The 576716-nt window shown below is 42.1% G+C and overlaps 1 protein-coding gene across 3 annotated transcripts; it reads left to right on the top strand.

Moving 5' to 3' along the window:
- The first annotated feature begins 118222 nt into the window (after nt 1–118222).
- Nucleotides 118223–399898, top strand: LOC126278442 (protein decapentaplegic). Of its 3 annotated transcripts, none has more exons than XM_049978556.1 (3): nt 118223–118580; nt 390754–391079; nt 396697–399898. In XM_049978556.1, exons 1-3 carry the CDS (start codon nt 118522–118524, stop codon nt 397545–397547), a joined length of 1236 nt encoding a protein of 411 aa, XP_049834513.1. In that variant the 5' UTR covers nt 118223–118521; the 3' UTR covers nt 397548–399898. The 3 variants fall into 3 exon arrangements, with proteins under 3 accessions (XP_049834513.1, XP_049834515.1, XP_049834514.1); XM_049978558.1 differs by having other exon boundaries at nt 118224–118381; XM_049978557.1 differs by lacking the exon at nt 118223–118580 and adding an exon at nt 358609–358911.
- Nucleotides 399899–576716: the final 176818 nt, after the last annotated feature.

Below are 576716 nucleotides of genomic sequence, written 5' to 3'. Positions count from 1 at the left end.
TTCATAGTACTCAGAGTTCCAACTTGAACGCAATTATCATGTGGCATACGTCGGTAGAGAATACTGGAATTTTTTCTCAAGATTAGCGTCTATGTTATTTTTCGCCGTGCCAGACGGCGCACGTGGCTGCCTGCGGTGTGAGTCAATGTCTGTCTCTTTGTTGGCGCGCGTCGTTATTGGGATTAGGAGACCTAACTTCTACAAATTCACCCTGCCGAGAGGGCCAGCTCTGTTTGAATCCCGCCAGTTCTGATGCAATTCAGGTCCGTCGTTACGATTATATCGTCTGTCGTCATGTCGGTAGTTCCTGTAGTTTCTTTCTTGTCAGTTAAGTGGTGGAGAATTTCTCGCTGAATTATCACTGCACGGTGGGCCGTTGCGTCTGAAGTTATTCTGTTTCCCGTGATAATAATAGTTCTGGTTGCCATATTGTCTGTTTCTATGATTGTCTCTGTCACATTCATTACTACGGAAATGCGATCTTTCCCTGTAATTATTACTACTCTGCCAACGGTTGTCATACGGGTGGTGTCTGTTTTGGTCACGATTTGCGTTGTAAGAATAGCCTTGTCGTGTCCAGTTATTATTTCGTTCATCGCGGAATTGCGACGGATGTGACTTGTAATTGTTGTGTTCCTGTTTTCGCGTTCCGCGATTGTCAGTGTCAATTTCTAATTCTTGTAAGAGTCCTTGAAAAGCTTCAATGTCGTCTTTGCAACGTCCTGCCAAAATATTATGTCGTAAATGTCCAAGTAATTTAATTAAGCAAATGCGGATGAGTTCTGAGGGGCTGTATGGGTTTGACAGGTTCTGATTCTTGTGCAACATGTCTTCAGAATATTTCACAAGACTGGAAAATTCAGATTTTTCGAAATGTTTCATCATTATGATGCTATGTTTCATTCGGTCTTGTGTGGCTTGAGACCAATATGCTGATAGGAAGGCATGTTAAAATTCTCCTTCACTGTGACAATCGTGAATGACCGATCACATTCTTACAGTTGGTTCATTCTCCAAGTAGCCACACATAAATTCTAATTTATGCTCTAATGACCAGTTGGGAGGAAAACGATGAGAGAATTGATGGAGCCACGCTTGTGGATGAATGTCGTTGCCAGAATTCTTAAATGTTTTGAATTTACGTGTATTAATGAACAGCTTATAGTCAAAATCATCGTGTCGGCGGGTAGCATATCGATCATTGTTACGTCGTGTCGGCGGTTCCATCTCGAAATTCGGTGCACCTTGCCAATTTCTATCATAATTTCCGAAATGCCCTGTGTTATTATTTTGTCGCTTTTCCGTATTGCTAAGTTCCTCTTCCCGTGTTGGAGCGCGAGTGTCCTCTGAAATATTTAATTCTTGTATTAACTGTGTCAGCTGATCTTGTACTTCCCGGATTTCTCTTTGGTGTTGCGTATCAATTTGATTCTGATTTAGTTTGAATTTCTTAATTTGTTCGCACTCTTCTGTGTCATTCAGATTATCATCTACCTTTGCAGATAAGTTAATGAACTGATCCGAAAGTTCGGCTTCTTTCTCCGATAGTGTACTTAATTCCTCAGTGTGTTTTTCTGAACCAAATTTCAGAGTGTCCATTTGTGTTGAAATTGTATCTACTGTGTCCTTTAAGTTTTGCTGAGGTTTTGCAAGTTGCGTAACCGAATCGGTAGATGCAACTGAGTCCATTTTAGCTTGCAAGGTGTCGTGATTATCACGGGCAATAGTTTGCAGTTCTTTTTATGGCTGCTTCGTGATTCTGTAATGCATTTTCATGCCGCCAAAAAATAGGTTGAAAATGCTCACAAATTTATGTTTTTACGTCATTACAGACTTTTTGACATTTCGATTCAATGTTATGTAACTCAGTAGTAAAATCTTCACGTGTTTGTTCAAGTGTGGTGTCTAACTTTTGAAGCTTTTGCTGTGTTTGTCTCTGATTTTGTTCCATTGCGTCTAACGTTTGAATATTTTGTTCCATTGTGTCTAACTGTTGCTGTGTTTGTCTCTGATTTTGTTTCATTTGATGCATTAATTGCAATAATAATGTATTAGTGTCTGGAATCTGTTCCTCTATGCTTTTCGGTAGTGCATTTGCACCGCCAACATTCACATTTTGACAAGCAGAAAATGTGTCTTGACTTATTTGAGAAAACGGTGAGGGCGCAAAACCTGAAAGTACAGTATTTGCAAGATTGTGTCCTGTCATTTCGGATTCCTGACGCAAGCTGTTGCCGACCGATCGACCGATAATGCTTCCCTGTTCACTAATTGTTTCACTGCCTATACCATTATTTTCAGCCCGCTCCATTTCCTTATGCAATATTACCAAATTACTACTTTGAACATTAGTTAATTCATCACATGGTGGCGCTAACACACTGCTTTCGTCTTCACTGTCATTTCTCAGTTTACTTTGGAGCCTAGTATTACGTTTTTCACACACCATTAATGTCACAATATTTCACACGACAACACAGAAAAACACAATTTGAAGAGCAAAAATAAGAGAACACATTAACATAGCAAATAATATCTACTTAATTTCAAGCGCAGCTGCGAAATACTTGGTGCAAATCTATACGCAAGCCACAACTGTTTTACTGTACAACAATGAAAGACTACAACTACAAAGGAGATTTCTCTACAATTACGCGCTAGCAATAAACAAAATCTATACTAATTACACAAACTACAAGAAAAAATCAGAAGATTCCAGTGTGGTATCCTCAGCTAAGGGTCGACATATGGAACGTCCCCTTGGAAAAATTATACATAACTGTAGTTAAACTGACACGCAATATTTTTTTGGCGCAACGCTGACTTTTAAAAATTCCTCGAAAGAATGGCCCTGACTAACATTAACCTGTACGTTTCACAAATCACTTACCTCACAAAAATCTTTGTTACTCAAGCTACTGCAATACAGCGATCGCCACTACTGCCAGCTAAATAAAAGATTCAAACTACGGAAGGCACTAACTACTGATAGGCATAGTTAGCGAATGAAAGATTTTAATAGAGAACAAGCAATGTATTTACCTTAATAGTAATAATATATATAGCAGTTCATGACATCCAGTCTTACAAATTTCAAAACTCCGCCATCTCTCTCCCCACATCCACCACTGCTGGCGGCTCACCTCCAACTGCGCAACGCTACGCGCCACTAACAGCCAACTGCCCAACGCTAGAATGGCGAGTATTACAACATTGCCAAACAGCAACAGACTGCACACAGCACAGCCAGTGATTTTCATACAGAAGTGATGTTACAAATTAAAAAAAACCTAAACAGCCTACTTACACTAGTATCGAATACAGGCCTTAATCAGAGGAAGAAATTTTTTAGAATGTACGTTTGGAGCAGAGCATCGTACGACAGTAAACCACGGTATGTGTGAAAACCGAAGCGGAAGAGAATAGATGCGTCTGAGATGTGGTGCTACAGAAGAAGGTTGAAAATCAGGTGAAATGATTAGGTAAGGATGCATGGGTTCTGCGCAATATCTTCGAAGAAAGGAACATATGGTATGATTCCGGTTAATGGTCGCCAGCTCTGTCTCCCAAGATGAGATGTTAGCATGAATGATCTCTTATTGTGTTAATAGAAGCGCTCGACAGAGCTATAGGTACAGCAGCTACCATGCATGACCTCAACACAGTGGCTAAATTAACAGTACGACTTGTCGTATGCAAAGTCGCTCCAGAATCCTGTAGTTGCCAATCGAAGATCTCCACTTTCTTTGCCATCACTCAGTTTCATACCAGAACAAATTATCTTGTATTTCGTACATACTGTTCATCATTTTTAGCCACATATCTGATACAGCATCTATATTTACCTGGTGCTGTATAAGAAAAGTATCACAGTGTTCCTGATGTTGTGTGCGTTCCATTCTAAAATTTTATCAATACCTGCCACCACCATGAAAAAGTGAACCTATAGTGCTTATTTCACCGGAAATCCATTCGTTTGGATTTTCATGCTTTCTGACGTCAAATCTTTCAGTAGGGAATCGTGCTCTCATGACCCGCCTTACCACTGTGCGGTATCGATATACAGAGTGGTCAGAAACTGTTAGAAAAGCTTTTATAGGTGTTCTAGGGTATGTTGCGCTGGAAAATAATTTTTAGAAAGAATACTGCACGTTGCACTGATTCTGAGTTAATTAACATTAAAATTAGTGAATCAGGCAGTTGCGCGAGCCCATTAAACCGGCCCGACAGTGACTGTGTTGTGAAACATGTTCATTGTTTGGTTTCCTAAAACCGAACAAAAGAGCGATTCAAAAATTAAACATGGGACGGTAGTAAGGATCGAACTCGAGCCAAGGGCTGAACAGTCTCATACACTATCATCTACGCTATGAGAACGACTGACGATAACTGTATTTGGTGGCCCACTTGAATTTGCGCGTGCAGCGTCCTGATTCGCTAACTTCATGCTAATTAACTAGGAAACGGTGCAAAGGATGAATAAATGTTTGTTCATAAACAAATAAGCTAGTGTTCTTACGTAAGTGCATTCACATTAAATGACAAAAAAATATTGTTAAGTATTATTTAAACAATTATTTATATACACTTGCTTGGAGCGACTTTTGGCATTCTTTGCAATAGTAGTGTCAGATAATAAATGGAGTTCACACTTTTAAATTACTTATTATTATCTTTATATGGACTAAAATGAAATTCAAATACAGTTACTGGCAAAAATAGTAACATATTCATCAAACAACTACACAAGCAAGAGAAGATGCGAGCTTTTCAGGCTGCCTTCAGTTGCTGTGTTACTGTAGAGGATAGGCTTTTCTGAGAAAGATTTACGGTATGGAAAAGATTCCAAAACGTAAGAAATGAATAAAGAAAATAGTAACAGATACACAGCTTTGAGGGATCGTAGCTACAGTGCAGTGCTATCATCTAAGATACCGTTTTCTGAAATCACATGACGACTTAAAAGTTCCTAATTCTAAAGTTCATAGTGAAAATGTTTCGTCACTGAAATATATTATCGAAAATATAATTGTTTCATTGGATGCGCCTCATTTTCCTGAGACTGCAAAGGTATTCGGTTTTGCTCTGTTATGTAACTGTGATTTATTGCAGCATTGGTAAGAGTTGTAGGTAGCTATACTTCTATCTTGAGCTCCGCATCTACTGCACACACCATGGGACGAACTGAACTCCACATTCCCGGCCAACGCTGTTGGTCTCTCTATATGCCCTGACCAGCAACGATCGCTTCGGCAGGCCCGGCTATGCTGCGCCCTCGGTCCTGGGCCAGCCACCTAGCATACAGCAGCACAAACAAATTAATCTCCTACCAGTTCTAGGGGGCCGAATATCTCGCCCACGTTCGCGTAACTTTATAGTGTTTCCTATGATTAGTTCTACGGCGTCGTTCCGCTTTTAATCGCTCTGTACGCATTCTCTGACATATTTAACGAATGTTACTGCTCCCAGTGCTTGATCGGGAATCTTTTAATCATACAATAACGAGTCTTTCCGCCTTATTACAAACGGTGTGTTACATTCGTTTACGTTGAGTCTCAACTGGAAATCCACTGCATTTCCCTATATTTTTGCAGGAGTGGTGTCAGTAGCGCCACTATGAGGATGCAAATCAGGCTTGCTTTAAATACATGCTACAATGGCCGTTAGATTTAGTTACGTTTGATGTTGGAAGTGGTGAGTTGATGTTAGCAATTTTGGAAATTTGTGGTAAGGTCTTGTGGAAGCCAAATTGCGGAGGTCATCAGTCCCTAAGCTTACGCACTGCTTAACCTAAATCCCGAGGGAGGACTCGAAACTCATACGGGGAGGGGGGGGGGGGGCGGGGGGGGGGGGGGGCTACCCGGCTGATGTCAGTCAAGAATCCCTTTAAGGTGACAAAGACTACAGTATCAGCACCTCACGAGTTTGGGCGAGTTTATGTAATAGGGCTACGAGAAGCTGGATGTTTCTTCTGCGATACTGCACAAAGACTTGGCGGGAATGTAGCCACTGTACATGACTGCTGGCAGTGGTGGCGACGGGAATGTCCGGTAGCAAGAAGACGGATGGGCAAGTGGCACTACCGAGAGGGAAGACCACCGTGTTCGGCGTATGGCTCTGGCACATCGTACTGCGTCTGCAGCAACAATCTGACCACCAGTTGGCACGATGGTGACACAACGAGCTGATACAAATCGGTTATCTCAAGGACAGCTCCGAGCCGGATGCGCTGTAGTCTGCTTTCCACTGACACCAAACTACCGTCACTTCAGTGGTGTCAAACGAGAGCTTATTGGAGGGTAGGGTGGAGGTCTGATGAAAGCTGTTCTACCTCGGTGACAAGATAGGCCTATGTCCCTTAGGAGACCAGCTGAGGCCTTGCAACCAATCTGTCTGCGTGGTAGACACACTGGACCTACACATGGAGCTACGGTATGGCGCGTGATTTCGTATGTCAGCAGGAGCACTCTCGTGGTTATCCCAAGCACTATGACGGAAAATTTGTGCGTCATTCGGGTGGATCGACCTGCGTCCTGCCATTCATGGGCACCATTCCAGGGGATACTTTGCAATAGAACAACGCTCGTCCACATGCCGCAGCTTTAATCTTACATGCTCTACAGAGTGTCGTCATGTTACTTTAGCCTGCTCGATCACCAGATCTGCCTCCAATCGAACACATACGGAAAATCATCAGACGAAAACTCCAGCATCATCCACAAATAGCATTAACCGTCTTTGTATTGACCAGCCAATTACAACAGGCATGGAACTAAATTCCACAAACTGACATCCGGCACCTGTTCAGATGGTTCAAATGGCTCTGAGCACTATGTGACTAAACATCTGAGATCATCAGTCCCCTAGAACTTAGAACTACTTAAATCTAACTAACCTAAAAACATCACACACATCCATGCCCGAGGCAGGGTTCGAACCTGCGTTCGTAGCGGTCGCGCGGTTCCAGACTGAAGCGCCTAGACACGTCTGCAAGCTTTCTGTCAACATTCTGGTGGTTGCAACCGTTATTAATGTACCACCATTTCACATTTGCAATGGCTTATGTTGCGCTGACACTGACCTCTGATCTTGCAATATTAATCACTTAAATACGTTACCTAGACAAATGCACCCCAAAAAGTTCATTTCTCTACACGGCTCATTTTTTGGTGTTGCGATTTTTTTTCCATCAGTTCATAACAGTCGACGAACAGGCTCACGGAGCTTCCGATATCATGCTTCTTCCTCTTTCGTTTTTTTTTTTTTCAATTCTCTCCAGGGTTGGCATTGTTATATGGGTTTTAGTACGATAGTGACAAGTGGTGCTCGAAATTCCTTCTCGACGCCACCACTCCGCCTTGGACATAGTTTGTTTACACCATCTGTTTACCCCTAGAGTAACTCTCATGTTCAACTGTGAGAACATTTTCTAACTGTTTGTGTAGCTTGTATACGAGGCGATACGCGGGTACCATCGAAGTATTTACCTACTTTGATGCGGGAAAGCGCCTAAAAACCAAATCCAAGCTAGGCGACTCATCAGCCCTCGTAATCAATCCACGAGGTGGATGCAATCCAGGGCACGTTTGTCTTAGCAATTCCCGGACGGTGTGTTCATACGCTAGCCTATCCGAGTGGATCGATATTCCATTATTATAAACTAGGTCATATACTGAAAGGTAATGCTCCAGTGACATTGCCTTGAGGCGCACACGAAGTTAATTCTACGTATCAGTAGTTTCGTCCGTTAAGATTGACGTGCTATATCCTATTTGGTAGGAGATGTTCAGTCAAATTACAATGCTGGTCCGATATGCGGCGCGCTCATGTTTGTTCATTAGGCGACAGTGTGGAACTGTACTGAACGCCTTTCGGATGTCAGGGGGTGCGTCATCGGCCTCGGTTCAAAATGCTTCAAATGGCTCTTAGCACTATGGGACTTAACATCTTCGCTCATCAGTCCCCTAGAACGTAGAACTACTTAAACCTAACTAACCTAAGGACATCATACAACACCCAGTCATCACGAGGCAGAGGAAATCCCTGACCCCGGTGGGAATCGAACCCGGGAACCGGGGCGCAGGAAGCGAGAACGCTACCGCACGACCACAAGCTGCGGACTGTAATTACACTATGTCAGAGAAATTTGGTAGATTTTCTATTCCATAACACGGAACCACTTTACGTTGGAAATAAATTAGATCCAATTTTGGCCACGGGGTGCAAATCTGGCGCTGTGAATGCAAGAAAGACATACAAAAATGTTTCCATGTATAATGCATGGGAAGTAGCAGAAATAAGAAAGGCATAACCACCGCTTACACTATTTTTTCAACAGGAACATCAGTGATGTCGACGAGATGCTGTACAGCGCCTGATTTGCACGTGGTGGCCACAATTGCAACTAATTTTTTCCAAGGAAAACTGGTTCTGCACTAACGTATTAGCACACCTACCAAGTTTCACTACCATAATATAAGTACAGCCCATAATTGATTTCCGTGAGTAACTGCACTTTAATCATAACCACATGGTACTTGATCATTAGAACGAGGTTGATTTCAGTCACGTGAATATTTGTTGTCGTCTCGATTCTCGCAAACGTTACTGAAGGCGGAAAGCACGAGACGGAGACACGCGCAGTGCGGACGCAGAGAGCGCTGGGGGAGCAGCGGATGGAGCGGCTTGTCGGCGCGCATTCCACGCAGAGACACACCTGCCCCGGCAGGCGTCGGGCCGTCTGGGGCTCGCGGAAGTGTCGCGTTAGGCCGGGCCCTGAGTAAGCGCCGCCCCCGTGCGCTGACGCCGGCAATTACACGGCCGCGGCCGGCTGACTCACGGCCGCCCGCGCGGACCTGCGTCGCCCAGTCTGTGCACTCCAGCCTCTCCTTACTGCAGCGCGGCTAGTAACTGCTGGAGGAACAGCACGACCTTTATCGTGGCAAGACTGATGACGCTAGCACACCTTTACACCAGAAATAACGTTACTTCTCGTCCTTTGCGTATGAACGGTTTGTCGTAAGCGGTTGACAAGACCATCTAAAAGACGACGCAGCGGCTCGCAAATGGCGCAATGCAACACACCAGTTAGTGTCAACATTTCAGGTGTATTTGGAGACCCTAGAAGATCAAAATCTGTATAAGTAATTTCAGATGTATCTCTCTATCTTTCTTTCTCTCTCTCTCTCTCTCTCTCTCTCTCTCTCTCTCTCTAGGATGTTGCAAACTTCGCGAGGTCTTCCTGTGGGTGAATAATGCATTGCAAGGAACAGGAACATTTCGCGGAAATGGAAACGCGAAATGAGGGAATTCTGACGAAAAAACGTGAAATCGGCGTTCTTTGCGAGGTATTTGTAACTGTATAAGAATGCTATAAATCCGAGTGCGGTAGGACACTAATATCCGTAACTATTAGTTATTGAACGTCAAAAAAACTCCATTTTGACTTCTACTTTCCTCAAGGATGAGGTTCATCTTTAATCTTAAAATGAAAGTTTATTTTTTACGTTACGAACTATGATATGAGAAGGAGAACAGAACCGACATTGCCAAAAAGAAATAACAACGAATTGCGCAAATTATAATAACAAATTTGACAAAAATACCACAGAATTTGGCAGAAAAACAATTCCTTGGCCAAAAATAAAAACGAATTTGGCCAAAATTAGCAACGAATTTGGCAACAATTGGCAACTAAATTGGGCCAAAAACTAACTCCTAATTTCATAAAAAAGGAGCACCGAATATTAAAGAAAAACAAATTTCGCAAAAAAAGTCTAAATCTGGCAGAAGATTTACACCGCATCCGATAAAAAATAATACCGAATTTGGCAAAAAAAATCACTGAATTTCAGGAAAAATAACACCGAACTTGGCAGAAAAAACACAGTATTTACAAACTCTGCAAGTAATCTGGCAAAAATAACCAATCCGTCAAAAAATAATTCCGACTTTCGCTAAAAATGGAACCGAATTCCGCAAAATATAACACCGACTTTGGCAAAAAATAACTCCGATTTTGACAAAGAGTAACACCGATCCTGGCTATAAAATTCAAACAAATTTTTTCCTGTCCCAATGAATAAGTAATATCTGTCCACCATTTTCAAAGTTTTCACTTCAGTTGATTCAGCTATTTCAAGATTTTGAATATGCATATTATTTGCACATCATTCACCTAAATGTCCAATGTTTCCAAGGCTATAGTTAAACTTGTCAATAAATAAATAAATGTCCTGTGACTAGGGCCTCCCGTCGTGTAGACCCTTCGCTGGATGCAAGTCTTTTGATTTGACGTCACTTCGGTGACTTGCGTGTCGATGGGAATAAAATGATGATGATTAGGACAACACAACACCCAGTCCCGGGCCCTTAGGATTGACATTCTGTGGCGCTGATCACTTTTTTTTTCCCCTCTGACCGAGCACGCTGAGCTACCGCGCCGGCACCACTCAGCAACCGGGGGCGGACACTTGTCAATAATAACAACTAGCATTGAATGGTGAAAGTAGCAGGTCATTTTTCAATGTTAATTCCTCTATGAAGGGCTAATTGCGCCACGCCATCACATTGGGAAAGCAAGACAAGATCGAGGAAAATCATTTAGAAAAGAAAGAAACTTTCTCACGACCACAGGCATAAAAATTAGGATCCAGTTACAGGACCAAAGGAAAGACGCATTCCTTGACATTGGCGTGATTGCCTTCTGAGCCTTGTGCTAAGCGAAGCTTCAAGGACACGTGACGCGAACCTCAAGAGGCGTCGCATACATACGAGAATGAGAACAGAAAGTCCGTAAACACTATTGTGGGTGCCAAGGCCATTCCGGCATAGGTGACAATACAGATTACCTTATACCGGTATAGCTCTCAAATGCGTGTACATCCTTCCTCGTCTCGACGAAGAACGCATTAATAACACGTTTCCTCCCGAGAAAAAGACGCCCTTTTTTAAATGAAGACGTGCAGAACTAAATTGTATTTTATAAAGACACAGGGGATAGCTATCGCTGTTATGAAATTTTTTTGAGCACTATCGTTTATAAAAAGCAGTATTTCTTCTTCGTCTTAGAAAAGACTACTTCAAAGAATAAGGCAGAAGTACTTACGCGACCAAAAGAAAAACATAATTTTAAAGGTTCACCACTTTTCACAAATCTTCTTCGAGGCAACAGATAATTACCAAATCAGTCAAAAATAATAAAGTAAGATGAATGATTCATTTACAAACAAAGAACACTGCTGCTCCTGTTATGCTTAACAGACTTGAAACCAGTTTCAAGCCGCTCCCTGCTCTAGTCTGTACTGTGCAGGCCTCGTCATTTATGCATAACAAACATAACCTACATCGTTTTGAACCTGATTACTGTTGTAGCGCCTTGATCTCTCTCTTCAGATTTTACGCCACACATATCCTACCATTATGTAAACTGGAAATCTGTCTATGCCTCAGGATGTATGATATTTCACTAAACTTGAGGCATAAATTTCTTTGCGATGCAGCATATCTTCACTGGTTAACAGATCAACAAAACTAATTCTTCAGCATGCACCTATATCGCCACATTTCAAAAGCTTACAATCTCTTCTTCCCTGTATGGTTCAATATTCATTAAGTTGTGTGCAAGTCTACAGTCCATTTACTTTAAATAACTTCAGAAAAGAATTTTTAGGATCATTAAGAAATATCTAGCTCTCGGTAAGAGGACCGTATAACGGTGTTTACGTGTACAAAACGGGAGAAATTATTTTGAGGTTTATGTATGTGTGTGTTGAAACAAAATCAGTAAACGGACTTTCAGAAAATGACCGCTCATCTTAAAGACCAATATGCTATGTTGTGGTTTTCAGTCCTAAGACTGGTTTGATGCAGCTCTCCATATTCCCCTATCCCGTGCGAATCTCTTCATCTCCGAATAACTACTGCAACCTACATCCTTCGGACTTTGCGTACAGTATTAATCTCTTCGTCTCCCTCTACGAGATTTACTCCCCACGCTTCCCTCCAGTTCTAAATTGATGATACCTTGATGTCTCAGAATGTGTCCTATTAACCGACTCCTTCTGTTAGTCAAGCTGTGCCACAAATTTCTTGTCTCCTCAATTCTATTGTGTACATTCTCGTTAGTTACTTATATACCCACCTAACCTTCGACGTTCTTCTGTAGTACCACATTTCCAAATCTTCTTTTCTCTTTTTATCTAAACTGCTTATTGTCTATATTTCACTTCCATACATGGCTACACTCCAGGCAAATACTTTCAGAAAGACTCGCAAACACTTAAATCTACATTCGACGTTTACAAATTTCTCTTCTTCAGAAACACTTTCGTTACCACTGGCAGTCTACATTACATGTCCTCTCTACTCCGACCATCATCATTTATTTTGCTGCCCAAATAGCAAAACTTATTTACTACCTTAAATGTCTCGTTTCCTATTCTAATACCCTCTGATTTAATTCGACTACATCCGATTATCCTCGTTTTGCTTTTGTTGATGTTCTTTTGATTTCTTCTCTCTGAGCTTTAAGTCCTGCTCAAAATTTTCCTTTTGTTTCCTTTACTACTTGTTCAGTGTACAGATCGAATAACATCGGGATAGCCTACAACCCTGCCTCACTCCCTTCTCAGCTACTGCTTCCCTTTCATGCCCCTCGACTCTTATAACTGCCGTCTGGTTCCTGTAAAAGTTGTAAATAGCCCTTCGCTCCCCCTGTGTTACCCCTCCTGCCTTCAGAATTTCAAAGAGAGTATTCCAGTCGACACTGTCAAAAGCTTTCTCTATAAACGAAGGCCTGTCTTTCCTTAACCTATCTTATAAGATAAGTCGTAGCGTCAGTATTGCCTCGTGTGTTCCTACATTTCTCCCGAATCCAAACTTATCTCCAACGTCGGCTTCTACTATTTCTTCCATTCTTCTGTAAAAAATTCGTGTTAGTATTTTGCAACCATGACTTTTTAAAATGATAATTCGGTAATTTTCACACCTGTCAGCAACTGCTTTCTTTTGAATTGGAGTTATTACATTCTTCTTAAAGACTTAAGGTATTTCGTTTCTCTCATACATCTTGCACACCACACGCGGAGCCTTATTTCCATTAGATCTTTCAGAGCTCTATCAAATACTTCTCGCAATACCATTTCTCCCATCTCATCTTCATCTACGTCCACTTCCCTTTCTATAATCTTGCCTCCTAGTTTACCTCACTTGTATAACCGTCTATGTACCCCACCCCCCTTTCAGCTTACCCTTCTTTGCTTAAGACTGGTTTTCCATCTGAGCTCTTGATATTCATACAGCTGCTTCTCTCACAGTCTTCCTTAATTCTTCTGCAGGCGGTATCTACCTTTCCCCTAGTGAAATATGTCTCTAAATCCTTTCATTTGACCTCTAGCCGTTCCTGCTCACCAATTTTGCACTTCCTTTCAATCTCACTTTTTAAACTTTTGTATACCCTTTATACCCTTTAACCTGCTTCATTTGGCACATTTTTAATTTTTTTCCTTTCATCAGTTAAATTACATATCTCTTGAGTTATCCAATGATTTCTACTAGTCCTTGTCTTTTTACCAACTTGCTCCTCTTCTACCTTCACTATTTTATGTCTAAAAGTTACCCGTTGGCCTTCTTCTTACAGGTGAACTTACAGGCTGCCCTATTCTATGTTCTTTACACTCACAGCACTTAAAGCACAACTGCTCTAAACTTCAGAGGCTTTTTTCTTCGAGTTTCTTACAAAACTGCTTCGTAGTGTTTAGTAAACTGATGTTCAGGAAGTGAGCTTAAAATAACATAAGTACGAAGAAAATCGAGAAGGGCCATTTGCAAGGCTCCTACTTAGATAGCTGACGTTTTGCAATAATTTCAGTTGTTGTGAGGTATTGTTAGTAACTCTTAACTGTTATGCCACTTGCGTTATCTGTTGTTTCGCCGGATTTGCTCAAAGTAAAATAATCTTGTGTGCAATACACTTACTCTTTGTGGATGTTTTAGATACACGCCGCATGCGAATCGTTATTCTATATGGTTTCTTATACAGTACACATACGAAGCACATAAATTTTTCTTAAGCACAGTTTCAAGTGTGAGCTAGAAGGGAATCTCGGACTCTTATAGAATATGATGAGAATTTTTACATATTTGTAAAAATGGTGAGATTCTCTCAAAAAGTGTATCAAAATATGATGAGGGAGCAAAGATTGTGCGCCTCAAGAGGAATGCCGAAAATCTAATTTTGCACAAAATGCTGCAAATTTTGTACAACGGCGTACATTTCTGTGTGCAGTGTCTTCAGACTTCCCAGAATTTCCTTCCTTCCTACAATGAATAGCTGAAACTAAACAACCCCATTTGAATTTCTATTAAAAATGAAGGTGTTCATCGTAATACAGAACAAAATGGAGGAAAATAAGTATACGTATCGACAGTAGTTATTCATTTGCTTTCTTTTACATTCGAGGTTTCCAAAATACATAGCAGTTACGGCTAAAGTAAGAAGGTCATGTACTGACAAACTCATACATACATATAGCATCAATGGCAAATATTATTTTTGTTGTACTAGAAAATCCTATTACGACGACTTAGTCGATGCAGTTACTAGGTATTTTATTTTGACTTCTGATATAAACTAGATCACAGAAATATATCTAGTGTCTGCAGGAATGTCGTATTTAGGGACGATTTTTGGAGCATACTTTGTATAAATATTATTACTTTGATATATACATTTACTGTTAAAGACAAAACAATTTATGCATTTTACAGAACATATATTCCAAATTACAACACTACCCTCCTCCCAAAAAAGAATACTGTTAGTAGTGCTGTTAAATCGCCGATTACGAAGCTAATGACAAACAAAATTAATTTTTCAAACGACTTATTTTCGTATATTCAATACTAGTCTCAAGATGAAATATTTCTTAAGTAAACATCTCTAAAACAAATGTATTGTTTCGATTCAAAGCTTTTTTTATATTTTTAGGTAATAAGCAAAAAGGCCAGTCAAGATTTCAGTTTTATTGTGACCAGACAGAACTATTTTCGTCTGGCCATTACTATCGGTTCTTTGATTGCTCTGGGAGAAGGCTCGTCAAACTGTAAAACATGAAATATTACTTCACTTCATTACATAAATGAATGAAGGACTTACTTATCTCTGACACAGTTGTGCAGGAGCACAGGATGATTTACTACCGTCATGGACTACCAAAGAATCGCTTGGTGCAATAATTAACAAGCAGCGCTCTGGAGGGACAATGTTCAACATTAACAACACTTGTAGTTCACATGGAACTTTAATACTCGTTGGACCTACACGATGCTGTTTATTGCTGTAGAAGAGGTCGTGAACTGGGCTCAGCTCTTGCATGCTCGACTCTATATTGCCCTCAGCTTAAGGCCGCTGCTACGATTCGTCGGTGCGGTTTGTAGCGAGATCTCGCTACCCTCTGTGGAATCGATTCGCGTTGCCGACTTCGGCGAGGCACTGCAATCGATACCAGATTTATTTTTACAGGTTACTTTATTTTTAAGATGTGATGTAATTATTAGGTAAATGGCAATAAATTTTTCAAGTTATTAACATTGTTACTTACTGCGTAGTTTTTGGATGCTTCAAGTAAACTGAGGTATAGTATATGGGCACGTCCGTTTATTTTGTGAGTGACAGAAGCATTTACTTCATTTTCTTGAACATAATTTTAACAGTGTAAGTCACGGATTTGTGTACTTGGAATGTCATCGCCCAAAAAAAGGAGCTACCAGAGCAGTACAGAAAACTGGAGAAAACAGCAAGAAAAGGACAAGAACTTTGAAGAAAAATTGGCAACAACGAATAGTCTATTGTACTTGGTTTCACTCATTTGTCAGAAGAGGATAAATCGAAGCCTCTTCCAGCACATCTGTCAGGAAGAGACAACAGAACCTTCACCTGACCGGATTTATGGCGATAAAGACAAATTTCGGTGCAACACAACTGAAAGCGAGCTGAATTCTCAGTTGTTTCGTTTTAACAGAGATAGTTTACGACCATAACGTGAAACTGACACTGAGTTACGGCAAAATGTTACAGGCCGAGTTCAGGATTTTTAATTTAAAATTGATCTTTTCGCAACGTAACATTCTGAATGTGATTTTTTTGGCTTTAAGCAGACAGTACGAAGAACGAAAAAGAAATATAATGCAGACTGAAGCAATGAATGAAAATTTGTACCAACTGCTGTCGTAACTAGTTATGACAGTGAACTCTTAGTGCCACATTCGACAATTTACTCTGTAACTGCAACAATTGATTTGAAGATGGGCAACTGGCCCGAAACCGATCACATTAAAATAAAGGAAAGCGATGTGGAAGCTGACTTGGAACACTTTTTTATAAATAGCGATAGCGGTAACTCCGTCAAGACGAATACGCCTAGTATGAAAAAAAAGCCATGATCACAGTGAGTGAAAGTCCTGCAAAGAACTGAGTCAGTGACCAAGTTCCGTTCATAACGTGGATTAGCTTTTCGTCGTGATGCTGAAATACTTGATTCTGAACATAATGGTAAACACTGCACGCATAGCAAGAAGTTTTTGTGTGTTCTCATTTAGTTACAGTATGCTAATTGAAGTTGTTTTGCACCACAATTAGCGAAGAAGAAGTCGAAATAGTGGGTTGAACACTTCTGCAACTTACTGTAAAGGAAATGCAGGAGAAGAACAACTTTTCTCTGAGCGTTGATTCGACACTAATTGTACCTCACAAAGACCAAGTGAGAGTGTCTGCTGAAAGTAACGTGACAACATTTTATAAACTCAACTTAAACGAGCGTTACTTAAAAAATCAGTACATATTAGTCATGAACAATTACATGAAGTTGCATAAATATTACAAAATATATGTGGACATACATACCTCTCGTCTCACCATAAGATCTAAATGTGAATAAACGACAGTTAGCAATAAGCACTGAAGAAATACTTTAACCTGTTGTGGTGTCAAATGCTGACCGACACATTGCCGGGGAAAGGGGGGGGGGGGGGTTGGCAGAGGGCAGAGGTTAATTTCTTTTATTTCTCTACGGTGTTCTAGCAGTAACGCTTTGTCTTTTTGTCTTCCCAGTGGGAAGTCTAGGTCTTAACCATAGGCGCAATAATTTACACAAATGTGCAGCACTATAGGAAAGGTTATTAAAATTTCAGAATCGTGTGCTTTTATGTGAAACACCAAACTGTGCATCGGATATTGCATAACGCGAGAAACGCCCTTGACATTCAGCCCAAGGTTGAGAACTTCACGTATGAATAATGTCTATTTACAAACCTACTGAAAAATTATGCATCTGACCAAACTAATTACGTGATGTTAAACCAGTGGCTCTCTCAGCCTTGAGAATCATGTACAAATATAAATGACAACTGGTACTAACTACTTGACGGACATCTATTATGTTCAGTTAATTTCAATTACTCTAACGGAAAAACATTAGTATACCCTTCTGGAGGTTTCTAATTCAATTTCGAGTCATTGTGCAACACTACACGTGGAGTACATGAAATGATTACATCTACAGATCAACAGCACGAGGGGTTCTGAGGTACTAGGTATCGACCCATACTGGAACACTTATAGTAGTTTGTGGTATCCACAGGTGGCAATGCAGGCGCTGGCTCTGGCGTCCAGTCGACTTTACAATTGGCGAATACTGTCCTGGGATACGTTATGCCACCCCTGCTCGATCTGTTCACATAGCTCTCCAGGAGTTATTGGTTGACGAGTGGCATGAGTCACTTCTCATCCCATCACATACCGCACGTGATCCATGGGAGACAAGTCCGGAGATCGTGCTCGCCAGGGAAGTTGTTGCACGTCTTGCAGAACATGTTGAGTTTCACAGGCAGTGTCTCAACGAGCGTTGTCCTGTTGGAACAAAACATCACCTTCCTGTTGCAATAACTCCAGAAGAACAGCTCTAACAACATTCCTCACGTACCAGGGGCTGGTTAGCGTGCCTTCTACAAACACCAAATGCGTGCGTGAGCTGTGGCTTATCGCACTCCGCACCGTGAGGCCTGGGATGGAGCCAGTGTGTCTCGGACAAATGCACTCTACGAGAAAGCGTTCACCAAGTCTACGTCGTACACGCAAACGACCATCAGTTGCGTGCAGACAGAATCTGGTTTCATCGTTGAAGTGATTCTTTGGCGTGAGTGGAAGACCGGCTAGAGGTCTCACTGCTAATAACCGGTTCGCAACAGTTCGTGATGGCACGTCGAGCTCACAAACACTCATATCTGCGTCGTGGTAGCTGTACATTGTGCCGTTGCTGCCTTTACAATACGACGATGTTGACGGCCGTCTCCGTTGCATGGACGTCCAGAACCTCGTCTACAGGTGTGAGGATGTTCATGTAAACGCTGATAACAGCATCGTTGCACAACTGATGCAGCACGTCCAACTTGTCTGGCAATTCTCCGGAAGGTCCATCCCACCACAATGAAGGCCACTGTCTGACGCCTTTCAAACTCGCTCCGCTGGCTGTAGGACGCACGAATAAGTCACCGTAGCATAGTTGCCTGCTTTCTTCACATGTTCCCATCACGCTGAGCCTTCTGGTTGTGAGCATTTCCTACTAACGGGTAGACACAGATGGCGCCCTGGAAGCTTTAGCCACTATGCTATCTGTTGCCAGACGACGCTGAACCCCCCCCCCCCCCCCTCCGGATCAGAATCGACGTCCTCTTTCCATGTCTACTAATTTTTTTCCAGCAGTATATTTTGAACAAACACAAAAATGTGGGGAATTTTGAATACGTTTCAGAAGGCATGATGACTGAATCGTGAACATAAGAAAGAATTATTTTTAAGAAAATGAACCTAAGAAATTGGTTGACGACTGTTTTTAAAGCAAGGGAAACAGAATGGAGTGAGCTAACATTTTTCCTACCGCTCATACTAAAGAGTATGACCTTACAAAACAACAATGAATGTGCACTATAGGATTATAATTAGTTTGTAAGTTTATATATCAACTGAACCAAGACCAGAGATAGGAGGTGACATCGAGATTCCCTAAACCGGCGTTGCTGAGCGGTACCTTACGCTATCGAGCGTGTATGCTACCTCGTCATGGTTGCGCCTTCTGGTGTGATGGCATGGCGTATGTACTGCGCGACAGGTCTGGCGATTGATGGGGAAAATGCAACCAATCCTGCCCTATACTGAAATGACTATTGGAAGTCCCTGTTCAGATTTAAGTTAACGACGGAGACGGTATGCGCCCACTCCAATGCAAATCTATTTTTAAACTTCCAACAGTCAAATTACAGGCTAATTAATATTCTATCGGTATGAATAATGTCAGAAGGACTATTTTAACTGAAATATGTGATACTGAGTGATGATCTCCTACGTGGGTCGGAAAATGCAGAATATTGTACACTTTCAGAGATCCCAACCAGAATTCCATCAAATCCCACTGCTAATGACAGATTTTAATCTGGTAAAGCAGGAGGTTAAACAGAAATCTTTCAACTCGGCTGAGTGCTAAGGCTGAAGGTCATTCCACAATTGCACTGTAGCAAGCAGAAATTGTACATGACAGCACAACAAGGCAGAAGTTTTCATGGCATTGTATAAGTTCGAAGACGACTGTTTGATCTGGTGAGTCTAAAAACAGAGTGGTCAGCTCAGGTTGGTATCAGAGAATAGAGTGAAACATATTCGTCCCAGCAGAAATTATGGAAACTCGCACCCCCACTATATTTCTACCTTTTACTGCTCTTTTCCAATCAAAGGCCTAGGCGTCACGAGAGTCACTTTACAACGAAAAGAAAAACAATCTTATCCAATCAAGCACCTAGTTTCAGTTTTATTACTATAGGTTGGAGACACGACAGCCGCCCCTTTGGTGTCACAACGTGTTTGCTAATAGCAACTGCCTTCTCTGAATGCTTCAGTAATCCCATGCTAACGCTTGGGGCTAAAAAGAGAAAAAGTAATTCAGAAGTGGGTGGCGGGTAGTAGTTTGAAGAAAGAGGAAAACCCTTCTCTAATACACAGGAGGCAGCAAAATGAAACGTAATAGTATGTTACCTGTTTTTCAACCACTGAAGCTAATTGTAAGTTAAGGAGCAAACAGTTGCTCTGTCTGTTCTCCGTACCATGGGGAGACGGCTAGCCTCTTCCCGGTGCCGGCCCAGCGCACACCAAAATACGGTCTCGGCCGGCCGCCGGGCGCGCTCTTACGTGAACTCATTGGTCTGGAGTCGTCGGACCAACATCCTAGGCTCGCTCTGTCCATTGTGAAGATTACGTGCCTTGTTTCTTTACCGCACGGTTCCGACAAGAACGGTTCTGACAAGATCCTTCTATGTTTTATAAGCTAACGCCAAGTACACCGTGATGGCAAGCTGCAACTGTAACAAGAACTGAAAAGGAAACTACTGGCATTAATAAAGGGAAGTATATGCACACCTATTTCTGATTCATAGCAAATCTACATGTCATATCATTTATAAGATCTAACAAGCAATAAAAATGTAATCGAAAACAAGTTAATGTGAGAAACGTCACGTTAAATCCGTGAAGTTTTCAACTTATTACAAGTGCATGCAACGATTATTTTATACAGAGTGTTGTTGTCGTGTTCTTCAGTATGAGGACTGATTTAATGCTGCTGCCCACAGTATTCTATCCTATGCAAGCCTCTTAGTCTCCAAATAACAACTGCATTCTATATCCATTTGAACCTGCTTATTGTATTCGTGCCCAGATCAGGCTCTGCAATTTTCACCCCGCCCACATTCCCTCCGTTACCAAATTTAAAACTACTTGATGTCTCTGGATGTGTTCTTCTAACTGATCCCTTCTTTTAGTTAAGTTGTGCCACGAATTTCTTTTGTCCCTAGTTGCATTCAGAACGTCCTCATTAGGTACTCTATCTACTCCCCAAATTTCAGTATTCTTCTATAGCATGACATTTCTTGTCTGGACTGCTTATTGTCTACGTTTCACTTACATACAAGGATACTCTCCAGATAAATAGCCGGCCGCGGTGGTCTCGCGGTTCTAGGCGCGCAGTCCGGAACCGTGCGACTGCTACAGTCGCAGGTTCGAATCCTGCCTCGGGCGTGGATGTGTGTCATGTCCTTAGGTTAGTTAGGTTTAAGTAGTTCTAAGTTCTAGGGGACTGCTGACCACAGCAGTTGAGTCCCATAGTGTTCAGAGCCATTTGAACCAGATAAATAACTGTGGAAAACATGTCTTAACTATTAACCTTATTTTAAATTTTAATAAATTCACCACTGCCGGTCTGTATTTTATATTCCCACCACTTCGACCATAGTCAGTTAATTCGCTGCCCAAATAGGACAGTTGATTTATTGCATTTAGAGTTTCATTTCCTAATTTAATTCCTTCAATATCATGTGATTTAATTCGATTAGATTCCACTGCCATTGTTTCCATTTTTTCATGTTCATCTTACAACTTTTGTTCAACACGATATACCGTTCAGATACTCTTCCAAGTCATTTTCTGTCCCTGACAGAATTACAGTGACCAGATGAATGGAATATGTAGTGTCTTTTACAGAGAAGATTTTCAAATTCTTGTCTTAAAAGGCACATTTTTCACTATTTAGAGCTCGGTCATCTGAAGCCAGAGTGACCTGTCGAGTTTCAGTCATTTCTTTCACAACATGCTCTTACTTCCTGGGAAATGATCTCTGAGATAGAGAAGTTTACGTGTTAGATGTATCCTGGTCACTTCGTACGTTTCGGAGTCTAATACATTCTACTAAAAAGAAACAAAGAAAGACGCACCAGGAAGGAATTACCCGAATGGAACGGAAATCGTCGGATATGATGTGATCTACATGTACAGACAAATAAATGATTCCAATCTGAGAAAAACTGGATGATTTATTCAAGAGAAAGAGCTTCACAAGTTGAGGAAGTCGATAACGCTTTGGCCCACATCTGGCCCTTACGCAAATAGTTGTTTGGCTTGGCAGTGACTGATAGACTTGTTAGATGTCCTGAGCTATACCGTGCTAAATTCTGTCCAACTGGCACCATCACATCTGGTTGTCAGTCCGTATTGCAGTCAGGTAGGTATCCCAACGTTGTCAGAGGCATCGCCAGACACGTCTTCACTGCTCATCGGAGCCTGGAATCTCATTTACTGATTTACTGGAGTAAAATTGTCTCCAGCGGTGGGTTCCGCTTCGAACAGAGCCTCGGTCACCAACGAAAACGTGTCTGGAGATGGCTCGGACAGCGGTGGGATACAAACTTGACCCTGTGACCCTGCTCCCCCCCCCCCCCCCCCCAAATCTCTCATATGGCCCGAAAACTGGAAGTGATGGTCTGGGGTGCCATTTCTGTGTGTGGCAGAACTACTTTGGTTCATCAGTCCCCTAGAACTTAGAACTACTTAAACCTAACTAACCTAAGGACATCACACACATCCATACCCGAGGCAGGATTCGAACCTGCGACCGTAGCGGCCGCGCGGTTCCAGACTGAAACGCCTAGAACCGCTCGGCCACTCTGGCCGGCAAATTTCATGAAGATAATGCCCTTCTGCACTTGGCGACAATTTTTCTTGCTTGTCTCCGTGCTTGCCAAACCCTTCCTTGACCAACAAGATCTCTAGATGTCTTCCCAACTGAGAACTTGCCCTTCACATAGTTCGTGAGTTTGACGATCTAACGCGCCAGATGGACGGAATTTGGCACGATATACCTTAGAAAGAAATCCAACAACTCTATCAATCAGTGACAAGCCGAATAACTGCTTGCATAACGGTCAGAGGAAGATCAATACGTTATTGACTTGCTCAATTTGTGATGCTCTTTCTCGTGAACAAATCATTCAATTTTTCTGAAGTCGTAGTCATTGGTTTGTCTATACACGTATGTCACAGCTACCGATTTCCTGCCTTTTTGGATAATTCTTTCGTGGTGCGTCTTTTTTCTTGGCTTAGAATGTATTTTTAAGAAGTGGTAACTATGGTATACACTGCGTCCAAGAAGAAACGAGTTGACAGGTCGCGTAGACGGTCATTTGAAGCAATAACTTCCTATAAACATATACTGTTATTGGAATGGGTTTTCAGATAAGAGTTTGTTGGTAAATGTATATCATTATGAAATTATTTTATTTTCGTTATTTATTTCTCTTTTAACTACAGTTCCACATTTGTTGGGTTTAAAATGGCAACTGCCATAGTATATTTTCAACAGTTTAAAGAAAAAATCTAAAGAAGGCGCTCTTTGCCTCGCTTCGCATACTTTTCCAGCCAGCCGTGTAGGAAGGACAACCACAGCTATGAGTGATCATGTTGGGTATTTATAAACCACTTTAGCTATATTTAGTCCTTTATTTTTAAATCACTACCGGTTTCATGGCACTAAAAGCCACGTATTCAGGCTAAAATCCGTACAACAGTAAAACCAGATGGAGTAACAACACTGAGATCGGTGGCTCTCCTTCCGATTTTATTATATATTCACCTGAAGATGTGGCTTTTAGTACCATGAAACCGGTAGTGATCTAAAAATAAAGGACCATATATAGCTGAAGCGGTTTAGTAATACCCAAGAAGTTTCTAGTAAATTTACAATTTTTCATATCACTTTTTCAGTACTCCAGAGAAGATTAAACGGTTTCAGAACAAGTTTAAAACAGCCAACGATGAAATTCCAATAAGTAACAGTCGACTTCAAATTATTTTATTATAAAAGTACGACGAGCCGCTAGGGAAATAGCAAATGCAAAATGTAGCAAGCCTCGAGAGACATTAGCTATAGAGTATATACCATTTTCCCATCAGATTACGATTTGTTTACCTTTAAGAATATTAACCTTCCCTCTTGGGAAGACCTGACCTTTAACGTACCTCAGCACACAAATGATCCTCAGTCATAATGAAAACTTGTTGCCCTTAGGAAGAAATTTTGAGCATTACACAGAGAGAGCAGCAGAAATGCAGCAGTGCAGGCGTCGCGAGGCGAGCCATCTGGAGCGCAGCTGCAGGAAGCAGGCGGTGGGCGTCGCCGCCCACAACTGTCGAAGCCGTGATTCAGTGCGGCACGCTTCGACGTGGCCGCGTAATGGGGCGCTTCCTAGCGACGCCCCGTCACGTGCCGGCCATCACGGAGGCCCTCTCGGTCACTTCCCACTGCGCCGCCTGGTATTTAGCCAAGTCCGACTGTCGCCCACAGCTTCACATGGCTCCTTCAACTGCCCCCCTTTCTGAACTCTGCCTTTTCTAGTCAGACTTCCCATGCCATAGTCCGCACAAATTATCTCTATTCTCTCAAGTAAGTGAGTAAGTTGCTCAACATCCATACTGGAATAGTTCTTAACAGTGCACCCATAATGCGTTCTTTTTATCATGCAGCCCAGATTCTTTCATGACTTACCTACCTCACTATTGAATTACGCCTTCTATAGAGATTTTTGTTAACCTCATAAATTTTATTTCACATGTTAATTTATATCAACTGCCTTTCCTAAAAGCAAACAATTACACTCTTCAAGAAAATTTAAGTTTCTTACTGTTATTTTTAGAGATAAGAGTAGTCTCTTGAAGAACATGAGTGAGGGAAAGAAATTGTCCATGCCATCAGGAAACCATGCCGACACTCGCTGTTATGAAACAATGGAAAACTTAAATCTGGATGACTGAACGGAGATTTCCTCTCATATGCAAGTCCAGTCTTCCACATGCTACTTTGCTCGGTACTCTAGAACTAAGGATATGTATTATTTTCTATAATTAGCGCAATTTCAGAGTAAAAATTGAAACCAATGATGACAATGTGATCCTGTTACAATAGTTACAAAGTAAAATTCCAGTTACTTTTCTGTCTACGAAGTCTCAATCATACACATCAAAAAAAAGGTTTGCATCAACTCGGTTCCCAGAACTCCTGATGATAATCGTAGACTGTGGATATTGTATCACAGACACAGTCCTTTTGACTGTTCACCAATGTCACTAAAACCGGCCAAAGTTGTAAACAACCTAGCATGACCAGCGCCTAATAGACGGAGGGGGCCCGACAGCTGATCAGTTTCATGCATTCCACCAGGAAGGAGGTAGTTCAAACATGCCTAGACGGTCAATACCGCAGTTCGATCGCGTCCACATTTTTACTTTGTGCCAGGAAGGGATCTCAATAAGCTAAGTGTCCAGGCGTCTAGGAATGAACCAAAGCGATGTTTTTCGAACATAGAGGAGATACAGAGAGACAGGAACTGTCCATGACAAGCCTCGCTCTGGCCGTCCAAGGGCTACTACTGCAGTGGATGACCGCTACCCGCGGATTATGGCTCGGAGGAATCTTGACAACAATGCCACCATGTTGAATAATGCTTTTCGTGCAGCCACAGGACGTCGTGATACGACTCAAACTGTGCGCAATAGGCTGCATGATGGGCAACTTCAGTCTCGACGTACATGGCGAGGTCCATCTTTGCAACCACGACACCATGCAGCGCGGTACTGATGGGTCCAACAACATGCCTAATGAGCCGCTCTCAGGATTGGCATTACGTTCTATTCACCGATGAGTGTCGCATATGCCTTGAAGCAGACAATCGTCGGAGACGGGTTTGGAGGCAATCCGGTCAGGCTGAATGCCTTGGACACACTGTCCAGCGAGTGCAGCAAGGTGGAGGTTCCCTGCTATTTTGGGGTGGCATTGTGTGGGGCCGAAGCACGCCGCTGGTGATCATGGAAGGCTCCTTAACGGCTGAACGATATGTGAATGCCATCCTCCGAACGATAATGCAACCATATCTGCAGCATATTGGCGAGGTATTCGTCTTAATGCACGACAATTCGCGCCCCCGTCGTGCACATCTTGCGAACGACTTCGTTCAGGATAACGACATCGCTCGACTAGAGTGGTCAGCATGTTCTCCAGACATGAACCCTATCGAACATGCCTCTGACAGACTGAAAAGGGCTGTTTCCCGAATCGCCCTTGAGGAGTGGGACAAGCTGGACCAACAGTGCCTTGATGAACTTGTGGATAGTATGCCACGACGAATACAGGCATGCATCAATGCAGGAGGACGTGCTACTGGGTGTTTTAGGTACCGGTATATACAGTAATCTGGACCACCACGTCTGAAGGTCTCACTGTATGGTGGTACAACATGCGTGTGTGGTTTAAATAAGCAACAAAAAGGGCGAGAATTATGTTTATGTTGATCTCTATTCCAATTTTCTGTACAGGTTCCGAAACTCTCGGAATCAAGCTGATGCAAAATTTTTTGATGTGTGTGGATTCCATCCTTATGTCTCCTCTTCAAATACTCCAAGACAAAAAATGACACACTGAGCGAGGTGGCGGAGTGGTTAAACACTGGACTCGCATTCGGAAGGACGACGGTTCAAGCCCGCGTCCGGCCATCCTGATTTAGGTTTTCCGTGATTTCCCTAAATCGCACCAGGCAAATGTCGGGATAGTTCCTTTCAAAGGGCACGGCCGACTTCCTTCCCCGTCCTTCCCTAATCCGATGAGACCGATGACCTCGCTGTCTGGTCTCCTTCCCCAAAACAACCAACTAAAAAATGACACACCCTGAAGGAGCTATACAAATTGATCACAAACTGAAATTCATAAAGATATCGATGGGAAATACAAAAGTATAAATGATGGACTATTGATGAATGTGTGACGTTGCAGTGCAATATCACTGCACAGCTAGCAAGGATAGTGAAGAGTGGGCATGTCTATACCAAGGTAAAAGGTCATTGGGAATTTAATTGCGTATACTCACTTGCACAGTAACTATGTCTCGCAGACAGGTGCGTGTACAGTATATGCAGATGCCAGCGTTTCAAAGAGAACGTGCAGTTGGCTTCAAAGTAGCCGGTTGGAGTAATCGGCAAAACGCTCGATATCTGAATAGGAGAGATGCCACTACCCGCGATGTTGGCCGGACGTGGTGGTCTTTGATCGATAACAGTATAATCAAGGAATCACCTCGACATAGTGAGAGAACTGAACGTAAGAACCAAGCAAAGTCAGAGAGGTATTCAGAGCCCCAGATTGATAATTGCCATCGATCCGACGTGCAATTAGTGCTTCATTTAGCACAAGGACCATTAATAACCTGCTAAGAGAAAGGGGAATGAGCATGGAAGCCATGCTGGGCTTACATTTCAGCAATCTAATGGCCGCCCACACGGCGATAGTCTCTAATGCTTATCTTCGAGCTTGCAAAACCCTACTGCTCCATCAAGCTCGCCATACCTCTCCACATATGCTGAACGATCCGTTGTAATTTCCATGACTGATATATTTGCGAGAAATGTCAACTACGTCTAATAATCGTAAACTGAGAGTTATCCATAGTTCGCTACCGAACTTCCTCAAAGATGCAGCATGTGCATTCCGTGCTTTTTGACGAATTTGTACGATTACCTGTTACAACAACACTGAATCTCGCTCATAAAAGGAGGTCACATATTACACAGAGCTGACGACAAATTTCAACTGGCGCAACGCCATTACCTCGGACCTAACCTACAAGCTTCATGTCCTTCAATGTCTATGCTAAGCCCGTTAGAGAAGTGTTTACTGTCGAATATGATGGCCACAGCGGGAACTGGTACACTGCCCTATCCGTCTTTCGAAATGCGAGTGCCTGATATGCCATCTTTTGGGAGTGAGGAGCATAATCCACGTGGTTTAAATCCAAGGATAAACAAAACGTTTTGGCAATTCAAATAATACAGTAACTTTAAAGATGTTCCTTTTCTTATTGGATACCATATTATTAGTGACGAACAATAATGTGACGAATACCCCCGCACAGCCGAAGTCCGATTAAATATTGTCATCAGCTTGACAACCTTCTGCCAATATCTGTTTCCCCCCCCCCCCTTTGCAAAAGAAAAGTGAAGCATGAGCTGCTTTACAAATATTGTTAAAAATAGGTAATTCACTACAGCGCGTTATTGACATCGTTTCTGATCTATTTTTGGCAGTGGGTTTTCATTGGTCAAACGTAATTTCTATTTTCCTTTCTCGACAATCTTAACTATAAAATACAAATTGTTTATAACATTTTCTGTATGAGTTTCGAGTTTAGTAGGAAAAATGTGTCTCATTTATGAAGTAATGAGTCAACATTTAAAATATTAAGGATTAGTTTTAGACACACTTGATGCAGCGGCAAAAACTGTCACTGCCTCCACATAATTGGTATTTGTTGGTCTGACAGCGAGGTTATGAGTGAACCGGCGGTTTTCCGTGCCAATGTCTGTGTGGGCAATGTACGACATAAATATTGGTTGTCTTGTCTCGTTGTGAAATCTGAGGGGTCTACCATGCACAGCTGCTTTAACGCCCTTAAATTTAACACAGAACTAATACTTAAAACATTTTAGTAAATAAACAAATCAGTGAAAAAGAATTACAGATGAATAAGAAGAGGACTGGGTGAATGCCGTGGAATTACTGATGTTTGTGAAACCAGAAGCCTATATTCTAACCAAATAAATGTTTAGTAACTGAATTTCAAACACTTGAGAATGGTGGTCCGACATGAATAGCAGCTTCAAAAGAAAACAAACAGTATGTAATTATATCACGTAGGTAGTGTGAGGAGAGCAATGAATACAGAAGGAAGCGTGAGCAAAGTTCATTTAACTGCATAGTAATTCACAAAAACACATGCGCGACGGGCGCGCGCACACTGACACTCAAATTAATTGAAATGATCGTATAGCATTTATCCTACCCCCATGAACCATGGATCTAGCCGTTGGTGGGGAGGCTTGCGTGCCTCAGCGATACAGATGGCCGTACCGTAGGTGCAACCACAACGGAGGGCTATCTGTTGACAGGCCAGACAAACGCGTGGTTCCTGAGGAGGGGCAGCAGCATTTTCAGTAGTTGCAGGGGTAACAGTCTGGATGATTGACTCATCTGGCCTTCTAACACTAACCAAAACGGCCTTGCTGTTCTGGTATTTCGAACGGCTGAAAGCAAGAGGAAACTATATCCGTAATTTTTCCCAAGGGCATGCAGCTTTACTGTATGGTTAACCGATGATGGCGTCCTCTTGGGTAAAATATGCCGGAGGTAAAATAGTCCCCCATTCGGATCTCCGATCGGGGACTACTCAGGAGGACGTCGTTATCAGGAGAAAGAAAACTGGCGTTCTACGGATCGGAGCGTCGAATGTCAGATCCCTTAATCGGGCAGGTAGGTTAGAAAATTTAAAAAGGGAAATGGATAGGTTAAATTTAGATATAGTGGAAATTAGTGAAGTTCGGTGGCAGGAGGAACAAGACTTTTGGTCAGGTGAATACAGGGTTATAAATACAAAATCAGCAGGAGTAGGTTTAATAACGAATAAAAAATAGAATTGCGGGTAAGCTACTACAAACAGCATAGTGAACGCATTATTGTGGCCAAGATAGACACGAAGCCCATGCCTACTACAGTAGTACAAGTTTATATGCCAACTGGCTCTGCAGATGATGAAGAACTTGATGAAATGTATGATGAGATAAAACAAATTATTCTGGTAGTGAAGGGAGACGAAAATTTAATAGCCATGGGTGACGAATTCGAGAGTAGGAAAAGGGAGAGAAGGAAACATAGTGGGTGAATATGTATTGGGGGAGAGTAATGAAAAAGGAAGCCGTCTGGTAGAATTTTGCACAGAGCATTACTTAATCATAGCTAACATTTGGTTCAAGAATCATAAAAGAAGGCTGTATACATAGCAGATGCCTCGAGATACTAGAGGGTATCAGATTGATTATATAATGGTAAGACAGAGATTTAGAAACCAGGTTTTGAATTGTAAGACATTTCCAGGGGCAGATGTCGACTCTGACCACAACTATTGGTTATGAACTGTAGATTAAAACTGAAGAAACTGCAAAAAGGTGGGAAATTAAGGAGATAGGACCTGGATAAACTGACAGAACCAGAGGTTGTACAGAGTTTCAGGGAGAGCATAAGGGAACAATTGACAGGAATGGGGGAAAGAAATACAGTAGAAGAAGAATGGGTAGCTCTGAGTGATGAAGTAGTGAAGGCAGCAGAAGATCAAGTAGGTAAAAAGACGAGGGCTAATAGAAATCCTTGGGTAACAGAAAAAAATATTAAATTTAATTGACGAAAGGAGAAAATATAAAAACGCAGTAAATGAACCAGGCAAAAAGGAATACAAACGTCTCAGAAATGAGATTGACAGGAAGTGCAAAATGATTAAGTAGGGATGGCTAGAGAACAAATGTAAGGATGTAGAGGCTTATCTCACTAAGGGTAAGATAGATACTGCCTACAGGAAAATTAAAGAGACCCTTGGAGAAAAGGGAGCCACTTGTATGAATATCAAGAGCTCAGATGGAAACCCAGTTCTAAGCAAAGAAGGGAAAGCAGAAAGGTGGAAGGAGTATATAGAGGGCGATGTACTTGAGGATAATATTATGGTAATTGAAAGGGAGTAGATGAAGATGAAATGGGAGGCACGATACTGCGTGAAGAGTTTGACAGAGCACTGAAAGACCTGAGTCGAAACAAGGCCCCAGGAGTAGACAACATTCCATTGGAACTACTGACGGTCTTGGAAGAGCCAGTCCTGACAAAACTCTGCCATCTGGTGAGTAAGATGTATGAGACAGGCGAAATACCCTCAGACTTCAAGAAGAATATAATAATCCCAATCCCAAAGAAAGCAGGTGTTGACAAATGTGAAAATTACCGAACTGTCAGTTTAATAAGTCACATCTGCAAAATACTAACGCGAATTCTTTACAGACGAATGGAGAAACTGGTAGAAGCCGAACTCGGGGAAGATCAGTTTGGATTCCGTAGAAATGTTGGAACACGTGAGGCAATACTGACGCTACGACTTATCTTAGATGAAAGATTAAGGAAAGGCAAACCTACGTTTATAGCATTTGTAGACTTAGAGAAAGCTTTCGACAATGTTGACTGGAATACTCTCTTTCAAATTCTAAAGATGGCAGGGGTAAAATACAGGGAGCGAAAGCCTATTTACGATTTGTACAGAAACCAGATGGCAGTTATAAGAGTCGAGGGACATGAAAGGGAGCAGTGGTTGGGAAGAGAGTGAACAGGGTTGTAGCCTGACCCCGATGTTATTCAATCTGTATAATGAGCAAGGAATAAAGGAAACAAAAGCAAAATTTGGAGTAGGTATTAAAATCCATGGAGAAGAAATAAAAATTTTGTGGTTCGCCGATGACGTTGTAACACTGTCAGAGACAGTAAAGGACTTGGAAGAGCAGTTGAACGGAATGGATAGTGTCTTGAAAGGAGGTTACAAGATGAACATCAACAAAAGCAAAACGAGGATAATGGAAGGCAGTCGAATTAAGTCGGGCGATGCTGAGGGAATTAGATTAGGAAATGAGACACTTAAAGTAGTAAAGGAGTTTTGCTATTTAGGAAGTAAAATAACTGATGATGGTCGAAGTAGAGAGGATATAAAATGTAGACTGGCAATGGCAAGGAAAGCGTTTCTGAAGAAGAGAAATTTGTTAACATCGCGTATAGATTAAGTGTCAGGAAGTCGTTTATGAAAGCATTTGAATGGAGTGTAGCCATGTATGGAAGTGAAACGTGGATGATAAATAGTTTAGACAAGAAGCGAATAGAAGCTTTCGAAATGTTGTGCTACAGAAGAATGCTGAAGATTTGATGGGTATATCACGTAACTAATGGGGAGGTACTTCAATTATTTTGTTCCATTTTTGTGTAAATGATTTAGCAATACATTATTGTTTCTAAGCTACACTTTATGTTTATAATTAAAACAATTAATAACAATGTTACTGATAGGTAACCAAAGTTGTTTTAGATGGTAGCCTCCATCTTCTTCAGAACGACCATGTACTATTTGTGTATACTGCAACAATTACTCATTTGCTTCTTTATTTTTATTTCTTCTGTTACATGTACAAAAAAGTGTTTGGCCAATCTGGGGGAAGACAACTGTTTGGATGTGTTTTCAAGATTTTACAATGTTCTTATTAAGAATGCCCAGGATTTGTTTGATGTAGGTGAAGTTAAACAGAGAAGACCAGAGGGTAGAATTAATCCCAAGGTAGTGAAAAGTGCTTCTTTATCTTACCACATGCTTGTAGGAAGTGACTGAACGAAGGTGTGCGTGAAAGTTTTTCTTTAAGCTTTTTCCTGTGAGTGAAAATAGAGTCATAAGAATCAGAGATTTAAAAATGGCTAGATGTACTCCAGAAGATAAAAGAGGTAGAGGTATTACCAGATATCTTGCACCTGAAATGCATGAGGCGATTCACGATCATATTAGATCTTTCCCATTGTATGAATCGCATTATTCTCAGGACCAAAATATACTACCTGTGAAGAACTTAACCAGAAAATTAAAGCCCACTCATCTTAATGAGGTTCCTAAAAGGACAACTACAGCCTAATTATAAATATATAAACGTAGCAGTTCTGCTCTAAGGCATGAATTATCTGTAGAGGGGCAAAAGAGAGCCATGTATTGTCTATCGCAATTGACTACATGCAGAATATAACCCTACCAAAGAATCCATTTCAGGAGCTTTTCTATTTAAGACAGCTTACGGTTAGTATATTATGCATCAGTAACACTAAAGAAAAGAAGCGTACATTGTACGTTTACCATGAAGGGAATGCAGAAAATCCCCAGATGAGGTATGTTCTTTTTTATCAGATTTTATAAAAGAGGTGCCTCAGAATAAAACAGATCTCCGTTTATTTTCAGATAACTGCGGAGGCCAAAACAAAAATCAGACACTTTCTCGATATCTTCTCTCACTCACAGACACAGGTCGATTAAAGAAAATACCACAGTTTTTCCCTGTGAGAGGTCACAGTTTTTTACCTTGTGACCATGATTTTGCAATCATCGCAGAGCATCTCAAAAAAATTGACAGGATATATTCAGTGCATGCGGTTGCTCGTCATATTACAGAGAGTTCTGAACCAGGAAAGTTTGTGGCGAAAGAAGTGGCAACCACAGAAAGTGTGCTACCTCTGAAGAGACTAAAAGCAAAACCGGAAATGAAAGAATTAAGTTTCCAATTAGTACTCTTTATCAATTTGTCTATTCCCATGAAAGAAAGGGTTACATTAGGCGTATTCGACAATAAATGGTCTGATCTGCCACACTTTCTTCGTGGCTCTCAGTTCAATGACACCTGCTCAGCCATCGTCACCATCATACTTTTCCGGGAAAGTTCCCATCAAAAGAGCAATAATTGAAGACCTGAAGAAAATCTAACCCTTCAAGTATTTCTGCACAGAACTATTTTCTTCGCCAAATAAACCTGAAAATGCCACAGAATAAGCAGAATGCATTTTATGTAATCTAGTTGATTAGAGTACAGGTGTTATATTGTTTTTAGTAACTATTGTTATTTGTATCATAAACCATGCTCTTAATAGTATTTTGCATACCTTTGAAAAATAATTAAACGAAATTTAAAAAAAAGTAAACTTCGCTTAATTCTGACATGAGTATTTCACTTAGGATGTATTTTTTTTTAAAAAGGGCGTAAATCAATTACGTTTATAGCTCAATTACGAATAGCATAATTACTTAAGGTGAGAATCCTTCTCAAATAAACTTCGATATTAGTGTACTAATCACATAGAACCACCAAAAGCCATCTCTGTTTCGTAGTTTGAAGTTGACAGTTTTTTGTGTATCCTAAAAAATTTACTCAGCATGAGATACACCCTTTTAAAAAAACTCGATTCATATAAGAACTGCAGCTAATATTACAGTTCACAGCAGCCTTCAATCCCGTAAGCCGAAATAAAGTTCAGGTAGTCTCATATTAAAATTAGTATCAAAAAACCTCTACTGTTCCTGATCTATATAAATGACCTGGGTGACAATCTGAGCAGTTCTCTTAGACTGTTCGCAGATGATGCTGTAATTTACCGTCTAGTAAGGTCATCCGAAGACCAGTATCAGCTGCAAAGCGATTTAGAAAAGATTGCTGTATGGTGTGTCAGGTGGCAGTTGACGCTAAATAACGAAAAGTGTGAGATGATCCACATGAGTTCCAAAAGAAATCCGTTGGAATTCGATTACTCGATAAATAGTACAATTCTCAAGGCTGTCAATTCAACTAAGTACCTGGGTGTTAAAATTACGAACAACTTCAGTTGGAAGGACCACACAGATAATATTGTCGGGAAGGCGAGCCAAAGGTTGCGTTTCATTGGCAGGACACTTAGAAGATGCAACAAGTCCACTAAAGAGACAGCTTACACTACACTCGTTCGTCCTCTGTTAGAATATTGCTGCGCGTTGTGGGATCCTTACCAGGTGGGATTGACGGAGGACATCGAGAGGGTGCAAAGAAGGGCAGCTCGTTTTGTATTATCGCGTTATAGGGGAGAGAGTGTGGCAGATATGATACACGAGTTGGGATGGAAGTCATTACAGCATAGACGTTTTTCGTCACGGCGAGACCTTTTTACGAAATTTCAGTCACCAACTTTCTCTTCCGAATGCGAAAATATTTTGTTGAGCCCAACCTACATAGGTAGTGATGATCATCAAAATAAAATAAGAGAAATCAGAGCTCGAACAGAAAGGTTTAGGTGTTCGTTTTTCCCGCTCGCTCTTCGGGAGTGGAATAGTAGAGAGATAGTATGATTGTGGTTCGATGAACCCTCTGCCAAGCACTTAAATGTGAATTGCAGAGTAGTCATGTAGATGATGTAGATGTCATGTAGATGTAGAATAGTGCACGAAAAAACAAAAAAAAACACGGATAATCTAAGTACCATAAAAAATAGAGTTTGTAACTCAGACTCACAAAATTATTCGAAGTCCACTGAATTGATAATGTATTTAAATCGCAGCAGCTTGGGCACACAACTTTTTCGCCAAACTAACTTGGTCCCTCATGAAAGGCACTGGCCAAAGAAAAATACTGACAAGCAAAATATCTCACGCACCCTACCTAAAACTAAACTTTACTTCCTCTGCACAGGCCTCAGAATGCCCAACGATATCGACTGACCGTCGTGTCTTCTTCAGGCAATAGGCGTCACTGGATGCGGGTATGGAGGACATGTGGTCAGCACACCGCTCTCCCGGCCGTAGTCAGTTTTCGTGACCAGAGCCTCCACCTTCCATTCATGGAGCTCCTCAGGTAACCTCATAAGGGTCGAGCGGAGCCCGCCTGCCAACAGCACTTGACAGATCCGGGCGGTCCTGTCGAGCTAGCACTTCTAGCCAAGCTCGCCAGCACTTAACGTCGGTCATCTGACGGGATACATTATTACCACTGTGGCAAGGCCGTTGGCTCGAGCTCCCTAGCACTTGTCGTAATACTTTCTGTGACTTCACACACGAATGAATATATGTTAGATAAATAATAACAACCATTCACATTTAACGTCAATTGCGCATACACTTAATGCTTCTTATAAAAGAAAGAGAATTACTGCAGTCATTTTGCAATCTTGCATTAAAATGTTAACACTATTTTAAACAACTTATTTACAAAGTTCATTTAACACACTTAGTATTGACAGAGCGCTGAAAGACCTGAGTCGAAACAAGGCCCCCGGGGTAGACAACATTCCATTAGAACTACTGACGGACTTGGGAGAGCCACTCCTGACAAAACTCTACCATCTGGTGAGCAAGATGTATGAGACAGGTGAAATACCCTCAGACTTCAAGAAGAATACAATAATACCAATCCCAAAGAAAGCAGGTGTTGAAAGATGTGAAAATTACCGAACTATCAGTTTAATAAGCCACAGCTGCAAAATACTAACGCGGATTCTTTACAGACGAATGGAAAAACTGATAGAAGCCGACGTCGGGGAAGATCAGTTTGGATTCCGTAGAAATGTTGGAACACATGAGGCAATACTGACGCTACGACTTACTTAGAAGAAAGACTAAGGAAAGGCAAACCTACGTTTCTAGCATTTGTAGACTTTTGACAATGTTGATTGGAATACTCTCTTTCAAATTCTGAAGGTGGCAGGGGTAAAATACAGGGAGCGAAAGGCTATTTACAATTTGTACAGAACCCAGATGGCAGTTATAAGAGTCGAGGGGTATGAAAGGGGAGCAGTGGTTGGGAAGAGATTGAGACAGGGTTGTAGCCCATCCCCGATGTTATTCAATCGGTATATTGAGCAAGCAATAAAGGAAACAAAAGAAAAGTTTGGAGTAGGTATTAAAATCCATGGAGAAGAAATAAAAACTTAGAGGTTCGCCGATGACATTGTAATTCTGTCAGAGACAGCAAAGGACTTGGAAGAGCAGTTGAACGGAAAGGACAGTGTCTTGAAAGGAGGATATAAGATGAACATCAACCAAAGCAAAACGAGGGTAATGGAATGTAGTCGAATAACGTCGGTGATGGTGAGGGAATTAGATTAGGAAACGAGACACTTAAAGTAGTAAAGGACTTTTGCTATTTGGGGAGCAAAATAACTGATGATGGTCGAAGTAGAGAGGATATAAAATGTATACTGGCAGTAGCAAGGAAAGTGTTTCTGAAGAAGAAATTTTTTTTAACATCGAGTATAGATTTAAATGTCAGGAAGTCGTTTCTGAAAGTATTTGTATGGAGTGTAGCCATGTATGGAAGTGAAACGTGGACAATAAATAGTTTAGACAAGAAGCTTTCGAAATGTGGTGCCACAGAAAAATGCTGAAGATTAGATGGGTAGATTACATAACTAATGATGAGGTATTTAATAGAATTGGGGACAAGAGGAGCTTGTGGCACAACTTGACTAGACAAAGGGATAGGTTGGTAGGACATGTCCTGAGACATCGAGGGATCACCAATTTAGTATTGGAGGGCAGTGTGGAAGGTAAAAATCTTAGAGGGAAACCAAGAGATCAATACACTAAGCAGATTCAGAAGGATGTAGGCTGCAGTAGGTACTGGGAGAAGAAGAAGCTTGCACAGGATAGAGTAGCACGGAGAGCTGCATCAAACCAGTCTCAGGACTGAAGACCACAACAACAATAGTATGCTTTGTCAATGTGACAAAACTCAAGTAAATTTATAAATACTTACCAAACAGTAGATCGTGGTTACTCATCCACTAGGAATATTAGGAAAAGATTTAGGTGGCCTTCTTTTCTTTGTACATGTGGAGGATTAGTAGTATTGTCAGATTTGCATATTAGCTTTCAATAAGCTCCTCTGTAACTCTCTATACATATGTCTGATTTGGAAAGTGGTTTGTTGTGGTATTTACCGATGCTGACAGCTTCCTATTACACATCACATGCAGAGATTCAAAAAAATGGTTCAGATGGCTCTAAGCATTATGGGGCTTAACACCTGAGGTCATCAGTGCGCTAGACTCAGAACTACTTAAACCTAACCAACCTAAGGACATCACGCACATCTATGCCAGAGGCAGGATTCGAACCTGCGACCGTAGAAGCAGCCTGGTTCCAGACTGAAGCGCCTAGAACCACTCGGCTACAGCGGCCGGCTATGCACAGATTACTCCAGTGGTTTAGTGGTTATTAATTTTATAATCTGTTGTATTTACAAACAAAAGTAACTTTTACAATAATAACCCGAGAGCGATGGTTTAAGTTTCAATCAGGTTGCCTCGTCGCTGCGATTTCCCTGGCGTACTTGGTTTTTCTGTGTCATGTTTGTAGGGTCTGTGATGTATTTTAGTTGAAAATATATGGTACTGATCTTCCATTTCTTCTATTTAGCAACCACTCTGTCGTATCTAACCTCCCCCCCTCCCCCCCTCCTTTCAGGGGCTGTATTTACATGAATCACTGACTTGAAACGGTTACGTTCGGCTACTTGGAGACGGTTTGCAGCCATTCGTGGACTTCATGGTGGCTCCATAATGCTGTGGCTGTGTTTACATGGTTCATTGATTGTAAATAATTACGTTCGGCTACTTGGAGACCATTTGCAGTCATTTATGGACTTCATGTTCTCGAACTGCAGAACGCTCCTGCTCCAGGAAGCAGCTCTGTCTGCATTACTCGCATGCCATTCTTGCGTCGGCCCCACAGCCAGGTAAACGACACGAGTCGTCAAAAGTTCACCAACATCTGACCTTCTGTGATGTAGCTTCCTGTAATGTCACAGCGTGTGCATCAAATCTATTTGCAGACAGGAATTTATCCTACGTCAGCAACTGTTAGCGGGGATGGTTTTCCCTTTTTCCTAAGCTAATAAAATTTGGCTTTTCAAAAGCGATTACAACACTAGCAGAATTATATAATAGGAACTGCTAGGCTGTCCTGAAAGTCAGGATGCTTTCTCAAAACCTTCGGCCTTAAATGAGTAATGAGAATTGCAATGGAAGAGAATTATAAAATGGGGCACACCACATCAAAATTTTTATTGCTAACGCAAAATTCTGTCACTCGGTAAGTACAGAGCTAATTGTAAACTCTCGTTACTCCATACACATACGGTGCATCGGATGATAGGATGTATAATTTTACACGAAATAAATTATATTGTATATTATATAAATTACATACATTATATTATAAATTATATCATACTTATAAAATATATATAGTATAATATAAAGGTTGTATAATTTTATTCACAGTGCCATCAAGGATTAGCAAAATTAAGAACGCCAAGATGTAGGCATGTCATTCTACAGCACAGTTTACTCAAATCAGAATTTATACACAATAAACATTGATATAAGAAACGAGGGATAGTGTGTTTGTTAATATTTATTGACTGATTAATTCTGTTACCTAATCGTGAAAACATGCTACTGTTAACCACTCTTGAATGACATTTACTTAAACAACACAGTGACATTGCAACACATAAATGCATGTCATTTCAGTGTGATTGTCATTAATATAATATACTTCGTAGCAACCGAAGAGAAGGAACTGTCCGCCTATGACACAAATAACCTAACTGTCTTTATCGATCCACATCTAGGTAAAATTCTTACTGCAGGAATAAAGTGCAAGATTCACATTTAATCATTCGCAAGTCAGACAGAACTGTGAACACACATATATACGTAGACACACAAATAGATAGACATGCGGATAAGTAATCTCTTATTTTGAGTAACCAGGCCAGAAGAAAGCTGGATTTGCTTTCCTTAATTTTGTTATTGCGGTCTTCAGCCCGAACAATGGTTTGATGCAGCTCACCATGCTATTCCATCTTGTGAAAGTCTCTTCAGCTCCGAATAACTACTTCAATCTACATTCTTCGGAATCTACTAACTGACCTACTAGTTTCCGTTTACGATCTTGTACACTACGTGATCAAAAGTATCCGGACATCCCAAAAAATATATTTTTTTCATATTAGGTGCATTGTGCTGCCTCCTACTGCCAGGTACTCCATATTAGCGACCTCAGTAGTCATTAGATATAGTGAGAGAGAGGAAGGGGGCGCTCTGTGGAACTCGCGGACTTCTGACGTGGTCAGGTGATTCGGTGTAACGTGTGTCATACGTCTGTAAGCGAGATTTCCACACTCCCAAACAACCCTAGGTCCACTGTTTATAGTGAAGTCAAACGTGAAGGAGCACGTACAGCAGAAAAGCATACAGGCCGACCTCGTCTGTTGACTGACAGAGACCGCCGACAGTTGCAAAGGGTTGTAGTATGTAATAGGCAGACATCTATGCAGACTATCACACAGGAATTCCCACGTGCATCAGGATCCACTGAAGATACTGTGACAGTTAGGCGGAAAGTGAGAAAACTCAGATTTCATGGTCGAGCGGCTGGTCATAAGCCACACATCACGCCGGTAAATGCCAAACGACGCCTCGCTTCGTGTAAGAAGTGTAAACATTGAAAGATTGAGCAGTGGAAAAATGTTGTGTGGAGTGACGAATCACGGTACACAATGTGGCAATCCGACAACAGGCTGTGGATTTGGCGAATGCCCGGTGGACGTCATCTGCCAAGCTGTGTAGTGCTAACAGTAAAATTCGGTGGCGGTGGTGTTACGGTGTGGTCGTGTTTCTCATTGAGGGGGCTTGCACCCCTTGTCTTTTCGTGTGGCACTATCACAGCACAGGCCTACACAGATGTTTTAAGCAGCTTCTTGCTTCCCACTGTTGAAGAGCAATTCGGGGATGGCGATTGCATTTTTCAACACCCTTGAGCATCTGTTCATAATGCACAGCCTGTGGTGGAGTGGTTACACGACAATGACATTCCTGTAACGGAGTGGCCTGCACAGAGTCCTGACGTGAATCCTATAGAACACCTTTGGGATGTTTTGGAACGCCGACTTCGTATCAGGCCTCACCGATCGATATCGATACCTCTGTCTTCAGTGCAGCACTCCGTGCAGACTGGGCTGTCATTACACATACCTTTCAGTATCTGATTGATCGTATGCCTACTAGAGTGGAAAATGTCATCAAGACTAAGGGTGGGCCAACACCATATTGAATTCCAGCATTACCGATGGAGGGCGCCACGAACTTGTAAGTCATTTTCAGCCAGGTATCCTGATACTTTTGATCGCATAGTGTACCTTGGTTACTAAATTAACTATTCTTTTATGCCACTCGATGCGTCGTATCATCCTACACATTCTTTTAGCGAATGTTTATTTTTTATTTCCAAAAAAGGACGTCCTTTTTCTATCAGCTATTCAAATCCATTTCATTGTCATTGCAGTAATAATTATGGCTTCCGCTCCACAATGTTCCCTCTTCCATTTGCATCTTTTGACTGCTCACTGAGAAACCTCAACTTTTGAATAAGTTTTCCATGGAACGACTGTGTCTTGCTGCCGTAACTGCAAACTGATTACAAACTATCTGCTAACCGAAATACACCAAACTTCTTTGGTCTTCTGTTTGTTTATTTTCCGTGTCACCCACCAATCGTCTTCAATGGCCCAAAGTAACAATTTTAAAAGAATGAACTGGTTCTATTAATAAATCGTTTATTTATCAATTTTTTTCGATGTCTTTATTCGTTTATCGTGTGGCAATATACAGCAGCATTTTACCCTCAACTTTGGGTTGTTTTTTTCTTCAACTATCTCTCAAGGCATTACAAAGACGGTTATCAAACTCGACATTCATCTTGATTCGCCAAAGAACAAAACACAGCTCTGTTCGACGGGCTCCAACCAAAACTGTATTTCTACTTTGAATTAGTACGGCCCTACATACGCCTATTTCAAAAACACGTCCCGACTCTCGAAATTCACTTCGAAATGGATGTTTCCTTTTCATACAGTGACTAATACCTTTAACTTGGATGACTGATCCATTGCACCATCTTCATTTGTCTGTAGGTGAATATCATTACCGAAATTCGACAGCTTATGTGGCTCCACTAACTAAATAATTCCACATAAATCAGCCAGGTACCTACCATATTTAGGTAAAGAGCGTTCTGGCTCATTTTGTTTATGCAGCTTCTATAAATTGAGGAGCAAATTATCTCCCTCCCTCCCCTTAACCTACTGTTATGCTAATTGAATTATGATCCCCTGAGAGTTGATACATGACACCCTGGTGATAATCTGACCTTCTGAGAGACTCACAATGCCTTCCTACCCCCTCTTCCACCTCAACCTTCTGGGAGTGGATGCCAATTGTGGGACACTTTTTTTGTTATCCCTCCCCAGTTTAGAATTGAGTCATTTTTCCCCTATGGGAATCCCCCATCCCTCATCCCCCCACCTCTCCTCGCCTACCTCCTCGCCTTCCCTCATCGCCACCCCTCCCCCTGTGTAAATTGGTGGGAAATGCTAAGTCTGTCTCAGTCAGTGGTGTGGAAGGACCTCAATGCACGAAATTCAAATCAGTGTCAATTACGTTGTAGAGGACATGATATTGTATTATTTAATTATAAAAATTAAACTTTCATATTCTCTATTTCATTAGTCTGAGGGAAAGTGAGAAAAGATGTAAGGTACTGTCTTTATTTATTTACTGTTTTTCTTTTTGAGGGTGTTATTTTCCTGCTGGATTGTCATACAGCTGCCTCGTCTACCCTATCTGTGAATCAGGAGAAGAAGACTGGAGTGGAAGGTATTGTCCTATTTTTGGCAGGAATGTGTTCAATTGATGAGATGTTGGTGTTAGACAGAGCTGACCTAGCTTCTAAGCGAAGATAAAACATTGTAATAACATCACATAACTATCGAACAAACAAACAAACAAAATCCTTCAACAGAACAGTGCATATATCTTCAGCTTGCTGTGTGAATACAGACTAAGAACTTAGAACCAATCTCATGTCCCCTCCTACCCCTCCTCCTAGGTAGGGATGTTCGTTTTCCAGGCCTTTTGTTACCTGCCCCTGATGGTACACAAAGAAGTACATCTACAGGCGGTGCTCTGCTTTGACCTGGATTTGGGTTGACAATCACATACCGTTTCAGATCTGCAGAAATCAAATGTATTTTTAAGAAATGTCAACCCCTGGACAATGTGAAATACCTGAGTATTCGTCAAGGAGGGGTTAAGGAGAACTCTCTGGGAGAAAAACAGCCAGCAGCATGCTACGGCCCTGAGCTACGTCTCATGGCGGAAAGAGGCAGCTCCCCAGACTGGTGGGCTTCATGACCAGCAGCCATTGAGACTGATGCAGGCTCTCACTGTTCAGTCCGCCTGCGTTGACTCCCCTGCACCCCTAACCCTATCCCCCAACCGACACCTACTGCCACTGGCTGCTTCCAACAGCCTCCTAACTTATGAGCACTTCCAATTAGTGTCTATGGAAGTCCTGTAAATAAACTGTCCTGCATATGGTATTACAAACATTTTATTTGGATAAATGTCGATACAAAACAGCCGCTATCATGCTGTTTATTCACACGTCAGAAAAAAGACATTCATTTCTAGACCCATCAGCAGGCTACAATTCGTGTTCCTGCCTTTTCATGTTTTGCAACATCCAACTGAGTAAAACTATGAACTTGGTTTACAATACTGTTGTCGATGATGGAGGAGCAAATTACCGAGGTCGGAGCTCTATAAAAATACATCTGATACATGTATTAAACTATCATACATCACTTGTACATGTCTACCACATATAAAATCGATAACAAATCCTAAATGAATCAAACACTCCCTTTATTTTGGTGTGAAAACTACTGATCACCATATAATATCCTTGTTCTTCCGGAACACCCATCTCAGCAAAAGTGAAAACTTTGATGGATAAATTGGTATATGTGAGAACATTCCTTGCATTCAAAACCAGTGCGTGACGACGTCTTTCAAATAAATTGTTATGCACGGGGCTATTACATGAATTTCAGACCAATGAAACATCAATAACGAACAATATCTTCCACGCTATCTAATCACACGCCAGAAGAAAAACCACAACCAGTTTTGTGTCTATGCTGCATGTGTGGCTCAGTGATGGAAGTCGTTTCCACAAACGTATTTAAGACCTGCGTAGCCTGGTCACCCGTACTGGAGAAAAGCTAAGCCAATATGAGCGATTCCTGTAGTGGTGAAGGAACTGAGAGTTGTTGTGATAGATGTTTTGGCCTTGGAAACAGTTTATCACAGTTTGGATGTATTTTGATAGACATTTTGATCCGATTTTGGACCATTTTGATACAATGTCAACCTACTAGACACTCAAAACCGAAAAAAGTTCAAGAATTATGCTGTCTGCATTCAGTTTTAATTGTGTACAATATGTAGGGATTCGTAACTTCGACTCCAACAATTATGATATGACTAGTACACAGAAGCGTAACATTAAAGCAGGTGAAATACATTTGCTCTATTGCAGGACAGTGGCCTCCACCACATCATCGAATATAGGTATTGCTGGACTGAAGCTGGTTCTCACAAACAGTGTTTTTCTCTGAGATGTTAAGGAAAGGAACCAATTTATCGAACAGACTTAAAGTGATCACTATTAAGGAAATTACTCTTCTAAGTATAGTTAATGTGCTACGTATACAAAAAAGAAAACTGGGGCTGTACAAAACTGATGTCATGAAACGACAACTGTGGTATACAGTGAAGACAGCTGTAACTCGTGAAAGAAGAGGCAATTGCAGATGTACAAACTGAACTTACATACAGCTTTAAACATTGGATACGGGGTAATCTGGTTACAATGGGGATACTATCAGCATTTACAGTAAACAGTAATGAAAACTGGGCACATGTTGGAGTACTAACCAGAATCAATACAGCTGTGTGTTCAGAGGGGAAACTGGATTGATGATACACATACACGTCTTAATAGTGGAAGGAGAGCCCATTATAGAGACTTGGTGTCAAAATAATACTGCCACGCTCCCCTTCACATGAGCAACACTACCTAACATCCTAACATCAGACCATGATTGGTGTCATACCAAGAGCTCTCTCCCTCATGCAGTTACTCATTATAAGCCACAGAACCGTGTCCGAAGATTTTAGGGTCAGGACACTCAATGAAGCTAACATTTCCAGTCACCCTGAGCGGATTCAAGTGCTAGATTTTGTACCCGCTTGGAAGGCGGCGCGTGGGTTTGCTCCTGTAAACTGAATGGTAGGCCAAATGTAGGAAGTAAGTAGGAGCAGGTGAGGTAAAATTCTCCGTAAAGCTTTTTACGTGAAAATGCATTTAATTGAGAATATTAGTCAACGACGTACGTTACTTTGGACTCAGCAGCACGTTGATGCGAAGCCGGATGTATTAAAGCTCTCAAAAGTTATGCAGGCAAAATCTGTAGTAGCTCGCCCACTATAAAATAGAAAACAATGTTGCTTGGTCATCTACTGGGAATCAAATGGGCAGAATCTGGAGCGGCGCTCGTAGAGATGCACAGCGCCGGATAGAGGGCGCTGCCGTCGGTGTCTGTGTCGTAGTGCCAACCTAAAAACTTGTGGCATCGTAGCTATCGATACCACAACAGATCCTTCCAAGAAAGCCATTGAAGTCTCCGGTACAGCTTTGCAAGCACAAGCACAAGCACGTTTCCACTGAGGTCTGACTTTCTTCTATACAGCCATCTTCAGGATCACACACATATAGAGCATTTAGATATTTAGCAGTTTCCATGAGGGATATTTCTCGTTGTTTTTCTTCCATCAATGTCGCACAGACATTAATAATGGAGGGGTGGTTTAACAACGATATAGATATTGAGAAGCATGCTGCAATGTCATTGGCTAGCAGAGTCACAAGTTCGACACGATGAGGCGTTTTGTCGATGTGACAAGTCATCGACAGCAGTATTTTGGAACTCAAGTAATTGAGGAAAACGGGTTGAAATAATGGAAAATCTGGTGAAACTGCGAATATTGCTGAAAAATACATAAAACTGAGGAAAATATAACAAAAATGTGGGTATCTACGTGCCAGCCTAGGTGTATGAAAATCACTGCATTTTTCCACTGTTGTGACTGGAAATTGAAGTTGCATACTATCCTTGTCTGTGGGCTTAAGTCGTAGAGAATACACTCTTTTCCACATGTGGTTATGCATTGCAAGCTATAAAAAATGAAATATGCAGTGTCCAAAGATTCAGAGGTCAGAATGACCAACACCTAGGACGCCAAAACAGTAATCACATACCAGGGTGCAACTTGAAAAATGAATGCTCTTGCTCTCTCCGAAAATGGAACACTAAGACATATGGTAACTCATCACTGTGGAACATGAGGTTAAATGTAGAGGTCATCATCTTGGAAATCCTCCACAATGATGCAAACTCTTCCAGTTTCCATATGGTATGACATCTTCCACATTTTTTTTTCAATAAAGAAACACCACCTCTGTCTTTTATATCCAACACCCTGTGTTTGTGTTATGGGAGAAGTGCACCCTACATCATGCAATGAACAACTTTCTGTGAGTGCCAATAAATCGAAAAGTGTTAATGTTGCTTTGGTGCCTGACAGGCCACGAAGTCATGGTACGAAGCTGTAGTCATTCACTGCTTGGATGTATTACAGTATGTATGAGTCTGCTCACAAAACTTACCCTCTATTGTTATTGATAATATGTGGTATGTAATGTTCTTGCAGTACTCCCGACAGAACTCCACACAGGTATGTGGGAGCAACTTCGAATACTGGACGCATGCTCCATTGGATCAACACATGCTATTTAATGCGATTGCCACATATGCTCAATGTCAACATGCATATGGTATTTGTTTTCCATATTTCGAAAGAGAGACATGTGGTAAAAATCTTATTGAGTTCTCCATCAGGTGATGTTAGCAAAGTTATTATAGTTCGTAGTTTTACTCCATTGGATGTTATGAAAATTATGAAGAGAGAGAGAGAGAGAGAGAGATTGTTCTGTTCTGGTATTTCATGTGTCTGAAATTAAAGTAATACCCATGTATTATTTACAACACTACAACACACACTAATTTTAAATGTGAGGAATTCTCTCAACTGTGACAATTTGTCCATTAAACTGAAGGAAATTGGTTGTATCCATTATTGTGGAACCATGACTGCTTTATTATTATCGCAAATGTGTTTCTTTTCTTTTTTTAATAGTGCTTATTAGAGGTTAGTTGACATCAGATGCAACAGTTCCAATGAAAATTTCCGTCACACAACAGCTTATAACATAAAGTTTTTGGAAGAAAATGAGTGTTCATATTTATTCAGTCACTTCTTTTTAAAATACAGGAGCTGACAGTATAGCAATTGAGGTGTTGAGAGAATCGCAGTAAGTTAATGCATGAGGAGTAATTAAGCTCTGAAAAATTCAACCATCATGTCTTCGTCCACCACCTGTACAGCAGGAATGGTTCTCTTGCAACACCTAGATCCCTTAGTGGTCGTTGTGTGTGTGTGTGTGTGTGTGTGTTTGTTTGTGTGTGTGTGTTTATTCTTTCCAGAGCAGGTGTCAATCATCCATAGATGTACCTACAACATGCCATAAAATGCATGCATTTTACATAGATGGATGTTACCAAACAACACAGACAAAGACGACATTCTGTGAGGTGAGTGTAATATCTCATCCTTTCACAGTATACGAGAACACACGCACAGACACACGCAGAGTTGTTATTCAATACAGTGGAGCATCAGAAACCTCTACCAGATGGCCTTCGGACACAACTGATGATGGGTTATAATTGCTTGCAGCAGCAGACACTGCTCTCCACCTGTCGGAGTCAGAGTGGATGTATCAAGATACAGTGGGATAACTAGTATAAATATTCACATGTATCTGTTTGACAGGTTGTATCATTTTAATTTCTTTCCGACATGAGACTGATTATATTTAGCCAAGGACGACTTTCAGATGGAGCCAGGACATCGAGAACTTTTGAAAATATTTTAGTGCTGATCATTCAGTTCTTCACCTGTGACAGATAGGTATTTCACTACTGTTCCATGGGGACCACTCTTGCAAGAAATATGTTTAACGGCTTGCAGGAAGTGTTTTCTTCTCGAGTCTTTTATCCATCTGTGGCTGATTTATGCAGACCGGAAGCAGCATATCACTGACAGCGGGTGGAATTGCACTATCATTGACAGGTTAACAAAGGCCTGCAGACGCTATCCCTGTGTATGGGGGGGGGGGGGGGGGAGGGAGGAAGAGATGTAGGAGGGGACATAAAACTGGTTCTTGTCGCTTAATCTGTATCCACACAATGAGGTGAACATACGTGCAGCTGCCTTTACTCTCTCCTAGTGAGATCTTTTTGGGGTCGGTTTTTACAGTAACTGTATTATTACAGTGATTTATCTCAGCTCACAGTACACTTGTCGCATTATGATTCGTCGTTTTCGAGTGGTCCTTTTGTCACGACAATTTCGATATGTAATTAAAGTAGTGAAGCATTTTCTGTTAGTAGTGGTGATATTTATTGGACTTCCTACACTTCAGTTGTAGTCTGCTGCCATATCCCTTCTTACCATATACCTGTGTATAAGTTCCTCATCAGCTTTAGACCTGTAGATCTGTAGGAGGCAACTCTTCCTGTCCCTTCATAACATGTATCTGTGTACAAGTTCCTCAGCAGCTCTACACTTGTAGGTCAGTAGGAGGCAATTCTTCCAGAAACAACTGTAGCACAAATCCCCGTCATTTTCGAGGGATATTGTAGAGTAAAGCACACAGCAAAATTAAAAAAACACACACACACACATACACGATCGGAAAGGGGAACTAAACCCATTTCAAGCGTCTGCAGTCGAGCTCCACTCAAAGACAAGCACATCTGGTTCATTCAGTCTGGGGTAGTGGAATAAGATGAAGTTGTCTCCTACACTCAGTGGCGGCTGGTGCTCATTATCGTTCTTGGAGCTCGAAAAAATTCAATACTGAAGTGAACTTTTTTTGTGTTTAAATTGTGTCTGTAATATTGCAATTGGTTCATGTGCGCAAAACTGCTAAATTTCTAACTTCTCTTCCATACTTTATAAATTAAAGAAGACTTTTACCACACAATCTGCTTTATTCATTTTAAAAGCACAGTAAGAATACTTTAATTTCAGCGACACTGCTCCAGAATACTGAACAGGACTGAGGGATGGGTCTGTTTGCTGTTTGCAACATTTCCCATTCATGAATGGCATTAGGTGGGGAGGTTGGGATGTCGGATCAAACATGTGTCACTTCAGTTATGTGTCAACAATGTACGTAATTCATACACCTGCTGCCTACACAGCTAGTTCATTTCAACAATGAAGTTTTTGCTGGTTCTTCGCTATAGTATTGCAGGATCTGAAAAGTTAGTCACCAGATGTTGTAGCCAACAATACGCTATTTAACGGTATGCTTCCTATTATTGCCCATTTCAGCCAACTGAGGACTTGAGTGAAACTGCCTCAGCGAGTCTGGTTCAAAATATTTGATAGAACAGTAAATGAAACGGGTCTTAAATATGACACATCATTTCATCTCGCATTATTTAAGCGCTTGATCGTCTCTGGAGGCAACGAGGAAGAATTCAGGAGTGTAGATGTCTTCCGTTGCACACGTCCTGTAGGATTGTTATCAATCTTCCTGTAGGCAGAATCACTTAGTAGACCATACATCTTATCCACATACAAACGGCGAGGTAACAGTACAGTTAAATTGCCTTTATCGGCCTTCAGTACCACATCTACACTCCTGAATTCTGCCTCGTTGCCTCCAGAGACGATCAAGCGCTTAAGACCTCATGGCAGCGTACCTCCAAGACTGTATGGCCTTCCGAAGGTACATAAAGACGGACTGCCCTTACGGCCAATAGTACGCAATATTGGGGCCCCCACTTACGATTTAGCCAAACATCTTGCGTCCTTGCTGAGGCCATTTGTGGGCCAATGTCCACATCACATACGAAACTCGGCCGATTTTATCAACAGACTTGGGGCTCTCCGCCTAAGTACTTCTGATCTTTTAGTTAGTTTTGACGTGGTGTCTATTTTTTACAAAGGTACCCCTCGCAGACTCCTTGGCACTGATTGGCAATAAGTTTCAGGTGGGAATCGCTGCTTTGTTTTGCCACGTTGTCTCCTAAACATATTTTATGCTCAACCAAGAATATTTTGAACAGATTGACGGCGTCGCTATGGGTAGCCCCTTGTCTCCCTTGGCGGCCAACCTTTTTACGGAGGATATTGAGGAGAGAGCACTTGAATCAACAGCCCTCAAACCAACTGTTTTTTGGAAGTTCGTGGATGACACTTTCGTAGTTTGGCCTCATGGAGAAGACAAATTAATGGATTTTTTAGATCACCTCAACACCATTGATGAGAACATTCGGTTTACCATGGAATTCGAGAAAAATGGTTGCCTCCCTTTCTTGGGTGTGCTAGTTAGACGGAAGAGTGATGGCTCTGGGGCATTCAGTTTATCGGAAGCTCACATATACTGATTTGTATTTAAATTCGTCCAGCTGCCATCACCCATCGCAAACAATGAGTGTACTTAAAACACTTGTACACAGAGCTCATATGGTGTCAGATGCAGATAGTTAGCCTGAAGAGCTTGCCCACCTGAAGAGGGTTTTCAAAGAGAATGGATATTCTACCGGGAAAATTAGCAATGCACTTTCAATTAAACCAAAGAAACAGGGAGTGGAGATACAAGAGAGCACGCCTACTAAATCTTTAGCTTTTCTTCCCTTTGTTGGCAACATTTCCTTCAAAATTGCAAGAATCCTCCACGGTTTCGAAGTGAAAATGATTTTCCGTCCACCATCGAAGATTTCCGACCTGCTGGGATCAGTGAAAGACGATCTGGTACTGCGGAAGCTGGGAATTTATAAAATACCTTGTCAGTGTAGCATATCATATATAGGACAAACATTGCGAACAGTAGAAGAACGTTGCACTGAACATCAACGCTGTACTCGCCTTTTGCAACCTACCATTGTGCAATTGCTGAACATTGCATTTCCACTGGACACTCAATGGAGTATGACAAGACAACAATTTTGGCCACAGCAACATCCTTTTGGGACACCGTCATAAAAGAATGAGTAGAAATTCGCATGGCAGACAATCTTATGAACCTTTACAATGGCTACCAGATAGATAATGCGTGGAACCCCGTCATCTCTAAGATCTGCTCCATACAAAGACGTCAAGGTACTCCGAAGGCCGCGGCAATTGACAACGCCGAAGACAGCTGAGTTGTGCGGTTCCACCAGCGAGGACGCTGCTGGCGGGCGGTGTGGTTTGTCTGTCAATCTGATTTTGACGCATGCGCGGAATACTCGCTGCACGCTATATATTGCGGAACGGAGGGCGTCTTCGTCAGTCTTCGATGGCTCACCTGAGGATGGCTAGCAGTTGTCCAGTCGCAATATCGTGCATGGAAGCTAACGACGACCAGCTGCAAGCCTGAAATCTTTTTGAATATATAGTTCACCGGCAAAATTTTAAATTTCACACAAGTCCACGAATGGCTGCAAATGGTCTCCAAGCAGCCGAACGTAACCTTTCCTAGTCAGTGATTTATGTAAATACAGCCCACACCATTATCGAGGCACCTGCTTAGTACCTTGTTGACAACTTGGGTACGTGGCATCTTGGTGTGTGCATCGTAATCGAGACCTGTCATCAGCTCTTACCAAGTGAAAAAGTAACTCATCTCAGCAGGCCACGATTTCTCAGTCGTCTAGGCTCGAGCGGATATGGTCACGAGCCCAGGAGAGGTACTGCAAGCGATGTCGTGCTGTGAGTCAAAGCATACGGGTCTGTCGTCTGCCGCCATAGCCCATTAACGCCAGATTTCATCGCACTGCCACAACGGATATATCCACAACGATTTGTGCGGTTATTTAACGTAGTGTTGCTTGTCTGTTAGCACTAACAACTCTACGCAAACACATTGCTCTTGGTCGTTAAGTGAAGGCCGTATGCCACTCCACTGTACATAGTGAGAAGTAATGGCTGTAATTATGTATTCCGCGTTCATAGTCTGTAAATTCCCGTCGTGTGGCCATAATCACGTCGGTCACCTTTTCACGTGAATCAGATGAGTGCAAATGACAGTTTCGTCAGTGCACTGCCCTTTTATTTCTTGTGAACGTGATATTACAGCCATCTGTATACGTGCATGTCACTATTCCATGACTTCTGTCACTTCAGTGTGTATTGAATCAGAAGTCCAAATGAACCAAATGAAGGTTCACAGAGTAAACTTCACAACCACTCCGTTTAGCTTTCCTATCGCCCGGTTACATCAGGTCCAGGAGATACGAATGTGAACCCGCTTGACGTACTTGTGACGCGGGTTGCCGTCCGCGGCATTGTCAGTCAACAGCTAGCTATATACTCAGTCCGCGTTTCTCGACCCACTTCTTCCTTTGGGGTACATCATAGCACGTTAAAATTTTCACGTCACTGCTGTGATTTTTTTCCTACGTGCAAAAAAGCAAACATATAATGTACATACAATACATTTTTTAATCACGGAAAGACTATGAGATAGAAATTTTATAAATTTATACGTAAGACTCTCGAATAGGAACGTCTAAACAGAAAAGAATCTTACGTCTCTTAACCAAGAACATAAGAAAATAAATACTATCATCAGAAATCTAAAAAGACATAAAACTTCAAGCTAGTTAGATATTTGTCTCAGTCTATTTTGGAAAGTAGATCAATGCGTGGACGAACTCTTGACAAACGTACTTTCATTTCCTGTCCACATCAAGAAGATGAGACCTGTAGTAACATTTTATATTCTTCAATGTGGAGAGTCGATACTCGCTCAAGTATGGTGTTCAAAAGGGCATTCAAAGTGATACTCCTTTATTCGCGATATGCGAATAGTCACTTTTGATTGAAATAGAAAATCATCGGGAGTATTTTCATTTAATTTCGATCTCAAGACTGTATTCCGTGGTATTTCGGTAACCTGCTCTTTTTCGGAGCCTTTTTAATTCTGCTTCGGATAACTTTTCTTCGTTAAGTTGCTCTCAGCCACTCACAGCCGTCAGTTGATATGGGGGAAAAGTATTTGGATTCCCCTCTTGCAACTCACATAGTGACATTTCGTGTGTTCGTTTATCTGATTTTTTCCCTTATTTATTCGACTCACTTGATGTGGTAGCTGTAGCTGGCAGAAGCAGTTAGATCATACTCCCTTTCGAAAAAAAGGGCTGATTTTAATTACCGTATGATACGATTGTTTCATGACGTCCCTGCGTACCTGTATTCCATGCGCTGACTTTGCTTAAAACGTCGGAAATGAAGGCCAGCTGAGCACACCAAATGGTTCAAATGGTACTGAGCACTATGCGACTAAACTTCTGAGGTCATCAGTCGCCTAGAACTTAGAACTAATTAAACCTAACCAACCTAAGGACATTACACACATCAATGCCCGAAGCAGGATTCGAACCTGCGACCGTAGCGGTCACGCGGTTCCAGACTGAAGCGCCTAGAACTGCACGGCCACAACGGCCGGCTGAGGACACCATACGGGGTTTTTAAGACATTATTATCATCATCTTTTTTCAACAATGTAAGCAGTTCATCTTTAGGTTCTTGAACACCGATAAGGACTTTTCCTTCAGAAATCCAACGGTTTTTGCTGTAAACTAACAACACTTTATGATGAGCAACCATTTTTTACGGAGAGTTCCTCAAACACTGGCGATTTTGCGGGGCGAGTTTTTACGTAGTTCATAACTGAGACAACCGTTTGAATGACGTCACCCAAACGGTATATGTCCGTAGTCATCAACATCAAAGCCTCTCTACGGAAAAAAATGAAAACAATGAGTAATTATGACCGGTGGGTTGTTATTCCACAGAAAAATTTAGAAACGCCGCTACACTTCCTGTCATTTAGCAAAAAAATGGTTCAAATGGCTCTGAGCACTATGCGACTTAACGTCTGAGGTCATCAGTCACCTAGAACTTAGAACTAATTAAACCTAACTAATCTAAGGACATCACACACATCCATGCCCGAGGCAGGATTCGAACCTGCGACTGTAGCGGTCGCTCGGTTCCAGACTGTTGCGCCTAGAACCGCACGGCCACTCCGGCCGGTTGTCATTTAGCAGCGCCATCAGTGTATACGAGTACAGCTATCCAATCTGTCGGCTTGAATCTGTTATCTTGTAAGAAACTCTCAACAACAGCAAATATATATTCTCTAGTGGTTTTTGTTTCCAGTTGACAAAACAGGTTCGAATCCTGCCTCGTGCATGGATGTGTGTGTTGTCCTTATGTTTAAATAGTTCTAAGTACTCGGGGACTGATGACCTCAGATGTTAAGTCCAATAGTCCTCAGAGCCATTTTTTTGTTTTGTTTACGAAATAGGTATAGCTCAATAGAGTTTATTTCGCAAACAAATCTCACAAAATGTAATCATTGAGTTTCTTCCGGAAATGTCAGTGCTTTCATCTAACTACAGGGCAAACTGAATGTTTGTTAAGTTTCATAGAATATCACTTTGAATATCAACTCACATATCCTTAACGCACTTATTAAGGTACTTTTGAAATCTGTTCATCTGCTTTGCGGTCCCCACATAGTAGCGGCAGTTTCCTTACACACCGGTAAAGTAAGGGTAAGGGGTAAGGGATTTCTGTTTGTTGGCAGTTATATTAAGAATTTTAAATAATACCGAAAGGGCTTTGTCTTAGGGCTTAATTTGTTCTTCCATGATGACAAATGACGCTTGAATGGAAGTACAAAAATGTTGAAAATACTGTGTAGGTTTTTAATAGACGCTGTGGTGATTTCTTTTCAAATAACTTTTCAGTGGTTTTATGTTTTTCTAGTTAATTGATGACCAAGACGGTGCAATTATTGTTTCTTTTTTAATATTAACATATTCGTTTCCATTCTCCTCAGACAGAAATATTGTTGCCGAAAGTTTTCTTTTTTCTTATTAGAACTCTTTCGATGATGAAAAGAGCGCACTAGCAACGACAAATGAACGAAATACTGAAACTAGTATAAAATTGTTCCGAACAGCGAAACAAAAGACACATGACGACTGCTTACCAAAAAATGGAAAGACTGACAAGCTGATGGCGGCTCTCTTATCAATTACTATTATTTATTATTATTACGCATTTTTCCGCAGGAAAGCGGTTTACTTGAATGTTACAAGAGTATTCATTCTTTTCTTCTTCTTTTTCTCTTCCCAAGACCTCTACATTCTTCGGCTGTGTGACTGTTTTCTTTATTTGCTTTACTTTAAATTTCGGCCCATAACTTTGTTTCTGAATTTGTCTCTTTCACTTATCATTTCAATACTGATCCCTGCCTGTTTTAGGTCTTCTTCTAGTTCTTGAAACAAATTGAATTTTTTTGATTGAACTGTTTATTACATCAAAAATCCTCTTTGTGAGTGTGTTGTTGTTCATTCTAAGTATGTGTCCATAGGATGTTATTCTGCATTTTTTGATCATGTCTGTGGGCTTGTCTGTGCGTTAAAACAATTCTTTGGTTGGTCTCTTCGTCCATATACCATCTCTGTGTATTGCTCCAAAAAAAATTTTCTGGGCGTTTTACGAACTGTTTTTTTTTTTTCTTCTCTGGAACGCATGATGCTCCTGTTGTGTTACATTCTGATTCATAGAGCGCTTCTCGTGGTACAACTGTATTATAGTGCATGAGTTTGGCCTGCCTTGAAATATTTCTTTTATTATAATGCGTGCAGGTCAGTTTGTACGCTTTGTGACGACTTTCTGGTCTTTCTACGTTCAACGCCATGTTTGATCCACCTATTTGTATATATTTCCCAAGATATTTGAATTTTTTTCACATTGTTAACCTTTCTACATTTTGTATACATGGCTTGGTTGTTGTTGTTGTTGCTCTTTCTTTCCATGTATAGCGATTTCTCATACGACATCTGTAGACCGGTTTTGCCAGAGACTTAATGTAAGCATTCCAATGCTTCTTGTCTATTGTTTATGGCTATGTCCAGGCCATCGGCAAATGCCTGGCATTTTATGATCGTCTTCCAAATAGAATTCCTTTTAGTTTTTCATCCCATTTTTTAATAATATTGTCCAATACCACGTTGAATAAAAACTGTAAAATATATATGTATCTGGAATCAGTCCGAGATTTCTCCGATAAATTTTATTTTAGATGTGGTGTCTGTAAGTGTCTGTGGTATGAGTGTCTTAGTTTTTCTGTCTACTCCATATTCTTATAGCGTGTGAAAGAGGATATGCCTGTCGAGGGCGCAGGAACATTCGCAGATGCCAAATCTCTTCAATACAGGACCTTCGTTTTCTGAAGCTTGCTTGGTATCACCTGTCTTTGTATCAGCTTGTGGTTCTAATCTGTTGTGTAATGCCTTAGAGAGAATTTTGTAGGTGACCGGTAATAATGAAACACCTCAGTAGTTATCGCCCTTTTTGTGAAGCGGGTGATTCAACGCGCATTCCCATTCCTGTGGAATTTTCTCTGTAATCCGTATTTCTATGAGAATTTCATCGATTTTCTTTGTGACAGTTTGGTCTTTGAGTTTCCATATTTCGGAGATAATATCATCTTCTTCTGGGGCTCTGTTGCTTTTGGGATGTTTTATAATCTCCTTTACCTCTGTTGTTAAAGGCGGTTTTGAATATGGGTTTGGTACTGTTTTCGCCGTGAATTGCTCGACTATTATTCTTAATGCATATGTACATATCACTTAGTGAACCATTATATGAATTTTTCTTTAGCTTTCACGCAATTGAAGAGTTTATCAAATTAGTTTTTATGAATACAGCAGTTTTCTTTAGTAATTGTTTCCAATGACCTGTTTGTTCTTTTGAAGCAAATATTTGGAGGTGATAACCCTTTATATTTTCCCTGGATATTCTTTAGAAATTTCTCGTGTTATTTCTCTGGGAGTCTTCGTCGATTCCATTTACTCTGTTTTTGTCGTACGTCCTCTCTGCTTTTCTAATATATTTCGAGGATTGTGGAAATCCTCCCGTATCTCTTTTGTTCCGTTACCTCTAAGCTTCTTCCAGGTATGGATTCTACGTTAAATGGCCTAATCACAAGTTGCGTTCCTCATCTATGTTCTCGTTTCCTAGGTGGTTGACTCCAAAGCATTGCATTCTGAATTGTCTTCGCGAGGTCTGTCCGATGGTCTGTTGTACTTTGATTAATCTCTTGAATAATTTTGTCTTCGTTTATCTTTAAGTGTCCTGGGTCAGGTTTCACAATTTTTTCTGTGTTTTTTTCTATTTCCTCGAATTCGCCACATTTTTACATGTGAAAAGTGGTAGTCCGACTTGAAGAATCCTTTGCGTGTCCTCACATTCAGAATTTCGATTGTTACCTTGTTAGCTATACGAACTATTTGAAATTCTCCCCATATATTTTTGGGCGTTTTCCATATTGTGATTTTTAGTCTTGGATTTGTAACTGCATTTACATTATTTTTAAGTTAAAATTTTGACAGTAAATTGTGAAATGTAGATGTTACCCATTCTTGTTAGTGCGTTTGTGTGCTGTGTATTAGGGTGCTTATCATTCGGGGAAAGTTTACACTAAGTTCTACAGTTACTTTCTACACGAGCCGTGGTGACTCCTTCTTTCTTTTTCTCTCTTTTTAGTTTTTTCTTTTTTGCTTTGAGTGCAGGAGAATTACCAAGACGATACAATAAAGGATTACTAAGTAACCAAATGCAAATTTAAAAATATTTGCTAGGTGTCAACCAAGTCAACTCATTCCCTCCTGAGTGCTGTGCATCACGTCATAAGAGCTTGCTCCCTCCACTACAAAGAAAACAGGGCGTTATTTTACACTGCTCTATGTAAGAAACATCGTGCATTCGTTCTCCTGATCAACGGCTTCCACACAGGTGCGTGACTGTTGAAACCTCTCCACAAACCAGTCTGTCATCTCTATTCAATAAATGTGATTTTGTATTATGGTGGCTGGTAGTTTGTACTTAGCTGATATGGATCTAGGCACACACAGCTTCTGTGAAATCTGTCCGAAATTGTGGATCTTTATAATGATATCCCATTGAAGCTCACTCAGCCCTCTCCATCGATGTAGTCAAGAAGGAAATACGTCTCCTATGTGAACTCCGATTTATTGTCGTTAGTCTACTCTGTTTCCTCACAGAGTATGTTGTGTGTCCAGATATGTGGCCGGAAGATGCATCCAAATCATGTTCCAAATTTGCTGCGTGATTTTTGCAATTTATCCCTTTACAAAGAGTGTGCAACTGTAGAACACTTTACTTCAAGATATCTCTTTTGATGTACACGGTAACTGTGGTGAAGTTTCGTTACATTCCACGAAGTGTATGAAAATTGTTCAAGAATGCTAATTGTCATTGAGACTAGTACGCTTGTAAGGACTTTGATACCACTAAATCGAGACAATGTAAAATTTCAATGTTGAGTGTGTGAAATTAGCAGCGAATCGCACGTAAGGCAGGTAATAATACGAGAGACATAACCGATATGCTCTGGCATAACGTAAACTTATTCTGCAGTGAGATACATCCCTCTGAATAAAAAGAACTTACGTACTGTAGAGCCAAGGATACTAAATCTGAAAATGTATAGTTTAAAATGATCATACTCACCTTTTACAAGGTACCCTTTATGCATGAATATTACAGTTGCTGATTGAGCTGTACAGCTGCAATCTGCTGACCTGGAATGTCATACTTGTCCGCTGTTCTTAGGTTCTGGGAGCAAATCAATTCCGATAACTTTGCAACGTGCAGAACATGTGAGAAACTGTTTTTAGCTTGATAAAATCTGTCAGCGAATCAAGGTCTTGGGACTGTTTCTATATACAAATGCTTCTAAAAATAATCAGAATTTTCAACAATCCAAGGTAATCTAGCATCAACCCTCCAGAGGTGGACTGCTCGGATAAAAACAGTGGGATACATTCTATAACTTAAGTGCAGCTGAATTCAGATTACCAAAATGTTCAACGTTTTTCGCACAGTGCTAATTGTGAAAATTGGAATTAAGTATGACAATCATCAGAAAACAATAAACCTGAGCGTATTTGTTCTATATTAATAAAAAAATCGACAGAACAATAACCGAATATTATATATCATAAATAAGTATTAGGTTATAATCTTTCTCTGTGCTTGAATTTTGTAAATATTTTCTAAAAGCTGGAATTCATAAGTATGCAGGCAGTAAACAGCATTTTTTCTGTTGTTTAATAGAAAGAAAATAAAAGCCCATACCTGATGATGAAACTTTGACGAGACGTATCTAAGTAACAGAAGAATATAAAAAAAAGGAAAACAATGTTTTTGCTCGAGGCGGATCCCATCCAAAAACAAATTTATTAGGTTAAGTGTTTACAATGCGTGATGGGATGCAGAAAGTACGTACGTTACTGGAAGAACAGCTCCATGGAGCACTGAAACTTTGAAAAAATGTGTCTGTTGTAAACATTTTGGATAAATAAGGACCTGCCCCATGTTGCACCTATATGTATGGAAACAAAGAACAATGTGAGAAGACCTATGTTCTGAACAAAATTTATTTGCCATTAATACGACTTTAACAGTTCTACCTCAGATCCAGGACTGTCATTGCTTTTAACACCGAAAAATACTTTCGAACTATAGGAACCTGTATCTGGCTTTCATAGTGCGACCATTGTTTATATAGATTGAGGTAAGCATACTGTGCAACAAAAGGCAATATGACACAAAACTTAAACTAGGAAATGACAACCCAAAAACGAGGCATTGCCTTACTATAGACTACCAACGAAGGATAAACGAGTAACACCACAGCACACAGAACAATGGAAGTACTAAGAGAAATACAAAACTGCTAACAACAAGTCAAAAGTACTGGATCAAAGGTCACTGTGGGTTCGAAGAAAACAAAAGTGCATATAATCTGTCCAAAAAATACAATACATTACGACGAAGAAAAACATACTAAGGTACCAATAAATGATTTTCTACAAAAATATAGATGACTAACAAGAAATGAATTGAATAAAGAGTGGACAGAACCTTCAAAACAACCCGACACTAAGCCAGTGTATCACCAGTAATACCAAGCAAACAATGGCGTACGAAGAGCTATTATGGGAAAAAGTTTGTGTGCACTACAGTGCCATTAAGCTTTTAATCGTGCTTGCTTTACCCTGCAGCTACACCGCATTCTTGATGCTGAATCACCACTTCTGAATGTGAGATCACGGAGGATGTGAACCGCTTGTTCTTTGGCTGCGGCAATGGGAGACAACAATCTGCGACACTGATTCGACGTAAATGTTATCTTCCAACATCTCCGCCAACATTCCTGGTAACAAGGAACTACAGTATATACAACGAACGTTTTCTCTTCCTGTGTGCAAAATAATTACTTACGTAATTTAGACATACGCAGTCAGAGGACACGTGTTAAAATGAGATAGGTGACATCAGAAAATTTTAATTTTCCGTTAATTTGCATGAGTTTGCACAGTAACTATACCTGACTCATGAAATACCTATGCGTCACGTAGACTGGTTGTACTTCTGTCAGTAATGTAAATCTATTAATTAACCCGTTATGTAGTGTGTACCTTATATTACGGTTTTATCTAACTCTATTTTACTTTACTAAAAATAAATAAATAAATGTCGTGTGGCACAGCAGCCTGATGCTAGTCTTTCAATTGGACGCCACTTCGGTGACTTGCGTGTCCTCAAAGCCTACGACACACGGTGTTCCCCTAACAGTCACTCATTCAAATACTAGCCGAGCACAACGCTGATTAACTTCGGTGAGCCTGTGGAACCGGAGGTACCAACGTGGTAAAGTCGTTGGCTTTTTACTTTACTCTTTTTAACAGACATAACACAGTACTACATCTACAATGTGGCCAGAAACAGTGTGTCAAGCTTGTAAGGCTATTGCAGGATAGATGAGCTGAGGAATTACAGCTAATAAAAATATTCCATACCTTGCACCGTTTTCGAGTTAATTAGCATTGAAGTTTGCCAATCAGGCCGTTACGCATGGATGACAGCGCACTAGACTGCTCAGATTTTGGCTCGTGTTCGATCCTTGCTTCCGCCCCGTTTCCAATTTTTGTATTCGCTCTTGTTCTGTTTTAGGAAACCAAACGAAAACCACGTTTAGCGACACGGTATCTGGCGGGGCTGCTCGAATGCGCGTGCGCAACGGCCTGACTGGCTAGCTTCAATGCCAATTACCTCGGAAACGGCGCAACGCATCGAATTTTTTGTTAACAATTATTTCTCAGCACAACATACTTTCCAAAACCCTTAAAAGCTTTTCGCTCTGTTTCGGACCACCGTGTATATCACTGAGGGCTAACCTGGTGCACGCTTCCAGTTGCAAGATGCTTATCAACGGCTTCTATGGACAAGAAAATTTCAATTGTTTCATACTGTTGACCGAATTTTAAAAAATTATAATGCTGTCATAAACTACTCATTAAGAGCTATAATGTGATGTGAAAGATTACCATAATAAATCAAGCACTGCGGTTAAAATAGAAGTGTCGTGTGGCTAGGGCCTCCCGGCGGGTGGACCGTTCGCCTGGTGAAAGTTCGCCACTTCGGCGACTTGCTTGTCGATCGGGATGAAATGATGATGATAAGGCAACGCAACACCCAGTCCGTGAGCGGAAAAAATCTCCGACCCAGTCGGGAATCGAACCCAGGCCGTTAGGCATGACATTCCGTCGCGCTGACCACTTCTTCTTCTTCTTTTTTTTTTTTTTAATCTTATTGTTCGTTGCATTTGCTCCGAGCGGACGTCACAAGACAGCCGTTTCAGTTCGTCGTTGATCCATTGACTCAGTGCAGCTAACCCTCTGACCGAACAAGCTGAGTTACCGTGACGGCAGAAATGATGATGAGGACAGCACAACACCCAGTCACCGAGCGGAGAAAATCTCCAGCCCGGTCGGGAATCGAGCCCGGGGCCGCTTGCATGGGAGTCGAACATGTTACAACCCAGCTAGGCAGGCGGACACCACTCAAAAAATGGTTCAAATGGCTCTGAGCACTATGGGACTCAACTGCTGTGGTCATTAGTCCCCTAGAACTTAGAACTACTTAAACCTAACGACATCACACACATCCATGCCCGAGGCAGGATTCGAACCTGCGACTGTGGCAGTCGCACGGTTCCAGACTGCGGGCCTAGAACCGCGAGACCACCGCGGCCGGCGGACACCACTCAGCTAACAGGGACGGGCAGTACTACAGTTGAAAATCGTGTATATATCTTGAGACAGAATAGCTAGCGGCGTGCAAATTGTCCAGATTGTATTCACACAGCATTTGAGAATGAGAGCTCTTAGCGACATGCAGCCAACTTAACACATAATAGGAGGTATGACCACAAAGTAAGTTCTGCTTGTTTATAAAAACAAATATGTGCAGATACAGAAAAAATATTTATTGTACGAAAATCTACAACTGTTAAACTACTTTTCACATAGCTTCCGAAATTTTGTAGGCACTTGCCATACTGTGGCAGAAGTTCAAAATGGTTCAAATGGCTCTGAGCACTATGGGACTCAACTGCTGTGGTCATTAGTCCCCTAGAACTTAGAACTACTTAAACCTAACGACATCACACACATCCATGCCCGAGGCAGGATTCGAACCTGCGACCGTAGCAGTCGCACGGTTCCGGACTGCGCGCCTACAACTGCGAGACCACCGCGGCCGGCTGTGGCACAAGTGGCAAGAAGGTTGCCGCCTGTGTATTCAACCATGTGGTAGCATGTTCTTTCAGCTCGTCATCATCGTTGAAATGTCGAACACCAAGGACAGGTTTTAGTTGTAAGAAGAGATGAAAGACGCTAGGAGCGAGGTCCGGGTTGCACGGGCGATGATCAAACGCGTCCCAGTTCCTCGGTAACGGCGGACAATCGTCCACTTCTTTCTTCATCGTGCACTTAATCACGTCCTTCATTGAACAGTCTGAACCATCTTCTAACCATTGAATCACTCATAGGATTTTGTCCGTAAATCTCACAGATTTGCCGATGAATATCCTTTGCTTTAAATTTCTTTGGATTTAGAAAACGAATCACAGATCTGATTTCACATGCGGTGGCAGTTTCAATTACGAGTGACGCTACAAAGAAGCACTACAAAGCCCACGTCGGCAGCAGCGATCTGAAAATGGCGTACATGTCTTCTCCTTGAGTCAGAGTAACTGCCGCGCATGCTCGGAACTGCGATCGTTGCGCTGCCGCGGTTAGAAATAGAAACGGAACTTACTTTGTGGACGACCCTCGTATCAAACGCCTGGGAAACTTCTTCTCGCTGATACTGCCCACAAAATTGTGAAAGGTAACAAGCTTGTCGACAGTTGCACTATGATGTTCTAGCAGTGAAACTGTAGCATCAGCCATGAAGTTTTAATTAATTAATTTATTTATAACTCTATTGACAACACACTTTGCAGACAGTACCCACATATACAACTGACTGTTACCGAAATATTTTATCATTGTACATCGCGTAGTTCGGGCGGTGACATTTAATACACTCCTGGAAATGGAAAAAAGAACACATTGACACCCGTGTGTCAGACCCACCATACTTGCTCCGGACACTGCGAGAGGGCTGTACAAGCAATGATCACACGCACGGCACAGCGGACACACCAGGAACCGCGGTGTTGGCCGTCGAATGGCGCTAGCTGCGCAGCATTTGTGCACCGCCGCCGTCAGTGTCAGCCAGTTTGAAGTGGCATACGGAGCTCCATCGCAGTCTTTAACACTGGTAGCATGCCGCGACAGCGTGGACGTGAACCGTATGTGCAGTTGACGGACTTTGAGCGAGGGCGTATAGTGGGCATGCGGGAGGCCGGGTGGACGTACCGCCGAATTGCTCAACACGTGGGGCGTGAGGTCTCCACAGTACATCGATGTTGTCGCCAGTGGTTGGCGGAAGGTGCACGTGCCCGTCGACCTCGGACCGGACCGCAGCGACGCACGGATGCACGCCAAGACCGTAGGATCCTACGCAGTGCCGTAGGGGACCGCAGCGCCACTTCCCAGCAAATTAGGGACACTGTTGCTCCTGGGTTATCGGCGAGGACCATTCGCAACCGTCTCCATGAAGCTGGGCTACGGTCCCGCACACCGTTAGGCCGTCTACCGCTCACGCCCCAGCATCGTGCACCCCGCCTCCAGTGGTGTCGCGACAGGTGTAAATGGAGGGACGAATGGAGACGTGTCGTCTTCAGCGATGAGAGTCGCTTCTGCCTTGGTGCCAATGATGGTCGTATGCGTGTTTGGCGCCGTGCAGGTGAGCGCCACAATCAGGACTGCATACGACCGAGGCACACAGGGCCAACACCCGGCATCATGGTGTGGGGAGCGATCTCCTACACTGGCCGTACTCCTCTGGTGATCGTCGAGGGGACACTGAATAGTGCACGGTACATCCAAACCGTCATCGAACCCATCGTTCTACCATTCCTAGACCTGCAAGGGAACTTGCTGTTCCAACAGGACAATGCACGTCCGCATGTATCCCGTGGCACCCAACGTGCTCTAGAAGGTGTAAGTCAACTACCCTGGCCAGCAAGATCTCCGGATCTGTCCCCCATTGAGCATGTTTGGGACTGGATGAAGCGTCGTCTCACGCGGTCTGCACGTCCAGCACGAACGCTGGTCCAACTGAGGCGCCAGGTGGAAATGGCATGGCAAGCCGTTCCACAGGACTACATCCAGCATCTCTACGATCGTCTCCATGGGAGAATAGCAGCCTGCATTGCTGCGAAAGGTGGATATACACTGTACTAGTGCCGACATTGTGCATGCTCTGTTGCCTATATCTATGTGCCTGTGGTTCTGTCAGTGTGATCATGTGATGTATCTGACCCCAGGAATGTGTCAATAAAGTTTCCCCTTCCTCGGACAATGAATTCACGGTGTTCTTATTTCAATTTCCAGGAGTGTACATGGGGGTTCTATTCTTTAAGGACTCGGTAGTTGGAGTTTACGGATACTGTCTAATTCTGAACATTCGTTCTAAGTACTTATATCTCTCTATGTACTGAAGCAAAACTGTTGTATCCGAAATACCTAAGCTGGCTAAAAAATATGCTAAGTAATTGTAAGAATAAAGTACTGCAGATAAGATATTGTATTTAGATGGTTATGTGAATACAGACCTAAAAGTCAATTTCAAAAACATTAGTGTTGTTCGTGTTTAGTGATGTTAGCAGATCTCGGTAACGTATACAAGGGGCCTGAAGAGCGTCAGATGTTGATGACTGCTGTTAAGGACACGGAGATGCCGCGCTCCCTTGTGATACAGCATTATCGGCACCCAAAAAGCTGCAAAAGGGCTTCTTTGCGAGTCTCCATTCTGCCGGCTGACCAAAGCGTGTAATATCCACATTTGTGGGAGATTCGAATGTGACTGTGGCCCAACATTGGATTGTGTATGGAAACGGGAGGGCAGGCAGGGTCACTCGTCGTCATGGTTCTTGTCGATCGTATCTGATCACCACACGGGAGGAACGTCGTACTGTGCCCGAAGCACATCGTAATACCTTCACATCTATCCCCACCCCTTCCCCCCGAGAGCAAGAATTGGGCTCCGTGCAATGTTCAGTGTCATTTCACACCGTTAGTCGGAGACCATCAGCAGGGAGACTAGGCAATACTATCCTATTTGTAGGCTGCCGTTAACATCACAACACAAACAGCTGCGATTGTTTTGGTGCCGCTTTAAATAAGAATGGACCGCTGAGGAATGGCGTTGCATTGTGTTCAGCAATAAATCGCAAGTCTGCACTATCCAAGATGACCGATGTCGATGAATACGAATCGGGTGACAAGTTTCTTTCTTCCAATATTTTGGAGAGACACAGCAGTTCTACTCCTGACGTCTTGGTGTAGGGAACCATCAAGTGTAGCTTTAGTTCACGGCTTGTGCTGACTGAGGAAATTTTGAGTGCAGAAAGGTAGAAACGTCTTGCGTCCTCCTGTGTTAGCTCTCTTGGGACGACCATGTACATCCATATATGGCATTCGTCTCTGTGGAACCTGTGGCCCAGTGCTACTATCCAGAACACTGAAGTGCCACTTAAAACAGTTGTGGGCCACCTTCCCTCAAGAGAGCATATAACGGCTTCATGACGCACTTCACAACTGAATCATTGCGGGCATTCAGCCCAGAGTAAGTGTAGCGTCATACTGATAATTAGGCTCCTACTGACTAGTTCTTCGTAAATTTGACTTGCTTTAGTAATCACCGAAATTACAGCCTCTCAACTTTTAAAGTTTCATTTCGTTTCCTGCACCGTTCCCTGGTGCACCACTTTTTTTTTTTTTTTTTTTTTTTTTTTGCCATGGAGTGTATTTGTCGTATTTTGACGGCAGTATCAATTAGAGCATTCTTAAGCAAAACTCTTTTTACGTCAATAATAATCTAAAGAACCATAAGTTATTGGTAATAGTGATGGCTAAAAACAAAAACTAGTGTCAGTTTTTATTGGTTTTTCAGTTTGCTTGGGACTGTTTAATTGAAGAATTCACATAACGGATTGAAGTATGTATATTTGTGCATATAAAAAAAATGGTTCAAATGGTTCTGAGCACTATGGGACTTAACATCTATGGTCATCAGTCCCCTAGAACTTAGAACTACTTAAACCTAACTAACCTAAGGACATCACACAACACCCAGCCATCACGAGGCAGAGAAAATCCCTGATCCCGCCGGGAATCGAACGCGGGAACCCGGGCGTTGGAAGCGAGAACGCTAGCGCACGACCACGAGATGCGGGATGTGTGCATATAAGGTATTTTGATTTTTATGTAGTTTCCTAAAATTATGATTTAAACCTTGTTCTTTATTTTTAAGCATTTAATCCACATTTCATCTCATTAAGGTAACTTGGTAATGAGTCGAAACCGGTAATGATATCGTTTGTATATGATCTGTCGGCATGAAGTTTCAATAAAACTAAAATAAATTTCGATTTAATACTGTTTATTTAAAATTCTATTCCTCCTCCTGTATAACTGACAATTTGGAGCTACGGTGTTAATACTCGAAGCCGTCGTTAAGATACCTTGGTAGTAAGTCGAAACCGATAATGATATCTTTTGAATGGTCTGACGCTAAAATTCACAAAACATGTTACAAGAGTATCACAGTATTTCCCTATGGCAGCATGAGTAGTGTGTGTAAAAAGGCTAGAACCTAGAATGTAGAAATGTGTAAGAACATAAATGTACTGTTGTGTAATGAGAAATTATTTCGGATTCACACTCTCAGTAACTAACAACCACTGCAATATGATAGTAGCAAAAATCGACGAAAATATCAATTTTAATTGAAAAAAGGCTATTGCTGATATTTCTTGCAACAGATCACGCAGATCATCTCAAATGTTCAATAATACCAGGGCGCAGTGAAAAGTAATGCCTTCGAATTTTTTATGTGAGAACTCTTAAAGCTTTCGAAATAAAACAAGTTTTATTAAAATTCTGCATATTTATTCTTCATGTCTATATATTTATTTTTCAACACAGTCACCCTGGTGACGAACAGATTTCTCCCAAGGGAAGACCAGTTTTGTTGATACCGTCACTACAAAATGTTTGACTTGCAACGCTTCATCACTGTCCAGCTGAGGTCCTCGAAGGTGCTCTAAAACTTGTGGAAACAGATGAAAATCGGATGGTGCCAAGTCGGGACTGTATGGAGGATAATCGATGACAATGAACCTAGGCGTCGGACTGTTGCAGTTGTCACAGCGTTCGTGTTTGTTTTGGCACTATTACGTTGAGGAGAGAGTGCTCCATTTGTACCTGTAGACAAAGTTTTCTGCCATTAGAAACTCGATTACAGAACACTGTTTCTCACGCACGGCCATGGTTAGGCTACATGCGACATGTTGCACGCTACAATTCGGAGCTCTATAGCGGCAGATGTTTGCAGCTTGCGTTAGCCAAGCGGGAAAGTCGACAGGGTAATATGCATGACATGTAATACGTCAACCGATGTTGAGAACAGGATAAAAAATTCGGAGGCATTACTTTTCAACAGGACCTCGTATACCTTAAAACTATGTTTTTTTTGTAGGAAAATACTTATCATAGTATGCTTTAGTTTTCACAGAAGAAATGCTTTGCATTTTCTGTGTGATTAAAGAGCGCCGTGCATATATTTTTAGGAGTAGTTTTATTCAATAATTAACTTTGCAAGTAGATCCGTTAACGGTATAACTTGTGAAGTATTTTCTATGTAGAGAATTAAATTATTATAAAAACACGCTAAAGACTCTTTGACTAACGCCAGAATTGAGAAGTTCTATATAACAAAAAAAGGCCATGTTTTATGTACAGAATATCGAAAGAGTTACATGGTATGGTTACACTCAGTACCGAGGCATTATGGGTACAACAGCAACTCGAACACATATTTACAATCCTGCTGAAGTAGAAGATATACATTTAAAAATTAAGGAACGAAAACAGAGATGTTGCGCCACAAAATACCTATACATGATGTTAGCTGCTTCGTTGCTGTGAAAGAGATCTTATTTGTTACATTTTTAAATGTGTATCCTCACCTCCAGAACATTTCCAGTTACTGTTTTTGGGCATCCCTGGCTGCCACAGATATGCTTGGCAGCAACGTGGTACACTGCATGTGAGGTGATTCCAAAAGCTCTGCTGGCAGACAGTCTTATTTTCGAGACAAAGCTGTACGGATGTGTGTAAGAATCGAGGAATAGTGGCTAACGACGGACTACATGTAAAAACCCTAATGAATTCTGGACACTTTCCGATCTACAGACCTTGTTGTTCGTCCATACGGTAGATATCCTCACCTACAAAACTGTTCATCCGTGACAGCATCTTGATGCAAAGGGATATTTTCGACCACGAAGAGGATTTCTGGACCGACTGCAATAACTGCATTTCTAGAAAGTCGTACATGTGGTTACAGTGTCTCATTTCTGTGCGTTTGGATGCTTCCAATATTCCTCTAACCATTAACATAGAGTAGAAGCTTCATTCACACATCCATTATGTTTCTTCTTCTTCGTGGGGATCCTACCACTGCCAAATGTTCTAATTCGGTGATGTTCATGAAATTCGATTGTATCAGCATCGAGGCATACTAGTGTTGAGTTTGTATCTGTTCCTGGGCACCATGACCGACCTCATATGAACTCTTGTGTCAAGAGAGTTAATTTCTAGTTGGAACGGCTGCTTATGTCGGGTGCAGGGTCACACAAATGTGTGTTTGCTGTCGATTCTCTCAGTAGGTGGGATTATACTAGGCTTGGTCTTCACCTCAAGAGGAAAGGGAAGGGTAAACTGGCTGGGAAAACAGCAGGAAAGTTAAGGGGGAGGGGGAGGCACTGTCGTGAGTGATAAAATACCAGTGATTATAGGGCTCAGAAAAGACCCCTTTTTAGGTTAGGGAGGACAGAAAGAAACCAAGTTTTAAGAGAGGTTAGGACTGAGACAAACCTACAGTTTGAGAAAGAAACCAATAAACATAATTCTAGCTTATTACATCAGCATAAATATCTGTTGGTTACGAATGTTCAACAATCAGCAGAAATTTCAACTCACACAAGTTCAACTCAGTCAATGTGAAACGTCAGCTAGCTTTATTGCATCAAAATATTCGAGGACCGAGAAATAAAATTAATGAATTAATTACCTGCATAGATGAATTAGAGTCCTCAAACCTAGCTGACATAATCTGCCTCTCTGAACATCATGTTACCACTGGCAAAGAATTTTTAAGTGTTACAGAATTTAGGTTAGCGACTCACTTTTTAGAGCAGAAATGGAGAAAGGAGGAGTTGCCACATTCATCAGGAACTGCCATAAATTTAAGAACATAGGCATTCATAAATTCTGCCTAGAACAGCATATGGAAGTATATGCAACAGAAGTAGAATATCGAAAAAATTCTTCATAATATTAAGTGTATATCGAGCACCTGCAGGTAACTTTAATCTGTTCATAAACCACCTTACCGGCCGCGGTGGTCTCGCGGTTCTAGGCGCGCAGTCCGGAACCGTGCGACTGCTACAGTCGCAGGTTCGAATCCTGCCTCGGGCATGGATGTGTGTGATGTCCTTAGGTTAGTTAGGTTTAAGTAGTTCTAAGTTCTAGGGGACTAATGACCACAGCAGTTGAATCCCATAGTGCTCAGAGCCATTTGAACCATAAACCACATTGAAACTGTACTGGCCCATTTAAACAACCAAAAACAAAGAAATAGTGGTTGCTGATGACTTCAATGTATATTTCCTTAAAGACTCTCCCAATCAGAGCTTATTTGAGTTAGTAAAAATATTATTCAACTTAATTTCCACTGTAAAGTTCCCAATAAGGGTAACCAGTTGCTCACAAACACCCATTAATAATCTCATTAGAGAAAAGTCCAATGAACAAAATTGTTGTTGTTGTGGACTTCAGTCCTAAGACTGGTTTGATGCAGCTCTCCATGCTACTCTATCCTGTGCAAGCTTCTTCATCTTTCAGTACGTACTGCAACTTACGGTCTCCCTCGACGATTTTTACCCTCCACCCTGCGCTCCAGTACTAAACTGGTAATCCCTTGATGCTTCAGAACATGTCCTACCAACCGACCCCTTCTTCTCGTCAAGTTGTGCCACAAACTTCTCTTCTCCCCAACCCTATTCAATACTTCCTCATTAGTTATGTGATCTACCCATCTAATCTTCAGCATTCTTCTGTAGCACCACATTTCGAAAGCTTCTATTCTCTTCTTGTCCAAACTATTTATCGTCCATGTTTCACTTCCATACATGGCTACACTCCATACAAATACTTTCAGAAACGACTTTCTGACACTTAAATTTATACTCGATGTTAACAAATTTCTCTACTTCAGAAACGCTTTCCGTCCCATTGCCAGTCTACATTTTATATCCTCTCTACTTCGACCATCATCAGTTATTTTGCTCCCCAAATAGCAAAACTCCTTTACTACTTTAAGTGTCTCATTTCTCATCTAATTCCCTCAGCATCACCTGACTTAATTCGACTACATTTCATTATCCTCGTTTTGCTTTTGTTGATGTTCATTTTCTATCCTCCTTTCAAGACACTATGCATTCCGTTCAACTGCACTTCCAAGTCCTTTGCTGTCTCTGACAGAATTACAATGTCATCGGCGAACCTCAAAGTTTTTATTTCTTCTCCATGGATTTTAATACCTACTTCGAATTTTTCTTTTGTTTCCTTCACTGCTTGCTCAATATACAGATTGAATAACATCGGGGAGAGACTACAACCCCGTCTCACTCCCTTCCCAACCACTGCTTCCCTTTCATGTCCCTCGACTCGTATAACTGCCATCTCGTTTGTGTACAAATTGTAAATAGCCTTTCGCTATCTGTATTTTACCACTGCCACCTTCAGAATTTGAAAGAGAGTATTCCAGTCAATATTGTCAAACGCTTTCTCTAAGTCTACAAATGCAAGAAACGTAGGTTTGCCCTTCCTTAATCCAGCTTTTAAGATAAGTCGTACGGTCAGTATTGCCTCACGTATTCCAACGTTTCTACGGAATCCAAACTGATCTTCCCCGAGCTCGGCTTCTACTAGTTTTTCCATTCGTCTGTAAAGAATTCGTGTTAGTATTTTGCAGCTGTGACTTATTAAACTGATAGTTCGGTAATTTTCGCATCTGCCAACACCTGCTTTCTTTGGGATTGGAATTATTATATTCTTCTTGAAGTCTGAGGGTATTTCGCCGGTCTCATACATCTTGCTCACCAGATGGTCGAGCTTTGTCAGGACTGGCTCTCCCAAGGCCGTCAGTAGTTCCAATGGAATGTTGTCTAGTCCCGGGGCCTTGTTTCGACTCAGGTGTTTCAGTGCTCTGTCAAACTCTTCACGCAGTATCGTATCTCCCATTTCATCTTCATCTACATCCTCTTCCATTTCCATAATATTGTCCTCAAGTACATCGCCCTTGTATAGACCCTCTATATACTCCTTCCACCTTTCTGCTTTCCCTTCTTTGGTTAGAACTGGGTTTCCATCTGAGCTCTTAATATTCATACAAGTGGTTCTCTTTTCTCCAAAGGTCTCTTTAATTTTCCTGTAGGCAGTATCTATCTTACCCCTAGTGAGATAAGCCTCTACATCCTTACATTAGTCCTCTAGCCATCCCTGCTTCGCCATTTTGCACTTCCTGTCGATGTCATTTTTGAGACGTTTGTATTCCTTTTTGCCTGCTTCATTTACTGCATTTTTTTATTTTCTCCTTTCATCAATTAAATTCAATATTTCTTCTGTTACCCAAGGATTTCTACTAGCCCTCGTCTTTTTACGTACTTGATCCTCTGTTGCCTTCACTACTTCATCCCTCAAAGCTACTCATTCTTCTTCTATTGTATTTCTTTCCCCCAGTCCTGTCAATTGCTCCCTTAGGCTCTCCTCGAACCTCTGGTTCTTTTAGTTGATCCAGGTCCCATCTCCTTAAATTCCCACCTTTTTGCAGTTTCTTCAGTTTTAATCTACAGGTCATAACCAACAGATTGTGGTCAGAGTCCCCTGGAAATGTGTTACAATTTAAAACCTGGTTCCTAAATCTCTGTCTTACCATTATATAATCTATCTGATACCTTTTAGTATCTCCAGAGTTCTTCCATGTATACAGCCTTCTTTTATGATTCTTGAACCAAGTGTTAGCTATGATTAAGTTGTGCTTTGTGCAAAATTCTACCAGGCGGCTTCCTCTTTCATTTCTTAGCCCCAATCTATATTCACCTAATACGTTTCCTTCTCTCCCTTTTCCTACTACCGAATTCCAGTCACCCATGACTATTAAATTTTCGTCACTCTTCACTATCTGAATAATTTCTTTTATTTCATCATACATTTCTTCAATTTCTTCGTCATATGCAGAGCTAGTTGGCATATAAATTTGTACTACTGTAGTAGTTGTGGGCTTCGTATCTATCTTGGCCACAATAATGTATTCACTATGCTGTTTGTAGTAGCTTACCCGCATTCCTATTTTCCTATTCATTATTAAACCTACTCCTGCATTACCCCTATTTGATTTTGTATTTATAACCCTGTAGTCACCTGACCAGAAGTCTTGTTCCACCGAACTTCACTAATTCCCACTATATCCAACTTTAACCTATCCATTTCTCTTTTTAAATTTTCTAACCTACCTGCCCGATTAAGGGATCTGACATTCGACGCTCGAATCCATAGAACACCAGTTTTCTTTCTCCTGATAACGACATCCTCTTGAGTATTCCCCGCCTGGAGTTCCGAATGGGGGACTATTTTACCTCCGGCATATTTTACCCAAGAGGACGCCATCATCATTCAACCATACAGTAAAGCTGCGTGCCCTTGGGAAAAATTACGGCTATAGTTTCCCCTTGGTTTCAACTGTTCGCAATACCAGCACAGCCAGGCCGTTTTGGTTATTGTTACAAGGCCAGAACAGTCAATCATCCAGACTGTTGCCCAAGCAACTACTGAAAATGCTGCTGCCCCTCTTCAGGAACCACATGTTTGTCTGGCCTCTCAACAGATACCCCTCCGTTGTGGTTGCGCCTACGGTACGGCTATCTGTATCGCTGAGGCACGCAAGCCTCCCCACCAACGGTAAGGTCCATTGTTCATGGGGGGGGGGGGGGGGGGGAGGGGGGGCGGTGTGTGAACAAAATTATATTACAAAAACATTTAACAGGAGGAACTTCATGTTATGGTTTGAGAGGCCATTGACATTTTTGACCAAAATTATATTAGAAAAATGTCAATGCCTCTGAGACCATGACATGGAGTTCCTTCTGTTAAATGTTGATACTGAACAGGATATAATATCTGTTAAATCTGAACCCAAGAGTGTAATCAATAAGACAAAAATTGATTATTTTAGGACATTGATTATTTTATTTTAGGACATTTTATTTTAGGACATTCTTCTGATACATTCACTGGAGTAATGTTTACAGCGCTCATGGCATGAATGAAAAATGTAATAATTTTGCTAATAAGGTGCTTACCTAACTTGAACACTGTTTTCCCTCAAAACTAAACGAGGTTAGACCAAGTCCACAAAGAGGCCATGGATTACTCAAGGAATAGAGGTATCTTGTAAAATAGAAAGACAACTGTATCTGTCAATCTAAAACAGTTCTGATGTTGATGCTAGCAAGTTACAAGAAATTCTGCAAAGTACACATATCAAAAAAAGTTTTGCATCACTTCGGTCCGAAATTTCCGTAACCTGTACAGGAAATTGGAATATAGATCAACGTCATTTTCGCCCTTTTTATTGCTCATGAAAACCACACATTGCCTGTTGTACCATCACACAGTGAGACCTTCAGACGTGGTGGTCCAGATTGCTGTACACACCGGTCCTTAAAACACTCAGTAGCACGTCCTCTTCCATTGATGCACGTCTGTATTCGTCGTGCCATACTATCCGCAAGTTCATTAAGGCACTGTTGGTCCAGATTGTACCACTCCTCAACGGCGATTCGGCGTACATCCCTCAGCGTGGTAGGTGGGTCCCGTCGTCCATAAACGCCCTTTTCAAACTATCCCAGGCATGTACGATATGGTTTATGTCTGAAAAACATGCTGGCCACTTTAGTCGAGCGATGTCGTTGTCCTGAAGGAAGTCATTCACAAGATGTACACGATGGGGGTGCGAATTGTCGCCCATGAAGACGAATACCTCTCCAATATGCTGCCGATATGGTTGCACTATCGGTCGGAGGATGGCATTCACGTATCGTGCAGCCGTTACGGCATATTCCCTGACCACCAGCTGCGTACGTCGGCCACGTATAATGCCACCCTAAAACAGCAGGGAACCTCCACCTTGCTGCACTCGCTGGACAGTGTGTCTTAGGTGTTCAGCCTGGCGTGGGTGCATCCAAATGCGTCTCCGACGAATATGTGGTTGAAGGAATATGCAACACCCATCGGTGAGAGAACTTTCGTTTAGCATATTGCTGAGCTTATCTGCACCACGCTGCATGGTATCGTGGTTGCAAAGGTGGAACTCGCCATGGACGTCAGGAGTGAAGTTGCGGATCATGCACCACATTGCGCAGAGTCTGAGTCGTAACACGACGTCCTGTGGCTGTGAGAAAAGCATTATTCAACATTGTGGCGTTTCTGACAGGACTCCTTCGAGCCATAATCCGTAGCTTGCGGTCTTCCACTGCAGTAGTAGCCCTTGAGCGGCCTTTGCGAGGCATGTCATCGTCAGTTCCTGTCGCTTTGTATCTCCTCCATGTCCGAACAACATCGCTTTGATTCATTGCGAGACGCCTGGACACTTCCAGTTTTGAGAGCCCTTCCTGGTACGAAGTAGCAATGCGGAATCGATGGAACCGCGGTATTGACTGTTTAGGCATGGTTGAGCCACAGACAACACGAGCCTTGTACCTCCTTCCTGGTGGAGTGAGTAGAACTGATCGGCTGTCGGACCCCATCCGTCTAATAGGCGCTGCTCATGCATGGTTTTTTACATCTTTGGGAGCGTTTAGTGACATCTCTGAACAGTCAGAGGAACTGTGTCTGTGATATAATATCCACAGTCAACGTCTATCTTCAGGAGTTATGGGAACTGGGGTGATGCAAAACTTCTTTTGATGTGTATAGTAAAGACTGTAATATGGACATCAAAGCAAATATATTACAAAGAAATGATAGTCATATTAGATAACAAAATGAAGACAAAATGGGATACAGTGAAGGAGGAGACCGCTAGAAACAGATATGAAGAGGGGCAGGTAGCATTAAGAGTAAATGATACAGTGGTGACAGATTTGTGTAGTGTTTTCAACTTTTTAACAACCATTTTATAACTGTTACTGAAAAGAGGGGGTTGTCAGGTTCTATAAATGCTGCCATGGGATAATTCAGACTAGACATTTCAAGTAACTTCCATGACATGAATTTGACCCTCACCTCAGGAGATTTATGTCCATCATAAAATCTTTAAAATCGAAAACATCTAATGGGTGTCATGAAATATCAACGAAGTTAATTAAGGAATGTGACTCTGAATTAAGTAACGTATTAAGCTATCTGTGTAACCAGACGTTTATTAGTGGAATATTTCCTGAATGGTTGAAAGACGCTGAAGTTCAATTTTATATCCTATTTCACTTTTGCCAGCATTCTGAAAATTTTTAGAAAAGGTAATGTACAATCGACGTTACAACCATCTTGTCACAAATAACATAGTGTCAAAGTCGCAGTTCCGATTTCTAAAGGGTTCTGATATTGAGAACGGTATATACACTTACAGTGAAAATTTACTTAATTCACTAGCAAAAAACTGGTATATATTATGAACTGTCGAAGGCATTTGAGTGTGTAAATCACAATATCCTTTCAAGTAAATTAGAAAATTATGGTGGAACAGGAAATGCTGCAGTGTGGTTCAAATCTCATATCTCTGGCAGGAAACAAAGGTTGTTATTAGGAAAGAGACATGTATTAAGGTATCAGGCATCAAACAACAAGGAACTTGTTTTTATGACAAGTTCTACTTACTGGAGGACCTCCTCACTAAGGATAAATTGGAATGAAAGTAAACCTAATCTAATCTAAACTGAAGCGGCTACATACGTCTTTTCCAAAAGCATGTATGACGAGAATAATTTTGCTAACTGAATTGATGCTCATCTGTGTTCCACGCTCGGTACTGTTGTATTACAGCGAACACAGCGGCCTTGGCACTGCAGTGAAAATGAGATACGCCGACACAAATAACGGAATACAGATTGTTCTGAATGTCTGATGCACAGTTCCTTGAAAAATTGTAATTGTTATTGGATTTCGCTGTATAACGAACACACTGTGTAGATCCTGTTGTAGAGTGGTTCCTGTTGGAAGACCTTGTGCTAACCAACAAAGAATGTTTTCTGTTTCTCGAAATAGTCGCCGAGGCCTCTAAATTCCGTCGCTGCTGGCATTGCGCTCTTTTTATGCCTAGTCCAAGAGGCATCTTGGTAACATGAAGTTGTTAATTACATACAGAGACTAACTCTGCTACAACGAAATTACAAGCACGGTAGAAGAATTATGGATACTTCAGTACTTTGCTTTTTCTTTCAAATGCAGAACTCGCTCCTTTTGTACAGATGTGGGACATTTCTTGCTAGTGGTAAGTTCCTGACCGTTGTGTACAGCTATTTATTTTCTTTATCCTCTTTTTCTGAAAACGATTAACATTTGGATATATCAGTGAATAGTATCGACAATATTTTTCGTATTTGTAATAAGACGAAAGTATTTTCAGAAGTACATGCCGCTATTTCGTAATTTAAAAAGAGCTTGGTTTGCTATGACAGATTCACAGATTGAATACATAATTCTGACATGTTAACAATGAAATATGCAAACATTACTTAGCTCTCTTCCTTTTAAGTACATCGAGACTTTGTCCACCTTCCCAGAGCGATTGCTCCAGCTCTCTTCGTGACGAGAACACTCCCTTCAATACAGCAGATGTCTCTATGCAGTTGCTCCTGATATTTGTACATTAAGCACCAGAAAGCCGAACTTGTGATCTGCGAACCATTTGAGTCACAACGAACGTTTCTTTACCATGAAGTATACAATGATTTATTAATTTCCTATAACCGTCAGTCACATTGGGTTTCGATTTCTACTGAAATAACATATTTTACGTTAATCACAATAATGTCTGAAAAGAAACGCCAAATAAAAATACTTTGATGTATAAGTGTTGGGTTTCTCTAATTTGGAACTGTAAATCACGATATAGTTAATTATATACACAGATAACAGAGAGCTCCAAACAGTACAGTGATCTGATATAGCCTACTTTTAATGATTCGAATTAGAAGTGAGGCCAATATTACTAAACTGCTAGTTAAAATGGTGATGTCAAATCAAAAGTCGGTAACGTTCTAGCTGGTCTCCCCATTTCGTTGTGAAATCTTTGAGAGAAAATTTCATTCAATTTGGAAATACACGTATATCTACAATTAAAATGATATATCTACATTTGCCATCAACCCAAAATTTCGTATGTATACCACAGTGCTTTACTAGGCACGGTACTATTGGAGGTGATATGCGGTTGCCTTCCCCTAACCTCTGAAGCCAGCAGTTAGAAAGGAACTTACAGCTTGACGTGAATCCCAAACTGCGGTACAGAGGTTTACATTTTCTTAATTTGCTTTCACCGTCGGTGTGTCGTTAATATACTGCGGTGAAGGAGCTACAGTAATTTGATGTAATTACGTTCTGAAAATGCCTGCCATTCTGGCAATGCAACTTACAGGCGAATTCTTAATATAGGATGCATTAATTATTTAGAAAACTGAAAATATGGGGAGTAAACGAAAATATTTCTCCGCATAAGAGAAACGAATGAAATGAAACTCCATATAAGTTCGATTATTTATTTCAGCAAACTTAATTTAAATACACAGTGTTCAATACTGTGTAATTTTCCAGTTATCAAATTCCAAATCCTATCTTCGGTCACATGTTCTTAAGAAGAAGAACAAATACACCTGGATTCGTTTTCTCGTTCGTTAAACTAAGATGGTATGTAAGTCGGTTAGTCGTCCAGATCACGTATGGCGCCAACGGTTTCGAGGCTATTGTTCCATATGTTGTGTCTGATGTGAAACTATCGATATTTAATGTATGTATGCTGCAATTTCAGAGAGAGTAGTAGCAGTGTTTAGCGAAAGCTCTTTATGTTCACTGACCGTCGCAGTAAAAGCTACAAGTAAACTTTTGTTTCCTCGCAACAGTGGCCTATTTCAACAAAATAATGCAGTCGTTGGTGTGATGTTCTGGGAATTTAAAAAAAAAAAAGGGCTAACGTCCTTGTTCAGCCAATATGTTCATGGGGAAAAATTTTTATGTAGCCAAGATTTTCAACGTACAGCGTAAACAGATAAATGACTAGCTACCGAAACGGTTTGGCAGCATGTTTTCACAAGGTCATTTGAAAGTTGGTAGACGATGTAACGGTGATCCGCTTAACTTCGGTCAAATACATAGCAAAATGAAACTGTTGGGTGTCTCAAGCACGTCAAATAGTATACAATTTTCGAATGGTTTTTGAAGTTTCTAGTTTTACGAGTAATATACTCGTTTAACAATCTTTCCTAGGCTTGTGGCACTCTTTCTGTTACAAATTCATGGTTTTCCCGTGAATTGTGTTGACGGTTAAGTTAATTAATATTGTGTATTGTTTAATTTTCGCTTGCATTTCTTAACAGCTCTTTCATGCAACAGAGCACCGCCTAACACGATTATATATTGTCTTTAATTTATTTCTCCCCTTGAAGTTTAATTCTCATGTACATTTCTCCTTAGTTTTCTTTTTTGCTTGCCCTCTGCATAGCTTGAAAAACAGAGAGGATAGTCTACAATCCTCGCTCCTTTCTCAAATATTGCCGGTTATCATGTCGGGTTTCCTATGTTGTAGGGTAAGTCAGTAATGTTTCACTTATTTGTAAATTTCTCCTGAACTTAAACTGATCGTCATTTCTTTCTAGTTGTTACAGTCTGCTGCATATATTTAATATTAGAGCAGAAGACATCATGTAGATGTAGAATTAGAGAGATCCAGAGAGAAAACCACTATAATGCAGGCTTCACGAAAATTACAATCCACTACCAAAGGCGACAGGTGCTGACATGTGTTACAGACCTTCAGCTGTGTAGCTATGGTTGAAAAATATAAGGAACACTATCTTATAACTGTGGCCTTCATTTTTCAGCAGCACATAGGTAGCTGATTAAATACCGTAGAGAATTACTGTATCATCCAGAACAGTGAAGTATTTGTGTTATCCTACTGGTATGAGAGCCTGCGCACAATATCTATCCGCAATTAATTGTTTTGTTTGCTTTTCAAAGGAATTCGACCAGTTCATTAACTTATTTTAAATCTGAAGGAAATTGATTTAAAAGGAAAATTCCATCACTCGTGGCGTATCTAGGATGTTCTAAAAATAAAATTACATACTGTTTTTTCGGCTGCTGATTTCAGTGCTTCTGTTTGGTAGAACATTGTTTACACTCACTATTTCAAAGACTGTTTTAGGAGACGGGTTGCCACCATTATTCTTTCTTTTACCTCTTCCTCATCCTCCTCATTCAGTTCGTTCTCAGCCTTCTCTACCGGTATCGGGTCTTGTTCCCCTCCATATTCCGCCACGGCAATGTTAGTCGTCCATTCCTCCCTCCACATTCTGTTGTGTCCTATAGGCTGACTCCCTTCGAGAGTGTCTGGCGGTTATTTCCCTTGCTGTTTACCGATTGGTCTGAGAATACGACGGGGGCGGGCGTAGGTCGGCAGTGTAAAAAGAGGCAAAGGAAACTAAAATAAAAAGCTAAGTTGGGAGAGAAAGCGATAGCGACGGTCGAGAGGGAACGAGAGGGCACACCGCACGCACCGCGCTCTGGCGGTCTCAGTCGAATGGAATGTGGCGTTTCTGGCCGACTGGAGAACGGCTCTCTGGAATTCTTCATTCCATCAGGCCTTTGAACGTATACAAGTCACATTTCCCTGATACATAAACGCTGTTATAAATCAGCAGTTACTTAACGTGCTTCCGCTCGTCAGAGAGGTTGAAATGTGCGATAAACGTAGGGGAAAGTGGAATGTTCTTGCGAGCGTTACTCGAATAACGATCAGAAATTGCTAAATTAGCTGCTTTTTGATATATTTTAATAGGATATGAGCTTAATATCCCCATAAAGGCTGTCGAGTTTTAAAGACAATCACAGCGAAGAATCTGAATGGATACCGGAAAACACAAGACGTAAGTGACCTGAGAAATTAAGAATGAGACTATCTAATCAGTGACAGCCAAATACAGCGAGAGCGATGGCACAAGATCCACAATTCCATTTTCGATGATGTCTGTGTTTTGAGAACTGAATTAATGAAACATATTTCCTCATGTCCGATCATTCATGCTCTTATTGACTATGATGATCACTCCCCACCGTGCGACACGCAGAGAGACACCATTTACGAGCACAATGCCCCAAGTCGGCAGAATACAACCCCTTCATCACTCAACAGCCTGGATTAATTTGAAACTATGTCATCATATAATCACATTTTCCAGGAGAATGTATCGCAAACCCTAGTAATTGACGCAGCGAATAGGCCAGTATACTCTAGAGGATTATGGGTCTCTACCTCCAGTTGTTATTTCAGAATCACACTCCACACAACCCCTATAACCCCGCTCTTACTTATTCCAGATAGTTCCCACCATCCTACTTCTCCGCCTTTAACTCAGTTATCAAGCAACCCAACCAATGTGCGATCAGACATGAGGAATCTAAGCAATCTCACTACTCCTAGAAACTCATACTCACAATTATTTAACGAGGCAGACAACAGAACAGTCAGAGCACTTTGGAACTCAACGTGTACGCCGTCGGTAGACGGATTGAAATTGAAAGTAGCGTCGACGAGTGAATCATATTCACCCTGAAGTAGACTCTTACTTAATATAGTAGTGTGCTCTAACGACTACACCTCGGTAATTCTCGTATAAATAACCTGATACTCTAGAGATATCGTTAGCATGAAACCATCACAAACTAAAACAAAAGTAACTCTGAGAAGCTTCGTAGAAAGTTTGCCCCATACCCAGCTTTGTGAATTCCTAAACTGGTTTCTCTATGTTTTTAGCAGTCTACGAACTGTAAAGCATATTCATCAAATGCTTTTGTTGACAAAGCATAAATAGCAAATAAATTGCAACCATTATAGGTAAATGATACTTTTCATTCTTTTGATTATTATAGTTTCTTTGGGAATGGCACATCCTAGACTTTACTGTCGGCGTTTTGCGATGAGAACTGTGAAAGTAAACTGTTACTTCTCGTAATAGTAGTACACGAAAATAAACTGACTTCTGGGATGTTATTTGAATATAACTGCTAACTTGAGACCGCGGAACACTTACCTCAAAACTCAACAGTAAATTTATGCCCTACGAAAACCATTATCTTTCTCTCTGTGCTGTTATTTATTTTCCATATTTCTGTCCAATATTGTAATGTTGGTTTTATTTAGTTTTACATATCCTTATTTTGCTTCCTCTAGAAAAGATTTTGAATAACAGTGATTTGTTGAATGAATTGACGCTCTGGATGCCGCTTTGATCCTCGCTTCTATTTCTTGTTTCTTAACATTTCTGTTGTTTACTGCCACCCCCAGATATTTAAACTCATCTACTTCTTCAGGCCTGTGGTTATCATCCTGCAAAATTTTCCGCCTTTTTGTTTCTTAACTTCTTTCTACCCTCATGAGTATTGTTTCCCCATCGTTAACGTTTAACTCAACTTCCTTTGCTTTTTCAAATAGTTTCCTTTACAGTATTCTCAGGTCATCTTGATTTTTAGCGATTGGTACTACATCAGGTGCAAAGACCAGCATATTCATTTTCATTCATACGCTAATTCCCTCTACTGCTTCGCTTGCTGCACCCACCGCTTCTCGCACTCTATGCTGGGGTGATATTCCATCTGCTTGCCTGGTTCCTGTACGAACGACAAAATCCCTCGAATATTCCCCATCCTTTTTCATTGCCCATGTCGTCCCTTCCACTTTAACTTTTACAAGGTGGGTAATATTCATTTGCATTACAAACTTCCGCATTTTCTCCTATAATATGACGAGGAATGCCGCCCTATGCAAGACACTTTCTTTTTTTCCCATTTTGTTTCACCCAGACATGTTTCAGCACTTTTTGTGCTATCTTCTGTGGATTATTTTTTTTTTAATTTTCAACTTTAAAATTGGTACATATCAATATTTAGCGAAACGTTTGATACATAATATTTACAATAGTGAATGAATAATTGTTGTAAAATATTATACATCATTTGTTCATAGTTCACAGTTGAAATATGTATTAACGACCTGATGCACTGTGTGTTGTTTACAACATTGTGTCAAAGTTCTGTTTATAGCTTAATTGCCAAAAGAGTGGATGTATGCATTAGTTTACATACCTTACATGATGATATTGGACATTTATTTTGGTAGCTATTCTGTTACACAATCTACACTTTCTCATCTGCAAACAACAAATAGTATTTTTTTTTTTTTACAAAACAGAAAAATAGGTGTCTTGCATAAAGCGGAATTCCTGAATTCCTCGTCCTATTTTCGTAGCTAACACAAGAAGAACTGCAACACAACAAGATGATTTATAATTTTTCTGTTTATGCTATCGTAGGTTTTCTTAAAATCAACAAACAATATTGACGTTGCTGTATTCCCAGAATTTTTATATGGTTTCTTTCAATACAATTACTTGATTAGTCGTAGATCGATTCTTCATAAAACCCACTTTATTTCTCATCTATTATCTCTCTTAAATATGGCTCCAATTTTAAAGAACTCTTTTCAGGCTGTGCTAACTAATGAGCTGCCACTGTAATTCCTGCATTCTTGATTATCGTCCTTTTTATGGACTGGTACTATGAGCGCTTCTGTCCACTCATCTGACAGTTTTTCTTCGTTCCAAATGTTGGTCACGATATTGTGTATCTGTTTCGCAGTTGTACCTCCTCCATTTGTAAATAGCTTAGCTATTAGTCTATATCTACACCAATAATCTGGAGGAAGGTACTTCTGTCACTACTAACTGGCCCCTCATTCCCGTTTCCACTCGCGAATGGCGAGTGAAAGAACCTCCATTTTAGTTTTAATTTATCGAATTTTCTAGTCATGGCCATTTCGCGAGATGTATGGGGGAGGGATTAATCAGCTTTTCCGTGATGCGCAACGCCTCTGTCACTGTAATTTGTTAAGCAACTCATGATTAAACGAACCCTTGACGAAACGCACAGATCTTCGTTGGATGTTCTCTATCTATTGTATCAGTCCCTACACAGGCCTATTGTATCAGGCCCTAAACAGAGGAACAGTCCTCAAGAATCGGACGAACAATCGCTTTGTAAGCCACTTTTATAGTGGATAAACTACATTTTCTTAAGATTCTTTCCGTGAATCTCAATCTGGCACCTGCTTCTCCTACTATTGTTTTATGTGGTCATTGCACTGCAGGTCGCTCCGGATAGATACTCCTAGATATTTTTGGACCTTATTGTTTGCAGAGTTCTGTCACTAGTAGTGTAGATGTACACCACTGGATTTCTTTTCCTATATAAGCTCAATATATTACATTAATTTACATTTAGGTTTAACATTCAGAGCCTGCACCATTCATCATTCCTCTGAATGTCATCCTCCAAATCGATACTGTCTTCTGACGTTTCTTCCGACGTATTCTACAAACTCATTTATATACACTGTCAATCCTATCACGATTCGTTGGTGTACTCCTGAAATTACCTCTGCATCTGTAGTTTCTGTTCCGTTAAGAGCGAGTGTTGCGTTTTATCTGCAAGCAAATTTTTTTAATGGCATTGTGAAACAGTGTCATGTTTCTATCTGAAGTCGAGAAACACGGCATCAACCTGAGCACAGATGTTTTCAGTGTTTTGACTGTGTCTGCTGTCTCTTTTATTGTCGGTGGTGGATCTACTGGATCAACGTTGTTATAGTGATGTAGCTCCTCCATCTTCAAGCCTTAGAAAATACTCAGAATATTCCTTCCGAATTCTCATATATTTTGTTCTTTCCAAAACTGTATCGCTACTTTTATCTTTGACACCATTAATCATTTTCTGAATAACGTATTTGATCTATAGAAATCTTCGGCATTCCACGCACTTTTATCCTCTTCTGCTCCTTTAGTTAACTATTCAAATGTTCTCTGTTCTTCCTTCTGAGAAGATTTTTGGTTTCCCTATAAGAATTTTCATGTGCTTGTTTGGTTTCGTTGACCTCTTGTTGTAGGCTTTTTCTGCTTTGTTACTCTTCTTTCTCATACTTTTTGCTCACGTTTTTCTCAGAACCTTTGAGTTTTTTTTCTTCTTTTTCTTTTGTGGACGTCTCTACTGCTGCTTCTTGCACGTTTATTTCCATCATTTCCCACTGGCTTTAATTTCGTGGTTGTCTTGCATTGTTAGAAACTAAAATCTGTTTAAGAGTTTAAATGAGCTTCTGCATGCGTTGTCGTTGTTCTTCAAATTGTCTACATAATAATCTATTCTTTCCTTCCCATGTCTTTTCTATACCTATTCGGCCGGCCGGAGTGGACGATCGGTTCTAGTCGCTACAGTCTGGAACCGCGCGACCGCTACGATCGCAGGTTCGAATCCTGCCTCGAGCATGGATGTGTGAGATGTCCTTAGATTAGTTAGGTTTAAGTAGTTCTAAGTTATAGGGGACTGATGACCACAGCAGTAATGTCCCATAGTGCTCAGAGCCATCATCTATACCTATTCGTTGCCGCACCTCTGTCATGTCTAAACAGCCGTCTGCACCTCACTCTATCGTTTTCACATACATAATACTGCTTTTATATCTTTGCCCTACTAGGACATGGTCTATTTGGTTTCTTGTTCTACGATCTGTCGATGCCCAAGTTGTCGTGCGAACGTCCTTTCGAAGAAAATATGTGCTCACAATCATTATGTTGGCTGCTCTTGCACATTACCATGGTCTCACTCCATTGTTGTTACCCTCCACATGTCAGCTTTCTATTCCTGCTATTCCCTCCCAAATGGTCTCCCTTCCGACTTTAGCCTTGGCTTCTCCATCAACGAGCTTCAACTCATGTCCTGTTGTCTTAGTAATTACTTGAAGTGTTTCATAGTAACTCCCTTTCTTTTTATCTTCTGCTATCTCAGTTGGAACATGTAGCGCGAATATTGTTGTATTAGTGAATTTTACTATAAACCTCGTAACTGCTGTTGTTATTCTTTCGCTGACCATCACACTACAAACCTTTGGAAAATTTCATCCTCCGATTCACTGTATTATGGAAGGTGTTTGTCCGTTTCAAGTTTTACTGTGCCTGGATATCTAGTTGCTTGTAGTGCTACTAGGTCCATTTCATCTCTGTCTGTTTCTTTTGACAGAATATTCAGAGCCCCAGGTGTCACCAAACTTCTAAAATTCTATATTCTAAATCGTAAGTCCTTGTTTGTTTCCATTTTCATCAGAGGAATGTTCTTGGGGTTTCGTAGCAGGTTTCTTGTTTTGGCACGAATCGTTAGCCCAGTTCCTCACCCGCAACCAAGACGTGTGGTGATTTGCCAGTTACCGTCATCAGCGCCTCCCCATTGGAATTGAGGAAATGTCTCCGGCGCTACCACATAAAACACTTAACGTGAAACAATACTGGACAGATCCCCCAGGTTTAGGGTGGGGAACTGTGCTAATAAGAAAGAAACATCCAGAAAAATGTGTAATGTATTGTAATATAAGGAGCGATCAAAAAGTTTCCTTCCGAAGGCCGTGTAGTCCAGAATCGGTATGCCAGTCAGGAAAAATCGCCGTGAGCAGATCATCCAACCGACGTACCATGCGAAGACATTCGTTTGGTAAAACACCGTGCCCTGCTGCCGAAAGAAATCCATAACTGGCTGCTGTACTTCCTCGTCCGACAGGAATTGCAGACCCTGTAAGGCCTGTCCTAAAGGTCAGAAGGCTTGGTAATCGCTTTGGGAGAGATCACAGGGCTACAGGGTGAGTGCTCGGGTTTCTCCCACTTGAGTTGGCTCGATTTCTTCGTTTCAATATTTGCGACATTGGGACGTGCGTTATCATGGAACAGCAATACCCCTTGGCGCACCATTGCACAACTGTAGTCTTCGACAGACATGCTGCCCCCTAAACATTTTTCATTCTCCATTGAATGTCAACCACTGTTTGTCCTCAGCAACCAAGAAAAGAGTAACGGCACGTTGCTACTCCTGTCTGGACGCATTTCGTAATAATATCGCCATATTCACGTATCATCTTTCATCACACGCACGTCGGAAAGAGAAGAGTGTCACTCTAATCCCTTGCCTATGTTTCGGCACTTACACACTCTCATCGAAGTCGCGCTATTTTGCATATACGCTGCAGCATACGCCCTTACACTAAAACTTTTTGATCTTCCCTTACAGTACTGGTATCCGACCGCCGCGTCATCCTCAGTGGAGGGTGCGGATAGGAGGGGCGTGGGGTCAGCACACCGCTCTCCCGGTCGTTATGATGGTATTCTTGACCGAAGCCGCTACTATTCGGCCGAGTAGCTCCTCAATTGGCATCACGAGGCTGAGTGCACCCCGAAAAATAGCAACAGCGCGTGGCGGCCTGGATGGTCACCCATCCAAGTGCCGACCACGCCGGTGCTCGTTTTTCCCGCGCGACTTTACAGAGTGGAACGGCAGAGAGACAGCTTGCAGGTGGTTCATTGAACCCTCTACCAGGCACTTTATTGTGAATAGCAGAGTAATTACGTAGCTATAGATGTAGATCATGTATGTGCAAGCTTGCGAAAACACAGTGAAGCATAAAAGCATCCTTGTTACTTAGAGAAAGAGAGACGATTGGTGCATCAAGCCATTCCAGAAATAGTGAAGTTCCACAAAAGCGTCTCATTAACGGTACATTCAAATGAAGCTCTCTCATCGGTCGCCTCGGTATATGTTTAAACCCACAACCAACCTCCATCGCGCTCAGTCTGCTGCTGTCCGCCTTGTTGTGCGTTCCATCGTCTTTGTGTGAGTACTTGTTTTTTTCTCTCTCTATTCAACACGAAGAGAGGTAGCTGCAGCAGCGGTTCACAGTGCAGCGACAAGAGGCTTAGAGTTCTGGAGACAGGACTACCAAGTGAGTAAATAATTCTTATGCTGAGTGTAAATTTCCGTGTGTATGTTGAATTCACCTTATTTATTCAGTTTTCTTGTTACGGTACAACTCCAGTGTTTTGTCTTGGGGTGTGACAAGAGAAAGGAGGGGGCTGGACTGCGGCAGACACTCGAAGTCCAGCCTCCTGTGGTGGGTTCACAGCTTCCAGCAAATAATGAGACGTCCAAGTTGCATACTTGTAAGTAAAAAAAAAAAATCACGTTTGAAGGTGCTTCTAGTATTAGTGGTAGCATTATAGGAAGTTTTTTCCGTAACTAATTGGTTTATATATCTTGTTTGTTGTCGCTGTTGTGTGCCAGACAGACCAACTGCCATATTCTGACCAAGACAGACAAAGGCGCTTTGATCTGACCCTATTAGGTGATGACGTTGATGACTTTTTTGAGGGTGTGATGGAATTTCCCGACGAAGTGTTAATGCCCTGAAGCCAGAGCGAAAAAGGTAATTACTCACTATGCTTATAAAAATGTTAGTTTCCTTTTAGTTTCTGGGATATGTGTCTTTTGGTGGTGCGGGTTATGAGCCTACAGCCCCCAAGTGTCCAGGTGGGGGTGCCACCTCATAGCCTGGACCCCTGCCAAGGTTTTATGTAAGGGCCTTACCCCTTAGATTGCTTGTCTTCGCTACAGAATGCTATCCATTCGCCTATGTGCATCACCGTTGTCTTGGTTTCCAAGGATCTTCTGCTCTCCCCATTAGGGGACTGTGCCTGCCGCCGCACAATCACAGACAGGAAAAGCAAAGGAAGGGAGAGTATAGGATGGGATAGGGTGGAATAGGATAGGATAGGACAGGACAGGACAGGAAAGGACAGAACACTACATGGGACGTTGTGAGAAACACTTAATCTGGATCTTATATGGAGATCTGTCCAGCTTGGGAGGCTCTGCCGGTAGTTCCACTAACGCCGGTGTAGCCCTCCATTGGATCACGCAAACCCCTCGCACACACGGTCAGTGTTTCGTTAAGGCGATATCTCCTGAAGGGGTTATAATCATGGGATCGTCAGAATTCTTTCTTTCACCGCGCCAGCAGTTACCATTGTACTTAACTATTGCGAGACCTTAACTTTTCCCGGCGAATTGAATGTTCAAATAGCTTACGGGTTTGCTGCCGGGTGACGCCGTTGACCACCGCCGATATTTCGACAGGAGCACACCCTGCCATTCTCAAGGCACAAGAGCAAGAAGGAAGCAATGTGCAAGGGAATTTAATACCTCGGTTCACAGAGGAGAAACAAGGAACATACCACACACAGAAAAAGTAACCGCAGAGTCAACACACAACTAAAGAAAACCAACATCAGAAATATCGATAGTGACTATTAATCAACAGCGGAGGTAGCACTAATTCTGTCCCAATGTTTTTTTGATGAGAGACTTCCATTTAAACAAAATCCATCTCTGTTTATAAGGTTGCTTGATAGTTTGATTTCAACAGCTTCCTTAATAACACTTTCCCATTAGCTGGACGTGCAAGCCAGTATCTCCGTGTTGTCGTATTCCATAGGATGACCGGTGTCAAGGCAATGTTCTGCAATAGCGGACTTGCTCTGCTGTTGTAAGCGTGTGTGACGCTTATGTCCAACACACCGGTCTGCCACAGTCCTCATTGTCTGACCAATATACGACATGCCACAACTGCAAGGAATAGGATAGACACCAGCCTTATGCAAACCAAGATCATCTTTTAAGGACGCCAACAGGGCCTTAACCTTAGAAGGTGGTCGAAAAACACATTTCACCTCATATTTCCGCAAAATTCGGCCAATCCTGTTGGAAATTTTTTCTGTGTAAGGCAAAAAGGCCGTAGACTTAGGTGCCACTTCGTTGCTATCGCCACTCACCCGTTGCACAAAAGGCTGATAGCGCAACGCACGTTTCATCTGCCTCTCACTATAACCATTCTGACGAAAGGTGACTTCCAGATGTGATAACTCAGCTGCCAAACTTTCAGGGTCTGAAATAACGTGGGCTCTGTGAACGAAGGTACGAAGTACTCCTTCACGCTGAGCTGGATGGTGACAACTATCAGCTCGCAGATACGTCAGTGTGAGTAGGCTTCCTATAAACAGAATGTCCCAACGTACTATCAGTATTCCTTCTGACCAACACAACAAGGATGGGAAGGCATCCATTCTTTTCCACCTCCATAGTGCACTGAATATTCGGGTAGATTGAATTCAGGTGTTCCAAAAACCGGTTTAAATTCCCACTACCATGAGGCCAAACAACAAAAGTATCGTCTACACATCTGAAAAAACACGCAGGTTTCATGATCGCTGATTCCAATACACGTACCTCAAAGTCCTCCATAAACAAATTGGCCACAATAGGTGGCAACGGGCTTCCCATTGTAACTCCAGTACCGACCATTGAATAAAAAGTAAGTGGGAGTCAGCACATGTCGAAACAAATTTGTTAACTGGACAGCAGCTCAATTAGCTGCAACGGATCAGAGAGAGGAACGCGATTGAATAGAGAAACCACATAAAAACTGACTAAAATATGAGTCATTGAAACGCAATCCCTGCAAACGACGTAATAAATCTGCAGAGTTCTTAATGTGGTGTTCACACCCACCTACAAGTGGGCTCAACATTCTAGCAAGATATTTACCTACACGATATGTCGGAGCACCAATATTAGAAACAATAGGCCTCAACGGGACAGCTTCTTTATGGACCTTAGGGAGGCCATATAATCTAGGTGGTAGTGCACAGTAAGAATTAAGACTCTTGATAGTCTCCTGTGACAAAGAACTTTTCTTCAGGAGGTTATTAGTCTTTCTCTCAACACTCTTAGTAGGGTCAGCACCGATTTTGCGATAGGCCGAAGCAGAAAGTGGTCACTGCATTTTTTGAATGTAATCTTGCTTGTTCAACAAAACCGTGGCATTTCTCTTGTCCGCAGGTAAAATAACATCAGAATCCATTCTGAGTGAACGTAAAGCAACCGCCTCAGCTGCTGTAATGTTGTACTTGGGTGGACGGGCCCCAGTCAACACACGACAAGCTTCCCTCCTAACCTCTTCCGCAGCCTCGGAAGGTCGTTTATAAACAGGCTGATCAAAAGAACTAATAAAATCAACGGCTAGTAAACTCAGGCGTCGGTGCGAAATTCAAACCTTTCCCCAGCACAGACAAGCTGCGTCGTCAAACGTTTTTTCCGTTAGATTAATCACAGAACGTCGAGAATTAAAATTAGAATTAGACACTGAGCCAAGGAAACGCCCAAACTTCGCCGAATGACGAGCAGTTACAGATCGAAATTCCCAGTCAGACTGCGACCAAGAGGCACCGTGACCCTGTTGGTTTTCTAAGTGCGTTCCTTCCTGTTGATGAAATGGAGCTCCTCAAGGTAGTCAATGATCCGCGGTATCCCACCATTAAATGCAGTCCGGTGTTTTGCATCGAATTATCGCACCCCCAAAGTTGAGTCTGGTGTTGAAGAGACAACTCTTCATTATTTTTGGGGGGAAAATGACGTAATAACGCGGAACACATAAATCTCTGAGTGGTTTCATAAATCCATCTTGAGTGCTATGCTGGTCTGGTTTTCCGAGATGGAGGTCAGAGGGTCAGCTAAAGCACTCAGCAGAATACAACACCTGGACATCCGTAACATGTCTGCGATCCAGTAAATGGAGGGTCAAGCTATAAAAAGCTCCCTAAAGATATATCTAACAAGAGGGCACGTATTAATGCCGAAAATAGAAATGATGAGGCTTGTTTTGCGTGGTGAATCCTGGCTTGCGAAAGAAACTACAATTACAGAGATCATCCTGAGCATCCAATTACATACCATATAGGTGATAATATTTGCGGGTGATATAACTTTCATAATATAGAGCTCACCGTCAAGATCCAGGACATACCTAAATTTGAGGTGCAGAATACCGGCACATCGGTTCATGTATATGGCCTGGAGAATAAAAGCAAGCCAGATGAGCAAGACAAGCATATTGTCGTCGGCCCCCTCCATTTCTCAAAATTTGCTGGCGAGTGTGAGCTGCATGTAAACATGCTGCTCTTCTCTGAAGGTGATAATTATCACTATGTTTGGATCAAAGGCATGTCCTGACTCCTTTCCGCCCAACTATCAATTAATAATCATGTAAAACATATTTGCTTAAGGTGCCTGAATTATTTCTCATCAGACAGGTTATTAGCGGCACGTCTAGTGGACTGTACTTCCAAGGGCCCAGTACGTGTTTTTATGCCTATGCAGGAAAACAAATTCATAAAGTTCAATAATGCTCACCACCAGGAGCGATGCCTGTTTGCAGTGTACGCCGACTTTGAATGCCTCCTCGCTCCTGTGACCCGCTATGAAGGTGACCTTACATCCTCACATACCACCTTTGCAGAAACACACGTACCATATGCGGCAGCATACCAAATTATATCGTCATATGATTCCAGTCTCAACCACTACAAATCTAACGTCGGGGATAATCGTGCGATTTGGCTGCTCACTGAGCTCGAAAAATTTTCGTGCGAGGTTGATAAGCTTTACAGCAACAACGTGCCCATGACCACATCGAAGGAGAATGAAGATTTGTATACTAAGGCGGTTGATTGTCGTATTTGTGGGCTGCCGTTAGACAGAAAAGTAGAAACTCCTCATGCGGACCACTGTCATCTTACGGGGAGTTCCGTGGCGCAGCTCACAATGTGTGCAGTTTGATGTAACAGCTACCAGGCACATACCAATTTTCTTTCATAATTTAAGCGGATATGACGCTCACTTCCTAGGTGAGCACTTGGCTGATTTTGGTTGGGAGAAAAATCAGGTCAGTGTCCTGCCTGAGAGCGTCTAAAAATACATTTCATTCTCCAAACAAATGACACCAAGAATTACTCTCTGCTTCCTTGATCGAAACGCAAGTCGTCCAGTGTGGCGTCAACCAAAAATATTTGCAACTCGGCAGCCGAACTTCCCCAAGTGAGGTCTCCCGGCCATCAATGCCATTCGATCATTTGATTTCACTTTTCCTTGATTAAGAAATACGCTGAAGCGCCAAAGGAACTGGTATAGGCATGCGTATTAAAAATGAGAGATATGCAAACAGGCAACGGTATATAAGACAACAGTGCATGGCGCAGTTGGTAGATCGGTTACTGCTGCTACAATGGCAGATTAACATTTAAGTAACATTGAACGTGTTGTTATAGTCGGCGCGCGAGCGATGGGACACACAGTCTCGGAGGTAGCGATGAAGTGGTAATTTTCCCGTACGACCATTTCACGAGTGTACCGTGACTTTCAGGAATCTGATAAAACCTCAAATCTCCGACGTCGCTCCGGCCGGGAAAAAATCCTGCAAGAACGGGACTAACGAAGACTGAAGAGAATCGTCCAACGTGACAGAAGTGCAACCCTTCCGCAAATTGCTGCAAATTTCAATACTGGCCCATCAACAAATGTCAACGTGCCAATCCTTCAACGAAACATAATCGATATTGGCTTTCAGACCCTTGATGACCGCACGACACCAAGCTTTAAGTTTCGTCTGGACACGACACCAAACTTTAGGTTTCGTCTGGACCTGTCAACAGCGACATTTGAATGTTGATGACTGGAAACATGTTGCCTGGTCGGACGAGTCTCGTTTCAAATTATAATGAGTGGATGGACATGGACGGATATAGAGACAACCTCATGAATCCATGGACCCGGCTTGTCAGCTAGGGACTGTGCCGGTGGAGGCTCTGTAATGGTGTGAGGCGTGTGCAGCTGGAGTGGAATGGGACCCCTAGCACGTCTAGACACGACTCTGAGAGGTGACACATGTGTAAGCATCCTGTCTAATCATCTGTATCCATTCATAACCACTGCGCATTCCGACAGACTTGGGCAGTTACAACAGGACAATGTGACACCCCACACGTCCATAATTGCACAGAGTGGCTCTAAGTGCTTTCTTCCCCTGGCTACCAAACTCCCCAGGCATGAACGTTGTTGGGCATGTCTGCGATACCTTGCGACGTGCTGGCAGAAGAGCTCTTCACCCCGTCGTATTCTTACGGTTTTATGGACAGCTCTGGGGGATTCATGGTGTCAGTTCCCTCCAGCACTACTTCAGACATTAGTCGAGTCCATGCCAGGTGGTGTTGCAGCACTTCTGCGTGCTTGCGGGGGCCCTACACGATATTAGGCAGGTGTACCAGTTTCTTTGGCTCTTCAGTGTATACAAAAATAATTTTAAACAATAATGCATTAAAATTAAAATAATGACTGTACGCTTTTGAAATAATCTTTATTTAGTAATATTTTCATCAGGAGAAAGAATGTATACGCACCATTGATATGTGGCTTTGTACTTTTTAAATTCTGTTGTTCCCTGCCACTCTCTTCTTAAAATATTAACAGAGCTACCGAATTCTTTGTACCTTTCACTCAGGATGTGATTACAGTTTCCCATCAGGTGTAGTATTTCATTTTGTTTAATTGGTGAATAGTATCTTTTCTTTCGTTTTCCTCTGTTTAGTTCTTAGGTCAATGCTTATCATTAAACCAAGTTTAGTTTCTGTCAATTGGTAATATGTGTAGTAGAACAAAGTTACCCCACTCTCCATTGTTGCCAAATTTATTCAAGATCGCGGACCTAAACCTCTCTCCCCCACCTTCCTCTCCCCTCTCCCAGAAAATGGCAGGATGTTCAAATTCCATCAGGGCAATGCAACACACAATGACTATCTCCACTAACCTAAGAAAATGGCGGGAAAATAGGTCACTTGGACTACCTCTACTAATCTAAGTAATCCGACCGCCACCTATTACTAGGAATTGGCTGAGAAAGGACACAGCCTGTGCTGGGTCGCTGGATAGGATGAATGTAAGTCTTTATTTTGCAAGTAGTGTTTATTTAAATAATTTGGGGCAGTAGCTCCATCCGGTGTGTTCACCATGAGGTCCGGAGTCCAGCTGGCTAGTACACAGTACTGTCACCAGAGGGCGGTCTGCGGGGGGGGGGGGGGGGGGGGGGTAGAAATGGTGGGAAGCAATAGGAACCCTTAATCCAGTCATGTGTTAGACTTCAGCCGGTAGGATGGCGGTATCTGTTAATATCATTGGAGGGGGTATAGGGCAGACTCAGCAGCTCTGGGACCTAAGTCTTACTCAGTCCCACTCATCGATTTGTGTAATGAGGGCACGCGATTTGCTTCCAAAACATCTACCGCTGCTGGTGGTCCCAGACAACAGCAAGATGGAGGATAGTACTGGTCACCAACATACAACCCATCCCAGCAGAACATGCCTGTCCTAGTGTAAGCACAGAGTGCAGATGCTGTGGATAAGAAGGCATCGAGTGTATCCATGCTTTTCAGTTCTACGTACAATTTAACTCCCAGTGGAACAAAACGTGTAAACGTTGGTATAGAAGCACATCATGTCTGGGGCTTGCATGTGAGAATAGAAATTGAAAATGATCGAAGAGTGTTAAGTGCCAATTTTCGAGTTCGACTCGGACGAAATACGTCGTGCAGAGAGTTACATCAATCAGCAGATGACTACAGAATATTATCCAACTCGTTCTCCCCCAGACATGCGCCTTACTGGTGTGGCGCTATCTATTACAACTGTGTATGATGACTGTGCACTATGTGTGAAATCGGGTGACAACTGTGTTTATCTAAGGCGCTACGTCTTGCTTTGGAGAGAATGAACGGTTGGTTGACGAGCATAGACTCTGCAAACAATGCTGTTGTAAACTTCCCACATGTTCATTGTGTACATGTTGATGATTTGAAGCAGTACCTTTGTTTGTACACCAACTCTGAACCGAAAGAGAAACAGATTAAATGTGCGTGTGAAAAACCTGAGTACTGTGAGGCATTCACTGGCTTGAGGGAGATACGAGCGGAATTTATTGCATGTCAAAAAGCTTTGTACAGATGCGAAGAAGAAGATAAAGAAAGAGTCCGATGATTTTCTTGAAATACTGCATCCTGTGTATGATATTTAAATAAATAAATAATATATGTATATATAATGTCAAACCGCGTTTGTGTTTTATTTTGTACCTCTCTGACTATACTCAAAGTATTACGCTTATTAATATCATAATTTCTCAATGCTACAGCAGTTATTCACAAAACGAATGATAAAGTTGCTCTTATATAAATATAGCTGATTTCTCTGTGTAGCCAGTATAGCTCAGTCGGTTAAGTGATGGAGCTATAGTGGCTATAAATATTATTACCGTCCCTTCAAGTGTGTTAACTACTTGTCAGTACCTGGCGTAGTTAATATCATGGCAGGGTGGGTGAAACATCCTCATCACAAGGGCTTTGTTGTCGGTGATTGGTCCTGTGAAGATGCAAAAGATGACTTGAGGAAGAAGACGAACGGAATTCTCCTTCCTGATAATATACGTGCAATTATTGTAGGTTCATCCTATTGTGGCAAGACTAATGTCCTCTTGAATCTACTAACACATGTAGATGGTGTCCGATTTGAACATGTTTGTGTATTCTCAAAAACACTGTTTCAACCCAAGTATCAGCTATTACAGGAGATATTGCGCGGTGTAGATGGTGTTACATACACGGCATTCAGTGAAAGCGGTGATATCCCTCCACCTGAAAAAGCAAAGCCAAACACTGTCTTCATATTTGACGATGTTGGTGTGGAAAACCAAGACCAAATTCGAAAATATTTCTGTTTCGATCGTCATATGGGTACTGATGTATTTTATCTAAGCCAAACATATTCCAGAATCCCGAAACAGTTGGTTAAACAATCTGAATTTAAACAAATCTGGCAGTCACGTTTAGGAACTGACATGTCGTTCAATGACTTTGTAAAGATATGTGCTGATTGCTGGAATCATTCACAGGATGGGTTTGTCGTTATTGATAAAACAAGAAAATTGAGTGATGGTAGGTACAGGCGAATGTTTCAAGAGTTTCTGCATATATAGCACGGTAAGAAAGGTTAGTACATCAGTATACGCTACCCCATGGACAAATTCGTGCTTGTCTAGCTCTCAACCAGATAGAATGGGTGTACACAGACAGAAAATTCGCCTGTACATGGATGCGAAAATTCAGGCTATTGTGCATAAAGTTGGAGGTATACGCAGGGAACTAGAGACGTATTACTAGATTCCTCTGAGAATGATGAATGAGTTAAATGAGTTAGTTAATGAAGTCGGTAATAAAGTAACCGACTTAACTGAAAAGGTCGAGGCTGTTGAGGGGAAAATAGATGTAGAGTTCCTTGTTGTTGAGAAGAAGGAGCAGGCATATAGTAAGAGGAAGAAGAAGAGCTGAGACGTAAAGACTCTCGCTGCGGAGATGGCTGATTAGTATATACCGAGATGTCAACGAAGCATTAAGTGATTCATGTGTGGAAAGCAGTTTGAGGGAAATTAGGGTTGCTAAGGCTAGGGCATATGGATCGACAGCAAACACTAAGAAATTCCTTTAAGCCCGTTACTACTGAATCTCTCAGACAGCTATCAACAAAAACAAAAACAAATGCTATAACGATGGTGTTACCATTGACAAATTCATTATTCGTCACGCCCCTGGTCAAATAGATAGAACATTCGGCGTTAGCAGCGGAAGACCGTACAGTTAGGCATGCATCCTGTAACTGTAACTGATGACACAATTCAGACTGGTGTCAGGCGGTTTGAAAGAACACCTGGCTTAATGAATCTTATTTTCCTGAGACCTATTTAAAAACGTGTAAATTATTCAGTTAATGATACGGAAACGTACCGTGAAATACTGCACATGACTGATGTACATAAGATCGCGAAGAGCCTGAGCAACAAAAAATATAAAACCATTATAAAAACAATACTTGATGGCGAAAACAACAACAACAGCGGTGATGGTATTGACATTGAGCATAAAGCAGTGAAAAATCGACTCCCACAATGTATTCATTATGACGACCCCAACGAACTAATAGATCGACTACGGCTGGTCATGGAACCAGCTGCAGCAGGTAACACAGCTCATTCGAATGAGGCTGTTTCAATAATGTGTGTGCTTAGAGAGAGGTATCATCGAATAAGCATGGAGACAGTAGTTCGAGAACTGCACAAACCAGCACGCAAACATACCCTTCTAGGAATGTTATAATTAAAGGTTTGGATGACTTAGGGCAAACTGATCTTGTAGATTTGAGGGAATATGCATATGAGAACAATGGATTCAAATATATTTTAATGGTTATTGATACATACTCCAAATTTTCCTGGTCATTACCTATTAAAACAAAAACGTGTAGAAATGTCTAGGATGTTTTTCGGCGTTTGCTACAGACAGGGACGAATCGATGCCCAGAAACCCCCAAACTGATCACGGTGGAGAGTTTTACAACAGGTATTTCAAGACCGTGAGGCGGCGGTACGGAGTACATCACTACTCAACGTTCACTCAACCAAAGGGAAGTATCGTGGAGCATCTGAACAGGAGAATAAAAGGTCGAAATTGGTTGCTTGTTAACCTTCGCGGATCATACAAATAGACAGATATGCCAGAAATAAGTGCTCAGTGTGATCGAACCGAATATACCACAATAAAAATGATACCAATCGATGTTCGTGATAATTGACTGATGACTACGGCGTACTAGCGCATTAAAATGCTGGATCCACGCAGACAGAAATTTAATGTAGGTGTTTTGGTACGTATCTCAAAACACAAGACAGCATTTGAGAAATCATACCTGCCGAACTGATTCACAGAGATATTTACAGTTTCGAAGGTGCAAAGAACGTATCCTAGGACTTATATATTCCAGGGTAGTAAAGGTGAAGAAACTGGAGGATGCTTCTACAACGAGGAGTTGGAGAGAAGCTCAGAACCGAATGTCTTTCTCGTGGAGAGAGTCACAAGACCCCAAAGAAACAGAGCACTAGTCAAATGGCTTGGTTTTCCTGCAGCACAAAACAGTTGGACTGATGCCAAAGATTTACTATATAATGGAGGCGCACAATCCCCAACCACCGCAGTAGCATAACATGCGTGCTAGGACACGCATTAGAGGCGGTAGTGGTATTCGAGACAAACTGCCACTGGAATTACACATCCCTGGGTTTAACTATTGTGGACCTGGGACCAAGGTTCAGAAACGCTTGGCACGAGGTTATAAGGGAGTTAATCTGCTCGACGAAGCATGTATGGTATGGGATATAACATTACACACGCTGCAAATAAAGAGCTCTCATGTCGTCCCATTGCAGACAGGATTTTAACTGATAAGGCTAAAGCGATACAGAGAAGAAAGCATATTGGTAAGGGTCAACGCATTGCAACGTTTGCAGTTGAGAAAATCATGCAAGGAAAAATTAAGTTGGGTTTGGAAGTGATGAATTTCAAGCGAGTTATGAATGCTGCACGTTGTGCACTAAAGAAGAAGAAGGAGAAGGGCGGGAAGTAGAGCTGTTTGGTGAACTGTATCCAGACAGCGATGTGTGCAGCTAAAAATGCACTGAAGCAGATAGGTGCGGGAGAAGAAGAAGAAGAGGATCGGTTAAAGCACCTCAAGTTCTACCAATACCCAAGACGTCTGGTGGTTTTCTTCCATTTCTCATGCCGGCCCTCTCCGCACTCTCGGCGGTAGGTTCCCTTGCTGGTGGTACTGCAGCTATTGCTCGGGCGGTCAAGAACGCGCAGAACTCCCAAGCGCAGTCAGAAGAGGCAAGAAGACATAACCGCATGATAGAAGTTGCTGCCATCGGTAAAGGACTATACTTGAAACCGTACAGGAAAGGGCTTGGTCTATTCATAAATAGAAAAAGCCCATTAACGGTCCTACCAGATCGACCACTCACAAACACTGATCTTAAGTTTTTTAGAAAGAAATTCAATATTCCACGGTGTGTTTTTGTGGGATACATTACGAAGACTATGTGGAAAACTGGTGAATGCGGCTTTTTGAATTTAGATGTTGCTGGAGGTCCCGGCACCCAGTTTGCATCATATGTTATGAAAAATGCGGATACCATCTACTATTGATGACCTGCAACAGCAATACTTCACTCACAGAAGACGTGTGCTCTACAATTATCGGCGCTATCAGGACTTTAATGCATAGCTCTGTGGACATCTATGCATCATGTTTCTCTTGACGTTTACAAAGAAGAAAGAGTAGAAGAAGAAGAAGAAGAAGAAGAAGAAGAAGAAGAAGCATGATATGTAAGGAGGAGCCTTAAACATTCGTTCATCAGTTGAGGTTCAGATGCAATGTCGTACACTTTGACTTTAGAAGAACGATCATCTGTATTGCGTGCAAATTACTTCCCTCCAGTTGACTTGAACATTGATGAATAGAGTATTGGATTGCTTGGACTGGAGACGTACAACAGCATCCCATATATCACTGAGACTAACAAGAATCTCCATGGAATATTAATGGTGAAAAAGACATCGTGGAAATAGAACCGGGTGCATACAAAATCGACAATTTAAATGAAGTCTTTAAACTGTCCGGAAAAGCTGTTGAGCTACATGCAAATATCAATACACTTAAATCTGAAATAAGGACTGTAAATTCAACTATTGACTTTAACCAGAAAGGTTCAATAGGATTTCACAAAGGTACAGGTTTTGAAGAAGAATCTAAGTAAATTTTACAATTCACATCAGACTGTGGACATACTATCCGTCAGCATAATCCGAATAGAGTGTAACATTGCAACGAACTCCTGTCTCAAAGACAGTCAGATTCCTAGTATTTATGGATTCTTTCTCGCAGTTGCAAGGGGTATAAGATTGTTGAGTCCACTGCCAATGTAATATTCCTTCCAGTGACAGCTCCGACATTGGACTATTTGGAACTGCGTATTTTGGACCCAAATAATCAACTTGTTTACATTCGTCGTGAGGAAATCATTGTACGATTACATCTAAGACAGGATGGGCGTACAGTATAACACAAGTGCACGCAATCCACAGCACGTCACTTCGCTACCAAACCGCAGAGTGATAACATGTGCAGACTACGAGTTTCTTAAATCAGTTGGCTTTAAACCTTGTAATGACTTTCTCACTCAGTATAACCAATCCAGTAGAGTATGGTGAGTGAATTATACGTCAGGAATAGTACTCTCATAAACCTTACGCTTCAACCACATTTAACAAGAAGGATGAAAGTAGGACTGTCATCCAACACAAAGACTCACTGACGCTTCCATGCAACTGTTTCATATATCTGGGCGTCTCATTGAAGACAACCGACGGCAGCTATACAGTGGGTTCCAAGCTTACAAGTAACGCTTTAGCAATCCTGTTCCAAGAGATACGCTTTGAACTAAATGGGTTTGAGAGCATCTGTACATGCAGTGTCGACATAACATCAACCTTGAAAACTTACGCCTCTGCATCACCCATGGATTTTCATGGTTTAGAAAATTTGGGGTGATTCATAAAAGATCTGGAGGATAGCACAGTTGCAGAGTACAAAAATGCTTATGGGCTACTTTGAGGACATAAGACAATTTATTATGAACGCTAAACAAGAACTCATCCTGGTACGGAGTGCGACAGAAAATAACTCATACATACAAGGGGCTCAAGAAGAGAATGTGATCAAAATCAGCAAGATAATATTTAAAATGCCTTACATCAGTGTATCAGAAGAGGAGCTTTTGAAGCTTTTAAAAGTCCTGAATTCCGGTACATCTCTATCACTGACATTTCGCTCATGGGAGGCTTTCGAATACCCAATGTTACTGACAGTGAGCAGACAAACATGGGCTATTAAAACCTTTTCGCAGCTAGAGACACCTAGATTCACAATACTTGCGTTTCAGACTGATAGAAGAGGGAATATAGCAAATCATTCTACCGTGTTCGGCAACTAAAAGTTAAATAATGCCAAAGTCCACCTGAATTCAGAGTTCTACCCATATGACAATTTACAACTGCAGTAGAACGCAAATGTATACAGTCTAGCATATGACATGTATGCAAGGTTTCGTGCTTCTTATTATGAAATTGCTGAAGGAGAGAGAGGGGAGGGTCTATTCACTCCACAGAAATTCAAGGAGCTTTCACCAATCATCGTAATAGACTGCTCGAATCAGAACGAGATAATTAAGTCTGGACATATAGCTGTACAAATTGAATTTGAATCTTCGAAAAATTTCACAGAACACTCTGCCGTGTATGCACTAGTTCTACATGACTATGTGATCAACTACTGCCCTCTCACCAGTGTTGTGCAACAAGCTGTATAAATGAACAGGTGTTGCACCATACCTAGAGCATTTCACAATGGCATCTCAAGGCCTGAACATCATTGCAGACGCTTAGGGTTTCAATGATGGTGAGCGTAGACAGTTCGCATTTAAAGGTGTTGCATTCGTAGTGTACACACAAGATACAGGAATGATAGAGACGTTCTCAGCAAACATTGCATCATTGAGGTCTTTCAAGTATGTGAAGTGTGCTAAGACACGGAAAAGTTCAAAGTGGTTAACATATTTCTACCATGGAATTTACTGGTTGATCCTGGCATACCCTATAAAGATATGGTGGTTGCACTTCAATTATTCGATCACATGGATATCACAATCTACGTGAAGGGGAATGAGAACATCTCCTGGATGCACCGAATTTTCAGGTTTACTGCTATTCACCCCCCCCCCCCCCCCCCCCCATGAACCATGGACCTTGCCGTTGGTGGGGAGGCTTGCGTGCCTCAGCGATACAGATGGCCGTACCGTAGGTGCAACCACAACGGAGGGGTATCTGTTGAGAGGCCAGACAAACGTGTGGTTCCTGAAGAGGGGCAGCAGCCTTTTCAGTAGTTGCAGGGGCAACAGTCTGGATGATTGACTGATCTGGCCTTGCCACATTAACCAAAACGGCGTTGCTGTGCTGGTACTGCGAACGGCTGAAAGCAAGGGGAAACTACAGCCGTAATTTTTCCCGAGGACATGCAGCTTTACTGTATGATTAAATGATGATGGCATCCTCTTGGGTAAAATATTCCGGAGGTAAAATAGTCCCCCATTCGGATCTCCGGGCGGGGACTACTCAGGAGGATGTCGTTATCAGGAGAAAGAAAACTGGCATTCTACGGATCGGAGCGTGGAATGTCAGATCCCTTAATCGGGCAGGTAGGTTAGAAAATTTAAAAAGGGAAATGGATAGGTTAAAGTTAGATATAGTGGGAATTAGTGAAGTTCGGTGGCAGGAGGAACAAGACTTCTGGTCAGGTGATTACAGGGTTATAAACACAAAATCAAATAGGGGTAATGCAGGAGTAGGTTTAATAATGAATAGGAAAATAGGAATGCGGGTAAGCTACTACAAACAGCATAGTGAACGCATTATTGTGGCCAAGATAGATACGAAGCCCACACCTACTACAGTAGTACAAGTTTATATGCCAACTAGCTCTGCAGATGACGAAGAAATTGAAGAAATGTACGATGAAATAAAAGAAATTATTCAGGTAGTGAAGGCAGACGAAAATTTAATAGTAATGGGTGACTGGAATTCGAGTGTAGGAAAAGGGAGAGAAGGAAACATAGTAGGTGAATATGGATTGGGGCTAAGAAATGAAAGAGGAAGCCGCCTAGTAGAATTTTGTACAGAGCACAACTTAGTCATAGGTAACACTTGGTTTAAGAATCATGAAAGAAGGTTGTATACGTGGAAGAACCCTGGAGATACTAAAAGGTATCAGATAGATTATATAATGGTAAGACAGAGATTTAGAAACCAGGTTTTAAATTGTAAGACATTTCCAGGGGCAGATGTGGACTCTGACCACAATCTATTGGTTATGACCTGTAGATTAAAACTGAAGAAACTGCAAAAATGTGGGAAATTAAGGAGATGGGACCTGGATAAACTGAAAGAACCAGAGGTTGTACAGAGTTTCAGGGAGAGCATAAGGGAACAATTGACAGGAATAGGGGAAAGAAATACAGTAGAAGAAGAATGGGTAGCTCTGAGGGATGAAGTAGTGAAGGCAGCAGAGGATAAAGTAGGTAAAAAGACGAGGGCTGCTAGAAATCCTTGGGTAACAGAAGAAATATTGAATTTAATTGATGAAAGGAGAAAATATAAAAATGCAGTAAATGAAGCAGGCAAAAAGGAATACAAACGTCTCAAAAATGAGATCGAGAGGAAGTGCAAAATGGCTAAACAGGGATGGCTAGAGGATAAATGTAAGGATGTAGAGGCTTATCTCACTAGGGGTAAGATAGATACTGCCTACAGGAAAATTAAAGAGACCTTTGGAGAGAAGAGAACCACGTGTATGAATATCAAGAGCTCAGATGGCAACCCAGTTCTAAGCAAAGAAGGGAAGGCAGAAAGGTGGAAGGAGTATATAGAAGGTTTATACAAGGGTGATGTACTTGAGGACAATATTATGGAAATGGAAGAGGATGTAGATGAAGACGAAATGGGTGATACGATATTGCGTGAAGAGTTTGACAGAGCACTGAAAGACCTGAGTCGGAACAAGGCCCCCGGAGTAGACAACATTCCATTAGAACTACTGATGGCCTTGGGAGAGCCAGTCATGACAAAACTCTACCAGCTGGTGAGCAAGATGTATGAGACAGGCCAAATACCCTCAGACTTCAAGAAGAATATAATAATTCCAATCCCAAAGAAAGCAGGTGCTGACAGATGTGAAAATTACCGAACTATCAGTTTAATAAGTCACAGCTGCAAAATACTAACGCGAATTCTTTACAGACGAATGGAAAAACTGATAGATGCGGACCTCGGGGAGGATCAGTTTGGATTCCGTCGAAATGTTGGAACACGTGAGGCAATACTGACCTTACGACTTATCTTAGAAGAAAGATTAAGAAAAGGCAAACCTACGTTTCTAGCATTTGTAGACTTAGAGAAAGCTTTTGACAATGTTGACTGGAATACTCTTTTTCAAATTCTAAAGGTGGCAGGGGTAAAATACAGGGAGCGAAAGGCTATTTACAATTTGTACAGAAACCAGATGGCAGTCATAAGAGTCGAGGGGAATGAAAGGGAAGCAGTGGTTGGGAAAGGAGTGAGACAGGGTTGTAGCCTCTCCCCGATGTTATTCAATCTGTATATTGAGCAAGCAGTAAAGGAAACAAAAGAAAAATTTGGAGTAGGTATTAAAATTCATGGAGACGAAGTAAAAACTTTGAGGTTCGCCGATGACATTCTAATTCTGTCACAGACGGCAAAGGACTTGGAAGAGCAGTTGAACGGAATGGACAGTGTCTTGAAAGGAGGATATAAGATGAACATTAACAAAAGCAAAACGAGGATAATGGAATGTAGTCAAATTAAATCGGGTGATGCTGAGGGAATTAGATTAGAAAATGAGACACTTAAAGTAGTAAAGGAGTTTTGCTATTTGGGGAGCAAAATAACTGATGATGGCCGAAGTAGAGAGGATATAAAATGTAGACTGGCAATGGCAAGGAAAGCGTTTCTGAAGAAGAGAAATTTGTTAACATCGAATATAGATTTAAGTGTCAGGAAGTCATTTCTGAAAATATTTGTTTGGAGTGTAGCCTTGTATGGAAGTGAAACATGGACGATAACTAGTTTGGACAAGAAGAGAATAGAAGCTTTCGAAATGTGGTGCTACAGAAGAATACTGAAGATTAGATGGGTAGATCACGTAACTAATGAGGAGGTATTGAATAGGATTGGGGAGAAGAGAAGTTTGTGGCACAACTTGACTAGAAGAAGGGATCGGTTGGTAGGACATGTTTTGAGGCATCAAGGGATCACAAATTTAGCATTGGAGTGCAGTGTGGTGGGTAAAAATCGTAGAGGGAGACCGAGAGATGAGTACACTAAGCAGATTCAGAAGGATGTAGGTTGCAGTAGGTACTGGGAGATGAAGAAGCTTGCACAGGATAGAGTAGCATGGAGAGCTGCATCAAACCAGTCTCAGGACTGAAGACCACAACAACAACAACAACTGCTATTCAAGATCTGGAATTCTATGGGTGTCCTTCTCTCCATCGACTCAAGGAGAAGAAGATGTGTGAAAATAGTGTTGCTGTGTCTGCTTATGAAAATGTAAAATTACTTTGAAGTTGGTTAGAAATAGGTGAATTTTTACTTCACAACCTCTGTGTTCTCTCTCTCTCTCTCTCTCTTTTTCCAATGCTGTTCTCACTTTGATAATGTACAGTTTTAACCACATGTTATGTCTGTGGTTTTCTTCAAGTACAGGAAATATCATTTTAGACATATTTACTATATATCTTTGTAAGTGGACATGGTCATGCTCCTCCACAACCCAATTTGTGCTGCATGATAGGGGTAGTTCTGTGCAACCATTCTACATATTTTGTTATCTCCCATCTTAAACTTCACCTCCTTAATAGCACTCATTTCCTGAAAACTAATGGGAAATGGAAAAAAAGAACACATTGACACTGGTGTCTCAGACCCACCATACTTGCTCCGGACACTGCGAGAGAGCTGTACAAGCAATGATCACACGCACGGCACAGCGGACACGCCAGGAACCGCGGTGTTGGCCGTCGAATGGCGCTAGCTGCGCAGCATTTGTGCACCGCCGCCGTCAGTGTCAGCCAGTTTGCCGTGGCATACGGAGCTCCATCGCAGTCTTTAACACTGGTAGCATGCCGTGACAGCGTGGACGTGAACCGTATGTGCAGTTGACGGACTTTGAGCGAGGGCGTATAGTGGGCATGCGGGAGGCCGGGTGGACGTACCGCCGAATTGCTCAACACGTGGGGCGTGAGGTCTCCACAGTACATCGATGTTGTCGCCAGTGGTCGGCGGAAGGTGCACGAGCCCGTCGACCTGGGACCGGACCGCAGCGACGCACGGATGCACGCCAAGACCGTAGGATCCTACGCAGTGCCGTAGGGGACCGCACCACTACTTCCCAGCAAATTAGGGACACTGTTGCTCCTGGGGTATCAGCGAGGACCATTCGCAACCGTCTCCATGAAGCTGGGATATGGTCCCGCACACCGTTAGGACGTCTTCCGCTCACGCCCCAACATCGTGCAGCCCGCCTTCAGTGGTGTCGTGACAGGCGTGAATGGAGGGACGAATGGAGACGTGTCGTCTTCAGCGATGAGAGTCGCTTCTGCCTTGGTGCCAATGATGGTCGTATGCGTGTTTGGCGCCGTGCAGGTGAGCGCCACAATCAGGACTGCATACGACCGAGGCACACAGGGCCAACACTCGGCATCATGGTGTGGGGAGCGGTCTCCTAGACTAGCCGTACACCTCTGGTGATCGTTGAGGGGACACTGAATAGTGCACGGTACATCCAACCCGTCATCGAACCCATCGTTCTACCATTCCTAGACCGGAGAGGGAACTTGCTGTTCCAACAGGATAATGCACGTCTGCATGTATCCCGTGCCACCCAACGTGCTCTAGAAGGTGTAAGTCAACTACCATGGCCAGCAAGATCTCCGGATCTGTCCCCCATTGAGCATGTTTGGGACTGGATGAAGCGTCGTCTCACGCGGTCTGCACGTCCAGCACGAACGCTGGTCCAACTGAGGCGCCAGGTGGAAATGGCATGGCAAGCCGTTCCACAGGACTACATCCAGCATCTCTACGATCGTCTCTATGGGAGAATAGCAGCCTGCATTGCTGCGAAAGGTGGATATACACTGTACTAGTGCCGACATTGTGCACGCTCTGTTGCCTGTGTCTATGTGCCTGTGGTTCTGTCAGTGTGATCATGTGATGTATCTGACCCCAGGAATGTGTCAATAAAGTTTCCCCTTCCTGGGACAATGAATTCACGGTGTTCTTATTTCAATTTCCTGGAGTGTATATACATATATGAAGGTTGCACACACATTGCATGTGAACAGATAAATTATTATAAAAATATTGTTTCTGTTTATGCTTTTTTAATATTTCTTTTGTTTATGCTTCTTTTTAAATTTTTCTTTCTTTCATACACTTGGTATGCGTATATAAATATAAATTTTGTTCTTTTTCTTTTTATCTTTTATTTTCCACACATTATCCCTATGTATGTATGTACACGTGTACAAAAATATTTACACAAAACACACATACACACACACACACATAACTACTTACAGTGTGATAAAAGAGTCATATTACTACTCTGCAGACTCTCTCTGTTTCTCTCTTTCTATCTCTCTCTCACTATAACTCAATCAGAGTTTCCGACCTCTTGTCTCGCTACAAGTGAGTAGTGTGAGTATGGGAGAGTTTCAAACCCATAATCACAAATGACTCTTTTATCATCATGAGGCGACAGACCAATTTTAGATTGCAACACAGTATACACCTCCTGTCCTCTCGATCGAATACTGATCTGCCATACTATATGCAGTGGCTGTGGTGCAGCACCGTGAACACCACTGCACAGACACCACAAGTAGTCTTCGATAGAGAGAGCTCTCGATGTCATACGACGCACATCCTTAGCCCACCTCTGAGTGCCACCTTCCAATGAGCTATACACATACATTTTTGAGCGTAGACCTAAAAACTCCACAATTGGTAATACATTCGCCCTGTCCTTCATAAGACCGATACCCTTCCTTGTACTGTGCAATAATACAATAAGGAATACCGGCCATGTATGATGACGTCTCGAATTTATTACCATAGCACCTCATTACTTCATATGGATCACAGTTCTTCACCCAATAGATGAAGCTATCTGTATCCATATAAAGTAATTTTCGCAAACTCATAGTGAAAGCGGTACATTTGGACAGATCTAGTATGCACATCCCCACATAAATAGGTTTTGTAAACTCTACTGCAGTCTTTGCCATCTCCACAGCAATAAAGTTCTTATTGGTCTATCAATGCATTTTCTTATGCCATAACGCCCATCCCATTCGGTTCTAATAAATATTTCACATTGTTCCCTCAAATTCTCTACTGTTTACCGAAAATTGGATATTATAGAAATATTTCTCAAAGTCACATGTCGCGGAAGCTCTCTGTCTCATATTTAAATCAATATACTCCTTCAACCAGGGGGATTGCTTGAAGGGGATAGCCTGGGTGATTCTAACCAGCTCCATATCCCAGCTGAGACACTGCTTGAGATTACAATAATGAATAATGTATCTCCGCTTATCCCCCAGTGTTGTCATCAGTTTTTTCATGGAGTCTCTTCGCATAACTAGCTTCTCTTGACACTGCGGCAAATCGGAGTGTACATCATGCAGACTAATAGGGTGTGTGAGTTCTGCCTCCACCACATACTCTACATCAGAATCAGATGCCATAACTCCCCATGATTTTCCCACTAATTCCTTGCACTCGTCTTCGGACAACCATCAAAACTCACCAATCGGCATTGATTGCTGCATGGCGTGCCCATATAAGTTATTTACATCCAGGTACAATATGTAACTAGAATGAGGGGATGTGTTGAACCTGTCACCCATCCATTGGTTATTTGCTTTTGCATACCTATGGACACATTGGCAAAGTCCCCCACAGATCCCTCACTCAAAGAAAAGTAACATGTCAACATCGGTCAATAATTCACTGCTTCTTTTGGTTTCTTGAGCATTGTTCCCAAGACAACCCAGGTACTGTGTAATAAAAGGCAGGATCCACATGCATAAACTCTGGAATTTCTCAAAAATGTCTGCAAGCAAGCACAAGTCTGCGTCCATGTAAAAGCCGTGCATACTCTCCTAAAGTTGAAATATTGAATTCCCGTCAGACATTCATGGCATGCTCATAATTTGCATCCACTATGGCATCGCCTGTAAGGTTGCCGGAGACTGCAGTTATGTCGGGTATCCTGGTTTCATTGAGTTTCGCCATACTATCCACATACTCATATGGGAAAACCCCCTTCCTAGTCACAAGCAGAAACTTTTCCCCATCGGGAAATGCAGCTCGGGTGATATGCATAGCCGGCCTGAGTGGCCGTGCGGTTCTAGGCGCTACAGTCTGGAGCCGAGCGACCGCTACGGTCGCAGGTTCGCATCCTGTCTCGGGCATGGACATGTGTGCTGTCCTTAGGTTAGTTAGGTTTAATTAGTCCTAAGTTCTAGGCGACTGATGTCCTCAGAAGTTAACTCGCATAGTGCTCAGAGCCCTTTGAACCATTTGATATGCATCTCCTCCCGAGGTAGAGTTTCAACGAGTTTCTGGAGTGGTGCCTGCATAAAACGTCCGACCATAAGGAAAGAAGGAAGGTAGTTATGGAAAACAAATAAGAATAAATTTAGCTTCCATGGCAGAAGAAGCCAATACCGAAGAAGGCGTGTAGAGGAGTATGGAGGACCTAATTAAAAAATATATGTCCGTGCTCCCCCCCATGAACCATGGACCTTGCCGCTGGTGGGGAGGCTTGCGTGCCTCAGCGATACAGATAGCCGTACCGTAGGTGCAACCACAACGGAGGGGTATCTGTTGAGAGGCCAGACACACGTGTGGTTCCTGAAGAGGGGCAGCAGCCTTTTCAGTAGTTGCAGGGGCAACAGTCTGGATGATTGACTGATCTGGCCTTGTAACAATAACCGAAACAGCCTTGCTGTGCTGGTACTGCGAACGGCTGAAAGCAAGGGGAAACTACAGCCGTAATTTTCCCGAGGGCATGCAGCTTTACTGTATGATTAAATGATGATGGCATCCTCTTGGGTAAAATATTCCGGAGGTAAAATACTCCCCCATCCGGATCTCCGGGCGGGGACTACTCAAGAGAATGTCGTTATCAGGAGAAAGAAAACTGGCGTTTTACGGATCGGAGCGTGGAATGTCAGATCCCTTAATCGGACATGTAGGTTAGAAAATTTAAAAAGGGAAATGGATAGGTTAAAGTTAGATATAGTGGGAATTAGTGAAGTTCGGTGGCAGGAGGGAAACGACTTCTGGTCAGGTGACTACAGGGTTATAAACACAAAATCAAATAGGGGTAATGCAGGAGTAGGTTTAATAATGAATAGGAAAATAGGAATGCGGGTAAGCTACTACAAACAACATAGTGAACGCATTATTGTGGCCAAGATAGATACGAAGCCCACTCCTACTACAGTAGTACAAGTTTATATGCCAACTAGCTCTGCAGATGACGAAGAAATTGAAGAAATGTATGATGAAATAAAAGAAATTATTCAGATAGTGAAGGCTGACGAAAATTTAATAGTCATAGGTGACTGGAATTCGGTAGTAGGAAAAGGGAGAGAAGGAAACGTAGTAGGTGAATATGAACTGGGGCAAAGAAATGAAAGAGGAAGCCGCCTGGTAGAATTTTGCACAGAGCGCAACTTAATCATAGCTAACACTTGGTTCAAGAATCATAAAAGAAGGCTGTATACATGGAAGAACTCTGGAGATACTAAAAGGTATCAGATAGATTATATAATGGTAAGACAGAGATTTAGGAACCAGGTTTTAAATTGTAACACATTTCCAGTGGCAGATGTGGACTCTGACCACAATCTGTTGGTTATGACCTGTAGATTAAAATTGAAGAAACTGCAAAAAGGTGGGAATTTAAGGAGATGGGACCTGGATAAACTAAAAGAACCAGAGGTTGTACGGAGTTTCAAGGAGAGCATAAGGGAGCAATTGACAGGAATGGGGGAAAGAAATACAATAGAAGAAGAATGGGTAGCTTTGAGGGATGAAGTAGTGAAAGCAACAAAGGATCAAGTACGTAAAAAGACGAGGGCTAGTAGAAATCCTTGGATAACAGAAGAAATATTGAATTTAATTGATGAAAGGAGAAAATAAAAAAATGCAGTAAATGAAGCAGGCAAAAAGGAATACAAACGTCTCAAAAATGACATCGACAGGAAGTGCAAAATGGCTAAACAGGGATGGCTAGAGGACAAATGTAAGGATGTAGAGGCTTATCTCACTAGGGGTAAGATAGATACTGCCTACAGGAAAATTAAAGAGACCTTTGGAGAAAAGAGGACCTCTTGTATGAATATTAAGAGCTCAGGTGGAAACCCAGTTCTAACCAAAGAAGGGAAAGCAGGAAGGTGGAAGGAGTATATAGAGGGTCTACACAAGGGCGATGTACTTGAGGACAATATTATGGAAATGGAAGAGGATGTAGATGAAGATGAAATGGGAGATACGATACTGCGTGAAGAGTTTGACAGAGCACTGAAAGACCTGAGTCGAAACAAGGCCCCTGGAGTAGACAACATTCCATTGGAACTACTGACGGCCTTGGGAGAGCCAGTCCTGACAAAACTCGACCATCTGGTGAGCAAGATGTATGAGACCGGCGAAATACCCTCAGACTTCAAGAAGAATATAATAATTCCAATCCCAAAGAAAGCAGGTGTTGACAGATGTGAAAATTACCGAACTATCAGTTTAATAAGTCACAGCTGCAAAGTACTAACGCGAGTTCTTTACAGACGAATGGAAAAACTAGTAGAAGCCGACCTCGGGGAAGATCAGTTTGGATTCCGTAGAAATGTTGGAACACGTGAGGCAATACTGACCCTACGACTTATCTTAGAAGCTAGATTAAGGAAGGGCAAACCTACGTTTCTAGCATTTGTATACTTAGAGAAAGCTTTTGACAATGTTGACTGGAATACTCTCTTTAAAATTCTGCAGGTGGCAGTGGTAAAATACAGGGATCGAAAGGCTATTTACAATTCGTACAGAAACCAGATGGCAGTTATAAGAGTCGAGGGACATGAAAGGGAAGCAGTGGTGGGGAAGGGAGTGAGACAGGGCTGTAGTCTATCCCCGATGTTATTCAATCTGTATATTGAGCAAGCAGTGAAGGAAACAAAAGAAAAATTCGGAGTAGGTATTAAAATCCATGGAGAAGAAATAAAAACGTTGAGGTTCGCCGATGACATTGTAATTCTGTCAGAGACAGCAAAGGGCTTGGTAGTGCACTTGCTATTTGGGGAGCAAAATAACTGATGATGGTCGAAGTAGAGAGGATATAAAATGTAAACTGGCAATGGCAAGAAGAGAAGTTTGTTAACATCGAGTATAGATTTAAGTGTCAGGAAGTCATTTCTGAAAGTATTTGTATGGAATGTAGCCATGTATGGAAGTGAATCATGGACGATAAATAGTTTGGACAAGAAGAGAATAGAAGCATTCGAAATGTGGTGCTACAGAAGAATGCTGAAGATTAGATGGGTAGATCACATAACTAATGAGGAAGTATTGAATCGGATTGGGGAGAAGAGAAGTTTGTGGCACAACTTGACCAGAAGAAGGGATCGGTTGGTAGGACATGTTCTGAGGCATCAAGGGATCACCAATTTAGTATTGGAGGGCAGCGTGGAGGGTAAAAATCGTAGAGGGAGACCAAGAGATGACTACACTAAGCAGATTCAGAAGGATGTAGGTTGCAGTAGGTACTGGGAGATGAAGAAGCTTGCACAGGATAGAGTAGCATGGAGAGCTCCATCAAACCAGTTTCAGTACTGAAGACCACAACAACAACAACATGTCCGTGCTCTTCTATCTGAAGGGCAAATTGCAGAATTTGATTAGGATGATTAGTGGAGCCTTCCTCGATGTTTTCTGTATTGTGGTATGGTTTTCATCTCTCAGTCAGTTCGCATAGTAGTTTTATGATCGTTTTGTAACAACGCAGACAACATACGTCTACCTTAATTTTCGAGTAGCGTGCAAGTACTACTGTATCAGATAATCTTTACCGAAAAATGATGCGTTATGTTGCAACTAGTTACCAGGATTTCATATTCCATTCTATTCACCTGATCTACAAATATCTACACGTATAAAGATTGGACAAAAATATGGAGACATAGCGAGAAATGCACGTTTGACCTTAAATGCAGATGCCTGTAGATTGCGCAGTTGAATTTGATCAAGTATGTCACCTCTGCAGTGTCTTCAATACACTGCAAGTGTCAGCCGTGTCAGCATAGTGCTCTGTGTAGTTGTGAGCGCATAATGTCGGAGCTAACCGAATTCTAAAGTGGGCAAATCTTTGGTTCTCATATGGTCAGTGCTTACGTAAGCAAGGAAGTCAAGGTGTTTGGTGTTTCAAGATGCACCGTATCGAAGATTTACATTGCACACAAGGAAAGCGGAAACATGTCATCTGCAAAGTCATAGCGCGGAAGACATTGTTTGCTGAATGACAGTGACGGACTGTCAATGAAGAGGACTGTGCCAAAAAACAATAGAATGACAGCTGCAAAAGTTGTTGCAGAACTGATTGTAGCACTCGCAATTCCTGACAGCACCAATACAACGCGGATTGAGCTATTCAAGCCGAGCTGGAATTCCAAAACCAATCATCAGGAATTCAAATGCCCCCAACAGAAAATCATGGTAACGAAGCTATAAAACACGAACTACGGAGGAATGGAGATCACTTGGCCGGATGAGTCTCGTTTCACTCTGTTTCAAAATTCTGGCCGAGTTTACGTCCCAAGAGTGCAACATGGCATCCATATCGTTGTATCCCATGGACACAACAGTCGCATTGCTGTTGCCAACAATTACGTGACCATTTTGGTTGATTAGGTCCATCCCTTTGTGCACTGTTTGTTCCCTGATGGTGATGCTGCGTTCGAGGACGATAGGAGCCCTGTTTACTCTGCTCGCATTGTCCAGGGCTGGTTTTGTGCGCAGGAGGGTGATTGTTGCTGGCTACTGCCGTCACCAGAGCTCAATATTATTGCTTTTGGGAGAAGCGTGCATCATCGCTATCCACCTTCATCAGCGTTACCTGTACTTGCCACTATTTTGCAGAATGAATTGTATAAAATCCCCTTGAAAACTATACAAGTCATGTATTTTTCAATCTCGAGACGACTAGAAGCCGTTTTGAATTCCAATGGTATTCCTACACGGTACTGGTTATGGTAATGTGTTGTGTTTTTGGTATTCTCATGTTTTTCTCCATCCGCTGTACCACTATACTCAGGAAGGCACCTTAGAAATAAGAAGTGGTGGGGACGCCATCAAGACTACAATAAGTCGGAATACAGCCATGAAAAGGTTACAAGTTGCTTTAATGATTATTGAAATATTTGGGAAGCTAGTTTGGAAAAAGCTGGGGACAGTAGGACAGTAGGATCAAGTGTTTTGCATACCCCTTGACAAGGGTTCATTTTTATACCCAACAGAACGATCGTCTTACTATACCTATCCTGTACTACAGGAGCGAAGTGTAATATTAAACACTTTCTCCACCTCAAGCAAAAAGGACAAATTGTTTGAATGTGTTTGCATTAGATGTGGCCCAGGGAGCGCCTTAAGAGGCTTATGGAGGCAAAATACAGTTCATGGGCGGTTTCTGAGAAAAGCATAAATCAGGCCTGTGTGGATAAAAATCCTACGTCAAGATAGCAAATTTGCTTTACTGATTACCGGTGTCGGCTCAATACCGAGCCATCTTCAGATCAGCCTAAAATGTCTTTCTGTGGCTGACACTCATTACACATCGTCGCAATTTTTAGAGCTAAGCCGCCCTAGTCAAATAGAAAAAACTAAAGTGAAAATCTTAGTTGGTTATCACAAACCAAATGTTATTACAGGGCCTATTTTGCTACACGTATGTACAAACGATCGACTACAAAGGTAGTTGCATGTCCATGAGTGGATGTAAACAAGTCATCATTTCTAACATTCATATCAGAAACCAGAAAGTGTATGTGCGACGGCTACGCACAGAAATCAGCGTAAATCTTTACGATATATTCCTAATATCCCGACCTCGAAGAATCTTGAAAACTGTTTTAATATCTTTATCCATTTCCTAAATGCAGAGGTTCTAGTTATCCTACTTGTAAATAAGCACGTAAAATCCGGTGAGAGACGAAAGCCAAATAATAAATAATGGCAGAGATTTGCTTAAATTTTTATAATATATTCTCTAGGCATTTATCTACAAGTACCATCTTCCTGTTTTCAAAATTCTTTATCCGTTATCGAAAAACACCCCCAAAAATAGTTTTTGGGTACCAAAACCGAGCTGCGAATTTCAAGACGCACAACAAATGGATGTAATTTTAACGATATATACTTTAGATCCCAATCCCTAACGACCTTGAAAATTTTCTTAATATCTTTATTTGTTTCCGAGATACAGAGGTTCGAAGTTACTCTACTTCTACTCGTAATATCCGGTGTAAGGCGAAAGCGTAGTTCATAAAGTGGTGTAGGGCGGAGCTGTAAAATGTCTCTGTAATCGTCAGAAAGGTTCTGGGAACCCCCTATTGTAGGACTGAAACACATGTAAAACATTTGTGCGCGTAAAATCCAGTCTGAGGAGTAAAATAATTCTGCATTATTTCAATTTCACGTAAGTAAATTATCAAACTTTTACTGACCATGAAATTGGTTCCATATGAGTGACATGCTCTACTGTGACAGCGAAAAGAAGGGAACCAGTGACAAAATTTGTGGGGTCCTGCCCACTCGTCGTTTATACGGTGCCTGAAGGATGCTGCGTTCTCGGAATGCTACACAACAATTCAAGCAATTCACATTAGTTTTATTTCAATAAAGCAGATTGACAATATTTAATTTTGAATTTTACAATGGTGTCGCAAGCGATGGGCGACATGCAAACAAGTAATGTTCTTCGCTATAAAAAATGGTTCAAATGGCTCTGAGTACTATGGGACTCAACTGCTGTGGTCATCAGTCCCCTAGAACTTAGAACTACTTAAACCTAACTAACCTAAGGACAACACACACATCCATGTCCGAGGCAGGATTCGAACCTGCGACCGTAGCAGTCGCACGGTTCCGAACTGCGCGCCTAGAACCGCGACACCACCGCGGCCGGCTCTTCGCTATAGACCATGTCCAAACAAGCAATGGATATGGCTCACTAATAACTGTTCTGCGAGTGTCTTCTCTTCTCTTGCGTTCTTCATCTTCGTTCCGGCGCTTGTGGCTATGCAAGAACAAATTGCTCCTACCAGAGCACAAGAAAAATTTTCTTAAAATACTCTGACTGAGAAGTGGGGTACAGCTGCCTCATTACATCTTCCTTAGCACCTTTAAAAATTTTGGCATGCGGACGTATTCGCGCTTTCTTATGCTGAGAGAGGAGACAGTGGCAGTGGGATAGAGACGGAAAACTAATAAATAGTGATACATAGTAAACAGTATAGTATAGTAAGAGCGGAGGAGACAATTGCATTGTGAGAGAAAGAAAGGGGCGTAGTTGATAGTAACAGAACAGTGCTTTGAAAAGAGTGAAGGAGAAAGTGCTAGTGGGAAAGGAATAAGGAAAAGGAAAAAGTGGAAATGGGTGAGAGCCAGTGATGATGAGAATCAGAGTCACTGACAATGACAAAGAGGCGGGAGGGATAGTGACAGTGAGAAGAGACAGCAGCAGTGGGCAGGAAAGAATGAGATAATAGCAATAAGGCCTTGTACACACTATTATACAACGTCGAGTGATATTTATATCTATACAGTGTCTATAGGCAATCGAGTGATTTTGTACATAGATAACTGAGAGACATTTCTTGTCTGTAGACACGGTTTTGGTACAAAATCGCAAAACTTTTGACTCTCATTGAAATGGGAGAGCTGAGACAATCCGTACACAACGTTACGCGGCATTCAGTAGTGTGGACGAGTTGGTGGACATAGACTCCAGTTATTGTCTTTGCGACGCGGAAGAAGTTTCGTCGGTTTTTTACCATTATTTCCTGTTGTTGAACATCACGTATCAAGATGACGAAAGTGGAGCAATTGCAACTTTCATGGGTTTCACACAGTGTCATGGTTGTTGGAAATCTGTAATTAGGATGATAAAAATCGCAACAAGAAAAATTGTTTATCAAAGAGCTAGTCAAAAATATTAAAGTATCAGTGACTGACGTCGAAAAAAAAAATACTGTCTTCTGCTTCTAAAATCAAAAGTAAATTACAGTCGAAACTATGCCCTCGGTAAAGAGTTCACTTCCCACCACCGTCTCCTCTTCAGATATCACCATCGATTATTATCACAATCCCAACAAAGTTAGCCATATTTAGCAAATATCTAGGAAAAAGGAATTCAAATGTGTATACGAGACAAAGTATCTAGACTGTGTACGAGACACTGTCAAGCTCCATGTCTATAGACAGTCCCTCCACAAAATCGCTCGATTTTGCACACAAGTGTGTACTTACCGTAACAGTGAGCAGGGGAGAGACAGTGACAGCAACAGGAGACGGTAGTAGTAAGATAGAATGAAGGAGATTGTAGCTGTGAGACAGGAGACAGTGAGAGAGAAAGAACAGAAAGACACAACGAGATAATGACAATGAGTTGAGGCTGAATGATTGAATGAGAATGGGGAAGTGGGGGTGGATGGGTATGAGCGACTTAACAGAAAGACACAACGAGATAATGACAATGAGTCGTGGCTGAATGAGTGAATGAGAATGGGAAAGTGGGAGTCGATGGGTATGAGCGACTTAACAGCGATGGGCTAGTGATTATGAGCGAGTTACAGTTATGGAGACTTATTGGAGAGCTGAGTTGCATGTTAAAAATAGCGCGAACACTTTGTCATGTCAAAATTCGCATTTTTGGGAAATTTTTTGAAGGTGTTGAGGAGGGGAGAATGAGGCAGTCGATATCCCGCTTTTCAGTCTGAGTCTTCTAACAAATAGGAGCATCTGACATGAAGTTTCATATCAGCGCCCCCTCCGATACAGAGTGAAAATTTAATTCTGGAAAAATCCATCAGGATGTGACTAAGCCATGTTCCGTAAAATCTTTTCTTTCGGGACTGCCAGGCCCGCAAGTTTCACAGAACTTCGTGAAATTTGGAAGATAGGAGAGGAAGCACTGGCGGAGGTACAACTGTGGGAACCAATCGTGAGTCGTGCTTGGGCAGTTCAATCGGTAGAGTACTTGCCCGCAAAAGGCAACGGTTCCGAGGTCGAATCCCGGTCAGGTACTCAGTTTTAATGTGCCAGAAAATAGGAGCATATTATCCTTTTTTGTGTTCCAATAGGAGCATGTTCCCTCTGATCGATAAAGGTGAACGAGTTTGGGCAATGTGACACAGAAACTGGAGCCGCGGAAGCGTTCAACTGAGTGAGGCTGGAGAGTGGAATGGAACCGCAGCGGTGGGGCTGGAGGGGCGCCGCCTCCGGAGCGTCTGACGCAGCAGTCGCCCTCGGACCGCGAGCCAGGCCGCACCGCACCGCACCTCACCACACGGCGCCGCGACGCCGCCCCCGAGCTGTGATGACGCAGGCTACGGCGGCGACGCCGGCGCCCTCCGCCGCCTCGCGCGCCACACAGATGTAGACGCCGCTACTGGCTTCCTTCTGCGACTTGGCGAAGGTAAGAGCGACCGCGTGGCGTCGCCCTTGCTGTGCTGCGCGCACGTGGGCCTGACTCGCGTTCGGCAAGGGCAGCAGTCGTGTTGGTTTCTAAGCCCGCAGCCATCACCGCACGTCTTGCAACTGGCGCGACTCTGCCGCATGCCTGTTTATGCCGTATGTGGACATCATTATTCGGAGCCTGTTCGTATGTCGGGAAGGTAAGCACACTATGGGACAACCGAGTTTTGCTCTACACGGTATGTTGACACGCGAATAACTACCCAAACATAAACGATACTGTTTTGTTTTGTCTATGTGTTAAAAATTCTGTGACAAATAGTGATCTGACTGTTTTGTTAATATTTCAAAAGTATCAATCTCTTCGTCTTTGAAGTCACAAAAAAAAAGCAACATCAGTAAACCCTTTTGTGAACACCAGCCTTCTGTTTCTTGTTCTAAGCGTAGGAATGACCTGCTATTTACTCCCTGTCTGTGAAATATTTATATCGATAGATTCCAAGCATATACATTACATTATGTAATGGTTCGAAAGGAATACGAAGAAAATATTTCATTAAAAAGAGCTAATTACGGTTTATCAGCGTTGAGAACGATGAAATATCTGATTAACAGTCGTCACGCTACTAAGTCAGTGGGCCATGAGTCTAAGATAACATCAAAATTATGACAAAAAAAAAGCAAAAACAGGGAGCAGTTTGAATTGCCACTTGCTGATGGGATTACGAGTAGCGACTTATTCGTCGATAATAGGTATTTTCCTGTTGTATCTAATTATTTTAATGAACCTTACGATTTCATGACTAAAAGATTGTTGCGTCTCAACACTACATTTCTCTCAAAATTCCTGCCTGTGTGCCGATAACCCGGTATACTACAGCACACTGTAATTACTGATTTCTAAACATTTTCGAATTATCAGCTGCTGAATATCGTGTCTGCAAGTCTTCATGTCCGCGCTTACGTTAGTAAACAGAGCGCGCAAAGTGCTGAACCCATTGTTTCACGACTGACTGGCGAATTTGCTTCATATGGTTCAGCTATGAAAAGTTCACTTATTATCTGTATATCTGAATAATAAAAGACCAGTACTGCTCGCTCCTGGGTATATTATTTCTGAATTCAGCCTTTATTTGTACGGAAAATATAATGGCAAGATAACATTTAGCAACATGCTTAACTCGCCGCGGTGATGTGCTATGGTACAATCAGAACGCAAAGTATTTTTTAAAGGAACGATTCTATTTAAAAACTCATAGCAAGCTGAAACTTTGCTAGTATATCGTTAAAAAAAGAAAAAAATCTGTTCTTTACTTTTATAAACAGAAAAATTATTGACGGAAAGCCGTATTGTTTTTCAGTTGTTTATTATTATTATTATTATTATTATTATTATTATTATTATTAATATTAATATTTACTCAGCGAAACTTCGGTGGTGTTGCTCTAACTCCTATTACTATTTTCTTTTGTTCACGTGTTGGATTGTGCAATTTCCTATAATTTTGTGACACATTCTGCGGAGATTATGATGTGTCATCCCATTCGAGTAGAGACAGGTACTGTTCAAGGCCCCCTAGGCCGCCGCTTAAGGAGCCAAGATGAGAGGGACGCCAGCTGTGCTACAACTGTAAGATTTCTGAGCTGGACGTACCGCAATGTTAGTTTTAGTAGTGGCCGTCTGGGACTCCGAGGTGAGAGGGGTGTCTAAATGCAAGATTGGTGTACATTGCGCTTCACAATTAGCAGCGCAAACTGTCACGAGGAAAACTGCACGAGAGAAAAGGAGGGATGTGGAAGACGCCAAATTATGAGTCACTTGTCTGGAAAAATGCTCTGGAGCAGGCCCAGAGAAGAAAGCATATGTATCCGTGCAATTTCAATGATTCCAGTGTAGGACTCCACTGTTAAATAAGCGTTCTACTCAATAAGATAACATGCTACGTTTTCCGCAGGATTCAACACTAACGTAACATATCAATAAAAGGAAACATTAAGTAAGGACGTTACAGCACTATCAAGATACGTTATGGTAATAAAACGTAAAACAGTCCATGAGGCTTGTATGTAAAGAATTGTTGATTTATTGTCCTACAAGCATGGGAAACAGAGTATTAGAAGTTAATGATGATTGGAAAGTTATTTCTTATAAGTACTTGGGACGATGGAACTGTTTCTACAATCCCTTTAGTCACTCAGTTTTATACTCTGTATATATCTTGTGTGAAATACATATTCTACATTTCTGGATGTTTTTTTTTTTACTTCTTCCAACTAAAATCGAAAAATTATATTTTTTAAAGGAGAAAATACCCTTAGTAACTGATGAAATTAGTAACGCTCAGGTGATTCCGTTTTTGATTCTTTGTCGAACCAGATGATAGGTGTCGGGTGGAGTATGTTTTAAATGCACTTAGAACTTGACACTACAAACAACTGTACAGTGACATTAAACTGGCCCTCTGCGAAAATGTCAAATGCTGCCTAACGAACAAGAGCCGCAATTCAGTGGCATATTCTTCTGTAATTGTACAAATTTCCAGGTGCAAGATCCAACGCCGCATGAAACAAGAACGCAAAGATCCAAAATGGGCATGCTACACGTACGCAGCAATGCCTGTTGGAGAACCACAATGAGTAACACTATACTGGTGCTGTGATGCTCGTCGTGTAGCTTTTGCAGTATCCGCGGATATTATTCCAGCGGAGGGCAAGAGGAAGTCTTCTCGTCCCTTGCAACTTGACAGACCGATTTCGATGTAACTTTTCATGGCATAATGACAATACGTCGCACCTTAGTAAGCCATGATAAACAGTGCCTTAATAGTGGAAGCTGTCTTTTTTTCTGTAGACTTACGATCTTACCTTCCAAGTGCAATATTCCTATTTTGCTTCTCACTTAAGTTTGGTTTGACAGACACATCACTGGTTTCTGGTCATTTTTCCTTCCTAAAACAGGACACGTGATCTACTGAATGGGAACTTCAGAGATATGTCTGATTTTACTGTTTTTCTTAACACATTTTGTCACTTTGCGTTATACTAAACCATGTCCTGAAGAACTATTAGGAAAAAGGGGGATCACAGGAAATATTACTTTTCTTCGTGCCAAAATCCGTACTCTAACAACAAAGAGAACTATTTTTCTGCTACTTTCCACTAGAAGCAGAAATTGTGATGGGCAATTTCCCCAGACGTAAACTGCCTCTGAGGGACATGAGAACGACTTTGAAATCGAAGCGAATGTCTTAAACAGTGTGTGAAGATCTCTTAAGTAGGGGAAGGAGAAGTCACGTAAGTTGGTTCCGATCCTCCTCAGGCGTGATGCTTTCTCTCGTGCGGTCTCAGGTGAAAGTAAAAATATCTCACAGGTAGTACCGAGAGAGCAGGCACCACAGGCAACATCTAGAGCACACATGTGTGTCGCAACTTATCAAGTACATCAGTGCATTAGCATTTAATGATTTGTTTGCGAACTTTAAAATTCTACTCTACAGTTCCGTTGATATTAACCGATCCGTCAGTATACACGTTTGCACTAAATCTTGAAATCCTTTTGTGAGGCGTTGTCGGCAACGTATGTGATGAGTGTTAGATTGTGAGCCTGTTATCAAAAATATTTGTGGACGAATATGCAGTAGGCAGTTTATGTGTACAAGTGTTTTGGTGTAGGAACACGCACGATCTACGTAGAGGTCCTCAAATTTGGTGAGCTGAGTTGGTAAGCGAACAGCATTCTGCCATCATTTGGCCTGTTTTCACATCCTCTCTGATGCTAGCGATCTGTGGGGACAACATATTCTAACAGTGGATGTTATCTAAATAGTAGTTATATTACGTAATAATGGCGTTCACACGATCTATACAAACATTCCCATGGTAAATATGTTCATTGTTACAGAGCTGAACTTTCAGGGACTCATTAATGAGGACCACAACTGCGAGACATGGTAGAACTCGATTCTAAAATCTATTGGTGGGGAAGGAAAGAAAGGTATGTTTTCCTTAAAGTTGATGTCTATGAAAGACAATATAATATACCTGAGTGAAAGCGTATTGCAATCCTGAGTATTTGGAGGATAACGAAATTAATGCTCCTAGTTTTTAATTCATGCATTATCGAGTACTCTGATATTTATTTTGCTGGAAATCTTAGTGCTTGGGACGGTATAAATATTAAACGCACGTTTCTTGTTCTCCTACGCAAGTTTTCCTCTAGTGTGTTAACACTACGGTCTCTTGAAACATAAAAATTAGAATGCTCATAGATTTCTGACATTTAATTTGTGAACATTCATCAACATAATCAAAAGAAATTCAGACGAGATCTGTTGAACTAATGAAGTGGTACACTCACAACCAGGCATGTCTTGGCGAACGTAAAGCACCAAAAATTCGATATTGGCTTAACCACCATCTTCATATATGCTACTGCAATTTATGTAACCGCCCGCATCTCGTGGTCGTGCGGTAGCGTTCTCGCTTCCCACGCCCGGGTTCCCGTGTTCGATTCCCGGCGGGGTCAGGGATTTTCTCTGCCTCGTGATGGCTGGGTGTTGTGTGATGTCCTTAGGTTAGTTAGGTTTAAGTAGTTCTAAGTTCTAGGGGACTGATGACGTAAGATGTTGAGTCCCATAGTGCTCAGAGCCATTTGAACCATTTTATGTAACCATTTTCAGGCGTCGAGACTAGCTCCTACAATCAAGGTCCAAGTGTGCCGATTCTCTGTTTGTAAAGACTTCAGGTGGATGCTGTAGTCCTAACGACTAACCGCTGCGTTTACGACAGCAAACTTTAAACTAACAGTGCATCCTTGCTTCGATATTGCTAATACCAGCATAACACAGAAATAGCACTGTTGGTTGGTCAAGAGGCGAGAATGCAACTACACGTTGCTAAGAGGTTCGAATTCCCCACAGAAGGTAGAGAATACAAAATTAATAATGTGAAGAGATTACAGATCTTACGAAGATCTCCCTGTAAATAGTATACCGTGTTGTTTTTTCGCGACATATTATTCTATTCAAAGGTCTTTGGCTAAAGACACCAAGGGGGCGTGGGGGGGGGGGGGGGGGGCGGCGGATTGTGCAAGGTTGGTAAGAAATTTCTGATTTTCTCCAACTTCTACCCGAGCATCTCGGTTACGTTTAACTTGAATTCTTGATGCAGAGTCGTGCTAATTTTCCGCACTATCGGTTTCGTATCCACCCATACGTTTTCGATGGAATTGTGATCTGATGCAGCAGAAGGCTAGTCGAGGAACGTAATCTTCTGCAAAATCGCTGCACTATCGCCGACGTGTACACATCTGTAAGTAGATAATTCACTCGGCATATATTCAACTAATGGTATCACAATGTTACTCCCAATGCTGGGCAACATCAAACCAACCATGTACCCTGCGAAGTATTCCAAGTCACCAGATAAAGATCTAATTTCACACTACGAAGGACACATGGTCACTGCGAAATACTAGCGGATATACTAGCGCTCCCAACGGACACCTCGTAGCCAACGTATACTGCTTCGTCAGAGAATTTAGCTCTTAATCAACTATGATTGTCGTTAAATTCGATAGAGCCTGTCCTTCACAGCAACATCCTTATTTTAGAGCCCAGTGACTACGGAAACGCAGTAGCGTGTCTCTGATGTACTGTCTTAAAAACAGGTTTTGTAGTGATGAGACACGCCAAAGTCCAGTTCCGACACTCTTACAGGATTCTTCAGTTTCCCTATACCCGGCGCTGAGCAGTGTGCTCAGCGACGCTACACCGTGCCTAAACCCAACAAATTCCATTCCTCCACAAGAACAATTACTTAGGACAATGAGGCATAATGTCCTTGGACTAAAAGAGGTGGTCCAAGTACCTGACCTTGAACCCCACTGCACTGTCATTTGCTACCACAGAACAAATGACATCCATAGACACACGTAGCTACACCAGCACATGCCACACTGTTCTACAGGAAAATCGCCAGAGCGACGTTCCAGCTTGGCTTAGGTTATGCATTAACGGAGTTAAACGCTGTAATCTATTCGCATTCGTCGTTACAGACGACGTAACTTATGGAAGACGCAAACTGAATTGCAGAAACCGTTCTAGGTGTCCCGTTTACATGTTGGGCCTAAACAGATCTTTCTAACCCAATTAAAAATTGGTTTTCATAGCACTAGTTGGTTTACACATATGTTAACTGTAAATCAAGAACCTGATTTCGTCTGCATGGTGAGCAAAGGCATCAATATTTTCGCATTTTTCAATAAAGAAAGAAGATTTCTTTTTGGACGTAACTGACCTCTTAAATGTTGTGAGGGATAGGAGGACGAGGACGAGGTTGACGAGGGGATAGTATGGATACAAATGTTGTTCTCGCCTACTAATGCTTTTCAAATAATTTTATTAACCAACCTAAATTTCTCCCCCGACTTTCCATAGGTCTACAGTACTCTTTACGTTGTTTCGTATGGATTTTGTTGGTAAATAACGTAAGCTTTTTCCTGGCCTAGTTACATAGTTACTACTTTTTCTTTATTTCAACACAGAATGTATTTACCTATACTTAGAAATTTTCAAATAGTATTTATATAGTCAACTAACGAAACCAAGTCTTCTAGTATGGCAACAGTAATACTACTTGTTTCAATTACTTTCTGTAGCAGTTGTAACCTATATTTATTTGAAATCCATTGGGAACAGTAATAACGGAAGATGTGGTGTGACGGTTTCAATAGAAATACCGTCGCTCATAATGTGACACCCTGTCACTTCTTTGGGCTCTGCAGAGGCTCTTGTAGCGGAGCATGCCTCTGCTGTTCTCTCCTGGTTTCCTGGTTGCAGGGCACAATTCCCTGGGCCAAGAGCACGCTGTTGTTGCTGGTAACGAACGTCGCAATTTACTCCGGTTCTTTGGGATCTCTGAATGGCTACGCTTCCTATCAGATGTTACAGATATGTGGGCTTAATCTGGACTGTTAGTTGCCAGTCCGCTTCCACTTCTAACCACGATACTCTTCGCTGCGTTGCTATTCGGTTACTCGTCGCCACTTTCTGTGGTCTATCTGTCGGAGTTGACCCAAAACAACTAGAATCTCCCCACTCCCATTTCTATACGGCATCGACGACGTTATCCAGTGTGAAACACGTTAGTTTCCCTGATTCAAACAATCTTCCATTTTGATTCAACTGTTGTCAAGAATAAACTACTGCGTGCGTCTGAGATTACGAAATGCTGTTTTCCAGTGTTCATTCTTCACAACAGGAAAATCGGGAGGTTTGTCTTTGTCATTTAGATACCACAATAGGTAGCCCATGGGATGCCATCTGAAGTTTTTTCTACTCCTTTTCAGTTCAAAATTACTTACTTCGACTATACAGCATCCATTGTGCTGCTCCCTGCTTTTCTTATGCAGTTCCCAGTGGTCGTCTTGGCATCCTCTACAGTATACATCATAAAGAGTGTGCCTATGAGAGGTGCAGTTTTAATCTCTTACCAAAAACTGTTTTATAGAGGACAATCACAGAGTCAACACTGTTTGTCCTCCTCCCTTCCGCCCACACCCCTTGCCCCTGCGAGTCTGGTGCGCTACAATGAACCTACTATCCGTCTCCGAAGGCTACTAAAACAAGATGATTTTAATCAATAACAAGACGATATTCTTTCGGACAAATTTTAGGATGTGTTCTACCAATGATATCTTCCGCAACGTTTTTGATAAAATAAGCAATGGCACGTACAGGATTTGATCTTTCTCTCTAAGGCACCTACTCTGACATATTCCTTACAACTGAGATATTTGATTTGATATGAACAGGGAAATAAAACCAACGGCGGCCCGTACTATGCAAGATTCTGTGGTTTGCCATTGTCTTCCTCCGACCGTAATGGGGATGGATGATGATGATGATGATGATGATGATGATGATGATGATGATGATGATGATGATGATGATGAAGACACAACACCCAGTTATTCCCGCCGGGAATCGAACGCGGGACCCCGTGCTCGGAAAGCGAGAACGCTACCGCGAGACCACGAGCTACGGACAAAAAAAAAAAAGCCCGTCAGTTTCAATTGCACAAGGTTTATTAAAATCCGCTTTTTAATAAAACTTGTACTACTGCAACTAATTTGGGTGTTTCTCACTTTTTCCTCACAAAGATTGCATTATACAGTTGATGATTCCAGCTATGTTCAAGATTTTAAAGATAGTTTCTTCAGGACTTGACAACTAGAGTATTCAGTGCTCTCCAGCTCTCACATTGGAAGATTAGGTGTGGTGCGGTTTCGTAACCCTCATCACACAACCGACACATAGGAGTTTCTTTTCCAATACCCATCGTGTGCAGGTGTTCCTTTAAGTTCCCATGGCCTGCCATTACTTCTGAAAATGAGTATAGTTTGTCTCTTGTTTAAGCTGAGGATTGCAGAACTTATCTTAAAACGTGGCTTTGACATCATTAACTTGCAATGTTTCTGTTTTTGAATAATAGTTCAATATTCTACATGCTGCCTTCTGATACTCTTTCGTAGTTTCGATTTAACCATCGACTTAGTGATGGTTAGGACAGATTCCTGTGCAATAAATGGAGTCGTTGCACATGCCTAGCTTATCATCTTGTTCATTTTCACTAATTCCTGAGGACTCAAGGACCCATAGTAAATATATTCTGCTGCTTTCCTCAACTCCCATAAGGGCTCTGTGCCATCCTTCTGTTGCTCGGTTTGATACAGATTTCAGACCTGCTTAGCTACCTGAATAACTGTGGATTATTGTAGGGTCTACTCAAATTCTCCTTCGCGCGCGCCTTGATAGCTGATACCGCAGCCAGCTTCGCTAGAGAGATTTCGCATTCAGAACTAGGTTGTACATCATATACTGCAGCTCCAGTCACATTAATGTGACCACCTGTCAAAAGACTGAATAAATACATTTTGCAGCACGGACAACCGTGAAACGCGCAGGAAGAGTCAGTGAGGTTCTGGAAAGTGCCGACAGTAATCTGGAGCTTTCTGACTCTAGTGCCGTGGCCAGCTGCGGTAAGTTGGGAATCCATGGAGCGAACAGTCCGAAGTAGGTGGCCCTACAGACTCTAGAATGGGTTTAAATCCGGGGAGTTAGGTGGCCAGGGGTGTATGGTAAACTCATCCTGGTGGCCAGGGGCGTATGGTAAACTCATCCAGATGTTCGTCAAACCATATATGTACACTGTGTGAAAAGTTGCATTGTCCTGCTGGTAATTCCATTGTGACGAAGAAGAACAAATTATATGAAGGGATAGATATGGTCGCCAAGGATAGATGCGTACTTTCGTTGTTTAATTCTGACTTTCAGAATAACGAGATCACTCAGGGAACGCCACGAAAACATTCACCAGAACATAATGCTCCCTCCCCAGGCTTGGATCTTTCTAACTATCTAAAGGCGATCCGTCTGATGGAGCATAAAACTTAATTCATCTGAAAAGGCCACCCTTCGCCACTCAGAGAGTTGCGGAAATGGCGTGCAAATTCCACCCCTCGTCCTCGATAAACAGCGGTTATCATGGATGTGCATGAATCAGGCGCCTGACACAGAGGCCCATACATAGCAACTTTCGTTGAACGGTCACTGAGGACACACTTTTGGTAGCTTCTTGGTTCTTCTGGGCGATCAGCTGCTAAACACTTGCATGTCTATTCGCCCATACAAATCTTCGCAGCCTTCTTTCACCCTGTAATCTATGGCCCGTGATGCATCACACTAGTCTCGGTGACGGTTTTCAAAATAATGGTTCAAATGGCTCTGAGCGCTATGGGACTAGACGTCTCTGTCCCCAAGAACTTAGTACTACTTAAACCTAACTAACTTAAGGACGTCACAAATCCATGCACGAGGCAGGATTCGAACCTGCGACCGCAGCGGTCGCGCGGTTCCAGACTGAAACGCCTAGAACCGCTCGGCCATAACGGCCAGCGCCGTTTTGCAGTGTGCTCTATATTTTAACAAAGGTGGAACGAGAACGGTTTAACACTTCGCCGTTTCAGAAATACCCTTGGCCCGAAAACCAATGATCACGCCATTTTGGACGTTAGAAAAATCGCTCCGTTTTCGTAATACTACGACTGCACTGTTTCCGTTTCTCCCCGACACGCTTTATGCAGTATAGCCTCTACTGTTAGCGCTGCCACCTGCTGGCAGTGAGTGGTTATTGCACGTTGACCTTGAACATAGGCGGTGGTCACTACGGTCTATTGATCTATGTGACTCTAGCTTACCAATCATTCACGATTTTCTTAACGCCAACCAACAGACTCCTAATGCTTGGTCACGCAGAAAATCTGAGCGGCCGTTCTTCAGCGCCAGGGCAGTATTTGCAGTTAACCATCCAAATGAAACTGATGACATCGTGAAGGAAGCCATCGGAATGATCCATACACGTCGCTGAAGCTATGATCCCCTGTTCCAAGGTCCCTGTACCGAGGAGACCTGAGAAGGTCGCTGCAACTAACAGTGCACGGCTTCACATATGTAAATGCCATCCTTCCACGGCAAACAGATTAGATTTAATGTTCCGTAAGAAGGTACCTTTTTGGTAGTAAAGGAAGGTAAGAAATGCTATGTGTCTCAACCCTAAGAATGCTCACAAGGTCTACCCACGTATGGGATATACTGCGGAATATTTGAAGACACAATCTAATCAATGACGACAATCTCATCAATGACGTCTTTTTATCACTAGTCCTTCACTTATCACTGAACACGTGACATTTCAAGTTACCGAAATTTCCGCGTCCTACAGTTACCATTCACAGCATTTTCCTGTAAACACGAGGGTGTTGTCAACAATGCTAAGGGCTATTTAACATTACATTTCTCTTATTTGAACTTCATGGTGTACTGACATTATGTTGATACATATCTCCACCATCTGACAAAATACGCAACCTGATACTCAAGCATCTTAGTAATGACAACAGGATACCCATCCTTCGGAAGTTCAACCGCATATGGTGCAGAAAGGCACTTTTTCTCCCAGTGGTGGTAGAGCATTAAGACCCTACCATCAGTCCCCCTCAAATATGCACTCTGTGAAATGCTCTAAGGAACGGTGAACGACTGCTCTCGTACGTCAAGTCTGTGGAATATCTGTCTCAGTATCAGTGTGGCGTTCTGGAATTCAGATTCTGCAACAATTAGTTGATATGCTTGGAATTAGCAGTTCCAAACGCTTTCGTGCACCTTTAACATTCAGTCGCCGTATTCTTTGAACCTCAGTCCTTTCCACTCTGTGTGTAAGAGGATTCTCTGGTTACCTACCTACATCTATCCAGATCGTGACGTCTCTGGCCGACCTCAGGCAGAAATAACGTCGAGTAGCTCTGCGTCTGTTATGCTTGCAGACGGTGAAACAGCTGTCTGAAGAGTCGTAAGATACATGAGGATATTTCATGATTTCCGATTTACGTTGGTGAAATCCATCATACTGTTTGCTTTTTAAACTGCCAATCCTTTTATTTGCACCACAACACCTATAACTTTTGTCCTTTTTAGATAGTTTCCTTGCAAGTCGTCGGTTTTGGTACAGTACTGCGAATTTTCTCTACTCAAACTACTAAGAAAATCACCATGAGCGTGTGAACACAATAACGCTATTACTCATTGGACCTCCTCTCTCCGATGTCAGTGTGAAGGATCAGCTCTGAGAGACTACTGCTGCGTACTTTCCTGCAGTGACATCCCCAGATGCTGCCTTCATGATCCTCCATACCTTACTTCTCTTTTAGCCATCATATTTAAACATTCTCCCTACTATTTATCATTTCGTTCAAGCAACAGAATGCTGTATCTAGTCACGATAATAGGCATTCTATACCGAAAAGTGTCGCTGTTTCTCCTCCCTCATATCACTATAAGCAGCTGAGTTTTCTTAGGACCCAAAAACTGATGTCCTCGTAGTTGACGCATCACACTTTCCTCAGTATGAATTGTTTACAGCTTGACAACAAAGCCTGCCGAAGAGAATCCTCAGATGGACTGACGTTGCTGTATGTGCCTAGTCTAGATGCTCCTATAGCCAGAGTGCGGTCTTTCTCGGAAAGTATCAAGTCTTTTCTCCTCTTTCCTCAGCTTTTGGGAGTGTTAGTTCGATGGTACGTGTGTACTTCAATCCGTTTCTTATGAACGGCCATTTGTATTGACCTAACGAACTCTTCAGTTTTCATGCCCACATTGTCATTGACATCAACTGTATGCGGACATTAGAAATAATCCTCAATTTGTTCCAAGCAATATTTTTTGTATCTTGTCTAGATGACATTTACGCTACCACTTCCGTTATCGACATGAAAAGATACTGTAAAATGCCTAGGAGTATGAGGAACGCTCAACGGGTATACTGAGACATCTCTCTAAAGACGTAAATTTGGATCGGCGGGAAGTTACAGAGGAGACGGTAATCCATAACAGCACACACCTCTGTAAACGCTGCAAGGCTACCTGTGTTTCGCGTCGCAGAGGTGTTCTTGCACACTGGTTACAAAGGTTAACTGTTTCTAAAAGAATATTGTAATGTTTTCCCTGCGTTGGCTCTTATATCTGCCTTTTAGGATATAGTTCTCGATGTAATTTCTTTAGAGACAGTTAGAATATTATTCGTTAGGTCTAGAGGAGAAACAGAACTGGCGAGTTCGGTAATTACTCAGTCATGGAGGGTGCGATGTGTTCTTGCTTCCCATTTACAGGGCTCTGTGAGGCACACGATGTGAAATCCCATTTCGTCGACAGATTTTAGTAACTTCGTAACCATTAGCGTGATCCACTCATGATGAAGCTGAACATATATTTTAATTACATGGATTATATAATGTTAAACAAGGATGCACATACAACGGCCCGCCGTTAATCTGCTAGTGACCTGCCTCAATATTCTCTTCCTCCTTGTAACTGATCCCTCGGTACGTTATTTTTAAACTTGCACTCTTGCTAATATGTGGTCGCGGTGGTTAGGTGACTTACCATTTCAAACTAACATTTCAAATTTTTTTAATACGTGACTTTACGGCAAAAATAAATTGGTTGCTCGACTTAATGGTTATATTTTATCTATTCCGTGCAAATCAAGTTTGTCTCAAACCCAGTTCAAGTCTGACAAATGATAATATTTTACTAATTACAAGAAACGTTAAAGAGCAACTTTCAGAGTACATACGACGAAAACATTGATCACTTACTATCAGCCTTCAAAGCTAGTTTCACTCATTTTCACAAGGTTAGTGCATTTATTTGGCAACTATTTTGCCATTTTGACAGAAAATGTACCAGAATAATTTTTGATCGAACTCACCGGCATATAAAACTAGGAAACACTGCGCAATAAATTAGACGAAGTTAATCTGACGAGCTCACGTTGTTGTGTCGATAGAAACAATTATACGTCAACGCTTATGTGACCAAACTTTTTCCATACTGAATATTAATAAGTAAAAACTAAGAACTGCTTGATTATTCACAATTGGAAATCAATTTTGTGTTTGCCTACGACAAAAATGTAGCCAAACTTCAGTTAAAGTGTGAAAATAATGGTTCTGTAAAATACATAACTGAAATTATATTTGTTAAATAAAATTAATATTTATAAACCAAATTATTGAAGTAACACCTTTTCCCTGGTCTTACGTAAGGATTCGCGGACCTTGGTCCTAGCAAGTCTGTACACCGTTGATATTAACGAAACTCTTCCAAGAGTACGTTACAGACAGAAGTACACTTCCAAAAGGACTTTACCAAATCGCTACAAAAACTTTCGAAGATGATGATCTCAACTCGGCTTACGCAGTCTTGTATAACAGTCTGAAAAGACCACACTGCTGTTTTATATGCATAGACACGGTATCCACGATCCGCCCTCCCCTCCCGCATGCGTGCCTCGGCGACAAACACAGCTGTACCGTAGGTGCAACCACAACGGAGGGTTATCTATTGAGAGACCCGACAAGTGATTCCTTGAAGGACAATAACCTTTTCAGTAGTTACAGGGGCAGATGCTTGACTAATTTGGCCTCTTAACATCAACCTGGTACAGCGAATAGCTGAAAGCAATGGAAAACTAGACGTAATTTTCCCCGAGGGCATGCAGCTCTACTGTGTGGTTAAATGAAGGCACCCGTTTGTGTAAAATATTATGAGGTGAAATAGTCTCCCATTCGGATCTCTGGGAGGGAACTACTAAAGAGGATGTCGTCACCAGGACAAACAAAACTTTAGTTCTACGGATCGAAGAGTGGGGTTTTAGAGCCCTTAATCGGGCAGGTAGATCGAAAAATTTAAGAATGGAATGGGGAAAGTTGACGTTAGATGTGGCGGGAATTAGAGAAGTTCGGTGGTAGGAGGAACAGGACTTCTGATCAGGTGAATACAGGATTATAAATACGAAATCAAATAGGGGTAATGCAAGAGTAAGTTTAGTAATGAATAAGAAAACAGGAATGCGGGTAAGCTACAATGAACGGCGTAGTGAAATCATTATCGTAGCCAAGATGCACACAAAGCCTACACCACAGTCGTACAAGTTTACACGATAACCATCTCCGCAGATTATGAAGAGACTGAGGAAACGTTCGATCAGATAACAGAAATTATTCAGATAATTAAGGGAGACGAAAATTAAATAGTGATTGAGGACTGGAAATCGACATTACGAAAAGGAAGGGAAGGAACAATAGTAGATGAATATGGACAGGCGGAAAAGAGTAAAAGAGGAAGCTGCCTGGTACAGTTCTGCACAGAGCATAATTATTTAATATCAAATTCTTGGTTTATCAGTCATGAAATAAGGCTGTGTACGTGGGAGAGACCTGGAAACACCGGAAGTTTTCAGGTTGATTATATAATGGCAAGAAAGGGATTTCGGATACAGATTTTAAATTGTAAGACATCTCTCGGATCAGATGTGGACTCTGACCACAATGTATTGGTTATGTACTGCAGATTAAAACTGAAGAAATGGCAAAAAGGTTGAATATTGGGAGATGGGATCTGGATACGTTGAAAGACCCAGGGGTTGTTGAGAGTTTCAGGGAGCATTAGGCAACGATTGTCGAGAACAGGGGAAAGGAATACATAGAAGACCAACGGGGAACTTTTAGACATGAATTAGTGACGGCGGCAGAGGATCAAGTAGGTGAAAGGAAAAGGCCCAGTAAAACATGAAGCAAAACAAGCAGGCGTAAGGGAATTCAAACGTGGTGATGCTGAAGGAATTAGATTATGAAACGACATTTGATGAATTTTGTTATTTGAGTTGCAGAACAACTGACGATGGCCCAAGTAGAAAGGATAAAAAATGTAGACTGGCTAAGGCAACAAAGTGTTTCTCCAGAAGAAAAATTTGTTAACATCGAATATAGACGTAAGAGTCGGGAGTCTTTTCCTGAAGCTATATATGCTGAGTGTAGTATGCAAGTGAAACATGGACGATAAACATTTCAGACAAGAAGAGAATAGAATCTTTTGAAATTTGGTGCTACAGAAGAATAGTGAAGACTGGAGGGGCTGATCACGTAACTAATGAGGTGGTACTCGATAGAATTGAGGAGAAAAGAAATTTATGGGTCAGTTTGACTAAAAGAATGAGTCTGTTGATAGGACACATTCTGAGGCCATCAATTTAATATTGGAGGGCAGTGTGTGTGTGGGGGGGGGGGGGGGGGGAATTGTAGAGGGAGACCAAGAGTGGAATACAGTAAGCAGATTCAGAACGATGTAGGTTGCAATAGTTATTCGGAGAAGTACAGTATAGAGTAGCATGGAGAGCTGCTGCGAACCAGTTTTTGGACCGAAGACTATAACAACAACAACAGCAGCAGCAGCAGACATGTTACCGCTTCCAAGTATCTTATCTGTTTGCTCCATATACCATATGGATGCTTCAGCCGCATTAAAAGGCGCAATTCATTATGAAATTTGTTAACCTTATTTAAATAGTTGAGCAGTAACTACAATGTTGGCAAATGAGACTATTATGATACTTACTGAAGGAATAGCGTCAATTATCCTAACCCTTCCATCGTTTAAAGACGATATATTTTGTCATTTTCTCACATATCGTCATAGAAATAGTTGAAATAACTGAAGGGTGGTTTTTCATTTCTATCCGTTGCAACATATTATTCGTTTCTGCGCTCGTCCTCTTGGCTTTTGTAGACGCCACAGCCGTTTTCCACTAAATTTAAATCGTATTACTTTGACGCCAGGGAGTCCCTGGCTGGGGAAGTTCGGCCCCCCGAGTTGCAAGTCTCTTCAGTTGGCGTCACATTTGGCAATCTACTTGACGATAATGGTGAATTAATGGTTAGGGCAACACAACACTCTCCCCGAGCGGATAAAATCACCGATCCACCCAGGTATTGAACGCGGGCCCGCTACATGGCAGTCACACAAGCTGACCACTCAGCTAAAGTGACGGACGTCTCCGTTCAATCCGGGCTTTGTTCAGCCTGGAGCTAATGGGTTTTACTTCACACTGATCTGTTTGTGTTATAATAGAAGCCTATTATGATGGCTTTTCAATGTCGACAGATATTTTCAAGCAGTTACTGGACATAAATTTAAGTACTTTAGGAAGGAGTGCTGTTGGAGGCATCATACGTAACCTATGGGAATGATTGAATTCTGTTCCTAAGGCTGATGGGCTGGCAGGTTGGAATCTTTATTTTTGTGGAGCTGAGAGGAGATCCTGAAATTGACGCGTTAAGCGGCAGCTCTTGTGGACACCTGCATCCTTCGCTCTCTGGAAATGAGCGTTAATTCGAAATTATTACTGTTTTGGAGATGTATTAATGCACCGTGATCGAGGAAGTATTTCTCCCTAAGTGGAAAACAATAATTCGGAATAGTCTAGAGTGAGATGTCAGATCAAAAGGGATGTTTTGAACGAGAAATATGCTCGTGTCACGTTCATTCACGTGCCGCTGGGTTTGTATGAAACATCTGAATCTATAAATGGTCCGGTTACATGCAGTTACATTGGGCCACTGATACCATTATATTGATTCTACGTGCAGCGAATAAAATTATTAACATACCATCTCACTGTTACATGTTAACATATAGAGTAACCTAATAAAGACTGCAGCCGTTTCATTTCCTTTTCGGAAATATTATGCACGTCAATAGGCAGGTTAAATGAATATATTGGAGGAAGTTTGGATTTATATGTGGTATCAATAAAAACTGGAGAATTGGTATTTTCAAAGGACATCGTTTTGATTATTGGTAAGACATACGATTGCCACGAATGGACGGAAACATATTCAATAAGTGAATACACAGAAAATAAGGATAATGATCCAATGTTCAAAAGAATTAGGGGAACATTAGTATCAACGTCCCGTACCTGTGGTCTTACTGTCCCGCTTGAGATCTTCGCTTTCGGTGTAGGGGACAATTGAAATCATTCGCCAGCTATTGGCTATGTCATGCATTACAGTGTCAGGTGACCCCTCAGATGGAAGTGACTACCGGTGTACCAGTGTTTCCGAGTGAGGTTCCCACACGGCAGTTGTCATTTGTGGGCACTGTATTCAGCCAAGCACATGCAAAGCGACATCTTAATGCAGTGCAGGTTGCAAGGGTGATCTATTTGACACTAAAAGGAAGGGTTTTCGGTCTTGTTGCTGCAGATGCCATTGGCTGTCCAAAGGTGTCCGCGGCTCGTGGTCTTGCAGTAGCGTTCTCGCTTCTCCCGCATGGGGTCCCAGGTACGATTCCCGGCGGGGTCAGGGATTTTCTCTGCCTCGTGATGACTGGGTGTTGTGTGCTGTCCTTAGGTTAGTTAGGTTTAAGTAGTTCTACGTTCTAGGGGACTGATGACCATAGATGTTAAGTGCCATAGTTCTCAGAGCCATTTGAACCATTTGAGACAAGTCGCCGTAGTGGCGTGAACGAACTTGTTGAGCAGCGGCCGAACCGCCCCGCGAGGGGTCACCCGGCCACCAATGCTGTACGCTCGTTATCATTATCCATAGGTTGTGGACACACTACACGGAGGCAGGTCAGTAAACAGGACAAGGTCGCAGAGGCATTACAACCCCACATGAAGATCTATGTCTGGCTATTTCTGGTTGCGGTGTCGTACGGATACCGCCAGAGCACTGCAAGACTATCTCACAAGGGCCACTACAGCCGCCGTGTCCGAGTATACTGTGATGAACAGGATCTTAAGACTTCCTGTTCGAGTATCCCGTTTAACATATTAGTCATTCTTCAGCTCGCATGCAGTTCTGTCGCTCCCATGTCAACTAGTAACATCGTCTCTTGCAAAACGTCCAGATATCCTTTAGCGCATGGAGATGACGGAGACCCGTAGTAAGCGGTACATGGGAAATTTTATTCATGAAATCGACAGATTTCCATGATTGTGTGATGATGTGGGGAAGATTCGTGTTGACAGCCATTCTGATCCTCCCATTGTTCATGGTCGCCTTACCGGCAGGCTGTAAATCGAACAGATCTTGTTGGACCATGTGGTGGCTGCTACATGCGGTAGTGGCCCTAAATAAATTCTAATGCCAGGGTCTTCGTAGTAGCCTCGGCAGGGATGTCTTCAGAGCCCTGGACATGGAAGTAATGGAAAGGCCGGTGGTGAGTCCCGGCCTAATCCACTTTGTTCATATGTGGGACATGCTTTACAGACTGTCCAAAAGCTGTAGTGGTCTCTCACTGAAGAATGGACACCATAGTGAGACATCCCCAGACTTAAATGAAACTTGCCATATAGGCGTCAGGCAGTGATAAACGCTCACGGTGGACATATACATTACTGAATCTCTCAAAGACCAATAAAAAGCACCCATGATGACGAGCTGAATGACTGTTTCCACTTTTTCTTCGACACCTTTCGGACAGTTCTTTTTATCGAGATGATCGAGGATGTAATGTCTTGTTGGGCACTTAATTTGTGAAAGATAAATATATAATTTGGTAACATATTCAGTCCTGAAATATTGTTTAATGGAGTATGGTAGACGCCCAAAATAATGCTCCCCTCATAGTTCTAAGCAATGTATGATCTTAATTATCGGTTCTCCTAACATAGTGCAGAGGGCGGTGTCACGCACAAAATGAGGGAATTGTCTCTTGTATTCCAACTCAATGAAAAACGCTACGGATCGCGGTCCACCAATTGCGGAGCGTTGCCCTAACATTATAAACTGACGCATACGCTCCGCCCGTGAACTGTGGCCTTGTTCCAGTGCACATAGTGAGTAAAACAATTACGCTGAAGAAGCAATATGAAGTTAGTCCGCTTTTAAATGGACCTCTTCGGTAAACATTTAGACAGTCTCCTACCCGTTCAGCGTTGTAGTTCTTTTGGTGTCCCTCGCAGTCGTTGGCGATATCGTGCTGCAAGCTGATAATGTATAGCTTCAGTGTCCTCGTAGTCTTTCACGGCGGCATGCCTTAATAAAATTTCCTCGGTTTTCCAGCAGCCTTATTTCTAATTAACCACTCTAGCTTTCAGTGGCTCTCTCCGCCATCGTCATCATGAGTAAACCAGTGACTCATTGTTGGCACGCCACGCTAATCGGCTTGTCGGCCACACTTAGCGACTCCGTGCAGGGCCCACGTGTACTATCAAGAGGTTGCATGCGTTTAAACACTGTCAAGAAATATTAAACTCATTTGAAATAGCTACTCGCTCCCTGCAAGAGACGGGTGCTGGCACTCGTAAGACCTGTAGTATCACGTGCTGTGACGTACGCGCCACGCACGGCCTGTCTTTCTCTTGGGCCTCGCGCGGCACCGAGTGGCGTCAAGTGGCGCGAGACGTCGGCGCCACGTTTGAAACTGCCGCTCCCGCCTCCCTACGAGCGTCAGTCAGCTGTCTTTATTTCTTCGATGTTCAACGCCCGCCGCCCCCCCCTTCCCCCCACGCCCTGCTAAGTATGTACTTTTGATCTATGTTAAAATTGTTGCTGTTTATTCTAATCTTGACCGCCTTCTTTATAACGTGATCTTGATATGCTCACGCATGAGCCAAGTCTCTTGTCTTTCCAAACTGTGTTTTGCGTCTGTTTTTTAGGCAGTGCACAACTATGGTCGAATTGTGAAGCTCCCTTTGTTTAATATGTCGTTTGTGCTGGGACACCGTCCGCAACTGTGTGAACTGTTGTTGCAGTCGTGCCTACATAACAGGAAAATAGTGCCAGCCCCAGTAGTCAGAGGTTTCAGCTCCCAATGACGATGGTGGAGAAAGCCATCGAAAGCTTGAGTGTTTTATTCGAAATGACGCAGCTTGTAAAATGAAAAGACTTTATTCACATATAACTTCTAGTAGGATTGCAGGAAGGTCATCACGATAAGTTTTTTGTAAATAAAAACCGTGAACGTTACAGAAATTCACTTCTGATACTACTGAACATAATTAACTCGGAAACGTAAAAAACTATCATCATAGCCTACACGAATATCTCGGCAGGATATTTAAGCGCCGACTGGATGACTTGGTGCGATACAGAATAAAATACACAATATTGTAATATTTCATATTTCTTCGTATACTTCGTAAAATTAAGCGCACGACGTAAAATAATAAGAAATCTATTATACATCATTGTCAGTACATCTCTGTGTGCCCAAAAATGTATTTTGCATTAGGAATGTTTGTCCCGGCTTGAACGACGGCCTACATAACCTATTACTTAACCCGAAAAACATTTTCAGTTAAAGTAAGCACATTAGGCCGTAGGTAACTACATTTCAAGGAGACAATGACAAACATATTTGATGTTTCGGGCGGTATTACTGTTTAGAAAAGTCAACTCGTACGACGGACAGAGATAATAGTATTTTTAAACAAACAATTTGGTATTTGTAATAAGGTAGTATAATATGACAAGGCAGTAATTTCTACGTTACTTTCGTAGAATATAGGTATGAAGATGGGTATCCGTGAAGTCCTTTCGCCTGTGATATATAAGTCTCTCGTATGTTAAAATTTTAAACAAATAGTAAGCTTTAGTGCAAAATCGATATACAGAGTCAGAAGTCGGTTAAGAAACCTTTCTAACGATATATCATTGTCCTGTACGATTGATATGTATTGATAAAAAGGGATGGTAACTCAAGAAATAATATATTTAATCTACACAGCGAATGATCTACACAGCGAGCGACATTGATGGCTTTTCCAATGATCCAGAAAGATTTGCAAGTACAATAACAACTGCGAAAAATAAGGTTACTCAGATTACGCGAATACTGGATTTCTTTCTCACAGAGAACGGCCCACGCTTCGCGAGTACATGTAACTCCCACCGGTCAGCTCGACTTCCCTCAAGTGTTATGGAGGATAATTATTTGAGAATGGCAGCCATTGGTGTTTGTGGATTCTCAGACTGTTAATGAAACATCCGTCACCCGAACAAATCAAAACGGACGGCTCCAGGCACATGTCGAGACTTTACTTCGGTGAATAAAACATCCCTGCACCCATCTGATGTGATTATTTAAGCCGAACACACTGAAACCACAGCACCCCTCCCCCCCACCCCTCCCCGCGCACCCACCACAGAAACAGGAGCTGATAGTTTGTCATTCACCCCCCCCCCCCCCCCCCCCCCACCGCACCTATCGACATAGAGGCCTCTTACTGTTTCCGACTTTCCTGCAATGGAGATGGCAGTTGCAAGCATTATTTATTTCTAAATTACGTGATCAACAAGTTATTTTAAATACAGGTATTAAGTGTAACGGTGGGGAACAAAAGTTGCAACGAGGAACTGACAGAAAACTGTTTCTGAATTGTTCACAAGGAATAAGACATTAATTTTATTGATTATGTTCTCTAGTACGTCGGTCTCTGGTTCACAGGGCAGTTCACACCGAAGTGCTTGGTAGAGGGTTCATTCAACCACTTTCACACTATTTGTTTATCGTTGCATTATCTAATAGCGCACGAGAGAAACGAACACTTAAATCCTACCGTGAAAGCTCTAATTTCACTTATCGCTGCAACGAAAAACGCCTTTCTGTTAATGATTGCCGCTCCAACTCGCATATCATTTCCCTGACAATCCTTCCCCTATTTCGCAATAATACGAAATGTGCTGTCCTTCTTTGAACTTTTCGATGTCCTCTTTTAATACAATCTCGTAAAGATCCCATACTGCACAGCAGTTGGCTAGTAGAGGACAAACATGCGTACTGTAGGAAATCTCTTTAGTAGACCCGTAGCACCTTCTAAATGTTCTGGTAATATAACGCAATCTGTGGTTTGCCTTACGCACATTATCCATGTGATCGTTCCAGGTTAATTTGTTCGTGACACAACTTCCTAGTAATTAAGTTGAATTGACAGCCTTTAGATCTGTGTGATTTTTCATGTAACCGAAATTTAATGGATGCCTTTTAATACTCACGTGAATCACCTCACACTTTGCATTATTTAGCGTCAATTGACACTTTTCACATCGTACAGCGATATTGTCTAAATAATTTTGCGTTGGGTTTTAATCTCCTGATGACTTCACTAGACGGTAAATGAGAGCATCATTTACAAACAATCTAAGGGGGCTCCCATCATATATATAGTTCAGCAACAGCAGTCGGCTTTAACACTTTCTTTGGGAACATTAGACAAAACTTCCGTTTTTACTCCATGACTTTCTGTCAATTACCACGAACTGCGACGTTTCTGAGAGGATACCACGAATCCAGTCGCACGACTGAGACGATACACCATAGGCACACAACTTGATTACAAACGGCTTGTGAGGCACGGCATCAAAAGCGTTTTGGAAATCTATTAGTAGTGCATCAGTTTAAGATCCCCTGTTGATAGCACTAATTAACTTGCGAGAATAAAGAGCTAGTTGTTTCACAAGAACGATATTTTCTGCATCTGCATCTACATCTTCATACATACTCCGCAATCCACCATACGGTGCCGCCGGAAGGTACATCTTACCATAACTAGCATCTTCTCTCCCTGTTCCACCCCAAAACAGAACAAGGGAAAAATGACTGCCTATATGTCTCTGTACGACCCCTAATCTCTGTTATCTTTATCTTTGTGGTCTTCCCGCGAAATATAAGTTGGCGGCAGTAAAATTGCACTGCAGTCAGTCTCAAATGCTGGTTCTCTAAATTTCCTCAGTAGCTATTCATGAAAAGAACGCCTCCTTTCCGCCAGAGACTCCCACCCGAGTTCCTGAAACATTTCCGTAACACTCGCGTGATGATCAAACCTACCAGTAACAAATATAGCAGGCCGCCTCTGAATTGCTTCTACCGAGCGAGGTGACGCAGTGGTTAGCACACTGGACTCGCATGTCACTCAGTGATGACCTGTTTATCTAAAACTATTGATAGATCTTTCAACATCCATTGCGTTTGATATGGGCAGCATATATGAATTATATAACGTGGTCTAGGGGTAGCGTCTTTGATTCATAATCAAAACGTCTTTGATCCCGGGTTCGATCCCCGCCACTGCCTAAATTTTGATAAATAATCAGCAATGGCGGCCGAAGACTTCCGGCATAAGAAGTCAGCCTCATTCTGCCAACGGCCTTGTCAAAGAGGGCGGAGGACCGGATAGAGGTTCAGGGCACTCTCTTGTCCTAGGGGTGGGAAATTGCCCCTGAAGGCGGAAGAATCAGCAACGATCAACGACATGAGGATGCAGAAGGCAATGGAAAGCATTGCATTAAAGACACGTAACGTGTATCCACAGGACATGTGGCCTGTAGTTGAAGAAGTGTCATGATGATCTCTCCATTGGCAAAAGAGTCCGGAATAGTCCCCCATTCAGATCTCCGGGAGGGGGCTGCCAAGGGGGAGGTTACCATGAGAAAAAGATTGAATAATCAACGAAAGGATAATGTTCTACGAGTCGGGGCGTGGAATGTCAGAAGCTTGAACGTAATAGGGAAACTAGAAAATCTGAAAAGGGAAATGCAAAGGCTCAATCTAGATATAGTAGGGGTCAGCGAAGTGAAGTGGAAGGAAGACAAGGATTTCTTGTCAGATGAGTATCGGGTAATATCAACAGCAGCAGAAAATGGTATAACAGGTGTAGGATTCGTTATGAATAGGAAGGTAGGGCAGAGGGTCTGTTACTGTGAATAGTTCAGTGACCGGGTTGTTCTAATCAGAATCGACAGCAGACCAACACCGACAACGATAGTTCAGGTATACATGCCGACGTCGCAAGCTGAAGATGAACAGATAGAGAAAGTGTATGAGGATATTGAAAGGGTAATGCAGTATGTAGAGGGGAATGAAAATCTAATAGTCACGGGCGACTGGAATGCAGTTGTAGGGGAAGGAGTAGAAGACAAGGTTACAGGAGAATATGGGCTTGGGACAAGGAATGAAAGAGGAGAAAGACTAATTGAGTTCCGTAACAAGTTTCAGCTAGTAATAGAGAATACCCTGTTCAAGAATCACAAGAGGAGGAGGTATACTTGGAAAAGGCCGGGAGATACGAGAAGATTTCAATTAGATTACATCATGGTCAGACAGAGATTCTGAAATCAGATACTGGATTGTAAGGCGTACCCAGGAGCAGATATAGACTCAGATCACAATATACACTCCTGGAAATGGAAAAAAGAACACATTGACACCGATGTGTCAGACCCACCATACTTGCTCCGAACACTGCGAGAGGGCTGTACAAGCAATGACCACACGCACGTCACAGCGGACACACCAGGAACCGCGGTGTTGGCCGTCGAATGGCGCTAGCTGCGCAGCATTTGTGCACCGCCGCCGTCTGTGTCACCCAGTTTGCCGTGACATACGGAGATCCATCGCAGTCTTTAACACTGGTAGCATGCCGCGACAGCGTGGACGTGAACCGTATGTGCAGTTGACGGACTTTGAGCGAGGGCGTATAGTGGGCATGCAGGAGGCCGGGTGGACGTACCGCCGAATTGCTCAACACGTGGCGCGTGAGGTCTCCACAGTACATCGATGTTGTCGCCAGTGGTCGGCGGAAGGTGCTCGTGCCCGTCGACCTGGGACCGGACCGCAGCGACGCACGGATGCACGCCAAGACCGTAGGATCCTACGCAGTGCCGTAGGGGACCGCACCGCCACTTCCCAGCAAATTATGGACACTGTTGCTCCTGGGGTATCGGCGAGGACCATTCGCAACCGTCTCCATGAAGCTGGGCTACGGTCCCGCACACCGTTAGGCCGTCTTCCGCTCACGCCCCAACATCGTGCAGCCCGCCTCCAGTGGTGTCGCGACAGGCGTGAATGGAGGGACGAATGGAGACGTGTCGTCTTCAGCCATGAGAGTCGCTTCTGCCTTGGTGCCAATGATGGTCGTATGCGTGTTTGGCGCCGTGCAGGTGAGCGCCACAATCAGGACTGCATACGACCGAGGCACACAGGGCCAACACCCGGCATCATGGTGTGGGGAGCGATCTCCTACACTGGCCGTACACCTCTGGTGATCGTCGAGGGGACACTGAATAGTGCACGGTACATCCAAACCGTCATCGAACCCATCGTTCTACCATTCCTAGACCGGCAAGGGAACTTGCTGTTCCAACAGGACAATGCACGTCCACATGTATCCCGTGCCACCCAACGTGCTCTAGAAGGTGTAAGTCAACTACCCTGGCCAGCAAGATCTCCGGATCTGTCCCCCATTGAGCATGTTTGGGACTGGATGAAGCGTCGTCTCACGCGGTCTGCACGTCCAGCACGAACGCTGGCTGGTCCAACTGAGGCGCCAGGTGGAAATGGCATGGCAAGCCGTTCCACAGGACTACATCCAGCATCTCTACGATCGTCTCCATGGGAGAATAGCAGCCTGCATTGCTGCGAAAGGTGGATATACACTGTACTAGTGCCGACACTGTGCATGCTCTGTTGCCTGTGTCTATGTGCCTGTGGTTCTGTCAGTGTGATCATGTGAAGTATCTGACCCCAGGAATGTGTCAATAAAGTTTCCCCTTCCTGGGACAATGAATTCACGGTGTTCTTATTTCAATTTCCAGGAGTGTAGTAGTGATGAAGAGTAGGCTGAAGTTCAAGACATTAGTCAGGAAGAATCAATACGCTAAGAAGTGGGATACCGAAGTTCTAAGGCATGACGAGATACGTTTGAAGTTCTCTAAAGCTATAGATACAGCAGTAAGGAATAGTTCAGTAGGCAACACAGTTGAAGAGGAATGGACGTCTCTATAAAGGGCCATCACAGAAGTTGGGAAGGAAAACATAGGTACAAAGAAGGTAGCTGCAAAGAAACCATGGGTAACAGAAGAAATACTTCAGTTGATTGATGAAAGGAGGAAGTACAAACATGTTCCGGGAAAATCAGGAATACAGAAATAAAAGTCGCTGAGGAATGAAATAAATAGGAAGTGCAGGGAAGCTAAGACGAAATGGCTGCAGGAAAAATGTGAAGACATCGAAAAAGATATGTTTGTCGGAAGGACAGACTCAGCATACAGGAAAGTCAAAACAACCTTTGGTGACATTAAAAGCAACGGTGGTAACATTAAGAGTGCAACGGGAATTCCACTGTTAAATGCAGAGGGGATCCAGTATTAGAATCGGAATTTAAAAGAGCTTTGGAGGACTTACGGTCAAATAAGGCAGAAGGGATAGATAACATTCCATCACAATTTCTAAAATCATTAGGGGAAGTGGCAACAAAACGACTATTCACGTCGGTGTGTAGAATATATGATTCTGGAGACATACCATCTGACTTTCGGAAAAGCATCATCCACACAATTCCGAAGACGGCAAGAGCTGACAAGTGCGAGAATTATCGCACAATCAGATTAACAGCTCATGCATCGAAGCTGCTTACAATAATAATATACAGACGAATGGAAAAGAAAATTGAGAATGCGCTAGGTGACGATCAGTTTAGCTTTAGGAAAAGTAAAGGCAAGAGCGAGGCAATTCTGACGTTACGGCTAATAATGGAAGCAAGGCTAAAGAAAAATCAAGACACGTTCATAGGATTTATCGACCTGAAAAAGCATTCGACAATATAAAATGGTGCAAGCTGTTCAAGATTCTGAAAAAAGTAGGGGTCAGCTATAGGGAGAGACGGGCCATATACAATATGTACAACAACCAAGAGGGAATCATAAGAGTGGACGATCGAGAAGGAAGTGCTCGTATTAAGAAGGGTGTAAGACAAGGCTGTAGTTTCTCGCCCCATACTCTTCAATCTGTATATCGAGGAAGCAATGATGGAAATAAAAGAAAGGTTCAGGAGTGGAATTAAAATACGAGGTGAAAGGATATCAATTATACGATTCGCTGATGACATTGCTATCCTGAGTGAAAGTGAAGAAGAATTAAATGATCTGCTGAACGGAATGAAGTCTAATGGTTACACAGTATGGTTTGAGAGTAAATCGGAGAAAGACGAAGGTAATGAGAAGTAGTAGAAATGAGAACAGCGAGAAACTTAACATCAGGATTGATGCTCACGAAGTCGATGAAGTTAAGGAATTCTGCTACCTAGGCAGTAAAATAACCAATGACGGACGGAGCAAGGAGGACATCAAAAGCAGACTCGGTATGGCAAAAAAGGCATTTCTGGCCAAGAGAAATCTACTAACATCAAATACCGGCCTTAATTTGAGGAAGAAATTTCTGAGGGTGTACGTCTGGAGTACAGCATTGTATGGTAGTGAAACATGGACTGTGGGAAAACCGGAACAGAAGAGAATCGAAGCATTTGAGATGTGGTGCTATAGACGAATGTTGAAAATTAGGTGGACTGATAAGGTAAGGAATGAGGAGGTTCTACGCAGAATCGGAGAGGAAATGAATATGTGGAAAACACTGATAAGGAGAAGGGACAGGATGATAGGATATCTGCAACGACATGAGGGAATGACTTCCATCGTACTAGAGGGAGCTATAGAGGGCAAAAACTGTAGAGGAAGACAGAGATTGGAATACATCCAGCAAATAATTGAGGACGTAGGTTGGAAGTGCTACTCTGCAATGAAGAGGTTAGCACAGGAAAGAAGTTCGTGGCGGGCCGCATCAAACCAGTCAGTTGACTGACGACCAAAAAATAAATAAATAAATAAATGTAGACATATCAGGAGTACCATATCACTCCAACTGCACAGTCCCATACCGTTACAGAACATCTACCAGCTTGAACGGTCCCCTGCTGACATGCAGGGTCCATGGATTCATGAGGTTGTCTTCATTCACGTACACGTCCATCCGCTCGATGCAATTTGAAACTTTACTCATCAGACCATGCAACATGTTTCCAGGAATCAAAAGTCCAATGTCAGTGTTGACGGGTGCAGACGAAGCTCAAAATGGTTCAAATGGCTCTAAGCACTATGGGACTTAACATCTGACATCAGTCCCCTAACTAACCTAAGGACGTCACATGCTTCCATGCCCGAGGCAGGATTCGAACCTGCGACCGTAGCAGCAGCGTGGTTCCGGACTGAAGCTCCTAAAACCGCTCGGCCACAGCGGCCGGCTCCAGACGAAGCCTAAAACTTGGTGTCGTGCGGTCATCAAGGGTGCGAAAGCCCATATCGATAATTTTTCGTTGGACGGTTTGCACGCTGACACTTGTTGATAGCCCAGTATTGAAATTCGAAGCAATTTGCAAAAGGATCGCACTTCTGTGACGTTGAACGAATCTATTCAGTCGTCGTTGGTCTCATTCTTGCAGGATTTTTTCCTGGCCGCAGCGACGTCGGAGATTTGAGGTTTTACCAGATTTCTGAAAGTCAAGGCACACTCGTGAAATGGTCGTACGGGAAACTCCCCACTTTATCGCTACCAAGGAGATTGTATGTACCACCGCTCGTGCGCCAACTAGAACACCACGTTCAAACTCACTAAATGTTGAGCAGCTGTCGTTGTAGCAGCAGTAACCGATCTAAGAACTGCGCCAGACACTTGTTGTCTTATATAGGCTTTGCCGATTGCAGCGTCGTTTTCAGTCTGTTTACATACCTATGTATTTTAATACGCAATCCTATATCAGTTTCTTTGGCGCTTTAGGGTGTAATGTGCTACATTTTATTTACATGACAACTTGGCGTCAGATCCAGTTCAAAGCGAACACATTTTACGATAAAAAGTTCTTGAAGAGTTGAAGATGACAGCAAAGTCTCTCGACACCGTTTGTTTGAACATAAAGATACAGTGACGCAGTATTGGCTTCAGAAGATTATTACTGATATTTAACAGCCGACTTACATTGTTCAGTTCGGAAGTTTTGTTACATAGCATTGTTACTACTGGTGGTGGCGGCGGCTGCGGCTAATTCGTCGAGAATATCAGCCCCTGGTGTAGACGAAACGTCAACTTGTCTGTCAGTTGGCGGAAAATGAACCCGAAACACACATCCGAACAACACGTCTGAAGTTAACGCAATACAGCAAGTGTACTGGGTTGAAGGATAGTTGAAAAAAGTAAGTTGTTATCCAAACAAACGAACGTCCAGGTAACTACTGATAACCAGTTCATAATGTTTCCACATAACTGAATAGGTGAAATGAGATTGACATATAGACTGATGGAAACTTGTTACACCCTGCGTAGTTATCTATGTCTACATAATTTAACAGTTAACTTTGCGCACCTTATTCTTGATACTTAATTTGGTAAAATCAATAGATCGATTATCTGTATCAGTTCTACGGCTGCTACCGACAATTTTCAAATGCCATTACCCTTGGGTCGCTCGTGCGGAGTTTAGTTAAGTTTTTTTAGTAAACATAAGACACCGACAAAATTTCGGAAGTTATACGGGATTTTCAGAGTATTTTATTAGAAAGGACCAGTGGTCCCAGGAGCTTCGTTACAAAGTAATAATGTAATCATGATTTATGTGGGTTCTTACTCCATTTACCTATGTTCCTTTGAAAATACCTTCACAACAGTTAAAAAAACCTTAATATGCAACCTTCAAACAAGCGTCAGGCGAAACGCATGATGCGGATGTCGTCACTGCGGTTACAGCTTATTATAGCTTTATTGTGCTGTCTTCCATTGCATTCAGTGAACACATACACGAGATGCATATCGGCTAGTTCTTTGTCATAACTTATCCATATTACTGTGTATCACTTTTAGCGTACAATTGACACTGCTAGTACATCAAATCTGAGATAGAACCGAGCAGTATCGCATGAAATCATGAAGAAGAAGAGTAAAGTGGGCGTCATCGTTGTCAACAGCAGGTACCGTCAGTGAATACAAGTTTGCATTCATATGCAGCACATATCACTGGAATTTTCAGTGTTCTGCAGATATTGTCAAAAGGAAAAGAGAAGACAAATGATGATCATCGGCATTGTGTAGGACCTCTCTTCTCATGAATTTATTCCTTCAGTTAGTTCAGATAGTTGATTAATATTCACTGATTAACCCTTTATAATTAACACCTCATCAATAACAAGAATCGCTTGTACACCTCGAAAATCACTGAAATAACAGACTTTTTTCACGCAGAACAACGTAATTTCATGACGATGTTGTCTTCAAGTTTATCCACTTAACTGCTACATAATACCATAACTTTAAAAATCCATATAAACGAAAATAATAGGCAGATTAAATTGAAGCTTTAAATGCGTTATTTTGCAACGTCTACCAACAAAACAAAAACATAATTTCGTGAATACTTGTGTCATCACTCTGCTACGCCTCGTCAGCTGTTTTGGCGTAGGCTTCTGCACATGCTTCGATTTTCGAATCGAAAGAAGTTTGTGTTTATTAAGAATGTATCATATGCGAGACAACGCAATGGTTAGCACAATGTAATCGCATTCGAGTGACGACGGTGCAAACCCGCGTCCGTCCATCCTGCTACATGTTTTCCGCGATTTCCCTATGTCGCTTAAGATGAATGTCGGGATGGTTCCTTTAAAAGGGCACAGCTGCTTTCCTTCTACATCCTCCCTAATCCGAGCTTGTGGTCCGTCTCTAATGACCTCGTTGTCGATGGCACATTAAACACTAACCTCCTCCTCCTCCGCCTAACAACTCACATGCAACAGTCGCAGGCGAAGGCCTGTGTGCCTTGTCGTGAGCAGACGGCTGGATCCTGGCAGACTCTCCAGATCAGGCTGCCACTTGTCGCGGGGCTGTCATCATCTCATCTCCCGCCTCCTCCAGTATCCTGACTGCCCAAATTGTGCACCGCACTGCCAACGACCGCCGTTCGCTGTGCTACAGGCGCTGTCTCGATCCTCTGGCCGGCGATTATTATTGCTAATAATACAACTATTGCTATTACTATTGACGTTTCATGTACATATCAAACAAAAATTAAATCATAACTTAAGTGGCGCATCTGATTAAAAAATTTACGTTCATCCAAACCGTACAGCAGATGATACCAATTCATAGTATATGGCGTACATGCAATAATTTTGTACTACTGAGGAGAATAATAAGTTGAAGAATAATCACCACTGTCGTCTACAGTCGTTGCGATGCCACGGAAGCAGCACTACCACTTCTCATGCAAGATCTGAAAGAATTTGATTTGAACAAGGAACACGTAAAGAAATAATGGTTTAGTTTCAGGCGACCCGCTGATAAGGCTTTACGGAAACATGTGCCTAACAGATATAATTAGTGATGATAAAAGACAGGAGACGTACCTTATGGTACACAAACAATATTAGCGCTGTCCTTAATGAGCTAAGTGCAGAACTACGAACTTTATTTTTAACGCAACACGAACAAAAGTAGTAAAAGTATGTCATATGAGTGTAATAAAATTGAAATTTTGCCATAGTAACGACTATATATAAGAAAACTGAAATATCTAATAAAATAACACCTGTCCACATCTTCTAATCGCATGAGTTCCTCAGAGAGTTTCTTAGGTCATCCGGAGTGGTTCCGAGAAAGTGTCCAGCAGCCAGTCTTGTGCAATATGCTAGTACGACTACAGCCGCAATCTGCAGATTCTGTCATCCCGATCTTGGAACACCGTAACGTTCCCTGTTACATGTCGGACATAGCTTCGTTTTTGTCTTACAGGAGATGGAGGTTGAACCCTGGAAATATAGTTGAGGTATCTTAAATAGCATGTGTAAGAAATGGAATATCTTAAACACGATAGAATAATCCTATGACAAAACCCTGTCAGAAATATACATAATATTGTAACATATCGTTACAAGACGAGTGAGAATGATGAAATTGCTAGTCTGTTGCTTGATCTGTATTTCAGTAAAGGGAATGGTATTCCAGTGGAGAGTAGGAGACGTGCCCCCGCCCCTAATGAACAACCTAAAGTGCCGCAGCGGGCTGGCTTGCGTGTCTCGAGGATACGACAGCCGAACCGTAGGTCTAACCATATCGAAAGGGTATATGTCCCTCTGCGATGGTAACGTGGTCGGCTAAAAGCAATGTGGAAACTACTGCCAATATGGTTTCGGAGGACAAAATGATTGTATCATACTCAAATTTACGAAATATTAAGGAATGCATGCAAGTTACTATGAACAGCACAGTGAAAACATTACTAAATTCACGACAGACACAATTTCCAATCACATTAGTAAAAACGTTTGCACCTTTTAACTCAGCTGATGATGAATAAATTGAAAGAAAGTGTGAAGAGATAAAAGAAATTGTTCACATATTTTAGCTAAACGAAAATTTAATTATAATGAGGAGCCACAAACTGATAGTATGAAAAGATAGGCTACAATGAACAGAGGCATGGATTCAGGAAAGGAATAAAAGCAGAATCTGCCTGATAGAATTTTTCTAAGAGGGTAATTTAAATATTGCTTAGCACAAGTTAGAAACCACCTCAAAGGTCTGCAGCTCGTGGTCGTGCGGTAGCGTTCTCACTTCCCGCGCCCGGGTTCCCGGGTTCGATTCCCGGCGGGGTCACGGATTTTCTCTGCCTCGTGATGACTGGGTGTTGTGTGATGTCCTTAGGTTAGTTAGGTTTAAGTAGTTCTAAGTTCTAGGGGACTGATGACCATAGATGTTAAGCCCCATAGTGCTCAGAGCCATTTGAACCACTTTTTGAACCACCTCAGATTGTGGGCACTGCATTCGAGCGATCCCTGGACAACGGTTAATACCGTCTAATTCTGCCACGTAGGAGCTACTACACAGCAACAAGTATGCAAAAGAAACTGTCTATTAACAGTCCTTTTCAAGAACAACCAAGCACGGAACACTCATCAATTCCCATTGGTAATAACTTATGGGTATGTCATTTGAACACTCACTCGATTTCATCTACTAAGAGTCAGTATCTTTCTCCGGGGGCTGGAAGATGCTGTATATATTATATAAATACAGAAGACTCACACTAAGGCTGATTCACATCTTTACAGAAGAGGAAGCATTTATGGACATATTCTGGTTGGGCCGTAAATGATGAACAGTATGCCACTGCAACGTACGTCAAGTCCCACCTCCCTGGTTATAACAGCAGATGTCTTCCTTTGGATATGGAGATTGTCAGCACTACTATCTTAAATATTTACAAACCTCCGCAAGTCAGTTGGTCAAACCCACCTGTGAGGTCCTTCATCCACCCAGTTGTGTAAGAGTATGTTGGTTATTTTAACAGCCATAGGAAGAAGAAAGAAACGGGCTATTCTGAATAAAAAGATTGATATGTACAATTTCCAACTTTCGTACAACGCTGAAGACCCATGAACGTTTCGATCTGGTAGATGACTAAAGGATTGTTCTCCTAATTTCTGCGTCATATCTACATTTGGAAATAATGAATCGATACAACTAAAGGTCATAGTCTTTCCCACACAGCCAGCATAGGCCAGTCATAATTCACTATGGTACTGCGATTCCATTAGTCACTTCTATCCCTCAACCTCGATGGAATTTTCAACTTGCCATCTGGGAACTGTTTAAGAAAGGTATTTAAGAGTGGATTCCTACAGTTCCATTCAATCATGAACGAGAAATCTCAATAAGAACAGAAGAGAAAAGGCATAAAACAGCGCCAAGGCTCAGCTTCACACTCTCTAGTCGGAAAGCCTGGAATTTATACGAAAACTTGGTACAGACCCAAAGTTGTCACGTACAGTCACACATTTAAATGCCAATTCTGTTGCAGCAAGACGGCCTCTGTGGCCGAGCGGTTCTAGGCGCTTAAGTCTGGAACCGCGCTATTCCTAGTTCTAAGTCTAGCGAACTGATGACCTCAGATGTAAAGTCCCATAGTGCTTGGAGCCATTTGAACCTTATTTGCTGCAGCCAAACTAATGTAGATTTCAAAAAATAAAATAGACAAAGCAAACACATGATTCGTGAAAAAAAAAGGATTACATATTCACTAAGCCCCATCTAGAACCACATCCAGACTACTCGCGTGACTTCCGCATGAGGAACTTGTGAAAGCCTCGAATATGCTGAAGGTAAACAAAGCTAATGGCTTTGATGGCGTATATCTAGAGTTTCTTAAAATCGTCGGACGTAAACAAATCTGGGGATAATTGAATCCTTCAGTATGATTCTGAGAACGGAAAATTGTCAAAGCTTTTCAAACAAGCTAAGATAACTGCCAGCCTAAAACCAAGCAACGACGAAACTGATGCTTGTCACTAGCGACCAGTGCGACTGCGCAGCATCACCTATAAACTCCTAGAAAAGCTCATTCTAAATCGCATTCAAGAGGCTATTGATCAAATCAACCTCGTCGAACAAGTTGGATTTAGGAAACATCGGAGCTGCTGCGACCAGGTCTTAACGTTGACAAACCTAGCATAAGCTGGATATCAGCTGCAGTTTTCGTGGATTTTACGTCAGAGTATGACATTGTGTGGAAGGAGAGAGAGATGTTGAAGTTCACTGAAACCATCCCACGCTGAAAGCTGGTGTTTCTAGTTAACAACATTCTTTCTGACAGACGCTTCAAAATATTCCTGTACGGGAATGCCAGCTATTGAGAATAATAAATAATGGCATCAGGGATCAGTTCTCGCCCTCTCCTGTCGAACTTTTATATCCACATGCCAGACAAGGACCGGCAACCCTCATAGTCCAGGACTGGTTTTGTGCGCACGAGGTTCTATTGTCGCATCTCCCCTGGCCTCCATAGTCACCCTTTGTGTTATTGAACCTTTGTAGTCCACTATGGAGGAAAGAGAGCGTGACTGGTATTAGTTTCCATCATCTTTACCTAAACTTGCCATTATTTTGCAGGGGCAATGGTAGAAAATTCCCCTGAAAACGATACAGGACCTGCAAGTATCCATTTCGAGACGTCAGGAAGCTATTTTGAATAGCAACGGTTTTCCTGCACCGTATTAGGCATGGTGATGTTGCGTTTTTGTGGTGTTTTCATATTTTTTGTCCATCGTGTATATATTCAGTCCATGAGGAGGGGGTGAAGGGGGGGGTTGGCAGAGTTAACCAATTATTTAATTATTCTGGTTGTCTACTGTAATCTCTACCAATACTAACTCAACAGTAACTATATACTTCAGTTTCACCACAAGGTAAACTACTAACAGGAGCAAACAAGCCTCTACCATCACATTTTAATCTACCACTCTGAACACCGTTAAGTCCTTGGTAAAACTGCGGATGAACGTAACTGTGGCTTAGCAAGCTTTCAATATCTATAACTATTTGTACTTCGGGGCTGTCTATAAGCTTTTGCACCTCATGTTCTCTCCCAAGACAACTACGACAATATACAACTATATACCAATGAATATACATCTACATTTGCAGTTACATAGATACTCCCTCTTGTTCCAGTTGCAAACAGAGCGAGGGAAAAACGATTGTCTGTACGCCTCCGAATCATTCCTAATTCCTCGTATCTTAACTTCGTGGTCCTCATGCGAGATGTATGTTGGCGGGAGTAGAATCGTTCGGCAGTCAGCTTCAAGTGTAGGTTTTCTAAATTTTCTTAACAGTGTTTCCCGAAAAGAGCCCCGCCTTCTCTCCAGGGATTTCCATTTGAGTTCCCGAAGCATCTCGGTAACATGTTTTGTTCGAACCTACCTTTGAATTGTTTGGATATCTTCGTTCAATCCGACCTGGTACGGATCCCAAACGCTCGAGCAGCACTCAAGAATAGGTCGCACAAGCGCCCTATATGCGGTCTCCTTTATAGGTGAACCACTCTTATCTAAAATTCTCCCAATAACCAAAGTTGACCATTTGCCTTCCCTAGCACAGTTTTCACTTAGGTCCCGTGTCCTGTCTCTGTCCTGCATCCTTTGGGACTGGACCCTGTTCGTACCTACCCAAGAGACTCTAACCTTAAAAGCCGCCCAGTCCACCCCACCCCACCCCACCCCACACAGCACCCGCTACCCGTGTCGTTGCCTCCTCTGTGCAATGCACCCCTGGTCTATCAAGTGGATCCCAGCACCCCTCCTCCTTATTGCGCAAGTCAAAGGATATGCAACGTATACGGTCGCAGGACGGTCTGGGCGCTTGATTTAGACCGTTCACTAGGCACTGTACCGAAGGTCCACAGTCACTCCTATCAAAGATGCTACAGTTCCTCGATAGCGCAGTAAACAATCTGTGCAAGTCGACTGGTACAGGTGAAGTTTTGTCAATGGTCGCTACATATCTCGCGGAATTGGCTGAATGCTTGTCGTACCTTCTGTTTGAGCCTCATCCCACCACTTCCTTCATAACTGTAAATTCTAAAGTAGTTCTGAATTAAGTATAGGCTCGTGGTATCCGCCTTTGTATTCGAGGTCGCTAATGCACGTCTGTACGGTCACGTTCAAGTCGGAGGTACGTCGGTTCGAATTCTGGGGTTGGAACATTTCACTGCCAGCATTTGGCTGGCAAGGGGTGAGAGGTAGTTGAGTAACGTTCCTTATCTCCTTCCTTAGCGCCAATGTCCTGGATTAAACTTCAAACCTCTCTGCAATATGTCATGAAGGCAAGGCGCCGCTTGTGTGGACCATTGCTTTCCTTATAGCATTGGAATCAAGTGAATCCTATGAATCGAAACAATAATACTCGTCACGGTTCGTTTAGGGAACTGTAGCTGCTTCAAGCAATTTGTCACTCTCTCGAGAGTTTGTTTTCGTTTCTTAGAGGCAGTGTCTGAAATTTTATTTCTTATTACTATTTTTGTTGTGTGGCACAACTACATCAGAAGAAAGTTCGTCACTTCTTACACAATGGAAATGTTTGATCAGGGCTTGACGCATGAGGTCAGTTACATGAAACTGTTAAAGAGTTACATTCCTACACCGTCAACGATTGTTCTTGCTAATGCTCACAAACATTGTATTATCATTGGCAATACGCTTTCCATGGTAGAACGAAAAGAGTAGATGATTTATTGGCTTCAGCATCGCAACGCAGACATCAATGGCAATCTTCAAAAGGTGGAGCTTCTGGAACTAACCTCTCCGTAAACCACGATTCCCAATTTCGAAATAGATGAGTTGGCAGAAAAAGGCCTGCATACAGACATGAATCTGCCTTGTAACACTGCCATTTCAGCCGAATGGAACTGGTATGGAGACAAAGGTTACGTTGGCAGAAGGAAAACAGAGAAAGTTTACTGTTTGCAGTCGAAGCAGTCATCAACGAAGTTGTTAGGAAAGTTACTTCTGAAGATGGGAACAAAGCCGTCAATCATACACAGTGCATAATGAAAAAGGCTTGGGAGAATGGAACTATTATAGAAAATGCAGTAGCGGAAATGATCACATCGTTAAACGACGACAGTTAAAGTTTCACTTCTAACACTTGAAACAGTGAAAAGAGTGATATCAGTAGAGTTCATCAATTTTCTCCACAAAATGGTGCACAGTCAGATTGAGCTGTATGCTTAGAGTGTGCCGTTTAAGTTCTTCTTCTTCTTCTACGCAATCAACCGCAGTAGAACGCACACTTCTGCAAGATTCATCTTCCATTGTATTCTGTCCATTGCTGCTAGCTGCCATCCGTCCACATTTATTGATGCTTGGTTTATATCTTCATAGAGGTCATCCCTCCAGCGCTTCTTGGGTCTCTTCCTAAGGGTCTCTCTCCTGTCGGTGTGAAATCTAGGAGTTTCTGAGGCCATCTGTGATCTTCCTCCCGGTCCACATGGCCGGCCCACTGCACTCATCTGGCTTTGACAGTTCCTACTATGTTGGTCTGCTGGTATAGTTCCTCAAGCTCTTGGCCGTGTCTCATCCTCCATTCCCCCGTGTCTGCATCAAGAACCGGACCGAAGATCTCCCAAAGCACTTTTCTCTCAAAAACGAGGGGCTTATGGAAGTCCTGTTTCCGGATACTCCATGTCTCACAGCCATATAGAATAACAGGCTGGATCAGGGTTTTGTGTAGTCGAATCTTCAAATGGCTGGAGAAAGATCTGGACCAAAGCAGTTGTGCTAGGCAGTGGTAAGATCGGTTTCCTGCTATTCTGGCATTGATCTACACTTCACATAAAGAGTTGTCAGTGAAAAGTGACCCTAGGTATTAGAATTCATGCACTTTTCAGTACTCGCACAAAAAATTATATTCTCGTAAGTTTTGACCATTAATAAGAAGAATATAATCAGCATCTGAGTTCGAATGAAGTTCATCTCAGGAATTGTTTTCTTCATAAGAAATATGTCTCTCACTATTAGCAATACAATTGCTAAAATACTCAGTGTGTTTCGGATCTGTATACGGCTTCTCCCGAAGCTACGCTTTCTCATATCGATTAACACGCTACTTTTGCTAAGTTATAAGTATACGGAAACTTTTATTACAGAGCGTATCAACACCTTAATTAAAAACCTAGCGATGTATTTCTCGTAACGAAATCAATGGGCGACCTCTTAGATTCTGACGCGCGAGATGCGCATTATGTGTCAGTTAAACTCATATATTTTAACACAAATTCAGTAACAAAAATATTCCTCTTGTGTCGGTAACGTAATTGCAAAATGCATCTTAGTAATCTATGCATACATCTTCTTAAAAGAAGTTTCATCTTCTTAAAAAATTGTACTCATATATAAAAATAAATGAAAATACTGTGCAACACTTACATAACACTGATGACACTTCCATAATTCGAGAGTTTGAGCTAGTTGAGCGAAATGGGAGATTAATCGTTTGTTTAGGTTTAGATGTGACTGATTCCTTATCTAATCTGGAACTTAACAGACGTCCCAGATTTTGCCCATCTGTTTCACCTTAACACAAGTTCGTGGCCTGGGCTCTTCAGGGACGTTAAAGCAGATTATTAAGGAAAAACAAGTTTTTGCCTTCTTCACAATCGATTTGGTTATGTTGACATACCGTTTCTCTGTACTGCAGAATGTTACGTTATCGTAGTCGCAAGAGCACGCATTGCATTGAACATAATAGAGGACTGCTGGTGCTAGCACGGAACACCGGAGACACACCCAGTGCGCCAAATCCTAACCCAGCCAGCATTGACTAGATCGTTGATCATATACTATTTTAATCAGCGGGCGCGCTTAGCTTAAAGGAAGTTTTATTGATCCAGTTAATTAAGGCATTTCCGTTTTGTTATTCTTGGCAGATGACTTTGTTCTGTGCACAGTAGCTGGACCAGATCAAGATTAAAGTCTTGTCTGGGGGCCAGAGGAGGAAACTACTCAGGGAACAGAGGAAAAAGGAAGGGAAAGAATGACTTCCTAAAGACAAGTGGAAGGAATTAAAGGGACTTGAACCTAAGACCCCCAAGAAAAAACTGTCTCAGTTGGAAGTGGATACGCAGTCCCTCACAAAGTCGAAAACAGGCAGCAAGAGGATAAGGGAGGAATCGAAGACTCCTTCCTCCTTAGACAAGGGAGCCCAGAAAAAACCGAGGCAATAAATAGGAAATAGACCTATAGTACTGCAGTCTCGGTTTTTAAGATGGCAGTTATCCAGGAAGGTATTCCACTGGTGGCCATCATCTGGCAACAGGGTGATTCTGTACTGATGGCAGATGGCCCTCTTTGCAAAGATGGGGGGGGGGGGGGGGGGAGGGGGGAGACGGTGGTCCAGGTACCAACTTCAAGAGGATCTATCTAGATCGTGGTGCCCTCATTTTTGTGCACACGGTGGAATGGCTTAAGAACAAGGTGCCCATGATATCCCCGTGGGAAGATGCGAAGCTGCTGGTCAAGACGGCAGTGGAACTTCTTAAGACGGCAAAGGTATCAATATGGGTACCAAAGATCCTTAAGGATGTCTCTCCTAACACTTAGTTCCAGAAAATAGGGGCTCAGAACCCAAAAGTCTCGACAAAAGACTGGAGAGTGATCAACCAGAAGGATGTACCAGAAGGAATAACCCTGGTCGTGGAGGTCGGAGAGAAGTCCCTGAACGCGATGCGAGAGCAGGACCCGAAATTGTTTTTAGGGGTTTTTCAGGCCACCGTCAGGGTTCTCAAAGGCCTCAGAGGCACTGATGGCAGCAAGACGGAGACTGGAGGTGCTGCAGCACAGTAAAGGGGCTTCTGCTGCCCTGAGCCACTGCCTGGGGAGGCAGGAAGTGGGTGTGACCCTGATTCAAGAACCTTACTTCTATAAAGGGGGCGTATCGAGCGTCAGTGGCACTGGACATAAGCTGATTTATGCTAAAAATCTAAGAAACTCCAGAACATGCATCTATGTAAGAAATGGTATTTCTTTCCTGTTAATGACTGATTTCTGCTCCAGCGACCTAGTGACCATTAAAATGCAGCAATGTGAGGAAGGTATCACGAGGGGGTTATTTTGGCCTCATCATACCTTCCTTACGAAGACAGTTCTCTCATCCTTTGGAGGTGCACAGACTAGTAGAGACTTGGCAAGGCAAGGTGACCAACTGCTGGAGGGATGCGACACCAAAGCCCACAACCTAGTGTGGGACAGCAAGGACGCCAACAGTAGAGTTGAGTACCTTTTTAAATTTCTTTTAGCTAACAACTTGGAGGTCTTGAATAGAAGCAATGAACCTACATTCAGGAATAGCAGAAGGGAAGAAGTAATTGACATACCGTTTTGTTCCATGATGAAGGGTAGCTATGTCAAACAATGGCATGTGGTGTTAGAGCCACGCTTATCGGACCACATTAAATAAAAGGTTGAAATGGGACTCAGACAGACCATGACATTTAGGAATCCCAGGAAAAGCGAGTGGGAGACATTTAGGAGGGAACCTTGACTTAGGATTATCAGAAGTTAAAACCTCGATAAGGAATCCAGCAGATTCTCTGCCATAGTGACGTCATATCAGGACAACTGCACAATCGCCAAGAAGTGCACAGACATGAGTGTGCCTTCTTGGAATAGTAACTTGGAAATTAAAAGAAAATAGGTACAAAGACTATTTAATATTTGCGAGACGTAAAGGACAATGGGCTATATATCGTGAGGCCCTTGTCAACTATAACCTTGCAATCAGACAAGCAAAGAAGACATCCTGGAAGACATCCTGGAAGGCATGCTGTGAGGAAGTGGAGAGCATCCTCACTAGAGTACCAATCAATCCAGGAGGTACGTTGAGGAAAGAGGATGGGGAATATACAAAGACAGAACATGAGACGCTGGAACTGCTCCTCAAATTTCACTTTCCTCAATATGCTCTGCCGGACAACACAGACCAGAATATGCCCCAGAGAGGCAATGGTTCTCAGGCACTTGAAGAGAGGACTGGGAACTGGCCAAGGAGTGTGTGGACTTTAATAAACTCCAATTGGTGGTGGGAACATTCCAACCGCTCAAGTCACCTGGCCCAGATGGGATTTTTCCATCTCTCCTGCAATAGACAGGAGAGATTTCATGAGACTCCTATGCAGGTTATTCAGTGTTAGCCTAGCAGTGGGAATCATTCCCAATGTTTGGAGGGCACTGAAGGTTGTCTTCATTCTGAAGCCAGGGAGAATTGATCATACCAAGGCCAAGGATATGAGAGCAATCAGTCTGTCCTCCTTCATTCTCAAAACATTGGAAAAACTGGGAGAGGAGGCTAATTAGGGTCCCTCTACATTCAAATAACACTGATATCAACCAGGTAAATCATGTGAGACAGCTATCCACCAACTCTTTGGGAGAGTGTAGAAAGCACTTCACTTACAAGACATAGCCCTCTGCATCTTCCTGGATACCGAAGGGGCCTTCAATAACACGACCTTCGATTCCATGGTAAAGGCAGCAGAGGAGCATGATCTAGGGACCTCTATATGTAGGTGGACCAGGGCCATGCATAGTGGAAGGTGGAGGCGACCATGATGAATGAAAAGACTATAATGAAAACCACTAGAGCTGCCCACAAGGAGTAGTTCAGTCCCCTTTACTGTGGAGTGTAGTGGTGAAACGAACGCATTCGGGAACTAAATTCCAGACAATTATTCTGCCAAGCATATGAAGATGACCAAGTCATAGTAATACTTGGCAAATTTACTGACGCAGTCAGTAATATGGCACAAGGAGGATTGGACATTGCGCAAAATTGGTGCGTTAAACAGGATCTGAGGGTTAATTCTAAGAAAACAGTTGTTGTGCCATTTACGAAGAGGCATATCCAACACTCAAGTTGGAATCTACGATTATAACATTTCGATGCGGCTCTACCTGTGAAGGGAATGGTGAAATGTCAATGGGTAACTTTAGATGAGAAACTCACGTGGACCCCTCACATTAAGAGTATCTGCTCCAAGGCAAAAAGTACTCTACTGAGTATCAGAAGGGACTGTGGTAAAAACTGGGGCCTAAGCCCCCAGAGGTACGCACTGGATATACACCACAGTGAGTAGACCTAGGATTTCCTATGGGGCCGTAGTGTGGTGTAAGAAGGTAGAACAGTGGGTTAGCTTGATAAGGTGCAGAGACTGGCCTGCTTAGCCATAACAGGCGGAATTAGCTGCACACCAACCGCTGGGATGGAAGCCATGCCGGACATGCCTCCCTTACACCTTTGGGTCAAGACGGTGGCAGCAGCTGGGGCACACAGACTTAAACATGGCAAAAACTGAATCTCATCGGGATATCCAGAAACACACACCAACCTAGTAATCATAGGAGTGGCTGGGGAAACACCTGCCGACTATATAATAACTCTCATGTAGGGAAATAATTGAAATAATACAACCTGTCACATTAGATACATGTGAATATTTACACTAGTAGTCTCACTGTAAGTAGATCTGCGCACGCTGCCTCCGACACGTGGAGAGCAGTGTCTGCATTTGCTAGCTTCTGCTGCTGCAAGCAGTTATAACCCGTCATCAGTTGTGTCCGAAGGCCGTCTGGTAGAGGTTTCTCATGCTCCACTGTACCACTGTATCGTACACGCGCGCGCGTGTAATAATTCATTTCTCCCTCTTCATAACCGCTCCCTGATGCGGACGACGGGACGCCTGTAACACCTGTTATATTTCGGCGGCAGCACACTGAATTATTTCCAGACTTCGAGTGTCCACTAATTTCGACGTCTTCACTCGTCGGCGACGCGCTAACTTTGCGTATATCATCGGTGAATGTATAGTTTTCTCCAGTGCAAAAGCTGACTCCCAGTGACAGTAAATATTTATTGTAGTTGTCTGTTCAAAACAAGATTCAACATACTGGCAGGTTTTGAAAACCCACTATTTATCGACAGGAATTTTAATGTTATCAGATTATGAATGGCTTTAATTACCCACAAATAGCAGCAATGTTTAGTTGTGTTGGTGTTACTGGATGAGCACACAATGTTTCCCAAGAACAATGAACATAGACTACACTGAGCACACAACGCAGTGCACTGACTTTCAGTAACCTACACTGAGAAGCTTGATGTGTGCTAGCAACGCCATCCATCATGCGGTGAACGAGCGCATTGAATGGTGCCCCTACGCATATGCATAAGCGCTCTAAATGCCCACTGTGGACCAACGTAATTTTTAGAATTTTTGAAATCTCGTACAGATTTTGGTAATAATACTGCCCTCGCCGATGCTTCATTTGTTTTTGGAAACATACTTTGTATTACTTCAGTCCATGGAGGGCACTTTAGAGGGCTACAAACTTTGCACCAGTTAGGACCCTCAAAAAGTATGTTAAAATTTGTTTGATTATTGTTTCTTAAAGGTCTTTTAAAATATTTTAATGGTATTAAATTCCACATCGGTGTTCCATGGTACAATTAGGAACGTTTCTTATGATTTACATGGGACCACTCCTCTACAGAGTCCGCTTTTCAGTGCTGCAGGTGTTGAACCAATAATGTATCTTTAAAAAGAAATTTTCAAAGCCACAACAGGCTACCGTATGGCTACTTATGACAGTGAACTTTTGGTTCCATATTGGACAGCTTACTCAGTAACAAATGGTAAAATGCACGAATTTGTATTATAGCTAATGTTTTACGACCCTTGAAGCTGTCTGAACTCGAATTTTAAACCGTTTGCAATTTGAACGAGTTGTAATCAAAAGATAATGTTTTGTAATAGTTGTGAAGTCGGGCAGCTGTCCCCAAACAAATCACATAGAAGTAAATGAAAGCGATCAGCAGATGGAATTTCGACACTTTTTTTTATAATAATAGTGTTTTACATATTCCCCATGACACTTAACATGTTACAATGTTGGAACAATTGTTATAGCACCTATTGTTTACATGAGGTGAAATATAACAATTGCAAAGTCATAGCAAATTTTACAATTTACACTTCAGCTGCTGTTGTAGCACAATTAATACGAGTATATCAGGTTTCACAGTACATTTTCGTACTTTACAGTTAAGAGGTGAGACCTTACAACATAAAGTCTTGATGTGTATGACCAAGAGAAGGATAAACTAAGCTAATATAAACAGTGTGTAATGGGTAAAAGTACAGATATTTCTATTGGTGACCAAGGACGATGAACTGAACAACATTACATCAGTATTAACGTCATTTGCAGAATAATAATTACAGCCATTACAAATCATATGTTTCCAGGTCCGTCACTACCTCCAAGTGCTTGTGCAAACAGCAAGCCATCGATGCTTATTTCCCCTGGGGAGTAGGTCAGGTAGTGAACTGAAGACATGTGGACACAGAACGGTTAGTCTAAACTGACAGGCACAGCCACTTCGTTGTGCAGCACAACGATGCAGAAAGTTCGTGATGTATTTGTGGGAAGAGTTTTCTATGCAGAGAAAAATCAATCATCATAAAGATGAGCGTACATATTAATGTACCACATATATAAATATCTGCACTCTTATGCCCATAACACGTTGTATATATACACGTCTGGAACTGCGCGACCGCTACGGTCACAGGTTCGGATCCTGCCTGGGGCATGGGTGTCTGTGATTTCCTTAGGTTAGTTAGGTTTAAGTAGTTCTAAGTTCTAGCGGACTGATGACCTCAGAAGTCAAGTCCCATAGTGCTCAGAGCCATTTGAACCATTTTTATATGTACACTAATGAACAGTAAACAGTTTATTCACACAGAAAACGTACAAAAACATAAGTAATAACCCGCATAAAGAGCAAAAGAAACACACAAATATTTTATAATGCTTACATCCACTCACTATCATTCACGTGAATGGTGAGAATGTGGCAAGGTTCAATTCCACTCTCTCAAATAATCCACTCGTCGTCATGATGCGACAGTCCAATCTTCAGCTGCACCAAGTACGGACCACAGCTCTGTTCGACTGAAAATTAATCTGACGCACTACATATGGAGCATGAGCATCATCTGCACTACCGCCACATCCGCACTCCACATAATCTTAAATTGTCAGAGTCCTTGTGGCAGTAGGCCGCACAGCCTTGGACCACCTTAGGATGGCATGTGACTCAGCATAGTGGCGTACATTTTGGATCGTTGAAACACAAATTCCACAAAATCTGCTAGCCGATCGACCTTGTCATCTCATAAGCATCACCTTCCTTCTAGCAATTAATGGAGCTGTCAGTACCCGCATAAAGCAGCTTTGGATCTACAAACTGAATTTTAGCAAACCCGTAATGAAAACGGTACACGTGTGATTTTGATAGGTACAATACGCACATACTGACATGAACTCACTTCCTGAACTATATTGAAACCTTTGTCATCTCCAGAGTCGCAATTTCTACATGGAAGATAGTAGCCAGTTAAAAATTTTGCTTGGTGATCAATTGCACCCTGCCATAACACCCCTTCTAATTTAATATTACAGTGTTTTCTAATATTGTCTTGATTCTCAGGCGAGTTGCAGTGGCAGGGCAGGAATAGCATAAACCAAAGGTTATACGAAGTGCGTGGAGCCGTGCAGAGTCACACTGTGGCCAGCTGACAGAACAGCCCGCATCATCGAAGTCTAACCGTAGCAGGTGTGCGGTGGCTACGTTCCCCAGGCAGGGTTGACTCTCAATTAAGGATTGTTACCAAACAAGAAGAGGTTAGACCGACATAGATCCAACTTTCAGACTGGATGGAGGGGCATTGGTGGATGTATTCTGTAAAATCTGTATGCTGAATAGTTACACTTGGCTGATTTACATCTGCTTACCAATTCTGCATGATTATCACAATGACGGTGTCCCCTCTCCCTATGACGTCATTCTGTTGCATTGGCGGCTTGGACACCCAGCTCTTATGTTGTATACCAATATCTGTTCCAGGTGAATAATACGCAACATCAGTGGTCCTTCCTTGTTGGCATTCTGCCATTCTGTTGCGTATTGACCTGCTTCATTCGTTTCATGTGCTACCAGGGAAAAACTTCAAAATTTTACTCCACTGTGCAAAGCCTATTTTTCCATAGCGCTTTATTTTCTCTGTATATCTTTGAAAAATTCCTGGTGCTGAGTCACCCCGAAAGGCAACCTCCTTTATTGTTACATCGGAAAAAGTGTATTTAATACCAGGATTGTCTGCGTTTATAGATGACTGCAGTTATACGTCCTTCAGTCCTTGAAAATATGCCCCCCCCCCTGCTAACATTAACTATTTCTCCGCCAAAATCGGGTAAGTGCCAGTCTCGCTTTGCACGTTAATCACAGCCTTAAAATCGCCACAAATTCTGAGGGACACAGTTTCTTTCTTCGTAATGACCATGGGAGTCGCCCACTGACTGAGATAGGCGCAGTGACCATCAGTTCCTGGAACCTGTCTACCTCAGCCATCACTGCATCATGCATTAAGAATGAGAGTCGTTATGCCAAAATTTAGGCACAGCAGATTGCTTAAGTGGGATACCCACTTCAAACTCAGTTGGAGCAACTGCTATTAATTCTTTAATAACGATTCTAAAACCTGGAGCGGTAATGAGATGGATACCAAATTCACCTCATCAGAAACACGAGAAATATTTACAGTCGATGGGGAACTTGCGACCAATGAAGTGATCTGCCATTTCACATTCCTCTATTTTGCCTAAACGGTTATTTGTCCTCATAGAGGGATGTTTTGTCATCCATACGACTTAATTGTTAACAGTGCGTTTAAATATATGCCAGTTTTTGACAGCAAACCACAAAATTAAGAAATTTAGTGTGTAACTTTTCAATTACATATTGATTTCCCGTGGGCCCTGTATGGAACTGAGTGTTCACAAAGTGTGACAGACAAGCTGACTCGGGGCCAGCGAGGTATACGGGCCCTGCAACGAACTTGCGACATCACACTAGTCGGCTTGTCCGCCACACTTCGCGAACGCTCAGCTCCATACAGAGCCCACGGGAAACAAATATGTAACTGAAAAGGTATCCACTAAAGGTCTTGATTTTGTAGTGTGCTATCGAGGGCTTACATGCATTTAAACATGCAGTCAAGAATTACTTAACTTTTCTAAAATAGTTATTCGCTTACCCCCGAGATAGCTTCTGGCACTCTAAAGACCTGCAGTGTCACGTGCTGTGACGTACGCCCCACGGCCTGTCTTCATCGTGTGCCTCGAGCTGAGTAGTGTGACGTCACAAGGTCGTTGCGGGGCATGTTTGTCTTGTGTGCCTCGGCCCACAGTGTGTTAGCGAACAACGGCGCTTCGGCCTGCAGCGCTGTTTGCTGCCCAGTCACATTACTGCTGAGTGCCCTCGCTTGCGACAGGAGTAACACATATCGAAAAAAATGTGGATACTGCCGACGCTCATTGTTCTAGTGGCCCTCACTACTGCTAGCTCTACACTTGCTGTATTGGAGTGAACAACATTACAGGCAGAAAAGTGACTCTCCTTAAAGACATCTGTATCTACCGGCCAGACGGTAGAACGAGCTTCAGTCCGGAACTGCGCTGCTGCTGCTGCTGGTTCGAATCCTGACTTAGGCATGGATGTGTGTGTTGTCCTTAGGTCAGTTGGGTTTAAGTAGTTTGAGTCTAGGGGACTGACGATTTTAGATGTTAAGTCCCTTAGTGCTTGGAGACATTTGATTTTTTGTAGAAAGAGAAAATTCATTAATTTCCGTCTCTCTTCTGTCTGCCCTCCCATACGTTTTCCCAAAAAGTGCTCGAACTTGGAACTGGATCACTACACTCCTGGATGCGCTCGTAGTTATTTCTCTGTGCTGGTCCATTCATGAGAGCTAGAAGTGGTTCAATGCTGGCAACATCGTAACGTCTGCTAAGCACGCCATTAGATAGGAACCTTAGGCAAATAAGACTAATGTAAGCATGCCCATTAAAAGTAGATAAGATTCACTAACCAGTGGTATACGCCAACTAGAAATGATCGATGCCATCACCATACACAGCCCAATACGAACCTGACGCTATATAAAATAGCACAATTTTCTTCATGTATTTACATCAGATGTTCACTGTAATACACAACTTTCAAACTAAGAGTACTGGCGTAAGCGAAGCTTTCAAGAGGGGTTGTCAGTAGTGCTTGGGTAGGTCAGTTCGTACAGCACTTGCCCGCGAATGGCAAAGGTCAAAGGTCCCGAGTTTCCGGCACACAGTTTTAATCTGCCAGGAAATTTTAAGATGGTAGCATGTTTCTCAACTGGTAAGTCGATTTAGCATTGTTAGATGGCAGCACCTATCGATCAAACAAAAAATACAGCGGTGGTCCATCCATGGATCCAGTCCACTGATGGCAGCCTTACCCTATCTGACGCACATGATCTACGTCGAACGCCCAGCTAGGTTGCGCCTGTTTACTAAGCCTATTTAAATCTACTTTGGAGCAGGAAACGTTTCCTTGCACAGGACTCACCCTATGTCCTCCCAGGTGTGGTGAAGCAGGGGCGGGGGGGGGGGGGGGGGGGGGGGAGAAGAGAAATCGCTAGTGCGCAGGGAGAGCTGAGTTATTGGCCAGGCATCCGACTATCCGAAAATGCATTTTGAACTGCTCCAGACATCTGAAAAATTTTGTCAATATTTGCGATTGTGCTTAATTCACAGTCTGACAACTCCGAAACTCTAGACTGGACGACTTCGTCCGGTGCTAAAGTGACAACAAGGACTGATTAAAGAATCAGGTAAGAAACCCCACAATTTTTCATTTTAATTTTAATTTAGAGGCCCCGCAAATCTGCTACTTGGAAAGCACAAGACAGATCACTACATTTTACGTGTTGGTTAAACTGTAATCATGCTGCTACAGTGTCAGTCTGATGACAGAAATGCTCACTCAGGAGACTGCTTAGTTCAGTAAATTCCCAAAAGTGGATATGCAAATAAAAATTACACATAATACTTCTACTCTTGCGGTTATGCATCAATCTCTCAGTAGGATTTGCGGTAATATCCACTCGCCTGATATGTTGTGTTTCTGTTAGTTCTTCTTCTTCTTCTTCTTCTTCCTCCTTCTCCTCCTCCTCCTCCTCCTCCTCCTCAGTGAGTCTTAAGTTTGTCGGGGAGCAGTCAACGCTGAAGCGCCAAAGACACTGGTACAGGCATGTGTATTCAAATACAGAGATATGTAAACAGGCAGAATAGGGCACTGCGGTCGGCAACGCCTATACAATACAACTAGTGTCTGGCGCAGCTGTTAGATCGGTTACTGCTCGTACAATAGCAGCGATGATTTAAGCGAATTTGAGCGTGACGTTAAAGTCGGCGGATAAGGATGGTACACAGCACCTCTGAATTAGCAATGAAGTGGGGATTTTCCCGTGCGACCATTTCATGAGTGTACAGGGAATATCACGAATCCGGCAAAACATCAAATCTCCGACATCGCTGCGGCTGGAAAAAGATCCTGCAAGCGCGGGACCAACGACTGAAGACAATCGTTCTACGTTACAAAAGGGCAACCCTTCCGCAAATTGTTGCAGATTTCATTGCTGGGCCATCGACAAGGGTCAGCATGAGAACCATTCAACGAAACATCTAAGCCAAAGGTGCACGCGTGTAGCCTTGATGACTGCACTACACAAAGCTTTACGCCTCGCCTGAGTCCGTTAACACTGACATTGGACTGTTGATGACTGGAAACATGTTGCCTGGTCGGACGAATCTCGTTTCAAATTGTATAGAGCGGATGGACGTATACGGGTATGGAGACATTCTCATGAATCCATGGACCCTGCGTGTCAGCAGGGTACTGTAAAGGCTGGTGGAAGCTCTGTGATAGTGTGGGACGTGTGCAATTGGAGTGATATGGGACCCCTGATAGGGCTAGATACGACTCTGACAGGCAACTTACGCAAGCATCCTGTTTGATCACCTGCATCCATTCATGTCAAGTCTGCTTTCCGACGGACTAGGGCATTTCCAGCAGGACAATGCGACATCCCACAAGTCCGGAAATGCTGCAGAGTAGCTCCAGAAACAATCTTCTGAGTTAAACACTTCTGCTGGCCAGCAAACTCCCCAGACATGAACATCATTGAGCATATCGGGGATACCTTTGACATTCAGCACCATACTTTCTAATCATGTTTTATGCTTCTGCTGATTCTTATCACTACAATGTTCGGCAATAGACTGGCGTGTCTCCCCACACAGCAGGCGTTCTATGTTACTCGCATTCGTCAATCTTCAGCTGATGCCTACAATTCTCGTGATTTAAAGGTATTTCCTTATTATGTAAAATAAGCATTTCAAAATATTATTCAAGCAACGGGGGGTTATGTGCTGCAGTGCTCATATATTAAGCGAAATAGATTATGGAAATAGGTACATTTTTTCCTCATTGCTAAGGTGCATCCAATGTTTTGAAATATTCGTCACCCTCCTTGTTAGCATTGTGGAAGGATGTGGGGACAATCATGAGGGGCCACATGGATTAATGCTGTCCCGCTATCCGTTTCCGCGAGAGAAACAATAAGCGTCCCACAAAAATAGTTACTACTTATAATAGCATTGCGTTATGCAAAGTAACTGATGCTTCTCTTGCCAGTCTAAAGCAAAAGATATTATTCCCTGCCAATCAGACGACACGTTCGTGCCATTTCTGATTTTCTGGTTTCCTTCTTCTCTGTAATCATCTTTATCAGCATAACTGTTAGTGAGTTTTATGGTGTTCTGCTACGGTTTCTGTGACACACGACTGCTTTCCTAATTTCCTTTAGATTCCTAACTCAAAATATTTGCTTGTATTTATTTGAGCTGCAACCGTACATATTCGTTTTATCTCCAACTGAATACATGCTTTTACGCCAACACTAAGTTCGTTCATTGTTTTATGATTCATCTCAGTTATATAGTTACACCGCGTTTAAAGGATCGATGTCTTGTCATACCAAAAAGAGTGATAATCAATAAATATCGTTATACACAATATTGTTTGCATACACTTTTGTTCTTCGTTGTTACAACCTCCATTAAGCGTAATGTGCACAGTATGTGCTAATGACGTCCGTGAAATGATCGTATGGCGTTGATGGCCGTAAGTTAGGCCGCCGAGTTGAAATTCTTTTCAGTTGGCGCCACATTGGGCTACTTGCGTGTTCATGGTGATGAAATAATGATTCGCAGAAAACCTGACACGGCCGGGAATCGAACCCGGCCCCGCCACACGGCAGTCAGACGTGCTGACTACTCAGCTAAGGGTGGCAGATGATGATGTATGTCACGCAATGCGACTACGTGGACTTTGTAGATAAATAACAGGCAGATATTTTCACTCACTGCGTTATTTGTGACGAAAGCTATTTACCAGTGTTCAAAAAAATAAAATATGAGATATCAAAGTATTTCGGCCATATGGAATAGTATTTCTCAAGTCCGGGTAGCGTTCTTCTATGGTGAAATGTGTCTTGAATGAAATAATGACCACATTTTTAATAGCCACTGTGGAAAGTTGAGGAATTCTACGTTCATTTGATCTCAGAAGCGAACGTATAGTAAGGTGATTCTCATAGTCTAAGCGGCATGCTACAGTGGAAAATTTCACCCTTACAAAAATAAAAAAAATAAAAAAATAACTTGGAGGCAACCGACGCACTCTGCTACGTATGGAGTTACGAAGGAGATTGGCGGTATCAGCGTGAGACGCAATTATGCACGTGCGTCTGTACCCACCTCAGTTAACTCACGTTCGTTGTGTCTTGAGATGGGTGTACGTTGGCGTATCAATTAAGACACTTTATTGATAATAACAATCAGCAACGAACGAGTCTATAAAACGTTTTCGCAGTACTCTGAGACCATTAACATACGTAGAAGACGCGCTTGACAAATTTGAACGTGATTTCCAGCCTCATACGTCACAAATGATAGATTTTTTAGGTAAAGAAAAGACACAGACATGTAGTGGAAGAGTTGACAAATTATTGTTGGCCATTTCATGTAAAATCCCAACATTTTTGAAGCACAGTCCAAATCAAGTTAATGTAGTTGGCAAAACAATGGTCATACGTAGCAGTCCAATCAGTCTGTGGCAGATTGCATCCTGCAAAGTTCATAGTACAGTTCATCACTAGTAGCTCAAAAGCACTTTAAAAAAAAACGGTCAAACCTGAGGGAGCTTAGGAAATGACTAAGCTGTGACATCAATCATTAGGTCCAATTAGGGATTAGATAATAATGTGTGAATCTTTCATAGGCATGTCTAGATGTATGGAAGCATCTGAACAACGCTATTAGCAGAGCCACTTAAATCGGTATAGAGCTCGAACCAAAGAGGGAGAACATAAGATTTCAACACGAGAAGCGGCTTTGTCATACGGCTAGCCATTCGTAAATGGATTCAAGGACACGATCAAGCTATCACTGCATCTAAAATTTCGCGGATCGTAGTCCAAAAGTTGTGGGAAGCACTGCAGAAAGTGTAACGTCAGCACCTCATTAAGTCTAGCTGCTGTCCGTGTTGAAAGAGCTGGATTCCACTATTTACTAGGATACGGTCATCGCAGTACGACACTACAGTGCTCTCACTACCGAGCACTACAGGGCATCAAAGTTACTGAGGTGACAAAAGTCATGGGGTACCTCCTAATATTGAGTCGGACCCCTTTTTGCCTTGCGTAGAGCATCAACTCGACGTGGCATGGACTACACAAGCCGTTGGAAGCTCCTGCAGAAATGTTGAGCCATGTCGTCTCTACAGCCGTCCATAATTGCGAAAATGTTGCAGTACAGGATTCTGTGCACGAACTGACCTCACGATTGTGTCCCATAAATGATCGATGGGATTCACGTCGGGTGACCAGCTGGCCAAATCATTCGCTCGAATTCTCCAGAATGTTCTTCTAACCAATCGTCAACAACTGTGGCCTGGCGACATGGTACATTGTCATCCATAAAAATAAAGTCTGAGTGGCTGCAAATGGTCTCCAAGTAAACGAACATAACATTCACAGTCAATGATCAGTTCAGTTTGACCAGAGTACCCAGTCCCTCCCATGTAAACACTGCCGAGACTATTATGGAGCCATCGCCGGCTACTCACAGTGCTTTGTTGACAACTTGGATCCATGGCTTCGTGAGGTCTGCACCACATTCGAACCCTACCATCATTCATTACCTACCGAAATCGGGACCAGGCGACGGATTATCAGTCCTCTAGGGTCCAACCGATATGGTCATGAGCTCAAGAGAGCCGTCGCAAATGACCGTCCGCTGTGACCGAGCGGTTCTAGGCGCTTCAGTCCGGAACCGCGCTGCTGCCACGGACGCAGATTCGAATCCTATCTCGGCATGTATGTGTGTGATGTCCTTAGTTAGGTTTAAGTAGTTCTAAGTCTAGGGGACTGATGACCTCAGATGTTAAGTCCCATAGTGCTTAGAGCCTTTTGAACTATTTGAACCATCGCAAGCGATGTCTTGCTGTTAGAAAAGGCACTCGCATCACTCGTCTGCTGCTGTAGCTCATTAACACCGAATTTCGCTGCACTGTCATAATGGATACGTCGTACGTCCCATATTGATTTCTGCGATTTTTTCATGCAGTGATGCTTATCTGTTAGGACAGACAACTCTACCCAAACGCCTTTGCTCTACGTCGTTTAGTGAAGGCAGTAGGCCACTGCCTTGTACGGGGTGAGAGGTAATGCCAGAAATTTGGTATTCTCGCCACTCTAGCCACATCTTGGATCTCGGAATATTGAATTCCCTAACGATTACCGAAATGGAATGTCCTATGCGTCTAGCTCCAACTACCAGTCTTGTTCAATGTCTGTTAATTCCCGTCGTCGGCCATAATTACGTCGGAAACCTTTTCATATGAATCGCGTGAGCACAAACGACAGCTCCGCCAATGCACTACTATTTTATTCCTCGTGTATGTGCTACCACCACCATCTGTATGAGTGCACTCGTTATCATATGACTTTTGTCACCGTAGTGTAACCAATCACGTTGAAGAACGATGCATCTGTTGGAAATGCTCTTCGCTTTACAGTGCCAGTGTTAAAATCCAAAGAAGATATGCACAACAGCGATTAAAATTTAAATAATGCTACGCTTCTTCTTTAATGAGACACTCATTAGTTTGATTCATGTACATTGCATTTGTCAATTGCAACATAAAAATGTTCAAGATAGAGAAATCTGCTGCACCAGCTATGGTCTAAAAACCGCGCGCTTTGACACAACGAATAAATCGTGTTGTCAATGTCAAAACATTACAAAAAGCTCTCACTCGTCCGCAGCTCGTGGTCGTGCGGTAGCGTTCTCGCTTTCCACACCCGGGTTCGATTTCCGGCGGGGTCAGAGATTTTCTCTGCCTCGTGATGACTGGGTGTTGTGTGATGTCCTCGAGTTAGTTGTGTTTAAGTAGTTCTAAGAACTAAGGGACTGACGACCATAGATGTTAAGTCCCATAGTGCTCATAGCCATTTGAACCAAGCTCTCACTCACTCTGATGTATAGCGCTTCATGCTGCAGCCGGAGGGAGCGCACGATAAACAAACGGCGCGCTCGCAAGTTCAAAAGTTATACTTTCAGAAGGTCATAACTGCAAGCTATGAGTAAGTAAGAAAAAATGGTTCAAATGGCTCTGAGCACTATGGGACATAACATCTGTGGTCATCAGTCCCCTAGAACTTAGAACTAATTAAACCTAACTAACCTAAGGATATCACACACATCCATGCCCGAGGCAGGATTCGAACCTGCGACCGTAGCAGTCGCGCGGTTCCGGACTGAGCGCCTGAACCGCTAGACCACCGCGGCCGGCTGAGTAAGTAAGCCAAAGGTCGCTACCGAAACGCCGCGTATCAAACGGCACTATTTGGGGCTCATAACACGGTTTCTGTTGATGCTAGAAAGGTAGGTAAAGTGTTTTGGATAGATCTTGGGCTAGGGACCATTTCTCTACCAAACGGAGGGATCTCCTTACTGCAACTATCCTACAGTAAAGAGTCAATTTTTTGCTATTACGCACTTCATCAAGTTTCAGAAATGGAGCAAATTGGTTGGTTCTTTTTGCTTTGGCTGTGGTATATGGGACGCCGTAAGGGGCATAAGGAGGTAACATTTAGTTCATGGGCGGGTTATTGAGAAAACCTGAAAATCTTGTTTCTTGTGTACCAAAATCGAGCTGCTGATTCCTAGATGGCTCTTGACAGGAAATGGCTCAAATTTTTACTACATATTCTCAAAATCCGGGTCCCGAACAAACTTGAGACTTCCTTTATCTTTATCCGTCTCCGAGGTACAGAGGTGCAGAGCTATCCTAATTCTTCACCTAAAATACGCACGTAATATCCGGTGTGAGGCGAAAATGTAGTTTATAAAGTGATGTATTACAGAGAAATATGTTGCAAAGCGCCTCCGTTATCATCAGAAAGTTTCTGGGGACCCTATGTTGTAGTACTGAAGCATATGCAAAATTTTTGTGCACGTAGAATCCACTATGAGGTATAGAATTAGTTTTGTGTTATTTCAGTTTGTTAATGTAAATCACCAAAATTTTACTACACCGTAATGTTCTTCTCATATGAGTCCTCGCTGTGGCAGAGGACGAAGGGAAGTAGCCGAAAAATGATCCTGTTGGAATACAGAAAAGGTTAATATGCTCCAATTTTGAAGAAATTTGGCTGAAAAATCGGGTACCAACTGCCTCAGCTCCTTGCCAAATTTTTCCAGAATATTTGGCAAACATATTCGTGCTTACTCAGAGAGAATGGGATGATAGGAAAGAGATGGAAAAGTAACAAATGCTGAGAGACCACACAGTGGTTCTGGTACATAAAGAGCGAAGGAGAGGATGGCAGTGACAGTCCTATGAAAAGAGTGATGAAGGAGACAGTGACAGTGGCAGAGGAATAAAGAGACGGAAATGTGAAGCTGGCGAGTGTCAGTGGTATGAGAGACAGAATCTACAACGATGTCAGGTAGGAATGAAACGTCCCCTTAGAAAAATTATACATGACTGTGCTTAAACTGACACACACTATTTTTTTTTAGCCCAACGCAATCTGACTTTCAGTTATCCCTACAAGAGAATGACCCTGACTAACATTAGCCTATATTTTTCACAAATCACTTACCTCACAAAAATTTTCGTTACTCGAACTACTGCAATACAGCGAGCGCCACTACTGCCAGCTAACTGAAAGATTCAAACTACGGAAGTCACTAACTACTGATAGGCACAGTTAGCAAATGAAAGATTTTAATAGAGAACAAACAATGTATTTACCATAATAGTCATAATATATATATATATCAGTTCATGACACCAATTCATACAAATTTCAAAACTTCGCCATCTCTCTCCCCACTTCCACCACTGCTGGCGGCTCACCTCCAACTGAGCAACGCTACGCGCTGTTAGCATCCAGCTGCCGCTGCCCAACACTACAATGGCAGACAACAATGCAAACCAGCCACAGACTGCACACGATACAGCCAGTGATTTTCATACAGAGCGCTACGTGGCGGCGGCGTTACCAATAAAAAAACCTAAACAGGCTACTTACAGGAAGAGAGAAATAGTGACGGGGAGAAAAGATAGCAGCGTTGGGAAGGAGTGACTGAGATAGTTTCAGTAAGAGGAACCAAGAGGGAGAGACTGGTACTAGGAAAGAACGATGGAGACTTTGCCTGTTTGACAGGAGACAGTGACAGATGAACTGAAGAGAATGAGTGAGAGAGAAAGGGGAAATGAGAGTAGTATGAGCGACTTACAACGATGAACTAGAGGGTGTGAGCTACAGTCAGGGGAGTTTATGGGAGTGAGAGGTGAATTGCATGTTAAAAATAGTAAGAATATGTGTGCATGCCAAAACAATTTGGAACATTTTTAAAGATTCTGAGGAAGGTTGAATAAGCAAGCTGGTACCCCACTTTTCAGTCATAATCTCCTAATAAAGGAGCATATTAGCAATTTTTTGGTTCTGATACGAGCACTTTTCGGCTGGTTAGGATTAGCGCCCAAATTTTCTAGTGGCGAAGGTCGCTGGGGCTGATGTCTTGCTGGTGTGGTTTTCTTTCTCTTGAAAATATTAGGTCAAGTTGATGTTTCCTTTTTAGTTGACTCTGTTTTCGAGACCCTCAGAGAAATCGTTGATATCGAAAGATGCTAACTTCGAACATCCTTACTTATTGGCAAAATAAATAAAACATCTAATTTCACTCCCAGTAGATGACCGCGGAGGTGTACGGCCAAGTTACCGAGAGGTACACGGAATGCTTCGTTGGAGGTCCTGTGGGCGGCAGGCCCACACGCGTGGGTGAGGGCACCGGCTGAAAAAAATGGGCGTCCGCTCGGGCGAGAGCGAAGCGCATCGCTGTTGCTGTTGTTGATTCCGGGCTCGGCTCGGTGCGGGCAGCGACGGAGAACGGCCGGCCGGGCCGAGAGGCGCAGGAATCCCGCCGGGCGGGTCCTGAAAAACACAGCCTGCCCGGCTGGCGGCTGCCCCCGGCGGCACACGTGCGCCGCCCGCGGCCCGCGGCCCACAGCTGCTGCGCCCGCGCCCGCGCCGCCACTGTACTTCCTGGTGCCGGGCCGAGGGGACGGCTCGGCTCATCCCGCCAGCGGCTACCCCCGCAGCAGCCGCCCACGTGTATCAGTCAGGCGTCCACGTTAATCGTACGGAAATCGTCCTCTGCCGTCGCAAGAGTGCTTCAGGCAATAAGGGATCCACGTGATGGCGCCACGCGACGTAAATGCTCCGTAGTTAATTACATTAATCTTCCAATCTTAATGAGCTCATGTACTCCTGTCTTTGTGAAATGCTTTCTTATGAGAATCAGCAACTGTATTGATATTTAAGATAATTCTCATTTATCGTTCCGTCTCAGTTTGAATTAGATTACATGTTTCGATCACTTACGATCAACTTCAGATATAATTAGACGCGTCAGCAACCTTTGACTTGCAGTCCATGGGCAGTCACAGATAATATGAGCCTTGCAGTAATCGGAAATATTCTTAATGCGCCCACAGCTCCAGAACAGAAACATTGTGAAAAATTGTTTACTTGCATGACCTCGGAATTTCAAAACACTGTGGTCGCTCTGTTCCTCCGATCTCCATAGCGCTGTAGACAATGGCGCTCAGGCTGGTGTCATGTCCTTCGACTAGAAGGGATTTGACACCGTCCTGTGCTGCCGTTTAGGGAAAAGAATACGAGCCTACCGAGTATCAGAACAAATTTACGGATGGATTCAAGATTTCATTGCAGATAGGATGCAATGAATCACTTTTAACGGAACCAAATCGACAAATGTAAAGGTAATTTCAGGAGTACCAAAATGAAGTGTGACACGAGCGCTACTGATAAGTGTATATAAATGATCTAGTACAAAGCTTCAGAAATTCCATAAGGCTGTCAGCAGATGATACGGTTGTCTATAAGAAAGTAGCAACGCTAGAAGACAGTATCGATTAGCAGGATGATTTGCAGAGGATTGATGAATGGTGCAGGGTCTGGCAGTTGATCCTGATAAATATAACCCACTGCGCATACGTATGGAAAAGAAATCCATCACTGTACACCTATACTATTTATATATACTAATATCCAGAATTCTGAAAGGCATGACGTCAGCAACTACTCTAGTTAACCAAATTATGCGATAAATTGCAGAGAACCGTCAAAGTTGCAATATTAATTTCCTTTATTACTTGATAGCTACCTTCGACCCAAAGTTCATTATTAAATCACCCAGTAAACTATTCCATAACATACATTACGTCTGTCACATGAAAGTTCATTGTAGTTAAGCATATCTTTAGTATAAACCAGTACAAGGCTGAACTTTATTCACCCTACTCATGTGGCTGTCATAATGTATGTTATTGCATAGCTTGTTGGGTTATTTGATAATGAGATTAGGCTCAGAAACTAGTCATAAAGTAATATTGCAGCTTTGACAATTCTCAGCAATTTATTTCGTAATTTGGTACACTATTTACGACAAATTGCTGAAAACTGTATCTACCGTAAAACATGTAGGAGTGATGATCTGTAGCTACCTTCAGTGGAATGACCACATAAAACAAATACCACGAAAAGCAGATGCCAAACTGAGATTCATAGCAAGAATCTTAAGGAAATGTAAGAAATCGTGCTCGAATAAGGAGTTAATCACTCTACCGTATACATGAATTGTTAAAGACTAGTAAAAACAGTTTACACCTGTAGTTACCTAAAATACAAATTTATCTACGTCTTTACTTCCATCGGCAAAAATATATGGGCATGATAATGAAACAGGAGCAGGAGGAAAAGGTTTAAGTATCGTGATCCTCTCCATAATGAAAAAATACGTAAGTGTATGTTAATGACATTTCAACAAATTTTACATATCCTCTTTTCTTTTCTTCTAGTCTTGAGAAATGTCTGATATCACGAGAGAACAGATTACTTACAGCTCTAACCTGCGTGGAAGAAATTGTGACAAGGGAATATTATTCTCGAAGGGTTATTTCTGTCCTCAAAGCAAAATTTCGCTGTCTAGATTCGGCCCTCGGCTATTTTCAAATGTTAAATGTAAAAAATCGTCCGATTTGGGTGCAGCAAAGGTCATACTGTATAAAACAGTTATCTTGTGCGTAAGTCTGAAGATATATCTGTAATACATAAAAAGGCTGGAAATCTGCATGTCTAGAGAACATTAATTTATCGTATGTCAATAAATATACAAAGATGAAAAAACTACTACATATCAACATTTAAGCATAGCTCTCCAGCACAAAATAACACAAAAGCTATATGTGGATATCAAGGCCTTTTATGTATTTTATAACATCACACGTCGCTACCAGGAAATCTTCGAAAAGAGACAACATGAGGAACTGTCATTCCGCACCAAAGTCAAACTGTGGTGATAAAGATTTGTCCCAGTTGTGGAGACGGTCTGCACATCGTCCATCATTGGAAGATCGATGCTATTAGCAATCTTCTGGTATTCACACACTAACGCGCTCTTCCGTCTGATACGAGGTCGTGAAATGTGGCTCAAGACAGATAGCCAGTATGCGGGAGTAAATCGTATTGAGCCACTAACAACGCGCATAGCCTCGTTAAGTTGTACGTCTATCTTTTTTACACATGGACTGTTAAGCCGCACAGGGGCACAGTACTCTGCTGCTGAGTATACCAAACCGAGTTCTGATAGCCGAAGAGTGTCTGCTGACGATCCCCACCGAGGGCCACAGAGTTTATGGAAAATGTCTCTGGTTTTGAGCTTAAATAAAAGTGACCTATTCAACGCGATCCCAAAGTATTTGGGATGCATATTACGATGAAGTTGTCTCCCTTAACATAGACATCGAGGGCTCTGTGTGCCAATCTACTGGACATATGAAAATGTGAACCGTCTGTTTTGTTTGAGTTTGGTTGTAACCTCCAATTACGGAAACAGTGGCTTAAGGTGTCTAGATAAGAAGTTAGGATTTTTCACTTGTTTCAAAGGTTTTGTGTTGGTAGCTGTTGCCCAGTCGTCTGCATAGCAAACCTTCTGAACTGTGTTGGAGGGATATCAAACATGCATAAATTAAACAAGAGAGGAGCAAGGACGGATCCCTGTGGCAGGCTATTATTCAATACCTTTGGGCAGCTAGTGTCTTTTCATGTAGTTCTGTACGTGTACTTCCAGCTAACAAGTTGTCAGTTTTGTTGTCCGTTTGCATGGGACGAGTTGTAATAATTTATAAAGCAACCCATGCCTCCAAACCGTGTCATATGCTGCACTTACATCAACGACAGCAATTGATATCTTCTGCCTCCTTTGGTTGAAAAAGGTAAGTCTTGATCAGCGCAGCTCCGTCCTGGTTGGAATACAGCTTGCTGAATAGGAAGATTCTGAAAGATTACTGGATTAATCCAAGTGTACAGAATTCTTTCAAGTAACTTATAAACAGTGCTCAATAGTGCGATTCGGCGATAGTTCTTAGGCCTGTCTCATGCGCTGCCGGACTTGAGTACTGCTATAATTTTTTCTGCTTCATTTTTTTGCGGGAATAAACCATATGTCATAATGACAGACCCGCCAGCCTCTTTTTGCTTAGTTCCCACTGTGCAGAAGAAATTATGGTGGTTTCCGTCATTTCCCTGTGCCTTTCCGGGTTTGAAATTTTTAAGAGCAGCAGAAATCCAGATACAGAGAAAGTTCTTGAGAAGTCAGATTGTTCTTAGTGTTGTTTGTGAGCAATGTAAGTTTGTGTGTGTGTCTGAAGTAACTTGTATGAAATTTACCCCTTGGTGCTCTTGAAGTGGATAGTAAATGTTTTGCAATCCTATTATCCGATATAAAAGTATTGTTCCCTATCTTAATTTTGTTCCCATCAAAATTCATTAATAATGACCACGCGTTTCTGTTTGAAAACCGAGTGACTCAACAGTGTCTGTCCACGTAATAGGCCTAGCTGTATCGCGGTTACGAAGTAGGTTATCCGCTATTTTCGGATCCCTGCTTTTTATAAATTCATGTTGTTTTCAGTAATACATTGCTTCCAGTAGCCCCTAGGGATTACCTTCTCTGCTGCACTTATCATAACTCGAACAAGCCTCCCATAGACTTTTTGTTTTTTTGTTTTTCGAAGAATCCAACCAAGACATTTGCCCAGATTTTTAGCAAATACATTCCACATTGAGTATCTGAAGTTCTATCTGGGTCGTGTAAATGACGAAACCAGTAGGATATTTCTCCCTATTTGAATTAAGATTGGACGATACTGCTGTGGGGGAAGTCGTAATAACAATCGCGAGCTTTGGAGACGTAATTCATTTTCACTAGTTGTTACAAAGCATAGACCGTAATTATACTCCTGTCTCCAAGTTGGTGATACAAATATTCCTTTACCCGGGATGACCTGTGCAGGCCAAGAGACAACTGGAGGTTTATATACATTAATTACTTTTAGTTCTACTATTTTAATCTAACTTCGTGCACGTCATTGAGATCAGATCCGGAGCATACACGTGCATTCTTGACTGGCGATCGTACGTATGCTGTTACCTCCATAAGCGAGGTGCTCCTTGTAAGTCAAAGCCAGGAATTTAACCCACTGCGATTCATTTGCTCTTCATCTTCAGTATGTTTTAAGTAGTTCTAAGTTCTAGGGGACTGATGACCACAGCAGTTGAGTCCCATAGTGCTCAGAGCCATCCTTAGCACCAGAAAATATAGTGAAGCTACAATATAAATTAGACGTCAGAAACATAGATGTAAGCTTTGAATGTAATGTTTAGGTACAGTGAAATGAGGCCTACACCTGTGCCATGAACAGCTCACCTACATTACAGCTTCAATAAATTTGCAGATATGCAAGTTTCCAGTCTTACGTGTAGCAGCTACGTTCTCGTACTTCCTTACGAGATAACTGGTATGTATAACCTGAAAGGAATTTTTGGCGGTGACTTGACGATTTTGGACGTTGTAACAGTTGAAAATGGCCTAAGGCCGAAATGTAGATGGTGAAATACTCTTTATATACAGTAACACTACGGAAATATTCTTTTGTAAATTTTTCATGACTGTGGCTCCTAGAAACGAAGAATATTATCAAAGAAAACTTCTTTACACTATTTATTCACAACCTTTTAGATCGGGTTGAAAAGATAGTGCATCGTTATTAACGCTGAAGATGAAAATAAAAATGAGGAGGAGGAGGAGGAGGAGGAGGAGAAGAAGAAGAAGTTGAGAACGTGAGTGCAAAGACAAGAGGCAGCAGCGGCTGCTGCAGAGGGATCTCGCCAGGTGAGCAGCTTGGTCCCATTTGCATATCCTGCGCAAGGCTCAAGCGAGTCGAGCAAATTTCTCCTTGGGCCGGCGCCAAGTCAGCTTTTATTCGGCGCGTTCGTTTTGCGCCCGTTATTTTCCGTCTCTGTCGGCAGTAAACACGTCGCGGCAGACTGCGTGGCAGCAGCGCCGCCGCTCCCAGCCTGCCGCCAGGCCGCCAGGCCGCCGCACCTCGCCAGCACACCTGCGACCCGCTCCCGCCGTCGCCTTAGCTACTCTTACAGCTTCCTAACTTGTTTATCTGACAAACTACGCTGAGCTTTCGTTAATTTTGTGATAATCATCTTCACAAACTAATTGTTGTACCAATTAATACTCCAATTGTCTAAAGGCAACTTACAAATGCGATGTGCAGGGCAGTAGTTAACAGGATTCCGTGCGAATGCGGCAAATATCTAACCGGGAAAATCCCACTCACCGCCCAGCACCGCACTGTCAGTTGTAGCCTGGTATTCGTATTGCGCAGTAGCTTTACAGTCTTTCCAAGAAAAGGTTCTTGAACCGAATAACACAAGATTATAGAGGGCCGCTCCCCCTACCATTTGACCTGCTTACGTCTCATAAGCTGTACGTGGTACAGTCACATTGTGACCACCGCATATGTTCGACGTCAACGTACAATAATCACTCACAGACGGCAGTAGGCAACTCTAGCAGTGGAGCTACATGAAGTTTGTCGTGCGGATGTCGACAAAAGCGCAGTCGTTGTCGTAACGCAGAAACAGAGAGATTTATCTGACGACCAAAAGGGCATCACCATTGGTTTTCGGGCCATAGTTGAAGCATTTCCGAAACGGCTAAGATTTTAAACTACTCGCGTGCCGCTATAGCGAAACTATAGCGTGCTTGGCGAAATGGCGGTACCCAAAACCGGACCAAAGATGACAGGGGTGAAAGATGGTTGCAAAGATGTGTACGACGCGCAACTGTTCAGCAACTGATGACCCAGATGATCCACGGGGCTACCAACAGTGTCTCCCCATCGACTATTCAGTGAACGTTGCTGCAAATTGATCTCTGAATTTCAGCAAGCGTCCGGCTCATGTACCCATGCTGATGTTGTTCATCGTCGACAAAGCTATAATTTGCACGCTATTACCGCAACTGGACGTCCACTGAGTGGCGACAGGTGGTGTTAGTTGACCACAAATGCCTGTTGGAGAGTACGGCGTGGAACGTCTGAAAGTAAACACTCTAAAACAGCCGTCGGAATGGTCCAGGCCGGAGAAGGGAGCGCTATTGTCTGGGGAATGTTTTCGTGGCATTCCCTGAATGATATCGTCATTCGGGAACACAAGTATGCATCTCTCCTTGGGGACTATATCTACCCATACACGCAGTTTGCTTTTCCTCAGGACGATGCCATCTACGAGAACGACAATACAATGTCACACAGCTCGCAGTGCACGCACTCGGCTCGAAGGGCAGCAGGATGAGTTCATCGTACTCTCCTGGCCGCTAAAGTCCCCGGATTTACACCCCAATGGAGCATCTGTGTGACCACTTCGATCACGCTGTTCGAGCTGTGTATCGTCAACAGAGAAACATAGCGCAGCTGGCCACGGCACAATTGTCGGCATGGTTACTCATCCCTGTTGGTACGTTCGAGAACCCATGTCACAGCTCTCCGAAACGAGAACAGAAAAGGAAATAAAAAAGGTAGTTTTAAGGAGTTACAGTCCTTAGTGAATAAGAATTTCCTTAGGTTGGACACGGTCGGAAAGAAAGCGTGCCTTTGATGAATGAATTGTCGATATTGGATTCGGACGTAACCCATTTTCTACCGAATACGAAAAGTGTCCAAGCCACTAAAACACTTCTCTTGGCGAGTTTCTCGCGTCTAGTCAGTCAGATATTTTTCGGGTTAGTTCTCTGCCGGTCTCGAACAACGTGCTGTGCCCACGCGCCTGCTCAGTTTGACTGCGGCCAGCGTGCGGAGGGAAGGGCCTCGCACCTGCTGAGACGTCATCGCCAACCTGGTCACGACGCCGCTCATCGCCACTCGATGAAAGGCGGCCGCATGGCTTTCGCATTCAGCAGCATGTACGTTGCTTGCGATTTAGTACGCAACGGTTGCGTAAGGACTTGCCTGCCGCGCATTCAAGGCGTTTACAACATCTTTGGCTCGCTCACAATAGAATAGTGAATGGTCCAGAAAACATCACGTTCCTGGCATCTCAACAGCATTCTCGAAAAGAAACGTGCTCGACATCATCGTCACCTAGTTCGTAATCTTTTCTATTGTGTTCGACTGCACTGTTGCGTAAAATTTGGCAGGAATTGCGTTTGATAAGAAAGTCTGAATCATTTGTGCCTTCAGTGAATTCGTCGTACCATATTTCAAAACGAAAGCATCCAGATATATTCAAATGACAGAGGGATCCATGTTTCTTGTCTGCCAAATATACGCGAGCCTTGGTACACCATGCGACAACCTGACCACTGTTATGCAATAACAATAAAGGACTGTTAACTCATAATGAATTATCCTTGTGGGAAATTGGCAATAAATAGTCAGATCATCATATTTCGATACATACAGCTGTTACTCCTTGCTCAACAAAAAACTGACAATAAGCAAGGAACATTTTCTATATATTAGGAACATTAAGCACTTAGCTATGGTAGCAACCAAACAGTGAATATTTCCTTAACAGCGATACATGACGTGTTTGCAAGTACAGTTTTTATAAAGTAATGACAACATGGAAACCACTAAAATTGCAGCAAACGAACTGTACCAAAATACTAGCTCTACGGCAGACGTCGGACTGCAGCATGGGCATGATAGGCAATCAAAAAGTTCTGTTTGAGGACGTTTCTCTAGAGTATATGCGACGTAGCGCGAATCCGATGCCGGCACATAATCACTGACATGCATGCAAAGGATTAGTGTTACATTCGTGTCTTTACAACGTAGATGCAGGAACGTAACTACGGTGACATTATTTCGAAATGCATCCAAACAGGACCAAATTCTTTTCTTAGTTGCGAAGGACAAACACCGGTAGAGATCTTTCCGGGAATGAAGAATGTGTATTAGGCATCACTTTTATAGAAAACCACCGTTGTGTAATGGTGTACCGTGTACCGTGTACCGTGCCGGTCGCAATTCGACACAAGACGACAGTCGATCTTGAAGACCAGCCTCAAATAGAGGATACTCGAACATTCGCTTTTGGTACTTTATAAAAAGGCCTTGCCGGGTTCTTATCGGACGAGGATATGCAGCAGGCAGTTGCTGAATTATTCTCTCAGTAGGTCAAGGAGTTTCACCAAACGGTTACCTTCAACCTGGTACGTCGGTAGGATGATTGTATCGATGCTCCCGGTGATTTCAGTTTTAGCCACTCTTTGCAGGTGTAGATATCCATCCGTACACAGACTCAGTGAGAAAATAAAAAAAAATGATCATTGAAGAAAGAAATCGGATATTACCTTGAAAACAAGAGAAATATGTCTCGATGCATGTTCATTAGGTGTAACAATCCTTTATTTGCCCCCCCAAGGTCCGTAGTCAGCTTTCCTAAACTACCGTTCCAGGTTAATGTGTTGTAAGCCTCATGAATACACCAAGGAGATTCAGAAGGATGTAGGTTGCAGTAGGTAATGGGAGATGAAGAAGCTTGCACAGGATAGAGTAGCATGGAGAGCTGCATCAAACCAGTCTCAGGACTGAAGACAACAACAACAACAACACTCAGGCTGCGCTTATGGTCAGTTGGTGCTCTGTACGATATACGAGTGGACAGAAGTATTGTACTTTCATAGTACCAATGGCGTGTCGTGTTAGTTTCTACAACATGGTCGTTTGCCAAATACTCATGGTAATACTCCTGAGAGTAGTTCGACCATAATTGTTTTGAATGTACTTCCAATGCAATCGAACGAACAGACTCACATGAGAACATATAGTACATTTAGTACGTTTTGATCACTGCCCACCGCGAATCTGAATGCTGCCTGAACGCGTTGCAGGCACGGGTGGAATTAAGAAGAATATATACGTGGAGCTGAGTCGAACTGAGAATCATTTTATTGACGATGTGGGCCGCAATATGGGAAACCTCCGATATAAATGACTTTGGCATACCAGACCGTTGTGGCCCGGCAACTGGGAACGAGCGTCTTGGAAACGGCCAAGGTGATTAGCTATTCGTATGCTATTGTCTTGAACATCTAAGAAAAGTGGCTGAAGGACGGTGAAACAACGAGTAGGCAATTAGGTGTTCGACGTTCACGTCTCATCACAGGACGTGGAGGTCGCAGTCTTGCTCGCTCTGTAAAGCAGGATAGGAGCAGCTTTGTACAGGCATAGGCGATTCCGAGCAAACTGTTCACATTGTTGAACAATGGGCTCCGCAACAGACGATCCCCACGCTTACCCAACGACACCGTCAACTAATACTGCAGTGGCGTCGGATCATGGGGATTGGACCGTGGATCAATTGAAATGTGTCCCGTGGTCGCAAGTATAACGTTTATTGTTACACCAGGTCGATTATCGTGTACGCAGTCATCCAGGCGAACGGCTTCTCGAAACGTGCATCGGACCGCAGAGGCAGGGCTGTGGAACAATATTATGCCAGGTGGACATTCACCAGGGCTTTCAAGGGATCTGTGGTAATATTCGAAGGCACTCGGACAGATGAGGACTACGTGAACATTGCGGACCAGTTGTAGCCCTTCATACTTCATCTGTTCCCAGACAGAATAGTAAGACAATGGTCTGAGGAACCTGACTGAACTCTCGTGATGTCTTGGCCACAAAATTCACCTGGTTTGAACTCGATGGAACACATCTGGGACGCCATCAGGCACCAGATCCGTTTCCACAAGCCACCGGCGCACAATTCACGGTAACTGCGTAACATGTGCGTAGACGTCTTGTGTCACATACCTCCAGAATACCACCGAGGACCTTCCAAATTCTTACCAAGCAGAATCGCTGCAGTATTGCATTCTGAAGGTGGATCAAAGTGCTATTTTGCAGGTGAACATAATGTTTTATCTCATCAGTGTATTTTCCACCAAGGATACTGGCTTCACGTGCTTTATAATTACATGCTGCAGGCGTACATGCACAAAACCACACGTGTGAAAATTATGGACGTGACTCATAATATTTGTTAGGAGATAGATTTAAGACTCAAGCTGAACTACTGGGAGCAAACGGTTTACGCTATGGAGTGTTAAGACCCTAGCTGTGGATCCTAGCAAGGAGAAATGCATAATATTGAAAATGAGCTAAACTGAATGCGTCAACAGAAACAAGTTTTAAATGAATACATTAATTTATTCGAACAAAACATAACTTGAAACGCATGTGACAATAATAAGTTAATATTACAAAACCGCATTATATGTTTTACACCAACTGGAACTGCTGGTTCTCACAGTTACTTGAATGGTTTGAGAATGTGCCCTGTAGATAAAGTGTCAGTGCCCCTAATAATTCTCATGGTAAATTACCAGCAAGACACGTGCAAATGGAGCTTTTGCGACTTGCTCTCTGAAGTGCAGGACGAGGGTCGTCCTTCCACAGAAACTAACTCTGAACTTCCGATCGGTTGCACGAGTGGAGACCGCAGTCCACACAAACTCCTTCAGCCCAGATCGACATCCAACTCCCAGAATCTTCTGGCTGAATCTTACACCCAGCTCTTTCCTGTCCACCATGCCAGACCTGATCACCAATAGTTGTTTAAGTACTCTGTCAGCCATTGATATTGCTGCTTCTTCCGCAAAAATCCTGCCAAGGAAAACGCGTCGTGTGAAATTCCAATGACTTTTTTATCCACTCCTCTTTTCCGAAAAACTTTTCCGTATGCTCTATCCTCCTGGCGTCACAAGCATCTCGTCTGGCAATACCTCACGCTACCTGCTCTGTTTTCAGTGAATGCCAGAATCCCTGCTGCCTACTCGGACCGCTTTTTCTTTGTGAAACACTGTTTTGCCTGTCCCAAATCCTCATGTACCCTGTTACCAAGCACTCTCGGAAAACAAGGAAAAAGACTAAGTGTACCATGTGAAATGTATTTACGGCATTGAAATAGTCACGGCCGTTCAATTTGCTTTTCTAAGCTGTTACTGTAATAGTCCACATTATACTCTCTTAGTCGAATGTAATTCTCATATTAAATGAAAGGGGACATCGTGAAATAAGATAAAGGATGCAGTAATGTTAATAACAGTGCTCATAAAACACGAAATAAAAAAATGGAGAGCCACGAGGTGATACCTTCTGTTGGAAAGGCCTGTACTACCTATTACGCCCTCGTCCACTGCCTCTCACTTGATCGATTTTGATGAAACTCACCATAATTTTAACAGTTCTATTCGAGAAACTGTCATGCAATAATGCTTAGTAATTCGAGCAACGTCATTTCCTTAGTGACAGTGTATTAGGTCAGGCCTTGTAATTCTAACTTTTCATACTGCACACACCACCTTAGAGATACCAAGTTTGCAACAGTAAAAACTAATACATAACAAAGACTGAAGTAAATAAAATTAATATACTTTTCGTAAATAGTTCGTTCCGTAACTTGTTTCCCGACCCATTGCTATCTGTAACACACTAACACTGTACTTAGTTTAGCTTCCACATTATAATATTCCATAAAATAATCTTACATACCAGTCGCTCTGTGATCACTATTACATTATTTACAAAAATGATCCAGTGACAAAAAGGGTAAGTTGTTCCGGTGTACGCTTTGGTGATTTAAGACGTCGCGGCAGCACAGACACTTAATGGCAAAACTTCGTCAGCTTAAGACAGTGTGGAAGGTAAATAAAATTTCTTAATGGAGGCAGGAGGCATTAGTGTCATGTTATTTACATCTAATAATAAAACCACGACCACAGACGTCGCTGCATTCAGAAATGTATCATCTAAATCTACCAGATGTAAACCGTGTGTGTGTGTATAAAAAAAATATATTATAGTAGAGTTGCTATTGCCAGACCTCTTGGTAATCAGGTTAATGCGAAAAAAGATTCAATCGTCCAAGCAACACACAACCTTGACACACAGTCAATAGAAACTTGCAGTGTTAGTCGATGAGTCGATCTGTAAAACTTCTCTTAGCTCAGGACGTGAACACTTGCTGAGAATACATGTTGTTTTCTTTCGACTATGTGATTCTGTACCGGTGTTGACGCTCGTGTCGTGGTTAACCAGTGGTCCTAATGTTACACTATGTGGTCAAAAGTATCCGGACGCCACCCGAAAACATAAGTTTTTCATATTAGTGCATTGTGCTGCCAGGTACTCCATATCAGCGACCTCAGTAGTCATTAGACATCGTGGACACAGATACTGAGGGGCAGGAAGGAGGACAAGCACTTAAATATAGGAGGAGGAAACGGACAGACAAAGGGAAAAGCAGGACATGGCCAAAGGGATGAGGAGGAGATGGACAGAGAAAGGAATGTAGAGGTGGTGAGTACAGAGACAGGATAATGAGGAGAAGGCCAGAGAGTGGGGAGTGGAGGAAATAGACGAACAGAACACTGGAATAAATACTTACCAGGGCAATACTGGGCACTCAGCTAGTATAAGGATAAGAATTAACTTCGGCATTGCTCTCGGGCCCATATCTTTTACTTTTAAAATAATTTTTTGAAGCCCTAATCGTTTGTTATTTATATTATCTTTCCAAATCCTGTAGAAGAAAAGAATGTTTCGTCATTTGCCCGCGTTTTTAGGCCAGTCTCTCCCACCACCCTTCACCCTCTGGAGCTGGGCTTCACCGAGAAGTAAATTGTTATGGTACAGCCAACGTCGCTATTGTGACGCGGTCTAGGATCGTACAGCACGCTGTGGAATCGCGCTGCAGTAATCCACACTGCATTTTTAACTGGTCAGATCCAAAAAGCAGATTCTTAACGTCGGTAGCGCGCGGACAAACAGTCGAATGCAGCATTCACTCCGAGGTGGCTATGAGAGCCGTGAGGTGGTAGTTTCAGCAGACAGCACGTCTCCCGCCGGCGCAATTTATTTTTAAAAGTCGCCAAACTGGAACGAAGTTGTAATGCGCACAGCGGCCCGCCGGCGATGCGAGTAGCGGCTCGCGGTGCTGGGGCTGGCGGCCCGGGTCTCCGGAACAGGTTACGCTGCTGCTGCTGCTGCTGCTGCCGCTGCCGGTGCCTGGCCTGGCCTGGCCTGGCGAGTGGCGTGGGGAGGCGTTCACACGCAGCCCGACCGACCGCCTTGTCACGTTCCCGGCGCGTGCGGAGCGGCGGCCAGCGCCAGGGTAGTGAGGAGGAGGCGGAGGCGGCGCCGGTCAGTCTTAACTATGAAACTACCGCATTGCGGCGCTACGGAGCTGAAGCCGAGTGCATTGTATTTATGTCTGCATCCGTAGTGCTTTAGCCAGACGGAAAGTAGCTGTCACTTTCTTCTACGCCTCCCTCTCCGTGTTCTCATCCCCCCACCCCCGTTCTCCAGTAACCTAACCCTTCGTAGGGTGATTTTTCACACAATTCTACTTACAAGTGTAATACAGGGGTGGATAATAATATGAACAGCTGGTATCTACACAATATTTATTAACTAGCTGAGTAACCTGCGTTGTCGGGATAAGTATTTATATAAATCTTCTTTTTAATCCATCTCCTCTGCCTCTCCCCTCTGTCCATCTCCTCCTGCGCCTCTCTCTTTCCATCTCCTCCCCTCCATCTATCCATCTGCTTCTCCATCTCTGTCCATCTCCTCCTCCCCTCCAATTCCTTCTTCTCTCCGAGCTCTTCATTCCTTCTCTTTCTCCCCCTGTTGTATATCGACTGATCCTCCGTCTTTCTATCCATTTCTCCTCCTCCTCCTCCTCCTCCTCCTCCTCCTCCTCCTCTGTGTCCAATACCTCGTCCCCCTCGCTCTGACCATCCCATCTTTCCCCCATCTATCATCTCCTCCCATTTCTCTGTCCCTTTCCCCTTCACCCTTCGTCTATCCATCTCCTCCTACCCCATCTCTCTCCATGTTATCAGCCCCATACCCACAGGAGGCTGGTGGTTCCTAACCCTCACAGAATTTCTTTCCAGATTATGACTAATATCTGTACCAAATTTCACTGAAAACATTCTAGGGCTTAGGATGAGCTTTTTACCCTCGTTTTTATCCACGTACACACTTGTAAAATATATTTTTCTTATATTTAACGTATTTCACCTGTATCTGCAACGAATTTTATCCTGTAGTTTCATTTTCTCCGCAAAATAATGTTTATGACGCCACATCTCCTGATCTGTGTGTCCTACCATGATACAATTTGCAGATACACACAGTAGTATGTGAGACCACTATCTGATAAATGAGTTATGAATAGAGTTACTAGTAAATACGTAATAAATTAAAACGTCATGCATGATGCGGTAATTTTTCAAGCACCTCCGTATTTGGCGCCATATTTCATGAACGATGTGTCGTACAGTGACATAATTTTCGAGGTAAATTCGGTGACATGTAAGAGTACTATCGCGAATACAGTTAGTAGCAAAGAAGTGATAAATTAAAATGTTATGCTTCATGTGGCAGTTTTTCTGAATGAACGGCAAAAATTTAGTAAGCGATAAATTTCTTTCAAAATGGCTCTGAGCAATATGGAACTTAACTTCTGAAGTCATCAGTCCCCTAGAACTTAGAACTACTGAAACCTATGTAACCTAAGGACACCACACACACACACACACCCATGCCCGAGGCAGGATTCGAACCTGCAACCGTAGTAGTCGCGCGGTTCCAGACTGTAGCGCCTAGAACCGCTCAGCCACCCTGGCAGGCAAAGTTCTTTCTTTTTATCATTTATGGAGGGGTGGGGTGTCAACGAGCAGATTTGAAATCACGTGTAAAGTTTGTTGCAAGTCATTAAGTGCTGTCATTCTCAAACACTGGATGAATAAGGCAGGTGTTCCGTGCATCGTGGCCTACATTTTCACTCCAGCTCCCATCCCTTTGACACGTAGATCATTAATACTCCCACAGCAATTCTTTTCAGACAGTAAATTATTTGTGTATCAACTTTGATGGAAATCTGTGCAATGGTTTCGCTGGAGATGTGGAACATACATACGTACACCATTTAATTTGGGAACAGTATCAGTTTTTCGCGGAACAGAGTCGTAGAATGTTTGAATAGTTTCCAACGGAATGTTCTCCTATTCTTGTACCAAGCTTCGACCAACTGCTCCACAGTCTCTGCTCTAAAACTCACCATAACGATTCGAGAATCTTCAGTAATGTTGGCCAGGGAAGACGTTTGATGTTATTCTGATGCTCCACAAACCACGTCCAAACCTTTTTGGCTGTTTGTATAGGTGCATTATCATCTTGGAATATGACAGTGTTTGGTAGCATTTTACTGTCGAGGATGTCGAGATATTAAATCGCAGTAAACCGGCCAATGACAGCGATGGTATGACCAGCTGAATAATACGATATAGCCACCCAAATCATAACGGATTCTCGTCCGTGCTCGACTGTAAGATGCAGGTAGACCGGATCGTAGGCTTCTTTTGGAGCTCTCCATACATATACTCCGCCGTTTATAGGAAACGGCGATTCATCGGACTATACCACATTCCTCCATTCATCAAGTGTCCAGATTTTATGATCATGGCACCACTTCTTTCGCAGTTCTGCATTGGCTTCCGTTATTAAGGGTTTCGTAATAGCAGCCCTTCCATGAATGTCATCTTTGTGAAACTCCTGTCATATTGTTTTTGTCGACATAGTATTACTCAAGTCGAGTTCTGTATCACTTTCGCGACAGTAGTTTTATGTTGTTTGACCACTGTCCTTTGTTAATGCTAATCAGTCTCTGTCACTTAACTTCGGCTTGTGTCCACTGTTCCACTTTGCTGAAGGTGTTTTACGATGTTATGTGTATGCTGTCTTTACCGTGGATATTGTCGTTCGTGGAACGTTAAACAGTTCAGCTGTTTGTCACAGTTGCGCCCGCGACCTGTGCGTCAACGAGTTGCCCTTTTTTTGGATCTGAGAAATCACACTTTCCACCGATCGCTTGTTAATCCACCAGAACAAAGTGTATAAATACACTGGAATGTAATCTCCAAGACTTGGCACGTCACTGTGCACTGCAGCCGTGCCGCAGTATTTACACATACGCAGTGGTTCCAGCTTGAGACTAGAGGTACCATATTGCACGATGTTCATAATATTTTGCCCATCCCCCGTAAAAGACTACCAGTCAGAAAATAACCCCTTAGATATTTTGCTTTCTCTAATTTATATCGTCGTGTTCTTCTCCTGAGATATTCGTATGGGGAAATTATAATATTTAAATTTTAACAGGAAGCTCTTTCGTCGTGCACAACTTCTCTTGGTGCAAGTACCACTACACTGTAGTGGGATATGATTGACGAAGTGATTATAATCGACCCCTTTCAGAGAAATAGATCCTTTTTCTTTCTTTTTGATTTTCTACAACAAATAACACTTCATGCCAACACAGAGTGACATATAGAACACAGAACGAAGAAAATCCCGTGACTACGTGGATATGGAAGCAGCCATACTGTGTTAATGCTCTCGTTATCAACGGTAGTACATCCATTCATCTTCATCTACAGTGCAAAAATAAAATTGTCCGGACTCTCGGTGTTGCCGCGCGGCCTAGGGCATCTTGTACGATCCGCGCGGCGTCCCCCGTCGGAGGTTAGAGTACTGCCGCGGGCATGGGTGTGTGTGTTGTCCATAGTGTAAGCTAGTTTACGCAATTTCTAAGCTTATGGACCGATGACCTCAGCAGTTTGTTCCCATAAGATCTTACCACAAATTTAAAAATGGTTCAAATGGGTCTGAGCACTATGGGACTTAACTTCTGAGGTCATCAGTCCCCTACAACTTAGAACTACTTAAACCTAACTAACCTAAGGACATCACACACATCTGAGCCCGAGGCAGGATTCGAACATGCGACCGCAGCGTCGCGCGGTTAGAGGCTGTAGCGCCTAGAACCGCTCGGCCACTCCGGCCGGCACCACAAATTTACAAAATTTTACAAAATTGTCCTATACGTCTTACTAAAAGGTCTCTGAACAAATAGCGTAACATATAAATTAAACAATAAACTGCTAGCTCTTCTTGCCATTCTCGATACCTCTGAACAGAATTTTTCATTGAACAGAGGCACAAATGAATACAGGGAGAAAAAAAAAGGATGGTATATTGCCTGTTACCTTAGGTCTCGGGCTCTTCGGCCGGCTTTTGTTTGGCAATTTTTCTACGCCTGCAGGTGGAGATTATATGTATCCGTTGCGCCTACGTCTGAGGATTTTTCACTGATAGTTTCCGCTGTGGTTCTTCCCTTGCTACCTGCAGCGGTCGTTCGCTGCAACACAGGAATCCAACATCCGTTTATATCCAAGCTTATTTCCTTATTATTGAAGCTGTTGCCGTGTTTGTGGATTTTTATGGTTTCCCTAAGCAAGCGCACTTAGTAGATCTTCTCCACAACAAAAAAATTCGGCGTCTGCGAATTTTATTGTGTGGTCGGTCGCTCACAGAGCTCCCTGCTCCGACACGGCCGATTTTTCCAGTTGTCTTGGCCTGCAATGCTGTTTGTGTTCCGTGATGATGGTGTTGATGGGTCGTCCAGTCATTTCGACACGTACGGGGTACATCGTATATTCCCAAGGTAGCAAGTGCGTCCATTGTATCACTTGCTGATCTGAGACGATGTTTGATCTTCCTGAATTATGTGTAAATCATCTTTATGCGGTGTTTGCGGAACATACGGTCGGTTATGTCCATCACTGTGGGAATCTAGGGCAAAAAGGCTGTATGTGACATCTATTAATCTGACGTGTCACTTTGTCGCTTGTTAGATTTCGTGACACTACTTATGCAACTGGTTAAGTACCATAGGTCCTCAGTCTTGTTTCATTTTGGCCCGAGGTGCTGCGGCTCATATTCGTCATGCACGCATTATGGGTGTATTAATCATTCCCCTTTTCTGGTTCCGGTGGTGATTTGACAGTTCGTGCTGGTATCAGACCGTGTATGTCTGTTTTCGATATATGCTGCGTCCCAGGTTCTCACCAATCCCAACAACTTGCATATACGTAAGAAGGGGTAGTTGTTGGTCCTTTTCTACCGTAGGAAGTCACTGAGCTGTTCCTCAACATTGCTTCACACGACGAAAGTTATTGTCGACGTGCTTGTACCAAACCTTAGATTTACAAGGTGACAAGTCCAGAGTCTGTCTTCCGAAATTCTCTAGGAAGAAACTGGCCACCAGTTGTCTAAGTGGACACCCATAGCGACACATTTCAGCTTTTCCTATAAATTGCCATTCCACATAAAGTAGCTCGTGGTTATACTTGCATTAAAGAACTTGGGGTTGTCATGCGGGAAAATGGAATATTCTCCAGTCACTGCTTGGAACTTCGGTAAACAGAGACTATCAAAGCTTCTCAATTAAACGTCCCGAGTCCTTCACGTTTGTGTCAGTCTTCCCCAAGCGCAGCTGAAGCAGAGACGTCAGGTGTTTCGCCAGTTTGTACGTGAGCCAAGAGCACTTACAATCGCTCTCGCTCTGAGCGAGCCGAGAGAGAAGACTCTGTGATTAATAGTCTTATTTGATGTCACCCGCTGCGTTGATCTGCAATTGGTTTTCAGTACGTCGTCGGATCAAATAGATCACGAATGTTCCGTTCATAATACTCAGTATTCGTTACAACGCTCGCATTCCCCTTGACGGCAGGCAGTACCAATATACTTTTGTTGGCGTTAAAGTTCTTGATAGCTTGTAGCTCTTCTCTTTTCAGGTTACATGCTGGCGGTTTCATTGCGCATTTCCTCAGCTTTTTCACAAGGAAGGGTCCGGATGGCCATTTAGGTATTAGCGATGATATCCTCCATAGGTGTAGTTCTAGGGATGATCCTGACATTCCCTCCTCCTTGAAGGACAGATCGTTCCTCTGAGGCCAAGAGTCGTTCACTGAGGATAAACACTGTGCGTGACACATCGGGAATCGGCCTGTCGATCTGTTCGTTCTACAATCTCCTGTGAGAGATTCTGTCGATCTGATTCCAGTCTTCTCGATGCATGCTGTCACTTACTAGGTAGAAAACGCCCCAAAGTTCCTCATCAGTTACGCCAAGTCTCGTTCCGATGCTGGTCAGACGTCAGAAAAGTCGTCAAACAAATGTTGGCCGAAGAACCCGAGACAGAAACCAACAAGTAATATGTCAAAAAGTGGCCACGAAAGCCTCTATAATTCTGTATAAACAAGGATGTTGGCAATAGAATAAGAGATAGGTCTGCTTCTCTCCTGTTATTCCCTTCACTAACATGCCAATTCGGCAAAATGTAAACATTATTAGGAACAGTCTTATTAAACACAGTATAAGATTAAGTTACTTAGACTGGCGTTGTCATATTATTATTCTTGGAATATGGAAGATGTAAAAATCCTTCTTGATGGCACAAACAATGAAACATCAAGTATCAAATTCACCGTGGAGGACGAGACCAATGAATAATAATAATAATATCAATGTTCTAAAACGAAAAACTTGAAATAAAAACCTGAGCCACTACCCTGAAATTCGTAGTCATCAGTCACTGATATGAATATCGAGAGCACAACTTGTAACCCAAACTAGCACAAAATTGCATGTTTTACTGTCGTGTTGAATCGACAGCACAAAATTCCTCTGGTGCCAGTTGAAGAGCACAAATAACTTACTATCGTTGAATCAGTAGTTAGAAACAATAGGTATAGCCCCTTCTTTTCATTAAAGTATAAAACAAAGTTGACTACTACGAAGTGCGAGGCCCCATACCATACATCCATGCAGTAAGCACCAGAAAAAACTACACATTATGTTAAATTGTTTTAGGGGGCTTAACCAATTTCCTCAAAAACAAAACATCGATAGGCTTCCACAGCTTCAACTGCTGGTCCTTCCTAATTTCACAAAAAAGTAATTCCCTCCATAAAACAACAGATTTCAATCATTTCCCACAACTGCCCCTATCACAACGTATGTCAAATAGATAAAACAGCTGATACCTCGTTTCAGGATTGGATACATGCCGTAGGTCTTAAAAATACTGAGAGATACCCTCATCTGCAGTACACGCAAGTCTAAACAGCCTCGTAGTGAAAAACATCAAATATCACCTGTATGTATTACACCTTGCTAATAAAAGAAAGTGAACGTAGATATATTTACTTAGCAGAATCTCCCAAAATTCTCTGCCAAATGAACAAATATAATTAGACCTTCGTCCGCTTGATCTCTACCTTTAAACACACACAATGCTTGCAATGAAATTGTTGCGAAAACAGCTTGAATAATCTTCGGCTCGCATCATGACAAACAAATGCACAAATTTAAATAAAGAAGTTTTGTCAAGAGCTGAAATGTCGATTTAAGAGAGTTCCTGTCAGGCAAACTGACACTGGCCCATTCATCCTCCCTTTTGAGAAGGATTTGCTTCCACAAAGGGTGAAAGTAATGGATTGCCGCTATGATGTGAAGCCATATTTTCCACCCAATGTGGCGGTTGAAATGCTAGTGTTTAGAGCATGTGTGTTCCCAGTGTACACACAACCTGATTTGTGGAGAAGGTGTGGGGCCACTTCACAGAAATTCAACATATGCACCAGTGGAAACTTGTGAAAAATTGTACCAGTGTGCTACAATGCGGTGACGTATAGCTTTTTGACTTACAATGTTAGTAATGGTAACTATGTTGAACATATTAATTTTACAAACATAAATTGAACTCTTTAAATATATTTAAGTTTTATAATTTAATATCGTTTAACATTGCGAAGAATAAAGTAAAATGAAAGAAAAAAAGATGGAACCAGCGGGAATCGAATTCTAGTCGTCGAATTGCGAGTCCGCGCTGACTACCGGGCCGTTCTGAAATCTGTCGCTCGAAATTTCCTCCTATTCTACGCCTAAATCTTTAGAAAATGTTTTACCTTCTTCTAAGACCCACTCAGGTTAAATATTCTAGGAACCTGAAAGGGGCATCTACCTACTTCTGTTCCCACAGTGTCAGCCAAATCGGTGAGCCTCGTCTCACAATCTCCTCTAGTGACATTTTGGGAGACGACCTACCTAACTCTTTCAATCTCACTGTCACTTCATAAGATCTACTGGAAAACGGCCTCTTCAGCAGATCTATAGAAAGCACTTCCATACTAAAAAAAGTTGACATTTTCCACCTTTGCCGTATTAATTTTATTTGTTCACAACTAAATTCAGTCTTCTAGGATATTCTCAAGTGATTCTGTGGGTCTGCAGTGGAAAATTACTCGTTACATATTTTAATGTCAGCCGCTATACATTTGTAACATGTCTGTGGCACTACCTCCCCTACTTCGCGACAAAGCAATACTAGCTGCTTTTCTTTGTACTTTTTCGATGTAGCGTTTTTTCTATTCGTTTTGGTTCACAAATACAATCTTGGTTTTGCAGCTTGACGTTTCCAAAGGTAGTTTCGCCAACAGTGGAAATGATCTCGGTTTTCTCCGTGCATCTGGTTTTTATTCTGAAACATGTTAAAATTACTTTCGACATGAGGGCAACACAGTTGAAGTTGGGGTGTTTCATCCTTCTCCTACTCTATATTAATTATTCTGAGATATGAGAGCACATTTCCTGTGGCACCTTATTTCCTATTTTGTGACTAGGGGTCTGATGAACGGTGGGTGCAGTTCCCCTCTTCAGCACTTTGACAATAACGGTTCAGGGGTGGGACGGCATGGGAGGGAGGCTCCTTGTCACATTCAAAACTGCGGGGAGACACTCGCCAGATCTCACCCACCTACTGACCTGATTATTCCTTTACCTTTATTATTGTTGGTCCAACTGATATCTATTACGTCCTAAGTCTTTTCACTTTTACTATAATCAACCGCTTGGCTGGAAGACATTCTTGAACAGAGTTGCTGGTGATCAGAAGTCGGTGGGGTTTATTTAGCCACACAGAAGCCCTGGAAAAATTTCGTCTGCTCTGATCTTCATACTGGTCCAACCGAAATAGTTTTACTACTCTTTAAATTATTTCTCAACTTTTGCATAAATACTTCTTCCAAGGCCTTGATTTACCACATCTACATAGTTTCACAATTCAAACTTCTGGTGCACATGACTGACTCCATCTGGATTAACTTCTGACGGAGTATTGATCATCTTGCTGTTTATTCCTTAATACCTAACCAAACAACTAATCAATTTTAAAAACCATTTATCAAATATTATAGCAGCACAAGTTATGTTCACTATGCAGGGTGTTCGGAAATCCCCGTTACAAATTTCTAGGACTTTGGATAGGAACATGTCTCAGAGTTACTTATCCTGGTATGCAATAGCGTAGACCAGATGACGTATACTACGTCAAACGGTAACCTGATGTCGGTTAATGTCTGACTTGCACAGGCATTTACGAGACTCCTGTAGAGACAGAACATCCAATTGCACGAGTTCAGCCACTGCACACCAGATGGCAAATGGGATGGAGAGCGTGTACCAGAACATCCTACGCAGGTACTATGTCGGTAACAAAGTTGGTGGTCGCTACATCGAGCTGCTGTTGTAATGCATCAGTACTACTCTACAGCATGCAAGGTCGGTTTTGTTTTGGAGTAATGTAAACACGTGATGCTTTAAGTTTTAATACAAACAGATGTATACTTCGAAATAATCAGCAACCAACTGCATAAAACACAATTAATTTCTTAACCAGTTTCAGGCACTTATTGCTCTTCTCCAGAAGGTTATACCTACCGCATTATTTCCGACTGTCAACAGTAAGATGCATGCAGCGTATTGTTGTAGTCATGTGGTTCACAATGCCGATACATCATTTTTGTATGGGCACTATGAAACACATGGCCACAGCAATATGCTGTATGCATTAGCAAATAATGCGAGAGGTATAACCTTCTGAGGAAGGAAACTAAGTTTCTGAAACCGGTTAAGAAACTAATCTTCTTTTATGCAAATGGTTACTGATTATCTCGATATATACAACAAAAGTTGCTGAAGACGGATAAAATACTAAGCAAACAAATGTGATTAAGCGATAAATAGATTTTTCGTTAAGTTTCCTTTCGAAATGTTGCCTAATTATTCTACTGCATCACGCCTAATCCAGTTCCTCATGCAGAAGTAGATGAGTTAAACATCTGAACTGAAACCGTCGTAGCATAGAAACTGATATTTTCCGGACGTGGGTTCCTGTCCAAAATATTATGTATTCACTACCCTCTACAAGTCCTAGAAGTTCTAACGGTAATTTCCGAACATTGACTTCATATTTACATATTGCCTATTCCCCGCGGCTTCGCTCAAGTACGCACTCGACACACATTTTGCACACGCATCTTGCTCCCACTCTCCGCCTTTTTCTCTCCACCCCCTAATAATCCCCTCTCTCCCTAGCCACCCCCTGCAGCTCCTCTCTCTGTCCATTCCTTCCTTTATCCATCTCAACCTATACAGGCAGTAGAGGACCTAATCGGAGCAACTCCAGATTTTTAGACTTTCAGGATGTGCATACAGCGGTTCTCGAATAGGTGCGTAACCGAGAAGCGGTTTTTTACTGTCGGGGATCTGAATAATTGGTGGAACGCACCGACTGTTGTTTAAAGATAGTTGGTGGTGATGTTGGATAATAGTATCATACATCTGTGTCACTTTTAATTAAGTGCAGTGCAGCTTTCAATAAAAGATACACGGTCTGCCATAATAATGTGTAACATACTTTTTGAAGCTATTTTGTAGTTGTTGCCAAATGCGAGATGGGGAATCGTGGGAAGAGTCCAAAGGATATATTATTCATCCATTAAGTAGGTAGTCCACAAAACACTCGTTCAGCCGATTCTTGAGCGTTTCCCACTAGTTTGGTACCCTTACCAGTTACTATCAGTAAAGAAGACAGTAAAGATTCTAAGCAAAGCTGCGTTTTACATTGGTCCTAACAAACAATAGAATTGTTTGACTTCTCGCATCTCTTCTATTTGAAAGCACGCAATACTAATGTACAAGACTAAATATGACACTGAAGTTTACAGTTACACAATAGTGAAACTTGGACAATTGGAAGAGAAAGAGAAGACGGCTAGAGGCCATGGAGATGTGGTGCTATAGAATGATGATGAAGATTAGCTGGAGAGACAAAGTAACAAATGAAGAGGTGCTTAGAAGAGTACAGGAAACCAGATCTCTGTGGAGGCACAGCCAAACAAGAAGAGACAAACTTGCAGGGCATCCTACTACGCAACAATATCATTGGAACAATAGCAGGAGGAGCTATTGAGGGAAGGAATCGGCGGGGGTGTCAAGGATATCATACATGCAACAGATTATGAATGACGTTGGATGTAACAGATTCGTGGAAATGAAGAGGAAAGCAGGCAGAAGAGAGGAATGGCACTCTGCTGCAAACCAATATTCCTTTACTGGAGGTACAATCAGTTAAATCAATGGTCTTAAGCTTTTGCTGTACATTGCGTTTTATGCTAGTTAAGATGTATTTCATGGATAAACAATTCACACAGAATATAAGAGTCAGATCCAGTGCCGAGAAACAACTCGAGATATTTCTAAAAGTAACTAAACAAGATCTCCTTGAGACGACTAGAAAAATTAAACGGTGGAACTAGGGAAACGCTTAAATTTTCTAGGAACTTGAGTGAAGGAACTATTTTATAAGTAATGAGATTCCGTAATTTATACTTGAATAGTAAGGAATTCCTAAATGAAAATATCGCCAGCAGCCGAAGAAATCGTCGATTTACATAAAATATAAATTGCCAGATGACCATTAATACTGATGACGTGAGAAAAGGCAGCTAGACAAATGTATAGACATGCCATGGTAAGTATATGAAGTGACAGAAGAAGAACTGTGAAATAAATCTGCGTTTAAAATTCCTTATAGGCTTCTCTGCGAGAATATGTGAAAGATCCAATTTATTAATGGAAACTGTTCTGTCTCTGAATACGCTCGAATGCTTAAACGCCGAGTAAAATCGACAAATGGTTGGTGTCGGCTGGAGTGGAAGACCTTACCTCTTTCAACTTTATGAGAAGACAGTGCAAATATTATAAGAGAACGGTTAGTGCTCTCCAAATGGTATAGCTAGCTAAGTAGGTCCTAGATAAGATCATGCTGAACTGTTCGTTTCTTACATTAGATTGGAGAGTACAGCGATAGTGATAAACATTGTTTCACCGCTAGGGTAAAGTGAATAAAATTCCAAAGTGTCAGCACAATAAATGACTTTGGCTCCGAGAAGAGGAAGCTTCATTGGAAAACACAAAATACCATCACCACAAACGATAAGAAAAACTGACACTGCTACGTTTGCATCTGAATTCTATGTTTCGTAACGAGCAAGCGGATATAGGGTGGCCTTGCCTACTTATCCTGTCTCGAGTTTTGTGCAGACTGTTACTGTACTTTGTAAGGGAGCGGACAAAAATATGGAAACACCGTAGACCAACACGTTACCATGTTTAATGCGATATAGTACATCCATTGGAATTAAAAAAAAAGTTTCCAGTCGTTTCGGATGGACAAACAAAGGTCCTGTGTGGTTTCCAAGGGAATCTTATACCTTTATTCCTGCAAAATGATGGCAAGTTCAAGCAAATATCATCATGGTGGATAGTGATCACACAATCTTCTCTCCAAACTAGACCACAAAGGCTCAGTAATATTCAGGTCCGGTGACTGCGGTGGCCTGGGGAGTTGAGACACTTCCCCTCGTGATCAAATAACCAGTCGTGGGCGATGTGAGCTGTGCGCAGCCCTGCCGTCTTGAAGCACAGCAACATTATTGTACCTTCAGATGGACCTCACCTGTATCAGCCCAAATGGTCACATAATCCTTGGCGGTAATGCGACTTTGCAGAGTACCCACAGGGTCCAATGGAATACCGCGATTAGACAGTCCAAACCCTCACCGATCCTCCACTATGTTTCACTCTTGAAACGTAAACTCTGTCAGAAGTTGTAAGCGGTATGAAAAAAGACTCATTTTAGCAAATTACTTTCTTTCATTGCTCCACAGTCCAGGTTTTTTGGCTACTATACCATGTTTTCCAATTACAGAAACTTGAATCACTGATGAGTAGTTTTGGGATTCCAGCTCGCACTGCAGTTCTCTGCTTATGGGGTTCCCTTCGCTTTGTTTTGGTGCTAACAGGCTTCACGAGTATGACCTTCAGTTCTGTAGTGACTTTTGCAATTTTTCTCTTATTTTCCGTCACGATCATATTAAATGATTGTCTATCACGATCACTCAATACACACTTTCGTCCGCATTGTGACTTAACGGATAATGTTTCTCCGCTTTTACTATATGCTGTATAAATCTTCTATAACGGACTTCTTGGAAACACCAAAAACTTCGGCTACTTTGGCTACTTCAGCTGCGGAAGCGCCCATCATACGAGCACCGACAATTTGCCCACGTTCGAATTCACTTAGCTCCAAGATAATGTACTCAAAACTACACAGAATGCTGTTCCGACCACAATTGACATCTGCAATATATTGAGGACATAACGGAGGTTCTGTTCGTAGCCAACAACAACAGCGCAACCTGCAGACTTGGCTAACGTCTGTATTTATGTTCAAGTATTCATTTTCCTGGTGTTTCCATACTGATGTCTAACCACTGTAATACTAAACGAATGACATAACGGATGTGATTTCCTGCTACGGTTTAGAAAATGAAAGGAGCCTGTGAGCCTATAGCCTCTGTTGTGGAGAAAATCAACGCCGCAGAATGCCATCTGATAAGTTGTTCGGTCGACCTTTCAAGACTTTCGCGGAAAATAGGTTCCCCAGCACACCCAAAAGTAAACAATGGAACTCATCGTATAGTTTGCAACCCTATTATGACAGAATGTGTGATACATTTCGTGGATGTAATTCTGGAACCAGTATGTGACAATTAGCAACAGCAAAAGACGTGAGTTGTCCTTTTTGAGTGGGTGGTACTTCATAAACAGTGGTTGTATGTAACAATTTCCGGCATTACCAGGTCATGAGGCAACATGAGAACAGTGACAGATAGCAATTATGTCGAAGGTAGTTTAAAAAAAATGTGAAAATGCATTGTGTATCTACTCACTACAGAACGAGAGCATCAGCACCGTTTCACAATCAACGTATGGCCAGGCTTTCTGTGCGATCGCTTAATAGGGCCATTCGTGTGGTGTCGTCCGAAGAGCAGGGTTCGTAACTCGCAAAGAAACCACAGAAGAGTTTAGTGGTTTCATGCCACACCGACAATTGAGGAACGCCGGTGTACCAACGCCTGCTAGAGCTTCGCTACTCCGCCGCCATGAACTACTTACGGTCGCCTAGTTTGTAGTCAGTGATCAAGAGGACTTAGATAAGCCACCAGCCATTCTTCGGAGGCACTTAAAATTAACATTGTCAGTCATTCTTCAAGTGAAGAGTCTTTTAAATTTATCTGTATCAAGTGGTACTTACATATTCAGAGACAGTTTTAAATACGCAAAACACTCCTGTGGAAATAGATTATACACACATCTATATTGTAATGAAATGAACTAATATTTTGTATGTTCTGATTGCGCTCAAGCCTTCTCCCACAGAGAACCAAATAACCCACCCTTGTGCCGGAGAGTGTATTTTCGTACGGGCGCAGTAATACGTGCTACCAAAGAGATTAAATGCGCCCCAGCACTTTTTCATTACAGTATTGCCTACCTTGCTGGAGGATTAGAGATGTCAGAAACGATTACAGATGTGGTTATGTACGATGGCATACAGGCACATTTTCGCCGCCTCGTTCTTCAGAAGTCTGTCACCATGCATTTTGTTACGGGGTACTTTAATGAAAATGGTGTGGTATAGGCCAACTTCTTCAACAATGTGTAGACACTACAGAATCGTGTCTGCAGTACATGCTACCCCGTTTACCAACTGGCTGAATGTCAAAGCATGTGTGATTCCTTATCACGATTAGGCGGGCATGCATTGCATGGATGGACGTCGCATTGAGCATTTCTATGAAACGATGCCATCGAAGGACGATACGTCGACCGCTCCCTTGAACGAGTGCACAGATCTCAAAAACATACGTTTCTGTACAGATGTTTGGTTGCTTATTTTTTTTGTTATCCTCGCGTATGGAGGCATACTTCACGTAGAGAAACAACTGAATGACTCGGAAACAAATAAGTCCCCAGGTCCGGATGGAATCCCAGTTCTCTTTTATAAAGAATACTCAACGGCATTCACCTGTTACTTAGCTTGCATTTATCACGAATCTCTCACCCAGCACAAAGTCCCAAAGACTGGAGAAAAGGGCAGGTGACTCCTGTATACAGGAAGAGTAAAAGAACTGGCCCGCAAAATTACAAAGTAATATCCATAAAATCAGTTTGCAGCAGAATTCTTGAACATATGCTCAGTTCGAATATTATGAAGTTCCTTGAGACGGAAAATATTCCATTCTCGAATCAGTACGGTTCTAGAAAGCATCGCCCATGCGACATATATCAAATGATATCTGAGGAAGTTGGATGAAGGACAATAGGCAGATTTCTGGAAAGCATTTGACATCGTTCCCCACTGCAGTCTGTTAACGAAGGAACTAACATACGGAATAGGTTCCCAGATATGAGTGGCTCGATGAGTTTTCAACAGAATCCAGTACGATGTGCTCGATGTTGAAAGTTCGTCAGAGACAACGGTATCGTCAGCAGTGCCCCACGGCAGTGTAATAGGACAGCTGTTGTTTTTTTATTTACATATATACAGGGTGAGCAGCAATCTGCAGTTGTTCGCTAATGATGCTGTGGTGTGGGAAGGTATCGTCGTTGAGTGACTCTAGGATGATACAAGATGAAAATTTGTGTTAAGTTTTACGCGAACAAACTGCTGAGGTCATCGCTCCTTAGGCTTACACAATACTTAAACTAACTTACGCTAAGGAACACACACACACACACACACACACACACACACACACACACACACACACACACACACACACACATGCCGAAGGGAGAACTCGAACCTCCGACGGGGGGAGCCGCGAGGACCGTGACAAGACGCCTGAGACAGAGCGGCTACCCCACGTGGCATTAGAAGCTGACTGAGACAAAATTTCTAGTTGGTGTGATGAATGGGTGCTACCTCTAAATGTAGAAAAACGTGAGTTAATAGAGATAAGTAGGACAAAAGATCCTTAATGTTAGAGTACAGCATTAATACTGTCCTGCTTGACACAGTCACATCGATTAAATGAACAGAACGAGCATGTAAGGATTGTAGTAGGGAAGGCGAATGGTCGACTTCGGTTTATTCGGAGAATTTTGGGAAGTGTGGTTTATCTGTAAAGAAGCGCGCGTATGAACGCTACTTGATCTATTCTTGAGGACTACTCGAGTGTTTGGGATCACTACCAGGTCGTATTAAAGGAAGACATCGAAGCAATTCAGAAGCGTGTTACCAGTAGATTCGAACAACATTAGAGATGGTTCGGCAACTCGAATGGGAATCCCTGGAAAGAAGGTGACATTCTTTTCGAGAAAAACTATTGAGGAAATTTAAAGAATCGGCATTTGAAACTGACTGCACATCGTTTCGACTGCCGCCAACTTACATTTCACGTAAGCTCCACGAAGTTAAAGTTTGAGAAATTAGGTGTCGTACTCAGGCATACTGACAATCCCTCTCCGTCGCGCTATATGCGAGTGGAGAAGGAAATACATTGTGTAGTAATGCAGGGTAACCCTACGCGTAGCACCATATGGTGATTCGTGATGTATGTATGTATGTATGTATGTATGCGTAGAGTTACTTGACATTTTTAATACCTTATGTTTCCACTCTACTGCCGGTATTAAGAAAACTGTTGAACGCAGAAGCACAAACGCAACAAAACGTGAGAGCATGGAAATGCACACGTGAAATAGTGTGTAGGTTATCCCAAATAAGAGTCTAGAGGAGAGAGGACACCTGTCGCGGCGCCACGCTGGAGCTGGAAGAGAGCGCTCCTGCCGAGTGCCCCAGCATCGGGTAACCTGACCTACTCCAGCGGGCAGCGCACATACCTTGCCGCCGTTAAATTTAGCCTCTGCGCGCCGCCGCCGCCGCCGCCGCCGCCGCCGCCGTACCTGTACCGTCTCCCTTCACGTGGGGCTCTGGGTTTCTGCGGTTGCCACAGATAGATTTGTTTTCTCTTACCGTAATTGTAACATACATCCATTCTAGAATATATATTACATTTTGCATATTCGTGGCACCGCATGTCATATTATGCAAAAAAATTCGATAGCTGTATTCGTTGCGAGTAGAAATACAATGTACACACCGTTCATCAGTGTTGTTCCACTCATCCCAGTTCATATAGTCGTTATTCATTTAACTTACAGAAGCCAAGATACGGACAAGAATTTGATCAAAAATCGGAAATCTGACACTCGGGTGGACATTTTGAAAGTCAGCTTCCTGATTGTTGACTTCAGAGTTCGTTTGAATGAATGTTAAATTATTATTATCTCTAGATTTCGTGCATTTTCTCTTTCTGGGATATGACAAAAAAAAACCAATGAGTAATTATGACCGGTGGGTTCTTATTCCACACAAAAATTTAGAAACCCCGCTACACTTCCTATCATTTAGCAAAAAAAAAAAAAAAAAAATGGTTCATATGGCTCTGAGCACTATGCGACTTAACGTCTGAAGTCATCAGTCCCTAGAACTGAGAACAACTTAAACCTAATTAACCTAAGGACATCACACACATTCATGCCTGAGTATTCGAACCTACGACCGTAGCGGTCACACGGTTGCAGACTAAAGTGCCTAGAACCGCTAAGCCAATCCGGCCGGCAAATTTCTAGGAAGCTTACATATTAAACCGTCCGACAAAATAATAATAATAATAATAATAATAATAATAATAATAATAATAATAATAATAATAATAATAATCGTCCAGGGGAAATGAAACGAAACTTCACAGGTTGGAAAGGTATGAAATGTTATTTCATTGATTACAACATCGAGTCGAATTTACGAAGAACTTGGCAGCATGAGCCCAACTACCACAAAGAAACTGTGCCTTCTCTTTCCTGAATGCACGCACTGATTCGGTTGAGAAAGGTGTCATACCGCAGTAGTTTCCTTTCTTGAGGTAAGTTGGTCCGCTATTGTAAATGGCCCTTGATAGTCCTGATAATGGCGCGGGACGGATTTGACGTCCCTACTAGATCCACCCGTGTTCATTGCGGACAGATGTGAGGATCTTGGTAACTACGGCAGTAAACGGCATCAAGCAGACAGTTCATATCCAACGTGCCATATGTAGGCGACCTTAGTCCTGCTTCAAAAATGGCACTACGATACTGTCGAGAGACATGGAGCACATGAGGATGTGGGAAGTTCGAGACATACCGTTGTGCCCCCAGTTCCTTCAGTCACTAACAGGCATGACCTGAACAGCTCCTCTTATCACGCCAGGAAGAATACCGTTGTATATCTCCAAAATACTGGAAGAACAGGACGTTCCGCAGGTCGCTGCCGTAGTCGCCGACAGTTGTTATCCTGGGTAGTGCAGAACAGCGATTCATCGCTAAACACAGTGAGACGTCATTCACAAGCTGTCCATGCTTCCCGGTCACTGTAACACTCCAAATGCCGCCGTTTGTGTTGTGGTTTTAACAGCAGCTTACACATGCGAAGGTAGTTTACCAGTCCAACATCTGCTAGTTTCCAAGCAGTGTTGCGGAATGAGACAGAATATTACGGGGACTCCATACTTGTTCTCGGATAACAGGTCTAGAGGTTTGGATGTGCTTGATGCACAATATGGCGATCCTCCCTCCTGGTGGCCAGACGCGGTCGTTGGAAACTTGACGAAGAGTATGCCTTCTCCCACGTTCCCTGCATTCTGACATCGGGCCACAGTCACACCCGAAATGAAGTCCCAGAACGAGGCCCGTTTTAAATTCTGGCAGATGCAGATAACGCTGCCTTACATCAGTACGCCGCTATTGGTGTCCTTGACAGTGATAACTCAACATGAGACTCTGTTCACGCCCATTTATACACTATCAGACCTGGTGACAACACTCATTACGAACATCGCTAACACACTCTGGTGGTCTTTCTATCTGTCACAAGGAATTACAACTCTAATGATTTACATACCCAACGGAGGTATGTACGGAAGTTAGACTGGCATCTTAGCACGTCTTCTGTGTGTTTCACTTTTTTCCAGGCACTCTGTTACAAAATGAAGCCAAATATCGCCATATTTAACACGATAGTTGTGAAAAGTAAACAGTCAGTTATAAAATTTTCTTGCACACGAATTCATCAGTGATTGATACTAAAATAGTCACTTTTAAAACACATTACCACGTTTCGCAACGAAAAGACCTCCGACAGCAGCGAGCAAAGTTTTGTTTGTTTTCAAACTAGCAGTTATACGAAAAGCAAAAGCAGTTGAAATTTAGGGTCTTAGCACCTTTGTAATACCCTTCTTCCAGTTTGTTTTCATCGATAGCCTATGTGTACCCACCGACTCCTATTCATGTACTAGATGATTTGTTGGTATGAACGTTTCGTTGGCGTAACTGCACGTTTTAATTTCATGCTGTCGCTATAATGAAGTGCATGGTTCGTATTTTTTATTTGAAGAGACTAGTGACGTATACGCTTTCTTCTTGTATTGCATTGTAAGTCTTCGTTTCAGTTTCTGCTCAGAGGTAACATTGTCTTTATATGCGTTCTACAACATTTCGCAGGACAGTCATAGTTGGGCATCGCTAGTCTCTTCTTACAGCTCCACGTTGTTTTTGATACTGGTACTTCCTAAAAATAGTCGGTGTGTGTATAAATGAAAAGAATTTAATGTAAGAGATGATTACCTAAACTCTTATAGATCTAAAACGTATAAGTACTCTTTCAACTATAGTTGTGGAGAAATGAAGTTTAAAAAAAATTCTCAAATCACGCAGTGCGCGCGGATCTGCATACCCATCATTCAAACGTAGTAGACTAATACTGAAGTGTTTTAAACATTCGGTGCCCTGTAGCTCACACGAACATCAGGAACTTCATTTTTGATGACTAAAATATCAATGTCGCCTACATTATAAATAAAATTCCTGGTAACGTTGAAGTTACCGTTTTACATCCTAGGGAAATCGCAGTAGAAGTAGCGTGCACTCAACTTCCTTAGCTTCAACCGTTGCGCGGCCGTAGATTCCGACTCGCTGGGAAGTCATAGCACGTGACGTCAAGCCTGTGGTCAAAAGTTGTATACCAACTTCAACGATTCTTTTTGTGGGATACTGTGAAATATATGTAAGTGATTTATAAAGAAAATAAGTACGCGGAAAATAATTGGCTGTTCGGAGGAGAAGAAACTGAAGATGATATGCATCGACAAACGCTGTCCGAAAGCAAACGCTATAGCATTCCACGACCAAAGTAAAAAGCACAGTTCAAATCATAGTTATTTTCGAGTTTTTTTTATAAAGTGCAATATTGCTAACTGGGAAATACGATCATGTAAAGAGGACTGGTACGTGAAAGTAAGCTACCTGTAACCTCTTACGAGGAATAAGTGAAGACAAAATTGACAAGACACTACGCGGCAAACAATGTACTCGTATCAGAAGAACATAATTTTTCACATGACTATTTTAGTAACACGCTTCCGAGAAACAAGAATTAAATGAAAGTGTGAGAAGTGTCGTTGCTTCACTTCTATAAATGAAAGTTTATTACTCGCTTCTGTGGCAGCTATGAGATATGCAATGTAACACCAAACATTTCTAATGCAACAGCTGCATAGGGAAATATCTTCATTACTTTGTACTGGAACAGAAGAGGATCAAAGTGTTTGAGATGTGGGCTGATGAGAAATGAGGTGGTTCTCCGCAAAATAGGCGACGGAAGGAACATACGGCAAGGGACAGGATGATAGCACATGTGTAAAGGTATCAGGGCGTAGGTTCCATGATGTTAGAGGGAACTTAGAGGGCAAAATCTGTCGTACGGGGCATGTGCTACTCTGAGATAAAGTTAGCACAATAAAAGAATTCGTAGCGGGTCACATCAAACCAGTCAGAAGACTGATGACTAAAAAAGAAAGTACCCGAATCGGTTCCTGTTACATGCTGTTTCAAGTATATAACACCGCCCAAAACAGTCTTCTGCGCGGAGATGAAGCATATCTCATATTACTTCATCGATCGTAGTCTCGTATGCATGGATCATAACCGATAATTGTGCAAAAATCTTAAACACATTACTTTTGAATATTTATGTACACGAATTTACCAGAGCCTCGACAAACTGTCTTTAACGGTACAGCATGTGAAAAGAACAGGTTGTCTGTATACCACCTTCGACTATTCACAACTACGTTTGTATCAAATTGTGTCCCAGTGCACGAATAAAATTTACGGCTACAGAACCCGCCGTTTACAGATGCACATCAGGGTTTGAATTACGAACAAGTACTTTAAATTTCAAATTTCGTTCGTGTTGGCATGGTAGCGCCACCTTTCACGACCACTGGACTGTTTGAAGAGGCCCCACAGCTTACACCTTTTCTCGATCCTCATACCTCAGTCCACTGGATACGAACGATTTCTTTCTCAGTCCTTGTATCATCAGAAAAAAGCACAATTTCTCATTAAGTCTATGCCGACGGGATGTCATCTTAAATCAGCTGTAAGTCGTTCGGTAAGTAAACGTTTATGAAAAAGGAGTTAAAATCAGATTTTGACTGGCCGCAGTGTTCACCACATTTGTTTCACGTCAACCGAACCTGGAAAACTGTATGAAAGCGTATATTATATGGTTTAAGCCTTGTTACTTTCCTCAGAGTCATAATCACCGCACCTCCTCGATGGCAGGTATTTAAGGGAAGAAATTACAAAGCAGTCAGAAATTGTGTAATATTGCTTTGTATTTTCGCACGTGGAAGCACCCCTCCAACTGAAAATTTCGGAAATTTAAGGAACAATAATGTTACATATCGTGCTAGATGCTGTAGGTGGTGACTGAAAGGTCCGGCGATATGCTGTAGTGTGCCATCTTCGTCAGGATCGCGCGCTAGATATTAGTGCACTCTGTCGAACTGGTCATTGCTCGTTTGTTCCACACCTGGTAACTATTTCATGGATTTGATTTAAGATCGTCCGCAGCTCCTTGTTAACTAATTACTCTTAGCCATTACGGATATTTTAGAAATCGTGAATGCTAATTTGTATGTAAATACATATAACTGCAACCAGTCACTTTTTTGAACAGTGACTTATTATTCCATGAACCAGTGTTCGAACATGTTCAGGTTCATCTTCAGATGATTTAAGTAAGTTACATCACTATTTATAGCATAATGCTGGGTGCTGGCTTGCGACAGCGTTATGATCAATACAGAACAATGGTTCTTTTTGCTGTCGATAAAAAGGCCATTTTCAAGCCAGCACAAATCTATAATTTCCATCCTCTATCCCCTCGTTACATTGTAACATCCAACTGAGTAAAACTACGATGTCGGTCTAAAATTCTGTTGTCGATGACCAATGAGCAAACTGCAAAGGTCAGGGCTCTATAACGATACATCTCTAACATATATTATCTTCTCGCACATCCGTTGTACACGTCTATCGTGCACAAAATCGATAACACATCCTAAATGAATCGGAAACTTCCACTATTTTGGTGTGAAAACTACCGATTAGAGCAGAATGTCCCTCTTCTTTCGGAACATTCATCTGCGTGAAAGTGAGAACCTTAATCTCCGAAACATTCAATCTACCGAAAGATCTATGTTATAAGCTATTGTCTGATGGAAATCATCAGTGGAACAGTTGTACCTAATGCCACTTTACCTCTTATAAGCGACCAGCTATTGAAAGAAACACACGCATTCACAATGATAATAAAGCAGTCATATTTCCACAAGTTTCAGCTCGATTAACAAATTGACATAGTTGAGAGCCTTCCTCACTTTCAAAATCAGCGTAAGTCTTATAAATAAATTCTCATGCACGTGGGTATTATATGAATTTTAGATGCATGAAATATCAATACAGAATACTGTCATACTACCAATTCTCATCTTGGTGGAGAAAAGCTACAGACATTTTTGTGTTCAACATCAAGCTATAATTCACAATCTCTCTCTCTCCTCATTACTACGTAACATCCAACAGAGTAAAACTACGAACTATAAAAACTTCACTAACGTCACCTCGTAAACAACTCGATAGCATACACTACTGGCCATTAAAATTGCTACACCACGAAGAAATGCAGATGATAAACGGGTATTCATTGGACAAATATATTATACTAGAACTCACATGTGATTACATTTTCACGCAATTTGGGTGCACTGATCCTGAGAAATCATTACCCAGAACAACCACCTCTGGCCGTAATAACGGCCTTGAGACGCCTGGGCATTGAGTCAAACAGAACTTGGAGGCGTGTACAGGTAAAGCAGCCCAAGCAACTTCAACACGATACCACAGTTCATCACGAGTAGTGACTGGCGTATTGCGACGAGCCAGTTGCTCGGCCACCATCGACCAGACGTTTTCAATTGGTGAGAGATCTGGAGAATGTGCTGGCCAGGGCAGCAGTCGTCATTTTCTGTATCCAGAAAGGCCCGTGCAGGAACTGCATCATGCGGTCGTGCACTATCATGCTGAAATGTAGGGTTTCGCAGGGATCGAATGAAGGATAGAGCCACGGGTCGTATCACATCTGAAATGTAACGTCCATTGTTCAAAGTGCCGTCAATGTGAACAAGAGGAGACCGAGACGTGTAACCAATGGCATCCCATACCATCACGCCGGGTCATACGCCAGTATGGCGATGACGAATACACGCTTCCAACATGCGTTCACCGCGATGTCGCCAAACACGGATGCGACGATCACTATGCTGTAAACAGAACCTGGATTCATCCGAAAAAATGACGTTTTGCCATTCGTGCACCCAGGTTCGTCGTTGAGTACACCATCGTAGGCGCTCCTGTCTGTGATGCAGCGTCAAGGGTAACTGCAGCCATGGTCTCCGAGTTGATAGTCCATGCTGCTGCAAACGACGTCGAACTGTTCGTGCAGATGGTTGTTTTCTTGCAAACGTCCCCATCTGTTGACTCAGGGATCGAGACGTGGCTGCACGATCCGTTTCAGCCATGCGGATACGATGCCTGTCATCTCGACTGCTAATAATAAAAGGCCGTTGGGATCCAGCACGGCGTTCCGTATTACCCTCCTGAACCCACCGATTCCATATTCTGCTGACAGTCATTGGATATCGAACAAAGTGAGCAGCAATGTCGCGATTCGATAAACCGCAATCGCGATAGGCTACAATACGACCTTTATCAAAGTCGGAAACGTAATTGTACACATTTCTCCTCCTTACACGAGTCATTACAACGCTTCACCAGGCAACGCCGGTCAACTGCTGTTTGTGTATGAGAAATCGGTTGGAAACTTTCCTCATGTCAGCACGTTGAAGGTGTCGCCACCGGCGCCAACCTTGTGTGAATGCTCTGAAAAGCTAATCATTTGCATATCACAGCATTTTCTTCCTGTCCGTTAAATATCGCGTCTGTAGCACGTCATCTTCGTGGTGTAGCAATTTTAATGGCCAGTAGTGTATTTACCACATCTCTATCTTCCGATAAATCGAAAACAAATACTGCTCATGTGGTGACCCCATTAAATATACACGTATTGGTCCAATGGAGCAGATAGTCAGTGATTGAAGGCACTCCCACAATCCTGTGCAAAGTTTCATCACCTGTATTGGAGGAAGACCATATACCACAGTCTTAGTCACAATAGAGTTTCGAAAGCTGTTTGATACATTGTTTTTTGCTATAGCACATACAAGCAGCGTAAGATTACAGGTTCATACACTGCCTTTCATGCTCTTTTTCATACCACGACTTAGAGGTCTATGCCAGTTGCTTAACTGACATTAACACGTTTAGATCCATTGGCACTCACAGAAAGTTGGACATGGCATGGTGTAGTGTGTGCTGATCCTACAAATACTGTTTCTTAACGAAAAAATGTGGAAGACATCGCAATATACAGAAACTGGAAGAGTCCAGAATTTGCAGAATTGTAGAGCGTTTCCAAAGAGCTGTCCAAAGTCGATGACAGCTAAATTTAATCTCATGTCCCACAGTGATGGGGTAGCACATGTCTCAGTGTTCTATTTTCAAAGTGACCAAGACAATTTATTCTTGATATTGCACCCAGATACATGATCACTGTTTCAGTGTCTCTAGTGTTGGTAACCCTGACCTCCAAATCTTTGGATACTATACATTTCATTTTTTATGGATTACAATGTGTAAATGCACGTGGAGCAGTGTGTGTTCTGTGGGACTTAATTCCACAGAGCACCATTAGTATGCACCGATGGTTGACAATCACACCAATAGAGGAAGGGAATGATCTTCATACACCGAGGCTGGTATGTAAGTACCCTCACTTTTGCCATATTTTCCTTGACTTTACATACTTTCCATCAATTTTCGAAATTTTACTAATTTTTCCGTAATTTCAACGCATTTTACCTAAATTCTATGGCTACAATGCACAACTGCATGTGGAACAAAGGGTTTTCTGCAGGACTTCAACCCACAGAGCACCGAAGTATGCCCCATCAGTTGTCAGACACACTGGTGTAGGGTTGGAATCATTTTCATACAGCAGGTGAACATGTATGTATCCTTGTTTATGTCGTGCTTTTCTCATTTTTTTGCGTATTTTCCTCATTTTCCTCATTTTTACGTATTTTACACCAATTTTCCCATTTCCATAATTTCAACTAATTTTACCCAATTTCCACTGCTCTCGATGACTTGTCACGTCAAGAAAACGTCTTATCGGATCGATCCGTGATGCCTCCAACCAGTGATATTACGGCATGTTTCTCAATGTCTGTATCATTGCTGAGCCACTCTTCCACAACTCACATGTGTATGACTTTGACTGAAATAATACAACAAGCAGTATCCTTGATCCAAACTGCTAAATGTCAAAATGTTCTGTATATTTGAGATCCTAAAGATGCGTGTTTACCGGAAAGCCAGTGCTCATACCACACATGCTTCTACTTTCAAATCTGCAGGTGCAACTCCAGTTCCTGTCTTGAAAGGATACAGCACTTAAATGTTACTCAGGATGACCAGGAACACTAACCTTATTAAGTATCCTAACCCCATAATCTCTGGCCACAGTCATATTGCTACAACACTACGTGCATTCATTTCTATGGCTTACATTTCGTATCGAAACGCTCCCAAACGGAATCCTAATGTCTATCAAAATACATGCAAACTGCAATAAACTATTTCCAAAGCTATAACAGTCACCATTACAACTTTTAACTCCTTCACCTCTACTAGAAACCCCTACCCCCACCCCCCCATACTGACTTGGCTTATCTCCTGTACAGGTAACAAAACTTTAACAGGTCTTCAATATGTCTATGGAAATGACTTCGATCACAAACCGATTTATGCAACACAATAGGTAAAATCCAAGCAGTTACTCTGTGAAGTGACACATTTCCATTACACACAGATATCCAACAAGAATATTTAGTAACCGAATTTTATTGATTTTGTGACGTTTTTTCCATACTTCCGTTATTTATCCATATGTATATACACTTACTGCCCCTATCGGATGTCGTTGCTGTTTCGGTTTATACCAAATAACAGCGCGCTCTCTCTCTCTCTCTCTCTCTCTCTCTCTCTCTCTCTCTCACACACACACACACACACACACACACACACACACACACACACACACACACACGAGAGAGAGAGAGAGAGAGAGAGAGAGAGAGAGAGAGAGAGAGAGAGAGAGAGAGAGAGAAGTCTTACACTGTGGAAGGATGATATTCGTGCTGTAAGGACGGTGGAGGAAATTTACATAGGTCATGTACTCCTCATTCAGTAACACATTGTATCTCTGGATAGAGTATCGCCGTTCTTAACAACTCAACTGCTCTAATGTCAGCTCATTTATTTAAAAATAAGTGACTAAATAAACACGACCCCTCCTCAGCTGCATGAAGTATTTGCATCATGCATTATCCAGAAGTGATTTTGTGCTTGCTACAACTGTATTCTACTGTACTGACAGGCCTCACCTCACATCGTGTAAAGGGTGTTGTCTTACGTTTTTGAAATGAATGCTGTGATGGCAACACTGGAGATAGCGGGTATGGTACTAAATCCATGAAATCTCCAGCAAAGAAGTGTAAACTGACCCTGGTAGTATGAACTTCTGCTTTCTACAACGAATATTGAACCAAGAACATTCAATTTAGTATTGGATATACAACTAAACAAGCACTTACCACCATCCAGCAATCTTTAAACATTTAGGTAACTAATTCCACACACTGACTTCGCCAATGACGTAATGCTAGTAGGACAAAACAACACAATATCCAATGCTGAACGAGAACATACTGCGATAGATAGACGTGGTTTTTTGTGAGTAGTCCCAGTGTGTCTTAGGAGGAAACATAATCATTTTATATGTGAGCAATTATTAAAAGCTACGAACTCAGTCTATGACACTGTTGACTTTCACTATTTTTGTGTGAAAATTACCAATCTCTGCAGAATGTTCCTATTATTTTGGAACATTTCGTCTGGGTACAAGCGAGGACTATAATCTCCGGAAACATTCAGTCTACCAAATTAATAGTGTTATAAGCTCATGTGTGACGGAAATTTTCAATAGAACAGTTGTATCTATCGTCACCTTACCTCTTGTAGGCGACCAGCTCTTAAAGGAAACCCACACACATTAATGATGATGATAAAGCAGTCATTGTTTCGAGAGAACAGATACAACTGATTTCTTTCAGTTTGATGAACAAATTGCAATGATGAGAGCGATCCTCATGTTCAGAATTAGTCTGGGGGAAATAATAAATTGTCATTCACTTGAATGTAACATGAATTTCAGACATATGAAATATCAAAACAGAACACTACCTTTCACGCTATATATTTGCATGTCGGAAAAATAACTACAGTCAATTTTATGTTCAACAGAAACCTACAGTTCGTATATATATATATATATATATATATATATATATATATATATATATATATATATATACACCGCCCACATCCTCTCCCCCCCCCCCCCCCTCCCCCGTCATTTTGTAACGTCCAACACAACAAAAGTACGAACTATAAAAACTTCTGGCATACAGCTCGATAAGATTTTTACCACGTCTCTCTTCCGATACACTGAAAACAAATACTGTCCACGTGTTGACATCCAACAAATATGGCCATCCATTAAATATACTGGGCGATCAAAAAGTCAGTATAAATTTGAAAACTGAATAAATCACGGAATAATGTAGATAGAGAGGAACAAATTGACACACCTGCTTGGAATGACAAGGTTTTTATTAGAACAAAAAAAAACACAAAAGTTCAAAAAATGCCCGACAGATGGCGCTTCATCTGATCAGAACAGCATTAATTAGCATAAAAAAGTAAGACAAAGCAATGATGATGTTCTTTACAGGAAATGCTCAATATGCCCACCATCATTCCTCAACAATAGCTGTAGTCGAGGAATAATGTTGTGAACAGCACTGTAAAGCATTTCCGGAGTTATGGTGAGGCATTGGTGTCGGATGCTGTGTTGCAGCATCCCTAGAGACGTCTATCGATCACGATACACTCGCAACTTCAGGTAAACCCAAAGCCAATAATCGAACGGACTGAGGTCTGGGGACATGGGAGGCCAAGCATGACGAAAGTGGCAGCTGAGCACACGATCATCACCAAACGACGCCATCTTCCGAACATTTCGTGTTTTTTTTGTTCTAATAAAACCCCATGTCATTCCAAGCATGTGTGCCAATTTTTACCTCTCTATCTACATTATTCCGTGGTTTATTACGTTTTCAAATTTATACTGACTTTTTGATCACCCAGTACAAGTATTGGTCCACTGGGGCAGGTAGTTGCTGATCGAAATCGCTCCCATAAACTTCTGTGAAGTTTCGTCGCCTGTACTGGAAGAAGACCATACCCCACAGACTTATCACTTACAATAGAGAGTTTGTGTTGTGGTTACATAAGCAGTTTGATACACTGTTTTTCCTTTAGCACATCCAAACACTGAAGACCACAGGTTGTACAGTGCCAAACATTCTCTTTCCATACCACAACTTCGAAGTTTGTCAGATGCTAAACTCATCTGCATCTACAAGACTACTCTGCAATTCACATTTAAGTGCTTGGCAGAGGGTTCATCGAACCACAATCATACTATCGCTCTACTATTCCACTCCCGAAGAGCGCGCGGGAAAAACGAACACCTAAACCTTTCTGTTCGAGCTCTGATTTCTCTTATTCTATTTTGATGATCATTCCTACCTATGTAGGTTGGGCTCAACAAAATATTTTCGTATTCGGAAGAGAAAGTTGGTGACTGAAATTTCGTAAAAAGGTCTCGCCGCGACGAAAAACGTCTCTGCTGTAATGACTTCCATCCCAACTCGTGTATCATATCTGCCACACTCTCTCCCCTATTACGTGATAATACAAAACGAGCTGCCCTTTTTTGCACCCTTTCGATGTCCTCCGTCAATCCCACCTGGTAAGGATCCCACACCGCGCAGCAATATTCTAACAGAGGACGAACGGGTGTAGTGTAAGCTGTCTCTTTAGTGGACTTGTTGCATCTTCTAAGTGTCCTGCCAATGAAACGCAACCTTTGGCTCGCCTTCCCCACAATATTACCTATGTGGTCCTTCCAACTGAAGTTGTTCGTAATTTTAACACCCAGGTACTTAGTTGAATTGACAGCCTTGAGAATTGTACTACTTATCGAGTAACCGAATTCCAACGGATTTCTTTTGGAACTCATGTGGATCACCTCATACTTTTCGTTATTTAGCGTCAACTGCCACCTGACACACCATACAGCAATTTTTCTAAATCGCTTTGCAACTGATACTGGTCTTCGGATGACGTTACTAGACTGTAAATTACAGCATCATCTGCAAACAATCTAAGACAACTGCTCAGATTGTCACCCAGGTCATTTATATAGATCAGAAACAGCAGAGGTCCCAGGACGCTTCCATGGGTAACACCTGATATCACTTCAGTTTTACTCGATGATTTGCCGTCTATTACTACGAACTGCGACCTTCCTGATAGGAAATCACGAATCCAGTCGCACAACTGAGACGATACCCCATAGGTACGCAGCTTGATTAGAAGTTGCTTGTGAGGAACGGTGTCAAAAGCTTTCCCGAAATCTAGAGATACGGTATCAACTTGAGATCCCCTGTCGATAGCGACCATTACTTCGTGCGAATAAAGAGCTAGCTGCGTTGCACAAGAGCGATGTTTTCTGAAGCCATGCTGATTACGTGTCAATAGATCGTTCCCTTCGAGGTGATTCATAATGTTTGAATACAGTATATGCTCCAAAACCCTACCTCAAACCGACGTCAATGGTTCAAATGGCTCTGAGCACTGTGGGACTTAACAGCTGTGGTCATCAGTCCCCTAGAACTTAGAACTACTTAAACCTAACTAACCTAAGGACATCACACAAATCCATGCCCGAGGCAGGATTCGAACCTGCGACCGTAGCAGTCATGCGGCTCCGGACTGAGCGCCTAGAACCGCGAGACCACCGCGGCCGGCCCGACGTCAATGATATAGGTCTGTAGTTAAATGGATTACTCCTACTACCCTTCTTAAACACTGGTGCGACCTGCGCAATTTTCCAATCTGTAGGTACAGATCTATCGGTGAGCGAGCGGTTGTATATGAGTGCTAAGTAGCACATTAACATATCTTCAGTGATTGGCATTCGCAGGAAGTAGGACATCACATGGTGCAGTATGTGCTAAAATGCACATGCACCCACAGGGTGGCAGAAATAAAAGAGAAGGGTAGTGTTTCTTGTCGAAAAAAAATGAGGAATTCATCGCAAAACAGTTTTCACAATTGTAGAGCTGTTTCCAAACAGCTGTTCAAAGGTGATGACTTTTACATTTGATCTCATGTTCCACAGTGATGAGATAGCATATGTCTCGGTGTTCCATTTCAAAGCGACCAAGACCATTGATTCCTGATATTGCACCCAGGTACATAATCACTTTCAGTTTCCTTTGTGTAACTTTGTGTAAGTCATCCTTAGCCCCCAAATCTTTGGACACAATGTCTTTCACTTTTTATGGCTTACAATGCATAACCACATATGTGAGCAGGGTGTATCCTGCAGCACTTAAACTTATAGAGCACTGATAGCATCTACTATCAGTCAACAATCGCAGTCATGGAGGAAAAGAATGATTTTCATACACCCAAGCTGGTATGTAAGTACCCTAATTTTAGTCGTATTTCCATCAATTTTGAGCATCTCAGACGTGCTGGCACATCCACAACGTTTGAAAGCACGCCGTTGTTCACCATTTAATCTTTCATCCATGTCAAATACGCAAGTATTTCGCTATTGTTCCACAGGGGCAAGTCTTTCCGAGAAATACGTTTAATGACATGCATGAAGCGTCCTATTCTACAGCCTTTTATCCATCTGTGAGTGATTTCTGCAGACCAGAAACACCATCAGCAGATTGATCTCTTTGTGTGCCTTCAGAGACAGGTTAGAACATGCGTGGAAAACCCGTTTCCCTATGTACAGTAGGGGGAAGGGGGGAGATGGGAGAGGGTGAGAGGGTGAGAGAGGTAGAGGACAAGACTGGTTCTAAGCTGCTTAGTCTGTATCCACATATCAAGGAGAACATTTGTGCAACTGCCACCACTCCCTTGGTGAGCTTTTTTGGGGTCACGCTGGTAATACCATGTCACCTGATTCTTTCACATAGTAATTTGCGTGTGCCATGACTAATCAAGTTAGCAGTGACAATTCTTTATTAGCAATCCAATCTATTTATTTATTTATTTATTTTTAAATTTGGCATCCAAATACTATAAAATATTTCCGTTTTTATTTTTAGATGCAGGCAAATATTAAAGAATGGGGTGTGTCTTATTTACCTTTTGCTCCCCATAGTATTGACAATATCCTCTGAATAGTAAATTTTCATTAGGAGTGATGTGTATGGATATGAGATTTTAACATTGTGAGTATATTTTAGAGATCCCTTTACTAACTTTAACATCCACAAAATTTGGTGACACTATACTTTGCTTTTTGCGATGTGAGTTCACCTGATGATGCAGTTTAAAGCTGCAAAACTGGACATGCACTAATAAACAGCAATATTACTAGCAGTAAGTGGAGTTTTTCCTAACATGCAATAAATTGGTTGAATTTACTGCCCATTCTATGTCATGATATCCGTTTTTTCATGAGAGCGTTTTTTTATTGTCCTGCCAATGTTAAGCAGGTGTATTTATTTATATTTCAAGCAACAAGGATGTAGGATAATCGTCAGTTCACTTACCCCACCAAGAGTACCTTACCTCCTCCTCTTCCAGTAGCTCAGCATAATCTGAGTCTTTTTTTCCCCACCAATTCCCAAATGGGAGAGGGAAGGGGAAGTGGGAGATGGGGGAAGTGGGGCTGGTGACATCATCAGTGCGACATTGCCACATCTACCCCCCCATGGAGAGGAGGTGGGGTAAACAACCAAGGAGAGCCACCATCTTCAATAAGTTTGGCAACAATGCAGACAGTCCCAGCTCTCTCTTTATTCCCCTACTAACACTTACATCGTCCTATTCCTTTCAGAGCCATAAAAACTGTCTACCTCCAGTGAAGTGCTGTCTCCCTCAGCCCATGTCTCTCTTGTAAACTATGGAAGTCCTCGACTTCTCCCTGCTATCAGAGCCAAAGCAGAACTACTTCCCAAGTGGGCAACTCCACATAGAGTTTAGAATGTGGCTACCCAGTATCAATTGATAAATGATTATTAGTTCGATAACACCACCTAAAATGCGACTCCATACTAAGTAGATATGAAATACGTGTCGTCAAAGTTAATAACATATCGTGACAAAATCTTACCACCTTACGAAGTATGATTTCACAACTATTTACACTTCAATGGGGCTCCTGGGTAAACTGATCAAAATAATTTTCACAGAAAGCGTTTAATACAATTTTGAATAAAGTTTTATGCCTACCAACGACTTTAAATACGCATTTTCGCCAACACACCGAGGGGAACGAAGTAGCCAACAATTATATCTATACGAGGGAATACATATTTGAAATAAGACTCTTTTCTTTGAACCTTTCAGCAACTGTATCTTCTGACTCAAAGGGGGAAAGGGGTCGGTATAGGGAACCAATTATTGATTTATTTCGGTTTTCAGGTACAGCCTCTAGGCATACTAGCTCATGGGAATTATCCATTTGAATTTCACTACGAGATAAACTACTTTGTAATGCAACAAACGTGCCACCTACAACTGAATTTAATCTATCGTTTCTGAACACCGTTAAGCCTTTGGTAAAAGTTTCTACTGAACTTATCTCTGGCTTTATCCGCTTTACTCCCTATGATGATTTGAACTCCTGTGCTTACTATTAGCACTTGCAGCTGCGGTTACATCGAAAAACAATGACAATTTATGAATATAATACCGATTGTTCATAGGTCTACGCTCGTCTTTTGTTTGATCTTCACCCACTGAGACTGAAGGCCTTTCCTGAGACCTTTGAACTTAAAAACCCGCTCACACCCTGCGTTACTCATGTAGCAGCCTCCCAGCGTCCTGTATGTACTGGACCCCTGACATATTAAGTAGAATCCGATACCCTACCATCCTATAGCGCAAGTCAATGAATCTACAGCCTACACAACCGCAGAACCGTCTGAGCCTCTGTTCAGACTCTCCACTTGTTCCTGTACCAAAGGTTCACAATCGCTCCCATCGCCGATGATACGGTTGTTGAACTCTTCCGTCATCTTGTAAGCAAGACTGACAGTCTTTACCACTTCAGCCAGCAATCGGAAACCACAGGAAATCTTTTCCAACCCAAAGTGACGCACATCTTTAGTGCCAAACGAGCCGCCACCTGCAGCTGGCTGCACCCTGTGCCCTTCATGAGATCCGGAAGGACCCATTCCATAACTGAGAACTCCCTGTGTATGCACCTAGAGTGCAAACTGGACTCCTTCACCTTCTTGAGAGCCATATGTGTAACGGACGCAATTACGCACCTAACACTGGAGCTCCCAACTACTAGTAATTCCAGCCTCTGTGAATACCCTGATCCTACAAGTTGAGAGGCTTCCTCTGAATCAGAGCAAACGCCTCCATCTGGACCTTAAGCATTTACAGATAACGCCTGAAAACTGTTTGTAAAACAAAGATTTCAATAGGCTCCCCAAAAAATCTTTCGCTGCCTGACACACATTGAAACAAGGTCCCACTCGATCACAGGTGAGGGTTCAGCCTCAGTGCGGCCTCTGACCGGGCCTGTCACAGTGGGAGACCGATCAGAGGACACGTGGCACTTACTGGATTTCCTTTGAATTCCCACGTTCTGCTGCGACACAGTCATGCCCAGTGGTAAGTTTCCAGCATTTCTGGAGCTGTAAACGAAGAGTCAACAACTGATCCTGCATCGCACAAAGAAATTAAAGTACCTGTCCAAACTAAAGACAGTGGAACTATACACTACACAGTTGTTAAAATTCAGGAATGTGCATAGTAAGTACACAAACACGCAAGAAATTTAAGAATTACACTATAAAGCGCATAGGTAAATGAGAATAAGTTAGCTCTCAAAGAAAAACTCAAACGAAATGCTGTCCTCTCCTTTAGTGCTGCTGCAATGGAAGGTGGCACATAACTGAGCTGTCTTTAGTGCCATTCCCTGTACAAACAAAAGCAGACAAATACGGTGAAAAACTTTGAATACCATTTTTTACTCCACTCGTGAAAAATGCGCGGGATGAACGGCTAACGGTAAGCCTCTGTATGAATTCGAATTTCTTTCTTTCCTTGGTTTTTACAGTTCTTGCGTCCGGAAACACCGATTAGAAGAGCTCATAGTACCGTAGGGGTCCTGTATTATTTGAATAAGATGCAATATTTACCACTATGGGCCAATTTCAAACAGGCGGTCATTTAAGTACACATGCAGTTGCGATCAAACAGATACTATTAGGAGATCGTCCATGAACCCAAACGTACAGAGAGAATGACGATTATACTGAATATAAACCAGAGAACAGAAATAAATACCAGTTAAATATGCTCACAACTATTGCCAGACGAACGATGTCGCTCGAATACGTTGTCCTGTATATTTGCGTTTATGCCGATTGACTGTCTCAAGTCATCAGGAGCAATTTCTATGGTGTTTCCTTGGATATTTGCAGTCAAATACTGCTTATCACGCCTTTCATGCAACGTCCAGTACCAAAGGAAAAATATATTTCTTTCCCGTTACAAATAAATGGCTTTAAAGCGGAATTTTACGTTCATAGGCGATACAGCTGTTCAAAACGAGTAAAATGCGATATTCAGTTAAGATACACGTATTAAAAACGCTAGTGAAACCCCTCTGATGCCGACCTTGTCCCACACTCTTCTCCCTTCATGCAGCAGTGCTACTTAGTCGCTGCTGAGTACTGGTTATTCTTTGTGTTTTACTGTCCGTGTTAATAAATACCGCCAATCTAACTATCGCAATTTGAGTAGTTTGGGACTACTCTATTGAATGAGAACTTAAAATTTCACTTCAAACATAATTTTGTTCGTAATAGGAAACAAACATACATGCCCCGCTGACACTGGGCGCAGCATGCGATGCAGCAAGAAACATGTGATGAACAGTACCTACATATTCCACAAACTAAATCGAAAATATCTTGCGTCTTAGGAGAAACACCCTTACTGTTTATTTTACTCGCTGGTTCAAATGGCTTTGAGCACTATGGGACTCAACATCTTACGTCATCAGTCCCCAGAACTTAGAACTACTTAAACCTAACTAACCTAAGGACATCACACAACACCCAGCCATCACGAGGCAGAGAAAATCCCTGACCCCGCCGGGAATCGAACCGGGGAACCCGTGCGTGGGAAGCGAGAACGCTACCGCACGACCACGAGATGCGGGCTACTCGCTTGTCTTCAGGTCCTAGGATGCTAGTGCATCAAGGAAATAGTTGCTGGATGCTGCATAGCCAAACCAGCATTTCGCCTATGGTGAAAAATTATTAAATGAAGTGGTATCTGGGGGCTTGATCCTAAGATAAATGGCCACCATATCTGCAGGGCATGATGACACACGTTCAATTCCCGGTGGTGCCAGATATTTATATGTTATAGGGGAACTGGAATGGATTGCACTACAGAATTAGCAGCTCCAACGGCCGGAAAGCTGACAACGGTCAGGTGACTGCTGTGACAATCACTATGACCTTCCATATCGCATCCAAAAGACTCTGTATGATAGGCAGATCATGAGGCATGCACAGATGCTTCTATATCCTTATTCAGTACACGGAGTTTGGATAAATAGATAATAACACAGGATGTCTCAGGAGGAGTAGTCAATGTGAAGGGATATGACAGGATCATTCGAAGTAAAGTAAGTCTAGTAAACAAGGCTCAAAAACGCTTAAGAACTATCAGCACTTGGTCATCTTAGTTACTGTAAACACATACCTCCTACTGAACCAATGCTCACTGCTCTTACGATATGCATGTTACAGTCGATGTTTATTTGACAATTCTTTCTTAGGTTGGTACTACCATCTCTCAAAATATGGAATTCAAAGAGCCTGCAGAAAAACAAATTGCTTCGCAGTGTCAAAAACGTAGTGTCTTAAGGTATGCATTTTAGCCATTGAGATACACATTTTAGAGCTCACGTTTACTAGACTTTTTTGGTTTAATTATCATCGAATATTGACCATACTCCTGGGACAATCTTTCCAGACCTCAGAAACCTAATTGCCTCTATTACCTTATATTTGTGTACAGCACGTTGGGATCAGAAGGTAGGTTAATGCAGTTGCTAGGAAACTTAAACCTAGTGGGATATTTTGGATCATCAACCTTCCAGTCAGCTGCCGCAATTCCCTCTTGTGCGGGTCACTTCAAATTATTGTTACATTTGTTTGTCACCCTAACTTCATCAGTTATTTGTTCTGCATGTTCTAATATGTCTTTACAAACAATTTTTGACCTATGAGGGTGCCTCTAGTACCTCGGGAGTTATCTCCTCGAGTCCTAGCACATGTACTACCAACTTAAAGGTTATTCACGTTAGTGTGTTTCGTACACGAGAGTTTAAGAATCCAAAATAAAACGACGAAACCCAATCATAAAATGCGTAAATTTCACTGTGTACCAGGACTGCAGACATGCACCTGTGAAAAGAAAACAAAATGTAGCTTATATTTTCGAGATGATAATTAAAATTTTATGAGTACTCCCAAACGTACACCACTTTTATTTGTGTGCCCAATTTCTGTGATTATCCATTTCGAGATGTTCATTTCTCCTCAACTAAACTATTGTGGTATTCATTATCCTACTGTTTGTAGCCTCAGACTACTTGGGACTCATATCATTCCTCAATGTTTCGTACCGCAATTCGTTGTGCGTTGACTTTTATTGGCGATTCTTTTAAATTTCAGCGTGCTCTTCATCTGAGTCCACGTCTCCTCCTTAGTATGCAGTACAATCCAGGATCCGATTTCTGAATCCCTGTCCCACCATTATGATGTAATCTCCCTGTCTCTCGCAGTTTTTTCCATGTACATCTGCCCCTTGATATTACCAGCTGAAAGTTGTTGCAAAACTCAAGGTGTCTTTCTCCTCTCTCATTTCAATTACCGAGCCCGTATTCACCTGTAACTGTGCCTTCAATTCCTTCCCGAGCTATAGCGTTCCAAATTTCCCTTATTGCTATATTTTCATATCACTTCACACACTGAATTAGTCGTTCGTTTTCCTCGCATACCTTGCATCTCTCTCTTGTGACATACCTGCACTTACATTCTTATCGTTGGTTTGACTCCGATTCTAACGAGACTAGTGTCAGTTCGCCTGTGCTATTTGGTTTGTTTACTATCTGGAGTATTTAAGATAAACTGTCAAAACTGCGACCATTTATAAATATGTCAAAGTAATATTAATTTTATAGTGATGTTTAATGAACATATTGCAGCTTTTCGCCTTCAACAACCAAATAAATCAGCATTAGTTGTCCAATAAATTGAAGCTGGGGACACTGTAGTCGATACTGAAACCGATCTAAAAGACTCCCGAGCGAGGTGGCGCAGTGGTTAGCACACTGGACTCGCATTCGGGAGGACGACGGTTCAATCCCGTCTCCGGCCATCCTGATTTAGGTTTTCCGTGATTTCCCTAAATCGCTTCAGGCAAATGCCGGGATGGTTCCTTTGAAAGGGCACGGCCGATTTCCTTCCCAATCCTCCCCTAACCCGAGCTTTCGCTCCGTCTCTAATGACCTCGTTGTCGATGGGACGTTAAACACTAATCTCCTCCTCCTAAAAGACTACATATATAAAATATAAGCTAAGACGCGAACATCCAGGAACATTTAGATATTTTCAGATAAATAACCATGCAGTCATACCACACACTTAACAAGACAGACGGCGAATGGACAGATTGGAGTTCAATACTATTAATTCACCTTTTCTGTTTCTTCAAAATCAGCTCTTTACCAAAGTTAATTTTGGAAAGACTCTGTAGTAGTACCTCTTTTCATTGCGGTTTACTTAATTCCCCATAGTAGTAAACACTCTTTAACAGCAATCTTCTTTAACCAGCGTATCATTTCTATAGAACTGAACTACTGTAAGCTAACATCTTCGTCACACAAGCTATTTATTTTCGATATTTTCATATTTCTGTTTTTTAATGATAAAATATGAGATGAAAACCAAAAATCTTTGAGGAATTTCAGCGAGGACCATCAGTGAAGCAGGTTCTTGTAACATGCAGGTAGTTTATAGCACTGCTTTCTTACTAGCACTCATGTTTTTTTTTTTTTTAATTTGTATGACAACATAATCACCCAAGTGCGTGCGATTCGGTAGGCGGTAGATCGTGATGAAACAACCTCCAGTTTGAAATCCTGAAAGTGGACCTTTCACTCTGAAATGTATGTCGCAAACACACGGATTGCACAATGGACACGAATGGATGCAGGTGATCCGACAGGAAGCTTACGTACGTTTCACCTGTCAGAGTCGTATCTAAACGTATCAGGGGTCCCATACCACTCAAACTGCTCAGGCCCCACACCACTACAGAGCCTCCACCACTTGAACAGCCCCCTGCTGACACACAGGGTCCATGGACACACGAGGTTGTCTCCATATCCTTACACGTCCATCCGCTCCATACAATTTGAAACGAGACTTGTCCGACCAGACAACACGTTTCCAGTCATCAACAGTCCTATATCGGTGTTGACGGGCCCAGACAAGGCGTGAAGCTTTGTGTCGTGCAGTCAAGGGCACACTAGTGGGCCTTCGGGTCCAAAAGCCCATATCGATGATGTTTTGTTGATGGCCCAGAATTGAAATCTGCAGCAATGCCAACAGAGTGACCATAATACTCTTAATAAGAATTCCAAGAACTGTGTTAATGAAGGGCTGTACTTCTGTCACTTTGAACGATTCTCTTCAGTCGTCGTTGGTCCCGTTCTTGCAAGATCTTTATCCGGCCTCATCGACGTCCGAGATTTGATGTTTAACGGATTCGTGAGTTCTACGGTACACACGGGAAATGGTCGCACTGGAGAATCTCCATTTCACCGCTATCTCGGAGATGCTGCACCCCATCGCTCGTGCTCCGACTATAACACCATGTTCAAACTCTCAGAAGTCTTGATAATATGCCATTGTAGCCGTAGTAACCGATCTAACAACTGCGCCAGACATTTTGTCTTTTACCATAGGCGTTGCCCACCGCAGCGCCGTGTTCTACTGTTTAGATATCTGTGTATTTGAATACGCATGTCTATAGCAGCTCCTTTGGAGCTTCAGTGTATTTCTCTATGAGAATGGCGAAAGATTGTGAACATACTTTAAACACATGTTTCGCCGGTGAATGACGTAACACATGGGCTTCTGTAGAAATTCATCCAGTTGAGGGGAAAAATTCTAAAACTGCCATTTTTTACATAATTGATTTCGTCAGTTTCGAGACGTGTCATGCCACAAGAACTAAATCATATAGGTGGAACAGCTGACTAAACGAGAGGTTTAGCGAAGTCAAAGGAAATATAACTTATAGAAGTATGAGACGGATGGGGAGAGGGCTGGCGGAATTCCCTTTCGTCCTCCTCCCCTCCTCTTAAAACGCCTATGTATACCACCTTGATCTTCATACAAATTTCAACAAGTTATGAGATTAGGAGAGAATGAATGAAGTGAAGCAAATGAGATTTGCAGGCAGATGAAGTCTCTTGTAGGGATCACAAAAATTAAGAAACGTAAGTGTGGTGGAGTTTAAGCTATAATCCACCCAGCACTTTATACTAGAATGGGTACGTAACAAGAAACACTTAAACACGTGTGCACCATCCATGGCATAGTACTGCATTTGCCAGCGTATTTTGATATTTAAAAACGTTTATATGTATTTGAATTAACAGAGTCTTGGCTGCAATTTATTTATTTATAAACAGTAATGAAATACAATTACACTCGTACATTTTGTCAGCATAAGCTTATTTTTAAGATAAAATCGCTTTCTTAAATGGCTGATATGCCACGTTCTCCCTGTTATGAGGAATGGCGAATCATCAAAAGGAAAGCATGAAATCGTAGTATTACTTTAAGTGTTCAGTGTTTAATCATAATCCCATACATCATTCAGAGCTGATAGTACTATCAAATCAGCAGAGTATTGGTGAAAAGTAGCACTATATTAATATTAACTGCATGTTATACATACAGGAGTCCGAGAGACTAGATTATCATCTGTCTATCCAGCTTTAGAACTTGCAAGAAGACAAGAGGATGATACATGGATGGTTGTTTAGCAACGGTGTCTGTAGTTCAAAGAACAGTCATTGGTCTGCTTTAGGAATGTCCTGAATTAACAACAGCGATTTGGAAAGGGAGGCTATAGAAAAACATGTTGGCAGTTATTGACAGCTTTCTCTCTTGAGTTATTTAAGTGTTGAGGTGTAAACATGTGTTCCAAGGTTGCGTCAGCGTGGCGAAACTATGGTTCACAAATTGAGACCGAGCATTTCGCACTAGGGAACCACTTCTGGGAATATTTGATGAATATAGTTCGGGAACCAAAGTACCCCAATGCAGATGTTATGTGCGAAGAGTGTACATCAGGAATCATTTCATATATCGATGTAGTGCATTCTAATAATTTAATCGGTGTAACGTTACTGGCACGTGTACACCTGGTTTGGTAATCATCGGTTTCTGGAGAAATCTTGTATTCATTCTATCAGTTTTTCGCAAAGAAAAGGAAGATAAAAAAGGTAAATTACAATGAGTGATTCACAAATATCAGAGTCTGGCAAGCGAGTTGCTATGGTTTCTTATTGTCTACAGTTTATTTTTAGGATTGCGGTCGGAGTTGAGGTGTCGTAGTGGGGAAGTATTATTTGATGGAGAAGAATGGATTTATGTCTCCCTTATCTGAGCACATCGATTCTATTTGTGACTTTAAGTTGTATATATTATGGCGTGTTTGTAATTGGTTACTAAATTAATAATTCTTTACATGGTGAAGCGCGTGACTGATGTTTGTTAGGCCGCAGTTCACTTCCAGAATTCCCCGTAGGTAATAATAATTATTGACTTACGGGCTATTTTCTGTTTAGTTTCATAGATCTGAGGATGGCTGTTAGTCAACCGAAACTGGTAACACAACATGTAGTGAAATTGTAACGAGTTGCTATTTATTCCAAAATGTGTAATTAAGGGACGTAAAATTGTACTCCCTTCCTTACCGAATAAGAAAATGCCAACAGTGACCAAAACACACTGAATAAAAAATCCAAGAGCTGTGTTAATGAATACATAAGAAAGATTTCAGTCGTTGCTGTGGGCGCCGATGTTGTCTGCGGCAGCGCCGTCCACTGTGATAACTTAAATATTTTTAAATCAATTTTTTGACTTGTTTGATGCCGCCCACCACGAATTCCCCTCCTCAACTTCATCTCAGACTAGCACTTACACCCTAAGTCCTCAATTATTTGCTGAATGTATTCCAATCTGTCTTCCCCTACAGTTTTTGCCCTCTAAAACTCCCTCTAGCACCATGGAGGTTATTACCTGATACCTTAATACACGTCCTATCATTCCGTCACTACTTCTCAGTGTTTCCCAAATGTTCCTTTCTTCACCGATAATGCGCAGAACCACCTCATACGTCATTATATCAGTCTTCCTAATTTTCAACATTTCAAATGCTTAGATTCTTTTCTGTTCTGGCTTCCCATTGTCCATGACTTACTACCAAACAATGCTGTGCTCTAAAAGTACATTCTCAGTAATTTCTTTCTCAGATTAAGCCCTACGTTTGATACCAGTAAAATTCTCTTGGACAGGAATGCCCTCTTAACCTGTGATAGTCTGCTTTTTGTGTCCTGCTTGCTTCGTTCGTCATGGGTTGCTTTCCTTCCAAGACAGCGGAATTACTTAACTTCGTGGTCACCAATTTTGATGCTAAGCTTCTCGTTACTCTCATTTCTGCTATTTTCCGTTACTTTCGTTTTTTCCGGTTTTTGTCAATCCATATTCTGTACTCACAAGATTGTTCATTGCATTCAACACATCCTGTAGTTCTTCTTGACTCATAGAGGATGGCAGTGTCATCAGCGAATCTATCATTGATATCCTTTGAATTTTAATCGCACCCTTAACGTATCTTTTATTTCCGTCACTGTTTCTACGATGTACAGACTAAACGGTAGAGGCGAAAGACTGCATCTTAGTTTTACATCCTGTCTCCACCTGCCCACTCTCTTCTTCGCGTTTAGCAGTGGAATTTCCATTGCAGTCTTAATAATACCACCCTTTCTTAAAATTTCACTACTCACTTTTATAAAAGTAAATTAATAAATAAAAATATCTTTAAAGTTTTCTGTTGGAAATGAGAATACGGTCCCATTCCGTACCCGATAAGAAAACAAGAAGTTAGCCAAAGCGTGCATTATTCAGCCATCGCCTCCTTATTTTGCACTACGCCAGTAGCTTATTCTGTAAGGCAAGCCGGTACAATGGCCTCAGTTTGCTGCTCTTTGTCAAAATTCTACATGACATCGAGTCACATATTGTTAACAACAAATTAATTTTCAGCGGATTGATTCTAGTTCCTCTTAAGTCTCTGCCACGCACTTCATAATGGTTTGTATAGTATTTATGTAGATGCAGAACGCCGGGTTGTAAACAAACTGTGTTGTAAAGATCCCTTATCACAACAGGGAGAATTTCCGATTATTCTACTGATATTCAACTATCGATTTTTCTCTAACCGAATATTGAGATTCTGCGATCTTTCTAAGAGCCCAAAGATCTGCATTGTAGAAATGACATGGTTTCTACATACGACGACTTGGTGGAATCCAGCTTGTTCTGTTCGTCCACGAAACCCAGAGGGCAGTAGTTACCAACGCCCAGGTTGATGCTGCCACGCTCCTAGACGTCCCGTGCGCATTCCATACATTTCCACATTGACGCTTAATAAACGAATTTACGAGAATACAGAACTTTAGGCCAGCGTTGTGATTAAACTTAAGAGCTACATGCAAATAGAAAACAGCATATCGTTCTTAACGGGGAAAATCTTCAGCCGTAAAGGAAGTTTCGGCCGTACTCTAAAAGAATCTTTCGGGAACTGTTGTTCCCAATTTACACGATCGAGTCTGATTGTATGCGGTCGTTATCGTAACGCGAAAACGGAACGATTTATTTGACCTCCAAAAGAGCACGACCATTGGTTTTCGGGCCAAGGGTGGAAGAACATCCGAAGCGACTATGTCTGCAGCCGAATATACCGTGCATGACAAAATGGTGCTCTCCTCATCCGGCGCCGAGGCAACTGCGGTGGCCGGCAGCCTATAAATGACGGGAGTGAAGGGCGGCTGCGGAGATACGAGCTGGTGAATAGACTTGTTGAGCAACTAACGCCCCCAGACGAACCAAGGGACTACGAACAATGTCTCCTCAACAATAATTCAGTGAATGTTACTGTGTACAGGCCTCCGCACCGGTCGCCAGTTTCATGCTGACTGTTGTTCATCGGCGACGTAGGCTGGAATTTGTATGCCGATACTGCAATAGGGCTTCCACTGAGTGGCGACAGGTGGCATTTTCAGACGAATCCACCTGAGAATTACCTTTTGGCGTGTGTGGAGTGAAACGTCTGATAGCAAACACATTCCAACAATGGCCGAAAGGGTCCAGGCCAGAGAAGGAGCGTTGTGGTCTGGGGAATGTTTTCATTGCACAGCCTGAGTGATTCCTCATTTTGGAAGACACAATGAATCAACACAAGTAAACATCTATCCTTGGGGATTGTGTTCATTCCTACATGAAGTTTGTTTCTCCTCGACACTTTGGCATCTACCAGCAGACACGTGAATTCAAATACATGATTAAAAACTGAGCATTATTGATATTGTGCTATTAAAGTGTTGGGCCTAGCAAAAGAGTCCTTGGCGTTTGGGATCACAAAATTGTTAAAGAGCGGCGTGGAAAAGGTATTAACTAAAGGTGGAATTAAAATCTTGCCACAAGTGAGTCTGGGTATATTATCATCATTCCAGGGTGCAGAAGTCAAATAAGCATTAGTACAGATATTAATTGAGCTTACATAAAAACATTTCATTATAAGAAATAAATGCGACACGACTAGTACTGTACAACTTGTCAAAAGCTTTCAGTAAAGAAGTCTGCGTCCTAACAAATTAATCACGTGTAACATAGACATGGGTAAATACAGTGAGTGTAAGATCGTACCGTTTGGAGAAGAGAAAATAGCATGCAAATACTGCTGCTCCCCTAGTCATAGATGAGCTTGCATTAATTTAATTAAGCACTGCAAATTGCCTAGCTTCTCTCTGTTCCAACCACCCGAAGCCCCCCCCCCCCCCCCCAAGAGAGTCTCACCACAATTGTTGTGAAGGAAAACAGGTAGCGCACAGGTGGATGCCACAGCTAGTGACGCAACGCACAGTCCGCATCTCCAAAGTGAACTTCCACTCACTGATGCGTCCCGTTGCCGAAGACTGAAGGCTCACGTCTTAATCCTAAGGTGTGCTCTGTCCTGCATATCCTTCCACTTCTCATGTTCCTGCGCCCGTGCCACAAACATTACCTTCTGATGAAAAAATTTGCGTCAAACACTGCACAATTAAGAAATTGTTGTCTGTTCTCCCACCAAAGAACCAGTCTAAACGTTAGCTAATCAATCGGATCCCCACTCCCGCCATTTATGGAACATTTCATTTCAGTTTCCTACATCACTGATTACTGTTTTAGTCCGTCAGTTTTCCCGGAAACAAAATTTTCGGAATGCTAGCTCCTAGCCTCCCACTGTCTAGCATTTTTTTAAGAACGCCCATAGAGAACGTGTGCCATCTTTTGATGGAAGAATTCCCATGTAACGAGGTCTGGTGCCTGGTTGATGTAACTAGTTTTCACTGGGAGACAGAAAACTCAGTAAAAAACGATGAATAACGTCGCTTTCTTCGGAATGGGAGGAGACAGGGGTTTGTGCAATTCGCACTTCATCGACCTTTTGGGAAGTCACTGAGCTGAGTACAATGACATCCGCAAAATGTGCTATGACCGAGTTGGGCTTGGTTGTAAAATGGCCATTTATCTGCTTCGGGCTACACTCCTTACTCTTAATATTCCATCGACACCCTGCACTTGCCACCTATGCATCACGGAAAGAATTTGCGGGTGAGCCGGGATGACGCCTGTCAGAACAATGTTGGGCGGCAGAGGACCGGGGCCCAGCTGACCAGAGACACTAATCCTCCTCCTGTCAGTAGGTTCCTCAGAAGTCAGCTCCTGTCCTTCAGAAAGTATCTCAACAGGGTTCTCGGCCTGCATCCCCTAGTGTGGCATCTGCTGTGTGCTCTGACAAAGGCTCACGAGTTAAGTATCCTATATGCTAAAGTTCCCAGAGCGAATACAGATGGGTCACAGATAGGAAAAGAAACCTAATATTCCTTCTCTTAACTGAATCACCACTTTCCTCACCAAAACATCTTCTTTTCTTTCATTTTTTCTTTGCATCCAGCTCTTTATTCACAGCATCTGTCGCAGCTGTCTTCACAATGTGCCACATTTTCTCCATGTTTTCATCATGTATATTTTTTAGTGCTGTAGGAGCTTTTACTAACTGGTTCACAAGTTCTATTGATCTATCCTTGATCGAATATTTCTGATTGTACGAGATGCATTCAGGTTCTACGGCCTCCGATTTTTTTTTCTCCGGGCTGGAAAGAGATAGAAACATGCGCACTGTTTTAAAATGAGGCCGCGTTCTTTGTCAATATGTCCCAGAGATGGCAGCATCGTACGGCAGATGGAATTTTACCGCCAGCGGCGTGAATGAGAACTGTTTTAATTACTTAAAATGGCGACGTTTTCCTTATTTGAACAGCGTGCAATCATTCGTTTTCTGAATTTGCGTGGTGTGGAACCAATTGAAATTCATCGACAGTTGAAGGAGACATGTGGTGATGAAGTTATGGGTGTGTCGAAAGTGCGTTCGTGGGTGTGATAGTTTAATGAAGGCAGAACATCGTGTGACAACAAACCGAAACAACCTCGGGCTCACACAAGCCGGTCTGACGACATGATCGAGAAAGTGGAGTGAATTGTTTTGGGGATCGACGAATGACTGTTGAACAGACCGCCTCCAGAGTTGGCATTTCTGTGGGTTCTGTGCACACAATCCTGCATGACGACCTGAAAATGCGAAAAGTGTCATCCAGGTGGGTGCCACGAATGCTGACGGACGACCACATGGCTGCCCGTGTGGCATGTTGCCAAGCAATGTTGACGCGCAACAACAGCATGAATGGGACTTGCTTTTCGTCGGTTGTGACGATGGATGAGACGTGGATGCCATTTTTCAATCCAGAAACAAAGCGCCAGTCAGCTCAATGGAAGCACACAGATTCACCTCCCTCAGGGGGCTTAGCATTCGTTTGCTGGGTACGGGCTTGGCGAACCCGGGGGTCCTCGAGCTGTGGACTGGTGTGCGCCGCCAGTCTGCTGATACCGTAAGCTCTGGGCATGCTTCAGCGACCACCGTTTGGCGCAACGGTGGAACGTTGTGTGTATTAGGGACCTGGGATCTTGGCTTGGTTGCCTGGATCGCGAGGACGGTACATACCTCTATAAAAAAAACCTTCAATCTTAAGGTGTGCTGCGCGCCGATAAGATGCATGGCTGTTGAGGTGGAACGGTCGCTAGCGGGCAACCTCTGGGGAACCTGCCGTACCTCAGTTGTACAAGGCTTGTCCAGGCATGCGGGGCTGTCTGGATGGACGTAAGTTTCCCTAGCTGCTCGTGGGACGACCATGACTACCACGAATTCTTCCTCTTTTCCTCCTAATTTTTGGCTGGCCAGTGGGATGGGTGGACCGCTGGTAGGCACTACCGCCCAATCCAACAAGAGGGCTAGGTTAGCCAGTCCTCCTGACTCTGACGTCAGCAAACGTACAGTAGTTCAGAGTAACAGAGCACATACTGAAAACCAGAATGTGTTTTTAATTATAAAACGGAAAGAGGGTTCCTTTGAAAAGGTTTCGCCATTATATATCCAAAAGGGTCTAGAAGGAATAGCTGGAACTTTAAAATCAGTGAAGCGTTTACGGAATGGGACACTGCTTGTTGAAACATCAACTGCTCAGCAAGCAGTTAACCTTCAAATAGCTAAAAGCTTGGGAGAATACACTATCTATACAGAGCTTCACAGCACCCTGAACTCCAGTAAGGGTGTTGTTACCTGTAGGGATCTCGTGGACAATCCTGTAGACGAATTAAAGAGTGGGTGGGCTCAGGAGGGAATTGTTGACGTTCAGAACATCATGAAAAGAGTGGATGGGAACCTGGTGAAATCAGACGCCTTCATTCTTACTTTCAATACCCCCAAACTCCCAGAACACGTTAAGGCAGGATTTCTTCGACTGAACGTCCGGTCTTATGTCCCAAACCCAATGCGCTGTTTCAAGTGCCAGCGTTTTGGGCATACAACTCTAGGGTGTAAGGGGGAAGTGATGTGTGGCAACTGTGGTAAGGCTGCCCATAACGGAATTGACTGTTCATCGCCTGTCAGATGTGTAAACTGTTCTGAGAGCCACCCTGTTTGGAGTAGGGACTGTAGAATCTTCCTTGAGGAACGTAAGATACAAGAAATAAAAACAACTAAGCGTATCCCCTACGGTGAAGCCAAAAAGATCTTTAAGGCCACGCAGCCCCCCACATTCGTTACGTCCTTTGCTTCCGTTGTTCAGAAGCCGCCTCTGAAGGTCGATGCATCTACACAGACGGAGGTTGTTAGTGCTGGCACGAACACATGCACATGTCAGTGCACTTGCAAGGCAGCAACTGTATCAGTGCCTGTAGCACTAGAACAGCAGAGAAAGGTACAGTAGCTCACATTGAAGAGCCCCAGGCATCTCCGACTGCTGAGGCTGTTCCAAAGCCCAGCATGGTCATAAACGCCCCAGCTCCGGTTCCAGCAAAGCCCTCTAAACAAAGGAAAGCACATGTGAAGCAGCACCAACAGATTAAATCGGCTGGTAAACCCTCGGATCATGTTAATGTGGTCCCGCTAGACGCTTCATCAGACTCTTCCCCAGAGCTGATGGAGTCTGAGAATATGGGGCAATCATCTCGCCCCAAGACTGAGCCTCCACCCGCTGCAGTCTCCCCACCTCGGCGGAAAGAGAGGCAGAAAATACAACCACCGTGATGGCTCCCATACTACAATGGAACCTGCAAGGGTTCAGGACACACGTGGAGGAACTACGTCTATTGATTCAGGGTAGACCTATGTGTGTATGTCTGCAAGAGACAAATTTCAGTGAAACATACACCCCAGAGCTACGTGGTTATGTCCTCCACAAAAAGAACGACATGAGTGGACAGAGAGCTCGAGGAGGAGTAGGTATCTTCGTCAACATCGACTACCACTCCTCGCCTCTCTCCCTCACGAACGATTTACAGGCAGTTGCAATATTAGTACATGTGCGCCATATGCTAACAGTATGTTCGCTTTACCTGCTCCCACATGATGTGCTTGACGAAGAGGCTCTCAGTGATCTTCTTACACAGCACCCCCACCCCTTCATCCTCTGTAGTGATTTTAATGCACACAATATGCTTTGCGGCTTGTGAGTACTTGCCCCAGGGGTAGAGCAATTGAGAGGCTTCTTCTGTCTACCAGTGCCCATTTGCTAAATACAGGTCAAAGCACGCATTTTTGCATTGCAACTGGGTCGTTCTCTGCCATTGATCTATCGCTTTGCTCTCCAGCCATCGCCCACAGTGCTGCATGGGAAGTGGTTGATGACTTACATGGCAGCGATCACTTCCCCATCCGGATTCACCTGCCACATGCAGTGGAACTAGAATGGAAACCGCCTTGATGGGTGCTCGGTAGAGCCAACTGGGCACTGTATAGTCAACTCGCCCAGTTTGAACATCGGGTCAGTGTCCACGAATGGGTGGATCATATTACTGAAGTGATCCACCGCGCCAGTGAAGCGTCCATCCCACAGTCTACGGGACAACCGAAGAGGCAGCCTGTCCCTTGGTGGAGCGACGAATGCCGCTGTGCAATCAGGGCTAGGCGGGCAGCTCTGCGTAGATTCAAATGCCGGCCAACTGTAGAGAACCTTGCAGTTTTTCGGGTGGCGAGGGCAAAGTGTCGTCGGATTATACGAGAGAGCAAGAAGAGGTCGTGGCAGCAGCTCCTTAACACCATTAACCGTTCTACACGAAGTTCCATTGTATGGGAGACCATCAGGAGGATTTCTGGGAGAGGTGGGAGGTGCCCTATGGCTGCTATAATGTGGAATGGTACTCTCCACACGACCCCAAAAGATATTGCCCAGTCTATGGCGGCTCATTTTGCACCTATTTCTGCAACCGCCAGTCAGAATCCAGCTTTCCAGCCCCACCGAGTGGCTGCTGAGAGGAGCAGTTTTGACTTCCGCTCACCCAATACAGAAGAGTACAACTGCCCGTTTTCCATGTGGGAACTGGATTCTGCGTTGTGTGGGGCTCGTGATACACCCCCTGGTCAGGATAGAATCCACTATAGCATGCTGCGGCACCTCACAGGGAGAAATAAAGAAATCCTCCTCCGACTTTTTAATCTAGTTTGGATGTCCGGTCACTTCCCCGACTCGTGGCGTGAAGCAATTTTAATTCCTCTTTTAAAACCTGGGAAAGACCGCACGTGCCCAGGTAGTTACTGTAGTGTTGCCCTCACTAGCTGCGTGGGAAAGACCTTGGAGCGGATGGTCAACCGCCGCCTTGTCTGGATGCTAGAATCCAGAAAACTCCTTAGTCGCTTTCAGTGTGGGTTCAGGAGGTATCGCTCCACCTTTGATAACCTGGCCCTCCTGGAGGCGGCCATACAACAGGCTTTCCTGCGCCAGCATCACCTGTTGGGAATATCTTTTGATATTGGAAAGGCATACGACACTACTTGGAGGCATCTTATCATCAGGCAGCTCCACGAATGGGGTTTTCGTGGATGTCTTCCCAATTTTATTCGGTCCTTCCTGTCGCCACGTTATTTTCGGTACCGAGTCGGAGACGTACTTTATAGTCGTTTGAACAAGAGAACGGTGTCCCTCAAGGTAGTGTTTTAAGTGTGACGGTCTTTGCTATTGCTATTAATAGTATTACGTCTGTTGTGGAAAGTCCTGTGCAGTGTTCCTTGTTTGTGGACGATTTCTCTGTATTTTGCTCCTCTTCAAGGCTTGCAACGACGACTCGTCAGTTGCAACTCACTCTCAGACGTTGGGATGACTGGACACAGAAGAGTGGTTTTCAGTTTTCCACTGATAAGTCGGTGTGTGTTCTTTTTAACCGTTCTCGTTCCATTTTTGACTTGCCTGAGTTGAGGATGAGGGACACCGTTCTGAATTTTAAAGACACGGTGAAGTTTCTGGGCCTCACTTTTGATTCTAAGCTTACGTGGCTGACACACATTAAGGAACTGAAAAAACGGTCTCTTAAGGAGCTGTCTATTTTAAAATGTGTTAGTCACCTCACATGGGGAGCAGACAGAACTTGTCTGCTCCGGTTTTACAGAGCCTTCGTGCGGTCCCGGCTTGATTATGGATGCACGGTGTATGGGTCTGCAAGACCCGCTTATTTGAAGCTGTTGGATGTGGTGCACCATGAGGGGATTCGGCTGGCCACTGGGGCGTTCAGAACGAGCCCCATACCGAGCCTGTGTGCAGAGGCAGGTGAACCGCCACTTCACCTCCGGCGGCGTCTACTAATGGTGCGCCAGGCCTATCAAACATTATCCACACCATACTCGCCTGCATACCACACTGTTGCTCAGCCTCCACTGGAAAGGCTTTTTCGCAACCGGCAACGAGCAACAAGGCCCTATGGGATTCGTGCAAAGGACTGCATTTTAGAGATGGGTGTGGCTGGTTTTAATGTTTTATGTCGAGGTTGGAGCAGATACCCACCTTGACTCCTCCAGAGGCCCAGACTGATTTTAGATTTGGCAAATTTTAAGAAAGACAGTACATCAGATTTTACTTTCAAATCTTTATTTTTTAACATTTTAGATAGGCATCATGATTTTACAGTAGTATACACTGATGGACCCCAACAGGGGGACTTTCTTGGCTGCTCAGTAGTGTTCCCCGAACGTGTCATCAGGATTCGCCTTCCCCAGGAATACACTGTTTTTTCCGCAGAACTTCACGCGATCCTGAAGGCATTGGAGCAGATACGGTGTACTCAGGGCAAAAACTTTCTAATTTGCTCTGACTCACTGAGCGCATTACAGTCACTGCAGAATCTGTACCCAGCGGAGAAGTTGGAGCAGCTGATTTACGACCGACTGTACATCCTCCGACAGGGCAAGCAAGTGTCCTTTTGCTGGGTGCCAGGGCATGTGGGCATACGGGGAAATGAACAAGCTGATAGAGCTGCCAAGGACGCCTGCAGATTACCGGAAGTGACAAAATGTTCTATTCCTTTGCAAGGTATTGTTTCTGTGCTGCGGCGGAAGTGTATGCAATTGTGGGAGGAGGAATGGCTGGCGGTGAGGGAAAATAAGCTGCGATTGGTGAAACCCACCATCCAGCCGTGGTGTTCCTCGTGCCAGTCACCTAGGCGTGACGAAGTGACCCTTACACGTCTTCGCATAGGGCACTGTCCTCTTACGCATGCCTTCTTACTACGGCGAGAACAACCCAAACTGTGTGATGCCTGTGGCGTACGAATCACTGTACGCCACATTTTAGTTGAGTGTGATTTATATCGTTCTGTCAGGGCGGAAGTTAATATTAGTGGGGATCTGCCCTCGATTCTAGCCGATGACGAGGCGAGTGTCAACAAAGTTTTAAGGTACTGTGATGTTTCTGGCCTTCAGCCAAAAATTTTAGGTTGGAATTTTTAGTGTGTTGCCGAGTGGCTTACCACTCCTTTTATACTTGTAATAGGCCAGTTCCAAACATGTGTTTCATTTTAACCCTTTCACCTACGTTCTCTTGCAGTTATCTTCTTTATGTGCTGCATTCCACTTTGCAACTGTTGACGTGCAAACTGCCTATGTAGCCTTTCACCTTTAATTTTAGTCCTATTTTAGCACTTGCTGCATTTTAGTGACACTTGTCCGTTGTTATTTCCGTTCGGGCGCTAAAGACTACACTGTTGAGCGCCCATTTCCACCATATCCATCCATCCATCACACAGATTCACCGCCACCAAAAAAAATTTCGGGTATCCGCTAGTTCTGAAAAAATGGTGTCCATGTTCTGGGACAGTGAGGGCGTAATCCTTACCCATTGAGTTCCAAAGGGCACTACGGTAACAGGTGCATCCTACGAAAATGTTTTTAAGAACAAATTCCTTCCTGCACTGCAACAAAAACGTCCGGGAAGGGCTGCACGTGTGCTGTTTCACCAAGACAACGCACCCGCACATCGAGCTAACATTACGCAACAGTTTCTTCGTGATAACACCTTTGAAGTGATTCCTCATACTCCCTACTCACCTGACCTGGCTCCTAGTGACTTTTGACTTTTTCAAACAATGAAAGACACTCTCCGTGGCCGCACATTCACCAGCCGTGCTGCTATTGCCTCAGCGATTTTCCAGTGGTTAAAACAGACTCCTAAAGAAGCCTTCGCCGCTGCCATGGAATCATGGCGTCAGCGTTGTGAAAAATGTGTACGTCTGCAGGACGATTACGTGGAGAAGTAACGCCAGTTTCATCGATTTCGGGTGAGTAGTTAATTAGGAAAAAAAATAGGAGGCCTTAGAACTTGAATGCACCTCGTATATCAAAGCTAGTTTCATAACTCTTAATTCCCGTAAACTATCACGCTATTCCTAGTCGTACACTGCGACTTTCATCTTAATCTGTCAGGTTTTTTTCTTTTTTTTCACCTACTGTTGTTGCGGTACATTATCTGCGGTTTGTTTTGAAACAAAAATTTCCCTTGCATTTTCTCAAAACACTCGTCCTGAAAACCATGTTTAAACACAAACGACTTGCAGTATTACCGCGTACAGCAAACTGGTCAAATGGTTCAAATGGCTCTGAGCACTATGGGACTCAACTGCTGTGGTCATTAGTCCCCTAGATCTTAGAACTACTTAAACCTAACTAACCTAAGGACATCACACACAACCATGCCCGAGGCAGGATTCGAGCCTGCGACCGTAGTGGCGGTCCAGTTCCAGACTGTAGCGCCTAGAACCGCTCTGCCACTCCGGCCGGCCGCAAAATGGTCGGTAGCTCCAATTACCTCTCATCTTACAGTTACTCACAGACTATCTACACCTTGCAATGCCATGCTACATTATATCTTTCCCTTTTGAACTCATCTTTCTTGTACTCTTCGGTACTTTACCGAGTGCATTGAATATTAGTGATGCCTACGCAGTTTAAGTGATTCTACTTTCATGATAATAGACTCTTGTGACATTGTCTCCCTTGTGGCTCCCCTCAGGGGGCTCAGCATTAATTTGCTGAGTACGGGCTTGGCGAACCTGGGTTTCCTGAGCTGAGGATTGGTGAGCGCCACCAGTTCTCTGAAAACACAAAAACCCCTCAATCCTAAGGTATGATATGTGCTGATGGGGTGCATGGCTGTTGGCAGAACAGTCGTAAGAGGGTGACCTCTGGGCAACCTGCCAGCATTTCAGTTGTACATGGCTTACCCAGGCAAGTGGGGCTCTGGCTAAATGGAGTTCCATTCCCTAGCTACTCGTGAGACTATCATGGAGCCTCTTAATTCTTCAAAAACTGGTCCCAGTGGATCTGGTGGGCCGTTGGTGAGCACTACCACCCATCCCAATAAGAGAAGCAGCGAGAGTACGTTTCCTGAGCATACTTCTCAGAAATGCAGAATTCGTTATAGTAACAGGGCATAGGAGTGTCAAAGGAACTGCAGGCATCTTTGCTATGGTATCCCCTTTCTGTACCCTAGAAAGGTTTAGGTGGTATTACGAGTGGTCCGATGACAATAAAAAAGGCTTCTTATTGCTACCCGTTGATTGAAACGGCCACTTCAGGGCAAGCACATAGACTTTTGAAAGCAAGAGCACTGGGTGATTATCCTATTACTGTTGACCTGGATAAAAATTTAAATTCCACCCGCGGGGTGGTAACGTATGAAGACCTCATGGATGGGGAATGGGCAGATGAAGAAGACAGAATGTGAAGAACACAGTGCATGGGCAGCTTGAAATAACACCTACATTCCTTCTAATTTCTAACACGCAAGATCTGCCCAGCCACATTAACTCAGGTGTCTTACGCTTACCTATCCGCCCTTTTTTTCCAAATCCCTTGCGTTGTTTCAAGTTGAAACTATTTGATCATGCTACCATTGCGTGTAATGCTCGTGCTACTTGTAGAAACTGTGGTGAAGCAGCTCATGAACCAAATGTAGAATGTTAATTTCATCGGTGTGTTAATTGCACTAACTCGCATCCAGTCTGAGCAGTGTGTGCCCATCTGTAGAGACGAGACGAAAAGAAAATTCAAGAACTTAGTTATATGTCACGTGTCATATGCAGGAGCAAAGATGATGTTTAAATTCATGCAGCCCCCATCATCCGCTGCCTCATATGCATCAGCTGTGAAACAGTCTATAGTTAAAGTTAGTGTGACGACACAAACGGAAGTCGCAACTGCTGCTACCAACACGTATTCCTGTTGCTGCACATGTCAACAGCCAGGCTCTAGCAACACTGCGCTTGCCAGAGACGCAGTTACACGAACTTCTCACACTCACAATTTAGAGCCATTGCCCCCCCCAACAGAAACTGTCCCATCTGCACCGACTGCCATTCAGGGGCTTTAAGTGTTTCAGCCTACCAAGGGAAAGCCGCCACAAAGGCCAAGTAAAAGTCCATTGGAACAGCACCTGAAGTACAGGCTGTGTAACCAGCTGCCACTGCTGCTATTGACGATTTGGCGATGGATGTGGTTCCAATAGACAACGCACCTAGTACTACTAGTCTACCACCAATGACTTCTCGTTCCCCGCCAAGGTGCAAAGAGAAACGGAAGACAAACTTTCCTGTAGTGAAATTTAAATGGCTTCAGAGCTCGCTTGGATGATAAAGTTCCTAACACAGAATAGACCAGCGATCGTCTATATAGTAAAGATGACCTTCATGGCGACAGAATTCGGGGAGGAGTTCCAGCGTTCGTCCATGACACACTTCATTCCTACCCAGTAACCCTAATCACCACACTACAGGCAATTGCTGTCAATGCGTATTTTGGATCCTTTCAAGTAACCTTCTGTTCCCTATGCCTTCTGCCACAGGCACCATTGGATGGCGAGGCACTTTCTGAGCTGATTTACCAGCTTTCGCCACTGTTTGTCCTCTCAGGGATTCTGTGGAGTAGTCTCTCCATTTGCCCGAGGGGACAAGTGGTTCATAGTCTATTACGATCTGACACCACGTATCTCCTGAATACGGGCTCCATGACATATTCTTGAACAGCAACAGGGACATTCTCCACCACTGATTTGACAGTTTGCTCTCCTGCCGTCGCAGACTCTGTCGAATGGGAGGTGGCAGATGATGTCCAATCCAGTGACCACTTTCTTATTACTGTCCGCCGTTTATAACGAATAGAGCCTGACCCAAGTGGCTGTTATCCAAAGCGGACTGGACACTTTATAGCCAGCTGGCTGTGCTTGAGCACAGGGACAGTGTCCACGGCTAGGTGGGTCACATTACCGATGTAATCCACGCTGCCTCTGATGAATCTATACCTAAATCGTCAGGCCGTCACAGGAAGCAACGTGTTCCTTGGTGGAACGATCAGTGTCGTTAAGCTACACGGGACAGGCGGACAGCGCTGCGCTGGCTCACGCGTAGATCATCAGTAGAGAACCTTCGAGTCTTTCGGTTAACAGGAGCCAAAGTTTCTGAATTCCTTTTGTTGGTCAGCTCCGGCCACTGCAGTATGGGAATCCGAAAGGAAGATACGTGGGAAATGGATGTCATGTCTAGTAGGTGCCGTAAAGAAAGGACAATGAAGCCCAGAAAGTAACGTCCACAGATATTGCTAACAACACGGGGCGGCACTTTTACGGTGTAACATCGTCCACGAGTCCAGTTCCAGGTTTCTATGCCTGTCGCGAAGTTCGGGAAAGGAAACGTCTTACTTTTGCCTCCAACAATGGCGTGGCCTATAACCTCCAGTTCTCCATGTGGGAACTGCGCACGGCATTTGTTACAGCTCGCGAGACCGCTCCCGAGGTAGACTTTACACATTACGGTATGCTGTGGTACCTTAACCCTGGATCTAAAGATATCTTACTTGCTCTCTTAATAAGATATGGTGACAAGGGGAACATCCTGCCCCTTGGAGGGAATTCATAACGGTCCCCATTCTTAAACCAGGGAAGGACTGCAAATTTACGGTGTCGCTCTTGCCAGTTGCTTAGCAAAGACACCTAGAGCAGGTAATCAACTCTTGCTTAGTTTGGATTCTGGAACCTCGAAATCTCCTCAGTCGTTTCCAGAGTGGACTTGGACGATATCGTTACATTCTTGATAACCTTACCCTACTGGAGACGGCTATGCAGGAGACATCCCTAATGAAATTGCATTTAATATCCATTTTTTCACATTGAAAAGGCATACGACACCGCGTGGAGACACAATATACCTTGTCAGCTACATGAATGGGGCTTTCGTGGCCACCTCATTTTCTTGCAATCCTTTCTTGCTGAACGTTATTTTCGGTACAGAGTCAGTAACTCTCTTTCCAACAGATTTTATGAAGTTCCTGGTATCCAACAGGGGAGCGTTTTAAGAGTCACTTTGTTCGCAGTTGTGGTCAGTGGCGTATCGTCAGCAATGAGGAGTCACGTGCAGTGCTCACTGTTTATAGATGACTTTTCTATTTCCTGTTCCACTTCTAGTATCCATATCTTCCTCTTGTCAGTTACAGTTGACATTTAAACGACAGGAAGAATCGTCTGGTCGGACTTGTTTCAATTTATCCCCAGAGAAAACAGCATGTGCTGATTTGAATCGTGATCGTTCTCTTTTTACACCTCCGAAACTAAAGCTGTGGGATACTGTTTCACATTTTAAGGAGACTGTGTGGTTTTTAGGGCTTTTACTTGATAGCAAACTTACTTGGCTGCCACATCTCAAGGAGCTCAAAACACGAGCCCTTAAAGCGCTCGATATCATCAAGTGTTCGAATGGGAAGAACTGGTGTGCTGATAGGTCCTACTTGTTGCAGTACTATAAGAGTATCGTGCGATCACTTCTTGATTATGGTTGTACGGTCTACAGCTCTGCACGACCAACATATTTAAAGATGCTGGACTCCATACACGAATAAGCCCTATGCCGAGATTGTGTGCAGAGATAGGGGAGCCGCCATTAGCTGCTCGGCGGTGGCTCATTGTGGCTAAAAAGGTGCTCAAGCTCCGGTCATTTATGACTTCGCTGACTTTCCCTATAGCTATTAATATATGCGAATCCTTACGACGACTCTATAGCTCTCGTCCACGAGGGAAGATACCGTTCTGTATAGGGGCAAAGCAGCTTTTATTGTATAACAGTGTGTCTTCGCCAAACATAACAGAGGGTGGGGAGGGGAGGGGGGCTTGCTACAAATCTCCACCAAACCTATAACAATTTTAGATTTGACAGAGTGCAACAAATTGTTCACTCCAGACTACTTTTTTGAGAATAAATTTATTACCATTTCAAATCAGTACCAGGATTCTAACGTTATATACACATATGGGTTCAAAGAGGGGGGATGGCTGTCGGTTCTTTTGTCATTTTTCCTGCCTCCATCTTTAGGTTCCATCTGCATAGTGCGTTTACTTCCTTTGATGCCCAACTCTATGCGATTTTTAAAATTGTGGATCAGATATAATGTGAACGTGGATCCAAATTCCTCATATGCTCTCACTGGCTTAGTGCGCTGCAGACAATCCAGTCTTTGTGCCCAGAACATCCACGACGCCATTCTGCACTTGCACAGACAAAGACAGGTCGTCTCATTCTGCTGGCCACCAGGACAAGTGGGTATCCGTAGGAATGAGTTGGCGGATACCACGGCTAATGAGGCATGTACCCTTCCCAACATAATTGAATGTCCTTTCCCTCTGCGGCCTGCGCTGTCATTACTACGAAGGTTTGTGGTGCGTCTTTGGGAGGAAAAGTTGCTGGGCGTGACGGAAAATAACTTGCGATGAATAAGAGAGACTGTGAGGCCATGGCGCACCTCCTCCTGGCCAGTAAGAATTGATGAAGTCTGTTTAACGCGACTTCGAATAGGACACAGCCCCCTGAACCACAGCTTCCTTCTCAGAAGTGAAGAACCGCCTGTTAGTGAGTCATGTGGTGTGCTGATTACAGTTAGCCACATTTTAACCAACTGTATTTTATATAATGAGGAGTGGGTTCAAAATGGTTTACCGATAGACCTGCCCTTCATTTTAGGTGATAATAAGCTGAATTTGGCATGTGTTTTAAGATTTTGTGTTTTGCTTCCCTTCTACCTAAGCTCTTAGGTCGAAGCTTTTAGTATGTTAGAGAACGAATGGCTAATCCAGTTACTATTTCTATGGTCCGCCAATCTTCTTTTCTGGACTTGCCTCTTCATAGCTCCAGATCTGATATGGTTTGTAATGATCTGCCTTGACTCGCTTGCTCCATTGTACCGTTCAGAAGAGTCGTGTGTGTTCATGTAAAAATAATTTACAAGGAAACATATATGGTCCTTTGTTCTATTTTAGACTATAGCCTCATTTGCCCACCAGATGCAGCAAAGACAACATCCCCTACAGCTGTCTCCTTCGGCTGAAAAAATGTCGCTCCGAGCTTGACTGTTTTTAAGAAAAATAACACGACGTTTTCTCTTGCACTCATTACCTATAAAATTGATTGTACTTCCAAATTTACCCTCATCCACAGGCACACATTCCTGAATGGATTCAGTCTTGTCAACTCGCTCATTATTACTACAAGCATCGTTCCTCCTTGTCTTCCCTCCTTCTCCCTCCTTTTCCCTTTGGAGAAGGTGGTGCCATTCGAATTGGTGACGAATCTGCGTTCCTTCAGAAATAAATGCGTCCCTACTACTCTGTTATCCACAACATTCACAACACAACTAACAATATCAGATTCCTCTGCAATCTCCGTAGTATATGCTTTAGTATCACCATCTACAGTTCCACTTTGTACGATGCAGAAATCTGTGGCACATGCACTTCCCTGTTATCTAGCCCAAGTTTCACGGCCTCAAACCAACCACCATTATCACCCAGTGGACTAGATACCACTGCATCTAAATCAACATCACCCATGTTGCTCCTCACACTCTTTCATTCCCGTACAGACCACACTTACTTCATTCGGCACTACAGCTATTTCAGACTCCCAATATTCACAAGATATTGGATATGACACTTTCATGTTGTTGTTCTTACTTACATCAAACTAACTCAGAGGTATCTGCAAAATAGCACTAGTATCTTCATCTTCTAATATCAGAATACCCCCCTTCATGAAATGGACCACTCAGTCGTCGTATTCTATCCTCCTAACAACCGACACATGTGAAACTGTGTCCACCGTTCATGTTCCTTATTGCTCACCGTGACAAGCAAGCAACAATCCGTTTCTCTGTGTCAAATAATACGCTCCCGTTCGCTTCTTTCTATTGCGCCTATCCTGTTTCCCCACCTATGGAGTCAAGCGCTTTATGCCCAGCATCACCATATTTAAAGCACAGAGGGTGGCGACATTGCTTCTTCACGTGTTCCCCTGGTCCACATTTGCAACATTTTACCTCCGAGGAGAAGACACGATTGTCACTCCGTTTCTAAGTGGCACTACATATCCGCTGAAATACCTCATACGAATACGTTTAAGACCCTATTCCTTGCTTCTGGCAAAAATACTCTATCCTCCTCTGCGTTGTGTGTCAGTTCGTAGGTCTGCGAGTTTAGACTACAAATCCCATAAGAGAATGCTTCTACTCACTATCTGTGTTTCTATGTTAATCCAATGAGCTTTTCCCTGAAAAATCTTGTACTATTTTGCTGGTAATAGCGTTAGGTAAATCTTTCGGCCAACTGGTCAAATATCTGTGTTTTACAAAGGGCTTCGTCGTATGTCGAATACCTTTTAGCGCCACAATTAATCATAATTTCGCCATAGGTACACACTTCGTATCGCACCAATTCTCTAACGGAACTGCTTCCCTCACATCATCCAGAAGGGCTGATACTTCCTCGGAAGCTTTCCCACAGAAAGGCGTAATGAAAATACCTGCCGTGGCATCAATGGATAGGACATACTTTTACTACGGGCTTGGTATCTCCTCCTTGCGATTTCGTCAACCTAGTCGTAGTATGTAGTGCTTCGAGCTCTCTGAATTTCTTCGCTAACCTGGATTCGTTCTATTTCATCCTGGAGTAATGCAGCTACCTGACGTTTCAAAACTTCAACAGCTTCACTCAAAGTTACTGTACGTGTTTCCATTCGCTGCCCATCTCGACTTATAATACAGATTAAGTGGGAACTTAGTATATTGACACGCTATCAATTAGCAAAATTAACTACGTGAACCTCTCCTACGCATCATAGCCCAGCAAGACACACTGCTCTCCCGTGCCTCATGGCCAAACCTTCTCAAAGTTTCGCACGCTACTAGTAATGCCTTAGTAAGTGGTATTCGTAATCTGATAAATTACAGCGCTGGCACCTAGTCGGCCGTAAGTACTCTTCCCTAAAGTTACTCCGCAACTTTGAAATGTCTGCGGGTTCCTGTGGCCTATACAATGTCACTTTCAAGTTCATATGCACATCCTTTCGACCTAATATGATCCCAAAGATAAAAGAAAAAAGGCAAACAAAAATTGGTCATCCACCGCACTGTATGATGACTGACGCCTAGGACTGATGTTCGGTTCCTCAACGGTGATGACAGCCGACGCCAGCACCTATGGCGCCCAACATGAAGGACTGCAGGTTATTCTGACACTATTGCAGCGTGCCAGAATCTCATCTTGGGAGAAAATTTGTAGAAGACCGCCAGATAAGGCGTCTTATGTGAGTACAGGCTAGACGAGCGGATGTGCTGGGGTGAAGTCCTGTGGAGCGCTGGGTCGCTAATAAGACATCAATCAATTAACAGTCGGTTATTGGCAAAAGTCATACCTTCACTGTTTTCTTCCTCGCGTTGCACGGAGGCTCAAAGTAGCACGTCTGCGCCTAGCGAGGAATTTGCAGGCGCAGCAGCAGTTGCAGGCTCTGGCGTTGTTGGGGGACAGTACTCTGGCCCCGTCGTAGTAGAATCCGATGGCGCGACCGGTGCGTCGCTACAGTCCGGTGTGACTGCGGACGTCTGTCTGAGACTCAGTGCTCTCGTTAAGTGCAGCTGCGCTTAAGCCTGGCCCCAAAAATCTGCAATCCCCTGTTGTCGGCTGTACAGGCGACGTTTAGGCTAGAGATCTAACAGGAACGCGGAGGATAGACCGAGAGGCGGCACAACGTACAGTCGGTTTGCGACACTTTCACTATCCAGGAGTGGAAGCACAGGCGCGCTGTTCCCAAGTTGAAAAACTCACAGATGCGCAGAGCAGGTCTTCATTCACGGAACATCAGACCAGCTCTCATCTTCAGTCAGTCACGTCTTGGCCGCACGAGTCCCGTTTGCAGAGTCGAAGTACTCTCCGCAGCCTGACACCTGTCGACTACTATAAGTGGATTCAACGGTGGCGGCACCTCTAACCACTTCGTTGTATTCAAAACGGCATCCAGCAAGTATTAGAGCCGACCTTCCATCGGTATCCACAATGCAGATGGAAATGCTTAACTGTGAGTGAGTGGAATGAAGGTGAAGGTTTTATACCAGTCGATGACGTGATTCGTCGAGGTTTTCATAGCGCTCGATAACGTGATTCCCACTGTACCGTGCTCTCCTTTTCTGAGCGTGCCATTGTTCTTTGCCGGCGTAATGTTTGACTTCAGGGCTTCAGAGCGTTCCTCTATGTAAAGTTTGCAGCCTGAAAGACGTTCTTCTGTCTTCTCTAGGTAGACGTATCCTCCTTACTGAAGAGTGTTGTGTGTGCTTTGCACTGTTGTCTATGTGCTGAATCAGGATCTGTTTGTAATTCATTTCATCCGAGTGACGACATGGGTTACACCAACGTTGCGTACCCGAAGGACTTGTTCCACTTTGCGTAGTCCCAACTGATTCTAAAAAAACTTTATTCCTAGACTTAATTACTATTATGCTATGCAACAGTACATCCAATCAGTTAGCTATTTCTGATATATACACCTTACATTTTTACCTTTTTAGTCTTGGCATGTCAAACCTTGGGATTCCATTCTTTGTTTACTTATTAAATTCATATTTTCTAGGTCTATTTTGTGCTTGCAACAAGAACTGTTCTGTCCATCACTTTGCCGCTCGTCGTGCTACGACAACTTCCACTGTTTGCCTGTTCTGTATGTCTGTCACTACACAGTCTACCTGACTGACGGTTATTCTGTCCCATGAGCACTATATTCCTGTATGGATTTTCTTACTACGGAATATTGTTCAGCTGTCATATTGTAATAAAACACACAAACATTAAAGTAATATTTTAGGACGTCCTTCCATTTCTTCAACTCTCTAAGTATATGACCCCTATTTTTCGGCTTATATTAGCATGGCTTTTAAATATCAGAAAAAATATGCTCTCCCCTTCCTTCTTCATTAATGATTCATAGAATTGTTTCCCATAGTCAAATGGCTTTTTAGTTAGACTATCTCCAAATGAAGCCAATAAATTTAAGGAATGTCAACACCTGGCATAATTTTGTTTATGCATGTTTATTTCGACAAAGGAGAACAGTTGGTTGTGCAGGAAATATTATCAGTGCAAAGGCAAATAATCTAATTTCTTTCGAGTCATTGGACTCCTATTTCAACTGATACGATTCGACCGTACAGATCTCGGATAGCATCACTCGAGTTCACGTCAGAAGCTCTCGTGAAGGAGGCATACAGTCATTAGCACATCTGTTCAACGGCTCAGTCCGGAACCGCGCGACTGCTACGGTCGCAGGTTCGAATCCAGCCTCGGGCATGGATGTGTGTGATGTTTTTAGGTTAGTTAGGTTTAAGTAGTTCTAAGTTCTAGGGGACTGATGACCACAGATGTTAAGTCCCATAGTGCTCAGAGCCATTTGAACCTGTTCAACGTCGTTATGAATGAAGTACTACGGGTTACCATTTGTAGTTTTACCAGTACTTGCTATTCGCAAGTCATGCACACACCGCTGCTAGCAGTTCTCTGTTCCTTCCTCTATTATACGGACGTGACTGCTAGAAGGGTGATACTGACAGTGAAACTAGACGTGTAAATACAAGGAAAGTATTTCTTCTGTCTCTGCTTATTTGTAACTTAAAATCTGTGAAGTGATATTATCTTGCAACTTCTTCAGATGGCATTCCCACTGATGTTCAAGCGCGCATTGTAACAGCCGCTTTAACAGTTCCCTAGGAGAATTTCTGGCGTCTTTACTGAGGATCATGATTATTTAAAGTATGATAAACATAAATATCCTGAATTAAATAATCATGATTGATTGATGTTTCACTATCAGTGATAGTGACACCATTTCTAAACACCTGATGGGAAGTATCGGGAAAGAAATCGGCCAATCCCTTTCAGGAGAAGCATCCCAGAATTCGCCGTAAACTATTGACGGAAACCACAGAAAACCTAAATCACGATGGCGGAATACACACTTAAGCCACTGTCCTCCTGAATCGTGATTCCATAGTCTTCACTCAATGGACGCCCTAAATGGAGTGCTAAAGTATATTGCATACCTTACGCTTAACTATGAAGGTTCAACATAAGAAACACGATGAAGGAAATAGTAGTATCATAAGATGAGCTGTATAATAACTATGTTCGATTTTTATGTTACGTTTTTACTCGATTTATTCCCGTCCGTGAATGTTTAATACTGCTGGTTAGTCACATCTGCCTATATGGATTTGATTTCCAAGCACAAACAGGATATAAAGCTCTTGTACACAAAAGACAAAAGTAAGATTTGTACGACTTCTTGAAAATAATTTGAATTAAACTTAATTCATCCTTATTTCCATCGGAAACAATTTGCGAAGTGTGTTCAGATTATTTTTTGATAGTTCGAAAATTTTTTGGTCTTCGTTTGCAGGATTCTTCATCCAAAAAAATGGACGTCGTATCGCTAGAAAAGTTTTTTCTGTCGGATCGGTGTATTGTTACCATTAAACAAATAGACCACCCTGTGTCGAATTTTGAAGAATAGTTTGTCATCAGACTTCTGACTGGCTTGATGCGGCCTGCCACGAATTTCTCTCCTGTTCCAAACTTCTCATCTCAGAGTAGGAATTGCAACCTACATCTTCTATTATTTGCTGGATGCATTCCAGTCTGTTTCCTCTACAGTTTCTACACTATACAGCTCCCTCTAGTACCATGGAAGTTAATCCCTTATGTCTTAACAGATGTCCTACCATCCTTGTCAGTGTTTTCCATATACTCGTATTCTTTTCCTCGACGATTCTGCGGAGAACATCCTCCTTCCACACCTTATCAATCAACCGAATTTTCAACTTTCTTCTGTAGCGCCACATCTTCTCTATTCCAGTTTTCCCACAGTCCATTTTCACTATCGTAAAATGTTGCGCTCCAAACGCACATTCTCAGAAATTTCTTTCTCAGATTAAGGTCCATGTTTAACACTAGTAGATTTCTCTTGAGCAAAAATTCCCTTTTTGCCACTACTACACTCCTTTTTATGTCCTCCTTACTCCATTCATTATGGGTTGTTTCGTCTGCATTGTGATCCCCTACTCCGATGTTGAAATGGAACCCATTTATAATACTAAACTGCTACTGTTCCAATGAGCTGCTATGTCGAAATCGTGGTGGAGCTCGGCAGTTGTGAGTGCTGTCTGCCTACCTCACTTAGTTCAACATCGAAATGCTAAACTAACGAGTGCAGTGCTTGTTATATATTAATTTAAACAAATTAAACTTATCTCCGAAGCATGACACCTGTGCCACAATGGAAATGCCGTCACAATGAGACAGCAAATTAGTTATGCAAGTAACTAACTATGTTTATTACAGCGCACGTCTAGTTAGAATTAGTTGTAGAACAATCGGGTTCATAATTACAAAGCAAAAATGATCTGAACAATATCAGTCTATTGTGAACAAAGTTCGACGCGAACTAAAGAAAATGATTATTAAGATGATTATTAAGTAGTTACCATCACGCGAATAATCAATTTTCTGAACATTAACGGCAGACAGTGGCTCACTAGAAGCATATTTGTATTTTAATGTATACCTAGCACATTGCAGGATACATCAAATCTTACTGCAAGACTGCTTGGGGAGCGCAGCAAAGTTGTGTAATCTACACAGCTCACAAATGCAAAGTAATCTAGCGCAAGACGCGCAAGACAAGACACTAATCAAGCAGCCCAAGTTTCGCCGCAAATCCTGCAGACTTCGAGCTAACGGAGAGCGCTAATTGCAGGCTGCGAAGCTTGCTTACAACTCAGCGGACGTGGGCCCCGATGCACGTATCAGCACTTAATGCGAAATGGCTGAGATAGAAGGAGAGAATAGCTACTACAAAAGTCAGGACAGGTCCATACATCCTTCCTACAGCATATCCCAAAATGCAATCATTTCCTCCCTTTTATCTACCTCTCGGATACCTCAATCTGAGAAGAGGATCTCCGGACGTTGCCACAGTGACGCGCGAGAATTACTCTTTCTTCTCCAGAATACAGAGGACACTGAACACAGTTACCATTCTGAATAAATTTTTCTATGAAGGTAGGTATTGACCCCTTACCAGGCTCCTCTCATTGGTGGAGCTCTTTGCGCCAAAGCATGGTATTGGACACGATTCACATGATCCGATAACCATAGCTTTGAAGAGAAGGCACCGAGTTTTAGGCGGTAGGCTAGCGCCGCCGTATCTTTACTTTCCGCTTTCTGTGCACCGTAAGGTGAACTCGTCACACGTGACAATCCTTTGCGGGATGGTCGGAAAATCCTGTCAAAGGAGGAAACGCATTCTCACAACCGAAATGGTAGGCCACAGGTTTACAACAGACGCTTCTGCAAAATGCACCACCCTCGAGTCGGGCCTCCCTTTACCAGGGTCTTCATAACAGACCACCTGTAGTCCCACCAGAACGACTACGTAACCACTCAGCCCTCTCGCTTTCCACGAAGACAATTGAAAGCTTCCTCCGTAGATACCTAGCCTTGTGCTTTCCTAAAACCTAGCCAAAAATGAACAAATAAAAAAAAAATAAACATCGACGACGACATCTGACTGCTATGTAACAATGTTAAGTTTCTTGCTGTTCTCATTTCTGCCACTTCTAATTACTTTCGTCTTTCCTCGACTTAATCTCAATCCATATTCTGTACTCATTACACTGTTCATTCCATTCAGCATATCCTGAAATTATTCTTCAGTTTCATTAAGGATAGCAATGGTAACAGCGAATCTTCTCACTGGCATATCCCTTCACCTTGAATTTTGATCCAGCTCTTCAAACTTCCTTTTATTTCCGTCATTGCTTCTTCAATACATAGATTCAACAGTAAGCGCAAAAGTCTACATTCTTGATTTACAATCTTTTGAACCCAAGCACTTCGTTCTTAGTCTTCCAGTCTTATTGTTCCTCTTGGTTCTTGTATGTATTGTATATTACCTGCTTTCCTTCTAGCTTACCGCTATTCTTCTCAGAATTTCGAAATTTTGCACCAAACTAAACTGTCGAACGCTTTTTACAGGTAGACGAATCCTATAAAAGAGTCTTCATTTTTATTCATCTTACCTCCATTCTCAGCTGTAACTCAGAATTATCAATCCTTAAGCCAAATTGATCGACATCTATAAGAACCTAAATTTTCTCTTTCTTTTGTCTGTATATTATTCTTGTCGACAACTTCGATGTATGAGCTGTTAAGCTGATTGTGCGATAATTCTCGCACTTGTCGGCTCTTGCTATCTTCAGAATTATGTGGATATATTTTTCCGGAAGTCTCAATGTATATCGCAGCTCTCATACATTCTACACACCAACATGAACAGCAGTTTCGCTGCCACTTTTCCCAACGATTTTAGAAATTCCCATGGTATGTTATATATCCTCTGTGCCTTATTTGCTCTTAAGTCTTCCAAAGCTTTTCTAAATTCTGATTCAAATACTGGATCCCTTATCTCTTCTCTGTCGACCGATGTTTCTTCTTCTATCACGAGATCAGCAAAATCCTTCCCCATGTTCCTACTAAAACCATCCACCTCCACTGTCCCATTCTCCCTCTGTGGACTGTCCGCAAATCCTGCCGTCTCTATCGCTCCTTCCTGCACACTCACGACAGTGATACACTCCAACGCCACTGGCAAATAAAGCGACACGTATGAAACCTTGTATCAGCAAAGAAATGCGGGGACTGGCGCCAGACCAGCACACGACTTAACGCCACTCTCCCTACCAACTCCTTCAAGTACTGGTCCGCCTTCCATCGCCTTACTGGTTCCTATTCCGCACCCCATTACCCCCTTCTCCATAACGACTGCCCTCCTTCCTGACAACCTCAGTAAGGCTAACCACTTGGCTTCCTACCTTTCCGAGGTGAACTCCATCCCTGGTGATCCCCACTTTGACTTTTCTCTTTCCCCCACCATCATGGAGTGCGCTGATACCTCGGTCGATCCACTTGCTCCTAGTCTCCAATATCAACACTCCAATCACAGCACAAGACATTAAACTTATCCTCCGGTCCAAATGCAACGTGGCCCATGGTTACGACTGTGTCGCCTACTGCCACCTTATAGAAAGCCCCCTTCTCCTTCCTGACTGTCCTTGCCCGTCTCTATAATGTCATCCTCTCTACCAGCTTCGACCCCGACCAGTGGAAGACTTCCCACGTCCTCTTGTTCCTCAAACCCAACAAACCCCCTCTGTCACCTCTGCCTATCGTCCATCTGCCTCACCTCTGTCTTCTGTATGGTCTTCAAATACATCCTCTTCCATCGTGTCCATCAGTGCCTTAATCAACACCCCCTCCTCCCCCTTACCCAGTGTGCCTTCCGACTCTCCTTCTCCAGCGAAGACCAAATCCTAAAACAATAAACTGGTAGTCAAGATTGCAGGAATTCTGTTTATTCCATGATTACTGGTTTCCGGCGAAACTAAAGCCCCATCTAGATCGCCCCGACATGCGCACAATGTACTCCCTACAGAAGACCAACTCCTTAACCTCATTCACCTTGTCTCCCTCCAGCTTAACTCCCGTTGCTCCAACATTTTTGTTTCTCTCGACCTCCAAAATTCCCATGACAGTGCATGGCACCCCAGTCTCCTCTTTACCCTCCGAACCTATGCACTGAATATCAGTTTTGTCTGTCTGGTCGCTTCCTTCCTCTTGTGCCAACCTTCCTATGTCGCCCTGCACAACACCAACTCCCATATCTTTTATCCCATTGTTGGCGTCCTCCAGGGTTCCGTCCTCTCGCCTCTCCTTTATCTCTTGTACACGACTGATATGCCCAAGCCACCCCCACCTGTCCACCTTCTCCAATATGCTGATGACACTGCCTTCCAGGCTCTCTATCCTACACGTCAATGGTCTCAACGAACCCTCCAAACCTACCTTGACCAATTCACCAGTTGGTGTAAACAGTGTTTCCTTCGTCTCAACCCCTACAAAACCCCTGGCAATCATCATAGGCCACATCACACATTCCTTCCATCTCCATGATTTCTACCTCACCATTTATGGTTGTACCATCCAGCTCACCCCACCTTGAGATACCTTGGCCTCACCCTTGACTGTCACCTCACCTGGATCAGTTACCTCCTGACCAACCAGCAGAAAGCTCATTCCTGCCTCCATCTCCTGAAACTCCTGTCTGGCTGGATATGGGGATTGCATCCTTCCACCATCTTCCACACCTACAAATCCCTCATCCATCCTATCCTCTTTTATGCCAGCATTGCCTGGATCTCAGCACCAACCTGCTTTAACAAGGCCCTCCAAATCCTCAAATGCCATGTGCTCCCCCACACAGCTCCTGTACAACCTCATCCTGTTACCCCACCTCCTCCTCTTCCTCAAATAACTCCGCATTCTTTACACTGTCCGCAGGCTTGATCCCCCCACCTCCTGGTTTCCTCCTTCCTCTCCACCCCCTGCCCACTGCCGCACCTCTATCACTGTATCCTTGCCTCTGTCCGCCTCCACACCCTGCATCTCCTTCATCAGGGAAATTTCCATCACCTCCTCCTCCTGGATGTTGAACTTCGCCATGACATATACCCCTCCTTCCAACTGTAACCTGGCCTTGTCCCCCCCCCTTCCCAGGCGCCCCTTCCCTCTCCCCTCCTCCTCCCAGAGCGGATTTTCCTCCTTCCCCCACCGAGTCTCTATACCCCATCCTCGCCTCTTTCCCTCCTTCCCTCCCCAGCCCTCCCCAGCATGCCCCCACCCATCTTCCCTTCTCCCTCATCTCCTTGTGCTGGGCAAATCCTCCATTTTGCTCATCATCATCATCATCAGTGTAATACGTCAGTGTCGTGTTTGGTGCTGTTCTCCTGTGTGTCGAGAGGTGTGATTTTAATGTGTACTGGATGTGTACATAGTGTTACTGTCAGTGATTGGTATGTGCTACACTGTCTGTCGATACTTTTATGCTCCTGTCATACTTTGCCTTGAGTTCTTTTAATTGTCCCAATGTGCGGCTTTTTGTGTACACTACTTTTTTTACGGTTTTTATCTCCATTTTACAGTCCCCTCTTTTTGTCTATTGTCCTCCATAATGTTCCCCTCTTTTTTTATATCTATGTACATCGTATTTTCTCCTTTGTTATTTTTAAATGTCTTCTATTGTATGTACTATGTCTTTCGGCTCGAGCAGTGCATATGCTGCTGCCAGCAAGCCGCGATGGGGAGATTGCAATACAATAAAGAAAAAAAAAATATACGGAGCCGTCAGTCGTAGCTAGCCACCAGCAAGGTTAAACCAGCGGAAAATGTCACAAGTTGCTTCGAGGAAATATTGTGGAATTTGCACAACGTCATCCGGCGGCAAACTTGTGGAGAGTATTTACTGCTTAATACATTGTTGAATAGTGTAGTTCACTGTGTACACAAGCACTACGTTGTTATTCACGCAAAATTTTGTTTTCGTACTTTTATTGTTGGATATCATAATGATACCTATGCATGCAAAAACGTTGATTACAGGAAATTGAAACTAAAGATTTGCACGTAATTTTCTTCTAAATGACGACATGTCAAAACATTCAAGCTCTATAGTCTATTGATTCTGAGTGATCTTTTCATCTTTCGTCGTTCTGGCATTCTTTGTCATGCTTTCAGCAGCTGTTTTGAGTACAGCGACACATTGCTTGTCCACTCACATCAGCCCACTTTTCATGATGTTCCCAGTTTGGATGCCTCATCCACTCATGGTTTTCAATCCGCTTGTTTATCATTAAAACATATTATGGTAACCACTACGCCAATCTGAAAAGCTGACATGCCAAAAAATTTTGGCAAGCGTTCCCAAGTGCAGCTATTGAAGCTTTTATTCAGATTCCGTGTTTTGCATTGTTTTCCAGGTGTTCTTCACGGATATTGCACGAAGGAGTTGTTATAAAAACAGTGGCGCCAAAATTAACTAATGAGACGTGATTGGCAAGGTTTTGTGTTTGACGGTAATGTGACTGTTAGGCATTTACGTGCGAATATGTTTTATAAAGGCATTTAATCACGAAAATGATGAGGTACTATATATCTTTTACATATTTTTAGAATCAGGAAGACTCACAAAATTTTACTAAATAAAAAAATTTCCATTTTCTGTGTCTTCATGACATCCAGGTCTCTCCAAAAACAAATCGTAGTTTACCAATCCGAGCCCTCTTTTGGATTAATACACGGGGTAATATTTCAAGAACAAATTTAGTTCTTAGTAGTAGTTTGCATGACCTCTTCCTGCAAAAGAGAAGAAATATTGTCATATAGTGGGTTGAATGTAAATTAAGCATTTTGTTGGACTTGCAGTGTACTGTGAAACCCTCCCAACATCACATATTATTCCAGGGGACACATTCTTGGACACGGGTCTTAACAAATTTGCTGGAGTATTACGTTTCGTCACAATGAAAAGTACGCAGCATGAAGTTGCAGAATATTTCGATAGTGGTCCATTATTTTCTTTTCCGTGCTAAAGTCTCGACTCAGTAAGGAAAGATAACCTACACACCACTTTTCTCCACATAAATAACACGTTAGTTCTTGCTTAGTTTTCAGCTATAGTGAGCGAAGGAAATAGGGTTCCAAACAATAATACTGCGTAAAATATTTTTGCCAGGAGTTCCCACGTAATTAACTTTCCAAAGTGACAACGTCTATATTGACGGAATTAGAGCGCAGACGTGTTCATGTCGCTGTGTGTAAGTGCACAGGCAACATCACGTGGGATATTGTGGCATATACTTGCACGTAATCTGACCGCCGAGTTTTAAATAACCAGAGCGTGGAGTCGGTAACTTAAAGCCAAGCTAATATTTCAACGCCGTTCAGACCTATCAGTAATAATAAATGCTGCAAAATCAATCCCCTACATACTGGGTCAGGGAAGCCTGTCAGAAAAATGTAGAAAAAATCAAATACAACGTCACAATTAAGAAAATTAAAAAACGGGAACTCTGAAATGTCATGCTTGTACACAAGTTTTGCGAACATATTCAGTTAATTTTTTAGAATAAACTCCCAATATCGCTCATCTGGAAGAAAACCGTACGTACTCGGTACGTATCTTTAAAAAAAAAAAATGCGAACTCTTACATATAACGTACAATAGAGCTCAAAGTTTCACCACTGATGCATTTTTAGATGCCCAAATCGTTCCTCTTTACGGGTGATTCTTAGAGAATGGGATTTATGTTAACTAATAATGCAAGTCAGACATGGAAGAAATCAAGGGCCTTCTCTTTGTACACCATTTCTCATTTCCTTGAGAGCAAAAGCATTAAGAAGTATGCATTCTAGAGGTGGAAATTCGCACTGCTGCCCTTTTCGTTTATAATTACTTCAATTCTGACAAGAAAAATTAAATATATGAAATCTTCCGAAGTTTTAATGTCTGTCCCCACACCCACAATTCAACTCACTGAGTCAGCTTGCTCGAGTCAGCTAGAAGTGACATAGCTCATTGAATACAAGTTGTTTTCAGCTTCTTGTTATGTGAGAAAATACTGGGCGCTGTTTTCGAAACAGAACTGCATTTCCAAACTGCACATCTATGTTTAGTCAGCAGCCCCATCTTTCCGTTTGTGTGTGTCACACGGTTGGAGGCTGTGAACCAACTTTTCTGAGAGAAACGTCTGAAGCAATTTTTTTCCTGTTGCACTATCTTATTTTGAAAAGAATTAACTTCATTTATATAACGTATTACGATAATGTGAAACATTACTGTTGGTAAATATTTACTCTTCCATAGTGACTTTTGGTGTACGGGTGTTACTAGTCTGCACTGGTGTGCTACGATTATTCGGAAGTAAGTTTTCATATCACAAAAAGATGGTCAAGTATTGAGAAAGACGAAGCACATTCGTGGAGAACGCAGTTGTAGTACGCAACAGTTAATGTTCTCTGCATCACTTGCTGTCTCGGTGATAATTCTAAATGTAGTAACTTGTACGTTAATGCCGATCAGTTGGAAAAACGAACTAGTAACGTTTCAGTACAGCATTAGTAGTGTGCTGCTTGATACAGTGACATTGATTAAACATCTAGGAGTAACGTTCCATAGCGATGTGAAATGGAACGAGCATATAAGGATTGTAATGGGGACGGCGAATGGTCGGCTTAGCCTTATTGGGAGAATTTTGGAAAAATGTGGTTCATCTGTAAACCAGGACGCAAATAGGACACAAATATGATCCACTTTTGAATACTGAGTGCTTGGAATCTGTACCAGATCTCATAAGAGAAAGACACGAAGCAATTCAGAGACGGGCTGTTAGTTTTTTATTGGTAGGTTCGAACAACACGCATGTATTACGGAGAGGCTTTGGGAACTCAAGTGGCAATCGGTGGACGGATGGCGACCTTCTTTTTGAGGAACACTGTTGAGAAAATTTAGAGAAGATGACTGCAGAACGAGTCTTTCGCCTCCAACCTACATTGCGCATAAGGACCACGAAGGTAACACACGAAAAATTAGAACTCATACAGAGACATATAAACAGTCGTTATTTTCCTTTCTCAATTTTCCACTGAAAAATGAGGGGAAATGACAGATACTGACACAAGGTAGCATAAGTTAGGAACCGTATGGTACTTTGCGGAGTATGCATGTAGATGAAGAAGAAGGTCACAGTATCTGTTACAATACATGTTCCAGGTACCATTGTTTTCTTTTTGTGGCTATAGGGAACCTCTGTATGACAATAAGGCTTGTATAAAAATTCTTAATCTTTGTTACTAGTCTAGAACCACTTTCTTCCACAGCTCACATGAAGTCACAGCGGGATCCGGCTCTAAAGTTACGTATTTACTCGGCTTCAGAATACGTTAGTTGTTTAATTCTTTGAGTACCTGACGTGGAGTCAGTTGTGGTAGGGGTACCTGACGTCGAGTCAGTTGTGGTAGGGTGCAGACCCCGTCGACCCGCAGTCGGCACCACCGTGCTGAGGCCATCAACACCGCGGCCGGTGCCACTTTGCTGGCCTCGTCAGTTAATGAGACGAATACAGAGAGGGGCGGCCGGCGCGCAGCCCGCTCCCAGGGAGCCGGTATCTGCGCGGCCATCTCCACACCTGCAGCCGGCGGGCGGAGGCAGGACACCTGGTCCAGCCAGTAAACAGACACTGCGCTCAAGGGCAGCTGTAGCTCACACTCACACTCGCGCTCCCAGCCTCTGGCCGCCATGTTTACATCGACACCTGTCACGCACCTGTGCAGCCCAGCACCGATACGGACCCACGGTCCAAGGAAAGAGGCGCTGAGCTCGGGTGAGAAACTTTCCTCGTGGTGGTCAACGCTATTTTCACTTAAAAGGAACGTCAATATATTTTATTATTTTGCCAGAGAGTACTCAGATTTCATACCAGTTGTACGTCGCATTCCATCACTATTATTCTTAGGGGACGTCCGTTAATGACGTGAACTCAAAACGGGGTGTGGTAAGGGGCTCAACAAAATCTCATTTAAATGGAGGAGGGGGGGGGGGGGCGGAGCAGTGAAAATCTCACAGTGCCTTTTAATTAAAAAAATACCCATTATCACATGGATAAAATTTTATTTTGAAGAATTAATCCCCAGGATGTACAGTATTAAAGTACCCACCAGTCCTTATGTTGTCTCTGAACTTAATGGAATGCTTTATATGTGTGCATGCCCGGCAGTGCCAGATTTGAAATAAGAGTAAGTTTTCATTCTGGGATGTCCCTGCCGCACCGATCGAAATCATTGCATGTCAGCCAGTGAGTCAGTCGTGACATTGTGCAACGCATATAAAGCCGATGGCACTGCGTTCAACGGGAATTTATATCAGAACTTTTACAATGTGTGTACTAATCCGCAGTTCGAAAAGTCGAACCATGAGAGAGAAAGAAGTTAATTGTATATTGGAGGAAGTGAAGCTTAAGTTTACAGGCAAGAATTCTCTTAGTTACTATGTAAATCAACAGATTGGAAAATCTTCATAATTACATAGTTCAAAGAAAGGTACGAACAATGTTCTCTCTCATCTGCAGAGTAAGGGAAGGTTCAGTGACATTTAATGAACATAATATATCAACAGAAGGTCAATATTTAGAGATCCTTTGAAACAGTTAATACTACTTTCGTGGAGCCTTTTTTTCCGCCCGTGTTTGTCAGGCAGTCAGTCCGCCTATCTGCGCGAATACTAATCAGGTTTGGCATGTTTAAAATAGAGTTTTTTAATCACTTGATACACTCTCCAAATAAAACATGGCTTTATTAAAGTTTTTAAACGCTGTTTAAAACAAAAAACGTAATTTCGTTTTTACATGAGGGGAAGGATGGGGTCGGGGTGTCCCACCACATCTCACCGAGCACGAAGGGGGAGTTCAAATTTTAAATAAAATCCCCTCACGGTATTAATGGCCGTCCCCGTGTGGTAGTTACTGTCAATGAAACAAAATTCCCTTAGCAGTCTAATAGTTATTGCAGTTGCATAATACTACTATCCAAGTCTGATCGCAAACTTCCACATATATTTTTGAAAGTCTCTTCGGGTTTGCTGCCGGATCCTAAAATCAACTTGACTCGATATTTCGGCGATCCAACTGGTCGCCATCTTCAGGAAAATGTTGCTTCTGCTGATGAGTCCCGCGGAGAACTGACGCCAGGTTGCAAATTGACGCCCTATATAGGCCACCGCTCAGTACACGGCGCATGCGCCGTCCATCACAGATTCTGCCTTCCAAAAAAGGGAGGTGGCGCCGCCCTTATCGAAACACTGTTGGCAACGATATATCGCAATCAAGGCCGCACCGAAGAACGTTCAGTTTTGATGCGAGATAATACAAGATTCCACGTTTCGCTAAGAGGAAACCCATTGTCTCCGTTGATTAAATTATCAGCCAACCTAACTTCAATCGCCTCTTTATAGACATGGTTTCAAAAACTAGAAATGTTGGCAACCACAACAGTTTCCTCAAATTTCGTTTTGTGTCTCTCATTTAGGCAGTGTTCTGCTACCGCCGATTTATTCGGCTGTTGTAGCCTCATATGACGGCGATATTCCACACACCTGTCATGCACTGTGCGAATAGAACGGCCAACGTAAGCTTTCCCACATTGACACGGTATTTTGTACACCCCGGGTTTCCTAAGCCCCAAATCATCCTTCACAGTGCCGAGCAGAGCCCTAATCTTAGGTGGACGTAACACACTCTTAATGTTAAAATTCCTTAAAATTCGTCCAGTCTTAAACGATCAGCCTCCAGCATAAGGAAGAAAGGCCACAGATCTATGTTCCTCTTCGTACACCTCCGGAGATGGTCCAAACTCCATAGCCCGACAAATCTGCTTCTCGCTGTATCCATTTTCCTTAAAAACAGGCATCAAATGCTCAAGTTCTTGGATTAATCTGTCTGCGTCGGAAATGGCATATGCTCTCCGTACCAAAGTACTAAGGACGCCGCTACGTTGGTGTGGTGGATGACAACTCTTAGAATGCAGATACCAAACTGTGTGTGTCGGCTTTCGGTGAACACTGTGTCCCAAAGTTCCATCTGGTTTTTTAGAAACCATTACGTCTAAAAATGGAAGCATCCCATGATTTTCGACCTCCATTCTATTCGCACAGTGCATGACAGGTGTGTGGAACATCGCCATCATACGAGGCTACAACAGCCGGAAAAATCTGCGGTAGCAGAACACTGCCTAAATGAGGGACACAAAATGAAATTTGAGGAAACTGTTGTGGTTGCCAACATTCCTAGTTTTTGGAACCGTGTCTATAAAGAGGCGATTGAAATTAGGTTGGCTGATAATTTAATCAACAGAGACAATGGGTTTCCTCTTAGCAAAACGTGGAATCCTGTATTATCTCGCATCAAAACTGAACGTTCTTCGGTGCGGCCTTGATTGCGATATATCGTTGCCAGCAGTGTTTCACTAAAGGTGGCGCCACCTCCCTGTTTTGGAAGGTAGAAACCGTGATAGACGGCGCATGCGCCGTGTACTGAACGGTGGCCTATATAGGACGTCGATTTGCAACCTGGCGTCAGTTCTCCGCGGGACTTATCAGCAGCAGCAGCAGCATCAGCATCAGCATTATTTTCCTGAAGTGGCGACCAATTGGATCGCCGAAATATCGAGTCAAGTTGATTTTAGGATCCGGCAGCAAACCCGCAGAGACTTTAAAGACTTAATACTTACATTTGTAGTGTGGACAGATTTGAACCGATGTTAACATTAACTAGTTAATAAGAAAAGTCCCACGGCTGAGACTGGAAACAGATGAAGTGGTTTATCCAACTTCGTCGAAAAAGAACGTTCACTGTCCTCATTCTTGTGGTCGAACGATGTGCAACGAAAGAAATACTGTTATTCGCAGTAATTATCCCAAAGGACACATTAGCTACAGATCTACTGTCCTTACTGCTGCAACTACCAAAATTTCCGTACAGTTTGTAGCTTTGATCGACTGTAGCCAAATATATTGCTTCCACAAGAAGTATTATTCATATGGCTGCTATCGTTACAAAGGCCTGATGTCAGAATGAACAGCACGGTTACGTTAAAACCCAGGGTGGCCGTTTTCACATTAGCTATAAGCGGCCACAAAATCTTGATTCAGAGCAGGTGAAAAATTTCTCGATATTGTGAATTTGATCGATCAGAGCTGTATTTGCGGTGTTTTTGATTTAGAGAGGAACATTTATTTTGGCACAGTTTCCTCTCTCCAGTTTGAGAGCGTAGTTGTTGTTTCTGTATTTTTGTTGTTTTCCAAAATACAGAGCAGTAACATACCGCCCAACTAAATTTCATATTGTTTCTCTTAAGAGTTCTGGGAGGGGAGCGGGAGCGGTGACGTATTTGACAATGTATGAAACATAGTTCCAACATTAATGGCGCCAATTCACATGTGATACAAACCATTGCAAACTTCTACTCTCATGGTCTCATGGAATTGAGACTTTATGTGTGGTGGCTCCTCTGAACTGTAGAGTTTCAAGGCAACCTGTTGTACTGAAATGAACGATTCTACTGCAAGCTGTAAACAATCAGTGCAACCACGATATGTTTTGTGTTGACGTCAAGTTCTTCACCATTTCCTTCATGTGCGGTACCGCAGCAGTATTTCTGTTAAATGACGTTTCATCTCGGAAATTGCTTACATGTATTTACTTTACTCAAACTCCAACAATTGTCCAATTTCGGCCTTACAAGTCATTTAGAAGTCCTGTCTACAAGAAACCGAACAAGGATACAACAAATTAATGTTTGCCTTACTGACATAAGAAAAATATTTTTACAGACCGTCACTCAAACATTTGCACTTACAGGTCCCAACATGTCTTAACATTATCTGACTGTTCAACAGCGGACATCTAAGTTTTGAGAGCGAGAACACGACGTGCAAGCGTTAAATTTAAAAGCATAATTTTTACTGAGAGCAAATGTAGTCTTCCTCGAAACCACTGCCACGTTGTAGATCACTGTATGTCCTCGCTTTCGTCGTTGAACGCAAACTGTCGTTTCTGTCTTCATGAGAAACCGACACAGCGGGATATTTTACATCAGTATATTTTCATTTACTGATAAACATGTCAGAAATATATATGTAGTATATCTAAATTACTGTAAGCCATATTGGAAGCTCAAAATTGTAACAAACAAGTGTAGTAAGAACAGGATGCGTCTGTATAGTGTGGTGAAATTGAGGGAAAGGAGAAAGGAATTCTTTATTGCATCTGTAAAATAACTGATAATGGAAGTCTACCAGAACGGTCCATAAGGATAAGATTCGAAAACAAGTGATTGTTTATTCATATGTAACTACACATACAGTGTGGCGCAGAACACCACCGACAAACATTCAGCCGGCCACTGTGACCGAGTGGTTTTAGGCACTTCAGTACGGAACCGCGCGACTGCTACGGTCGCAGGTTCGAATCCTGCCTCGGGAATGGATGTGTGTGTTGTCCTTAGGTTAGTATATGTTCCAAAATCCTACTGTAAATCGACGTTGGTGATACGGGCCTGTAATTCAGCGGATCACCCCTAGTTCCCTTTTTTGGGTATTGGTGTGATTTGAGCAATTTGTCAATCTTTAAGTACGGATTTTTCTATAAGTGAGCGGTTGCATATAATTGCTAAATATGGAGCTACTTTATCAGCATACGTACTCTGAAATGAACCTGACTGGTATACAATCACTGCCGGAGGCCTTGTGTTTATTACGTGATTTAAGCTGCTTTGCTACACCGAGGATATTTAGTTCTATGTTTCTCATCTTGGCAGTTGTTCTTGATAGGAATTCATGAATATTTACTTCGTCTTCTATGGTGAAGGAGTTTCGGAAAACCGTGTTTAATAACTTTACTTTAGTGACACTGTCATCAGTGACTTCATTGCTGTTATCGCACAATGAAGGTATTGATTCCGTCTTGCCACTGGTGTGCTTTATGTATGACCAAAATCACTCTGGGTTTTTTGCCAGATTCCGAGACAGAATTTCGTTGTGGAAATTATTAAAAGGCTCTCGCAATGAAGCACGCGCCACATTTCGAACTTCTGTAAAACTTTCCCAATCTTGGGGTTTTGCGTTCTTTTAAATTGGGCATGCTTTTTTCTTTGCTTCTGCAACAACGATCTGACCCGTTTTGTGTATCATGGGGGATCAGTACCATCACTTATTAATTTATGATATATATATAAATCTCAATTGCCGTTGATACTATTTCTTTGAAATCATTCGGCATCTTTTCTACGCTTACATGATCATATCGGGAGGAGTGGGGACTCTATCTTAAAAAGGGGTGAAGAGTGTTTTTGTCAGATTTTTAAATAGGTGTATTTAATGTTTTTTATGGTTGTCGGTGTTACGGTAACCTAGCAGCAACTGCCTTATGGTCGCTAAGAGATAAAGTATGGTTTCGCAACCATTTATGCTTCGAGTGGGCTCATGAACTAATTGTTCAAAATAATTTTCTGAGAAGGTATCCAGTACAATTTCGGATGACGTTTTATGCCTGCCACCGGCTTTAAACGTATAATTTTTCCAGCTTGTTGAGAGTAGATTGAAGTCACCACCGACTAAAATTGTTGTAGTGGGGTACGTATTTGAAACGAGACTCAAGTTTTCCTTGAACTGTTCAGCAACTATATCTTCTGAGTCGGGGGGTCGGTAGAAACGAACCAATTAATAGTTTAGTCCTACTGTCAAGTATAACCTCTACCCATACTACTTTGCAGGAACTATCTACGTCAAATTTTACTACAAGGTAAGCTACTTCTGACAGCAATAAATACTCCGGCACCAACTGTATTTAATCTACCCTTTCTAAACACTACTACGTCGTTTGAAAAAATTTCGGCTGAACGCATTTCCGGCTTTAGCCAGCTTTCGGTACCTAAACTAGCTGAGCTTCAATGATTTCTATTTGAGGTTTCCCAACACAGCTACGACAATTAACAACTACAATACCAATTGTTGCTACAACTTCCTTACTGTGTTGTACCTGCCCCCTCGTAGACGGACGCCCTTTTGTCATTTCCTGAGACCCTCTAACCTAAGAAACCGCCCAATCCCTTCCCCACAGCCCCAGCTACCTGTGTGTAGTGGGCTCCTCACCTCACCTATTAAGCGGAACCAGGAAACCCATCACCCGATGGCTCAAGTCAAGGAATCTGCAGCCCACACGGTAACAGAATCACCTGAACGTCTGATTCAGATTCTTCACTCGGCTCTGCACCAAAGGACCACAGTCGGTTCCATCAACGATACTGCCGATGGTGAACTCCGCCTTAATCTCGCAAGCAAGACTGACAGTCTTCACCAATTCCGCTAGCCACCTGAAACCAGAGAGAATATCCTCCAATCCAAAGCAACACATGTCATTGACAATGACATGAGCCACCACCTGCAATTGGCTGCACCCTGTACTCTTTATGGAATCCGGAAGCACCATTTATACATCAGGAATGACTCTTCTCAGTATACACAGTGTGCAAACTGGCTTTCTTCCCCTCGTTGGCAGCCATGTACCTAAGGGGCCCAATTACGCGCCTAATTTTGGAGCTTTCAGCTACCAGAAAACCCATTCTCTGTGAATGCCCAGACCTTGCGGTCCGAGAAGCTTCCTCTTGAACAGGGTGGACGACTTCATCTGGCTTAGAGACTTTGCCAGCCACAGATAACGCCAGAAACCTGTTCGTCAAACGAAATGGGGAGGCCCTACATTCTGCCCCTCAGAAAGTCTTTCACTGCCTGCTAGACTTCGTAATAATCTCCCACTCGACCACAGGTGAGGGGTCAACATCACTGCAGGCTGTACCCAGGGCGACCACAACAGTGGACCGATTAGCGGACATGTGGGACGTGCTCGACGTCCCTCGCATCCCTGCGTCTGACTCCCCCTCCCCCCCTCCCAACGGTGATGCCCCTTGGCAGCAGCCTCAAGCTGTGTGACGGAAGCCAACACTGCCTGGAGCTGAGACCGAAGGGTCACCAACTCAGCTCGCATCTGTAGGCAGTAATCAAATTTTCTATCCATTACTAAAGTCGCTCCTGTTTGAAACTCGTAAAAAATATGTAACAAACAAATGGTGTATTCATATTATTAGCAGCAGGAACTCGAGATAATCTCTCACTGATGGTCTAGCTGACACTGAGCTGTTCTAACAAAAACAAAAGCCTGTATGATACCCAAATCGATATAAGCGTCGATAACAACTGCAATACTGGACGCTACACTGTTATTAAAATAAAAGGTTGTGCCTAGTAAGAACTTAAAGATTCAAAAAATTACAAAAATAAACTACAAACATCACAAAAACTGTTGCATCACCTGGATTCATATAGTTCGACAACCTGTAAATTGGAATACAGATCAACATAATCATCATTTCCGCCCTTTTTATTGCTCATGATACCCAGACATTGCTTGTTGTACCACCATACAGCGAGACCTTCAGAGGTGGTGGTCCAGATTGCTGCACACACCGGTACCGCTAATACCCAATAGCACGTCCTCTTGCACTGATGCATGCCTGTATTCATCGTGGCATACTACCCACAAGTCCATCAACGCATTGTTTGTCCAGATTGTCCCACTCCTTAGTGGCGAGTCGACGTAGATCACTCAGTGGTTGGTGGGTGACATTGTCCGTAAACAGCCCTTTTCAATCTATCCCAGGCATGTTCGATAGGTTTCATGTCAGGAGAACATTTTGGCCACTCTAGTCGACCAATGTCGTTATCGTGAAGAAAGTCATTGACAAGATGTGCACGCTGGGGGCGCGAATTATCATCCATGAAAACGAATTTCTCGTCAATACGCTGCCTTTTTTTACCTACCAATCAGTCTACTGACTGGTTTGATGCGGCCCGCCACGAATTCCTTTCCTGTGCTAACCTCTTCATCTCAGAGTAGCACTTGCAACCTACATCCTCAATTATTTGCTTGACGTAGTCCAATCTCTGTCTTCCTCTACAGTTTTTGCCCTCTACAGCTCCCTCTAGTACCATGGAAGTCATTCTCTCATGTCTTAGCAGATGTCCTATCATTCTGTCCCTTCTCCTTATCAGTGTTTTCCACATATTCCTTTCCCCTCCGATTCTGCTTAGAACCTCCTCATTCCTTACTTTATCAGTCCACCTAATTTTCAACATTCGTCTATAGCACCACATCTCATATGCTTCGATTCTCTTCTGTTTCGGTTTTCTCACAGTCCATGTTTCACTACCATACAATGCTGTACTCCAGACGTACATCTTCAGAAATTTCTTCCTCAAATTAAGGCCGGTATTTGATATTAGTAGACTTCTCTTGGCCAGAAATGCCTTTTTTGCCATACCGAGTCTGCTTTTGATGTCCTCCTTGCTCCGTCCGTCATTGGTTATTTTACTGCCTAGGTAGCAGAATTCCTTAACTTCATTGACTTCGTGACCATCAATCCTGATGTTAAGTTTCTCGCTGTTCTCTTTTCTACTACTTCTCATTACCTTCGTCTTTCTCCGATTTACTCTCAAACCATACTGTGTACTCATTAGACTGTTCATTCCGTTCAGCAGATCATTTAATTCTTCTTCACTTTCACTCAGGATAGCAATGTCACCAGCGAATCGTAACACTTATATCCTTTCACCTTGTATTTTAATTCCACTCCTGAACTTTTCTTTTATTTCCATCATTGCTTGCTCGATGTACAGATTGAAGAGTAGGGGCGAAAGGCTACAGCCTTGCTTTACACCCTTCTCAATATGAGCACTTCGTTCATGGTCGTCCACTCTTTTTACTCCCTCTTGGTTGTTGTACATATTGTATATGACCCGTCTCTCCCTATAGCTTACCCCTACTTTTTTCAGAATCTCGAACAGCTTGCACCATTTTATATTGTCGAACGCTTTTTCCAGGTCGACAAATCCTACGAACGTGTCTTGATTTTTCTTCAGCCTTGCTTCCATTATTAGCCGTAACGTCAGAATTGCCTCTCTCGTGCCTCTACTTTTCCTAAAGCCAAATTGATCGTCACCTAGCGCATTCTCAATTTTCTTTTCCATTCTTCTGTATATTATTATTGTAAGCAGCTTTGATGCATGAGCTGTTAAGGTGATTGTGCGATAATTCTCGCACTTGTCAGCTCTTGCCGTCTTCGGAATTGTGTGGATGATGCTTTTCCGAAAGTCAGATGGTATATCGCCAGACTCATACATTCTACACACCAACGTGAATAGTCGATTTGTTGCCACTTCCCCTAATGATTTTAGAAATTCTGATGGAATGTTATCTATCCCTTCTGCCTTATTTTACCGTTAAGTCCTCCAAAGCTCTTTTAAATTACAATTCTAATACTGGATCCCCTATCTCTTCTAAATCGACTCCTGTTTCTTCTATCACATCAGACAAATCTTCACCCTCATAGAGGCTTTCAATGTATTCTTTCCACCAATCTGCTCTCTCCTCTGCATTTAACAGTGGAATTCCCGTTGCACTCTTAATGTTACCACCGTTGCTTTTAATGTCACCAAAGGTTGCTTTGACTTTCTTGTATGCTGAGCCTGTCCTTCCGACAATCATATCTTTTTCGATGTCTTCACATTTTTCCTGCAGCCATTTCGTCTTAGCTTCCCTGCACTTCCTATTTATTTCATTCCTCAGCGACTTGTATTTCTGTATTCCTGATTTTCCCGGAACATGTTTGTACTCCCTCCTTTCATCAATCAACTGAAGTATTTCTTCTGTTACCCATGGTTTCTTTGCAGCTACCTTCTTTGTACCTATGTTTTCCTTCCCACCTTCTGTGATGGCCCTTTGTAGAGACGTCCATTCCTCTTCAACTGTGTTGCCTACTGCGCTATTCCTTATTGCTGTACCTATAGCTTTAGAGAACTTCAAACGTATCTCGTCATTCCTTAGAACTTCGGTATCCCACTTCTTAGGGTATTGATTCTTCCTGACTAATGTCTTGAACTTCAGCCTACTCTTCATCACTACTATATTGTGATCTGAGTCTATATCTGCTCCTGGGTACGCCTTACAATCCAGTATCTGATTTCGGAATCTCTGTCTGACCATGATGTAATCTAATTAAAATCTTCCCGTATCTCCCGGCCTTTTCCAAGTATACCTCCTCCTCTTGTGATTCTTGAACAGGGTATCCGCTATTACTAGCTGAAACTTGTTACAGAACTCAATTAGCCTTTCTCCTCTTTCATTCCTTGTCCCAAGCCCATATTCTCCTGTAACCTTTTCTTCTACTCCTTCCCCTACAACTGCATTCCAGTCGCCCATGACTATTAGATTTTCGTCCCCCTTTACATACTGCATTACCCTTTCAATATCCTCATACACTTTCTCTATCTGTTCATCTTCAGCTTGCGACGTCGGCATGTATACCTGAACTATCGTTGTCGGTGTTGGTCTGCTGTCGATTCTGATTAGAACAACCCGGTCACTGAACTGTTCACAGTAACAGACCCTCTGCCCTACCTTCCTATTCATAACGAATCCTACACCTGTTATACCATTTTCTGCTGCTGTTGATATTACCCGATACTCATCTGACCAGAAATCCTTGTCTTCCTTCCACTTCACTTCACTGACCCCTAATATAGTTAGATTGAGCCTTTGCATTTCCCTTTTCAGATATGGTTGCACAATTGGTCGAAAATAGCATTCACGTATCGTACAGCCGTTACGGAGCCTTCCAAGACCACCAGCGGCGTACTTCGACCCCACATAATGCCACCTTTCTGCACTCCCTGGAAAGTGTGTCTAAGGCGTCCAGCCTGACTGGATTACTTCCAAAACGTCTCCGACGAGTGTCTAGTTGAAGGCATATGCGACACTCATTGATGAGAATAACGTGATGCCAATCCTGAGCGGTCCATTCGGCATGTTGTTGGGCCCATCTGTACCGCGCTGCATGGCGCCGTGGTTGCAAGGATGGACCTCGCCGTGGACGTCGAGAGTGAAGTTGCGCATCATGCGCACAGTTTGAGTCGTAACGCGACGTCCTGTGGCTGCACGAAAAGCATTATTCAACATGGTGGCGTTGTTGTCAGAGTTCCTTCGAGCCATAATCCGTAGGTAGTGGTCTTTCACTGCAGTAGGAATCCTTGGGCGGCCTGAGTGACAATTCCTGTCTCTCTGTATCTCTCATGTTCGAACAACATCGCTTTGGGTCACTCAGAGAGGCCTGGCCATTTCCCTTACTGAGAGCCCTTTCTAGCACAAAGTAACAATGCGCACGCGATCGAACCGCGCTATTGACCGTGTAGGCATGGTTGAACTACAGACAACACGTGCCATATACCTCCTTCCTGGTGGAATGACTGGAACTGATCGGCTGTCGGATCCCCTCCGCCTAATAGGCACTGCTCATGCATGATTGTTTACATCTTTCGGCGGATTTAGTGACATCTCCGAACAGTCAAAGGGACTGTGTCTGTGATACAATATCCACAGTCAACGTCTATCTTCGGCAGTTCTGGAAACTGGAGTGATGCAAAACATTTTCTGATGTGTGGAGTAACGGATAACTGAAAATAATTCGCTCCTGTTTGAAGCTCGTAAAAATATGTAACAAATCAACGGTGTAGTCGGCTTATTAGCAGCAGGAACACTAGCTGCTGTGTCACTGTCTCTTGCGATATGCGTTATATCGATGTGAAATTACAGTACTCCAGTAGCGACTGAACAGCATTGCAACACTGCGGTAGGAGTCGGTGCGGACCAGGGCTGTGCTGTCGCTGCTGTAGTACTGATTGTTATTCGTGTTCTTCTATACCTGTTAACGCACGGTCCAGCCACGTTCATATGATCACCGGCTACTTTAGAGTTGAACGTGCACTAACAACTCACAGACCAGACGGCACGTTGCAAAACTACCATAGTCGTGGAAAATGGTTCAACTGGCTCTGAGGACTATGGGACTTAGCATCTGCGGTCATCAGTCCCCTAGAACTTAGAACTACTTAAACCTAACTAACCTAAGCACATCACACACATCCATGCCCGAGGCAGGAATCGAACCTGCGACTGTAGCAGTCACGCGGTTCCAGACTGAAACGCCTAGAACCGCACGGCCACCGCGGCCGGCCATAGTAGTGGAGCGTATATAAATCGTGTTGGTGGGAAGGAGGAGGGTGCGGGAAGGGACAGGAAATACTGCAGTCGTTGTCGTAATGAGGAAATGGAGCGATTTATCTGACGTTCAAACATGGCATGGTTATTGGTTTTCGGGCTAAGGGAAGAAGCATTTCTGAAATGGCTATGTTTGTGAACTGTTTGCATGCCGCTGTGGTTAAAGCATACAGCCCACGGCAAAGTGGCATTGTCCAAAACTGCGGCAGAGGCAACTGTGGTGCATCGCGGTTCACTGATGAGGGGGGGAGGCGGGGGGAGAGGCGACTGCGGAGATGTGCACAGGCGAATAGATGTGCAACTGTTGAGCAACTAACAGACCAAATAAACTAAGGTGCTACCTGTAGTGTCTTTTCAACTACCTTTTAGCGAACGTTTGTACGGGCTGCCACAGCACGTTCCTGGTTCATGGACTTGACTGCTGTTCATCGGCAACGAAGGCCGGAATTTGCACGCTAATACCGCAACTGATGGGTGAAAGGTGGCCTTTGAGATGAGTCACTTTTTGTACTCCATCAGACGAATAGCCATTGGTGTGTATGGCGTGAAACCTCTGAAAGCATACGCCCAGCAACGAGGAGTGAACGTTTTGCTGTGGGGAATGTTTTTCTAGCATTTCCTGTTTGATCTCGTCATTGCGGAATGCACAATGGATCAAAACAAGTATGCATCTAACCTTGGGGATCATGTCCACTCCTACATGCGGTTTGTTTTTCCTCGGCACGACGGCATCTACCAGCAGTAGACTGCAACGTGTCAGGCACCTCGCAGGGTATGTGTGTGGTTCTAAGAGCACCAGGAGGAGTGATCGTACTCCGCTGTCCACCGAACTCCTCAGGTTTCAACCCAATCGGGAATCTGTGGCGCCATCTCGATCTGGCTGTTCGCGCCATGGATCCTCAACCGAAAAACCTGGCGCAGCTAGCCACTGCATCGTAGTCGGTATGGCTTCGTATCCCTACTGATAACTTCAAAATGCTCAATGACTCCCTTCTTGCATGTCACGCTGCGGTCTGTGCTGCAAAAAATGGTTATTCAGACTTTCGACAGGTGGTAATATTAATGGGACTGGACAGTGAACATAATACAAACTGTCAGAGATGGTAACACAGACCGAAATGAGAAAATGTCTAGTAAACTGGGCCCCAGAACACATACATACCTTAATATTTTTGAACACTTGCACATCTTCCCTACAGTGAAATACATCCCTTTCACTAAACAAGTCCTTATAGTTCTTATGGTATGCATTTTAGAGCCAATGTTTATTGGATTTTTCTTATTTTGGACCATAGTATCCCCTCCCAATAAATGGTAAGCAAAGAACTAAGAGAGTTTTGTTTCACAGTATCGAAGATGGAAAAAGCGCTTCTATATCTTAAGATATGCATTTTGGAGCCCATGTTTACTGAACTTTTTTCTTGTTTTAATTCATACTGCAACCTCTGAAAGTTTGTCAGTGGAGTTCTGGTTCACCCCGCATATGACGAAACGTTTTACCTCGGGACGACCTCAGATCATGATACGAGAAGGTAAACTGATCATCTTTTTTTATGTTTTATCGTCAAATGTCACATCCTGTCATTTACTTTGCTGCAGCAAAGTACTTCTAATCATATTTTTAAATATTGATATTTTCCACATCAGTTCTGACAAAGAGAATATCGCACTCAGGCAACTGGTTTCAGCAGTTGTTTCACCAGCAAAATGACAGCACGTAATTGGGTAGAATATTTTGACCCAGTATATTCTATACTGGCCAAGGACCTTGCAGCAGAGGTAACACCGGTTTCCGCCAGATCACCAAAGTTATGCGCTGTCGGACTGGGCAAGCACTTGGATGGTTGACCATCAGGTATGCCGAGCGCTGTTGGCAAGCGGGGTGCACTCATCCCTTGTGTGGAAAGTGTGGAAAACTGAGGAGCTGCTTGATTGAAAAGTAGCGGTCCCGGTCTCGTAAACTGATATACGGCTGTGAGAACGGTGTGCTGAGCACATGCCCCTCAATATCCGCGCCCAGTGACGCCTGTGGGTTGAAGATAACACGGCGGCTGGTCGGTACCGTTGGGTCGTCGTGACCTGTTCGGGCGGAGTTTATTTTTATATTCTATACTGACATTCGTTGCTGCATCGTCTGCAGGTTCATCCGCTTTTTCACTTCTTTGATGGCACGTAAAAGACTGACTTCCTTTCGCTGACTTGAAAATGAGAGGGAGAACCCCATTTCCCTTTGATAGGAATTTTTTGCTGGGTACCTACCATGGGAAACTCCACGACCACTCAACGAATCCAATGAGAAGCACAATCAGATTTAATTTATTCGAAACCCCTCAGGTTTGCATTTTGTTCTACAAAAGAAAAAGAGAACTGAAAAAAAGTAAACTGAACTTTGTGACTCACCTGGAAAAAGAATTAGAAAAGAGTTAAGAGGGTCTCTGCTTATATTTATCAATATATACCACAAAACAATTTCAGTAGTAAATCGAAACTAGAACTTAAAAAATACTTTTAAGATATGGGGCCTCCATATATCTCAGAAACCTAAAATGGAGTCTATCCTTCGTTAAAGACCTAATTTAGACCACACGAAGAGTAAATATGTCTTGCTCCGTACGAATTACAAATAAAATTAATGTTCGTCATTGATGTATTGCTGGCCATTGTGGCCGAGAGGTTCTAGGCGCTTCAGTCTGGAACCGCGAGGCCGCTACTGTCGCAGCTTCGAATCGTGCCTCGGGACAGGTTAGTTAGGTTTAAGTAGTCCAAGGGGACTGATGACCGCAGATGTTAAGTCCCAGAAGTTAAGTCCCTTAGTGCTCAGAGCCGTTTGATGAACCATTTGAGCCATTGCTGTATTGCTGCATTCTGCATTGTTGAATGAGCAATTACATGGGAGATCACGATTGCTGGGGGTAGAAGGTTGTATACGACTACGTCAGGTGCACCAGAGGGAACTGGCTAAAGAAGTAAGGTCTCAGGTTTTGAACGTGTCTAACGCCAACTTAAGTCATTGAAGATATAGCGTTTGTGGTTGCAGTAGACGACCTTACTAACCCATAAACAGTGAACGCATAATGTTGACGAAGCCACATGATTAGGGATAAAGGCACTCTTGGATATTTGTACTTGTTACCTTCTTTTCACCAGATACCAATAAGTATTAAACACGTCGTTTCGTGTCCCAAACTGAGGTCCACGTAAGACAATGAATTTTTAAAATGGAGAATAACTTATCTCGTTTTGTGTTCAGCAGTTAAATTTTCAGCAGAGACAATTTAAAACCACTGTGATTGGTCCATTCCTCGAACTTTCTTTGTCGTGAGTTAGAACTGGTGAATAATGGCTGCAAAGTTAGCTGGGAAACAAAATGGAACAAATAATTTCTCCAACATATGTGAGTTCTGTCTATGTCGCCGGGTTCTGAATGGTGGGCCATTATTTATTAATACCCTTAAGCCTATGTCCTATCTGACATCTCAAAACCAGTTCTAAACGGGAGGAGTGATGTAAGTGTGGCTAGAATTGGATTTCTCATAGGGTATAATTCCTTTGAGTATAAACCTAAAGTTCACCACTTACAGACAAAATACCTGCCTCCTCTATCAAGAAAAGCCTATTGTCCAGCCATCGGCAGTAGCAGCACTTTTTTCAAAAGTAAAATCATTTCTTATTACCAACACGGGAAAGTTCGCAAAGTTTGGAAACCAGATTACTCGTTGATTGGTCAGGGGCCACATTATCTTTTTTAGAACTTAATAAGCACAGTGTAACGTTGTCAACCTGCGCTGGTTGGACAGTTACACGGAAACACTGCGAAAAAGCACGCTTGAAAGTAAATCCAGATGTCATTGAAACCTACTGGTTGCGCTGCTTTTGAACCATGAACGGCACCTCTACAGTGTCTTCAATATGTTACAACTGTTAGTCGGAAGTCAGAACAGTGTTCTGTGTAGTTATGGGTGTATTATGTCGGAGCTAACTGAAATAGAAAGTGGGCAAAAGGTTTGTGCTCGTATGGTGGGTGCTTACGTTATCAAGGAAGTCCAAGTGGTACCGCTTAGGGGGAATGCGGAAAAAACATCATCCGCTAAGTCACAACGCGGCCGAAACTTTGTGTCGACTTCAAAACGAACCATTTGAACTGGAGTCTTCGGAAATAACTGAACTCCACATTATTCACAGGTAAGCTGAAATTAAATTAGTTCGCTTTTAGTATTCATGGTGTGTTGCGATTTGAGTGACAGCAGAACCGTGCTAGAGTTCACCGCCTTTTGGTTATGCAACACGATGTCACGGCATCGTCCATGAGAAAGCTTTGCTTAAATGTAACATACGGTTGTAGAGTAACGAGGTTACAAAACGTTCAATGAGAACATACGGACTGTAACGTGTAAAACAGGTGTCTGTAGCTCAATGGCTTATCAATGTGATGAAATTTAGTATATGCATAAGTTTTTCGTGAAGAGGCATCGGCTGTTACAAACAGCTACATGAATGAAACGTTGAGTAGTTTAGACAAATTTCCTGTGTGGTGCTGTAAATGCTTCTCACTTTCCGCTCTCTATAGCAATGTTACTTCTAGATGTCAGTATTTTCTGTCATCTGTTTTTCACATACGTGAGTAATATTTCCAAAATATAGAAAATAAGTGCCCTTAGACATATGGATAGATAAGTAAACGCTAATGTAAAGCAATGCTCCTTAAAACGAAAACTGTTGATCCTGTAAAAGACTACGCTGAAATTTTCAGACTGTGGCTTCCTGCAGTTATTTTATTTGTATTAATAGCTGATAATAACCCACTTCGCCGGGGTTTTAGTTTTCTGTCAGTAGTTTTATAAATGTAATAATGGACAAAAAATCTGCGGCTACAGACCTTTTCGTTTCATTTTTCATTTTTTTATTATTCCGATAAATATCTTTACATTAAAATACATTCTTATGAACTGTATTTGATGTTTGGTTGTGTGACATACACACACATATTTTCTGTTTGTCCAGCATGTGAAAATACAGTGTAGATCTGGCCTTGAGAGAAACGGGTTACCTTCAAATTAAGTGCACACTAGTAAGACGTTTGCCCATGAGCCTCATCGGTTGTCATATTTTAAGATAATTTCATAGAAAATTGTAATCTTTAAAAGAAAATAGCATATGAGTTGAGATCAATGGGATTCTTGGTATGAACACCAATTTTCCTCTTTTTTACCAATTAAAATTATTGCTTAAGTAATACTATGAAGTAGCTGTTTGACATACAGTGTTGTGCCACTACATAATTTGAGTGAGTTGATATTTCGTAATAGTGGCTATCCAATTTTCAGTTTCAACTCGTGCAGAGGCAAACTGGACGTTTAATGAGTTTAAAAATTCGGTTTGAAAGTTGACACTTCCTTCTTGATCCATTATTGTGTCTATCGATGTACATTTTGTTATTTATTTGTTGCACTAAGTCATTCCTTTGTGTTAAAATTTTTCGCTAACACTACCAGTCTTTATTAAGATAGTTCATTTCTATCCACAAATACACTTTATCAATAAGTTCCTCAGCTTCTATCACAGTGCAAAAGCTTACCAGAGTACGGATCAAGAGCGTAAGTACCACATCCAATTTTTAATAAATTTTCGCAATAATTATGAGCTTTTGGGTCTCCTGTCATTATAGCATGCATATTTTCTTTCAAACATAAGTTTTAAATCTTATTCCAAATTATTAAGCTCTTTAAACTTGCGTTTTTACGTCTGTCTGTGTTGACTTTGGAATCACCAGTAATGTTTCGCGAAAGTCTCCTGATAGTAGGAATAGAACTACGCCCATTAATCTGTTGTTTTTCCGAATATCTTGTAATGTTGTATTGAGTGTTTTAAGACTTTCTTTTTGCCCATTGTACATTCGTCCCGTATAATCATCCTGCATAGCGTTTAAATATTACCACGCGCCGAACACCCCGTTATATCACTGACTGGAAACCCTTGTTCAGCTACCTTTAATGGGAATTTCAAAGCGGAGAGTACCGTTTAGCACCTTCCATTAACATCTCTGAAATTCTGCATGATGCCAATGATAACTCGATTTCTTTTTTTAAGTTGAATTGTAGAGAGGACCAAATAAGTTCGAAAAAGCTTTACCAGTGCCACCAGGTGCATCCAAAAAAATTTAACCTTCATTTCTTTCAAAACAAATCATAATCCTACTGCAAACAGTCCGCTGTCATAGTGTGAATTTTAGTTGGTTTTGTTTAATGTAGTGATCCAAATCTTCTAAGTTACAACTGAGTTCGTTCGACAATTCATAACTAACTTCGAAAAATTCACGTCTCATGGGTAGTTGTTCTCAATGTTGGACTAAACGTTGATTACATAAATGGTAACACTGACCCAATTTTACGATACACTTGTTCTTGCATTCTAAACACCGGATTAAGGCCTTCCTCTTCTGTTACTGCTGCTGCTCCAAATGATATCATTTGGAAGGATGCGTTGTAGCGTCTTACTTTTTTTCAAAAAGTCCTTAGATATCAATGTTTCGTCTTTCATATATTCAAAGTACCATTTGAATAGCATATACTTGGTATTCCTCCTCTAAATTCTTTCGTCCTACAACACTTACACAGTTTACCCATTCCCCCGACTGCTATACTTGGATGTTCATTATATTTTATTTATTACTTCTGTATTCTGTTCATGATTTGTATTGCTGTCAGATATTTTTCCTGTTTCTTCAATTGGGTGGTCACAATTCCTCGGGGTATTTTCGTTCTGTCGTTGTATCTACAAGAAAATGCGTGTTTTCTTTCTTTTTTTTTTTTTTTTTTTTTTTTTTAACAGACGCGTTTTATCTTATTCAGGTAAAGCCTGAATAGTGGTCTGGAATTAAAGACATTTAAAATTTGATTTGTTTTTAAAACCAAAAACAGTTCCTTAACAGTATGTTGCTTTTTGCTTACGGTGATTTCGTCTCGGTTTTTCGCCTACATCGGGAAGTGTTTTCCTTCGTTAAAACTGATATTTGTAGTGTAAATTTTAGAGCATTTAAATAAAGTACAAACCATCCAACATTTTCAGATCAAGTAAAACAAGAATACCATAAAGCAACCAATATTGAAAAAGATAAGAATATAATAAGAATCAGTAAAGATACACCTTCTCCCTTTCCAAGAAAATACAAAGTACTGACAAAAAGTAAACAGTTGCTCAATTACCAAATAAATATTGGAAATAAAAAATAAAAAATTGAAAAAATTACATGAAAAAGAAGAGCCTATTCCATGCTTCACACTCTTCCACCCAACCACTTCTCCTCCAAATTTAATTTCACTTCTTACTGTTCACCTTCTCCTCTAACTCACTACTCTACACTTATATCCACTCATCACGGTTTCTCCCTGTGCCACCCTTCTTCACTAATCTTACACACCATATGAATATGCAACAACATAATTAAATAGAATTACACACTTACAATTAATTAAAATACAAAAAAGGAGCATAGGTCGAAGACAAACCAGTGGCAATGTTATACTGCCGCAACACAAAACAGAAACCACAATACTTACCTAGAAGTATAAAAATAAACAGAAAACAGTGGTGTGCGAAAAAAGTGTGCAATGTAAACGTAATGAAGGCATAGCTCTGCAGAGCAACTAAAAATTAGACTACAATTATCAGTGTCTAACGAAAGAAAAAACACAAAGGATGTGCTAGCAGACGCCATTTCCCGATTTAGCAAAAAAAAGGGGGAGATGACCATAAGTAAAAAGTAACACGTTGTTAACGAACTTTTTTGGATCTTAAAAACAAATCAAATTGTAAATACCTTTAATTATAGGCCACTGATCATGCTTTACCTCATTAAGGCAAAACGCGCCTGCTGAAAAAACATGCAATTTCTTGTAGTTGGAACGACAGAACGAAAATACCGTCAGGTATTTTTCCTCTTTTTCTAAATGACTGATTTCTTCTCCGATCTTCCTCCCTAATATTTTCATGTAGCTCTTCTGTTACATTATTTCCTTTTCGCTGAGAATTTTTTCGTAACCTTGCTAGATGTGATTCTCTTTCTTGATCGGTTTCGTTGTTAAGCGCACCACCTTTTGTCTTTTCGATATTATGCGGAGTGGCAAAAACTTGTTTCTACGTTTGGGCATTTTGCTCCAATATATTATCACTTTCTTTACTATTACACAGAGAGATCAGTTACTTCTACTTAAAGCAGAACTGGAAGTGAATCGCAGTTTTCACGACCAGTTTTCCCTTGGTTACGTTTCTCCCTTGGCTACGTTTCTCCCTTGGCTACGTTTCTCCCTTGGCTACGTTTCTCCCTTGGCTACGTTTCTCCCTTGGCTACGTTTCTCCCTTGGCTACGTTTCTCCCTTGGCTACGTTTCTCCCTTGGCTACGTTTCTCCCTTGGCTACGTTTCTGCCTTGGCTACGTTTCTGCCTTGGCTACGTTTCTGCCTTGGCTACGTTTCTGCCTTGGCTACGTTTCTGCCTTGGCTACGTTTCTGCCTTGGCTACGTTTCTGCCTTGGCTACGTTTCTGCCTTGGCTACGTTTCTGCCTTGGCTACGTTTCTGCCTTGGCTACGTTTCTGCCTTGGCTACGTTTCTGCCTTGGCTACGTTTCTGCCTTGGCTACGTTTCTGCCTTGGCTACGTTTCTCCCTTGGCTACTTTTTCGTGCTAGTATTATAATAACGTTGAGGCGCGCTAGCCAGCGATTACACTACGCAAATTGTGTTGGCAGCGCTGAGTTTTAATTACGTTGACATTAAAATTTTTGCCACCCACTACAACCCACTTCCATTCACCACTACCAAAACGCCATACTGCGCAATGAGAGACTTAAGGCTATTTCCATGCATAAATGCCATTAGTCTGCAGCGAATAGTTTTGGCCACAAAATGAAATATGTGGACACAAGTCCCATTTCTGAACTTCTCTACTAACTATTTGTTAGCAATGAAGCAGCATAAACTGTAGAGCTGTCGTTTGTAGATTGGGCAGAAGTTATTAGACTTGGTAACAAGCGGTACGTTGTGAGAAAACTACCAAAGGTCTTAGCACATTCTGGAATGTTCCCGTGCAATCGTCTTTTTAACTGCGTGGAAAGCAATTACGCTAAAATAGCTGCATCTTGAAAAGGAACAGCGCGAGCAAAAACTCCAACACAGTGGTGAATTGCCGCGTTGGCTATTGACATCCGTTAATCTCCGGCTATTATCGTCCGATGCAGCGCCTTTAACGGCGCTGGCGCGTAACACAATTTGTAATCGTGCAGAACGATCAGCTGTCTAATTTTCCCATCTGCCGACGCCGTGCCTTGTCCAGTCTATTGTCCTTGAATATCTTTTATGTTTTAATTGCATCCATTGAATTCTTGTGGCTGCCCTTGGATCTGTAGCCAGACGACCTTACAACTCACGTGCGTCAACTGCTGTAGTCTATTCATCTCCCTCTCCATACGTTAATCCTCTGTACAATCTATTCCGTGCGCACTAAGGCACCACTTGAGTTCCATTCCTTTATATAGTCAAAGTAAATCAAAACTAAGGCCTCAACATAACACGGCAAATATAGAATTATTAGTTTAAACTAAACATTATCTACAAAGAGGTGATGGCCTACCAACTGAGCCTCACTGAAGATTTTAGTGTCTGATAATCTCGAATTTAGAGCTTATCTCTCTTCCTATTTAGTTTCAAGAGAAGCATATGCTCTTATTGCCTTCTGTAATAGTCACAATGAATGCGACAGCGATTAGTGTTCGTCAGCCAGTTACCGCAAAGAGGAGAATGAGTTGTCTTCAAGGTCGTTAGGACAATGGCGCGATTGGTTTAAAATACATATGAGTGTGGTATACATATTAATAAATGTGTGGTTGTACCCTTAACACGGCAGAATGGGACAGCCTGATGCCTACTCCTGTTTTTCGAATAACGAAAAATTTAAGCACGACCAGTTATTTTGGCAGGCATTGTCAACAATTCGACAGAACTGCCCTGCACCATGTCATAAGAAATCTTCAGGTACCCATATTTGTTCCTTTAAAATTCTCAAGTCACGTTACTTAAAGCGTGTAGAATTTTCCTGCTATTACTAAAACCAGTTAGTTACACAATGAAAATAGATTTTTCTCAATATTTCCTTACATAGAGGAGGTGGGGTGGCTTGCATGCCTCAACGATACATACAGCCGCGTCATAGGTGCAACTACAAGAGAAGGGTATTTGTGGACAGGCCAGACAGACATGTGGTTCCTGAAGAGGGGCAGCAGTCTTTCCAGTAGTTATCAGGGCCAACAGTCAGGATGACTGACTCACCTGACCTGACCTCACCTTGTAACATCAGCCAAATTGGCCTTGCTGTGTTGGGACTGCGAATGGCTGAAAGCAAGGGGAGACTACAGCCGTTATTTCTCCAAGGCCATGCAGCTCTACTGTATGGTTAAATTAACATGGTATACTCCTGGGTGAGATCGAATAATCTGGGTCTTGCTGTAAAGGCCCAGTCTCTTGTTTTCATTTCACTTCCACATCATCAGATTCTAGGACGTAATATTCTCGAGAGATGACAACAGGCAGACCTTCATGTGGTACAGGTCGTGTAACCAATGTTAGAGATGGACATGTGACGGTTTGCTTTTTCTTTCTTGACATTCGTTGCTTAAGAGAAAACACCAAACAAAGATAAGTCACTGACATGATTTGAAGTTTCTCGACAAATAATGCTACTTCATGTCTTAATTTATCAAAGAAATTCACGTTTCTGAGAATCAAGAGGCACTTCACCGCACACATAGCAAATCACACCGTTAACACATTGAAGTGTCATCTTAAAGCCGGCCGGAGTGGCCGAGCGTTTCTAGGCGCTTCAGTCTGGAACCGCGTGACCGCTACGGTCGCAGGTTCGAATCCTACCTCGGGCATGAATGTGTGTGAAGTACTTAGGTTAATTAGGTTTAAGTAATTGTAAGTTCTCGGGGACTTATGACCTCAGAAGTTACGTCCCATAGTGTTCAGAGCCATTTGAGCCATTTTTGTCATCTTAAAATTGAATTAATATGAAATGTAACGAAAATAAATTCATCTAAGAAAATTTAGATTATAAATATGTCTTTTGCATCCATCAGGATAAATAAAGCTTTGAGGTAGGTTTCTTATTTACCAGTGGAAATTTAACTTCATAGAAAATCACCGAAGTAGAAGAGCACGTTTATTAATTACAGAGAAATTTATAACTTAACTAAAACAAAAATTGCGCACTCTTACCACACAAAATGTGGCCAAGTCCCACAGTGCGGGTCGTTGTCCTATTTGAGATAAACACGGATAAAAATTGACACTTCCATAATAAAAATAACCCTTCGTGACATTGTTGTATTGTAGCCAAGACAACCAACAAAATATTGATCTTAAAAGTCTGATAAATTTGAACATAATTCTTAAACGTTCTTGCACTATGATAATACAGTCTTCCTCATGAAAGGATGATTGGTAGTGTAACTTGAAAGAGTTCAGTTACTAAGATACCTAGTAAATAGTGTACTTCGTTAAGTCCTCTGACTCTTCACTGTAGTCCCAGATCGTTGTTCTTCGTCCTCGGATACTTCTTCGCGAAAGAGAAAGTTCATATTTTTATCTGAGCTGCTGTCACGATGTGAGAAGTCTGAACCTGACTCTGAAGAATAATTGGCTGGCTATTTGCTATGTTTTCTTCCTTTTGTTGTACACAGAGGTACTGTCGTTTTGTTTCCATAGCCCGTTCTCTTCTTTCTGCAGCACGTCTTTCCTTCTCCATAGCAAATCACTCGTTTCCCACGCATTCTTCTCCCATTCGTTCTTTATTGGGTGATGACGTTAGAAGTACAGATTTCACTGTAGAAATCAGAATTATATCTTCTGGTGGGACAATCTCAAGCAGTGTGTGTTGAATGTCACCGTTTGCTGGGTTAATCATTGAACAATTGTCGCCACGTTGGCGGAGCTTCGGGGATATTCCCCAATTCGCCATTTTCTGATAAATGCGCCATTGGTTTGGGGACAAACTGAAACAGTCATTTCCTTGCGAAAGTGAAGTTTAAAGGCAGTTTTGTCAACGAGTAATAAGTTGATTCTTCTAACAAAACCGACTTACCTCATTTTTTCACCTCTGGTTCAAGATATGTGAACGAATTTTCATGAAAAAATACGTTACAAGCGAAATCTTCAAGCTGCTGAGCAACTCCTGAATCGATAGCAGTCGATTTAAAACCTCAGTGGCCCAATCACCGAATGAACCAAGCAACGACGTGTGAAATGGGAAGACTCTCTGTAATTAAATACCTGTGTTAGTGAGGTGTTAACACAAAGTTAAGGGAACCCAAGGTCTTTCTGACACACAAAAGTTGAAACTAAATGAAATTAGCGTAAAGAGAGCAATGCGAGAAGTTTTAAATGAACTCGAAACTAAAATTCTTCCTACTGATGGAATAAAAGTTTCAAGGTAGTTTCGGCCTTATGTACAGCCAGAAAATGGATCGTCCACCTTGGCGCTTAGAGATACTGCCACCGAAATGGAGTGGGACACAGAGAAGACCGAAATAGAAAAATCAAGGATAAAAATCAAGCGTGGTACAAACGATGAAGTGATACACTGGAAATCAGCAGTTTATTGCATGTTGCATGAGCACCGAAACGCAGGACATACCCATTTAAAAAACAAAACAAAAAAGGTGGGGGTTGGGGGCGAGTGTTAGTCCTGCATCGCTAATGTCAGTCATTTGTAGAATAGTAAAAATCGCTTGCGGCTCGCGTTCTGTGAACTGTAGAAAAGAATACAGATTCCAAAAACAGCTGTGTTGTGAATTTCAGTTAGCTCCGTTCGATAATAAGAATCATAAAGAGGTTGGTAGCGATATCGAGATTGCTAACTTCCTGTTTCTTGACTTCGGTATGTCGTTCGAAAACGTGACGTACTATCACGAAGTGAACTAAATGCGAGTGATATGGCATTAGGCCAACTTTGTGACAAAATTTAAGACTTCCTTGTAAATGTAACATAGCACGTCATTCGTAACGGTACCAAATCAGATGAGAACTCGGGGTGCACCACAGGAGTTTGCTACAGGCTCACAACTGTACATGGGACGTATAATCGCCCTGTCTATGGTGTCGGAAACTCCGTTAGAGTGTTCTCAGACGACGTTGATCATGTAGAGAAGAGGCAACACTAGAAAGTTGTAGTCAAATACAAGAAGACGTGCATAAGATCGACGCTTGGTACAGAATCTAGCAATCACCCCCATAGAATAACAAATACATATAATGTGTCAACAGACACACATGTGTCCGGCTTCACATTTTGAACGAGTACGGAAAAATGTCACAGCTGCTTAGTATGTAACGTTGTGTCTAAAATTTTTAAAGGGAAATGCCCATATAAAACCATTAGATTGGTGCATAATTTCGTAGGGTTTATGCTTTGTACGTTGGAATTCGGGTTACTATGTGTTTATTTATCGATTGTCATCTTTTATTTGTAGTTCGCTATTGCTATTTGAGTTTGCATATTGTCATTTTGTTATTTCGAAATAGTAAGTGGAACCGTGGAAGCTAAAAAAACGGAGTGCCAAGTCGAGAAATCGGAACATTTATGAGATATTTTTCAAAGTTCGATAAAGGAGTGACTGCGCTGTAGGTAGGCAGAAAAGTTTGCACCGTGTATGGAGATAATACCATTGGTAAGAGCATGGAAAGAAAATAGTTTTCTCCTTTTCAGGTAGATCTTTTTGATATTACTGACTCTCCACGTTCAGGAAGACATTCAGGGTTGATGAAGATCTTTTAAATGCATTAATCCACAATGATCCACGTCAGTGTACTCGAGCACCAACTAATGTGATAAGCTATAATCATTCCACCATCGTTCGGAATTTGCATGATATGGGAAAGATTCAAAAATCGGGTACCGCATGCTCCAAGCCAAGTGACTAGAACGAACTGCTTCCGTGAGGTGCAGCCATCAATGCTGACATTTATTGTCAACAACTGAGACATCTTCCAGATGCAGTCCAAGAACAACTACCAGGAAGACTGGGTGAATTGATGCGAGTCCAGATAACGCCCGCGCGCTTTCTGTTAGACTGACAAAAAGCGCTATACAGGAGTTAGATTGCGAAGCCATTCATCACCATCTTTATGCACCTGATCTTGCACCCTCAGCTTTTCACCTTTTCTGCTCTCTCTCAAATAACCTTAAAGGAACTTCATTTCTGGATAAAAATGCGATCCGAACATGGCTCAACGAGTTCTTCGCCTCAAAGCCATGCGATTTCTAGTCATGGAATCGAAAATGTTACCCCTTCATTAGCCGATCGTTGTAAGTAGTGAAGGAAAATGACGACTAAAGCTCTGTTATGTGTATCTGTTACGTTGATTTATGGAAAAACGCTAAGAACTTATTCGCCGACTCAGTAAATGCAGCAAAGTATTTTAAAATCTTATTCAACGGTTAGGGATCCTTATCAAGTGGGATTAAAGGAGAAGATAGACAAGATTCAAAGAAGAACAATGCGTTACGGAAATGTGCATCCAACGCCAGTGGAAGACACTACAAGAAATGATTTCTGTCACAAAGAAAATTATACTTAAAAATTCGAGAAGGGACTCACACGTCCCAGCGATAGTGAAGCAATAGATTACTCGGTTTCGCATCCAGTAGCGGATTGTTTTCCTTTCACAAAGATACACTACGTCTCTTCCGCACTTTTCTAAGAGATTTAATCTGTTTCTTAAAAGGGGATTCGGATCCCAACTATGTCTACAGCGAACAGTACGCTAACAGTGGCCGTGCGGTTCTAGGCGCTTCAGTCTGGAATCGCGTGACCGTTACGGTCGTAGGTTCGACTCCTGCCTCGGGCATGGATGTGTGTGATGTCCTTAGGTTAGTTAGGTTTAAGTAGTTCTAAGTTCTAGGGGACTAATGACCACAGCAGTTGAGTCCCATAGTGCTCACAGCCATTTGAACCATGTACTGCGGCAATTCGGGGGCTGAGAGTACAAGTAGTACAAATGACACTCCAAAAAATAATGATTTAAGCACACATTTGTAAAGCTAAAGTGCAGATCTTTTTAGAGTAAAAGAACTACCAAGCGATTTGCTGCATACTTCTGCATTCTATGCTGATAAAATTTAGGCTGTAAGCCAACGCCTGGACTGCATTCAGAATACAATTAGTACAAGTGACATGGCGGAAGAAAGGAGACTAGCTAATATCTTTAATGAAACTTCAGATATACATTTCTTAAAATAGTGCAATAGCCAAATGTGTACGCTTTTAAGATTACTTATAGTAATATTTGATGTATGTTTAATTAGGCCATGTTCTGAAACAGTGGAAGTAAATCTAGATGCAAAATCAGCATATTGACACAATAGATCATTTGGTAATGGAAATAACTACTTAAAATGTGCATTTAATCCCCAAGAGCGGATGGAAACAGTGAAAGAGGTCAATCTAAAGCTTTCCATAGTGGAATGAAAACAGAACACTTTCTTTCAATTAAAGCCATGTATGCCATTGCAAAGGACAAAGTTGCTAAAGACACTCAAGGAAACAAAATACAGTGGAAAAATATAAGTAGGATCAGAATCAGTAAAGAAAGTACTCAAACGATGCAGTCAAAATATTCACTAAAACGGGATCTTGAATTTATTTAGGGGGTTTCAGTAGGCACAACATTCGTCGCCTATCAATACCTCTTCTGCAATTTTTACATCAAGATAAGTATCAAATAAAATTTGAGAAGTGGAAAAATTCTTTAGGGGACAAGGAACTACATCCTTCTAATTTATCATGAGTTCTATAACAATATATTGCAGGATTTTGAATATGGGTACGCTTCAGGAACTGTGCATGCAAGACACTCAATGCATTGGAAATAAGTAAACCAGTTGCAAAATACAGGTTTACTAAACCTTGACCATGGTTTCGGCAATTTTGAAGCCGCCGCCTCAGAAGACGTAGGCCGTAAATTCACATTACCTACAGTCAATGTGGGAGTCGACTCCATCTAGTTGACCCTGTTTATTTGGCGGATGTCACTAGCTCTGAACGTGACATATTCACACGCTATAAGATCTGATGCCACCTTTTATATTTCGGAATAAAATACAGAAGAGAAGATATTTTTTGCACTTGTTGCTGTTTTACTTTAGAAAGTTTTAAGATGAAAGGAGTAAAAGTATTTCTAATACTTTACAAGAAATAATGGAGAAACACTACACTCTCCATCCATACCTACAGATATACAAAGACTAAGTGACTATTGAGAAATATACCTGATGTTTTGATAGGAAATCACTTAGTTTATACATAGCCATTTTACTTTGACTATCATTTACTTAGTCTGCTTCAACAAGAATTTGTGCATTTGTACTCCCAGCACCAATTACTGTGGCCTTAGCGTCTAATAATACTAATCCTGATATCAAGATAAAAGTTTCGTAAGTGTGATCTATCTCTTTGTAAATCAAAGTGGAAGACAACCAGGAACAATTATACTGAATCTGGTATTATGACTATCATTATTGTCTCGTGTCTTCAGTGTGTTATATCTTCAGCTACACAAAATCCCACGGCGGGAGTGGCACTGCTATCGCTCGTGCATTCCTGTGCAGGAGGTATGTGTGGGGGGATGGGGGGGGGGGGGGTCGGGCAAGGGGAAGGTTCGGCATCCTCTGCTCACTACGTCTTATCATGGGTTCGGCCTCAGCTTTTGTTCCTTTGCACCTTAATGGACTCCAGCTTGTAATGGATCTCCTAATCTCTACAGCCTAAAGCGCAAAAATACTCTGTTTTTACTGCTGTTCCCTGGGTCGGCAAGAAGAGCTACAAACAGATGATTGAGCAGCCGCTGTCAGTCGCTCGCGCCTACATGGCATCCACATTATGCTGTCCGCATCTTGTCGGTCGTTTCTCTGGTTAGCGACCTAACACAAGGAATTGGTCATGCCGAAGAATTTCGGTGGAAAACCATCTCCTTCGCCAGATACACACCAGATTATTATTGCTTATGGTGAACACCACATAATAATATCAGGTGCAAAACATTTCCAAAAAGCGGATTTTATTATTATTTTTCCATTTATGTAACTACATCGTTTTGCAAAGAATAGCACCTATTGTTACCACGAAACATGAAAACATGAAAGAAAACTGGTGTTAACCTCTGTTTACCAATCGCTGGTCATCCATACTCACTTAAAAGTGAGGCGGTTGTCAGGAATATTCGCAGGTTTTTCTGGTTTTGTTTTTTTCTTTTCGAAAGCCGTGAAATTCTTTGCGCTACTAAAATAACAGATGAGATGGTGATGAAAGTGAATTCACATGAACACTGATTTTTATCACAATGTTTAGCAGTTTCAGAAAGTGCGACTTAGGACGAAAGGTACTTTCAGTGATATATATCTGTGTGTGTGTGTGTGTGTGTGTGTGTGTGTGTGTGTGTGTGTGTGTAAATACTAGGCTATTTTGATGGGGCTGACAGAGCCGCTTTGTAGTGACACAAGCGGCTGTTCGGGGCGCGAAGCTGAAACGAGCGCCAGAGACACCCACGTACAAAATTTGTATACGGGATGTATCATAATTAGTAGCGAAGACCGACCGGGATGAAAGTATAGTGGACGGGATTAGAAACGTTCGAGTAAACATTAGGCCGCTGACAAGCTGCCTGTGAGATAGCTGCGAATGTGTCGTTATGAGCTGCCACTGATTGAAGTGTCAATTATTGTCCCATTTACGACAGAAGTATTTTATATTCAAATTTATCAATGAAGTCCCCATCTAATTGACCTCAAATTTCACCCAAAGCCTACCTTAACACGAAACACATAACTACTTCAGCACGTCACATGTAACAATTTACAGTACATAAAACATTCTCAGACTTCCCGCCGCGACTATTCAGTGTAAAACATCAAGCTTTCGACGATTGCTTCCACCGTCTTCGTCAGAAGCAACTTACTGTCTAGTGTGTTGCTATGGTAGTCTCATACAGCCACTGACTCTTTCGCCGATAGTGTCAACGTCTGTGTTAGTGGCGTCACTGCTCCCACAATAGCGTAGACTTTGCAACCGATATGTCTGCTGCTTCTCTGCGTAGAGCGCTCGTTTCCATGTACCGCTAACGTTTTACCTTCTGTAGTGATTGAAGTTCTTCCCGCACATTATTATTTCTTTAGCGTCTTTAGTTACAGAATAATCCCAGGATGTAGCAACCTGGGACAAAAGTTTTATTTCATACAACAGAATGTTGAGTTTGTGAGACAGCAAATTTCAATTTCTAATAGACTCTTAGTGTCATACACAGCGTCTGGAAGCATTACGGATAGACTGACTGACGTAATTCCTTTTGCACTCGCAAGAGATGTTATAAATCCCAGGGATGCTGACGCCGGGACTGTTATTAACAGGGTGTAGCATCTATATCTTTTTCAAGAAATCAGAAAATATAGCAAGTAATGGACAGAGGTCGTCCAAGGACTAGACGTCCTCCACAAACAGAGGACGTGATTCTTGAAACTATACACCAATAACCTTGACGAAGTACTCTTGATATTGCAAGGCAGTTCCAGGCATCTCAAAGACTAATTGTTGAAGTGTTCCACGTTGAAGAATTGCATCCATATCATTACACGTGAACGTTGCACCAGTGGCTAGAAGACCGCATTCGACGAGTACAGTTTTGTGTGTGGCTTTTGGACTAGCTGCAAAATTACGAACGTGTTACACGAGTAAATAATGTGATACGATAATTGAAAAAAATCACAAGTCATGATCACTAAAAAATATTTTATTGGATGACAAGTTTCGACTAGGTCTGTTCATGAAATATCGATATATAGATGTATTCTCCAAAAGTACCTACATATATTGGCGATGTTCTTCCCCTCAGAATATCGATATCAAAATGGCCGTATCGAGTGCCGATATTTTTATTTCATGTTATATTTTTTTCACAATTTTCGGTAAATATTTGAAGTTGCAGTAGAACATAATTTCACTTTCATTGTGTGAAGGCGTCTTAGTACTTTTTGAGCTCTCATGACGTCCAATCTTTCTCTTTGAATGTGTAAAGCAAGTACATGTGGCACAAAAGTAGTAAAGTAGTAGTCCGATTGCACTGGAGGGGGGTGGGGTGAATGGAATAACAAGATTTCTGATTAAGAAATAGACATCAACTAGTGTGCTATTTCTTCACAACAGTTGCTGAAAATGATTAACAAAATTCTAAACGACGGGAATGGTCGTTATGGTGGGCGGAGACGTGTGAAAGAAAATGCTGACGGTCGGCGCTACGAACAGAAACTGCAACATTCAGCTTCACCACACAAATTTTGACACTACAACTGCTAGGTCGCTGGCATTGGCAGAAATGAAAAAACAGGGAAGTCGACAAGAAGTGCTAAAGACAAATTTGTTATGTGAGAAAACCGAACGATGGACCCATCGGACACCTGTTATTGTGCCACTTACATACAGTTACCACTGTCAGCAAAGTGATTAATGCCAAGGGTGAACGTGCATCGTTTTCCTTTCAGTTCTTGCTCTAAGGGGGATAGGCAGAGTGCTAGCTCGTTGATGTACAAAATATCTATTAATAAATCAATACGTAAATATACAGCTCTAAAACCAGCAGTATATTTACAATGTGAAGGCGAAATTTTATAAGCAGGCACGTCAGTATATTTTACGTCGACATATCGATAAATTTTTCCATATATCAAGAGCCGATTAGGATATTTTTAAAATATCGACATATCGGATTCCTGAAATTTTTAAAAATATCGATAGTCCCAGTTTCGACAGAGCTATGAACCATGGACCCTGCCGTTGCTGGGGAGGCTTGCGTGCTTCAGCGATACAGATAGCCATACCGTAGGTACAACCACAACGGAGGGGTATGTGTTGAGAGGCCAGACAAACGTGTGGTTCCAGAAGAGGGGCAGCAGCCTTTTCAGTAGTTGCAGGGGCAACAGTCTGGATGATTGACTGGTCTGGCCTTGTAACAGTAACCAAAACGGCCTTGCTGTGTTGGTACTGCGAACGGCTGAAAGCAAGGGGAAACTACGGCTGTAATTTTTCCCGAGGGCATGCAGCTTTACTGTAAATGATGGTGGCGTCCTCTTGGGTAAAATATTCCGGAGGTAAAATAGTCCCCCATTCGGATCTCCGGGCGGGGACTACTCAAGAGGACATCGTTATCAGGAGAAAGAAAACTGGCGTTCTACGGATCGTAGCGTGAAATGTCAGATCCCTTAATCGGGCAGGTAGGTTAGAAAATTTAAAAAGGGAAATGGATAGGTTAAAGTTAGATATAGTGGAAATTAGTGAAGTTCGGTGGCAGGAGGAACAAGACTTTTGGTCAGGTGAATACAGGGTTATAAGTACAAAATCAAATAGGGGTAATGCAGGAGTAGGTTTAATAATGAATAAAAAAATAGGAGTGCGGGTAAGCTACTACAAACAGCATAGTGAACGCATTATTGTGGCCAAGATAGACACAAAGCCCATGCCTACTACAGTAGTACAAGTTTATATGCAAACTAGCTCTGCAGATGATAAAGAACTTGATGAAATGTATGATGAGATAAAAGAAATTATTCAGGTAGTGAAGGGAGACGAAAATTTAATAGTCATAGGTGACTAGAATTCGTCAGTAGGAAAAGGGAGAGAAGGAAACATAGTAGGTGATTATGGATTGGGGCTAAGAAATGAAAGAGGAAGCCGCCTGGTAGAATTTTGCACAGAGCGTAACTTAATCATAGCTAAGACTTGGTTCAAGAATCATAAAAGAAGGTTGTATACATGGAAGAATCCTGGAGATACTGACAGGTTTCAGATAGATTATATAATGGTAAGACAGAGATTTAGGAACCAGGTTTTAAATTGTAAGACGTTTCCAGGGGCAGATGTGGACTCTGACCACAATCTATTGGTTATGACCTGTAGATTAAAACTGAAGAAACTGCAAAAAGGTGGCAATTTAAGGAGATGGGACCTGGACAAACGGAAAGAACCAGTATTTGTACAGAGTTTCAGGAAGAGCATAAAAGAACAATTGACAGGAATGGGGGAAAGAAATACAGTAGAAGAAGAATGGGTAACTCTGAGGGATGAAGAAATGAAGGCAGCAGAGGATCAAGTAGGTAAAAAGACGAGGCCTAGTAGAAATCCTTGGGTAACAGAAGAAATATTGCATTTAATTGATGAAAGGAGAAAATATAAAAATGCAATAAATGAAGCAGTCAAAAAGGAATACAAACGTCAAGAACTCAGATGGAAACCCAGTTCTAAGCAAAGAAGGGAAAGCTGAAAGGTGGAAGGAGTACATAGAGGGTCTATACAAGTGTGATGTACTTGAGGACAATATTATGGAAATGGAAGAGGATGTAGATGGAGATGAAATGGGAGATACGATACTGCGTGAAGAGCTTGACAGAGCACTGAAAGACCTGAGTCGAAACAAGGCCCCGGGAGTAGACAACATTCCATTAGAACTACTGACAGCCTTGGGAGAGCCATTCCTGACAAAACTCTACCATCTGGGGAGCAAGATGTATGAAACAGGCGAAATACCCTCAGACTTCAAGTAGAATATAAGAATTCCAATCCCAAAAAAAAGCAGGTGTTGACAGATGTGAAAATTACCGAACTATCAGTTTAATAAGTCACAGCTGCAAAATACGAACACGAATTCTTTACAGACGAATGGAAAAACTAGTAGAAGCCTACCTCGGGGAAGATCAGTTTGGATTCCGTAGAAATACTGGAACACGTGAGGCGATACTGACCTTACGACTTATCTTAGAGGAAAGATTAAGGAAAGGCAAACCTACGTTCCTAGCATTTGTAGACTTAGAGAAAGCTTTTGACAATGTTGACTGGAATACTCTCTTTCAAATTCTAAAGGTGGCAGGGGTAAAATACAGGGAGCGAAAAGCTATTTACAATTTGTACAGAAACCAGATGGCAGTCATAAGAATCGAGGGGTATGAAAGGGGAGCAGTGGTTGGGAAGGGAGTGAGACAGGGTTGTAGCCTCTCCCCGATGTTATTCAATCTGTCTATTGAGCAAGTGGTAAATGAAACAAAAAATGAAACAAAAAGTTCGGAGTAGGCATTAAAATCCATGGAGAAGAAATAAAAACTTCGAGGTTCACCGATGACATTGTAATTCTTCAGAGACAGCAAAGGACCTGGAAGAGCAGTTGAATGGAATGGACAGTGTCTTGAAAGGAGGATATAAGATGATCAACAAAAGCAAAACAAGGATAATGGAATGTAGTCGAATTAAGTCGGGTGATGCTGAGGGAATTAGATTAGGAAATGAGACACTTAAAGTAGGAAAGGAGTTTAGCTATTTGGGGAGCAAAATAACTGATGATGCTCTAGGTAGAGAGAATATAAAATGTAGACTGGCAATGGCAAGGAAAGCGTTTCTAAAGAAGAGAAATTTGTTAACATCGAGTATAGATTTAAATGTCAGGAAGTCGTTTCTGAAATTATATGTATGGAGTGTAGCCATGTATGAAAGTGAAACATGGACGATAACTAGTTTGAGATTAGATGGGTAGATCACATAACTAATGAGGAAGTGTTGAATAGGGTTGGGGAGAAGAGAAGTTTGTGGCACAACTTGACCAGAAGAAGGGATCGGTTGGTAGGACATGTTCTGAGGTATCAAGGGATCACCAATTTAGTATTGGAGGGCAGTGTGGAGGGCAAAAATCGTAGAGGGAGACCAAGAGATGAATACACTAAGCAGGTTCAGAAGGATGTAGGTTGCAGTAGGTACTGGGAGATGAAGAAACTTGCACAGGATAGAATAGCATGGAGAGCTGCATCAAACCAGTCTCTGGACTGAAGACCACAACAACAACAACAACAACATACTGTCAATATCGGATATTGTGCTTTTGAATTTTTACAACATATTATTCGTCACTGTTATAAGTGGCTTCACATTGAGTACACTGAGGTGACAAATAATGGGATAGCAATATGCACAAATAAAAATGGCGGTAGCGTCGCGTACACGAGGTATAAAAGGTCAGTTGCACTGAGATGACTCATGTGAAATGGTGTCGGACCTGATTATGGCGCATGACAAATTGAGACTTTTTACGTGCAATGGTAGTTGGGTTAGACGCAAGTGACATTCCATTTCGCAAACACTTAGGCAATTCAGTCTTCCTAGATGCACTGTGTCAAAAGTGTGCCGAGAATATCACATATCAGGCATTACCTCTCACCACCAGACAATGCAGTGGCCGATGGTCCTCACGACCGAGAGCAGTGACATTTACGTAGAGTTGTCAGTGCTAACAGGCAAGCAACACTGCGTGAAATAACAGCAGAAATCGAAGTGAGACGTACGAGGAAAGCATTCATTAGGATAGTGCAGCGAAATTTGGCGTAAATGGGCTATGGCAGCAACGAGTTTTACTAACAGCACGACATCACTTGCAGCATCTTTCCTCCGCTCGTGACCATATCGATAACCCTAGACGATTGGAGAACCATGCCCTGGTCAAATGAGCCCCTGATTCCGGTTGGCAAGAACTGATGGTAATATTAGAGCAGACCCCACGAAGCTATGGACCCAAGTTGACAACAAAGTACTGTGCAAGCTGGTGGTGCCTTCATAATGGTGTGGACTGTGTTTTCATGGAATGGTCTGGGTCCTCTGGTCCAACTGAACTACCATTGAGTAGGAATCGTTATGTTCGGCTACCGGGAAACCAGCTGCGGCTATTCATGGACCTCATGTTCCCAAAAGACGATGGAATTTTTATGGATGATAATGCACCATGTCACTGAGCCACAATTGTTCACTTTCGGTTTGAAGTACATTCTGGACAGTTCGAGCGAACGATGTGTCCACCCAGATTGCCTGACATGAATCTCATCGTACATTTATGGGACATAATCGATAGGTCAGTTAGTGTACAAAATCACGCAGCGGCAACACTTATGCAATTATGGACGGCTGTAGAGGCTAATGTGGTGCAATACTTCTAAGGGAGACTTCCAAGGCCTTGTTGAGTCTATGCTATGTCGAGCTGCCGCAGTATGCCGAGAAAAAGAATGTCCGACGCGATATTAGGAGGTAACTCATGATTGTTGTCACTTCAGCGTATGTACACTACCATGAAGATCACTCCACATCGGCATGTAAAATGTAAAGAGACTTAAACGTGGCTGCAAATCAACAAATGTATAAATCTGAAGAGGTTGAAAAAATCAGCCAACCAGATGGAAAACAAAGGTTAATTATCCCTCGATCTAAGTTTCGATATTTCTAAAAATATCTTTCTCAGAAGGAGTGGGTCCTAAAATGTGTATAAACAGCTACAAAAATTATTTCTGGAAACATAACAAAATGTTAATAAGAAAATATTTCCGAGGTAAGCGTGTTGACTTGTTAAATCCCATGATGGCACATTAGATTAGCTCTTGCCATATGCACTCCTGGAAATGGAAAAAAGAACACATTGACACCGGTGTGTCAGACCCACCATACTTGCTCCGGACACTGCGAGAGGGCTGTACAAGCAATGATCACACGCACGGCACAGCGGACACACCAGGAACCGCGGTGTTGGCCGTCGAATGGCGCTAGCTGCGCAGCATTTGTGCACCGCCGCCGTCTGTATCAGCCAGTTTGCCGTGACATACGGAGATCCATCGCAGTCTTTAACACTGGTAGCATGCCGCGACAGCGTGGACGTGAACCGTATGTGCAGTTGACGGACTTTGAGCGAGGGCGTATAGTGGGCATGCGGGAGGCCGGGTGGACGTACCGCCGAATTGCTCAACACGTGGGGCGTGAGGTCTCCACAGTACATCGATGTTGTCGCCAGTGGTCGGCGGAAGGTGCACGTGCCCGTCGACCTGGGACCGGACCGCAGCGACGCACGGATGCACGCCAAGACCGTAGGATCCTACGCAGTGCCGTAGGGGACCGCACCGCCACTTCCCAGCAAATTAGGGACACTGTTGCTCCTGGGGTATCGGCGAGGACCATTCGCAACCGTCTCCATGAAGCTGGGCTACGGTCCCGCACACCGTTAGGCCGTCTTCCGCTCACGCCCCAACATCGTGCAGCCCGCCTCCAGTGGTGTCGCGACAGGCGTGAATGGAGGAACGAATGGAGACGTGTCGTCTTCAGTGATGAGAGTCGCTTCTGCCTTGGTGCCAATGATGGTCGTATGCGTGTTTGGCGCCGTGCAGGTGAGCACCACAATCAGGACTGCATACGACCGAGGCACACAGGGCCAACACCCGGCATCATGGTGTGGGGAGCGATCTCCTACACTGGCTGTACACCTCTGGTGATCGTCGAGGGGACACTGAATAGTGCACGGTACATCCAAACCGTCATCGAACCCATCGTTCTACCATTCCTAGACCAGCAAGGGAACTTGCTGTTCCAACAGGACAATGCACGTCCGCATGTATCCCGTGCCACCCAACGTGCTCTAGAAGGTGTAAGTCAGCTACCCTGGCCAGCAAGATCTCCGGATCTGTTCCCCATTGAGCATGTTTGGGACTGGATGAAGCGTCGTCTCGCGCGGTCTGCATGTCCAGCACGAACGCTGGTCCAACTGAGGCGCCAGGTGGAAATGGCATGGCAAGCAGTTCCACAGGACTACATCCAGCATCTCTACGATCGTCTCCATGGGAGAATAGCAGCCTGCATTGCTGCGAAAGGTGGATATACACGGTACTAGTGCCGACATTGTGCATGCTCTGTTGCCTGTGTCTATGTGCCTGTGGTTCTGTCAGTGTGATCATGTGATGTATCTGATCCCCGGGAATGTGTCAATAAAGTTTCCCCTTCCTGGAACAATGAATTCACGGTGTTCTTATTTCAATTTCCAGGAGTGTATAAAACCGACACAACAAGAATTATCCCGAGGCATGGCTTTAGATAGCAGTTAGATTACATTCAGCGTACTTCAGAATGAATACTCATTGGTAAATGTCTACTGTTAGAGGCTCTTGTCGACATAAAATTATAACAGGAGACACATGATGAAATATTTGCTCAAGTTAAATATACATCAAGCCAAAGACGAAGGACAGCTGTTACCAATATATAGGCTTAAGCGACTTGGAAAAATTGGGCTGCAGCGGGCGCTAAGTATATGCGCGTAAGAACTGCTCCTTGCTTATGTTAAATAGCAGCATTTTACATTAAAGTAAGCATGAAATTTCCTCTACAAGGTTACTAAAAATGTAATAGATTTACTGGTATATATTACGTATAAAATTACTAATACATTTGCTGACAGAATAATACTGTACGTAAATTCAGCGTGCGTTAGGTATTTACAAAAGATCGCTGTCACACATACATGGAGAAAGAAGGCCAAATATAAGTTGAAACAATGTCACTAAAAAGAAAAAACTTCCGGTTAACACTACGGAAGCTTAAGCGATAAGGAAAATGGGAAAGTAATGGGCGCTATGTACATGTGCGTAAGCACGTTCCACACGCTGAATTATGAGATTACAGTGCTGGGTTATCAACAAGTGTCAACGCGCAAACCGTTCAACGAAACATCATCGATATGGGCTCTCGGAGCCGAAGGCACACTCGTATAAGCTTGATGACTGCACGACACAAAGCTTTACGTCTCGCCTGGGCCTGTGAACACCGACAATGGACTGTTGGTGACTGAAAACATGTTGCCTGGTCGGACGAGTTTCGTTTCAAATTGTATGGAGCGGATCGACGTGTACAGGTATGGAGACAACCTCATGAATCAAAAATGGTTCAAATGGCTCTGAGCACTATGCGACTTTACTTCTGAGGTCATCAGTCGCCTAGAACTTAGAACTAATTAAACCTATCTAACCTAAGCACAGCACACACATCCATGCCCAAGGCAGGATTCGAACCTGCGACCGTAGCGGTCGCTCGGCTTCAGACTGTGGCGCCTAGAACCGCACACACACACACACACACACACACACACACACACACACACACACACACACACTCCGGCCGGCCCTCATAAATCAATGGCCCCTGCATGTCAGCAGGCTCAAGCTGGTGGAGGCTCTGTAATGATATGGAGCGTGTGCAGTTGAAATGATATGGCACTCATTATACGTCTAGGCTTTCACAGGTGACACGCACGTAAGCATCCTGTCTGATCACTTGCCTCCATTTATGTGCATTGTACATTCCGACGCACTTGGACAATTCCAGCAAGATAACAGCAAGATAATGCGACTTCCCACACGTCCGGAATTTCTACAGAGTGGCTCCAGGAACACTTTTATGAGTTTAAACACTTCGACTGGTCGCCAAACTCTCCAGACATGAACATTATTGAGCACGTGTGGGATGCCTTGCAACGTGCCGTTGAGAAGAGGTATCCTACCTCTCGTACTCTTACGGATTTATGGACACCCCCCCCCCCCCCCCCCCCCCACTACTCCGCACATTAGTCGAGTTCTTGCCACATCGCACTGCGGCCCTTCTGGGTGCTAGCGGTAGCACTACACGATATTAGGCAGGTGTTTGGCCCTTCAGTGTGTTTTATTTTAAATGAAGCGTTTCCAGGGAAATGGTATGGTCATGGAGGGCCAATGTTTTGTCTGCCATGTTCCCCGGACCATACTCCACTATTTTCTTCTTTGTGGAGACACTTGAAGGAACCGGTTTATAACACTTCACCCATGGAAGTACACCAAGAAACAGCTCGTGCGCAACCGCTTCACCAATGGTAGATGAAGGTGTGTTGCGCACAGTCCAGCAAAATATGATCCAGCGAGTGGCGAAGTGTTTGCAAATGCAATGTGGTCGCTTTGAACATTTTCTATAAAGAGAACATTGCTCGTACGTGTACACACGGGCTCTGTGAAAATAAGCCTGGATGTCAACTGCGCAGAATGAAATTGTGTGTAACATAATGTGCAATCTAGTGTAGACTACCTATTATGTTTTTGTATCTCATTGAATACTGTTATTTTCTATTGACTTCATTTGTATCATCGACGAAAAAAGTGGTCGTTGACGTTTGTAAGTAATTCGTATTATCCTTAATGTTTAAATAAAGGTAACAGTAACAGAAAGATACACAAGATACAACACTGTGGAGTTGTAAACTGGTTACTGTTTGATGTTTTATCTGAAAAAAGAATGTTGGTGTGAACATGACTCGAACATCGGTGAGTCTTAATATTCGTTCCCCATGACATTGGGGCTACGGAAGCAGCACCCACACAGTGCAGAATTCATGCCACCTGTTCTCGGCCGTGGTGCACGCAGCTACAGCGCTCTCAGAGCTTCGTTTTTTACACTCCATTTTTAGTAAAACTATTGGCAGGATCAAATTTTGCTAGGTACACTTTTGTCTTAAACTGGGATGATGAATCGCATGCGCCGGCCGCGGTCGTCTAGCGGTTCAGGCGCTCAGTCCGGAACCACGCGACTGCTACGGTCGCAGGTTCGAATCCTGCCTCGGGCATGGATATGTGTGATGTCCTTAGGTTAGTTAGGTTTAATTAGTTCTACGTTCTAGGGGACTGATGACCACAGATGTTACGTCCCATAGTGCTCAGAGCCATTTTGATGAATCGCATGCCTACCACCAAGTACAGGCTGTATACATGATTTTTGGGTCTATATGATTTGCTACTAAATAGTTTGTCTGTCTTACCATGTAATGTTCAGATTGTAAAACTGCTAAATGCTTCATTATATAATCCATTCAAGTGTCTGATTTCTATGTTTTCTTATTCCTATTATCACAGACGATGGCAACACTGTAGCTGAAATCTAGCTAGATCTGCAATAAAATACAGATTGAAACAAGACTGTTCGCTATGTTACGTTGATAAAGGTATACTTTAGGTCAATACTTTCTCAAAAACGATTATTTTTCTGTTGAATTTAGCCACTGAAAGCAGTTCTTTAAGGTTAATTGATTCAGATTATATTCTGAAAGATATTGTTAAGGCATAGAAATATTTCAGTTTAATGGTTTTGCCCAATGAAGATTGTCAGTACATGTATTACAGAACTGTAGCAATTTACTGGTGATTTTTTTCCACATGTAACGAACAACTTATGTAGTTAATCAGTGTGTTTGTTTCACACGTCGGTACAAAATTTGATATTATTTTATCTATTGAACAGCGAATTAATTTGTAATTTAGCATTAAAAAGTTCCATTAGTAAAGCAAAAAAATCCAATAGAAATTTTATATTTTCAGCTTTTCCATTCAGTTCAACACGTAGAACATTTCTACCGGAGCTGGAATAACAAAATAGGTCTAGTTCGTCCTGCTTTCAACAACAGCTTTTAGAGATGCCAGAAATAGCCTTAGATGGAAATTGTTTCGTCTTTTAAAATTTAGCACTGGAATAAGATTAAGAAATTTATTTCTGTTATGAAGTATTATCTACGTAATACTTACTACAAAGGAAGAATAACCCATTTCTACAATTTCTTCTTCTTCTTCAGCAGCAGCAGCAGCAGCGTTTGTACCTCATGCTGGCGGGGCCTGCTGTTTTGGCTCTCTACCGTCGTTTTACCGGATCTTGTGCTTGATCAGAGTGCAGGCATGACATCTTGAGGTTTTCGTGCGAGGTGTTTAGCCATCACTGCCTAGGTGGTCCCACTGACCTTTTGCCATTTACTCTCAAATTAAAACACTTCTTTGTCACTATTTTTTTACGTCTTCCCTAAGAGTATCCCCATATCATACTAGACGGATTACTCTCATCTTGCCTACTATTGGTGGTGCTCCATGTAACTTAGGATCTTCATCATTCGTGGCATGGCAGTGTAGTGTTACCCCAGACCTCCACCACATCGTCTTTGTTTCCACAACAGCAAATACGTTCCACTTATTATGTTGAACACCAGTATTCAGCACCGCCGAGCGTAACTGAACGGATTGCACATCGGCATATTTTCGATTTGTGTCTTTTTGGAACCTTCCTTTCATGGGTAACCCTAGTCACAACACGCTATTTGAGCCATGTGCTGTTCAGGCGATTATAAATTTTTACACTGAGATTTCCCTCAGCACTAGTTGTCAATCTTAGGTAGGCTACTTAAAACGTCTTTGTTGTTGAGAGTTCAGCACTGTTGATTCTGATAATCTCCTTATCATTTAGAGCTGTGGTGAGATACACGTTTTAGACTTATTTTTAAAAGCTGCAACCTATATTTAGTTGGCAGGCTATTTCAGCTTCTTAAAAACCGTTAAGTTAGGTCTGACACCAAAGAGCTTCTTAGATACAAGCTTTGGGACGCTCTTAACGCGTCCAGTTGCATTTCTAAAACGACAAAAAAAAATAAGATATCCAGTAAGTATGCTTAGTCTGAATTTATAGTTCTGCCACTTCTGGAAGTACTCAAGATTTTTCAAAGCACTTCTGTGTCAGAAGAGATGACGCTGACGTTAATAATTACTGTTGAGCTATGCAGCTTGAATTTGGTGATTTAAAAGTTGTTCTCCCATACGGGAAGGTATGCTGCTATTACCGTGACTTGTGACAGCGCGCGAAGCGAAAACGTGCTGAGTAACACTGGAGTTGGCCCTCTCGACCAACGTTTTCGCATTGCTGTTTCTAATCAACATGTCATTCAAACACGGAGAAGCAGATGGATGGAAAATACGTTGCTGTTACTTTAAATATCGAGAAGACCGGGACAGGAAGGGTAAGGGGAAGAGGCTGGCGTAAACAGATGCGTGCGTTCTGCCGCCTCCGCAGTGACCTGCGACCCGACCTTACGTAAAGAGCGCCTCGCTGCTCTTTCTTGGAAACCTCTCATTCGTCTTATCGGTGTTTCTACGCAAATTACGAGCTCTCTGATTAGTCGAGATCGGCCTTCCCCGTGCGGTCGTAAGCTTAATGAGTTGTCAGTGTGGGCTGTTCAGACGTAAGTGCCGCCGGAAAAGTTCTTCGAAAAAATTGTCAGAGCTGATCGGTGCAACAACGCTTGCAGCGACAGCGTCCAATTCTAGACAAATCCAGAATAATTTCGAATTCGAAAAAGGCAAACATTTGGTTTTATAATATTCTGTTTCATTTTATATATGAAATATAACATTTTAAAAGAGCCTTACAGATGTCTTTCCTGGAGTAAAAGTGCCAAAAACAGTTCTTAAGTGAGCTACCGAAGAGATATATAGGGCTTCGTGATCATTTCTGTATGCTCCTTACTCAAATTGCCGTCTACGAACTGAGCAAACTGGCACAGGACAAGATCTGAATCACTATTCGGGAGAACGGCGGTTAAAATCTTCGTCCGGCCACCAACAATTTGATAATCTTTGATTTCCCTAAATTTCTTAAAAGCCTATTCACAGGCATCAATATATGGGCCGACCGAACAGTTTCGTGGCAGCCCACTCTCTCGACGACCGACCGCATCTGCGATTGCAGCGCTGCCTTGTTGTTCATTGAGTTTATCTTCTACCAGATCCCGCTTTGTTTTACACAGAAACAATAACGCAGGTTTGCCTTAACTGTTTTAGAGGTAAAAAAGACGCATAAAAAGCCGAGAGAAAGCTGTTGGAAAAGAAGTGGTTAATTCAAGGAAAGAAATTTATCCACGTTCCGCTACTCAAGCAGCTGGGAGACGATGATTTTCGTAATAACCTTAGAACTGATGAATCATCCGTTTTGGAGCTGCTGAACATCACCAAGCCATTCTTAACGAAACAGAATACAGTAATGAATGAGCCTGTAAATTGCGGCCGGCCGGAGTGGCCGAACGGCTGCCGGCACGGTAGCTCAGCGTGTTCGGTCAGAGAGCCGGTTGCCCTCTGTAATAAAAAACTGAGTGGAACGATCAACCACCGAACTTGAACGGGATGCCTTGCGACGTCCGCAACGATCAAACACAACGATCAATAACGAACAAAAAAAAGCGGTTCAAGGCGCTACAGTCTGGAACCGCGCGACCGTTACGGTCGCAGGTTTGAAGCCTGCCTCGGGCGTGGATGTGTGTGATGTCCTTAGGTTAGTTAGGTTTAAGTAGTTCTAAGTTCTAGGGGACTGATGACCACAGCAGTTAAGTCCCATAGTGCTCAGAGCCATTTGAACCATTTTTGTAAACTGCGAGGAGAGGCTGTTAGCTACATTACTACTTCTAACCAGTGGCAGAAGTTAAGAGGACCACAAATTCAGTGATTTTGTAAACGCACAATTATTACATAAAATGAATCTTGAAACCTGCGACGCGGTTGATAAGTAAATACATGATACTAAAGCAAAATAAATAAAACCAAACACCTTCATGTAAATGACATTAATTTATTTATGTAAATATCATAAGGATGACCTGTAAGTTTAAGAAACTCATTTCTGATTCGAAGAAGAAATACTAATTTTCTAGGTGTTGCAAATCGTCTGATAAATACAACAACAGAACAATAAGAAATGACGCATTTAGCAATTGTTAAAAATGTAAAAAACTCGTACAATTTGCTAATCATAAAAGATGGCCTGTGTATAGACTGAATTTTTTTAACACTTATAATTTGAAGCAAGTATATTTTGTGAATTAACGTATACTGAATGTAGATATTTTAATTTTGATATTTTATTTCCAATAAGTATAGGAATTAAAATCTAAAACCAGAAATACAGAAGATCGACGGGCTTTCATTCTCTCTGTGCTACACGAAACCATTATGGATTCATAAAAAAAAATGAAAAAGGCCCTTCAGTTCCTGCATTTATATTGCTAAACTACTCGCATGAGGTGTCCCACAAACATCGGCACTCCTTAAATTTCTCCAGAAACTGTCTTTAACGTTTCGCACGCCTAGCACCGTGTCATTTTGTATATTAGAACTGCATTTAATCCCACGCACAGCGACAAAAGACGAGCTTTGGTGAGGCGTTTTAGCACAAGGTCGCTGCACACCGCACAATTTGTTGTGCGGAGAGGGGGGTGGAGGAGGAGGAGAGAGAGGGTGATCGGCTGTCGGATGGTCCTTGCCGGCCAACATCCCGACAAGGAAAGCTCGTCGGTCTGTCTGTCTGTCAAAATGCCTACACATGTCCAGTCTGTCTGTCGGTCGCTCGGTGCGTGTGCCCTTAAGACGAATAGCGGGCTGATTCCTTTGCTAGAGTAACGGCAATTCCTTCCCCCATTCTTTCCCCATGAGAGCTTGTGCCCTTCTCCAATGACCTCGTCTTCGACGGGATGTAGATCCCAATGTTCCTCCCTTTCTTTCTTCCGTCTATGGGAAAAATAACATCCTTAAGAAGTCAATAGTGCAGCTGTATATCACATTGTCAATGCAGTTTAATAAAACACTATTCCATAGGTGACAGCGGAAGAATAGTTTCGCTATAGACGTTCACAGCGTTTAGACAGTAATATGACAGTTATGTAGCCTATACTTCTCGTGGCTCAAAGTTTCCTGTCGTAAGACTAATAGAATATCTAAATAGCGTTGTATAATCTCATTAGGACCGTATGTAAGACATCGGAGAGAAAAGGAAGAGGTTTTGTGAGGAGAAGAAACCAAACTTATCGGCTAAATAAGTTCAGTCGCGCTTCCCAGTTACGTACAAAAAGGAAAATAATTTTTAATTTAAAATATTTTATAGCCTAATTATTCTGAAAAAATGACACTTCAAGAAAAAGTAATTGTGCCCGCTGGTGTTTTTCGTATGAAAATAGGAAATAATGAATGGCAACAAAATAATTCATAACGGCTATGAATTTAACTATGTGTAAATCGGGAACTTTATTTTGAAGTCACGGCTCTAGATGAAAACCAATCTCATAACGCATGACTTACACAGCTACAGACTTATCACCAGTGACGAACCTCTAGTCCATAACTGACTGCTTCGCTGGCAACTAACAGCACAAATGATAGCACGGAACTTTAAAGTGGGACGGTCACGCGATAAGTCAAGAAACTGAGTTACTCTTGAACTTTAAGACAGACAATAAAACATGACATTATATGTAATAGTCATACTTAATAAGCATTATCTGTTCCTTCTAAGGAAAAGTAAAACTAAATAAGCTGCACAGAGTTCATTCACTGTCAAACTAAAGTTCGACCTGAGAGAGAAACACGAATGATAACGTAAAAATTTGGTAAGCAATTAATTCTAACAAGAACCTCTGTTAGGCAGCTTAACATTCTGAAATTTACTAACACTTTTATTTGTGTGCTCTTATGAACTAGCCCGGTTATAAGTATCTTTATCATTTTGTTTGCGAAGAAGATCCACCGAAGAGCTCTAATTTTTCTTTGAACTTTATCCGCATATCTGTTTAAGCACTTTACTTTTCCGTCATCAATGTTCCACGGTATTCCAGAACGACTTGCTACCACATATAAGGAAGTTGTTGAGGCATATTATGCAGCTTTAATAGTTGGAACATATGTTTCCGAAACATGTATGCAACTAATATCCAAAGAAAAATTGTAGCTGTTCAGTTGGCCTTCTTCCCGTCCCAAATGGATTACACAGCTGTGGATCCAAACCAAGTAACTACTACGTGAAATGTACGAGGGGACGTGAGAAGGAAAGATATACATCATCATGGCAGCCTAAGTAACATTTATTGAGCCCTGCAGTACACTTCAAAGTGATAGACACACATGGCACAATTTTTAAAGATATTCACAAATTATCTACTGTATAAACAATGCTTGGAACATTTCATCACTCATTCAGCACCTCGATAATAGAAATTCGTTCCTTGGTCAAGGAGTCATTCGAGAAATTGTCTGAACGTACACACAGTTCCACGATCCCCCACCCCCTCGCCCTCATTTCCCGCCCCACCCAGATGTTGCTTCAGCTAGCCGGCTGAGAGGACATCGTCGTCTGTGGTCGGTGGCGAATGTATTCCTTCCCGATCATCATAACATCTGTGTGGCGTTGGTCAAATTGTTGGCACCATTTCACTACGGCTGGACGCGACATTTCAATCGGTCTTGATACTGCCAGAATTTCACGGTGAATCTGTGAGCAATTTTGGACGTTTTGCCCACGAAAATCTCGCACAGTCTCGCGTAGCTTCAGCTTGAGAGTACGGTTCCAGATGCCGCGCCACTTCAGTAGCTTGTTGTGATGCTCCTATTATCCGTACGCATCAGAACTGTGTGTGCAGGAAAGCCGGAACATGTACTCCCTTGTGACAGAGGGCCATTCTTCCTGCGCAGTGGGCTGGGCGGCGAGTGACATTTGTGACTTACAGACTCGTATATATGGTGCCTTCAGTGCAGATGCACCTGAGGCTCGATCTCTTACGGGAATCGGCCTAATGCCGCGACTTAAGAGGGTAAATTGAGAACCTGGATCTGACGGGAGGCGTGCTAGGGTAGTCCGGGCAATGACAACGACAACCCTATCCGGATGGCTCAGTGGTATCCGGCACGGTAGCTCAGCGTGTTCGGTCAGAGAGCTGGCTGGTCTCTGTAAAAGAAAAAAAAAAAAAAAAAAAAAAAACTAACTGAATGAAGGGATCAACAACGAACTTCAACAGATGTCAAGTGACGTCCGAAACGACCAAATACAACGAACAATAACGAACAAAATGACAAAAAGTGGTCTCGTAAGCAGGAAACCCGTGTACGAATTCCTGTCTGGCACAAACTTTCAACTTGCCCCATTCATATCAATCAATGCCAGCTCGCAGCCAAGGTCTGTAATTCCTTCGTGTATTAATTTGTTACTTACTTCCTGAAGTCCTTACATATCAAACAGCTCTCAACTTTCAAATATAAATAAGCAATATTCCCACTGAGACTACGTTTAGCAAAAAACTAGAACTTGAAAGACATTTAATGTACCTAACTTCGTCTTTTTAGTACAATGCTGCAGATGTTCTCGAATGTATTGCTGTAAGGTCTAGAAATCAGGCTTGTTACCTAACATAATTCAAAATTTTTACGCATGTCGAATTGTTAATCATCATCCTGTTATATCACCCTTAAGCGTGTTATATTTGAATAGCATTGCAAGTCGTCGTCGTCGACGACGACATCTTCAGTCCGAAGAGCATTCGATGCAGTCTTCCATTTTAATGTGTCTTGTGCAGTCTTCTTTACTTCTGAGTAACTAATGCAAGATACATCGCTTTGAACCTGCTGAATGTCGGCAGGGCTTCGTCTCATTCCGCAATTTTTACCCAACGTACTTCACTCCATTACCACATTTACGAATCCTTGACACCACAAGATGGTTTCTGTCAAGCGATTTATTCTTTTTCTCAAGAGGAACCCAAAATTTCTTTTCTCCCCAGTTAAATTCAGTACCACTCCATTAGTTGTGCGAATTAGCAATCTAATCCACAGCATTTCACTCTAGCATCACAACTGAAAAGCGTTTTTTTTTTTATCTCTCTTCATAGATTTTTCTTCCAACCAAGGTTACATTCCAGACAAATACCTTCAGAAAAGGCTTCTTAACATTAATTTATATTCAAAGATAGAAAGTTTTCTCTATGACAAACACTTTTCTTGCTATTGCCAGTCTCCATTTTAAATTCTCCTTATTTCATCTATCCTCAGTTATTTCGCTCCACGAATTTAAAACCTCGGCTATTTTTAATCTCTCTCTTTCTTGCGCATTTCTTCAGCATTACCTGATTTAATATGATTACAGTCCATCACTCTAGTTTTACTTTTTTATTTTCACTTTTGTTGTTGCTCATCTATAATATCTCTTCCAGATACTAAACATTGTAATAAATTAATTTATTGTATTTAAAACCAAAAAATTGTATGTGAAATGTAATACATTAGTATATCAAATCTCTGGTGAATTTCGATGTTCGTTTTTAAAGGTACTTTCAGCACGATTCGCCTCTTGTCACTTGCCACTATCTCCCTCCTTCGGCTTTCATAATGTACGCGTCTCATGTTACTCGCTCGTAGTTCATTTGAAATAATAACCATAAAACATAACTTAGCCTGTTCTGTTTATTAAGAATGATAATACTACCCTGCCGCCCGCGGTGGTCTCGCGGTTCTAGGCGCGCAGTCCGGAACCGTGCGACTGCTGCCGTCGCAGGTTCGAATCCTGCCTCGGGCATGGATGTGTGTGATGTCCTTAGGTTAGTTACGTTTAAGTAGTTCTAAGTTCTAGGGGACTAATGATCACAGCAGTTGAGTCCCATAGTGCTCAGAGCCATTTGTACCATTTTGATATTACTACCCTGTAATAACGCAGTGTAAAGTCCTTTTTTGTCATATTTCAGTGCTGCGTACATTAGTAAACGATCACTCTTGTGACGTGTCGATTTGCGGGCAATTATGTGCAGATCTGCGCGTTATAAAAGCATCAAACCTTGGGATCTAAATTTCTTGAAGGAAGTCCGTTACATGTTTTCTAATGTAATGCCATTTGTTGCATTGTACTTCATGTAATCACAGTCTACCCTCACCAAACTTATTTGCTCGCCAACGCAGATTCTGAACCTGACTACTATTAAGCAGGTAACAAAAGCAACTTAGACTACTTTCTGCAGGATAAGCTATTAATAATTGAAATTATCTTGTTACGCTTTACTTTTTTTCTGGTGGTCTGTGTTACGTCTCCCAACCTCCAAACAGATTTCGGGAGAATGCAATATCAGCACTTCAGTTCAAATTCCAAAATCTTTCATCATTGATCGGGATACATTACACATGTCATTCAGCGTATCTTCTAAGGTCTTTGCTATCTCTGACAGAATTATGTCATTGGTTAATCGTAAGAGAGTTTTCTTCCTGCCTTCCTTTACAGCTTGTTCAATGTACAGACTGAATAATATCTGGGACAGGCTATAACCCTGTCTTACTCTTCTCAGTTATTGATGTCCTTTTACTCTTGTAACTGCTGTCTGTTTTCCGTTTAAGTTGTGAACAGCCTTCTCTTCCCCGTATTTTATCCCTGCAACCTTCAGTACTTTAAATTCCAGTCACCATTTTCAAAATATTTCTCCGAGTCTACAAATGTTGTAAACTTAAGTTTGCCTTTCTTTAACCTATCCTCTCAGATAAGTCATAGGAACAGTATTGCCTGACGTGTTCCTACATTTCTGCCGAATCCACTGATCTCCCAAAGGTCGGGTACTACCAGTTTCTTCATTCAGCTGTAAATAATTTGTCAGTATCTTGCAACCCTGACTTTTTGAACTGGTGATACGGTGGTATTCACACTAGTCAGTACTGGTGCAATTACATTCTTCTAGAAGTCAGAAGTTACTTCGTCAATGTCACATATCTTGATACTAAGTGGAATAGCTTCATCACGGCTGGTTCTCCCAAGGGTCTCTGTTCTAAGAATGTCTTGTACTGCAGGAACCTTGTTTCGCCTTACGTCTTACAGCGCTCTGTCAAATTCATATCGTCGTATCAGATGTCTCATCTCATTTTTGCGTGCTTCCTCTTTTTATTTCTATTATAGTGTCCTCAAAATTCTTTTCCTTGAATAGTCTTTCCTCATATTCTTTCCACCTTTCAGCCTTCGCTTGTTTGCTTAGTACTGGCTTGTCAATTGAGATCTTAATAGTCATAGAAGTTTTTTTTCTCCGAAGGTATCTTTTTTGCCATCTGTTTTCCACTGTCATGGATGCTTCTGCAGTTTTGCTTTTGCTCTCTAGACATTCCTACTAAACCATTCTTCCGTCACTTTTTACACGTCTATATTTGTTTCTGCCTGTTTTATTTCCTGCATTTTTAAATTCCTTACGTCAATTAATGCAACATCTCTGGTTTTATCAAATGTCTTCAACTGGGCTTTGTCTTTCTGTCTATTTGATCTGCTGCTATCACTATTACAACTTTCAAAGGTCCCCGTTCATCATATGTCGAATTCCTTTCTGCTGTTACAGTCAGTTGTTGCGTAATGTTCTCTTCGAAATTCCCGAGGAGCTCCTGTTTTTCTACTTTCGTAGGTGTAAGAAACTTGTTAAAATTCTTTGATATTATCTGTCGCTTTGTTTGTAGAAGGCAATTCACCTATTCGACAACTTTCTGTATTTACATACATGTTAGATTGACGTATTCGCTTACGCACTTTCGGTTTTGTTGTTGTTTGTTGTTTTTGAAAACATGTGACCAGATGACTGACTGTGTTGTCGTCGTGTACATCTGTCTACATCGCATGTGCTTCGAATTTTACCGAAAAAAGAAAGTAGTTTTAGGTTTTATTATTGTGGAATGGGAAGTTATACGTTTTCCTTCATTCATCCATAAAAGCCTCAGAATTACTTATTTATACAGAAAAACAGTCATTCGTTTGTCCCTGTGAGCATGGTTGCCATAGTTGGTCTATTATAAATAAAAACCGAATGTGTTCCTTGATGTAAAGCACCACCATTCCTTAACACTCTCAATTCTCAATTCATATCAGTCGATATTAATAGCTATATTAAATAATAATTGGGAACAATTTTAGAAGGAAGTACGTCTATCGAACATTTGTGGTGTCAAACTACAAGTGGCATTATACTACTACTACTACTACTACTACTACTACTACTACTACATGTCCTCTCCCCCGACCATCTGCCCACTCGCTGTATGCACACAAGACAGTATTTAAAAAGTAGCGTGGTGCAGTGACAGGGTTTGTGTTCTGTGAGTGGGTTTCCTTGCTACAGCTTTGATTCTAATCCACAGCTGAACTTTTGTTAATAAACAGGAATTCTGAAACTGTTTAACTAAGGAAGGCGAGGTTATTAGCGCCTGATTTCCGAACTACAGCCAGTGTGATAGATCTCTGATAACTATGGGAACTTCGTAATCATAAATGCCAGTAGACATATGTCATTTTGCACCAGATCCTAAAGCCTAGTTTACACGACGACATTGGGTTGCGCCACTTGTTTCGTGGAATGATTTGCAGGCAAATGGTTTCATGTTTGACTGTAGACACGGCGAAACCAGTACACACTTCAGTTTCGCCGTTTTTCTGGTTCCTGAGTCGTGTCTGAAAAGAAAGTCTTGGCAGCTGCACGTCGCACGAGTTGTGATGGAGTTAAAGCTTGTTGCGTGGAATCGCTGCATGAGAAAAAAAAAAAAGAAAAGTGTTAAGATTCGTGACCTGATGAAGAAAAACGTCAGTTCGGTTGCTCAGCATCCTTGCTGAAATAATTTATAAATGAAGACCCAAGAAGTTCTTTTAATTATCTTAGAATGTTATCAGAACGTTTCACGATTCTTCTAAATAGAGTTAATAATGGGATAAGGAATAAAGATACTGTAATGCATGAAGCACTCTCGCTAGAACTGAAATTACATACCACAGTGCGTGCATTACAATCGAGAACACTCGGCATGTCGTAAGATGCGATTTTAGTTGGTAATGACGCTTTTTCGTTAACACCAATAATTATTAACATTAACAGTAATAATTATTGACATTAACAGCAGTAATTATTCGAAGAGGGGCCACATTAAGAAGAGAATGGTTTGCAGACTACTCTCTTGAAAATCGATCTGTACAGTGGCAATATTTCAAAATTCAAACATATGTGAATGGGGAGCACTGCTACGACGTTTTAAATAGATGAATATTGAATAAAGAATGCAGCTTCTTGATTTGCGTAGACTTCCCTCCTGTTAACAATATGCCTTAAAAGAAAAGAATCAGCCAACTCGAATGATGGGATTTTAGTCTTGTAAAAGAGAGTATTTCCACAGCTAGAATTACGTTTGCTTGTATTTTTTTTAAAATGGTTCCAATGGCTCTGAGCACTATAGGACTGAACATCGGAGGTCATCAGTCCCCTAGAACTAAGAACTACTTAAACCTGAGTAACCTCAGGACGTCACACACACCCATGCCCTAGCAAGATTCGAACCTGTGATGGTAACGGTCGCGTGGTTCCAGACTGCACCGCCTAGAACCGCTTGGCCACACCGACCGGCTGTATTTTTTTTAATTCAGTTGTGTGTTTGCTCCTAATTCAATAAATTTTGCCCTGCAGTTCAGATGTTGTCAAACTATCTATATTCTAATCGCACGTAAAGGTCTCAGGAGCAGCTATATGTTGCTTATTTTTGTAATCAGCATCACTGAAATCTCACAAACACCTATGCAAAGCAAATATATCCAAAAAGCGAACATTATTCTCCGTTCCTCACTTCATATTTCAGTTTATCTACACTCTACGAACACACACAACTTCAAAATTCATGCAATGTGTGTCGTCAAAGTTGGAACGCGCCGAAAGTGTTCAGTTTCACCGACGAGTTGCGCATAGGCGCGGTCCGCATGCTCAGTGGCCGGTAGAGCAGTTGCCTGCAACCTAGTGTCGCCGTGTGAACTGGGCTTAATGGGGCCCTTCCCACTGAAATTTTCGTGGTTCGCCTCTTCAACCGGATACAAGATGAGGTAGACTGACAAGCTGTAAATTTGCCTCCATTATTATAGCAGTAGCTATCCATACAAGGTGTTTGCTTCTCATCACGCTTGCAAGATACGCAATTTTATGTATTTCATCTGATGACGTTATCACATCCGCCAATCTACATTGTCTCCGTGTTGCACTGGTCCGATGTTTTCCGCCTTACTTTCACTTAGAAACAGAGATTATGACTGGCTTGCTTCCAGTATTTCACATCTCGTGCCCATATAATAAACATTATTTGGATCAGTGTTCTGTGCATCTGAAATTGTAGCTTTTTCGACAAACTGTGTGACTAGACTAGTTGATGAAAACTGTATTAAGAGAGATATCCGGCTTATTTAATTTCATTTATTTATTTAATCTGGTAAGATTGGGGCCTTTAAGCTATCTCTTACATCTGACAACGGTTTTCAGATACTGTAATTTTTACTTCATTAACCATTTAATTTTAATATAACATTAACAAATTTGTAGAAATAGAATTAAAATGGTTTTCAATCATATTTCAGCGAATCTAATGACTCAGTAAACAACTATACTGAATAAGAATTAACAGCGTTAAACCAACATTACTATTATTCCTGTTAATCCCTATAATAATAATAATAATAATAATAATAATAATAATAATAAGTCGCGCTTGGTCAAGGTCCGCGTCACCAGACATAACGTCTGAGAAAGGAAAGAAATAACAATAATTAAACATAACACATATTTTTGACACAGCAATTTCTGAGTGAAAACTCCTGTACATGGCTATTGCTAGGGATTTCTGAAAAGAACGGTCTGGTAGGAAAATAAGAGTACTTAGTCGTAATCAGGTAAGAGGCGGATATGGGAAAAAGGTGAACATCATTATTGTTTAAGCAAATATGTTAACTGTCTTTTGAAGCTGGAGACGTTGTTCAGTTATCTGTTGTACTGACAGATCAATTCAGAATCGGGTTCGAGCTGCTGAAAAGAGCTTAGAGGGGGCGGCAAAGTGATGGATTGGGATAGGGGAGATTTTTACCTGTCGGGAACTAGAGTTTGTATTACTTCGTTTAGTTCCTTGCTTTGACATCTAAGATTTTGGTCATTGTATGAAGAGTGTTTCCAACTGCTTCACAGTCGATCCTTCGATACAATCGACAAACAATTATTAGTGATTTGGGAGAGTACCTTTTTCCTAAGAATGACGTGTGACGAAATATAATGTCTCTGTTTTATTAACGAAGCTGGCGAATTACTGAATAAATTGTGGAGCATAGATTTAATATTTCAAATAACAAAATGCAATTTTAAGTTTTCTCACAGAATTTGTCGTTATAATGAAAACGGGGAGGGAGGGGGCAGAGAGAGAGAGAGAGAGAGAGAGAGAGAGAGAGAGAGAGAGAGAGAGAGAGAGAGAGAGAGACGTATCTTACTGTAGCCACCGGAGAAATGCGTCCAGCCTAGCATTCCGCCCACAGATTTCTTCCGATTCACAAACCTCACCAACCTCTCGGATCATCAAGTTTTGACGACCCTGTTGGATTAGTCTTTTCGTAATACACAGGGTGTTTCAGGCGGAACAGTAAATATTTTAGGAGATGAACTGCAACTTAAAATGTTGTATAACATGCATCCAAATTTTATTGGGTACAGAGATATAGCTGTTAGTATGTAAGAAAAACAAACTTGAAGTAAAGGCAAATGAGGACGTTTACATTTGATTTTAAAAAATTCCACCGCCATCTTCAATGCACTTTTGACTTCTCTTGATAACACCATGTGTAGCCCTTCTGAGATCGTATTTCCGTTCTTTAATGAGAGCTGCACTACTCTTAATCCGAACGATAAAATCGGCTCTTGTTGTTACGTTTTTCTTTCTGTAGACTTCGCCTTTGAATCATTCCCACATGCAAGAATCCAAAGGGGTAAGGTCCAGGGACCTCGGTGGCCAAGAAACGTGTTCGTATCTACCGATCCATCTTCCGGGGAATGTTAGGTTTAGATCATGTCACCTGACGACTACAATGTGCAGGAGCCCCGTCATGCTGGATGAACATACTCATTCTTGCAACCATAGGAACCTCATCTCTTCTAGGAATGCTGGAAGCTCATTTTCAAGAAAGTGTAGATAACGGGGTCCTCTAAGATGACGCCGTAACACAACAGGACCAATCAACTGATTCTCTATCAAACCTCACCACAAATTTACAGAGAAGCGCTCTTGAAAATGTCTCCACAATGGCATGTAGATTTTCTTCAGACCACTGATATGAATTACGAGTGTTATCGATGCTGTCACGAGTGAAAGTGGCTTCATCAGCGAAGAGTAAAAATGGGATTACCTGGCGGTTTTCATACATCCAATGATTAAATTTCAATCGTCTATCGTCATCTCCTGAACGAGCTGTAAATTATGGGGATGGAACCCGTGCAAACGTAATGTCCGCCATTCTCTTGTATGTGGAACACCTACACGTGAAAAAATTCTACGTGTGCTTGTTGAAGGACTATGTTCTACCGACTGAATAATGTCTTTTACTTCATCCACAGTCTGTTCATTTAAACGTTCAGATGCAATAAGACTGCTGGGCGCTGTACCAGTCACGCAGTGTATTGAACACACGAGTAAACACAGTTGAATCTGGTAGTCAGCTGTTAGGAAATAGTATGCCATATTCTCTAAAGCAGCAGCAGCAGCAGCAGCAGCAGCAACAGCGGCGTTTCCATTGCAAAACCCATATACAAATACCATATCGGCACTCTCAGCATGCGTAAGTACGCGAGTCTTGTTTGCACGCTACAACACAGTACCCTTGGCCAACAAATCACAATCAAAACTTCACTGTAAACTAAAGCACAACTTCGCAACGTGAACATCAACACTCTACTGTTGACATTCGATAAATACGCCCATAGCAACCTCTGTACCAACATATGAAACAAAAATGCATTGAACTCAGCTGTATCTCTATATTCAATGAAAATTGGACACATGTTATATGACATTTTTTATTGCAATTCGTCTATTCTACCATCTCCCAAAATATTTACCGTTCTTTCTGAAACTCTCTTAATAATGCTAAAGTGTGCTACATTACCTTGTTTACTATGAATGCGAATGAATTATTATTGTCCTTACGATTTACATATGACTTGTTTAGAAGTAAGTTTCTTTCCAGTACATGCTTTGAATCTATGCTGTATTATTAGCTTTATTTAATGTACATGCTACTACACAGTCCAGTGATATTTATGTAACCACCGCGTATGTTCGACGTCAACGTGCAACAATAATTCACAAAGACAGCTGGAAGCACTAGCAATGGAGGGTATATAAAGCATGTCAGAAGGGGGGTGGGGACACGCAAAACAAAGCAGTCATTATCGTAATACGGAAATCTGACGTCAAAAGGGCATGTTCACTGTCTTTCGGGCCAAAGGTGAAAGCATTTCCGAAACGGATAAGTTTGTAAACTGTTCGCTTGCCGTCTTGGTTAAAATATATCGTGAATGGCGAAACAGCGTTAATCAAAACCGACTGTGATTCATCACGGACCATAGATGACAGGGGTTCACGACGGCTGCGGAGATGTATACGGGCGAATAGACGTGTAGCTGTGAAGCAACTGACATGCCTGTAAGTAATTCCATAGATATTCAACATCAAATGTTTTCTGACCTCCGTAAGACTTCAATGGTATTTAAATCAGGCGACTGACTTGGCCAAATGATATTCTTCAGTTCCCCACATTTCTCTTTCCTGTTGACATACCCGACACGAATTTAGAACCCTGCCCTGTTGCAAAACAAACGCAGGACAAATAAGTCTTGCTAGATGGAACTACGTTGTTGATCAGTATCCAGTGATATCCTTACTTCTTTTGCAGTCCATTAATTCCCACTAGATCATCGACTTTATCACCCACACAACATCCTCGCACCAAGACCGACCCTCCTCGATGCTTCAGCGTTGGCGTCGCACACTGACTCTTCATCCAAGAAGTCGACGAACAAACGTTTGCCCATGGCTTCCAAATACTTCAAATTTAGATTCGTCCGAGAATAAAAGTTTGAACCACTGTTGCGCGCTCCATTTTTTATGTTTCTTTGCCCAATGCAATCTTTTCACCTCCTTTTGTTTGCGTAATAAAGATTTTTCTGCCGCTATCCACCCCTTGAAGCCATGTGCACGAAGACGGCGTTGCACGATTGACACACAGATTGGAACTGTTCGCATACTGTTTACTTTCTGACGAATTTCAGGTACAGCACGAGTCCTCTGACGTTTAATGTGTACGCGTGTGAACTGTTCTGCCCCATACGATGTTACTCGGTATCTTTGAGATCGCGAAAAATTTGCATTGGCACCAGTTTACTTGAACCGCTGCAATCTATACATCACTCTGGATTGGGCTACGCCAACGTTTGTTGCTATTGTCCAACTAGTATAGCCTTTCTGATGCGTACTTACAATTACAGTACGTTTTATAAATTTTTTGTGTTCGTACTTGTAAACTGAACTTGCGATAAAAGTAACTGCGTTGGTACATGAAAGCGCAGAAATTTAGCTTATAAAATGCTGTTTACTTTCTGTAAGGATATAAAATACCCAATGAAATAACACAAACAAACATTGAACCAAGAGAAGTCGTCGATTCCCTGTTCTTCTCTTAAATGTTTCTTTATGTTTCTTTTCTACCAATGCTAGCGGTAATTTACCATTTACTGCGTCGTTTATACGCTGTACCAAAACTACGATTCGGTTGTTTTGGTACAACCCAACTCTACACATTTGTGATATTGTGGATACTCAAGACACCCCTCTATGCTAATAACCAGCCAAATACAAAACAAAGGCGCTTAGTCTTGACAAGTTTATCCTTTTATTATCAGAAGGGGATGTGATAGAACATTCAAAACAAAATCCCTGTTGTAATCACAAATCCATCGTTGTGATAGGTGATTGAAGACTTTCCATCTGCAGTGTTCCTATTAAAATGCAAACAGCTAGAAAATTACAGTATTTGTTGGAAGTCTGGTTTTCGTATGCAGCTGACGTGAGAGATTACCTTAGAGGATACCCCTGGGTGAGCGGCCGGTGGGCGGCGCGTGTCACCGGCGCGGCGGCACGCGGGGAATGTCAGAGGTCAGGGCGGCCAGACTGCCTGCCTCCGCCAAGGCCTTCAGGTCTGGCAGCTCCTTAACATTCAGCCGCCGGAACCTCCCAAAAAAAGGCGCTCGGCCGGCCGGCCGGCCGGCCTTTGGCAGAAGATGCACCTGTTCTCCTCGGTCCCAGTTATTACTTGCCCTGCCTCCCCACGGCCCTCATAGGGCTGTAAAGTATCCGTTAAAAGAATCACGTAGCGCTGCCTCTTTCCTCTGTATTTCTCCGCGGCTCCTTTCTTTCCTTCTTCTGCGGCTCCTGCTCTGCCTACACCCCCCTCCCCCCACTCTCTACCTTTTCCCACCCACTCGACACCGCTTTCTGCTAGGTCCCTACTGGCCGACACGAATCGTGGGTGGGCTTGACCCGTCAAGGGAAAGACAAAGAGATGTTTCTTCCAGCCGGGCGAGGAGGAGGAGGAGGAGGAGGGAGAAGACAGAGCAGTCGTGGGCAGATGGTAAAGTTCGCCCGTAACACCAATAACAGCTTGTAGAAGGGCCCGCTGAATACGCGTGACGTATTTAATGGAGACTGAGAGAGATGTTAAAATGCAGCCTCGCTGACCCCTCTGATTTGTGAGAGCAATCGACGACCGCCGCTGCGTGATTTAAGGCACGTTCGTGGCCCGGCGATTGTTGCTTTTATCGGCTGCTCCAAGTCGTAACTTCGCATTGCCTTATTTGTAAATATTAAGTTCGTGGGAGAACCTATACTTTTCCGAAGAGATATCTTCGGTCTACTCCATTAAAATATTCCGTGCGGTTAATATGACGATAGTGGACGTAGGCATGATTTTATCTAATCATATTAGTAAACTGAACTCTGCAGGTTATATACGGGAGCGGCCCCGTTCTTTATTGTGAACAAACAACGCTGTGTTCTCGCCGCTCACACTCGCCCAGTACGAGGCACAGAAAGGCGATCGTATTATTCTGAGAGAGGAATGGAATATCTGATCGTCTCTATCCTTGTCTATTTATCATTAATGGTTCGTTACTGGAAGACATATGATAGCTGCATTACGGTAAAACTATTACACTGCTGCGTACAAGGTGTATAAAAAATGTTGAAAAACATTTCGGTCTTACGAAGAAAACGCATGACTTCTACAACGTAGTCACCTTCCAAATCAATAAAACTTTTCATGCTGTAATACCCAGCAAAGTGAGATTCTTAATTTCTTAATTAAGGTTTCCGCCAGCGTTTCAAATAATATTATTTTCTAAATTCGATTTTTTTCTTTCTCAAATTATTACCTACATTATACGGTACAGTGTTACTGACAAAACATGAAAACATGGAGATGGTCTGTCATGAGAAAAATCCTCTCCAAAGACAAATTTTTGGAAGCAAATACGTACTGACTGGTTTCTACCTCAAGATGATGAAACACATTTTCAAACATTTAGTGTGCGCAAATCAGAGCAGTGCAATAAATCCTTCACGACATACCTGCTTTTGTAATATTTCACTGTACATAATACATTTGTTTTTACGACATACCAATGGAACAAATGTTGTTCGACTGTAATACTGTTATCTTGATACACTCAAAATTCGAAAGGCGTCTTTAGTCGTTTGTACATAAAAATTTGTCGGGCGTCTTCAGGTGTTTATTACGTGTTCATATGCTCTCTCTCTCTCTATCTATCTATCTATCTATCTATCTATCTATCTCTATCTATCTCTATCTATCTCTCTCAGAGATCATAATGTTGTTGTTATCTTCAGTCCTGAGACTGGTTTGATGCACCTCTCCATGCTACTCTATCATATGCAAGCTTCTTCATCTCCCAGTACCTACTGCAACCTACATCCTTCTGAACCTGTATTGTGTATTCATCTCTTGGTCTCCCTCTACGATTCTTACCCTCCACGCTGCCCTCCAATGCTAAATTTGTGATCCCTTGATGCCTCAAAACATATCCTACCAACCGATCCCTTCTTCTAGTCAAGTTGTGCCACAAACTTCTCTTCTCCCCAATCCTATTCAGTACCTCCTCATTAGTTACGTGATCTACCCATCTAATCTTCAGCATTCGTCTGTAGCACCACATTTCGAAAGCTTCTATTCTCTTCTTGTCCAAACTAGTTATTGTCCATGTTTCACTTCCATACATGGCTACTCTCCAAACAAATACTTTCAGAAACGACGTCCTGATACATAAATCTATATTCGATGTTAACAAATTTCTCTTCTTCAGAAACGCTTTCCTTGCCATTGCCAGTCTACATTTTATATCCTCTCTACTTCGACCATCATCAGTTATATTGCTCCCCAGATAGCAAAACTCCTTTACTACTTTAAGTGCCTCATTTCCTAATCTAATTCCCTCAGCATCACCCGATTTAATTTGACTACATTCCATTATCCTCGTTTTGCTTTTGTGGATGTTCATCTTATATCCTCTTTTCAAGACACTGTCCATTCCGTTCAACTGCTCTTCCAAGTCCTTTGCCGTCTCTGACAGAATTACAATGTCATCGGCGAACCTCAAAGTTTTTACTTCGTCTCCATGAATTTTAATACGTACTCCAAATTTTTCTTTTGTTTCCTTTACTGCTTGCTCAATATACAGATTGAATAACATCGGGGAGAGGCTACAACCCTGTCTCACTCCTTTCCCAACCACTGCTTCCCTTTCATGTCCCTCGACTCTTATGACTGGTTTCTGTACAAATTGTAAATAGCCTTTCGCTCCCTGTATTTTACCCCTGCCACCTTCAGAATTTGAAAGAGAGTATTCCAGTCAACATTGTCAAAAGCTTTATCTAAGTCTACAAATGCTAGGAACGTAGGTTTGCCTTTTCTTAATCTTTCTTCTAAGATAATTCGTAAGGTCAGTATTGCCTCACGTGTTCCAACATTTCTACGGAATCCAAACTGATCCTCCCCGAGGTCCGCATCTACCAGTTTTTCCATTCGTCTGTAAAGAATTCGCGTTAGTATTTTGCAGCTGTGACTTATTAAACTGATAGTTCGGTAATTTTCACATCTGCAGCACCTGCTTTCTTTGGGATTGGAATTCTTATATTTTTCTTGAAGTCTGAGGGTGTTTCACCTGTCTCATACATCTTGCTCACCAGCTGGTAGAGTTTTGTCATGAATGGCTCTCCCAAGGCCGTCAGTAGTTCCAATGGAATGTTGTCTACTCCAGGGGCCTTGTTTCGACTCAGGTCTTTCAGTGCTCTGTCAAACTCTTCACGCAGTATCTTACCTCCCATTTCGTCTTCATCTACATCCTCTTCCATTTCCATAATATTGTCCTCAAGTACATCGCCCTTGTATAAACCTTCTATATACTCCTTCCACCTTTCTGCTTTCCCTTCTTTGGTTAGAACTGGGTTTCCACCTGAGCTCTTAATATTCATACAAGAGGTCCTCTTTTCTCCTAAGGTCTCTCTAATTTTCCTGTAGGCAGTATCTATCTTACCCCTAGTGAGATAAGCCTCTACATCCTTACATTTGTCCTCTAGCCATCCCTGCTTAGCCATTTTGCACTTCCTGTCGATGTCATTTTTGAGATGTTTGTATTCCTTTTTGCCTGCTTCATTTACTGCATTTTTTTATTTTCTCCTTTCATCAATTAAATTCAATATTTCTTCTGTTACCCAAGGATTTCTACTAGCCCTAGTCTTTTTACGTACTTGATCCTCTGTTGCTTTCACTACTTCATCCCTCAAAGCTACCCATTCTTCTTCTATTGTATTTCTTTCCCCCATTCCTGTCAATTGTTCCCTTATGCTCTCCTTGAAACTCCGTACAACCTCTGGTTCTTTTAGTTTATCCAGGTCCCATCTCCTTAAATTCCCACCTTTTTGCAGTTTCTTCAGTTTTAATCTACAGGTCATAACCAACAGATTGTGGTCAGAGTCCACATCTCATCATGGAAATGTCTTACCATTTAAAACCTGGTTCCTAAATCTCTGTCTTACCATTATATAATCTATCTGAAACCTGTCAGTATCTCCAGGATTCTTCCATGTATACAACCTTCTTTTATGATTCTTGAACCAAGTGTTAGCTATGATTAAGTTACGCTCTGTGCAAAATTCTACGAGGCGGCTTCCTCTTTCATTTCTTAGCCCCAATCCATAATCACCTACTATGTTTCCTTCTCTCCCTTTTCCTACTGACGAATTCCAGTCACCCATGACTATTAAATTTTCGTCTCCCTTCATTACCTGAATAATTTCTTTTATCTCATCATACATTTCTTCAATTTCTTCATCATCTGCAGAGCTAGTTGGCATATAAACTTGTACTATTGTAGTAGGCATGGGCTTTGTGTCTATCTTGGCCACAATAATGCGTTCACTATGCTGTTTGTAGTAGCTTACCCGAACTCCTATTTTTCTATTCATTATTAAACCTACTCCTGCATTACCCCTATTTGATTTTGTATTTATAACCCTGTATTCACCTGACCAGAAGTCTTGTTCCTGCTGCCACCAAAACTTCACTAATTCCCACTATATCTAACTTTAACCTATCCATTTCCCTTTTTAAATTTTCTAACCTACCTGCCCGATTAAGGGATCTGACATTTCACGCTCCGATCCGTAGAACGCCAGTTTTCTTTCTCCTGATAACGACATCCTCCTGAGTAGTCCCCGCCCGGAGATCCGAATGGGGGACAATTTTAGCTCAGGGATATTTTACCCAAGAGGACGTCATCATCATTTAATCATACAGTAAAGCTGCATGTCCTCGGGAAAAATTACGGCTGTAGTTTCCCCTTGCTTTCAGCCGTTCGCAGTACCAGCACAGCAAGGCCGTTTTGGTTAATGTTGCAAGGCCAGATCAGTCAATCATTCAGACTGTTGCCCCTGCAAATACTGAAAAGGCTGCTGCCCCTCTTCACGAACCACATGTTTGTCTGGCCTCTCAACAGATACCCCTCCGTTGTGGTTGCACCTACGGTACGGCCATCTGTATCGCTGAGGCACGCAAGCCTCCCCACCAACGGCAAGTAAATACATATATACTGTATTGATGATGATCTCAGACATTATCGCACTATTTGACAGGTCATATGCTAACAGCTTTAGTGAATCACGAATCTTTTTGAAAAGAGCAAAATGATTATTTGAATTCGGACTGTTCGTTCATCAATTTGTCCGGCTCCTTAATCTTTTTAAAAATGATTCATGATTAACAAAAACGCTTAGCTCATGACATACCAGTAATTTATAAAATAGTGCTATAAAGGCGTAAACCTTTCTCAATACAGTATCTATGCTTTTGGTTGTAGGTGGCTGTCATATTTTTATGTATAAACAACTAAAGATGCCTATCGAAATTTGAATTATCAAGACAATTATAAAACAGTTAAATAACATTTGTTGCATTGATCTGACGTAAAGATAAATGTATTAAGTACAGCGAAACATTAAAAACACAGGTATGTCACAAAATATTTATTACAATTCTGTAATTTATGCACACAAAATGTCTGAAAATGTTGTATTTCATGTTTTGCTAATAGTATTGTACCTGTTAATGTAAGTAAATGTTGGAGAATGAATGAAAATAGCTGAAACTAGTCACTAATAAAAATATTATTTACAACTTCGACAGAAACGTTGATTAATAAATTACAAAAATATTGATTTGCTGGTCCTGATATCAATACAATGTTGGAACTACAAAAGTAACATTTGTTATAATGTGAAGAAAACCTTTTCTCAGGTTCAACGTCGACATTGACGTAATTTTTCGTCTGTATAGCCATTTCTTTCGTATTGAGGGCAGCACCGCCACTGAAAACGACCGGTGAGGAAGACCTTCGAACTGGAAGTCTTACGGCTGAAAAAGAATGACCTAAATTGTCTGTGCATGGACATTATAGTAATATGTGGATTTCATCTTGGGTATTAATAAACCCATTCAGCTGTACTTAGTCCTTTATTACTGGGCCACTACCTGTTTAGTGGCACTAAAAGCCACATCTGTATAACAATAAATCCAGGAGGAATAACAACCTCGAGATATACACTGTTAAGGTAAATCATTTTAAGATTTCAAAACTGTTTTAAAACTATTAAAAACTTTTACATGAAAATATCAAAATGTTAGTAAAATATTACAGCGGAAAAGACCGGGACTTCGTACCCAACATTCTTTGACCGTCAGAACAAAACACCGCTACAAGGCGGTATGTTAGAATAAAAAAGTCGGATTCCAATGCAGTGGATGGGTCGTATACAAATCATACCATAGTGATCCATTGGTATGGTGAAAATAAATGAAAAGTTATTACGACCTAATTTTGGGCCTGAGTGAAAACCACTAAATAATTGTCACAAATTGAAGGGATGTTCTACCTGGACCAAACCCGTGAAGTAAATAGCTATTGACGGAAAAGCAGAAACTGAAAATAGCAGTTACCGCTTCTCCGATCTACACGCAGTCGCGAACAGGGAACGCGGCAACATGCTGTGTCATACTGACGATGGGAAAGTCATGTGCCGATGATGCGTGGGCTCGACCGAATAATTGGTGGTCTTTTGGGAGTACATAAATGGTGAATGAGGACAGATTACTGGGATAAAAATAACAAACGTTTTATGAAAAACAATATGTGGAATAACAAAATTGACATTTTTCGTTAATAACACCCGCAAGTTATGCTAAAGCTTGGGCATGTAGTGACTAAATACAGCTGAAGCGGTTTATTAGTATCTACATCTAAATCTACATGACTACTCTGCAATTCACATTTAAGTGCTTGGCAGAGGGTTAATCGAAACACAAACATACTATCTCTCTACCATTCCACTCCCGAACAGCGCGCGGGAAAAACGAACACCTAAACCTTTCTGTTCGAGCTCTGATTTCTCTTATTTTATTTTGATGATCATTCCTACTGATGTAGGTTGGGCTCAACAAAATATTTTCGCATTCGGGAGAGAAAGTTGGTGACTGAAATTTCGTGAATAGATCTCGCCGCGACGAAAAACGTCTTTGCTTTAATGACTTCCATCCCCACTCGCGTATCATATCTGCCACACTCTCTCCCCTATTACGTGATAATACAAAACGAGCTGCCCTTTTTTCCACCCTTTCGATGTCCTCCGTCAATCCCACCTGCTAAGGATCCCACATCGCGCAGCAATACCGTAGGTCTCTAGAAGAGCGTAGCGTTCCACAGGATTGGAAAAGGGCACAGGTCATCCCCGTTTTCAAGAAGGGACGTCCAACAGATGTGCAGAACTATAGACCTATATCTCTAACGTCGATCAGTTGTAGAATTTTGGAACACGTATTATGTTAGGGTATAATGACTTTTCTGGAGACTAGAAATCTACTCTGTAGGAATCAGCATGGATTTCGAAAAAGACGATCGTGTAAAACCCAGCTCTCGCTATTCGTCCACGAGACTCAGAGGGCCTTAGACACGGGTTCACAGGTAGATGCCGTGTTTCTTGACTTCCGCAAGGCGTTTGACACAGTTCCCCACTGTCGTTTAATGCACAAAGTAAGAGCATATGGACTATCAGACCAATTGTGTGATTGGATTGAGGACTTCCTAGATAACAGAACGCACCATGTCATTCTCAATGGAGAGAAGTCTTCCGAAGTAAGAGTGATTTCAGGTGTGCCACAGGGGAGTGTCATAGGACCGTTGCTATTCACAATATACATAAATGACCTGGTGGATGACATCGGAAGTTCACTGAGGCTTTTTGCAGATGATGCTGTGGTGTATCGAGAGGTTGTAACAATGGAAAATTGTACTGAAATGCAGGAGGATCTGCAGCGAATTGACGCATGGTGCAGGGATTGGCAATTGAATATCAATGTAGACAAGTGTAATGTGCTGCGAATACATAAAGATAGATCCCTTATCATTTAGCTACAAAATAGCACGTCAACAACTGGAAGCAGTTAATTCCATAAATTATCTGGGAGTACGCATTAGGAGTGAATTAAAATGGAATGATCATACAGAGTTGATCGTCGGTAAAGCAGATGCCAGACTGAGATTCATTGGAAGAATCCTAAGGAAAAGCAATCCGAAAACAAAGGAAGTAGGTTATAGTACGCTTGTTCGCCCACTGCTTGAATACTGCTCAGCAGTGTGGGATCTGTACCAGATAGGGTTGATGGAAGAGATAGAGAAGATCCAATGGAGAGCAGCACGCTTCGTTACAGGATCATTTAGTAATTGCGAAAGCGTTACGGAGATGATAGATAAACTCCATTGGAAGACTCTGCAGGAGAGACGCTCAGTAGCTCGGTACGGGCTTTTGTTAAAGTTTCAAGAACATACCTTCACCGAAGAGTCAAGCAGTATATTGCTCCCTCCTACGTATATCTCGCGAAGAGACCACGAGGATAAAATCTGAGAGAATAGAGCCCACACAGAAGCATACCGACAATCCTTCTTTCCACGAACAATACGAGACTGGAATAGAAGGGAGAGCCGATAGAGGTACTCAGGGTACCCTCCACCACACACCGTCAGGTGGCTTGCGGAGTATAGATGTAGATGTAGATTTTAACAGAGGACGAACGAGTGTAATGTAAACTGTCTCTTTAGTGGACTTGTTGCATCTTCTAAGTGTCCTGCCAATGAAACGCAACCTTTGGCTCGCCTTCCCCACAATATTATCTATGTGGTCTTTCCACATGAAGTTGTTCGTAATTTTAAAACCCAGGTACGTAATTGAATTGACAGCCCTGAAAATTTTACTATTTATCGAGTAATCGAATTCCAACGGATTTCTTTTGGAACCTATGTGGATCACCTCACACTTTTCGTAATTTAGCGTCAACTGCCACCTGCTACACCATACAGCAATCTTTTCTAAATCGCATTGCAACTGATACTGGTCTTCGGATGACGTTACTAGACTGTAAATCACAGCATCATCTGCGAACAACCTAAGAGAACTGCCCAGATTGTCACCCAGGTCATTTATATAGATCAGGAAGACTACTTGTAGCTGTTTTTGACCTACCTACAAAGTTGTCTGCGTGTGGTTCAAATGACTCTGAGCACTATGGGACTTAACATATGGGGTCATCAGTCCCATAGAACTTAAAATTACTTAAACATAACTAACCTTAGGACATCACACACGTCCATGCCCAAGGCAGGATTCGAACCTGCGACCGTAGCAGTCGCGCGGTGCCGGACTGAAGCGCCTAGAACTGCTCGGACACCGCAGCCTGCTGTGTGTGCATGTGAATTTCAGTTTAAAATGTATTTTCATTGCGTCCAGTAAAGCGTAATACGCCCCAGTAAAGGTATCCTCCTTTCGGAGGTAGTCAGTGAACACCATACTAGGATTCCACAACAAGGCAGCCACGTCATTCCTTACGGATGGGGTTGTATTTCTTTCATTGGATGGAGTTTCAGCTTTTATCAGTTATTGTAGACGGGTAACATTTGCAGTTATTTTTTAAAACAATTGTTGTCGACGAGTAACATTTGCAATTATTTTTTTTCGAGTCTTCAGTCTTTGACTAGTCCGATGCGGCCCGTCACGAATTCCTTTCCTGTGCCAATCTCTTCATCTCAGATTAGTACTTGCAACCTACGTCCTCAATTATTTTCTGAATGTATTCCAATCCCCGTCCTTCTCTACAGTTTTTGCCCTCTACAGCTCCCGCTAGTACCACGGAACTCATTCCCTGATGTCATAACAGATGTCCTATCATCCTGCCCCTTCTCCGTGTCAGTATTTTCCACATATTCCTTTCCTCTTCAATTCTGCGCATAATCTCCATATTCCTTGCATTATCTGTCCACCTGATTTTCAACTTTCGTCTCTAACACATCTCAATTGCTTAGATTCTCTTCTGTTCAAATTAAGGCCCTATGTTTGACACTAGTAGACTTCTCTTGGCCAGGAATTCCCTATTTGCTTTTGATGTCCTCCTTGCTCCGCCGTCATTGGTTAGTTTCTCGCTGTTCTAATTTCTGCTATTCCCCATTACTTTCGTCTTTCTTTGATTTGCTCTCAGTCCACATTCCGTACTCATTGCACTGTTCATTCCATTTAGCAGATCGTGTTATTCTTCGCTTTCACTCAGGATAGCAATGTCATGAGAGAATCATATCACTGACACCCTTAAACCTTGAATTTTAATTCCACTCCTGAACCTTTCTTTTATTTCCATCATTGCTTCCTCGATGTACAGATCGAACAGTAGGGGCGAAGATGACATCCTTGTCCTACACCCTTTTCAATCCGAGCACTTTGTTCTTGGTCATCCACTTTTATTATTCCCTCCTGTCTCTTGTACATATTGCATATTACCCATCTCTCCCTATAGCTTACCTCCACTTCTCTCAGAATTTCGAACGTCTTGCGCCATTTTACATTGTCAAACGCGTTTCCTAGGTCGACAAATCCTATGAACGCTTCTCTTTTTTCCCCTCTATCTGATGGGTTCTTCACCCTCACAGAGGCCTTCAGTGTACTCTTTCCCTCCATCCTACCTCTCCTCTGCCTTTAACAGTGGAACTCCCGTTGCACTCTAAATGTTAACATTCTTGTTTTTAATTTCACCGAAGGTTGTTTTGACTCTCCTATATGCTGAGCCAGTCCTTCCGACAATCATTTCTTTTTCTATTTCTTGACATTTTTCATGCAGCCATTTCGTCTTAGCTTCCCTGCACTTCTTATTTATTTCATTCCTCGGCGACCTGTATTTCTGTGTTCCTGAATTTCCCTGAACATTTTTGTACCACCTCCTTTCATCTATCAGCTGAAGTATTTCTCCTGTTACCCATGGTTTCTTCGCTGTTACCTTCTTCGTACCTATGTTTTTCTTTCCAACTTCTCTGATTGCCCTTTCTAGAGATGTCCATTTCTCTTCAACTGTAGTGCCTACTGAGCCATTCCGTATTGCTGCATCTATAGTCTTAGAGCGTATCTCGTCATTCCTTAGTACTTCAGAATCCCACATCTATGCGTATTGATTCTTCCTGACTAATCTCTTAAACTTCAGCCTGCTCTTAATCATTACTACATTGTGATCTGAGTCTACATCTGCTCCTGGGTATTCCTTACAATTCAATATTTGATTTCGAAATCTGTCTGTCGTGGTGTAATCTAACTGAAATCTTCTCGTGTCACCCGGCCTTTCCCAAGTATATCATCTCCTCTTGTGATTCTTGAACAGTGTGTTCACTATTACTATATGAAATTTATTATAGAACTCAATTAGCTATCTCCTCCCTCATTCCTTGTCCCGAGGCAAATTCTCCTGTAACCTTTGCTGCGAAGCTCGATCATACTCAGAACTTCGTGTGAAGTATGGTGTACACAACCATTCGAGATCTTTGCAATGCCAGTGAACACGCTTGCATTCCACTGGAAATCATTGATCACGATGCTGTGAATTTTTTTCCACAATCTTCATTTTCAACAATTGCATGAGCAGGTATAAATTCAGATGTCCATTGTAACCACTGAATACAAAGGGGAAGAATCCTATAATGTTAAAGGGTATTCCGGTTTTAATTTGTCAGTAAATATATTGAAACGAGGTACTACATAACAAGTCGTAATTACATTTTTTTCTATTTCCTCAAGGAAATTTTAACAGTTGAATGTTTAAATTGTCTATTAATATTTCCTACAGTCTCTGTATAACAAAAACATTGCAGATTTTAGAGGGTTCCAAGAGAGAAATAAACTGAGGATGGAAAACCAATGTCCGACATCATCACCCACGGAGGCAACAGAGTATCGCATTCACAGGAGACAGCGCCTGACTACCTAGCAGTTAGCTCCATCTTCTCCACTGGCGACCGTTGCAATCGGTCCGTCAGCATATAAAGTCACGTTGCCTCTCTCTCTCTCTCTCTCTCTCTCTCTCTCTCTCTCACACACACACACACACACACACACACACGCACCACAGGACACACACACAAAATTACGTAACCCAAAAAAAGCCGCCCTTCTTCAACTTTTTCAATGCCCAGCGTTAGTCGTGTCTGGTAAGACATGTGTGGATAAAAATCCTACGTCAAGATCGCAAATTTTCTTTACTCCTAACCGGTTTCGGCTCCTTACCAAGCCATCTTCAGGTCAATCTAAAATGGTTTTCAGGGTCTGACACTCATTACACAGCGTCGTATTTTTTAGAGCTAAGTCATCCTAATTAAACAAAAGATCCTAAAGTGAAAATCTTAGCATGTTATCTAAATTAACGTTAATCACTAACCAAATGTAATATAACCAGCTTAGGTTTTTTTATTTAACCAGTGACTTAGCTCTAAAAAATACGACGATGTGTAACGAGCATCACACATTGAAGAACATTTTGGATTGACCTGAATACGACTCGGCAACGATACGAAGCCGGCAATCAATAAAGAAAATTTGCTATTTTCAACTAGGTTTTTTTATACACACACGTCTTAAATCAACTTATTCTCTAACTCTTGTCAGTGTCAAATAACTATCAGACAAGCATCCTATACCGCTCACCAACACTATAGCGGAGGCAGTCTCTTTAGTAGACCTGCTGCCTGCCTCCTTTAAGTGTTCTCACGATAAAACGCAGTCTTTGATTTGCCTTTCCCACAACATTATCTAGTGATCGTTTCAACGTAAGTTGTTCGTAATAGTAATTCTTTGTTATTTAGTTGAACAGTAGTAGTTCAGATTCGTGTGATTTATCACGTAACAGAAATTTAGAAGATTCCTTTTAGTACTCATGTGGAAACCCTCCACATTTCGTTCTTTAGGGTCGATTGGCATCATATAGGACCTTGTGTCCTCACGGTGGCGCGCAGGTTTGGGCCGCTTACAACCACACTTACAGATATATCCCAAAAAACAACAGTTAAAGTAAAATATGGACAAAGAGGGTACGTTACATTATGATAAAATACCGTCGCTATGGCTTTGAGATGACATTAGTTGGGATACTAGTGAAATTAAAATTTGCGGCGGAACTAATTAGACTTCTGAAGATTCTACCCTTACAAACGGGTTGTAGATAGTGTGTTTATGAGCGAAAGTTACAAGATACAGCAGACTTCAAATAACAGAAAGGTTCAAGAGTGGGATTAAAATTCGTTATGAAAGGATATTAATGATAAGATTCACTGATGACATTGCTATCCTCAGTGAAAGTGAAGAATTACAGAATCTACTGAATGGAATGAACAGTCTAATGAGTACCGAATATGGCCTGAGAGTAAATCGAAGAAAGACGAAAGTAATGCTAAGTAGTACACAGGTGAACAGCGATAAACTTAACATCATAATTGGTGATCACGAAGTATCGGAAATCAAGGAATTCTGCTACCTAATCAGCAAAATAACCCATGATGGACGAAGCAAGGAGGATATAAGAAACAGACTAACACTGGCAAAAAGGGCATTTCTGGCAAAGAGAAAGCTACTTGTATCAAACATAGGTCTTAATTTGAGGAAGAATTTTCTGAGAATGTACGTTTGGAGAACAGCATTGTGTGGCAGTGAGTCATGGACTGTGGGGAAACAAAAACAGAAGAGAAAAGAAGTATTTGAGATGTTGTGCTGCAGAAGAGTATTGAAAATTAGGCGGACTGATAAGGTTAGAAATGAGGACCTTCTCTGAAGGATACATGTGTAACACTGACAAGAAGAAGAGACCTCTGTTAACACATGGGGGAATAAGTTTCGTGGTACTAGAGGGAGCTGTAGAGAGTAAGACAATGAATGGAATACATCCAGCATATAATTGAGGACGTAAGTTGCAGTTGCTTACTCTGAGATAAAAAGGTTGGCACAGGAGAGGAATTTGTGGGGGGGTCGCTTCATACCCGTGAGAAGACTGATGACTCAAAAGAAAAACTTGTCTCAAAACGTAAAAAATGCGAACAAACCCGAGACATTATCGACATAGTGCACAACTTTCCGTTGTCCCTGAATCGCGTGCCTATTCAAAGCAAGAAGTGCCACCTAAACTCGTAGTTCAATAGCTGTTCGTAGGAGAAAAATCAAACCATCGCTAGACTTGACGGCCTCCAACTGACAGGTCGATAAGCATCGTCAGTTGTAGCATTGCACAATTCTGTAATAATTTGGGGAACTTCGGGATTTAACTCAAGATATTAGTGGACATTTTGATGATCAGAAAATGTGACATTTGGAAAAACGAATTAAGGTGGGGCAAACAGTTCATTTCCGGGCAAATACAATAACGACGTAATCACTAATACTACGTTCAGGTGCCCAGCTAACATATACGGGGGGAAATAAACGTTTATGTACTCCTATGTGCTCCTTCTAGTAAGAAAACAATGAAAAAGCAAGACTTGCTCTGCGAAATCTTTAAGGCTTGCAAAGTATAGGGTACGGTACATCATTAGCAAAGGAAAATGTAAGTATCCTACATATCGAGTACAGCGCCTTACAGTTTTCGCACAGCAACGCGAAGTTCGAACCGCGAGGTGGCATTGCAGAGGGCGACGGCGAAACAGGCGGACCTGGGTGGCTGTACAAATAGAGCCATCCGTCAGCTGCCGAGATGGTATCGGCCGGGAGCGGTTTTTGTTGCCAGCGCGGCGAGCCTCCTGGAAACTGGCAGCCGGGTTGCCCGATCTTTCACTACCGCTCTTCTCTCCACACAGGGGCCAGGTGGATGGCCCCATGACGTCTCTTTCCTCCGCCACCTAACCTTTAGAGGCTAAATCTGAATCTCTGTGAAATTAAAATTGTGAGGTGCCGGTCCACTCTGAACTGCTTGACTGTAAGGCAAGTATCGAAGCTTATATTCAGAACGTATAATGGCAGAGCGATTCCTTTTGTCTGGTCAGTTTAAAATTTACTCTACATTCTAGTTACCAAATACTAGTAGAACACTCTTAAACGGTCTGAAACACCCGATAACACACTTCATTAAAGCATTATTGAAATATCAAATATGTCTGAATAGGCCGCGCGGAATCGCGGTTCGGGGGAAGGAGGATGTCTTGGCCCTATTTTGGCTAGGAACATGGGTAAAAAGTTTCTGGTTTAGCCCGGACCAGTAGCCATTTGCATAGTCATTCGAACATTTGTCTTACTGCAGTTATCATACAATGAAGGCTTTCACGACCGGCTGTCATAGTTGCTGGTGAATCTTCCGGGCAATTCGGTCATGGTCATTTCTGTTTTTGTCATTTCGTCCAGTGCTAAGCTGGGCATTTTCGGAGGTGCCCCTGGAGCGACATAAATACTGTGTAAAGCGAGCGTTGTCGAGTTTACAACTGATCAGCAGAGACAACCTTCGTCAGAAGAAAACTTAACTATCGACTATCGCCTATCAAAGGTAAAAAAATTATCTATCGATTCTGCAGAGCTACTGTCCATATTGCACTTAGTTTTACGGCTTCTTCTTTTCTGTTAAAATTATCACTATGATTAAATATTTCAATGACTCCTGTATATAGTCAATTTAGTTGGTCATTGTAGATAAAATTTTGGTTTCGGAAAAATTCACTTCATGATTTCCTCACTGCAGACCATGCTCTGCTATAGTTGATCTTTTTGTTTTTCGTAGTCTGCAAAGACATTTATATTCTTTCAGTTTTGTACTCACTCTTCTCTTGATGTTCCAATTTGGACCTTTCAACAAGTGCACGGAATCTTATATACTCTACTTGCTAACAGAGAAGGGCTTTTGTCCTTTACAGATAGGAATGCTCAACATATTTTCTTAGTTGATCAAAAAAACGGTCTGGTGTGATGTTCCTGCAAAATCTTTCCGACCTGGTTAGTTACTTTTTTGCCAAAAGAGAGAGAAATCATATTTTTCCAGATACAAAAGAATTTGGATCACGGAGCACCTGGACTATCAGAAGCAGGCTTTCAAGAAGGGCTATTCGAAAAAAGAAGAGAAAATGCGTTCTTACGATAAAAACCTACCTTAATTCGGATTGTACTTGCAAAAAGGACGTTTTTTGTAAGTCTTTTTAAGGGCGCCATTTCTATGTTTCACACTTCTGCGAATCGATTCAAATTTTTTTAAGAAGGTAGACAGATACGTAATATTAGTGGTCGTTCTGCTGTTCTGCTGTTTTGTGAAAGCTCTATCCGTTGGGATGATATAAGAACGTGGTTTGGAAGATAGTAAAAAACCTATACCGGATCAGTCGTAGCTCGAGTCAAGACAAATCTACATCGGTTACCAAGCTTTGGCGGCCAAATGTGAAAAATTATGGTAGAGTAAAAGTTGGTAATCAGAATGAAAAAAAAGTGTATGTCCTGGGCAGAGTTAGGGATGTGAAGGAAACTAGCTTCCCCCTGTATTTGGCAGCTCAAAAATATTTTGACATATTCGAGCTTTTTCACGAGCTAACCCACTTCCCCAGCGCAATGCCCTCTCTTAGCTGCAAGGTATTTGCACACCTGCATCTTCCAATTTGTAGGCGAAAGTCCCTGATCCTGAGTCCAAACCCAGAAAATTCATCAGCCATGGTAAATCTCTGTTTCAGGTATGGTGAGTGGGCAACATCAAATATACTCAAATTTATGCGTTTCTAGAGAGTGGGATGCATCTACAGGAGAAAGTATCAGAGGGTGGGGGTGTATCTGTAATAGGAAGTACGCCAGAGTGGCTATGGATGCACCCTAAACTATGACACGTTGTGTCTTAATGCACGACATGACAAATGCCATGTTGGTTGACATGGTGGCACGTGTCACGTTATACGACATGACATCATGTGTTACGTTACTTTACCGACATGATGCATTATATTACATGGCATGGGTACTAATACTAACATGTAAAAAACCGTGAATACGTGAAGAGCTTTTGATTTAAATGTATCGGAAGCTGCCAGATAAATCGATTCCGTAACCACGGTCACTGATGCATGCTTGTTCGGTGGCGCTTCACTCGAAGGTAACCAATGCAGGTAGTGGAAAATGCAATGTCTGATCTGATATAGGGTGTGTTCACGCTTCGTTATTACGGCAGCTTGAACTCTGCTGGGAACTGTTTCGATGAGGCATCTGAATGGATGTGCAGGGATTTCAGCTCAGTCTTCCGCATGAACCAAAACCGGAGGTTTCGGTCTGATGTGAAGTCGACCATCTTACTCATCCCACAGGTGTTCAAGTCGAGACACTGGGCAGGCCACTCCATTTCAGCAATATTATTATCCACAAACCATTACCTAAGAGAGTCGATTTGATAGATAGTTCCGCCGCCAGTCCATATCATCAAACAAGTCCCGGATTAATATTCAAATTTCTCCGTGGCGTCTCATGGAGCGAGTGTGTTATTGTTAATGGTGATCTGTCTCTAGGACAGAGAAGTTAAGTTTGAGGCAGTCGTCTGAGTGCAATCTGGGAGAAACTGCTGTTGAGACAATGTGCACGGAATCTACTAATGTCGTTGATAGGACATGTTGTTGACATACCTACCTTACCTCCGAGCAAATGGATTCGCCCGTCCCCCGTCACCGACGTGCGCACGATCTAGAGAAACTCAGTCACTTGTGAGCCAGCGGTCTAACGTAACGATGTTACTATGTTTTCGAAACAGAAACAACGGAGCTGTATCAGGATTGAATGTGCCAGAGGTCGTACACCACGACAGTGTCATCAAGGCCTTCAAGAGGCGTGTGGGGAATCGGCATTGCCTTACAGAACAGTGGCGCGTTGGGTAAAAGCCTTCAACGAAGGTCGGCAAACTGTGGCAGACATGCATCGGGCAGGTCGTCCTAGCGTCTCTGAAGAAGTAGTGCATGCTGTTGCCGCGTTAGTAGACAGTGTTCGAAGCCATACGATTCGTAAGCTCGTCCATGAAACCGCATTAGCGCATATGACTGTGCTTCGCGTCCTGAAGGAACGCCTGGGCATGCGAAAAATTGCATCACGATGGGTTCCGAATGACTTGAAAGAAATGCAGAAATGGATGCGTTACAAAGCTGCTCAGAAGCACTTGGAGCGCTATGAGCGCGGCTTTCTTACGCCGTATCATAACACTGGATGAGACACGGTCCACATCTTACAAGCCAAAACTGAAACGCCAATCCGACGAATGGCGTCATTACGGGTCACCGTGAAAGTACTTCAGAGCCCCAGTGTGGTGAAAGTTATGGTGGTTTCTCGTGTAAGACTGTGATGGTGTTATCCTAATGCATTACGTTCCTCCACGGCAGACCGTCAATGCACTGTATTACTGTTCGCTTTTGGAGCATCACCTGCGACCAGCTTTGCGAAAGAAGCGGCTACACTTTGTGCGCAACCCACCAATTATTTTGCACGGCAATTCGCGGGCGCATACAGCGCAAGCTGTGGCTGCTCTGCTTGGTCGATGGGACTGAGAAGTACTGTACCATCCACCGTACTTCCCGGACTTAATTCCTTGTGCCTTCGACTTAATTCCTTGTGACTTCGATTTAATTCCGAAGATGAAGGAACCACTTTTTGGCATTCGCTTGAGAACTGTTCCAGAGATGCGACAGGCAGTAGACTGCTCTATTCGCGCTATCAACAGAACAGGCACTGCTAACGGTATACTACGCCTTCCACATCGCTGGCAACGGGTTCTACACAAAGCTGGTGACTACTTTGAAGGACAGTAACAGGTGCAAACAAGTAACTCTTTTGTATCGGTTGTGAATAAATAGTTTCCACTATTTAAGTTCCAAACCTCGTAAAAACAAATAATTATAGATTTTAATTTAAATCTGTGTGGCTGTTCCACATAAAGTGAACTGTATAAATTACTACTTCAGTAAAGTAGCTATCTTTTAAACTCACAAGATTTAAAACTTGATGCTTCTGCGGTTTGGATAATAAAGTTGTGCTGGGGAGCGTACAACTCCAGATTTGAATCCTCACACAACATAGGAAATATTAATACGTCCATCGAATGTTATACAGGGTGTTACAAAAAGATACGGCCAAACTTTCAGGAAACATTCCTCACACACAAAGAGAGAAAATATGTTATTTGGACATGTCCGGAAACGCTTACTTTCCATGTTAGAGCTCATTTTATTACTTCTCTTCAAATCACATTACTCATGGAATGGAAACACACAGCAACAGAACGTACCACCGTGACTTCAAACACTTTGTTACAGGAAATGTTCAAAATGTCCTCCGTTAGCGAGGATACATGCATCCACCCTCCGTCGCATGGAATCTCTGATGAGCTGATGCAGTCCTGGAGAATGGCGTATTGTATCACAGCCGTGCACAATACGAGCACGAAGAGTCTCTACATTTGGTACCGGGGTTGCGTAGACAAGAGCTTTCAAATGCCCCCATAAATGAAAGTCAAGAGGGTTGAGGTCAAGAGGGTTGAGGTCAGGAGAGTGTGGAGGCCATGGAATTGGTCCGCCTCTACGAATCCATCGGTCACCGAATCTGTTGTTGACAAGCTTACGAACACTTAGACTAAAATGTGCAGGAGCTCCATCCTGCATGAACCACATGTTGTGTCGTACTTGTAAAGACACGTTCTTGCAGCACAGGTAGAGTATCCCGTATGAAATCATGATAACGTGCTCCATTGAGCGTAGGTGGAAGAACATGGGGCCGGCCGCGGTGGTCTCGCAGTTCTAGGCGAGTGGTCCGGAACCATGCGGCTGCTCCGGTCGCAGGTTCGAATCCTGCCTCGGACATGGATATGTGTGATGTCCTTAGGTTAGTTAGGTTTAAGTAGTTCTAAGTTCTAGGGGACTGATGACCACAGCAGTTGAGTCCCATAGTGCTCAGAGCCATTTGAATCATTTGAAGAACATGGAGCCCAATCAAGACATCATCAACAATGCCTGCCCAAACGTTCACAGAAAATCTCTGTTGTTGGCGTGATAGCACAATTGCGTGCGGATTCTCGTCAGTCCACACATGTTGAGTGTGAAAATTTACAATTTGATCACGTTGGAATGAAGCCTCATCCGTAACATTTGCACTGAAATGAGGATTGACACATTGTTGGATGAACCATTCGCAGAAGTGTATCCGTGGAGGCCAATCAGCTGCTGATAGTGTCTGCACACGCTGTACACGTACGGAAACAACTGGTTCTCCCGTAGCACTCTCCATACGGTGACGTGGTCAACGTCACTTTGTACATCAGCAACTTCTCTGACGCTGACATTAGGGTTATCATCAACTGCACGAAGAATTGCCTCGTCCATTGCAGGTGTCCTCGTCGTTCTAAGTCTTCCCCAGTCGCGAGTCATAGGCTGGAATGTTCCGTGCTCCCTAAGACGCCGACCAATTGCTTCGAACGTCTTCCTGTCGGGACACCTTCGTTCTGGAAATCTGTCTCGATACAAACGTACCGCACCACGGCTATTGCCCCGTGATAATCCATACATCAAATGGGTATCTGCCAACTCCGCATTTGTAAATATTGCACTGACTGCAAAACCACGTTCGTGATGAACACTAACCTGTTGATGCTACGTACTGATGTGCTTGATGCTAGTACTGTAGAGCAATGAGTCGCATGTCAGCACAAGAACCGAAGTCAACATCACCTTCCTTCAATTGGGCCAACTGGCGGTGAATCGAGGAAGTACAGTACATACTGACGAAACTAAAATGAGCTCTAACATGGAAATTAAGTGTTTCCGGACACATGTCCACATAACATCTTTTCTTTATTTGTGTGTGAGGAATGTTTCCTGTACGTTTGGCCGTACCTTTTTGTAACACCCTGTAGATGAGCCCGGACTGGTCATGAGAATAAATCTCGGAACTATCGACGATTGGGATTCCACGACACATTGTAAACACTTTCAGCGACAATTAGATTCATTGCTTAGTCTATCGCGCGTGAAAACGTATTTTTCATGTAGTCTGAACAAGTCTTCTGCAACGGAATCTGGTAGTGTTGGATTGTTGTTATTGTTGTGTGAGAAGATGGTTAATTTTGGCATGTCAGTTACTGATATTTAACTACGACAATTTTTCCTTAAGTCATGTCTAAATGAGTGTACTTATTTCTGTTTCTACAGAGCTAAGAAAATCTTCAACACTTCGAGATCATTAAAATGTAGCCAAGGCTATCACTAGAATTCATATTGTATAACATCTTAGCCCGAACCAAGTAATAAAAATAGGTATTATTCATGCATAACTACTACTGCTACTATTACTACTTATAATAACAATAATAATAATAATAATAATACCACAACGTCGAATTCAGTCTCCCAGGAACCGTCCACTAATTCTTTGTCTAAGAATGAGACCAGACTTTCTGCTTTCTGTTTTCTGCTACTCCAATTGACTGAAAAGAAGCCACACTCAGCTCCATTCACAAAATAACTGCAAAACTGATACATTAAATGACAACCAAGTCATAATTTTGGCTTTACAGAAGATGTTAATGTTGGTACTTTAATTTAGGGATGCACTGACTTGTTACGAGAGTTCAAACGCTATATATATATATATATATATATATATATATATATATATATAATGGCTTCAAACTTTTGATGACTGATACTGCTACGTGTCATTCCGAAGGCTTGACTGACCCAGAATCCGTATTTGGAGCAGCTACAAGAGCCCTAGCGCCTCGATTGAATCACACTACTTTGTGCGCTTCATAGTGATTTAAAGAGCCGACGTGAAAGTGATAAATTCAGTTTATCAGTTGCCTCTTTCAAATGTAATTTGCACAGTTGTCCTTATCATGTTGTGAAATATCTTCGTCGTCGAAATGACTCTAATCCCCCATATTCCTCCCTATTCACGCCCCGGTTTTGATAACTGCTTTCCTTTTCATGTGATATTTAAGCCGGAATTAATTTCAGAATTATATATGTGTACACTAACCTCTGATTATGGCCATCAGTCCTTCTCTTACATCGGACCAGGGTTTCACACATTCAGTACCTCTTACAACGTAGTTAATTAAGAAATAACAATTTTAACACGAAAACTAGTATTAAAATGATTTTAGTGTCAGAACTGACAGTGTGAGTAAATTATACTATGAACTGACAAAATTCATACAAGCAATTTTTGTATTAGTGCAGCTGCAACCACTAATAATAGTGATGATGATGATAATAATTATGATGATGATGAAGATGAAAATAATTGTGAAATTAATAACAATAGTGACATTCGCATATATAAGAATAATTTATGGGTCTACAATATAGATGTTCTCTGATACTGCGAGTTCTGGGGAAGGGAAATTTAAGGAGACTACATCGGATAAGAATGTAAGAAATAAGGAAGATCAGGTTGTAAAGAGGGATGCAAAAGGTTAAGGAGTTTTTACGGGGACATTATATTCTTATTGTTGCTTTCATAGATATGTCTTCTGACGCGAGAGATGTTATTTAGTTCTCTAATATAATGCGGGAGGTTGTTCCAAAGTCGGATTCCTGCTGCTGAGAAGAACTTCGATGGACTGGGACAGAAAGGATTTTGTTCTGATGGAAACGGGTGTTTGTGCAACGTTATTCAGACAAGAGCTTTCAGATCAAGTAGAGATATGAGGTACAGTGTTCACTGGTAAGACACTAAGGAAGAGTAGAGGGTATGGAAATCTGTACGCTTGTCTGCAAGCAGCCATGATAGTTGTGAATATTAGACTGAAATGTGATCAAAGAGCTGCACATCACAGGTATAACGAGCGCAGGCATTCATAAGTAGTTCCAGACTCTGAGCTTTCCTTAGAAAGGTATTGCAGCTTATCATTGCTGTAATCAATAACTGGAAGTATAAGCATTTATACTAATTTTTCAGGTGAAGAGGAAAGAGCCTTATACATTTTTACACGACGTGGAGAGATTCTGATGCCTTCGTGCACATTATATTTACGTGCTCAGTCCATTTAGTTTATCTATTATTACTCCTAGACTCTTTGCTAAAGGAGACTAGTTGATATTTGTCCCTTTTAAGGTTAAAGATAGTAAGGATACCCGATATTTAGGGTTACTGAGCCTAGAATGACCAACCAGCACCGCTTATGTTTTGGGAGGGTTGAGTTCTAACCCTACATCCTGCGCCCAATTTGACAGTGCACACAGGTGGGCACTGAGTTTCCCGATAGCTGTCTTTAGGTTTATAGGCTTCTATAAACCTGTTAAGAAATTAACTTAAGTAATAAAAGTTGTCATGCCAATATGTTTCAGTTTGCCACATAATTACTTTTATTGTCTTTTAGCCCCCTCAGATTATCGGGTAAATGGTCAATGATTTTTATTTCTTACTTAATTTGTTCCTTTTAAGTCATACGCAATAGATAACACCGTTCGGTACTGAATTTTATGAAAGAGACAGTAGTTTCCAAATTATGATTCAATGCTGACATATTGTTTTAAGAGGATAAAGGCGCTGTGACGCTGGTTGTCGCTAAATCCTGTTACCTCATGACCTCTGCTTCCATTCTCTGTCGTATTCAGGCGACGAAAAATTGTTGCTTCGCTAAAATTTAATACAGTTTGCTATATGTCGTTCACAAATATGAAATTTCAATTTCAGGCCCCAGTTGGTGGAGCTATTACGTAAACATAGACAAATGTAGAAGTTCCGATGAAAATGAAATCTTTCTCTTTTTACATTTCTATCGGTTACATGCTGTCTACACAAAAACCACAGTCCAATCTTTCAACACCACTAGAGTCGCACCAGGAATTCCTCTCAAAACGTGCAAGTGATAACGATAAGAAGTTGAAGTTTACAGATGTTCTTTAGCCGACATCAGAGTGAGAAATAAATTTAACTTCTTTTCTTGGTCATATGATTCCATGTATCGCTCAGTGGAGAAAGCCAAATAGTCCAAAATCTATCATTTCAGTTTTAAACGATTATGGTTCTAAGTGGATCAGTGCATCGTTCACCGCAAAAACGGAAAACTGTAGGCACGATAACTCGGGTCTGGTAACGCCGTTAACTATCCTTTTACTCCAAATAGGGAACTAGTCCGCAAGTGTTGACGCAAGAAGGAAAGATATAATACCGTGGATGACGTTGCTGAATTCATAAAACAGTCCGTAAAAAATGGAACCCTGTTTTCCATTGTTCAAATGAAGGTGGATTCTTCTGTCGCCTATAGTCGCTGGTTGCCTACTTTCTGTAAAAGAACCTGCCTCAGCGTAATTCGTATGGTACAGACGTCGAAAGACACCTAAAAAGGGGGTCTCACTATTTTAAAATATCATGACGCAATTTTCAGCTGAAAATTCTCTTAGTGTTACGTGCAACACTAATCTTGCTTGACAATGGTCGCTAATAGGCTGAGAAAAACTGTACAGCCTTTGGAATTCCGTTCAGAGAAAGGCTACATACCTGTACCGCCCAAAATAACAACAAAATGAATGAAATAAAAAAAATATTTCGTCTATAGCGCTCAAGAGAAGATACAGCTTTTGAACTGAGCCTACAACAACGGCATCTCGTCATGTAGATGAAGATAATTGAGTAATGCAACCATGCAAAACACCAAATATTATGCAGAAATATGTAACAAACAACGTTTATTAGAATTAAGAGGTTTATATGTATAATTCTATTTTAAGACAAGTAACTTCACCCTAAAATTAATTTAAAAATCTATTACACTGCAGAAAGGGAACACGTGCAACATTAAACCGCTCTCTTCTTTCCTCTTGTGTCATACTTGGCTTCTACGTGTATGAATTAAGCATTTATACCTACATCGAGAAAACAGAAATACATGTCAGGAGATAAACTTCATTAAATCGATGTTATTCAATTTTTTTTTCTCTACTGTAAAAGTTGCCCTTCTGCAGTACGAAGCCCACTTTTCTTCGTGTCCACAATCTGTAACAGCAGCAACAAACCTACGGCTCATATGTCACTTCGTGGAGGGAACTGTGGCCGTTGCTTAGCCCTGAGAATGGCAGCCGATGACCGACGTGTGTCGAGAGGCTCGCTTTGTGCAGAATGTTAGCGCGCGCTCTTTCTGGTGATTGGGTGGCTGGGAACCCGCACGGGCAGGTAAACACGAGTGCTGTGCGTCCTTTGTACCTCACAAAGAAGCCTGCCGTTAACGGCAGGTGCACAGCCACGCCCAGTGCCCGGGCGGAATTAGCTCAAAGAGAATATGCCAATTTAATAAGAGCCCACACACAAAAACTTCAAACCTTACGGTTACTTCCAAGCGATAACAATTTTACTACAGCCATGGATTCATGTTGTTGTGGTTGTGGTCTTCAGCCCGAACACTGGTTTGATGCAGGCTCCAACGCTACTCTATCCTGTGCAAGCCGTTTCACTTCTGAATAATTACCGAGACCTACGTATACTTGAACCTGCTGACTGCATTCATCTCTTGGGCTTCTTTTCTTCCCAATTCTTTTCAGTACTTCCGATTTAGTTATTTGCTCTATCCATCTACTGTTCAGCATTCTTCTGTAACACCACATTTCAAAAGCTTCTATCCTCTTATCAGAACTGCTTATCTCCCACACTATATTTCTACACAACAGTGCACTCCAGACAAAGAGTTTCAGAACAGAAGTCTAAACACCTACATTTCATTAAATGTTAAAAAATGTCTCTTTTTAGATACGTTTTCCTCCGTACTGCCAGTCTAAATTTCATATCCTCTCTACTTCAGCCACCATCATTTATTTTGCTACTCAAATCGCGAAACACATTTACTTCTTTTAATGCCTCATTCTCTAATTAAACTCCCTCAGCATCGCATGATTTAATTCGATTAGGTTTCATTACCCTTGCTCTGGTTTTGTGACTGTCATTTCACATCCTCATCTCAAGACACGGCCCATTCCGTTCAACTGCTCTGCCAAGTCCATCACTGTCTCTAACAGAATTACAATATAATCGGCAAAGCTCAAAATTTATTGTTTCTTCTCTGCGAACTTGTGTTTCTTTCCCTGCTTACTGTGTGTGCAGATTGAAAAACACCGGAGATGGGTTAGGACCCTCTCGCCACACCCTTCTCAACTACTGCTTCCTTTTCTTGCCTTTCGGCTATTCAAACTGCCGTCTGGTTTGTGTACTATTTGTAAATAACCTTTCCTTCCCTATATTTTATCGCTGCTACTTTCAAATTGTTAAGAGCAGGCTCGAGTTAACTTTGTCAAAAGCTTTCTTTAAATCTACAAGTGCTAAAACCGTAAGTATTTCTTTCTTTAATATATCTTTCAAGTTCTACGATACGTCGTAGGGTCAGTATTACGTCGCTTCTTCCTAAATTTTCCGGAACCGAAACTGATCTTCCCTGACGTCGGCTTCTACCTGTTTTCCATACTTCTGTAAATAATTCGTGTCGTCATTTTACAACCATGCCTTACTAAACTGTAATACTGACATCTGTAATATTCACACATGTAATATTCACACTTGTTAACATTTACTTTCTTTGGTACTAAATTTACGAAATTCTTCTTGAGTTGTGAGAGTGTTTTTCATGCCTCATACATCTTACACATACATTTGACATGGCTGCCTTTCCCAAGAATATCAATAGTTCTGAGGAGACATCACCACCTCCAGAGGGCTTGTTTCGACTTAAGTCTTTGAAACGCCCCTTAGAAAAATTATACACGACTGTGCTTAAACTGACACACACTATTTTTAGCGCAACGCAATCTGACTTTCAATAATCCCTACAAAAGAATGGCCCTGACTAACATTAACCTATACCTTTCACAAATCACTTACCTCACAGTGTATTTACCTTAATAGTCAAAATATATATGATAGTTCATGACATTCAGTCTTACAAATTACAAAACTCCGCCATCTCTCTCCCCACGACTACCACTGCTGGCGGCTCACATCCAACTGCGCAACGCTATGAGCTGTTAGCATCCAGCTGCCGCTGCCCGACACTACAATGGCAGACAACAATGCAAACTAGCCACAGACTGCACACAGCACAGCCAGTGATTTTTCATACAGAGCGCTATGTGACGTTACCGATAAGAAAACCTAAACAGCCTACTTACATCTTTTATTGCTCTGTCAAAGTCATCTCGCAGTATTATATCACCCACCTCATCATCACCTACCTCTTCTTCCGTTTTGAACAGTTGTACCTTCAAGTTTATTTTCCGTGAGTAATCCCTCTGCATACTCTTTGCATCTTCTTTCTCTTTGTTGCTTAGTACTGGTTTTTCGTCTCAGCTACTGATATTCATACAACTCCTCTTTCCTCCAAAGGCCTCTGTAACTTTCCTGTAGGCGGTATTATCTTTTCCCATGTGATACAGCGGTATGCTTCTGTATCCTTAAACATTTATCTTCTAGCTATTGCTACTTAGCCATTTTGCACCTTGTCAGTCTCATTTTTAGATATCTGTATTCCCTAGAGCCTGCTTCATTTTCTGCGTTTTTACATTTTTTCCTTTCATCAGTTAAATTCAATATCTCCTGTGATACGCAAGAATTTCTTTTAGGCATTGTCTTTTTGCCTATTTGATCCTCTGCTGCATTCACTGTTTCATCTCTGTAAGATCCCTATTCGTTTTGTATTGCATTTATTTCCCCAATTTCAGTCCAACATTGCCTAACACTACCTCTGAAACGTTCAACAACCTTTGGTTTCTTCAGTTTATCTAGGTCCCATCACCTTAATGTCCCAAAATTTTGCAACTTCTTCAGTTTTAATCTACAGTTCAAATCCAACAAATTACGGCTAGAGTCTACATATGGCACTTGAAATTTCTTACAGTAACAAAACCGGTTACGAAACGCGTCTCTTAGCGTTAAATAATCAATATAATATCTTCCAGAGTTTCCAGATCTCCTCCGTGTATAAAATCTTCTTTCATTATTCTGAAACTAAGCGATAGCAATAAGAAGATTATGCTATGTGCAAACTTCTAACAGGTAGGTTCCTCCTTAATTCCTTTCCACCAGTCCATATTCTTGTACTATTTTTTCCTTTTCTTTCTTTCATTAATATCTAATTCTAATCACCCATCACAATTAAAATTTCATTAACCTTAACTATCTGAATCACTTCTTTTATCTCCTCAAAAATCATTTCCATCTCTTCTCCATTTCCGGTTCTAGTTGGCATACATAAGCTTGCATTACTGTCGTAGATGTTTGATTCCTGTCTGTCTTGACTATGATAATGTGTTCACTATAATATACATAGAAGCTTACACTTATTCATCGAAATAATGAACAACCAGAACAACCAGTTGTACAAAATAAATTTTATTTCCTTACGAGGTTTCAGATATGAAGTGCCTTTCTTCAGGTTATAGCTGTCGCATTATTTGCAGGTGTCAACAGTAAGATGCATGCACTATATAATCGTATGCTTATTTTCTTATTGGTTGTTTACTCCTACATTACTATTGTTTGCTTTCATATTTATAGTCCCGTACAAACCTGACCAACAGTGCTGTTCACCGTGCCACCGAAGTTCACTAATTCTCACAATTTCTAACTTTCTGTTCTTTTACGTTCATTAATTCTCTAACCTACCCATCCGATTACGGGATCGAAGATTCCGCGCTCCCAACCTTATAATGCCAGTTTTATTTTACTTCATGACGATATCCTCCTTAGTAGTCCATGACTGCGATCCAAATGGAGGGGGGACATCTTACCTCCGGAGTATTTTACTCAAGAGTACACCATCATTATTTAACTATACAGTAGAGCTGCGTGCACTTGGGAAGAATAACGGCTGTAGTTTCCCCTTGCTTTCAACCATTCGCAGTCGCAGCACAACAAAGCCATGTTTACTGCCATTACTTGAGTAGATCAGCCAATCACCCACACTATTGTACATTAAAGTACTAGAAAGGCTGCTGCCCTCTTCAGGAATGCCATGTTTGTCTGGCCTCTTGGCATATACCCCTACGTTGTGGTTGAACCTAAGGTATTCTTGAGGCACCCAAGGCATCCCAACTCTGCAAACTCCGGGATTCGTGAGGGGGGGGGGGGGAGGGAGAGATTCATGCAGGTTCATATCAGTACCAGCTCACTATCTCTAACGCAGTTAACCGTAGCTGTATGATCTTTCCGTAATGACGCCTATATTTATTAAATACACCCTTTTAGACAAATTCTCGATCGTAAGTTCGTTCACGCTTTGTAATGGACTTCAAGTGATCATTTGAACAGGAATATGTAAAATGTATCATTTGATATTTAGGTACAGCGGTTTTGAATCATACTACAAAACTGTATTGTTCGTTTGAACGTAAAAGGAATTCGTGTATCCAGCAGAATCTACTAATGTTTCCTCAGGTGAGGCAGTCGCAACTCCACAAGTACTTTTTGTGAAATTAAGAAGCCGCACAACAGTTGCTAAATCAATTTTTAATTGCATATACGACCTGTCTCGAAAAACTTAGTTCCATCATCTAGGGTAAACTCTAACGATGAAAATATTGTGTTACAAAACAATGGGAGGCAATCCTCAAGTTAAGAAAATGTCAGATGAGGAACGCACAGTAAAAAATTACTAAAATAAAATAGAGACAACAAGATGTTACTAGTAAATAAAATTACTTAATCATTTCACGTCATCCTCATCCCCAATGTTTTCATGGAACGGAAGTTCCGTGTAAGAGGAGTGACAAGCGAAACCTACAAAAATTCCAAACAAAGGCACGATGACCGGACAGCGAGAGTCACAAGAATCATAAAACAAGTGAGATGTATTCATGGGTATTTATTAGAGAGATCTAGAAAGAAGCTGTTGCCAACCAACATAGTTCCGACAGTTTTAATACCAAAAATTTGGATAGTAGGTTACGGAATCGCGAAGTTTTAAAAAGAAACCGTTCTCGTATCCTGGTGTGTATTGTACTGTGTGCGATACGCACCAGTTGGGTAGGAGCAGGTATATTGGCCAGAAAGGTAAGAATTTTCACATGAGTTTTAAAGAACACAAAGACCAGGTCAGTTCCAGGTATTGACAACCAAGGTCGGTCACTCACTGTTCTGGAAGAAATTGAAATCTTAAGATGTCTCCATTCCCATCCTCATGATTCTATTAACGAACACACTGACTTGTATCACAAAATATTTTCGTTAAGCAAGTTAGGGTGCGTACGTAACTCTGACTTTTTACTGTTTTGAACCGGAACTTTTGTGCCATAACGGCAATGGAGATGAGGATGACCTAAGACGGTTAAGTGATTTTATTTATAAGTAACTTCATGTCCTCTCTTTTATTTTAGTAATTTTAATTATATAATTCCTGAGCTGAATTTTAGTTTTAGAAAGCTTGAAGATTCCCTCTCAATCTCATGTAACAAAATATTTTCATTATTACAGTTTACAGTGAGAGAATAGTAAAAATACAAAGGCTATTGGGACCGTGTTATATGATTCTCGAATGCATCTGTATGCTTACAACTCCATAAAATTCGTACTTTAATGCAAAAACTACATCTGTAACTTTCATTGTTGTGTAATGAAAAGCGTAGAAGCCAGCTGCTGTGCTGCCGAGCAAGATGACGTAGTGTTTCCGACACCGGGCGATGTTGGTTCATATCCTTGTCCATTCGTCCAGTTTTTTGTTCTCCATAGTTTTCTTAAAATGCTACAGTCAGGCAGGTGCCAGGATAGTTGCTTCGAAAAGCACACAGAAGAGATTGGGCTACACGACGTTAAAATCTCTCTTCCTTCAACTTGCACATTCTAATTTTCTCGACTTTCGTTCGAATGATTGGGTTTGAAAGCGTGTGACAACCGACGCCGTCATACAGGAATATTCGTTCGTTTCACATTACACAGTGTTTAGTTTCCCAATCCTTTTCTATCACGTCGTAAGATCTCACTGTTGCTCGTGGCTCTTCCGCTGAAGCAATGACTAGACCACATGAACTTATCCACAAACTGCAAATTAAATACTCTGTTCGACTCTCCTCTGAACATGACACGCATACACCAACATCACTTGCAGTCTACTTCAGGATTGTATACCATCAGCCTTTGTTTCTATTTGAGTAGAAATGTTATGTGCTCCTTCAGTCACCTGCTCTTTTGCAATCGTGAGATCATTAGGACAGATTTGTCATGCAAAAGGTTTCTTACAATCTTGAACTAAATTAGAGGACTTCTGTATAATCTTTTCATGTACACTGTTTCGATAGTTCTTCGTCATCTACCAGGTTGGTGCATAAGTTTACAGCATTTTGGTTTTGCATGTTTGTAATCCAGTTGTTAAGGGTTTATTTATCGATTGTCATTTTTTATTTGTAGTTCACTGTAACTATTTGAGCTTACATATTGTCATTTTGTCATTCGGAGATAATTAGTGAGGCTGTGGACGCTGGAAAATGGAGTGCCAAGTGGAGAAATCGGAACATTTCCGACGTATTCTTCTGTTTGAGTTCAATAGAGGGGTGACAGCAGCGGAGACAGCCAGAAACATTTGCGCAGTGTATGGGTATAATGCCGTCGGACAGAGCACAGCAAGAAAGAGGTTTCTCGTTTTAAGTAGGATCATTTCGACATTAGTGGCTCCTCACGTTCAGGGAGACACTCGGGATTTCACAAAGATCGTTTAAACGCATTAATCCCCTATGATCCGCGTTAGTATAGTTGACAACTGGCGAAGATGGTAAACTATGATCATTCCAATATCGTGCGGCATTTGCAAACAAAGGAGAAGGTTCACAATCGGGTGTATGGGTAATGCATGCTCTAAACCAAAATCACAACATTCAGTGGGTGATCATGTGTGTATTTTTGCTTGTTCGTCATCAATTGGCTCGTGAATAACACCGACCATTCCTGTCCTGTATCTCTATTGGTGACGAGAAGTGGTATCTTTATGCTAACAGGCGGAAAGAAAGGAATGATTGAGTCCAAACGAAGTAGTAACTCCACATACAAGACCTACGAGCATGCATAAAAGATAATGTTATGCATCTGGTGGAACAGCGACGGCGCGATGTACTACGAATTGCTCTCCAGAGGAGTAGCGATCACTGCTGACATTTATAATCAACAACCGAGACGTCTAGGAAACGCATTCCAAGAACAACGACGAGGGAGTCTGCTACTCCACGATAACGCCCGCCCACATTCTGCTAGACTTACATAAAGCAGTATATAGGAGTTCAATGGAGAAGTCGTTCCGCACCCATCTTATTCACCCAACTATTGTCCTCAGATTTTCATCTTTTCCGCTCTCTATCGAACAACCTCCAAGGAACATACTTTCGGAATGAAAATGCACTCCGAATATGGTTTTACGAGTTCTTCACCCAAAGCCACGTGATTTCTACAGTTGTGGAATCGAAAAGTTACTCCATCGTTGGCAGATTGCTGTAAATAGTGGAGGAGGATATGTTGTTGACGATTAAAGTCTCTATTATGTGTACCTGTTGTCTTTATGAGACTTACGGAAAAAGTTACGAACCTATGCACCAACCGAATATATCTACATTTACATGACTATACACTGCAATTCACAGTCATCTACCTGGCAGAGGATTCATCGAATCACCTTCAGATTATTTCTTCCCGTTCCTCTCCCAGAAAACGTGCGGGAAAAACGAACACTTACATTTTTTCGCGTGAACTCTGATTTCCCTTACGTCATTATGACGATTATTTCTCACTATGTAGGTGGCGCCAACAAAAGAATGTCGTATTCGGAGGACAAATTTGGTGAAACTTCGTGAGGAAACCCTGCCGCACCGAAAAACGCCTTTGTTTTAATGATTGCCATAGTAATTTTCGTATCACATCCGTGACAACCTCAACCCAATTTCGCGATAACACAAAACTAGCTGTAGTCCTTTGAGCTTTTTCTATATCTCGAATCAATCCTATCGGATGCGGATCCAATACTGTGCAGCAATCCTCCAGAAGAGAGTGGACAAGGGTAGTGTACAGTCTCTTGAGTAGACCTGTTGCATTTTCTAAGAGTTCTGCCAATAAATTGCAGTCTTTGGTTCGCTGCCTCTACAACAATATCTATGTGATCGTTCCATTTTACGTTTTTATAGCTGTAAGCCCTAAGTATGTAGTTGAATACACAGCATGTTCGATTTATCATGTAACCGAAATTTAGCAGTTCCCTTTAATACTCGTCTGTATGACTTCACACTTCTCAATATTTAGACTCAACTGCCACGTTTCGCACCATATAGATATTTTGTATAAATCTTTTTCATGTTGTTCTGGTCATATGATGGCTTTAAAAGGCCGTAAATGACAGCGTTTCATCTGCAATCAATCTTACGAGGCTGTTCAGATTGTCTCCTAAATCGTTCCTGTGTACCAGGAACAGCAGAGGATCTATAAAAATTTCTTGGGGAACGCCAGAAATTAGTTCTGTTTTACTCGATGACTTTTAGCCGTTTGCTACGGCCTGTGACCTTTCTGACACGAAATCACGAATCCAGTCGCACGACTGAGGCGGTACGTTTTACCTTGTATACAGTGTTTTATTATAAATCGCTTGTGAGGAACGGTGTCAAAAGCCCTCTCGAAATCTAAAAATATGCAATCATTTTGACGTACGCTGTCAATAGCGCTTATTACTTAAAGGAGAGGCCATGACGTTAGAATCACAGATTTACTTCAAACTTTGTATACCTTTAGTAGGCCATTAAAACAACATAAGGTGGAATTAGTAAGGTGCACTATTCTGGCAATTCCGAGAAAATCGCAAGAGAAGTTTCATGCGTCTATTATGTAACTGATGTATCTACGCGTTGGTGCCGGACGTTACAATCCATCGTGGTTAAGTGGTTAGCGTTCGAGCGAGGCGACGGTTCGACTCATGTTCAGACTTATCTTTCAATGTATATTTTTTGCATCACTGGTCATGTTATTTAATTTATGACATTTGAGATGAAATACAATTTTTAAAAAACCATCTGTATATGCCTGAACTGCTAGTGAATTTCATGTTATTTGACTACTTCAATTTTTGTAATTAAATTTAACTATTTAACATATTTATAACTATCGACAATTATATGAAGAAACGCATAGTGTTTTCCTGAAAATGTATGCCTTTCGTGATTTGCGAAATCCCTTATACATGCAATCTGGTAAGGTACCCGGAACTACTTTGCACCTGCGCACCGATGAGATGTTCCTAATGTAGTAAGAACGAATAGTGTAGGTGAAATTTTTTTGAATATGACAGAATTTACAGTTGTACTAAAAAAATGGTTTGAGCGGGAATCGAACCATCACCTCATACACGTTCGTCTTAAGTAGCTTGAATGCTAATCACTTAACCACCATGAACCCTTAACGTCCGCCACCTACGCACAGATACATCATTTATATAATAGACTCGTGAAACTTCTCTTGCGATTTTCTCAGAGTTGCCAGAGTAGTGCACCTTACTACTCGCACGTTACATGGCATACTAAAGGTGCACAAAGTTTTAAGTAAAACCGTGATCCCAACGTCGTGCCCTCCCCTTGTTAATGAGAACAAAGAGCTAGTATGTTTCACAATAACAATATTTTCTTAATCTGCGCTGGCTATTTATCAGTAAATCATTTTCTTCAAGGTAACTTATATCTTTTGACCACAGTATATGTTCCAAAATTCTACTGCAGGTCGACGGTTGTGCCATGGGTCTGTAATTCAGCGGATTACTCCTATTGCCTTTATTGGACACTGGCGTGACCTGCGCAACTTTGCACGTATAGGAGTGACAGACTTTCGCTAAACTAAGATACGAACACAATTGTTCTGAGACGACAATTCACTAAATTAATCTGTGGTCAGTAAGACTGCCCAGCAGTTATACTGAAAGGAAAATGGTTACGCTGAAGAATGCACAGAAGAAAAGTGGAAACGTTTTAGCTAGGCCCTAGGCAGCATCACACAAGAAGAAGACGGTATATGTTTGCTTATTGGCTTATGGGATGATCCACAGCGAGTGGAGCAGTTTGTAGCATTTTCTTGTTTTTAGAGACAGAGGTATAATCAATAAAGTACTTGCCAGTAAATAAAAATGACATTAGGCTGCCGAGAATGTAATCGCAGAGTTCCCAACGAAGGCACGTTTGGCGCTCGTGTAAAGCAAACGCGTCTCTGAGGCGCGTAAGCCTGTCCAGAGGCCAACAGCGGCTCCCAGTTGTGGGGCCGCCTCACGACCTCCCACCCCCCCCCCCCTCCCCCCACCCCAAGAGCCCCACTCCCTGGCGGTCAGTGCGTGCGCCCGCGAGAGTCGCTACTCGCTCAGTCCTTCGCGGGCAGCTGGTGGAGTCGCCACTTCCAGGACGGAGAACTGCCTTCGTAGGAGAAACACGCGCTCGTCGTCTGACGGACAGGAGATAAGCCCGCAGAATAGTGTGACGTTGTCCCCAGTTCCAGTGGTGGCAGACAGCATACAGAGTACTTGGATTACGACGTTCTGAAGAGCACGAAGGGTTGTTGTTGTGGTGTGCGCCCGTACAGTTGGTGATGTGCCTCCGGACGATCGTCGCTTCGCCAGTGAGGTGTCGTCGCTGTCAGCTCAGTCTGCTTGCCGCCGTCACGGACGGCTCATGTAAGTACCTCTAGAACATAGCATGCTAAGACAACACTTTCCACACCGTGCGGGAGACCAACAGTAATTCTCATTTTCTATCTGCCGCAACTTGAACCGTAACTTACTGTACGGCCTCAACTAGTGCTAATCACTGCAAGAAACTTGTTCCGGTGAGCACGCATAGAAAATAAACTCACGTTCAGTTATCTACAACCACTCATTGGGTATTATGTAAAATCTGCGATAATTTGGGAGTTTCGCCACCGTCGTAACGTGATTGTCTTCACTTACATACCAACATGTTTGAAACGAATGGTCTCGATCCACCATTCCACGTCGACTTGTTGCCAACAGGGTTTATTTTACCTGCTTCCAGAGTATGTTTCTCCCCCTTCTACTTTCTCTGGCAAAAGTGACCGAATCTTTCACCTAGAAGTTGTACTACCTTCAAAACTCCCAAGTCCAACCTATTCTGAAATTTAATTGCTAAAATACATTAACTACAAATTCTTCGTAGTTGTGGAAAACGCTGTAGGGGGCCAATATTCACGAACTCAAAACGTTTCTGGGTGCAGAACTTTTTAATGGTTTTCGTTGTATCCCACTAGTGCCTACTAATAATTGTACATTTTTCGGCATGAATTCGATCTGGATATTATTGGTATTCTCTTTAATCGTATTTTGTGTCAGATAACGTCACCCGTTATGGATAAGCAGACGAGAGCTAAATCGTGACAGCAGTTCTGTAAGGCAACGCAGGTTGAGAGGAAGTAGGCGTAACTCTTCCAGCAATTAACTGCATTTACAAAATACAATTTTAGAAACTACATTTTTCAGAGCTCTAGTTTCATCCGCTAAATCAGTTAGGTTTCTAAAGCAGCTCCAGTCGCCGCATCCATAACTAATTCGTGATGCCCAATGGGACATATGGCTCCTCGCACCGCTGTAAAAATCAGTTGTGCGATTGCTGGCAACAGTAAAGATGCAAAAGAGAAAAGTTACTATTTTGGACAATCATGGACGATCCGACTTGTCACAGTGTTTCCCCGCCATTATTTCTGATATCGGTTCCTTCTGCTGTTAAATAATAGTTGCCGTAAACAAGATAATACGCGTCAGTCATAGCGGCTTCTCCATGGGGCCGCATTGCATTGTAAGATAAGTTCTCAGATATCTTTCATAATACGTTTTATAAAATATTTGATGGTGTATATTTGTACTTGCATCCCATCTTTTTATAGTAAGTTACAGCATAGTTCAGGCATTTTGTAAATTTGTGAAGGAGCTGTGACATTTAATACCACAGTGATGTGGGCTCAATTGGCCTCCGGCGGTCAGTTTTTTTGTTAGCAGTCATCATGGTCTTCGATAAACTTACATTGCGGAGAGAACATGAATTTCTGTAACCTGTCGATAATAATGGTAATTGTTACTTGATCACAGAATAATCTAGTTCAACTTGGTCGTTTTCAGTAAGCAGTGAAGTCCATTTCTCCGAAGAGCTGTGCGAATGCCAATACTCCAAAGATAAGCTTCAGTAATCCGTGAATAGAAAAAGGTATACGCTTCTAGTACATATTCTTCTTCATTTGACTGAAAACACATATTACAACATAGAGACAAATAAATAAATGATCCTCGCTGTCGAGAAATTAGTGTTGAATTACCTGCGACGCGCTTTAGCTTTAACAAGGTTCGTTTAATTTCTCCTCTGTACCTCATGCCGTCAAAACGGTCTTTTCCATAATCAGTACACCGTAGGCAATAAGACTCATAACCACGATGCGGTGGACATCGAACCATCTGGATACGAAATTCAAGCAACACAGAAACTTTCATAAAAAGGATCATCTCCCATAGTAATAAATGGCTTCTTCATTAGCACGTGATATTTTAAAATCATGCGGAAGCCTGTTCATGTAACAATGCATAGTCACGTTCCACGAATTCGCCTAAAGTATGATCTTATTTGTTATTTTTCTAATTCGCATTGTGTCGCTATGCTATTTACGGCACGTGTGCACTGTGTGCGTTGCAGGTGGGTATGAATAACTGTCCAGTGTCCACAGTGCTATTGTGCCTAATCGCTTGTCGGACTGGAGCAGGTAGAATACTTCCCGTCCCTTCCGTCCCCCTCTACCTACCTGTCACTAGTGACCGCCACTGGAGGTTGAAGCTCTACACTTCCGAGAAACGACTAGTGCACCAAACAGAGTAACAGCAACAAAAATCCTTTCTGTAGCAATGCACTTTCACAGTAACAGGTATAATATATAATGCGAATTAAGGTCTTTAATACATTAAGGTGTTTCTAATGCTCGCAGTATATTTTAGTGTAATGAACTTCAAGGTTTACTAAGATAAATGGTAACACTATGGATGTATCACCTCTTCTTTGGAAGTTTTGTATTTCAGATTGAACAAAGACAGCCGGCCAGAGTCACTGTTGCTTCTGAGATAAGCGCTCAGGTCAATACTTTGAAAGATTTCTCTTTTTTTTTTTTATCAAAGAAACATTTCGGAAATCTCTTCAGCCTTTGGTACAGAACGCGACTATTATTTTTCTAAATGTTTTCTTTCCTTCCTGTTGAAGCATCACCTACCCTGACCTCGTTTTCCCGTTACCGCAGTCACTTCAGTAATCATAAGAGGTTAACCTGTATTCTATCAACATATAGCGTTCTGAAATCTAATCGCGTGAGAACTGTGTTAACGATTAGTATAACCTCATTAACAAGCCTTGAATGTATACATTAAGCTGTCCATACTGTCCATACGCATAAACGTACTGAAAAGTTACTGTTGACACCTTACATGAAAGAAATTCATATACATCAGAACTTCATGCCAAAGTGAGTATAATACTGCTGGAAATGACGCTCATAAATGAAAAATAAATTATGCCATTTGCAGTGACATATAGGTACAGCATTTCTAAAAGAAAAAAATTACAGGATTCTTTATACCAAAGGTAGTGCCGATTGCTGTAGAATCTTTCTGTACTGATTCCAAACTGCAGAAGGTAAATATAGCACAGAACAGGCATAAATCACTAATATCACAATGAATCGACATTTCAGTAAGGATTTGCGAAATGGCTTACGTCTGCGTCATCCACAACGTTCTTCGTTTTTAGACGTAAACGACATTCATGATATATTACTGCAAAACGAGTATTAGAAATCACATCCGATTTTACGTAAAACTCACTTTTCATACCAAAAGAAGAAAAATAATCTGAGGAAAAATTGTACAGTTTGAATTATCATTGGATTCCAGTAATCAAGGCACATAGACTCATAACATGAGCTGCGGGGGACACATAATTATCTGACTTTAAAAAAATGGTATAAGCTACGACAGTTATGTAAATGTTCAGAAGTTCACTGAAAAATTGTACTATAATTTTAAAACTGACGTGCTCTGCTCAGTACTGAGAGATTACAATTATGATCCACCGAACGTACAGACAATTAACGTAATGCCTAAAGCGCTTTTCCACATTATTGTAAATCGACAAGTGCCTCATATCTTTGTAGCGCGGCTGTGCGCAGCCTGATCAAAAAAGGAAAAAAGCTGCTGGCATAAAGCCAACGTTCTTGTAGTATGCAGATGTAATACCTACACGAATACTGATAGTCCGTCAACGACGATCCGTAATGACAGAATTTTGGAATTATTGTTTTCAATAATACTGGTTCAATTGCCTGTTTAGATAACAAACTATCTGTATCGTTAGTATAAGCTTTGCAGTGAAATGCTTCTAGGAACAATTTTAACTAAGTCAAACTCAGTTCCCATGAGATCAGTTTTGCATGTTGGCTCAGTCGGTAAGTGCCTGCTCGACTTCCATTCTGGAGCAGCTGCAGTCCGTTCGACCAACATGACATTTTCGTCAGCGTCCCTGAATAAATTAAGGTAAATGCCGAGGCGTTGCCTCTGGAGAGCCACGGTCAATTTTGACCCCCATATCTCGTAAATAGAGATAGTGCTCTGTCGCTACAGATAGTGACGTTGACAGGATGTGAAATTCCAATATTCGTTCTCTCATTATCAAAACTGCATCATTAGAAGAATAAAAGATAATTTTGTATTAATGGGACTGCAGAGCTCTGCATTCGCAGTTGGTGTTCAAAAAATGTAGTAGCACCTGAATTTCAACCCCATGGGAATTCCTGTTATGGAGAGCAAGGAGGATCCTTATAATTTCTAAGGCGTAAGGAAAATTAATGGAACATTGAGGCGTTCAGCCGGCGTAAGTAAGGCTCCTGGACAGCTCAAGTGCAAATAACGTGCCCAAGACTCTCGCGGTCATAGCACGATACGAACTGGATGAATCTTGAATCGTACTGGAACATGGATTCTGAGACGTTTGAGAGTAACGCCCACAAGCGGCCTACCGATCCTTCACATATTGGGCAGTCGTTTGTGCAAAAACTAAAATGAAAGATATTTTTGCTCAACATCCCTCCAAGTTTTGAGAAAACCATCCCTAAAGTTCACGACGCACAATCGACTTCAAACTGACAGGATCGACAGGTAATTGAAAATTTAGCATTTTTCGTTGCCATACATTTCCTCGATTTTTAGGAAAATAGGCATTTGCGCACCCACATACTTTTCACAATTATTTGTGAGTCCCGTCAAGTTTTGGTCAATTATGCGGTGACCTTCAGGGGTGGTTTTGTCGAAAATGGGGTGACGGGGAGCGCGGGAGCATCGGGGATGTTGACGTAAAACATCTTGTCTTTCATTTTTAGTAGCACACAAGTGACCTGCCAGATATCAGCCTATTTGGTTTGCTGTGTCTGAGGCCTTCCCTCGTCAGTGCAACTCCGAAAGCTCTTGCAACGTTCGCCACTGTACTTGTTTCAGCGTTTCTGCTATACTAAGTGGTTCAAATGGCTCTGAGCACTATGGAACTCAACATTTGAGGTCATCAGACCCCTAGAACTTCTTAAACCTAACTAACCTAAGGACATCATACACATCCATGTTCGAGACAGGATTCGAACCTGCGACCGTAGCGGTCGCGCGGTTCCAGACTAAAGCGCCTAGAACCGCTCGGCCACAAACGGCGACTCTGCTAGACTAATCTAACTCTTAACGAAGCGCGCATGCGCAGCACTTCACTGATTTTCACGGTCTTTTGTGTTAAAGCAACTTGATAAGGGGCCAGATCGACGAAGAATTCCCTTCATATTTGTCATACTACTGATCAGTAACAGACATCGTTCGAAAATAACTAATACTTTCTTAGGATTCGTCAGATAAATCCCAGTCTGACCTGTTTCTAGTTTCTCCGGGGCTAGATGGATGTGGGTTATCACTTTCAAATTGCTCCGAACAGGCGTTCAAATGCGTTTCTCTGATGTGACTGACTGCAGTGAACAGTCGCCATTCGTGATGTCAAACGAAACCGTGTTTTTCTTTGCTTTTCGTAATAATTGTACAGTGACATGACCTAGCTCTATAAAAACGTCATCTGCGAAGAGCCTCAGTGTGTCTACGGAATCTAGGATACTATTACACGTGTCTACGTGTGAGCGGCTTAGATTTCCATAACAGCTATGTGCAGCGAGACTTCCAGTTATTCGACAGCGCTCTTCGCGGATCTGCGTACATCGCGTCTGGCGTCTACTTGGAATATTAACGCCGGCCGCCTTCTTTCCAAGAAGCGGCAACTGGTTATATGTGCGCAGCGACCTCGAAGAAAATATGCGCCTCTGGTCGCGTCTATGAACCACGTTCCAAAAGATCTGTAACCGAGGAAAGCGCCAAAGACGGATATCGAATTTCATCAGATACTGTTTCCCTGAAGGGATACAGAAGAGAAATGTTACTACTTCTATATTTCCACAATTAATTGTCTGTGGAGAACTATTTAACTTTAAAACGCTAAAATTTATTTCTCACATCTGCATCGCAGCTTTCTTTAGATAATTTCGCAATGTTCTCATCATGTATTTGCTTTCAGTCCGCAACCATCGTTCAATACAGTTCAGTAATTTTTTCTTTTAATTTTGTACACATACGTATGTATGGTGACGTCGAATAGATTTTATTGTATGGAGAAAGCACATAATACACACTGTAAAGCGTGAAAGGAGTGCGTAAAAAAAATTAGTGATGTGTGATGCTGAACCCTGGTATTTTTTTTTTTTTTTTCTGCAATCTCGGTGAGCTCGACTGCTAAATAGGGTATCCTCAAGACAGAAAATACTCGTATTTGGAGATCTTAGCACAAAAAAATATATCTATTATATTACAAAATGTCTGGTGGAGAAACAAGCTTCACCGGAAATGTCCTGAATGAAACGCAAATCTTTCGGAAACACAATGAAAACGAAAGAGTTACTAAATATCGAATTTAATACGCGTATTGTGAGGCAAACTACTTGAAAATAATGTTACTGATAACCATTCTTTATGCTACACAACTGATTCACGGGAACGTTGGAAAAACTGCCACCCAGTAAAGAAACTCGAAGAACAGAAGGAAAAAGTAAACGCTGAAGACCTACCCCGTATGGTATGGAAAGTAAAGTTGTCTTCCATGTTACATCTAGATCACAAGAACACTAAGCGTTAATCAGTGTTATTTTAACCAAAATTGGCACATCATCCATAACTTCCATTTAAACAATATCAGGGACTGGGTCGGAAGTCCTTAAGTCTTGTTAGTCTCCAGTGACTGCGTAACTATAATTAGGAAGTTGGTTTGCCCAGTGTAAGTACATGACGAGTTTAAAGCGAAACTGTCCTCGTTAATCACCCTCAGTCAAATATTGCACCACATATCGACAGCTTACACATCCTGAAATATTGTAGCTAAATGCTACCGAAGCTTCCCTAGCTTATTCTGCCACGGGGTCCAACATAAGGTAAGGTTAGGTTAGGGACATCACTCAAGAAAATTAGTACGCGTGGATACACGGCGAAAAAACGCGCATTAACTTCAGAAACACACTTGAGATCGATTTTAGGAAACTAACATGCGTTTTGAGTTGTAGGCTGTTGATGTGATGGGGTGGTTGCCGTAACGTGCATTTAATTGGTTTTGCATATTCCAAGAAAGAGAATAATGCTTGGCCTTCTCTAGTCCTCGCACACATCTTCAACCACTCCAACGAGGTGAAGGTCGTAAGTACTGCTTCCGCAAGCAGTCACGGACTTTCTGGACTGACCGATTCTGTCGTCTGGCTGACTAATCGATGTCCAGGGAAATTGTTTGCCTAAGGGAAACTACATATATATATATATCTACGTTCCTTGTTATTTAATACATTTTTTCTGCATCATCAAGAAAGCAGTGAAAGAAACCAAGGACACAGTTGGAAAGGAAGGTCAAGTTAAGGGAAATTAAATAAAAACCTGAGGGTATAAGATTAACATCAACAAATTAAAATAAGAGTATGGAATATAATCAAAGTAGACAATATTGAAGTTGGTAAATAAAACACAAAAGTAGAGATGAATTTCATTATATGTGCGGCAAAGTAACTGACAATGGCAGGAGTCGAGAGGACATAAAAAGCAGACTGGCAGTAACAAGAAAAGGATTTCTACTACAGAGGAATTTTTAACTTCGAGTATAGATATAAATGTTAGGAATTCTTTGTTTCTTTGAAGGCGCTTGTCTGAGTGCAACCTTGTACATCAGTGCAAAGTGGGAGACAAAACACCGCTGATACGAAAGGATAGTTGTCAAACTACTGAACACTAGATGGGTGGATTGCGTAACTGAGAGGGTGCTAAAATCAGATGGGGGGGGGGGGGGAAGGACGTTATTCACAGCTTTACTGGAAAAAGGGATAGATTGATAAGCCACATTCAGAAGTCCTGAAGCATCAGGGATTCGTCATTTTGGTAATGGAAGTAAGTGTGTGTGTGTGTGGGGGGGGGGGGGGGGTGAGATAACAATTGTATGTGGAAATTTTGGCTTGGCCACAGTATGCAGTTACAGCTGGATCTGGGTTTTAATTGTTATGTAGAGCTGAAGAGGCTTACGAAGGTTAGAGTAGCGTCGAGATCTACCTTAAACCAGTCTGCGGGGTGAAGACGACGACAATGACCATAGGAAGAAGAATAGTAAGCATAAAATAATATACCTTCCCTTCACCAAGCATATTGAAAAAGTTTTCTCGTACAGTTTCACGAGATCGTCAACAGTGGAGTTGTGTTCTTTAATTACGCAACCGGTGACGTAAACTATCTGCCTCTCCATACCAGCTATAATACTCTCTTTCCACTTTCTGCTTTATGTCGTGTCGCTGGAAAGCAGTGCGTAAAATGCAATGAAAGGATGCGATGACGGATAACATCGCTGAATACGAAACTTTGATTGATTAAAACTGTGCACCATACCTGGATTCAAACCCGGAACAGTACCATTAGCAGGAAATGCTCTTACTTACTACTCAGTTGGTAAGAGAACTGCTCGTGAACGACAATGTTCCGGGTTCAAGTTCCGATCTGGCACACAGTTCTAATCTGCCAGAAAGTTCTAAAATAGTTTACATCCTGCTACAGAGTGAAAAGTTCATTTGAAACTGCCGTATCTTGTGAACTATTACTTTTCCACATGTATTGCAGTTACCAGTTTCAAACATGGTATATACTTAAAAATTTCAAATAAGTGGAAAGACTATGTAGTATAATTTATGTACTAAATACGAGATATCGAACAAAAAAAACATATTGTCTGGTCTTTCTTCCCCGACAGTCATCATAAACTAAATTGTCCCTATAGAGAGAGACATTTTGTTTCATGTCTCCTAACGCTTTGTACTCAGCCAAATTCACAAAGACACAATCGTGATGCAACCGAAGTTTTAGAACTGGAGATTGCCGGTTCTAATGTGAAAAATATGATTCTTTCTAAGGAACCTTGTTACAATAACTTAACTATTCGAGAGAGTACTGATCCATATATGTCAACATTCAACGTTCCCTTGACGAATTAAGGTTTATTAATTCTCTGGAAACTTCGTTTGGGTGGTGCATGACTATAGTGTGCTGTCTATTTATTATATATCAGATGACTAATGAAAATACGATATTTCTTCATGGTAAAAGAGACTTGGCAATGGAAATGTCCACTGTTTTCAGTTAGCGATGTAGTTTCGTCTACCGTAGCCCAAGACTACAACAAATTGTAGTGATCGGGATTATTTTAGCTTCACGAAATATATTTCTGTATGGTTACGACACCGTTATGACTGCACAATGAGCATTTGAGTACGGATTTTGCTAGTAAATAAAATGGCGGTTGACGTTGTATACAAAAATTATTTTTCTAATGATTAGGAGTTACTTAAAAGTTAAAGTAATATCAGTTACATTATTTGGATTTGTTTTAGATTTAATGTACCATTGACTGTTTCAACACTAATGACCACAGGTGTGATAAGGAATGTTGCGACATGTAGGAAAACAATTTGGATTAATAAGAGTGACGGGAAAAAATTCCATTCACTTCAGTAGTCGAGATAAAATATTCAACTGTGCGGACGAAGATGTGGAACAAAAATGTATAAAATTCGTAAGTATTGTACTACACGCCTTCCGCCAGCATGTACTGAGCAAGCTTGGGCGAGGAGGAGCCGGGGGGGGGGGGGGGGGGGGAGGTTAAACGCAACGAAGTCAAATCCTCGTTGAAAAGCATAAGCTGAACTGAGCCAAAGTGAGCATAAGGACAGCAAAGACATAAGTGGCCACTGGACACGTAAGCGTCTGCCAGCTGACCTGACGAAAAACACTAAACAGTTTGAGTCTTCCGTACAGTCAGCAAGGGGATCGAAATAAATTTCTCCAGGTGCTGCGCGTCCATACTAGCAAATGACAGAGAAAACCTGAACTATAAGATGCAATCAAAAAGACCTCGTTTGAGGGTGTTGCTGCAGCACATAAGCAACGTAGAGCGACTCCGATGCGGGTATATAAGTATCGACATGTAGCCAAAGGTTCATGTGGCATTCGTGAATTTCCAACGTGACTGTGCTAAATGCAGAAACTTGAACAATGGCGACGATATTATAAAATGCGTCCAGACAGATCCAACGTGTCGTTATCCTTTTCCTGGCTGCCGAAGCACTATCATCTGCAGACGTACATCGGAGAATGTCTGTCGAAAACCACCGTTTTGGAATAGTGCGCCAAGCGATGCCGCTGTTTCATGAAAACACACGTTCCCCATATCGTAAAATTCACAACGCTGAATTTACGCCAATTCAAGAGGGAGTCATTAGAGCACCTATAGTCCTGATCTCTTCCCATGCAACAGAAAATCAACTAAATCTGCTCAACATTACCAAGGCAACTGGGTCGAACCAGAGGCTTGTGATTTGCTACAGACATTATGTGAAAGACCATGTTCCTTCTAGTAATGCTTTATCGTAGGTCGCTGTAACAACGAAGGCTAGCTAGTGACTGGAAAAAAGTGCCACTCATTCCCTTTTTCAGGATGGATCGCGGGAAGGATGATGTGATCCGACCACAAAAGAAGCATTTTATAAATCCAAAGTAAGATCGATTCATGATTAGAGCATATGCCTTTGGATGTGGGACGGTTTAGTAAGCGCGAGAGTGTTATGATGCTAAACAACCTCAGGTGGTACACGCTATGCCAGAAACGTTGTATATCTTGTCGAAATTCGTTGAGTTTACGTTCCAAGTATAGTTGCACAACATAGTAATTTGTGATACACGAGTCCGACAAAATGACCGCGACAAGAAAATCGGAGAAATTAGAGCCCATACTGAGTTTTTTCTGTAGTCGTTCTTCTCCACGAATGAAAGAGAAAAGGGGAGAAATAATATTGGTTCCATAAGCACACTCCGCAAAGAACAGGCGGGTAGGCTGCGGCATATAGATATAGGTACAGATATCGACCGGATAACACTCGTAATTTGATTCCCTTCTGTGTGCGATATAGTGATCTACTAATGAATTTTCAACATCACTTTTGTCCCAAGGCATTTTAATTGTGAATTTCACTGTAAATTTCAGCCTATATTCAATTATTTACGAAAATTATGTGAAAGTAGATATACTTGGCTTTTCAGCACCATACTATATCAGATGTAGTCTACCTATGGTTGATCAAACGAGAGAGACGAGCGCGTGGTCAAAGACTTGAAGCCCCAAGGGATGTCGAACGGCCGTTCTGTTATCCACAGCGTTGCGGATGCCGTATGGAGAGGCAGGTACCCAACACGCCGCCACCCCGGCTGTTTTGCCGACGTTATAGACCGTGGAGCGTTTATTCCTCTTTCATGTAGCTACTCAGTTGCCATCAGAATCCGAGTGCACCCCGTAACAGACCTCTCACCAAGAAAAAATCGTTGGCAGTATCAGGAATCGAACCCGGTTCCTCCACATGGCAGCCATCTTACGCTTACTAATCAGGTACGTAGGCGAACGTTAGCTGAACACTCTTTGAAAAACTGGAATTGTGAGGAATATACACGGTAGTATAATTCCTTAGCAGGTTTTAGTGACAGATTGAGAGAGGTCTAAAACATGTTAAGGATATCAGTTTACAGAACAAACATTAGAAAAACAAGACAGGTGGTCAAATTTTGAGACAAACTCCTAACTGCTCAGAACACGTTTCTTAATATCAGCAAAATACATGTTGCGTACAACAATGAAGTCCAAATAGCTCTTTGGTATATTCTATTCAGCCTATCACACACTTAATATTTGTCCTTGCGTAAGAGTCGTAAAGTAAATGCTGTACGTGCAGACTGAGTTGACAGTCGGCGCCGTGACTGATGAGAGCTATCATAAATGGGAAATGCTTTTGTGGTCGCTCCAATCAGCCATCGTGTAAGTTCTCAAGAATCCGAGTGCGGATTATACGACTTGCGGATGATTCGTGCGTAGTTTAGCGAGTTTTGAAAGACAAAAAACGAATGTTGATATTATTTCACAGTTAGAACAAATATTTTTGTTCAGGATATATGTTAATAACTGTGAAAAAGTAGACGACGAAAACATCTGCGAATGGCTAAATCTCATGGCTACAGAACTGGGATTTGAGAAGGTAGGTGACGTGAGTATACATGGTGTCTCTAAGAGGAATGGTCGGTAATCAGTATTCAGGAATATGACAGGAATGATTATCTGACCAAAAATAAAACTTCCTCCTGTGACACCCTGTACTGAACAAAGTTCAGAGAGCGAAGAGGCGGCCGTCGCGCACGCCGATGCAATGAAATTCGTTGGTACATTATTACATTGTGCAGAGCCATATTCGTTTTACTGCATCGACGTTTTGACTGTGCGGATAGCGAGGAAAAAGTGAATGAAATTTTTCAGATAGTGAAATAAATGATAGGAAATACAATTTGTTCTAGGTGTAATTCTGTAAGTAATATGACAGTTTCACGTCTGTAACGAGTCAGTGATATCATGCGTTTTCGGATCTGTCACGTAGCACGTTTCGTAAATACAACGTACAGAATTCGGTAAAAATCATATGTATTTCTATTATTCGTGTTGTCTGGCTATCTGCGCAGTCTTTAGTCATCTGTAACTCGGATAATCGGGAGTTTGTAGTAAAAGCAACCCTTCGAATGTGAAGTCATTCGGCTTACCTACATAAAAATAAAACGCGCACCACGTATGGAGCAGTATTATGCAGTGCCACAAACTTGGTCAATGTAATGCTGTTCATCGAAAGTCGATACCTCCGGTTACACACAATTTTATGTTCCTCCGTTTGAAAAATGAGCTGCGACAATGGAAGTATTTTTTTAAAAAAGTTCAAATGTGTGTGAAATCTAATGGGACTTAACTGCTAAGGTCATCAGTCCCTCAGCTTACACACTACTTAACCTAAATTATCCTAAGGACACACACACACACACACACACACACACACACACACACACACACACACACACACGCCCGAGGGAGGACTCGAACCTCCGCCGGGACGAGCCGCACAGTCCATAACTGTTGCGCCTAAGACCTCTCGGCTAATCCCAGGCGGCTAATTATTTCAGAATGCTACGATGAATTCATTGTCTCCGGGATGCATACCCAGTTTATCATTACTACTCCCGTCTGACTGTTGGTTTAACTGAGATAAACACGTTCGGACGGTGCGTTGCTCACCTTTTTCAATGCTCTCCACTATCATAACACTGAAGCCACTATTGAGCTCCACACTGTAATCCGTGTTGGTAATACGACGACTGATGAGAGATGAGTTGACCGATTCCCTTCTGTTACGTGACACTTTGTGCTTGCCCACGACCTTGTTCTTGTCGGTATTGTATTACCGAGAATTCGCTGTTTCGACTTATCGTCCACGAGCAACGACGTGGCGCTGCAGGCTTTCGTAATCTTTAACTCGTAGAATCTTCATACCAACCGAAAAAAATGTTGCCTCCGTCAACAACAAGGTGCAGAAACACACCATACTGCGATATAGGTGCATGCAGTGGTCTCAAACGCTGTGGAACAGTGCCGCCCATACTCTTTGAAGGGTGAAGAAATCAATTCGTTTTATTGGACGGTCACCGAAGGAAAGAGGCCTGAGGGCGTGAAGAAAATTACTTTTGCCTTTATGAACGGGGAAGACACTCGTGTAAAAGGTGGGTCTAGGGGGGCGAGGGTGCACCCGCTGAGTCAGTCCGGGGCGGGTAGCGAAGCCCGCCACCCCACGGGCCGGTCTCGGCTTTCAGCCGTGGCGTCGCCGGGCGTCGCGCCGACCCCGAGCCGGCCGCCTCGCCGCCTGCGCCTCAGCCCGATCGAGTTTCTCGGCGCACGATCTGGGTCAGGCGACCCTTGACGCCGGCCGGCAACGACGTCACCTCTGGTGCCCTTCCTGCTAATCCGAATGAACGCGGTAAACCGTATACCTAGGGTGAGCGAGAGCGTTATTTTCAGAATGTGAGGTGATGGGACCACAATTATCCGTCCTATAGACGAGTACGGAGATGAAATAAATGTGTTCAGGAACCTCACCAAATGTTATATTGGCATTGTTTACGGCATTAAGCTGTGACCCATTGACTTAACCAGCCGCACAGTTGGTCGCACTTTCTTTCACGTCGGTTGTTTGCACTACTTCGTGCGGCGTACGACTCACAGCAATGTATGCACACAACGGATCCCCCATTTTGTTGTTTGGGGTTACTATAGTGTACACTTAAAAAGAATAAGTGATTCTCTAGTAAGACACTCTTCTGAAGAGTTAGAGAGAAATCGAGGTAAGTCTTACGACCCTGTTGAATAACGTATCAGAGAACTAGTCGCTGATTGGCGGCGTCTGTGCAATCTAATAAGACGGCGAAATAGAAGTCTGACATTACGGTCATCCGCATAAGTCATTTTCTTTCTTTTTAGGGTTCTATATTCCAATCGGTAAGAAAGGGCCGGCCGCTGTGGTCGAGCGGTTCTAGGCACTTCAGTCCGGAACCGCGCTGCTGCTACGATCACAGGTTCAAATCCTGCCTCGGACATGAATGTGTGTGATGTCCTTAGGTTAGTTAAGTTTAAGTAGTTCTAAGTCTGGAGGGCTGATGACCTCAAATGTTAAGTCCCATGGTGCTTAGAGCCATGTGTGGTATGAAAAGAACCTTCGCTTCGCTTCGTTGTCAGTCTGTTAAGAACTCTTTTTCTCGGGAATTTGTAGTATCCTACGATCCCTTGCAGAGTGTAAACATTAAGCTTCCAAGTCAATGCAATCAAAAACATCAACATTTGTGTCATATTTGGACTCTTCAAAAACCTATAGGTTACTTCACGTTGACCCAGAATCATGAAATTTAGCAAGAAGCAAAATTTTACAGTATAATTAAACGAAATAGTCGAAAATTGTTAATTTGTAATTATATCACACGGAAAAAATTTCTCTCTTGTCATTAATTATTCGACAGTCAGGCTGTCCATCTGTTAAACTATCGATATCGGTACTCAGCAGAAATCCTAGACATTCTCGGTTCCTGGGATGAATGAATTCAGAGTGCGAGTCCTACTTCCTCTTGGCCAATCTTTTTTCTAATCACCAATCAAACACTTCTTTCCTTATAAAATAATAATAATATTAATAATATTGATAATCATAATTGTAACAATAATCATAATTGTAACAATAATAATACATTTGTGGAGAAGTAAGAAACAAAACTTGACGAAATAAGTCGTACGCATATGACTTCACTGCGATATGTGTACGAAAGTATTGATAAATAAATGTTCATTTACATGCCTGACAAAAAGATTTAAAGCGCCCGCACTGGGAAGGAGAAAGAAACTAAACTTAACTGTTTCAGAGGATATGTCAAGTTATTTCAGTGATTACAGTATTGAGTGAGATTCACAAAAGACTTTACAGTGCAAACCCCAATTTTCAGTATGATACTGCGTGCCATCTGTCCTGGCTGCATGCAGTGATTGGCTTGAGGAAGGTGTCATAAAGCCGTTCTATCCTCTCTCGAGCCAAGCTGGCCCAAAACTGTTGTAATTGGTCCTCGATATGCTGGCAGTGGGACAGGGTTGACGTCCAAGCTTCACCCACACATGTTCAAATCTGATAGATCTGGTGATCTTGCTGCCCAACTCAACACGACGCAGATATTTTATAGATACACGTACTTTGTGTGGTCGAGCATTGCCCTGTAGAAGCATGTTACCACGTTTCTGCAGCAGGGGAAGTAACACAAGAGGACGCAGGAAATACGTGAGACCACTATTGGCGGTTACCTCATGTAATACACGATGGCCTCCAGTACCACGAAGCCAGCAGTAACGCGGCTGTGCTTCTACGAAACCCTGCAAGAATGGCACATCTCATGTCACCGTCACAACTCGCTGACTATGCTCCTCCAGGGTAGTGCAGAACTGCGATTCATCGCTGAACACAGTGCGACGCCATCCATCAGCAGTCCGTGTTTTACAGTCACGGCATCCCTTCAAACGCAGCGGTCTTAACGGCAGCCAATGAATGCATGGGACGATAATGTCCTGATCTGGCTGCTGCCTGTCTGTGACCAATGGTGCGGGATGACACAAAATGTTGTAGGGTCTCCTATACTTGTTCTCGGATGGCAGGAGCGGACGTGAAGAGTATAGCATTTGCTTTCTGCACAGTACGTCGTCTCTCTGTTTTTCTGATCATAGGTTGTTGGTCGGAATCTTGATGAGTATGCCTACCCTCACTTTCCCATGCAGTCCAACATAGAGCTATAGTCATATCTGAATGTTCCACAAATCTTGATATCACACTATTCGTCCAGAGGCCAAATGGAGGCCCACAATGAGGCCCTTTACACACTGTCAAGATCTGATACCACTGTCTCATAGAAGTACGCGGGATCTCCGTGTCCTTCACCGTAATAACTCAGCGTTGAACGCTGTGCACGTTCCTCATATACCCTAGCAGGCGTGGGGACAACACTAGTGACGAACAATACTAACACATTTTGGTAGCCGTTCTTCCTGCCACTGAGAACTTTGTACGTTTACAAAGTAATATTGACATCCGATCAAGTCTTCTTGGTACTTTTGTCGCGTATTGTAATAAGATTCCGTATTACACCCCGATTACACATTGCCACGAATGTACAACACTCATCATCATCGTCATCCTACCTCACCAAAGAAAGAATACTCGTTGTGGCGATACAAGCATTTCGTAAAACATTTTTAAAAAAATCACATTTCTCGGACTTCTAGTCTGACGGCTTACTCGTAGTTCTAACGCCGTTGCTAGGCACCTTTCGTGGTTGTAAGCTGTTCGTAGCATGCTCGTCAAACTTTGATTTCTCTAAAACGTTTGCCCACAGCTCGCGGTCTAGTGACTAGCGTTGATGCCTCTGAATCACGGGGTCCCGGGTTCCATTCCGGGGATTTTATCTGCCCGGGGACTGGATTTTTGTGTTGCCCCTTCATTTCATCATCATAATCATCTTTGAGAACGTGGCTAAAATTGGACTGTGATTTGGACATTGTACGAGAGCTGATGACAGAGCAGTTGATCTCCCACAAACTAAACATAGTCATCATCATCATCTCTAAAACGCTTGAAAATGCACCACAGTAGTCGTTTTATCTAGTCGAGTCGTTCGAAAAATGAGCAAACTCCGTGACCCACTGAGTGTACAGATCAGTACGGTATAAAAGTGACTGTCGTTGCTACTCCACGGTGAAAGCAACACAGTACAAAACAGATTTGCTCTTCCACAAGTATTACTGTGAATTAATGTACTGCACCTGGATATTAACTGGAGATTTAAAATAGAAATACTTTAAGCTATCTTGTATGAAACGAAGCTGTGATTTAATAAAAACAAATCCGGAAACATTCTGCTACGTGGCAAAACGAAACCATTGCATCTTCTGTTGTCTAACATCATTCAGATCCTCAAATGACGTTCACATGCATGTGCGTATAAAATGGTATTGCTTTATTTCATTGCTTCTTCTTCTTCTTCTTCTTGTTACATACATACGAAGTCATATTTAGATAATTTTCAATACGTGTGGTCTGGCTACAATTTGTACTTACCGTATCGTCTTCCTGCTTCGTCCCTTCATAAGTTTGAAACGCTAGTTAAAATTATTAGTTATTCTTATGAAGTTCAAACACAGCCAAATCACTGTTTTCGTAAACTGTGGTAAACCACAAAAACTTATCTTCTGTAGTACGTACAGAATACGATATGCACTCAGAATCGTTTTTGATGACGACGAACATGGTCGAATACACTTCCTCTCTTTTCAACCCCTATTTCAAGCTACTAAAGTTCTCCGACGCGTGCTATTGATCACCTCAGTGAATTTCTGGCACTTGCCAGGCAGCGTATTTCTCACTATACCAAATTAACAATTCTCTGAAATCACCTACCGTACACTGAGTTTTCCTGTACGCACGTAACAGCAGCCTTACTTTGCTGAGTGGGTCTGAAATGGTGTTACACGGATTTTGTCTTTGGCTTGAAGTCTTATTGACGCGACTCTTGAGGTTCCTACAGCAAATACGGTGCTAATAAACACAGGGAAAGAAATCTAATCTTCAGATAATGCTGTTAACAAATAATACTTGCACAGCTGCCGTTAATTACCTTGTATGCGCCATGTCGCAGCAACTTGTGACATCAAGCGTCTTACAGCAACTCAGGTACTACAAAAGATTGAAGCACACCAACATACCGATTCAACATGACAAACGTGATAACTTCTTTTTTTTTTATTTTCGTACAACATTCTATCATCGTGTAGCTATTCAAACGAACATTTGGTGTGTGCTTTAGGATTATAATTGATCTAGCAACGATGGTCTTAGTTGATTACCTATGACACAACAATGGGAATTCACGCAGAAGATAGTAACACGGTCCCTTCTATCAGTCACAGTACGAACGCTGAAATGGCAGATATCGAGATAACCAATCTCAGGATGGAAAAGTAGCTTCAATCGCTTAGTAATGGAAAGGCTATAGGAAAATATAAGATACTTATAACACTCCACAAAGATCATGCGAAAAAACTTTCTCCCCTTCTTGCAGCAGCTAATCGTAGACCTTTGGTGCAACGAAAGGTACCTAGCGACTGGAAAAAAGCACTGGTCATAGGACAGATACGCATAATTATAGGCCCATATCGATGATGTCAATCTGTTGTAGAATTATGGAGCATATCTTACGCCCAAGAATTAAGAGTTTTTGGAGAACGAAAATCTCCAACAAAAATCAACATAGATTCAGCAGACAGAGGTCTTGAGAACTTCAGCTCGCTCTGTTCTTCCATGAGATCCATAGCGTTGTAGACAATAGCGGTCAGGTTGATGCCTTCCTTGACTTCAGAAAGGCACGTGACACCGTCCTACAATGTCATTTCGTGGAAAAAAAAATGAACAGACAGACTATTGGACTGGTTTTTGCGACTGGATACCAATCTTTCTTGTATACATAAGCCAACATGTCATTCTTAACGGAATAAAATCGACAGAAATAAGCGCGGCCTCTCCGTGTTGTTCTTAGCATAACTTAGTATAAGTAGTGTTTAAGTCTAGGGACCGATGACCTAAGCAGTTTGGTCTCTTCGGAACTCACATACAATTGAACATTTTTTGACAGATATAAATATAATTTCCGGAATATCACAAGAGGCGTGGTAGAACTGTTACTGTATGCAACGTAGGGGGCGTCGAAATCTCTTTCAGCCGGTCGCAACGCCAGATTGCAGAATAACCTGCAGAGGATTGAAGAATGGTGCAGGCTCTGGCTGTTGACCCTGAACGTAAATAAATGTACCATATTGCCCACACATAAGAAAAGAAATACACTGATACACAACTACACTAATGATGAAAAATAGCTGGAAAAAGTGGAATGACCACTTAAAGAAAGTAATAGGGTCAGCAGATGAAGACGTAGATTCATTAGATGAATCTTAAGGAACTGTAACTCATCCGCGAAGGACATGGTTTGCTGGGCGCTTGTTCGACAGATTTTTGACTGCTTTTAGTCATCTGGGATCCTTACCAGGTAGGACTGATAGGGGACAGACAAGACAGAGAGATCCAACTAAGAGCGACGTGTTTCGTCACTTGTTCATTCAGTTGGCGCGAGAGTGTTACAAAGATGTTCAATAAACTCCAGTGGCAGACGTTGCTAGGAGACATTAAGCATCACGGAGAGATGTTTACTGTTGAAATTTCGACAGAGCGGGGAACAGTCGGACAACATACACTTGCATTTCGTATACTTTTCTCGAAATAACCACACCAGAAAATTCGAAAAATTGGAGCTAACACAGAGGCTTACCAACAATCATTCTTCCCGCGCGCCTTTCGCGAGTGGAGCAGGAAAGGCGGAATCAGTTGAATTTACCAGAAGTAAGCACTCCCCGCCGAGCATCGTTAGGTGGTTTACGAAGTGTGATGTGGATGTAGACATTCATTTCGTGTTCAGAACTTCATCGTGCTATATATTTGTTAGCAGAATGCAAACTGAAGCATAGAACGTTTATCTAGCAGTTCTTGCATGAGCCACATTTCTTATGGGTGAGTTCTTACATAGACATGCAGCATTCGACAGACACACTTTCGGAAGCTCCGGGATAGAGCCGATAACTTAAGAGTTGAATGTCATGTGTTCTACGGCGTTTCAGACGCCCACTTGTTCCCCTTAGTGTCAATCCACTCAATTTCTAACCGTTGGATATGTCCAATTGACTGGAAAAACATTAGAACATTTTCATGCAACTTCCGAGCTATTATTGTTTTACTAAAAGGTTTACATGGCAATAACCATCATTTTTCATTTTACTCCTCTATGATTACTACGTGCAAAATGGTTGCAGCTCTAATCACTCTGGGTACCAGTGATACGTAGGAACGCGGAAGAAAATAACACCCCTACGACTTATCTTAGAAGATGGGTTGAAGAAAGTACAATCAACAATTAGTGTTTGTAAATTTAGTAGTGAAACGTTAACTACAGCTTACACGGAACCAGAATTCAGTCCTACGAGACGAAAGACATGAAACGGAAACATCACTTGCCTAGGGAGCTGTGAGACAAGGTCTTAGGACAAATTCAATAAAATGGAATTATTCTAAGGGAAAGCATGGAGAAATTAAGAAAAATTATCGCAGTACATGGTTGCTGATAATGTTGGGAGAGCAATTGAACTAAATGGATAATGTCTTAACAAGAGATTAATAGGTGAACATCAACAAAATTAAAACAAGGGTAATGGAGTATAGTAAGCTTGAAGTCAACAGATGTAAGGGGAAAATACGTTATGCGATAAGACGCTAAGAGTATAAGACACATTATTTGGGCAGTAAAATATTTGGCGTTGGAAGCAGAGAGGATATAAAATGCAAATTGATAATAGGAAGAAAGGCTCCCATGAAAGAGGCAACGTTATAATGTTGGGCTCGATAAGGTTCCCTTTCTGTGCAGCGTCCGTGGAATACAAAGTTATGAAGAACGTAGTAACCAGTCGCGGAAACATGAACTTCATGATAGAAAACTGCCAAGGACAGTACTTCTACCTATGGCATGTACGGTTAGAAAAATGTACCGATGATGACTGATATCAGTCGAAATCGATTTGCAACAAGATAAATTAATTGTGTTTTCGCGACTGGTTGCTACATTCTTTATAATTTTAGACACAACGTTATCATCTTACATGAATGTGGTACTATTGCATTTTGAAAGAATTTATCTGGTGTGTGTTTTTATATGGCAGTTAAACGTGAACAATAAACAGTATAGACAATAGACGTTTTTCAAATTTGGTGTTGAAGAATAACGCTGAACATTAGACCGATATGATTGTTCAGTAGAATAGGGGAGGAAAGACACTACTTATAGATCCTGAATAAAAGAAGGGATAAGTTGATGGATCACATGCTGCTGGAAGCAGAAATTAAATTTGTAACAGAGGTAATTGTGGTGGGTAGGCAGTGGGTGTTTTGTATAGTAAGATAAACGAATTCCCTTGCCCCTCCCTCCTCCTTGCTGTCATCACATATTAACCTTATTAAAGTAAGGATACAAATTAAAAGTCTTAAGAGTGACACTAAAAGTTTGAAAAGACAAGTATAAAAAGACCCAAAATAATTTCATGGGAGAGATAGAAAAGCCTTAAAGTATAAAAGAGGATTTCGGTGGCTTCTATTGATACTGTAGGGGGCCATTCAAGAGTAACAACAAAGACCATGACAATGTAATACCTTCGTTATTTCGTAAGGACAAGCTGAATAGCGTCACTTAAAACTGAGCGGGCAAAATTGCCTGTACTAAGAGTATTGTCCGTGAGAACGAGTGCGTTATTTCTGTCCGCGTGAAACATGATTCGCTATCTTTTTTTCTCCAACAGCGTTCTGTTACGAAATGGGTAACGCGATACACTGCCCTCTTCTTCGCGATTGTGTCGACGCGCTAGCGCTGGAGGATGTCTTGTTTCTTCCTCGTATTTGCGGATTACTTTTGTTCCTTGAAGAACGGATTCTTCTTAGTAATATTCTTGGGCAAAGGCATTTCACTATCAACACACATCGTATTTTGTTTTTTCCTTAAGTTACATATCTTAGAGTTCTCTTCGAACGACAGTGTCTCATACATATCAGCACAGATTTCTAATTGAAGCTATAGGGTGTTATTGCTTGCAGTTCACCGATTCTGGTGTAGTTCCTTTCCTTCTTTCTTTTCCTTTACAGCTACCGCCAGTATTAGAAGACAATCAGTTTTCGGCTGCTACGCATAATCTCCTCTGTTCTACTAGCGATAAAAATTTTCCTAAGTTTCTTTAGAATTTAGACAGTATGTAGTCGAAATATATTTGTGAACATAGTAAATAAGTGTGAAGAAGTGTCTTGAGAAATATTTGCGGAATACAGATTATAGTCACATATTTAGGTTATAATTTAAATTAGATTTATTGTAACTTGTTTGGAGCATGACTTGAATCATGAGGCGTGCCTGCTTCGTATAAATTATAGAGAAACGCCAGTTACTTACATAATTAGAAATTAATTATGAGTTATTGAGGTATAAACTGTGTAGGCACCAGCAAGATGGGTCTGAGTGCTTGATTGTAGATAAGCATACTACATCCTGTGTGAGATGCATTAGTATTTTTGTAGCAGTTACTGTAGTACACGTTGTACATACCACGTTCTCCAAAACTCAAATGCTTCACTTCTTAATTTGGCTTCCAAATTTTCTTCTTTCCGTCGTTTCTGCTCGTTAACACCAGACTACACTGTTGTGCAACATTGCACAACAACAGTTTTACCTTTTGACTTGATTAAAAAACATAATCGGTACTTAAGTATGATGGACATGGAATTTTCGGTATGGCTATCGACTATTTGCACTGCTGGCATCGGCATTTCCGGACATAATTAGGACTAATGATAACTTAAATACATTTGGAAGCCTTGGCGTACCGGAAAAATGGATTTTTGTTTACTTTGACTTGCTTTTTCCGCTGGAGCACTGTTCTCACACCTTGAAGCATGAATGACTATTTCGATTTCCTCCACGATATCTACGCTTATACTTCAACGCAACACTGATCGAGCAGTGTTTCTTTCTAGAATTTCGGCAATGGAGACAATTACTATTTTAAACACCTTCCCCCTTTTTTTACCAGCCTTATTTCCGTAACGGCTCGAAATCTTCGTCCATAAATAGTTTCTCGTATCGCGTTGACCCTAATACCGACCGCAAGCTGGCAGGGCTGCCACATCGCGGACGGCGAATCTGCCAGCTGTGCTCAGCTCACATCAAAGGAAATGCAGCTGTTCCGCGGTGTGTGTCGTCATCCATCAAACGCAAAAATTGCTAAAAGTGATTGTCAGTCTGTGGAACAAACCATCGGCTCGGCCGTCGAATGTGTGGCTTGTTGAACGAAAAGTAACGCGTGGCACGCTCAGACATGCAGTTCACTTTCACAGTAAAAAATCGATTTATACATTCAGTACTACTCTCTTTAAAATAAGTTTCCCATTTGCTCTTGGTGTTCATTCAACAAACGGTATAATCAGCTTGCGCAGAGCTGCCTCCCACTTAGTTTCTCAAGGAAAACGTATAAATTTCACAATGCTGGTATTGTTATGTGGTCAGCTATTCCGTATACCTTTGCTGATCGGTAAATTTGTAGTTTTGGGACGCAATGAACATGGAAAAATAGGCCCACGTTAAAGTCAATCTTCCACTTAGTTCTATTATCTGCTGAAAATTAAGTACCACGCTTCTAATAAACTTACAAATTTGCACTCATTTTGGATAGATTTAAATTCGTAAAAACAGTTTAAAACCAAATATATTTTATGACTGCACAGCATTACAGTTCATTCAAACGAAACATATGCAGGGATTTTTAAAGAAATCACACAAACACCACCATACCGAAGAACATGTGAACGTTTTCCTTCTTTCGTTCTGCAGCATGAGCTACCACAAAAATAATGTTATAGATAATAAGGCCACCACTCTGTCGGACATTGATATTTGCTCTTCGTCCAAATAAAACGTAGGCTGCGGTTGACATTTTAACTGAAATTTATGTCAATAGCATTGAAGCCTTTCAGTTTCTTTACTGCATCGTTCTCTAGCCAAAGGTTCAGCAGATTGTTGTTCTCACTGCTGTTACTTTTCATTGCATTTGTAGTTGCCACTTTTTTTGCATAGCTTCAACCCATCATAAAGGTAAATATTATCTCCATTTCCTTTAGAAATTCTTATAAACACTAGTTACTTTCAATCAGTGAGCAATAATACAGCTCGTTACTTTTCCTGCTCTTTTATTACTATACACAAACTTTACTTTATTTTTGTATGAATCAGTGTGTGAATTAAATATTGATCTACTTTTCCCCTATGCCGTTACACGATGTCTCCTGTTACCTGTAAACAATTTTACGTATAATAAGGTTGAAACGCAGCGTGGAGATACGGTAAAGAGTGATACTGCTGTTCCGCGTCGTTGCTTGGCTGCACGAGCAGGTGACTGAGAAGTGGGTGCACGTGTTCTTTTTGTAATTCTCATTACGAAACGAGCAGTGAGATTCCTACTATATTTACTTTCATTGGCTGTCAGCAGCTTGGAGCCGTCGAGTTACTTTCTAAAGCGTATTTCCATCGAGCTAGCATTAATTACCACTTCATGGTTTTGAGAACACGCAGCACACCTGGCCGAAAGCGACGGACGTAGAGGTCTGCTCCTGCATATGTAATGACGCTGTTCAAGTTCACTTCTACACATAAAATTTAACTGGCAGTTACCATAAAGATAATTGAGAGTGCTGCCCGGCTCCGCAGTTGCAACACCCACGGCGTCTAATTTCGTTGCTTGAGATTTATTGCCTGTACGTCGTGCTATTGACCAGCAGAACTAGTGAGCCCAGAAGAAATCGGCGGTGTCATCAAACTGTTTAGTGTAGGCTTCATTACAAATAACGATAACAATGCGTATGACTTAAGGATCAAAAGTGGTGACACTTTAGTGCAAATGGCTTTGAAAAGAGTTGGTTGGCTTATACTATGCGTGTTTAGCATAGCGTCATATGCTATGTCCCTGTTGTGCTCCATACTTGACACGTGGCTATTTAAAACTTCGTCACTTCCTATGCGTGTAAAGCTTAAAGCTGGATCAGATGTTCATCTTTTTCTTTTGGTGCAATAAAACTATTTTTTTAAATAAATTATCAGCAAAAGGATTAATTTCAGAGCTGCTGTAATCAGCTGTACAATATAACGATCAGGGGAGCAAGACTGTTATTTATGTATGTTTAACATTACGGAAATTTATTATTGCGTTCTAAAAGTCCAGACAATCTGCACTAACAACTTAACAGAGGTGGCTGGTTGGTTTGTTCGGGGAAGTGGACCAAATAGCGAGGTCATCGGATTTGGGAAGGAAGTCAACTGTGCCCTTTCAAAGGAACTATCCCGGAATTTGCCTCAGCCGGCTTTGTGAAATCACGGGAAATTTAAGTCAGGATAGCCGGACTCGGGTTTGAACTGTCGTCCACCCGAATGCGGATCCAGTGTGCTAACCACAGCGCCACTCCGATCGATATATCACAGGTGCTAAAAACTATTCAGCTAAGAGTTAGTGTGGGGGAACATTTAATCACATCTTAATGAAAATTAAGTGTTCCAACCAGGGTAAATACCAGTGTCCAGTCCAGAGATTCACGTCGTGCAGCTATTAGGAACCGTAAGCTAAGAATAGACTTCCTACGGAGGAAAATATGATTTTATAGATGGGCAGCACAGGAACAACATTGTAAATTTCGTGTTCCATTAAACTATGATACATTATCGACCTAATGTGTTACGGGCAACAACAAAGAAACAAAACCGGCGCTCTGCGGGTCGGAACATAAAATGTTAGCTCTATCAATAGGATACTTAATTAGAAAAGTTAAAAAGAAAACTGCGTAGATTGGAGTTAGATATAATCAGTGATGTTCGGTGGCAGAACGAACAGGACTTTTGGTCTGGTGAATACAGGTTTATATACAAAATGAAATGAGTAATGCAGAAGTAGGTCTGATAATGAATAAGAATCCTGGCAAGCTTCTATGAACAGCACACTGAACTCATGAAACCAACACCCACCAGAGCAGTACAACTTTTACAAGATGAAGAGATCGAAGAAATGTATGTTGAGAAAAAAAATCATATAATTAAGAGACATGGAAGTTTGTTACGGGGTACTCGAATCCGATAGTAAGAAAAGGAAAACAAGGAAAAATAGTAATCGGACTGTGGGAAAGAAATGAAAGAGGAAGTCGCGTGGTAGAATTTTGAACGGAGCGTAATTTAGACATCGCTAAAACTTGGTTTAAAACTCATGAAGGAGGTTGTATGCGTGGGAGAGATCTGGAAACACAGTAGGCTTTTAGGTTGATTATATAACGGTAAGCGATAGATTTCAGTCAGATTGTAAACTAAAAGGCACTTCCAGGGGAAGATTTGGGCTCTGGCCTCAATTTATTGGTTACGAAACTGCAAAAAGATAGTAAATTAAGCATATATATTGAAGGAATTAGAAGTTTTTGTTAACTTCAGAAGGAGCATTAGACAGTGATTGACAACAAAGGGGAAAGGAACACAGAAGAAGACGAATGGACAGCTTTGTGATATGAAATAGTGAAGGCAGCAGAGGATCAAATAGGTAAAGAGACAATGTCTAGTAGAAATCATTGGCTATCACAAGAGATACTGAATTAAAGTGGTGAAACTAGAAAATATAAAAAATGCAGCAAATGAAGTAGACGAAAGGAAATACATATGTCTACAAACAGATTGGCACGAAGTGCAAAATGGTGAAGCAGAAATGTCTAGAGCAAAAATGTGAGGATACAGAACAATACATCGCTACATGAACGATAGATACCGAGTATATGAAAATGAAAAGCCTTCGGAGATAAAAGAAACAGGTGTTCGTGTATCAAGAGCTCAGACGGAAAACCAGTGCTAAGGAAAGAAGGAAAAGCTGAAAGGCGGAAGGAGTATGTAGAGGAGATATCCGAGGGAGATGAACTTCAAGATAATATTATAGGAAGGGAAGAGGACTTTAATGAAGATGTGACAGAAGTCATAATACTGCGAGAATAATTTGACAGAGCCCAAAAAGATTTAAGTCAAAATAAGGCCGCAGGAATAGACGACGTTCAGTCAGAACTACTGATGACTTTGGGAGAGCCAGCCATGACAAAACTACTCGACGTGGTGTGCAACATGTATGAGACAGGAGGAATACTCTGACTCCACGAAGAACGTAACAGTTTAAATGCTAAAGAAAGCAAATGCTATCTTTTTAAAAAAAGTCATAGTTGCAAGATATCAATACGAATTCTTTACAGAAGAATGGAAAAGCTGGTTGAAGCTGAAGTGAAGGAAGATCAGCTTGGGTTCTGGAGAAATGTAGGGACATGCTAAGTAATACTGACCTAACTCGTCTCTAAGAAGATACGTTTAAGAAACGCAGACCAAGTTTATAGCAGTTGTAGACTTGGAGAGAGCTTTTGACGTTGACTGGAATACACTCTTTGAAATTATGAAGGTAGCAGAGGTAAAATACAGGAAGGGAATGCTACTTGCAACTCGCGCAGAAACCAGGTGGTAGTTACAGGAGTTCAGGAGCATGAAAGGAAGCAATAGTAGAGAAGGAAGCGTGTGCGCCGACTACGTGGCTGCGCCGGGACTCGAGCACCCAAATACAAAATCTTGTGGGTTTGCTGGATCCACAACATTTTTAGTTTGATAATAACAAAATAAAGTAAATATTTCTCTCTTGCCTTTACCAAAAATCAATGAACTACTAAAACAGCGAGATGGTAGTTAAAGTTTCTGACTTCTGAAATATATCTGTTTCAAATTTCTTTGTGCAAAGGCAACGAAACAATACACTCCCCCGTTCCTTGCCTTTCTTTGGCCAGGTCAAGTCACTCTCCAGAACAACAGTCGCAGTATACTGTGAGTGGAATTCCGTCTTTTCGGCTTGCTTTCATGTTTCCTTAAAAGTGACTCGCTACAATATTCCCACTACATTCATCAATAATTGTTTTAAACTATCTGTTTGCCAACATCGAGAAATAATAAAGAATAATCAGAGATACAAGGAAGCCGATTGCAACAGACTGCCTCAGTAATTATTTTTTTAAACATAACAGTGGTGTTGTTTAAGATTACAGTGAAATTGTTTTCATGTAATCTGGATGTTACCGTTTTGTTTGTCGCCAGAGGCTTTGAAGGACGAAGAAGTCTGTACTGTAGAGCGAAGAGGTGTCACAGCATTAATAGGTAGTACACAGAAGGTGGTCTACTGACAGAATGTCTGGAGCAAAAGCTCTCCAGCGGCCAAAAATTTTCGCAGTTTTCATACGTTACGCAGTTCCTGAACGCGTATGGAAAACTGAAATAAATAAATAAATAAATACATATGAATTCGAACAGTTTCCTGTATATCAATGTAATGTATTTAATTTTTAATCACGTTTATCGGTATTAATCATTTTTGTTTAATACTTTGAATAAAGTAAGTGAATCATCTTTTTGGGTACATTACAGGCGATTTTATAACACACAAAGTTAAATTTCTATTTCTACCTGCTATGAAGAAACTTACGGTAGTTAATGGTTGGTTATACATTTCATGTTAGGGGTAAGGATGTTTATTTTTGCAGGCGGGCCCGTATCGTGTACGTTGCGCGTCTGTGGTTGTGGGTTCCTTAAAGTACATTTGCACCCGAGATTGATCTCATTTTTGTTGCTTTCAAATCAGCTGTGTTACGGATTGAGCTAGGACAATCTCAACTTATGCTTACAGTTCCAGTAAATTTTACTTTAGCACGGCACAGATTTTTAAGGTAATCATTTTAAATATTATTGAGACTCCCTAGAAAACATATACTTCATTCCGCCACTGACATGCACACCCAGAAAGTTTGGAATATTGGCGCCCTTGGAACAATGTGAGACAGCGTTGTAGCCTATCCTTGATGTTATTCAGCCTTTACATTGAGCAACCAGTAAATGACACCAAAGAAAAAATTGGAGAAAGAACTAAAGTCCTGGGAGAATAAATAAAAAATATGAGGGCAAAATAGAATAGATTCGAATTCAATCATGTGATTCTGAGGGAAGTAACTAAAAAACGAGACACTGAAAATAGTAAACGAATTTTAATATTTGGGGATTAATATACGTGATGATTACCGAAGTAGAGAGGATAAAAAATGTAGACTGGCAATGGGAAGAAAAGAATTTCCGAAGAGAGGAAATTTAACATCGAACATAGATCTAACCGTTAGGAAATTTTTTCTCAAGGTATTTGTCTGAAGTATAGTCTTTTATGGAAGTGAACGTGGACAATAAAGATTTTACACAAGCAGAAAATATAAGTTTTTGAAATACGGCGCTGCAGAAAAATGCTGAAGATGGGATGAATGGATCATGTAACTAATGAACAGAACGGAGAAGAAAAGAAATTTGTGGCTCAACGTGACTAACGGAAGGGATCGGTTGATAGTACAAGCTCTGAAACATAAAGGGGTCACCAGTTTCAAGTGTGTGTGGGGAGGGGGATAAAAAGGGGTGAAATTGTAGGGAGAGACAAAGAGAGGAATACAGCAAACAGACTCAAAAGAATGTAGGCTGCCGTAGTTATTCTGTTAGCAAGAGGTTTGCACACGATAGAGTAACACGGCGAGCTACATCAAACCAGTCTTAGGACTGAAGGCCACAGCAGTACAAAACAGAATATTCTGAATTATGTAGAATTGTTCGGAAACTCCGAACACTGGAACTGAATAAAATCAAAACTTGTGTTGGACAGACACCTTGTATCATAAGTGAAGATGACGGCACTGCAACAAACAATAGAGAGGAAATTCTATCAGCACACCAATATCTATTTTCTAGTTTGTGTAGTTACAGGGATTAATAAGAAGAACGGATAAATAATAAAATTAAATGCCAAGGTTTACAGAATCACGAGTGAACAAAGGAAAGGCGTCGGAAGATGATGAACTTGCAAAGCTAAATCCATAATGTCTAGGAAGAAGTTAAGTCCCCAAATCTGAAACAACAGTATAATTATTTCCATCCACAAAGGAAACGAGACAGCAAGACAAAAATAAAGATTTGTCGTCTCCTGTCCCTAAAGTGTACAAACTGCGCCGAATAAACAGTAGAATTTCAACGGGCAGAGTAACACCTTTATTTTACAAGATGATCAACTATGGAACGAAACAACCAGTATGAAGTAAAGATTTACATTTCACTGATTTTGAAAAAGCCTTTAACACAGTTTCAACAAAATCTGTGTTGGTAGCCCTACAAAACCAATACATCTATCGAATATATATACCGCAGAATTTTGTAGGAGATCTGTGCTTAGTTATACATAGATACAGGTATTAATGTAGTACTCAAACATCCAACATTTCATGTTCAGTTTTTGTGTGTGACGCCTATTAAAAGACCAGCAGCTGTGTATTAAACCTTTCCCGCCAAAACTGTGAAAAACTGTACAGAATGATTTAATATTTTGCGAGAATATTACCAGAGCAACTAACAGCAGAGTAGGGTATTGTAATACATCATTTGTTTTAATTTATGTGCAATCCCAGTCAGAATATATTCACTGGATCTGATTGGATCTTTAGTTACTGCAGTAGTAAAATCAACGATATGAAACCAGGTTATAAACATCAAAACGCGCCGAATAATGTCCTTTCATGTAAGCAGCGCCGTCAAACACTCACGACAAAACAGGGTGATAAGACACTTTTTTTTCTGTCCTCTGGGGGAAAAGATGTTGAACTATCACTGTCAAGGAATTTTCTGTACTACAGTAAGGTGCATAGATGTCTCGACACGATTCCGGTGCATGAATTCAACTCCAAACCGTCTTGTGACTCAAAAACGTGGAAGGGTCTTCCCAGTTCCATCGGGCAGGAAAATTTCATCTTGTCGTAGCTGCAAAAACGTTTCATTTACTTTTAAGGGACCCTTTCTTCTTGTTGATGAGATGTGAGTAGAAAGTTTTGTAACAGTGTTTCGTATTTCGCTCTTTGCAGCTATGGTTTCTGAAAGAGAGACCTTCAAAGAGGAATGCGAGGGCTATTCGGAAAATAAGGTCCGATTAGTCGCGAAATGGAACTGACAGTGAAAATCCAATGAACCTTCGCACAGATGTGTTGGGTCATGTCTCTACAATGACCGTCGATCGCGTGACGTTGCTCTTTCCAGTTCTGAGCGGACAGTGAGCACATAAAGATGCCTAGATAAATAGTGTGTCTCGCCAGGGATGAGGACTAGGTGAAAGATTTTGCACTCTGCAGTGTCAATGAATATGCACCTGCAGCGTTTTCGACAGGAAGTGTTTGATCACGCGAAGTACAGCCCGCAACTGGTTTCCTATGAGTGTCATCTCTGCTCACATGTTCCGCACAGAGAACAATCTGCAGATCAGTGTAGAGAATTGGCGGAAACCACAAGTTTCTATGATGGGTATTGGCAAGTTTATACAATGCGGGAAAAATGTTGGAGTGGCGACTATGTAGAGAAATAACTGGAACGTGTAGCTAAGTGTTACAAATAAAACACATTTTATTTTCACAGAGATTCCGTTTCGCCACCGATCAGATCTTACTTTCCGAGTAGCCGACGTATTTTCCGACCTTCGACATCGTCTAACGTTTGGACACACATTTCTACTTCAGCTGACGAACTCTGTCTCGGCATTAATCTTTCTGGTCATACAGGAGTGCACTGCACGTTGGCCTTCCCTTTGTAATCTGGTGGCACCTTTCGCCTGGCACCCTCGTTTATAGCTGTCCCGTGTTTTCCCGTCCACAGCGGCCGGAGTGTAGAGAGGATGAGTGCGCTGCGCCCCGCCACGGCGGCGGCGGCGCTGCTGCTGGCGGTGGCGCTGGCTGTGCTGGTGGGGGCTGCGAGCGCAACGCAGGGGCGAGCGCTGCCCGCGGGGGCTGAGGCCAGCCTGCTGTCCGCGCTGGGGCTGCGCTCGCGGCCACGGCCCGACCGCTCTCGCGTCGTCGTGCCGCCCGCCATGCTCGAGCTCTGGCGGACGCGCTTCGAGGCTCAGCAGCAGCACGCCAAGCAACCCCGGCGCCACGTCGTTCCCGCGCACGGCGCCAATACCGTCCGCAGTTTTACGCACCGAGGTTAGTACCGAATTACCTGACATACGTACAGGAAGTTTCCGAGAGACGAAATCTATGTATATCAAAGGCGACGTCCTGACTGACCCAACATTACACAGCCCAAACCGCTAACGATAGAAACTGGAAATCTGGGGAGAGTGTTGATCTTATACTGTAGGCGTCGTTTAAGAATCTATTTTTCGAAATTCCATTCCTAAGGGGATGAAATAGGGAATTAAAGGCTTTTTGAAAATGTCATTATTAAGGCAATTTTGGAGCTAGAACTACGAACTAGTATTTAAAAACTGGAAAATCTAAGATGAAATAATGACAATATTATAAAAAGGATAGATTGCTACATTACATATAGCGGTGGTGCTGAGTCGCAGTGAGGCACACGCACTCACTCACTCACTCACTCACTCACTCACTCACTCATGCAAACGCTACTCACACACAAATGACCACAGTCTCTGGCAGCCGAGGCCTGCACGAGTCATTTATGTTAGTTTAGTTACTAGACAGCGGTTGGCGCAGCGCCAAGAATACAGAAAGGTAAAAAAAGGATTGTGGGATACAGTCACTATGCAGAAATTTCTATATTTAAAATTTTGATGTTACTTACACTACAAATAAACCGAAATAATGCTCATTATATTGTATTAATATTTTTATATAAGGTGTCGAAAGGAAATGCGAAAGAAAATCTGGTTCAAATGGCTCTGAGCACTATGGGACTTAACTTCTGAGGTTATCAGTCCCCCAGAATTTAGAACCACTTAAACCTAACTAACCTAAGGACATCACACACACCCATGCCCAAGGCAGGATTCGAACCTGCGACCGTAGTGGTCGCCCGGTTCCAAACTATAGCGCCTAGAACTGCTCGGCCACGCTGGCCGGCGGAAAATTTGGGTTTGTATGAAAATTAACAGGAAGTGGATTGTAAGGAGTACACTAGAACATAGTACATAAAATTAGATACCTTTATAACTCTACAGTTGATATTCATCGTAAAAACATTGAAAGCAATAACTGTCTCGGCCACTTGCACATGTAAAAGAAATTAAGACGGTTGTTTGAAAGTTTCTCCAGTAAAATAGACTGGCTATTCATTCATAAAAGGTTCTCTCTCATCGCACAGTTTGGCAGTGAATCACCCGTAACAAACCAATTCGCCAAATATCGGTGAGAATAGCTGGTAAGGTACAATTTATTTTTATACCGCCGTAACTGGATATGTTTTGTTTTTATCTCCACCCAAGGGCCGACTTCACCAGCAGTCGGGCCCTATTGTTAGTGAGTAGCTGCCTACAGCTGCTCAAAAGTAAAAAAGGAACTACCAGAATGAAGTCCTGTCCGCTTTAATTGCAATCCCTGCTTGGAAAGTTATTAGCAAAGTGCTCGTGAACGCCATATGTACAATTCTATCTTGAAAATTTATTTGAATTATTTCTTCTATTTGAATGTTCAACAAGACACTACTCTTCATCCCAGTCATTTTAGTATTTAAGAACTATCTTGTCACAAAATCATTCACACGACGTAACCAGCAGAAGCCCAAGAAACTGTGGGAATATGAACACAAAACTTGACAAAATGTTTATGTTCAATACTTCAACATATAATTTAACAAAGGTATCCTGTAGTAAAACAAGTACAAGATGTTCTAAGAGATTTCGGGACTGCAGCCGGTCATCGTAAAATTCATTCCACGATATTTCAACTGGACTCCTGCCAGTCATCTTTAGCCGAGGCATCGAAGACTGCTTCTCCGTTCCGCCTTACATATCGCGCGTGTCATAGTCACGGTGACAGAAGGACCACACCCACCGGCGGCAGCGCCCTCGCAAGTTTCAGCCTTGTGATGGAGTTCCATGCCTGTTGCACATGGCCGGTCAATACAAGGACTATTAATGCTGGTTGTGGATGACGCTGAAGTTCTAATCCGATGATTTCCATATGTGCTCGATTTGTGACAGTTCTGGTGACCCAGCAGGCCACGCCAACATGTCGACATTCGGTATACCATGTTGGGTTACAATAACTGTATGTGTGCGAGCGTTACTCTGTTGGAAAACGCCCCTGGAATGCTGATCATAAATGGTAGCACAACAGGTCAAATTACTACACTGCAGTAAAATTTTCAATCAGAATGGATGGGATAGCTGTGAGAGTGCTCCTGCTGTCATATGAAAGCGCACCTCAGACGATAATTGAAGGTGTAGGTCCGGTGTGTCTAGCGCGCAGACAGGTGGCTTGCAGGCCCTCAACTGATATCCTACTAATCAATCAACAAACGGTCCTCAATGGCACCGAGGCAGAACCAGCGTGCATCAGGGAACGCAGCAGACCTCCACCCTGCCTCCAATGGGCACTTGCTTGACATCACTGCAATCGCAAATGGTGTCTTTTGGGGGCAGTGGAATGCATGCTACAGAGCGTCTGGCTCATAGCTGTACTTGAAGTAACAGATTTGTAACAGTTCGTTGCCAACTGCTGCTCAGAATGCTGCTGTAGATGCAGTGCTATGCGATAGTCATGCACCGAACACGATGGTCTTCCCTCCTGTTAGTGCCACGTGGCCATCCACAGCCTGGTCTTCTCGCGACTGTACATTCCCGTGGCCACCGCTGCCAGCAGTCACGTACAGTCGCTACAGTCTTGCAAAGCCTTTTGTAATGTCGAAGAAGGAACATCCAGCTTCTCATAGCCCTACTACAAGACCTCGTTCAAACACAGTGAAGTGTTGCCTTAAAGGCATTCTTCACTAACATCAACTCAACACGTCCAGCCTCAAATGTACGAGTAACTAATGCTCACGACTCTTACAACACGTATTTAAAGAAAACCTAATTTGCATCCTCATGGTGGCACTATTAGCGCCACTCTTCTGTGAATGGAGCAAGATCTGAATAAACTTCATCTTTCAGACGTAGAATTTTCTCCCTTTTCTTTTTGGTGAGTGTAGTAAAATAGTGGCTGTAGTAGACACATTTCGCCTGGTCGCAGTGGATGGCACGAAAACAAACACCCACCACCTCTTGCGAAGAAGTAGACAACGAGGTACACTGCAAAGGCGGTTTTTTGTGGCTGTAGGTCGCTTAGTTTGGATTATTTGGTCTATAAAATTGCTATAAACCCGGAAGGAAGATTTTAGTTTAACCTCCTAACGACAATGCGGTCTTCAGAGACGGGACAAACGCAGAGATGATAACGACTCGTGTGCCCCGGCCAGGCAACTTCAGCCGTCTTCCCGCCTTTGTGTACTGCGGGCCACTCTGACAACGCAGGCGCAGACACACACAGTGTTCGGGTGAAAAACTGTGAACCCGAATCAATTTGTCAGCCCAGGGGCATTCAGCATTCAAGCGTGACGGACGAATTTCCATTCCTTTCTTCCTTCTGGTAAAACCAGAACAGCTGTTTACACACACAAGATTTATTGCTTCATAACCATTCATAACATGACACTTGACATCAACTTGCGCTACGTAAGCGTTGAAAGTTGCATGTATGTAACTAAACTGCGCGTCTGTGTGCAACGAGTAGGATTCGGCTATGTAAGCGATGCCTGCAGAAAACCAGTTGCTGTAATACATAGTGTTCCCGGAATCTTTATGATCAGAATTATACAAAGGATCGAAAATAGTAAACGGTATAGGCGAATAACAGCTCGCACAGACGCCTGAACAACGCACAATCCGTAAATGGAACACGAATAATACTCAGTTATGGTGCAGTAAGAATATTATCGTCTGCTATGTAATGATGCGCAGGACATAGATATACGTAAGGGACTATCCTTCCGAAGACCGTACAGTTCAGAATCGGAATCCCAATCACGCAAAATCCCCGTGATCATTGAGGCAATTATCATACCGACACATCTGGTTTAGCAGAACACTGTCCTGCTGCGTGAAAAAGTCCGTTACTGTCTGCTGCGCATCCTCGCCCGACAGGAAACGTCGATTGTTCAAGGACCTTTTTTAAAGGCCCGAAGGCGTGATAATCGCATGGGGAGATATCAGGACTACAGAGTGGATGCTGTATTGTCTTCCGCTTGAGTCGGCGTAACGACATTGCGATATGATGACGTGGATTATCGTGAATCAGCAGCATTCCAAAACAGTGATTTTCGACAGACCTGCTGCCCCACACTAATTCTTCATTCTCCGATGCATTGTCTACCAGTGTTTGTCCTTCAGCATAAAAAAAAGAATAACAGCATGTTGATCCTGTTTTGACTCATTTCGTAATAATGTCGCCGTAGGTCATTTCCGCATTTATCGAGAGCACGTCGGAAAGACAGTGCCATGCTAATCCCTTGCCTACGTGCTGGGCCCTATATACCAGCATCGGAGTCGCGCTAGGTTGCGTATATACTGCAGCAACGCCCTCAAACAAACTGATTGTCGCTCATGGTAGAATGAATTCAATGTATTCGCAGTTCCGAATACGATTAGACTTCAGCTCCACAATGGGTGGCACTAAAAATCTGTGCCAGACCGGGACTCGATCATGAATTTCTTGCTTTTCGGTCTTGGAGGCGTGCTCGGATAACCGAAGTGGTTAATGCGCTCCCAATAAGCGGGCAAACCGGGCTAGAGTCACAGTCCAGCACAGATATTCGTTATCACTAATCAATTTTGCAGCTATAGTCGAATCGGTTTCACAATTTCGAATACATTTAATTCATTTCATACAGCTGCTGTTCGCCGCAGTGTTATGTTCCTTAAGATATACCTAGCATATCGTATACCACAGAAACTGCAAATACTATAGTAGAATCGTTTGCTCAAGTACTGATGATTCTTCTGAGCACGCGTAAATGAGGAGATGCACAATCCAACCTGGTGATATCTTTATTTCATGATTATTATGGATGCAGTTAAGTCTCTCTCTTTTTGGCATTCACTGTAGTGCACCACGAGGGCTCTGCTGTAAAATATGACATGGTACACTAGTCATCAATCAAATATTTACTGTGTTGTCTAAAACCAGTCAGATGTATAACTGGTGCGAATTACTCCAAAACAGAAATTTCGTATTCTAACTATCGCGAGCGGCTTGTTGGACAAGGAAAAAAAGCGTAATCTGCATATACGAGGGTTACTAGGACAGCTAGTTATCCGCAGGCGCCAGGAGGATGCCTGCTCTTACAGATGCCAAAGAGAAATAACCGGAAGAGTGGATTAAAATACTAGAAGTTGCCGTAACAACAGTTAAAAGTTAGGTCAACTCGTAAAAAAATAGTGGTTACATTCAATATTTGTTATGACTCATATGATGTTTTCACTTTGTTCTCTTGATGCTTATTTTAGGGAGTGTTAATATATTTTTATCATTGTATAAAACGAGCCTCTCTTTAGAGCTGATATAACGTGTACTTAAACTTGGTTTTACTCTCGTCGTTTGGAATTTGTGTGTTGGATTTGCAATTATGAATGTAAGTTGCTCGGACCAATGCACCACCATATGGATATAGACAACTATATTTATGTGCGAGTTTTGTACAACATTTAGGTCGGTAACTTTTGATGACGAATTACATTGCAATAAAAAGTTGCATACCTGAGTGATATCGCGCCTACGCAGTTTACCACGTTAAATTTCATTTTTCCCGTTTGTATTGCAGAATCTGATGCGGACGCAGAGTTCGAGGGGCATCATCGCTTTCGTCTTCACTTCGACGTGAAGAGCATTCCCGAGTCCGAGCTGCTGCAGGCAGCCGAGCTGCGGCTGGCGCGCGACGCCATCGACACCGGCCGCGGCCGCCGGCGCTTGCGCGTGCTGGTGCACGATGTGGTGCGCCGCGGCGCCCGAGATGTGCCCCTCACGCGCCTCGTCGACTCGCGCGTGGTCGGCACAGGCTCCAACGAATCGCTGGCGCTCGACGTGCTGCCGGCGGTGCGCAGGTGGCGCGAGGATCCGCGCCACAACCACGGCTTGCTGGTGGAGGTGCTGGCTGCGGACCAGTACGCAAAGCAGCAACCGACGACACCGGTACCTCATCACGTGCGGCTGCGTCGTGCCGCCGATGAGGACGACTCCCGGTGGCTGCAACGGCAGCCTGTACTGCTCGCTTACACCGACGACAAGCGCGGACCTCAGAGACGTTCCAAGCGCAACGGCGCGCCCCCCAGCCGCAAGTCGAAGCGGAAGGACCAACGTTCGACATGTCGCCGTCACCCGCTCTACGTGGATTTCCGCGAAGTCGGTTGGGACGACTGGATTGTAGCACCGCCAGGCTACGAAGCGTGGTATTGTCACGGTGACTGTCCGTTCCCACTGTCAGCTCACATGAACTCTACGAACCACGCCGTCGTACAGACTTTGATGAATTCGATGAACCCTGGCCTCGTGCCGAAAGCGTGCTGTGTACCGACGCAGCTCACGTCCATCTCTATGCTTTATTTAGATGAAGAGTCCAAAGTGGTGCTTAAGAACTACCACGAGATGGCAGTGGTTGGGTGTGGCTGTCGGTAGGACGTGAGTATCTCCGTTTTAATCTCTGGACCGTGGTGCATTTCATTCCCCACATTCGCAGGCTGTGCCATTTTGTAATGTTAGATGTAGTTTGACCGTCAATTGTGCCTCGACAAACTCGCTGTGTTACGACGAAAGAATATTCAAACGATACTGCCTAGACAGTGAACAGATGAACTGATCGCAAAGTCGTCCAAGAAATGACAATATTGACAAATGCAGTGAGGTACCTGTTGTGCTGCAAAGCATTTGACTGATTAGTACGCTAGAACATTGCGTTGAACAAATACAGCACTAGGGAGGCAATATATTCATTTTTCAGTTAGTCTGGTGTGTGTTTCACAGGGTAAAAGCGACATTAAACTGATATTATGAAAGAACAAATAGTGCCTTCTAACTTCACTCATAGACTACATGTGCAATAAAAAGTACACAATATATATATATAAATATTAAATCATGTGTCAGTACCTGACAAAGTCTGGGGTAATTTATTATTTAATACAAAACTGTACTATAAACTTTTATTTTGTAGGGTCTTACCACTACTGCATTGAGTCAGGAAATGAATCACAAATGCTCAAAAAAATTATTTGTATTCTTGGCATTTCTGTACAGTCAAACTTTTAAAAGCATGAAGCATGTATTACCTCTTGTTGTGGCAGTCATAAACAAATGTACAATTACAATATCAATTGGCATTTCTTCAAAATTCTGATGTTACTGATATTGATAAATTTCTTTTTTTCACCATGTTTCATTACTTTTGTGTCTGACAGACTTAAAGAAACCACAGTTAAATTATAGTGTTCTCCTTTCTCATACACCTACCCCTTCAAAAAGGTCTCTTACAGCAACCTGGAACTGTAGATAATGTCAGCAGCAGTTCTGTACATTGCTATAAGTTATCACATCGTGTAGCAGAATCTTTATAGACATTTGCTGATTTACTTCAACACTCTGCTCGTAATAAGCAGACTTAAATTTGCTGCTTTTATTCTGTGATACTGTATAGAAAAAAAAGCCAACCCTGCAATTAAAAGATCGTTGTCCTAATACATTGCTCCTTAACATTGGCACCCTTTTGTACTCCAATGCAATAATCTCAAATGAGACTGGAGTATTACATCAAGCACAATTTCAGTTTTTGTAATTTCTGAAATGAAGAACATTAATCCTTCTGTAACTCTTCTTTTCTTATTACTGTGATACAATACAACATGACAGTTGTTTCTTGCAATTTTGCTTGAAAAGTCTTATACCTTTCCCAACTTCCAGCTCTGAATTCCTTTCTGCCAGAGATCCTTCCAACTCCCTCTTCACACTCTTTGGGCATCCTCTTCTTTTATTAGATGGAATATTCCATCTGTTCTCACCCATATGACATGCACAAGCATGTACACACACACTAGTAATTGTTTAATTCAACTGTATCCACTGTAATGGTGCCAGCTTCATATTCTTAGAGAAGTCTATTTTTAATTATATCCTGTAGTGTTAACCTACAGCAACACCCCCAAAATCTTATTTCCATTGACAGTAAGTTCCTTATAATTCTAAGTAAATAAATTCCATTCAGATTTGTTCTATTCTACATGTTAATCATGTGCTATTATGCTATTCAAAAGGTTTCCAAATCTAAATGGCTACTTTCGTATCTCAAGCAGTCTGTTTTTTGTTATAAGAGTTATCAAAATAGCAATAACCTATGTTTTTTACTATACTACATAAAAATCCATTTGCATTTGTGATACCACTGATAATTCCTTATTTATTACAAATATATCCCATACCAACATCCTTGTAATGTTTTAATAATGCTGGTCTTTACTCAAGGTAAAATCTACATTTTAAATAATTACAAGTAATTTAAGTAACATTTATTGTCAAAATGCAGCTTCTCAAATTGTAACATTTTTTCATGAAGAAACCTACCCACTTATCCTGGAAATGCAATGTTGTAACAGATGCTGGGAAATTTGCAGTTGTATGAAGTGTAGAAAGTATCAAGCATGTATAAACAGCATAATTAAATTCTTTGTTTCTGAGCATAACCCAGAGGATGTTCTCTTAAGAGTTCTAAAATACACCTAATTATATTGAGCACTGTAATAGGAACCTGTACCTGGATAAGGAAATCATATTTATTTTCAATGTGTATATTGTACAACAAAAAATTTTATACCAATGCATGTAACTGAAAAAGTTATATCATTTGTAAGTATTAAAATTATGGATATAAAAGTGTGAATATAGTCATTGTAAATGTTTGTAAATATCGAAGTGTACATAGGAAAAGACATTTATAAAATATTTCTATAAATAAATGTATTTTTATGATTTTTATCTTACATGGTCTTTTATGAAGGAACAGTTATTTTTAAGAGGAGGTTCATAGGATTATACCTATTACATACTAGGTGCTATAGCTTTTGCAGTAAATATTTCTTTCCATAAATTTCTGAAGTGACAGGCTGTTTCTCCAGAAATGTTTGATCAATGATGATGAGTACAGTCAACCATCACTTCAATAAAGAAACCACAAATCTCTGAAATTTTACATTCCAAATGACAGAACTCTACTGATTGTCCTAAGAACAGAAAATGGGTAAGTTTTACTTTTAATTAGATGATTATAGGAAGCTGTTTCAGGATTTTACATGATACACTTCAGTTGACATAATTTAATACATAGACATGTGAACATGCAGTAATCTATGCTACAGCATCTAAAGAAGTTATGAGAAACAGTCAAAGAGAAAGAAGTGAAAATGATAGTATGCCATTATTATATTCAAATGCCTCACTTCAAAATTATTTTCTTTATCATTGTATTTTGGATTACTGAGCTGTAAATTTTGGTACCATTTTAATGACTGTGCATATAATTCTCATAGCATAAATGACAATCTCATTAATGTGTGAAATGATGCTCAATGCAAGGCTTCAACAAATAAGCAAATACAGAACATTTCTCTGTGTGTATCACATAATTCCATTGATTCCCTATTCAAGGGATGAGTAATGCATATTCTACTTGTAATTTGAACTGGGCTTTCCAGAATTACAGATAGCTTGTTTATACAGTATGTTCACCCTGTGCAAGTAAATGTTTAAGTAGCTTGAAAGTTCACTCTATCAGCAACATGTCACCTCAAATAGATCACTTTTAAATCCACTTAAAACCAAGGTTCAAGCCATATGGACAAATGCATATTGGTAATTAATTTGTGGTACACTATATGTATGTACACAGATAAACAGCTGTCAACCTGAAGATGGTTTTAATGAATGCATTAGAGATGGTGTCATCCTAACTTCATACTGAGAACCTACACGCAACTGTCAAATCCTACTGAAAAGCAACTTGAGTCGTCATGGATATAAATTCTAGCTTTGTTGTGATTAGTTCATAGAAGCAAAGATTTCTGCTTTACATTAAGTCATGGGGTGTGATTGTCAAGGAAGGCCAAATGTTCACAAACATCTCAACATAACAAACACACTTAAATGGCCATGCTATAACTAACTTAGCTCATGGGACAATCAGTCAGCTCACAAAGCAGAATCTATAGTAACAACTAAATGTTTAAGTGCAGTGGTAACAGGCAACACACTGTTTTCATATGTCTGAATGATCAGAGAAGTCAGAGAGGACTTACACTCTCAAGGCATATCTTCAAAATGGTGATTGTAAGTTATTTATACCTTTCAGTTGACCAGTGCACCATTTCTTATATGAGATAATAATTGACTAAAATGGCATTGGACAATAAATTTTCTAGTGAGGTTAGATATTAACAAAGGAAAGAGTCCACTATGGTGTAATAGGGATTCCTTTCTAACAGCTTACCTTACTGTGGGTAGAAGTTACATGGTACGCTATATAAGATGCCCTTCTGATTGTAATACTCAAGATGAAACACCCTTTTTATTTTTATTAAAATGTTTTTCCACTGATCAAGTTACTTAAGATTCCTTTGATAGGGAACATAATTTTGAAATTAACTAGTCGCATGTACCAGTAAATTCATATTCTAAATATATCTGGAAGCAGTCAGATAACATATGTTCCACAATACCTTTCATTGCTACAAATTAATCCAGTACTATTAGTTTTCAAAAGTGTATTTGACCTAGATGATGGATGAGTATATTTTATGGCAATAAAGAATGGAGACAGGCTGGCCATCTCCTCCTTCCCGCTCTCCATACATCTCTTTCCTATCCATGTTCATCTCCTCCACCCACCCCTTGCACTGTACATCTTCTCCTTCCCACTTTGAGCTGTACAGGGATATAATTTTGTAAGTACATTTGGCAGATATGTGGATACTGTTTGCTAAAGGTGTTGCGACTACAGTTAGTAGCAAAGTAGTAATAAATTTAAACGTCATGCATGATGCAGCAGTTTTCCGTGTATTTCAGTGTCAATGATGTCATCTGCCCTGAAGTATGATACATAGGTGGTTCTTTCTCACTTAAAATTGTTGCCTGATAGTAATGGATATGTGTATGAAGTTTGGTTTAAATTGTTCGAGTGGTTTAGAGGATTTACAACAAATGTCCCTACACTATTGCAGCAACTACCTCGTTGTCAATCTAGAAAAACTAACAGAAATATGACCTGAATTCATCATATCAATACAGTTGCCCATTTTTACGAGTGTCATTCTAAAAGTAAAGAACGTTTTGATCTGATCTGTCGAGCCGGGCATTTCTCCCCCAAACCATGACACCTTGTCATAGACCTTACTAATCATTGTCGCCGTTATGATAAAAGCGAGTACGAACAGTCGTTCACTTCTTCTTTGTGTGATTTTAAAAGAGTGTAACTACATTAACAATCACGTGTGAGGTTCATAGTGTAATGTGGTATGCAAAAAAATTGTCTGGTCTTTCGAAATTTATGCACAGGTGACCGAAGTTTATCGAAATGTTATGAATGAAGAGCGGGTCGACCTTCAGCTGTGACTGACAAATTCAAATCAAGAACCGTTGATGGAGTGAGCTTATGCTTTCCTGAAATTTCACAATGCCTTCCTAATCAATTCGATAGTGGTGATTTAGACTGCATAAAAGTATGTGCCTCCAAGGTTCCATGATATTTGACAAATGAACGCGATAGCAAATGGGAGCTGCACTGAATTTTGTCAGCGCAGTAAGGATTTCAAATTGCTCTTGAACCACACTCCTGGTGACGAGAGATGGGTCAGCAAAACAAAATAAAAATACCAAAAAAATCACGACCAGTATTTTGGACCGAAATGCCGCTTTCTCTTAGACTTTGTGCACTGTGAAGAGACTAAAAATGTAACGACACACTGTCAACCCTTCACAGACCGTCTTTATCCCAAACTGATGGAATTTTTGAGCGGAAAGCACTATGGAAATGTCAATGAACTGAAAGAGGACGTTAGTAACAGGTTCAACAACCTGATGGCAACTAGGTATATAGAAAGCATAGGAACGATTGGAGAGCACCACGAGAAATGTTTAAATTTGAACGACGACTTCATAGAAAGGCAGCTAACAATAAGCTATCAAAATTCTCTGTAAAATAAGTTGCCTTTCACTATCTTGAGTAGAACTGTTTGGAGAAACAAACGTTCCTTGCTTTTAGGAAGACTCTCCTGCACGCACGCACACACACACACACACACACACACACACACACACACACACACACAACAAAAATATTTGGACACCCCTACGTAACGCGGAATTGAGCACTAGATGCCACCAGAGGCTACGCTCCAATACAAAGGAGGCATACAGTATTGTGTTGTCAGTAGAGAGACAGTAACAGTGGAATGGGTCGGTCAGTGGGGCTCAGGGACTGAGAACGTCGACGTACATACAGCATATAATTGAGCTCATAGGTTGCAAGTGCTACTCTGAGATGAAAAGGTGGCAGCTGAATAACAAATACATCAGGGGTATTTCAAATCTTTTAAAGCCGCTCAAGTCGACTGATGGTGATGCATTTGTGAAGTGGAAATGCGAAGTAACAATCATGGCTAAACAAATACCAGGCACACCGTGTGTCCTGAGGGACAGGGACCGGCAAGCATTGCAGACGGTGATTGTAAAAGTTCACATGAAATCAGAAGAAGGAATCACTCGTGAATTTCAGAGTACTACGAGCAATACAGCTAGCACCATGAATAGATGTTAGGAGTTACAAACAGTGGTTTTCAGCGGTCGAGCAGCACCTCATAAGCCACATACCTCTGTAATGAGTACTAAGCGGTACTTCATATGGCGTGAGGAGCGACTTCACTGGACAGTGGATGACTGGAAACGGTTGACTTGCGGTGGTGAATCACGCTATACCCTGTGGAAGGATTTAGGTTTGACGAATGCCTGGAGAATGTTATCTGGCATCGTGTCTACTGTCAAGTGAAGTATGGAGCAGGTGGTGTTATAGTATGATGGTGTTTTCCGTAGTTATGGTGTGATCCCTTTACCACACTTAAGAAAACGTAAATGCGGAAGATTATGAACTCATTTTACAGCATCGTTCTCTGGATACAGTAGAGGAACAGTTGAGAAAAAATTGTTGTTTGTGTCAGCATGACAATGCACACTGTCATAAATCAGCCTGCATGAGGCAATGGTTTGTGGATAATAACATTCATGAAACTGACTTCTCTGCTCATAGCCCCGATCTGAATTCAGTGGAGCAAAATTCTTATCGGTCTACCTAGAAACTAAGTAGAGTGATAAGACAGGGAATGAGAAGGTTCTCCACAGAATAGGCTAGTAAAGAGATATATGAAAAACACTGTCTGGATGATAGGAAATTTGTTAAGTCATCAGGGCGTAACTTTCATGGTACTAGAGAGAGCTGTGGAGGTTAAAACTGTAGCGGAAGACTGAGACTAGAATGCATTCAGCAAATAATTGAGGTTGTAGGTTGCAAGAACTACTCTGAGATGAAAAGATTGCCCATTCGTGGCGGGCCGCATCAAACCAGTCATAAGACCGATGACTCCAAAAAAGAAAAAAAGGTCTACTTCGTTCCAGATCCCAGGTTCAACATCATTACCTTCTTAAGTTTCCGTTCTTGTGAAGAATGGGGTGCCATTCCTCCATAGACATTCAGAAACTTTATTGAAAGTTTCCACGCCATAGTGCAAGTCTCTTAAACGACAACAATAGACAGACCCTATATTAATGCCCAATAATAGGTGTCCAGATACTTTTAATCGAATAGTGCATTACTTCACTCAGAACTCATCTTCAGGAAATCGATACATATTAATTAAGTCCGCTGCGACTGTTTTTTTTCTTTCTATATGTGAAGGCTAATCTCAGAAACGATTGTAGAGATTTTGGTACAGAGTTCACTAATAGATTTGAAACGGCACTGTCAGCTCCATTTCAGTAGATTTGTCACTTGGCGTTTCCGAGCACGTCAGTATGTGAGTCACATTGAGTTTCACACATTTAATATTTCTAGCGGAGTGTGCGCTGATATGAAACTTCCTGCCAGATTAAAACTGTGTGCCGGACCGAGACCGAGTTCGAGTGACGGTCCGGCACACAGTTTTAATCTGCCAGGAAGTTTCACATTTAATGTTGTTTGAGGCCCCTGGAAGAAGAATGAGCGAGAAAATTTTATTATGTAGTGATATCTTTTTGACCCACATTCCTTCCTGTTAAATCTTCTGGATGACTGGATGAATGAATTAGTCAGTTTTGAATGTTTCACGAGAAGCGAGAGAGGTGACATCTGTACGCATAAGCTATACGAACAGTGCAGTATTCTGGGACTTGGAGTTTAGCAGTACATGGAGGGAGGGTCAGAGATGTCCCATTCGCTTTCAGCCTCGCTGACATGCTGCTGGTAGCGAGTAACGGTTCTGGCCTTCCACACCACATGGCGAGGATGGACCCACCAAAATTTTGCAAACATGCTGACACACTTCGTCAGGTCCTCGTGATTGTTACATGGTGTGTTTCATCATCATACTGATTTGATTTTGTGTTAGGCCTTGAATTAATTTTTCACCATGTAGTGATTTTTAATCTGTCTCAGGGTAGAATAAGATAACTCACTTTACGATCATACTTTAGCTTCTGTACACTCGATTTTAAGTGTAACATGTAGTTTTGTGAGACAGTCTTTGTCGTTGAAACATATAAACATATGAAAATGTAGCTCAATGAGTTAAGAATATTGCGCATTGGTTGGTTTCTAAATTAAATACGGGTTTGTTCATGTAATTTTCAAGGATCTTTCTTCTGGAATTAGTGAAAAAACCGTACCTTGATCATGGTCCTACTTTTCAGTAATCATGCCACGTGGTAACTTAACCAATCGAAGCTCATTCTGAGTTGATTAAACGTAAATACCATCGCCTTCAGGGATCATATTCAGTTGAGAATATTTTTCTGAGTTCAAGTGCTATTATATTGAGCGGAACCTCTTATACGTCCCTTATCTTGCATCCAATAAGCAATACTGTATTCTGTGCTGTCAGACACGAAATTACGAGTAGTACGAGTACCAAAACATGTAAGGATTTTCTTCTCATCTTGCGTTTATAAAATTTAACGTATTTCTCCCTAATATGGTGTCTCACCAGTAAAATGCCTGTGCTTTCCTGCTTTTACTCCAGTGGTTTGATTATAATAGAGCACCTGCAGATTCCTAATATATCTGGTCCTGAAGACTAGTATGTTGATTTATGAGAGTTTGAGTGAATCGTTTCCCATACTAGCCTTCATTTCAAACGTAAGTATTTATACAGAGCCACTTCTGGATATAAATAACTTTGAACTCGACGTTGACCTTGAATATCAGTTCACAGTTTCAGTGCTTACATTCATTGTCTCACCCCCTCCCCTCTGCCCCTTCGTGGGCATGTCTATGTACCTGAAAAGGGCTTTAGGTGTCATCTAACCACTCTGCATGACTTACATTCAAAGTCACACACCACCCCATTTCCCCTGTGTATCCAAGCACTTGGGGTACTGCCAGTTCAAGCCAAGAAACATATTACTGGTTCAGATAACGACTTCCAGAAACACTGCTCGTGTACATGTATGTGGTGCTTTCAAGGTCAGGATGTAATCTGATATCTCGCTCATACCTGAAAAGTGATAAAACTTTCAGGAAAATGTAGGTCAACCATGAGCCAGGGTGACTAAAGCTCCCTCTTCCCCGAATCTTTTATAACTACAGCACTTGAATGTGTGGCTTTATTCTTTAGTTACGCGCTATAGGGAGAGAGAAACAGGTCTGTTATTAACAACAATAATTTACTCTCTGAAGTTCAATTGTAGTAACAGAACATGAATTAACAAATCAATCTCAGTGTTATTAATATTTTTGTGTAATAGAAATTTTAAAAATATTGTTTAATTTTGTTATTTTTTTGTTTTATTTATTAACTATGTTTGTTAAAAGTTATTTACAATTCTTTTATAATTTACAGTTTATTACCAACAATTTTCTTCCAAAGCTGTTTTCACAATTAATTATTTTTTGTTCTTCAAAGTTGACATGTATAGATTATGCTATCAGGAAAGAGAGATACTTTATATATATATATATATATATATATATATATATATATATATATATATATATATATATGAGGATAATGTTCATTCATTTACGCTAAAACTACTTAAGAAGAAGAACACCATATCCACTATGTTTCGCATTTAATTATTACTTTCTGGTTGGTTTTCTATAAATTTCATTTTTTACAACAATAATTTTCATATACTTTTCAAAACATTATTTACATTTTAATCATTTCTGTACAATATTTACAAGATAAGAGAAATAGGGACTGCCAGTAGTAAGTGAAGAAAAACAACACACACACACACACACACACACACAAATATATAGGTAATATGTGTAAACTTAGTGTGCAGTCATGATATGCAAGGGTACTCATTCACACATACTGATACGCACCCATAACAAGGAGTCCATCCATCTATTCCACATAGACTCACGCACACATTCGTCAGTTACAAATAAATGACCATCCACAGATTCACTCACTCTGAATTGAATAGTGTGAGTATGGTAGGATCCTGATCCAATCCTCCTCGAACAGCACTGCAGCATGCACCTCATTACCTTGCAACTGGAAGACTATCTGACACGTCTTACGTAAACCACTGCCAACCCATCTTTTTTTAGTCTTCAGTCATAAAAGCCTTTGAAACCACACAATGCACACCCTTAGCCCACCTTCAGATGCAGGCAGCATCTATACTCTATGCAGACATATTACCTCTGCCCCATGAACTCCACAACCTGAAACACATTGGCTAATCTATTATCAGACCAATACCCTTCTTGCTGTGATGTGTTATTCGTAAGGATTATTCCCTGCATATTCTGACGTGTCGAATGTTTCGGGATTGTATCTAATTACTTCATATGGATCGCAGTCTTTCACTCAGTAGATGAAACTGACTGTATCTAGATAAAGTAATTTGGGATTGGAAAAATCTGGCTTCACAGACTCATGGTGAACGCAGGACATATGGAGTTTGCAGAGGTTCATAACACACATGCCGATACACAGGGTGATTCTTATTAACGTTGAAAATCCTCAAAGTGGATTAGATAACACGAAGTCAAGTAATTTAACAAAAGACATATGGGCCCGCAAATGACGGGGAAATATCACAAAACTGGACGACAAATGTAGTCCATGTGATGTCACCAGATGATATACCTCACTACTAGCGCAGCCTGTCAATCCTACTCTCGCTGGTATGGGGGAGTTTCAAACATCATTTCACTAGGCTACTGTGTTTTCGTAAATGTAAAACAATTCATCATAATCTTTTTTTTATCACAACTGCGAGCACTACCGTACCACATCTAATAACGCACGAACAAAAACAAAATACCTTAGGAAAACGTGTGGGCCTGCTTCTTACCGGTAAGTGTAGAATCGACATGCCCAACCACTGCACTCGCAACAAGGTACATTACCTGGTGTTATCGCATGTTGAACATTTGTAATCCGCTCTCGGGGTATTTCCCGAAATTTGCAGCTCCATGTGTCTTACATTAAATTACTTTCTCACAATCATCTGCATAGCTTTGGAGGTTTCTAAACACTAATAAGACTCACACTGTAGATAGGTTTTGTGAACTAGACCGAAACCATACTTTTCTCCACAGTGACTAGCCCTTCATTGAAAATGGAGGCCCACTTGAAATCTAGCCTGGCAAAGAAATCTATTGCGCCATAATAAATTAGTTTCATGGTGGTTCATGGTGTGGGTTCCTGTACTCATGTCCTAGTTCATGAACCACAGGCAACGTATGAGTGGTCAAGTAAGTGGTCCCGACAGTCGGGATACCAGTTACTTTGGAATGAAGCTGGGCATCTCAGTCATATTCTGAGTCGTGGTCATCTTTGTGCTCATACAGCAAAGACTACCAAATCCACCGGTTAGTCCCTCAACCGTTAGGGGTAATACCCAATGTGACTCAGGGCAAATAAGGCTAGCAACCTGCTTCCCTGGTACTTTAAATATGATGCTGACAACAATCAGAGCAAAATGCCTCGGACCTTTGGAGGTGACGGAGTCCCACCTCTAACTGACAAACCAGGGACTCCTAAGATACGACTTGGCAAACAAATGGTAATGAGATGGGGAGCTATTAACATCAGTGGGGGCTAGCTACTCTGGGAAGAAGGTAGAGCTGGCAGAGGCTGCAAGTAAGATGGGGCTGGACGTTTTAGCTCGTTGTGACATTCGGGTGAGGGGTGAGAAGGAAGAAGAAGTGGGAGAATACAAGTTCTTCCTGTCAGGAGTCAAAGCAGGTATAGTACGATGGGGTGTAGATCTTTACATCTGGAAAGAAATGGAATCCAGCGTAGTTGCAGTAAGGTATATAAACGAACGACTGATGTGGATAGTTTTGACAGTGTCTAGCAAGAAAATTAGGATTGTGTCAGTATATTTGCATTGTGAAGGGACAGATCAAGATAAGATGGATAGTTTTTATGAGGCACTCAGTGATGTAGTTGTTAAAGGACAAGGACAGTGTTCTGCTCATGGGTGATTTTAATGAAAGGTTTGCAAATCGAACAGAAGGGTATGAAAAGGGTATGGGTAAATTTGAAGAGGATATGGAGGCCACAACGGAGAGGTATCTGTTGAGAGGCCAGACAAACATGTGGTTCCTGAAGAGGGGCAGCAGCCTTTTCAGTAGTTGCAGGGGCAACAATCTGGATGATTGACTGATCTGGCCTTGCAACATTAACCAAAACGGCCTTGCTGTGCTGGTACTGCGAACGGCTGAAAGCAAGGGGAAACTACAGCCGTAATTTTTCCCGAGGACATGCAGCTTTACTGTATGATTAAATGATGATCGCATCCTCTTGGGTAAAATATTCCGGAGGTAAAATACTCCCCCATTCGGATCTCCGGGTGGGGACTACTCAGGAGGATGTCGTTATCAGGAGAAAGAAAACTGGCGTTCTACGGATCGGAGCGTGGAATGTCAGATCCCTTAATCGGGCAGGTAGGTTAGAAAATTTAAAAAGGGAAATGGATAGGTTAAAGTTAGATATAGTGGGAATTAGTGAAGTTCGGTGGCAGGAGGAACAAGACTTCTGGTCAGGTGAATACAGGGTTATAAACACAAAATCAAATAGGGGTAATGCAGGAGTAGGTTTAATAATGAATAGGAAAATAGGAATGCGGGTAAGCTACTACAAACAGCATAGTGAACGCATTATTGTGGCCAAGATAGATACGAAGCCCACACCTACTACAGTAGTACAAGTTTATATGCCAACTAGCTCTGCAGATGATGAAGAAATTGAAGAAATGTACGATGAAATAAAAGAAATTGTTCAGATAGTGAAGGGAGACGAAAATTTAATAGTAGTGGGTGACTGGAATTCGGCAGTAGGAAAAGGGAGAGAAGGAAACATAGTAGGTGAATATGGATTGGGGCTAAGAAATGAAAGAGGAAGCCGCCTAGTAGAATTTTGCACAGAGCACAACTTAATTATAGCTAACACTTGGTTTAAGAATCATGAAAGAAGGTTGTATACGTGGAAAAACCCTGGAGATACTAAAAGGTATCAAATAGATTATATAATGGTAAAACAGAGATTTAGGAACCAGGTTTTAAGTTGTAAGACATTTCCAGGGGCAGATGTGGAGTCGGACCACAATGTATTGGTTATGACCTGTAGATTAAAACTGAAGAAACTGCAAAAATGTGGGAAATTAAGGAGATGGGACCTGGATAAACTGAAAGAACCAGAGGTTGTACAGAGTTTCAGGGAGAGCATAAGGGGACAATTGACAGGAATAGGGGAAAGAAATACCGTAGAAGAAGAATGGGTAGCTCTGAGCGATGAAGTAGTGAAGGCAGCAGAGGATAAAGTAGGTAAAAAGACGAGGGCTGCTAGAAATCCTTGGGTAACAGAAGAAATATTGAATTTAATTGATGAAAGAAGAAAATATAAAAATGCAGTAAATGAAGCAGGCAAAAAGGAATACAGACGTCTCAAAAATGAGATCGACAGGAAGTGCAAAATGGCTAAACAGGGATGGCTAGATGACAAATGTAAGGATGTAGAAGCTTATCTCACTAGGGGTAAGATAGATACTGCCTACAGGAAAATTAAAGAGACCTTTGGAGAGAAGAGAACCACGTGTATGAATATCAAGAGCTCAGATGGCAACCCAGTTCTAAGCAAAGAAGGGAAGGCAGAAAGGTGGAAGGAGTATATAGAAGGTTTATACAAGGGTGATGTACTTGAGGACAATATTATGGAAATGGAAGAGGATGTAGGTGAAGACGAAATGGGAGGTAAGATACTGCGTGAAGAGTTTGACAGAGCACTGAAAGACCTGAGTCGAAACAAGGCCCCCGGAGTAGACAACATTCCATTAGAACTACTGACGGCCTTGGGAGAGCCAGTCATGACAAAACTCTACCAGCTGATGAGCAAGATGTATGAGACAGGCGAAATACCCTCAGACTTCAAGAAGAATATAATAATTCCAATCCCAAAGAAAGCAGGTGCTGACAGATGTGAAAATTACCGAACTATCAGTTTAATAAGTCACAGCTGCAAAATACTAACGCGAATTCTTTACAGACGAATGGAAAAACTGGTAGATGCGGACCTCGGGGAGGATCAGTTTGGATTCCGTCGAAATGTTGGAACACGTGAGGCAATACTGACCTTACGACTTATCTTAGAAGAAAGATTAAGGAAAGGCAAACCTACATTTCTAGCATTTGTAGACTTAGAGAAAGCTTTTGACAATGTTGACTGGAATACTCTTTTTCAAATTCTAAAGGTGGCAGGGTAAAATACAGGGAGCGAAAGGCTATTTACAATTTGTACAGAAACCAGTCATGAAAGTCGAGGGGCATGAAAGGGAAGCAGTGGTTGGGAAAGGAGTGAGACAGGGTTGTAGCCTCTCCCCGATGTTATTCAATCTGTATATTGAGCAAGCAGTAAAGGAAACAAAAGAAAAATTTGGAGTAGGTATTAAAATTCATGGAGACGAAGTAAAAACTTTGAGGTTCGCCGATGACATTGTAATTCTGTCAGAGACGGCAAAGGACTTGGAAGAGCAGTTGAACGGAATGGACAGTGTCTTGAAAGGAGGATATAAGATGAACATCAACAAAAGCAAAACGAGGATAATGGAATGTAGTCAAATTAAATCGGGTGATGCTGAGGAAATTAGATTAGGAAATGAGACACTTCAAGTAGTAAAGGAGTTTTGCTATTTAGGAAGTAGAATAACTGATGATGGTCGAAGTAGAGAGGATATAAAATGTAGACTAGCAATGGCAAGGAAAGCGTTTCTGAAGAAGAGAAATTTGTTAACATCGAATATAGATTTATGTATCAGGAAGTCGTTTCTGAAAGTATTTGTTTGGAGTGTAGCCATGTATGGAAGTGAAACATGGACAATAACTAGTTTGGACAAGAAGAGAATAGAAGCTTTCGAAATGTGGTGCTACAGAAGAATACTGAAGATAAGGTGGATAGATCACGTAACTAATGAGGAGGTATTGAATAGGATTGGGGAGAAGAGAAGTTTGTGGCACAACTTGACTAGAAGAAGGGATCGGTTGGTAGGACATGTTTTGAGGCATCAAGGGACCACAAATTTAGCGTTGGAGGGCAGCGTGGAGGGTAAAAATCGTAGAGGGAGACCGAGAGATAAGTACACTAAGCAGATTCAGAAGGATGTAGGTTGCAGTAGGTACTGGGAGATGAAGCAGCTTGCACAGGATAGAGTAGCATGGAGAGCTGCATCAAACCAGTCTCAGGACTGAAGACAACAACAACAACATGGAGGCCAACAGGAACGGTAAACAACTCTTGGATTTCTGTGCCAGTATGGGCTTAGTAATCACAAACTCCTTTTTTAAACATAAGAACATTCACCGGTATACTTGGGAAGGCAGGGAAAGCAGATCTGTCATTGACTATATAATAACAGATCAGGAATTCAGGGAGGCTGTGAGGGACACACGTGTATTCAGGGGATTCTTTGATGACACTGATCATTATTTAATCTGCAGTGAAATTGGGATTGTGAGGCCGAAAGTGCAGAAGGTCAGGTCTATATGTAGGAGGATGACTGGAGAAACTTCAGGATAAGGAAATCAGGCACAAGAACATAACAGCGATCTCAGAAAGGTACCAGTTAGTTGAATGTAGTCAATTACAGTCATTGGAAAATGAATGGATAAGGTACAGAAAGGTACCAGTTAGTTGAATGTAGTCAATTACAGTCATTGGAAAAGGAATGGACAAGGTACAGGGACACAGTACTTTTTTTTTTTTTTGGGTCATCAGTCTACTGACTGGTTTGATACGGCCCGCCATGAATTCCTTTCCTGTGCTAACCTCTTCATCTCAGAGTAGCACTTGCAACCTACGTCCTCAATTATTTGCTGGATGTATTCCAATCTCTGTCTTCTTCTACAGTTTTTGCCCTCTATAGCTCCCTCTAGTACCATGGAAGTCATTCCCTCATGTCTTAGCAGATGTCCTATCATCCTGTCCCTTCTCCTTATCAGTGTTTTCCACATAGTCCTTTCCTCTCCGATTCTGCGTAGAACCTCCTCATTCCTTACCTTATCAGTCCACCTAATTTTCAACATTCATCTATAGCACCACATCTCATATGCTTCGATTCTCTTCTGTTCCGGTTTTCCCACAGTCCATGTTTAACTACCATACAATGCTGTACTCCAGACGTACATCCTCAGAAATTTCTTCCTCAAATTAAGGCCGGTATTTGATATTAGTAGATTTCTCTTGGCCAGAAATGCCTTTTTTGCCATACCGAGTCTGCTTTTGATGTCCTCCTTGCTCCGTCCGTCATTGGTTATTTTACTGCCTAGGTAGAAGAATTCCTTAACTTCATTGACTTCGTGACCATCAATCCTGATGTTAAGTTTCTCGCTGTTCTCATTTCTACTACTTCTCATTACCTTCGTCTTTCTCCGATTTACTCTCAAATTATACTGTGTACCCATTAGACTGTTCATTCCGTTCAGCAGATCATTTAATTCTTCTTCACTTTCACTCAGGATAACAATGTCATCAGCGAATCGTATCATTGATATCCTTTCACCTTGTATTTTAATTCCACTCCTGAACCTTTCTTTTATTTCCATCATTGCTTCCTCGATGTACAGATTGAAGAGTAGGGGCGAAAGGCTACAGCCTTGTCTTACACCCTTCTTATTACGAGCACTTCGTTCTTGATCGTCCACTCTTATTATTCCCTCTTGGTTGTTGTACATATTGTATATGACCCGTCTCTCCCTATAGCTTACCCCTACTTTTTTCAGAATCTCGAGCAGCTTGGACCATTTTATATTGTTGAACGCTTTTTCCAGGTCGACAAATCCGATGAACGTGTCTTGATTTTTTTTTAGCCTTGCTTCCATTATTAGCCGTAACGTCAGAATTGCCTCTCTCGTGCTTTTACTTTTCATAAAGCCAAACTGATCGTCACCTAGCGCATTCTCAATTTTCTTTTCCATTCTTCTGTATATTATTCTTGTAAGCAGCTTCGATGCATGAACTGTTAAGCTGATTGTACGATAATTCTCGCACTTGTCAGCTCTTGCCGTCTTCGGAATTGTGTGGATGATGCTTTTCCGAAAGTCATGATGGTATTTCACCAGAGTCATATATTCTACACACCAACGTGAATAGTCGATTTGTTGCCACTTCCCCTAATGATTTTAGAAATTCTGATGGAATGTTATCTATCCCTTCTGCCTTATTTGACCGTAAGTCCTCCAAAACTCTTTTAAATTCCAATTCTAATACTGGATTCCCTATCTCTTCTAAAACGACTCCTGTTTCTTCTTCTATCACATCAGACAAATCTTCACCCTCATAGAGGCTTTCAATGTATTCTTTCCACCAATCTGCTCTCTCCTCTGCATTTAACAGTGGAATTCCCGTTGCACTCTTAATGTTACCACCGTTGCTTTTAATGTCACCAAAGGTTGCTTTGACTTTCTTGTATGCTGAGCCTGTCCTTCCGACAATCATATCTTTTTCGATGTCTTCACATATTTCCTGCAGCCTTTTCGTCTTAGCTTACCTGCACTTCCTATTTATTTCATTCCTCAGCGACTTGTATTTCTGTATTCCTGATTTTCCCGGAACATGTTTGTACTTCCTCCTCTCATCAATCAACTGAAGTATTTCTTCTTTTACCCATGGTTTCTTCGCAGCTACCTTCTTTGTACCTATGTTTTCCTTCCCAACTTCTGTGATAGCCGTTTTTAGAGACGTCCATTCCTCTTCAACTGTGTTGCCTACTGAGCTATTCCTTATTGCTCTATCTATAGCGTTAGAGAACTTCAAACGTATCTCGCCATTTCTTAGAACTTCTGTATCCCACTTCTTTGCATATTGATTCTTCCTGACTAATGTCTTGAACTTCAGCCTACTCTTCATCACTACTATATTGTGACCTGAGTCCATATGTGCTCCGGGGTACGCCTTACAATCCAGTATCTGATTTCGGAATCTCTGTCTGACCATGATGTAATCTAATTGAAATCTTCCCGTATCTCCCGGCCTTTTCCAATTATACCTCCTCCTCTTGTGATTCTTGAACAGGGTATTCGCTATTACTAGCTGAAACTTGTTACAGAACTCAATTAGTCTTTCTCCTCTTTCATTCCTTGTCCCAAGCCCATATTCTCCTGTAACCTTTTCTTCTACTCCTTCCCGCCCGTGACTATTACATTTTCGTCCCCCTTTACATACTGCATTACCCTTTCAATATCCTCATACACTTTCTCTATCTGTTCATCTTCAGCTTGCGACGTCGGCATGTATACCTGAACTATCGTTGTCGGTCTGCTGTCGATTCTGATTAGAACAACCCGGTCACTGAACTGTTCACAGTAACAGACCCTCTGCCCTACCTTCCTATTCATAACGAATCCTACACCTGTTGTACCATTTTCTGCTGCTGTTGATATTACCCGATACTCATCTGACCAGAAATCCTTGTCTTCCTTCCACTTCACTTCGCTGACCCCTACTATATCTAGATTGAGCCTTTGCATTTCCATTTTCAGATTTTCTAGTTTTCCTACCACGTTCAAGCTTCTGACATTCCACGCCCCAACTCGTAGAACATTATACTTTCGTTGATTATTCAATCTTTTTCTCACGGTAACCTCCCCCTTGGCAGTCCCCTCCCGGAGATCCGAATGGGGGACTATTCCGGAATCTTTTGCCAATGGAGAGATCATCATGACACTTCTTCAACTACAGGCCACATTTGCTGTGGATACACGTTACGTGTCTTTAATGCAGTGGTTTCCATTGTCTTCTGCATCCTTATGTCGTTGATCATTGTTGATTCTTCCGCCTTTAGGGGCAATTTCCCACCCCTAGGACAAGAGAGTGCCCTGAAACTCTATACGCTCCTCCGCCTCACTGACAAGGCCGTTGACAGAATGAGGCCAATGCTGATTATTTATCAAAATTTAGGCAGTGGCGGGGATCAAACCCGGGACCGAAGACGTTTTGATTATGAATCAAAGACGCTACCCCTAGACCACAGGTACTAGAAGTGGATAAAGAATGTTTTGGCACAGTAGTGTGTAGAAGTAGGATGAAGCAAACAGCTTGGTGGAATGACACAGTCAAGGCAGCTTGTAAAAGGAAAAAGAAGGCGTATCAAAAATGGCTACATACTAGAACTCAGGTAGACAGAGAAAGTTATGTTGAAGACAGAAACAAAGCCAAACAGACAATTGCAGCATCCAAGAAGAAATCTTGGGAAGACTTTGGAAACAGGTTGGAGACTATGGGTCAAGTTGCTGGAAAACCATTCTGGAGTGTAATTAGCAGTCTTCGAAAAGGAGGTAAGAAGGAAATGACAAGTATCTTGGACAGGTCAGGAAAACTGCTGGTGAATCCTGTGGATGCCTTGGACAGATGGAGGGAATATTTTGAAGAGTTGCTCAATGTAGGTGAAAATACGATCAGTAATGTTTCAGGTTTCGAGGTAGAATGGGATAGGAATGATGATGGAAATAGGATCACATTTGAGGAAGTGGAGAAAATGGTCAATAGATTGCAGTGCAATAAAGTAGCTGAGGCGGATGAAATTAAGTCGGAACTCATCAAATACAGAGGAACGTCAGGTCTTAAACGGCTACACAGGATAATTGAAATAGCCTGGGAGTCGGGACAGGTTCCATCAGACTGGACAAAAGCAGTAATCACACCAGTCTTTAAACATGGAAACAGAAAAGATTGTAACAGCTACAGAGGTATCTCTTTAATCAGCGTTGTGGGTAAAATCTTCTCAGGTATTGTTGAAAGGAGAGTGCGAGTATTAGTTCAGGACCAATTGGATGAAAATCAATATGGGTTTAAGCCTCTTAGAGGTTGTCAGGACCAGGTCTTTAGCTTACGGCAAATAATGGAGAAGTGTTATGAGTGGAACAGGGAATTGTATTTATGCTTTATAGATCTAGAAAAGGCATATGACCGCGTTCCTAGGAGGAAGTTGTTATCTGTTCTACGAGATTATGGAATAGGAGGAAACTTTTGCAAGCAATTAAAGGTCTTTACAAGGATAGTCAGGCAGCAGTTAGAGTTGTCGGCAAATTGAGTTCATGGTTAAGAGTAGTTGCAGGGGTAAGACAAGGCTGCAACCTCTCTTCACTGTTGTTCATACTATTTATGGATCATATGTTGAAAACAATAGACTGGCTGGGTGAGATCAAGACATGTGAACACAAAATAAACAGTCTTGCATATGCGGACGACTTAGTTGTGGTGACAGATTCGATTGAAAGTATTCAAAGTAATACACTCCTGGAAATTGAAATAAAAACACCGTGAATTCATTATCCCAGGAAGGGGAAACTTTATTGACACATTCTTGGGGTCAGATACATCACATGATCACACTGACAGAACCACAGGCACATAGACACAGGCAACAGAGCATGCACAATGTCGGCACTAGTACAGTGTATATCCACCTTTCGCAGCAATGCAGGCTGCTATTCTCCCATGGAGACGATCGTAGAGATGTTGGATGTAGTCCTGTGGAACGGCTTGCCATGCCATTTCCACCTGGCGCATCAGTTGGACCAGCGTTCGTGCTGGACGTGCAGACCGCGTGAGACGACGCTTCATCCAGTCCCAAACATGCTCAATGGGGGACAGATCCGGAGATCTTGCTGGCCAGGGTAGTTGACTTACACCTTCTAGAGCACGTTGGGTGGCACGGGATACATGCAGACGTGCATTGTCCTGTTGGAACAGCAAGTTCCCTCGCCGGTCTAGGAATGGTAGAACGATGGGTTCGATGACGGTTTGGATGTACCGTGCACTATTCAGTGTCCCCTCGACGATCACCAGAGGTGTACAGCCAGTGTAGGAGATAGCTCCCCACACCATGATGCCGGGTGTTGGCCCTGTGTGCCTCGGTCGTATGCAGTCCTGATTGTGGCGCTCACCTGCACGGCGCCAAACATGCATACGACCATCATTGGCACCAAGGCAGAAGCGACTCTCATCGCTGAAGACGACACGTCTCCATTCGTCCCTCCATTCACGCCTGTCGCGACACAACTGGAGGCGGGCTGCACAATGTTGGGGCGTAAGCGGAAGACGGCCTAACGGTGTGCGGGACCGTAGCCCAGCTTAATGGAGACGGTTGCGAATGGTCCTCGCCGATACCCCAGGAGCAACAGTGTCCCTAATTTGTTGGGAAGTGGCGGTGCGGTCCCCTGCGGCACTGCGTAGGATCCTACGCTCTTGGCGTGCATCCGTGTGTCGCTGCGGTCCGGTCCCAGGTCGACGGGCACGTGCACCTTCCGCCGACCACTGGCGACAACATCGATGTACTGTGGAGACCTCACGCCCCACGTGTTGAGCAATTCGGCGGTACGTCCACCCGGCCTCCCGGATGCCCACTATACGCCCTCGCTCAAAGTCCGTCAACTGCACATACGGTTCACGTCCACGCTGTTGCGGCATGCTACCAGTGTTAAAGACTGCGATGGAGCTCCTTATGCCACGGCAAACTGGCTGACACTGACGGCGGCGGTGCACAAATGCTGCGCAGCTAGCGCCATTCGACGGCCAACACCGCGGTTCCTGGTGTGTCCGCTGTGCCGTGCGTGTGATCATTGCTTATACAGCCCTCTCACAGTGTCCGGAGCAAGTATGGTGGGTCTGACACACCGGTGTCAATGTGTTCTTTTTTCCATTTCCAGGAGTGTATTTCAGTGACTTTTCATCAGTAGCACCTTGCAGCAGTGATAACAGCAGCTACCACCACCTCATGATGTCGAGCAGTTGCATCGACGAAATATTGTGCGAGTTACACAATACAATGCGGCGGCAAACCCGAGAAGAGTATTTGCAGTTAATATTTCAGTGCTATATCAGAAATGTAAGGACTATGGTAAGAAGATTAGCATCTCCAAAACGAAAATAATGTCAGTGGGAAAGAAATATAAACGGATTGAGTGCCAAATAGGAGGAACAAAGTTAGAACAGGTGGACGGTTTCAAGTACTTAGGATGCATATTCTCACAGGATGGCAACATAGTGAAAGAACTGGAAGCGAGGTGTAGCAAAGGTAATGCAGTGAGCGCTCAGCTACGATCTACTCTCTTCTGCAAGAAGGAAGTCAGTACCAAGACTAAGTTATCTGTGCACCGTTCAATCTTTCGACCAACTTTGTTGTATGGGAGCGAAAGCTGGGTGGATTCAGGTTACCTTATCAACAAGGTTGAGGTTACGGATATGAAAGTAGCTAGGATGATTGCAGGTAATAGCAGATGGGAACAATGGCAGGAGGGTGTCCACAATGAGGAAATCAAAGAAAAACTGGGAATGAACTGTATAGATGTAGCAGTCAGGATGAACAGGCTTAGATGGTGGGAGAAGCAAGGTTACCCAAGAGACTCTTGGGTTCAGCAGTAGAGGGTGGTAGGAGTCGGGGCAGACCAAGGGGAAGGTACCTGGATTCGGTTAAGAATGATTTTGAAGTAATAGGTTTAACATCAGAAGAGGCACCAAACAGCACTGAATAGGGGATCATGGAGGAATTTTATAAGGGAGCTATGCTCCAGACTGAACGCTGAAAGGCATAATGAGTCTTAAATGATGATGATGATGATGATGATGATAATGATGATGATGATGATGATGGTATTCCCTAACGTTTTCTGTTTTCCCCAAAAAAAGAACTCTCAGAATCCCACGACGTGGACGCTCTCATTTTGGTGTTTAAATCACTGTACTCGTTATCCACCTTCATAGGCGATTCTAACAAGTTTCACCTGCAAATTGAGATACTGATGGAGATTTATGTAGTATACAGTATGTGTCTGGCTCCTGATAGTTCTCCAGCATTGTCATCTGCTTGAGGGTGGAGCATTTGCATGGCACTTTGCGCTCCATGGCCAGGGACAGTTGCATGGGATATTCATCTGCCTCCAGGAAGTATCCCCCACCAGAATCCTCAGCCGCATTTAAATTCTTCAGTCTGGCGATTTCCACTCTGGACGTCCATCGGAACCCTCCAATCTGCAAAGACTGCTGGATGGCTTGTCCGTAGACGCAGTTCACATAAAAGTATAGAATATAACTTAAAGCCTCACATAGCCTGTACTCATCCTCACCCATCTGCAAGTTATTCACCTTGCCATACCTGTGCATACGCTGGCGAAGCACCCTGCGATTCCTGCATTTATAGAAGTGCAAGATGTCAACACCTGTTGACAGTTTGCTGTCGATATTCTACTTTCTTTTCATCATGTCCCACAAAAGCCCGAATACAGTTTAATAGTAGGTAAAGCACAGGAAGTATGTACCTAGGCATAAATATTGAAACTTCTGAAAGATGTCTGTGAGCAGGCATACATTGGTACGCAAGCATAATCTTGGACACTCCTCTAAATCTGCCAAACATTCAAACATGCTTGTATACTGCATCTACTATGGCAACGTCTCTCTGTTCTCTAGGGAATGTAGATATGTCAAGCAGTGAATTCACGTATCTGGAAGGTAAGATTACCTCTTTTATCACAAGCCAAAACTTATGCGGCGCTGGTGATATGCATATCCTTCCGATACATCATCTCAAATTTCTGAAGATGTGCGCGCATGAAACCTAGTCAGGGAGGAAGTGGAGCATTATTATTGGCATGATTCTCTCAGAAAATGTGACTTTCTTTCGACAATGCCAGGATTGACACTGAGCTTATAATCATTCAAACCAAAATCGCCCAAATTCTCAGCACAAAAGTAGCCTCATACTTGCTTGAATAACGGAAGAAGACAGGTATGTGCCATGCCAGTTGGCACTTCAAGTTGCATGCATTATCGGCTGTGGTGCAGAACTTCACCATTAGATTTCAATGGTCTCTACGTTGCTTTCCCGCTTTGTTATCCAATGGCAGCCCACAATTGTGACAAACAACTGCCTACTTGTAGAAGGCATCTTTTTCCTGCGAGATGGTCATGAGCCTATTATTGTGATAAATCCCATCAATTTTTCCCAGGTTTTTCGTGCTTGGACAGGAACCATCCCAGATATGTGCTGTTCTACCACTCTGTGAAGGAGATGTCAGGGGCAGTGGGTCACCTTCACAATACACGAAAAGAGCTAGGAGCCATTCGAAGACTGCATACACGACAAATGTATCTTGCTGTTCAGGGTGTGTGTTCTTATACTTTAAGAACTTTTTCCCTCGGTAGGTATTTTCGCATGTACAGCTTCCTGATTCCAGCAATCAGATGCTTTTAAAGACACTTGTGTTAATGGAGTTGGTGCATCTGCAGCAAAAATACCAGTTATGTTTATTTTTGCTCCTTCTGGCTGCTCCTCGAATTTTGGTAGGTCCTGGAGTTTTACGGGGAATGAAATGCCTTTGAAATTATAATACCCGCATAAAATAAATTGTTTTGTATGTATAGCTATTTGATGCATTTTTGAGTAGTTTCTATTGCTAAGTGACCATGCAAAGCAATATTGATCCCCCTCAGCGGTATTCTGCACATTAATACCAACATGTTGAATGGGATATTTTTATGTGGTAGGAGTGGAGAGTTGGATATTAATTCTAATGAGGTTAACTTCATTCTGGTTTATTACTTAAAGATTCAGACAGAATAGTTGAAGCTCTCAGCCGTGACTTGTACTTAATGTCCACTTATTGCTTGGAATGTGGGAAGACATCACCACCATCCTGGATAGGATCCGACGTGGCAAAACTTGCAATATACTGCCGTGGAAAAACCATAGATCACTACAACAGTCTTGGTGATAGCTTAGTATAGGTTCTGATGACAGATATGGCAATTAAAGAACATCCACTAATAGAAATTCAATTTGTCCTTGAACTCACTCCCGTAAAAAGCTCTGGATATTTAATAAAATATTTCCTTCGATAAAAATAGTTAGCATGTATGCATAGAGAGAACTTGCAACTCGCCTTAAATCTAATAATCACTGAACGTGAGGGTACCATTTAAGAAGTGGCCCTAAAATAACAGTTGCGACTCAGCAATAAATTTAATAAAAACCACTCAGCCAATTTAAAGCAGAAATAAAGAAAGACTTTACCAACCAAATTTTAAAAGGAATAAGTTACGACTGGGGCACATAGAATTACTCTATCAACACTTAACATCACCAGCGCACTGTTGCCACACAACAGTTACAGACTGCTTAAGATAACACGTCCCCCTCACCAACTTGATTAAATACCTACAGTGGTGAACCATTACTAGCTACCAAATGAACAACAGCAACACGGAAGTAATCGATTTTATGATATTTGACGAGTCCCTAACCACGGGTGAATTGCATGTGCGTTGGTAGTTTAGTTTTTCAATTTCTGGTGTGTTAATCTAATTTACTAGACACAGTTCTTTTTGCGTTTTCGTTAGCGTCTATAGTAGAGTTCCGCATGTGTCGATCTTTATCTGTGTAGTACAGTTTTCCATAGTCTTTAGTATTGATAGGGACTTTATTTGCTGTGTGCGGATGCTAGCTGAGTTGGTGACACTTCGCTCTCTTGGGAGCTTGAGGCGGCAGTGGATGGGCATCACTACTGTGGATGAACAGTGAGGATCCAACAGACGTCCAGCACGACTGATGCGCCCACCGAATGGTCCGCACTGATGGCCAGCCCAGTTACTGCTAGCACCGACGTTGATGGTTGGTTGGTTGGTTGTTTGGGGAAGGAGACCAGACAGCGTGGTCATCGGTCTCATCGGATTATTGAAGGATGGGGAAGGAAGTCGGCCGTGCCCTTTCAGAGGAACCATCCCGGCATTTGCCTGGAGTGATTTAGGGAAATCACGGAAAACCTAAATCAGGATGGCCGGACGCGGGCTCGAACCGTCGTCCCCCGAATGTGAGTCTTGTGTGCACCGACGTTGACCTCTCACATGTGGTAGAGAGGGAAATCGCCTCAGCTCGTGGCAGACTGTGAAAGACTTCCTGGGGGACCGAAAGTAAGGCCTGCCTTGTTAGTCTGACAAGCAGGTTCCAAGTGTTACCTGTGGCTGACAGTGTCTCTAAGCTAGTTACAGTCCCTTGTGTTGTTTAAAAGGAAATTTCTCAGACTGCAAGATGCAGGCAGTCACGGAGGGTGAGGTTATTGGTAGTTGAGAGCCCCAGTATTAGATATTTTATGGGATCGCTTAAGGACATGGCTCCCAAGGAGCGGAAGAAAGCCAATGTTCACGCCATTTGCATATCGGGTGGAGTCATTCCAGATGTGGAACGGTTCCTTCCAGATGCCGTGGAGACCACATAACGCAACCAGCTCTAGGCGGTGGTCACATCAGTACCAGTGGTGTTTGTCGCTTCGGATCAGAAGAGATTCTCCCTTGTTTCGAGCAGCTATCTGAAGTGATAAGGACGTCCAGTCGTGGTTGCGAGATGAAAGCAGAACTCATTTGAAACGCGAGACTTAGGGAAAGCAGGAAAGGTGTGGACGGGGCCTAATCAGTGACCATTGGTTGCACAGAAAACAAATGGTTCAAACGGCTCTGAGCACTATGGGACTTAACTGCTGTGTACCTCAGTCCAATAGAACTTAGATCTACTTAAACCTAACTAACCTAAGGATATCACACACATCCATGCCCGAGGTAGGATTCGAACCTGCGACCGTAGCGGTCGCGCGGTTACAGACTGATGCACCTAGAACCGCTCGGCCACACCGGCCGGCGTTAAAAACACTTTATTTTTAAAAAAACAAAACTCTCAACAGTCATTTTTAAGATTTTACTACACTGACGGCTGAAAGTCTTATTAGAAAAATTGCAAGTTATTGTCGGCTGAAGGCCGCAAGCAATGTAACACACAATCAACGGCTGAACGCCTGATTAAGAAGTTTCAAAATTATTTGTCAGCTGAAGGCCAAAAGCATTTTCAAAAATACACAACGGCTGAAGGCCTGAATTACCAATAAGGTGGACATTTACACATTTAAAAAATGCCAAAAACCCCTTCAACAATATTAATAACTGTAACAAATTATAGTGACGGCTGAAGGACTTATTAAGACAGAACTGAAACTATTTGTCGGCTGAAAGCCACAAGCAATGTTATAAACAATTAACGGCTGAAGGCCAGCAGCAGTTTCAGAATACACAATGGCTGAAGGACTGAATTACAAATAAAAATACTAAAACCCTTTCTAATAATCTTAATAACTTGTAAAAAGCTATAGAGACTGCTGAAGGCCTCACTAAAACGGGACTGAAAATTATTTGTCGTCTGAAGGCCACAAGCAATGTTACAAACAAATAACGGCGGACATCCTGATTAAGAAAGGATTCAAAGTTATTTGAAGCTGAAGGCCACACGCTATTTTCAGAATAATCAACGGCCGAAGGCCTGAATTACAAGTAAGGAAGGCCGTTGCATGTTGAAATACAAAAACCTTTTTTAAAACAATCTTAACGAACTGTAACAAGCTATAGTAACAACTCCAGGCCTTATTAAGAGAAAACTGAAAATAATTTGTTGGCTGAAGGCCACAAGCAGTGTTACAAACAATTAACGGCTGAAGGCAGGGATTACAAGCGGGGAAGGCAATAGCATGTTAAAACATTGGAGTAAATTTCAAACAATTATGATAAATTGTCCAAATAAGACGGAGTGACCCACAGACAGCGCTTCCTGAATCGACTGAGGAAGGTGACTACAGTAGTGAGACAGACAGCCAAGAGTTGTACTCGCGTAACAGGATGGCAACTCACAGTAGGGGCAGCTTAAGCGCCGACCGACTAACCAATCCGCCTAATTTCCGATCACCGGTACAACGATGGAATACTTTTAGGCAAGGGCAAAGAGACGGACAGCACCACGTCTTCAGAAGCACACCCAAGGCCGAAGGCAACACTAGAACCAAGGCAGACCTTCCAAAATATATCATAGTACAATACAAGAGGCTGTCGAACTACACGCCATGTCGGACAGCATCGACATCACGAGCAAAGGTACACTGCCGGAAAAGTACACTTACCTCCAGGGCAGGTAACTGGGGCGTCAGCGGCCACAAGGCAGAAAATACCGCTAGTTGCACTTCACTAATAAGAATAATACGAAATTCAGTGATGAATAACAAATAGAGAAAGACGGCTGCAATATTTTACCCCCTCGAAACACTTCACTCGTTGCCCGCCAGGCTCAGCGGCCATGGGAGCAACAACCCACCGACCAAAGGCGAGATCTCAGAATAGTCGAGGTTGCATTAGTAGTGAACTTTTCACACGACTTAAAAGTCCAAGGTTCGGTGAGCAACGAAGTCGTAGGTCTCACAGCTACCCCTCTTCGATCCGGCAGTGGCAGCACGCTGCCAGCAGCCCTGGCTTACCCTTTCACCGCACGGACCTGCTCGCTGCTGCGCCCCAACTGAACTGATGCCCGTTCGCAGCTCTCCTCACCAAATCCAGTACACAGACAGCATTAAAATAACTGCTCATTGAAACCAGGAAACACACACCGATGCGGTAAAACAATTCCACCAACAACTCACAATACTAAAACCAGTCATTGTAAAACAACACGGATGAATTATAAGTCGGCACAAACACAGAGAAGCCAGAAGCGGTCGGAAGACCAAATGCACGTCGTCCACTGCGACGACCGACCGAACGACCAACCACGGTCGTCCCCATTCAAGTCAGGCACGGGAAAGATCCCAGCATAAATCGTCGACTGACAGCTTATTGCCATAAGGTCATTTCGACGGGCGAACACACTTACACAGTTGAAAGTTGCACTACTCGAATATCACCGTCCATTCAACTAAAATTCGCTGAGTCCGGTCCTTGAAGTGGTCGTGCACTCTCGCGACCACAACCTACCGTCGGACAGTGCATGTGTGTCGCCAGCGGTCGGGCGAGTACTGGCTGTCTGGACCTCGCTGCTGCTCTCTCCCAACTCAACTCCCTCGACACACGGCGACCCGGAAATACTAGAGGCCGCTCCAAAGATGGCACCACAGTACGCGCTATCAATAAGCCCTGCTGCTGCCACTCGTGGACAGACAAGGCGAACACCGTAGTGGCGCCAGTGAACACACTAAGAAAACGAGACGCCACCATCGCTATTACAAGAAGCTATGAACGGTCTCAACACGAGCCGCACACGGCTCATTATTTGCAGCATATTCGATATAACTAATTGCCGACGTTTCGTACAGAGACGTGTGGATGGGCTGAATCAGAGGCTTGGATGGTTCTGCGACTGTGTAGGCTGCAGAGTCCTCGACTTGCGCCGTAGTGTTGTGAGGTTTTCGGGTACCACTAAATAGGTAGGTGAGTCCATTACACGCAGGAGGCGGCTACCCGAGTAGCGGGGGCCGTGTGGCGACTTTTTAGGTTAAAGGGTTTCAGGGAAACACAATAAGGGCATCAGTCTCAAAGGGTGCAGGTCGAACACAGGAAGAACGAAGATCTATGGAGCACCGGTGTAAAACTTGTAAATGCTGAAGAAGTAGTGTAGCTCCAAGTGTTAACAGGAAGCACTGATTCTCAAGTCGTTATGGGCATTTAAAGCTGGCTGAAGCCGGAGATAAGTTCAGACGAAATGTTTGCGAAGAACCTAACGGAGTTCAGAAAGGACAGCCTAACCTCAGCTGGCGGTGGCGTGTTTGTTGCTGTTAGAAGTAGTTTATCTCGTAACGAAACTGAAGTAGATATTTCCTGTGAGTTAATATGGGTAGAGGTCAATCTTGGCAACTAGAGAAAAATACTAAATGGATCCTTTTAACGACCTCCCAACTCAGATGATACAATTGTTGAAAGTTTCAAAGAAAACTTGAGTCTAATTTCAAACACATAACCAACTAAGACAGTTATAACTGGTGGTGACTTCAATTTACTGTCAATATGTTAGCGAAGATACACGTTTAAATTTGAAGGCACGCATAAAACATCATCCGAAATTATAATAAACGCATTCTCTGAAAATTGTTTCGAGTAATTAGTTCTTTGACGCACTCTAATAGGAAACGGTTGTGAAAACACACTTCACCTCTTAGCAAGAAATGATCCTGAGCTAATAACGAGCATCAAAACGGATGCAAGGATTAGCGAACACAGGATTTTCGTAGCGAGACCGAATGCCGTAACTCCCCAATCCATCAAATATAAACGAAAAATATATCTGTTCAAAAAAAGCAGACAAAATTTTGCTTGATGGCTTCCTGAGAGACTATCTCCACTCCTTCCAGTTTAGCAATGTATATGGAGACCGATGTGTCTTGAATTCAAAGAATGTCGACAGCAACTGAAAAATTTATACCAAATTAAAAAAAAAAGGCGAAGCTGATCGCCCACGGTACACAAAACAGTTTAGAACACTTGCAGAAGCAGCCAAAAAGCATGTCAAATTTAAACGAATGATAAAATCTTTTACAGAAGCTAGACGCTGATGACCTCGCTTTTGAGCGCTCATAAGCTCCTGAAACTCGAAATTTAGCGCATACTTCAATGCGAGATGCTCATAATAGTTTCCGCATAGAAACTTTGTCTCGATATCCGGTAGAAAATCCAGATAGATTCTGGTCATACGTAAAGTACGCTAGCGACAAGGCACTATCAATGCCTTCTCTGAGTGATACCAATAGAAATATTATCGATGACAGTGCTGCTAAATCAGACGCACTAAACACATCCTTCCGATATTCCTTCACCAAAGAAGAAGCAAATATTCCAGAATTCCAATCAAGAACAGCTGCCAGTATAAACTTAGAAGCAGATATCTCGGAGTAGTGAAGCAACTTGAATCACTTAATAAAAGCGAGTCTTCCGGTCCAGACTCTCCACCTATTAGGTTCCTTTCAGAGTATGCTGATGCAATAGCTCCAAACTTATCAATCATATACAACCTCTCGCTCAACGTAAGATCCGTACCTAGAGGCTGAAAACTTCCACAGGTCACACCAGCATTCAACAAAGGCAACAGGAGTAGTCTACTAAATTATAGGTCCATACCATTAACGACGAGGTATAGTACGATTTTGGAACATATATTGTGTTATAATATTATGAATTACCTCCAAGAGAACTGTTTACTGACACACAGTCAAGAGAGATTTGAAAAACATCGTTGTTGTGAAACACAACTAGCCCTTCGTCACACGAAGTGTTCAGTGCTATCGAGAAGGGATTTCAAATTGATTCCGTATTTCTAGGTTTCCAGAAGGCTCTTGACACCATACCTTGTAGCTTGTAATCAAAATGTGTGCTTATAGAATATCGTTTCAGTTATGCGGCTGTCAGTGAGGTCTCAGTTGGTAGTAACTGAAGGAAAGTTATCGAGTAAAACAGGAATGATTTCTGGTGTCCCTAACGTAGTATTATAGGCCCTCTGCTGTTCCTTATCTATATAAACAATTTAGGAGACTGTCTGAGCACCCCTCTTAGGCTGTTTGCAGATGATGCTGTCGTTTATCATCTAAAAAACTCATCAGAAGATCAAACCGATTACAAAACCATTTAGATAAAATATCTGTATGGTTTGAATATTGGCAATTTATCCTAAATAATGAAAATTGTGAGGTCGTCACATGAGTGCTAAAAGGAATGCGTTAAACTTCGGTTACATATAAATCAATCAAAACTAAAGGCTATAAATTCAACAAAATATCTAGGAATTACGATTACGAACAACTGTAATTTGAAAGAACACATAGAAAATGGTCTGACACAAAAGAATAAACCGAATTATTTTAACAGCAATAAGATTAGCTATAATTTTAGTCAGTCACTGGCCAAAAAAGCACTTCTTCACAGAGTGATCTCTTTGTAGCAGGCACATATTCAATGACTGTCTTCACATCTTCCATCTTCTTTCTGGAAATAGGTACTTGGTATGTTGGGTAAGCCACTGGAATTCTGTCTATTAAACCAGGAATGTTGGGCTCATGTCTTCTTCTTCAGTTAAAAGTATGTCTTACTAATCCATCGATATACAGATTCTAAACACGTGCGAATTCCTCACTGCATGTATATTCAGGAAAGCTTTCTTGCAAACCACTTTCCTTTCACTTCCAAATATTGTATGGTAAAGAAACGAACGTTCCATCAGTACAGTTTTCACAACATTCTGGATCAGATTTCCCAGAACGCCTCTGCTTTACTTCCTTTGCTTCAATAAGGCGCTGGGCATCTTTGGTAGGAAGATCAAGAATTCTTGCCAAAATATTATTAAGTTGAATTACGTCAATCGAGTCATAACATTTCATTCTGCAGCTGAAAGGAAATTTACAATATAAGATTGGTATTGCTGGTAATATTGGTATAATTTACATCTATACAGTTTCCTACGGTTATTCCAAGTGCCAGATTCTGTAACTCTTTTCCCAGGAACATAATCGCCTCTGTAATTTCGATAAGGCAGTCCTTTGGTGCGAGCTGTCTTTATCTTATTTCTATCACAATTAGAACTACTATTCTTTCTTTTTTTTGTAGCCACAGTAATACAACCAACTTGCGCTCAATCAACGTTAACAGTGACTGTTAGTGCGACAACAAAGAAAGTGGATAATTTCATCAACAATGTGTACCACCTTTTCCACCATTTGTAGGAGCATGGCGTGTTTCATTTCAACACCAAACGATAGGCTGTACTCTTAAATGTACTATTCAGTGAAAATACTAAAACTGAAAATTTTGACTTATTTGATTTCAACCATTTGCGATTCAACTGCAGAAAACTACCATATCATGAATTCAAAAGCATAACGCCGTTATAGCTTGTAGTGTTCACAAATGCAGTAACAGTCGGCTCTTATGCCCAACTGCGTAAACTGAGCGTTACTCAGCAGTCCGTCGCAAGCAAAATCAGTGTGGCACCGACAGTCCATATTGTAATACACAGCAGCAACGTAAGGGGTTAGCTTTCAAGGTGGTGTGCCATCCGGTGCTTTCTTCGTGTAAATGGATGTGAACGGTAACTGTGTTGTGACTCAGTAAATTAAAAACACTACTGACAACTTCGCCAACAACGGTGTAATGATTTTCATGCACATCACATTTGGAACCAACAGCGTCACTCATCGACAGAATACAGTGTCCTGTACTTTCATAGTGACCAAGCAGCTTAACGTATTGAATAGCGACGCATAAGGTATACGAACACTTTATCAGATCCTGGCTACTGAATTGCGACCACGTTCTGCAGATTAAAACAGAATACTAGGTCAACGGAAAACACGAAAACTCGACATCTCCAATTTAGAGCCCCTAGACAACACTGTTGTCGTAATCACAGACATCACGCCACTCAAAGGTTACCAGACAGCACTCCCTGCCTCGTGATCACTCCGGGTGCCGACAGCACCGTTTGACAGCAGTGTGCGGCTCACGGCTGATGATTGGTGGGTGAAACAGGCAGAGGAACTACTCAGTTGGTGACCATGACGCGAATTTCTGTGACCGATACAATGTTTAGTGGTGATATCTTTCAGAAGAGGGGTGAAACTGGATGCCCAGTCAACTGGATCATAAACATGTGAGTACACACCGAGCAAGATCACGCAAGTGAGCGTCTTACCTAACTTTCTTTTCTTCTTGTTGCAAAAACTACCTAGTATGACACCTTTGACAAAAGTTGCTAACCATTCTGTGTTTGACTCACATCGCAATATCGTGCCAGTATTTCCCCAAATGTAGACGTTGCTCTTCTTCTTGCCAGGATCATTGCTTTCTTTTGGGAGAGGGGGGGAGGGAGGGGGGGAGGGAGGGAGGGAGGGGGGGGGGGCGTGAATTCACAACATAAAACCGCACTGCACTTAATGGCGGAATACCGTGAGTCATTGGTGATTTTGGAGACAATACTTTCTAAACCGCCTTGGCAGGCAGTAAGGAAAGGGCGCGATCTACGAATCGCACATCTGTGTTTTCAGTATGGGTTTGTGGGATCCTGTACCCAAAAGCGCCAGCAACTACGGAATAGTCCAGTGCAGCTGCAGGACTTGCATAGTGATCCATAACAGAGTGGGCAGGGGGACTGTTACTGCTAGGCCCACTGTGATGTCACAGCAGTGACCCACTGCGACATTTGCATGATGGGCTAGGTCGCAGAGAGCGTGGCGCAGACTGTGGAAAACCATGAGTCGTCAGTCCATTCCAAGACAAAGGACTGAGTTGTGGTATTGTCAGGTACTGTATATCGTCGGTGGTCTAGGCTGCGATGTGCTTGACTGTAGATACATCATCGCACATGGACGTGACGCATCTAGCTGCAGTGTCTGTGTCATTATTGATAGACGAGATTGCTATGTTGACACGTCTGGCCCAGGACACGTCGTTGATGGGTCAGTTGTTTAAGTGCAAGACTACATCCGTACATATTCATCCCCACTGCTAGTATAAAGTATCAAGTGAGTGTAAAAACCAAGATATTATAGTAATTATAATAACAGTTATGCGAAAAATCTTTGATGTAGCCGCACGTTACAGATATGCTTCATCCTCAGAGCTCATTGGTATTTTGGCCCTGTAATAAAACATTTTCCAACTCTGCCTGCAGTTCAGTACTCCCTTGGTTCATAGCAATATTTTTATCAAGTGAACCTAAAAATAAATAAGTACATCTCTCATTAGAATTGGATGCATGTAAGTTTTTGTGTGGGTATAATACATAGTACTGTGCAAAGAAAAAATGAATTACTTGCGAATTCACTTTCAGTGACTGGTGTCATCCACCATGAGCTGATACTAGAGAATGGAGATGGTTCAAATAATGATATCTCTAACATGGCTGGAGCATCTGTTGGCTCAATCATAGACTGTGGCGTCTAAATTTGATGTCAGCAGCTTATATCCATTCACCTGTGTTATTAAAATCAAGTGCATATAGAAACAAACAAGAACAATCACACTAGTAATACACGCAAATGCGTGGCTAACAAATTTCTTGTTGTAACAAAAATGAACTACTTACGTCTCCTATCCTCAACAACTGGTGTCATCCCCCATCAGCTCACACCAGAGAAACCGTGAGAAATGAACATAAGCTGTATTTTTGCTGCAGACACCTCAGCTTTTAACTCAGATAAATATCTTGAAAGGAACCTCATTGACTACTCAAATTGGGAACCGATACATGCATAAATGCCTATTGTCGATAAAAAGTTCTTAAAGTTTAAGAACGCACATTTCTAGGAACAATGTACCTTCATCAAATAGGAAGACTCTGAATGCCTGTAGTGCACTAAATAAGCAGACTCTGAATGCCTGTAGTACATTATCGAGGTGACCCCATTGCCTCTCACACCTCCTTCACAAAACTGCGTACCAGCATGTACTGTATATGACATATCAAGTTGTATGCAAGGAAGACTCCAACTGCAACAAATTCTAGCTATACGTCAGGGACTATCCCGCGACCTAGCTGCTCTCTGAGCTTGGAGAATGTGTGGGAAGTTGGTAATATTTATCACAAGAACGTTGGTAATATTTATCACAAGGACGTTCCCATGACTGTTTTGCAGGAAAAAGATTTCTTGTGCAGTAAGACACTTGACTGTTATAACTGTAGACTGTTGTTTGATACAAAAGTAAAATCTCCGCAAAGAGACTATTGTAATCTAATGGCAAAGTTCCGTGGTGTACCCTATAATCTATGCAACTTAAAAGTTCCAACTGCCACAGCGCATACCAGGTGTCTTCCATTATTTGAGCATGTATGATGACAACTTTCTTGTTGAGCTCTTGGGTGACTTTGGTTTGAAGGATTATAAGGTAGAAGCACACCACATTTTCCAAGAGAACCACGTCGAGAATAACGCTCCACTTCCTGGATTTGCTACGTTCCATGCACATGCCTCTTTAGGAGCTTGTTGAGACACTGCGTCAGGAACGTATACATATCACCAGAGTTGCAAATCCCGATGATTCAACATTTCAGCTCATGGCAAAGAAGGGATCTTTCCTTGTGATTATGTGGATTCAGAGGAGAGACTCCACAAAACCACACTGGGCGACATAACTGCATTCTCCATTAAACTGACAGATAGTGCCATAATGTATGTGGAGTTGAGCATGTGGCAGTGACTCTTTGGCAGGAGTTCTTTATCCCTGATTTACCTGAATATGCAAGATTATACAGGATGATTATAATTAAAGTTAAACTTTCAAAATGCTGTAGAAATAACACCACTGGTCAGAGTGACGTCCAATTGCAACGGAATATTTTCGGAGAAGGAGGAAAACGTATGGCAATAAGAAAAAAATAGTGTGGAAATTGATCAGTAGATGGCGCTGTATGCGTCATAATACATAAAAGAAAACACCTGTCATGTGCACGACCCATTGAAGGTGGTATAAACACGCCGGGTACAGGGCTTTTCCTCCTTTCGTGTCTGCGACGTTCGCCATGACTGTCTCAATACGCTCTGCTTGTAAAGTTGCATTACAAGAATTATGACTGTGCACACGTCATTCTGCACAAGTTCCGGACACTGAAGGGTTTGAAAACAGGCAATGGTCCGATGACTGCCGCGGGTCTGGAGAAAATGGTTTGGAAATTCTAAAAGATGGGTTCTTTTGGTGTGCAACCTGGTAAAGGGAGAAAACGAATTGATTCGACGTCAGTGGAAGCAGTGGCCACAGCAATGCAGAAGGAGACGAGTGGTGGTGTGCAAACGTGTTGAGCACGGAGACTCGCCCGAACATTGGACAAACCCGTGAGCACGGTGTGTAAAATCCTACAAAACGTCCTTCAATGGTATCCATTCAAAATTAGCCATGTGCACGAGTTGCTTCCTGTTGACCTGCCACCAAGATAGACCTTCGCTTTAGAATTTCTTGCTCGCATGGAAGTGGACAATGATTGACCGTGGAAGATTTTGTGGACAGACGAAGCCCATATCCATCTGACACAATATACCAATACACAGAATTGTCGAATTTGGGCAATGGAAAATCCACACGCAAATCAACCAGTACCACTTCACACTGAAAAGGCCACTGTGTGGTCCGGGTTTACGGTATCATTTATCACAGGGCCATATTTTTTTGAAGAGACAGGTGCTTCCAGTCCTGTTACCTGTATCGTTATTGGGTAAGCGCTATGAGTGTCTTTTGCGCTACCATGTCGTTCCAGCTGTCCAACAGTGTGGATGGTATCATTTTTATGCAAGACGGTGCACCTCTGCACATTGCAAAGCCAGTTAAGCAGCTGCTGAAGCTCCATTTTTCAAAAGCTAGAATTATTATCTGCCATATCCCTACAGCTTGGCGATCCCGATCACCTGATCTTAATCCTTGTGACTCCTGACTGTGTGGCTATGTGAAAGATGTTGTGCTCAGTGCTCCGATCGCAAATTTAGCTGAAGTGAGAGCACGCATTGTGCTTCACATTCTGAACGTGATCCCAGAAACACTTCTTTAGTAAATCTCAAATAGCATAAAATTCTATTCTTGCTACTGTCAAGAATGAAGTCATTTGCTAGACTATACAGTGGAAATAAAAGTTATGTTCTGAAACGCTCCTAGTCCACTCTCTTGAGTGCTAAGTTCTTTCACGAGTTAGAGGGATGTCAAGTTAAATTTCCGGACTACAATCCCCGAAATGATGCTCTAGTCCAGGCCCGCCCAGCCAGTAGTGTTCGGTACCCGGTAACGCAACGTCTTCGTCACAAGAGCGAAGGTGAACAGTGGTCTGGACGACAGCAACTGCAGTGGCGACGTCTCTTGTGATGATCATCATTTCCAGGCAGGCGACGTTTTTGTGTGTGTGTGCATGTGGCAGTAGCGAAATCTGCCTCTAGGATACGTGGTACAAGGAAATTTTCTCTTCATTTGACACTTGCGGGTGGGCATTTAAGTGGGTCACTTCCTCCTCTGCAATCGTAAATGCAAAAGAATAGAAAACTGAACTGTACAAAACTTCAACGCAGCTGAACATCTCAGTGAATGTAGGGCAGGTCAGCTCCTTATGCTAACGGATCATCAGTTGTCGATGGTGCCTATAGGTATGTGTTCAGACTGCCAGACAACATGTCGTAAGGCGTCAGTAATGGGACAAGGGCGGCGTCACCCCACTCTACATTTTTGCCAAATTTATTCAAGATGGTGGATCCAAGATGGCGGTGATATATGTCACAATGTCACAATGACTTCATGGTGGGAAGTTCGAATTTTGGCAGGAAGATAGATCAATTGGGCTACCTCCATTAACCTGCACCCCTTTCTATCCCCCTCATCCCTCCTCGCTCCCTTCCCTCTCCCCAAGAAAATAGTGGGAAGCTCAAGTTTTGTGAGGAAAAAAGGGCACACGGACTACCTCCACTAACCTAAGAAAATAGTGGGAAGGAGGGCCACTTGGGCCACCTCCACTAACCTAGCTCATCTGACAACCACCTCTTCCTTGAAATTGGTGGGAAAACGACTCAATCTGTGCTGGGCTGCACGATAGGATGGACATAAGTCCTTATTTTGCAGGCAGTTTTTATTTAAACAGTTTGAGCTGTCATAGGCAGTAGCTCCATCCAGTGTATTCACCATGAGTCCAACTGACCTAGTACTAGGTACTGTCATGTGTAAAACGGCACATAAAAATCGTGGGACTGGTGAGGGGTCGAACCATGGCCTTCCTATCCATAGTCTTGCTCTTTATCACCTTGCCATCATGCAGCCAACACTGTGGTTTCTGCTTGCCCTTAAAATTAGGATCTCTCCTTTGTGCCTCCGTTGGCACCTGCGTGTCCCTTAAGAGACCTTACCTTTGGGATTACCCACGTATACGTGTGTGTAAACGCCTTCCAATGCCCACTCAAGGAAGACAAGGATACCTAGTCTAGCTTCAATATTACAAATACGCCGCTGTTTGTGGATGAACACAGACTTAGCTTGATAATCATTTTGAATATTTAACAGTACTGTACACATTGATGTGAAACTCGATTTCTACCAATGATTCCCACAGCTACAGGAACACTACTTTAATACCTCTTACACAAAATACTTCCGCAGTGCTATCAGACGAAAAGATCAACCTGACACAAACTGTGGGAAGTTTGTTTTACAACCTTCGCACCTGGATAAAGAGCTTTTCCAATTTGAGATATCTGTGAACGTTGCTGCATAAGACGATTTAAGAAGAAACTAAATTCCTTCAGCTACGCCAATGTTTAAAGAAATCGTGTTAACGGCATTAAATCGTGGTTTGTAAATCGTTTACCAGCCGGACTCTGCCGCATTTCGCTGGTTCGAAGGCAAAAAGCTTACTGACAAATTTCAAAGAAGGAAAAGGGGGACGAAATGTCTCCCACTAGAAGGTCATGTTGTTTTACTTAAATTATTACAAAATCAGGTAAAACGAAAAATGAGGTTGTCAGTATAAGCACATTACTGTTGTCAATATGATGTTGTACCGCCCAGGGCCTGTAATGATAAAGGGCCCGTTTAGGGCAAGGCATTTGTACACAGAAGTGGAAGAGAGAGCACCACTAAATTCTACAATCCATATGCATTGCATGCACACAGAAATTGCTGTTACAGTGTACGTATGGAGCCCAATCTACATCTACATCTACATCCATACTCCGCAAGCCACCTGACGGTGTGTGGCGGAGGGTACCCTGAGTACCTCTATAGGTTCTCCCTTCTATTCCAGTCTTGTGTTGTTCGTGGAAAGAAGGATAGTCGGTATGCTTCTGTGTGGGCTCTAATCGCTCTGATTTTATCCTCATGGTCTCTTCGCGAGATATACGTAGGAGGGAGCAATATACTGCTTGACTCTTCGGTGAAGGTATGTTCTCGAAACTTTAACAAAAGCCCGTACCGAGCTACTGAGCGTCTCCACTGGAGTTTATCTATCATCTCCGTAACGCTTTCGCGATTACTAAATGATCCTGTAACGAAGCGCGCTGCTCTCCGTTGGATCTTCTCTATCTCTTCTATCAATCCTATCTGGTGCGGATCCCACACTGCTGAGCAATGAGTGATATGCGTATTTTCCGGTGAGAAAGAGCACTGGCAAACAGTCTTCGCTACATTACGTGACTTAAACTGGCGTCACTTTGAGCTAGAATTTATGGCCAGCGACTAAGTGTAAGGACAGTGAGTCGGACGCGGGTTTTGCAACTGTGGAATACTTTCCTTACATTATGGAAGCTAATATTAAATTTGAACTAATATTGTGAAAGTTTTGGACTTGGATAGCTTAGAATGAAAATCTTTCTGTTTATTGCAAAGGAAAACAATTGGTTTTCTAAAACATTCTGTGTCATACACAACTTGAAACAGGTCACGTCGTCCAAATCATATGGAAGAACCGACAGTGACATATATTGAAAGGCAGTAAGATCCCTTGGCTTTTGGCTTGGCAGTATTCGACAGCCATTTCTAAGCGCAAGTAAATGAAGAAAGGCAGCGCGTTTTCGTTATCAAGTAACGTCCTCATCAATTACTTTAGTTTTACATGTAATTGCTGATGTTTGCTATTAACAAGAAAAGGATTCCATAGACAGGGAAAGAACTTGTTCTTGGGCAGCTACTTCCATAATGACCAAAAAGACTTAAATGATCTTCAAGCACATTTGTTCCAGCAATGGTATGAAGAAAATGATAGTAATAATGGCCGGACGGTGTGGCCGTGCGGCTCTAGGCGCTCCAGTCTGGAACCGCGTGCCCGCTACGGTCGCAGGTTCAAATCCTGCCTCGGGCATGGATGTGTGTGATGTCCTTCGGTTAGTTAGGTTTAAGTAGTTCTAAGTTCTAGGGGACTGATGACCACGGATGTTAAGTCCCATAGTGCTCAGAGCCATTTGAACCATTTGATAGTAATAATGACGGTGATAATCGAATTATCCGGTAACTTCACACTTCACAGTGGATTTTCTCAAACTAAGAAATTTCCTGAATCAGTGAAAATTTCAAAATGGCTTCAAATCGAGGCTATGACGCCTCGAAGTCTTTACATCCTGCTGACATGAGAATAGCATAATCTCCACGTCAGAAGCTTGCTTCTACTAAACCATTTAATAGAGTCGCGTTTTTTTCCACCGTGACTAGTATAGTAAGCTATGCACATCATCCATTACAGCACACTCCTGGGGCTGGGAAATGTGGCCACAATGGTCGGCTGGAACGAACTATCACAAGTGCAATGCTTGGGTTCAGGCATTCACATTTAAGAGGCACAAACAGATTTACTTTACCTCTGGTAACCTCAAGAGAAAGCTGTTATAATCCAGAATCCGCATTATCATCACGTTCCTTCATTCCAAACTGGGCAGAGCCGGTTTACGTTGGAAAATGACATAGGTGGAGGTCAGGGTAAACAGAAATACTGTCACCAGTAAACCTACTTACATTAGAAAATTTTATTATATTTGATGAACTGATACCCGTCTAATGGAACAGGGCTCTTATTTTACTTGTACTTGATTGAACTAGAGACGTTGAAAAATTTGGTGCTGGACTGTGATTCGAATTCGTATCTCCTCTTTCGAGGATCTGAATCTCTTGGAACAGTATAGTTCAATCATTTCATTCCTTTTCCCTAGACTGCAGTCTTCCCTAGGTCTCCTCCACAGGTAAATATGTGGGTCCGAATCCTGATCCAGTACAAAAATATTCATAATTTCATTTCAAGCCCTATAACGTGCACACCGGCCTGCTAGTGAAAATTAACGTGCATTTTTAATGTCTGTTCATGTTGCCAAAAATTTCTGGACAAACACGCACACATCTTTCTGTTGGTGAGTAAGCAATTGAGACTTAAGCGATATTCGTGGACAATAAAGAAGAACGATAGGAGTACGGTTCGATTGTCGCTCAGGCACAAACATTTGTGTCCTTGTTTTAAAGACATAGCAGCTGGCAAGAAAAACTGATACGTAACATTTGATTTTACTTAGTTAACAATCTGATTACGTCTTGGGTTCGTATTTCCGTCGCAGAACTTCACATCATGCGCTTCATCTTTATATTCATACACACTTCGTTCCTTCTGAATTGAGGTATTTCAGACATCTTTCATGGTTAGTTAACAGGGATGAAAGGATCTTGATAGGATTACAAAAACTGTGGTCTTTTATTTTCAAGTTTAGATTTGGTTTCTGATATAGGCGAAAATTTCGGTATTTCATGACTCTTCATTTATAGTCACATATGATTAGATTAGATTAGATTAATACTTGTTCCATAGATAATGTATACGACATTTCGTAATGATGTGGAATGAGTCATTTTAATGAAAGATTTCTTTACATACCAGTATTCAGTTTCTTTACAACAATTTTTTCCCTCTCTCTCTCTCTCTCTCTCTCTCTCTCTCTCTCTCTGTCTCTCAAACACACACACACACACACACACACACACACACACATTCTCTTTTTATTTTTATTTGTTTGTTGTGCTCGACTATCGGCGAGGCACGAAAACGTCCGTGAATGAGTTTCTTAGCTTTGAGTACAGTTACGAAAGAAATATAAAAACAACTATGAGAGTTACTGATTTATGATGCTTAGTAGCAGTCAGTTCTGAGTATTATTAGTAACTAACCTCCAGTCCCTAAACATAGTTACAGAAATGCGAATCAGACGCATTACGTATTCCAGGCCGTAGCAGCCGCGTCTTTAAGGCGTCTTTAAGGCTATGGTCACTTCCCAGCCCGCTGTAGGATCACATCGGCTTGCCTTCTTCCTGCTGGTAATGTAACTGAGATTTGGCAACAACGCAAGGTACGTTTGGTAGCTCTGTGATCGACGAGAACTTCCTTGTGTGCACGGAATTAAGCCTCAAAGTTCACTTGATTTCTCGTGTCATTTCATTGAATAACCTGAGTTGTTATCGCTTGAGGTGTTACACAAGATTGTAAATTTACGGTTTTCAGAACAGCAAATTAATTGAACGTGGCAATCGCAACTAATCTCGTCCTGTAAATAGCGGTTTACGAGTTTTAGCCACTATTGGCCTCGTAACAGGAAGGTGCAAACCATATGTATCCGCTACCTCTGTGTTGACGTGCTGACCTGTGATAACGCGACTGTTATGGTCAGCGGTTCCAGGCTCGCCAAATGTAAAGTTTTTATCCATTCTGTGTAAGAGCTGCAAGCAGTCAGATCAAACATCGATAAGCAAATCATAAGAAAATACTTTCAGCTCAAAGTGCAATGGTGAAAAACTTATACTGCTGCACAACAGGTAACGCATATTTCCGCTGCTGACAAGCAAATTTTGGGTTTCTAGGAATAGGTAACGTTATTTATAAAATGCCACATTTGCATACCTGTTGAGTATGACACAGTATACCAATTAAACACAAACCCAAGCGAAATGTAAGTGAGTAGTATTTTACTAACTCGTGCAGACAGAGGCGCGCTTGTGTACAGATACTCAGATACTCAGGTTATCGTGGGTAGTTTTATTTCATTTCTTACAATACAGTGCACAGTTTTCGGAAGGTTTCTTTTAGAGTTGTTAAAACAATACTAAACATGAGAGAGAAATTAATCATCAACGATATATGCGAATTCTCTGATGTTATTTATAACAGTCTGACAATGCACATGCAGTTTATTGATTACATGCATGTAGAAATCTTGTTCTGAGTTAAATCTGTCAAACAACGTTTGAAGAAGAATAAAATGCCACTACCAGACGACAGCTAATGTAGAAAATACTTTTCTGACTATTTAGGCACGATGCGCTCTCCCCATACATAATACAATAGTTTCGAGCCCATCTGCTGCCTGGCCGTCTATTAAACCTGAAAAGAGCAAAATGACGCAGAAATTACCCGTTTCTCCACATGCGACTATTTTGGGTTGATATGTGAAGAGAATTATGTTCAAAGTTCCATTAAATTGATAACTTCAGCAGACAACAGAATTGCGTTAAAAAAAAAGTAGTAGCGAATGTAATAGAACACGCGACGTCTTATCAACAGCGCGTGACGCTTACCGCCTACTAGCTCTGACGTAGCTACAGCACCTCTTGGAGTGAACAACACTTCCTCCAGAAATTCGACATTCCACAGTGCTGGGACATAATGCATATGGCCGGATATAGACTTCTGAGAGACAGACAGTTACAACATATCTTTTGCAGTGCATGATGGTTTCAACAAACAGATAGCGCAATAGAGTAGCTCAAATGGAAAGGAACACATCCTATTTAAATTTCTGCATTCTATACTGTTGACACTTCTGTGTAGGTGGCAGTTACGTTATTTTATTTCGGTCATTACAAAATAGAGTCAAATGTATGCACTGGGTAGCCAACCAAGTAAATGAATGTACTGAACATCCTGCAAGCCACTACAAGGAGCCTGTGTGTCAGAAATCTCATCTTGTGTGCCACAACGGTGTTATGATGTTATGATAGAGAAATGAGTCGTAGAGAAGAGGTTTTCGTGGTCTGTTGGACTGATGATAGTTTCATATGATGATTGTCTCGGTTCGATTCCCACTTCTGACGATATTCTTTGATAGGGAGAGGCAGAATCTATTCTCTTCTGGCTACGCCAAGTGAAGAAGGTATAATGGCATTGAGGTCTGAAAATCACATTAAACATGATATTCCTTCTCTACCAAGTAGACATTAGGTGGAACCACAATAAAGTAAGGAGTCGCGGCATGTAGAAACTCTATCACCAGTAACCTTTCTTATACTTGTTATTTATTTCTAGTGACGAATCAAACCCTGGGTATGGTCACAGGACACTTATTCCGTCTTTTGTTTGAGCTTCTGTATGTCAATAAAATTGGTTCTGAACTGGGAATGCAACTCAGACCGTCCGTAACGCGGAATTTGATCCCTTTGTGCCAATACAGCTCGACTACAACTTGTTGTTTGTTCAAAACTACAGATTCCTCAACATCTCCACATATTGCGCATGAATGGGTTGGAATCCTGGCCCAGCACTAAACTTTTCACTACGTATTCTCAAGCTCTAGCATGAGAATACCTATCTGCTTGTGGATAGTAATTTTTATTTTTAATGCATTTTCATTCGTTGTCAACACTAACGATATCTGACGTTTTTGACTCCCAGTGAGACCCAGAACTATTTGCGATATCACTGTAAGTTCAAGGATGTTATTCTGAGCTGCTGGTGGAGAAAAATTTGGTAGCTGACGTCTCTTTGTGTGTAGGCAACAACGATATGTGTGGGGTTCGATTCATAGTCAGCACTGAACACTATTTCTAGTTCAAACATGCTCACATGTCGCTGCTGGTGTAACAAACCCATACTTAACGTTCCTTTTCTCTAGAAAATAACAGCGATATGTGCTGGGTTGGAGTCTTGGGAAGAAAAAAATTAATGTTTCGTCTCGTCATTTCAGTTAATACATCTAGCTACTGCCGAGAAAATCCGATATGTCAAATTCGATTGTGCTTCGATAACAATCCGACTAGGTTCTGGGTTCGAATCCCTGTCCAACACAAAGCTTTACCTCACCGCATTTCAAGTAAGTTACTTGTGAAGAAGCAGTATTTAACACCTCTCTTAGTTCGTTAACAGGGACAATAGATGCTGGGTAGGAATTCGCGGCCGTTAAAATGTTTACGTTATGTAATTTAAACTTGATCTTTATTAAGTGATACTGTCCAAAAATGAGGTATATCACTCTCTTTATGCCTAGTCAGGAATGACTGTTAATTTCCGTCAGTCACGAAATCTTAGCTTGCATGACATGGGTTTGAATCCATATGTAGAACGAGTCGGTTCGTCGCGTCATTTGAAGTTCATGCATATTCTCAACTAGCTGCTCGTGAATAACGTAAATTTTTAATGACTTTTGTGTGAAATAACAAGTATGGTATGTTACTTTGAAGAGGAAATTATGAATACGACGAACCTACTACATGCATTATTACCTATCTGACGTAATAATGAGAGTGGTAACTTTTCAGGTATGTCATTTATTGCAATAAATGTGAGCTTACAAGCCTTAAGGACAGGCTTATCTGTGATGAGGTGTTCCTTGATATTTTTAGTATCGTGGTATTACTTTACATCCTGAGTTATTGCGGTACAGAGCAGTGTTTTCTAGTGGTGACTTGTTGGAACCATTATCAATAGTCAAACGACTGTATCAAGGAGGATTAGAGGACCTGCTAGACAGCTGCGTTATGTGGGTTGCATGGGAATCAGGCGAAATGCAATCCAGGTCGTTCGGATACTTTTGAGGATGACCGTACTTCGTTAACAATCCGATTAGGAGCTGGGTTCGCATCCCTGTCAGAAGCCTTATATTATGGCATTCCAAATTTAAACATGAGCATACCTTGTTCCTTGTGAATGACACCATATTAAACGTTGTTGGGGGCAGTTCCCAGGACGCTAACTGTTATGACTGGATTCCCAGTTCAGTACAAACATTTTCGTCATTTATTTTCAGGATCTGAATTGATAACTGATACTGGTGCAAACGTCTGTACTTCATGTCTCTTTATGCCTAGTGATCCGGTTTCAATAAGGCACAAACAAAGCTTAGCTTAGTTAGCAATGGCTATAGGTGCTGGGTTTGAATCCAGGTCCAGAACGACGACGTTGGTCATGTCATTTAAAGTTCAAATTTGTGTACACGTAGCTGTTGATGTGTTACGAGAACAATGATATTACTGGTGGTTCGCTGTTAATGTTGAGATTTCCGTAGAGTGCTTGTTGCTGTTAATCTCATTTTCGACTGGTTCGTCCAATATCCAGTTTCCAGAGCCACTCGCCGTTGAGCGACCTTCAGCGCATGGATGGAAAACCTTTTAGAGAGCGAAAAACTTTTCTCCAATTGCCGTAAAGCTTTGTAACTCCATATATTGTCTCAAGTATTTAATTTTGACTATGGATTACTGTACGATATATGTAAAATAATCCGTTTTCCCAGAACTTTTGGAATGTCACTTGTTGTAATTAAGGTTAGTTTATGTGTGTTATGGGGTGTCTCATCGCTAAGAACGTGTTTTCTAATATGTTTTGTATGACGATATTAGTTGATGTTTAGACTGACTGCCATCAAGCCCTTTGGTCTCTTAGTAGTCTCTTGTGGTACCCATTGTGTGTAGTCAAACGACTGTACCCCACAGGGTTTTGGTGTTTAGAGGACCTGAAACACAGCTACGTTATGTTGGTTGTATTCGGCAGTGACCTACTTTTTTTGCTGTCAAGTGTACCTGCCGGTCCAGCGTAGGCCTAACTGCCGAGAGAAAGATATCTGTATAGCGGCTCACCCACGCAGGTGCAGCTAAAAGGCTATCAGTGTTTTACTGCTGTCAGATGTCTATGTAAATAAGAGCCAAGTCTACCTCTACGAAATCGTAAAGTGCCACAGACATAGTTAATGCAAACTCGCTAAGATTTTTACTGCATCTCACTCCTCCCATATATCGAAAATAAATACTCTCTGCATGCCGGCATCGAGCACATGTGACAATCCTATTAAATATACAGGTATTCATCAATTGCACATACCAGTGTAAAGTTGCAACGCCTGTTCTGTGGGAGGATGGCCGTATCCCGCTTTTGACACAGCTCAGTGAGCCTTGAGCAGCCGCTGGTGAAGTATTAGTGCAGCAGCAGTGTGCACTAGCGAGTAGCACATTTAGCTTTCATATTTGTTTTGTAGTCTGATTCTTAATTTCTTTCCGAGTGTGCTTGCATATTTAATTACATAAAATCCATGTGTATTCTCGTATTTAAGAGGAGTATATTGCTTATTGATAGCTGTAGAGTATAAATTCGCGGAGTCGTTAGATATTAGCAGTAGGATGGATAGGGTGTGTGCGTGCTGTGTGCGGACGCAGGATGAACTGGCTGCGGTTCGCGAGCAGCTGAGCGTTCTGTTGACCACGGTCAGCCGCCTTCAGGCTGCTGCCTCGAGGTGCAGCGACGGCGGAGGGTCTGGCGCGTCGCTTGAAACACCCCAGGTGTCGCTTGCTGCGTCCGCTGACTCAGCCGCCCAGGCACCTTCTAGTGTACCCGGCGCGTAGGGGCCGCCCTCACCTCACGGTGAGTGGCGGACTGCAACGCGTTCGCGTCGCTCGAGGCGGAGGGTCAATGTGGAGGCTGTCCGGCTGGCATCGCCCGTTCGTCCTGTTAGTGGGCAGGTGGCCGCTCCTTCAGCAGGGCCCGAGCAGGCACACGGGGGAAGGCTTGCTGGTTATTGGGAGCTCCAACGTTAGGCGGGTGATGGAGCCCCTTAGGGAAACAGCATACCGGGCTGGAAAGAAATCCAACGTGCACTCGATTTGTCTGCCGGGGGGCCTCATCCAAGATGTGGAGGCGGCCTTGCCTGCGCCTATCGAGCGTACGGGGTGCAGTCGTCTGCAAGCAGTTGCTCACGTCGGCACCAATGATGCCTGTCGCTTGGGTTCTGAGACGATCTTCAGTTCGTACAGGCTGCTGACGGATTTGGTGAAGACCGCTGGCCTCGCAGTCGGGGTGCAAGCAGAGCTCTTTATTTGCAGCATCGTTCCCAGAGAGGATCAGGGTCCTTTGGTTTGGAGCCTAGTGCAGGGTCTCAACTAGAGGCTTCGTCGACTCTGTGACGGTTTTGGCTGCAGATTTCTAGACTTGCGCTATTGGGTGGGGAATTGTAGGACGCCCCTAGATAGGTCAGGGATGCACTACACAAAGGAAGCGGCTACTCGGGTATCAGAGTACTTGTGGCGTGCACATGGTTTTTTTAATGCTAGGCAGTAGTGCGAGGTGTCCCTATGAACACTCACCAGTCGACGTGAAAGCAGGGAAATCAGGACGCGTTACCTGCAAAGACACTTCATCTATCAAGACATTAGCAGTAAATTTTCAGAGTGTTCGGAATAAAGCCCCTGAATTTACTGCCCTCCGGGAAGCGTGTGGCGCGCAAATTATCTCGGGACTGAGACCTGGCTGAACCCTGATATAGGAAGTTCTGAAATAATTAGTGAGGGTTGGAACGTGTATCGGAAAGACAGATTAGACACCGTAGGAGGTGGTGTCTTCATTGCAGTTGACAAAAATTTTGTGTCTACTGAGGTCGAAGTAGAGTGAGATTGTGAAGTCATCTGGACACGTTTAACAGGGCTAGGGAAAATCAAGTTAATTATGGGGTGCCGGCCGCGGTGGTCTCGCGGTTCTAGGCACGCAGTCCGGTACCGTGCGACTGCTACGGTCGCAGCTTCGAATCCTGCCTCGGGCATGGACGTGTGTGATGTCCTTAGGTTAGTTAGGTTTAAGTAGTTCTAAGTTCTAGGGGACTGATGACCTAAGCAGTTGAGTCCCATAGTGCTCAGAGCCAATTATGGGGTGTTATTACCGGCCACCAGGTTCCACCGTGACAGTTCTAGAATCATTCAAGGGGAGTCTACATTCTGCATTGCAAAAGTACCCGGATCATGCTATATTAGTCGGAGGCGAATTCAACCTACCTAGTATAGACTGGGTTTTCTATGGATTCATTACAAGTGATACAGACAAGCCGTCGTGTGAATTACTTGAGTAGCTAAATCGACAGCCAACGCGTAATGGAAAGATTTTAGATCTGATAGCAACGAACAGACCAGACCTCATCAACGGTGTCAGTGTTGAGACAGGGATTAGTGATCATGATGTTGTCATTACGACTATGGTTACGAAAGTTAAAAAGTCGGTCAAGAAGGCTAGGAGAGTATTCTTACTGGAAAGAGTAGATAAGCAGTTGTTAGCAAACCCACTTAGTAAATGAATCGACTTCATTTACTTCCGGTACGATGGACGTGGAAGAATTATATGCAAATTTTAAATACATTGGACAAGTATGTGCCGAAAACGTGGGTTACGGACGGAAAAGACCCACCGTGGTTTAACAGCGCAATTCGGAGAATACTCAGGAAGCAAACGCAGTTGCACTCGCCGTACAAGAAAGATCGGGAGTATGAGGACAGGCAAAAGTTAGTAGAGATTCGTGCTGCTGTAAAAAGAGCGATGCGCGAAGCATTCAACCACTACCACCGTCATACCTTAGCAAAAGATCTTGCTGAAAACCCAAGGAAATTCTGGTCTTACGTAAAATCGGTAAAGGCTTCCATCCAGTCATTCACTGATCAGTCTTTCCTGGCAAAGGAAGACAGCAAAACGAAAGCTGAAATTTTAAATTTAGCATTTGAGAAATCTTGAATGCAGGAGGATCGTACAAACATACCGCCATTTGAGCCTCGTACAGATTCCCGTATGGAGGACATAGTGATAGACATTCCTGGGGTTGTGAAGCAGCTGAATGGGTTGGAAATAAATAAATCGCCAGGTCCTGATGGGTTACCAATTCGGTTTTACAGAGAGTACTCTACTGCATTGGCTCCGTACTTATCTTGCATTTATCGCGAATCTCTTGCCCAGCATAAGGTCCCGAGCGACTGGAAAAAAGCGCAGGGGACGCCTCTATATAAGAAGGGTAGAAGGACGGATCCTCAAAATTACAGACCAATATCCTTAACATCGGTTTGTTGCAGGATTCTCTAATATATTCTCAGTTCGAATATAATGAATTTCCTTGAGACAGATAAGTTGCTGTGCATTCATCAGCACGGCCTTAGAAAGCATCGCTCCTGCGAAACGCAACTCGCCCTTTTTTCACATGATATCTTGCGAACCATGGATGAAGGGTATCAGTCAGAGGCCATATTCCTTGACTTCGAAAAGCGTTTGACTCGGTGCCCCACTGCAGACTCCTAACTAATGTACGAGCATATGGGATTGCTTCCCAAGTATGTGAGTGGCTCGAATACTTCTTAAGTAATAGACCCCAGTACGTTGTCCGCGATGGTGAGTGTTCATCGGAGGTGAGGATATCATCTGGAGTGCCCCAGGGAAGTGTGGTAGGTCCGCTGTCGTTTTCTATCTACATAAATGATCTTTTGGATAGGGTGGATAGCAATGTGCGGTTGTTTGCTGATGATGATGTTGTGTACGGGAAGGTGTCGTCGTTGAGTGATTGTAGGAGGATACATGATGACTTGGACAGGATTTGTGATTGGTGTAAAGAATGGCAGCTAACTCTAAATATATATAAATGTAAATTAATGCAGATGAATAGGAAAAAGAATCCTGTAATGTTTGAATAATCCATTAGTAGTGTAGCACTTGACACAGTCACGTCGATTAAGTATATGGTTGTAACATTGCAGAGCGATACGAAGTGGGACAAGCATGTAATTGCAATTGTGGGGAAGGCGGATGGTCGTCTCCGGTTCATAGGTAGAATTTTGGGAAGATGTGGTTCAGCTGTAAAGGAGACCGCTTATAAAACACTAATACGACCTATTCTTGAGAACTGCTCGAGCGTTTGGGATCCCTACCAGGTCGGATTGAGGGAGGACATAGAAGCAATTCAGAGGCGGGCTGCTAGATTTGTTACTAGTAGGTTTGATCATCACGCAAGTGTTACGGAAATGCTTCAGGAACTCGGGTGGGAGTCTGTAGAGGAAAAGAGGCGTTCTTTTCGTGAATCGCTACTGAGGAAATTTAGATAACCAGCATTTGAGGCTGCCTGCAGTACAATTACACTGCGGCCAACTTACATTTCGCGGAAAGACCACAAAGATAAGATAAGAGAGAATAGGTCTCGTACAGAGGCATATAGGCAGTCATTTTTCCCTCGTTCTGTTTGGGAGTGGAACAGGGAGAGAAGATGCTAGTTGTGGTACGAGATACCCTCCGCCACACGCCGTATGGTGGATTGCGGAGTATGTATGTAGTTGTAGATGTAGAACTACACCATAAGTCGCAAGAGAAGCTCCCTATGACCCTGTGTCGAATGAAATTTTTTTTCCCCTCCTGTAACACGCTTTGTACACTGCCATACGTTTTGATTTTTCCACCACGACTTCGAGGTGTGTGTCAGGTTCTAAACTGACATCAACATGTTCTCGTCCATTGCTTCTCACAGAAAATTAGATGTAGCATGGTGTAAATCATGTTGTAACTGCTGCTACCATAACTCACCACGACCGAGCGAGATGGCGCAGTGGTTAGCACACTGGACTCGCATTCGGGAGGACGACGGTTCAATCCCGTCTCCGGCCATCCTGATTTAGGTTTTCCGTGATTTCCCTAAATCGCTTCAGGCAAATTCTGGGATGGTTCCTTTGAAAGGGCACGGCCGATATCCTTCCGTCACCCGAGCTTGCGCTCCGTCTCTAATTACCTCGTTGTCGACGGGACGTTAAACACTAATCTCCTCCTCCATAACTCACCACACACATTGGATGATTTTAAATAAAAGACAGTTACAACATAGGGAAATAGGTAGAGTTTGGCGGCATTGTGGAGCGTTTCCAAACTGCTGTCCGAAGTTAATTGACGACCTCTACAATTAAACTCATCTGTCGTAGTGATGAAATAGCTGATGGCTCTGCATTCCATTTCGACTGATTCCTCTTACAGCAGTGATCTACGCGATCACTGTTTTGGTGCTAGGCATCACCAGAAGACGTTGCCCCTCCACCAAAACTCTTCCTCCATCTCAAACAAGCGATGTCAATCAATCATTATGTGGTAACCAATAACGTACCAGTGGATGGATTGGATGGAAAATACACCGTCGATGTACTGTAATAATAAGCATCATAGTTTATAGTGTGAACAATTTTAGCAATTTTACAGTGATTTCAGCACCAACCAATGATGCAGCAGCATGTTTCCCAACTTCAGTATCATCGATAAACCACTCATTCTCTACTTTGCGAGTATCATTGTAGATAGAGGACTGTGCAGTACATCCATACAGCGATCTATATATTTCTAGCATCTCGACATAATTTACAATGTACCTCTTTTCAGACGGGAGTCACAGGGCACTCTCGCAGTCTTAGGATAAAATTAAAGACTGAAAGACCCCCTCCCACCGTCTTTGACCAACCCGCCCTGCAGCACCGTTATCGATTTAATCAGCAGCTGACCAGAAGTTGACCACTACATTCTGTGTCCCATGAATGAGTGGAGCTTGCCGAGTCCTCGCCTTTCCAAGTGCACAAGATTTCTCCATAATAGAAGACGGTTAAGAAGAACAAGAGACGAGTTGGAAGCATTTTACATAAATCAACTATGCTATCAATTTTGAAGTACTGTTCTAGCGTCTAGAATCAGAACCAGTAGAGTATTGGTAAGAGAGAACATAAACACACGCATCGCTAATTCTACACGGTTCTACATCTACATCTACATGGTTACTCTGCAATTCACACTTAAGTGCCTGGAAAAGGGCTTATCGAACCATTCATACTACTTCTCTACCATTCCATTCACGAATGGCGCGTGGGAAAAAGAAACACCTAAATCTTTCCGTTCGAGTTCTGAGTTCTCTTATTTTATTATAGATCTCGCCGAAAAAAAAAGTCTTTTTTTCAGTGACTGCCACCACAACTTGCGTATTACATCAGTGACACTCTCATCCCTAATGCGTGATAACACGAAACGGGATGCCCTTCTTTGCACTTTTTCGATGTCCCCCGTCAATCCTACCTGGTAAGGATCCTGCACCATGCAGCAATAATCCAGCAGAGGACGGACAAGTCTAAGGTAGGCCGTCTGTTTAGTGGGTTTGTCGCATCTTCTAAGTGTTCTGCCAACAAAGTGCAGTCTTTGTTTCGCCTTCCCCACAATATTATCTACGTGGTCTTTCAATTTAAGTTGCTCGTAATTGTAATTCCTAGGCATTTAGTCGAACTAACAGCCCTTAGATTTGTGAGAATTATCGTATACCCAAAACTTATCGGATTTCTTTTAGTACCCGTGTGGATGACCTTGCACTTTTCTTTGTTTAGTGCCAATTGCCACTTACCCCAACATACAGAAATACTCTCTAGATCATTTTGTAATTGGAATTGATAGTCTGATGATTTTACTAGATGGTAAATTACAGCGTCATCTGCAAACAATCTAAGGTGGCTGCTCAGATTATCACCTAGATCATTTACGTAAACCAGGAACAGCAGAGGGCCTAAGACACTACTTAGCAAAACGCTAGATGCCACTTCTGTTCTACTCGATGATTTACAGTCTATCACTACGAACTGTGACCTATCTGAGAGGAAATCATGGATCCAGCCACACAACTTAGACGACACTCCATATGCTCGCAATTTGATTAATAATCGCTTGTGAGTAACGGTATCAAAAGCCTTCTGGAAATCTAGGAATGTGAAATCGATCTGAGATCCCTTGACGACAGCACTCATTACTTCATGGGAATAAAAAGCTAGCTGTCTTGAAAAGAACGATATTCTCTTAATCCGTGTTAGTTATGTATCAATAAGTCATTTTCTTCAAGGTGATTCATAATGTTCGAGTACAGTAAATGCTCCAAAATTGAGGTCAGTGATATGGGTCTGTAATTCATTGCATTACTCCTATTTCCTTTCTTGAATATTGCTGTGACCTGTGCTATTTTCCAGTCTTTGGCCTTTCGTCAAATATATGATTGCTAAGAAAGGCGCTATTGCGTCTGCATACTCTGAAAGGAACCTGATTGGTATACCATCTCGAGAGGAAGACTTGCCTTTTTTAAGTAATTTGAGTTGTTCCGCAACACCTAAGATATCTACTTTCATGTCATGCTAACAGCTGTTCTGGTTTCGAATTCTGGAATATGTACTTCGTCTTCTTTCGTGAAGGAATTACGGAAAACTGTATTTAGTAACTCTGCTTTAGTCGTACCATCATCGGTAACATTTCTATCGCTATTGCGCAGTGACGGTATTGACTGTTTTTTGGCACTGGTGTAATTTACATACGACCAGAATCATTTTGGGTTTTCTACCATATTTTGAGACAATGTTTCATTATGGAAACTATTAAAAGTATCTCGCATTGACGTCCGCACTAAATTTCGAGCTTCCTTGAAACTTAGTCGGCCTTGGGAACTTGGCATTCTTCTGAATTTGCACTTAAAACAGGCTATAATGTTAGATCGCTTCAGTTTCCGACCTATTAGTCGGCACTATTAATATTCCAATGCACGAAATATATTTACAGTGCATGACATACATCCTTCTTGAAGGTTTCTCAACGATATACTATGGTAACAAACTGTAAAAAGTACTACCTTAAAATATCGATTCTGTGTGATTCTGTGTGATATATGTGCGATGTAGCTTTCCAAAGATGTATAACGTCCATTGTTCACATCCGATCATGGTTCAGAAATTATAATATGCCTGCATCACTCCTATAAAAAAGGATCGTTAGTAATGGAGAATACCTCTTACAAGGAAACAGATAAACCCATAGCAGCGGCGTCCGGCATGTGAATTGCACATCATGCCGTCACTAACTCTGTAAACAACACATCTGTCAAGCAGGTGTATACACAGGGACTGCAGTGCCTCAAAACACCTACCGCTAACTTAGAATCACCTTAGTTATAAAACTTAAGACTCGATTTTTATACCCAAGATGTGACAGGGGAATGCCCCATCTAATAAGTCTTCGTTAATTTAGAGGAATGTGTCGCTCACTGTATGGTCAGAACCGAGAGGTTTGCTGTTATCGATCACAAGAAGTCAGTGCTCTAAGTCACATACAGAACACGTCGTTCTATACGAGTTGAAATCATGTCTCACGACTGGACTGATGACCTAAGATGTTAAGTCCCATAGTGCTCAGAGCCATTTGTCTCACGACTGATGCATCCCGAGAGAACAGCAGAAAAATGGTCAAATAACCTGCAGCATCATCAGCCTGCCATTAAATCGTACCTCGTTAAAGCTCCATCTCAAATGATCACTCTGTCCACTCTCTGTTATGCTTTAACCCAGATGCACGTAACTTTAGAGGCAGATGGTTCTCTGTTTTCCGGAAAAGCGTCAAATACGGTTGTCAGCTCGCATGTATGAGGGCAAGTCAATTATTATCCGCAAGAAGTTACAAAATTTTATTACAAGACATCATTTTTCGACATAGTCTCCTTCAACGCACTTGGTCCATTGTTGTACAAGCTTCATGATGCCCTCATAAAAGAAGGTTCTCTGTTGAGGTGCGAGCCAGGAATGCACCGTTTCTTTCACTGCTTCGTCCGCGGCAAATCGACGGCCCCTCTTAATGCCTGTTTGCGTGGACCAAACAAGTGATAGTCAGAAGGGGAAGATCGGGAGTATATGAAGAATAATCAAGTACTTCAAATTTGAGTCTCTGGAGCGTTTCAGCAGTGTGGGCAGGAGTATACGGATGGGCATTGTCGTGCAACAACACAACACCTATTGACAACAATCCTCGAAGTTTGCTTCGAATTCCTGACTTTATCCTCCCAATAAGCATCTCACTGTAACGTACACTGTTCACTGTTGTGACCTATTCCTCATAATGTTCCAGTAGTGGACCTTGTACGTCCAAAACAACCGAAAGCATCAGTTTTATTGCGGACGGCTGGGTCTTGAACGTTTTCTTGCACGGCGAATTTGGATGTTTCCATTTCATACTCAGCCGTTTACTGACCGTCTCGTAATGATGGATCCAACTTTCGTTACCAGTAACGATCCTGTCTAAGAAGTTGTCCCTTTCGTTACCATAGCGATTCAAATCTTTTTTTGCAGATGTCTAAGCGCGTTTGTTTATGGAACTCTGTAAGTTGTTTCGGGACCCATCTTGCACAAACTTTATGAAACCCAAGTCTGTTGTCGATGATCTCGTAGGCACAACTGTGACTAATTTCCAGACAACGTGCCACTTCGTCAACAATTAATCGTCTGTCTAAGAGAATCATTTTACCTGAACGCTCAATGGTTTCTTCGTTTGTGGCGGTAAACGGTCGTCCGGGTCCTACATCATGCGTAACACTTGTGCGACCATTTCGGAATTTTTAAATCCATTTGTAGACACTCCGTTGTGGTAAAACACTGTTCCCATACTGTAGTGAAAGTGTTCGATGAGTTTCGGCACTTGATATGCCTTCCGACCGCAAAAAACGGGTCACTGATTGTTGCTCTACTTTGGTGCAAATAGACAGCAGAGCTGCGATGAGTAACAGCACGGCAGCGATAACGGAACTAACCCAGCAGCTAGAAATTTGGAAAGATATAACAACAAATAAACAAAGCACGCGTCATCAACGTAAAACGACAGTGCTACCAAAATAAATAAAAATATAACTAAATTGCGGATAATAATTGGTTTACCCTCCTATCACTGTTATCTCAATAGACATACAGTAGTACGCTGCCTCGACGGGAAAAAAAGTGACTGTTTCCCTGGTTCCTGGCGCTTCCGTGTCAACGTTTTCTCAGATTCCTCTTGCTGTCGCATTCTCGTTCCCACGTACAAGACTTGTTCTGCTACAGACAAAACACATGCAAATACTTTCTCAGTTCCCCCGACTTTCGGTGTATTCTCACTCAATTTATACGAATGTTCCGTCATTTTCCTACACCTGTCGATTTTATGGCACTTGTAGCCATAGGATCTTGACACCACTCCTCATTCCGTGTTCTAAAATTGCATATAAATGTAGTACAGCTGCCAAAACCTAACGCAAATGCACTATTTCTCTAATCGGGCTGCATGGTATAGCACTGTACTTGATTGCATCCAGTAGCCTCCACCCACCCACATATTCTACATTTGCAGTGCGTTTGCTCTGTTTTCCATATGTATGTGTCTGTGCATGTGTTGCAGTTGGCTCCCAGGACCCGGTCCTCCCACTGGGACAAGGGAGCTGTTACATCACTCTGTGTTGTTGACAGTTGTATTCAAGACGGCGGCGATGAATTCACTAAAGATGGCGTCGAGTAGACTTGGAAACAGCACACAATGTCATTCAAGATAGCGGCCGTTACATCATTCAAGATGGTGGATTTTAGCGGTAAGTTTGAATTTTGGCAGGAAGAAGGTCAATTGGGCTACCTCCACTAACATAATCCCCCCCCCCCCTCCAGAAAATGACGGGAAGTTCAAATTCCAACAGGATAAAGCACTACGCCCCATCTGCTGAGATGCTGTTTGCAGCTGCGACCTGCTTGCTTGCTGCTGTGATTTCTCCAGCTATATCCAGACTCACAAGAATATTGGGAACCAGGCACATATTTATCAATGTAACTACAACAAGTATTAGGATTGCTGCCGCAGTCTGACACCAAGCAATGTTTTGGAATGAATCTCAAAATGGTTCAAATGGCTCTGAGCACTATGGGACTTAACTTCTAAGGTCACCAGAACCCCAGAACTTATAACTACTTAAACCTAATTAACCTAAGGACATCACACACATCCATGCCCTGGCGACCGTAGCGGTCGCGCGGTTCCGGACTGTAGCGCCTAGAACCGCTCGGGCACCTCGGCCGGCCTGAATCTCAATATACACTCCTGGAAATTGAAATAAGAACACCGTGAATTCATTGTCCCAGGAAGGGGAAACTTTATTGACACATTCCTGGGGTCAGATACATCACATGATCACACTGACAGAACCACATACATCACATGATCACACTGACAGAACCACAGGCACATAGACACAGGCAACAGAGCATGCACAATGTCGGCACTAGTACAGTGTATATCCACCTTTCGCAGCAATGCAGGCTGCTATTCTCCCATGGAGACGATCGTAGAGATGCTGGATGTAGTCCTGTGGGACGGCTTGCCATGCCATTTCCACCTGGCGCCTCAGTTGGACCAGCGTTCGTGCTGGACGTGCAGACCGCGTGAGACGACGCTTCATCTAGTCCCAAACATGCTCAATAGGGGACAGATCCGGAGATCTTGCTGGCCAGGGTAGTTGACTTACACCTTCTAGAGCACGTTGGGTGGCACGGGATACATGCGGACGTGCATTGTCCTGTTGGAACAGCAAGTTCCCTTGCCGGTCTAGGAATGGTAGAACGATGGGTTCGATGACGGTTTGGATGTACCGTGCACTATTCAGTGTCCCCTCGACGATCACCAGAGGTGTACGGCCAGTGTAGGAGATCGCTCCCCACACCATGATGCCGGGTGTTGGCCCTATGTGCCTCGGTCGTATGCAGTCCTGATTGTGGCGCTCACCTGCACGGCGCAGGTGCATTGTCCTGTTGGAACAGCAAGTTCCCTTGCCGGTCTAGGAATGGTAGAACGATGGGTTCGATGACGGTTTGGATGTACCATGCACTATTCAGTGTCCCCTCGACGATCACCATAGGTGTACGGCCAGTGTAGGAGATCGCTCCCCACACCATGATGCCGGGTGTTGGCCCTGTGTGCCTCGGTCGTATGCAGTCCTGATTGTGGCGCTCACCTGCACGGCGCCAAACACGCATACGACCATCATTGGCACCAAGACAGAAGCGACTCTCATCGCTGAAGACGACACGTCTCCATTCGTCCCTCCATTCACGCCTGTCGCGACACCACTGGAGGCGGGCTGCACGATGTTGGGGCGTGAGCGGAAGACGGCCTAACGGTGTGCGGGACCGTAGCCCAGCTTCGTGGAGACGGTTGCGAATGGTCCTCGCCGACACTCCAGGAGCAACAGTGTCCCTAATTTGTTGGGAAGTGACGGTGCGGTCCCCTACGGCACTGCGTAGGATCCTACGGTCTTGGCGTGCATCCGTGCGTCGTTGCGGTCCGGTCCCAGGTCGACGGGCACGTGCACCTTCCGCCGACCACTGGCGACAACATCGATGTACTGTGGAGACCTCACGCCCCACGTGTTGAGCAATTCGGCAGTACATCCACCCGGCCTCCCGCATGCCCACTATATGCCCTCGCTCAAAGTCCGTCAACTGCACATACGGTTCACGTCCACGCTGTCGCGGCATGCTACCAGTGTTAAAGCAGCTAGCGCCATTCGACGGCCAACACCGCGGTTCCTGGTGTGTCCGCTGTGCCGTGCGTGTGATCATTGCTTGTACAGCCCTCTCGCAGTGTCTGGAGCAAGTATGGTGGGTCTGACACACCGGTGTCAATGTGTTCTTTTTTCCATTTCCAGGAGTGTATATAGCGTAATCGCCTTTGTTCCAAGCTGGGGCTTGCCCATCCTTTGTACACCAGTTCAAAAGAGTCCCTGAAAGCTTCTAGATTATGGCGATTTGGCTTGCAGCTACCCCTGAACGAGTGCATAGAGAACTAATACCAAGTTGGCTTGAGTCGCCATTGAGACCACGTCTCCTGCGTGTGTACTCTGCAGAAATTTGAGAAGATTCAATACAACGTGTGTTTGCGCTGGGAGTACTGATAGTGCCCGAACTCCTACCACTCAGGTCTTCCTTGGGCGTGGGGTTCTTCACGGCCAGTTGGCCTCTCTCTGATCGACACACTCTTCTGCAGTTTTGGTCATGGGCCGCATTTGTGGTGGCAGTATCCTCCATCGGCGCTGTACAGCGGCACAGTGAGTACGTGGGATGTACCTGATGATCTGTAGACCCGTTTTGCGGGATTTAACTGTCAGTGCAATACGGCGATCTGTACAAAATAGTATCGTCGCTGAAAGTCTCTTCTGCAGAAAAAAAGTGGCGGACAGTGCTCCCACATTGGCATCATCAGTAATTTGGAGGGTAAATTCAGTAAGAGCCAATCAGAATACTCCATTCACTCACACGATGTCCTGGGGTACAGGAGCCTCTACAAACTGGTTCGAAGAAAATGGAGGCAAGTTTTCTAAGGAAAGTTCTAAAAGACAAGCTGAAGCAGGCCATCCATCTCTGTCTGGGATGCTGTCACTCACCCAGCAGTGTGGCATTAGGACTTCTCCAGACGGGTAGCTGTAAGACACCGAAAATTCCCGCAATTTTTCTCTTCTGTAGGACAGTGCTTCGAATTCTGTTTGCTTAATTCTTCTGATTTCACCCGTGTATGCTTAGACAGTGCTCTCTTTCCAAATAACAAGAATGCTTTTATGATCACAGTGTTTTCTCGACGTGCATAGACGTGACGAAGGCTTTTAGCGGAGATGCATGTTGAAAGCAAGATATCATGACTTTCAGGAACGGAACACCTGATGTCTCGTAGGGAAGAATGCAGTCGGTGTTATTCTGGGCTATTTTCGTAAACAGGTCCTGTTAGGACAAGAATTTCCAAGCAGATAAGCTAAGACAGCACTGAAGCTTCTACACCAACAACGAAAGTGACCATTAACTATTTCTGCCACACTTTAAGATTTCCGAGAGGAAGACTAGGCTCTTATTTACATGAACATATGACATCGGTACAAGACTGACAGCTTTTTAGCTGGGCCTGCGAGGGTGAACCGCTATGCAAACATCTCGCTGAGGGTGATCCGCTATGCAAACATCTCTCTCAGTGCTGGACCCGCAGCTGTGCATCATCGAGCCAGCAACGGTGCCTAGTCGAACATGTATTTCCTCAGATATTTCTCAGGTGTCGTGTATAAAGGAGATGCCGCCGCCTCATCCTTGCGGGATCCGAACTGACACCTACGCGTGTTTTGGCAGCTGACGGCCGCGTCGTCGTCACTCTGGAGGAGCCGCCGGTGCATCCACACTCCCGGGAGCGTGTCTGTGTGGCGTTCTGTGTGGTCCAGTGGACAGGGGACGGCGGGCGGTGCGTGCTTCGAGATTAAAAGATTTTTAACGGTATAATTACGTGTGATGTGTGTTTCGTAGCAGTATTCCTTACGCTATTGGAATAAAAAGAAAGGCGGTCGATTTAATTAGTTCTAACAAGACCTGCCACGTTCCAGCAGAGAATGATGAGCGAGTGAAATCCAACCCTTGCAAACTGATTTTTTTTTTAATAAATGAACAATATACCCATGAATTTCCCTTCGTGAGATCCTTCCTCTCCACCAGTTTCCAGGAAGAGGAGGGGAGAGGGAGAAAGGAGGGGGAGAGGTGGTGGGTGGGAATGGGGCGGCAGAGAGGGGCATCGATTTCCTCAAAAATTCTTTAAATAAATAAATAAATTATATTCCATGCATTGCCTTGAATCCCATAAATTGTTTAGATAAACACTGTCCCACACATTGTCTAAATTGTTTAAACAATATTACATACACTTCAATCGATTTCCGGACAAATTCTTTAACTAAATGATTAAACTATATTCTGTACACTGTCATAAATAATTAAATAACATTCGATACATTTTCTGAATTGTGTAAACAATATTCCACACACTGCAAACGAATTCCCTCCAAATGACTGGTCAACTAAGACATTTTCATGCCAATTTCCGTGAGGGACGGTTGGACAGAAGGGGGCGGTATGCCAGAGGGGGAGAGGTTAATTAATTGATCAATTTAATTAAGTAGTCAATCAAATTGATAGGATTCCAATAACTTAGATCTGAAAGGGACATGTAGCAGTGAGGCAGACGGGGTGGGTTGGAGGATTCCTGAGGGGTGGGGGGAGGGGGAACAACAGGTTAAGGACCTGTCAATCAAAACGAAGGATCTTCTTAGCAGAACAACAGGTTAATGACCTGTCAAACAAAAGAGAACAATAGGTTTGACTCTGAGTGCATATCTACCCCTGATGTATGCAACCTGCAATGTATGGTGATGTCCTTGTTGCCCTATTGTTTGCATAATTTTCTTGTATTACAGCGCCACCGTCCAGTTCCAACTATAGCCAACAGGTACCGCGATCAGTCATCGTGATTCATAGCTTCACACACCTGACCAGTCGCAGTGCACTTGTTGGCGTGTCAACATGAGGTTGGACAGCAGAAATAGGGCATTATTGCTGAAGCTCTATGATCAAAACAACAGTAATGCTGCACCGGCACTTCCAGAATAACGCCAGCTGAAAGGATTACAAAAGCGTCCTCTTTCTTCACCTGCTGTGCGGAGCATGATGAAGAAGTTCGAATCAATTGGAGAACTGCGTGTCGCTCCGGGAAGAGGCTGACGATCGGGTTGGACCAAAGGTGGTTGATGAAATCCTTGTTGCTATGGCAGACAAGGCTGCGCGCAATTCCCGATCGTCAAGCAGTGCGTGTGCTGTGTCACGACCATTGGACAGTCTGTGGTCCATTGTACGGAAGGTGGTTCAAGCCATTCTCAAATGGTATCTGTGCAAGATCCATATCGTACAGTAGCCTGCACCACAGGATGCACAATGATGTGTTGACTTCACTCTCCATTTTCTCGCAAAGATTGAAGTTGATGAGGGATGGCTCTGGACCACCCTATGGACAGACAAAGCTCATTTCTGTGATGGGTGAAGTGAACATACAAAATTGCCATATGTGGGGATCTTCACCTCCAGTCACTGCACATGAAGTTCCTCTGTATGGCGAACCTGTCACCAAATGGTATGGCTTCACGACTACATTCATCATTTGTCCATTCTTTTGTGAATAGGATGACACTCAAGGACCAAAGACGTGCAGTATGACTGGCTAGCATTACTGCGATATGTTTCGCCAGCATGTCATAGCCGCCGTACAGGAAAGAGACGTACTGAACTCAAAAGTTTTCATGCAAGATGGGGCTCGTGAAGTTCACCTGCTTCTCTGAAATACATTTGGGAAATGACGAATTATCAATCGGTCGGTTCCTAATGCTTGGCTGGCACGATCACCTGATCTCACTCTTTGTGATTTCTGGTTGGAGGGCTACCTGAAGTACACGGTATACTAGGGGAACATTTGCACATGTGCTGATCTGAAGCGCATCGTATCAAGAGAGGTAGCCAGCATACCTACGAACATGCTACATTCTGATGTGCAGAAAGAAATCCTGCGTTTTCAGATTCTTCTGGACACTGATGGGCGACATATTGAGCCCCTTTTGGAGCAGTAATTGAACTGGTTTGTAATGGTATGATGTTCCATAACAGCGCCGGTGTGTAATGGTATGATATACCGTACAGCACATTAAAAAGGTTTTAATTGAATTGATTCTGTGTTATTTCGTTTCCCCAAACCCCTGATATTAATGCTACCAGCTTTGGTCCTCATATGGTAATTAATTTCCTCGTTATAACGTGGTAAATAGGGAATGTTTGGTTGCAACCGGCCGGTATGTTTATAAAATATCTCGGTACTTAACCTTTACCTCACCTGAACTGCGTACAGAGTAAATTATTGTTGCCGTTAATAACAAATCCGATGACCCACTCCCTATGGTTTATAGCTACAGAATGTAACCAATCATTCGAGTCCTCTAGTTATCAAAGCAGTAGGGAAGAGGGTCCAGAGCTTCAGTCACGTTGGTTCAAAGTTGACCAATTTATCGCCCTACAGGCACTAGTGCGGTAACAGTTTACATCCTGACCTCGAATGTACCACATATATGTGCATGAGCTGGGTTCCCAGAAGTCCTTATCCAAATCAATAATAGCAGGCAGTACACCGAGTGCATACGTAGAATGGTGGGGGGGGGGGGGGGGGGGGGGTGGACTGGGTGTGACATGGAAAATAAGTTATGCAGTTGTGTAACCTGACAATGGGTATCCTATCAGTGTAATCTGATAGTCAAGGAGAAGGTCATATGGAACCACCACTCTATAACTAATGTACACAGAACAAATTGTATCCATAGCAGTACCCTCATTTTCATAAACTTACATTTTTGTAATTAAGATTGTGATATTATATTTGTTATCTGTGTTTGATGGATTGAAGACAGTTATGTGTATGTTGGTAAAGATCCATGGCGATCAAGTATCTTAAGAACAACCAAATTGCCATGAATTACAATCACTGACCCGCAGTCTTTTATTGATATCTCATATAAATCTGAACATCTTCCGTGATTTCCTAGGCCCCAACTCGCCCTTAAAAGCGAAGTGCAATTACCACAGTCTATATCAAGTCATTCCACGCACTATCACGTATCCTTGAGCTTATGTGTTAATTAAAGTTATTCGTTGCACATAGAAACAATATTAATGGCATTACTATGCCGATTTAACTGTATAGATTCAGATCTTTCATAGATCCAGATGCCTCATATGGTACGTGGGTAAGATAATGTGAATTCAATTTTAGTTAAAATATCCCTATTTGTCTCGTATCGCTTGCTAGGCCACCCTTTTAATATTCACGAAGTATAAATGCATAAATCATCCAATTTTCAGACTGATTTAGAGAAACGTTCGTGTACTTCACTACCTATTGTAAAAAGTCATCCGGCCGTAGATAACGTATGGAGTAGGAGTGGATCGCTAGTGAAGGAATGAAAGGAGGAAGCAATTGAAACTGTTATTGAGTAGGTTACATTTTACAGCCCTAGCGAGTAGCTTAAAAATTTTGTTTCGTCTGTTAGTAAGGGCCCACTTTCATTGCTCTGGCAAACGATGTGCTTCTTACTGAGATCACACTGCCACTGGTCTGTGATATGATGGATGTTGCAGCAACGTTCACTTTCACTGGTCCGTCATGTGACTGCTGTCGACACTAGGAAGTTACATATGCCAGTGTATTTAGGAATCTAATTAGTCTTATGATATGTTCTGACATTTCAAATTTTTCGTTGAGTAAGTCGTTCTGCAACAGTTGCAAGAAAACTTCGTCAAACTGACCTCACGTTTTAAAGTGAAAAAAGCGCACTTTCCAGATGTCAGCCCCAGCAATCGATCTCGCGCGAAGATTTACGCCCTGATTCAGATAGTAGGCAGTTATGAACTTCTGAACGCACAGCTTTCAACCATTCGCAGCCGCCCGGTGCCCGAGCGTCACGTTCTGTACAGCGAACTGAGTAAGACACTGTTTTAACATGGCTAACATGCTTTATTCACAGTGTCAAAGTGCGCAGTTTCTAGCGTCTAGGTGGTGCCAGAGAACTCTTTGCAATCAACATGATTAAAGTGTAAATCGAAAATTATTAAGTTCATTTCACAATTATTCTTTAGTTAGCTAAGTTTATTAAATTTCATTTTGAAGCGCATATACAAACGCAGAATATCAGTTAGAGAATATTGTTATTGTAGTACTGAATGTCTAAGTCAATGAGGTTAACATATTACATAAAGACATTACGTACTTACTTTTTTCGCACAGAATATCATGGCTGTTCTCGAACAAGTTGTCAAAACATGTTAATCGGAAGTGCCCACTGCTCCCCTCCTCTTTCCTCGTCTTCAACATGCCGCTTACAAGAGGGCTCCGGTCGTTCCTACGATGAACCATAGTTCGCGCTTTTAGTGTTAGGTGGCTGCAGTGGGGGCGGAAAGAGAGACAAACAAACGGTGCGAGCTCAAGTTTAAAAGCTGTACTTACAACGTCATAACCGAGTACTATCAGAATTATGGCGCAAACTTTCGCGCAGGGTCTGTTTCTGGCGCTGATATCTGGCAAGTGTGATCTTTTTCTTCTTTAACATATGTGTTCGAGTTGGTGATGTTTCCTTGTTAGCTCTTAACCTGCAGCTCACAGCAAGAGCACACAGTTTTGCATCGGAGACTCGTGATGAGGCGAATATGCAAGTGTCGAAGGACACGCAGCTGGGCCTCTATTGATTGGGTCGACGGCGAGGGTCTAAAGGGCAGGACCAAGTAGACCTGTGCCGGAAATTCGACACCTTCGAGTGAACGCGATCCGGCGGCGTGTCTGCTGCATCTTTCCCCCACGCCATTTCGGTATGGATGTCTTCCAACAGAGGCGACGTAGTCACCTAAAGACGCCACAACACTGCTATGCACTTTTTAAGATGACTGTATTGCTTTGGTCCAGTAATTACAAGATATAAGGACAATCCTCTGTATGTGCATAAACTAAAGACCTTTAAACCAAAAATATGAGGGGCGGTTATCGTGAGACAGTTATGGCCAGTATTTTTTATGCAATGTATTTAGCCTACTTTCATTCCCTTTAGTTCCCTTCCTGCCAGTTTTTAAAGGAAAATGAAGAATGTAGTGACGTAACAGAAACAAAAAAAAATGATCACCGTACAGATCATTACCATTGACTGTAAACATATAGTACAAGTCATTATCTTTCTAATAAGTTAGTACCACAGAAAGCTGCCTTCTGATACGTTGCAATGTTTTATGAAATTCGATAAACTCAGCAAACTCGAATTAAAAAATTACAGTGACACACACGCATACGCTCACTCACACACACGCCCGCGCGCCCACACACTTACACTCACACACACACACACACACACACACACACACACACACACACACACACACACAATAAGTTTCAACATAATCCTTAAATTGCAGTTTACTGGTTAATTCATTGAGACTGGAGCAGCTAATATCATTCGGATAAGTCCTTCGTGATATGTCTTACCAAGGACATGTAGCCTCTATGGCATGCAGAATCGCAGCTCTATTTCAATACGCAATTGGGCAGGTAGTCATAATCGTTCCGTTCATCAGAGTACGCATAAATTAAGACATACGTCCATTTATGGTTTACCTGCAGGGTATTTTGATAAGATTTTCCAAACATTTTCTGCAAATGGATCGGCTCGTGTAATGACAGAGAAATTCGCAGTCACTTTTGACAATAGCATCTGCCAAGTGTTTTTTTGTTTTCGCACTATAGGCCAAGTATGAACTCGGAAAAGGATGAAAAAAACATATCGCAGTCTTATTTGTGAGATTATTCAGACCGCCGCCGTATTATGAGTCTCGAAAACAGGAAACATAAACAAGAAAATCTGGTGATAGATTCGAAGACCGCTCTTTCCGATCGTATCCCAGTGTCTTAATCACTATACCTCATACTCGGTGTAGCTATTCAGTGTTACCGTATGCCTTGGAACTAAGGATGTTACGAGTTCATGACGACAGAGTGCTTTTGTAAAACCACTGCTTGGAATTAAAATGGAGAATGTTAACGTTGGTAGTATGACACGCAGTTCTCAATATCTCACTAAACAAATAATGTATTGTCGTTCCCAGGAATTACGGTGACGTATGTGTTTATTTTATTCAAAGACAACTTATTCCGACTCTCGAGACTGAATGGATCACGTTCCAAATCTTGGTACCTAAAAAAATCCTGAGGTGCTCACCAAGAATCGTAACCGTGATCTTCGCGCCAATATTGAAGGACCCTAATCGTGCATTGTGGTTTTTGCTTTTATGGACGGAACATTGAAACACAGCTCAGATGATGAAGATGTTAAATCCTTAAAATGTTTTCTACATTTCATGTTTATTACAATAAGCAACGTGGCAACGTTTTCATACAGTTTATAGATGCAGCACCGTGTAAACAAATGAAAAAGGAAATAATTAACTAAATTCACAAATTAAGATGTAATTTGACATATACGATTGACACTGTATAAGAAATACACAGATGTCTGAGTCGTATATTCTGCAAATTAGTGTTCATGCTAGACCTCACAGGAAGTCAATATTTAACTCAAAGTTATGCTCTTCTTTATCCCTTTATTATTATCCACGGGTTCAATTAATTTATCTTAGATTCTCTAAATCCACTGCTGTCTGCGGCAAGTGAAGTCAAGTATAGTTTGGCACTATATAACACATTTATATCATAATACTGAACACATCTAAAGAATGATAGGCACGAGTTAAATATCACAATAGATTCGTATTCACAGAATCGGGTAATCGCCTGACATATGATACGAAGTGATTCGATAATAGAAATCATGAAGCACGGCACGAATGTTTTCGAGTACTGCTGGGCAGCAGCGCCCCACAGCAGAGAGCCTCTCACGCAGCCTTCGTTGCGTTGTCGATGACCCGTTCCGCTTACGGAACGAACTGCGTCGCCTTGATTACCGGTAAATGAAAGCCCAGACAGCTATGTTTATTGCAGAGGGGCAAGTAGCATTTCTCTTTACGCGGTTACTTGAGGCCAACCGTCCTAATCAGAGGCGGAGAGTTCGGCTGTCAGTAGCTGCACCTCTTACTGCCTCATCAGCGCTTCTCTAAATTTCTCTTTTCCTCTTCTATATTACTCCTGGACGGAAGAAGAGTCCGAGTAGATTTCCACAAAAGAGTGGAAACAACTACATCTACATCTACATCCATACTCCGCAAGCCACCTGACGGTGTGTGGCGGAGGGTACCTTGAGTACCTCTATCGGTTCTCCCTTCTACAAGTGGCGATTAGAAGAAAGTTGCTGCCTTTATGAATTACATAAGCGAGAGAAAATTGTTATAGTTACGGCCCCAAAACCCCTAACACCCTAAGTGTTATTGAAATTATCTGTATGTGACGTCTATATACATTAGGTATTGCTTTACGTAGACTGCTAAATAATACTGAAGGCACTTCTAATATGCAAATCAGGCGAATGAGTATACTGTAACATCATAATTTAAAATACTTAAAACACTAAAATATTAAAGTAAGTAACGTTGCGGTCGTGTTAACGTCCTTTCCCATGGTTGAGAATGTTTTGCTTAATGTGGGTTCTTCTACTTATAGCATTTCCTCCAATGTCATAGAACTACCAACAACAGTACTCTAAGTTCTTACTGACAGTAAAATATCAATAGCAATTCTTAACTAAGAGTGAGTGGGTATACATGAAATTATCCTCAGATTTCGATGCTAGTCGGTAATTGGTAGCCCACTGCGAATAGGAGACAAGCTTCCGGGGGTGTGTTTTTCTGCTGGTAATCGTGGGTCTATGACGTTAGATAAAAATATACCATTATACTATCGATTCTTTAATAACTCGAACTCCCATCTATAAAAGGCTTTCAAATGTATCATTACTTTACAAACGAGTTAAAGTGCTAAATATTTGATGCTAAGCAGTAAGAGAGAAAAAGTTCGGAAAATATTTGAAATTACATTTAAAGTTTGTTCGAAATTGTTAAGTGCTTTCATTCTCAAACACAGGATGAATATAGTCTAGGTAAATTGCGTTTCGTTTCAAGAAAACTTAGTTTTTCACACATCTCAATGTTTATGACGTCATACCTCGCGAACTATGTGCCATACGCGGGATACCTTTGCAGGCTCATTCAGTTATATACATGAACAGGATCTACAAAATATGTTGTGAATAAGGTTATTAGTAAATAAATAATAAATTAAAACATCTTGCTTGGTGCTGATATTTTACTGCCTGAACAGTGAAAAAGTAGAAAGCGATCATTTTTTTTTCCTTTCATCATTTCATATGAGTGTAAGAGAGAAAACTTTCATATAGGTTTGAAATTATGTGTAAGATTTGTTGCAAGTCGCTAAGTGCTCTCATTCTCAGGCCCTGCATGAATGTAGTTTGGCTAATTAGCGGTCATGAGAAACACACACAGTTTCTAACTGCAATACGTGTCTTACATTGTTAAGCCTTTAACATAAGACTGAGCTGCTTAATGAGTAGATTAGGACAGCACTTTAAATTCGGTCAATAATTATATTTAATACTGAAAATCAAATCTTTGTTGCCCTTGGAAGCAGTTAGATAGGCAACCTGCAAATCGGTCTGTGGACCAAGATCCATGAACGCCGTTTAGTAATACAGATTGTTCTTAGATCCCTTCTAAAACGAGCGCTATTTAAGTATAACCCTCTTATTCTGAAAATCCTATACTTAGGAAGCAGATATTGGATTTTAAGAAACTTATCCACTTGCAATATGTTTCTTCAACAGCTCATAACTGTGTCTCAAAATTGCAGAATTCTCTTTCGTCATTATTGCACTACAGATTACGAAAATACAATAATGGAAGATGGCATTCAAACACATACGTCATGGATGAATTCGAAGATGAACATAGTATTACAATTTTACAATCTAATAATATTTTTGTCAAGTTTCCTTTGTTGCAGTTGTTACAGTGCACTTCAGTTAATTCCTTCGGAACAATCCTTTAAAGGCAAAGTTGATGGCGGGTAAATAGCTGTGAAGGCGCCCCAATTAGGCAGTTTATGATCGGAGTAACTTTGCGAAACTAGTAGGATAAGAAATCACATAAACTGCTAATATGGCAAGCCGAGACGTGATAACGACAGTTGAAATCTAGGTTATTTTCAGCTATAAATTAGAACACGTAAACGTCAGTTTTAATTTAAATACAACCATTTGTGCCAAGTGCCAACAATATTGCCGCAATGGTAACAACGCTTCCCGTCAAATCACCGAGGTTAAGCGCTGTCGGTGGCTAACACTTGGATAGCTGACCATCTGGATCTGCCGAGCGCTGCTCGCAGGCAGGTTGCATTCAGCCGTTGTGAGGCCTATTGAGGAGCTAACTGATTGATAAGCAGCGGCTCCGGTCACGAAAGCTAACAATGGGCGGGGGAGCGGTGTGTTAACCACCTGACCTTCCATATCCGCATCCAGTGACCGATATCGGCTGAGGATGACAAGGCGGTCGATTGGTGCCGTTGGACCTTCGGAGGCCTATTCGGACGGAGAAAGATAAACCAGGCTTCAATCATATACTCACAATATATATATATATATATATTATAACGATTGTTCCCCTTTAGGAGAGCGATTGAACTTGAATTCATAATTTCATCTTCGGATGTTTTTCTTCTTTGCTTCCCAAAACCTCCTCATCCTCTCAGAATGCTCTTCCGTTCCTCTGTCCATTTTTTACCCGGCTGACGTGATGTTCTTTCCCCAAACTTCACACTTGTGATTTTATGCCGGCACTCGGTGCGATCTTCGATATTTTTTATGTTGATCTGCTGTATATCCCTCTGGACTTCTTTCAGCCATTCTGTGCCACATTTACTCCTTGTTATAATATTGAATAATTTCTTTGCTGTTCTGGAGTCTTCCATCCTGTAGATGTGTCTATAAAATTTGGCTCGGCGCTTTCTGATTTCATCTGATACTATGTTGATCTTTCTATAGAGTTCGTTTTGTGGTCTATTCATCCAAATGCCATTTTTGTTGATTGGACCGTAAATCATCCTGAGAATTTTTCTTTCCTGCTTTTCTATTTCCTTAATTTTTGAATGACCATCAATCACCATTGTTTCAGCTGCATAGATTGCTTCTGGAAGAATCAATGTAGTATAGTGCCTTAATTCTGCGTCTGTCGAAGTGCACTTCTTGTTGCAATGCGTCCATGTTAGCTTGTAGGCCTTCTGGAGCTTGGTGATTCTTTGTTCATTGGCAATTCGGTTTAATCCTGAGGACTGTATATTTTCACCGAGGTATTTAAAATGGCAGACTTGTGCAATTTTACCATATTTTGTTATTAAAGGGGATTTATTTTCTGGCTGCATTTCCATATATTGGGTTTTTACATAAGATATATGTAGTCCTGTTTTTTGTGAAATTTCGTGTAGTTTTTCCACTGTGTGAATCGCTTCTGTTATGTTATTGGTGATAATTGCAATATCGTCAGCGAAAGCAAGGCACTTGACTTTAATTCGGTTCTCTCTCTTGATACCAATTTGGATACCCTTTACGTGATGTTCCCATTCCCTGATTATCTTTTCTAGAACAAGACTGAAAAGGATTGGGGATAGTCCGTCCCCCTGTCGGACTCCAGATTTGATTTCGAAGGGTTCTGATACTTCGCCCATGAATTTCACTTTGGCCGTTGTTCCTGTAAGTGTCTGTTCTGTGATTTTTCGTGTCTTTCGGTCGATCCCAAATTCTTCCATGATTTTAAACAGGGTTCCACGGTCCACTGAATCACATGCTTTCCTGAAGTCGATGAATGTAACTACTGAGTTTCTGCATTTCCTCATTTGTAATATTGTCTTTAAGCACCAGATCTGTTCCGCACATGAGCGTCCTTTTCTGAATCCGGCCTGGTATTCACCAATTAGTGTATCTGCTTGGGATTCTATCCTGTTTAAAAGCGCTTTGGAAAAGATTTTGTAAGCGACTGGGAGCAGGGAAATTCCTCTGTAATTGTTCATGTCTGTCTTGTCGCCCTTTTTGTGTAGCGGGTGAATTAGAGCGCATTTCCAGTCCTCTGGTATCTGCTCCGTTATCCATATGTCTGACATTATATGGTGTAATTTCTGCATAAGTATAGGATCGTTTAGTTTCCAGAACTCAGCAATGATCCCATTTTCTCCTGGTGCTTTGTTATTTTTCAGCTGCTTGACTATCTCCATAATTTCTTCAAGATCCGGGGTATGTTAATCTGGGTGTGGGAATACTGGAGAAGAGAAGACAAGTTTTTCTTGGGGTGGTTCGCAGTTGAGGAGGGAACTGAAATATTGGGCTAAGATTTTGCAGTTATTTTTCGTATTGGTTTCCAAAGAGCCATCGGGTTTCTTGAAGCACAAGCTAGGCGCTTGGTATCCCTGTACGTTTTCTCTGAAATTCTTATAAAAAAATCCTTGTATTATTTTTGATGAAATCCTGCTGGATTTCAGAGAGTCTGTTGTTGTCATATCCCCGTTTTTCTTTTCTAATTATTTTTGAGGTCTGTTTATGGGTTTTAAGAAAATTCTCCCAGTTTTCTTCAGTTTTGTGACTGCTAAATTTTTTCCATACAGTTATTCGGTTGTCGACTGCCTCATCACAGGTTGCATTCCACCAGCGATGTTTCCTGTTGCGAGGGGGTTGTCCTAATTTGAGGGCTTCCTGAATTTTCTCTGTTAGTTTCTTCCAGTCTGTTGATTTTTCCTGATTAATTTGCATGATGATTTTTCTTTGTTGAGTTGCAGATATTCCGGATCTGGTTTGGTACTTTTGGGTGGCCTTTTTAGCATTAGGTTGGAATTTTGTTTTTATTTGGAGAAGATGATGATCTGATTCAAAGACACCTTTGCGGGTTCTGATGTTTTGAATTTCTTTTATGTTTTTTTTTAGAAATTGCGACATGGTCTATTTGGTATTCACCCTGTGTAAGACTGGGTGATCTCCATGCGGTTAATTTATGTGCAGATTTTTGAAACTGGGTACTCATTATTTTAAGTCCAAAGTTTCTGCAGAAGTCGATTAGTTTTTCACCATTCTTGTTGGTACGTTTGTGTTTGGCGTGGGGTCGAGTGGTATCTCTGAATTATTTTTCCTTCCCTAACTGTGCGTTAAAATCGCCTACTAAGATTTTCACATGGTGCCTAGGTACTTTATTTGTTGTTTCTTCTAGTGTTTCCCAGAAATTGTCCACTGTTTCAGGGTAGATTTTATTGTGGTGATTTGTGGGGGCGTGCACATTAATCAGAGTGTATACTTTATTAGCTCCTTTTACTGATAACAGGGAGACTCTTTCATTGGGAGACGTGAAGTCAATAACTGAGTCAAGTACGGAAGTGTGTACGGCGAATCCTGTTCCGAAAAGTGGTAGTTTGTCTCTTACTTTTATGGCAGGTTTGCCCTTGTAGATCCTATAATTCTCTGTGTTAAAGTGTCCTTCATCTGTGAATCTTCTCACTTGCAGTGTAGTGACTTTCAGGTTAAATTTTCCCATTGAGTTGGTAAGTTGCTTTAATTTGCCTGTTTTAGTGAGGGTGTTCACATTAATTGTACCAACAAAATTTTTACGTTTCGTTTTGAGAGTGTGAGGAGTTTTTGAGAAGCTCCGATTCTTCTCCGCATGGTGTCCCTGATCCCCCAGAATCCGATGATCAGGTGAATCCAGTCTATCGACTGGTGCCTGGGGTAGTGACTCTGTGGTCGTTTTTTCCATCAAGCGTTCAAGTTGAATTTTAGTTTTTGTGGTGATCTCTGTTGAGACCACAGGTATACGACTCGATTTTTGAGTTCGAGAAGATTTTGTGCAGCCGCCTCAACTAGAGGAACAGACGCTGACCACTGGCCGCCAGACGCTGAACAGGCACCGCTGGGTTTATTGGTTTTTGGTCTGCCCTGGGTATTTCATTTCCCCAGTACCACCTATATCTAGGAAGCATTCCCCTATCCGCCACCCGGGGAGGCGCCCGATGGGGGTACCAACAACCCCACACGGGATATACGAACCACAGATGGTAGCCACGAGAGTTACTGCATGGAGCGTAAAAGATCGCCAATGTGCCAACACTAATATAACTCTGGTTGAAAAAAAACTACGAATAGAAAACATTATGTACAATGTACAAAAAAATGTGTATCAACACCCGATGTGTTTAACCTGTTTCAATGCAGGCGGTACATGTGGTCTTATTGCATGGCTTACGATCTTCACTTTCGGGGTGTTCAACAATCAAAATCATTCGTCACCTATTAGCTGTGTTATGCATTACAGCGTCACGTGAACCGACAGAAGGAAGTGAGTACCGCTGTCCCGGTGTTTCCTAGTGGGATATATAGATGGCAGATTCCGGTTGTGGACTTTGTATTCAATCAGGCACATGAAATGCGACATCTTAATGCAGTGCAAGTCGCAAGGGCGATCTGTTTGATCCAAAAATTATGGACTTTCGGTTGAGCTGCTGCAGATGCCAATGCATTTCCATGTGTCATCCATAGGTTGTGGATACGCTACACGGAGACAGGTCAATACACAAGGCGAGTTGGACTAGTTTCTGGCCATCTCTGTGTGGCGGCGTCGCACGGATACCGCCATAGCACTGTAAGACGATCTCAGAAGGGCCACTGGAGCCACTATGTCCGATCGGACTGCAGTGAACGGGTTATGAGAAAGTACGTTCTGACCCAGATGTCCTGTACAAGTTCATTTTGCAATTCGTATTCGGTTCTGCCATTCCCACGTCAACTGGCAACGTAGTCAGTGGCGAAGCGTGTAATACACAGGCGAGTCCAGATATCCTCTGGCCGTGTTCGTGTGCGAAGACCCATAGTAAGCGCTACCTGTTAAATGTTGTCCAGGAAATCGACAAATTTCCTAGGTTCTATTACGCAGAGGGGAGGTGTCAGTGTTTGTAGCCATACGTATCTTGTCCATGGTCACCTTATCGCCTAGCAGTATGTTGAACAGATCCTACTGGACCATGTGGTGGCTGCTGCATACTGTGGTGGCCCTTATAGTTCCAGGGCCTATTTTCTGGGCGTCAGCAGGTATATCTTGCGAAGACTCGACATTGAATTAATGGAATGATAGGCGGTTTTTTGAGCAATGTACTACAAAATTATTGGACGAATTACTAGCGGAAAGAAAATACACGACGTCTTTATACGGCTGAATTGTGAACATCTGAAGGCATGGATAGTGCAAACTATGACGGAAAGACTCTGCAGGGTGGACGATTCAGTATTCCACCGCAGACCTCTCTCTTATCAGCAGAACTTATGCCGATACAAGGATTTGTACATCGTTTCAAGCTACATTGCATTGAGTAGTTAGTTTGAATTATTTTAGGTAAAACTGTTGGTCGCTGCTTGCTCAGTCGCGACTAAACAATCATGTGGTTGTAGCTATTACTATGAGAAACTGCTATTATTTTCATGTGTATATGTGAATTCAGCAATGGTGTGCTGGTACGTATGTGGTTTAGCTGCGTTGTGTGAACGGACTGCGTTGATATTCAGCGTCGTATTTCAAGTACCTGCCCAGTAATTCATTATTTCTGTCTCCCCTCTTTCATTTTGTGCCATAGTGATTTCTGAGTGTTTATAAAGTAATTCGTATGGATATTGGAGAGTAATTCTTTCATGTTTCATTGTGTGCAGTTAAGGAAGTCCTCGCTAACATTTATTCTGGCAATTTCGGCCATAATCACTCTGACTGAATTTAAATCGAACAATAAATATATTCATTGGCGAGATTAAAGTTTAAGTGTGTTTCTGACTTGAAGAATCTATCTTGAGACTTGTTCAGAAGCTCGATGTAGGCAAAAATCTGTGCGTAATCTGTATCAGTGAAAGATTAAGGCCGGCCGCGGTGGTCTAGCGGTTCTAGGCGCTCAGTCCGGAGCCGCGCGACTGCTACGGTCGCAGGTTCGAATCCTGCTTCGGGCATGGATGTGTGTGATGTCCTTAGGTTAGTTAGGTTAAATTAGTTCTAAGTTCTAGGGGACTGATGACCACAGATGTTAAGTCCCATAGTACTCAGAGCCATTTGAACCATTTTTTGAAAGATTAAGTATTACAAACTGAGGCCATACTTCGCAGAACATTTCGTACTTTATGTACTCACTATAGGGAAATAAATGGGCGACCGCAACAACCACAGACAGTACACAAGAAGCAGAATGGTCACAGATTTAGTTGCTTGAGTACTGCCACACATTAATTCTTCTGCCACAGCAAATATGAGTGACATTGATAATAGTGTCAGTGGCTCGAGAAACAGTCGGAACCTTTAACACAAGACCTCAATGCAAATTGGAATCACTGTCAGATTCTGCACATCATTGTCAGCTGAGTTAGTGATCCACCAGGGTAGCCGAGAGCGCTAATGTGCTGCTTCCTGGACTCGGGTAGGCGCGTCGGGCCCAGATCGAATCCGCCCAGCGGGTTAACGACGAGGATCGTTATGCCAGCCAGCCTGGGTGTGGCTTTTAGGGGTTTTTTCACATCCTACTAGGTGAATACCGGGATGGTCCCCATGTTCTGCCTCAGTTACATGACTCGCAGACATCTGATAAATGTTCGCATTATTACATGGCTTACACTACATGCAGACAGGTGGGGTACACTAATTCCGTACCAGGGGATTCGGGGTAGCGGCAAGAAGGGCATCCAGCTACCCTCTGTAACTAACACTGCCACATCAATAGTAACACGTCCGGCCCCGCGTTGAAGTGGGACAAAGGCCCCAAGAAAGAAAGAAACATCACCATCATCATAATCATCATTTAAGACTGATTATGCCTTTCAGCGTTCAGTTTGGAGCATAGCCCCCTTATAAAATTCCTCCATGATCCCATATTCAGTGCTAACATTGGTGCCTCTTCTGATGTTAAACCTATTACTTCAAAATCATTCTTAACCGAATCCAGGTACCTTCTCCTTGGTCTGCCCGACTCCTCCTACCCTCTACTGCTGAACCCATGAGTCTCTTCGGTAATCTTGCTTCTCCCATGTGTGTAACATGACCCCACCATCCAAGCCTGTTCGCCCTGACTGCTACATCTATACATTCCCAGTTTTTCTTTGATTTCCTCATTGTGGACACCCTCGTGCCATTGTTCCCATCTACTAGTACCTACGATCATGCTAGCTACTTTCATATCCGTAACCTCAGCCTTATTGATAAGGTACCCTGAATCCACCCAGCTTTCGCTCCCATACAACAAAGTTGGTCGAAAGATTGAACGGTGCACAGATAACTTAGTCTTGGTACTGACTTCCTTCTTGCAGAAGAGAGTAGATCGTAGCTGAGCCCTCACTGCATTAGCTTTGCTACACCTCGCTTCCAGTTCTTTCACTATGTTGCCATCTTGTGAGAATATGCATCCTAAGTACTTGAAACCGTCCACCTGTTCTAACATCCTTCCTCCTATTTGGCACTCAATCCGTTTATATTTCTTTCCCACTGACATTACTTTCGTTTTGGAGATGCTAATCTTCATACCATAGTCCTTACATTTCTGGTCTAGCTCTGAAATATTACTTTGCAAACTTTCAATCGAATCTGCCATCACAACTAAGTCGTTCGCGTATGCAAGGCTGCTTATTTTGTGTTCACATATCTTAATCTCACCCAGCCAGTCTATTGTTTTTAACATATGATCCATAAATAATATCAACAACAGTGGAGACAGGTTGCAGCCTTGCCTTACCCCTGAAACTACTCTGAACCATGAACTCAATTTACCGTCAATTCTAACTGCTGCCTGACTATCCATGTAAAGACCTTTAATTGCTTGCAAAAGTTTGCCTCCTATTCCATAATCTCGTAGAACAGACAATAACTTCCTGCTAGGAACCCGGTCATATGCCTTTTCTAGATCTATAAAGCATAGATACAATTCCCTGTTCCACTCATAACACTTCTCCATTATTTGCCGTAAGCTAAATATCTGCTCCTGACAACCTCTAAGAGGCCTAAACCCACCCTGATTTTCATCCAACTGGTCCTCAACTAATACTCGCACTTTCCTTTCAACAATACCTGAGAAGATTTTACCCACAACGCTGATTAAAGAGATACCTCTGTAGTTGTTACAATCTTTTCTGTTTCCATGTTTAAAGATTGGTGTGATTACTGCTTTTGTCCAGTCTGATGGAACATGTCCCGACTCCCAGGCCATTTCAATTATCCTGTGTAGCCATTTAAGACCTGACATTCCACTGTATTTGATGAGTTCCGACTTAATTTCATCCGCCCCAGCTGCTTTATTGCACTGCAATCTATTTTCTCCACTTCCTCAAATGTGATCCTATTTCCATCATCATTCCTATCCCATTCTACCTCGAAACCTGAAACATTACTGATCGTATTTTCACCTACATTGAGCAACTCTTCAAAATATTCCCTCCATCTGTCCAAGGCATCCACAGGATTCACCAGCAGTTTTCCTGTCCTGTCCAAGATACTTGTCATTTCCGTCTTACCTCGCTTTCGAAGACTGCTAATTACACTCCAGAATGGTTTTCCAGCAACTTGACCCATAGTCTCCAACCTGTTTCCAAAGTCTTCCCAAGATTTCTTCTTGGATGCTGCAATTGTCTGTTTGGCTTTGTTTCTGTCTTCAACATAACTTTCTCTGTCTACCTGAGTTCTAGTATGTAGCCATTTTTGATACGCCTTCTTTTTCCTTTTACAAGCTGCCTTGACTGTGTCATTCCACCAAGCTGTTTGCTTCTTCCTGCTTTTACACACTACTGTTCCAAGACATTCTTTAGCCAATTCTAGTACTGTGTCCCTGTACCTTGTCCACTCCTTTTCCTATGACTGTAATTGACTACATTCAACTAACTGGTACTTTTCTGAGATCGCTATTATGTACTTGCGCCTGATTTCCTTATCCTGAAGTTTCTCCACTCTTATCCTCCTACATATGGACCTGTCCTCCAGCACTTTTGGCCTCACAATCCCAATTTCACTGCAGATTAAATAGTGATCAGTGTCATCAAAGAATCCCCTGAATACACGTGTGTCCCTCACAGCCTTCCAGAATTCCTGATCTGTTATTATATAGTCAATGACAGATATGGTTCCCCTGCTTTCCGAAGTATACCTGTGAATGTTCTTATCTTTAAAAAAGGAGTTTATGATTACTAAGCCCATACTGACACAGAAATCCAAGAGTTGTTTCCCCTTCCTGTTGGCCTCCATATCCTCTCCAAATTTACCCATAACCTTTTCATACCCTTCTGTTCGATTTCCAATCCTGGCGTTAAAATCACTCATGAGCAGAACACTGTCCTTGTCCTTTACTCTAACAACTACATCACTGAGTGCCTCATAAAAACTATCTATCTTATCTTGATCTGTCCCTTCACAATGCGAATATACTGACACAATCCTAATTTTCTTGGTAGACACTGTCAAATCTATCCACATCAGTCGTTCGTTTACATACTTTATTGCAACTACTCTGGGTTCCATTTCTTTCCTGATGTAAAGTCCTACACCCCATTGTACTATTCCTGCTTTGACTTCTGACAGGTAGATCTTGTATTCTCCCACTTCCTCTTCTTTCTCACCCCTTACCCGAATGTCACAAAGAGCTAAAACGTCCAGCCCCACCTTACTTGCAGCCTCTGCCAGCTCTACCTTCTTCCCAGAGTAGCCCACATTGATATTAATAGATCCCCATCTCATTACCATTTGTTTGCCAAGTCGTATCCTAGGAGTCCCTGGTTTGTCAGTTAGAGGTGGGACTGCGTCACCTCCAAAGGTCCGAGGCATTTTGTTCTGATTATTGCCAGCATCATATTTAAATTACCAAGGAAGCAGGTTGCTAGCCTTACATGCCCCGAGTCCCATTGGGTTTTACCCCTAACGGCTGAGGGACTAACCGGTGGATTTGGTAGTCTTTGCCGTATGAGCACAAAGGTGACCGCGACTCAGAATATGTCCGAAATGCCCAGCCTTATTCAGAAGTAACTGGTATCCCGACTGTCGGGACCATTTACTTGGCCACTAATACGTTGCCTGTGGTTCATGAACTAGGACATGACTACAGGAACCCACACCATGAACTACAAAGAAAGAAACAAAGAAAGAAAATTGTCAGGTGAGTTAGCCCCTCTTTAACAAAAATAAAAAGAAATCTGTAGATCTCTCGAAAAAAACTGGGTCCAGTAGTTGGAAGGAAGTACAAATCATACCAGTCGAAGACGATACATAAAACTGTCGTCCAGTACCTTTGACATTCATCTCATGCAAAATGTTAAAAAAAGTATAATAAGTTGAAACGTGGTGAGCTATTGGACAGAATGACCTCCTCCGTGTCAGTATGCATGAATTTCGGAAACATTGCTCATGCGTAACCCACTCTAGCGTTCCTCACATGACATTCTGAAGGCCATAGACCATGGCGGACGGGTACAAGGAGTAGTTCTAGACTTCCGAAAACCATTTGACTCAGTTCCAAAGTAATGATCATTAAAGAAAGTACGATCATTTGGGATATTAAACGAAATATCGTGACTACATTAAACATTTCTTGGGAATTAGGACACAGCATGTTATCTTGGATCGGGAACAACGACAGATGGAAAAGTAATTTGAGGCGTTTACCCGGTATTGTGTTGCTGTTCATGTTTTATATTTGTGTTCTGGCATACAGTGCTAATAGTAACCTGAGACATTTTGCAAATGTGGGTTACTTAACTAAATAAGACTAACAGGAGATGTTGAATAACTGAAGGACAGCGCAAATCGTCTCAGGTCTGTCTAACTCACAGAAGTGAGACACTGCAAAACTTCAAGTGTCAGAGACTATAGGTGGACGCCAACTATAACACTAAAAAGGTTACAGGAACCAATATTAAGTGAAGCATGTAGGACTATATACACCGGGAAACTAACTTCTCAGTCATTGGATATCAAGTTAGTCCAGCGCACAGAACGGATTTTTCCGTAAGAGACGCGCCGTTCATATTCAGTGCTGTCTTCTTCTTAGTTTGCCTTTTGCTATTTCTCTGCGAGATCACCGTCGGTTATGTATCGGTTTAGGCGTTGTTAGCGACATATAATGACCGGTTACCCTTCCTGACGCAACCATCCTTTCGAGAAGGAATCTGTGTACCCCATCTGCTGTATCAAACGTAGATCTCATGTTAGTTTTCTTGCAGTTGGGCGACAAATTCGCAAAAGCATTCACGTAGCTGAAGTATCTGGCAACTCATGCTTTTGAACGACTAAATCCGCACATCCATTAGCACTCAGAAATCTTCATCGCTTGTGCATTTATCAATGGGAGGATTCTGGTTCAAATGGTTCAAATGGCTCTGAGCACTATGGAACTTAACTTCTGAGGTCCTAAGTCCCCTAGAACGTAGAACTACTTTAACCTAAATAACCTAAGGACATCACACACATCCATGCCCGAGGCAGGATTCCAACCTGCGACCGTAGTGGTCGCGCGGTGCCAGACTGTAGCGCCTAGAACCGCTCGGCCACCCCAGCCGGCTGAGGATTCTGGCTAGGTCTGATTTCAACATGGTTAGTACAACACGATTCTATAGGCTCTTGTGCTATATTATTTTCCGATCGTAATCATCGTATCACAGTCTATCCGAATAACCATTGGGACATTAGGAAGACATGCTAGATTGAATGTAGTGGTTCTTCGATCAAAATCTGGTATATTGTGATAAGTATGGAGACCTTGCAAGCGACTACAATCGGTTTAGATCAGTGGAAATGGGCTGAAGAAAACAATCACTGACAGAATGAAGTTAGACTTCTACAGAGATAAGATAGGATGTCAAAATGAGTGAGTTTGCAAAATGTCGTCCTGAAGTATTACTAAGACATCGCTTCACTGGAAAATTACTTACATTTGAAACACGTGGTTGCCAAATAAAAACAAGTTATGAAAAATACGAAAAGAATGCACATCGAAGAGCGAGTGACAGTGCATAACCTAAAGCTAAAACAATAAGGGCGCAAACAAATAACTAGGGGCACTAATGATTACGGATCTCTTGTAGGGAATCTTTGAGAGAACTACCCACGAAAACATCTCATCCATATGTAAACTAATAGTGGATCACTTTGATGGCAGCGCGCGTTAAAGCACCACTTCTGGCATGTGGAGATGCATCAGCTCTGGACCGAACCCATCTGGCAGATTGACGACGAGAATCGGTGTGCCAGCCAGCCCAGATGTCGTTTTTAGGCAGTTTCCCACATTCTAAAAGGTAAATACCGGGATAGTAGCCAAGTCTTGCCTCAGTTACACAATTCTTAGGGGTTAACATATTCCACCCCAGGTAACGCTATGGCGACAGGAAGAGGCTGCAGCCACTCCTTGATTTAATCATGCCAAATTCGTCACTAGCTATACCGAGACAGCGCCAACGTGGGATAAAAACATAAGTAAAAGAAGAACATGACAAAATAATAATACTGATATTAACACTATACTCATATTGCAGGGGGTTCTGAATTGCTTTTCCCACAGTCTATAATACCTGCTACTGATTCCTGTGTGACCTATGTTTATTTGACTAATGACTACCCACAAAGGACCATTCTAGCTTATGTTTTCCATGATTTCCCTAAATCGCCAAAGGCAAATGCTGGGATCGTTTCCTCGAAAGGGCACCGCCACTTTCCTTCTCCATCCTCTCCTAATTGGAGTTTGTGTTCCATCTCAAATGACCTCGTTGTCGAAGGGAGTCATGGGGCAACAGGACCATCAGGACAATTTGTTATTGCGGATTGCCGACATCAGGGGCAAGCAGCAGGAGCATACCTATTGTTCACTTTTGATTGACAAGTCCTTAAACTATTGTTCTACTAAGTGGTTTATGACCCCCTGGGGATAATCCATCCTTCTGAGAAACATTCCCCCTCCCCCCACCCCTTCCCCTCCTTCTCCCAACCCCTCTGGAAACATCCAACCATCCCCTCTCCCCCTTACTAAGACAAGTACACTTTCAGGCCTGAATTTTCCGAACAGCCCCCATAGTACTTCATCACTTTAATTGACAAAATAATTAAAATGATCAGTTAATTAACTGATCCCCCTCTGTTAAATCCCCCAGCCCTCCCCCTCTGCCCACATCTGGAAGATTAGATTAGATTAGATTAGATTAATACTTGTTCCATAGATCATGAATATGACACTTCGTAATGATGTGGAACGTGTCAGGTTAATAAAAGATGTCTGTACAAGAAATTACATTACACAAAATATTGCATGACACTAATGATTAAGTTTTTTTTTTTTTTTTTTATACTTACTTTATATCTAAAAATTCAGCCAATGAGTAGAAGGAGTTGTCATCTAGAAATTCTTTTAATTTATTTTTAAATGTTAGTTGGCTATCTGTCAGGCTTTTGATGCTGTTTGGTAGGTGCCCAAAGACTTTTGTGGCAGCATAATTTACCCCTTTCTGTGCCAAAGTCAGATTTAACCCTGCATAGTGAAGATCATCCTTTCTCCTGGTGTTATAGGTATGCACACTGCTATTACTTTTGAATTGGGTTGGATTATTATCAACAAATTTCATAAGGGAATATATATACTGTGAGGTTACTGTGAGGATCCCTAGATCCTTAAATAGATGTCTGCAGGATGACCGTGGGTGGGCTCCAGCAATTATTCTGATTACACGTTTTTGTGCAATGAATACTTTTCTACTCAACGATGAATTACCCCAGAATATGATGCCATACGAAAGCAGTGAATGAAAGTAGGCATAGTAAGCTAATTTACTGAGATTCTTATCACCAAAATTTGCAATAACCCTAATAGCATACGTAGCTGAACTCAGACGTTTCAGCAGACCATCAATGTGTTGCTTCCAGTTTAACCTCTCATCAATGGACACACCTAAAAATTTTGAAAATTCTACCTTAGCTACAGACTTCTGTTCAAATTCTATATTTATTACTGGAGTTGTGCCATTTACTGTACGGAACTGTATATACTGTGTTTTATCAAAATTTAAAGAGAGTCCGTTTGCTGAGAACCACTTAATAATTTTGTGAAAAACATCATTTACAATTACATCACTTAGTTCTTGGTTTTTGGATGTTATTACTATACTTGTATCATCAGCAAAAAGAACTAACTTTGCATCTTCATCAATGTGGAATGGTAAGTCATTAATGTATATCAAGAACAGTAAAGGACCTAAGACCGAACCCTGTGGGACCCCGTGCTTGATAGCACCCCAGTTTGAGGAATCAGCTGTTTTAACATTACACGAACCACTTATTTCAACTTTCTGCATTCTTCCAGTTAAGTATGAATTAAACCATTTGTGCACTGCCCCACTCAAACCATAATGATTTAGCTTATCTAAAAGAATTCCATGATTTACACAATCAAAGGCCTTTGAGAGATCACAAAAAATACCAATGGGTGATGTCCGGTTATTCAGAGCATTTAATATTTGATCAGTGAAAGCATATATAGCATTTTCTGTTGAAAAGCCTTTCTGAAAACCAAACTGACATTTTGTTAGTACTTTATTTTTACAAATATGGGAGGCTACTCTTGAATACATTACTTTCTCAAAAATTTTTGATAGAGCTGTCAGAAGAGAGATTGGGCGGTAGTTGTTGACATCCGACATATCCCCCTTGGGGATATTGGTGCCAATCCCCAAACAAACGCGTCAAGTGGCGGCAACCCTTTGTTTTTTGATACCTGAGAAATTCTTGTTAAAACACATTCTCTCTCTCTCTCTCTCTCTCTCTCTCAAGTGACCACACCATGTCGCATGCCACTGCCAGGCCTGCACACACCATCGGTTACGGTCAGAGTGAACTGCAAACAAAGCAGTGTTGACCTGGTAACCCCCACCCCCAGCTGTTGGTGTCTTGAAAATATACATGGAAGAAGCCTGGAGATACTGACAGGTTTCAGATAGATTATATAATGGTAAGACAGAGATGTAGGAACCAGGTTTTAAATTGTAAGACATTTCCAGGGGCAGATGTGGACTCAGACCACAATCTATTGGTTATGACCTGTATATTAAAACTAAAGAAACTGGAAAAAGGTGGGAATTTAAGGAGATGGGACCTGGATAAACTAAAAGAACCAGAGGTTGTAGAGAGTTTCAGAGAGAGCATAAGGGAGCAATTGACAGGAATGGGGAAAAGAAATACGGTGGAAGAAGAATGGGTAGCTTTGAGGGATGAAGTAGTGAAGGCAGCAGAGGATCAAGTAGGTAAAAAGACGAGGGCTAGTAGAAATCCTTGGGTAACAGCAGAAATATTGAATTTAATTGATAAAAGGAGAAAATATAAAAATGCAGTAAATGAAGCAGGCAAAAAAGAATACAGACGTCTCAAAAATGAGATCGACAGGAAATGCAATATGGCTAAGCAGGGATGGCTAGAGGACAAATGTAAGGATGTAGAGGCTTATCTCACTAGGGGTAAGGTAGATACTGCCTACAGGAAAATTAAAGAGACCTTTGGAGATAAGAGAACCACTTGTATGAATATCAAAAGCTCATATGGAAACCCTGTTCTAAGCAAAGAAGGGAAAGCAGAAAGGTGGAAGGAGTATATAGAGGGCCTATACAAGGGCGATGTACTTGAGGATAATATTATGGAAATGGAAGAGGATGTAGATGAAGATGAAATGGGAAGTACGATACTGCGTGAAGAGTTTGACAGAGCACTGAAAGACCTGAGTCGAAACAAGGCCCCCGGAGTAGACAACATTCCATTGGAACTACTGACGGCCTTGGGAGAGCCAGTCCTGACAAAACTCTACCATCTGGTAAGCAAGATGTATGAGACAGGCGAAATACCCGCAGACTTCAAGAAGAATATAATAATTCCAATCCCAAAGAAAGCAGGTGTTGACAGATGTGAAAATTACCGAACTATCAGTTTAATAAGTCACAGCTGCAAAATACTAACGCGAATTCTTTACAGACGAATGGAAAAACTAGTAGTAGCCGACCTCGAGGAAGATCAGTTTGCATTTCTTAGAAATGTTGGAACACGTGAGGCAATACTGACCCTACGACTTATCTTAGAAGCTAGATTAAGGAAGGGCAAACCTACGTTTCTAGCGTTTGTAGACTTAGAGAAAGCTTTTGACAATGTTGACTGGAATACTCTCTTTCAAATTCTGAAGGTAGCAGGGGTAAAATACAAGGAGTGAAAGGCTATTTACAATTTGTACAGAAACCAGATGGCAGTTATAAGAGTCGAGGGACATGAAAGGGAAGCAGTGGTTGGGAAGGGAGTGAGACAGAGTTGTAGTCTCTCCCCGATGTTATTCAATCTGTATATTGAGCAAGCAGTAAAGGAAACAAAAGAAAAATTCGGAGTAGGTATTAAAATCCATGGAGAAGAAATCAAAATGTTGAGGTTCGCCGATGACATCGTAATTCTGTCAGAGACAGCAAAGGACTTGGAAGAGCAGTTGAACGGAATGGATAGTGTCTTGAAAGGAGGATATAAGATGAACATCCACAAAAGCAAAACGAGGATACTGGAATGTAGTCGAATTAAGTTGGGTGATGCTGAGAGAATTAGATTAGGAAATGAGACATTTAAAGTAGTAAAGGAGTTTTGCTATTTAGGAAGTAAAATAACTGATGATGGTCGAAGTAGAGAGGATAGAAAATGTAGACTGGCAATGGCAAGGAAAGCGTTTCTGAAGAAGAGAAATTTGTTAACATCGAGTATAGATTTAAGTGTCAGGAAGTCATTTCTGAAAGTATTTGTATGGAGTGTAGCCATGTATGGAAGTGAAACATGGACGATCAATAGTTTGGACAAGAAGAGAATAGAAGCTTTCGAAATGTGGTGCTACAGAAGAATGCAGAAGATTAGATGGGTAGATCACATAACTAATGAGGAGGTATTGAATAGAATAGGGGAGAAGATTAGTTTGTGGCACAACTTGACCAGAAGAAGGGATTGGTTGGTAGGACATGTTCTGAGGCATCAATGGATCACCAATTTAGTATTGGAGGGCAGCATGGAGGGTAAAAATCGTAGAGGGAGACCAAGAGATGAATACACTAAGCAGATTCAGAAGGATGTAGGTTGCAGTAGGTACTGGGAGATGAAGAAGCTTGCACAAGATAGAGTTGCATGTAGAGCTGCATCAAACCAGTCTCAGGACTGAAGACCACAACAACTCTGTCAGATTATTTGACTAATTAATTAAATTGACATGATTTGTGTGGGACAGTTTCTCATTGTTTGCTATTGGTGGATACTATGACTGGAATATTTGGCAGGATTTGATCCTGCAACTGCGAGGTTTCAACACCCTACTGGATCTCTTCCCCCATCATTGCCTTGTGTCAGTGGATACTGACACAGTCAGGTCATTTGACAGGAAGATCATTACGTAGAATGTAGCTGATAATTTCAAATTTCAGGTCAGTTGCATGTTATGTCCTTAAACAATCTGCAGATGAGTTGGACTGGTGTGTGTGCTAGCAATACCACTATCGGAAACAGTTAATTGAGCAATAGGGAATTTGATGTTGTGATTGGGGTTTTAAAGTACTATATAATCCTTAAGTTGGTTCTTTCCGCTACATTCGGAAGGAAGAGGAAGGGCCTAGTGTGTGACAGGATAGAGACAACAATAACAAATACCTCTGCAAGACAGAGTCCACTGCAATGTACAACGTATTGAAAAGCGCTAAACATGACACACTTAAGCCACGATCCAGTCTGTAGCATTAGTTGTCATGGTTAGATGCCTTAGATCTCTGGAAATACTCGCCCATCCCCCGTGCTCACCTCCGAGACGTCCACACACAGCGCACCTGTCCCCTCGTACACTGACAATGCCAACCCTCAGTGGTCAGTGAAAACTATCGCCATGGCCACAGCCGCAGTTATGGATGTGCATGTATGCCAGATTCCATCACCTCTCGCCATGGAAGGCATCTGTGGATAATTTGAGTGATAGGATTTTGGATGTTGTCAACAATTCCAGCGCCAACACTTGGCAGTGATCGATATTCAGCTATATGGAGAGCGCCGCCACTGGGACATGCCCTGCCGCTGTGGGTAAAAATCGAGTAGCCGACTGGCTGGAATTTTTCTTTGTACCTGCCACTCGTGAGAGCCTTAATCCGCAAAGGCTCATTCGTTCCAACCGCAGGCTACCTCTGCCATTCACCCCCCTCACGCCAAACGGTATCATCTTAGAATACCACCCACAGATTTATCGCTATAACTACAATTAAATATTACGTTTGCTCGCGCAATCTGATGACATTCAACCATGAGCGAAGTATCGGAAATACATCCCACAGATGCTGTGGCTCTGAAAATGTCAATATCTACATCCGTCTTATGACTGGACACAATTTTCCATGTAAAATCCTTCATCCCGCCTTAGAGCTATCGGCGCATTGAAATCGCAATCTTCCACACCTAATCCATACCTCCCTTACGACTGCAGAGAGTCATTTCCCTTGAACATTTCGGAATAATGACCACAGTAACCTGATACCCCAACACAACCTTTAAAAGCCTGCCAGTCACAGTTAATCTATTTCACATCCCCTACAAAGTATAATATTTTTCCTGTAAATCTTTGCTGGTGTCACCAGACAATACTGAGCGAAAATCCGCGATGGATCGACATGCCTCATTTGTTTTTCTTGCGAGTGGTACCAGTGTCTCTTAGTAAGGGAGACGTAATCATCTTATAAGTGACCAGATGTTAAGAACAAGATCACAATGACTGTGTTACCATAAGCCTGTATAAAAAGCAGTCTTAGTTCTACAGGCACACTATAGCCGCTGACAGTGTTACTTTCTGGTAGAAATGCTGTCTGCGATTTGGAATCAAGTCTATCCATTCAACCATATATTTGCGTTGGATCCTATGGGAACATTTTTTAATGATTACAGCCACTGGTGAATCATATTCGTGCCACTCTCATAGCTCGAAACGAATCACCTTTTTCGAACATTTCTGCTAAGTATCCCATACAGCAAAACTCCAGCGTCGTTTCTTTAGATGGTCGCTCTGCATCAATCTCTGCCCCACCCTCCCTACAGCATTGCCCATGTGATAGTTCCAAATTAAGTCAGAACTGAATGGAAGTAGGAGAGTGCTATCTATGTCTAAGACTTTCTGCATCCTATGGAAAAACAGGGTGAGCTGAGTTAATGTAGCAGGACCATGTTTTGACCACTCGGTGGAAGTCGGAACATGCTGTTGTATCTCCGCCAACCGTGTACAGTGTGGAATGCCAGCACCAAATGAAGCTTTCTCCTTTAACACGAGGTAGCAGAAAAGACAGTACAGAGCACCTACGGTGATGTATCTTTTCCGGAAAATTAGTAAGGCTTCACATCATACAGGAACTGGAAGAAGGACGAGGACTTTGCTACTGCATCGTGGTGCATCTCTAAACTATATACAGGTACAGCAGTGTGAAGGGGATGTGTATCTCTCAGGGTGCATTCATGTCTGTCACACAAACATTCTCTCCCTCCTCGTTATTTTGTACCATCCAAAAGAGTAAAACTATGAACTATAAAAACCCCACTAACGTCACCGCCAGAGAACTCGATATTACCATGACCCAGATTTCCGATATATCGAAAACAAATACCGTCTCCGTGTTAACATCGAGTACATGTGGCACTCCTATTAAATATACAGATATTGTTCCAATGGGGCAGGTAGCCTGTAATCGAAGTCACTTCCACAGACCAGTGGAGACTTTCATCAAAAAATGGCTCTGAGCACTATGGGACTTAACTGCTGAGGTCATCAGTCCCCTATAACTGAGAACTACTTAAACCTAACTAACCTAAGTACATCACACACATCCACGCCCGAGGCAGGATTCGAACCTGCGACCGTTGCGGTCGCGCGGTTCCAGACTGAAGCGCCTAGAACCGCTCGGCCACACCGGCAGGCCAGACTTTCATCATCTGTACCGTAGGAGAACCATATCCCACTGACTATAAATTGCAAGAGAGGTCCCTGTGTTGTTCTTTCATAAGTACGTTGATTCATTGTTTTTTTTCTGCCGTAACGCACCCCACCACCATATGATAACAGCTTTGTGCACCGCTATGACTTTTTTGGTTGAAATGTGAAACAGGGATAGTGTTTCTTATTGACAAAAATGTGGAAGACATTGTGACATATGGAAACTGGAAGAGTTTGCAGCATCACAGGGCAATTCTAAACAGATCCGCAAAGATGACTCTTGACCTCTACATTTAAACTCCTCTTCCACAGTGACAGGGTAGATGTCTAGGTGTTCCATTTCGATTGATCCCTAGTATTGCAGTCATGTACGCGATCACTGTTTCGTGCAGGTCATGTCCGCTAGTTGCTTCTCCCACCAAGGCTCTCTCCATCTCAAACAAGTGACATCAGTCATTATGCGGTAATCAACAGCATACTGGCGGACGGATGGGATTGAAAAGATAGGGTCGACATGGGGCGATGTACTGTGATAAGCACCACAGTTATCTCATTAGGCATGTGGAACCAACGCTGTCAAAATTCCAATGTAAGAAATAAGTTTTCAGCCCATAACACACATTTTCCCTGCACGTTTCTCTACGATGAACTATGGTGACAAACTGTAAAATGATCAATTTTGTCAGCTTTTCCATAATTTCAACGCCGAGCAATGACGCAGCAGCATGCTTCCCAATCATCGCTAAACCACCCGTGCACTACTTTTCGTGTACTATGTAGTAGATTGTGAATGTAATAGGTGACTGTGCAATACGTCCACTCATGGTTTATTCTCGAACATATACACCACGGTATACCAGAGAGCATCCTATACTGATCTACTTATTTCTAGCACTTCGATAATAGTGCGTAATTTACGATTACGATTATCCAACTTTTCCAATGTGGATGGGAGTCATAGATCATTCTCGCATTCTTAGGATGAATTTTGAGATTTAAGATACCCCCTCGTACTGTCTTTGACTAATCCTTCTTGCAACACTTCCTCGATTTAATTTGTCGATTTGCAGATTTATTTCTCGTAAAGGAACAGAGCCAACCAAGTCCGTAACTGCTGTTCAGAAAAGACTGTTCCGCACCAATCTTACTCTCAACATCCCACTATGAGCTTAAGATCTCTCCAGATGTGCGCATGTCGAGGAGGTTAGCACCCCTTATCAGTGTGCAGTAGATTGTGTATAGTGTTGTGATGATATAACAGGCGGTTATTAAGAAACATGTGGTTTATGCATGATAGAGCTCCAGACGGAGTAATCTCGAACATTTTATGTAAATCAGTTGTGCTATCAATTCTGAATAATTGTTCCGATGTGTGGTGTCCATACCAAGAAGATAACGGAAAGAGACAAATGATTGTGGAACATGAACATATTCAAAAGTCTGAACGGTTCTGCACTTAAACAGGATATAATACTACAGCTCTGCAGTTTCCATTCCATTAGGCATGTGGAATCCAACGCTGTCAAAATTCCAATGTAAGAAATAAGTTTTCAGCCCATGACACACATTTTCCCTGCAAGTTTCTCTACGATGAACTATGGTGACAAGTTGTAAAGTGATTAAACTACTACCTTGAACACAAAAGAAAATACGGATTCTTTGCAACACACTGCATAGGTTTCGAGAAGTGTATGACGTTTGCTGTTTACGAAGTTCAAGCCCGATTACAGTTCAGAGGTTATGTTCATTAGAGTCCTATAAAAATGATCGTCGACAGCCGAAAATGCATACGAATAAACAGTGACACCTTACGAAAAAATGGACACCACAGTCGGTAGCCAGAGGAGATGTAACAATCCTACTGCAGTTCACCACCGCCATTGACGACCCTAGTTACACAGACAAGGTGACTATGTTGAAAAATAACGTCATGTAGCTGTGTGACTTTGAAGTGTAGTGTAATAATCAATAATAGATACTTGGCCTGCCATAATAACGTGTATCCTATTTTTTAAAGTTCCTTCGTATAACGTCTCTCGACCGCTCTCTGAATTACATGCAAATAAGGCTAAATCAAAATGATTTGAAACATCGCCAACCAAACAGCACGAGTTGCATCCATGCAATTCCGAAGTCGGTTTACTGCGTTTAGTCAAATCAGACTGGAACAATAGGAGCTGCATTGTGACGCTGTACGCAAAAACTGAACAGGTCTGAAAAGGTGTCGTGGTGCTATTCCTGTATGTAGTGTTGTATTTGGAGCGCCATTGTCGATGTGACTCTCACTGCCGCCGTGTCAACGTGAGCCATCAAAGTGGTTGTCATGCCGACAGTCCGTGGAGCTCCAACAAACGTCATATTGTCCATGAGGATACCTGTCATGCTCCAAGCAAGTCCACCTGACTCAAAGTCCGTGAGGTGACTGTACGACCTAGCGAACAATATGTATGTCCTCTCAGGCGATAGCCATATATCGCTATTGAAATATTGCGTGACACTGAGTATGGCCCTGCTGAGCTATAGACTAGATATTAGCATGTCAGTCATGGGAATCCATTCAACGAGAGCGACAATATTGTGGACGTTGAACTTAATACTCGACAAACCATGAGTTTGCCATTACCTAATTTCAGGCACGACAAAACTTTCATCCAAGCAACGAACATTCAAATGCGGTTTCTTGTCTTCCCGTTTTGTCCGGTTGCGCTAAAATTATAAATCATTTGTATGTCCTAGAGTGTAGTATACTTCGTGCCAATTTGATGTTGTTGAATGTCGCCTTCACGCTGTTGCAGTTTTAATGGCCAGCATTGTGCTTTGCTGTTACCATTTTTGGACAAGACGCGATGAACCTAGCCACTGTTGTACAAATGCGCCATAGCGAACCCACAATGCAGATTTGCTAATAGTATGAGCAATGTGGCAGAGAGAGCTAGAATACGGAATAGTGTCAGTCTGCGATTGGAGACGGGTTTATGACAGTAAAAATAAAGCCAATAATGTAGATGATAAGAAACTATACTATTAGGAAGGTAGGAAAACTTCGATCGCCGCTCTTCTTTTACGGTAGTGCAACTGACAACTGGCTTGCCAGGAGTCGGGCTTCGTGGAACTTTATAGGCTGTCCCTGTGGTATTTCTCTCTTGACGATTTACGGAATTGCTCCAACCAACCGTACATGTCCTTTAGTGTCGATGCTAACAGTCCTTCTGGTCTCCTCTACAGGGTGTGCCATAAATGTTGCAACAAATTTCGAGAGGCTGCAGAGGATGTCTTGAGGAGCAAGTCTCAGCAGCAATGCTGACTTTCCACGCTGAACGACTGTAGGCGTAAGGTCTCGCAATGTTGTCTGTTATTCAGTGATCGCGACTGATTGCCACGACTGACAGTGGAGAAGATGGAGACAGCTGCCGCGGAGATAGACCTTGTCTTCTATAAATGCGACGTTCTGCTGCCTTGGTGGATGACGGCTTTGAACACGGGTTTCCTATTGTAGTTTATTTACCTCCTGTATACTGAAAGGTACTTGACATTTTAGGCAGTTCCAAGAGAAAAACTGCGTATGGGAACCCGGGTCCGAAAGTGTCGACCACCAAGGCAACAGAACGTTGTATTCAAAGGAGACAATTCCTTATTTCCTAACTTCCCGACCGTAGTCCGTAGGTGTACAAAATCAGGTTTTTTGCTGAAGATGTGGGCTAGTGGCAGGCTTCGACGCTCTGTAGTGTCGTTGGATGGCTTTTCCGGACAGGGGTTTCTACCCTCGATTCGTATCTCAAAGTCCTCGTTACAGCCATTCGAAGTTAGTCGCAACATTTCTGGGACTGTTTGTATATGTAGATGGTACGAAGCACGGACATCTCTCTGAACATCATCCTTTCATTCATCCTGTAAAAAAAAGGAAGATCTAAAACAATGTGAACGCAAATTAGATTCTACTTTAAGATCCTTCTGACCACAGGTTCTCTCACGTATGCGAATGAGCTCACACAGGGCAAACACACACACAAAATATATACCACTATTTGCTCATTGCTTAAAAGCTGAATTTCTGTTTGTATATAGGCGCATTTTGTTCACACCAGTGGGCATTTGTTGTTCACACTCGACTAAACGCCGCAGTAAACCAGTTTCTCTAGCTCGCAAGTGACAACCAATGAAAGGGTTAGCTTCCTGCTCCTCGCTGCACTTGCACAGCGATTTTTAAGTCAATTCTAATCAACGAAACTTTTGCACAAATCTTCTATTATTTGTGATACACTCCAGAGAAACACGACGACCATAATGGAATGTCCGGGAATCTTTCCGCTTAGTATCGTTCATTACAGTTACATGGAAAACACATTTTATTGTTCTGTCTGGCTCGGCTTTGCAACCGCATCTCCTTGAGTAAGTCTACGTGAGAAAGTTGGTCGCACTTCTTTGTCCACTACGCGTTGCCTACTTCGAAACAGTGCCGACAACCTCATTCCCTCTTAACATCACAATGCACTTTTACCCACAATACAATTTTTCATCTGATTTAACAAGTAATAGCTAGTGTTCTTTAACAAAAACAACTCAGAACATGACATATGTTCCACTACAAAGGGAACAGGGTGTCGCAGGAGGAACGATCAGTATGCAGGAGTGTCACAGAAACGCTCATAAGAAGCAAAAGAAATTCGTGCCCTATTCCGAATGTTTTCTAATCTAGAAAGCATTCAGTGTATAAGGGGTCCAGTTAGAAGGTTATACAGTCCAGAATTGGTATGGCAATCAGGAAATATCGGCGTGAGCATTGAGAAAATCATCCCAGCGACGCACCAGGTTAAAAATACCCATTCGGTAAAACACCATGTTCTGCTGCGTGACGAAGTCCGTAACTGCCTGCTGCACAACCTCGTCCGACAGGAATAGTCGACCCTTCAAGGCATAGCGAACGAAGGCGTGATAATCGTATGGGGAGGGATCAGCACTATAGGGCAATTGCTTGAGTGTCTTCCACTTGTCCGTAATGGATAACACTGGCTTCCCAGATGTCCGGCGTCTTGTTTTGAATCACGATCAATTCGGAACTTGTAGGACCATTCCACAATGCTGGTTTTCGACAGACATGCTGCCCCATACACGATTTTCATTTCTCCGGTGGATGAAGAAAAGAATAACTGCGCGTTGTTCCTGTTTGGCCATAATGCCACCACAGATCTTCGTTTCCACATTTACTGCACACACGTCGGAAAGACACGAATGCCACTAATCCCTTGCCTACATGCTTATATAACCTCATCGTAGTCTCCCTAAGTATATAGTCTGCAGCAACGCCCTCGAACGGAGCTTTTTGATCGCCTCTAATATATTTGTTTCTGGACTAGTGGTGCGAATGTAACTGACACAGCCTGCTGTGTCGTCTCTCCTAGCAATTTCCAAATGCATCTCTCCATTACTAGCTTGACAGTTCTCAGTTTCTTTTAATGTTTTCGCAAGAAATTCGTATCACACTACCATTAGTCAGAACTGGCAATACACACTTTTGCAAACTGTCAGTTTTACATGAATCTTAAGCTCAATTTTGAAAAAAAACATTTGTTAGTTGATCAAAGGCAATCCTGACTTTTCTATCTACTCATTTTCTTCTCTAATCACAGGTAATATCCAGTATGTATTATCATTGGTAAGTATTTACAGCAACTATTTTCCAAATTTGAAAAATCTCCTAGCAAATGCCTGTTCTGGACGTCGAGAAGACATTACAGCGAAAACATATTTTATAGAGACACAGGAAGCAGCAGTTTGGAGAAAATAATGAGTACTAGTCAGCAATCTATCCGAAAGCACCAGAAAAATATTTATTTCATTTGGTAAAACCCAAAGGTGTGAAGCAGATTTTCGACTGTGGTAGCAATAAATACAAAAGCAAGAAACTGAGCGCACTTGGAGCATGAAAAAAAATGGTTGAAATGGTTCTAAGCACTATGGGACTTAGCATCTGAGGTCATCAGTCCCCTAGACTTAGAACTACTTAAACCTAACTAACCTAAGGACATCACACAAAGCTGCAGCACCACCAGCGAGGAAACCTACCGCCAAGAGCGTGAGGTGGGCCGGGGTGAGAAGTAGAAGAAAACCGACAAATGTCTTGGGTATTGGTAGAACTCGAGGTGCTTTAACCGATCCTCCCCTTCTCGCATCTTTCTGCTGCAGTGATTTTTCACCTGCATACATCGTTTTCGGGATACAGTTCTACAAACAGCTCTGCTTCCTGCGCTTGTCTTTCTTCTTCTTGTTTAGTGCACTACATGCAGCATTCATAACTCGCTTGAAATTCATCACTCCTAAACCCAATCGAATTTTTCCTCGCATGGTTTTTTCAACTGCAAATGCCGCGATGTGTTGTCCTATACAAATATCCTTTCTTCTCCGTATTGCCTCAGCCTTATCAGATAAAATCCTATCTGCAATGTAACGACTTAATAGATCGTTATTTGCAATGCCGTGTTCCATACACGCTTCGTCGAGCAGATTAACCCATCTTATCACCTCGTGCCAAGCTTTTCTGAAGCTTTGTCCCAGGTCCACAGTCGTTATAGCCAGGGATGTGTAAATCCACTGGCAATTTGTGTAGAATACCACCATCTCCTCTAATGCGTCTCTTAGCACACATGTTATGCTACTGTAGTGGTTGTGAACTATGCGCTCCCATTATATAGCAAATCGTCGGCATCAATCCAACTGTTTTGCGTAGCAGGAAAACCAAACCATTTGACTAGTGCTTTATTTCCACAATGTCTTATGACTCACTCCACGAGAAAAACATCCGCTTCTGAGATTCTCTGCAACTCCTCAGTGTAGAAGAAGCCCGCAATTTCTTCACCTTTACTATCCTTCAATATGTAAGTTCTAGGATTCGTTCTTTGCACCTTTGAAACTGTAAATACCTCTGTTGACCAGTTCGGTAGGTATAATTTCTCAAATGCCGTCTTGTGTTTTGAGATACGCACCAAATCGCATACATTAAATTTCTATCTCCGTGGATTCAGCATTTTAATGTGAGAGTACACTGTATCCATGAGTCCATTATCACGAACATCGATTGGCCTCATTTTTATTGTGGTATGTTTAGTTCGATTATACTGAGCAATTATTTCTGGGTGGATATCTGTCTGTTTGTATGAGCCGCGAAGGTTAAAACGCATCCACATTCGACATTTTATTGTTCTGTTCAGACACTCCACGATACTTGCCTTCAGGTGAGTGACTGTTGAGTAGTGATGTATTCCATACAGCTGCATCATGGTCTTGAAATACTTATTGTAAGACTCTACGCAGTGATCGGTGTGGAGGTTGTCAGGGCATCGATTCGTCCCTGTCTGTAGAAAATGATCAAAAACGTCCGTGACATTTCTACCTTTTTTTTTTAAAAAACAGGTAATGCCCAAGCAAATTTGGAGTACATATCAATAAACCTTGAAATGTATTTGAATCCATTAACATGTGAATATTCCCTCATATCTACAAGATCAGCTTGTCATAAGTCATCCAAACTTTTAATCATAATATGCCTAAAAGAGTATGTTTTGCGTGCTGGATGTGCAGTTCTCGAACTACTGTCTCCATACTTATTCGATGATACCTCGCTCTCGAAGCTCCAAGGTTACTGAAACAACCTCATTCGAATGCGCTGTATTACTTGCAGCAAATGATGCCATGAGCAGCCATAGTCAATTTATTAGCCCGTTGGGGTCGTCATAATATATATACTGCGGGATTCGATTGTTTGTTACTTTATGCTCAATGTCAATACCATCACCGCAGATGCCGCTATTGTTGCCGTTTTCGCCTTCAAGTATTGGTTTTATACCGGTTTTATATTTCTTATTGCTCAGGCTTTTCGCGATCTTACGTACATCATTCGTGTCCAGTTTTCACAGTACGTTTCCCTATCATCAACTGAATATATATGAAGATAGTAACTGTTCTCGAAAGAAGTGCTACCATTGATGACCGTGCAGCTTCTCTAGAATAAATGACAATTAATTGAAACTCTCAGCTGTCACAGGTGTTGTAGATATACCTCGTTGAGGACAGCTGAAAATGTTTGCCCCGATCGGGCTCGAACCCGGGATCTCCTGCTGACATAACAACCGCTCTATCCATCTGAGGCACCAAGGACACAGATGAAGAGCGCGACTGCAGGGAATTATCCCTTGCACGCCTCCAGTGAGACCCACACACGCAACTGTCCACAATCTACATACGTAATGTGCCTAATAGATATTTGCCTATCCACTCATTACTCGCGCATACTGAGGAGACGATTCCTGTAAGAGTTTGGGCAACCTGTGAGCATTCGCTCGGCAAAGGTCAATGACTGAGTAGCCTTTAACCATAGTTTTTGAGCATTTGCTACAGACAGGGACGAATCGATGCCCAGACAACATCCAAACCGATCACGGCGGAGGGTTTTACATCGGTATTTGAAGACTGTGATGCAGCGGTATCGAATACACGACTACTCAACATTCACTCACCTGAAGCAAGTATCGTGGAGCGTCTGAACAGAACAATAAAATGTCGAATGTGGATGCGTTTTGACCTACGCGGCTCATGCAAATGGACAGATAACCTCCCAGGAATAATTGCTCCGTATAATGCAACCAAACATACCACAATAAAAATGAGGCCAATCGATGTTCATGATAATGGACTCATGGATACGGTGTACTATCGCATTAAAATGCTGTATCCACGGAGACAGACATTTAGTGTAGGTGATTTCGTGCATATCTCAAAACACCAGACGGTATTTCAGAAATCATACCTAACGAACTGGTCTACAGAGGCATTTACAGTTTCAAAGGTGCAAAGAACGAATCCTAGAAGTTATAGAAGAAAGAATATTGGCATAGGTCAACGCATCGCGGCATTAGCACTTGATAATACCGTGTGAGGAAAAATTGAGTTGGGTTTAGGAGTGATAAATTTCAAACGAGTTATGAATGCTGCACGTTGTGCACTTAACAAGAAGAAGTAGGACAAGGACAGGAAGCAGAGCTGTTTGAAGAACTGGTCCTGACAGCGATGTATGAAGCAGAAACATAAGAGAAGAAAGATGCTTCATGCAAACATCAATACACTTAAATCTGAAATAAGAACTGACTTTAACCAGAAATGATCAATAGGACGCCTCCTCGGCTTCACAAAAGGGCAAGTTTTGAAGAACGATCCAAGTTAATTTTACAAGTCAGATCAGACTGTCGACATACTTCCCGTCAGCACAATCCGAGTAGAGTGTAACATTGCAACGAACTCCTATCTCAACGATAGTGTGATCCATACTATTTACGGATTCTTCCCCTCAGTTGCAACGCGGTATAAGGTTGTTGAGGCACCTTCCAATGCAATATACCTTACAGTGACAGCTCAGACATTGGATTATTTGGAGCTTCGTATTGTGAACCAGAATAACTAACTTGCTGACTTTCGGGATGAGGAGATCATTATACGATTACAGCTAAGGCATCTCACTTCACTACCGAACAGCAAAGTGATAACACGTGCGAACTACGATTTCTTAAAACATTTGGCTTGAAACCATGCAGTGACATCCTCACTCAATCTAACCAGCCTGATAGAGTATGATGAGAGAATTACACGACAGGAATACCTCTCTCATAAACATTACGCTTCAATCACATTTAACAAGAACGATGAAATTAGGATTGTCATCCAGCACCAAGATACTCTCTCGCTTCCATGCAATAATTTCATATATCTAGAGGAATCATACAAGAAAATTGACGGCAGCGATACAGTGGGATCAAAGTTACACGTAACGCTTTAGCAATCCTATTCCAAGAGATACGCTATGAAATCAATGGGTCTGAGATCGACCGTACATGGAATCAGCATAACATTGATCCTAAAAAAATATGTCACTGCGTCACCCGCAGATTTGCATGATTTAGAAAATGCAGGATGGATCATAGGCGATCCAGAGGATAGAACAGTTGTTGAGTACAAGCGATTTACTGCAGGCATACCTCTACAAATGCTTATGGGGTACTTTCAGGACATGAGACAAAGTAATATGATCGCAAAAATGGAGTTCGTTCTGGTGCGGAGTGCGACGGACAATAAGTCATACATTCAAGGAGCTCAATAAGAGAATAAGATCACAATCAGCAAGATAATATGGAAAATGCCTCACATCAGTGTATCCGACGAGGAGCGTTTGAAGCTTTTAAACGTCCTGAATTCCGGTACATTTCTGTCACAGACGTTTCGCTCGTGGGAGGTTTTCGAGTACCCAGTGTTACCGACTGCAAGCAGACAAACGTGGGCTATTCGAACCTCTTCGCAGATAGAGACACCTACATTCATCATACTTGCATTTCAGACTGATAAAAGAGGTAACATAGCAAATGGTTCAACCATATCCGACAACTGAGAGTTAACTAATGCCAAAGTCTACCTCCATTCAGATTTCTACCCTATGACAATTTACATCTGCAGTGGAATCAAAATTTATACAGTCTAGCTTATGTCATGTATGCAAGATTTCATGCCTCTTACTATTGGTGTAACCCGAATCCGGTGTTAGCATCGGGCATCGAACATCGGGTGGCAGGATGTTTTTTTCATTAGCGATCTTTTGTGTAAACTGTATTCCATCGATTTCACCGACCAGTAGGATACTGTGAATTACAAAAATAAAACTACCCCATACATGTGAAGAATATCGATTTAATTAATTTGCATAAATTTTGATATCAACGTGGTGTTAGCGGTACATTGTTAAATAATGGGAATCAGATTAGGAACTTCGACTTACAATAAGGTTGAGTAAGGCTTCAGGTTAACGGAATTAAGTTAAGGGAAGAGTGTGTGTGTGTGTGAGTGGGTGACATGAAGCAGACCAGTAGGTTAAGTGCATAACACTAAGTTAATATGAATAATTTTCTATCTAAAACGCGCCGGCCAGTGTGGCCGAGCGGTTCTAGGCACTTTAGTCTGGAACCGCGCGACCGCTACGTTCGCAGGTTCGAATCCTGCCTTGGGCATCGATGTATGTGATGTCCTTAGGTTAGTTAGGTTTAAGTAGTTCTCAGTTCTAGGGGACTTATGACCTCAGATGTTGAGTCCCATAGTGCTCAGAGCCATTTGAACCATTTTTCTATCTAAAACGCAGTACAATAGTTTAAGGGTGTGAATGACAAAGACGAATGTGCCAGAAATGGCGTTCAAAAGCATGTGAAATTCGAAAATTGTACCAAAAAATGGTGGGATGACATAACTAATGACTTAATTTGGTATTAAAGGTGGTGCAATAGTTTAATGAAATGGGGTGACATCAAATACCACTTAACACAACAATAGGTTAAGTGCTGAGAAAGGCCAAAACATTTGGTTAAGACCCCCCCAGAGTACAGTGCCGAACATTAGGTTATGCAACATGTTTGTTCCATGTAATTGCTTCTTGTAAGACCTAGATGTTTCCAATGGTGAGCATGAGCATGAGAAATCCAACCCCCCAACAAACTGAATTACTTGTAAATAAACAATATACCCTTTGCATATATTATGTACATTGTCTAAATTATTTAAACAATATTCCATACAGAGCAATCGATTTCCCTCCAAATGACTGATCAACTGATTCTTTTTCCCACCATTTTCTGGGAGGGAGGAGAGGGTGGGAGGGGAGAGGGTTTATCTGAGGGGGAAAGGTTAATTAATTGATCAAATTAATTAAGTAGTCAATCAAACTGATAGTAGTGATAGGGGGTATTCCAATAACTCAGACTTGAAAGTGTGCCTGTAGCAGCAAGGGGAGGTTTCCTAAGGGGGGAAAGGAGTGGGAAGGGGTGGAGGGGACAATACTTTAAGTGTGATGACATGGAGAACCACTTAGCAGAACAATAGGTTAAGGACCTGTCAATCAAAGGAGAACAATAAGTTAAGCACCTGTCAATCAAAGGAGAACATTAGGTTTGCCCTCTGATTGCATACCTGCCCCTGGTGTAGGCAACCCATACTAGCGAAATGCGCTTGTATCCCTGTAGCCCCACTATCCGTATCCTCTACATGATGGAGTGAGTTAATTAATGTGTGTGTTTATTTATTTATTATTTATTTCATTGGTAGTTAGTGGTGCTGCGTTTTCCTGTCCGCTGTAGTCCAATGTGGGCAATTTAGTGTACTCAGCAAGGCAAAGAGGTTTCTGTCTTGTGAGTAATCATTCGACCATAGTTAGGTTGATGGCAGTAGGGACCTTTCTCGACAGTTCCAACTACGTCGAGCGGTTGTTTTGAGAGCATGCTTGAGCACTTCATGGTGGGTGTTGGTGAGTGTGGATCATTGCTTCATGAATCAGATTAGAAACTTCGACTTACAATAAGAGTGAGTAAGGCTTCAGGTTAACTGAAGTATTTTAACTGATTTCCTTTTAAAACATTAGATTCAAAATTATAAATTATGCGTCAGAGGGTTTTTTCCAGACCTTGTGGTGTCGAAATGTATTGCGCGGCGAAATGCTGAGGTTTCGAAAGAATGGTTTCTCTTAAGTGTGAATGCTCGTGTGGCTGTACATTCGTGTGAATTAATTTTCATTTTTTGTTCTAAATTCGTTTGTTTTCGATTTTCATAGGATTTAGCGGTTTTCGAGTGATTTTATCATGTTGAATTCAGATCTTCAATACTTGCTTTGTTCGTCTTTTCGTATTTTGTTGAATTCAGATCTTCGGTGCTTGCTTTGTTCGTCTTTTCGTATTCATCGTTTTCTTTTTTGCAGTTCATTTAATTTTCTAACCATGGCGTCTATTTACTTCATTAATTTTTTCGTAAATATTAGGATATTTAGCGACTGTCCCACTTTATTAAGTCTTGCATCCCGGTGATTCCTTTTTGTATGTATTTTCTTTGTGTGAAGTTACTCTGTGCTGTTTTACTTATTGTATTACTACGTTGGAAGACACGAATTTCTTGGTCTTGAGGAACGTAGTGAAGCACTAACTGCATTACATCTCTATTCCTTTAGTGTGAACTTCATGCTCCCCCCCCCCCCCCCCCCTTTCCCCTTCAGAATAGTTCTAGTGCATCCAATATGGTGCTTCCAAAGTGCAGTACTTCTTGCAGGTTTAATATTTCCGTGTTTTTCAGTGTGAATTTATTACATTCACTCGAGGCTTAACCCCTAGTTGCCTTTCATACAGAAAGAACATGCTACATGATTAAATTGTTTTCAGCTGATGAATTCATGAAAGCAAGAAAATCTTTGCAATTGCTGTGTATCGGATTCAGCAATTAATTCCCTTGCTGTTACTAAGTGAACCTGAATAATTGATGAAATTTGGAATACCTGAGCAGACCTCAGAGTTCCCTATCTTTTTTCGATTAGTAAATCCCGCTGGCTAGGATTTTAATCTGATAAAGCTCAGGGAGCAGTACCCATTTAAGGTTGATTCTCTGTGCGTAAGAGTTAAGGAAACCACTGACATATCATTTAGACTTCTAAAGGACGAACGAGGAGTTTGCAATAACACTAGTTAACATCTTGATTATTAATGTTACTTCAAAACGAAATAAAATTCTGCAGAAACACTACCGCATTTATCCCTTTTCTCTTTACTCAACACTTTTCTTGCAAGAATACTTCTTTGTATTCGTAAAACATTAATGATGAGATGGAATTTAGGTTCTGAAGTCACGCAACCGATATCGCTTTTTACGTAAGTAGCACAGCGACATCTTCCCAGTCCCTCTTCACCGACTGCTCTCTCCCCACAACTCTGCAAACAGCCTGTTCGAGATGGGAGGAAAGCTTAAAGGAAGCCGTCAGTCCTAAAACTGCTTTTACTTTGGGAAAATAAAAAGGCGCCGAAAAGGTGAAATAAAGGCGGTTGTAGGGCCTCAGTGGGCTCGGACCGGAAACGCACTCCTCGCCGGGTGGACCACCCGCACTTAAAAATCACGACTGTCCAATTTCCACTCGTAAATAATATTTTTACGCGTCAGCGGGTGGGGGCGTGCTCAGGCCGGTGTCCTTTGTAGGGACCTCGCCAATTAGCGGCGGCCAGGTCCTGTGATAACCTGGCGAACCCGCCCGCCGTGGACAAAGAGAGAGACTGACGGGCCGTTATTTATGGGACCCGGCACGTAATTAGCTGCCGAAACGGCGGCCCGGACCGGGTACTGCGCTTATTCATTAACAGCCCGCCACCTCCGCCGTGCTCACCTCGCTGCCCGCAGGACAAGCGGCGGCTCCGAACAGCTAACGACTCGCATTTGAGACATAAGCACCTCTCGAGAGTTGCTCATTTATTGCGGTGCAGCCTGAGCAAATAGGTTCTCACAACTTGCCAACTTTCTCAAGTGTCTGTTAACAACGTCTCGCAGGAAACAGGTATACGTTCGGATTGAAGACTTTCATCAGATAGAGCCTAGCACGTAGGAATACCACCTTTCAAGAACCCTGAGGCTGGACGTCTTGATCATACGGGCTGAAGAAAATGATAATAGTTTACTGTAAATGCCGTGAGTAATGCAACCATTTCTTGTACCTACAGCTTCAAAATGTACATGGTGTTTCTTATTAACGTTTAAAAAAGCCGTAGCGACTGACGTAAGTAATTTATTATACCACACATGGGGCACAAAATGTCGGGAAATACCCCAAAAGTGGATGACAAATATAGAACATGTGACGTCACATCCAAAACACGGAAGTTATTTTCGTGCCCATGCGTCAAGGGATTACTGATTTATGCAGTATTTTTATTCAAGCAAACGATGCAAATTTCTAACACTGTTTGTAAATGTGATTTGTTGTAAATGTGAGTTATTGTCCTCCCTGTAACCAAGTGAAAGCTGTTCTTATTTTGTGTATCTTTCCCTTTCTCTCTTCTTCTTTTGTTTACAGACTTTACATAGTAAAGAAAACGTAAGTCATTTGTTGGTACTGACGCAATTCGGAAACATATACTCATTTACGTGTGGCACAATACGTTAGGTTTTTGTTGTACTATACTTTGTGATAAACCAGTGGAGCCCACAAGACAGGCAAATACGTTAATATCCCAATGTAAACACATAACTGTCTCACGCAATGAAAAAAATACTGCCTGCTAGACGCATGAGTCTAATCCTGAGCCCCACCCGCTGAGCCACACCGCCGTGTTTACTTGACTTACGGGTTGGAATGGTCAGGTGCCACAGACCGACAGGCTTAACCGCTGCGCGTGAGGCGAGGTATGTTATGTGTTACGTAACTCGTTCAACATTTGTCACCTACTTTTGGGGTACTTCCCGACATTTGCGGCCCTATGTGTCTGATGTTAAAACATTTGTCTCTGCGTCATATACGTCGCTTCAGAGGTTTTTAAAATTTAGTAAGAATTTCTCTATATAAAAAATTGGTTTTAATATTGCGTCAACCCAAAAATTAAGAAAAGGTCTTCTCCTTTTCATTCTTATTTGTTATGCATGGATCTGCCATTTAAAACATTTTCAGCCAATACAATAAGTTCAATTGAAACTTCAGATAAAAGAGAGCGATAAACATCGTGAAGCAAATGCCTAACAGTAATAAGTTCACTGCTTTTTTAATAATTAAATGCATATTTTGTGTTTCTCTATGCTGCTTTCAGTGGTCCCTCACCGCATGTCTCTCTTTCACAAAACTCAAGAATTCGCCACAATTTTCAGAAAACTTCACTTTTATTTCGAATTCTCTTTTCATTATCAAGTTCAGCGTACACATTTCGGATATCACAAATACATACTATAACTGATCTTCATCGAGGCTGAGATACACTTTGCCGGTAACCTTAAAAACAGACTGTCATTACGGATGAAAATGTTGTAAGCAGATTGAACACAGTTCTCACAAAAGTAATAGGCTTGGGACAAATAACCATGCAAGCTGACAAAATTGCCATTTTCAAAACTTAAGCTCTGTGATATTGGTAGTTCTCCCGGGATTTCGTGAACATTTTTTCCTAAGAATTTCTCCTGTTTCCTGCTCTCTAACTTGCTTTTAAATTCCCTCACTACCATCCAACTCAACAGAAGTAACTGAGCTGCTTGCTAGGTTTCTAACAGCAGTTTGAAACAGGGGCAGAATATGCTGCAGAGGACACAGACAGAATTCAGGAAGTGAATGTTCAATTTCTTGAGCATCATGCTTGATGTACAGATTGCCATATCAGTCTTGAACAGTCTTTCACGTCCTTTAAAATAAAATAAGCCAACAATATACAATTATATCAATCGCTTGAAATAGCTAGAGCCATCTTGTATGGACGTATCATCATATTTCCTGAAACTCAGTCCCCACAGACACAAAACATTCTCTCGGTGGCTGAACATTTGATGCATAGAAAACAAGTTCACTGTAGAATTTGAGAAATAGTGCCTTTACGTTCGAATTAAATCTTTAAATCTATGTGTTATTGTATTATTTCTGACATGGTTGTTGTGTTAGCTCTCAAAATGGATGGACTTTCGTTTTTGAGTAACACAAAAACTGAATTGTTCACTGGCGCATTGACAACACCACTGTGTGTGTTAACGACGTACAGTCAAGAGCCGGCACGCCAGTCGAGAACGATAGAGAAGAGATGGCTGTGACAAGACGTCAGCCAATCTCACGCTGACCGACCCCTCTCCAGGACGACAACGCGGTAGCAGCGGCCCCTGTGTGAAGAGGACATAAGAACCGCGATCGACTGGTGACGGCACAGTTGAATAGCAGCTTCAAGACTAGTGACTTGGATAGAATTGTCAACGCTAGTTACTTCGTTTGTATCTCTCTGTGTAGCCCAGACTTGGAATTGTTTGTACTGCAGAAGTTTGCATATTTTGTACGCCGCCCTTTGCTTGCAACACATCCGTGTAATTGCAAAAGTTAAGTATTGTAATTTACATTTTGTAATAAAATTCATTTATACGATTTGTTTGAATGTTTGTCTACCGAACCACGTAAGCAGGCTTCCTAGACACCACAGTGTGCACTTATTTGACCCACATGAAAGCCGTTAGATTTTGTAATGTTTCTATCCCATGGAAAATGTGTTTGTAGGTTTCTTTAAAGTTTTCGTAAGAATTTAACAATCTCCATCCCGTGGTTAACATCAAAGGAGTGAACTGCATAAGAAAAAGTCTTTATATTTCCTAGGTTTGAAGCATGTGAGGACACAGAAAAATAAAAGGCTTCATGAAATTCGCCTGAGACTACATCTTGACTGTATGGGCAAACAACATTTCCTGAGATAGCCGTTGGCTTAGTTCTTACTCATGAAATTTTAGATTCAATATTACTGTCTAGAAACAAGGAACGATCAAGTTTCATTTGGCAGACCAATGACTTGTAGCTAAGGTCATGTTCTGCACTGTGGTAAACAAATGCAGCTTCAGCACATATCACGGTATCTTCTTCACACACGTGTTTTCTCCCAAACGAAGTTGTAATAGTTTCATTTTTGCGACACTGCTATTGTGCCAGAATGTGTCTTTGTATCTTCTGATGATCCACTAAAGCTTTTCTTCCTTCAAATTTTATCGAAAACGTGGCAGGAAAAATCACATTGCTGTGGAGCTGTTTTCTATCGTCAAACATGTCGAAAAAAAATTTGTTGAACGCATAACATGTTCCAACATTCTTCTGCAGAACAGACGAATTTGATGAACTCTCTTCGTCATTGGAGAAAGGGCGACAGATATTTTGCCAACGCCGGTCCTTTCTAATTCTAAAATGCTCAAATTGGATGTGAATCGCAGTGGCAGTTCCTAATTTAACGGGCAAATGTGTATTTTGAACCATGTATAAGTACTGGAGGAGGAAATTCACACGTCATTCTTTCTCTTCGTTCGCATGATTCACAAATTCGCCATAAGGTGAGATAAAAATATGTTCCGAGTCTCTTTACCCGGTATCCTCGACAGTACTTCAAATTCCGGGACAATTCCGCCGAAAACTGAACGGGTGGCAACGCTACTAGCTCTTCCTCCTCAACGGTAAGACTCTGTCAACTGCGGAAGTAGTTCCTAGTAATCCTCGAGGAAGTGGGTTATGACTGTTACCTGTCCACGATACAGAAGTACGTAAACGACTTGACAAGTAACGTTTGTATGTAGTTCTCTCTCAATACTACAAAACGTTACGACACGCTTTCTGTGAATGACGGGGGCGAATGGGAGGTTGTTAATGTAGCAATATGAAAATCTGGGGCAAACACTCCCTAAATCAAATTGTCTGTTGCTCGATGTAGACTATTTATGCAGAACATTCAGTTACTGGCAATCGAGTAAACTAGATTAAATGAAAATTTAGAAAAGTTTCCATGGATGCCCAAAATTCTGTTAAACGCTATTTACAGTTTTACTAGTGAAGTTATTTCCAATGTTTTCACGCACAACATCGCCATGCGAATCATGGATGTTGTCGCTTTGGACTACTTTGTGCAAAGAAGCAACATACATTTCCTCAATCATGTTGCACTGAACAGATTAAAAAGCCAGCTATCAGCTGTCGATGAAGGTAAATTGCTTGTAGTTAAATGTGCGAATTACATCAAACTGTCAACTACAAAATGACTTTATATAAACGTTACCCACCACGTAGTTGACGACTGTTGCTGCCTGAACCACACTCAGAAAACTCCTCGAGTTGACATTTCACTTATCGGTTCGTTTCCACTTCACTTCCCAATTTGTTTTTCGAATGACCTAAAACGTTAAATAAAGGTAAGGTTCAGCTACAAACAGCGAGGAGCTGAATGACAATAGCAGTCAAATGAAATTAATTGCTACAGTTTCCACGGGGAACAATGGACTTATTTCCACTTTTAACAATCATCGACGAGTCTGTTTGGAATGTATCTCCTTCTCTGTTACGAAGGAAAAGCCGTTACCGAAGATTCACATGCTCCTAGGCTAGATAACATGTGAAGGCTCATCTACTGATAATTTAGTCTCAAGATGTAGTTAAGCTGTGTACTGCTCATGCTTTAGCCACAGGGAGAAGGTGGGAAAATTGCGGTTACGCCCGCGAGGAGAAGAGCTTTCTGGATAACGGTTTGCAGCAATGGAAAGGGTGACTGGCCTCTCGCTCTGGGACGAGGTCCCTGGTAATACTGCTCACCAACAATTCAATTCATTGTCAGAAAGGTTTGTCAAAGCGCCTTGCTACCCGTGGAGTCATTGTGGAGCGATAGCGGCTGAGGGAGTTCTGAGGCTATTTTGCAAACATAGAACGGAGGCCTCTCGGCAGGCGCTAAATTCCGGAGACAGCCATATTAAACATTTCTCTAAAGTATTTGCCACGACTTCTTGCAACCCCTGGAGTTGTTATGGAACTATATCGGCTCTAGGAACTCCGTGGCTATTTCGCAAACCCAGAGTGGAGGTGGGTCAGCAGCCGCTAAGCGTTACTTTCCCGCTGACTGTAGTAACTCTGATTCCCGCGCCACAGTTGTACTGGGAAATTCCTCTGGGAGGAGCAAGAAAGGCAGTGGGGTAGCAGGGAACAGTGTGAACAATGACAGTTCGGCGCTGCGATTGCATGTGAGACAGCCAATCAAAACAGGGCAGAGGCCAAGATTTGTGTATCAAGATACAGTAGTGAAAAGAGGAATGAATGCAATGGATGTTGGTCTGGAGACGGGTCCGGTAGTGTAATTGTGAAGTGGTGGCAGCGGCGAGGGGATTGGAAGCAGCTCGAAGGGAGAGGGTGGCAATTCGTCAACGACCGGTGGAGTACAGAGAGAAGCAGCACTCACTTTCAACGGTAAAGCGCCCTAGCAAACTTTCAGAAATTTCATTTATGGGTGACAGCAGGCAATTCTGATCGGTCGAAGATTGGAGGCCACGTAGTTTGTGAGGAAGAACTGTAAGTGTCTAAGTGAGTAAATGGAAGCTGTTTAAACCTTATTTGTCAAAGAGCAAAGAAAAAGCGTTTAATAGACATTATAAATACAAATTAAATGAATCCTACTTTTCAAAGTGAAAAACGATGGAAACGTTCACTAAAGGATGTAAATTAAACCTTTTTCACTTTTAATCAATACTGCTATGTTCCTTGAACAGTTAGTCTCTCTATATGCTTTTTTTGACCTATTTGCCGGCATATGTTTTTCTTTGACTGTTGTAATTTCTGTTCGTTTATATATGATCTAATGACTTCCGTTTAGAATAATTTCCCTTGTCGCACGGGGTGAACCTTTTATAGTGAGGTTGGCGACCTAAAATAATTAGATTTATTGGTGTTGGGAGGATTATTGTTATTAAAGACTACCGAGGTTAATTAACTTGATGTAATCAGCAAATTTGAGAGAGGGAATATTGCAAACAAAACTCACCTTAGAAAATTAGAACCGATGCTGTTCTTCCGCGTCCACAAAATAGAACTCAACTACTCTCTTATGCTAATTATCTGTGTTTCAAGTTTAACAATCTCGGTTTTGTGGCGGAAACCTTCAGTCTTAAGCAAATAAGCAAGTGGCAGTAATGATACATTACGTTCAGCCCCCTGCAGGGCGCCAAACTGGGATGGTCAACCTTTTAGATTCCGCGACTATCTTCAAACTTCATGAGTCAAGCGAAACTGGTAACATTAGACTTTCCCCTGTGAGGGTGTGGCGACAAATTTATTGTTGCAATCTCATTGGTTTTCCCCTGCCTTTACTAAACGAAATCTCCTCTCAGTGGAAACGCCTACCTGGACTTCTAATGATTATAATTTCCATTCTAATGACTACAAAATTTCTCTTGACTTCATTGGAAATCCTAAGACCACCAATGCTCGCCTGGATACATCGTGAATGTTGCCACCAATTTCGAGTGACAACTGTGAAAACCAACTATTCTACTAATGTTTACCGACAAAAGAAACAGCTCATCTTAGGAAATGAATGGAAGGGATATTTATGACGATAAAAAATGTCAAGTAATTACACATACGTAATATATACTGCAGCTCTCGTAGGCGAGACGTTTGCGTGTAAAATCAGTCCCACAGTTAAAATCCACACATGACGATAATGCACCATGTCACTTCGTTTCTACAAGCCTCAGAAACTATGTAAGTCTCACATTCTTCTTATCTTCTGCTCCTCTCATTCGCAACTAGCCAACCCTAAAAATCTTAGCACAAATCATATTAACTTGTTACTAGTCTGTGCCATGACCCCTGCTTCTTCTCGGTGCTAATGTAGTATTAACGTATAGGGTGAGCGTAAATGTTATTAGGAGACCTAAGCATCATGACTTTGGACCTTCTTCAAGGCAGGACCCACTGTACGTATAAGAATGTGGGCTACCATAACTTTTGTTTTCGTGTTGAGGACAAAAACAACTGAAAAGAAAACAATCTGTCTTAAATAAGTTAAACATAGGCACTTGCCAATTTTTGATATGCAGGAGGTGTTGGACATTCAAGAAGACTTAATCTGATACTTGATTTACTTTTCTTGACTTTTACGATATCTGTCACCGAATGTTTATAAAACATGATTATACTAAAAGAAATCAGCTAAATTTCGATTACGCAATAAGTCACACAAATCTGAGGGCTGGAAATCCAACTAAATACTAAGGGATTACAATTACAAATAACGTAAATTGGAACGATCACATAGATAATATTGTGGATAGAACAAACCAAAGACTGCGATTCATTGGCAGAACACTTAGAAGGTGCAACATGTCTACCAAAGAGACTGATTACAATATGCTTGCCCGCCCTATTCTGGAGTATTGCTGTGCGGTGTGGGATCCGCATCAGGTGGGAGTGACGGATGACATCGAAAAAGTGCAAAGAAGGGCAGCTCGCTTTGAATTATCGCGAAATATGGGAGACAGTGTCACAGACATGATACGTGAATTGAAGTGGCAGTCATTAAAACAAAGGCGTTTTTCGTTGGGACGGGATCTTCTCATGAAATTTCATTCACCAGTTTCCTCCTCCGATTGCGAAAACATTATGTTGGTACCCACCTACATAGGGAGAAATGATCATCACGATAAAATAAGAGAAATCAGGAGTTGCACAAAAAAATTTAAGTGCTCGTTTTTCCCGCGTGCCGTTCGAGAGTTGAACGGTAGAGAGACAGCATGAAGGTGGTTCATTGAACCCTCTGCCAGGCACTTTATTGTGAATAGCAGAGTAATCACGTAGATGTAGATAAATTAGGAACTTACTCCGGAAGTATTTCAGCACTAAGACATTTTGACTTTGAAGATAACTTGTAGGCGGTATTACTGTGCAATGTGGGTGCGCAGGGAACGCTGAAAATTCGAGATAATGTAAACGTTTAATAACAATAATAGGTACAGAGAGAACACTCCCGTAACTAACTTGCTTATTACACTCAATAGCTGCCTCAAATACGTTACAGCATTCTGACATACAAAAAATGCATAGACGACTATTGGAATAAACAGTAGTACCAGTCTTTTTACTGAAAAGGCTGCTTAATATATACACTCGAAGAAAAAAACGCAGCACCACGAAGGGATTATCCCAGTGGGACGGAAATCGGTAAAAGTGATTTACATGTACAGACAAACTAATGGCTATAATTTCAGAAAAACTGGATGATTTATTCAAGAGCAAGAACTTCACAAATTGAGCAAGTTAATAAAACCGTGGCCTACCTCTGGCCCTTATGCAAGCAGTTATTCGGGTTGGTATTGGCAGAGCTGTTGGCTGTCATCCTGAGGGATATAGTGTCAAACTCTGTCCAATTAGCGCGTTAGATCGTCGAAACCCCGAATTGTTACAGGGTCCTGCCCGTAATATAAGAAACTTTCTCAATTGAGGAAAGATCCAATAACCTCTTTGGCTAAGGTAGGGTTCGGTAAATACGAAGACAAACAGGAAAAACTCTCAACGTGTGAGGGCGGGTATTATCTTGCTAAAATGCAAGCCCAGGATGGCTTGCCATGAAGGGCGACAAAACGTGACGTAAAGTATCGTCGACTTACTGCTGTGCTGTATGCGTCAAAGGATGATAACCAAAGGGCTCCGGCTATGAAGGGAAATAGCACCTCAGACCATCACTCCTGGTTGTCTGGCCATACGGTGGGTGACAATCAGGTTAATATCCCTGTTCTCTGGGGCGTCTCCAGACAAGTCTTCGGCCTGGAATATCATTGACTGCAGTAGAATTGTCTTCAGTGATGAGTCCCGTTTCGAAATGAGCTGACATATTCAGAGACGCCCCGGACAGCAGTGGAATACCAACATGACTGGCGGCCGCCATACGGCCAGACAACCAGGAATGATGGTCCGGGGAGTCATTTGATTTTATAGCAGGATCTCTTTGGTTGTCATCCGACAATACCCTTACAACACAATAATACATCGAGATATTCTACGCCCCATTGTGTCGCCCTCCGTGACAAGCCATCCTCTGCTTATATATCAGCTGCCCGCACACACACGCCAAGAGTTTCTACTGCTGGTCTTCTTGCTTACCAAACTCTACTTTAGCCAGCAAGTTCGCCGGATCTCTTCCAATTGACAACGTTCGTAGCATGTCGCGATTGACGATCTAATACGCCAAATGAACATAATTTGGCACGATATCTCTCATGAAGACATACAACAACTCCATTATGAATGGCAAGCTGAAAAACTGCTTGCATAGGGGTCAGACGTGGACCAACACGTTACTGACTTGCTCAATGTGAGAATTTTCTCTTGAATAAATCATCCATTTTTCTGAAATTGTTGTAATTTGTTTGTTTGTTCACGTGGACTACATCCACTGATTTCCGTCCCATTCGGGTAATTCCTTCGAGGTACGTTGTTTATATTTTTATTTATTTTACATTTGTGTATGTGAAGCCATCACCAGACAGTTCAAAACAAATGGATTAATTACATGTTAATTGATTCGTGGTAGAACAACTTCGTAATTGTAAATGAAAAGCACAAAATTGTGGACGGCCTATAGTATTAACTACGTTTTGACAAGACACACTACATACATGGTGACCCAAGACGGATGGTCGTTATTCAGGGATATGTCGGGAACGATTACTCTAAGCAGAAAAGTCTAGTAAAATACCGTAAAAGCAGTGAACACTTATTCACCTTCGCTAATGTGAAAAACATCTTGTGCTGATAGCCTTTAAGGCATGCATTTTAGAGCCCATGATTGACAGACAATTATTTCTTGTTTTCATCTATATTACCTGCTCCCAAAATACGGAAAGTGAAGAGACTGCAGTAGAAGAGATTTATTTCACAGTATTGAAGATGAACAAATGCTCATAGCTCTTAAGAAATGCATGTTACAGTCTACGATTACTAGACAGTTTTGCTTCGAATGACCGTTGCTGTAAAAGTCTCAATTGCTGACCCATTCCTCGTGGGACGTTTTGTATAATCTGAAACTTCTCTTAGAATTCCACAAAACATAAAACAGTCTATTCACACAACGTGATACAAGATACGAATAATGTTAACTGTTTGGGACTGCTGATAGATCACAACCTTAACTGGAGGACTCACGCTCCAGAATTAAATAAACACTTAAGAAACATCTACAAAAGTGTGAGTATTGCTCTAGACGATTTAAAAATGTGGAAACTGGGTTTTCTCATAACATTTCCATCCACTTTTGAATCACGGGATCATTTCTTCTGACAACAGAGACACTATTTTTTAGAGCATAGCGTGTATAATAAGAATTATAAATAGTGTTACCTCTAAAACATTATCCAAAGAACTCTCCAAAACTTTTCTTTTTGACAGCTATGTCAAAATTCATTAATGCCCTTTACTGTTTTTAGTGTTAATTTTTTTGGTCAAAAAATAGAGAAAAATATTACTGTAATACCAGAACCAAAAACAGCCTCTATAAAAAGATCAAGGACCTAACATTTGCATACAAAGAAGTCAACTATATTGGCATGCAGCTATTCACTGAACTGGCAGCACGTACTGAATTTTTTGTGGGTAATATGGTTAGTTTTAAGATTGATGTAACTAAGTTTCCGTTGGGAAAATCCTTCAACTCACAGTAACTCTTAAAATTAATATATTAGGTTATAATACAATATTGGCACTGAAATACCTCAATATGTGAAACTATTAAGTCATTCCTTGTACGGGTATTTAAATGTTCTATCCTTCGTTTTTCCCCACAGAGAGGGATCCTTGAACAACAACAAATGGTTCAAATGGCTCTGAGCACTATGGGACTTAAGTTACGAGGTCATCAGTCCCCTAGAACTTAGAACTACTTAAACCTAACTAACCTAAGGACATCACACACACCCATGCCCGTCGCAGGATTCGAACCTGCCACCGTAGCGGTCGCGCTGTTCCAGATTGTAGCACCTAGAACCGCTCGGCCACCCCGGCCGGCGGACAACAACAGATATAATGTTTGTCGAAATTGAGAGTGCTGTTTATGGCGTCGACAACTGTGGTATCTGAAACCGAGAAAAAAGTGATCATTAGCCTACTCAATTAATACCGATCCTTTGTATGAATGTGTGGTGTCTTTTCTTTCGGAGATGTCCTAAAAAAGAGACACCACACATTCATATAATCGATTCGCGTCGATAGACGATGAATCCACCACCTTCAGTGCAGATGCAGGAATCTCAAAGTAGCGAGCATGGAGGACATGGACAGGGACTGCGGACAGGTGGTCGCTAGGTGGGAGTTTGGGTTGACCGACAGGCGTGCTGAGATAGTCCGAGCAATTACGGCGCAGTGGTTAACGTAACTGCCTAGTAACCAAGAAATCCTGAGTTCGAATCCTGGTCCGGCACGCATTTTCGCCCGGTGCTGCTGACTCCGCATAATGTCCTGATACAGCTAACATCAATAGTTCTTTCCCTTTCCTTTTCTTACTCCCCTCCCCACCTTCAATTTATATAATAATACCGATCCAGTAGAGCAATATCATAGAATTCAGGACGACCACACTCAACTTGTGTGCAGTGTACTGAGGCTTGTTTCACACGCAAGACCAATCTAAGAAGTAGACGGTAGTTAATTGGCCCGTTAGAGAATAATGGGTTATTACGCAGCTCATCTAATGAAGTTTAAAATCATGTTGCAAAAGGTTGCTTAATGTCTAAAATGAAGAACGAAGTTATCAGCAATAGAGAATCGCGAGTGAATATCTAGGAAGAAAGAGTGGATTAGTGAAGTAGTGGTATTCACCGCTGAATATTGAAAGCACCCTGAAGACGGCAGAAAGTAATCTATTCTAAGGGAAGACAACAGGTTTAAGACACATATAACTGTTGGAAGGCGCACCGCCTAGCACAAGGAGAGTATAGCGTTCTAACCAGTTAACCCAGCTCCAAAGATAAAGAAAGAACAGACACCACGCATTCACATAACTGATTTTCCTTGATAGTCAAGTCATCCACCACCTTCAGAAAATATGCATAAGTACGTGCGACCTGCTATGGACATCACGAAGTAGCGAACTTGATATTTGTTTGTAATTGATACTCTCAGCCGGAATCAAAAACATCAACCTTATTGAAGGAATATGGGACAAAATGGCGTATACTGATAACTCTCAAGTACGAGAAAACGAGTTTTCGTAAAAATTTTATCTTCCTGAAGGATAGTCATCCTACACATACTGGCCTGAGTAATAAGAGGATGTTCCGTTACAACCCTCCACACAGTGTCATTTTTTTTAATATTTGACTAGCTTTATCTGGAATGTTTTCGAAGCATTCGTTTAAAGCTATTACACTGCATATAAAAGCTGTCTTGTACTGTATCTTCAAGAATATCTGGGCTACATTTACTCAGCGACGATCTGAAAATTTATACAATTAACGAATGAACACTTTATCAACACTACTTTCTACGCGGAAGCAATGGGAAATAATAAATGACAATGGTCAGTTTGACTCAAAATGAGAATAATGTTACCAGCAATTAACAGATAATCATGAGCAAATATCTTGGAAAGCATGGATTAGTGAATCAAATCGCAAAAACAACGGGCACTCGCCGTTGAACTCCGAAATCGTCCTGAAGACGTCCAGTGTGCCTCTTTTGTAAATAAACTTCATGCCACTTCGAATTTTCACCTTCCCTGTAGCTGACACTGATGCATTAACGCCTCTCCACGCAAACTTCAACATCAGAATACATTTGTGCGAGATCACATTTCCTTCAAGTTTCCAAGTATATTTACTCTGTCTAAAACGTATTTGATAACAGAGAGTAATAAAAGAAGCAAATAAATATTCTGTGTGTCTGAATACTCGCTACGTTTCAAATACAGACGAGAAGTTTTGTTTTTAAGGCAAACGCCATTTAATTTTAACGTATCTAAAATTACAAATCTATGATTTTCGTCTCATTAAGAAGCTCCAAATCTAAATATCATCTAAATCCCAGAATGCTTTCACATTTACTGTGCATCTACCTTAAAACATGGCTACGTGATAAATAGCCATGTCAGACTCAAGCGTCCACATATAGGCCCACAGTCTTCTCCTCATCTCTGCTACCGTTGCCAAAATAGGATAAGGGTTTCAGTCACGATAAGAACTGCCTAATAAGAAAAGTGAGGCACCCAGGAGGGAGAAGGGAACGAAATGAAACTTCACGCGTTGTAATGGCATGTGATTCCAATTTAATGAATACAAAATTGAGTCAAATTTAAAAATAATTTGGTAATATGAGCCCACATATCAGTGTGATGTTCCACGATTGGATCCATGCTATGATTTGGTTGGGAAGGTTGTCATAAGGTTGATGTATGCTGGCCCACAGCTGTTGTACCTGGTCATTGATATCCTGGTAAATGGCATTGTATCTGATTCGATATGGGGATCTTGCTGGTTAAGGGAAGGGAATAGGAAGCGGAGGGGGGGGGGGGGGGCAGTTCGGCTTCCAGGACAAAGGGTAATTATTCTCTTCAAGTAAACAAACTAGCTTCTTATGCCAACTCCTCTTATGTAAACAAACTGCCCATTTGTGCTCTCAGTTTTGTTTATTTAGGACTAAATTAATGTCCAAATGCCCTTAGCTTACTGGCCCTGATGGTAAGAAACAGCTCACTTCGCTATACCCTTACATATAAGCAGAATACCCGCCAGATGCTTTGTAAACTGACCACTCACTTGTACCATTAGTTTAAACACATATTAGTTTATGGCCAAATTCTATCTTAATGGTCATAGTTTATGATGCAAAATGGTGGCCTCCCCTTCCCAATCGAGTAGTGAATTCTTATTGGTCCTCCGTCCCCCCACATTTTTCAGGTACGAAGATAGATAAAGCATTTGTACTCTGTACATCAGTTAGTCAACACCACCGCATTCAGTTGCTATTTACAGCTCGAAAGACACACTTAAATGTCCCAGTGCAACCTCATTTAGCACATTACCACAAATACGCCCTTGCTAATTTGTTTGTTAACAAAAAAAAAATGGTTCAAATGGCTCTGAGCACTATGGGACTTAACATCTGTGGTCATCAGTTCCCTAGAACTTAGAACTACTTAAACCTAAGTAACCTAAGGACATCACAAACATCCATGCCCGAGGCAGAATTCGAACCTGCGACCGTAGCAGTCGCGCGGTTCCGGACTGAGCGCCTAGAACCGCTAGACCACCGCGGCTACAGTGAACTGCAATATTAAAGCAAATAACGTCGGGAATTTGCTACACTTGGACAGGATATATATGCGCTTTATTATATTTTCCACACCAGCACTGCACTCGGCCAGGGTGCTTACCTTCAGAACTATGAGCACTTGTTCACTAGAAGGGAAGTTTTCTTAATGATCTACACTGACATACCTCTGAATATTAACCGTTCCTCCTGGGACACCTTGTGTGTATGAACCAGCCATGCCTGATGTATACACTGAACTAGTCTTATTTAAGCATGAACATATATCCAACCATAACCGAAACTTTATAAATAAAATGAAAGTATAATAGGTGTATGTCTTTTCTTTCTCTCTATATAAAATTCCCTGCTCTCTAATGTAAAACTTTGACATCTCCATAGCTGAATGGATGAAACACCTTCATCGCAAGGCTTTGTAGGAACAGACTGGTCCTGCAATGATACTGAAAACCAGAAGAAAACGAAGAATAACTGGAAGAAGAAGAAGAAAAATAGATCACTCCTTTCTGATAGCATGCAGGCGATAACTACGAGTCTCAGCCTATTGAACTGTGAGAAGACCAACATTATTATGTCATTGCTAACACTTCCTGATGGATTCACTTCCAGCATGTGTATGAATTTTCGAAGGCTTTATTCCACCCATAATACCAGCTTTTGCAGGGTATGGTGTCAAACACAGATGCTGTAACATGCATGACATTCAACAAAAGCACTGATATCCCACCTCTGGAAAGAGTGATGTAGAACACTATGTTTATATCTGACGATTTTGCTGTGCAAAACCAGGATCAAAAACCTTATTATGTCTTTCAAACAGCACAATATAAATTTAAAACGTATTTACCATGTACATGGAGCAGTTTAGATGAATTTCTAGCCACACACAGTACAGGTTTCTGGTTGTTGGTATAACAAGAAAACTAATGACTGATGATATAGACGAAACTTACAGAAGTTTTTGTTTAAAGGACTGTGCACCAATACGTAACTGCATCAGTATTTTGTAAGGATAAGTTTGCGAGAATGTCATGCACTCATTGTCATGCACTTTCAGGAAACATTCCTCACACACAAATAAAGAAAAGATGTTATGTGGACATGTGTCCGGAAACGCTTAATTTCCATGTTAGAGCTCATTTTAGTTTCGTCAGTATGTACTGTACTTCCTCGATTCACCGCCAGTTGGCCCAACTGAAGGAAGGTAATGTTGACTTCGGTGCTTGTGTTTACATGGGACTCATTGCTCTAACGTACGTACGTAGCATCAACAGGTTAGTGTTCATCACGAATGTGGTTTTGCAGTCAGTGCAGTGTTTACAAATGCCGAGTTGGCAGATGCCCATTTGATGTATGGATTATCACGGGGCAATAGCCGTGGCGCGGTACGTTTGTATCGAGACAGGTTTCCAGAACGAAGGAGTCTCGAGAGGAAGACGTTCGAAGCAATTGATTGGCGTCTTAGGGAGCACGGAACATTGCAGCCTATGACTCGCGACTGGGGAAGACTTAGAACGACGAGGTCACCTGAAATGGACGCGGCAATTCTTCATGCAGCTGACGATAACCCTAATGTCCGTGTCAGAGAAGTTGCTGCTGTACAACTTAACGTTGACCACGTCACTGTTTGGAGAGTGCTTCGGGAGAACCAGTTGTTTCAGTACCATGTTCAGCGTGTGTAGGCACTATCAGCAGCTGATTGGCCTCCACGGGTACACTTCTGAGAATGGTTCATCCAACAATGTGTCAATCCTCATTTCAGTGCAAATGTTCTCTTTACGGATGAGGCTTCATTCCAACGTGATCAAATTGTAAATTTTCACAATCAACATGTGTTTGCTGACGAGAATCCGCACGCAATTGTGCAATCACGTCATCAACACAGATTTTCTGTGAACGTTTGGGCAGGCATTGTTGGTGATGTCTTGATTGGGCCCCATGTTCTTCGACGTACGCTCAATGGAGCACGTTATCATGATTTCATACGGGATACTCTACCTGTGCTGCTAGAACATGTGCCTTTACAAGTACGATACAACATGTGGTTCATGCACGATGGAGCTCCTGCACATTTCAGTCGAAGTGTTCGTACGCTTCTCAACAACAGATTCGGTGACCGATGGATTGGTAGAGGCGAACCAATTCCATGGCCTCCACGCTCTCCTGACCTCAACCCTCTTGACTTTCGTTTATGAGGGCATTTGAAAGCTCTTGTCTACGCAACCCCGGTACCGACTGCAGAGATTCTTCGTGCTCGTATTATGGACGGCTGTGATACAATACGCCATTTCCCAGGGCTGCATCAGCGCATCAGGGATTCCATGCGACGGAGGGTGGATGCATGTATACTCGCTAACGGAGGACATTTTGAACATTTCCTGTAACAAAGTGTTTGAAGTCACGCTGGTAAGTTCTGTTGCTGTGTGTTTCCATTCCATGATTAATGTGATTTGAACAGAAGTAATAAAATGAGCTCTAACATTGAAAGTAAGCGTTTCCGGACACATGTCCACATAACATATTTTCTTTCTTTGTGTGTGAGAAATGTTTCCTCAAAGTTTGGCCGTACCTTTTTCTAACACCCTGTAGTAAATGCTAATACCGACGAGAAGGAACGAGTTTTATACATACACTCCCGGAAATTGAAATAAGAACACCGTGAATTCATTGTCCCAGGAAGGGGAAACTTTATTGACACATTCCTGGGGTCAGATACATCACATGATCACACTGACAAAACCACAGGCACATAGACACAGGCAACAGAGCATGCACAATGTCGGCACTAGTACAGTGTATATCCACCTTTCGCAGCAATGCAGGCTGCTATTCTCCCATGGAGACGATCGTAGAGATGCTGGATGTAGTCCTATGGAACGGCTTGCCATGCCATTTCCACCTGGCGCCTCAGTTGGACCAGCGTTCGTGCTGGACGTGCAGACCGCGTGAGATGACGCTTCAGCCAGTCCCAAACATGCTCAATGGGGGACAGATCCGGAGATCTTGCTGGCCAGGGTAGTTGACTTACACCTTCTAGAGCACGTTGGGTGGCACGGGATACATGAGGACGTGCATTGTCCTGTTGGAACAGCAAGTTCCCTTGCCGGTCTAGGAATGGTAGAACGATGGGTTCGATGACGGTTTGGATGTACCGTGAACTATTCAGTGTCCCCTCGACGATCACCATAGGTGTACGGCCAGTGTAGGAGATCGCTCCCCACGCCATGATGCCGGGTGTTGGCCCTGTGTGCCTCGGTCGTATGCAGTCCTGATTGTGGCGCTCACCTGCACGGCGCCAAACACGCATACGACCATCATTGGCACCAAGGCAGAAGCGACTCTCATCGCTGAAGACAACACGTCTCCATTCGTCCCTCCATTCACGCCTGTCGCGACACCACTGGAGGCGGGCTGCACGATGTTGGGGCGTGAGCGGAAGACGGCCTAACGGTGTGCTGGACTGTAGCCCAGCTTCATGGAGACGGTTGCGAATGGTCCTCGCCGATACCCCAGGAGCAACAGTGTCCCTAATTTGCTGGGAAGTGGCGGTGCGGTCCCCTACGACACTGCGTAGGATCCTACGGTCTTGGCGTGCATCCGTGCGTCGCTGCGGTCCGGTCCCAGGTCGACGGGCACGTGCACCTTCCGCCGACCACTAGCGACAACATCGATGTACTGTGGTGACCTCACGCCCCACGTGTTGAGCAATTCGGCGGTACGTCCACCCGGCCTCCCGCATGCTCACTATACGCCCTCGCTCAAAGTCCGTCAACTGCACATACGGTTCACGTCCACGCTGTCGCGGCATGCTACCAGTGTTAAAGACTGCGACGGAGCTCCGTATGCCACGGCAAACTGGCTGACACTGACGGCGGCGGTGCACAAATGCTGCGCAGCTAGCGCCATTTGACGGGCAACACCGCGGTTCCTGGTGTGTCCGCTGTGCCGTGCGTGTGATCATTGCTTGTACAGCCCTCTCACAGTGTCTGGAGCAAGTATGGTGGGTCTGACACACAGGTGTCAATGTGTTCTTTTTTCCATTTCCAGGAGTGTATAAAAATCCTACATTAACATACAAAGTTGTGCACCAATTCGAAGTCAGTTTTGCATGCAACAGCATGACGACAACGCCAAGTTTGGTAGGATATTCAACAGAAATTATAACTGCTAAAATGTGGATAGCTGGAGCGTGGTCATTCTCGGTCAGAGATATTTACGCCAGTAACTGAAACTCTTCAGGAGTTCTCACACAGGGGCTATTCCATTTAAAATCAGACGGACAAGTAAAAATTTGTGATAATATTTTTTAAAACATTAATATTTTTACATGTTTCAGTTACTGTAAAAGGAAACAACTTTCGTAAAGTTCTCTCTGAAATACACCCTTTGTCAAAAAAGTTCCAGAACAGGTTTTTCTAAAAATATAAGATTGCACACATCGAGTAATTATCCTATATCCTACAGACGTTGTCCCCTTGGCTATCTACACATAATTGCCAACACTTCTGGAGGTCTTCGAAGCAAGTAGGGAAATTTTCAACTGCGATGCTTGTAAGCTGATTTGTCATAGCCCATTGGATGTCTGTGATACCTTGATGAAGGTTTCCTTTCAGTCATCTTTTCACTGGTAGAAACAAGGAAAGGTCGCAAAGCGAGAGATTGAGTGAATATGGCAGATGTAGGATAGCAATAACAGAATGTCTGGTCAGATACTCGATAACAGATAAAGCAGTATATGGTCTTGCATTGTCATACAGTAAGAACCAGTCCTGAGAATGTCACAAATAAAGGGGAAGACGTCGAAATGCTTGTCGCAAACGTTTCAAGACTTCGATGTAAAGTCTTTGGTCTACTGTTTGACCTGGAGCAACATATTTGCTGTTAACTAATCACTTACTATCAGAGAATACAATCACCGTTGCCTTTGTTCTCGAAGGTTGTCGTTTGACTTTTGTCTAGGCTAGTGATCCAGTATTCCGCCATTCAGCATTCTAACATTTCCTGTGAGGATCATTCTGGTAAGACCATCTTTCATCCTTAGCAATAATATTTGACAGAAATGTAGGATCGTGTCGGCTATATCCAACAGTTCATCAGAAATTCTTAATCTTTCCTCTTTCTTTCTCCTGTTAGAGTGCATTATGTTCCCGTTTCCATAAATCTTCGTGTAAAATCTTATGACACACGCATCACTATTCAGTTAAGTTTTTCTGGTATTGCACGCACAGTTACAAAACGGTCTCCTTGCAATAACTGTCTTACACGCTCCACGTTTGCATCGGTATGTGCTGTAGGTGGGTGACCAGTCCTGTACTGACTCTCTGCCTTCACGAAACCTTTGATGCCATATGCAAACACGACTTCTTGAAAATGCCTCGCTTTCCTTTGCTTGCTTAATCATTGTCCACGTTTCACTAGGGGTTTTTCCGAGCTTAACGTAAAACTTAATGTTCACTCTTGGCTCACCATCAGCATCCAATGTGTCACCCTAACCAATGTGCCAAGAACGCAAACAGTGTGTTGCTAAGCACAAGCCTGTCACCTAGTGAGTTCGCACAGAAAGATGGCCAAGACCATTTCAAGCGTCCACACATACCAGGTAACACAGAAATAACATTTGTTCCGTTTAGGTATTGAAAATTCAAAAGTAAAAACACCTGTCTAAAAGCTTTTCTGACAAAAGGAGTATTTAATAGTTTTCAAGTAAGAATTTGCTAGAGTTTCCGTTATTTTGCAAACGTGACAATTTGTCAGCTGTGTAACTCATCTTATATCGGATTTCGGTGAACTATGACTCAAATCATCTTATTAATGAATTAATCATAAATACAATTTTCATTAGGATATAATTTATATAGACATGAACCCCTTTTTATTAGGTATTATTTCAGTTTTACATTTTGTGTAGCCCCTTGTCTGACACGTGGAAAAAACGTAATTAAACAATAAATATTTTAGCTCAAGCTATACTCAGGTTGCGATGAGTGTGATGATCAGCCGATACACATAAACAGCAAGTAATCGATAAAGGCCTGATCATGATTCATGGGTGTTGTCGCAGTCTCCATTTACTTTTTATTTTTTCTACAACTCTTCATTGAAAATACCAGGAACAAACTACAAATATTGTTTTTAATTCAAATGCTGAAAAATATATCGTTTTATTTATTGCTCTTAAAATTATGTTTCCCACAAATAATATGAAACAGGATAAAAATTACATTAAATTTAAGTTCTAAAAATACTGCATGAACATCACCTCAAACTATTCAAATTTGCTGCATTCTGAAATTTATTTGAGAATTTTAGTTTGAATAGTCCCAGAATCGTGTGATTTTATTAAATTACATTAACTCTGACCCTTAAAAGACCCACAAGCACTCGTTTATTTGAGAATTTTAGTTTGAGTAGTCCCAGAATCGTGAGGTTTTATTAAATTACATTAACTCTGACCCTTAAAATACCCACAAACACTTCCCTATCTTAACTTCATGCTTGCAAAAGACAGTAACTTACGTCTACTTTAGATGACAGAAAACTGAAAAACCCATACAAAAAGCAGCGTTTCCTGCCATCTGAAGTGAAATGGAGCAGCTCACATTAGGGATGGAGGTGGAAGAAGAGGAGAAGAAAAGAAGGATATACTGTCATTCATTACATTAATCACCACAGTGTTAGTGAAACAGAGAGGACATATGGGGTTGCCAGAGGTAAACCATACATACTGGGAAAGCATCTTGTATTTTTAACCAAGTATGAAATGTACGTTGTGGATAATAAATTTAAATCGACGCCTTGTTTAGAGTATATGACATTCTTAAAAACTTTGAATCTCGTCAGGTATTTAACGAAAGAGATACGTATGTATGCTGAAATGTGGAATACTGGTTAGGTGTCACATGTTTTCCAGAACATTTAACGATGTCATTAATTTATACACACACTGTAATGTCAAAGTGCCTTATCTTGTAAATTATGGTAATGTTCATCTCCGTTTTTTAGGTACAATAACTCAACTGTTGCTGGTCTTCTCAATACAGGGTACAGACCTCGAATAATGAAACTTGCGCAACAGGAATAATAATAAAATTAATTTATTGTTATTTACAACAAATACCCACACCCTGATTCCAAACAAATCTGATCCTCTCACTATAATGGCCCATACCTTTGCTCTAGTAATAAAAGGTGTAGGAGGAGAAAGGGGCTTGATTCTTATTGGTCCAGAGAGAAAAGAGGGGGGGGGGGGGGGGAGAGGCAGGGATTCTCCAGGGCGAGGACAGTGAGGGGTGACCACGAATATATGTCACTCAGATGCCTCATGTGCAACATTATATACCATTGTCTTTTTACCAGAAGTCCTTATCTTATCACTGACCTTGAAACTGCGATCTTTCTCTCCTTCCCTCATATTCCCGTTCTTCTGAACTATTTAATTAAGTACCCTGGAAGTATGAATTAAAATTCGCCTTCAGTCATCATCATTCTAGAAAACAATTTGGTACTACTGCATAATGAAGCCAATGACAAGACTACAAATCTGTTAGAACAGATGGTAATATACCTCTATAAAATCAGAAACCCAGAATTTACGTTAAATGAACAAATAGATTTCACCAGCCACAATTATTTCCGCAATTTCAAAGACCAATTGCAAAGTTATTCTGTATATGTAAATTGTTTAATAATTAGATGTCTGCCCCTACGAGTAAATTCACCTTTGATCAAATTATGTATGCCGGCCGTTGTGGCCGTGCGGTTCTAAGCGCTTCAGTTCGGAACCGCGTGACCGCTACGGTCGCAGGTTCGAATCCTGCCTCGGGCATGGATGTGTATGATGTTCTTAGGTTAGTTAGGTTTAAGTAATTCTAAGTTCTAGGGGACTGATGACCTCAGAAGTTAAGTCCCATAGTGCTCAGAGCCATTTGAACCAACCAAATTATGTATAACAACGGCTGTGAGATATTTACAAACGTGTACTCAAATCTGCCTCTTAAGTTAAGTAATATGCATGAATGGGATGGATAAAAGAATCTATGATGGTATTAAAAAGTTGAAAACGCTTTTCTTGGATTATGGGGTAAGTTTGCACTGTTCATTTTTACGCTATTTCGCAAATATATTCCGCATTTGACTTACGAAATTCATAGCCTAACATCGAACCTTTTCATGTCAGGAATATGCATTTTACCTTACCCAAGAGGAAAAAAAATCTTGTATTAAGACAAGTTACACCTGATGATGGACCCACAGGGTCCGAAATGCATCGTGTGTTTAATAAAACACAAAAATTTGTTACTGAAGGCGTTTTTAAATTCTTACCTCCAGTATATTGTATACAGTCACATTTGAAGCTGCAAAATATGGATAAAATTAAATTACAGAGTAATTAAGTAATTATTATTATTATAGCTACCGACTTAGAGAAGCTAAATCTTTAAAATACCTCCAGCACTGCACTTGCATAAAAAGTATTTTGTTTAACTGTTGTTTCACGCTGTTTTGCACTCCATCATTTCCAACAATTTTGGGTGAAACTGTTGGTCACTGCCTCGTACAATTGTGACTGAGGTACCATGACCGTGTAGTGCTTAATACGACAAATTGGTATGATTTACGTGAATGTATGTCAATACAGTAGGGGCATGCTAGTGTGATTCTGTAGGCGAATGTTTTCTTCCTCTTTCCATTCGCTGCTTGCGTAGTGATACTATTTAGCTGCTGTAATGTATCCTCTTTTCTAGTTGAGTACCCATTGTTGCCCTGGTATGTACTTATTACAAAATTGTATTAGTCCATTTCCTCCTCCCCTTCTCCCTGACCACCTCCTCCTCTTCCTTCCCCCTTCTCCATCCCCCACCCCCTCCCTGTCCATCTCCTCCTGCTCCTCTCTCTGTCCATCTCCACTGATCTCTCTCTCTCTCTATCTCTGTTCAACAGCTTCTCCCCCCTATCTCTGTCCATCTGCTCCTCCCACCCTTATCCATCTGCTCCTTCCCCTCTGTCCAGTTCTGCCCCCCTTTAATCACATATCCTCCACCAATTCTCTTTGTCTGTCTCCTCCTCTCTCTGCCAATCTCCTCATCCCCCTCTCTTTGCACATCTCCTTATCCCACACCACTGTTCATCTCCTACATCCCCTCACTAATCTCCTTCTCCTTCCTCTCTTTACGCATCTCCTCTGCTTTCCTTATCCTGTTCTTCTTCTCCTCTCCCCTCTCTCTGTCTACCTCCTCCTCTTCACTTCCTCCATCCATTTCTGCCTACCCCTTTCTCTGTCAGTCTTCTCCTACCCTTTTGTCGCCCCATCTCTTCCTCATGCCTGTCTCTGTCCATCACCTCCTCTTTTCTTATTCTTCCCATCTCCTCCACCTCCTCTTTCTTCTCTCTGTTCTTTTCCTCTTGGACTATGTATCGTACAATGAAGCATTTTTCTATGTACATTCAGTTGCGTTTGTGGATAATACATACGAAGTGCGTTGCGAACAGAGTTTTGAGTACTGAAGCAATGAATTAAAATGTCATGTATGATGCGGAGTTTCTCGCTAAGCTCAGTATTAGACATCCTATCTCCTGAACTATGTGTCGCAGTGTTATATATTTCTGTAAGTACATTCAGTAGGATATTGTGATACTGTCTACGAAATGTGTTGCGAATAGAGTGAGTAGCAAAGATTGAATACATTTAAGTGTCATGCTTGATGTGGCAGTTTATCAAGCATCTCAGCGTTTGTAACGTCATATCTCCTGAGCTATGTGTCGTAGAATGATATAATTTTGCTGGTATATTCAGTGGCATATGTGAATACGGTCTGAAAAATGTGCTGAAATAGAGTTAATAGTACGGAAGTAATAAATTAAAACGTCATGATTAATGCGGCAGTTTTAGTGCTTGAACAGCGAAAATGTAGTAAGCGATAAACCTTTTTCCATCATTTTGTAGGAGCTGTCAGCGAGAAAAAATTCTTAAAGGTTTAAAATTATGTATAAAGTTTGTTGCAAGTCACTAAGTGATTCATTCTCAAGTACTGGGTGGATATAATATGAGTTTTCGCCACTCATAGGTTACACTCCTTTCTCATCCCCACCATCACCCTTTTGGTAGACAAGTGGTTCTCACCCATATAGCGATGATTTGTAGACAGTAAGTGGTATGTCTTCCAAGTTTCGTTGAAATCGGTCAAGTTGTTTCCGAGGAGATGTGGAACACACATACATACGTACATCCAGTTTTATTTGGATTTATTCTTGATAGTAAAGTAGTCTCGAGAGACAGGATACATCACACTGCCAATAAGAAAAGGGTGATTACGAACCTCTCGGAGAAAATCTTGCAGAGATCTATCTCCTACACAGCAAGGAAATAAAGCTCAAGGGTTATTGAAATCTTTTTGAGTGTTAGAAATGGAGGAACTCTTGCTAATGAAAGGGAACAGTGTACCAGCATTAAAATATGTAAGAGATATATATCATATTACAGCATTCTCAAGCACTTATCCACATCGGATATGCAATGTTTGCTCAACATTCGAAATAGAATGTGCAACCCAACAGGTTGTCGTTCTTAAACTGAATCTCTCCGGAATAATGTCCACCAATAAAGTGAATAACCCACATACAACAGAAGGTACGCTAGAAAAAATGCCTCCAAAATTTTAATGCTAAAACTCTTAAAGTTATTTAAGTAAAACAAACTTTATTAACATTCCACAGCTTTATTCTTCACGTCTACATATTTGCAGCTCTCTGCCGCGAGAGGAATCCGAATTGTAGCGTGTGACATGTCGTTGTGTAACTTAATTATCTCGTGCTGTAAACAAATTTTGAATTCGAAGAATTCGCTCACACATAGAGTGTGCTCTCCTTTAGCATGACTGTGCCAGACCACACACGAGCACTGCAAAATCTGCAGCGATGCAAAACCTTGGGTTCACTGTCAACGACCATCTTCCATGAATTCCCGACTTGGCCATATTCTATTATCATCTATTCCCAAAACTTAAATACCTCCTTCGAGGACTTCACTTGATTAATGATAAAGCTGGGCAACCGGAGGAGAGGTTGTCGTTCCGTCAAGAAAGTCAAACATTCTGAGTTGCAGTATCATCTAACTAGTAGAATAATAATGACATTTGTTTTATTTAAAAAGCTTTAAGAGTCTCCACCTTAAAAATTCGGAAGCATTATTTTCAGTATGCTATCTTAGAATAGTCATACCCTCCAACGTGCTACTCCCCTACTCACACATAATGCTGGAGTGAATGTTCCAACAGACTTCGGGTGGTAGATTGAACATATGGCTGCCATTGAACCAGTATGGTATCAGACGCGTGTTTCAGTTTCAACCGAATACGCGAATTCAACTGTTTCGTCAATAATATCTTCGTAGTGTTCTGTATGAAAAAATCTAATGTCAATGATAGAATAATAATACCGATTTTATGCTCCCAGTTGCTTCTGTCACAATCTCCACCGCCTGTTATTGATTCGTATGAGACCACCGTTTTTATAACTAGCGACTACCTGTGTTGGTTTACCCCAAAGCACTGTACTGTCAGTCATAATTTTCAACATTTACATTAGTGACATACATATAACGACGCCGTGTGATTGGTGTTTCCATCCGTTTTCCAACGATTTATGTATCTACAGCACGATGCAGAACTTCAATTATTGTATAACCCCGCTCGTCTAATCCCTAACTAACCTGCAAACATTGATGACACAAAAACGTTTCAAGATGTCACCATTCGAACGAGTGCGAGTTTATAGACCCCGACATCGGTCTACTGTATTTAGTCACTTCAGGTTAGTACTACATGTGCCCCAAGCCCACAGGCAAAGTTCTTTCGCCACTGAGCCTCTACGTACGCTTATAAACCTTGTGATGCACCCTAACGGGCGTTTGTTGTTCGCACTTTACCAAATGCTGCAGTAAACGAGTTATTTTCCACGTTCCCAAGTGAAGACAGATGATAATGGTTAGTTTCTGCCTACTCGCTGCACTTGCACAGACTTGATTCAGCCTTTCTAAACGATGAAACTGCTGTCTAAATCTTATGTTATCAATGCATCATGGGAAAGTTCCTGTTACTCACACCAGACAAATATCACAATCGTCATGGAATATTCGGTACTATTTCCTCTTAGTGCCGCCCTTATATGAAAGACGCAGTTCATTATTCTATCTGTCTCTAATTTTGCAGCCGTACATGCTGGAGCACATCTACTACTTCTTCATCCCATTAGGGGTCGCCTCGTTCGCAAAGCGTGGCGATCACTCCATCCCCTCTAGGTGCGCGTCTACCCACTTTTACTCACATCTCTTTATCACGACGATAAAATTTGCCTTCTTGTTTCACTATTTCATTTAACAAGTCATTGTAAGTGTTGTTGACAATACTGAGATAGTTAACTTTTTTTCTTTTTTTTATGGGTACTTCCTCTAAATTTTCCTGTCATGGTTCTCAACATGACATGCCCACAGCTCCACGAGATCACTTTCACATGCCGACATTTCAGCCAATCAGCCTGCAGAACAGAATTAGTCGCTGCGATTGGTGATTTCCTACTAGCGCTCAGAGAACATCTATAAAGTACTGCTGTCTGTCGACACTTTCAGAAGTTTGTTTCGCAGAAACCACCAGGAAATGACAGCCATTGTTGTTGTTGGTGGTGGTGTTGTTGTGGTCTTAAATATTCGCTTTTGAAAACCACCCAGTCCGGCCAAGCTACTACCCTTTAGCCGGATTAGTGGAAACCGCCCGTTACCTTCAGTCATGAAAATAGCCGCAGTCCCACGGACACGGGCAAACCGGCGCTGTCACTTTGTCACTCATAACAGCGCTCAGCACTTGCTGACGGTCGTGTCCGTTAGAAGTGCACCAGGCAACTGTCGTTGACTACGGGTTATCTTTATTGCAACACGTACAGAAATTTGCAAGAAAAAATAAACAATGAAAATCATTTTTTTCTCTGCTGATTTCGGTTGAAAAATGCACAATTTGTTGTGGTTCATCATGGAATATTTCCGCTTCGGGCTCTATAGTTTCATAAAGGTCCAATAGTTGGCGTTGCTATACGTAGCCTTCAAATGGCGTCTGTAATGGGGGTGCGTTCCAAGCAGAGTGCTGACACTGAATTTCTATTCGCTAAAAACCAGAGCATCGCATTTGTTCATAGGCACTCGCAGAATATCTACAGGCACCTTGTAGTGAACAAAATCACGGTGAATCGTTGGGCGAGGCGTCTGTCACCAACTCAACAAGGTCACACACTGTCCAATATTCGACGTACTGGTCGTTATTGTGAAACCCTCAGTATGTTCGTCGCCGCAAAAATGCAAACGAACTTCTCGTCCTCCATGGCAACGCAAGATCTCACACAAGTCTGCGCAACTGAGAGGAGCTACCAAAACTCCACTGGACTGCTTTTCCTAATCCACCCTTCAGCCCGGATCTCGCACCTTCAGACTTCCAAGTGTTGCGCCTAATTAAGGACGCACTTCGCGGGTAGCAGTATGTGGATGATGAGGAAGTTATTGATGCGGCAAAACGTCGGTTTCGACGTCAACCAGTAGAGTGACACCATGCGGGAATACAAGCCCTCGCAGTATGGTAGCATAAGGCCGTGGAGATTATGTTGAAAAATAGATTTTTGTAGCCGTAAGAGCGGCGAATAATGTGGTAAACTGGAACCCTGAATATAACCGACCTGCTTTCATAAATATGCTGTGTTCCATTACGACGCCCCTCGCATAACTAAAGAGCTCTATCATCATTTCTGGCAGCTGGAACAACGCTAAATATATGTGTCCATATTCATGCAAAATCATGATGAGCTAATATGCTCCGTACAGTGAAAAATTAATTTTGACCGAAAAATTACACTTATAAAATAAGAAGGAACTAATCAAAATTACGAAAACGAATACTATAATGTTTTACACACACTATAGTATGTATCAGACTGTGAATTCAACAAATAGTAAGTCGTAGAATATTCATATTCTAAAAGACACTATCGGAAGCCGTAAGGAAATGAGAAGGAAGTGTGAGTAACTGCTAAGAAAAAATTACGATCGGGGTAAGCGAACAAGTGCAGTCGCTAAGCGGATAGTTATCATCGCATTAGTATCCGCCTCGGAGAAAGATGTTATTAGGAAACAGCGGATAACTGTAATAAAGAAACAAGCCAGACAAAAGATATTATTAACAAGGTAATCACGTCAGAAAAATGGACGGCAAATTGACAGTAATAACAGTATAAACGGCGGCGAAAGGAGAGGCAACAGAAGATAAATTAACAAAAGATTATGGCCTCGGGAAGCAAAAAGCGTCGTTGAAACCACTGACCGCACTGAGTTGAAACGACAAGAGAAACAGCGCAAACAGATACATTCCGAAATGTACCAAAGAGAGTTGCTATGCTCGATGGTGTTTAAGGAACCAGGTATGTAGCGAACTTAACTTTGGGATATTCTTTACTAACTAATAAACTATCGAAAAAACGAGGGGAACAAGTCATCTGGCCCTCTGACGTCTGAATGGTCCATATGACATCTGCATGAACGTCATTCACAAACGAAGATCTCCTAAATTTCGTATCATTTGAATGTTTGTTACAGAACGTTCTTTTTATATGTATTACGGCTGCTGATTCCGAGACATAATAGGTAAGACTCCGTAGACAACATTTAATAAAGGACTTTAAAGGACTTCACTCGCATGTCATACACGATTTTCCTTTTATTTATTTATTTTCCCACGGCGACCGAATCGTCTTAGGAGCCCGTTGTATCTTTGTCGCTGAGAACCTTGACTGTTGTTTGACGGCTGCGGCATGAGTTTGTGGTTTCCGACTCTATCCCGTGAGGGTGAAGGAGCCTCATCTTGAATGAACAATGCTTCTTCTTCCTGACTGGATTCGATTGTCAACACAGTCATGTCCGGCATTTCGCCGGATAGTTGTGACGTTAACAGACGTCACAAACCATCGGACCTCTTCTCTTACTAGTTGATATGACACAAAAGCGAGGTCCTGCTGGTCTTCCATGACTGGCATCGGCACTACGTTCGCAAGTCTGTTTAACGACTTTGTGCTTACTCTTTTATAATGCTTAGTCTCGATGTGCTAGCACCACTTGATGAAGTTCGCTGTCGTGGGGACATCCTTAACACAAAGCGTCTGACAGATACACTCTGGTGTGCCCTTCATTAGATGCGTAATTTTGTCGGCTTCCGTCATATTCGCTCTCAGCTGTGTGACACAACGTCAAATTACAGTGATGCGATAACCAGTTCCATTCAAAGTCACAATAAATGAAACAACGACATGCGGCAATGGAGCAGATGTTGCTAACATAGTGCGTGAGAGTCTTTTGAAATTTATAACTCTGTTCCAATAAAACTGTTGACTGGATGATTAATGATTTATTCATTAATATATTTTCTCCTCGAACGTAATCTAAATTGTTTTCCATTTTTCCAAACGTGGTTCTATGAATCTCAAAAGAAACTACCAATTTAAAAGAACGAAAATTATCCTGTATCATTCATTAAATGTGGAAATTATTTGAACTGGATGTGTAATAAATAAATGAGTTTGGCATTTCTTTCCTCCATGTCAAAAAGAGCAGTCTACACGTAAAACAGATGTCCATCCACAAGCTGTTTTTCGTTCATTCCAGTTTTATATGCTTTCTGAAGACATAAAATCAGTTAAAAGTTATGTAAAATTTATTTTCCAATATAATTCTTTCTTAGGAAAATATTTATTTTCATATAAGATTATTGCAGTCTGTCATTTAATTGGCTATTGTCTTAATACATAATATGGTTTTATGGATGAACCATCGTTCGCTCGTGCCACAAGGGTATTGTTTACTAATTCTATGGATGTTACTGGTGCTGTAATGAGCATTTAGCTAAAGTTCCATGTTGATGACAAATGGCTTACTTCGTTATGAATTTCAAATTGCTGCGATCAAACGGTAATTTCAGTGACACCTTCCCTATAGCATTCATTTGGTCTTCATGTTCTAGATGTTCTAGTTACTGTGAGAATTTTTTTCCAATGTACATCGTTTTGAGCATACTTTATATTTTGCTGTATGTTGATGTGATGTTACGCGCGCTGTCGTGGTATGGTCAGAGTTTCATGCGTGTAGTATTGCCATTATTTTGCTGATAAACTGTAGAAAACTGCTTTTACTTTCAGTTAATGTAAAATCAGTGCTAGTAATGTAAAAACGTTCATTCCGTTTTACGTCTCGTAAAAACAACATGGTTCACACAGCGGTGTGTTATAAAATTTATAAGAGTCTTCATGAATCAGAGTTTGCATTGTTTACACAGAAGAGCCGAAACTTACTTTATCATGTTGCAACATTTCTCTTTGAAAATCTTGCCAATAAATTAGTTGCTTTCATTGCCAGGTTCTTTTGACTTTTTAACCAGACGATGTTAAATTAAGTCTGCCCTTTTTTACGAACGGAATGTATTAAGTGCAGTAACTTGCCATCTCATCTGGTGTTGGCAATAGATATCAATGCAGTACAATACTAAGACCGTGGCTGATCGGACTAAAATCAGAAACAATTAAATGCACGTTCTAACTACGCTGCTAATTATCACGAACAGTAGATTTCATTACTGGAATTTACACCACATAAGATGGTGAAAAGTACGTACTGTAACATTTATCTACCACAGAGAGTTGCAGTTTAAGTCTTTCACAAATATAGGAATGGAAATTATTATTTTCCCTAAATAATCCACTAATTTTCTTCAAACCCAAGGAAGGTTGGCTGTCTACTCGAATGAAAGCAGAAATTACTTACTAATTAATTTATTACAGAGATCAGATGACATCGCACCTTTGATTACGAACTCCAGAACCAGAGTTAGTAAGTAAGCATTTAACCATACAAAACATTATACCTTACGAGAGTCAACCAAAAACGTTTTAGTAGAAAGAATTAACTCATGGTCGCAGATGTACGTTTCATGCCTGTTCGTCATACGCGACAAAGATCACAATTACTGCGGACAGCGCATCACTTTAGAAATAGGACTTGTTAAAAGAGTCACTACAGCGTGTCATGGTTTTCGGTAAATCGGTACTTTCAAACGCTGACATATAGTCAGCGTAGAAACGTTAATCCAACGTATTAATATCTCTGCTGTAAATCTTTTTACGTAAAAATAATTTTTTAAATACAATAAAATGTACTCTTCATTATTTCATTCTCCTCGATAGATGTCTAGTTAATTACATTACCGAAGATGATTTCTGCTCGAGTCACTCACTTTTGTAAAAAACAGAGTTATTTTGTAATAACACAATATTCATGTAATAACTATATTACAAGAAAATCCTTTACACAAACTTCTACATAGGTGAATAGTAAAAATGTACCTTGGAAATAAGGTCTAGGATAATTTAAAACCAACTGCTAACTTTATTTTAACTACAATGATATTTCTCATTTCCTTCGACGACACAGTCGACCGGCACCCATCTTCTCGCAACTGCAGACGTATGCCACACAGCCATCCAATGACCAGTTCTGTGTTTTGGCTGCAGGTTGCTCTGGATAGACATTGCTTCGCTGCAGTCTCGCACGGTGAATATGAAATTTAAAACAAAGTACCAGGAACAAATTTTTATGTAAAACACAAATTTCAATAAATTATTTCATTTATTTACCTTGTGTTTATGAACTTTACCCTTTTTTATCCCGCCCGGAAGGCGGTGCGTGGATCTGCTCCTGTGATCTGCAAAATAGGCCGAATGAAGAAAGCGAGTAGGAGGAGGAGAGGTAAAGCACTTCGATACTGCGTGTAAAGTAAAAGACGTTTACTATAGGCAGAAAAACAAGTTAATACAGGGTTACTTAACTTTGGCTGAGATGAGATGAGCCAAAGTTCAGCTCTCCGCAAATACAAAGTCTCAATTAGTTCGCCCACTCTGAAGTCTAAGCGATGTTTGCAGGCCGTCTGCTCTTGATGAAAATGAGCAGAAAGCAGAGCGGAGATCTTTGAGCCCCACAGCCTCGGCTAGCGGGCGCTGTGGACGGCATAATTCGTCCGCTCTCGTAGTGTCAACCTACAGTGTGCACCTACGCGGTGTGGAATCGGAACTATCGAAACCACATACCCGATGAACATTCATCGGGGAAAGTGATATCTACTACGGAGACTTAAATCGTTGGTTTAATTTAAAGCTAATGTGAAATCTGGTAGAATAATTCGCTAGAAACAATAAATATATTTTCAAAGTTTCAAAATACAAACAAACTGATTAGATTACAATATTTTCTAGAGGTGGGAATAAAGTCGCCCGTCGCCCACCTCCCCCGGCCCACATTTGTAGAGTTAAGCACGGCCCGATCGGTCACCACAGTGAAAGTCAAACATGTTTTATTTCCAACAGTTAGCTAAACATTCCAGCTGCTTCTCTACGTAGTCGTTGCTCCGTTTTACAAGGAACCCCTTGAGTTTGAGGTATCATGTTCAGTCTTTAGTAAAACTCATTTGAAACTGTTGTGCTAACAATTTTGACAGGAAAAATATTCCCTACTAATGACTCAACATGCGGATCAGGAAGACAACAGAAAATAAGTGTCTGTGAGGTGCAGAGATCAACTTCCTACGGGATGTATGTATTACACTTCAAAAAATTCACATCGTCGTCATTCAAGAAATGTTCTAAACAAACCATTAATTTGAACTATGTAATGTAAGTTCAGAAAGTTAGACACCAAATCAGGTTGGAGGCTGCTCTAGCTCATTTGGGTTCGACACTCCTTGGGTGCAGTTTGCCTACCTTCACGCACTACAGCACACTCCAGGTTGAAGTGGTGTCAAAGTTTCTGACCGGTTCATTTGTACAGGGCTCAACAAAGCTGTATGGGGGCCACCGAGTGTGTTGCCGAAGTGGAGATGGCGGAAGGGGGGGGGGGTGGAGTCTCTAAGACTTTTGCAGTTTTACTCACGCAAATGTTAATGTTTCACTTCTGCGTATCACGCTACGGGAGGGCGTAAAATAGGAGTCCTTTGTTGCTTTAGATTACGGTCACGTACCTTCGAATGGCCCTGAAAGGTTCATAGTGGTTGCATGCTCTGCTCTGCTCTCCAAAGGGGTGCGATCACGTTCAGTGGTGATGCAGCCTCACAATATCCTTAGAGAAGTAATAAAACGTCCAAGGATGTCATTAGTGTCGAGAATTGACAATAACATCTTCTTGTTGCTCATCGCTCTGATAACTCTCGCTTCCAACTGCAAAACGTGTGTGAATCAACGCCTCAGGGAAAGAGTTTTGTCTCTTTTTTTGGCATCTGTCGACATCTTGCTGTTTGAAGCGTCGCCGAGCACGAGGGTGAGGTCACAGGGCGTCATGCGTCTCAATGTTCTATGACTTCATATGCCCGTAGAAAACTGTACTTAAATTATATATTTTGCCAGATGCCATTCAGCGGTATATGTGAATATGTCAGCACAATCTGTTGCGAATAGAGTTAGTACAAGAGACGTAAGAAATTAAAACGTCATGCCTGATGCGGCTGTTTTACTGCTTGAACAGCCAAAACTTAATACGCCGAAAACTTTTTTCCTTTCATCATTCTCTTCAGGTTTCAGCGAAAAAAAATTTCACACAGGTTTGAAAATTATTTCTTAAGTTTGTTGCAAGTAATTAAGCGCTCTCATTTTCAAACACTGGATTGATATAATATGAGTGTTTGAGCGTCGTGAGTAACGTTGCATCAAGACGTATACACAGTTCAAACTGTAATACTTGTTTTACTGTGTTACACTAATAACATAAGATTATATGTCATAATTAGTAGATCCTGACAGCGTTTTAAATTTTTAAGTTCGCTCAACAACTGCCCTGGAAGCCGTTGGTTAGACAACCTGCAGTTGTGTTTGTAAACCATGAACCGGCATAGCCGTTCAATAATGAGATCAAAGACGTTGAACTCACGAATTTTTTCTATAACTCCGCGAAATAATTTTAGAAAAGACGTTCGGAACAATCTCACACGAATTCCTATAGCTGGAACATATTTTAATTGCACCAGTCTTTCATTCTACGTGCGACAAGCTGAAATTTCCTCTATTGCTATAACACGACCAGGAAAGTTACCCACAAACTATTCCTAATTTTCTGACAGGCGTTCCGTCACAACAGTTCATGAAGCACGTGGTTTTTAGAAACATCCTAATACCATTTTAGACCAACCTTCGATGTTTACTCTCACCCGTTTCGCATACGTAACCTCATAACACCCTTCTTCTTCTCCTGGTGGTAGACTAATTGCTAATAGTTTGATATTAATTTGGAATAAGACATCGAATCCAAAGTGAAAGTATTACCCGGAAGAAGTCAGGTGCTATCATAACTTGATCGTTACTGTGCGATTTACTGCGCGAAATAACGATCGGCAGAAATAAAAAAGTTACAAAATTCTACAGAAAATACCTATGAAGTTTTGGTCCTAAATGATGAATTAATTTTTACTCTGTTTGGAAATTACTGTAAATGAACGGTCGCCAGCTCACTTAGTGTGAGCGAAATCAATTGAAACTCTTCACTTTGGAATTAAATCACGTTAGAAATGTAGCGTGTTGGCCGTTGCCCACAGTCGCAAAGGCACTAACTCGGGCTCATTATCAGAACACAATGGTCACACAGAAAAAATTCAGTCATGGACAGAAGTAAACTTGCAACTATTTCTTAAAATTAATTAGTATTTCTTTACACAACCAGTTACGTAACAGCTGAACTGCGTTTCTCGTCGTAATACTAACTGCTATTAAACTTTTTGCAAAAGATAAACTTTTCGAAAAGAATAATTTTAACATTTCTTGACTGCTCTACAATAATAACTAGTTTTTAAAATGATTACCGAGTTCTCTATTTTCACTTATTGTTACGTAAATTACTTCTCACAAAAAATTGAACATTTATTGTTAAATATACAACTTTCTCAAATTACTTGTCAATAATCAGCACTTAATTATCCAGTCCAAAAAACTAACCTTTTGTTACATAAATTACTTCTCACACAAAATTGTCTGGCCGTGAAATATTGTTGACTATACTGCTTTGTCAAATTATTTGTTCAAAATGGTTCAAATGGCTCTAAGCACTATAGAACTAAACATCTGAAGTCATCAGTCCCCTAGACTTAGAACTACTTAAACTGAACTAACCTAAGGTCATCACACACATCCATGCCCGAGGCAGAATTCGAATCTGCGACGGTAGCAGGAGCGTGGTTCCGGAATGAAGCGCCCAGAACCGCTCGGCCACAACGACCGGTGAAATTATTTGTCAATAATCAGGATTTAATTAGCAAGTTAAAAGAACTGTTTCGTTCACTTTCATTTAAACTATTAACTAATTCGATCATCTTCACCCTTCTTATTATTTACTTTCAGTTCATTAATGACACACCCGGTTAGTTATGGATACGGAGAGGATCCTGTCAAGAAGTTCTTTCCGAAAATTACACACTTCAACACACGTAAGTTCCTAAAGTATTTGTTATCGAACGATTGAAAACTAATATTGGCCATCCTTTTGCAATTCCAAATGATAAGCTGGTTGGGTCTTACTTCATAGAGGTGCGGTCGGGGCGACGAGGTCCATGATACCAAGACAATGTACAGCCATAGGCTCTTCACGGCAATTAACTTTGGGCCCCCAGCGCTCTTCTTGAACACTAGTTAACCTTGATGCTTTGCGCTGTGCTCAATTACTTCTCCACATTATGCCTGGCCATACCGTGCGTGGATCTTGCAGCGAAACAAGTCTTGCGTCCTCTGACAGCAGAATTCCTCCTTTGCGTCGCTCGCTACTAACCGACTCGTTAGCACCTGATAAGACACAGTCCGACTGCCGCGCACCTGCGCTCGGCGACAGTACAACAATAACAATAATCTCTTTGGTTTACATAAAGATATTCCCTGACTTGGCCACTGGGTCTATTACAATTTTTTACATTCTCTTTCACTGGTTATTTTGCACACAGGAAATTATTAAAACATATATATCACAATAATATACACAACATATTTATACATTTCATTTAAATGTATATAGTTAATAAATCAGGAGAAAATTTGTATGTGGACACAACCTCTTTCATTAATTGCATTCTTATGTTATATACGGCCTCATGCCGGGCTCTCTCATTGCTATTATCTGTCTCACATATAGGAAAAAGTTTGAGCTGATGTTTGGAAAAACCCCAGACTCTTAGGCTAACTCTGGAATTTTACCCTACAAGCGCTGGAAATCTTTACACAGAGCGAAAGTCTACCCATTTGTAAAAAATACAGTTGTCGCAAATGGTATACCGGAAAAGGTGGTGCTCCTGCCAGCAAGCTAATCAGATCCATCTTTCGCAGGAACTGACTATAGTAATTCCTGCCGTAGTCTCAGTGACAATATATCACCTTCATGCTACAGTGGTCTCTCGCGGATCACATGATGCACGTACCCAATATTAGGATAACCCCTTCTCTGCAGGCTCAAAAATTATTTGTTACTACGTTACTAACCTCAGAAAAGAAATACACTGATGTCAAGTACAAACACGTGCAAAAAAACAGCCTACACTAATGACAATCAAAGCCTGAATTCATTTTAGAATTAGGTGATATTGTGGTGTGACATGTCTCAAATGACAAGTAACCGCAGAAACGTCTGTAAAATAGATGATGAGAAAAGACTTTTGAGATACAGACGACGAAAAGTCAGAGAACAAATGAAGAAAAATACTAGTATAAAGAGGAATGACACTCCATATCCCGAAACCGAACAAATAATGCGAAAAAATAAAGCTTCGAAAAACATAATAGTAGAAAAAAATAAAAACATAAATAATATTAATTCTTATTCTAACAGATAAAAAATGAAAACAAGATATTTTTAATCTAATAATAAACTTGAATTTTAATTAGTAATTTTCAGGGGAAGTTTCGTTTCTTAAATGCTATACGTCCTCAAAGAAATCGCGTGTTATTTCTGTAAGCAAATTTCGCAGTTTGGTCTATGAATAGAAACAGTTGTACCTTGTAAGTAATCTATTACGTTGAATCTCATCTTGGCTAAGGTTCATCAATTAATCTTTGTATGATGACGGAACATGGTGGTTTAGTAACGGTCGCTTGAGCAAGAAGATGGAAATATTTTTGTCTGCTGGGATAGAAAGTATGATAATAGTGGGAATTTCTAGTCAAAAGTCTGTGCTTCAAGACAAAAGGTGGATGCAAAGTTCGCTACACGAAAGGGACCATGGGCAATCACGTTGCATAATCTGTGCGTGTAAACCGCCAGGTGTCGCGGCCAGTTACAACAGGTAGGAAGATGAAAGTTCTCGGAAAATTGTTCCCCACAGCAAAGGGCTGCCACCGCAGAGGGTGCGACGCTATTGATCATGTTGATGACAGTCAACATCTTTAAAAATAGTACAAATAGCTGCAACCAACGTGAGTAATGTGTTATTCCTCATTGATGATGTCCATTAGAACATAGTTTCTCTGCAGTAACAAAGCTGCAAAACAAATGATAACGATAATTTTCAATACAAACGTTCAAAACCCGCAAATCACAGTTCTACAAAAATCACATGTGGGACAATCTGGGAGAATGTCTTGAGAATCCGCTTTAATTGCTGCAGACTCTGAAGGAAATTAAGTTGGGATTCGGGGAGAGGAGTTAATAAGTCCCTTAGTGAGTGATGGCGACAGCTGGTGAGAAAGTGGAGGACACTCCACGGCACAAAAGAGTTCCCTACCAACAACGACCGGTCCTGGTCTTTATGTCGTTGCACGACTGTATTTTCGTCCATTAATCGTCATCATCAGAACCATGATTTCATTCTGGAAATAAATATTCTAGGCGCGGGCCACTGAATCGCCAAAGCATGTAATGCTAGTCACGAGCCCGTAATTCTTGTTCATCGTCGCAGAAGCGGGCGGAGAGAACGCACCGTAACACGCAGACTGCGAGGGACAAAAAGCCGGTAATCTGGCACAAAAACAGCGACTGAATGGCACTTATTCGGCGAGGATTGCAGCTGTCTCACAGCATTATCAAGTTAAAGTATTTAAAGGCCCGTGACGGATGAGCAGGGGCACTGCCGGAGTGTCGGCCGTGGTGATTACGGTTGCCTCTCGACCAATTGACATAATTTTTTTCTTTCCAATTCTCCCGCCTTCTTCCGACACAGACCGGTATAAAGCTCCATCCATTTCCATAATTGCGGGAGACGTGATCCCCGACATTACGTCTGGCAGGAATGTCTGTGGCCCACCGCAACAAGTGAAAAGTTTCATTTGTTAGCTACCCCTGATGACAGGTTGGCGTGGCCGCCGGCACTCACTAAATAGGCCATGGGCGCTCGACTATTACCTCGAGGTTAAGTCTTTGAAATATTTCGTCATTCCGCATGGTAACATGCAGGGAGGAGCAGGAAGATGAAATTGTTAGTGAAAGGCGCCAAAATTCCTTGCGAAAGACATGCCCAGTCATATTAACACATGTTTGCGACCTTATTTCTTCATTTAACATGCTTTCTTATGAAGGTGGTGTTGAGTTCTTAACTATGTCCCTAAACGTTAATACATGAACAAGGCTCGAGTTTGTTATTTTTCAATGAAAATCGCGTTCATTCGTCCACGTTGTCAAATCGCTGCAATGTTTAATCTGTCTTTATCGTTCGTTACACCCACATTTAATAAACACAACTTTTCCAGTTATTTGCTTATAGGTGGACATCCGCTGGCCCATTAAGTGGCACAGTTCATCACTTGGAAATTCTGAGAAAAGCTTTATGCGCATCCAGAGTGGATTAAATCACAGCCGGCCGGGGTGGCCAAGCGGTTCTAGGCGCTACAGTCTTGAGCCGCGGGGCCGCTACGGTCGCAGGTTCGAATCCTGCATCGGGCATGGATGCGTGTGATGTCCTTAGGTTAGTTAAGTTTAAGTAGTTCTAAGTTCAAGAGGACTGATGACCTCAGAAGCTAAGTCCCATAGTGCTCGGAGCCATTTGAACCATTATTGAGGGCCCATAAGCCCCAACACACACACACACACACACACACACACACACACACACACACACACACACACACACACACACACACACCATTAAACCACAAACGAAGACACTCGGTGGGGTTTGAATGTATTTTCCAAAAAGATAAATTCTTGAGGTTCAGAGAGAATTAGGGCCACCACACTGACAGGCTGGCGTATGTAAGACGCCTCAAGCCTCAAGCAAACGCTCCTATACAAACGTTCTGGTAAGCGAAATCAGGGATGACTGTAGGAAAGGGGAGTGATCAGTAATCGGAATACCAGGTGGGTCAGGTATTTTGCTGATTCCCGCAAGGTAACAGAAGGAGAACGAGAAGACGGTTGAATATCCATGACTTGGAGTCCTCCATCCGCTCTGAGTCTTCCTTCCTCTCGTCGAATCATATTTTGTGAACACCACGACGATTCTTACGAACAGGATACAGCGGTTACCTTTCTCATTCTGTGACCATTATTAATAACTTGAAGCTAAAATTTCGTACTAATCTTATTTCTAATAACAATACAATAAAACTAATTATACTCTCTTTCAAATTCTGTATGTGGCAGGTGTAAAATACAGGGAGCGAAAGGCTGTTTACGATTTGTACAGAAACCAGAAGGTAGTTATACGAGTCGAGGGGCACGAAAGGGGAGCGGTGGTTGAGAAGGGAGTGAGGCAGAGGTATGGCCTATCCCCGATGTCATTCCCTCTTTATATTGAGCAGGCAGTAAAGGAAACAAAAGAAAAATTTGGAGTAGGAATTACAGTCCATGGAGAAGAAATACAGACTTTTAGGTTTGCAGACGACATTGTAATTCTGTCAGAGACAGCAAAGGACCTGAAAAAGCAGTTGAATAGAATGGATTGTGTCTTGAAAGGAGGATATAAGATGAACATCAACAAAATAAAAACGAGTATAATGGAATGTAGTCAAATTAAATCAGGTGATGCTGAGGGAATTATATTAGGAAATGAGACACTTAAAGTAGTAAATGAGTTCTGCTATTCGGGAAGCAAAATAACTGCTGATGTTCGAAGTAGAGAGAATATAAAATGTAGACTGGCTATGGCAAGGAAAGCGTTTCTGAAGAAGATAAATTTGTGAACATCGAGAATAGACTTAACTGTCAGGAAGTTGTTTCTGAAAGTTTGTATGGAGTGTAGCCATGTATGAAAGTAAAACATGGACGATAACCAGTGTAAACAAGAAGAGAATAGAAGCATTCGAAATGTGGTGTTACAGAAGAATGCTGACGATTAGATGGGTAGACCACGTAACTAATGAGAAGGTACTGAGTAGAAATGGAGAGAAGAGGAGTTTATGGCACAACTTGAGTAGAAGAAGGGATCGGTTGATAGGACACATTCTGAGGCATCAAGGCATCACCAATTTAGTAATTAATGGAAGCTTGCAGCGTAAACATCGTAGAGGGAGACCAGAGATGAACACACTAAGCAAATTTGGTAGTATATATGTTGCAGAAGTTGTTCTGAGATGAAGAAGTTTGCACAGGATAAAGTAGCATGGAGAGCGGCATCATACCACTCCCTGGGCTGAAGACAACAACAACAACAAGAGTAATTATTATTGTTATTATTATTGATGCCTTGCATAATTATTTATTTAACACAGTTACATCTATCTACCTTCTGTGTTTTACCTATCTTCCTCTTCTTCTTCTATCTATTTATCTATGTATCTATCTGCTTCTCTACATATACGAATTGAACTCCGCCACGATGATTCTGTCTGTATATTCTGGTTGATCTGAGAAGTTACAGTATGATACGGCTTTCGCGTGCAAATTGCAAGAAGTGTGACGAGATAAATCCTTTCGCTATGTGAAAAATATGACATTGCCGTCTACCTGCGAAGGTAGAACTTCTTGGAACCGCAAAAGAAAACAAGTGCCTCGAACCACAAAAGAAAACAAGGGAAATGAAATGTACGTGTGGTATTATTGGCTGGGAGACCACATTCGGGATATTCTGCCATCATCTTATTTGATATCACTTCGACGACTCGTGGGTCAGTAATGAAGATGACAATACATACACTTAGTCCCAAGCAGACACAGGCAGTAATCGAACGCAGGACCCTTTGATGAAGAGTCAACTATGCTAACAACAAGAAAGCTAGCAATTGATCTTGAAATCACATTAGCTTGTGCTGCAATCCGCACCAATGTTACACAGCGAAGGTTGCTTCGTACCAGTACTGTGTGACAAAGCATATTTCACACTATTGCTGTGGAGAAGAGGGTGCTCCATAGCAATGTTGTGCGGCAGACGGTCCTTTTTATCACTTTCGTGTGGCAGAGAGGGTCTCTTAACAATAATGTGTTGCAAATATTGCTTCACCCCAGTTTTGCAGAATGTTGTGAGGGAGTACGGTGCTCCATACCAAAGTTGCATAGTAGACAGTTTCTTCGAACCGATGTTGTGTGATAGAAGGTGCTTCACACCAATGTTTTGCCACAGAGGGCACATGCTACCGATATTGCTTGGTAGAGGATGCTTTGTAGAAATGTTTTGTTGAGAATTAATGGAAAATGGCACACGTAAAATGTAGCTTGCGCCAGACTACCACTTGAGTCAGGACACAGCATGCTGAGGTTGTGCTGACTGTACCATACTCGCAATGCAGTTAGTCGTCTGGCAAGTGGCTGCAGCTCGATCGCATGCAGTGAGATGGAACAGGCAGCACCTTAGCTCGCACCAAAGACACGAGATTTCATTCTGAATGCCTACTAAGTATTCTAAGATAACCAATATGATGGCGAGAATTTGGGCACATTTAAGTTCAAGATGATGAAGGTATGATTTAGCTAGGCTTAGACTTACCGGTGTGTACAGCGACTGAAACAGAGCCTACAATGACAACCTCTCCCCTCGTCGTCAAAGTGACAGCCATCAGCAGGTACTCACGGTTTTTAAGGTAGAAGCTGGTGGACAGGGTGAGCTTCTGGCCAGCAGTGTGGAAGAGAAACATAGTAAATGGATGCAATGGCAGTGGTAGCCACTTGTTGGAATATGAAGACACTTAAACATTCCTCATTTTGTAGTAATTCGATGGTTAGTCGTTGCACACATACAAACATCCTAACGTAATCACTTTACTGAGATACAGCTATTGAAATACTAACATTGTATATTTCGTCGTTACAAGTCGATAGCAAATTAACATTATCTCACTAATTAATGAAAATTACTGCTGCTGAATGTCGTATGATATCTTAATAAACAAGGTATGGGATAATAACGTAGCATTACAGCTATCATCCCTCAAGGGCTAACAATTATACCTATTTTATTTACTGATCTGTAACCATTTTTATATCTGTATTACTGAAATGTGTAAGATAATTGAATTTGCCAGTCACGCAGCAAATAAATGCAGCTGAATATTACATTACCATATTGCATTTTTCAAAACTGATAATTGATATCTAAATTATTTAACGAACAGTCAATTTGGCTGGCATTAATAACATGCTGCGTTAGTTCCACGCTGGATTTGGACTACTAGAGCCCAAAATAAGTTTTTTCCACTTGGCCCACTTATCAAGAACTAATGACCCCCACCGTGCAGCACTCCTGCTACGCAGCTATAACTATAGGCTCCATTGCCCAAACAGCACCATGTGGAGGTGGGGTCTCGTAGATATCTTTTGTACTTTTTCTTTGTATAAATGGTAGCTATACTATGATTATAAAGCTATTATACATCATATTAGAAACACGAATTTATAAAAAAATAGTTAAGAAGATCGATAGAAGAGGATTGGATAGATTGAGTAGCAGAGGTCCCTTCGCATGCGCTTCCCAATGGGGTGGTCTCAGAATGTGACCACGAGCTAAACATCCCAGTGCAATACCTCCCAAGGTTACTACAAAGATATGTTAACATGGCAGTCTATCTAAATCTAGGTCAGTGTTTCACAAGTTTATTGTGACACTTGGTACAATAAATTACAAATAACTGTAATTTAAAAAGCAGCAAAGCACCCAGAATCTGCGATGATATCAGTAGACTGAGCATGAGACGACGTTCCAATAGAGAAGACCAAGATCATTTATTTATATTTCCTACATGTGTTCTCATTTTCATAAGTGTTAAGCATGAATGCGCCAGCTACTTGATGAATTATTTATGACCTTGAACTCTTATAAATAGTATATAGTGTCTGGAATCAATAGAATCTTAAGATGAGTTGTCACTTGAAACATATATCTACTTTGTACATTTGTTAACAATCAAGTAGTGGTCTAGTTATTAGGATTTAAGCAAAACTGTGCAGTAATGGTGAGAAGCGCCTGGTTTCATTGGCATGAGTGGTTTGGAGCTCAAGCATTCTGACTGGTTCTGGGGAACTAGGAAGAATTCACCTTTGAAAGGCAATCTGTGTGATGACTCCGAAGAGGAGACGTGGTGTAGAGGTTTGGGTGACGAGACTTGGTGTGGCTGAACTTGTTTTAGGACGCCGAGCTCTGGGAGGACGATTCGGATAGGGTAAAGAGTTCTGGTCGCCAAATGGCTGCAAATACGAGGGTTGTCCAGAAAATAAGTTCCAATCGGTCGCTGAACGGAAACCACAGTGAAAATGAGAAACATTTTACTTCCAAGAGTTAGCTACACTTTTCAGACACTTCTCTACATAGTCGCCGCTGTACTTTAACTTTGGCTAATACTTAACATTTTCCGAATGATGTGTGATTTAGTCTCAGAAACTCTGTTTTATGAACCAGTGATGTTCGGTTAGCCTATAGGATTGTCCTACCACTCACTTCACGCGTTAACGCAAGTTTTACTACACTTGAAAATCATTATCAATTTTGTTGTCTATTTAAATGCAACTCTGTAGGACCACCATTTTAACACTTTCGATGTTTTATCTGATTGAATTAATCACTACATAAAACTCAAAATTTTTGTTGTTGCCTACATCAATGACTCAATGTAATTCAACCCATTTTGTTTATTATTATTTTTTTACTACGTTTCAAATTGTGTTACTGACTAATGTGCATTACATGCCAATGAATGGGTAATTCCACAGCAGGATCACAATTAAACTACAATATTGTAGTGAAATCTACTGTTGGGCATGAAAGTAGACATGAATCCTCGACCCTACAATTATATCCAGCCACATTTGTTAATAGAGCCACACGTCGGCCAAGTACTGATCCCCAAGTTAGTCGCTAATTGCTTCTAGCCGGGAATTTGGTTCCGAAGACAACCACAGGTACATCGCAATATGGAACAGGTAATATTTACACGCCCTGAGTACTTTCTTGATGTGTGCTGTTTAAATCGTATAACTTATATTAAAATGTTGTTCCCCGAATTTTCATCATCACTCTACACAGCCACCCCATTAACAAAATTACCGCTATCCAGACAAGTCGTTCTGTCGCAGATACGTCGTGCTAGCCAGGTAAAATATGGGTAAGTCGCTGACAAATATGTAAATGAGAATCCACCACAGTGGATCTGCCTGTATGTTTGGGCTAAACTCAGGAACTACAGCAGAGATTCTGAAACGGTTTCCACTCATAGATTGATAAACGAGAAAGATTTATGTGTATTAATTTATACATATCTCGTGCAAATTGGCTGGATTATGATGAATTAAAGCCTCCAGCCACTGTGAAAACGATGCTATTGCCATCTAGCAGTGAATGGCAAAACTCCTTGACACTGCAGTAGCTCGGTCTGCTTGGCAGTCAGGCGTCATACGTCCTCAGACATTATCTCCTTTTCTTATGTCCTCCCCTCGCACTGTCGGCATACTTTTCTTCCCAAAATTCAACGATGTAGAGTGCCAGAGGGCGCTTTTCACCAACTTCGTCTACGTTTTGACTTAGCAGATGATTGTTTTCCACATGTTCTATATGCAGTATAAATCTTCGATATGGTGCCTCTTGTAACACCAATCACTTTGGCTACCTTGGTTTAGGGTGGCTCACACCATATGAGCACCAACAATTTGCCTACGTTTGAATTCACTTAGCTCAGACATAATGCACTCACAGCTACAAAGAACATTGTTCTGACAACGACTGACACTTTGCAACATACTGAGGCAATTGCACAGTTGCTGTATGTGATCAAGTACAACAGAACCTCCTACAGACTTGGCAAGTATCTGAATTTCTCTCCAAGTTTCTACATTTTTGTCCAAACCCTGTATATCACAGTAGTGTGGTAAAGTTTGTTCTGGGGGAGTCTCCACTGTTACCAAATTTATTCAAGATGGTAGATCCTTCCCTCCATCCCTGACCACTGCTGTACATGTGGCAATGTCACACCAATGACATCACCAGATGACAGTATCGGTTTTTCCACCTCCCCACCTCCCTTCCCCCCGTCCCCCCCCCCCCCCCCCCCCCGTCCACCATCCTTCCTTCCCCTTGGAAATTGGTTGGAAAACTCGCTCAGACTATCCTACGCTGTTGGTGTGGAAGGATATAGGGTAGTTTATTTTCTTTATTTGGGGCGTTATCCCATTGGAAAATTTTCGTTATTTCATCATTTTGGACGTAATATTACATCATATATATTAATAATAATAACAATATATTCACTATTTATAAAAATGCAATTTTCGTATGTAGGGTACTCTCTTTATTTCATCATCTTTGGAATACTGACACAGTTGATGTCACAATCAAAGATGGCCAACCTAGAATATTGGCACTTTCTAACTCCTTTCATCCTGTTGGCAGGAAATTTAAAAATTGATGTGAAATTCAAAACTCAGGGGGAAAATTCAAATTTTTCCCTCTGGCTATGAAGTGTGAAGCATGGGAGTTGGTGAGGTGTATTTGCCATTGATTGAGCGCTAGAAGCCGGCTGCTGTGACCGAGCGGCTCTAGGCGCTTCAGTCTGGAACCGCGCTGCTGCTACGGTGTCTGGTTCGAATTCTGCCTTGAACATGGATGTGTATGATGTCCTTAAGTTAGTTAGGTTTAAGTAGTTCTAAGTTCTAGGGGGCTGATAACCTCAGATGTTAAGTCTCAAAGTGCTTAGAGCCATATGAAGCATTTTTTGAGCGCTAGAGAGTAGCTCTAGCCAGTCTTGTTATAAATGTTGGACGCAGAGAGGATGTTTTTGCTGTTAGTATAGCATTAGAGAGTTGATGCAGCCAGTCTAGCCAATAGTCCTATGTGAGGAGGATGGGTAATAATAATGTTAATAGGATAATAAACTACCGCTGAAGTGTATGGGAATATCCTCCTGCCGATTTACAAGTGAATAGCTGCTGGGTGGGACATAAGCTTGGGTAATAATATTAGGACAGCAACACACTGTCCCAGTATGGCTGTATTCTTCTTTATCGTTATTTCATCTTCCCCAACCCCACATGAACAGGGGGTGGGCTGTCAATAGATACAATTTGCCGCTCTTCAGCAACATAAGAGGAAAATTTTAAAAAAGATATAAAAGTCAGACATGGCACCTGACGAAGAAACTTTAGGTACAATAAAAAACAGATCGTCAGTTGAATCAGTTAAAATACAAAAAGTTGATTCCTGTGTGGTTTAAGGAATGGTGAGTAGGACATGGAGATAGTTGCTTCTGATGGGGTCTAGGACTGCTGCAGTAACGCGCCCAAGGAGGTTAGAAGTAATGAGAATAACACTAGGAGTGGAACTGCTTTCATGGCAGTTAATGCAGTGGGAGAGGAACTGTATCACGATGGAGGGAGTCAGTAAACCAGAGCCACCACTGGAGTTCAGCATGGGATTGGCTACGGACATGTGTAGAGTGTGTGGCCTCCAGAAAGAGTGAATGTTTTGAAGAACAATGGCCATAAAGCAGATCATATCTTCAGTTGTGCAATGTGGACAGAACGAGTTGTTGGGATGGAGGGGTTGTCAGTCAGGTTGATGGGAACTTTCGGCTTAGGTTTGGAAGCTAGAGACTGAGACTTGCACTGGAAGAAGAGTTGCAGTGGGACAGGTTACAGTTATTACTTGAGTGAGGGGAAGCAAGGTAAGGACATTGCTTGAGGAAGTGATGGGATCCACAATGGTGGCAGGTAGGAGGTTTTATGCAGCTAGTGGTTAGATGGTCTCGGCGTTGATCCCTTTGATCACAGCAATGAGCATGGGAGGACTGTGAGGACATACTGGTGCTTGGTCTGGGTGGTTGTGGGAAAGGATGCAAGGTCTGTATAAGGACTGAAAGTGACACAGGGGATATTCTGGAGGAGTTCAGAGTGGAATTCTTAATCAGGGGACTTGATGAGAGTGGAGTCTTTTCTAGAGGTAATCTCAGTGATGGGTAACAAAGGGATATATTTTTTGATTTCTCAGAGGAGGTTTTGGATTTGAGGGAGTTGGAGTCAGGATGGAAGAAGAGGAAGGTATGAAGTTCCATACACATAATGGCAGTTGGGATGGCCTGGTAGTTGTCTGTTTAGGTATTCTTTAGGGACCAGGGGTAGGTGCAGCATCAGTGCAGCAGCATTTAGCGATCTTCATGATGGGTGTAGGTAAGAAGGATTTGTTGGGCACAATTGAGTTAACAGGTGACAGGAATGTTTGGAAGGGGGTTTGGATGAAGAAGGTACCAAGACCGGGAACATGTTGCAGAACATCTGGTTGAGTCATAGGTGATGCCAAAGGTGGATCCACGTATGGTTGTGGCAGTCTAGTGTTGGTACTGTACTTAATGATGCTGGTTCCCGTGTTGGATGTGAAAAGGGTGCTACAGAGGATAGCGTGCCTGGAGAGGAGGGAACTGGGAGAGGGGGATAGGCCTGATCGAAAGTGCAAGCATTCCAAGTGATGGTAGTAGAGGATTGTGAGGAAGAGGTGTAACAAGGGTAGTCTTTGGAGAAGGCATGATTCCAGTGAAATTGTCAGCTGACAGATGAGTGGCAAAGTCGATGGCGACTGCATAGGCGGTGGTTCTGGCAGCGAAAGTGGCAGCAGCGATGGTAACAGTAGTGGCAAGCAGCAGCGACGGCCACAGCGGTGGAACAGCGACGAGACACTGGTGAGGATGGTGACGCCAACAATGACGATGATGTACCAAACAGAGTGACGATGAACAAGCACACACACAGAAAAAGTCTCGAAGACAGAAATAAACTGACGATGAACATAAACACACAAGGGAGAAGTCTCAAAACTACACGGATGAACAGAAGCAAAGCACAGGGACGTTGCTGTTACTGGTCTTTGGTATAAGGAGAATAGCAGCAGGCGAACTAGAAGTAGTATGTGCATTAGCCGATTGCTACTAGTCAAAGGATGCCAGTGTGGTTCTAAATCTTTGCCCGTACATACAGGACTCCTATGGCAACAGTATTGGGGAATGAAACGCACTTATACCTACTTACGAGTCATATACTAACCAACAGAAACATGGAAAATACATCGTATAATAGTGTTTATGAGTGTAATGCTCATTTTCTTAATTGAACATAGCATCTCAAGACGAAAAACAGACCAGTCACTTCCAGTTTAGTCCACGCTATCTACAGAGTGTATCGTGTCCCAAAGAGCTGACAGGTTTTAGCATTTCTTTGTAGCCGCCAGTCACGAGAGCCTTAGCTGTGGTTCTCAGCAGTTTGGTCCCTTAGGAATTCACACACATTTGAACACTTTTTGTGGCTGAATCATTTACATTGCTGCAACACCATGACACAGGCACGCATAATGTAGAACTACTTCTAGAGTAGGGGGGAGATTTGGGACTTAATCCCAGTATTGCCCTTTTTTAACCCGACGCCCCGTTCGATAGTGAACGGATCATGATATGGAATTCCGTGCAGAGCAGAGTATATCCGCAAGGGTAGTACAGATATGCTTAGTGGAAATGATCTATTTAGAAGTAAACCCAATTCTTACACCCTTATCCAGCTATCGCTCATCGAGAGACAATTAACAAAAAGTACAAGCTGGAACAAATCATTGTCAATGTTTCCTGCAGCAATAGAAGTCACCTTACTAGCTCTTACACTTCCATCCGAATTGTAGCACCACAGTCTCTAGGTCACATACCGATGGGATTTGCTGTCACTCACCTCCTAGACAGTCACTTCTTAGTGGGTGGATCACACCTCCTGTTAAAAATACAAGCAAATGAATTTTATCCTGGCATATCTTTCTCCTTTAGCTCACCAAATTGTCAGCTCCTAGTGTTTGAATGGTTTCCCTTAAGATTCCGGCAAATGAATTCGAATACGACATATGCAGTCTATTTCAGCCTCCTCCAGACGCTTATTGAAAGACGTTTTACTGCAGCCAACGCTTCCAATGGCAGTGCATTGAATTGCTAGTCCTATTAATATGCAACGGATTTTGTTATGTTCAGGTCAAGTGCGAACTCCATCACAGGTCATCCCACCTGGTGACAACTCCATCACCTATGAACATCTCACATATAGAATAAATACACTGCAAGCCGCTATACAGCGCATGGTGGAAGATACGTAGCAATAGTACTCGTATTATCAAATACTCTTCTATCCCCATCTCACATGCTGATCGAGTAGAAAATTTCCTATATACTTCAATACATACCCTAATCCCTTCCTATGTTTCCAGGAGAAATACGTCACCTTTCCCAGAGATTTTTTTACCTTACATAATCAAATGTGGTATACCAACCTGTACAATCTGTCAACGGATGCAGTATTCTACGGGGTTAAAAAAATCATAATTTCATCCATTGGAAGAGTACTATTGTTAAGATCTGTGCTATAGAGTTCCATAAGATCCAGTCACATGTGCTTTGTGACATACACACCCCATTAAGCTAGTAGCGACTAGATTCTGTAATGGAGTGTATTTCAGAGGGGAAAAAAAATCTTACTGCTGTCTATGGACATGAATCACATTAGTTTATTATAAAGCAATACAAACTGGCAGTTGAATGTGCTTGGTTTCTTAATGTACGCACTATTAAGTGCACAGAAAGATTACATCAGATATCAGTACCTTAATAGACTGATATCTATGTACTCTAGAGACACTGTACCATATTCCATAGTCACGAACATAGCGCATGTTAGAAGAAATTGGTATGGATGAAGTGAGAATACAAATATTTTAAAAAAAGATCTAAATCACAACTGGTTGATGTTGAAATGGACCATCAGCCCGTACTTTTGCAATGGATTTCTGTAAATAACTACTAGTGTGCTGTCATATGCCTTCACCAGCACTATGGTCGGAACTAGGAAACATTGTATAGCAAGCACTGAACTATGTGTGATTATGACAAGAGAAGACCAAGACGTCCCCACAGGCTAAGCGCAGTTAACACCTGCAGAGCAGCATGCATATAGGCTACTGCATCCAGCAGTAGGGCAAAGCTGACATCACCCCACTTTGCATTGTTCCCAAATGTATTCAAGGTGGTGGGTCCAAGATGGCGGCCATAGATGTGGCAATGTCACAATGACATCAAGGTGATAAGTTCAAATTTTGATGCGAAAATAGGTCAGTTGGGCTACCTCCACTAACCTATCCCTCACCCTCACCCCCTCCCCTCATCTCCCCACCCATCCCATCTCAGGACTCTGTGCTTAGCTGCTGGATAGGATGCCTCCCCACCCCATCCAGCATCTCGCCAGATATGGATGGTCTGCTTGAACTTGTCTTTGAACACTTGAACAAAGAAGGCATCACATTACTCTCAGTAGTTTCAGTAGATATCTTGCACTACCTTGTTCGAACCAGTCTGTAGAGGCTCTTATGTCCCAGCACAAAGGATGTCTTGTGAATGAATGGAGCGTTCTGGTTGGTTCTTACTGAATTTACCAGCCAAACTGTTGCTGCTACCAGTGTGTGAGCTCTGTCCGCCACTTTTTTCTGCAGACGGAGAAATTACGAGACGTTCAATGGCAAAACTATTTTGTATAGATCAGAAAAAAACATACAGCAGCCACATTACATTGAGAGTGCAAAAGTGGTCTACAGATCGTGAAATACAGAAAGATGCTCTGCTACTGTCCGAACTCACATCATCCACGATGACGTGAGCAATAGGCAGGAGAGAACAGTTAACGGATGAGTGGCTCAGATAAGAAATACGCGCCCAATTATAGAATTCGTGCCTGTTATCGAGCCGACAATATGTGCACTCATCAAGCGGCAGGGTAATCACAAAGCTCCTGGCTTCGACCGCGTCCGCAAGCCACTCCTAAAATACCTTCCCCCTCCTGCCATATCCTACTTAGCTTGTGTTTATAATGCCTGCTTGAAAGTCACATACTTCCACTCAGCGTGGGAAACTGCATAGGTCATCACCCTATCCAAACCCAATAAAAACCCGCTCCTTCCCGAAAGCTACAGGCCCGTTTCTCTCCTAAATGGCCTGAGTAAAATCCTAGAATTAATAATCCTTTCACCTCTCCATCAGTTGCTGACTGCGAGCAATATCATTATGCCTGAACAATTTGGATTCGGTGCTGAGCATTCCACTATCCAACAATCTCTTCGCTTGGAAAAACACATTTGTCTGGGCAAGGCAAGGAGAGAAGCAACAGGAGCAGTGTTCCTGGACATAGAATAAGCATTTGACCGTGTCTGGCACAATCGCCTAATCTATAAACTACATCAGATATAGTGTCCAGTTCACATAATCTGGATCCTTGACTCCTTCCTTACAGAACATCAGTTCGTCAAAAGGAATGGATACCAATCCAACCAGACATGTCGTTCGCAAGGTTCGGTTTTAGGTCCTGTTCTTTATGCCATATACACCAATGACACCATGAGCAGATTGGCAGAGAGACTGCTCTCTATGCGGATAACACCGCCATATACAGAAGCAGTCGCAGCCTCCCCTTATACACCCCAACGTTTAACAACATCTTCATAAGATAATGGAGTGGTGCAACTGCTCTAAAATAAAGATCAATCCTATCAAGTGCCAGGCGATCTATTCACCTCCAAAATCCAAGCTCTCTGATCGTCAATTCACCACTGACGGCAGAGGGCTAACTTGGAGAAATTCAGTTATTATCTGGGCCTCGAAATAGATCGGCGCCTCACATGGAAAGGGCACCTCACCACCACAGTGCCCTCTTCTGAGGGTTATATTCCCTGCTGAAAGGCGACAGAATAACAATTCAGTGCAAACTCCTCCTCTGGCGCTAGATCATACTTCCAATCATCCTGTATGGCTGGGAAGTATGGCCTATGGCGTCAGACACAGCACTATCCCCACTGCAACGCCTCCAGAACAAAGTTTTCCGTGTCATCTCAGGCGCAGACAGATACATCCCGAAACACCCATAAGAGACTTCCTAAGCCAATCCCCCGTTTACACACTTATTCAAGACAAATAGATAAAATTTTACGAAACAACACCAATGTCGCCCCAATTTCTCATTAACATTTTGGAAACGAACTACCAGGAGCTTCTTACAAAAGCCCAAATCTAACCCTTCAAATGGTTCAAATGGCTCTGAGCACTATGGGACATAACATCGGAGGTCATCAGTCCCCTAGAACTAAGAACTACTTAAACCTAACTAACCTAAGGACATCACACACATCCATGCCCGAGGCAGGATTCGAACCTGCGACTATAGCGGTCGCGCAGTTCCAGACTGAAGCGCCTAGAACCACTCGGCCATACAGGCCAGCAATTAAGCTTTAACCGCCACTTTAAGGACCAATAACACATACATAAAACTTCAAACACAAGCTTACACACAAAAAAAACACGCACACATCGCCAGTCCCTCAACTTCACGTAAGCCCCTAGAGGACTCTGAAGTCAGACAGGTAAAGCCCACTGGTGTTACAGATTACAGCAATGTAATGAAATGTATCACGGAATACTTACTTTGTAATTGAAAAATCTTGAAAAATAAGTGGTTTCCGCACAAAATTAATCACTCAAATTCGTGTCCTGTAGCGTTAAATGTGCGTCTTGCTGTAAGATAATTCTGTGGAAGTGTCGTAGTCATCGTCCTCTCGAAGCAAAGTTCTGCTTAAGTCAATGTACTTACCTCATCATCAACGAAAGTGAAATGCTTTGCGTATAGATATCTTAGTTATTACGTTTATTGCCGTGATGAAGAAAGTACTGTGCTGTAACGTATTGTTGTACTACGGAAAAGGCTGTCTCATTGTAGCTATACCACAAAAGTTACTACTAAAACATGTTTCCTTTCCAGAAGATTTCAGAAAAACTGTGCAGATATGAAACAGATACACCGCAAAAGCACAATGTAAATTGTGTCACACATTAGTAGCGTCGTGATATAATCGTGTAGCTATCAAAGAAACCAAACGCTAAGTCATCTTTAATCTCACAGAAAGTACTTCAAATAAAGAATATCTTTTCAACTGAACCAAAATGTTGCATTAAAATCTCATTAACAGTATATGTTCTAAGTATGTAAGCCTTATAGTCGTTACGTAATCGTGCAACTAACAAGCAAGAATGTACACACACAATAACACTGTAACGTCTGTTCACTATAACAATGCACTCGCAAATACTGTCTAAATATGTTCCGTAGGTTCTAGATTGGATAGTAAACTTGAAACATTGTTGCATATTAACAGTTTATAAGTCTGACAAAGCATACTGGTAATGTGAAGTGAACAGCTTTATGGCAAAGACAAAGTTAAAAAGCAGATTATCTTTCAATAAACGGTTTTACATGTGAAATGTGGTGTAAACCTTTACTCTTCCTACTATGCAAAGCTCGAGCTTCAACGGGATTATCATGTCGTATACGTCGGTAAAGAATGCTAAAATTGTTCTCAAGGGTAGCGTCTGTGCTATTTTTCTCTGAGCCAGCCGGCGCACGCGGCTGCCTGCGGTGTGAGTCATTGTCTGTCTCTGTGTTGGCGCGCGCCTTTTTTGGGATTAGGAGACCTAACTTCTACAAATTCACCTTGCCGAGAAGGCCCAACTCTTTTTGAATCCCGCCAGTTCTGATGAAATTCCGGTCTGTCGTTATAATTATATCGTCTGTCGTCATGTCGGTAGTTCCTGTAGTTTCTTTCTTGTCGGTTAAGTGGTGGAGAATTTCTCCCTGAATCGTAACTGCGCGCTGGACCGTTGCGTCTGAAGTTATTCTGTCTCCCTTGATAGTAATTATTTTGGTTCCCATATTGTTTGTTTCTCTGATTGTCTCTGTGATAGTCACTACCGCGGGGAGGTGATCTTTCCCTGTAATTATTACTCTGCCAGTGGTTGTCATACAGGTGGTGTCTGTTTTGGTCACAATTGGTATTGTGAGAATAGCCTTGTCGTGTCCAGTTATTATTTCTTTCATCGCGGAATTGCGACGGATGTGACCTGTAACTGTTGTGTTCCTGTTTTCGCGTTCCGCGATTGTCAGTGTCAATTTCTAATTCTTGTGAGAGCGCCTGAAAAGCTTCAATGTCGTCTTTGCAACGTCCTGCCAAAATTATATGCCATAAATGTTCCGGTAATTTGATTAAGCAAATGCGGATGAGTTCTGAGGGGCTGTATGGATTTGACAGGTACTGATTCTTGTGCAACATGTTTTCAAAATATTTCACAAAACTGGAAATTCAGAGTGTTCGAAATGTTTCATCATTATGATGCCATGTTTTACTCGGTCTTGTGTAGTTTGAGACCAATATGCTGAGAGGAAGGCACGATAAAATTCTCCTTCACTGTGGCAATCATGAATGACCGATCGCATTCTTACAGCTGGTTCATTCTCCAAGTAGCCACACATAAATTCTAATCTGTGTTCTAATGACAAGTTGGGGGGGGGGCGGGGACAATGAGAGAATTGATGAAGCCACGCTTGTGGATGATTGTCGTTGCCAGAATTTTTAAATGTTTTGAATTTACGTGTAGTAATGAACAGCTTTTAGTCAAAATCATCATGTCGCCGAGTCGCATGTCGGTCATTGTTACGTCGTTTCGGCGGTTCCATCTCAAAATTCGGTGTACCTTGCCAATTTCTTTCATAATTTCCGAAGTTTCCTGTGTTCTTATTTTGTGGTTGTTCTATATTTCTATGTCCCTCCTCCCGTACTGGAGCGCGAGTGTCCTCTGAAATATGTAAATCTTGTATTACTTGAGCCAACTGATCTTGCACTTCCCGCATTTCTCTTTTGTACTGTGTGTGGATTTGATTTTGATTCTGTTTGAATTTTCTAATTTATTCATACTCTTCAGTGTCATTGAAGGCTACAGGTTTTGTGTCATTCAGATCATCATCTACCTTTGTAGATAAGTTAGTGAACTGATCTGAAAGATCGGCTACTTTATCAGATAGTGAAATTATTTCCTCTGTGTGTTTTTCTGAACCAAGTTTCAGAGTGTCCGTTTGTGTTGAAATCGTATCTACTGTGTCCTTTAAGTTTTCCTGAGTTTTTGCAAGTTGCGTAACCGAATCGGTAGATACAACTGAGTCAATTTTAGCTTGCAAGGTCTCATGATTTTCATGAACAACAGTTTGCAGTTCTTTTATGGCTGCTTCGTGATTCTGTAATGCATATTCATGCCGCGAAAAAATAGGTTGAAAATGCTCACAAATTTGTGTTTTTACGTCATTACAGACTTTTTGACATTTCGATTCAATGTTATGTAACTCATTAGTTAAATCTTCACGTGTTTGTTCAAGCGTGGTGTCTAACTTTTGAAGCTTTTGTTCCATTGTGTCTAACTTTTGAAGCTTTTGCTGTGTTTGTCTCTGATTTTGTTCCATTGTGTCTAACTTTTGAAGATTTTGTTCCATTGTGTCTAACTTTTGAAGCTTTTGCTGTGTTTGTCTCTGATTTTGTTCCATTGTGTCTAACTTTTGAAGATTTTGTTCCACTGTGTCTAACTTTTGAAGATTTTGTCCCATTTGTTGCATTAATTGTAATAACAATGCACTGGTGTCTGAAACATGTTCCTTAGTGCTATTCGGCAATGCATTTGAACCGGCAATATTCGCAGTTTGAAAAAAAAAAGTGTCTTGACTTATTTGAGAAAACGGTGAGGACGCAAAATCTGAATCTACAGTATTCGCAAGATTGTGTCCTGTCATTTCGGAATCCTAAGGCGAGCTGTTGCTGACCGATCGATCGATAATGCTTCCCTGTTCACTAATAGTTTCACTGCCTACACCATTATTTGCAACCCGCTCCATTTCCCTATGCACAATTACCAAATTACTACTTTGAACATTAGTTAATTCATTACATGGTGGCGCTAACACACTGCTTTCGTCTTCACTGTCATTTCTCAGTTTACTTTGGAGCCTAGTATTACGTTTTTCACACGCCATTATTGTCACAATATTTCACACGATAACACAGAAAACAACAATTTGAAGAGCAAAAATAAGAAAACACATTAACATAGCACTGAAAATAATATCTCGTTAATTTCAAGCCCAACTGCGAAGTACTTGGTTCAACTCTGCAGGCATGCCACAACTGTTTTACTGTAGAACAATGAAAGACTGCAACTACAGAGGAAATTCTCTCTACAATTACGCGCTAGCAATAAACAAAGGCTACACTAACTACACAAACTACAAGAAAAAAATCAGAAGATTCCAGTGAGGTATCCTCGGCTAAGTGTAGACATATGAAACGTCCCCTTTGAAAAATTGTACAAGACTGTGCTTAAACTGACACAGAATATTTTTAGCGCAACGCAATCTGACTTCCAATAATCCCTACAAAAGAATGGCCCTGACTAACATTAACCTATACCTTTCACAAATCACTTACCTCACCAAAAATCTTCGTTACTCGAACTACTGCAATACAACGAGCTCCACTACTGCCAGCTAAATAAAAGATTCAAACTACGGAAGTCACTAACTACTGATAGGCACAGTTAGCAAATGAAAGATTTTAATAGAGAACAAACAATGTATTTACCTTAATAGTCATTATATATATATATCAGTTCATGACATCAATTCTTACAAATTTCAAAACCCCGCCACCTCTCTCCCCACGTCCACCACCGCTGGCGGCTCACCACCAACTGCGCAACGCTACGCGCTGTTAGCATCCAGCTGCCGCTGCCCAACACTACAATGGCGAGTATTACAACAATGCCAACCAGCCACAGACTGCACACGTCACAGCCAGTGATTTTCATTCAGAGCGCTACGTGGCAGCGGCGTCACCAATAAAAACACCTAAACAGCCTACTTACACAGTGAAGGAGTCATTATTCTCGTCGAGGCAATAGTCTACTATATGACTGTTGAGGTAATAGTGATACATGCGAGTTAACTGCTGTCTTTGATGCTTTCCTAGAAAAAAGAGCCATCTGCCTCTAAAATTATTAGCATTTGCGTTAAGGGATGACTGAAAGTGGATGGGTGTTCGGTTGACATGGAGCTGTAACAAGGTATGATTTAATGGTAGACTGATGAAGAATTCCAGAGAGAGAGGGAGATGTTGCTGCAGGTCATTTGAACTTTTGTTTTTTCGTTGTTCTGTCGGGATGCATCAGTTGCGCGATATAACCTGCATTCGACTCGTATACAACTGCGTGTTGTCTTTGTGACTTAGAGCACTGTCTACTTGCGGTCGTTAACAGCAAACCTCTCGGTCATCAGAGGACTTCCATCTGATGTGTTACGAAACATCTCCATCCTGTTTCGACACATGCTTCTAGATGAACAAATTTTATGCGACATACTCCATTCCCCTGCCGCATTGTGGGCATTTGGTCGAGTTTTATAACTAAGATAATACTAACATAGCGACAGGTGTTTGCAAGGTACTGCAATCCCTGTGTATACATCTGCTTGACATATGTCCTGTTTACGGAGTTAGTGGCGGCATCACATGTAATTTCACATGTCAAACACTGTTGCTATGCATTTGCTTCTTTCTTTGTAAGAGGTATTCTCCGTTACTAATGATCATTTTATATATGACTGATGTGAGCTTAGTATAATTTCTGAACAGTGACTGGATGTGAACAGTGGACGCTATACACCTCTAGAAAGCTATATTGTGTATGTATCATACAGAAACGATGTTTTAAGGAGGTAGTTTCCTCATTTTATAGTTCGTCACCAATGTTTATCGTAGAGAAACATACAAGTAGAAAGTATGGCAGGCACTGGAAATATATTTCTTATATTGAAATATTAACATCATTGCATTCCACATGACTAATAGGTCGGAAAGGTCGGAAACTCCACCATTCTAACATTATAGCCTGTTTTAAGAGCAGAACTGTGTAGCCTTAGGAGCACATGTGTTTCTTTTCTTTCTTTCAGTACCATCTTGGTAGTGACGCCAGACACTAAAACAATACTTTTGAGTTGATAGCGCTGTTGACTTACAAAAAATGTTCAAACTCTGTTCACCTGGAGCTCCGTCATGCATAAAAACCATCCATTTCTTCTTCTTCTGAACTGTCTGCTATTACGTCACAACGCTTTCACATCTGCTACTATACGCTGATAAAGGGTGCTAACCTCCTCGACATGCATGCATCTGGAGAAATCTTGTGCTCTTGATCGTTGCAGAATAGAAGTTACGGACTCGGCTCACTCTATTCCCTGACGAGCGTGCAATTTAGTGGTCTACTGCAGATTAAATTGGGGACAGTGCTGCAGGGAGGATTAAGTCAATGACAATGCGAGGAGATCTTTCAGTCTCTAGCTTTCTCCCAAGAGTGTGAGAATGCCCTATGACCCCCATTCGCACAGAGAAAGATCGTAAATTACGCACTATGGTCTAAGTGCTAGAAATATGTAGACCCCTGTCTGGTATATTTTGGTGTATATGTTCGAGAATTAGCAACAACTGGGCATACTGCACGGCCATCTATCTAAATTCGTAAGGGTACTCGCAAAATAGAGGAGGGGCGGTTTAGCATTGTAAAAAACTGGTAAAATTGCTAAAACTGATCGCACTATCAAGTGTGATGATTATTACAGTACATCGACAGTGTCTTTTCTATCCCATTATTCACTGGTACACTACTGATTACCACATAATCATTAATTGAGATCACTTTTTTTGTTTGGGACGGAGAAACATTCCTGGTGGATGGGCAACACCTTTCCGGGATGGCTAGCACTGAAACAGTGATTGCGTACATGACTGCAAGACGAGGAATCAGGGAATGGGACACTGAGCCATCAGCTCAGCTATTCGTGCACTACGAAAGATGAGTTTAAATGTATAGACTGTCAGTCACCTTTAGACAGTAGTTTGGAAATGCTACACAACGCTGCAAAACTCTTTCAGTTTTCATATATTGTGGCTGATTTTTAACTAAAATCATACAGTGTGTATGTATGTGTGTGTGTGTGTGTGTGTGTGTGTGTGTGTGTGTGTGTGTGTGCGTGTGTGTGTGTTGTGGGAGCAGCAGCAACATGGTTTACACTGAATGACGTCACGTTTTCAGTGAGAGACATTGGATCAGTTTAGAACCAGATACAGAACTCGTAGTCGTGGCTAAAAAACAAAATGTATGGCAGTGTACAAAGCGAGTTACATCAGAAAAAAACAATGTAACATCCAAAAAAACTGAGACCCTCTCTTGCAACTGATAGTCTGTGAGATATGGTGTAGGCGATGAAACTTTCCACTGGTCTGTGTAAGGGACTTTGATCACTTGTCACCTGCTCCAATGTCTCACTACCTGTATATTTAATAGAATCACCACATATGCTCGATGCTGGCACACGGACGGTATTTGTTTTCGATATACACATCGAGTACTCTGTCGGATGAAGTTAGCAGAGCTTTTATAGTTCGTAATTCCTTGCGCTCGGTCGGATGGTACGGAATAATGATGATAGATTGTTTGGGTGGTAAACGTGAATGGACCCTGAGGGATGCAGATCTGCTTCGGACTGCAGTATCTGTATGTAGTTCGGATACGCACTGCAATGCAGTAGCAAAATCCTGGTTCTTCTCCCAGTTTCCGTACTGTCTTTACATAGTACAGACTCGTGTTGTAGGAGAAAGCTTCGTTCCGCACTGGCTTTACACATCGTACACGGTCGGCGGAGCTATGACAACATGTTCCCATTACCATGAAATGGTCAAAACATGATCCTTCTGCATTAACTCGGCTTACCCCGTTTCTGCTTGAGTCGCAGAAGGTGGTAGATATAAGCACTCTCCTTCTTCTGTGCAGTTTCCATTTAAAGTGGAACGTTCACATGTATAAAGCTGCAGGGAAGGTAGGACAGAGTCTGAGGAAGAGTTATACAGGGTGTTTCAAAAATGACCGGTATATTTGAAACGGCAATACAAACTAAACGAGCAGCGATAGAAATACACCGTTTGTTGCAATATGCTTGGCACAACAGTACATTTTCAGGCAGACAAACTTTCGAAATTACAGTAGTTACAATTGTCAACAACAGATGGCGCTGCGGTCTGGGAAACTCTATAGTACGATATTTTCCACATATCCACCATGCGTAGCAATAATATGGCGTAGTCTCTGAATGAAATTACCCGAAACCTTTGACAACCTGTCTGGCGGAATGGCTTCACATGCAGATGAGATGTACTGCTTCAGCTGTTCAATTGTTTCTGGATTCTGGCGGTACACCTTGTCTTTCAAGTGTCCCCACAGAAAGAAGTCACAGGGGTTCATGTCTGGCGAATACGGAGGCCAATCCATGCCGCCTCCTGTATGTTTCGGATAGCCCAAAGCGATCACACGATCATCGAAATATTCATTCAGGAAATTAAAGACGTCGGCCGTGCGATGTGGTCGGGCACCATCTTGCATAAACCACGAGGTGTTCGCAGTGTCGTCTAAGGCAGTTTGTACCGCCACAAATTCACGAAGAATGTCCAGATAGCGTGATGTAGTAATCGTTTCGGATCTGAAAAACGGGCCAATGATTCCTTTGGAAGAAATGGTGGCCCAGACCAGTACTTTTTGAGGATGCAGGGACGATGGGACTGCAACATGGGGCTTTTCGGTTCCCCATATGCGCCAGTCCTGTTTATTGACGAAGCCGTCCAGGTAAAAATAAGCTTCGTCAGTAAACCAAATGCTGCCCACATGCATATCTTCGTCATCAATCCTGTGCACTATATCGTTAGCGAATGTCTCTCGTGCAGCAATGGTAGCGGCGCTGAGGGGTTGCCGCGTTTGAATTTTGTATGGATAGAGGTGTAAACTCTGGTGCATGAGACGATACGTGGACGTTGGCGTCATTTGGACCGCAGCTGCAACACGGCGAACGGAAACCCGAGGCCGTTGTTGGAGCACCTGCTGCACTAGCTGCGCGTTGCCCTCTGTGGTTGCTGTACGCGGTCGCCCTACCTTTCCAGGACGTTCATCCGTCACGTTCCCAGTCCTTTGAAATTTTTCAGACAGGTCCTTTATTGTATCGCTTTTCGGTCCTTTGGTTGCATTAAACCTCCGTTAAAAACTTCGTCTTGTTGCAACAACACTGTGTTCTACGCGGTGGAATTCCAACACCAGAAAAATCCTCTGTTCTAAGGAATAAACCATGTTGTCCACAGCACACTTGCACGTTGTGAACAGCACACGCTTACAGCAGAAAGACGACGTACAGAATGGCGCACCCACAGACTGCGTTGTCTTCTATATCTTTCACATCACTTGCAGCGCCATCTGTTGTTGAAAATTGTAACTACTGTAATTTCGAAAGTTTTTCCGCCTGAAAATGCACTGTTGTCCCAAGCATATTGCAACAAACGGTGTATTTCTATCGCTGCTTGTTTAGTTTTTATTGCCGTTTCAAATATACCGGTCATTTTTGAAACACCCTGTAAGATGTATAGGGACTGTCTAAAAACACGTTAGAATTTTAGTGTAGCAGATGGGTTGGAAAAGGGTGAATCGTTTCGAGATATGAGAGTGCAATGAACATAATTCAAAAATGTTCAAATGTGTGAATTCCTAAGCGACCAAACTGCTAAGATCATCGGTCCCTAGACTTACATCCTACTTTAAAATATCTTAAACAAACTTAAGCTAAGGTCAACACACACAGACACGCCCAAGGGAGGACTCGAACCTCCCGCGGGAGGGTCCGTGCAATTTGTGACATGGCGCCTCTAACCGCACGGCCACTCCATGTGCGAATATGATTCACTAGTGGCTGTAATCATTAAAAGACTTCTCCATAGGATTCAATGCAGGTATGTGGTTGAATAGAAAGTGTTGATTCTAAATCACAGACAGCATTTCTACTGGAAAGCTTAACACTACACATCTGAAAAGCCGGTGTACGTTCCTTACAACCTCATTCAGCACGCCATCTACTGTTTTATATGACCATTTTCAATCAACCATCGCCTACAAGCCTTTGACATGGCATCAGGATAGAACTCGTTACAAATAGTGGAGAAATGTCTAGCAGTGGCGTGAGGGAGTTGCAAATAGTGGTTTCATACCATGTTCTTTAGCTGAATCACTTTCTAATTCGGTGATTCTATTATGAACTTACACCGCCGGCGATGTGTACCTATCCTGTCCTCCATGGAAAAGATTCAGTTGACAGATCCAACGTTAGTTGCGTTATGGTAACCCTTAGGGACGTGACTGCCAAGAAGGGGAAGAAAGCCAATGTGCACTCCGTGTGCATACCGGATGGAGTCATTCCTGATGTGGAACGGGTCCTTCTGGATGCCATGAAGGACACAGGGTGCAGCCAACTGCAGGTGGTGGTGCATGTCGGTACCACTGATGTGTGTCACTTTGTATCAGAAGATATTCTCTCTGGTTTCGAACAGCTAACAGAAGTGGTAAAGGCTGCCAGTCTTGCTTGCCAGATGAAAGCAGAGCTGTCCATTTGCAGCATAGTCGACAGGACCAATTACGGATCTCTGGTATGGAGCCTAGTGAAGGATCTAAATCAGAGGCTCAGAAGGTCCTGCGACTGTGTAGGCTGCAGATTCATCGACTTGCGCCATAGGATGGTTAGATTTCGGGTTCCGCTGAATAGGTCGGGAGTCAACTACATGCAAGAGGCAGCTACATGGGTATCAGAGGCTGTGTGGCGTGGACTGGGTGGTTTTTTACGTTAGAGGGTCTTGGGAAACTACAAGATGGACTTCAGCCACAAAGGGTGCAGACTGAAAACATGAAGAACATAGATACAGGAACCATTGGTATAACAGTTGTAAATTGTCATAGCTGTGTTGGTAAAGTACCAGAGCTCCAAGCGCTAATAGAAAGCACTGATGCTCAGATCGTTAAATGCACTGAAAGCCAGCTAAAGTTGGACATAAGTTCAGCTGAAATTTTTGCGAAGAACCTAACGGTGTCCTGAAAAGATAGGCGAAACATAGTTGGCGGTGGCGTGTTTGTTGCTGTTAGAAGTAGTTTATCTTCTAACGAAATTGATTAGATAATTTCTGTGAGTTACTGTTGGCAGAGGTAATTGTTGGCAACCAGAATAAAATAATAATTGGATCCTTTTACCGACCTCCCAATTCAGATGATACAATTGACGAAAGGGTCAAAGAAAACTGAGTTTGATTTCAAGCACGTACCCAACTCATACAATTATAGTTCGTAGTGACTTTAATTTACCCTCGATATGTTGGCGATAATATGTTTAATTCCCGAGGTACGCATAAAACGTCTGAAATTGTGCTAAACGCATTCTCTGAAATTTATTTCGATCAGTTAGTTCATGTGCCCAAATGAATGGTAAAAGATTGTGAAAACAAACGTGACCTCTTAGCAACAAATAATCTTGAGTTAATAACGAGCATTAAAACGGATACAGGGATTAGTGGTTGTCGTAGAGAGACTGAATATAGTAACCCACAAATCATCCAAAAATAAATTAAAAACATACATACTCATAAAAGCAGATAAAAAATCACTTGACGCCTGCCTGTGAGACAATCTCCACTCCTTCCAAATTAACAATGTAAATGGTGACCAGATGTGGATGTGACTCAAGGAAAAATCATCGACAGCAGTTAAGAGATTTATACCAAATAAATTAACAAAGGTCGGAGCTGATCCCTCCCTGAGACACTAAATGGATCAGAACACTGTTGCAGAAACAACGAAAAAGGCATGCCAAATTTAAACGAACGCAAAATCTCCAAGATTGTCGATCTTTTACAGAAGTTCGAAATTTAGCGAGGAGATGTTTATAACCGGTTCCACAATGAAACTTTGTCTCGAAACCTGGCAGAAAATCCAAAAAGATTCTGATTGTATCTAAAGTGTGGACATACTATCGAAGTCAGAGCTGCAAAGCAGAGTTACTAAACACAGTCTTCGGAAATGCCTTCACAAAAGAAGACCAAGTAAATATTCCAGAATTCCAATCAAGAACAGCTGCCAACATGAGTAAAGTAGGTGTAGGTATCCTCGGAGATGTGAAGCAATTTAAATCATTTAATAAAAGCAAATCTTCTCGTCCAGACTGTATGCCAGGTAGGTTCCTTTCAGAGTATGCTGATGCAATAGCTCCATACTTAAGTATCATTCACAACCGTTCGCTCGACGAAAGATCCGCACCCAAAAACTGGGAAGTTGTACATGTCACACCAATATTCAAAAAAGGTAGTATGAGTAAACCTCTGAATTACGGGGCCATGCCATTAACGTCGATATGCAACAGGATTTCGGAACTATATTGTGTTCGAACATTATGAATTACCTTGAAGAAAACGGCCTATTGACACACAGTCAACAAGGATTTAGAAAGCATCTTTCTTATGAAACACAACTAGCTCTTTACTTGCACGAAGTGTTGAGTGCTATTGACAAGAGATTTCAAATTGACTCCGTATTTCTGGGTTTACGGAAGGTTTTCGACACTGAACACGCAAGCGGCTTCTAGTGAAATTGCGTGCTTGACTATCGTCTCATTTATATGACTGTACTTGTGATTTTCTATCGAAGAGGTCACAGTTCGTAGTAATGGACGGAAAGTCATCGAGTAAAACAGAAATGATTTATGGCGTCCCTTTGCTGTTCCTTATCTATATAAACGATTTGGGGGACATTCCGAGCAGCTGTCTTAGGTTGTATGCAGATGACGCTGTCGTTTATCGACTAATAAAGTCATCAGAAGATCAAAACAAATTGCAAAACATTTATAAAACATATCTGTATGGTAAGAAAATTGGCAATTGTCTCTAAATAATGAAAAGTGTGAGGTCATCTACATGAGTGATAAAGGAATCCTTAAACTTCGTTTCCACGATAAATCACTCAAATCTAAAGGCGGTAAATTCAACTAAATACCTAGGAATTACAACTACGAACGTCTTAAATTGGAAGGAACATATAGAAAATGTTATGGGGAAGGCTAACCAAGGACTGCGTTTTATTGGGAGGACACTTATAAAATGTAACAGCTCTACTTAGGAGACTGCCTACACTACGCTGCTGCACAGTGGGGGGTACTTACCAGATCAGATTGACGGAGTACATCGAAAAAGAGCAAAGAAGGGCAGCACGTTTTGTATTAACGCAAAACAGTGGAGAGAGTATCACTGAAAATATATGAGATTTGGGTTGGACATCATTAAAACAAATGCGTTTTCCGTTTCGGAGAAATTTTCTCATGAAATTTCAACCACCAACTTTCTCCTTCGAATGGGAAAATATTTTATTGACGACAACCTACATAGGGAAGTCAGAAGTCGTACGAAAGATATAGCTGTTCGTTCTTTCCGCGCGCTATACGAGATTGGAATAATAGAGAATTGTGAAGCTGGTTCGATGAACCCTCTGCCACGCACTTAAATGTGATTTTCAGAGTGTCCATGTAGATGTAAATGTGGATGTAGATGTGTGTTCGTGCTGTACCATTATTCCCTCCCAAGTAAATTGTCCGGTTGACTGCTTCTGCACATTAACCATCATTATTTGGTTGAGAGAACATCGATTGTGGCGTGTGTTGGGTGCATCTAGTTGGTGAAAGACGGGTGGAAGATGCGTTTGCTGGTTCTCTAGACATGAGAAACACCTTATCTGATTTTGTAAAGCAGAAGAGTGATTTAGAATTTGTTATATCATTGACGTAGACATTCGCGAGTAGAAATCTCAGTTCCCTCTTTTTTTTCTAGTTGTCATGTATAAATCTTTGCAGACGGGATACGTTTCTAGTTACTCAGTGGTTTGCAGCAAGTTCCATCACACTCCAAGTCGCTAAAGTTTCGGGTTTGTATACAAATAATTTCCAGTCTTTTATCTTCGGAATTATACGGTGCAAGTGATCAGTAGTATACTGCCATGTGCTTGATATCGAGAAGTATCGCGTAAATGGTATGATATTCTGGCAAACCATGTGAAAATACATGTGTTTCTGTAACCGCAGAGTCTTCATACGGGTGCAGAATGCACGAATGTCGGGGCAAGAAACAGTAATGTCTTTGTGCTGAGGGAAAGCAGCCCAGCCTTTGCACAACAGTTCGAAGAGTGACCTTGGTCCGCTGAGGGCGGTCTGGTCACGGAATGTGGCAGCTTGTGTGCGGGGGCTGATGACTTGTGACTGCTGCGGTGGATGATCTACCAAGCATATGGGAAATATCTAATGTTGCGAGGAGTATATACATTGCACGTGCTTATGCTATCTACGCGGTATATGTGCAAGTGTCTGGTGGTCGATAGCTATACGCAGGATGCAGAAATGATAATTTTGTGTGGTACAGGATTGTATGTTTACTGCATCAATACGGTATGTGGTGATGTAGCCAGACTGGAGATCGGTTTCACTCTGAAATATTCAAGGCTTCCTCGACAGTAGCAGAGCAGTGTCATTGAGGAATTGTCTTTTCGTATTTCCTGATATATAAACCACTTTTGCAGGGCGATCAGTACAAAATAGTTTTGCCACTGAGTTTCGTCATTTGTCTGTCTGCAGAAAAAAGTGGAGGACAGTGCCCCCACACCAGCAGCAGCAGCAGCAGCAGTTTGGCTGGTAAATTGAGTAAGAGCCAATGGAAACGGTAATGCCATGTGGCTAGGATCTCCCATCAGGTGCATGTGCTTGTCTTGGTGCATGTCTTTCGAGTTGACGCCACTTCGGCGACTTGCGTGTCGATGAGAATGAAATGATGATGATAAGGACCACACAATACCCAGTCCCTGAGCAGAGAAAATCTCTGACCCAACCAGGAATCGAACCTGGGCCTTTAGGTATGACTGTCCATCACACTGACCACTCAGTTACCAGGGGCGGAGAGTAAGAGCCAATCAGAACTCTTCATTCATTCACAAGACATCCTTTATGCTGGGACATAGGAGCCTCTACAGACTGGTTCAAACCAGATGGGGCAAGGTATCTATGCTGTCCCTCATTCGTCATTGTGGCATTAGAGCATCTCGAGACCAGCAGCTGTAGGACACCGAAAATTCCAGTCATTTTTCTCTTTTGTAGGACAGTGCTTTGAATTCTGTTTTTGTGATTGTCCTCATTTTCCCACTTGTCCTTAGAAACCAATGTGTGCTTCAAGCATTGAGGAAAAGTTAACGTTCCTGACTCCAACAGCAGCAAATATAAACTAAGACCACTCACCGTTTCTGAAAAGTGATGAACATTACAGCAGGTATAGGACTCTCTAGCAGCCACTTCAAACAAGCAGCTAAAACTCGAAAAATGGTGAGCGTCTTATTTAGTTACAGAAACATTTATTTCGACTTCCAAATATCATCGTTTTGGTGTATTAATTCAGATATTGCAGCTGATATCGTTTACGTGATCCGTTTCCCACAATAGCGTGTAAAGTGTCTCAGGGAGGTTTCACAAGCGTACAGCTATCTGTCTTTAGCGTCCATGTTCGAGTGGGACGGTATCATTGCAAAATTGACGTAAACTACTGTGCAGTGATCTTCATGAAAGTGCGTTTAGAGATATATTGAATTGGATTTAATAACTCCTGAAGCAGCTCAAGTGTATTTCGCACCAAAGCGCGCTAAGTGTCTCTGGGACGGTTTCACAAGCGTACAGCTATCTGTCTTTAGCGTCCATGTTCGAGTGGGACGGTATCATTGCAAAATTGACGTAAACTACTGTGCAGCGATCTTCATGAAAGTGCGTTTAGAGACATATTGAATTGGATTTAATAACTCCTGAAGCAGCTCAAGTGCATTTCGCACCAAAGCGCGCTAAGTGTCTCTGGGACGGTTTCACAAGTGTTACATGATCTGTTTATAGAGCCTGTGTTCAAGTGTCGTGGTATACATCGCAAAATTGAAGCAAACTTCTGTGCAGCAATCTTTTTGGAAGTGTATTTACAGACGTATTCAGTTGGATGTAGTATTCCCTGAAGTAGTTCGTGCTCAAAAGCAAGTATTTTACACACGAATGCGCGTCAAGTGTCTATGGGACGGTTTCAAAAATGTGCTGAGAATGTTCCAGTTTCATACTGTCTAAATGCTAGCAACACCGACGTGCTTTTCAAAAATCACTGTGTGATGTATCTGGTGTGAAAGACCATAGTTTTAATTGAACATTTGTTGATTACTGAAAGGAGTACGCTATACAGCATCGCTGAGAATAAATAGCCCTGACAATCGTTTCAGACTTCTGTTACACATATCTGATTCCAGTGCACTGTAAGATTACTAGGTATTTTTTCTTCACAGGTAAATTACATTTTGAAAATACAGTGGTGTCTATACACATGTATTCGGCTGGGAAGACTATAGTTTTGATGGAGCATTTCTTAATGGTGGGAGGGAGTACCAAACATTGCATCACTGTACATAAGGATACAGGGTGCTTTTCCGGCTCAATATTATGTAAAATTCAACACCTATTTCTTTCAGGCACTGTTTATAGTGTATATGTTTCACATATATTTTGTTGGTATCAGCTAATGCAGCACGCTCTCTAAAGAAATTAGAAGTATTTTGAATATTTTTAAACCTGCTAAGGGTTATTAAACAAATTACAAAGGAATTGATGCAATTTTTTTTCCAAAATGCTTCCTCAAATTGAGGTACCATTTAATCCAATGTTATACATTTGAAGGAGAACAAATTTTTACCAGTTATGCATGAGAGGATGGCTGAGGTAGTAGACCTATTTAATTCCACCTATTATGTATATTACAAGGACAAACAATATCACATCTTACATTTTAATTTTTATAATTTTTTCCTTATAAAAATGTTGTTTTTTCTATAATTTAGTTTATTCTGCAATAAAGCTTAGGTCTACTCCGTAAGTATGGACTGTTCCAAGTTACAGAAAAAAAGTTGGAGCAATGCTTTATAAACTTTGGGAAATATTTGTAGCTAAACTCCGAGAAAATGCAACTTTCGGGAAATTGCGAATGAAGATATGAGTCCAACTGAACTATGCCTCAAAACATTCCTGAAGCATAGCCTTCATCCTACAGAATTTCTTCATCTTCAAGCTTCCTCTTGGCATTCCTTTCAGCACTTCCTGCTTCTTTGGTAACTCGAAGAGCGAATCTTTCAGATTCATGCTCCCATTGTCTGTCACACGCAAGCAGTTGATCTTCCATATTACAACCACATCTTGTGCCTAAATTCCTCAGGACTTCCAATCTTCCTATCACTTTATCACTGAAACATATCACTGCATTTAGCACATGAACTTTTAATGTATTTAGTCCTACAAAAACATTCTTGTGTAATCTTTCCCATAAACAATGGTTGAAACTTTCATTTGTATTCTGAGTACCCCCATGAAGTCATTTACTACGCGAAACAGGTTGACTCAGGTCTCAAAAAATTGGTTTTATTTAATTCATAACAGGATCAGGAAGATAATGAATATGATGGTATATTTGACTACTTTCTTTAGCTTTTTGGTAACCACACCAAAAATCTGCTCCTTTAGAGCAAAGTCCGTGAACAGAATGGTCATCTCTGGACAACTTATGAAAGTAGATGGCCGACATACCTTTTCTCATTGCTATAACATCATTCAGAGGTGCAGTTCGTCTATTTTAGTTTCTGTCAATCTGCCTCGGTCAGACAGTGATTTTCGTCAGATTGCAAATTTCCTTTCATTTCTCTTCGTAGATTCCTCAATCTAGCACCCATCCTCTTTTGCACATGTCCACAACACTGTAGATTTGCTACCAAGGTATCACCATAAATATTGAACTCATTAATTTTATTGAAAGCTTTAGAGTCCCCATCGCCAAGGTACTTAATATATCTAACGTTATAAACGGGCACCGACCTCTGAAATACTTTTACAGCTCCATCACACTCCATACCTCCACTGTAACCATCAAAATTCTTAGAACATTGATGTTCAATATGTCCTTCAGTGTTACCATGACAGGTGTGGCAGTACTGACATAAGCACTCAAATGGTTCTAATGGCTCTGAGCACTATGTGACTTAACTTCTGAGGTCATCAGTCGCCTAGAACTTCGAACTAATTAAACCTAACTAACTTAAGGACATCACACACATCCATGCCCGAGGCACGATTCGAACCTGCGACCGTAGCGATCGCCCGGTTCCAGACTGTAGCGCCTAGAACCGCACGACCACTCTGGCTGGCTCAACATCAACAACTTTTCCATTTTCCAGACAAGTAGCACTTACAATACCATTCAAGGAACGATGTCCTCGACATTGCCGTATCCCATCAAGTGCAACAGAAATGCCCCTGGTTCCACTAATATTTACAGTTTCTTCTACTGCACGTTTTATAGATGCTTTAGACACAACCGTCAAGGCATCGAAAAGTATTTTTATGTACTTGCTGAACCACAAAATGTTTGAGCAGCCTTTCTTTCCATTTCCTACTGCATGCATTGCATACGCTAACTTCAAATTCACATCATATGAATTATACACAATATTCGAAGTCTTGTCGAGGTAGATTTATTGCAGGATCTACACAGAACAACTAATTTTGGCGCTAAACCCTTCCTGTTACTTTGTTGATCAATTATTTTCAGACAGCATACACCATCACATTGTTTACATTTCGCCACTTCCTTTATCAAAGAAGATAAAACGCCCACATCAACAACAACAAATCTACTACAAACAGAATCGTTCTTAACACAAGAATTTGAATCACTAGGAGGCGTACCATGTGGGAGTTTCTTCCCTGAAGAATTGATACATAGATTACTTTCAACAGTGTCTTGCTTTGTTTGTGAGCTGGTTACCACGGAATTTCCTTTTATTGAATTTCTTGACGCGTGGCGTAGTTCGTATTTATTGCACACTAAAGAATATGTACTTCCCCAAATATATGTAGCATTTGGGCAAGAAGCATTCAGTAAAACGTGAACAAACTGTTTCAGCGAAACAGAAGTAAATACTAGCAAAGATAATCATTTACATACACTAGAAATCTGCACTGTTACCCAACATATAAAATATACATACGTATAATCGCTGGAAACAGAAAGTTCACGGTTCTTTTCGAAATGATACTGGTTTCTGTAACAGAAAGAAAGGGTGCGTGGAGGTATACATGACTGTAACTTTATAATTTGGTATATATAGGTCATTTTCCATTTGAAACCCTATAATGTATATATCAATGTAATCAAGAAACCCCATAGAATTTAATAAATTCATTAAAAAATCGATTTCTCCAGCATTTATAAGTACCCTGTACCCTTAAATAGCCCTGACAGACATTTGGAGATTAAGTTACACACATCTCGTTCCACTGCGCCTCTGGATTACTGTTTTCTTTTTTTTTTATATTTGTTTTTCTTCCTAAGCAAACTACATTTCGAAATCAGGAGCGAACGCACATATGTGGCATGGAAGACTGTAGTTTCAATAGACATTTCTTAATAGTAGGAGGGAGCAACAAAAACAGCATCACTTTGCCTAAATAGAGCTGACAGTTGTTTTGTAGCTGATTCAGTTGCTTCGCTGCATGCGTTGTATCTTCGCCATAAGCAGATTATATTTCGAAATCAGGATGAAATCTGTATGCAGGTACATGGCATGGAAGACTCTAATTTTAATGGAATATTTATTAACGATAGGAGGGAGTACTACACACAGCACATTGTCCTTCAATAGCCCTGACTGAAGCGTGGAAACTACTCAAAAGTATTCTGCAAATAATGATTTCTTGTATACTTTCAGTTGTACATTTACTGCAGACAAAACCTGATGTAGTAAGTAGACCATCTTGCAACGAACATTCGTTGATCTTAGAACGATTCAGGAAATCGGGAAACCCAGATCTCCATCTCAATGCTCCGACTATCTTAAGCAAAACAATACCACAGCTCTACTCTCAGTCCACTGCAGCACATATCACTTCCTGCAGAACATGAGTGTCCACAGCACTTTGTTGATTTAGAAATACGTTCTGTGTCGATTCTCAAGCTGTTAATTTTCATCTAGCAACACCAAGCATCCTACTGCTGTCGAAGACAGAAATTCCGAGACAGAATGTGTTGTACTTAGCCGTCAACCGCCCCTTGATGTTTATTTCAGCAGCACAGCTTCCGCTACTCTATATGAATGAGCCTTCCCCCCCCCCCCCCCCCCCCCCAACCTCACTATAAATTCACAATTTCCGCTACAACTCTGAAGTCATTGTTAGCTGTTATCCCGACATTAACACATATATACCCATTTAAGAATAAATGATACATTCTAGTGAACAGTAGAATCGCTTCAACAGCTCCACACCACATAGTCGTTGCTACCAATACTGTTATCCTACATCTGTTTGTGTTACGTGACTGATCGGCGAAGCAAAACATTTGGGGATGCGCTAGGATCATATAAGTTAGCATACGCCATTAGAATATGTGACGGAAAAAAATCTCTGAGAAAGACAACGTCCTTTTTCCCGGAAACGTAGGGGTGGATTATAAAATGTATGGCAGTATAGAGAAACTTTTTACTCGATTTGGATGTAAGACTGGGATAGAAGGGTAACCGATAATACTGGTGCGATGTACCCTCCACCATGCACAACACAGTGGCCTGCAGTGTATTTGTTTCAGATGTGGGGTATTTGTAAGTCATGAAGTTGTCTGCAAGCAGGCGGGAAGACCCGTAGGAAAGTTGGTACTTGACCTGATTGTAACTAAATCTGTTGCTCATTAATAGGACCAGGACCGTACATTTCATTGGAAGCGTTAACTACAGTAAGATGCCTAGCGGTAAGCGCATGTAGCGAGGTGCAATAGAATGCATATGTCGGGTTCGAATTTATTTGCTGAAATCTTAACGGAAGCAATCCAAACACAAAATACTGACAAGTCGGTGAGTGCAAGCAGAAGAATGTGTCAGGGTCAAATTCATTTGCAAAAGGGACGGCGAGGCGTGATCCGCCCACTGAGAAGTGTCCGTGGAGGACTAGACAGCCTTCTCACTAATGGAACAGTGCTGCCCGAAAGTGATTTCGAGAGAATTAGGAGGGCTGTGTGACTTGCAGGGGAAACCTCGTACTCGACGAAATCATGTGGATTTAAATGTTTTATAGCGAAAATTGGAATTTTCGTGAGAATATGGCAGCTACTTGATACTCTGACGGAAGGGGAGTTGAGAGATGAGCACTATACCGATTCTTCCAAGTGTTGTGCTCCAATAAATCACAGTGTCTCACATACTTTGTAAGTAGGCTGTTTAGGTTTTTTTTATTGGTAACGCCACGTAGCTCTCTGTCTGAAGATCACTGGCTGTGCAGTGTGCAGTCTGTGGCTGGTTGGCATTGTTGTAATACTCGCCATTGTAGCGTTGGGCAGCTAGATGTGAACAGCGCGTAGCGTTGCGCAGTTGGAGGTGAGCCGCCAGCGGTGGTGGACGTGGGGAGAGAGGTGGCGGGGTTTTGAAATTTGTAAGAATTGATGTCATGAACTGATGACTATTAAGGTAAATACATTGCTTGTTCTCTATTAAAATCTTTCATTTGCTAACCATCCTTATCAGTAGTTAGTGCCTTCCGTAGTTTGAATCTTTTATTTAGCTGGCAGTAGTGGCGCTAGCTG

This window comes from Schistocerca gregaria, chromosome 6 (assembly GCF_023897955.1).
Source record: "Schistocerca gregaria isolate iqSchGreg1 chromosome 6, iqSchGreg1.2, whole genome shotgun sequence".
In the NCBI taxonomy this organism is placed as follows: domain Eukaryota; kingdom Metazoa; phylum Arthropoda; class Insecta; order Orthoptera; family Acrididae; genus Schistocerca; species Schistocerca gregaria.
The sequence above is the reverse complement of the archived record's forward strand: the minus strand, read 5'-3'. Positions and strand labels throughout refer to the sequence as shown.

Coding starts and splice junctions, on each gene's coding strand:
- LOC126278442 (XM_049978556.1), top strand. CDS start 118,522: ATGCCTGTTTATGCCGTATGTGGACATCATTATTCGGAGCCTGTTCGT. Junction 118,581..390,753: donor CCTGTTCGTATGTCGGGAAG/GTAAGCACACTA, acceptor TCCCGTCCACAG/CGGCCGGAGTGTAGAGAGGA. Junction 391,080..396,696: donor CCGCAGTTTTACGCACCGAG/GTTAGTACCGAA, acceptor TTTGTATTGCAG/AATCTGATGCGGACGCAGAG.